General features: G+C 40.3%; 24 protein-coding genes and 1 non-coding gene across 53 annotated transcripts in view; 12 read left to right on the forward strand and 13 right to left on the reverse strand.

The window, feature by feature from the left end:
• Nucleotides 1-7353: 7353 nt before the first annotated feature.
• On the forward strand, nt 7354-25074 carry LOC143367164 (paramyosin, long form). The gene is made up of 16 exons (XM_076808754.1): nt 7354-7758; nt 8938-8994; nt 11053-11139; nt 11252-11418; nt 15449-15686; nt 15777-15896; nt 16135-16284; nt 16384-16530; nt 16735-16951; nt 17166-17293; nt 17381-17493; nt 22418-22613; nt 22693-22821; nt 22946-23317; nt 23408-23862; nt 24409-25074. Exons 1-15 carry the CDS (start codon nt 7645-7647, stop codon nt 23798-23800), a joined length of 2628 nt encoding a protein of 875 aa, XP_076664869.1. The 5' UTR covers nt 7354-7644; the 3' UTR covers nt 23801-23862; nt 24409-25074.
• On the forward strand, nt 17557-21790 carry LOC143367187 (paramyosin, short form). The gene is made up of 3 exons (XM_076808810.1): nt 17557-19793; nt 21111-21622; nt 21699-21790. The coding sequence occupies exons 1-3, from the start codon at nt 19473-19475 to the stop codon at nt 21748-21750; spliced, it is 885 nt and encodes a 294-aa protein (XP_076664925.1). The 5' UTR covers nt 17557-19472; the 3' UTR covers nt 21751-21790.
• A 473-nt stretch (nt 25075-25547) lies between the features above and the next one.
• Babo (TGF-beta receptor type-1 babo) lies at nt 25548-66359 on the reverse strand. Of its 8 annotated transcripts, none has more exons than XM_076808780.1 (8): nt 65360-66359; nt 57280-57394; nt 54337-54497; nt 34955-35188; nt 33199-33432; nt 32570-32910; nt 32135-32374; nt 25548-31787 (listed from the first exon to the last, which is right to left on the reverse strand). In XM_076808780.1, exons 1-8 carry the CDS (start codon nt 65442-65444, stop codon nt 31665-31667), a joined length of 1533 nt encoding a protein of 510 aa, XP_076664895.1. In that variant the 5' UTR covers nt 65445-66359; the 3' UTR covers nt 25548-31664. The 8 variants fall into 8 exon arrangements, with proteins under 8 accessions (XP_076664895.1, XP_076664893.1, XP_076664896.1 ...); XM_076808778.1 differs by lacking the exon at nt 54337-54497 and adding an exon at nt 44888-45096 and having other exon boundaries at nt 65360-66358; XM_076808781.1 differs by lacking the exon at nt 54337-54497 and adding an exon at nt 48442-48596 and having other exon boundaries at nt 65360-66357.
• Nucleotides 66360-68080: 1721 nt separating this feature from the next.
• On the reverse strand, nt 68081-74097 carry Sgl (UDP-glucose 6-dehydrogenase sgl). Its single transcript, XM_076808800.1, has 7 exons — nt 73966-74097; nt 72725-73197; nt 70849-71046; nt 70166-70612; nt 69142-69297; nt 68537-69068; nt 68081-68320 (listed from the first exon to the last, which is right to left on the reverse strand). Exons 2-6 carry the CDS (start codon nt 73184-73186, stop codon nt 68892-68894), a joined length of 1440 nt encoding a protein of 479 aa, XP_076664915.1. The 5' UTR covers nt 73187-73197; nt 73966-74097; the 3' UTR covers nt 68081-68320; nt 68537-68891.
• A 1179-nt stretch (nt 74098-75276) lies between these two features.
• Nucleotides 75277-77434, forward strand: Carmine (AP-3 complex subunit carmine). Its single transcript, XM_076808138.1, has 9 exons — nt 75277-75429; nt 75600-75784; nt 75853-76087; nt 76166-76325; nt 76409-76522; nt 76593-76772; nt 76853-77011; nt 77091-77141; nt 77212-77434. The coding sequence occupies exons 1-9, from the start codon at nt 75395-75397 to the stop codon at nt 77344-77346; spliced, it is 1254 nt and encodes a 417-aa protein (XP_076664253.1). The 5' UTR covers nt 75277-75394; the 3' UTR covers nt 77347-77434.
• Nucleotides 77435-77624: 190 nt separating this feature from the next.
• LOC143366784 (transcriptional adapter 1) lies at nt 77625-79341 on the reverse strand. Its single transcript, XM_076808139.1, has 5 exons — nt 79020-79341; nt 78810-78846; nt 78536-78745; nt 77948-78460; nt 77625-77864 (listed from the first exon to the last, which is right to left on the reverse strand). Exons 1-5 carry the CDS (start codon nt 79088-79090, stop codon nt 77733-77735), a joined length of 963 nt encoding a protein of 320 aa, XP_076664254.1. The 5' UTR covers nt 79091-79341; the 3' UTR covers nt 77625-77732.
• Nucleotides 79342-81216: 1875 nt separating this feature from the next.
• Pgant35a (polypeptide N-acetylgalactosaminyltransferase 35A) lies at nt 81217-85170 on the reverse strand. Its single transcript, XM_076807841.1, has 7 exons — nt 84917-85170; nt 84435-84783; nt 83079-83760; nt 82745-82862; nt 82179-82667; nt 81956-82087; nt 81217-81890 (listed from the first exon to the last, which is right to left on the reverse strand). The coding sequence occupies exons 2-7, from the start codon at nt 84781-84783 to the stop codon at nt 81729-81731; spliced, it is 1932 nt and encodes a 643-aa protein (XP_076663956.1). The 5' UTR covers nt 84917-85170; the 3' UTR covers nt 81217-81728.
• Nucleotides 85171-85229: 59 nt separating this feature from the next.
• On the forward strand, nt 85230-85302 carry Trnar-ccu (transfer RNA arginine (anticodon CCU)). Its single transcript has one exon. It is a non-coding gene; the product is annotated as a tRNA-Arg (tRNA).
• A 116-nt stretch (nt 85303-85418) lies between these two features.
• Nucleotides 85419-88552, reverse strand: Asns (asparagine synthetase). Its single transcript, XM_076807842.1, has 10 exons — nt 88420-88552; nt 88086-88218; nt 87858-87983; nt 87541-87777; nt 87300-87474; nt 86990-87219; nt 86788-86915; nt 86417-86706; nt 86106-86340; nt 85419-86035 (listed from the first exon to the last, which is right to left on the reverse strand). Exons 2-10 carry the CDS (start codon nt 88209-88211, stop codon nt 85876-85878), a joined length of 1707 nt encoding a protein of 568 aa, XP_076663957.1. The 5' UTR covers nt 88212-88218; nt 88420-88552; the 3' UTR covers nt 85419-85875.
• Nucleotides 88553-101369: 12817 nt separating this feature from the next.
• Nucleotides 101370-328200, reverse strand: 5-ht7 (5-hydroxytryptamine receptor 7). Of its 7 annotated transcripts, XM_076808785.1 has the most exons (10): nt 327235-328200; nt 265455-266045; nt 263482-263663; nt 263027-263392; nt 246494-246816; nt 234335-234630; nt 233555-233798; nt 227723-227935; nt 110671-110715; nt 101370-105388 (listed from the first exon to the last, which is right to left on the reverse strand). In XM_076808785.1, exons 5-10 carry the CDS (start codon nt 246620-246622, stop codon nt 104756-104758), a joined length of 1560 nt encoding a protein of 519 aa, XP_076664900.1. In that variant the 5' UTR covers nt 246623-246816; nt 263027-263392; nt 263482-263663; nt 265455-266045; nt 327235-328200; the 3' UTR covers nt 101370-104755. The 7 variants fall into 7 exon arrangements, with proteins under 7 accessions (XP_076664900.1, XP_076664899.1, XP_076664903.1 ...); XM_076808784.1 differs by lacking the exons at nt 263027-263392; nt 263482-263663 and having other exon boundaries at nt 327235-328199; XM_076808788.1 differs by lacking the exons at nt 263027-263392; nt 263482-263663; nt 327235-328200 and adding an exon at nt 291991-292775.
• Nucleotides 328201-369680: 41480 nt separating this feature from the next.
• On the reverse strand, nt 369681-448224 carry LOC143367162 (cilia- and flagella-associated protein 58). Of its 2 annotated transcripts, XM_076808752.1 has the most exons (12): nt 448204-448224; nt 394608-399162; nt 386836-386922; nt 385056-385184; nt 384511-384743; nt 378876-379152; nt 377864-378096; nt 375626-376037; nt 371705-371975; nt 370742-371256; nt 370284-370508; nt 369681-370055 (listed from the first exon to the last, which is right to left on the reverse strand). In XM_076808752.1, the coding sequence occupies exons 2-12, from the start codon at nt 394641-394643 to the stop codon at nt 369789-369791; spliced, it is 2685 nt and encodes an 894-aa protein (XP_076664867.1). In that variant the 5' UTR covers nt 394644-399162; nt 448204-448224; the 3' UTR covers nt 369681-369788. The 2 variants fall into 2 exon arrangements, with proteins under 2 accessions (XP_076664867.1, XP_076664868.1); XM_076808753.1 differs by lacking the exons at nt 385056-385184; nt 386836-386922; nt 394608-399162; nt 448204-448224 and having other exon boundaries at nt 378876-379192; nt 384511-384626.
• LOC143367159 (lateral signaling target protein 2 homolog) lies at nt 396860-440352 on the reverse strand. Of its 3 annotated transcripts, XM_076808745.1 has the most exons (7): nt 440032-440352; nt 417660-418082; nt 413501-413857; nt 408600-410986; nt 407103-407389; nt 405915-406214; nt 396860-403185 (listed from the first exon to the last, which is right to left on the reverse strand). In XM_076808745.1, exons 1-6 carry the CDS (start codon nt 440065-440067, stop codon nt 405931-405933), a joined length of 3774 nt encoding a protein of 1257 aa, XP_076664860.1. In that variant the 5' UTR covers nt 440068-440352; the 3' UTR covers nt 396860-403185; nt 405915-405930. The 3 variants fall into 3 exon arrangements, with proteins under 3 accessions (XP_076664860.1, XP_076664861.1, XP_076664858.1); XM_076808746.1 differs by having other exon boundaries at nt 396860-406214; nt 413501-413839; XM_076808743.1 differs by having other exon boundaries at nt 396860-406214.
• On the reverse strand, nt 444371-489848 carry LOC143367170 (uncharacterized). 4 transcript variants are annotated; one of them, XM_076808774.1, is made up of 8 exons: nt 489518-489847; nt 461378-461644; nt 452046-452303; nt 450006-450298; nt 447402-447700; nt 446468-446651; nt 446205-446386; nt 444371-445780 (listed from the first exon to the last, which is right to left on the reverse strand). In XM_076808774.1, the coding sequence occupies exons 2-8, from the start codon at nt 461538-461540 to the stop codon at nt 445330-445332; spliced, it is 1830 nt and encodes a 609-aa protein (XP_076664889.1). In that variant the 5' UTR covers nt 461541-461644; nt 489518-489847; the 3' UTR covers nt 444371-445329. The 4 variants fall into 4 exon arrangements, with proteins under 4 accessions (XP_076664889.1, XP_076664887.1, XP_076664888.1 ...); XM_076808772.1 differs by having other exon boundaries at nt 450006-450301; XM_076808773.1 differs by lacking the exon at nt 489518-489847 and adding an exon at nt 468492-468626 and having other exon boundaries at nt 450006-450301.
• A 484-nt stretch (nt 489849-490332) lies between these two features.
• Nucleotides 490333-492934, forward strand: LOC143367183 (EARP and GARP complex-interacting protein 1). The gene is made up of 6 exons (XM_076808806.1): nt 490333-490541; nt 490755-490980; nt 491073-491293; nt 491357-491538; nt 492279-492575; nt 492648-492934. Exons 1-6 carry the CDS (start codon nt 490500-490502, stop codon nt 492808-492810), a joined length of 1131 nt encoding a protein of 376 aa, XP_076664921.1. The 5' UTR covers nt 490333-490499; the 3' UTR covers nt 492811-492934.
• L(1)g0004 (RNA-binding protein pno1) lies at nt 492851-494010 on the reverse strand. The gene is made up of 3 exons (XM_076808813.1): nt 493799-494010; nt 493613-493702; nt 492851-493533 (listed from the first exon to the last, which is right to left on the reverse strand). The coding sequence occupies exons 1-3, from the start codon at nt 493898-493900 to the stop codon at nt 493006-493008; spliced, it is 720 nt and encodes a 239-aa protein (XP_076664928.1). The 5' UTR covers nt 493901-494010; the 3' UTR covers nt 492851-493005.
• A 729-nt stretch (nt 494011-494739) lies between these two features.
• On the reverse strand, nt 494740-496975 carry LOC143367178 (serine/threonine-protein phosphatase 2A regulatory subunit B'' subunit gamma-like). Its single transcript, XM_076808801.1, has 7 exons — nt 496676-496975; nt 496463-496593; nt 496002-496388; nt 495591-495916; nt 495308-495521; nt 495092-495219; nt 494740-495011 (listed from the first exon to the last, which is right to left on the reverse strand). The coding sequence occupies exons 1-7, from the start codon at nt 496719-496721 to the stop codon at nt 494900-494902; spliced, it is 1344 nt and encodes a 447-aa protein (XP_076664916.1). The 5' UTR covers nt 496722-496975; the 3' UTR covers nt 494740-494899.
• Nucleotides 496976-498780: 1805 nt separating this feature from the next.
• LOC143367184 (pancreatic triacylglycerol lipase) lies at nt 498781-504430 on the forward strand. The gene is made up of 7 exons (XM_076808807.1): nt 498781-498941; nt 499252-499354; nt 500860-501008; nt 501408-501653; nt 502455-502661; nt 503618-503774; nt 504080-504430. The coding sequence occupies exons 1-7, from the start codon at nt 498893-498895 to the stop codon at nt 504135-504137; spliced, it is 969 nt and encodes a 322-aa protein (XP_076664922.1). The 5' UTR covers nt 498781-498892; the 3' UTR covers nt 504138-504430.
• A 140-nt stretch (nt 504431-504570) lies between these two features.
• Nucleotides 504571-511470, forward strand: LOC143367166 (ionotropic receptor 75a-like). The gene is made up of 10 exons (XM_076808761.1): nt 504571-504817; nt 504905-505083; nt 505878-506186; nt 506580-506710; nt 506969-507130; nt 507894-508108; nt 508197-508411; nt 509194-509462; nt 509746-509955; nt 510560-511470. Exons 1-10 carry the CDS (start codon nt 504676-504678, stop codon nt 510693-510695), a joined length of 1968 nt encoding a protein of 655 aa, XP_076664876.1. The 5' UTR covers nt 504571-504675; the 3' UTR covers nt 510696-511470.
• A 191-nt stretch (nt 511471-511661) lies between these two features.
• LOC143367194 (ionotropic receptor 75a) lies at nt 511662-518666 on the forward strand. Its single transcript, XM_076808819.1, has 10 exons — nt 511662-512327; nt 513001-513170; nt 513708-514019; nt 514810-514937; nt 515001-515162; nt 515490-515701; nt 516084-516298; nt 516996-517267; nt 517583-517789; nt 518308-518666. The coding sequence occupies exons 1-10, from the start codon at nt 512195-512197 to the stop codon at nt 518399-518401; spliced, it is 1905 nt and encodes a 634-aa protein (XP_076664934.1). The 5' UTR covers nt 511662-512194; the 3' UTR covers nt 518402-518666.
• Nucleotides 518667-519766: 1100 nt separating this feature from the next.
• Nucleotides 519767-522755, forward strand: LOC143367167 (ionotropic receptor 75a). 2 transcript variants are annotated; one of them, XM_076808763.1, is made up of 9 exons: nt 519767-519899; nt 519987-520162; nt 520266-520574; nt 520782-520909; nt 520996-521157; nt 521358-521560; nt 521633-521850; nt 521966-522234; nt 522324-522754. In XM_076808763.1, exons 1-9 carry the CDS (start codon nt 519767-519769, stop codon nt 522550-522552), a joined length of 1827 nt encoding a protein of 608 aa, XP_076664878.1. In that variant the 3' UTR covers nt 522553-522754. The 2 variants fall into 2 exon arrangements, with proteins under 2 accessions (XP_076664878.1, XP_076664877.1); XM_076808762.1 differs by having other exon boundaries at nt 519767-520162; nt 522324-522755.
• A 1415-nt stretch (nt 522756-524170) lies between these two features.
• LOC143367168 (ionotropic receptor 75a-like) lies at nt 524171-527959 on the forward strand. Of its 7 annotated transcripts, XM_076808766.1 has the most exons (9): nt 524177-525117; nt 525181-525356; nt 525460-525768; nt 525976-526103; nt 526191-526352; nt 526503-526705; nt 526778-526995; nt 527098-527366; nt 527455-527959. In XM_076808766.1, the coding sequence occupies exons 1-9, from the start codon at nt 524985-524987 to the stop codon at nt 527681-527683; spliced, it is 1827 nt and encodes a 608-aa protein (XP_076664881.1). In that variant the 5' UTR covers nt 524177-524984; the 3' UTR covers nt 527684-527959. The 7 variants fall into 7 exon arrangements, with proteins under 7 accessions (XP_076664883.1, XP_076664884.1, XP_076664880.1 ...); XM_076808768.1 differs by having other exon boundaries at nt 524171-525117; nt 526503-526995; nt 527127-527366; nt 527455-527594; XM_076808769.1 differs by having other exon boundaries at nt 524171-525117; nt 526503-526995; nt 527098-527338; nt 527455-527578.
• A 28-nt stretch (nt 527960-527987) lies between these two features.
• Metrs (methionyl-tRNA synthetase 1) lies at nt 527988-533534 on the reverse strand. 3 transcript variants are annotated; one of them, XM_076808750.1, is made up of 16 exons: nt 533142-533534; nt 532490-532641; nt 532298-532414; nt 532061-532210; nt 531849-531977; nt 531650-531777; nt 531268-531384; nt 531156-531194; nt 530909-531073; nt 530247-530527; nt 529786-530163; nt 529478-529691; nt 529155-529391; nt 528709-529045; nt 528400-528630; nt 527988-528332 (listed from the first exon to the last, which is right to left on the reverse strand). In XM_076808750.1, exons 1-16 carry the CDS (start codon nt 533242-533244, stop codon nt 528183-528185), a joined length of 2928 nt encoding a protein of 975 aa, XP_076664865.1. In that variant the 5' UTR covers nt 533245-533534; the 3' UTR covers nt 527988-528182. The 3 variants fall into 3 exon arrangements, with proteins under 3 accessions (XP_076664865.1, XP_076664866.1, XP_076664864.1); XM_076808751.1 differs by having other exon boundaries at nt 529786-530167; nt 530251-530527; nt 531855-531977; nt 533142-533533; XM_076808749.1 differs by having other exon boundaries at nt 529786-530167; nt 530251-530527; nt 533142-533533.
• A 253-nt stretch (nt 533535-533787) lies between these two features.
• On the forward strand, nt 533788-536915 carry LOC143367175 (N-acetylglucosamine-6-sulfatase). The gene is made up of 9 exons (XM_076808799.1): nt 533788-534197; nt 534271-534330; nt 534425-534631; nt 534719-534880; nt 534949-535122; nt 535186-535387; nt 536031-536323; nt 536407-536523; nt 536595-536915. The coding sequence occupies exons 1-9, from the start codon at nt 534087-534089 to the stop codon at nt 536760-536762; spliced, it is 1494 nt and encodes a 497-aa protein (XP_076664914.1). The 5' UTR covers nt 533788-534086; the 3' UTR covers nt 536763-536915.
• Nucleotides 536916-562471: 25556 nt separating this feature from the next.
• LOC143367270 (uncharacterized) lies at nt 562472-566472 on the forward strand. Its single transcript, XM_076808906.1, has 4 exons — nt 562472-562665; nt 562729-562954; nt 563255-563886; nt 564510-566472. Exons 1-4 carry the CDS (start codon nt 562472-562474, stop codon nt 566470-566472), a joined length of 3015 nt encoding a protein of 1004 aa, XP_076665021.1.
• A 3608-nt stretch (nt 566473-570080) lies between these two features.
• The window catches only part of Gsc (goosecoid homeobox), a 9486-nt gene continuing 2850 nt past the window's right edge, over nt 570081-576716 (reverse strand). Inside the window, exons 2-3 of the mRNA XM_076808966.1 lie at nt 574886-575175; nt 570081-570392 (exon numbers count right to left, since the gene is read on the reverse strand). Of these exons, the coding sequence (XP_076665081.1) occupies nt 570165-570392; nt 574886-575175 (518 nt within the window). The 3' untranslated portion in view covers nt 570081-570164. The remainder of the gene's footprint in view (nt 570393-574885; nt 575176-576716) is intronic.

A 576716-nucleotide genomic window follows, 5' to 3' on the forward strand; every position in this document is an offset into this window, starting at 1 on the left:
AACCTGCCCGAGACTCCTGAATTATTCCTTTCGTTTTAAGCGCTTTCGACTAGCGCGGGCTGGGTCTGATTAATTGATTCTGTTTTCTGTTTGAGGCCGAGACTCTGCGGCGCGGTAAAGTAACCCTGCGCTAGATGAAATAGTGGCGCGCGAATAATTAATCAATTCGTTAGTGATAGTATGTTAATCGCTGATAATTATAACAGTTTAATGCGTAACGGTTCAAGGAATCTCACAGGAAATTAACTTTCTGAGAGGAGATATTCGCACGTGGCAAAAACGGATGCAGAATATTTTTGGGAGCATTCCAAAGCTGCAAAGCGAGCTTCGTCTACGGTCAGAGGTGAAGAAATTAAAATTCGAAGTTGGTGCGGGCCACGGGGAGGATTTCGTGCTGCCAACTTTCGAGGAACTCGAGAACGAGCCGGGAACCGGAGCCTCGCCTGCTACGAGAGGTGAACCCAGTTGCTGAGGAAGAGAGGCCAGAAGCGCTTGGGTTATCGGTAGAGGCTGCGCTCGAGCTTTCGCAGGCTCGGCTTCAAAGCTCCCTGCGTCGATGGCGCCACGAGAAAGGCAGCGACAGCTGCCGGGAAAAGGAAAAGCCCGACGCGAGAGCGCACGCACGGGAGCAGACAATTATTTATATTTCCTTTTGCGAATTCTCGTCGCCCGTAGGTACTCTATTTTCTGCCTCCAGCTTTGATCTAAAAGCGATCGTCAATTCAACTTTGTAGCAACGTGCCTCTACATGTTAAGGCTTCTCTGGTATCGGCGATCCGTCCACGTCCACCCTTAATCCCCGACGAAACCGTCGAATTTAAAGCCGGAATCGAGCAACGACTCTGACAAATCGTGTCAGATCTCCCGGTGGCAGTGAAAATGAACCGTGGCCGTCCGGCCGGTGTCACCGATTAATCTCAATCTGGCCGTCGAAATCGCGGAAGGCGAGGCGGCCGCCCTGCAACCGCTGCATCGGTTCAGTCTCCACGGATCCACCTAGAAATATTTTCGTTCCCGATATAGAAGCGCCGACGGTATAAATACGCGGCGTACAGGCAATAAAAATATCGGCGAGCAGCACGCGGAGCTTACCAGCGACTCCACGCGAGTCGACTCGCCTGCGATCAGTACCGATTTCAAATTGAACGCGCCTAAGAATCACGGCACTGTGTGGTCGCGACGCTTCCGACGCACCTTCGCTCGAGCAAGCAAAATATTGGATCCGAAAGACGGTGAATTTTTGTCGCACGCTTGTTCCATTCGGTTGATAATTAATCGATCAATTGTATTGCTGGGAGATTTCAAAGCCACTTAGAGTATAAGAAAGTGGAGTACCAAGGATCACTTCTGAAGGATTATTTTACAGGATCGAATTCATAAAAGTGAGCAAGATATAGCCGAAGTATGAATTAAGAAAAATAGAAGATTAGTGGGGCATTGTGTGGAAAAAATTAAAATCCGTATGATAAATTGAAACTTAAGATCGTGGCTGGTGAACGTATGAGCGGACGGAAAATCAGAAAGCGACATGGAGAGTTTAACGCGTGACCGAGGTGGGATTGATATTTCATACGTTTTAGCCCACTTTCCCATTGGATACAAGTGTATACTGTTCCGGACAGGAATAGAGCGAGTTAGTCATCTTGAGTTTCTCGCGGTAACGCCGAAAACCTTTGGCCGAACTTTTTCGCGGCGATTTCGGACGCTGAGTCATCTTGCCCCTCGAGGGCGGGCACAGCCGTCGCGTGCCTATCTGTAAACCATTAGTCGCCCCATATATTCAGATCTGACTCTCTATTGTCATCGTTCGGAGCCAAGGGGCGATCCCTGCCAAAGTTGGCATTCCTCGCTCTCTGCGCCATCCTCTGCAAAACGCTTCCTACGACGCTCGCTTAACCATCGTCCAACATGTTGATACTCCGAGGCTCGACGGAAGGATCGAGGGTAACCTCTGGTTCGAAAAATGTAATCGAACCGTTCTCGCTTCCCCCGAGAGCCGGGGCAGCTTCCTCCCGTGTAGAATTCAGACCGTTTAAAATAACCGATCAGAAAATAGCACGGCGGTAAATTGAACGAAGCGATATTGGCTAACGTTCCGCGTTTCATATCCCGCGACTTTGTGGAAGTTCAGAAAATTCTCGCTTGGCACTCGGTGCCCGTGTAGCGGGCAGCGGCGGGATTACGAATCCCGCGTTACCGCCTAACGCGATCCCGATTTACATCGTTAGAATCAGGCCAGATCCCATTGTTTATGGTCGGTAAGAGTATTCTCGGAGATGGTATTGTGCTCGAAACGGTGCAAGTTAATGATCGCGGCTGGCCTGAATTCCGCACGTCGATACCCTATAACCCGTGGTAACGACGCCTTCGATACGCTCGGAATCGATCCCTTCCTTAAATAAATCGACCGTTTCGGCGATTCGAAAACTCAGCCGCGGATTCAGCTGTCCGATCATTAGTAACAGATTTTCTGGGGACCATTCTAGAACCCACCTGTTGCCCTCTTCCTGAACTCGATCGACTGGCGTAATTATAGAGTAGCAATGGGTATAACCGAAGCTAATTGCAAATTTGCCGATTTCTCTTGAACATTTCTTCCCGCAGACCCGTTACCTAATAATGGAGAAGACAATTTTATACACTCGTCCCTGCAGCTACCCTGCAAGCGACTGCCCTTAAATACCAATTCCTAAGATGTGTACACGACGTAGGAGAAGTCCTTTTATAGTACGGTTGTTCGCCAAAGTTCTTTAAACCCTTGAAAACCTACGATCACGTTTCAATGATCTATTAATACAGAATCACGTGGCAGCAAGACTTTCCCGACGCCCTGTGTAACTTTTCTCGAAATACACGGTCGCCGAATGGTATTAAATATGGCGCCAGTGGCGGAGGTGCCAAAAATCGGGGATTCCTATGCCCAAGATCATCGATAGCGCGTTATCAGACGCGTAGGGTCAAGTTCGGCCAGGTTGACCGATAGAGCGGCTCTGTTTACAAACATTAAACTCATGATCGAGAAGTCAAGATCTTTCGATACGTCGTAGCCGGAGAGAATTCAAGCCGAATGAGAGAGTCAGAAGGGGGATATATTTAGAGAATTGGGGCAGTATGCTTGCCCAGCGACTGGATGATCATTGCGGGTCTTTTTACGGAAACGCGGGATCCCTTTGTTCGTTCTACCGATACCTTTCCGCGATCCCGATGCCAGTTAGCAGTCGGAGACCACGGCGCGGCGAGATCGTTATTACAGCGTTACATAACAGCAGCGCAACGGAGGCAAAAACAAATTAATCTCGATGGACTTTCCAAGTCCTGGCCAAGAAAAATGTTAATGACTCCATTCGGCCTGACATACATTTCCCTCCGATACGATCTAAAGGCGCTCCGGTTCTCCGAATAATTTTCTGAAAGTTCCTTGGAGGCTGCTAAACTGCACGTCCACAGAGATAAAGTTATCAAAGTGCATTGACTCGACATCCGTAGCACAGCGATCGGAATTCCCATCCAGTAGTAAACGTTTAATTGGTCAGACCGGACGGTTTGCGTCTTATGGGGGAATCCAGTTCTTTCGGCTGAAAACATAGCAAAATTTGGGATTTTTTTTTTTAAGAAACCAGCGTTTCGATTCATCTGAAATTTGGACGATGTTTTGATGCATCTTTGACGAAGCTGCAGGTTTTTTTTTATTAATTTTTAACCGTAAATATAGTAGTTATGCATGATCGACCATCACGCCGCGCAAAATTCGTCGTCCGTTGGTGTGCGTGATATTTATCTACCAGGTAATTAGTAACAGAAAAATGAAACGACGTTTTATTTTATATATATGTAGCTTGAAATTGATGAACCAGCAAAAATAAAAAAAAAATTATTGAGCAGTGTGGAGAGTTTTCAAACTGAAAAGTCTGAACCTTTAATTTTTGCGATCCAATTTTGCGCCAATTTTCTTATGTAACAAAAGAAGCGTAGAACTTAGCGGTATTCTGGTTCATCAAATTGAAGCTACACATGTACAAAGTAAAACGCCGTTTCATTTTTCTGTTTCAGATTACCTGGAAGGAAAATTTCATGCGCACCAGCGGAAGACGAGTTTTGCGCAGCGTGATACATAACTCCTATATTTATTATTAAAAATGAATAAAAAAAAAACTGCAACTTCTTCAAGGATGCATAAAAACATGGTCGAAATTTCGGATGAATCGAAATGCTAGTTTCTTAAAAAAAAATTCTAACTTATACTATGTTTCTAGCCCGTAAAATAGGATTCCCCCTTAATCGTATAAACTACGACTTTCTACTGTTGGAGATCATAATCTGCTCTTCATACGACTATACAATATACATATTGTAGATATTACATAGAAGCCTCGTGTAGTCGACGCGCGATACTACAACTGCAGAAAGCAGAGAGGATGAACGATTGCAAGAACAATCTCCGAGAGGGTTGCCTACCCTACGGAAAACTTGTCCTCTCCTCTAAGAACGTTCCCTCCAACCACCTCGCGTATCCTCGTCCTGCCTTGCTTCCAGATTCCCTACTCCCTTTCCCGTAAACAGGGTACACACCGCGCGCGGCCCAGTTGGTAGGATGTCTCGGGTCGTAGCCAAATATCCGGCGAAACGTGCCGGCGCGAATTGGAAACGCGGATACGAGGAAGTTTCTGCACGAGTCCACATAGGTGTATACCCTGCTGGGCTCGAAACTCTCCGAGCGGGGAGGGGTGGCGGAGGGGCGGCGGCGAACAGTCGACACCGAGGAAAAGAGAGAAAGAGTCAGTTATTCTGGTCTGAGGTCTTCCGATGTGCTTTCCGATGCCTGGAATTCTCCACCAGAGGGAGCCACGCGCCTGCCGGCAGGGGTGGGAGCAAGGTGATGAAGAGGACGCCGAAGAGAAGGGGCCAATCTCAAATTACTTGCGGAGCTCCGGGCTAGGCCGACCGAGCATCTTTGCCCACCATCGCCCGGCGACCTTTTATAGACACTCGACGGGAGTGGGGCGGGGTGGGTGGTCGAGGGAATTTCGTGAAAACTGCAGGTTCTAGTGGAAAACGGTCCCCGCGCTTTCGCGTGCCCTCGCGGTACTGCCCGTGCACAGGCGGAAAGGGGGCGCGATAATTTACGGGTCGAAGATCGAACGCTGGACGCGGGTGACAGCGGCGCGGGGACACTTTCAGATGTCTGGCTGTTTTCAGTAAATAAAAATGGATTACAGGATATAAATACGGGAGGAATTCACGGCGCTTGGAGTGGGATGGTATGCTAGTAGAATGGGAAGCTCCTGTTTCAGACGCGGCCAGTAGTGAGAGTAAACGCACGAGTATGGCGGAACTGGCACGGACGCGGCTCGCGAGGCAAATGGAAGCATTTCCATGTATATTCGCCTGGAGTCCTTAACGAACATATCGACAGCAATTAGATGTTACTCGTTGGCGATAGAATAAATCGCAGTCAACATTCATTCCTGGTTACAGTAATTAATCCAGTAGCAATAGGAAAGTTTCATTATTAATCCATCCAGTTCGCCTATCGAAACTGCTTCTAACTTAACATTATAGTTATTCCTTGATTCGACGAATTAGAAGTTTCTCCTCCCTTAAAACCTTAACGAAGCCGCTACTGAAAATAAATCCCGCTGTGAGCAACGGTCCGAAAACTAGTCGTAGATAAACGAAGAAACACGTACGAACGACAGTGGCGTCGACGCTATTGTAAATGGCGTTAATAACTCTTCCAATGAACAGATGATAGTTTGAATTATTCAGTACAATATTCCGAACAACGGTGTCCGAAAAATGCCCAGGGCCGGCCGATGGAAACGCGCCCGGCATTCTCGCCGCCCGTCAGCGCACCGTCAACAACGTTGCACAGCGTAAATACCGAAAAGCCCCCGGACACTTCGTCGCAGCTGCGAGATTAGCGAGAATTCCAGGCGGATTCCACGACTCTGAACAGCAGGTAGCAATTTTTCAAGCGAAATCCCGAGCCATCGGTCAACCTCTTTCCAATTGAACACCGCCATTACGCTGTTCTTATTTATAGAGGAATAAAAACGAACCGACCTCGTGCCCACGAATGTGTGCCTTTTAGGCAGAAATGTAATTATAGATCGTACTACTAGCGCGGTGAGTGTACGCGTGAAAAATAGTGGCGAGATGATACGACGATTCTAAAATGATTTTGGCTCCGATACGACACTGATCGATGATGCTGAATAATCTTTATGCTTTTTCAACGCCCGAGCCAGCGCCGCTATCGACACGAATGAGTCAACGACTTCTACCCATCGATGGCCAATCTATGCGAAGTGATGACCCTGTAGCTTTTCAAGTACGGTATATCTAAATCGGTACGATGAGCGACGCAGTTGCACGCCTGAATGTTAGGCGAATAATTCCGCGCCGAAAGGCGTGGGACGTCGGGGCTAATTCTGATTCTAATTGTCGAGTGCGGGTCGGAGCGATCTCGAGCGTGATCAGGTTTTTCATCGTGGATCGTACACCTGTTGAGTTCCACACCCTCCGTGGGCGTTGTTTTCGATCCTTCGCGCGATGAATATTGAACAGGGTGCGTGCAAACTACGAATTATGATCTTCCAAAAAATGAAACCCACCACGAAACGACGTGCACATTTTAGCTTCAACAACTTCCTACCCTCTACAAAACAGTAGAATTCTTGGCCATACAATGACCAAAATAACACAGCAACAGTGTATATCCAATCTGCGCTTTGAACCTGATACTCTTTCTAGTTTTAAAAATACGTTATCTGCAGAGGACAGAGGAACAAAAATTCGCGAACATTCTCTTTTCGTGTGACGCGTGGGTGGGAACAGCGTCGATCTGTAAATCAAAGGATTAACATCGAATACTATTTTTAACACAGAGAGTAATGAACAGACTTCATATATCGTCTTACAGCGCGAGCATCCAGCTATTAAGACCAGTGTACCCTGAAGTGATTGCTTTCACCTGTTTAAACAGTACCTACTTAGTGACAGAGATCTAGGAGTAGGTATTAAACAAAATTCGGTCAGCCGAGGGTGTGCGCGCTTCCCTGAAACATCATTTGCGGATCGTCATAGACGGCCACTGAGTAGTCAGACGGCACCTTTTGCAATTAGACGTGGAATTTTTGTCCCGTTCCGATGGCGAGGGAAGTTTGGTTGGCAGGTGCGTTTGGGAAACGTGGGCGTCTAAGGAACGACGGTGGTCGTCGGCTGGTGGTTCCCCTCGATGGGCGACGAGGACGAGGAACAACGACGATGACGAGTCGTCGCGGCCGCGTGTTCCTGGTGGGGGCCGACGATCTAGCGCGCACGCGCAAAACCGTCATTTTGACGAAGCCATGAAGCCGCCGGCGCGCCATACGAACGACGACGGGTCGCGCACTACGAGTAGGGCGCTGGTCGGCTCCGAAACCCCGAAGAAGAAGGAAGAAGAAGAAGAAGAAGAACAAGAAGAAGGCGGAGGAAGTGGTAGCTGACTACGACGATTTAAATCAAGACGACTGTACTTAGCACCAGCCAGTGTATCGAGGCGAAAACCGGAAGGTTAGCGAACAGCCCGAGGAGAAACGAATCTCGGCCGCGAGGAACGAGGGATCGTCGAGCGAAAGCGAGTTGAACCTAAAAGCAGACAGGATGTCTTCAGCGATCGCTAAAGCTTCTAAATACACGTACCGCTCCACCGGTGGTGGTACTGCTGATGTCAGCATCGAATACAGCGCCGACCTGAGCGCTCTCTCCAGACTGGAGGTAGGTTTTCGAAGGTCCAACATAATATCTCCTTTTCTTTCTTTTTTTTTATCATTCCGCACCGTTTTCGCGGGAATCGCGAGCGCCTGGCTCTCCAACACACATGGCGCGAGTAGCGTAGGTATATAACACTTTAATCCCACTTCCATTCCCACTGTATCCTTTTTTTCTCGCAATCGTAATGGTCCGCGGTAAGAGAGAGGGGACAGGGGATCAGGTAAAAGTAGACGAACCATACGAAGGGAATATAGTGGTATTAAAAAGAATTTCGTGGAGAGTTGAGTGTTGAAATGGAGCGAGCTCAGGACGTCCTATGAATCCTAAGGTACTCCTCGAAGGGAGTGCAAGATGTTCTATGAAATGTAAGTGGCCCACTGAGAAGATTTCGAGATATCGAAGGAAGAGAATCCGACGTTGCGATACGGTGGAGGGCACCGGAGGACCGAGGATGACCAAGGCCACTCTGAGAGTTGAGAAGAGACAAGGGAGAAGAGCGGAGAGGAACGTAGAAAACGTGAGGAGCATAGTGGAGGATCGCTGGTGAAAACGGGGAGCGCAGAACAGTGACCGATTTCGCGGTGGGGGACAGTGAGACGCGAGAAAGTTCAGTGACCATAAGGGATATTAGTGCCAACCCTGATGAGGAACGAAAGTGTCGCGGACGGTTCCGTGGCTATCGGATTGCTCGTGTACGAAAATAGTCGTGAATATCGGCCTCTAAACGACGATCGTGCCGGGACACATCGGAGTGACATCTTCGAGGCGTTCGCCAAACGCCCGATCGAGGCGAGCAACCTGACCGATACCGTCTTCGATCCTCCGATACAGCTCGAAACGATGGGGCGCGAGGAACGAGGAAACGCGCGCTCGTCTCTCCACTCAAGTAAGATCTTTCCTTTTTACCGTTTCGAGGAGGAACGTTCCCCGTCACCCGTTAAGGAACGCGATCAGACGAGCGCGCGCTCCCTCCTTGCCGTTAGAAACGACCCCGACGAACGGTCGCTGGTAGCACAGACCCTCCTGCTCCCTCGGGGACGAACCCGTTCGGAGGTCGTCCGTCTTTCTGAAATACCGAGAGCGTCTGCCGTTGGGTATTTTCGTCGGCCGATTACGTAAAGCACCGACCCTCCGTAACGAGCCCCGTGATACGCTCTAATCCTTTCTTGCCTCTCGTTTCAGGACAAAATCCGCCTGCTGCAGGATGACCTGGAGTCTGAGAGAGAGCTGCGTCAGAGGGTGAGTTTCTTCGATGCTTTTCTGATGGTCCTCGTGTGTTTCATTGGAACGGGTCGATATCGACAGCAACATTAACTGTAGCCTGGCTCGACGAGGGTACTTTACTCTCGCCCGTTGCTATTCTATCTTGTCGTCAGTGACTTCCAGCACGGAGAAGATAGACTGCGTCGACTACGGTCGAACGAGCAGAGACAGTTTTAAATTGCTACTCGTTGGACAGCGAGCTGCGTAATTTCGTAAGGAACTAAGAGCGGGGTGTAGAAACGGGGAGACTCGAGCCTGCGTTAGAGGCGGAGGGATAAAAATACCGAGGTGCCGAGTGATAAACGTCAATTTCGAGGCTTTATGTAATGTGGGTATTGTGAATTTTGAAACTGATACAAAAAAAGCGAGACCAGCCTGCTCCACCATAGAGTGGGGAGCAGTAGGTCGAAATGTCCAGCTCTCGACTCGCGTCTATTTTTGGGGATGCGCGCCTCTTCAGCGAACGAACCCGCATTCCTCTTTCGTGTTCACCGTACATGTAACGCATCGCGTAGAAACAGAAAGAAAAAGAGGAGGACAATATTTCACGAAATTTCGAATTTTCTCAAAGAGCATCGGCCATTCAGAATTCATGTAAATACTTCTGGCTTCACTTGCTGTTTCGCAGTGACTAATAATTGCAAAGGTTTGAGAGACGATCTCCTTCGATTCCCGAGCTTTCCGAGCCACCGAATTGCTTGACCACGCATCCAAGCGATGGGGGAATCTCGTTCAAACGACGCGTTGAATTTAAGGAGATCTTCTCCAGTTTCAGTGTTCGACGGAGCTCCGCGGAAATCAAATTCATACGTAACGCGCGCTGCGATACGTGACTTGAACGTGTGCCAGCTACGTTCCCAGTCCTTTGGAATCGCAAAAAAGTCAGGAATTACGATCGCATTAAATCGCATTGCCCGATAAATTGCCTCTTATAATCCTTATTATGAAAGGAGAAGTCTCTTGTTATGTAACACCACGAATTCCTGCATTTACAACAGTTTCTGCTTCCTCTCTCAAGAATTCTTTCCAGGTCCCTGCGAAAATGAATTTTTTCTTGAAATCTACAGACTCCATTGTTACGAAACTTTAACATTTCAATTTTTCGTTAGATATCGAATGTAAGTTCCCAGAGATCCTCGTGGTGGTTTTCACCTCTCTGTTATTCGAGATTTGCGTACTGATTGGGAGGGTGGTGAAGGGGGAGTGTTTTGTGTGACACAGTCGGTGGACGCAATGAGGGATGGAGAACGAATCGGTGGTTTCCGGAGTACGGACAGTTATGGCGATGTCGCGCGTCTCTCTTTTCTCAATAAACGCCTCGTTTGTAATATGAATAAAGCTCCCGATATAGAGCCAGTCCGTCCGGAATTAGATCGTTCTATTCGCGGTCCGAAGAAACCTGACGTCAAGCTTGCACCGAGAGCTGTTCGCGTCGTTCCTCGAGGCCTCTTTCCAAAACAATGCCGTGCATCTCGATTACACTCGACACGCATCAACGTCCGCCGACAGTCTTCTTCAGTTGCATCGCAATGAATTAGCACCCCCTCGAAACCAAGTGATACCTGGTATCATTGCCTGCTCTTTCAATCGTTTATTCTAATGGCCACTTGCCCGTTGCTATCGGGGAATGGTCGACGTGACAGGTCAATGCAGAAGAGTACCTACTGTGATCAGAGGGGTGGTTTTGTAGATCGCGCAGGATTAGTTTGAAGTTAAAGAAAAATATAAATGAAGTTTTTAGTTGTTTCCGAATCGAGAAATAGGAAGTTGGAAGAATTCAAATTCAGGGGTCTAAAAGATCGCGAAGAATTGTCGAAGTCAATTTTAAGTACCGCGCATTAAAGAAGGGAAGGGGTATCTCTGATTCTACGAATCGAAAAACTTGGGACTGCACGAGTTACAAAATTATTAAGCCTGTTAAGGAGACTTCAGACTAACAAACGAAATCACGAGGACACTGATACCAAAAATCTTGACCGACGAAATAAACTTTGTCTCGACCAGTATACTATAATTTGCCACGTGCTTTTGCAGATCGAACGCGAGCGCGCTGACTTGAGCGTGCAAGTCATTCAGCTGTCCGAACGTCTCGAGGAGGCTGAGGGTGGCGCCGAATCTCAAGTGAGTTTCAGTATACCACAGTCGCTTTAAACGCGCGGGTATTTAATCGCGCACGTTCGCTCCAATAACGCCAATGCAAAATGAATCACCTCCCCGAAACGAAACTCTGCAGTTCGAGATCAACAAGAAGAGGGACACGGAACTGGCCAAGCTGCGCAAACTACTCGAAGATGTTCATCTCGAGAGCGAGGAGACCGCGCATCTTCTGCGCAAGAAACACCAGGAGGTCGTGGTCGATTTCCAGGATCAGATCGACCAATTATCGAAAGCACGTGCTAGGTCAGTGGAATAATCAATACACGATCATCCAGCTTCAGCGTTACAATCTCTTCGAGCCTAATCCAACGAATGCTTGACAAAGACACTTCTAACGTGTCCAATGGAACAGGTTCTTCGGAGATTCTTCCTGGGTATATTGAAATTCATTCTAATCCACGTTCTCCAAAAGTTCATTCATTTCATTGACATTCTTCAAAAATGGGACCCCCTAATTACTTTGCGTTGCATATTCCTAACACTACCGCGAGACTATTTCTCCCTCGAAGGGTTCCACGCGAATACACCGCAGCGTCAATTACAACACAGGTACATCCAACCATCTTATCATTCGAGCTACAAATTCGTCAGCCTCTTACGTGCCACCAAACAAGTTGCTTTTCATACCAGCGCTCCAAAAACGTCCTCCTCCCCCTATCTTGTCCAATCTCCCAGTGCTCTTCAAGCGATATTAAACCCCAGTAGCAAAGCGAAGCGCGACAGGAGTCTGTTTAATCTCAGCCCAAACACGCTTCGGATCGCGCATGAAATCTCGGCGGAGCGAACGGGCGAGCCGACGGAATCGGAACACCAATAAACGGAGATTAATTATATACACCTGTGAAAATAAAATCGCGGCGGCCGCCAGCTCGCGGATCCTCCTCTTTGAGGTCAAAGCGCGCGAGCGTCAATAAACAGTCCGCCGGAAGTTCGAAGGTGCGCGGAGGCGCGAATCGAGTTTCGTTCGCGGTGCTGCGCGGACAGAGATGGGGCGCCAGATAGAGAGGGACGGACGGGGGGGCAGAAGGAAAAATGGTGGATGAACGAGGGTGAATCACGGCGCGTCGCATCGTTAATTATAGCGGGCATCGCGAGGAACGAAAGCGTATTCGAGAATTGCGGGAATTATGCTCGACGATACTGGCCGGCGGCCAAACAACCAACTTACTCGCACCTGAAATACGCGCAGACTCGTTCCCTCGGCTTCTGCTAAACATAACCGGCGTCCTTTTCGACGTCCCGGCGCCCCGACGCCCGGCACCGTGTTACAAGGACGCCTCTGCCACGAAAATTCACCGAGCTGTCATCGAGACGAGGCCTATTATCCAAGAGCGAGATCCTCCTCCTTCTCTTCTCTTTCTCGAACCTCGACTTTGCAACTTTGTTGCTTGACCGCGCCGGTTGCGTAATCCGCGTCTAACCTCGGGGACGAAGGTAAAACGAAGAAGCGAAACGGCACCCTCGGTTGCCTGCGGTCCTGGGGATAGTTTTTGGGGCAACTTTCGGGGTAATTGTTTCTCCCGCGCTGTTTCGGCGACTTTGCCTCGTCGACTTTCGTAGCTTCCACTCGTTGCGTAATCTGCCTCCACGAAATGGAAACAGGATGAAGAAACGGAATAATCCTCTCGATTGCAGGGAGCTTTCAGTCGTTTCCAGCGCAATTAAGTTCCCCTCTTTCCCTGGCTCCAGCCACCGTCTCCCTCTGCTGCGCAATTTTCTTCTCTAAATATAAAACGAAGATAACGCGGAGGGATCTAATGATGGTTGTCGGTCTCATTGAATTTTAGGGGTCTCCTTTGCCCGTAATGTCACAGCTTGATCAGGAATTCGCACCGAAATTGGATCCACGAGAGATTCCGTTCCAAGTGTACTTTTCAGTGAGCGCAGCCGCGACGTTTATGCGTCAACGGTGCCCCGACGAAGTAACAGCTAATTGCCTCTTAATATTTCAACTAGCAAAATAGAACGGCCCGGAGGCCATTAACGTGTCTAGGTACAAGGGAATAATAAATGAACGGTGCATTCCAGGGGATACTTCCGCGACAGTCTCGAGGAAAGTGAAAAATACATTTTCGCCCTTTTTTTTCTTCTTCTAATTTATGTTCGAAGAGGAAGTATGAGACTCGAGATCTTCGAGAGTTTTCACTCCGTTGAAAAAAAGTGTCCACCTGTTGCTGCAAAAAGGATGTTTTAAATGCTTTTAAAATAGCCCTGCCTCGAGCCTCGAGCTGTTCCCCTCGCTCTCTTTGCTGTGCTGTTTCTACTGTTTTCTCGTTATCCACTAGTTTCCACCGCCCTCTTGTTTCTTGCTGTTTCCAAGCTTTCCTCCAAGTGTATACATTCTTCCTCCGATTCCTTTGACCAGCAGCTCCTCATCGTCTGTTTACATTTATTCCACGCTTCACAACTTTCAGAGTTACCGAGGCTGTACCTTAGTTTCTGCAATAATTCCCTCGTTTGCACTGCTCGGCCTTGCTCATCAATCGCTTGCCGTTCGCAGCGACAATTTCTTCGTCTTTCTCACGATACATTTACACGTGCAAGTTGCTCGTCGAACGTTTCGCCAAAGTTCCTCCGCGTATTCCACTAAACCCGACGGCAGAGGAATGCATTCGACCTCTCGAATGCATTCCTTCCAAATCACGAACATTCAGGCTCTAATAGGCTAGCAAACGCGTGAAACATTACTCGACACCTGGCAGAGGCGATAACAGAACCCAAGCAGTCGAATGAATGCAAACCTCGTAACGTTAAGGGCCGCTGTAAGTAGAATACGCCAGTAAAGGCCAGCCAAACGTTCCGCGAGCACCTTGCGCACTTCCAATCGACGTCTCCCTCTCTTCCCAATTCCCTCACCTTCAATTCCATGGTATCATCTAAACAACTTCGTCTCCACACCTCCTCCCCCTCTCGTCTCTACAATTCTATTTTCTCCGGCCGTCCCACCGTCTCCCTCCACCGTCCACCATATCCCTTTTTCCAATCCTCCCTCTCGCTATCCCCTTCGCGGTTTCCATCGACGTGCTTCCCAAACTCTCGCAGCTTACCGCGCTCCAAATTTCTTTACCTTTGTCACCGGCCGCCACCCCCATCTCTACCCCCTCCCCGCCCCCCCCCCACCCTCTCGCCTACCGCGACCGTTCCGCCCCTCTTTCTCCGTCTCTCTTTCAGTCTCTCCTTTTTATTCTGCCGGTGTCTCTCTCTCCCCCCGCGTGTGTCGTTTTGCTCGCGCGGCCACCACTCGGCTTATGACTATTTTTAACCGTGCGAGTCGCGCGGCAATCCTCAACCCCGTGTTGCCGCGCCATATTAGTACAGGCGACCAGACCGGATCCCCACTATCCTCGGAATCGGCCGACACCTTACACCCTCTGTTACGTGTAGGTGGACAGCGCGCCGATTATCGCGGGTACTCCCGATCCCCCCCTCCCCCGCCCCCTTCTCCGTCGTTCTCGCGTGCGCGCGGGTTCCGTGCAGCCCGTCCACGAGGGAGGAACAATGGCCACTTCCAACGGCGCTCGGTGCTGGCCGACGTTGATCGAGTCGAATGGCACGCCGCTCGAAACCAGCCGGCTTCGACGCTGATCGAGACGAATCGCGGCGGGCCACTTGACACCAGATGATCGAGAGGAGGATGCCCGAGGCGACGCGCGCCGCAGGGTGATCTTTAGAAACTGGGTCGGGTTACAGCTGTTGTCTCACGCGGGGACAGAGAAACTTGGTAGAGTTTCGAGAGTGTTTCTCTCCTCTGGAAGGATGGATGGGCGATGCTGTATTTGGGTTCTTGAATGGTACCGCGGGTGCTTCTTTTTACGCGCTGAGGAGCTCTGGTGTGTATACACTGTGCGCAAGTATTGGGCCGGAGGTGTCGAGAAGGAATATATACTTTGCGGTATTTGATGGTTCAGGAGACGGGCGGTTTTTTTGTATGTGTTTGGGGCTGTAAGGAGGGACGAGGTAGAGGGTGACATTGTGAATTTAGATGTGGCGTGGGAGATAAATACTGTCGAATATATTATAATAGGTGTCTTGTCAGGGCTTGGACTACTTTTCACGTGCTCGTAGTGATGTTACTTTCTCAGAGCTTGTATTACTGAATCAATGTGTCGATTCAAGTGGGCAGTAGGTAGACATCAAAACACAGTAGTCGTTAAGATTTCTTCGATTATAAACTGAGGAGAACGTAGGGTGTAGATATGAATTGTACTTAGAAAGAACGTTTGACTAACGTGGAAAAATGGAGTGTTTAACGTATGACCCTCGTCATTTTCAGAGCTGACAAGGAAAAATCAAAGTTCCAACAAGAGGTTTACGAGCTCCTCGCTCAGCTCGACAATGTCACCAAAGAGAAGGTGATGTCAATAAAGACCGTAGAGAAGCTCGAAGTACACGTGGCCGAGCTTAATATAAAAATCGAGGAACTGAACCGTACCATCATCGACGTCACCAGCCACAAAACCAGGATCTCTCAAGAAAACATCGAACTGACGAAGGAAGTGCAGGACTTGAAGGCACGTAATCTCTATCGCTTTCCATTCGTTGGTTAATTCGCATTCGCTTGGCCCTCGATTCACCATCAAATTTACTGTGATCTCTTGCAGGTGAACATTGAGAACGTTATTTACCTGAGGACCCAGGTCGTTGGTCAGCTTGAGGATGCTCGCCGTCGTCTCGAGGATGAAGAACGTCGTCGTTCATTGGTCGAGGCCTCCTTACATCAGGTACTTCCACTACTTACAAAACTCACGCGCAAATATCGCGAGACATTGATCCCTCGTTCAATTAGTAAACAGTAGTACCTATGTATATTCAGAGCTATGCTAGTACTATTGCATTATATCGTTAACATAAACACGAGAACATTGTATACAGCATTGGCAGTGCAGTAATTTATCTATTGGAGGACTTTTCGATTTGCAAATAGCGAGGATTAACGCGCAACTGAATAATTATCGACAGGTCGAGACGGAATTGGAGTCCGTTCGTATCCAACTGGAAGAAGAATCCGAAGCGCGTCTGGACATTGAACGCCAATTGGTCAAGGCCAATGGCGAAGTACAAATTTGGAGATCGAAGTACGAGACCGAGGCTAATGCTCGCGCCGAAGAGGTAACTATCGCGGAAGGACAGTTAATCAAACGGCGCACGATGTAAAACAGTCTTCGATACTTCTCTGAAATGTCACTATGATATTATGGAACTGTTCAGGTAGAGGAGCTGCGTCGCAAGTACGGCGCGCGTATCCAAGAACAGGAAGAGCAGATTGAAACCCTGCTCGTCAAGATCAACAACCTTGAGAAGCAGAAATCTCGCCTGCAATCTGAAGTGGAAGTTTTGATCATCGACTTGGAGAAGGTATGATTTCGTTGCTCCTTTAATTCCTTCGTGGCCCATCAATTGTTAAGTAGATCGCGTAAATTGTGCTTAATGACTCGATCATCGTTTCTTTGGCAACCGTGGAAAATACTGTCGAATTGGTAAGGGTTCGCGAATCGCGCAATGCCTGTGGAAATCACATTTTTCTAAAAGATTTATGCGTGACTTGGTGAATGTTTCAAGGCCAATGGAACAGCTCGCGAGCTCCAGAAACGCGTGGAGCATCTGGAGAAGATCAACATTGAACTGAAGGCACGACTGGAAGAGAGCATGGCGATGTACGAGCAAAGCCAACGCGATCTCCGCAACAAGCAGCAAGAACTCCAGCGCACCAACGCCGAACTTGACAAAACTCGCGAGCTGAAGGACCAACTGGCTCGTGAGAACAAGAAACTAGGAGGTACGCTTAGACGAAGCTTATAGTCAATTGAGGAGTCTCATTTTCACTGAAACAGGAGATCGTATTTGGTGCCTCTAAACCAGAGAACCTTCAGTTCTATCAAACTCCAAAATAGCGTCAGTAAAATCTTGAAACACTTACGCATCGGTACTATTTTTCCGTAAAGTGTTTTGGAACGTTATATGAAGGAATGAAAAACGCTCGATTGTTCCAGACGACCTGAATGACGCCAAGAACCAGCTAGCCGACATGAACCGCAGACTTCACGAGCTGGAACTCGAACTTCGTCGTCTGGAGAACGAGCGCGAAGAGCTCGCTGCCGCGTACAAGGAGGCTGAAGCAGTAAGTAGCAGTGCATTTCGAAGTTTCAGAAACCTATTATGGAACGCGGGACGCGGAATGGTTTCTAAAGATATGTATTGTTTACAGGGTCGCAAGATCGAAGAGCAACGCTCGCAGAGACTGTCCGCTGAATTAACCCAGCTTCGCCACGACTACGAGCGTCGTTTGACCGAGAAAGACGAAGAGATTGAAATCATTCGGTGAGTACCTGAGTTACTGCTCTCGCGTTTCCTTTATACACCCCCACACAGCAAAGTACAATCAGATTTTACACAGTTACACTCTTGATACGCTTCCTTGTGTATGTTAATCCCCTCGCCAAACAAAAGTCATATCAACACGGCTGTGCAAGAGGACAGTGCTAATTTATAGTGCAGGCAGTCTGGGACGTTGCATTCTTTTCCCCCAAAGTTTACATTCTCCTTTACCTTCTAAGTTTGTACCGTCTGTGTCACAACAGTTGATTGCTCTTTAACGCGCGCTCGTATTACGCAAGCGTCGAAGAAAGCCTGAATTACCAGGCTACTCCGATGAAAGAAAGTCTCGCTGAAAGAGTACGAATTTTTAGCTACTCGGCTACTTGGATCCGTGATGCAATCGACTTTATTCCCGGTACAACCACCGCGCGGGACAACGGGCTATTAATAAAGCGCGGTTAATTTTGTCATCGATCGATGCGATCGATTAATCACCCATAGGTGTTTCCCGACCGGTCAGACGTTCAAGGGAATATCCTGTCGCGGTCTAATTATTTATTTATATGCGCCGCATATACACGAAACTCGCAGACTGCCAAGACCGAGTCGTCATCCAGTGACGATCGGGCACGATGACTCTTTTCTTGGCCATCGGTCTCTGAAACGCCGATGGTACGCAACATCCACCGCTCGATATATCGGTTACATCATTGCGAATGGATATTATAGAAAATAAATTCACGAAGATGAATCAGCGAGACGATATTGTGATTAATGTTAGGAGCAGAGGAATATTATTTCCATCGTGCCCTTTTCCCTCGGGCAACTCAAGGAAGGTTGTGAAATTTTAGAAATTATTAGTGGGAGAGCAAAATGAATTTTAAGATCTGACGAAGAGGAAACAACGTGAGAATCATCCGATTGTGAGAAGTAGTTTGTGTGGAACTTCAAGGAAAGAAGATATATTGCTACAAGATAACGATGGATTCGAGCAAAACTCTGTGACATTACGCAGGAAAGGATACTGATAATCTGGATGCAAAAAGATACAGTATTAGTTGGCATAAGATTTGAGATCATACTTCGTTCTTCTATCCATGTACATACCACTTTTATGCATCCATGTACCATTTCAGGAGTCATTATGGAATAAGTACACAATTGTATACTTGGCTTTGTTGGTTTTACTTAATTCGTCAGATTTAAAGAATACGTGTTACATAAGAAAAAAGGTGCATCCGTTTGATTGGATCACGGACCAAGCTTACTTCGTGAAGAGCACTAAGAATAGAGCGTTGCGGAACATAAATAATAGCAATTGAAACCCTTGGGTTGAATTTTCAAGATGCGTACACGAGCTCACCGTTTCGCGCGGTTAATAAAGCGTAACGCTGATACGCGAACAGTACGCAACGCGGCTATTAATAAGCATCGCTGTAAAACCGATCAACAGCGATCCAATTATTACCGTCAGGTGCTGATTGGCCGTTCCCAATGTGGCAATCGTAAGAAAAACCTACAAAAGATACCACGGCCCAATTTTTCTCGACCGTTTCATTGCAACTGTCATCTCCGATCATCTGGCTATGAAAGTCCAGTGAGTAGAAACAGCAAACCTCCCTCCGCGACAGCGAAGCCCCGATCCTAACCACACAATACCTCGAGCATTAACGTTCCCGCGTACTCGGCGAGAAATACAGCCTGGTTTCTATTCAAGGTGAAAAGCTTCGATGGCAAATTAAAACGTACCCACAGAAACACTCTTGCCAAAAATCAGCAATCCCTCGAATTAAAGATTTCAACGGGCTAAGTTGGAGGGTTCCGAGGCAACACCGACCCTTCGCGATCAGAAGGGCATAAACAAAAGAAGCTTGGTCTTCGATAAAAGGAGAAAAGGAACGGTGCCGGTTATCTCCCACGTGCAAGCTTAATTCGAGCAGAAGGAACGGGACATTAAAGATCCAAGAAAGAGTGGTGGAAAAATGGCAAGTTACTTGCCACCGATGTACGTGCCCTTGGAGCCAAAGTGGAAGCACTGGCCCACCTACATCTACGACATGAACTACCAATACGGGATCAACTTTTACCAGCCTATGCTCGACTATATAGACAGACAAGGTAGATCGACGTCGGAGCCGAGGTACTTCCGAGTTGAAAGGTTGCACGAGTTACCGGAACTGCCCTGGTCCGATGGCAGACTCCTGTGGCAGGACAAGCCCGTGGAAGCGTACACGAGGCGCGAGCTTATCGCGCGGGCGCTGGACGCGGAGGATCAGGCCAGGGATCACCTGTCCCACTTCAAGGTACGAGCGGGCGGAGGGCGAGCGCCGGGGCCGATCCGAGGCGGGATAAATCGCGCGAAACGCGTTCAGGAAACGCGGTCGGGTCCATTTTCTAGGCGCCGTGCGACTTGACGACTGCCTGACCTTTTCGGTTTCTAAATCTGGTGCCACGGAAGAGGCTGTGCCCCTCTTCGAGTGGACCTCGGTCGAAGTCGAATGCCGGGCGTGCCCTCGTCAAGTCTTTTGATCAGAGCTTTCCTCGCTCGGGAGTTGACGAAGTTGGATCGTTTCATCGCAGCCAGCCATGGGTCTCGGGGAAGGTGTTGAGTAAGCGCCAATGCTTTTAAGTCCATTTGATTTTTACTCATTGTTAGGCCACTCGTGCGCGAGGCGATTGCTGGTGAAATATCGATCGCATTCATATCGAAGAGAGATTTATTCCCTCCTTTTTCGAGATCTATCAAACCGAAAGGCAATTTGAAATGGAAGTAGATGAACACTGGATTCATTTCTCTCCCGATAGAAGGAAAGTAGATTTAATTTCTATAGCCGGAGATGAGAATATTTAAACCTTCAGCGGCATGCATGTTACCTTCAATTATTATTACTCCCAAGTCCCCCTCAAATAGTTGAATTAAATTCAATAACGACGGTGATTTATTCCCCCCGCGCTATTCGATGCATGAAAATAGAAGTTATTTCCCTTTTGACAGAATTGTATTTCCATCCGTTCGAATGGCTTTCGCGTCGCCCGGTGCCGTCCCACTGTCACCGCCGATTAATTTAAGACCGGCTGCCCAGCATGCGACTGCCAAACGTGCAACGTCTCCGCTCTAAATTCACCAAGCGCGCAGAAATCGCACGATTCCTGCCCCAATACCGTTATTAATAACACCCGGCCACCTGTCACGCTGACAATTCGGAGTCGCACGAGCGGGGCACAATAGGGACTGTCGCGGAAGCGAGTGCCGCGCTGGCAAGCCGATTATTTGGACCCATTCGCCGAGGAACCGATCGAGGAACGGCGTCTGCCAAATCGCACGCGCGTACATATGAAAAATCCATCTCGCGCGCGTCCGGCTGCCCGGCCTAGGTGCAGCGGGCAAGCTCGGATTGGCAGTCGTTCGCGGGTCTCTAGAGAGAGTCGATCGAGTGCTGCTTTCGAATTCTGGACCGCCGCGGCTAACTTTAGGCTAAGTTTAGTCCGAGCTCGGGAACAGCCGCGAGGTTCGCGATAATCACGGGCGCAGGCAGGCTCTTTCTCTCGGCGCGTAACCGTAGTCCGCCGGTGCCTCGAATCGCCGATTACTGACCCACGATTTGGTGTTCCGCCCAAAGATAGCGAATCGGTCAGACTTCAGCTTGTCGAAGGCAGCGCAGGCCACGCACGTGACCAGAGAGGTGTTCCCGCGGAGTTTGGCGGAGATCAGGCTCAGACCTTTTCCATTGCTGGTGGACAGCGCGCGCGTCAGGTGCGAAGCTAGACAGATCCAACGAGAAATGGCGGACATCAAACTCCAGGCCTTGAAGGACATCCAGAATATGTCCGAGGCGCAGAGCACCCTGGACCACGCCAGGAGCCTGCGCGGCAAATCCGCCAGGATGATCGCGTTCCAGCTGACGGCGGGAGCTCTGAAGAATCTGAGCCAGAGCCAGGAACTGGCGGATATCAGGAAGACTCAGAGGGAGAACATATGCGTCCTGCGGGACGGCGAGGAACACCTGAGACTGGCCGAGGAGAGGACCAGGCATCTGCTCGACGAGGAGACACTGGCCGCACCGTTGAACCGCCTCAGCAAGGACCTGCGCGGTTACGAGCAGAAGTCCAGCAGCTATTTCCTGGACAAGAGGTATCGACACCCGGCCAGACCGACCCGCTTGTACGGCTGCCTGGGATAGGGAACCAAACGACGTAAATTCGCGTAGCGATACTGTTGTAGTTGCTGTGGGTAAGAGCTATGTGACACGGATGCAATGAAGGCGAGAAATAAATGAGAGACGTTCGACATTCAATCAGACTCGTTTGATTCGGGGGAACGTGGACCCAGTACTCGTGGGGTTGGGTTTGCTAGAGCTTTTCGTTCGCGAGAATTTTTGTCGACATTTTGGATAGAGTAGCTGCGAATTCGTACTCCCTGGATTTCGAGGAGAACGGGGGAGCGTCTGCCAGTTGAACGATGTTCAAACGGCAGGCGAAGTTTTTGCAATTCCCTTTTTTTACCTGACACACCTTCCTATGTTACTGATTTAGGGGTTTTAGGGGGAAAGAATCCAACTGTATGTGTTGTTTGCGTTACTGTCATTGTATTCGGTTAAAAGAAAAATTCTAGGCGATGATAATCGGACTTCGATTATCGAAACATAACTGCTCCCTGCTACGAAACTCGTTACTAACGAAGTAAAAACCCTAGAAATTCCCACAGTGTTAAAATTTTGAAGGTATACTGTGTTTTTTTCCTGGAGCTTTTCCTTAATAATAATCGTTGACCTGTCTCACAGTGGCAGAAGCCACGATACCCTTTGCCCACTGTCGATCCATCCCCAAGATCCTGCTTTCATCGCCCGAAAACGAGAATATCGTTAAACCCTCCGACGAAACGATTGCTTTCGGTGGCGTTATATTCACACGAAACGAAACAAATTAGCAAGCAGACCAGTATCGAGATCGAGCAGCTGAATGCTCGCGTGGTCGAGGCGGAGACGAAGCTGAAGACCGAGGTTCAGCGCGTGAAGAAGAAGCTGCAGATCCACATCACCGAGCTGGAGCTGTCGCTGGACGTTGCCAACAAGAACAATATCGATTTGCAGAAGACGATCAAGAAGCAATCTCTTACCTTGACCGTAAGACGAAACGCGTATACGTTGTTCAATAACAGCCGTTTGGCAACAGTTCTCGTAAACTGACGCGCATTATTTTCAGGAGCTTCAAGCTCACTACGACGAGGTCCAACGCCAGCTGCAGGTGACCCTGGACCAGCTGGGCATCAGTCAACGACGCCTCCAATCCCTGACGGCCGAGCTCGAGGAAATACGCGGCAACTACGAATCTGTGAGTGTCGAAACGTGCCCGCGTTCTTCCGTATTCTTTGCGGAAACTCGATGTACACCTCGAGCCGATGCTCGTTGTTCGTTTGAGAACCTGCCAAATACATGCGAGCGATGTGTGTTGCTAGGCCCTCCGTGCAAAGAGAACCGTCGAGCAGGCGTACGAGGAATCTGTTAGCCGCATCAACGAGCTGACCACCATCAACGTGAACCTCGCCTCGTCGAAAGCGAAGATCGAGCAGGAGCTGACTACCCTGGCTGGTGACTACGAGGAGGTGACCAAGGAGCTGAGAGTCAGCGACGAGAGATACCAACGAGTGCAGAACGAGCTCAAGCACACCGTGGAGATCCTCCACGAGGAGCAGGAGCGCATCGTCAAGATCGAGGCTATCAAGAAGTCTCTCGAGATCGAGGTGAAGAACTTGTCCGTGAGACTGGAGGAAGTCGAGGCGAACGCCATCGTGGGAGGCAAGCGCATCATCAGCAAACTCGAGGCTAGGGTAAGTAGACACAGTCCCGTTCACTTCGAATCACACCAAACGATGGGCGAGCCTTTCCGTCTTCTGAAGTAACGCCTAATCTTTGCGTAGATTCGCGATTTGGAGTTGGAATTGGACGAGGAGAAGCGCCGACACTCCGAGACTGTCAAGATCCTTCGCAAGAAGGAGCGCAACATCAAAGAGGTGATGATCCAGGTGGAGGAGGACTCGAAGAACATCGCGCTGCTGCAGGAATCCCTGGACAAGGCGAGCCAGAAGGTGTGCATCTACAAGAGGCAGCTGCAGGAGCAGGAAGGCATGTCCCAGCAGAGCGTGACAAGGGTCCGCCGATTCCAAAGGGAGCTGGAGGCCGCGGAGGACCGCGCTGACACCGCCGAGAGCAACTTGACTCTGATCCGCGCGAAACACCGCAGCTTCGTCACCACCTCCACCGTGCCCGGTTCCCAGGTGTACCTCGTCCAGGAGACGAGGAGTGACATGTAAAACGCCACCATCGACACCCCACCCTTTGCCACTTCGAACGCCACCTCGTCGTCTTTAGAAACGTACGTACCCATATATATGTATTGCAAACCGAGATGTTCAAGATGGTAATGAATATACCTCACTGTCTAAGTGGACGACTAGTGGTAAACCTATTAAAATTCAAGGGACATTAAGGGTACTACGCAGTCGTTCCTGTCTAAAATGTAAATAGAGTCTTTTCATAAAGAATAAGAGTTTTCATTAACTTTAATTTAGGTCTGGCCCGAAACTACACATTTTGTGAAGATGCTCGAGTTTGTTTTGAATCGATTGGAATCTCCGTTTCTGAGTTATCACTGCAAAACAAAAGAAACTTTTTTTAAAAAGCCTATTTAATGATTCATCTGTAGCGTCATATATAATTCATATTTTTTACTAAACAAACATGTTTTTTAAAGCTTATGATGTTAATAAACTTCGTGCCAAAGAACAAGTCTCAGTTTCAATTTGTTTCTTTGTAATTAATTGAAAAAGGAATGCTTCATTTTAGACAGGAACGACTGCCTAGTACCCTTAAGCATCTTGGTGACCCGTGAGGCTCGCGTGACTAACAACCACGTTTGCAGGTGTAACGAGCGAACGACGAACAAGAAGGAAGAGCCTCGATACATCATCGCAAATCGATAGTGCCGAGAAGAGTTTCCAACGGGCCGCACCGTGAACATCGGTACAAGGTAGAATAAAAGAAAACTGTGTCAACTTGTCATTGAATCGTACTGGTGACAGCGCCCAGCACGACCCGTCGTAAATTCGAGTTACTTGGCCAACGAGACGCGGTACCCGTCGCAAACGAATTAGAAACCAAGCAAAGGCAAAGCAACGTGAAAACTAAAAATGGAACGCATCGAGTAAGAATCATCCTAACGCGCAACATCGTCGGCAAAATGAAAATGAGAATACAAAATATACGCCTATATATATATACGCAAGAAATCAACAGCAATTCGTTATATCTTCCTTGTATCTGTTTATGTAAGTATCGCCAAAACGTAAGGAGATGGAAAATAAATAATAAATGAGAGACGCGAGACGTAGCTGCTCCTTACGACTCTTTTGATCGCGCGTGACGCACCTGTATTTAAATGGATTAACTTTAATTCTACTTCTATTATTATAATATATATATATAGATAGGTACTATTGCCCATACACACAACTCTCACTGTACGACATACACAATAACCTGTGTCAACATTAATTTAATAAATAAACTGAAACACGTACGTACGAAACTGGTGAAATCCATTACCTCAACGAGCGCGGATCCTTCTGACTACCAGCTGCTGTTTCTACGGGAACAAATAAGGTATGTTCAAATTCTTGTAACATATTTTATGCAGAGGAATTTCTTTAGTTAGGATAATGATCGATTAAAATTCAGAGCTACATCAACAGTTCGGACTTTCTGTCAAATCGGAGACTTCCACTAGAACTTTGGAATTGCAAAGAAACCGACACAGCGGCATTCGATCATAAAATGAGTGTCGAAGAATCGAGGGATAAATTTAAAAATCAAAGAATAAAATTCATCACGATTAAAGCTGTCTAAAATTTGGTTAATCGTTTCAGAGCTAAAATACCAGAATTAACAGCTTTGTATCTAGAATTTGACTGTACATTTTTATACGAAAGTTTCGAAAGCACAAACTCATAGGGTTGTTCGTGAAAGATATCGGAATGGTCCGGCAAATAACACACACGACTGTTAAAGTAAATTTAATTTATTCGAGCCAATTACTTCTCGGACCTCTATGGCGTTTATTAGTAGGGTCCGTTCGGACACGCAATGCAAGAGGCTCGTGTCACGCGAGAGCCATGGCGACGACTTTTATAAACAGTCTTGTAAATGACCTAACATGATCATTCTTAAAAAAGGCTCTGTTTCTCGAGAGATTGTAAAAAAGATATCGCGTTAGGCTGTGAAAAGATTGCCCTCGGGCAGGACTGTCGCGCGACGAGCCTCGCGGATTCCGTGGCCCCGATAATTACAAATCAAATGTTAATTAATAATTAATAACATTAGGTACGTATATCTATTAACAGTATTAAGATTCACCCACACCGTCAGGCACGCTTCGTAAGGTGACAGTGGACAATCAATGGTCGACTAAACGAATAGCTGCGTTTATTTCCTAAGACTGATGAAATCGCTAGTCCTTTCATTTTGCTAAACGGAAATTTCACTAATCGATGTGCAATGCATAGAGTACGATAAACGGGGTCGTTGGTGTGGATACAGTTCCAACCACCTTGAAGGAAATCGAAAAGAGTTTCGATCTGGTGATTGTCGTAGAAAATTAATAATTTGGCAGTACGCGAAGCTAGACTAATTAGTCTATCAATTCCAAGAGAACACAAGCCAAACTTTATCGATCTTTACTCATTGTAGAGACAAAAGAATCTGGAAAGTTTTGTAAAAGGGTTGTAGAATTGAACTTCGTTTAAAAGCTACGGCTGTGATTCTGCTATGCAATTCTAGAACGCGATCATAAACAATGGTGGGGCAATTATTTGAATAAAAAAAAAGGCAGGGACGCAACGTGCCTGTTACAAACATACGTTACATGTAACTAAAAAAACACCACCATCCACCAATCCACCCATCCGTCGTTACGAAAATTACAAGTGCTCATCCTATCGTATGTAAATCGTCGATAAACATTTACACCGTTATGTACAGGGTATAATACATTGGGAAAGAAAAATGGGAAACAGAAGGATCGTAGCTACGACGATGATAAAATAATATTATCGTTATCGGTAATAACTGTAGGTACTCGATTTAAAAAGACAACACCACGTCTAAGGAAAGAAAACATGGTTCCGTTCACGATCGGCTCGAGTCTCGCGTGTTTCCGTTGCTTTCGCTTGGAAAAGAAAATGTTTCGACTCCCTTATAAAAGTATAAAGAGCTAAAATTCACGCACACACATAAAAAAAAAAAGAATAGAACAAAAGGAGATAAAATTGACGAAGCGCGCGAGAACTATAGAACACGTTTCGACGGTCTCTCCCGACGAGTCTCGGAATAAAATTCTACGCAATCGTCTTGAATGTTGTGCTCTTAAAATGTTAAAAAAAAAAATCTCAAAGGATTGTTCGAATCTCTTCAGTGATGATTAAAATCCTCGGGAGAAAGTAATGATGCGAAAGGAACACTAAGATCGTGTGATTAATAGATGATAACGCGACACTAAAGCTACGTCCACAAGGTACACGCCAAATTCCCTCAAACAAATCCGAGTAAAACCAACAAAAAAAAAATCGATTTTGCGAATCTAGTATTTAGTGATTGCTGATTAATGTATAATATTCTTACGTAACGTACTGTAAATGTCGCGGGTAGAACGGTTGTATCGTTTCGACGGCAGCATAGTAAACTCTTAAAAATTACAGTTAACATTCTAAAGTGTGTCCTTAACGCGTTGATCAGCACACCGATTTCTAGGATACAGAAAAATTCTATTCAACAGGATACGACTAAAAGGTACAGAAAGTACGAAGTATTTAAATTTCAAATGATTCACAATTTCCTCTGCCCGCTTTTCAAAGCAAGCAATTCATTGCCCTCGACGATCTATGTAACAGAACTGCTCGGTCTAGAAATGATTTACGAAGAAATCGATACGAGGATCAACGCGTCGATCTCGCGTTTAAACGATACAACGATCCGACATTCCCACAGCTACATTCACAAATCTTTCTTTCCTCGCCGGTAATCGTAACACTGGTTACACAACAGAAAAATCGACCGCGGTATTTTTAAACTAAAAGCAGACGATGCGTAAGCACCGTCTCGAAGGTACAAGTTTCTCGCTCTCTATACACGCGACGTTTCACACTGCTCGCGCTTATTTTTTTTTTTTTTGTTTTTATTGTTACATCTTTCTCTCGTTTCTTTTGTACAAGTGGGGCTTACACGGTAAGGGAGCAAAGAAGAGCTATAGAGGGATGAAATATATTATTTGGCAGTTCGGCATTTGTCAGATATGAGTCAGACTGTTCGGTAATTCGAAACCCAGGTGGCGACGATGCCCTTCGACCTCGGCTGATCGCCACCGACACCAGAGATCATAGTAACGCGCGCGTCGCCGCTTGGAAATGTGAGGGCGGTAGATATGATGTCACTCACGGGTGGAAAAAAATATCTTATCATCTGAATTGCACAAAGTGGATGAAGAATCCGCTATGATTCTCGAGAATCTCTTATAGAGTGAACACGATCCTCTTACCCATGATAGAGGCTTCTCCTTGATCGATAGATACTTAGGCGAGCACCTGAATGTTTCGATCGTCGAGGCAGGACTTCGAGTAGAAATTTTCAGGTGCCAGCCTCTACTCGCGTCATTCGTAAACGCTTCGTTAAAAGTCGTTAAACGATTAAGCCTACGGGCGCGCGTGAAAGATATTTTTTCCCGGACGAACGCGTTGATGTGTGAGTGTGTACGTGTATGCTTGTGAGAATACTCTGTATATTATCATTACTGGTCTCTCGCTTTAGTTAACATTCGATCTGTTATTGGCACAAAATTGTACTAGTTACATGGAAACACCTGCGGGACACGATCGCCGATGGAGTTCCACGGCGGGCGTCTAACTACTAATTAATCCGTTCTATTGCTAAACTATTGACTGCCTGTTTATAAACACCCGCAGCATCCAAAGGGTTAGATTGACGATCGCCACGAAGATAACCGTGGAGCCGCATCGACGCAGTAACTATGTATATCGTATTTACGTATCATAAATTAACCTACATGGTAATAGGAATGTACGAGAAGAACGCCGGACAGTCTTCCAGCGGAACGTTGATATATCCGTTAAAAAAACACCCGCGGACCGTGCACGCGATACGGTGCGCGCGGGCAACTATTCATTTAGTTTTCAATTATTTAACCGTTACCTACTAGTCGAACAATTAGATCGCTCAGTCTTTTGGTGAATTGCAGAGTCTGCGATATAGCGGAACGCGAGCGCGGAACGTCTCTGGCCGGTGGCGTTGAACAGACGAATCACGCGGTATCTCACGATGATCGCCGAGGGAAGGGATCAGGCAAGCCAAGATGATCACGATTCTACGTATCAGTGATTCGGCGCGATTCGGATCGGTCCGCACGCGCCAATATCATCAGCTACGCCGACCGACCTGTTAGAAAGAAAACCAGACGACACGCGCAGCTGGGTCTCGAACGGTACGAGCGTTTAGAAAACGGAAGAGAAAAATCAGTAGAACGTCCTGGCGGGACGTCGGTTGATAAAAAACAATATAAAAATACAATTATGTGTTCGAAGGACCTTCCGTTCCTTTATATAGTAATAATTGTAAGTTCGCAGACTTTTACGTTGACTATTGGATGACAAAGATTCTCTCTCTTCTCTTCTTCCTGCTTTCTCTCTTACACACGATCCGTTTGTTTCTTCGTTTGTCCATTTTGTTCTTTCGTTCATGCTCGCCTATATCGTCCACGGGCATCCAGCTCTCCATCTTCTCGCGACACACGTCCACGCTTCGCCGAGCAAGCTGTCCGCTTATCGTGTAATGTTACCGACCTACGACGGACCGCCGTTGGGGCCGGAAGAGAAGCCGCCAAAACCGATCAAGCTTCGCAGAGAGACATACCATACGGGTCCTTGCATTCGCCACACTTCACGACACGTAAAACGCACGCAGCTCCGTCGCTATGATTGCTTTTCGTCACGCGAAACCGTAACGCAACGGGGAATGCGCTTTCGCCGCGAGCATTCGCCGCGAATCTCCTCGGAAACGCTTGAAAATTTAAAGGAAACGTACAAAACATCAGTCACGCAGGGGGGAAAAGGAGGAAAGGCGGCGAATGCTCGATGAAAAGGGCGCATTCGTGAATCGAAGCTCATCATCACCGCTACCATCATCGAATCTCTTTTCTGGTTTCCCTTTCATCCGTGAAAAAATTCCCGAAAATATAGTTTTTTCTCCAATGTTTTTTTTCTTTTTATCAATTCATTTTTCAACTCTTTCTCTCTCTCTCTCTCGCTCGCTCTTCTTTTTACTCTGTCTCGCTTTCTTTCAGTCATCTTTCAGCCTATCTTCTGCACACACGCACTTTCTCTTCCTCTCTCTTCCTGGTTTCACAGCTTCTCACTATTCCACTCTCACTCTCTCTTTTCCACACACACGCGCAAAACTGTAGATTCACTCTTGAGCTTAGCACCCTTCAATTTCAGCCTTCCTGTGTTACAAAGGAAACACGCTCCGAAAGTCCCGCTTACGTTATCATGACGCACCTCGCCTTCAACTTCGCGCGACACATTAACAACACGCAAAAATATTTCGTCTTGAGCAAAACGCCTGGGCATGTCCACTAAGGCTAAGGATATATCATAGACGCGGCTGATAAACGAAACCGGAGGTCGCGGGAATAGTTCGTTGTGTAAAAACCTTGAGTGTGGAAACTTAGACTGCGTCTCGGGTCGAAAAGCAACGTTTTAGGAGAATTGTTCGTTTAGCGTGAAATCTTGGTTCATTGTCAAACAGAATCGCCTACGTCTTCGCTGCCTGGGTCTATCGTACTCGACGACCGTGATCATTCAGCTCTTCTATCTACCCTGTATATTTACAAGATCGATCCCGATCGATCCTGCAGCCGCGATAAACGAGAAACCAAAGGTATGCATTTCTCTTGTAACACGGTGTGTGGTACTCCGCCTCGCCCTCAACAAAAATAATTCAGTCTCTGCACGCACCGGTAATGTAACGAATCTACGCCGTAAAAAGAAAGAAGAAGAAGAACAGGTAGGAAACGAAGAGGAGAATTATATTATAGTTATCCCGACACGGAGACCTCTTCTCGTAAGCATTTCAACGTACGAAAGCAAAATCACGTGGCAGAGCGAACTGCACAGAAAAGTCGGCTAATTTGATCGAGCGTGGAAATGAATAATGGTGTCTCCCCGGTGGAAGTATGTAATCCTTCCCGTAACCATTTAACGAATAAATTAGGGTTCGGTTAATCGAATCCGTTGGCCTGATAACGAATGTATATAATTATACTTGCGTGTGTTGTGTGTGTAGGTGTGTGTATATATATGTGTATATATATATATTAATGTACAAATGTATTATTATTTATTTAATATTACTCAATAAACGACGCTATATAATAAATTTATATACTTCGTTACCTTAACGTTACTATTAATAAATATACACCGGTAGCGTGACGCGTGACCAGGCGTTGTCGCATTCGATTAACCGAACAAGTTGCACGTGTACGCGAATTGCATTACTTTCTTACCCCGATGATAACATGTCCGCTCGATCCATCAATCGACGATGCAGCGGCCCGATACTTCCATCTGGATCATCTCCGCCGACGCTGTCCATGTTCCTATCAGTCATCGCCCTTTCTTAACGCTCCCGAATGAAAGTTTCATCGAGCTCCCCTGGCTACCACCAACGCCCTCGCGTACGATTATATTCCTTCTAGCACGTACAGCTGATGCACTCGAAATTAGGGAACGACCCGACGAAGTCAACGCGATATTAAAGGAACGTCGTCTCGATTCTCTCGACCAGTCTTTCGTTAGGCTCTCTGCTTTCCTCTATAGAATCCTCATTTTCGACCAGTGTCCCTTTACTCACACACACACACATACTCTCTCGCTCTCTCTATTTTGTCTAACTCTCGCGCGCGTAGTAACGCGGCCCTTAAAGTTTTATTGCGATAAAAGTGTTACGGTATGACGAGTGTCCACGTGTGTGTTTTTTTTTTCAAGCACTTCCATCCTCTGTCCGCAAGTCCCGACGGTCGGCGAGCAACCGTCGCCGAGAAACGTCGCCCCTTTACTTTAGGTCCTCCATCGCGCCGTAATTCGCGAGGGACTTTTTAATCCTAAGCGCGGTTAGTCTAGCTGCCGCGTTGTGGTACCAACACTCCTTCATCACCTTCGACATCACCTGCAGGGCCTGTAACAATCGAATAGAAAGGTGTCGATTAAATAAAAGATTCGACAATGGAAGCCGTTGTTTCAGCAGCCACAATAGATGTGGGGGGCTGGGTTTAACGATTTCTGCGTAGAAAAATGTGTTTTATTATTCAAACGACCCTTTTTGTTCAAAGAACGACAGCTTCTATGACAACGCAAGCCACAAGTTGTGCAAGCCCACACATTTCACGACTATCGTTCAAACAGTCGTGTGAAATACAACTGCGCAATTAATCGTACGATAAATCGTTACGTCTGTGGGGCCTATAATCGCTTGGACAAACATCCCTCTCCCCCCAGGTAGGTCAAGCGATTGCTCGCGCTTACCTCGATCGACTGCCACCGGTTCGGTATCGAGGGTCTTTGCCTGTCGGTGCACACAACTTTACGCATCTCCTCGATCGTCGGATCAGAAGGCACCAAGTCGTAGAACGGTAACTGATACTCCTCGTGTATCCCGCCGACGTTGCATCGCCTGGCGATCTCCCAGAGGATCAGCCCGAGAGCGTACACGTCAGCCCTCTTGAAGGAATCAAAGTGGTTCATGTTTATCATCTCCTCGAGTACCTGAAAGCAGAAGCAACGATTCTCAGTAACCATTCCCCTTCGCCGAGGAACATTCCCTGAATCGAGCTTGGGACCGTGATCCCCGCGGCTCGCGCTCCCTCTCAATAACATAATCGAGCGCGTTAATAGCGCCGCAGGCATCCCCGATACGTCCCAGAGTTATAATAAATCACCGCTTCTTCAGTTGGAGCTTACCTCGGGTGCCATGTACCGCTTGGTGCCAACTCGATTATTCAACTGAATATCGACAGTGTCCGTAATCACGTCATGCCTGACGGCCAATCCAAGATCACCGATGGCGCATGTGCCGTTGGTCTTCACCAGGATATTCTTCGACTTGAGATCCCTGTGGGCGATGGCCGGCTTACCCTGCGTACCGACGATCTCCATGTGAAGATGCGCCAGCCCGGTGGCGATCGACCGGGCCATCCTGATCATGCCGTTCGTGTCCACGGTCGATCTGTTCAGATAATCGAACAGGGAGCCCTTCTCGTGATAGTCCGTGATCAGCCACAGCTGGGTCCACGTCCCGTTATCTGTGTACCAACGAACAAGCGAATGCAATTATACTTTTGCGTCAAATAATTCGAAGGTCGTTGTTAGAGCTGTTAAAAGTGCCACCCCTTTCTAGACCAGCCTGTGCATCAACGTTAGAAACTAGCGACGATTCCCATGAATATGTGTAAACAGTGTTTGTCCTTTAGGCGACACAAATAGGCAGGCTTTAATTTGCTACGGAAGGGGGTTGATGCGACGGGAGAGCCTATTAGGGTGAATTTCGCTTTCAAGTTGAATTCAGCGTAAAGGTACACGTTGGCACGTACCTTTGTTATCAGCAGCGATGAACCCGAGGATATTGTCGTGCCTCAGCATCACCGTCTGGTAAATTTCAGCCTCCCTGAACCAAGACCGCTCCTCCCGCGAGCTGAAGATCTTCACGGCGACATTCTCACCCCTCCAACGGCCACGCCAGACCTCGCCGAAACGACCCTTTCCGATCGTCTCCACGAGCTGAATCTGGCGGGCTATGCTCCGCTGTACAAGAAGCGGCAGGCCTACTTGGGAGAGGATGAGCATTGAAGAACATGAATTTCAGTGCGATTGGAGAAGTAACTTGTGGCGCGCGATACTAATCGCGAGCGCGCGAATCAGTTTAATCAACGCAGACATAACGGAAAAGTGAGATTCTAGAGGACACCGAACGTTTCTTTAAGGAGAACTGAAAGCCCAGAGTATTTTAAACGAAACAGATCACTCTTTTACTTCTGGGAAGGTGGAGAACAGTTAAGCCGTTGAAGACCACTTTTTTATTTATCTATTTATTTATTTATTTACGGGACGTGCCCATTGAGAAGAAAGCTAAGGGTTCAATGGAGAGATGAACTGAATAGGTATAAGGTCACTGTTTCTAATTAAATAGGTAGGTACTCCGTTAGATGAACCAAGCTAAAATAGACTGGTTGAGTTTGAAAATGAGACCTGCAGACGTACAAGAGCAGGTATATTTTTAGAAAATAAATGTCTGGGAACATTCGTGTGGATCGTCTGTCAAAAATATTTATTGAAATCGTTCACACTTGTTGGGTAAGTGTGGGCGAACGGCGGGGAGTTATACTTCAGATGCCTCTAATTAGACTAATTAGTTTCTCTAGCAACGAAAATAAACGGAACGTCGCAAATTTTTCACCGCATCTTCGGTCTACTTAATCTGCTCCATTTCGCAGCACTGTACGCGAGAAGTAAGAAGTTTGTAATAATAACAAGCATTTTACGTAAAAAAAAAATCCTCGATCCTTTTGATACGAGTGTAGTAAACGATCGTGTGCACGCTGCTATACTGAGCTATACAATCTACCTCGGTAGTCCGTATTTGTTGTTTATTCCCTGATTCGAGAGGATAGTCTCCCGTAATCTCTAATTGCACTCGAGGACACTTACGCCTTTATTTACTCGGCCAACAATAGCTACTCGTACCCAAAGGACCGCCGGGGAAAAGGACGCAGAAACGAGAGGCAGTGAAGGAACGAAGGGAAAGGAGAGGGTGCGGGGCACAACTTCAATCTATTTGAGATACGGTAAAACGCCAATTATCCAGATAAATTGGTCTGATAAATTGGAAATACTATATCATGCCCCATTATGCGGATAGTATCATTTCCATTCTTTGGATATAAAAGTCCTTTATTGCATCTGCTAATAATTCAGTCAGGGGACCAGCAGTGTACGCAATAGTTCACTGACTACTGCTATCTAAATGTCCGCAAACTGATCTGCCTTACACGCGCATAAACCTGTAACTGCCATGTTAGCCACTTACGACACCGATTCCCAAGTCTAAGGGTTTTGATATCGAAAGTAGTCGTGTGTACTGTTAAAGCCCACCCGTACAATGTATAAACACCTTCTTTGGCATTCAGTGATCTTCTTTGGCATTCAGTGATCTTCTTATTGAAATTGCTTTGGCAGTCAATATGTTAAGCATATTGGATTCGGAGGATCCAGATAATTGATGTTCTACCGTATTATTAAAATGACGAATCATGGATTATTCGGTGGATGTAAAATTCTAATTCGACCTACCGGAGCCGCTACCACTGGTCGTCATCTCCAGCATGTCCCTGATGGTGACACCGCCCAGAATGGGTCGATCAGGGGCCTCCAGCGAGTCGTCTTGGAAAGATGTTCTGGGCCTCCTTCTCGTCATGTATATGTGATAAATGACCATCACAACCACGCAGATCGCGCATATTGGCATCGCTATCGTCAAGGCCATTTTCCAAGTGACCCACGTCGCGTCATCGCCACCCGACGGCACTTTTGGCAACAGATCTCCGATTATGGTCTGCTCGTTCACCAGTGTCTCGTGCGTGACACTGCCCGGGGAAACGCGAGCAGTTTCTGAACTGTCTCAACCCTCTCGCTGTACGGAATCTAACACCACGAAGCGTCACAGCGCGCAAGTAACCGCCAGGCCTTTAATCTAAGCAGAGTGGTGTCTAAACGTCGGCGCAGAGAGAGGGTCGATGCTCGTTCCGCGAAGATCGACTTGAGCTTATGCTCCAGGATAGATTTCAGAAAATAGTCGACGAACTAACGCCACTAGTGGCATACCACCCGAAGCCTCGATACTTCTATAAATCCTCAGAATCGAGGGTAACACGTTTCCCCGAGCAACGCGTGAAAGCAGCAAAGCCAATCTCGGAAGGAACACCAAGGGGCAGAATGCGCGAAGCTGACAAAACAGAGATGCAACGTGCAGAAACACCCTCGCGTAATTTGCCCGATGAGAAACACACCGAGAGCATGCATGGCGCGGCAGTGCGACACAACAAACAAGCGTGCAACTTGCGATTAGATATGAGAAGGTGTGAGTGGGACAGTGCAGGAGGCATTTTCTCCCGACTCGAGATACTCAGTACTCGATGGTCGAAAGGCTTTTCGTGTATTGCCGGACCAACTTGCGTTAAAGAAAGGACAAACAAGAGCCGGTTACGAGGAAAGCGCCGGAGTGTGAACGTACAACAGCATCTCGATGATCCACCTACTGCATGGGAGCTGTAGATCGTTAAAGACGATCTTCTTTTACCTGTCCAGGTAGTACTTGGTACGACCAAACGATGCAGCCCGCGAACATGAAGAACGACATCGCACGTTCGTACAGTGCTCGACTTACCTGAGCCGTTTTTCCGTCCTGTTCGGCGACGACCAGCTCCTTGGACACACGCGGATGCTGTTAATTGGTTATTCCTCGGCAACACCACACAGAACGTTAGCGAGCACGGTGTTAGAAATTGAAGGGATGCTCGGCCACGGGGAGGAGCAAGGGGCAGCAGGCGAGTGGTTCCGAGCCGAGGGACCCTTTGTTTCCCAAGCCCGCGATAAAATTGGAGAAGTTCGGGAAGACTGTGGGAGCGAGCGGCTGGGCTGCGCCGCGACGGGGAACAAGTGTTCGCGGAATCGAATCGATGACGAGGGACCATCCATTCAGCGATTCGCGGACAAGCCAGCGGATTGATTGCCCACGAGGCGTTCGATGATGACGGACGAGCCACAGGCGAGTGTGATCGCGCGGCCATGAAAAGCGCAGTAAAAATTGCGAGGAACCGGGTGGAACGTATACCTCGATGGTCGAATGTTAGTGCACGAGGTCCCGGTACGTATACCATCGGCCGTGCGCGCCGTCATGCAGTCACCGAGCTTAGAACGACGCTTGCGATTTCGCTAGCAGACAGTCTAACGCCGCGCACCAATATCAATCACTTTTATGCTTCGCAATGGCGAGACGAGTCGTGCCGAAATTTCGGCGAGCAAGGCTTTGCTCCGGAATGCTCGCCCGATATCCAGCGGATCGCCATTCTGTCTGCTTGTCGAAAAGTAATCCACGGCATTTGCAACTCTTTAAATTCACCGAAAGGCAGCTAACTCGACTCATACTTTCGAGGCCTCTGCGATCTTAAGGCTAATTCAGACATGGCGAGTAATTTAGTCGAGTAGCGAGTAATTTAGTAGTTTTTCGTGTGTGAACGCTAAAATTTAGTCAAGTAGTTTAGTAAAACAATGGTAAATTACTCGCTACTCGACTGAATTACTCGACGTGTCTGTTCCAGCCTTTAGCCATTTTATTCTGAGTTTAACCCTCGTCAGACGGCATAGGTACAATTGTAACTTTTGCGTTTTTAAATTGCGATAATATTTTTTCGAGAAGCCGGGAAGGGCTGAAGTTTCGTGACGTCTCTAAATTTTTGGTCTAGATTATACAGACTAAATTTCAGAAAAATATATCAACCCCTTTGCCGAGATAGATGGTCGAGTCGAGGGTTGCATCCATAACAGCGGCATAGGCACAATGGCGCCCCCATATATTTTTTATGAAGATAATGCAAGAAAAGAAGAATGCGATTTTTTTAATGATAATGTTATTTTATTATAAAAAAGTAAAAATAGATAACTTACATTATAAAAGAAAATTTGGGAATTTTTTTTATAGATTTTCATTGAGTCTGAATGTTATAATTTATCGTACAAATTATACCGACAGTGAGAATATTCATATAAAATAAGCGAGGGTGCAATTGTGCCTCTGCCGTCTGTTAACGTTGTAAAATTGTGCCGTCTGACGAGAGTTAATACAAAGTGTTCCATATAACTCTGGAATTATTGAATCTTGGCTTGTACACTCCCAATGTTCATTGAGAATCTCGAAACACTCAGGTGAGGTGAATGCAGGCAGTTCGAAGAGGACCTCTGCTTTCAGAAACGGAGCAGTCAACGTCTCTATTTTTGTTCAGGTTAATTAATTCATTGAGTGCCCTGCTAGTGATGCGAAGCCGCTGCTCTCTTACTTGAAACAAGAAATTCAACGAAACCGCCTTTCTACTCCACCCCTCTAATATTTTCAATCGGTCAGGGTCTAAACGGTCCATTTTGTTGGCGAGAATATTGGAAAGGAAAGCTCGTCAACGACGTTATTAAAGGGCGTATCGAAACAAATCGTTGCAGTGAAAGCGCGCATCAATAACTAGCTCTCCCCTCGGATTTAGCGGAGCCCGTATAATCGATGGGATACCGCTTTCGATACGTTCCATCATCCCTCCGTCAATACCGTGCGAATACGCCTCGTTACTCCGTACAACATCGAGCTGTCGTCCATTTTATTTGCGCCTGCCGTCACTTCGGCTCGCATTCCGCCCGTGCATTTTACGCGCGTCTATTGTGCTCGTGCATCGAATGTTTGCCAACAATGAGGCATCATTGTTTGCTTGTTCACTTTATAAGGCCAGAATGAAATCAATCGCGCCACTTTCGTCCAGCGAAACTTGAAAAAAACGCAGGATAATGTGGCCGTTCGAAGAGCATACATTTCCGAATTAACAGATCGCCTTTCTATGTAATTGAAGAGAACGGCTCGTGTGTGCGTGGCGAAAGAATTCGTAATATTTGTATTTCGTGTATTAATATTCAAAGGACCAGATGCCGCGATTATTTTTAGCGATGACAGAGGAGGACGCGAAGGATAAGAATTCGGCGGAGTTTCTGCTTTTAAGCGGTGGAGAGTTTCGTATTCGATTCAGCAAGTGTACGATCAAGTTAAGACACGACGGTTCTCCAGTTCCGTTGATACGCTGTTTTTATAACGTCGTTTCCGTAATAAGAGCGCGTAGCCAGCGGCGAGCATTCCTCGTATCGCGATGAAACGGAAAGACGTCCCCTTTTACGTCAAACATTCTTCAAATTTCACGCCTCGCGATAGGTACTCTAATATTTCATTTCACCGTTCATCTCACGCTTCAAGTAGTTTACACTGCATTCCACTTTAGAGCGGACTCGTTCCGCGCAGGGATATATACTGTTGATTGGTAGGAGACCGGCTGGGAACGTGCTACGACCAATCGCGCGTGTCAGATCCGTGGGAGCTGCGCAGATCGGTCGCAAATCAGTAGAAGCGTTGGTCCGTTTTTACATGGAATGGAGTGTAGTAACTATTCATACGCCATTGACGTGTATTCTCAAATATCTTAAACAATTGCGAAACGAAGGATTGCAAAAAAGTGACCCCAAAATGAGGCCTTCTTTAGCCCCTTTTTGGTCCCACGATTTTGGAACTGAATTTTGTGCCAAATGATAGCTTATGATGAGACATCAATCCCGGTAAATTTTCAAGTTGAGGTGACAAATTAGTTTCTGAGGTATGAGAGGCGAAAGAAGTGAAAATCCATTAACTCGTCAGCCCATACGCTTCGATGTATAGACTTTCATGTCATTCCGATAATTTAAACAATTATTTCCAGGGGTTTTGCTGACTGCTAATAACGAAGTTGAACTTAGATTTTCAAAATTCACGAAAAAAAAATCAAATGGCCAATTCAACATTGTGGACGATATATTAAAAACCCCTGGAAATAATTGTTTAAATTATCGGAATGACATAAAAGTTTATACATCGAAGCGTACGGGCTGACGCGTTAATGAATTTTCACTTCTTTCGCCTCTCATATCTCAGAAACTAATTATCACCTCAACTTGAAAATTTCGAGTGATCGATGTCTCATCATAAGCTATCATTTGGCAGAAAATTCAGTTCCTTCTCTTTTATATTTGAAAAATCTGTGCTTGATCTCGAAAATGGTAAAACATTTACCCATTCCAAAATTCAACTTATCTTGCATTCGGTATTGCAGACGCACATTCCCATCCCCTTGCGACCCTCGTCATCCGTCATCATTATCGCGCAAAGAAAGCTCGAAATGCCATAAATCAATGCGCTAGAATGAAGCGCATCCGTATTTAGACTAACCCCAACAGAGTTACAAGGAAGCGACCAGCAAAAGAGCCGTTCCCAGATTGCGTTATCGTCGCTTAAGTCGAACTTTTTAACGCGTTCGGCGGAGGGGCCATTGACATAGCACTGCTCCAATTTCGCTGGTAATCGGCGATCTCGCGTTTCGCCGCGTCGTATCAATCGCGCGAGCGATTGTTCCGCGGGCACACACGAGCCTCCTCCGGCTTCCGACACGCGCGACCGGCCAATGATCTATTCGCCTATCGACAAACGGAATGAATTTCAGCCGATTTCTTGGAGGCGCCCCGCCGCGATAAGCAGCGAATTCAACGGGATTCGCTCCGAGCGACATAGGCATTCGCGATTCCTCTCCCCAATCGCGACAAGCATACTTTCTAATCTGTCTGGAAAGTATCACGAGCGCAAATATCCCGGATGTAAACGGAATCGTTCTCGTTTCGCCAATCGAAATTCTGTTTCCCTATCGTGTTCGTTGGAATTCGGAGCTAAATAGTCTTGCCCCTATACGTAGAACTCTTTTCCGCCGGAGATACGGGCTGCAGAGTGAGAGATACACTGAATAAACGATGGACTCTTCTCATTGTCCTCGTGTATGGCAGCATTTTCTTCGCTCACTTTACGGAGTCGAAACTTCACTGTTCCTTCGATAATATTCAGCTGCGCGAACGGCCGCGGATCCGCGGAACGCGAAGGCAGGCATCTCGACAGTTCATCGAGTTTTCGAGTTGCGTCGTAGTAGAATGCGATTACCGAGTGCAAAACGGTATAAATTCGGTATTATCTTATCCGCGAGCGGCTTACAATGCGTGTATTATCGTCGCTCGCTTTCTCTCTCTCTTCCTTTGTAAACAGATGCAGATGATACACAATCCCCTAGCCTGATTGTGGTATCGTAAAGTTGCCTTCGCGCCCGCGGAATCGCGGCCTAGCTTTTAAGATGACAGGCCCACCCGGGGAGAGGAAGCTGTTGCTCGATGCATCGGATCGATTCGAAGCGCGGTATCGCAGCTGCGATTAATTCGAGCACCCTTCGCGAGAAAACATGTTTGTCGTCGCAATTCGCGGGGCGGTAGCGCCTCGGGACGATACAACGATTAGATAATCTTCCTTCGATACTGTTACGTTCCCTCGAAATTGTGATCTCGATCCACAGGTGCCCGAGCGAGCTATGCTGTTTAGATCGTGGCCATTATCCTGGGGGTCACTACAATTAGACAGAGCATGAAGCAATCTCGAAGGAGGGATTAAGAGGGTTGCCCCTGCGAACATCCCTCGTGGATCTCCATTCCGGAGGGGCGTCTTCGTCGATCGTCCGATGGATCCGCGAGTGAGCACAGAGATTCGCACGCTTCACTGCAACGAGTCGTTATAATTTTCTGTAAACGGAGTCATTCGATCCTCAAGGCTGGCGATTGCAGACGGAGATAGCATTCCGTTCTTTCTTTTTATGTAATATAAATGCGCCACCGCCAGACGTGGGTATAAAATATTACGTACAATGTTAATGAAGATTAACGGGTCGAATTAATTCGAGGGACAGGATCGCGGGGCGCGATAGCGGGCGTGTCTGGTGAGACACCGATAATTTCGACGTGCGCTACGAAAAGTAGCACATTTGAATGGTTGGCTACGAAACGTCGAGTGCGCAAACTTAAATACCGACGCGATTTTTATTCAGTACTAAGTCGATAATTTATTAGACATTAAAAGACCGCGCTTAAATTATGTAGATTAAAATTTCCATATGTGTTTCCTTCTGGAGATTAGACGGAGTTATTATTTATTAAACAATACTTTCAAAAGTTGAATTCTTCGATGCAAAATGCAGTTTAACAATTTAAACTGACCACGCGCCGAAACGCGATACTAAGTAGTTTCTGCAGTATAATCCAAAACGTGCTATTTTTCGTGGCGAAACAGGATAATCTGTTAGTTTTCGCCGAAAATTCCCAAATGTGCTATTATTCTTCGTGGCGAAGCAGTCAAATATGTTAGTTTTCGCGGCGGAATGCGCTGCTTTACGTAGGGGGCCGTCCTTAAATTACGTAAGGATAATTTTGGCGATTTCTTACCCCCTCCCTAGCCCAGTATAAGAGTTCGTGAGATTTGATATTGCAACCCCCTTCTTACGGAATATTTTTTACATTTAATTTTGTTCAGTTATTAAAATTCTTTTAAAGGTTTACACAATTCATTTAACTCGGTTTCGGGAAATTTAAACTAAAACTACTCTTCTGGAACATTAATGATAGAATTTGTGTTTATTGAAAATTAGATTTAAAAATATTACGTAAGACACTACCTGACTCCCCCACCTTCCCTTTGTAAGAAAACGTAAGAAATTCGCGACCCCTCCCCCAAAGGCCTTACGTAATTTAAGGACGACCCCTAGGAAACTGAAACGTGTTTGTTTTTTTGCAAGAAAAATGAAACGTGCTACTTTTCGTAACGCACGTCGATTTCACGTCGTCTGAATTTTCTCGGGGATGCATCGAGTCGATACTGATGGTAACAACGAAACTGTAGGTATCAAAATCGTCGGTTTTAAATCATAGTCCTCGACGAATACAGAATCGCCCCTTACGAATGTCGAGCAAGTCGAGCATGGGGGGCCGAAAAGTGGGCAGCTAATGAATTAAAGAGGCACCCGCTAAATCCAGACGAATCGGGCGGCAGATTTGCGAAAGACGGAGTTATCGCGACGTAAACAGAACGTATCGTCGAGTTATGCAATGGAACAGCGGCCTCGTATAATAGCACTGCAAAATATCGAATTTCAGCTGTTGGATGTGCCGTGATACGTGACAACGGAGCGGGAGTAACGAATCACGTCATAACTGCCGTATTATGTCAGCTGTGTGTATAAGCTAGACACGCACGATGGAACAAAGACCACATGTGCACAAAGGAGAGAAGATAGATAAACACGTGTGACAGATGATGTAGCCCAGACGATTCACAAAAAGCATCGAAAATCGATGATCAAAAGCCCGATTCCGATTTCTTTTTCCTTCGGTTTGTTTCTTCTTTTCTCTTACTCTTATCGCGCGAGTCTTTCCAAGGTCGCCGTTGCGAGCATTTCTGTGCTTTACGTAACACGGAGATTAAGGTTTTATATAATCCTTCTGGAGCCAATTAGTAAAATTTGAACAAGAACGGGGAGGCGCGAAGTATCTCATTTTCGCGTGCATGGATTGCCCTCCACGAACGTGCGTACAGGTAGATTGATACGGATTGGTTCGTTTCGGATTTTCCTCGCTGCGATGTCAAAAGCAGGTTTCCGTTTACAATTTCGACGATTCGATAATTAAAATGGTGCAGCGCCATTTGGATACCGCGTGTTCCGTTGAAGGTGTACGTAATGTTGAATTAACTCATCCCTGCATTGCGCGTCATCTGTGATATAAATTAGTTTCTGTAGTTTAGTTCTTAAACTTTGATTGGTTCCCTCCGTTTATACTACAAGAACTCAATATTCCTCCCTCTTCGACTTTGCATTTAATTAAGAGTATCTAATACAACCGTTCTTCGTTGTATTTACCGCGAAGAGGTCATTGCCTTCGATCGTGAGAAGCTCGATGGAATATTAACTGTGTGTCGACAAGTTCTGTCTAACAAACTCGGTAAATAATTAACGCGATGCTGAAACACAGTTTCAATCGATACCGGACTTGGCTCAACGCTCTAGATTCTAGAATCTTGAAAATTATATATCACTCGCCACCGGCGTTCGACTCAGAAAAACCCGATAGATCGCTGCACCATCGATAAACAAGTATTCTAATGAAGCTTAACGCATCGTGTTCGACGTACGTATCTCGACGTTAGCGAACCAAACGCCACGGTCGGATCGAGTGGTATCTATTCTGCATTCTCTGAAATCGCTTACCGAGCGCCTGCTGAATATGAATTAATTCAAATGATTTGATGATAGAATCTAATACATCGCGGTTGAAGTGAGTTTTTTCTTACAGTCGCATCGCTCCAGTTCAAGCAAAGAATCTACGATTGCCACGTACCAAATCTGAGTAATCTTGAAACTTATCCCATCATTTACCCTCAGAAAAGAACATCTTCTTTTCTCGTAACACCAGAGACAACTAAAAATCTGTTAGATACCAACACTAAATAATAGGGGAGACCGGGGTTGGTTGTCTCAAGGTGTAGGTCGACTAATAACGTTAACAAGGTTTAAATTGTTATTTTGTTATTCAGAAAGCGATGTTTATTTTTTGTTTAAATTTCACTATGTTATAAATACATTATAATCTATGTTTAGGTTGAAAAATTTTCGGTTTATTATTAAAATATGAAAGAGAGAAATTAATACTTTCTAATGAAACAACTCTTGTGACATTGTGTTATTTTATTACCACTCAGATAAGTTACTAATAACATTTTCTTAACTGATTGTACCTATAGTCAACCTACCCTATACCGCAAGTCAACCAACCCCGATCATGGGGCTGATTGACCAGCATGGAAGGTGATAGAAAAACACTAAAATACCTTAACTCTTGTCACATTGAGTCAACTTTAATAATTTAATCAGATAGCCAAATGTATGCCCTATCAAATATACTAACCGGTTCAATGACATTTCGTCCACATAATTTATTAAAAATCAAAAACTAAAAAACTGGCCTACCACCCGCGGTCTCCCCTACCCACTCATTTTCAAACATAAACCACGAAGAATGCGTTAAGCTCGTACATCGAATCATCTAAAATTGAAACGGAATCCACGATCGCAGTGTTCAGTTCACAACGAAGCACGGTTTAAGGCCTGCTTCTAAACAGAAAGATTGACCCGCATCAATGGAGAATTGACCCGCAAAAAAGCCATCCCCAATTCTTCCACGTAAACCAACGACGATCGCTGAGGTGATATCAGTCGGGACTAATAAGCGGTTACACAAGTCTCCCCGCGATAAACCGTGGTCCGTTAGCGAACCTTTAGGCCACCGCGAAGTGTCCATAAACATCGTCCCGACGCGCGTTAAGAAAACTAGCACCTTTCCTTTTTTTCTACATGCAGTTGTCCGTAAGAGAAAAATGAAACTTGCTACTCTTCGTAACGCGCGTCGGTATCGAGGTGACATTACTCTCGAGAGAATTGCAGGCTTGAGCCTGCGGTTGCTCGAAATCTCGCCATGTTCCCCAGCGAACGGGGTCGACCTTGGAAGGAAACGGACCGAGGGCGGAAGCTGTACCTCGTCCGAGGTAATCGGCGGCTCGAGAGTAGGGCCCACCTCTGGACTCGCGAGGGGGGAAAGAGGGCCTTAGGTCGCGATTGCAGTAGTCGGCGTGGTCGCAGCAGGCGACCACGTATTCCACGTCGCCTTGACCGCGTAGCGTGTTATTCGGGCTGCACCAGACCGAGTAATCGGGCGCCGGGAAGAAGCGCCCCTTATCGTAACACCTGAGAACAATTCGCAATGACGAGTACCTACCGCCACAACGTGGGGCTAGTGTCTATGGGGGTTGCCCGCGGCCCCGGCGGGGCCCTTCGTTCCCCTTCCAGCTGACTCGCGCGGCGACCGACCATAGAAATCCGTGGAAAACGTTCGCGGGTGCCTTAACGGTATCTTGTCGACGCGGGATTCGTTCGCCGTTCCCTCGCTATCGATTACGGTTTAATCGAACAGCAGCCCCCGTCGTCGTGCCGGCCTCTCGTGTATTGTAAATAAATTACGGCCGTCGCAGCTGGTCCGCTGTGTTCCTTTCTTTCCCGTCGTTTTTTCACTTTGTCGCGGGCCGTGATAAATTGCTCTTATTACCAGGTTATAAATTCGCGGGAGCACCGGCGGCGGAATAACAGGCGCGCGGCGAGATAAGCCGGCGAATTAATCATTAATAACTCTGTCGCGATGGGGCCCGAGTTTCGGCGGCCTTTCTCTCCCGTCTGGGTAATTTGCCGCTCGCGGGGCCGTATTATAACGTCGTTATCTCCAGCCCTTCGGGGACGGGTTATTGTATTAAATTGCTTTGTTTTTCAGCCGCAGAGGCGACTGGGAATCTCGGCCACGGGAGGATCGAACCCACTGGGACCGCGGTTTTCGCTTCGGAGCGACACGTGACGCTACCAGCGGAACAGCTCGTTCCGAAGACGATTGCTGACGGGTTGACAACTACGCTTTCGTGCTCCGAGCTTACAAAATTGTGGGATCATCGTCGAGAGTCGTCGATCTTATAAACAACCGTGCAACAAGATACCATTAAGCGCACAATATTTACAGGTTGTTTGAAAGTATTACATAGATGTTGGAGCGGTTAGGATATGGGTTGTATCAACTACTGAAAATAAGGCTTTTAGTCCCAGAGGAATAATTGTACGAGTATATACAGGGTTCCATAAGCTGTGACGGGCAGGTCGTTAAGGCAAATTCTCCGCTAAATCAAGGATAACAATTAACTCGGTTGTACACCGAGCTGATTGCTCTCCTTTGCTTTCACGAGTCTTCTTAAACGAGGAAGAATTCACGACAACAAAGGAGCCAGAGAGATTAAATCGGATGGGCGTGCAGAAATGAGAATAATAATAGCTGCGGTGGTCGATACGAAGCGTGGGTGCAAGATCCTTGGACAGTATTTCTAAATTCTTAGCTTTACATTGTTTGATATTAAGTTTCGAAGCGATACAGAGGCTCGAGTGAATGATCCGCGTGCGGAAGATTTAAGCTGCTCTTTTTGCCTCTCAAGTTCGTCTTGTGTATCCTGCACCGATCCTTCGAACAACGCGAAACTATCGGCAACTAAAAGGAGAGGTTAATATGTGTAATCTACTAGATTTATGTACAAAATGATTAGAAAGGGGGAGGAGACGCTGAGAGGCTAACGGAGCGCATCTAAGACTTCCTTTCTTCGAGAAATTGAAAGAAAATATTTACAAAAGCTGCCCTTTTCGCAAGGATCTGTTTACCAATGTCGCTACTGTGTGTCTACTTTCGTTAGAGAGTGCAGAGAGGAGAGATACGGCAACATGCTACCGGTGCTTTCCAAGTCCACCGGGGAGGAGTTCCGGTCCCCGGGTACTTGTAAGCAGAAAAAGAAAAATACAGGAGGAGAATACCTCGAAGTAACTAGAATCTCTATAGGTGGCAAACAGTTTCATTGTTTTCCATTATAAAAAAAATGGGGGTGCTCCAAAACTCCTTTGGATTTTTAATTATTAAAAGAGAAAAACACCGGACATCGATCTTAGTTCTCCGTACGCTTCGACTAAATATCGATTCTCACAATCTCTATCGAACATTCGAAAGTATATTTCAACTGAGAACTGACGCGTTGACTTGAAAAGTTTGAAATGAAATCGTGTCGCGTAACCGGAGCTATGCTGCGATTTAATTAAAAACTGGGGGAGGAAAGCAGGAGGAAATCGATGAATTCGGTGGGGGCTCGAAATTATACAACGGGAATAGAAAACAGAAGTACACTATCGATCGTTACGTAGAGTGTAACGGAGTACGAACCACTGTCAAACAGATTATACAGCACCATTAAATGTTACATCGAGAAGAAAAGCTGCCCCCGAATACGATAGTGTATTTCTATGCCGCGGGGAGTCTAATATTTAAGCGAGCCTTAAAACCCTCCGAGAAACTCTGTCGCTGAAGCCGTAAGCCACCGTCCTGTGAATCGATCCAATTTTCCCGCAACGGCAACGAAAATGCTCCTGGTAACCGCGTTGTGGATCGGACGCTGTAACGCGAATCGGAAGTAGAAGTGACACGGCCCGGTATACCGTGTGTTATCGAGCAACGGGGAGCGCGGACGGCGAAACGAGAGAAACTGGGATAGGGCAGCGCGGCGAGAGCGAGGGAGCGCGCAAGTAGTGCATTTAACGCATCGTATGCACGCGCGCCGATGCAGCATCGCGGGGCCACCGTTGGCTTTCTCTGCTCTCGGAAGTATATCGATTTGTATCCACGTCGATGTGCACCGTGCGACATTCCATAAAATATATATACAGCGTGTGTGCGTGTGTGTGTGCGTTGCGTGTGCGTAGAGACACAGACGGACAGATTTGATGCGCGACAGAAGGAGAGAGAGGACAGCCATTAGCGTGTCAGCAGGTAGTGTGCGCGATACATTGCTGGAAAGGCCGCGGCACAATGCACAAATCCGCATAGAGAGGGAAATAAGAAGAGAACGTTTGCGATCAGCGTGGGGCATCGACATAATAAATATGCAACAAAGTGTACGGGGGAGGGTTTACGTTTTACGTGGTTAACGATCTTCATTTTCCTCTCCTCTCCTTTCCTTGCTTGCGCGAGCACACAGAGCGCTCGCCAGTGGCGAGGAGATTGCGAACGAACAACACGGGGGGCGTGTGTGTATGCTGCGCGCGGGAAGGCCGAGTGTCGGCGGGAAATAAAGAAGTTCCGCGTCGGATTGAATCGGTAACGGCGGGATAATTATCATCAAAGGGAAGCATCGGCGGAAAAACCGCGGCGTAGAGTCAACAGCATGAAAATTTAATTGCTACTTCAATTAACGTAAGATCCTCTCCCGGCAATGTTCTACGGGCTATATTACAGAGAGTCGGGGGCTTCTTGTTCGTTCTAACGAACATCGGTGTCTACGGAGCAGAGATACTGAAATATATGTATATATATATAGAGAGAGAGAGAGAGAGGAGGAGTAAAAAGATAATGAAAGAGATAGGCAGAGGTTAAAAAGAAGTGTAGAGACAGATAGAGTGTGCTGCAGCAAAAGCCTGAGCCACCTGCAGAGTTTTCGCTACTTCCAGGTCGATGGACTGTACCTTCTTTGTTGCTAGGGTGCAGCTGGGGTTTCAGATCCCGATTGCAAAAATCCTCTTTGCAGCACTCGATGACAAAGGTCGTGTTTCGCGAGTCGCTCGTCATGCAGAAGATGAGCGGTTCGGGCTGCGACGGCGACAGCTGTTTATTCACGCACCTTCAAGCCGAGTTTGCACCAGTTTCAGATAAAAAATACAATGTGACAGACAAACCAACGGCAAACGTCGGGGGATAATCGTGCTTTGGGTCGCGAATACGGGGGCACTACGGGGTTCCCCAGAATCGGCTATCAACGGCGAAGGAGCGACAGCGCGTTGTAGGTAAATTCTGGAGAGCTTAACGTGCTTATCGGTCTCGTTCCGCGGTGGAACGATAAAGTAACACCATCTTGTTAATTGCTATTGCTCCTCAAACGGTGCACCGAAGAAAATATGAGCCTGCAACGGTTAAGACACAGCAGAAGCCACGATTATTCGAACTAATTGGTGGACATGAATTTCAGCACCTTAAGGATTAAACGCCTTCTCGCGCGTAAAATGCCCCCTTCTTTCCGGTAGATTTTTCCGTACAAGTGAAAATGCGTAGATCTTTGTTGATACGAACATAAATTATGCAGGTAGTATTAAATAAACTATGAGCGTAAGTGTTTTGACAAAAATTTAATTACTCCGGATTGCGCGGTGATTCCCTGTTTAGACGGAAACGTGGATTTATGGTTCCTAAGTACTAATACGTTATCACGAGGGGCGAGCATATATTAGATAATATTACGTTCGTAAACCAGTCATGTACATTAAGCTTGAATAATTTCCGTTCAAGCGGATTGCTGTTCTTTTAACCGACGACGTTTTAAAATCTATGGGATTATTATTTTCAGAAATGTAATCAGCTTCGTAAGTGATCTATTACCGCGCTTCTTGCTTCTGCTACTAAGCTAGTACGTTTCCAGGTAGTTCCTAAGATCGCTTTCATTTCGCGGCACTATCAAAATAATCGATTGTTCGCATAATCGAGGCTCCGCTGTGTCCTAAAGCCACCGCACAGAACTTATCACCGTTCTCGTTTGTACCGATTCACCCCCCGACGTCGACATCCGTGATTTCACGCGCGGATGTCGCTAAAAGATGCGGACAGGTGTACATATGCATTGCGTCCTCCTTACGTTTCAAAAATTAAATAGTATTACAGTGAACCCGATCACATTTCATGCAATATTCGGAAAAACAGTGACGCGGATTATTTTATCGGGGGGGACCATCATCATCGCCCTACCAAAATAGTCCTCATTTCTCGTAATAACACGGCGAGCAGCTTTCGCGGAGCGCAATAAACAAGCGTGCTTACGAAAGAAAGAATGCATAATACGTAGCTGGCTTGACATGCCAAATATGCACCTATATAAACCTACTCGCGAGTGAGCGATTCCGCGGAAATCGGCAAGTAGAAACGCAGCCACGATTATGGCGCGGACGGGATCGCTGAACAAACTCCAACAAACGCAAAAAAAAAAAAAAGAAAAATTAAGTGATAAAAACCAAGAGGCTCAAAACGGTGAAGAGCTGTTAAAATTAAAAAAAAAAAACCAAGGAGAGAGAGAAACGATAGATGGGAGAAGGTGAAAAAAAAAATCTTCAACACCGTGCAACTCAACACTCGTTTGCGATACCTGACAGTGGGGGTAGCCAGTGGTAGCAGATCGTCGGTCCCTGAGATCCCTTTACCTCTCTCTCGCGCGGAGGGGAGAATCGAAAAACTTAGGACGACGAATAAAAACAAAAACAGACGTTGCGTTAAAAGGCGCAGGATGCCTTTGGCATCGAGCTTCATCCATCTGCCCGTGCCCCTGATTTACTCGTCCGTTAATCGGTTTCGAAAAGGACGAGGAGGTGTGCTCGCCGAGGAGACGGCTTGCTCGGCCCTCGAGCGAAGCGTCCGCGGCTGAATTAAAGCAGGCACAATGTAACAAACCAATTGTCACGTCAAAGTGAAACTAAAAAAAAAACAAAACTGAAAACCAAAAACAGAGGGGAGCAGGGGAAAAACAAGTGTAGTTAAGAGCACACGATCATCGTTGCGGATGCAGTGAGATGTTAGTTTTGGGGTGGTTCAAACGGGGCGATCGATCTTGTGGGGGCACGAAAATCCAATTTTCACTATAAAAATAAAAACCTGGTTGGAGGGAATTGGAGGGGAGTTCAAACGATATGCAAGAGGGAGGAGATCGCGATCCATCGCGGGACGATCGTCAAGGTGATCCACGGCGAAAGGTAATTCGAACGCAACCCGCGATCGTGATCGGGATCACGTGCACGCGAAGCATCGACGAAACGCCACGCTAAATCTCTGACGATCGCCGCTGTTCGTTCTGGGTTACTGTAAACCGTGTGAAACACTGCTGCAGAAGCTTCGCGACAGAAACGAGGCTTCGCAACGTGAGAAAATGGTGTTTCTGGATACACGAGTGTATAGTTTCGACGATGCACGATCTGCATCCTCAATGAGCCCCAGAGGATCTGCGTCCGATCGATGATTGAAACCGCGCTGAATGCGCAACGATTGAAGGAGCACGGAACTTGGAACGCGATAGAAAAAAAAAGGGAATTAAAGGAGAGGAATAACGGCCGATAATTGGCCACATTTTTATAATTGATCTCCGGCTCGCGTGCGTAAGTACATTTACGCGTGTGCACGATACGAAGTGGGATAATGATCAACAGTACTCGGTTAATTACTCCGTTCGGCAAACGAGAACATTTTTCCCCCGTTCCTCCATTGGACGTAGGCGTTCGTGGCGGGCTCCCGGGTCTTAGAAGAATTCGGTTTATATATTTTAATCGCACAGGGCCCTTTCAGCGCATCCATGTTCTCAATTAACAAATAAAGCTTTCTAATTAATATCTAGTGATTTTGAGCAATTCGTGGGACCTTTACCGAAAAAGGAGCGACGTATTGCAGATGCTTGCTGGAAAAGGAGACTTAAATTGCTGGAATAATGTGACTGGTTGATGGTAAGAAAGAAGGGAAGAAATAAGTGACAGAGGATGATGTAAGAACACCCAAGGCCGCAGGAGGAACAAACCCATCCTCGAACAACGTTACGTTTGCTCCGGATGCGCGCAACACTTCGTTACGTGCGGTTTACTTCAGCTACACCTTCGCGCGTTCTCACCTGTCTCGGAATACAAATTTCGCGGCCGTGTAATCGCAAGCTTCGGGGAACACTCGCGCCATTGTCCGAACATCGTGCCCAATTTCTTCTCGCGCTATTCGAAAGAATTTCGCGAGTGCTTCCAAGCGCAAAAGGTTTACACTTTACGGCCGACCGAGCGCAATGCCGAAGCTAAGCATAGACGCCTAGAATTTCGCGGGATCCCTAGGCCCGGGATTCTAGCAAAATTATTAGACTTGTCGCGCTTCTTCGGGATGCTCGGCCGGCGAAAACTAACACGTTCGCTGCCAAAATCAACTTTGATCGATTCAGTAACTTGCGCGTTGAATCATCGGGGTTCGCGTAAATCGATCTACCTGCATGTTTATCCGCCTTGGCGCCAGAGCTGTGCAGAATTACAATTGAATTACCTACTCCATGAATTATAATTACAAAATAATTCAATTACGTCGTGTTCAATTACATTGTAATTCGTAATTCAGATCTCGCATTCAATTAAAATACATCGCAATTCGTAATTGCAATGTATTTATAATTACGAATTAATAGGTAACCAAATTGAGAGGTAATAAGAGGTGGGAAAGAAATGTGTAGGTTAAGGTTTCGAACAGAAAAAAAATTATTATGAGTGCTGAATATGGTATTAAATTTATAACGTGTAAAGAGAAATAAACTCCTTTGTTACATTTTTTCTCACTTCTTCAGAGTTTTGAGCTGTAATTTAATTGCATTGTATTTCAATTACATTGCAATTCAATTGCACGTGCAATTACAGTAATTAGGAATTGAATTAATTGAAAAGTTTGAATTGTGTAATTGGAATACAATGTGATTAAATTACGTAATTAAATTACAGTGTAATTCAATTAGCACAACTGTGCTTGGCGCGCTAAATTCATTATGCACCTATGATCTATTTATAAATGAGAAATCTCTGATATGAATACAGAGAATTCTATCTGCTCGCGTGTGTACTTGAGGGTATTTAAATCGGCGGCAGCGGAACGTGTTAGCAACCGTAAAGCACGAGGCACGATATTCGAGTGGCTCTAGAGGAAGAGGATATTTTTGCAGACCGAACTTTTAATCGGGAGCAGACCCCATGCGGCTCGGCTGGCCGAATCGAATCGAACGCGTGGCCGAACGGCGCACGCCTCCTGGAAATTCGAAGAGGCGAACAGCCAGAGGGAAAAGGAACAACAAACACGAGCACCTACGATACTCGACTACCGCAAGGAATGCAGTTAATGACCTCGTTAGGAAGTTCGTTATTACGCCTGTTTTCGCGGTTAGCCGTAAAGAGAGAGTGAGAGAGTGAGAGAGAGAGAGAGAGATGTGTGCGCTCGACTTGGCGCCATCGTGTGCAGTTTCCTGGCGAGTGTAGGCGTGCGTATGCCGATCAGCGAACGAGAAGAAATATCCCCGTGATCGTGGCAAAAACAAATGAGTTTATGAAATCCCCGACCCAAAGATTCCCGTGCTAGTGACCGACCAGAAAAATCAGAATCGATTAAACCTTAAAGCTGCAAATCGCAGGGAAAGTCATCCGAGTTCCGGCTGTTCTGTTCGCTTTTCTTTGCTTTCAAGAACCCTTCAGAACGGTTCCCTTTGCCTCCGTCCCGCGACAGAAACGAGATATTAACATACTTTATTCTCGAGTTTGTAAAACGCCACAAGAGAAACTCCCGGGCCCACACTCTATGCGAAAGAATTAAAATAACCTGCTCGTATTTCTTGAAAAAACTCTATGCTAGATCCAACAAGGGAAGATCTCGAACCTGAAAATTCAAAAAATTCTGAAACTTTGTGAATACGTAGAGGATTTCCTCCTGATTACAACGCGATTTTTGTTTGCTGTCCAAATTCACCCTAAGGGGGTAGAATTGACCCCTGAAAATCCGGTTATTTTCTGATTTTGTGTTATAACTCGTGAACTGTAAAATAATTTTTTTACCAACTGACAAATTTAATTAAAAGAAGTAACTTTTGTCTTGAAACTTTTCTTCTATCTCCTCCAGTTCGCAAGTTATAACGCAAAATCGGAAAACAGCCGAATTTTCAGGGGTTAATTTCACCGCCTTCTAGTGAATTTAGGCAGCAAACAAAAATTGCGTTGTAATCAGGAGGAAATCCCCTACATATTTACAAAGTTTCAGAATTTTTTGAATTTTCGGATTCGGGAACTTCCCTTGTAAGTCTAAAGCGAACAGAGCTCCTCGTCAACCCGATAAAACAGCCCTTAAACGGCGTGCAGAGTCTCCTATCTGGGCGTCGCGAATTGAAGAGCCTGTAGGGCCCTGGCAATTTGTTATTTCCAATCCCTCCTGGTCCCGGTTCGTTCTCGTTCACGAGCGAAATGGCACGGCACATCCTCGCCGGCCCGGTAAACCACACCCCAAAACGAACATTACGCGAATCATTTTGCAATTTCGCCCGCATCGATTCATAAAACTCGCACCGCCGGGAATTCTGCGCATGCCTTCCTTCCGACCGAGCTACCCCCGCGGATTAGTGTGCTTGTTCCGCGTTACAACCCCGCGTCGCGACTCGCGCGTCCGCCCCGAGCAGTGTGTTACGATCTCTCTGGAAATCTCTCTCGCGCAGCACGCTGAAACGGGAAGGATGAAACGGAGGTGGGACGGGGGGAGCGGGGCAGATTAGAAAACGAAACACGCAAGTGGAAGGCCTTGCGGGGCCCGCCTCGCTGGCCCAACCAGAGGACGAATACCTGCTGAGGATAATTCAGGCGGGTCGGTGGACTGTAAGGCCGGATATAAATTCAGGTTGCAGAAGTCTTTATCGCAGCAGATCCTGGACCGATAGAAACTCGGCTTGCTCTTGCAGAACAGGGGATCTTCCGGCGGTAGCCAACGGTCTCGGTGGAAGCACCTTTCGCAACATCACAATGCCATGTTTAATTTCGATGCTGACGACCCAATCGGTCGGTCATCCACCGGGGAACTAATCAGATTCAACTATCGCCGCGTCGCGCGGCGCTACGAGGTTTACTTGATAAATGGCTGCAGGAAGTAGGCTCTAGTTCCTTAAGGATATGGACGTTAATAAGATCTCTATTGCTCGCTTGATAGGTTGGATAGCATTAGAGCTTTCCGAGTAGAAGGGGCGGAACTGATATTTCGCGAGATCTCTGGAGAGAGTCGCGGCGGAATTATCGAAATGGCGAGATTGTATAAATTGAAAGGAAACGAATTATTACTAATTCGTGTTACGAGACAGAAGCAAAGTGGGGAAGGAAAATTTAATGCGACTGGCGGGTTAACCGCGTCACTTTGTAATCACTCGATAGCAGGAAATTGTCTCGTGCCCGCTTTCGCGTCTCGACCAATCAAATAATCTCGGTCGTGCTATTTTCGATACGATCTCCGGCTGAATTATCCGAATTATCCGTCTGGCGCATTAAACATTTAGGCCCAGTCCGCACGTCTGCGACCTCGGGGCTGACGCGTCGTATCGCCTCGGTCGATTTCGAAACCGCATATCGCACCGCGCTCCTCAATTTGCACCGGCGACCATTCATTTTTCACAGCCACCGCCGTCTTCCTTATCGACCCCTCGACGAGAACGGAATCAATTAACGATGTCCACTGGCGAGGGAACGCAATACCAAAGCCTCCGAACCAGCCGAAGTGTTGGGGTAAGATAAGTGGGAAAGAGAGATTCCGCCCTGAGCTAGCACGAAACTTCTCCGACTGAGTTAATTATTCCTCGGCGAAATTTTTGTGGCTACCCCCACAAGTTTATCGAAAATAGAAAAGAGAAGAGCAGGGGAAGGCTAGTGGTTGTACAATGGGGATCGAGGGTGGTGCTCGAGTTCCCGCGAAGTTTCCTCGATGCCTGTTTCGTTTCGTAAAAGTGCCGAGGAATCTGCAAAACGGCCTCGCGAAACGTTACCAACGCGACCACCGGCCCCGACAACAATCATTCGTTTCCGTCGAAACTCCCGAAACAGGCGCTAATCATGCCTCGAAGGGCCAAACTGGGGGAAAAAGAACGGCTAAACGTTCCTGGAAACTACAACGAGGGGAATCGATCGGTTACGGAACGGGACTATTGAACTTCCTTTCGCGGTGAACGCGATCGAAGCGGCAGGAATCAGAGCTGTCCGAGTAGTCGAAATATTCCAGTGAATCCCGCTCAGTGACGCGAAAATGTCTGGTGTAATTGAATTGTATGAGTTGACGGGCAAACTTTGACCTGTTCAAGGATGCACTTTGAATATCTTAACGGGCCATTCTGGTAATCACGCCGCAAAATTCGGCAACATTCAGGCTTTTTTTCCTCAGTGAATACAATGAATAACGATGTCAAACTTTTTTTCATTTATTCAGATACTTGTAATGTATACGGAAGAATTTTTTAAGTACACTTTTAATCGTGTTGTTTCAATGTTATCTGGAGTTCGAAATCGCGCCTTTGAAAAGACGGCGGGAGTGATTTAGGCTCACAGACTCGTCTGAAACAAAAAAAAAAACAAGTTGATTCTTAATCATTATAAGTACCGCTCTCGCAGGTGCCAGAATTTGACACGTAAGTAAAAATTTAACACAATTGCGCGCATTCGAACTTCAAGTAAGAATGGAAAATTTCGAAACTTGAAGTTTGAATGCGCGCAATTTTGTTAAATTCTGACTTACGTGGTTAATTCTGGCACCTGCGATAGCGGTACTTATAATGATTAAGAATCAACTTGGTTTTTTTGTTTCGGATGAGTCTGTGAGCTTAAATCACTCCTACCAGGGAGGTATTTCTTTTCAAAAGCGCTATTTTTAATTCCAGATAACATTGAAAAAACACAATTAAAAGTGTATTTAAAAAATTCTTCCGTATACATTACAAGTATCTTAATAAATGAAAAACAAGTTTGACATCGTTATTCATTGTATTCACTGAGAAAAAAAGCCTGAACGTTGCCGAATTTTGCGGCGTGATTACCAGAATGATCCCTTAAAAAATTCAATCTATCGATCGAACGGAACTGTGATCCTTTTGTGCCTGCACTGTTAAAATTATTTTTAATGCCACTTTCAATTCTGCGAGCTAATTGAATTCTCTCCAGTCACTCGGTAGGATTCGATTCCTTTCGGGTACTCGAACAACTCTAATCACGAGTCCTCATTGCTCTACCTATTATTAATTCTCAGCTCGAACAATCGATTAAGACGGAAGTTGGTTTGAAATATCACTCCTACAAGATTCTGGAACCTAGAATGTATTACTCGCATCATTTCACGATATTTGTGCGTGATAACGCGATGGCAGTTAAATAAAAATTGCTTTATCTTCGCGACCGTGTCTATTAAAATCGATATTTATTGCTATTCCTTGATCATTCTGCAACGCGGTGATTCAACGCCGTTACGAAATTTATTGTATCATTTATTACGAAGTAGTTGAAGCACGTTTAATACGGACGTATAAATTCTACTTCCTGCGATTGTCGTAATATTTCACGCGTATCTAATATTGCATGGCTGTTGTAATAGCTATCTATGTGAATCACGGTGTAGAGCATCGATTATCTACGCTTCGTAGACCATCGATCAAACGTTCGACGATTATAATCGTAATGCGGTAGATCGGCGATGAAGAGAATTTTTGGTCAGTGAAACTACTATCTCTCACAGCAAAGTGACGCATGCACGAACGTTACCTTCTAGCGTATGTGATGGCATCGTTCTCCAAGCTGGTGCTGGCAAAACAATAGCCGTCGGTTATGCACGTGTGATTGGTTTCCGTGCAAATATCGCAATGACACTTCAACAATCCTGCAACATAAAGTACAGAAAAATTAATGGACGCTCGAGTGGATCGTAATTCAGAACAACGAAACCTGTTTGTAATAGCCTCCACCAACGATTGTGTAATTATCTATTGCGATAAGGAGCGTGCTAGATAACAAGGCATTCCACGATTTCGGTAGCCTACTCCAGAGATGGCGAACCTATGGGGCACGTACGAAACTTTTGCTGGAACGTCGATAATTTACAGGTGCTATCATTAATATCTGTATATTAATCTAAAACAATTATTATATCGTTAGATACACCTACGATAATATTTTTGGCCAGCTTTTACTGTACGACAATGTGAATGTCAAGTTGTGAGTTAATTCCACAGGTGGGCAAAAAATCATTCGTCCAGTGCCGAATAAAATTGCCCCGGTTATTTTTATTCATCGAATAAAAAAAATTAACTGTATTCGTCAAATAATCTGAAGCTGAAGTAACTTTTATTCGATCCGTTATTTAAATAATTTTTTATTTAGTTAATGCCCAACTGTGATTAATTCTCATGAAATTCTATGTTAATTTTTAAACTTGTCTCAATAAAATTCTGCAATGATTAATTTTCTACTAATTTTTCCTCTATTAAAACCTGCCCGGCACGTCAGTGATTCTATAAATATAATTTATACATTTTTGACGCGCGCCCGGCGCTGCTTCGCTTACGATTTAAATGTAAAACGGTCACAATTCCATTTATGTACAGCGTGGCCTGTTTTCGTTTTTAAATCGAAGCGTCTCGCGAAGTAGGTTGAATCGGAATAAAATTGGAAGCCCTGACGTTGAAAGGTAAAAAGTGAACTTATATTCAAGAGGAATGATTATTCCTCACAGAACAATTGTAGGAGAAAGTGCCTGTATTAAAAAGAAAAAATCTGAACAACCGTTTAGCATGTTAAGAAATCCAAGGTCCGTACCGATTTCAATTTGTTCGGCGATTAGCTCGCCGTTATCAAGCAGGTTTTACATAATACATTTGCCAGGAATGCGCGCATAACATAACGCAACAGGAGATAGGATTTTGGACAGACTCGACGGCGATAACACGCGGATCGAAAGTCCAACGCGGTCCGGACGATCTCGTGCACCGGCAGAGGGGCTGAAATAACGCGAGCGAGCACGCAGGAAGGCCGATTCACAGAAGAATTCCGAGCGTAATACTTCTCATCCGTCGGCGGCCAGGATACGCGGTTTCGGGCCATGGTACGACTTGACGAAACGAGTTTAATTCACGTCATTAGCGCACGCCCACAACGAGTGCTCCCTCTTTCTCTCCGCCGAGGACTGAACGTGCTGCATCGCCGCGCGGACTGGCCGTAGGGCCCCGAAACCCAAGGAAATACCTGCATGAGATTCGCCGCATGCTAAGCCCCATAAAGCGTTTTTTTTTGCGCGCGCGCCCACGGGGCCCGCCGTGGGCCCTTTCCGTGCCTCGGCTCATCCGGAATAAGATGGAGCCTTCGAGAATGGAGGAATGCATTCTGAGACGTTTAGTCAATGATTCTTTACGAAGTGCGCTCTCGAAAATGTGCTGTGTACCATCTTGGTGCACACAAGATTATGAAACCGAAATTAAGCTCTGGTAATTAGATTACTATTCTTTGGACACAGGGCCGGCCTTTTCTATAAACGGGACCGGGTGCAAGAAATATTTTGGTGCCCCACACAATTCCTCATCGGTAAAAAGGCTTATCTTTTCACAGAACGAAATCACGAAAAAAGGGATAATAATAACAATAATAAGGAAAATAAAATAAGCAAATAATATCACACACTTATATCTATTCTTATTAAATAGTTAGTAGAAGAAAGGTAGTGGTGTTTTATTGTCAAATAGGCTAAACCAACCAGTGAATGACCGAATTGTTAAATCTATGGACCTTTGAGATTAATACCTGAATATATTTATGTATAACAACAAAACACCTGTTGAAATTGCATTTAAATTTACTTTTCTTGAAATTTCTATAAAAATAATTACTTATTCTTATCGTAATTTAAAAAAAAAACAATTATAAAATGCAAAACGTGTAGAAGCCCAGTAAGTGACCGCATACTTTTAATAAGAATTGTGCTTATTAATGTTTGCTTAATACGCGTAACTAAAAATACAGGATATTAAAAGTACAACTACACTCCATTTATAAACATATAATAATGTTTAAATTTATAATTAGCATTTCTTTGCCTAATGGTCATTCACTGGTATGCGGTCAATTACTGGTTGCTTTACCCTACACGACATATTGTTTTTACAACCATTAAAAATCCTTTGCATGCAGCTCTTGAACTCCGTTACTAAAATATACAATATACCAAAGAATCATTTCCAATATCCAGATATCTGTGTCCCACATTCTTCCTTTCGATCAAATTCATTCTCCCACGCCACAAGACACCACCAATTATCATTTCATTAACCACAGACACCGTCTAAATCAATGCATCGTCGGGTTAATCCTACTTGCTCCTGAATAAATGAATAAATCACATCGCATCGCTCGCATAGAACCGCGAGTTCCCACGAACGAAGGTGACACCGTTTTACGCTATTGTCCGACGTGGAGCGGCTGCAGATAAAAGTTACTTCGCTGACAGTAAACTTTCCTTGGGAACAGCTTTTGTGGAGCAGAGCTACGCATTCAGCGGTAACTATAATCGAGTTGAACAGCAAACGGGCAACGAAACGAGACTTCCCTCGTACGTGGCGATATTAAACGCTCGACAAATGCTCTTGCTTAACGTCGTTCAACGTCGTTCCCCGTTATTTCATACAGCATCGAACAGGCAGCTCCGAAAATCGTGGGAGCGTTCGAGGCGAGGGAAATTCTAGGTAGCGGAGAACGCCAAATGGAGGACAATGGAGGATTGTAGGGTACGAATAAGGGGGAAGAGTTAGAACTAATTTCAAGTCCGGAGGTAGTAAAGTAAGAGTTACTGTTAACTGTGCAAGAAATCGTTCGAGTGTACGAGCGTAAATGAAATACGTGAATGAAACATAATTAACAATATAAAGTACTCAGATGGCAAAAACAATGAGACTGAGCACGCATTAGAAGAGGAAACACAATTATTCTTAATGGCATGGAAAAAAGCTGTAGCTGCTAAATATAAACTCGAGCAATGCAAAGTAGATACATATAAGTACTCATGTAAGAATCTTATACGATATTACACGAGGAAGATCTGAATCACAAAGTACAATCAAGAATCGTCGATCCTTGACGATATTCTCTGGCAATCGCCCTCCACGGAGAGCGAGCCTTTCGAGGAACTATTTGACGAGCGATGACGGTGAAACATGACCCGTGTAATTTATTCTGATAGCGGAGACTCGTGATTGGTCGCACAACTAGCGACGAATGCACGAATCTCTGGCTAAAAATTTTTCAAACAATTCTGTAATACAGTGATTCGATTTATTTTAAACGTTCGTTTAAATTCTATCAAACGCTCCTGAAGCTCCCTATAAACAACGAAGAACTTCAAGGAGTTCCAGTGCTGAATAGTATTCGAGACGAGTGGAGACTGGCGTTACTCGTTCGATGCGACTTGTTCCCATCACTAAGCACAGCCGTCGCGCGATTTGTATTTAGGCCTAATTCACGATGCAACAGTCAGAGCACTGGACTGATCTGGAATTCTGTATTCATGAGCCGGATACGCGCGTGAATATGTGCAGAGAGCGTGCACGAGGATGCGAGCACCTTTGACGCACGTTATTGAGCGGCACACCGAAGGAGAAAAATAAAAGTAGAGAGAGAGATGAGGCAACACCATCAATTCGGATGACGTTCGTGCGGATCAACCGACACGGTTTTTACCTATCCTTTTTTTTTTCTCCCTACGCACGATCGTTCGATGCTTTAAAGGCATGTTGTCATCGTGTAAAGTAATTAAAACCATCGTCGCGCATCCGTCGTAAGGCGGAGCGCGATAAATAGCGACGTTTTATGGAAATCAATAACGAGGGGTCTCCCGCGTGATTTTCTTATCGCTGGTCGGTGGAAATGTTCATTTTTCTTGCGCAGCCGAGGATTGCAAATTGTTTTCCCCCCAACGAATATTGGATTGATCTCTATGTACGCTGCTCGAAGGGATTCTTCAAAAAAAATTAAGTAATATATATTTCTAAATGTTTCAATGTACGGTATAAATATTGGGAAAAAATTCGATGGCTAATAAATGTATTGCGGTGATTTTGTATGTGACGTTTAACCGTTTCTTTGTAAAAAGAAATCCGAATTGATTGGCAAGTGAAAACTGCTTGCTATCTGTTTAAAAGTTGTGGTGTAAAGATGAACGCTTCGGTTATTCGACTTTCTAACCATTGTGAAATTCTCATAATATTCATCAACGCTCTACATAACTTTATAGAAACTTTTATAGAAAATAAAAGAGTGGCGGGGAATATTACAATCTGTCTTCGTTACTCTAAAGCAGGAAAAGTATATTCTAAAAGAAAAGGAGTACATCCTCGATTGTTATTAATATCTACCTACGCTCAGGGCTTGAGAACTGTTATAATATCGATTTATAATATCGAAGAAACGAAATTTCCAACTATTATCTGTTTCAGTTGCGGTTCCTATTTCCTTCCTCGTATCGGTTCCACAACCGTTATTTTTTCGGTTCTATATCGGTTCTGAAACGGTTCTAGAATCAATTCTTGTATCGACTTTTCCCTAATTGATATCATTAATTATCGTAGCTGCAGATTACTCTATATGTGCATATTCTTTACAAAATCCTTATAGAAAAAGAAGAAACATTTATACATGCGTTGAAATAAATAAATCAGCTACATATTTTTTACATTCACACACACTATATCATTCAGAATAGGAAGTTAAAAGTTTCTCCTGTTTCTATAAGGATTTTATAAAAAAAGATGAACATCTACAGCAATCTACAGCTACGATAATGAATGATATCAATTAGGGAAAAGTCAATATAAGAATTGATTCTGGAACCGATATAGAACCGAAACAATAACAGTTGTGGAACTGATACGAAGAGGGAAATAGGAACCGTAACCGAAACAGATAACAGTTGGAAATTTCGGTTCTTCGTAACAGTTATTTGGAATAAAAGTTCTCCATAACCGTTTTAATCAGAAGCCTTATATAACAGTTTTAAACAGTTATTTTCGGAACCGTTTCAAGCCCTGCCTACGCTGCAAATTTAAGGGCACCCTGCATGTTTGATCTATTCGTTAATCGCGGTGAATAATGGCCGACATGAATTATTGATTCATCGACTTTTTGCATCCATAAGTAACACAATTATGTCGCAACAAGCCATCGCGCGTTTCCTTAAATCCTCGCAATCGGTTCTCGTTCTAGCAGAACGTATATAATCTGCACAGATGCTTGGACCAGTGACGAGCAACCTTCTCCCTACACGATTTATTCGATCAGCTAATTGCTCCAGAGAATGCTTTCTACTATAATCTTCCTCCCCCCAATACACGAAGATGCGCAGAGGAAGAACAAGAAAAGGCATCGAGCAACGACTTTCATTTGAAAAACGGCAACGAGCTTTTTATCGCTCGAGCAAAACCTGTGATACTGCTAAGCCAAGATTAAGTACACACGTGTTTCCGTGGTGGCTTAAGTAAAGGAAAAGACAAGTGCCAATTAAAGGAACAAGTTCAGTATCCACCATATCTTAAGATGAATAAGCCCGTGGTCGCTCTCAAAAATTTTTTAGTTAGAAGATTGCACGAATATATTTTTTATCATTGACTGTCTTTATTAATCTAATATAAGAAACCTGAATAATTACAAGAGCCAAAGAAGCTGTTCACTGTTGACAAGCTTAACCGCGAACTATAAACTAAAACAGGGACAAGAAAAGAAACATTACCAAAGCGAGAATAAACAAGTTAAGTAATCTCAACTAATTTAAAGAAATATTAGCTCGAGAGTTTAAGCTAAACCTGAGAAATTTCACTCGATACTAAAAGAGGAAAAGCTGCAACTTTTCCACCCTTTCCATAACCATGAATTTCCAAACATTCGCAGCCCAGCTGTCCTCTTTAAGAATATCGTCCAACTAGCAGATCACACTTGCCGTTTGGACGAGTGTCCGAGGCAGTATCTCTCTCAAAACCGAGCGGACCAGTTTGCCCGGCAACGAGGCGCTTCAGATATCAGATCAAGCACGGCCGACTAATTCCAAACGAAACTTTGGTAGATCGTTTATCCGAGGAAAGCACGGGCCGCTCGGCGGTGATCTACACAGAGTCGTTTACGGTCGTTGCCGTGGTACCAGCGAGCCTTTTTCCCGACCTACGACCGTTTTATCTGCACTCCGCGAGCGCTAATAGTCCGAGGAATCCGCGGAATAACAATGTGCCCCGATGGAGCGAGCGTCGCAGATTCAATCTCCTGGCTCTTTTCCCTCGTCCTTCGAACGTAAACCTGGACGAGATTTACATTTACGGACCAATTACACCGGAGAGAGATCGTTGCCGCGCGAACGTCGGCGCATCTCGCCGCGATAAAGCCCGAAGGCAATGTCCCGCGGAGGGAAACTCTCGGGGTCGCGGGAAAATTTTCGCGCCGGAGTCGGGAAGATGAAAGTCATTGTTTATCGCGGCGCCTCCGCTTGCCCCAGAACTGCTGATAAGTTTCGAGGGCGATATCGATAGCGCAACGTAACGGTGCACGGATATTCGAAGGTGCTCGGTAACGAGATGATTTTCGAGCGCCGTCCGTTCGAGTAGCCGCTGCAAGGCTCGCGGAATAATACTGCAACTTGTGTTTTGGAAATCCCCAACAGTAGTGGAAGGGTCGCGTGAATCACCGAGATTGTTTAAAAATATTCACTGTACGCTTAGATCTTTGGCTAAACATTTTCCAGCGATCTATTATTCAAGTCGCGGCGGTTGCCTCTGCGCCCGAATCGAAGAAATGTCTGCGGGACCCCGAAAGTGACCAAAAAGGGATAGAAGACGACCGGGGAGTGTCTTAATTAACTAAGGACACGTGGCAGAAATAAGAGAGTACCTGGCGAGAGTGTGTTTGCAATAAGAGGTTTCGAGTAAGGTGCTTTTGTTGAGGGCGCCCATTGCGTATACATATGCAACGTATTTACGCGATAGATTGGGTATCAGTTGAAAATGATTGGATTTCAAAGTCGCCAGATAACGCTTATCTTCTGCTTCGTTATGAAAATAAGCGCGATATTTGCGATCGCGCGAAATTAATTATAGCCGTACACGGAAACCATATTTCTATCCCAACAGCATTTGCAGTATTAAGTACACGAGAGTCTCTATTGCTGTATTATTTATCTGCAACGCTATCGGACACGTTGCTCGCACCTTTAGTTTTCTCATAAATACCGAATAACGTTATAATTAAGAATTATACATCGCGATAGTTTGAACGATGTTAATGTTACTATACAAACAAGTAGATTATCCTGAATAAAATGGAACGTAAACTTCGTGACTTCTCACTGTTGGCTCGTAACTGTCCCACTTTGTACCGCTTAAAATGCGACAACCCCACATATGCTCGAAATGATCCGAAGCGTCTTGGAGCCATCGCTATGTCAGAGCCCCATACGGTTTGCGCCGATTAAACGTACCCTTCCGCATACTCGACGAACCACGGCTACAAGATTAATCGGCCCTTCTGCACGCAGTGCCGCGCTGCTTACGCAATGTTACGCGGTTTGCAAAAGCGAAAGAAAGAGAGAAAGAGCGGGAACAGAACCAACTGACGGCCGAACAGAAGGCAGAAGGAATGACAGGTAAGACGGACGGACACACGGATGGAAAGGGAGAGATGAACGAGAGGGGCATGAGAATGAGAGTGACAGACATACGGAGGGAGAGGGAAAGAGAGAGGGAGAGAGAGAGAGAGAGAGAAAGAAGGCACGTACATACACACATACACAGCGCGCCATGCATGAACAGTAAAAAGCATTACGTACCGTCCACAAGGCATGACGTGTGGAATAAACAGAGGAGCGCCAGAGCGAGAAAGCTCGCTATGCCGCCGCCGCACGTGCCTCTCATCTTCTTCCTTCAGCTTTTCTTCTTCGTCGTCGTCGTCGTCGTTGTGCACGGCCTCTCTCTTCTCTCGCGAAAAAGAATGCTTTTCGCGAAAGCGGCCGTAGCTCAATGGCGACGACAGCAAACGGCGGCACGAGGATCGCGATCGACGTACGCACGGCGGTGCTTCAATGCCCGTAATATCATCTTCTTGTCGACGCGGGGATAAGGCCAAGTTTTCCCCGTCGACGGAACACTTGTCACCGTTGCTCGCCGCTCGCTCTCATACGAGCGCACGGGCACGCGTGCACAAACGGAACGCGCACAGTGGTTATTCGTTACTCGTCGTCTCTCGCGTTGCTTTTCCGTCTCCCCTCGCTTCCCGCTCTCATATCGCAAACTCGACGCGGCAAAATAACGATGCGTACACGTCCCGGCGAGTGTACGTACCTCTCTGTTTTCTCACCACGCTGGACCGCGCGATCGAACCAGAACCGACGTACCGTACACTTTGACAAGTAGAGGGGTTGCTTCTCTTCTCCTTCCTCTCTCTTCCTCTTCGCCACTTTTCTTTTGCTCCCTTTCTTGTTGCCTCGTCCGCGTTTCACACGACGAGCCTCGTTGCCCCTCGTCGTCTACGCCGCGCAAGGCGAGCCGCCATTTTCCTACTGCGCTGATAGGCCCGGCCTATTATCCCTCTCGGCCAACAGAAAGAGAGAGGAGCCGCGCGCGAGACAAGGAAAAAAATAACGGCGAACGAAGCACACGATTCACTGGCACTTGAACGAGCTGTTCGATCCCGCGTGTGTCACGCGGCGACGATCGTTCGACATTGTCGCGTTTTCCACTCGCTCCCGAATACTAACCACCGAGTAGCACTGTCACGCGGATCAGTCACGAGTTCTCACGGCGAACGCGGAGCAACTCGTACCGTTGCTACTACTGCCGTCACTGCTGTCGGCGCTGTCGCTGCTGGTGCCAGTTGTTCCTTTCGCGGCGCCATCTCTCTTCTGTGGCAGGGCCGTATGTAATTACAATCGCAACCTGTAGGCACGCATCTGAGTGCAGCAAGAAACGCGCTCCGAGAACCCCAAATAATTCAAAGAGTAAGTATATTTTTGTTACGTGAACCGACGAAGTTATAATGTATGTATTCTTCCATATTCTTGAATTAATACATTTCGATTTAACGCTTTCAAAAGACATTAGTTTAAATTTCTTGAGGGGCTTTAAATCACGCTAACCTTAGGGATCTCTAAGTGCTTAGTCCGGCACTGACCTCGACCAATCAAGTGTTATTAATGAACTACCCTCCTCCTCACCTTTGTTTAAACTTTTGATTTTTTGAAACTGGAACGTGTAAGAAACGTAGAAATATATCTACAGTTAGTAAAAAAAGTATTTCGACGTTTTTTTTTTAAATCGCATAACTTTGTTAGAATTGGTCCAAATGACATGAGTTTTTTTAGAAGCTAGAAGGATTAGTTTGCTAAGTGACGTGTTTCGTCGGTTTGAAGAAAAATGCATTTGGCCAGAATAGCAACAAAAAATAGTAAAGGTCGTTTTTTAAACTTTTTTTGTGAGCCTGTAATGAAAATTCAAAAAACCCGTTTGTAGATTGAAGCAAGTTACATACATGCCTAAAATTTCATCAAAATCGGTTAACGTTGCTGATTTCGGGAATTTCGCGATTTTCGACCTTATTCTGCGATCTTTAAGCGTTTATAGCTCAGAGCAACGTTAACCGATTTTCATGAAATTTTAGGCATGTATGTAACTTGCTTCAATCTACAAACGGGTTTTTTGAATTTTCATTACAGGCTCGCAAAAAAAAGTTTAAAAAACGATCTTTACTATTTTTTTGCTATTCCGACCAATTATTTTTTTTTCAAAATTACTTGATATATCACTTAGCAAACTAATCCTTCTAGCTTCTAAAAAAAACTCATGTCGTTGGGACCAATTGTAAGAAAGTTATACGATTTTAAAAATATCCAAATACTTTTTTTATTAACTGTACATTAATGTGTTCAAACGGAGATGGACTGGAAATAAAGTTGGGCTTTTTAGAAAATTTTTTATCAACATTTATTTATAAATTTTAGGCGTGTATAACGAGTAAAGATATAATTAGTCAAGATTATTGTTTTAAATGGTATACTTTTCCTGAATGTACCAAATATAACATAATTTTATTGTTCTTGCGCTTTTTCCATTCATTCCTAATATTATCCCTACGAAAACAATATTTGAAATACTATTAAGATTCAAATGTTTCCCGGTATGAAATAAGGAATCGCTTCTGTACTTATTTCGTCACATTTTTCAAAATTATGTAACCACTGGGAAACAATCATTAAAACATGTTGAATATCTACTATCTGGGAGAATCCGCACTTTACAGCAGAGTTCGAAACTATAGCAGGGAGTTCTTTCAAAAATGCAAAAAGGGGTCATGAAAATATCATATAATACTTAACTACAATAATGATGTGTGTAATACATAAAAGTACCTATTAACCTATTTCTTTAATAAAATGCAAACGTTTATATGCAAGTACATTTTGCAGGAATGTACTATATACTAAGAAATTTGTGCTCGTCAAATGTTTGGCATTTACAGAATATTGCACAAAAAAAGTTATATAATACTTTGCTCGTTTATTTTTAGTATTATCTCGTCTGATCATGTAAATGCCCCTGATCGTTAATTTGCAATAGAACTTGCAACTTCTTTCAACGAAAACGTGCAGACATATTACAATTTCTGTCATTGTAATTAAAACAAGTGCACATATGCTTTCACAGCATATTATCAAATTACGTAAAAAAAATTGTACAAATATGTCACGTAACTAACATTGTTCGTTATTGCAAAAATCTATGACAGCATTGACTAACTGGTTGCCCGCGAGCCACCGGGGGCACCTCCGTCTTGCTGCCACGCTGAACCGCCCCATCCATACATCTACTTCCCTTCTCATTTCGGCTGCAATCGTCAGAGTCTAGTAGGTATGGAGGGGGCCGTTCAGCGTGGCGACAAGGCGAAGGTGCCCCCGGTGGCTCGCGGGCCACCAGTTAGTCAACCCTGATCTATGAATACTAACCAATCGCACTTCGCATACGTACTTGTCCCGCAAAGGAGGTCTTAACAACTCATACGTAATATTTCGATAACAGTGTCGACGTTTTACCTTTAAAACCTTGTAAATCCAAATATTCATAGGAATGAAGTTGAAATTATTAGGAAATGATTTACCACATTCAGCAAACTTGTAAAACAGGAAAATTCGTTACATAATTTCTTACAAAATAAAATTTCTTATAGCAAGAACACAAGATCAAACGAGTACTTAATACTTCGGGAATCAAACATTTACGAGATTTAAAAAGTAAGGCAGTTTCGTGACAATTAAACGAAATTATCAAAGTGAAGGCTCTGAATTTTCATAATTAACCTCGTCACTTTAGCTAAATCTGAGTTTGGCTTCCCCATGCTCTTGATATAGCAGTTCTCGCGATCCTTTTACCAATAGTCTGAACAATAAAACCAATTTTCTGTAACCTGTCATGGTCCAATATTTTCCGACCATCGAAGATGTATGCTGGTTTCATCATATTGAAGTAAATTTGTTTGTAATCCAGTTCCTGAAATAACGAGGAAAAATGGCGATTAATTGTGAAAACATTTCTCAAACATTCATCCATAATTACCACTTACTATAAATTCATCCCATTCGGTGCACAACACAATAGCGTGTGTATTTTGTGTGGCGCTATAAGCGTCTTTGTAAATACTGATTCTAGTTTTTACATATTCGGGATTGTTCGTCACACTCGGATGTGTCAAATCTTCGATAATTTGGCTTTCTTCAACCTGTATGAAAGAATACGAATTTCGTGGTAATGAATCGAACATTAAAAAGTATACATTATGATTATTATTACTTCACCAATACGATTATTTCAAGAGTTTGGGGTCATATTTAAAAAAAAGTTGCTTATATAAGAAATATTGGCTGTACTTCCGAAAGGGACCGATGGCCGATCGAGATTAAACTTGGTGAGTATTACGAAAGGTGTGGAAAGACCCCAAATATAAAATTTTAGCTTTAGCAATTAATGCGTTCAAAAGATACAGGGGTAATTGTGTATAGAAGGTTACACCTTACCGATTCTTTTTAATCACTTTACCACGGTCTCTGCTCTTAACAATATTTCTGTTGACTTATTCCGACTCCCGGGTGTTAGTATTGGTTGGGGCTAGATTAGTGCGGGAGACGCGTAAAGCATGGTAGCGAACCGATATGAGTTTGGCGATGCTAAAAATGAGACTGAAGCTACAAAATTTCAAAATTAAAAAATTGGAGGACGGGAGTGCTCCCGGGCAGGGGGGTCTGCACCAACGTCCAAATAAATTTCCCCCCAAAAAATTAACAATATTTTTTTATTAATATTTCGGAATCTAATAAATACCCGCAGCTACAATTTCAGATTTAGAGTCCACACACCCTCCTCACCCCTCTCCCCAAACCTCATCTCGATCGGCCACCGGTCCCTTTCGGAATAATATCCGAAATATTCAATTCCTAAGCATTATCCTTCAGTTAACTGTATCAGGACTTTGTCAAGAGCACTTAAATTCTTATGAGACTGTAGTAGGCCCCATTTTAAACTTCGAAGATAATCGAATCGGTCACATTATCAGAATCAAGTATCGCTACTTTTCCATTGAAGAGAATCACCTTAGGATCGTATATATGAAGCATAGCGCCCTCGTCAAGTAGAGTCTTGGCAACGTGAATGGCCGGTGACTCACGCGTGTCGCCGGTGTTCTTCTTGAAGGCGAAGCCCAGCATAGAAATCCTTTTGTCCGTAACGGTGTTGAACAGTGACTCTATCACTTTAGCCGAGAACCTCGATTTCTGGTACTCATTCATGTCTATCACCTGCTGCCAGTAGGCGGCTACTTCAGGTAAATTCAAGCATTCGCAAATGTACACCAAATTGAGAATGTCTTTCTGGAAGCATGAGCCGCCGAACCCAACGGACGCGTGAAGGAACTTCGATCCTATTCGAGAGTCAAGGCCAACCGCCCTAGCCACCTCGGACACGTCCGCGCCGGTGGCTTCGCACACCGCCGACAGAGAATTTATGCTGGATATACGCTGCGCCAGAAACGCATTGGCAGCCTAAAATCGAAATTAATTAGTCGTGCAACGGTTTGTTCTCGCTATCTTAAAATTCAGCAAACACCCGTACAAAGATAAGGGTACGGGCGAATTAACTAATTAACTGCACATCCGTTGCGAAACGCATTTAAAATGCAGAACGTGACACGAACGGGCTACGTATTTGGCAAATAGCGAATTATCATACAGACGTATTAATCGCTAAATACACATTATCGATAATTCCGCTCTCTCACCAGTTTCGAAAGCTCTGAACTCCAAGTGTTGGTGGTTAAAATATTGTTCCTTGGTATCCAATGCTCGTACACCTTGCACAATTCCTCGATAGCGGCTTGTCCTTCGGGAGAGTCTTCGCCTCCGATTAGAACGCGATCGGCATGCACCAAGTCCTCGATAGCGGTTCCCTCCGCTAGGAATTCCGGGTTCGAAAGAATCTGAAAAGGTGGCCGTTATTCTTGTTATGCCTGCCGTCGTACCGTTGCCGTCGATGATACATATTAAACGACGCGCAATAAATATAAAAAAGCTGGCTAGACGAGAAAGAAAGAGGTTGTGAACGCAAACGATGAGCAACAGCGCAGAGAAGCGTTTTAAACGATCGGCATAAACTGAACAGGTATTACTCAGGTAATTGCTGACCATGCCTGAAGCATCGTCTAACGGCAAGCCCGAGGAAGTGGAACGAGCTATACTGCTTTCGGCAAACTATTGAGTAATCACCGTCGAATATTCTTATAGCAGTTAACCAATGCGCCGTTAAATTAAAATATTTAAATACCATAGCAACGAAATATATACCTGTACAAGCACCGATGAACGTAAAGGCGTGGGGATAAACGATGTTCTAATAACATTGAGTAGTTTGCCGCCGCGTCAATGTAACGTTGTGTGCCAGCAGTACATATATGTATATGGAGAAATATATAAAAAATATGTATATTTTGCGGTATGTTGTATTGACGCGACTGCAAAATGACACAGGCCGCTCGTCTGCACCGGGCCTTAGAGTGTAAAAACAACACTACTAAATGTTATTAGAACATCGTTTATCCCCGCGTCTTTATCGCTCATTAAGATATCCAACAAGTTAAAAATATTAACATTCGGAACAGCGGTAATATTAATTCTTACTACGCCCTATACTTCCATTTATTTCCAAGACACCGTGCATAGTACAGTCTTCCTCGGAGTATTGAAATGCTTTTTTGCCCGGATTATCGGGAAAGATCTACCCACCCCACAGTTTTGTTTCCTCGCTACGAGCGAGGGCCTGCAGTCCCGGGTAGGCCGCCCGTTAACTGCCGAGAGCAGTAAAACCATTGGGCTAGGTAAAATACCCAGTACAGAAAAATAAAATCTTCATGTTTTTGATAAATGTTCATGAAAGTATTGCCAATGGATTTTTTAAGATTTATCGCCGAAAATGAGTTCAAACGCGAAGCAATTCAGTCCATTTTTAGTGAACGTCACTATGTTCCAACACTAGAAAGTGACTTCTTCCCGTTGCACACTATGTAATACTGCAGAAGAGAATTTAAATGGAGAATATCAACGACTTCACCAAATTGTAAAGTGTCTGCTGAAGATTGCTTAAATGCAGCCTTCAGGAGAAATTGCCTGGATGTTTAGTACCTATTTGGTATTACGAGGATTGGAAAATTATTTCGATAATTGCAGGAGAAATATTGTGAGTTAATCACGGTAAGCGTGCTTTTCCCTTAAACCGGGGCACTGGAATTCTAATCGTATTTTCATAATAAAAAATAGACCGAATTGCCTCGTGTTTGGACTCATTTTCGTCGACATAAACTCACCAATCCATCTGTAATACTCTCATGAAGGTGTAATCAGTAATATTAAAATTTTCATATTCAATACCGAATAACTCAATTCGCCGTCGACCGAGGGTCTCCCGCTGGTGGGCTGTTTCTCTCACTCTCGGTTTACGTCGTTCTATAACTACTTCCCCTGCCTCGGTACATGGAGAATTCCCCGGTCTTGAATCTTTCTCGATAATCCAGGGAAGACTGTATATTTAAACTGAAGTATTTGAAAATTCTTCGACACAGTTGAACCGTTTATAAATTTTCTTTCTTACATAAATAACATTACCTGGTACGAAACTCCTGGCTTGTGATTCGCACGCAAAATATTCATGATACTTTCGGCCGCCCTAACTGGCACCGTGCTCTTTTCGACAACAATCTTATCTCCGCTCGCGATGTTAGCGATTAGTCTGGCAGCGCTCTCGACGTATTTCAAATCTGCCGCCCTTCCTTTACCGTTACCGAACGTTTTCGTCGGCGTGTTCACGGAGATAAATATCAAGTCCGCCTCCTTGATCGCGGTCTCCAAATCAGTGGAAAAGAACAAATTCTTGCCGCGACATTTTCGCACCACCTCGTCCAGGCCAGGCTCGTAAATGGGCAATTTGTCGGAATTCCATTGGGCAATCCTCTCTTTGCTTTTGTCGACCACGGTCACTTGAATTTCGGGACACTTGAGTGCAATAACGCTGCAGGTAGGGCCGCCCACGTATCCGGCACCGATTCCGCAAATTTTCCTGATCGTCATTTTCGAATGACCTAGCGAATAACGTCATTGTTCAGTATCGAGTGATAACGGTACTTTCCGTCTGTACTAAGTAGAACATTTCTTTTCCATTTCGGACAACAATTTTCTATAAATTAAAAACCGCTTAATTTTCAATCATGAAAAGTTTCACTGGTAATTTATTATCGGTCAATATCTACACAATGTCCCATGTGTCCCGTGCTCTTCTAAATTAAGAACTACGCGATATACTATTAATCACTGTGCAAACAATCGTTACCCACCAAACGGAGCATTGTGCACTTATCTATCTCTTATTGTAAGTAAAAATATAATTTAGGACATAGTGTTATAGTAAAAGTCATAGTTCCGTTCACATATTGATTTACTTATTATTGAATTAACAAAGAATGAGTATCGCGCGATGAACTAGAACAATTTTGAGCGTTTTATTGTATCACAACCATTAGAATCATTAGATTAAACTATCTGGTACTTGATCAAATTCTCGTGAATATGTGACTAGAATTATCAACGCAACGAATTTTTCAACTACAAATTTTACTCTCTCTAGGCTTCGACGTAATTGTAAACGGATGCAAACAACGGAGGCGATTTATTCATTAACTTTTTCTCAGTGATCGTTACCGAAACACCGGATGACGGCTACAAAGTGTAGTACAAGCAGCGATCGTTCCAATCGTCTATCAATACCTTCAATAACCCTGAGTGATTAGATTTCTCGTCCAACGAGCATTTGAAATAATGTAATAGAGGCATCCTTGACCTGCTATTGTTACCTGTAGCTAATGCTTCTAAATGTACGCTCTGATAGAAAACGTGATGCTTCTCGGATCTCGACGGATGGACGGAAGGAAATGTCACGATAAGTCGAGAAACGCCAACCACGCAGTTCAGGCGTACCGACCCGAGCACACAAACGAACGACGGTATCTCGAGCACCAGAGAACACCATTCATGACAAGAATGTATCGCAGACGAATCGTCGAGGCGTCGCAAACGCTGACACAGCCCGAGACCTCAGCGTCCCTCGTCAGAAAATAAACTGGAGGCGGCTAGGTCGCACGCGCGGTCCCTCCTGTTACCACTTTCTGGTCAGTGCTGTATTCGCGCATGCGCATTTAAAAAAACTGGCAACGTAGATGACCCCAGATGGCCATTCAAATCCGTAAAACTCCTTCGGTAAGGAAAATAAAATTCTAAATAGCAGTAAATCGCTAGTGTATTTTCTTGTCTATTAACAAACGTTCGACTTTAAATTAATATTAAATCAATATTAAAGTTTTTTATATTCTAACAGCGGATCCGACAGGCACGCACTGGCACTGCACTGGTACTAGATATTATTATACTTGAGTTTGATTGATTCATTTTTATAGAGCTATCTCCGTATCTATCAGAAGCAACCAATCAAAGTCATGTATGATAATTTCTAGCACCAGTGAAGTGCCACTGCCGCAGTGGCGTATCTAGGGTGGGGCAACTAGAGCTCGTGCCCTGGGCGCTAATGCCGAGGGGCGCAAAAAAGCCGAAAGAAATAGTGTTTCTTAAATAAAATTATTTGGATGGTTAATGTTAGTAGTTTACGTTTGTTATTCGTGTGCTTCGCATGCCTCTTTAGAGAAGCTTCGAAAAAAAACTTGCTGCACTTTTCGGCAGGATCGGCGGAACCCATAATGCAAGTTATGCCCCGCATAAGGGCGCCAGCCGAGAGGGGCGCTAAAAAATTATATCGCACACTTAATAATAAAAGAATCCAACTCCCACATGAACAAAATGTAAATGTAATTCTTCTTTTTATTGTACCTCGTAAATACAAAACATATTAAATAGAAAACAGGTGCAGAAATTTGGGGGCGCCAAAAGTGTTCTTGCATGAGGGCGCAACCATCCTCGCGCCGGCCCTGCTTTTCGGCTTCATTTGCCTCCAACTTTCGTCTTTTTCGCCCTTCAGCTCCACTTTGTATAAAAGGATTATCTAAATTCTAAATAATATGCTTCTGAATGATATGCTTGGGCCGAGCGGCGGGGAGGGCGGGCGCAATTCTGTATATGCTTGCCCTAGGCACTGTTTACACTAAATACGCCACTGCCCGGTGTACATACATCCGTATGTTTATGTGTCAAGTGAATGTGGAGTATCGAAAGAAAATTAAATCGAGATATAATTCTGTATATTATTTTGTCTTGAACAATTTACTGTAAAAAATGATACACAGTCTTTTCATCATCAACTCCTCAGGGTAAGTGTCAGGCCATAAGGAAGAGAGCGGATGTGTTATTTGACAGCTGCATGGTTAGAAGTAACGTGTTTTCGTTACGTTAAGACACATCTGTTAAGAGTTTCAACAAGCTGACCAATTCCCTGAATAAACCAATCTCACGAATTCTATGCACTGTATTTTATATTCAGAGATGTATTCATGGAGAAACATTGGAAGAGCGCTGTCGAACGATCGCTGTGTGATTATTTCTTTGATCAGCAGCGAAGAGTCTTGTCTCCCGAGGATACACCACCTGTAATTGCAACACCCCATCACTTTTTGATCAGTATATATCGATGCAATATGTTTTTCGTCGCGGTGTGCATGACAGAAGGTACTTTCCAAACTTTAGGCGATACGTTCCCATTATTAGGTCATTTAAATAACATTCCGTTGTTGCAGTTCCGCCGCTATTTGTAATAGAATTTTTACACAGAGTAGTGGATACATTCGAAGATTACTTTAGCGAATGTACGGAGACTATCATAAAAGAAAATTACGTGGTCGTGTACGAATTGTTGGACGAGATGCTGGACAATGGTTTCCCGCTAGCTACAGAATCCAATATACTGAAAGAACTTATTAAACCACCGAATATATTGAGAACAATTGCGAATACTGTTACAGGCAAGTCTAAGTGAGTATTTCGATAGTTTATCGACGGCGAAAGATGAAATTTAACGTGTTCTTACCTGCTTATATTAACAAACCACAGTGTTAGCGCAATATTACCAAGCGGGCAGCTGTCCAATGTACCCTGGAGACGCACCGGTGTTAAATACACCAATAACGAAGCATATTTCGATGTCGTAGAAGAAGTAGACGCTATTATAGACAGGACAGGGGCGACTGTATTCGCAGAAATTCAAGGCTATGTGCGTTGTCTATACGATGCTATTAATTTTAATTCCGTGCGTCGAGTGAGAGTAATTTCTACAATATATTACTCACATTGTAGATCGACTGCTGTATAAAGTTAAGCGGTATGCCAGACTTAACACTGTCTTTTATGAATCCCAGATTATTTGACGACGTTAGTTTTCACCCATGTGTTAGATTTAAGAGATGGGAGGTAAGTTTCGTTGAAAGCTCAGTGAAGTTTATTGTTTATGTGATTAACAGAATCTGTGTTCCGTTTACAGTCGGAGCGAATACTCTCTTTTATTCCACCGGATGGTAATTTTCGACTTCTTTCGTATCACATAGGATCGCAAAGCATCGTAGCAATCCCAATATATGTGAGACATAATATCAGTCTTAAAGAACCAGGAGGCGGTAGATTAGATATAACTGTAGGACCGAAACAGACTATTGGCAGAACCGTATGTATTTCTTTTTTTATACAGTTCATATGTGGACATGTAAAATCTCCTGTAACGTTACAGTACTATGTGTGTTTCAGGTAGAAAATGTCACGTTAGAAATTCCCATGCCAAAAATAGTATTGAACTGTACTCTGACTCCAAATCAAGGGAAATATTCTTTCGATCCCGTCAGCAAAATACTGTTATGGGATATTGGCAGGATAGATGTTACCAAATTACCGAACTTGAGAGGCTCGGTATGGTTACAACGATCGAGCAATTTATAACGTGTAAGGAAATATTTACAAAAAAATAAGAGTGAAAATTTGTTTTCAGATTACCATTCAAAATTCAGCCAGTGTAATGGAGTCTAATCCTGCGATTAATGTATGTACACGCTGTGTAGAATATTATAACACATAATATTCGAGTTATAAATGATTGAACTCTTTTCTAGGTCCATTTCACGATCAACCAATTAGCCGTCTCTGGCTTGAAAGTTAACCGGTTAGACATGTATGGAGAGAAGTATAAACCGTTTAAAGGTGTTAAATATATTACCAAAGCTGGTAAATTTCAAATAAGAATGTAAATAAAAAGTGTAACAGTCTACGTATAAAACGAAATATTTTTCATATTAATTGTAACTCTAAATATACACCTTAATATAAATTAATAAATTCTTATAAAATAGCCCTTCATGTTCGTAAATGTTAAACTTTTATACAAAAGCAAAATGTGCTTCTTATAGTACGCCTTAATTATCTTTCTGAATGTAAGCAATCAAATATAGATAAGCAATATATCATTCACAAAACAGTAACGACCAGTTGAACTTCTAAGAAAGAATCTTAATAGAATGCGGTAATATACCTAGAACCTTTTACATGCTATTTTTATTAGCAAAGTGTATTTCATAGAAAACAGAATAAATAATACATGTAACTTTATAACCTACTCTCTTACATCTTAAATAATTTAAGTCATAGATTGATGACGCAACAGTTTCTTGGCTTCCAACTCTTCCCATGTCGGGTGTGTAGCATATGTATATAAACGTTCCATATTAGTGGCATAAATAGTATGATTACTAACAAGATTTTTATACACCTGTTTGTAACAGGGTAAAAGCCATTATAGGTGCAAAATTTCAATTATTACATACTCGTACTTAGGAAGCTAGTTTCCCCTACCTTCAATGTACGTTGCAAGTCAGCTGTACTGACAGGTTGCAACGGAGGTGGAATAGTTTGTGGAGAACACGCATAAGCAAATGCCGTGGCTTGTTCTGCCTCTTCAAAATTTTGTTTTATCGCAGGTACTTGACCATAGGGATCTACTATTTCTGTTGCGCTATGTTCGGACGATCGTAGTATATGAGTGGAATTTCTTTTCCATGAACTAGGCACTGGTTCCCCAATATTATAAATGAAAGAGCCATCTCTCACTGCGTATCCTTTCCTCCTCGTAAATACAGCTGTAAGTATATTCTTCAAAAATATTTGCGTCGCGGCTATAACTATGTGCGCTGTGTTCTCCTCTGCTCCATCCATATTATTTTCCCACGCTGCGAGCATCAGTCTCGCTAGAACAAAAGTTCTATCAGGCAGTACGAGCTCTTGGGCACTGGAGCGATTCGCTCCGATAGGTTCATCTCCAACAGGCGAAGATGTTTGGTTTAGTACTTCGACGTACATATCTGCAGGCTAAATATGAGATATAAAAAATGGAATTCTGCGTATATAAAATAAAAAGTGCATCGATTCAAGTGCCTCGCGAACCTCAAAATTAGATTTATCAGTTTTGTACTTCCTCTTTAATCGCAGACGTTTCTCTTTCAGAGCTTTGTCTTTATCTATTTTACGAATAGGTGTAGCAGCGGCTAAACCTCTGACTTTATTAAACAAGCATAGAAGAAATTCATTATGAAGATGAACCTGGTCTTCCGTCATAATATTCCTTGCCTCACAGTCAAACTCTTCTTTTGTTGTCTGAAATAATATTGCTTCAATGACAATACCGTTATTATAACATTATAAAGTAACATTCAAGTACCTTCATTTGAAACCATAGCTTCATCTTTTCAAAATACCTGTCAACAGTAAGAAGCCTTTTGCAATAAGGTAATGTCACTTTAAATGAAAGAGAATCGAAAAGACAGAGACGTTTAAACATTCATGAAGTTTGGATTATTATAAGATTTTTGGTGCTTGACATATTTACTTATGTGTTTCATTTATTCCCTAAACTTAAAATACATCTTACACTTTTGCATTCTCGCCGAGTGATGCTACAAGACTTTTTCTAGCTAAATTTAGTTCTTTGGACGTTGTCATGTTTGAATTATACTTTGGATCCAATAACCTATTTAAATCTGCGTTGTCAGTAACGTTTCCCAGTTACGTTTTACTTTACACCGCGATATTCTAAACCTTGTTAAACTAATACTCTCATATTTTTTCCATAAAACTTTGTATAAGTTTCGCGTAATGTCGTCTCATTTCCGTAGACATTTAAACTGATTCAAACATTCAAACCGTTCAATCACGGTCCATACAACTGGCTGCCATGTTGACAGCTCTGTGTATTTATAATCCAGTGAAATTAGGATCTGTCTTCGGAATAAATCACAGCAAGCTAAATTTTGGTATGGGCTTTTATTTGGTCATTTTAAACAATATGTCAAAAGTCCCCATCGATCCGACCGCCGCTAAATATTTTACAGAGGGTTGAAAAAAAACAACTGCTTTTCGCGAATATCTCGTTATCTAGCAGTTTTGCGACAAAAATAGTTATTATACAATTTATAGTTTAGGAAATTATCTACAAAAAAGGTGCTACGAGTTTTTTTCGTAGGAGTAATGAGAACGTCAGCATCGTCTTGAGCGTGTTTCACGGTGATGTTGGCAGCTTCCAATTTTTGAGACAGCATAGCAATAAACCTACTCTTGTTCTTTCTATTCGCTCTACACGTGCTACATCCATTGCATGCAGATAGAACAAAATCGTAGAGGAAAATTTTGCACTGTTTAATAAACACTATCATCCTGCGCAGTTACTTTTTTCGTAGGTGCGGCGGTACACTTGAAAACTGCATTTGAACTCATTTTTTAAATGGAACCATAGAATTTTGTTTACATGAATTTATTCCTTGCGTTATTCTGCGTATAAAAAGTATAAGGTAAGATAGTCGAAAACTCAATAGCTTACGAGATATTTAATTTTATATAGAAAAAAATATTAGTACGAAGTTTCATCGTTTGGGGGCGCCACTTTTGGCATATTTCGTAATAAAATTAAATATCTCGTAAGCTATTGAGTTTTCGACTATCTTACCTTATACTTTTTATACGCAGAATAACGCAAGGATTAAATTCGTGTAAACAAAATTGTATGGTTCCATTTAAAAAATGAGTTCAAATGCAGTTTTCAAGTGTACCGCCGCACTTACGAAAAAAGTAACTGCGCAGGATGATAGAATGCAGCGCCATTTTCTCGGATTGGGTGTTCTGTTTTACCCTACTGTTAAATTTTCAAAAAACTTCTTCGAGCAATAAATAAACAATTTTATTTTGCAAATTAATTGCATAATAATCTATAAAGCCCCCAAAAGATGCCCACGCCCTCAGATCGTAAATAAATAAATGTACCAACCTTTTGCGTGTTCGAGAACATAACCTTTCTTTCAGCGAATCGAACTACCGCAGGAAATGAATTAATTTGCATAATTTTGCAGTTGTATCTTAAAACACAAACCTCCTCCCACCTTCGTTATATTTAATTAATTGCTAACAGGTCAAATCCATCGCGGTCTTTAGTAAACGTTCATTTTATTCAATAAATTACAGACCCTAATAAACAATCAGTGTAAAAATAAAGTAAAATTAGGAACAGTTACCTTACAATAACAATACTTTAAAGTTGCTTTTGCTACAAACTCTGCTTCAACTTTCGTAAGAGGGAAGCTTGGCCCCCCTGATCCATTGATGCTGATGTTCTCATTACTCCTACGAAAAAAACTCATAGTACCTTTTTTGGAGATAATTTCCTAAGCTATAAATTGTATAATAACTGCTTTTGTCGCAAAACTGCTAGATAACGAGATATTCGCGGAAAAACAGTTGTTTTTTTCAACCCTCTCTAAAATTTTTAGCGGCGGTCGGATCGATGGGGACTTTTGACATATCGTTTAAAACGACCAAATATAGGCCCATACCAAAATTTAGCTTGCTGTGATTTATTGCGTAGATTGGGCAGATTTCCGTCTAATTTCACTGGACTATTATATTCTTGAGCTTGACGTTTCCTCATTTAAAAGACCCCGAAAAGTTATATCCTCAAAAAATTAAATTTAGACAGAATGTTGCTCAAAGTGTACACATCTTAAATAATCAATTACATAAAACGTGCACTTTGATATTTCATATGTATACGAAAGTGGTTGAATGAAACAAATGTTTTAAGAATTCAAATTATTTTACAAAACATGAGTACAAAGGGGTTGTCTGTATATACAAATATCAACAAACGTATTACTACATATTATTGCTTTGAATAAAATTCACGCATACTTTACTTTAAAAAGAATATAAACTGTAACGACTGATGCTTTTTATAAGAAATTTGTACATAAACTTTAACTTGACACTTTCATTCTATGCTACCTCAAAACAATTGAGTACTAAGTTATTTGACTAATTATTAAAAGTGTATAACAAGTGTATAAGTATATACATATAAACAACAATGTGAACATCACTTTTAATGTCATGGTTCATTTGATCCTGTAATATAAAATAGTATAAATGTAACATAAAGGTTTCAGAGCCTTTTGTAATATCCATCTTCACATTCCACGTTCGCTTGCATCGTACAAGCGTTCTTCGAGATATATAAGTATCACGTATTTTATCTTTGTCTATTAATTTAACGTTCGTGTCCTTTTCTTTCCTTCTACATTCTCTTCAGCTCGTGTCACCTAATTTCTTTTGAGAGTATAGTGGAGTGCACTAGATCCCACGATATCAAGGTTTTATTTGGTTTAGTACATAGATCCATTATAACTGGAGAGCCATTCGCTGCTCGCAATACGCCTAAACACGTACCAGCTGCCATGTTATATATCGGTGTACCATTCTAGACACAAATAATTACATTCCTTAGTACATATAACTCGCACGAATAAAGCACTAAATACTTACAGCTCTCTTATGACGCCATTCTTGATTACCACCCATCTCGTGGCATTTCCCAAGCTTTGCTACTTTCTCTGCGCCTTCCATGCAAAGCATTTGACCAAGTACCAATTCGTTCTTGTCTGTTTCGTACCACATCTACGTTTAAGGGACCACATAACAATCAATTATACCGACTCAAAGCAATAAATCATTTTGTAGAAAGACCTATTATCTTGTATTTAATTACCTGCGACTTAATTCTCAAGCACGGCGATAAAATAAGTTTAGAACCTTTCGTTTTGATGTCTTTCTCACTCTGAACACATAACGCGGAATTGGCAAGTCTGATTTGATACTGATCCGTGTAATTTCTTTTCCTCGAATGCCAAGGTTGCATCGGTCTCTGCTCCATTCTTGCCCATTTATCTTTCAATCTGTTCTTGTCGTCGTCCGGTAGTGTTAATTCAGGATACACGACTTTTAAGTACCACGCAAAGTTCTTGCAATTCAATTTCTCTCGTAAACGTAATCTTTCGGTAATGTCGCCGTAGTCAACCTTTTTAACATTCTTTAAGAAGTAATCTTTGTATTCATCTAACCAGACGTATGCCACGCGTAATGAATTTTTTAACATAGTATCGTGTCGATCGTCTCCGCCATACGGTCTACGCCTTCTAAACACATGTCCAACTCTTGAACAGGGTATCAGTTCGATGCTTCCACCGCACATCCAGATCTGAGAAACATTACAAAGTCACTTCTAATTCAAAACAAATACGCAATTAAGTAAATGGTTTATTGCCATCCTCTTACCCTAAATGATATTTCCAGATTTTCACCGCCCCAGATATCCATACCAGGATCGTACTCTCCCAGCTTCGTAAAGTACTCTCTATCCATTGCAAACAATCCCCCTGCCATTGTTGGCGATCTATTCAGTAGTAATTACCAACATATACATGACGGAACATTACAAGAATAATGCTTAGTTTACACCTGACGAATGCTCGGCCGAGTGAGCCCACTGGGCTGAGCACTCGCCCAGTCTGAACGCATATTCTAGTACTCGGCCGAGTAATCCGGCAGGGAAGTCACTCGTCAGGTGTAAACCCAGCTTTAGTATGAGCATGTAAATATATGATCTCACTTTATAGGCTTTATAAAATCTTCGTCGTGTACCAAAGTACCGATTGGCAAGTTGTCCCATTTGAAATGTAGGCCCCAGTTGAATCCTCCCCTCACCAGAGGACTACTAGTGTACTGGAACGTGTCGGGATTGATGATATCAATAACTGGCATAGCAACGACAGTTTTTGAAAAAGCGATTCGCGCAAGAAGGGGCTCCATCCACATCTTATTTACTTCGACGTGGCTATCTAAGAAAATCAAAACTTCCCCGGTTGCTTTCCTTGCGCCAAACATTCTTGCTCTGATTAATCCCTCTCTCTTCTCAGTCATAAATAACTTCACTTTATTATCAAAATTATTATCGACGTATGCTTTAATCTTCTCGTGCAAAGCTCGGCTGTTGCTCCAATCGTTTATTAAGACAATTTCATGCAGAAGATGCACAGGAGTCCTATCAATGATAGAATGTACGGACCGTAAAAGTGTCGTATAATGTTCATTGTAAAAGCATATAACGACACTGGCGTTTGGTAATTTGCCAGAGTATTCCTGCACTCCACATAATTTGTGCCTTGTATCTGGTAGTTGCCTATGTAATTTAATATTATCCGATACCAAAACATTGAAGGAATAATTCTTATAACCTTCGTCTCGTTTTCGTTGATCGTCAAAGTTCCTCACCATTCCCAGTTCATCTAAATCTACAAATAAGTTATTACTTTCCTCCGGGTGAATGTTTCGCAAATAGGGCTGCCATCCGTAAAATCACTAATTAAAACCTCGGACATTTCCACTTGAAACCCGGACACCTTTAACTACTTCTTATATTAAATACGATATCCTAAGACAAAAATTTCTCTAAATTATACATGAACTGTAATGTAAGAAAAAGCCGAGAGTCAATGAAAATCAAGACTGCTATTGATTGTACAGTTATATATTTTGCACTGAATGAAACGAGGCCTCCAAACTACCGCTTGTTTGGCAAACTGCAGGGACTGCTCGTCTGCCGAAGTCACAGCCCACGGGCCTAGTTGGATTTTCCAACCCCCTCGGCCTTTAATACAATCTATGACCGGCGAAGGTGTCGTGCTATCGGGGTCGTACGCCGTAGCCGTTATACCGCAAACAGACCCACGATGCATCGACCAGCCTTATCCGCTCAGCGTCGAATTGTCTTAAATTAACCCGCAATCAAGAAATGAAGATAAAATATTTATGACCTTTTGAGCGAGCAGCATCGAAAAACCCAGATTACCACAAAAAACTCCCCCGGACGCCCTACAAAAGAGGACAAATCTGGGGAAACCCAGACGGATGGTAGCCCTATTCGCAAATAAAGTTGATCTTAATTGGATATTAAATACAAAAGTACCTTGCCCTAGAGTAACAGTGGGTTTTACTGGTACAGGCATTAGTTGCTGCAAAAGTTTCTCACTGTTCTTGAAGTTCCTTCCTTTTAAGTTATACGTGCCTTTATCGTCCAGGGTCTCCTTATCAGGATGAAATACCCGATTATCACGTAGCCCGAGTTCACGATCGCTATACACGTCGTGATCAAATGTGTATTGTCTTAACAACTTGGATCTCTCCGGTGTAAGCATCGTTGGATTGGCAGTGTTAGCATTTTGGGACAGTTTTGAATAGAGATATAAACTGATAGCCCATGTTAGCGAGGCTATTACTATTCCAGATATGAAAGAAATGTATCTTGTCGACATCATCTACGAATTAAAAAGAAAACAGACAATTTATAATGCCCCGCGTAAATATGTAAGTAAAATGTTTATTTTTATTTATTGTTACCAATGATTTAACCATGAGAAAATTATTCGGAGTAAAAAATTATACACTTACTGCTAGAATATTCGATTATTTATTGATATTTAAACTGTGACTATGCTACTAAAACATATTCTACATCCATGGTACGCATAAGTACGCAGATGACGGTATTATAAAATGCGCGTCACCATCTTTGAAGTTTCTGTAACAGCTGTTTTATCGGCTGCTTATTATCTTTTCATATTCAGAAGTGTATCAGGTATTACAAGAACTACGGATATTGTAATAGCAACGTTTATGTATATATTAATTTAATAACAAAATTTTGCATGGATCATTATGTTCTTGTAACTCTATTCTCTAAAGGAATCTCCTTACACCAACCGCCCCTGTGGCCTAATGGATAAGGCATCGGTCTCCTAAACCGGGGATTGTGGGTTCGAGTCCCACCAGGGGTATATACAACCATCATTTTTTATTTTTTTTTCGCACGCATAACTTTTACAACATCGCGTCGGGTGCCTGATCCGACTTTGAGTATTATAATTATTTTTAATCGTAATAGAAGAAAACATTACATTTAGAAAATAAAAAATTTATTTGCATAAACATTCAATATGATTATAAATATCGTACAAAAATTTATTACAATACGTTGATTTAATTAAAATATGTTATTACTGAGAATCTGGTTTGGTTTTAATAGGGGTGGATTCGAGCCGAATTTTTATATTCACGAAACTCGAATCCGGAACTTTGTAAAGCTCCGAAACTCTGGAAACTTGAAATGCTGATTCTGTTACGTAAGCGGAAGTATCTTGTTTTAAGATCTGAAGTCGACAGAATCTTTTGGTAAATCTCTATTGACCATAGTTAAACAAAAATAACAAAACACAAACAGAAATATGACAAATTCTCGAGGCACGTTGCGAACGACTTTATTCATTGATTTTATACGTTTTCTTGTCTGGCTTTCGGTGTTTCGACGCTTCGAGAAACCCATCCCTAGTTTTTAATAAGTCATTGCAAGTTCAAGCCACGTTATTTTCCGTCTCACCATTCTTTACATCTGCCGCATAATGAGTAATGAATCGCGCAGATGGATCGCGAACCCCTTTTACCCAACGTGGCATCCAGAAGTATGGCACAAAACTTTCAGCTTGCCCTCCATAATGTCTTTCAAAGACATTTCTAAAGTAAGAAACACTAGCATTCAAATTAATCCTACATAATTATTATGTAATAAGGTTAACGCTATTACCTATAGTAAAGTGCCTCTTTAGTTTTCGGAGTGCAGTGAAGATATTTAAGCTGTGCTTTTTCCAAGTCCTCGTCTGATATGCTATTACCAACAATGTCGTGTATGATTTGAAAGAGAGATTTTTTAACCGACGTTACACCATCACTGAATGCTTCTTTATGCCTCCATAAAATATTTGATGGTAATAGGTTGGTGCCATCAAACGCAGATCTTAATAAATATTTTTCAATTCCTCCTGTATCAAATGTTATAATCAACATGTCTTCGAATACATCCATATTTCATTTGGTAAATATTCTACCGGGCTATACCTTGAGGTTGTCTAGAAGCACCATCTAACGATAGATAATAACTCGTGAATTGGATATCTAAAAATGGAACTCGCAATTCTAAACTGAACGCACTGGTTGTCCTATCCGCTCTCAAGCCATCGTATAAATAGATATCTTTTAATAATCGAACAGATTCATTATGAGCCTCTACTGCGTTAGGTGCATCTCTGAAATAAATATATCCTTGCGCCAGTTCATCCGCACCCTCTCCACTGAATATTACAGTTGCTTCTGTGTTGCGTTTAATGTATCTCGAGATAAGATACATGCTAAAATTTAGGAGGATATTTCATTGGGAAGCTGAGAAATAAGTGTGATTGAATATGTGTGGGATGCGTGTAATAATTTACCCGATAGAAGCACGGATTGTGGTAATGTCATAAGTTTCTAATTGACAGATCAGTTCGTCCAGAATGTCCAACACATCCTTTTGCGAAAAGAGTATTTCATGGTGCTCTGTCCCTACATGATCTGCAACCTAATAAATACTGATACTTATAAATACTAATATAACGACGGGGTCAGTGAAATACAAAATCATCTTGTTTAAACCTGTCTAGCTGCAATAATATCAGGACTATCCTCCATTCCAATAGCAAAACTTTGTATTTTGTATGGTAGATTTTCCTCTTTCGCATGCTTTACAAGCAAGGCTGCGATCAAACTTGAATCCAGACCGCCTGACAATAGACACCCAATTTTTCTGTCAGCCATCAATCTCTTTTTCACAGCAGCCGATAGCAACGTTCTTATGTTTCCATGTATGTCCGCGCTACGCAAAGCTAGAAGAAGAAAAATGTATCATATTAGTTTATGTCCGCTCGAAACTTACGAACAATATATTTCAATCATTTTAACAAACCATTCCATGGAGTATAAGCCTTGAAACTAGGCTTGTCTCCAGGTTTGTGATAATTCACCCTCGTTAGTAATTTTGTTCTACCGTCGCTTAAAATTTCGTACTCTTCGTAATGACCCGGTGGGAATGGTTCCAATAATTGCTTGGACTTCACTCGTTTCTTTATTCCCATAAGTCCCTAAATACATGCTCTAATAAATAAATATTTGCGTCGCTCTAAGGTAAGTTTTGAGTGACTTTTTACTTTGCTCTCTGAACAAACTGCTAATTGCCCGTCATCGGAAGATAGCCGGAAGACGGGTCTAACACCATAGGGATCCCTGCCAATAAGAATTCTCCTACTTTCGATATCCATTAAACAAAATGCAAAAACACCATCTAGCATTCTGGCAACATTCTGAGCGCCAACATTTGCGTATAAGTGTATTATCACTTCGACGTCGCATTGGGTGACGAATTCAAATCCATATTCCTGACCAATCTGGAAAGTTAAGCTAACGATACAGCGATGAAGCAATTTTTGTATAATAATAAGGTAATAACTCATGGAATAAGTTTCACTTCTCTGTTGTTGTAAATTTCACCGTTGCATAGTAAAAAGAGATGCGGATATTTATAAAGTCTCATCGGTTGCATTCCATGGAGATTATCAACGATGGCCAACCTGTGGAATCCAAGGTAACCATTCTGCAAATAAAGATTGTGAAATGCTATGTGGCTTTTGTAGTCGCTTTCAAAATACAAATAAGCATATGTCAAGATGTTTTAAATCTTTTACAAGAATCGTACCTTAACTGTAGTGTCAGATTCGAATTTAAAAGCTTCCGGTCCACGATGCTTAATTTTTTCAAAGTTTTCACAGATGCAGGCCAAAGGTTGTGGATCCAATCCGAACAAAGCCCAAATTCCACACATGGTATTTCTTGAAAATTTTCATATTGTCATTAAAGATTTTATTCTAGTACACTTATGTTAACATATGGAGATAAATGGTGAACATAAATATTCTCTATGAAATCTTACTGTGTGCTACGTAAAATTATGTATTGTTAACGTGATATATTTGAAAAAGTATAGGATACTTTACGAAGGATATGTCTATTAAAAAAGATTTTTCTCTTACTTCTATATGGACGAGGACGATTTCATGCGTACGATGATCGAAGTTGTAATAATGAAATGCGAAAAAATTCCTTTTTTATATGTTGTACACGTTACTACTGCGCCACATGGTATGCGTGCGGCTGCGCGTTCGCTTTTATGCCATTGACGGCATTTATCAATTGGGGATTCATTGTAACTAGGAAAATTAAATATAATAAAACAAAAATGCATTAAAATGGAGCCTAAATGGAATGAAAATTTCTTCTTTATTCTTACTCTGTTTTATGAGTACTGTTACAAAAATATGCGATATATACATATAATTCCTTTCTCCAAATGTAAATTCCCCATATTTTTACAAGAAGCGAACTTTGATTCTGCAAAAGTAACAATTCGAAACATTCGCAATAATCAATTTGATAATGCAGTGAAAATGTTCGTATCTCATCAATACCTACATGTTATTATCGGGGTATTAATTATATACGTCAATTAACGCAAGAATCCTTCAAATATAAAAACACCCAATATTAATAGCCATATCACACTAATTTTATCAAACTCAATATGATTTACTAATCACTCTTAAAAGAATTATATAAAACTTGCTTAAAAAGTACCTGGCGTTGCCCGGGTAAAACTTTGATTTCCACATAGTATCAAGGGGGTGAAATAGGGGGAAGGAGAGGGTTTAAAAAGTAATTACGCAATATTTGGTCCAGATCGGTTAAAAAAAATCGGGATAAAAAGTATCCTATATGTTATTCCCGGTCCTAGACTACATGTATACCAAATTTCAGAAAGATCCGTTGCATGGTTACGACGTGATTGAGTAACAAACATCCAAACATCGAAACATACTTTCGCATGTATTATATCACAGACGAGGTATAGGATAGACTTATCACCTTATGGATGTTGGTGTCGCTACTCAAACTGTATTGCCGACTCATAATTTGAGGTCTGAATGTAGTGGCATCTGCTCATGAACAGCGTCCAACTCATGTAAGAGAATCATTAGTAAATCGCGAGTTTCGAATGACCTAATTTTACACTTCTTGAATTCTAATCTGTTTCGAGACTTCACCGGTAACGTTGCACGTAACACGAAATTGGTAAGGGGGCTCGTGATTTCCCAACTGACGTGACATACGTGTACCTTGGTCGAAAATGCGTCGGACAAGTCGCGAACCGATCTTAGGTAGAGCCGACATCTGCATTCGCGTCGGAATTGGGATCTAGGACATGACAGTGCTAGATGTTGTTGCAGTTCATGTTTCGCCGAATCGTGACAAAAATATTTAGATCCATCGTGTGTGTTGTAATATGTGAAGATTCAGTATAAATATAGAATAAGATAATTACGTTACCATCTGCAGACATTGTAGATCAATCGAATTCACTTGCGCCTATTTCCACTTGGGGGCTTTTCTGGCGGGTTGATCGTACCGGCAAATGGCTGCCAACATTAGGCGAATTCCCTTTCAAAATTTCCCTATGTTTATATTCTCTATATTCCTGACAAGCCGAACGAAAGTGCATACAAGAGGCGCGTGTTTAAGCAATAATCTATGAACGTATGTATGTCCACTGATATGAACGAATACAAGCTTTTCAAGATTTTAATTATGTGTTATAACCTGAGTTATAAATATACCTCCATCGGTATTAGTGGAAAAAGTAGTCCTTAACAGTAGAATTAATGGAGGAAAGTCCTTAAGACGAAAGAGATTCATTTATAAGTAACGTACATTGTTGAGGACAAAGTACCTAGTAAATAATATTTTAGTTTTCCTTCTCTGCAAGTGTTTTTTTTATCATTTTTATATTAGGACGCAATAAATTAAAATCTATCATTTCCGAAATGACGTTTATGAAATAAGATTATGAAGAATATTATACATCATCATCTGCATCGAGACGTTAAAAAAATAGATTAACCAATGTGCAAGACTCTTATTTAATAAGAAAAAAAAAGATGGAGGGTAAAAGAACAAACGATCTTCTTCAGTCGTCACGATATTTATTTTAGAATATTCGTAGTCCCTCGCGTCGACCCACTCTACACGCTGGGTGGCGACATCAGAACGAGGTCGTACATAAAAAGTTTGTGCTCTATTTTATGTACAGAGAATAATCACGTTGCGTTTCGAGAGTCATTACGTTCATGCAAGGACCGTGTCCGTCCATCGCCAAAAGATCAGTTCCATTTGTTTCGCGCGAGGTACCATTTTGACAGCGTTCCCCCTGTCCTATTGGTGGCCACCGAAAAAAAGAAATTGAAATCGCGTCCGTGACCTGTTGTCGTTCCGTTCTCACGCGTCGACGTCAACGTAACGAGGTACGATCGATATGGTATCAAAAATACACAGTAACGAAAAATCATACCTTTTTGTGTTTTTCTATTGTGCTGTTCATAGCGACAGCGCGTCGTTCAAATCTCGGGCAAAGTTTCCGGTTATTAATCAGTTAGGGGTGCTTCAAGACCTTCGAGTCTTCTCCGCGAGAATCATGAAGCAACCCTTGTACCAAAGTATAAGTACTCTATTTTGCATCGACAGAGCACTTTTTATTTTGTAGTACGAGGGTTTGGCCTCAGAAAACTAGGAAGAAAGATATTTAAGTGGTTTATTTTAGGTGTTAATCGATAAATTAGATTATGAATTTGTTGAGGTTTGAGAAAGAAGGGTTGGGAATCAGCATGACTTTTATATGCAAATGTGTGCCAAATTACTAATTGTAAAATACATCATTCATTTTTGTTTGAAATGAAAAACGAGTTTTAATATTACCAAACTGGGTATGTAATTTCATGTTTTCTGTAAGTAGAACATACTCTAAAGTAGTCTAAAATGTCACCCTACAAAGAACTTTTGAATTACTCATTCAGAGCTTTATAATTTCACTTCCCAGCGAAAACTTAGCCAACTCGAAATACATACAACAATAGACAGTAATCAACTAGATAACGGTTTAAATATATTCACAATAATACAAAAAATATTTAAATAGATAATTAGTTTCTTTAAATACACAATTACTTTCGACCTTAACACAGTAATTAAGAGGTTATACCTAGTCAGAAGGCTGAAAAGAGGCAAATGTTTGTGATTTTTTTTTGAAAAATTGGAAGCATATATTTTTACAGAAATTTTTGTACTTAAAAGAGCAACATTCAAAGAATATTTAGAAATTTTTTCGTAGAAAAACATTTATGTTTATAATAAAATTACTAGCGACATCCAAGAACCCTTTTTTAAAAAGTTGTTTTGGGGTGAGCACTGCCATTCGGAACCAGATTACCTAAAATCAAAAAACAAAAAAGATTTCGTTAGTATATTAATGTATCCTCTGATTAACGGAGGGAATTTTCGAATTATTAATTTAAAACAAAATGGATGTACAGTTAAAGTCCTGATTTTTCAATCAAATTCATTCGGGCAAAAATCAGGACTTCAACTTTAAATAGCCGCCATTTTATTTTACATTAATATTCCGGAAATTCCCTCCGTGAATCAGAGGATACATTAATATACAAACAGAATCTTTTTTGTTTCTTGATTTTCAGTAATCTGGTTCCGAATGGCAGTGCTCGCCCCAAAACAACTTTTTAAACCGGCTTCTTGGATGTCGCTTGTAATTTTATTATAAAAATAAATATTTTTCTACAAAAAAATTACCAAATGTTCTTTGAATGTTGCTCTTTTAAGTGCAAAAATTTCTGTAAAAATATATGCTTCCGCTTTTTCAAAAAAAAATCACAAACATTCGCTTCTTTTCAGCGTCCTGACTAAGTAGGATAACCCCTTAACCCTCCGCCGGTGCCAAGGTCTTTCTGGATCCAAGCAGTATCAAATAGTAACGAACAAATCTCCCAAACTCAAAGAAAGAATAATTGACTCGAACAAAAAGAAAATAATCCAAAGTACACATAAGTAGAATAATTACTAGGAATCCAAACAGACTCAGACACCCAAAACTCAAATTCGATACTTCAGTTCAAGGGTTGCCACCGATCCGGCCACAAATTCCTCCTCACAAATCCACGAATCTTGCCCGAATTCGCGAACGACGCGGCAATGTAAAAAAAAATGACATAATAATGTCCGTGAAATGATCATAGTGCAACGTCGATCCTATTCCTCGGCCTATCTTCAGGCATGCGCACGAAATCGCAGGGATCCAGCAGATTCTGTGCCCGAGTTCCTACGTAGACGATATCCTAAGGTTCTACACGCGTTACCCTCTAATTGTTATCCCTAAAACATCGTTTTAACTATGAGCACATCGATGACGTATGTATGTATACCTCGTTTTTGTCGCACGCTCGCGGTATGATTTCTGTCATGCTTCCCTCTACTCTGGCTAATTCATGAGGGCTTCGAGGAAGAAAGCCGGGGAACCCAATAACGCGTGATCATCGATCGGACGATCGCTATTGCTCGGGATCGAATGAGTCGAGGTCGCCGCGGTATATTTACACGGAAAGGAGCCTCCACGCGACGGATTCGCCGCGAGTCACTTTCAAGGAACAATGATACCTTCCTAGGACAGTCGTTTCTACGAAGACGTCTACGTTCCGAGCGAAGACGTCGCTTCAACGAATTCAGCGCGAATTACCTATTTCCATAGTTCGAAGAAGGGGAAAGAAATTAGGAGATATTAAGCTTAGCACAGTACTCTTGTAATTCTTAAGCATCGAAGTTGTTCCTCGGGGGATTCATTTATTCTTCCTATACTCATCTATGTTTCTCCTCTACTTTTCCTATCTTTTATGTTTTCATTGAGCTCAAGATAGGAAACGCTTATTTCGAGCCTCGCTGTGTTGCCCTTGGGTAAATTGTTTTTATAAAACTTATCGCTCGTAAGTTATTTTAAGAGTCGTGAAAAAAAGGACACGCCTAACCAGTGAAGCCTCTTGGGTTTCGAAATGGGAGCCATTTGTTTGTTTGTTTGTTTGTTTTTTTAGAAACGGAAGCGTTACCCATCGCACCGTTCGATCTTTATTTTGTATCGTTTAATTTTTAGCTTCTTTCTATTATGTTTGGTATGAGATTCAAGTGTTCCTGGTTTTCTTTCGTACAAAGAAGTCTGCGATAGTGGATTATCTATCTTTCGTCGGATTATCGCCAGCGTTCGCCGGAAGTTGACGCGCTACTTATCACGCTAGATATAATACATCTAGTATTCGTAGTTTTAAAAATTACATCCAGCTCGTCGAAGGTTTCAAGGAATGAATTTACACCTAGCTCTGAACAACCTCCATCGGCATATTCGTGAATACGTACACGCTGACCGAAATGCTCGCTCACATACTCGTCTACACCCTTCGCATTCGACCATACACTTAACACAGCGGTTTCCAATGTACACGTACATGCTCCACCTAGAGTTCCACTTTAAAATTCGGAAAGATTCTTTCTTCTCTTTGAGCCTTTTGAACAGTAGCGGACTGAGTCTACAAATATTGGTTGCCTGGAGATAAGGGGGGCCCGCGCGTAACTATAAGGCTATCATTTAATTTTTACAACAAATAAATAAAATTCTCAAGAAACACATGAGTGGCAAAAATTTTTGTGAAATGAATGTATATTTGTTAATGACAGTGTCTGGTGTTTAAGGGGGCCCACTGTATCAGGGGCCCATAAGGCCCACTTGCCGTCGTGCAAGCTGATCCTTGTCCAGTCCGCTACTGTTCTTGAATATTCCACTGATAACTGATTAGAATTCTTTCAGAGTACTTTGCGATTCGTAACTTGCGCTTTATCTGGGATATTCAAAGACCAATGGCAGAAACAAATAAATGAAGGAAAAGGAGTGGTTCTAATTCTAAAGTTACCTCTAAAGCCATCAAATTTTCTATTATACGTGTGTATTGAGCAATTGTGAAGTCTCCACTGCTCAAACAGGAGAGGGAATACCACCACGTTACAGTGGGAATTTTGTGGAGGTAATCGACGACTAGATTGGAGGCTTGGCAGGTGATCTAGTACCGAGGCATATTGAGTTATTGGAAACCAAAAATCCAGACAGCTTTTTACCTACCCTCTCCTCTTAGCTCTTCGTCAAGTAGGTTTGCATTTAGCCAGCAAGTGTTCCATCTGAAAGAATCCTTTCAAAGATCGCCCATGTACTCGTCAGAAGGATCGATTTTACCAATAAACACGTCACTCTAATATACTTTTGATTTACGTCACACACAAACACAGCTCGCGTAAGAAACGTCTAGGATTGTCTAGCTAGTGATACGTCTTCCTTCCCTGGTTCGAAACGGCACCATTCGTTCGCCATGGAATCGAACGAACAATGAGCATCCGGCTTGATAACGATCGCGTTCCGAGAGACACGAATCGACCCCTCGTCCCGCGTGATTACTGACTCTTTCGCCGCAAGCTTTTGTATTTTCGTTTCGTTAAGTTTTTGGTGCGGGGACCTCGTTTGTTTTAATTATCTTAGGAGTCTGAGTGGTATAGAAATCGAGGAAGGAGGGAGACAGCACATAAAGCATGTATGGAGACAATTTGAAACACATTGAAACCTCGCTAATGTGAAATAATTGAAGATGGGAGCGAATGGGGTGGCACAAATTAATGGCTGATATGGAATAACTCAGAAAGGGAGGAAGGGGATAATAATTAGAAATTATGAAGCACAACGAGATATTGACAATTTTATTTGGAGTAATTAAAAGTGGGAGATGTAAATTAAGAAACTTTTAAAACAGAGTGGAACCTCTCTAATACGAAATATCTGAAGATGGCGGTGAAGGAGGAGGCGCAAATTAAACACTGTCGTACAATGCCACCCTGCCACTCGGGGATAACTGAGAGCAGGGGGGTGAGATGTAAATTAGAAAAACTTAAAACACAGTAAAACCTCGCTAATGTGAAGGGGTTGAAGGAGGTTCAAATTAAAGAATGCTAAAACGCGCTAAAACCTTGCTAATCCCGAATGACTGAGATAGGAGGAGGAGGTCTGAATTAAAGAAACTGGGAATACAGTAAAAGCTCGCCCTCACTCCAAGTTGCAACGAGCAATGGGAGACGAAAGGGTGAAGTAGTTTTAAATTAAAGAAAGCCAAAATACAGTGAAATGTTGCTAACGTGGAATAATTAACAATGGCGTTGAAAGAAATGAGTCCAAATTTCTCCAAATTTAATAGGAAGTAAGTAAAACAGTAAGAAACGATAATGCAATGAAAGTAACTGCATTTAACCCTCATTAAATCGTGTGAAGTAAAATATTAAAAAATAAGATTTTTCATGAAGAAAATATGTAAGATTAATTTGAATACAATATACAATAACAAATTTCTCATCGGTTGAATTGAAATACTTTAATCTTTTTCGAAATTCAAAATAAGTCCCATCCTTCCGCCACCATATTTATCCCGTAAAATACACTTCATAATTACTGTATGAAATTTTTTCAACAATTTATAGGTAGTCGGTGCCTCGTTGTTAAATCAATTATACCATTAATCATCGATGGTTCCCAAAAGCTCTGCTCTTAAATCGCGAATCTCGTTCCCTGTTTAGTCTATCATCGCTTGAAACGAGGGGTTAAGCGACTCGAAACGGCAATTACCATGGCAAATTGTGACAGATTTCCCGACATTAGAGTCAGCTTCCATTAACGCTTATTCACCTAAAGGTTTTACGTTGTTTCCACGGCGCACGCACCTTCGTGGCTGGCGTTTCGAAGGCGCCACTTAACGCGCGCGGCAATTACCGTGCTAATTAATACTACGTTTAATTTTCCATCGGGTCGCAACTTTAGAGAAGCTTCGTCAGACACAAGCGACGATTACCCAGTTGTCTGCCGTGCAACGCGCACAATAGAGCTCCGAGTGTGTTCACCGAAATGGCGCTGCCACTTTTCGAACCAAACAGAACGTCGTCGAACATAACGAGTACTAACGTAACGACATGAAGTAACACGAGTATTTGTAACAACATAAGTAACAAACTATTTGAAGTTAACAAGCTTCATTATTGCACAGTGTATTATATTTGACAATTTGCTTGGTGGTATTTCGAGTTTCCTTGAAATAGAATTGCTCTTTATGCAGATAACTTGTGTGCTTTATTTTAAAGCAATTTAGAGTGTGAACTTACTTGAAAGAGATTACTAGCTGCTAGTGGTGGTTTATTGAGACTAGTAGTGGTTAATAGTAGTTAGAAGTGACTACATGTGGCTTGTGTTAGATAACAGCGACTAGAATTTGATTTTGGTGTTTAATTGGATTAGTTACTTGGGGTGGGCAGGGGTGACTAGCCTCTGATAATTATAGTTACAAATCACAGTCAACCACTAACATTGACTAATTCATAAACGTTTGTAACAGCCTGAATTTTTCTTTAGTGTTATTAAAGAACTGTTGTGAACATGGATAAATGGTCCTATTTCAAGGAACTCGATTTTTTATACACGTTGTGGTATCAGTGAACACAATTTGCACGTAATTTTTAAAAACACGATGATCGACATAAAAAGTAGCATGCAGGGTGTTCAGAAACAGGTAGTAGAAAATGAAATGGGTGATTAAATAAGACGAAAATGAAGAGTATAGAAATTGTGGCGGAGGCTTAATTTTTTACTTTTTAACTTTTAATTATTACTTATTAGTGTTGCTTCGTTTTTTAGTTAATAATAGTTAAATATTGAAGTCAGGAACGCCTGAAGAATGGCAATTCCAGGGTCAGCTGCGCGTTGCATAGGTCTGACGTGACTGTACGCGCCCCTACTGACCTACTCACCGCGCGCTACCGCTCGCCGAATTGCCGTTTCCAGACGCACCTTACCCGAATCTTCAAACCTTAATAACTAAAAAACGAAGCCCCCACAGCAATTTCTTTATTCTTCATTTTCGTCGTATTTTGCCACGTAGATTCACCTATTTCACGTTTCACTATCTGTTACTGAACACTCTGTATAATGTAACATACGAACTAATTGACCTAAATCTACCACCTTAAATAGCTCAGTATATCGATAAAGAAAGAAATATTGTAAAATTGATTACTGTATTACACACCCCTTAGTTTGAATCGTTTTTCTTACGAGTCATTTAAAGTGGCGTTAGATAAATCAACTGCACGTTATATGACAACTAATAGTCAACTATAATAAATATCTTTACATAATAAAACATTCAACGTAACAATGTAGCTGCATATAAATATAGCGTTTAACGTTATCCGTAATACTGTCAGAAATTATTTCTACAAAGTTTCGGCCCGATCGCATTTAATGTAATCGATACTTACAACTAGAGCCGAATCGTTTTCCCCGTATAATTATCGCCGTTAATTGGAATGATTTTCTTTTTAGCACCATACACGATTATCACTACATAGTTATGTGATATTTGTAAGTTTCTTAGCAGCACGCGTCTACCAGTGACGATACATTTACATTCAGAGCGTACAATTATTCTGCAAAGTGTTTCGTAATAGCCAGAACAATCGAGATGTTAGTAATTCTGGGTAAAAAGACAAGTGAAAAGGGTGGAATAAAATTTATTCTTACTAGGCTTCGTTTTCGAGATAAAAGATTTTAAAAATTTGGTCTGCTATGCTTGCAGTTGACGAAGAATTGGCAGAATGCAGTAGTCGACGTGGTACGATTATGAATTAAATAAATCCTTGTGCAAAAACAAGTGAAAATTGTAGAATAATATTTTTCAATTAAGATTTTTATTTTGGAGGGCGTCGAGTAGGACTAAGTATGGCTTCCACTTTCAAAACTGATTTTCTTAGAATTAAAGGCTCGTAGGAAAAACATTTATTCTACTTTTCTAATAATTTTTTCATGACGATTTACTTTCTTGAATTTGCTGACTATTAAGAAATACACAGTACGCGAAAATTCTTGGAGAAACGTAAGAATGGCGAAGCCTATATGTTATTTAAACTATTTCGAAGAAATGGAGGAGTCGACGCGCATGCATTGAAAGCACATAACTCGTTGTATTCAATGCATTCTGAATCGCGTTAAGCTTTATCGAAACCTTTCAAACGCATCGGATGCATATTTTTAATATAATACCCGAGCTTCATAAAAGTTTCCTAACGGTGTGAAACGTATGCGATTGGCATGCGATTTTCGAATTTCGCTGAAGCGCTTTGAAAACGTGGAATTTGTATCACTTCAATATTTTTGAAAAGAATAAACTACTCGGTTCTTTAATCATTTCTGTCAACAAACGCTAGCTCAGAAGTGGACTCGATTGGTAGCATCGCTGATAGAATTTAAATAGAAGTTTATTTTATTTAAGAGGAACAGAGTACCCTCCAATAGTCAATTCTGAAAATGTAACGATGGACTAAAAGGTAGCCGAAATATAATAAAACCTTTTAAACCGTGAATAATTGAGAGTAGAGGTAAAAGGGGAGGTCTAAATTAAATGGAATGAAAAAGTTAGACAAATCTTGTTATACCGCGTTAACGCGAAAGAAGATTCGCGTATTCCACAGATTTTATTCAAACAACTTAATTTCAAAAATATCCCACGTACAATGAAAATTGAAATCACTTCAACGTAAATTAAAACAGATACCTGAAACTTACGATCATGAGTAAAAAAATTAGTCTATAGAATTTTGATTAAGAAAAACAAACTTAAATATTAAAAAATTTCCATACGTCGTTAGCATAAAATCCTACTTTATGATAAAGAAGACGTGATACGATTCTTAATATCAACACCTGTCTGCCATAAAATATAACGATAACTCCAATGGCCTCATACTTGGCTGATGAAGCGATCTGAGAGTGCGATTCTCGATAACTTCCACAAACGGGAGAAGTAAACTCCATGGGAGCTAATCGCGTGGTTAAGGACCCTGCAGGGGCTCCAATATCGCATCCAATGGATCGACTGGTGTCTTGTTTTGTATGCGATCAAGTTATATTACTTACACTTTTGGGGCCAGCAGCACGTTTATGGCTGGTCGGTGGCACGACTTTATTACTCGTCTACCTCCAACCCTTCCTTCCTCCAGCGACTGCCTTTAAAAAGATTCAGGTCAGGATACCGGGCGTTTCGTGGAAGTCGAGTTACACCGAGTTTCCCTTTTTCAAATCCCAATTTTTCCAATTTTAGGGGAACTTTATGTCCACGCGAATTTCTATCGCAAAATCCAGCGAGCACAGATACGAAGACGAAGTAGTATTATCTTTTAATCGGAAGACGTTCGTCTACTGAGATACAGGTTTTCCAAATTCTTTTATCTTGTCATGGCAACAGGCGGAATCATTAAAAAATGAATTCGACATCGAATCAGGATCGGAAGTGGTACGAGAAAGTAGTTTCTTGATGCTTTCTTCTAGATTGCTTAGATGGTTTCTGCACTTCGAACGTTAAGATGGTCACTCAGCTTTAAATGTCATTTCCAGTTTTAATAAGTTTCAAGGAACTTGGCGAATTTTTTCAGAAGTTCTGGTACGATCAAGGCTTCCTCTATATTGAGTTAATCTTTATCGATCCAGTAGTATGATAATACCATTAAGGCGACTAATCTTCCATCCACAAGTTCAGAATTGTTCGGACATTATTCCTTTATCCTATTTCCTTTTAACCAACTTTCCAAGCTCGTCTTCTTACTTTTCTTACTTTATTGTGGCCGTCATTATCGGCAGAGCTCCTTCTTTAAGAACACTGTGCGATTGGACCAGAAATTTTATTATTCCGTCAAAATGTGTTTGAAAAACGAAATAACTATGAAATAAAATAATCCACTACTGAAACAACTATACTTAAAAGCCAGCGAAGTTTCTCTGGATCATCAATATCTCCCCAGCACCCAATCAATATCCAACAAAGTTCAACCCCCTTTCACACCAATCGTTTCACTTCTCCTCTCCAACCACGGTCCTCGCGAATGATCGATCCACCACCATGGTTCTCACCACAAAAATTCGTCGGATGACTGTCGAATGAATTCGACGTTCGCGAAGTCGTCAGAGCAGCGCAAAGCTCGAGCGTCTCGTGATCCCCGTGTGATAATTCAGTCTTGTCGAATCCCCGGATGATAACAGGCTGCCCGTTATCTGACAGGTCGGGGGAACTATTACCGTTGCCTCGCTATCGTTCGATCTGGGGAACGATTATCGCCGGCGTTTCTCGCGTGCGGGCCGCCCCCGCGAACCGAATCATCATCATCGACCAGCAATCGAGAGATCCCGCCATTGGATTTTGCGTCCGCTCGGCCTCGATCGGAATCGAGGCAGCTTTAACTGCTCCTAATGTCTTGCGAATTCCATTGCTGCCCCTCGGCACGCCACAACTCGCGAACTGTCGACAGGGGGGCGGGTATGGCGGGTGGAAGAAATACAGCGGGGCCGTAAAAGCAGCGGGGGATGAAGACGATAACGCACTTCAGCGCTGGGGGTCAAGAACCCGGAAAGGTGTTCCGCATAGTTTTCCGACGGTGACGCATTGACACGTTGATTGTCGCAATTTGTTTGCTCACTTGCATTCGTTCGCACGTGTGTAGTTGAAGTTGAGTGGATTTTGTTGGTGAGTTATATAGTTAGGGTTTTATCTACTGTTAGCCGTTTCTGGTGGGAATATTAGAAGGTGCAGGATCCTTGATGACTCCATGGTCACCATCGCTGTCAACGCGTTAAGAGTTCTGGTACAATCAGGGGCGGCATTAGCATACTTAGCACCCCCGGGCAAGATTATCATGGCACCCCTCCAAGGGCACGAAAATCAATTAGCGGAACGGATATAAATGAATAGACGCATACAGCGGCGCCCCTACAAATTTGGCGCCCCGGGCGGCCGCCCTTAAGGCCGGCCCTGGGTAAATTTGTACATTTAAAGGTGGGGCTTTAAGCCTGCTTGGGCTTGTGTTGAGAAGTAGGAAATACATTTTGTATTATTTTGCACATTCCTTGAGCGTGCACCAACAATATGGGGCCGTCCTTAAATTATGTAAGGGTAGTTTTGGCGATTTCTTACCCCCTCCTTCTCCCAGTATAAAAATTCGTGAGATTTTACATTCCACAACCCCTGTCCTTACGTAATATTTCTTACATTCAATTTTTTCAGTTATTAAAATTCTTCTAAAGGTTTATATAATCCATTTAACTCGGTTTCGGGAAAACTAAAACTACTTTTCTGAAACATTAATCATAGAATTTGCATTTATTGAAAATTAGGTTAAAAAACAGGTACGATAGGTCGAATTCAGTGTCGTGGACTGCTGTAGGCAGTTTCAAATCTGCCGGAAATTTTTTTGAGTGTCGTAAGTACCTTAATACACTATGTAAACAGAATAGTGGTTACCACACAGTTACTGACATTAAGAGATATTTATTTAGACAATGGTGAAAGTCAGAGATGCAGATTCGATTTCTGCGATAGAATCTACTCCTAACAGCAAGAACTTCTAACTCAACTCGGATGGAATCGGATTAAGAAAAGGTACTGAATCTTGCTTAGAACTAAGAGGAAAGAATTATGAAAAATCAGGATGGATAAAACGAAGTAGGATTAAACCATTTAATTCTATTGCTACCACCCCTATAAATATCTATCCGCCTAAAAATTGTAATTTTATCTATCCCCATTCGATGCAACGCGTTCCTGTCCCAAATTCCAGTACGTCCGCTCGGAAAGAAGATATCCATAAACGCCTACAACATAAATTTCCCACTTTCCACACCGGGAAAATTCGAAGTTCATCCATATATCCACGTCGTGCCGCTGGCAATGCTGAAAATTCAATTCCCCAGACTTCCGATCGATCGCGGTCTCTGGCCCGAGGATACATCTTCAGAAATTCCACGACGTATCGTTACCTTCTACCCCGAGTATCACCCCATCCCCTTCAATTTTTCTCAAAACTCCACCCCCTAATCCTTAATTCATCCCATTTTTATATATTCATTCTATAACTTCTTTACTTCGGTCAACCGTTTCTGTCATTCCTATTCCCTCAAGGAGACAAGTAATCCCTTTTCCTTTCCGCCCGTAACTCCCGTCCTTCGCGAGAATCCCACTGATCGACTAATTTTGAGGCGTGCTAACGATTCAAACAGAAGACACATTAGCTGTAATCGTACTCCAGGGGTGCAAGAAGCCATGGGCACATCGACGGTTTCACTACTGCTCGTGTGTCGCGGGTAATTTTCCCAACCGACAACTCGATTTTCCAATTGACATTTCCCGATGGCGTTCGTATTACTCCGACCACTTTCTTTCCCACGGATTAGATTCTTTCCCAGCGAAGAGGCTTCTCGCTTCGAAATTGCGTCGAGAACATTGTTCCCCACTTGTTCTAACTCGTGCGGCGACGTGTTTCGCGAGGAACGTGGTTTCAGGTTAATATTTTATAGATATCGAGTGATTTGTCGCTTGTGCTTATAGGAAATTCAGTTGCTGCGTCGTAAAAAGAACACCGCGCTTTGAAACACCTTTGACTCTTGTAGATCGAATAGATACCGTTTCTTTTTTACTTCGTAAGTGGGATTTTTGATAGAGCACTGTCGCGATTAACAATATTCATACTCTGAATGGTGCAAGTTTCTGAGAAATGCTGATTTAAATTCCTCGCCTGCGCCACTCAAGTTTATGATAAAATAAAGGTACCTCACGTAGAAAGGTACAGGCAACAAAAGTGAATTGTTGTCTCGCATGCAAATAAATATTTCTAATGGATGGTTTAATAACCACGGCTATTACGATGCACTTTTATCTAGAACAACGATTATATGCCGCTGAAACGCACGCAGAATCCTCTCTGAATTTCAGAGAACCATGTATATTCACTGGTAGACACGTTTTGCACATTTACAGTAGAACAGCCCCTATTTTTTCAGGATACCTCTCGTTTGCTATAGTTACACATCGTTCAGGATTATCCACGCGAGTCTACATACATTACTTAATACGTATCTTCTGTACAATACACAGGGTGGGAGATAAACTTGTCGAATGATAAGGAAATGTCTGTTGGTGCAAAAATAAGTCTAAAATGCAGCTTCGTCTTCGAGAGAGTCCAGATTAAAAATTGCTTCAGGAAGGAAAGAAAAACAATATATTCGTTTGGATACCGTTTCATATCGATGTAGGCGCCAATAATAAAATGAAAGGACAGATAATGTAGCGAAGGAACTGTTACTTCTATTATTTTCAAAGATTCCTTCTACCTAACCCGAATGAACTCAAAATTAACTGGCAGAGTAATTGGAAGAATACTGCACTGTCTTGTGTTTGGAAAACTAAGGGCCACTTTTGGAAAAAGAAACCATTCAAGGATAATAGATATCGAAATAAGAATTATCAAAGAATTTGAATATAGCAAAAGATAAAACCCCCACCATTTTCTCAACGAATACACTAAATATTAACTAAAGCTCGAAAACACAGAAGCAAATTAAATTATAAATTAAAAACTTTGCACCTCCTTGCACGATGCACATCCGACAGAAACAATTTAAATCCGATGCGCCCCGAAACTAGTAAAATTTACTCCCCACATTCGATTTACTTTTGTACCAGCAACCCTTGCCGATAGCACCACGAATTCCTCTCCACCCTGCACACATCGCAGCCCCACGAGCGTAGTACCCCGTCGTTTACACAGCTGGACACATGGAGTGAAAGACGTGCTTAGTATTCATCAAGCACCCAAGCTCTCCCGCGTTTGGTCTCGCCTCCACTCGGCCGAGAAAGCGACGTGGTCACGTCAAAAGCCCTAAAGAGAATTCCTCCGAGCCTCTCCTAGCAGCCCATTACGAAGGACCTCCTGTTCCCGCGAGTCCTTGCCCCTTTCATCCTGCAGCATCTCGCCGCTGATAACACGACTTCCCCGAGATTGCACGTCACGGCGAGGAAAAGATTCCGCCGGGTGTCGCCGAGATGCTCGGCAATCCGGCCGCGCGACAGGGCCAGACCGTGGACGTCGTCACGGAAAATTGCTGGACGAAACGTGGAACGATTCGTCAAGCTCTCCACTCGACCCTGATAAGAATCTAGCCACTGATTACCACTCGTGATCAAGTGGCCACGATGTCCCAACGGCTGGAAGCTTTTGCCAGGGGTTCTTACGTCTCGACGAATCAGACGGATCATTCGCAGCTGACGCTGAGGGCCCTGATCCTTCCAGCAGTGTTCTGGATGCTGCGTGACGGATCCACGCAGTCGACGAAACTCGAGAACGATTATCTTCCCGGCGGCATGGGGTGGCCAGCTTCGCGGCCCTGGTGCCGTCGATCGATTACCGTGACGGGAGTCTTCCAGAGGACGAGGACCGATTACCATCGATAGAAGTCCGTTAAGGGACTGTCGAGTTCTGGAGGGACTCCTAGTTCCTGCGATCGGAGGGCAAGTTTCTTTTGGATCACAGGAAGCTCTCGTTGGGGGCGGTGGCCGCGACGTCGATGGACTCGACGCCGTGGTGGTCGAGGCGCTCCGCTACGTCCATCTCGCCCGCCTTGATCTCGTAATTGTTGATGGGGTCGCCGTACTGGCTCTGGTAGAACTCCTCCCTCATCATGTGGTTCAGGTTGCTGCAACGGAAGTAGAGGATCTCGCGGAACGGCTTCCTGAAGTCTCTGTTGAGGGTGGCGTAGATGATGGGGTTCAGGAGGCTGTTGCAGTAGCCCAGCCAGAGGAACAGGCTCGACAGGAACGCTGGGATCGCCTCCGGGTCCTTGAGGAACGGCCTGACCAGGGCGAGCACGAAGAACGGCAGCCAGCAGACGATGAAGGCGCTCATTATGATGCCCAGGGTGGTGCTGGCCTTCCTCTCCTTGGCCAGGTGGAACCTCAGCTTCTTCTGGTGGGGCGAGCTCGTCACGCTGCAGGTGCTGTTCAGGTGGTTCCTGACGATCATCGACTTCGTAGACGTCATAGGCGGCGTGGCCGTCGTGGACGACGTAAGGATCGGCTTCTCGAGCTTCTGCAGCATAGGGCACTGGGACTCGTTGCTCTTCCGCGGACCCGGGAAACACCGCACTCCGTGGCCACTGCACTGTAACAGCAAGTCGAGGGACACACTGAGCTTTTTTCTGATGGTTTTCTTTTGGTTTACGAGTAGTTGTGTGTGTGTGTGTGTTGTTTGATTGGGAACGCCTGGCAGAGATGTAATGGCGATCTTGAGACGCTGTGGTGAGAGTAGAGGTAGTCCTCAGGGCCTTTTCATGGGGGACTATTTTGGGGCTCGGGGTTGGTATTTTGGATATGGTACAGGAAATATTTACTGCATAAAAATACCGATAAAGTGATTGGTGTCCGACTTATTTTGGCCACTGTAATCAGCTACACATTTTGCAATAAATATTTTACAGTAATATTTTCCTAGTACTAATTTTATTATAAAGAGGTATGTATAAGTGATAATGTGTTTAATATTTGAGTGATGCAATAAATATTTCTAGTACTGTATGTTTGGTTTAGGAAAGGTAGGAGAGGTAAGAAATGTGTGAATGTATAGAAACTATTAGTTGTTAGTCATAAGAGTGTTTTTTGTGAAAAGGCCCTGAGGGTACAAGACATTCAATATTTTTTGTTGCTACAGGGGTTACGTTGTTTGGTCACTTTTGTACGCAGGCTAGGAGCTTAAGGTATTAGTGTCCAGAAAGTATTTTATATTTGTCGGCTGCACTTTCCAGGGCCCTAGTGACTTCGCTCCCTGCTGCATTTACGACTTCATTATACCTCTGCCAGGCACTATAGGTGTTCGAGTGGATTACATACATGCTACTTTGTACTGGAGAATCTTGGCAGCTATCAAGGAGTATCTTTCTTTTTTTCAAAATGACGGGCAAAAGCGTAAACACGTGATATTGTTGAGTGAAATCTGTCGCAAATATTGGGGTTCGCTTAAAAAGTGTAGTGATTGTCTATGTATAGTTAGAAAGCTATTATATTCTACAGATGAACATATTTTATTTGTATTTGTAAAGGAATGCAGAAGCATTGAAGAAAATCAAGTTTACAGCTCTGTATTCTGATAATATTTTTCTATTAACTTATTAATCTAACCTTTTTTCATATTTCCCTTTAAAGTATCGCCAAGTATCATTGATTTCCTTTGAAACTTTACAAATTTAGAACGAAATATATTTAAACAATGAAAGATGATTTCGCGTGAAAGTTGAACTTTTAATGTTGACCGTTTCCACTCGAAAAGCATAACTTTTTCCAGACACTGAATCTACTAACGTGTCCAAAAGAAAGTGCATTTATTACATCTATGAATAACAATATTTAACCAGGTGCTTAAAAAAAAAAAACTAATGAAAATAAAATTGGTAGGAATACTTCTATTCGAGGGGCAATAAGTAATGCAATTTTCCAACAAAACTGATCACAACGATCTACGATTATCAACGTGTTATTAGATAGTAAACAATCAATGGCAAGCATTTCGACGAGTCACCTAAACTTTGATCAACCTTTCACAGAGTTTTACGTGCCTCGATGAAGAACGACTAGAACAGCCCGACTTTTCGGCTGGTTTGAGGTCAGTTCGATGACCTGGAAACCTAACTGGCTGAATCGCGATCCGCACGAACAGGTAGTGCTCCATGTCGCTTTGCCGAGGATAAACAGATTAGTCCATTGAAACTCTGACGAGGTTGATTGCAAGGTCACTTTACCGTCTGGCTGACAATTAGCGAGGGGAAATCCCTGGTTAATTTACAAATTTGTCGTTCGTTCAGTTTATTATTATCGTACCTCCTCTACTTTAACGTGTCTTCCTGAGCGTTTTTAAATTCCAAACCCAATCGCGAGTGATTGCTACTCCCTAGAGATTATAATTCCTAAATAGAATGATTTCAACCGAGCAAACTGATTTTTCATGAAAGATAAAATAATACTATTATTATTCTGCTTTTTATTGAAAAATCAACAATCGCTCTTTAAGTGAAAGAAAGATAGGTTCTTTTAAATACCATTGAATTCCACATCCAGCCCTGCGGAACTTTACGATAGCAGCGAACGGTGGGAATAATCACTGAATATTAATGGAATTATCTGGATAAGCGGGATTTTACATACGTGAACATCGTACCCGATATTAGCCTTTACTCAGGGAATTAGCCTGACACTAATCGTCTGAATGGGTAAGTGAAGTGAAATCAGCTTAAGATTACGAATACAACGAGCAATCTTGCAGAATACACTTAAAAAGCGATTTCCAGGTTTCCCAATAGAACACCTTCGCGATACTTTCCTTATCCTTTACAACAAATTATTATTGACATCCTCTAAAATATAATACGAAAGAATTCTAACAATCCCATTCGAAACGTTCAAGGTAACTTCAATTTTATTCCCCGCAGAAGAAATTTGCCACAAACTATCGTAGATGCCTAAAATTTCGCGCAAATTCCTAATACACTTACCGTCAAGGACCCAGTTCCTGATCAGAACCCAATCCTGATCAGTTTAGGAAAATAAAGCAAATAATAAGCTCATTGTGATCCAAATTTATTCTAACAAATTACTAAATAATTTTGAAGTATTTTGAAATTTATACGCAAAATTTGATAGCTCTTAGTAAAACGTGTGAAGGTGATCAGAAACTGCTCCCTTTGCATTTTTCACGTTCAAAGTTAAATTATAGAATAATTATTATTATGTGTGCACTTTTTTTAATACCAAATTAAAGATAGACCATAGATTTACTGAAATAACAAAAAATCTGTTAAATTCGTTAAGTCTTCGCTTTAGACGCTTAAAAACCCGCGGTAGTTACTCTTAAGTGATCAGGAACTGGGTCCTTGACGGTATAAGATTCCTGTGTCCCTCGATTTACGTCGCCGTCTGGCGCGGCGTACCGCGCACTAAACGGGATGCAGCGTTCACGTTTCCTCTGCGCGCGCCCGGCGTACACAATCGATTGAAAAACGGTCACGGTCACGTAAGCCGATTTACCTCCGTGAAATGAGCGACATAATACATTCCCCTGAACCCTGCGGAGTAATCCCGTTCGCCGTGTGCACCAGTCGGAGCATAAACACCGCTGGAAGTGCGCGTCTCAGGGCTGACAGGGTCTGAGCCAATGGTCGAGGGAACCGTCTGCGCGCGAGCCAGCCGAAATGCAAATCATCCCTGCGGATTGGTCCACGGCTTTAAGAATGCAGATGACATTCGGGATAATTGGGAGGAGCGAAAATGCCCGCGGTGGTTTAAGACATGGATCCCAGGAAATGGCAAGACAGGAGAAATCCACTAGGTTTACGAGCTTAGTTACTCCGGCCCTTCCCCCCTGTCCCCCGCACCCCCTTCTCCCCGACAATTACCTTCTGCTCTCCTGATTATTTTTATCACCCTCCCGGCCCTTTTTTTTACGCCCCAATTTTACGGGAGATTATAATCCCGCGGCTGTATAAATCTGGGCCACCTAGTTTCTCGCGCAACGATTCGCTCTTTTCGGCGAGGCTAAGTTATGGGTTCAAGATTAGGGGCGTGCGGATGGAGCGCGTCTGTTTGGTTCTTATTTGCGGAGGTAAACGAGAGTTTAGGGCCTACCAAACTGATCGACTTTGGAAGGCGAGAAGGGGAGGGAATTGATACGTTAAGGGATAATTGTTTGCTTAAGTAGAGAGCATTGAGGAACTTATAGACAGTGAATCAGTTTAGTTTGTGAGGGATCGAATATGCGAGTCTTGTTGAGGCAGAGGTGGTCGAGGGTAGTGATGGAAGTATGTTTCGAGCAGATTTTTGGAGTTTATTCAGTTCGATAGCTAAGGCTCAGTTTGATCGAGTTGAGGAGTGTTTTCGAGAATGTTTTTTGCCACGTGTTTATGAGTAGACTGCGGATGTTTATGCAAATATACATTTTTATAGAAAAGGACTAAACATGCGAAACTTTGGTAGAAATATGTTTTTCGTCATTAGAGGGTTTTACGCTATTAGACTCCAGTCAAATCTTGTACAACTACAATTTAGTGTATTATAAGGACATTTCAGGCGATGGAATATTACTAATGACGTTTGGATGTTCATAATAACACAATTACTATCCATCTAATTGTTACGACAGATTGGTTTAGGCCACGAACTCACACGAGATGATGAATTACATACACTGTCTCATATTTTTCGATCTTTTCGCGAGCTACAATAAACTGAACTTCATTGTTTTCTAAATTAACAGCAAGATTGATCAGATCAGCGTAATCGTTCAAAAGCAGCGAGATATCGTATCCTTGATAAGCGAATCCTATAATTAATTACATTGAAGCTGTTCTTACGGAAGTGTATTGATACCTAGGGTTCGTTATAAACCGTGTCGATGAATAGAATCGATTGATTAATGACCGTGAAGTTTCCCTGAAAAGTTGCAACACAAGTAGCATCTTAAACTTTCGATTAATTAATTATAGGCAATAAAGTAGATTCGAAAAGCGATTCAAAAAGTTGTGGTAAAAATTGAACAGCAGTTGCTCAATAAATAATTAGTATTTGCTTTTATATGGAAAGGTGTTACTGCGAATATTTGCGGTCTTTCGAGGCGGATAATTTTGTTTTCCAACGACACAGACAATGGGCAATATGAACAACGAAGAGCTTAAATGTTTGGTGAACGGCGCGCTAATTGTTGTGGCTTCGCTAATGAAACGATAAAGTCACCAACCGTTTTATCGTGCTGTTTCACGGGAACTTATGCTTATCGCCGGCTTCGTAATCCTCTTAAAGTCACTGCCAAGTATTAGGCAACATTAATGGAAAGCAGGCTAGTCACTTTAAGTAAAGGGATGCCACGGATAAAACCAGCTGCAACTTCGTTTTCAGGGAGCAAAGTGCAAAGGGACGTCATTTGAATATCTTCTTCACACGAAATTGTCTTTTCAGATGACTGTCCACGTTTAATCGAAATAAATGTAATTTAGGTGCTACGATAAAAGCAACATTTATTCTGGTTAGTTTCTGATTGTTGTAAGAGTACAACTGTATCAAGCAATAGTTATCAAGTAATAACTTTCCAATGGCACCATTTCTTAAGATACCAAATCTCTTTTGGATGAGAATACAGCTTATACTCACTAAGGTGTATATCTATGATTTTTAAATATGACGTTTCTTCGTATGAAAAAAAAATCATAAAAATGACCCTATTTTCGACCTGTCAAAGGTATTTAACCCTTTAAATGATTTTGTATCTTTTACCAAAAATGTAACACGCTACAATTGTCCCTTTGCACCAACAGACAAGCCTTCCAGGATCCGCGACCGTGGTGTCCGTCTAAGCATCGACTAGCAAAATAATGATTGGTAGATTGATATTAAGGGATACCTTACCGCTCTCATATTTGCCTGCGTATCGCCACGACGGTTCGATCGTATCTACAACAAACGTTTTACGAACACTTTCAGACTCAGTCATGTTAAGGTTCAGACGTCGTGCTACGGGATGCGATTTTTATAGCAGGATGGTGTAACGTGGCGAATAAACAAACCTGGGCACTTTTGATGTAGGCAGCGTTATATTTGAAGTATCGTTTTAAATAGTATGTTGCTACGTTTCAGAAATATTGCTGTATTCTTTTGTTTCCAGAAAGAATTCTGCAGTGTTTTTGAGATACTGAATCGATAGTTTTATTTAAATATTTCAGATATGAAGTGAGACTGTTCTCAAGTTGTAATTCAATCATTGATAAAGTAAGGATTATTCAAAACAAACCACTGTCTCTTAGAAGAAATTATTTAATTATTTGTATAAATTCGAATTAGTATGCATATTGGTATTGCAGGTAATTGCATAAAAAATACATTTCAAAATACTAAAGACGACTAAGTTTCAAACATTATGTTTCCATGAGTAATTAAAATAAAAGACAATGAAAAGGCCTCATTCTTAAAAAATCCAAAATCGTGTTCTCCATCACAAATGAAACACTGAAACGTTACTTCAAATTCTAATTTCCCCTCTCAGTGACAAATACACATCAATTATCAAACTCCAACATCAACATTCGTCAAACACAATTTGCCCAAGTCTGCGACTAAATTCGTGACATTTTCGCATAAACTCTCGCGCAAGTACGAGAATCACCAAGCACAAAGACAGCCCAAAATCTAATCGACAAAACCACCAAGACAAGAAAAGGAGAAAAATAATAGAGGGAAAGTGGTGAAAAATTGTCACGAATCCAATGGTATCGCAGCAACTACGTATGTACCTTTCGCGACCCTGCGCGCTCGCGATCAAGGAGCAGAGGCATGCTTCGCTAGGGCACGGATGATCGATGCGTAAGCCACTAATCTCGCGCTACGTAATCCCGAAAGCTTGCGTAAATTAAATTGGGGACCCAGCGCGGAATTAGGGCGAGCCGATTGTCCAGGGCGCACGTATCTCTTTCCCCAAAATTGCCCGGTCGGACAGCACGGGCGGCCGATCGATCACGCTTGTCGCCCTTTTCCCTTTATCTCGCCGCAGTGGAAAAAGACCGAGACCGGAGATCCACCAGGCCCTTCGTTATTGCGCCGCGTGCAATTTATGCGCCGGAGGAAACGGATCTCGTCCGACGGAGCACGCGGAACACCGAGGAAACGATGCTGCGGGTCGGGCCGCGTTGCAAATCGTTGGTACCGGGTTTCTAAAGGACCGGGGCGATTGATTACAGCGCGAGGCTCGATGATCGTGCCGGCGTGCAAGAATTTCCATCGAACACACAATGTGGCTAGAATTCGACGAGGATGTCTCGTTCGATGGCGGCGAAGCGTTGTTTGCAAGCGACATTCGATCTTAATAGCGAGATCCTACGATCATGCTGAGGAAATGTGCGATAGGATATATCGATGGAGTGAATTCGTTTATGGATACGATCATTGGATGATTGATTTTTGTTGGGCGATCTAGCAATTGAAGACCTTGCAGCAGAAGGGGTGCAACTCCATCTTGACCAGTTTCGAGTAAAAAAACTGTTCGTAGACATAAAAGAATAACATTATCCTTGCGCCTGCTCGTCATCATAATCTGTGGAAATATCCTTCATTCTAAAGAGGCTAATTAATTCTAAATTAAAATGGGACAGCCTGTATAATATTATATTTGTTTGTAATTGGGAATTACGGAAAAATTTTATAATTATGTGCGGTATCAGGTACCTATATCAGGAGGCCTTCTGAATCGTAGAGTTATAAATATATAAAAGAGTGACCCAGTTTGTAGATAATTTTATTCTGTATAAAATTGCAGATTCCGAACAACAGTTGTTACCTGATACAGGTAAAAGAACATAGGGTAGATGTACCGTTTGTGGCCATTGCACTGTTTTTGGCCATGTGCTTAATTATCTCATTTTTAAATGGCTTGCAGATCATTATTACGTGGAGAATTTCACATCATAAATATTTTGTTCAGTATACCGCCAGAAATATAAGGTTACATTTATGGCTTACACGGAAAAATATTATATTTATTCAGAAGTGGCCAAAACTGGTACAGTACCTTAAAGTAGCCACAAATGGTGCATCCACCCTAAGCTATTTTCACAATTTATTATTCCCTGTTATTTATTCGGAGAAACCTGTGAGCGACTATATTCATTTGAAAGCTACTGTTTCTATAAAGTTCCTGTTCTTCAACGGCACCCAAGTACTTCACTTACACAGTGACACCCCGATAAACAACTTCGCAACAGAAGCACCACAATTAATTCTCATTCCTTCAGACCTGCATAAATTCCCTTATCCACAGATACCAGCTCTGCTCATAATAAATCGCTGGTGGATTATACTTCCCACTTGATTACACCCACTGGTACCATCGAAATCCTTCCACGTGAGTTCTGATACACGTTCCACTTCGAAACTTCCGTTTCGAATGAAAACAGAAGTCCCAGACTTCCAGGATAATTCAAAGGCACTGCCGCTTTCACCGGCGTATCTTATACCTGAGAGGCAAGCGGAGTTCAAAAGGAATTGAATTCGCGGACGCAGCGTGGCCGCGTGTGTCGCGTGTAGTACAAGAACCAGTGAGGTTCGCTGCAAGATTCCGGCTGGAAATCCTCGTGAGACAACGCGTCGTGTCGACGTCGTGGATCGTGATGGATGGCGCGCGGTGGCTCGAATTTCGATGGAAATTCATTGGGCCCTGGTGTCAGCGGTCACGTCCAGATGAATTTCGAAAGAGCTGACCGTAAAATTCCTGGTTAAAATGTATTACTACCGTTCGACGGGATGAATTTAAAAGAAAAGGTTAAAGCCTCGGATCCCATTACCCTATCGGCTATTCAAAATTGTTCCTCCTGGACGTATGTGGATACTGGGAATTGTATGCTAAGGAAATTATGCTTTACGTACTTTTTTTCAAGATTTTTGTTCAATTTTGGGGTAACAGGGTGTAGCAAGGTGAATGGGTACATGAGTTGTTAGGAGATAATTATTTTTTATGTACCTCTGAAAAATTGTCGCGACTTGCGGTCGTTGAAGTTCTCAGGTCTTTTGGGAGGGTCTGATTTTTGGTTGAGATGTCAATTTTGATGGTGAAAATAGATTGAAATGTAGAGGTAGTTACTTATTTCTTTCGATGATCTACTTGTGTTTCTTAATTCATTAAATCTGATTTTCTCTTGAGCATAGTTCTTTATTTTGCAGCCTGATTGATTAGCGGTGGTAAATACTGAGACTTGGATAATACTTGTTTGTACGTTAGAAAAACCTGTCTGTTTTTTAACGAGCGACATGATTTTGTAACAATTGAAACTATTAACGAGTATGAAGAGCAAAACTTCAGATTTGTTGCAAACCATACTAAAGTAGTAAACCAGTATTCCTATTTATTCCAAAATTCAAACGAAAGAGAATCATTGTGATCTTAAACTCCTTTTAAAAATGCATTTTGCATTTACACAAATTTAATAACTTTGAGGATATATAGCTACTCCTTTTAAACGCCTAATTTTTATAAAAAATTTCTTACTTTTTCTTGAACACTTCACACCAGTGCCAAAAACAAACTGTAGTCGTATCTCAAGTTCGTTTCCTTCTTTCTTATTCTACTATAATAAATAATGATTTTGTTCCATCTCTTGGAAGTCAAAGAAATATTTCCACCGCTTCGAAAGCACTGCACGCCTCATCCCCATTTGTTTTTCAAGTATCTGGAAGCCCAGCGAAATGCAAAAGGGACCCAGCAAACTTGCGAGGCAGAGAAGAAACTTCTGCAAAGCTTGCTAAAAACTGCGACTACTTTTTTCGAATTAATTCGACGTGAATCTGGAATTAAGTGGACCTAAATTTGAACTTCACTCGGGGATGTTGAAACTTCCCTAGAAGTGATACGAAAAATGGCGGAAGAAGAGCCGCTGATTACGAACACTTGAACTGTTACTATTACATCGTATTTTACCAGGCAGTATTATCTTCTACAATTTTCGCGCCTGAATTAATACTACTTCACGTTATATCGTGCCTTGACGAAGGCTGGTCTCTCCGCTTTTTAAAACCTCGTCAGGGGATTCTAATTAAATCAACGGCCTTCGTTAAAAGATCCTCGGACGCTCAATTAAATACCTCTTAACGACTTGCGAGCATGTAGGCACGTAGCAAGTCGAGATAGCGTCCACTCTTACCGCAAGATGCGTTATCGACGCACATATGTATTCGAGTTCTGCCTTCTCAGTTCGCTTGTCATAATGTTTACATGTGTACATACATCTCCCGCGGGAGCAGCTCAGAATTATGAGCCCGTTTAATTACGTTCCTGTGCACGTATCCTTGTTTACCAATGCGCATCACCGCGTGAATGCAGACATTACGTGCTGCTGGGAGCCCCACAGGCAGCGTTCATCCCACAGACCATTTATTCCACGGACCAAATCGGACGTCATTTAAGCTGACTCTCAATTAGACACTGAAGTGAATATTTCCAAAGAAGGAGATACCCATCGAAACACTCTTCAATCTATTTCAGTCTACTTAGTTTCTTTCTTCTTTCTCTTTGCACAGTGGTGTTATTGCACACTTGATGACTTATAATAATTAGATGTCGGTGTCTAATAATATGTCTGAAGGGAAATAAAATCCGCACTCGGCACTTGGACAATTCACCCTTTTAAGATTGCGTTGCCCTTTTCACTCGAACTAAGTAGTTCATATTTTTTAATCTTCGGTGCATAGATCAGAAATATCCTTTCTGCTTTCTTCGTTCCTTCTGCGTGAAGATATTTCGGCCACCTTTTTTCTACGACTTCACAGATTCCCCTAACTTATCTACGATTCCATCCCCCTGGTTTCTAGACCTAGTTCACACTTTTGAGCCCTGAGTGTACCAAGTACCGACGATGAAGAAGACCGCTGCGCCTCAATCCTCGATCCCCCTTTTTGTTTCACTACGTAAAACGACCTTCGTTTTTCCTGCAAGGATGTATGTACAAGTTCCCTCGTTCTCTTTTCTGCAGCTACTGGAGCTATTTATTTATACCTTCTAATACCAGGAAAAAATGTGTTCACAGCGCCAGGGGCTACAGCTGACAATCCTTGTTTTTTTAGATAAAAAAACATTAAGCCTATCGTTTCAGTGTGTATATTACTTCTTAACACATGACAGACTATACGCTACAAGATAGTCTTACAGTTGTACTAAATTAACTTATCAACTACTCAGTAATTATTAATATATATCATTCTTATCGTACCTTAAACTGAATACTTAAAATCAAAGGTTATTAGTTTTACAATAATTATCAATAATTGATAGCTGTTTAACATTAGGGCCCCTTAACCCTGCAGTGCACACGTGGGGCCTGGTAGGCCTAAGTGACAGTTTACTTAAATGAATATAAAGGAGGCACCTTTTAAATAAATTGTACCATATCTTATGTAGCTTTCTGTAAGCTTGTTCTCGTGAGGTTGAAAAAGATTCAGATAACGATGACCCGTAGTGTTGAAGAGATATTTGTCCAGTATTTCATTTTGTCATAAATATTTTGCTGAATAAAGTTTGTGTGCAATAGATTACGTGCAGTCCAAAAATATTGTTTTTCTCAAAACATACATGCATTCCTAGGGGGCTCCCTTGTACATTTCCTTAAGTGGTTAAACATAACACAACATAACTTCATCTATCCATAAATTTCTTCGTTTTCCTTACACGTGCCTATAACTTCGTCTGCCCTTTTTACAACTGTCTAAAGCCTAAATTCTAAATCTTCCTCCGTTTATTTCCGGAGCCAGCCGCACACCTTTCTCCCCAGCACCCACGAAGAAAGAAACCGCCGTCACGAAGCTCTGCGCTCCCTTTTTTCCATCCTGAATACAACCTCCTTCATCCTTTTGACAGGCACGTGCAACTTCGCACGTTTTCTTCACACGCGTCTATATCTTCGTCTGGTTTCCTTACACGCGTCGAGGACTTGAATCGTCCTTTTTCTGGGGCTGGTTCACACCTTTTTTCCTCGTTCCGTGGAGCACCGGACAAAAACGAGATCGCTGCGCCTCGAGGCTTGGTTCGCTCTTCCTTCTTGCACGCCCGTGCAACTTCCATCGGCTTCCTTGTACGCGCGTGAGGTTACGTGTCCCTTTTTTCCGCTGCTACTTGTTCACAGCTTTTTCCCTAGCTTCATGGAGCGCCGACGAAAAGGTGTGCCACGTCTCGCGGTCCCCTAACATCTTTTTCATCGACAATGAGTACATTGTGTCGCCCTTAGATTTCCACCCAACAGATAATGCTTATAAAATCTAGAACTTCCCAGAATATTTCCGTAGATCCGCTTCTCTTCTGCGGCGTACCTACTCAATCTTGTGTTTCAGTTGCACTTGTTGTTAGACAATCGACGTTTCCTCAGATCGATTTAGCCTGGTATTAATTCATAACGAAGCATGCTATATTCCTCGATTATAATCGGCCTATGACGTTTCACGCCGGGTTTCTCACAGAGCGTTACCGTTTAGCTGTTCGCCCGCGGGGGTGGGCCAATTTTGATCCCTATTTCGTTAGCGTTAATAAACAACTCGTAGGTCGTGACGAATGTTTAAAATATATTTGTAAATCCCATGCAATCATTATGTGAAATAAGTAATTTGGAAATTGTAAGGATACATAATAAGTAGTATAGTTGTATTTATGCGTATATTATAAATAATATATATTTTATATGTTTATAAATAAATGCCGTAGTTTTGCGAATAAATCCTGCACTTGTACTTCATAAATATAGGAAGGGGTTTATATATCATCCTAAAATCTGATTCATAATTTAAATTGCTTTAAATTTTTGCTTAAAATGTAGGTGAACTAATAAGGTTATGTGTGATAAAAGGTGGAAGCAAAAGAAAAACAATTAAATTGAATTAACAAATTAGTATCACGTATCTCTCGCTATCGGACCGAAAGAAAGTGCCGTAAAAATTCATCCAGCGGCTAATGCATCGAGGGATTAAACGCGTTTTAAAGCACGGTTACCTTCGGTCTGTCCAGTCTCCAGTGACACATCACTTCGGTTTACAATTCGCGTTCGGCGATATTTTCTATTTTACACCGCGAGGAGACGGGCTCGTTTGCCGGGGCGCGGGGGCGAAAGGGGAACGGTCGCGGGCAGATTTATTTCGGTCGTACATAAACGCGGCCAAGTGAAAAGTCTTCGTGGCGGTTTGCAAATGAAGACGGAGGAGCTCCGCGTGGTGAGCCCGATCCGATGTATCGTGTCCTCGCGAAACCATCGATTTACATCAATTTCGCGTCGAGCGGCGACGCCATTAATTTCCTATCCAATTTCGTTCAGCGCTTCAAGAATGTTCACCGCGTAATCCCGATTTAATGAAAGGGGTCGCGGTGCGCGCGAAAGTATAATCGGATGAAAACGAATACGGGACGAGGAGAATGGGGGGGGGGTGAGGGGTGAGATTGCAGAGCTCTCGCGTGGTCAACCCTTAACCAGCGCTTATCCAAACAGAAAAAGTAAGTCGAGACGAGGGTACAAGGAATATATTAAGTTAACCCATAGTAGGTTAACGTTGTTACAAACGTTTTTTGCTATCAACACTAAGTTAACATTGCATTTCAATTTATTCACTGAGATAGGTAGTTTCGTTTAATGCTGCGTTTATTCGACACAGAACTTTGGAAGAGGAATAATCTGGCAGAGCAAGTTTCAGGTCGGGGGTTCAATTAAACCTGGGAATTATGAGTTTTATTATTTTTTATATGGTTTGATGAAATATGAAGGCGACATGTAACCTTGAGTTAAAACAGAAAATGTGATGGAGAATTTTGTATTCGTTGTTTGTACTCGGGAGGTGTGTTCTCCAGACGTCATGTTATTCTAGAATTATTTTCTGCCATTGCACTGTAGATATATATGTGGCACTTAGAACCGTAGGGATGCAAGTGACATTTTTGAAATTTTGTTAATTAAAAACAGCAATGGTTAGTTAAAGCGTAAAATATAATGTCACTTACAATACATGTCAAGCATTAAATGTAACTTAATTTTCATAGAGACTTTACGTGGAATTTTTTCAACACATTTGAATTCCTAACTCGATTTCCTCATGTCAGAGAAATGTCACTTGCATCAGTTTGGTTCTAGGTGCCTCGTATGTAAGTCTGTTGTATATGAACGTCCAATTATTTTAAGTTCGTTCTGTTTTTGAGTGTTATAAAAATGAAGTCCAATGTTAGGAAACGAGTTTGGAGTGGAAAGGGCTAATATTGTGCTACCTTTAGAGGTCTGGGTTAGGAAAGTTAATTTAAGAAATTAAATTTATCTTGCTTTTAACGAGGAGGGCATTCTACAAATTTGAATTGGCTTGTCATTATTTTTGGAGAATTCTTTCCCTAGAGAACAAAAGACGCAAGAATTAAGTTCCTTCTTGGATTACCCCTAAGGTTTCATAATTCTTTCTGAAGTTTTCTTTTAATTCTTTAGGTGTAATTCACCTGACGGTGAAGTAAATGCATCTTTTTTCAATTTAACTGGTACGATTACCACAAAATTCAGTTCCTTAAAATGGAGAATGCGCGTGCGTCGATGCTCGCTCGTCGTACGAACAATCCAGCCACGGGCTACGCGGTTTAATCCTGATTCGCGATCATTAGGTGTGTAATTAACAGGAGGTTGTCGATTACGTGGCTGCCCTCTGGCCAACGAACGTGATTCATCCCACGAAACGCTAGCCCTCCGAAAGGGGGAAGGTGTCCGGCCATTAGATATGTGTCAGAAGGGGTGGCGAATATAGTACGTTTTGCTCCTTACTTAGCAAACAATACAGACTCGCACAAACATGGTGCCAAGCACCTAAAGAAAACGTTCCAAATCTTAAAACTCATGAGAAACTTGCACATTCCATTAAGACTTTCGCAATTATTGGTGTACTATTAAATCCTCTGGTTTATAAAAGTTGAATGTGGATACAGAAATATGCAACTCGCATATCGACCCAGTGCTAAGAATTATTTTAAAAATTCAGGCTTGAAGTTGCTCACTTTTTATATATTCATTCGAAATTTCTTAAAGTGGTGTCAAATTTATCGAGAAATGAAATCTGAGAGGTTCTAACACAGTATTTTATGATTAGGCATTATAATTATTTTTCTTCCTCAAAACGAAGCTTCGTATGAAGGAATTTTATTCTTCATTTTCGAAATGCTTTCGCACGAGGAATCAGCTTTTTCTGGACGTTGCCACGCATTCGACTGCATCCTCCATAACACATGGAATAGCTCACTGAGCATTAAGGTCGTTCCTGCGGATGTTCCACTAGTTATTCCGCATGGTGGATTAAGGTATGGCGTTGTGGAAGGCGAAAGACGAAAGGTGAATAGCATGAACAGTAGAGAGATGCATCTGCCTCGGTCTTCCCTAGTGGATTCATCAGCAGGACGACCCAAGAGACCCTTAGACGCGGTGAATGGATCTCGTTGGTTAGGCGTGGAACTTGCGGAAATTATTACGAGGATTTCGCGATAATGGGAATTCCGTGGCTGTGCACATGGGAGGTGTCAGTACAATAGTTGAGCATAGAAAATGAGGGACGTGCAAAGTTCTTGCGAGAATTTCGTCATTATCGTTTTTTTTTTGCAAAGATATTAAGATGTAGTTTTCTTTTATACTTTAACTGTAGCAGTTTGGCACTTCTGCTGCTTTTATAGTAGCACGGTGCCAAATAGTGGTGAGGTCAAGTCTAGAGGAAAATGGTACCTATTGATACTTGTGGTGGTATATTTGAATATTGTGTAAGTACTTCGAAAAATAAGATTAAATTTGGATAGATTTAATTAGGAGAAAGTGGGGCAAAACCTGGTACGCGGGTCAGTACAATACATTCAATACATTCTACAGACCTTAAAATTGTCCCATGATTTTTTTCATGACGATTGGATTCTTCAGATAAGAATGGCAGTCGTTTAAAAATTGTTCTGGGTGTGAGCCACCCAGGTATGTCAAAGTTGATCGAAGAAAGAGGTGTGTCAACGAAGGGTTAAACAACGTACCAATCATAATTTTCAATCATCAGAATTCATCACAATTTTCAAGATCATCTCCCAAAAACAAGTGACCGTCCCTCTAAGGGTCCTTTTACACAAGACACTTTTCTGTCTGTATATTTCCTCTATTTTTCTATCTTTCTTAAACGACTACTGTTTCTCTCTCAGAAGTATCTCCAATAAAGAAATCAACCAACCCAAAACCTAGCCACCCTCAGGTAACCGAACACAAAGCCCCGGCAAGCAAAATGAAATGGCCTCTTACTTAAATACCTTCCCAACCTGAATCTACCAACAAAACATCCTTTCTAGATCTCCAACTACATCAGATCTACAATCATGGACTCCGCGAGTCCGCTGTTGCGACGTAACTTCAAAAGTTCAGCCTCCAATCGCTACTTTTCGACGGTCACTGGAGGGTTGAAAGGTCAACGGGGAAAAACGTTGGCCGTGTCGCCGTCCAGTCGACGTAGCTACCACGAAAAAGAATCGCCGGGATCAATGAAACATACGCTCACAGAGAGTGCACGCGTGTACGTAACCACGCGACCGACCTCCTAATGGATATCCCGCGCTCCATGAATGCAAGGATCGATCAATAAAGAGCGATCGCCTCGACTGAGCGAGCTTCCTCGCCTCCGCGTTCCACCGTTTCCGTCTGCGCCGAGTGTCGTTTGATTGGCGGGGTCCCTCGATACAGGACTTCCCATAGAAAATACCGTAACCTCCATGGGGCAATGGAGATCGGGGGGCTCTCACTACCTCTCGCCTCGCCTCGGCTCATTTTATTCTTCCCGATGCTTTTTCGTCTCACAAGGGGAGGACACCATGTGGTAGACACCGATCTTGATGAGCCTTGGCACGGTGGATTTATGTCGAAAATAAGTAAATTGGTGTCCGAGTGTTTCTGCCAATGGACCTTAATAATTGAGATATTTAGATGTAAATTATTAAAAATTTCATAGTCGCCGTGGAGTTTTAGTGGGTAAAAATCCCATACTACTCTGGTGCCCGCGGGGGATTCCCCTCTGAAGGAGGGGGGGCCTTTTGAAGATTTCCCTAAGTTAAAAAAAAAATTATAAAAAATAATTTTGTAAAAAAAATTTATAAAGTTTTTGTTTAACGTGGTGGCATCTTCAAAAGGCACCTCGAGAATATTTTGAGAAGGTGGACGCTAAAATAATTGGGCCTAATTATGCAGAAAGCTACCCACCCTCGTGATCTGACACTGAATAGATTTAGTTTCAAGATTTCAATTGTTAAAGAAAAGTAGCTTTATTTCTATTGGGTATATTTTATTTCTTATTGTTTTACAATGTTTTTTAATGGGTTATTTAATAGTGAGCAGTATAATTAATATTATTTTAAATTCTCTGTAGCTTTTGTTTCTTAAGCGTAAAATGAAACTATGGCTTGGTAGTTTCAATAATTATTAACAATTGTATAATGAAGAGTTGTTTTATGAATTGGTAATTTTTTACAAAATAAAGTACTGCGTTTAACTAATTTTTTGTCACTTTGGGGGTTGGTAGCTTTCTGTCACTCGCGCAAAATTATGAACCGCGGCAAGCTGAAAACGCCTCAGGCAAAACCGAGGCCAGGCGAGTCTCACTCACTCGCATCTAAATGTGAGTGAGAGCCTAGCTTAACGGTGGAGGCGATTTAGCTCTGATCGTCCTCTAACGAATAACAATGGTGGCTATCAAACGCATTAAGCAGCGTGATAATAAAATTGAGTTATGTTTCCCGATCGCATTAGTTGTTTCGCGATTAACGGAGGAGGAAGCTCGTAGCCGCGGGCGTACATAGGATAATGAGGCAGCATCGAGAGATATTTCGGAGCTGCGGTTGGTTATTGCAGGTACACGGGATGTTTTGACGAATGATGAGGGATGTGGGTGGACGCAGGATTTTTGGGGGAGTTGGCTATGGCAGGGAATATTTGGAGAGTAGAGACGAATGTTATGTAACATTCAGTTGCAATTTGCAATGTATTTTAAAATAGTATTTGGTTTTCTTTCGAAATAATGCAGGTGATTTTAGGCGGGAAACGAGCGTTGGTTTGAGCTTAAATTTGAAAATGATATAAATGCAGAATATTTTGAGGTGAATATTATCGAAGGTGGGATGCATAGATTTATAGAATAATTTTTACAGTGTTCTTGGAAATAATACAGGCAACTTTTCGCGAGGAACGAGCGTTGGTCCGAGTTTAAATTAGAAACGGCCTGGAAACTGAAACAGAGATTTCTTCCAGCTCTGAGAGAATATCCGAGCAGACGCGATCAATGACGCGAATAATCACAGTTCAAAGACGATATTCGTCGGAAGTTCGTAAAACTTGGCTATTTCTCCAAGCGTGAATCCTTCAGTAAATTGGCCGATCTTTCGCCAACGTTTTTCTCAGTTTCCACTGTCTTTCATATTTCATTTCCTTTAACGAGCACGAGGAACGTGATACATGATCGACGTAAATAAACGAACCTTCTGGCAAACAATTCCGTGTGAATTTCTTTTCATCCAAAGATGCCAGACATTTAAAGCTAGCCTGGATGGTAGGTAGCATTTCATGGAAATTATTGTTACGTCAGACATGCATTTGTATTAGTTAATTTGAAGCCTGATGAGTTAATATTTTTCGTGAAATGAATAGGAATTTATTAACCGACCTATCACTTAGGCGATTATCTATTCAATCATCCTAGCATTATTAAAGTTTCTTTTGATGTCATTACGCAAGTGTTAATTGTGCGTTTAGAATAATATATTATAATATCTCTCCATATCGTATTATACATATCTCCAGTACCACTAAAATCTGTCTAGAGGAAGTGCAGCACATTTGGAATAATATTGATAATTTAGAATACCGAAGTATTTAATAAACTACTAACGCTATTTAATTTGTAACACCGTAGATAATAGGGGCTAATGGCCTGCTAACTAATGACATTTGTGGATGAACTGCCACTTTGATATTTTCGACTTAATTTGCACGATAAGAAAACGTTAATCTGCAAAACTTTTTCAGCAAGCATTCAATCGTTCACGGTTAAAGTATGTCGAAACTTTAGAGTTAAACAATTAATCTACTCATTTGCATGTTCCTTTTATGATTCCGTGTTAGTTTTGCGATAATTTCGAGAATACAAAGGGTGACATGAAATTTTAAGTTTCAGTGCCATGTTTCAAGTAGCGATCAACATACACTTCTATAAAATATCCTGTGCCATTATCCACAGGAGTATTTTTCACTTGACACACATTGCAAGTTTAACAAAATGACGATTCACCCACTGAACTTTAGAAAAACATCCCACAGCCATGTTTCCCCCTAGAAAAAGCCTCTGAAACCAACGATGGTCGTGTCAATACGATTAATCCCTGTCGTTTCTTCCGCAAGGGAATCTCTAGATAAATTTCCGTAAACATCGACGTTGTTCGTTGCCGCAAAAAAATCAATCAATTTGCTCGCCACTTGGGCACCAGATTCACCGCGGGGTACAATCGAAAATACGTGTTCGTTGCGCAGACCTTATCAGTTCGCGAACGATAAAACGGAAGGCAGGCGACACGGTAATCAGGATCGTCCGGGGCGACTTGACTTCCGCGAAAGATTTATGGCTGCTGGTGATTTAGCGTGCTCAAGGACTGGAAAATCTAGTTAAGAGGGACATCCCCTCTTATTCGCATCACTTTTTGCATACTCCAAACGCACGAGCGCAATTCCGACGAAGGAATTATAAGATATGATACTTAGGCTGCCGTGGGAGATTTCTTCGTTGATTCAGTCTTTGCACACAGGATGTTGAGAGGATTGGAGACTTAAGGAGGTATATATGGACTATTTCAGTTTAAAAAAAAATCGATTATATTTTTTTTACTGATTTTTTTTTTAACTTAGGGAAATCTTCAAAAGGCCCCCCACTCCTTCAGAGGGGAATCCCCCGCGGGCGCCAGGGTAGTGTGGGATTTTTACCCATTAAAACCCCACGGCCACTATGAAATTTTTAATAATTTCCATGTAAATATCTCTATTATTAAGCCCCACTGGCAGAAACGCTCGGACACCTATTTACTTATTTTCGACATAGAACCATCGTGCCAAGGTTCATCAAAATCGGTGTCTACCACATGGTGTCCTCCCCTTGTTAGTTTAATCTGTATTTTGTTATCTTAAAAGTGGTTTGTGACCCTTTCTAAGGTACAACTGCTGATTATGTTGGTTCAAACTGTTTATTATTTTGTTTATAGGTCACCATAGTCAGAAGATGTCTTGCTACGCTTTCATACGAGGAGACGAAGCTTCGAACACGTATATGGATATGTTTGCTCAATTTAGACGCTTTTCTAAAACGAGTGAAAGGGTAGCAGTGGATTATACACGTTACATCAAACTTTGCCTGGCCTTTGACTACTTGTGATATTGGAAACGTGATATTTGCCCCGGTTGATATGTGTAAACATAGGTTCTCGCATAGTTCCTGCTTGGCTCGTGATGTTTCACGAATTCGTTTGAATATTTGTAAGGATTCGATGATTTGGAATCCGTTAAATGCATCGCGAAGTGCGAAAAATCGGTCTATTCTTTAAACGATATAAGATTAAATGGAAAATAATGTTTGACATTTGTGGCATGTAAAATACTTTTAACTCAGCTTACGCCGAGGATATGCAATGTGGCTCAATTCTCAAACTTGATTTCTCCGAAAATATCCAAAAATCATGTCTCCAACAAAATGTAATCTACAATTTAAATTCATTTTTACGCGAAAATTCCCTTAATAAAATACAACGATCTGCAAAATTTCAAAACTTATACATAAATCTCAACCAAAGAAATAAGACAAAACGATTCCTTTTCCAAAAAAAAAAACCACCGCAATCAAAACCCTGCCAGACTGAAAACAGCAGCATCCACGTTACCAAGAATTTTCCACCAAATTTTAAAGGCTGTAAACCAAACCCGGCCATAAAGAACGCGCAGAACCGCGGCGTAATATAAAATAATCTTCGCGGATAAGTAAATTCTGTGGGAGAAAGTTTCGAGTTACCGGCGATACCGCAGGAAACAGCAGTCGGGAAGAAAATTCCCCGACAGATAACGATGCTTCCGCGGCGAGGTATACGGAAATATGGAGCCGTTTGGATGGAACGGCTCTGGTATCTCCTTCGCAATGTGCTTCTGCTTTGAGGTCGCGCTAGAATCATGGTGTACGAACAGCGTGTTTGGGGCAAGTGGGTGGACGACAGCCTTAACCCAGCCGCCAGTGAAATATATCGAAAGAACCATCGACGTCGCGAAAGGTTGCGACTGCTGCCGGCGTATATTCCTCGAAATCCGACCATTTATCACGATTCTCGAGGAGGACGTCGATAGTGGCTTCCCTTGCAACTTCAGTTTTTCATTGGTCGATCGTGTCGACGCGACGGGACGCGATATTTCGCGATTTCCCCGCAAAACAGGACGACATTTTCCGTCGTCGGACGCGACGCGGTTTCCGAAGGGTTCCCCAAAGGTGGAGCGGTGAGATTGGTGGAATACAAGGCGGTGATACGCGCGAGAAAGCTTTGAGCTGGTGGGGCATCGAGTTACTTTGAATGGGGAGGATTAGGGAGGCTTGAGGAATTAGAATGGTATAGAGTTTGAATACGGGATCAAGGAATTGGGATATTGGTAACGATGGTAGGATTTTATCACCTGCTTGTGTAATATTTGTTATTCGCGTGGGTCGAGGGCCTTTGGTTTATGATCCGCGTGTGTTTTCTTTTGGAAGCGAAGTAGATACGTGCTGATGAGAAAAGTTAGAGGTTGCTAGAGACGATTGAGGCAGTTCGTTTGTCTCTTTCTTAACAGAGAAGTGTCGTTGTTGAGGAGAGAAAGTGTGTTGATGTAACTCGAGGACCCGTAGGGTGTTCTGTGTTTGTTCCATCTCATCTAGCAGACACTTGATCCGCCAGCCCTTGCCTGCAAACCTGGGAGTCTTTTCAAAACTACTTCTAACCTAGGGGAATGCGGCTATCAGCCCGAACTGACTTCAAGATTTCCAGGGAGCAAGGATAATAAACAGATGGCAGCGTGTGGTCACCAAACTGCACTTTCCCTTTCTTATAACTCGCAGGATTAACTTCCAACACACTCTTCCACCAATAAGGAATTTTTTCTATCACTTTTTTCTAAAAATCCTATTTCTGAGAGGGACTTGATAGCTTTTCCTTAAACCAACATTGGAATTCAATCTCTTTATGCTGTCGAACAGAGTTCATAGAACCAACGAAGAATTCATTCATGTTCCATTGACAGAAATCAGTAGCTGGAGAAATACGAACGTTTCCGCTCACAACTCAGTTGTTGCTTGCATGTTAATTGTTACAAAGTGCGGTGCTCTCGTTTATTTAAACCGCAACACCTCCATAATTAACTAGCCCATTGTCAACGAAATTATAATTAATTTATTTAGATTTTATTTGTTCCTTCTTGCTTCATTTTTCCCCGCTTTCATTGTTGCTTTTGTGAATAGTATTGTAGAAAGCAGAATGTAATGTAAAAACTGACACGGCAGACTTTCTTGTGTAAAGTGACCATTGAAACTGTGAAAGGGACAGAAGGAGTGTTTTGGAAAAGCAATGTGACGGTTCGTTGATTTTCAGAATTTTCGTATGGAACAGTTTTTCATGAAAATATTCTATACACCGAGGGAACTAAAAGTGTCTCCTCGTTTCACCGTTTTTAATGCTACTGCAATGCTTTCGACGCGAGCTACGTTCCGCAAGTAGAACAAGTCAGCCATGTACGGTGGCTTTCAAATTACTTCCATTATATCGAAATAACGTAGACAGGGGTCGTTTGCAAAAATACAAATATACTGGGGAGTGCGAGTTAAATGGATCAAAAGCAAGAAAAATTGACAGTAACGAATTACGGACTCGTAAAAAGGAAGTTGTCAGAGATCTGCAACGGAAACGACTTTCGGAACATGTTACTAATTTCTTTAAGCAAACTTCCCATTAAAATGAATGACACAGTGCAGTACTAAACGATGGTCTCAATTTCCATTGAAACATTTCCTGTTTTTAATGCTGCAAGTAGCTTTATCGGTCAAAGACCCCGCAGCAAGTAGTATAAGTCAACCATTCACGTTACTCTGATTTAATACATCATCGTAGAAACCACGCTAAAGCTGCAAGTCGAGTAACAACTAAAAACAAACGGTCTTAAAAATAGAGAACGACGCTAAACCAATAAAAGAACAAAGTTTAATAATCATCCCTTCCACCGGTTATAATCCTTCATCGGTTTCTTTCCCTGCGATAAGGAATTCAATTTATCAACTGCAATTACGTTCTATCGTGTCCTAAAACCGGAGATTTCGTGTCGAGACGTTTTCAGACGCCTACGAAAGAGAAAGCGGCAGGCATTCGCGATTAGCAATACAAATATGAATTATAGGGTCGATAAGGAGTACGATTTTCTGAAGTACAGCTTCATCATATTGGGGGTAATAATTTCTACGATGGGGTTCAACTGGGCCAAGTTATGCAGGAACCTACCAACCCTCAAAATGATAAAGAATAAATTAGTTAAACGCAGTTCGAATCCCATAATTTTGAGATTTTTATTTTGCGCAAAATTACCAACTCATTCGTAATAGTTGTATCATAAATTTTCTGTAACTTTTGTTCTTTAAGCCTAACATGGAGTTATGACTTGGTAGTTTTAATGATTGCATAATGTAATAATGTAATAGTGATATGATACAACTATTACATTATACAATTATTAAAACTACCAAGTCATAGTTCCATTTTAGGCTTAAAGAACAAAAGTTACAGAAAATTTAAAATAATATTAATTATACTACTCACTATTACATAACCCACTAAAAAAATTGTAAAATAATAACGAAAAATAAAATAAACCCAATAGAAATAAAGCTACTTTTCTTTAACAATTAAAATCTTCAAACTAAATTTACTCAATTTCAGATTATTGAGGTTTGGTAGCTTCCTGCGTAACTTGGCCCAATTATTTATCGATATGATATTCGTGGTGGTAGCAGGTTGCTGTATGTTTTTCATCGCACAAGGAAAAGCAATGCTTTCTTCCACGCACGTTTACGTCCTTCGTTAAAATCCCGGCTAATTAAGATCCACGATAGGGGCTCGCTTATTAACGATGACCGATTACACCCATTGATAGGGCGGCGCACATGTGAGGCGAATTTATTTCCTCGACTGTTGATCAGATAGGGAAGTGGCGTGTTGGGTTTACAAAAGACTCCCACATTAATGTAGTTTATCTAGTATAGGCGGTAGCGTCTAAATCAGATATTTTCTTACAGGGTGGGGGCGAGCGAAATCAGTTTAGGGCAACGAATCACGCCAACTACCTGGTTCACTTGAATGTTTCCACTGGTTCCCGCCGCTCTGGTTATTTTCTTCGACATAGTTCCGAAACTGAGCGCTCCCCTCTGTCTCGCATAAATTTTGAATTTATGCAAGCATGCTTAAGGTCGGTTAATCATAAGCAAGTTTTCAGTTTAGAGTAATTCTTGAGAGTTTCGCAGCTTATCGCGGGTAAATGTTCGATAGTTTAATTGTTGTAAATGAAACTTCGCGATACATATTGTTGAAGATTTAAGGGTAAATAAACATTAGAAATTGAATTTGTGGTTAACATAGAGGTTCTACGGAAGTTGATAATATTGTAAGGATTACTATAATATTTAATTATGTAATTATTGAATATATAATTTTTCAACAGATTTTTGTTTCATAAGGAAATGCGTAGTAGTTAATTTAACGAGGACGGATGATGGGAAATTAGAGCTTCATTTGAATATTTATTTTCTTGTGGATATTAGTAGCCTTGTTTCATCAAGTTCCTTTTTATAATTAAAGCGCTTGAATGGAACTCAAATGTCTCTTATTACATCCGCGAATATCTCTGTAACACGAAGCTGCATCGCTGTGTCGCGAATCCCATAAACGCCATTATATTTCATTACAACAATTGCATCAAGTCGTAGGAATGAAAATTTCATTCGCGCGGGCCATTCTCTGTCATACATATTTCACACGTTCCTAAAAGGGACCGTGCCAGGGGAATAATCAACGAAAAGCCGTCCTAAAACTCAAAAAAAGGTTTCTCCTCTACCGTTCCACGTTTCATTCGTGCCATTCCACTTTCCTCGTTCCTGTATATTCTGCTCTTTCTAAAGTCTCTTTTGTAATAATAATATTGCAAAGTAATAGATGTATGATCTTACTTGTAAAATTAGAAATATTACAGACTAAAATAATAAATTTCTGTTTTTTGGAGGGTTGCTTGGAGTCGACGAGACCAACTAATCCTTAAACTAAAAAAATTTCGTATTTCAGTTACATGTAGAGACATTAGCTTGTAATATCCTCAATCTTCTATTTATATAGCTCAGTAAGACTAACGAATAAAAACAGAAAAATAGGACCAAACTAATTCTCAACCACTGAATTTTTTCTAATCCTCTAAAAGCAATCCCTAAATTTTCACCCTCACAGTTCATACAGACTTCTATTATTTCTATCACTTCACGCGTTGCATATTTCTCCCACAAAATTACCTGTCATCACCAAAGTAACTCCCATCACAATATACTGTCTCCTTCCACCCTCCACCAAGCAAACTCCTTTCCAACCACCCCAAAAACTAAGTCTCGACGGAACCCCCCTTCCCGGCCACGATATCTGCCACCCACAATCCACCAAACAACGATTCCCACCCCTACCACGCCCCCAGCACATTTTAAAGCCCCACTGCCGAAAAATCGCAAACGCGGTAAACCTATTGTTCCCTCGACCTTAAATCCCTTCCAAAAAGCAAACATCCAAATCGCCCCGTCCCAGCGCCCTCCGCGCAGTGGTCCACACACGTAACCGTGCCGAGCAGACTCGCCGAAGGAAGCATTAATCTTGATATTACACAGACATTTCGCGAAAAAACTGCCCGCCACGGCTAATGTACGTATCGCATCCGGCGACGAATCGGGCTTGGCGCAGAATACAAGCAAACGAAGACCCAGCCAGCGTGGCTGGTTTAATTTAATATTTCAACCCCCTACCAGCGCGCCGCTCGGTCCGCTCCGCCGCATTTGCTATTAACTCGACGCCGCACCGCAGTCCCTCCATTAGCTATTCCCCCATTTTTCCTCCCCCCCCGTGATCCTTCCTTTCCTCCTTATTATTATCCCCTCGCCGCGAGTGGAACGTTCTGTTTTCTATTAATAATCCGGCCGAGCTTTCGTGAGGTTCGACTACTCTCCCGCGCGAGCCAAGAGATCGTCCCTCGGCGTTGCTTTCGCCGCCCCCCCAAGGCCGACAAGTTATTCTCGCGGCGCTTCTTCATCGTCGCGTGACGGGTCAAGGGTCAGGGAAGGGGGCGCGAGGAGATAGATTGACGGGGGACGTCGAACGATTATTTTTAGGGGCGTCGGATGAATTTCTTAGCGGGCCGCGATGCAATTAGGCACACGAGGCAGCGCTATCCGTGCCTAGCTCGGATGTAACGAAAAGTTCCTGGCAAGGGGCGATGACGGGATGCCTTGGGCAGCCTCGCTCGACTTATCGAACTGTTGCCGCGCTTCTATTGGGCACCGAGTGGCTGGTGTAGTTCCCTCGAATCGGACGGTGCTTCTGAAAGCACATTCGGAGACGATTGGTTTCGAGCGAACGCCCTTCGCCAGGATCTACAACCCTGTTCGAAAGTCAGCGGACACACCCGAGGGATGCTCGGTAACTCGAAAATTCGAATAAATTTGAAACTCTGCAGAAATGTAGTTTATGCGATGCTAATAGGGTAAAACTAGCTAATACGACCCATCTGACAAAACGCCCCACCATTGTTTTACGCGCGCAAATAAGAATACATCGCCACCGTCGTTAGATTCGAACTTCCCTCAGTCGCCCACGAATGTCGGAATAATAATACGAGAAAATATTACTGCTTTTACAAAAGTATACCAGAATTTATATTCTCTGCTTTCGGAGTGGATGCTTGAAAGAAAAGGAAATTTTTTGAAAATTTTATTCAATATTGTTCTATTTCTGTTAATAATATCTTTAATAATATATATTCTATAACGTTTTGTTAAAGATAATAAAAAGTGATTACTTATTTATGTGGGGGCGTTTTGTCACATAGGTGGGGCATTTTACCTGACGACTGCGTTACAAAACGCCCCACGTGATGTTCAGGAAAATGATTATTTGCTGTTGTTTCCTTTTATGTTTTCTGCACAATCCCGGCGTAGTTGTGAGGAGTATTGGACACTTAACGTATTTACAGAAAAAAATTAAAGAATTATTAAAAAAATATTGAATTTATAGATCTTTCATTAAAAGTGGGCCGTATTGTATAGTTTTACCCTAACCTAATCACTTTTTGATTCGGTACCTGAAATAGTTGTAGGAGTGAAAACACCCCCTCAAAGAATTTTTAAGTATTTATATTATCGTGAATACCTGCGAAGCCGTGAAAGATGTTAAAAAAAATTTTAATTCAATGTTTTATGGTTTTCGATATTCTACGATATGGTGATGGGAGTAAGAGGATTAAGCTACAATAGAGTTAACTCTGTCGGACAGCCTCGACATTTCCATACTTCGAAAGAAAGAGTTCCAAAGCACTCAAGACTTTCAAGACTGATCAGGACTTGGAGCACTCCCAGTTCCCCGAAACACTCGAAATAATTAGAATCTTCATATATTCCACTTATCCGAACTTCGTCGCACCGACTCGCCCACTGCTACGTCACAAGCAACGCGTGGAATAATTATTTGCCGCCACGTTCGACCGCGCTCGTCAATTAGCTCCGCCATTTCCTCCCATTTCCCTCTATCTAGCGCTCGTAACATCACTGTGTACACCTTCGTTCGCGCTCGAATCACCGTTCCTCGACGACTTCCCTTCACGTGATCACATCCACCCCACATCGACGTTGCCGACGACACCGCGGCAGCGTGTCGCGCGAGTATTAACAGCGACGTTTAACCCCGCTCCCGGCCTTCGTGGGAGCCTGAGATTAATATCCTCCGCGTTCGATTAGACCAACGGTCACGATCCCTGTCGCGAGATCATGAAACGAAGGATATTTCGACACAGCGCGGCTTGGCGGGGCCATGAAACGCGGGGAGAACGGGACCCGGGGATGGTTGACGCGGTCTCGATCGGCTCGATAAAACGACCACCATCGATACCTGCTGTTCGTAAAATATCCGCCGCGGAGTATTAAGGCAGCCGCTGGAATCGGGAATTATGGCCCCTTCACGGTGAAGAAAAATTGATGTGCCGACAGGAACTGGCTGCGGGCGAAAATTAATCCCGCCGGGGACGAAAAAGGGACTGCGCCAACCAACGGTTCGTGTTCGCGAATATATTCGTCTTTTCCGGGTGGTCGCGCGGATTATACTTCCTTCGAGATCTCCGATTAGAGTTTCCGGGCAATTGGGATAGGGGTGTCCTTTACGTACTTTCGTGTTGCGAAAATGGCTTCTCGGGGGCAGAGATTTATTCAGACATCCTTTTCGATTAGAGTAGGAGGTGGGTGGCTTTTGTATGATTAATGGTTTTGGAGATGAAAATTCAGCCGTGGAGCTTGTTTTTGAGGAAATGGACAGAATTCAGCGGTTTGCTGCCGTGTATTTTTTTAAACAAATTGGAAACTAGCAAGGGGATGACGTAAGGGGGAGAACACTGTAATGGTCTAAAAAGTAAGGGTGTTTTCGGGCATTTATTTCAACCAAACAACGCAAGTAAATCAATGTATTGCTTAGTATAGGTAATATGTACCTGTTGAAGAGTAAAAAAAAAATTTTTCGTAACATTTAAAAGTCATATAACAACTGACTCAGAAATGAGACACGTACGCAGCCGCTTCGAGGAATTTTAATAAAACATTTACGGGGTTGTATACTCCGGCTACTTTTAATCCCGAGGACTGCCGTGTTTCATTAGGACTTGCGAAAAATACTGCAATCTGTGTAAAAAGGAATTCGTATGTATCCCCGATGTGCAATGCGCGAAGTTGGAAAAACTCAAAGCCAAGCTTCAGTCGTAAATGCAGTAGTAGAATTCCTTCGGCATTGAAATTCAATAGTGAAGCATTTTAACTTTCACTATTGTGCGATTGCACAGAATGCTTTCTAATTATCCAGTACCAGTATTCATTGCAATTAGAAAATCAGAAAACAAACAATTTCGACACACTAAGAGGAAAAAAATTTTCTTCAACAAGGAAGTCAAAATTAAGAAACAAACAAATGGCAACGGTGAATCATAAAAAACAAAAATAATTGGCAAAAAAATAGAGCTTCATGCACTTGGAATTGACGAAAAAGGTGGACCATGATGTTACACCTGAAAAAATGAACTCGTAACAGGGTGAACGATAATATTCGCATATAATTAACGCCAGGAAAGTTTCGGCGCTTCAGGGGGATTAAACTCGCATCCTCGCTATTGTCGAACGCGCGAATTCATTAGTGGCAACGGCTCCCCGCGTGTTCAGCGCACCACTAATTATAAGTTGCGCGAGTTCGACTTTCATCTTTAATACGGTTCAATCAGGTAACCGTAACGTTCGTCCTTGCAGCTGACAGTGTCGAAATATAGAGTAGGTACTCCATAATAGAATACAGTTTGCTAAACTATGTGCTGCTGGGATCATTTTGAAGCAAACATTTTAAAGAAACAAGAGTACAATTAGCAACAGTTTGACAAAAAATTGAGAATATTTGCATTTCATTACGACCAACATGGATTTTCAATGGGTGTTGGATTGCACTTTAAGATTGATTCTCGGATAAGATCTGTCATCAAAAAGTCATCCTTGGAGTGTAATCTAATTTCATTATTAACAGAAATAGGTAGTATTATTGGAAATCGTTATGCAACTGAAAATCAAGTAATAGAAACACTGTAAAATTTAAAAACAAGACGGTATGGTCATTTTCATTTCCTTGGCAAATCATTGCACACTGAATCCGTATTTGTTCTAACTTTTCAACCCAAAGTGGTCCTAAAGTACTTAACCCTCTGTCATCTGACTGATGCAAGGTTCATTTGTGTCAAATTACATATCAGCATCGAAATCCAATTAAGAAACTTATTTCACACAAAACGTGTACGAACAAAACTGTAAAATTACAAACCAAAGAGGACCTTTTATCAGCAGCGTGGTCTAGTGTCAAACTATTCGCGATCCAAAGATTAAGTTTCCGACACTCTGTCACGGGACACCCTATACTCTGCACACCATTCCAAAGGTGGAATTGCTGCACGAGTTTCACCTGTCCACGTCCACGTAAATTTAAGTCCAAAAGCCACTGTGCACCGCTTGATTAAATTCTGTTTTAACTGGTCGTATCGAGGCGTAATTTTCGAACAGCCACGCGCTACATACCTACCCCTATCGGTGGTTTGATGGAACCGACGAACGAAACCTTACAGCCCTTAGAGATTGCGCGGAGCTCCTCGAGGGAGCGAGAATGATAAGGTTGTCGCTCACGAGAAACGGCGGGAGAAAAAATCGAACGATTCTTCCAACCGAAATTTCTATACTAGTAAATATAAAACTTTTGAGAAACCTTGCGAATATAGTCACGTTCGTGGAACAAATGGTCCCGTACATCGGCGTCCATAAACGAAGTATAAAATTCAAAATTTATCTGAATGTAAAAAAAAGTACAGTTTTGATACTACAACAAATTCTCCCACGATCCAACCAGAACACACACCATTCCACAGTTTATATCCTGGTCAATTGTCCTCTGTCCCATTTCTTCTTCGACTATTCCGCGTTTTATATCTGTCTCTCGTCCCGTAAACGCGTCCATCTTCTCGCGGAAGTTTGCCATTTCCTTTCAAACCGTTGTTACGTTGTTACGAGGTAAATATACGATTATATTTCACGCGGTGCTGATATGCAACAGCATTAACGTTTTTACAGTTTTTAGAGGAACGGGTGTCGGTGATAGAATTGAACGTCCTGTAACGCGAAGGTGGGCAGAGTGGCTAGCAAAGTACAGGCTCCTTTGACTGCAATCCAGTCAGTTATTCTCGCTCGTGCATCATATGAATTATGCAACAATGTGCGTCACTTGTGTTCGTTTGTTTGCTCCGTCAGGGAAATTTTCTCGCGACGCGTTCGCGGAGAATATCACTTGATTCCTGCGCGCTTGTGCGCGTGTGCACTTCCACTTTTTCCACTTTTTTAAACGTCGGGAAGGAACGGTCGGAAAACGTCGGATTTGCACGTGAAATGCTTCGCCAGTGGATGCTGAATCGTGCGTTTTCGATGGGGATGCGGAACTTTGTCAAACTGCTCGGAAAGCTATGTTGCCTGGTATGTGCATTGTTGGTGTGTATTTAATTATGAGCTATTCGGGTGGAAATTAATATTTTTATCCACTATGTGTTTCATCCTACTAGTCTTGCTAATATAATAAATGCCAAAGTGTGTTTGTATGGCGAATGTCCCAATTTCTGCTCATGTCCCCATTTCTGCTCATTGCGTATTTTTCTTATTATTATAAGCGTCACGTTTGTACTGTAGTTGCAACAAATTAATTCTAAATTATTTGAACATTTACGCGAGTGTTGCGCGAGCTTGGGCTAATCAAAGCGCAGCATAAGCAACGAGAAACTTTTAAAATGAGAGACTCATGATTTTTCGACCGTGTTTTAGCTGGTTGTGGTAAGGAACAGGGTCACTATTCGTATTCGATATTATTTAATATAAAAAACAGATACCGTATTGTGCTCTGCATTTAGATTTTTTACTATTTAAAAATTTACTATATTATGTGAGCAGAAATTGGTACGAATGGTGAGTAGAAATATGTACATCGCTATTTTTCGTGAACAGAAATACGGACATTTACAGTATTATATTTAATTACAAATTACTAGTAGTTGAACATCTTGAAATATCTTTCTTAAATAGTTTTCGACTGGTTGATTTATTATTAAAGGATTAATCAATTACTCGGCAAATTTTCATCACAAACAAATTTTTAACACCTTCTTTCTGACGAGTAACCTCTTAAATGAGCAGAAATTGGGACATTCACCTTACCCAACCACGGTGCAACTTTTTCTTCGAAATTTTCTATACGCGTAGTTTAGGACCAGGAATAATATGGGCGAATTCCACTTACGCTCAAATCGCCCGTGATTTTCATTAGGGTAGCTTTCCCTATACGCGACTGGACGCACCGTCAAGAATTTCAAAGTCGATTTTCTCGAAAATGAAGCGCAATATCAAAAAATTGTATTCCTTTTTCTCGACTTATTTACTTGTTATAGAAGCCTGCGGAAAATATAGGCTACAATGAAACCTGGACATCCAACTCCTTCCCCCTTGCGCTTATATCAACGCCTTCATTGTCTATTAAACTCCCCACGTGAAAAATGCTTTTGTGAACGCAACAACGTCGATTCGTAACCGCAGAGCCCCGCCAACTAATCGGCCACGGAATCGAGCGTTATCAGAATCGAAATAGCAAAGCTATCCAACAACAATTGCAACGTGCCGGCCGTAAAATCTGATCTCAAGCCGTGCGTCAGAGTGAATTTCATTTTTCCAGCCCGATGATCCGTCATCGACTTTCGACGCTCGCGTCGTTGCTCGCGAAACGTCGATAACACCCTGACGAACAGCGTTTTTCGCGCTGGCCAATCGCCATTTCGCCCAGGTTCGAGCATGGTAACGCGTGCATAGGGCGTGATGACTTGTTGGACATGCCTGGGGATCACCGATCATCTATTTGTGTTTCGGCGAGCTTCGATTAAAACCTGTGTATTTTGTCGCGATACCCAGCGAACGGTCGGCGAAATTTCCGCGAGTTTTTGTTCCTTTATTAACCTGTCAGTCGGTGGGATGACGAATTAACTCGTCGCTTGGAAATCAGTTAGGTGGGTTTTTTTTTTTAAACTTTAGGGACAGAGTTCCTTCTTCTGCAGGAGTGTGATTTGAAAGGTTTCTTGAGGAATTCAAGTCGGTTTGCTCGACGAAGGGAATAATATATTTAATGGTAAATAATGATAATAATTCTGCAGGGATATGAGTGGTGAGACGCGAGGAATGTGTTCTGCCACCGAAACGGGGTTAATTCGATTGGAATTCATTCTCGAGTATACGTTTTAAAATACACGGGGAAGGCTTCTAATCGAAACTGATTAGAAAATAATAAGTAGTTTATAAATGAGGGTGTTTGCTTACACATAAATTTCCGTAGTTTCAGCGAGAAGATTCTTAGTATTGTTGAAATGATTGCAATTTGGGAAATTTCTCGAGCGATCTGGAATTTTCAAATGCTCACATTAGATTGTTAATAATATTTCAAGCGAACAGAGGGTTGCTTACGTGGCATCACCGTGTGTTTGCAGTTTTAAATAAAATTATTGTACACTGTGCTGTTTAATTACGTAGCTTTGAAATTCATTAAAAGTAATTAAATTTATCTTCTACGATTATGTAACGACAGCTGTTCAGTTCTCATGTTGTAACAGTTATTGAAATTATAGTGGAAATACGTGCCCTAATGACTTACATCCACACCATGAATTCAAGTACAAATAATATTTTAAATATCTCTCATTTTGTCCTTTACATTATTACAAATAATATTTACCAATAAAGTAACACAGTGCTTCTGAAACAGATAGTATAAATTACCATCACACAACTGTAAAATATTACCAAAGGAGAAATGAAACGATAAACGACCAGAGATCCCAAATTTGCCTAGGTATGCATCATTACAAATTCAAATTAAAAATATTAGGCCTTTAGTCACTGCCAGTTTTTGGTACAGATGCCTTAAATCGATTCCTCTGAATATTTCCTAGCGTATAAAACTATCAGTCCAAGGCTTTCCAGCAATGAATACTTCACGTCCCATTTAACATTCTCCTCCATCATACTTTTCCTTATCTTTAACCAAGCAGGAGGTACAACCTATCTCGAATACCTATGTGACTAATTTTAAGTCTTCAAGTCAAGTGTACTACGCGTTATAATTATCGTGTTTTACACATAAGCTGTATAAAGAAATTGGTTGCCTATTTTTTATGAAGAAATACGTGGTACTGCATCTCTGCTTCGAAAGCTAATATTCCTGTACACTTTTCTCCTCCCAAGCTATGTAGAACCATGTATAATTTAGAATATGGCGAAGCTAGTCGGATTATAATGTCACAGATACATCGGTAGCATCTGTGCGTACCGAGTGTTTAAATATGTACAATCGTAATCATCCAGGGAAGCTGTTCCAACGAATTTCAGACGATTAATTAGAGAAGCAGCAGTCCTAACCAGCGAGGAAATATTAAACCGAAACTAAACGCTTCTCAGTTTCTACTGTTCCGTTTTATCTGTAGATTCGATACTCGTGCGCCCGAGTGAATATCAATGAATATTAACGACTCTATTGTAATTCTAAGTTATATCCTCGATCTCATTAGTACTTCAATACCTCAGATTTTACAGCAAAATTTAGTTCCCTGGATTCTGAATAATTTTGAAATCGTCGTGTACAGCCAAAGTCGAATCAAATTTAAACAGTCGCCGCATAAATCAGATGCACCTAGACGCGATGAAGACTCTTCAAGCTTCATTTTGATATTTTAACGATCTGCGAAATGTAGCGGTGTACTTCAAAGAGGAATCTAAAACCCTCCCGGAATACGTAATACCGACGAGATATGAATAACTGAGTATCTAATTCTAAGCCAGACAGGGATAATGGATGAAGTTATTTGAAGAAGTACATAACAAACAGTAACCACCTAAATTGTAAAGAGAAATTATGAAACAGAATGTTTCAAGGTGGAGTTCCAAGAATAGTAGTGTAAAAGTGCTAAATAATAGATCTTAAATTACAAAAAGAAAACACTTGATTTAAATTGCTATTAAAAAAGGAATAAAAAAAATAGCCACGTTTTTCAATCACAAGAAAATTACTGGCATATTGGTTTTTTCATAGCGTTATTAGTTCCTAATTATGAAAATTTTCAGTCTGCCTAATTTTGGCACTCAGCCCCTTTAGAACGTACTTATACTCTACAATTTTCGAATTACAATAGCACGTTTCAAAGAGAAATCTGAACTCTTTTATAATAACATTTGTAACGCCAATAATATCGATCAGATTACTATAATTTAAAAATTACGTGGGTCATTTATTTCCGCTGCTTTTAAATACCTCGACAGTATTTCTGGAACCGCTAAATTCCAGATATAGTTCCGCATCAGGGCAGCCTTTGATAGACCAAATCGTAATTCTGTTCCACGGTTAAATCACTTTCCAGTATCTCGAAAGGGAGGCTAGCCGTGCCAAGACACCGTGTGCATTCGCAGCTGCTCGCATTTCCCCGATATGATCGTGGGATGCCTGTGGCTGACAAAGAGCGCCCGTACAATGCAACCTGTGCAACGTCTTAATGCAACCCCGTTACGGATACATGAAATCGCGATGTTAACGGAGGATTAGATGCCCAATCATCGCAGCATGCCTGGCTGCATATGAAAATGCAATTACGCCGCGCCGTGAGCATCCGAATGGGAGGGGAGACTTCTCTGGCCCAGCATGCATTCCGCAAACTTTATATTTCATCCTTTGTATACGATTGTTTCGCGAGATAATTTCTGACTACGCCTGCGAGTCGAAGTTTCATACTTTATTCAGAACAGAGATACAGAGAGCCTGACTCGAGATAAGGGTTTTGCGAAGTTCCTGGAGGAAGATATCTGAGAACAATGATTATAGTTGTAAACGCAGTTTTGTAGTTTCATTGTGTAATTTAATTCTGAGCGATTTTCTTTTACTTTGGATTCTGTTATCCAAAGAAATTAGTTTGAAGTTTATTTTGTTCAGTTTGAAGTAACATTTGAGTAGTAATGAATTTTCTTTGCAATCTATTTTATAGCCCATATATTATTAGTTAAAGAGACAGAGTGAAATTAGGAATGTTATGGATTAATATCTGTAAAATTGATGGAGATATATTTTTGTGATTATGTTAATTTGATACTGTATATTATTAAACATTTATGTTTTTAGCTTATTCGTGAACGATTAAAATAATGATTGCACATAAGTGCACGACTGAGGTGATAATAGACAATTAGCGAGGGATGAAGTGCAAGTGTTCGGTATTTGTTGCAAAAGGAAAGTAATAAATTTTAGAAACTTAATGTCCTTAGTAGTATGTTCACTATTAGCTACGACGTGACCTGCTGGTGTGCGTCTGACCACATACTGAGCGCTTCTACTTGCTCGTATTATGTAGCAGTCTTATCTATAATAGTAAGTAAACAGTGCTAGAAGCGGATTGAAACGAAATTTTTAGTGCATCCTCGATCCTATGCCAGCAATTTTACAAAAATAAATATACAAAATCATATGATGCGACTAAAAATAATTAAACTGACAAAAAAAAGATTAATTCGATAATATGATACGTTTGTAGAGAAAAAAAATCAACCAGCACTTAATTCTACAGATACTAGCCTGTAATATTGAATTTTGCACCCTACATACAATTTCAAAATATCATTTTTCGAAACTAAACGAGTTAAAGAAGAAATTCTTTGCACATTTTACACAGAGCCTGATGGCATAAAACTGACACTTTTACTTCTCCTTTGAAGATGACTTTATGAGCAGCTTGTATTTTTAATTAGATTTGCTAGATAAAGCGTCCGCAAATAATGCCACCTCGTAAAAGAGGCTTTAATTTTCAAGTGACCATACTTTTTCAACAGTAGGTACCTACTTTCAAGACTTAGGGGAATATTTTTAACAAGCGTTCATTCTCTGGGTACCTATACAACTTAAGAGACTAGGCAGTCAAGTTTTAATTACACTTTTTGAAGTGATTATTATGAATAAGCTGCACTATTTGAAAGTTACAGTTCTTGTTTTGAATAAATATTTCCTTACACTTCATCTAAGAACCAAAGAAGCAGAATCTCAGCTACAAATATAGTATGTATAATAATAAATTAAAGCTCAAATATAAATATTCTGTAATATTATCAAAACATTTTTCTGCACATGTAAAAATTAGATTTTTGCAATGTAACACTTTCCACTGAATCGTGATAGAATTACATCGATTGTTTGTCCCTGTAATTTACCTAAATAGAATTTTTTCACGCCATGATAATATGATGTTTAATGACACTTTACCTCGGAAATCGACTGTTTATCACCCATATGCATTGTTCCGTGAATAGTCTGCCGCGTCTTTACGAGTACGTAAAGCACGAGGATATTCCGCGGAATATGAGAATTTCTTAATGGAGCGTCGTTAAAACTTCGTTAGCACACGTTGATTTAACGAGACGTTGATCAAAGCGCGCACTTCCAGGTAACTTCCGCACCCGAGGGGATATCGATACTTACGAAGAAGTTGGGGGATGAAAATGAAGACAAAGCGAAGACGAAAGCGTGTTACAGATATAATTAGCAACGACGTGTTATTTCCCTCCTAGCAACGATCAAAGAAATTTTGCGAAACGGATACTTATTAGTTCGATATGAAAAACTTTCGAATTATTGGATTGCAGATGTGAAAAATTTAATAATTTAATTTCTAGATAAGGGAATTAACCGATGTTGAAAACTATACGCGAATTCGTTATTTAACGACGATTAGAATTAAATATCTTTCTACCAGAATAATATAAACTATCTAATTTTTATTTATATGTGCTTAAGTATGCCACTTCGATTTTGGTAAAAGTTTGCAATTTGTTAACTTGATAGCAGAGGAAACTGACTAATTTCGCAATAGATTGATGAGAAAAATTAATTTAGTAAAATGGTTGTGAGTTATTTCTGATCACATTTAGATTATTTTTCAGTGTGCATTCTTATCTATTTCTCGAAGCAGGCGATGACGGAATTATTGTGATTACACTAGGGGGAAATGCATAAAAATGCGATAAAATGAGAAACTTACGGAATACGATAATATTCTCGAATGGCCCCCTCGAAATTACGTAGGAAAACGAGCTGGATGAAACTAGGATCGAAATTACTTGAGAAAATTCTAACATCCTCCATGGACGTTCCTCGACGAAAATCGCAATTCCTTCGCGATGTTCATGTGCGAACTTCAGGCTAGTAGTCACATTGAAATCACAACGTGAAGAGAGGTACAAAATTTCATTTAATTAAGAAACCTTAAATAAATGTGTCCTTTCCAAATGGTAACTTTCATTTCAGCAATATCTCGATTTAACGGTGACCAATTAAAATCGCGAAGCTCATGGAGAAGAATATTTCTGTGAATTCTTTTATGTCGTACTCGTAAAAGAGTAGAAATATTTTGTAGCGTTTAAAGAGTGCACAGATGGAATACTCCATAGATTTTGGCATTATTCTTCATCGAATTATTAAAGGTACTGTTTTGAAAGAAATGTATAAAACTTCAGGAGTGTTATATGTATCATACTTGAGTTATAGAATTTCCAAACGGATTTCAATGAAGTGGTGGAGCTTTAAGCAAGCGAATTAAATTTTTCTCATACTATCACAAACAACTTGAAAGAAGAAGAATTCAAAATTGTAAAGCAAGGAAGAAAATTTGTAAGTGTCACAACATTATTTTAAAGTCGCTAATTAACTAATAGCAGATCACTAAGAACTTTACCTTTAGTCAACGAGATGACTAAAGAAAAGGTGACGTAACAATTTGGTACACGTGTGCAGTACCATATAATACAAAAGTATTCCTTTTTCCTACTTTACAAAACAAAGAGAAGGGACATTTAAAGATACGAAACAGTGAAATTACTCTACGTGGAGATATAATTTAGAAAAATTCCCCCCACATTTCCAGTTACACCTTGTAAGTCTATTTTTTTAATGAAGCACTTTAATTCGAGACTCTATTATGCATACGAAACCGTTGAAAGTTTTCCTGGACGAACATGGCGAAGCAGCGGGTAATTACAGTGGCAATTATAATTTAACGCATAATTAAACGATCTACCATACGAGATTAAGCTACTGAAATATTTTGCACCCGAACAGATGAAGCCCACCGTAAAGTAATAATAACGTGATTATTGGCGAAGGCACTTGCCAATGGGATTACGTCTGCGGTCGATGATAATTCAATGATTTCACCCGACGGGAAACGAAATCGGCCACTTAAAGCTGTCGTCGCCGTTGGCGAAAATTCAATTCGAGTCCAAAGCAATGTAGATTGCGCCGTGAGACTTTTACCTGGGTTTGTAACTATTAAGGTGCTAAGCCACGATGAGATTTTACATGCAACTTTTCTGTCACGAGACAAAAACCATAGCAACAACAAAATGTAAATAATGCAAACAAAAGAATTATAATAATCGAAATTAAAATCTCATGTGAGATACGACACGTTTGTTTCATCGTAGATTTGCACCTCTACTTAGGTATTACTTCTTTCTGATTTCTCGTTTTCTCGATTCAGGTAAACAATTTCGATCCGTTGCATCTAAGATTCATAACGTAATAAAAATATGAAATTATTACCGACCTTGCCCTGCTAGTATGTATATCATATATTTTCCTTCAAAGTTTTCTTTTTATTGGTTATTTTTGCCACATAACTCCGTACAATTTAGTCATAACAATAACCAACATATACAAAGCGAATTCCATTCTTTTCCCTATCACAAATCTTGCACACTCCCATCAGTGACTTATTTCCCCACATTTCTCGACCAGTCAGTTACACATTTTCTACGTGCTTCGAATTTCAAGACAATATCTCGGATCTCGTCGAGCCACTCGACATTTAGACAACACAATGGAAGTCCCTGTGTAACACAATTGCTCAAATCTTCAGAGGCGAAGTTTCACATTGTAAAGCAACAAAGAAACACAAAAATTTGTCTTCCAATATAGAGAGGACTAAAAACCGACGTCCTTTTAGAATTTTTTTTAAAGAAAGTATTAATACTATTGCACCCATAATTTATTTATTAACTATGTCGCATCTTTGACTATAATACGTAATTTTTGTATGTAAAAATATTAGTTGTATAATAAAGTTGTAGGTGTTACTTCCAAGTGCGTCAATCGCTGCGGCGATTTGCGGTGCACACTTTCATTTAAACAGATTTTACATGAAAGCAAAAAGCAAATTGGTTTCTTAAAATATATTAACAAATGCTGTTTTTGACAGGGTTGAGATAAAAACAGTTAATTTTTTAAGGAAGGGCACCACTCTAAATGGAACGTTCAATTTTCAGACATCTTACCTTTTTATGCAATATAAAAGAAACTATCACTCAAATAGAAAAACCGCCCTGCCAAAAAGTGCATAATAGTGTATCACATAGCCATGAAAAGTTGGAAGTAAATCGGTAGAATAGTTTTTAAGTAATCGTGGGAAACGTTTTTGAAAACTCGGTTTCGAGAAAAATGCATTTGAAGTTCTCATCAACGTATGGCAACAAGCGAACATGTTTCACTCCTAATGTTTATGTCTTCGATAATTCTGCGAATTTCGGTCCCAAATTTTGGGAAAACATTCTTAACATATCAAACACTAAAAATATTTAAAGAAAAAGAAGAAAATCAATCTTTTTGGCATATCTAGGTGTACATCCTCCCTTAATACCAAGAAATTCTACCTTCTGTCTTCTTCCACAAATAAAACACATTAAAAAGTCCACTTGTAACAAACAAATTATTTCTCTGCAGACCAACTGCCCAAGGATCCCGCCTTTTAATTTAAGAATCACCGCGCGGAAGAGCCTCCCGTTCCCATAGCCATCGACAAATATGTTTCTTCTCGACTCGATATGCTCGCGACGACAGATTCTTCCCGTCATTCTCCCGTTTCTTTCGCCCGTGCACGCGTGAAAGCCTCCATTAGCTGTCAATGGGGTGTCCATAAATCAGCGGGCCGGCTGTAGTCGTATCGATAACAGCGACGCAGGCTGGTGTAATCGATGCTCCATTGGTGGCTAGCAAACGGCGAGTCTTTTGCGCCGCTTTCGACGAAAGCGAAATTAAACATTCGTGATTAATATGATCGGCGAAATTAGTGCCGTTACTAGTGAATGCCTATTGCATGGCCACGCATTTATTATCCGTTGTACTATTGGTGCTGCATAAAGGGGGTTGGAACTAGGGATTGCAAACCGGTAAATCGGTAAATCGGTTTGAAGCTTTTTTCCACTGATAACGTAGTAGATATCGACGGAATTATGCGCTCCTATTTCTCGCGATCTACCGGCAAATATCGAGAAATACGTATTTCTCACGATCTACCGGTAAATATCGAGAAATACGTAATTTATCAAATTACCGGTAAAAATTTGGCGATTTATCGGTACAAATTGGATGTACAGCAATGTAGCGCATATATATATAGCGCATAATTCCGTCGACGTCTACTACGTTATCAGTGAAAAAAAAACTTGAAACCGATTTATCAATTTACCGGTTTGCAATCCCTAGTTGGAACGGTTGGTTCGATGTCCCTCGTGAAATACGCGGCCTATTTCTGGAATCTTTGGTCAAACTTCCAGAGTATGTTCTCTTGGTTGTGGAAACGTCAGATTGCACGTGTAATTGTATGGGCAGAGACAGTGAAGCATGTAAGTGTGGGTGTACGAAGCAATAGTGAGGTCTCTAGTGTTCGTATAAAAAAATAGAAGAAAGCTTTTGGTTCCGATAGTTGTTCATACTAGGGCTGGGACTATTCGAATAATTTAACATTCGAATATTTTGCAAGTATTCGAATGCTACGAATAAACTTCGAATATTTGGGTATTCGAATGTTATTATTCGAATAGTATGGTGTGAAGTGGGTCAAAATTAGCTTACAAGATTTCACCCTGACAAATGAACCTAGAGAACTTGATTTATAATTCACACCATACTATTCGAATAAATCAGTATTCGAATACTTAAATATTCGACAAATAGTCCCAGCCCTAGTTGATACAGTGATGGCGAAAAGATTGAAATCACTTGCAGATTTTTATCAAAAAATTGAAGAGGGCTTTTGTTTCTGTTCGTTGGTGATCTCAATTTTCGTATAATCTACGCAATTTTATTTCCAACCCTATTCACTTCAAAAGATCGAAGACAATATAATCGAGAAGAAGATCACACTTGAGCAGGAAAATCACTGCGTGATTAAGTAAATAAATCTCGGTGAAAATCGCGAAGGATAATCGTGAATTAATTTAATGGAACGCGATCGTTCGAAGCTGAGTGGATTCTCAGGCGAGTGCATCGAAACTTTCGCTCCCGAAATGACTCGCCCATTCGTCTAATTGAATCAAAGAGAACATAACAACGTCTGACCGTTTCTGCAACTCTGTCAGACCGACCACCAGTAAAACGGAAGTTTCGCAGGCGAATGCTGGATCCACGGGGAACTATTGCGGTTCCGTGATCGCAGTTTCGCGAGAGCTCGATCGAATTTTTTCCTCAAACGCAGGAGGCAGTCCCGTGGTTCGAGTCGTTCGCTGAATTGTTTCGAGCGTAAAAAAGGAACTTCCCTCGCGGGCCCGCACCGAAGAATTTTAATAAAATTTTATTACGTCGAAGTCGCAAACCCATTAAAGATGATGTCCCTCGAAAGTTTAATATAGCTCCCTGTTTTCGCTTCAAATAGATAATCTTGAAAGAATTCTTGTTATTACTGTGGTTTTATGATAACGAATATTATTACTACTATTATTATTAAATCGATTCAATTTCAGTCTCTTTTGCTTTCTCCCCAGTGAGCTATTTTAATATTCTCATGAAATATGTTTAATACTTTTTAAATTTACAAAGAATATGAGAGTGCCATTGAATTTAATCGAAGTTACAATTAAATGATATCGTTTAATTCACTTATATAAATAATGCTGATATTAGTAACTCGAGTGTATTGAAATTATATTTTTAAATGATTTTATTCACTCACGATGATAATAGCGAAGAAATAGAAAATGCACCGTGTATGTAATGGCGTGATATTTGTGTTAAATGTTCAAATTACTTAACCGAGCAAATTACTTAAAAGTTTTCAGTCTCTCGAAGCTGAAACAGGACAATTAGTAAGGAGAGATAACGAACATTTCTCATCCCGTTTTTCCATATACCGAACGGAAATATGATGATCATTTCCCGTGGTTCGAGCGTAAAATTTCGGTCAGGAAAGCAAATTCATTATCATGAATGACGACTTGGCTTCCATCCAGGCAGTTGTTTTTAAAGATATTGTGTTTCGGCCAACTTTATGAGTAATAGACTTTAATACGATATGCATTCTACTCCCATAAATCTTCTCAAAGAATGGCATACATTCAACGTCTACGAAGGGAAAAATATGCAGATAATACGAAGTAAAAATAATTCATAAATTGTAATAAGTGCAGCGCAAGATAGCTGCAGTGACAAATGAGTAAAAACGAGTCAACTCATCTTGCTCACTGTAGAGGCATTTTCAAATGACTAGTTAACTCGTCTTGGCCGATTAACAGGTTATTAAACTTTTTATAATAAAAGAAGAAGTGAAGAAAAAAAATGGAGAGAAGAATACAGGCAGGATTCGATTACTGTGTGACTGGTTTGTGTTTTGTTATCCTGTATTATCCGATACACTCGCAGAGGCAACAGTTTCATTCGCACAGGTGATTTAATAACAGCGCGGTTCCATTACAGTCAAATTTATTCAATGCATTCAAAATGAATTAAGGGATTGACTCGGTGGCAGCAGGTCAGAGTGCAGTCGCAACTCGGTCACGATCTGATCAAAGATTACTCAGTACTCTGTTCGGATCACCATCCAGTCACGAATTCGCATGCTGACTGACACCAGAACCTATTTCAAGTGGATCGTGACCGGGGTGTCACACAGTGTAAATAACGCTTTCGTTATCCGTCGTTCAAGAGTTGTTCGAAGTTTCCATTTTAGGGATCTATCAGCAGACATCGGGGAGGTTTATAAATTTTTAAGTGGCACTTTTGTGACTGAATTGTGGGAAGAGCTATTCCACAATTCGCTTATTAGCTGCTCGAAAGATGTAGCTAATGAAGTTTCGAGCTACTTGCTGATAATAATGAAAAATACTTTTCAAAGATAATTATAAAGTTAATGTAGGTAGTGATGCTGGTTCTGTGGTGCATCTTTTGTGATTCAAGTGACAAAACAGTTTTATAAGTTTCTTGTCTGTTTATATAATTTTACTCCGGTGCAAAGAAAACGAGTCACGAGTGAGAGAAATTATGCAGAGTGCCCTTCTTTTATAATTACGGAACAGAGATAAATTTCATATTTCAATGTTTACTTAAGTAAAACGCGTACTGTACAAGCCCTTTGAGTAATATAAATTTGGAAATCATTCATTGTCCAGAAATTCATATCACCACCATTTATTAATTTGCAAAAAAAAGAGATATTTTAATGAACAGTGCCAGAGGCGAAGTGTCCCCTTCTTGAGCTTTGATAAAATCCACAAAAATGTGACGCTGATGAGATTCCACGAAACTGTGTTACTGAGAAAAGCCGATCGTGATCTATTCCGTTCCCAGAAGTGCTTTTAGTATCCACGAATTCTGGTTAATCGTGAAATTGGAAAACCGTTAGTCGCTGACGAGTACGAGACGTGATGGACGAGCGTTCCGTGATTTATCGTTTGCTTTAAATCGGAAATATTAAACAGCAGACGTAACAAATGCAGCTTCGATCGAGCATCCTGAAATGCTTCGTTTCGAAAGTAATTAGTTATCGTTACGTGCTTCGTTAATTCCTTTCCCTGGTAATTTTGCAGCTGGGGTAAGAAAATAGTTTCGATCTTCGAAATGTAAAATAGAGAAGTCTGAACGAAGTATGTTTCTAAATAAGAAATATAAAGCAGTGGAACTTGAACGACCTCTCAGATTTATCCTTTTTTTCCACGAACGTGGAAACGCGTGCATCCTATCGTATTTCTTGCGTTGTGAATGATAGAAAAAAGGGAAGACGAAAAAGTTGAACGGTGCAACAAGATCTTTTTATGATTTCAACTTTTTCATGTATGCAACGATACACGTGCCACGTGGGACTGCAGTTTTTTCCTTTTCAAATGAAAGCATGCGTTTCCTCAACATACATCGAGTTCTTTCCCGAGTCTAATTAACGAGTTTATTTCTACGTAGTTCGATACGTCGAGGTGAGGCAGGTATTCACTTGTGGACGGTGAAATTTCAAGACAGTTTTTCTCGAAAATTATGCTTCTTTCGGAAAAATTTTACCAAAAAATTTCGGTTTATTTTTGCACGAGGAACTACCCTGCCCACTGATTCCACCACGAAATTTGCTGCATCCTTTACTTATTACTGCTATAAAGATCTTTACTGAGTTAGCTCAGGCACTCCGAGGTTGCTATATAGACCTGACCTGAAGGTAATCCTCAGGGCCTGGAGGAAACATTGTGGTAATGGTATTACGGACACGTGGGGTGATTTTCGTTGTGCAAAAATAAATCTAAAATGACAATCCTTGAAAGGTATGACAATTCATCGAATAAATATACTTGATTAAGTGTCAATTATTTATTTCTCTGTACCTAGATCAGTATTTTTTATCGAATATCAGATTTCAAAGTATTGATAATTCCGAAATACCAAAATAATGGATACCATAAAAAAAAGAAATACGGATGCCATTGGTGTTTCGTCAGTTTATTGCAATTGACGCACACGTCGATTTTGGTGAGACTCTGCAGACTTGCAGAATAGTGAAAATTATTTGACACGTATTTTTTGTTATCGGCAACCGTCCATGTCGAAGGGGTGAACAGAGCCCCTAAAGTTGGGGGTGAAAAACATACTTTCTGAAATTTTCGAAAAATTCAGCAGAGGGCTGGATTCGTCTTTAAAAAACTGACACTTCAACAAAAAAAAATCTCCTACGCCTAATAGTTTTCGAGATATTCCAGAAAAATTGTTTTCGACTTTCAACCGTAGGGGCTGTTTTCACCCCTTCAACATGGACGATTGCCGATAACAAAAAATACGTGTGAAACATTTTTCATTGTTCGATATGTTGCCTTGTTAGATTTTCAAAACAGATATTCTGCAAATGGAGCCTCTTTGGAAGAAAAATTATTTTACAATTTCGATTGATTTTTGCGCGAATAGTCACATCATTTCAGGTTATGCCACTATTATTTCTACAGAATACTGTGATCTTCGATATCTTTGGTGGGTTTAATTTTTGAAGTGCCAAGAATATCCTTGTTTCTTTCAAAATCAAAGAAGGACGAGACTAAATTTTTCTCTTGCTGTCTGCTTGCAATTTTATATCCAACTGGTTTGAATTTTGGAAATCACGGTTAACAGAAGGCGCTTGAGCGACGAGAATATATTTCGTCCCTTCGACTACATAAATGTGAACGCAACGAATCCAGTTTCGCCTCACGTTCGCATGATATTTCGACTTATCGAATGCTATTCACCGAAGCTACTGTGCGGGCAAGCACAAAGTTAGACATCATTTTCTTGAATGCGGATCACGAGAAAGAGTTCCATTCGACTGTTACAAAAATTCCAGAAACTTGCAGCAGCCAAATAGATTACAGTTACAATCTGTCACAGCGAAGTTTCTTCTTGACTACTTGGTTCCTTTGCAGTCTCCTTTATTACAATGTTTCACAACTATGTTCAGAAAAATTGTAGAAGTCGATTTTTTCAAGAAGGAAGCATCCACAAAAATCCTCCCGTACCTTTAAGATTTATATTGTCCACGGAGTTATTTCATCCACGATTTAATCACTTATTGTATAAAATCAGCCCAGTATGATATAAGACATTAAAAGCAGGAGGGATTATTCCGAATTATTTTTAAACTATTTTATTCAGCTTCGATCCTCTGTTTGTTTCTTGTATGTTTGGTTCAAATATAGAATCTCAATTTTAACCCACTTCCAACTATCCAATTGTCTTGAAACTTTACAGGTGTACGTAGTTTGGATGACAATACAAAATTATGAAAAAAACTCGGGGTGTTTAAAATATTACCCAGTCATCAATAAATATAACCCATAATCACAAATCCAAACGACTGGAAATCAGCCTACAACCACAAATAAAACTTAGGCACTAAAAAGTAAAAAAAAAATATAAGTGAAACGATTACATTTAAAATGCACTAAAAACTAAAAAATCATTCTTTTCTTGCGCTACAATTTCGATGGTGATATGTCAGTTTAAATAAAATCGTGGGGCACTATATGCAAACAGAATTTGAAGTATCGGTTGGCAAGTGGAATCATCGGCTATAGTTTATCAAATTTCTGTCACATTACAATCTGTATCCCGCAATTAAAATATTTTCTTTCATTAATGCCAATGGAAACTCTCTCACAACAAATTCATTTCGACGTTTGCTTCTGTATTAAAGTGACTCATACCCTGGTATGAAATATCCTGCCCGTTGCATTAAAAACGTATTCATTTCTTGAAAAATATTCCACAGCTATTTCAGCGAATTTAAGTACCTTAAAATCAACAGAACACCCAGAGATGGAATTACCTCTGTATTTCTTCCACGCTCCAATTATCCAAAAATTCATATCTACGACCCCCTCTCTATTTATCGACCGAACAGTGCCCAGTGTAAACAAAGAAAATCGCCAAAAATTTCAATAACACCCCCACGCGTTTCGCATCGCGCCACTGCACTCTAAGCATTATATCACCCCTCCCCTAGCGCCCTATCCACACAGGTGGAAAAAATTGGTCGCCAGGGGCTCAGGAAACGTTAAAATCGCTGGTAAATTGTACCAGCAGGATCGGCGGGTGGCACAGCGCGAGCTTGAAATCGATCCCCCCGCTCGTCGACGAAATTATAACGATTTTCAGCCTCTTTAGTCGCGAGGCGGATCGTCGCGCGACTGTAAGCTCGTTACCATCTCTCAGCCGTATTCTGCTTGAGATATTTCTTTGGCCCGAGTTCCCTTTATCCATGAATCGCCGTCCCATTCACGACGAGCACGCTTTACACGGAGAATGTAATTAAAATCGTTTCGCGCCCGTGCGACCGCCCCCCTCCCCCCTTATGCCTCTACAGGGGGTGGAACGTGCGTTAAACGAAGGGCCATATTCGTCCCTCGATAACAGCGTAATCAATTTTTCGATAGCGACGCGCGAACGCTCGCAGCCGTCGCGGCGACAAATCGATCTGGTCCGCTTAATTATTCGCATCATTTCAACGCCCCCAACCCCCTTCGAAATAGCCGCAAAAAATTGCACCACAAGCGCGTAAATTTTGCGAGGCGACTGTGTCTGTGTAATGATCAACGTCCTGGAATTATGCTTGTGTGGGTAGGGACGTTTTTTAAAAAGTTTGAACATAGGTAATATTATTTTTTTTCTCTGGAAAATCGTTGGGTATAGAAACTTATAGTTAAGTATTCACTGCCATTTACGCACTGGCGAATTTAAGAAACGTTTTCACTGAACGGTTGCTGAGTTATAGCGATTTTAATTTTCACTGATTTCACACGTACTTTTATGGAAAGAGATAATCTGGACAAATAAAACAGCTGAAAAAATGTTGAACAAATGGTACCAATGTTTTCAAATTTTTTGTACATGTAGTGTATGGATAGATGAAAATATCTGCCGAGTTTTAATTCGTTTCACTACACCGTTTTAAAGCAAGAAATTGTAACTTGAGAAAATTGTGAATTCAGGGCATTTTCACTGACAAAAGTTTAAGTAATGCTTGAAAAGGCATTTGTAAAGTGAGAAATACCTTTCTGGGAATAAAAATAAGGCTCCAACTGTCGTCCGAGTTCCTTACATCTAGATTTACTATGCATAAGACCTAGATATTCAAGTATTTGAAATTTCATACACTTTTGACTAATATCGTACGTCCGATACCTCCATAAAGAAAGAGGCCCAGGTGACAAACCTTCTGGGTCACCCTGTACACCTACATAACAGAATTACAAATAAATTCACGCGCGCTTGGTATGAAAATTCTGGGAAACAAAGGAAAATATAGTGTTTGGATAAAATCATTTTTTTTTTTGAAGATGCACCCTGGGGGGCCTTGACTGTTGGCATGGGCCCAAGACTGTAATTGCTCATCGGCCGCCCGTTAAATCTGCCACTGCATTTTAGTGAACAAACCTGTGAGTGACTTGCAATTAGTTGGCTTTCATTTCGCGAAGTCATTTACAATATTTCGAAAAATATGGTCTAGACGAAAGGTACGCAATAGTCTCTCGTCTAAAATATATTCGCGAACCAAACGCCAATCGTGCGAAGTGGACCACTCACGGCCAAGTTACGACTCGCAGTTAATACTTCGCTGATTAATTATACAGCGAAGGAAAAGATAAATGATGTTAATGTACCAATACACAATGTCGTAAATCAAAGAATGAGAATTATAGGGTAGATAAATAATATCCAAAGGTGGGTAAAAAATCACGAATAAACAGTGACTGGAAGGAAATAAAAAAGAGCCTTATTCGTAGACTGAACACAGCTTATCCTAACAAAACAGTAAATAACAACTAAAATACAAATTGGAGGGTAATGTGTCAAGCATTGGGAGGCCTAGATGATACAAGTTTAAACCGCAAAGTTTTAGTCGAAAGGTACTGAGTTCGCGTTGAGTTAATTCTACATGTGTAGTGCAAAAGATTCTCGTTCTTGCAAATTGTCTCTTGTCAAACGTAAATCCTATTCCCTTCCCCCCACGTGATGCTCGAGGTGTGTGTAAGAACTTTGTTTTTAAACAAACGATTTTGAAAATCTCCCTCTGGAAAGTAGCCACCTATATAACAGTTGCGGTCGTGGCTGTGGAAGTGGGACGGACTGCGGTCGTGAAAGTTGCAACGACAGAGGAGATAGTATGCGCGTGTGTGTTGCAGTTACAGAAACGTTCGTGCAGATTGTAGTCATTGAAAAATTAGCGCGGTAAGCGGCCACAGAGACGTTCGTGTTGGCTGAAGTCACAGAGAAATTAGTGGAAGTTGCAGTGACAGAAAAAGTAATGTTAATTACGCTAATGCAGTGAATTACAGCGGTGCTGGTTATAATCACTCAAAGAATGCTTTAAATTCTGATTGTAATTATGGTTGCATCTGAATAAAATTATAGAAAAATTGCAGTTTCTCAACAGCTCTTCGAGGACAATTTCGGAATTATTCTATGGACGAATAATTGTGCTGTTAACGAATGAAATATTCACGAAAAATTATAAAAGTATTCAAGATGGAAATATCAACTGTGTGGAGTTAGGTCACTTTTGGTAGTTGAATAGATAGATATTTTTTAGTCGAGTATAAGAAATACTCAACCCCTAAGTATTCTCTCTAAAAGTTTGAAAAAAAATCCGCTTTCCTGAGTCCCAAAAGTATTTTTCGAATTTTTCAAAATTTTCTTTCCCAGCTCACTTCTAACATTAACAAGGCGCTTTCGTATATTTTCGACCACGCAACCCACATTCCAGTAGCCTAATTCCATTTCTCGCGAGCGCGAAACAGCAACAAATTAATTACGATTGCGTTGAAATTACGACAAGCATCGCGTTCCCCGATAAAATCCGCTGAAAACTCGCGTGCCGCGAGCGCGGAGCAACTGAAAAGGGAGAAAAAGAGGGGGAAAAAAAAGAAGAAAAAGCAGATCCCTAGTGAAATCGTCGCGCGGCTTGTAACCCTTTTAATTGTCCCGCGAATCGTTGAAGCCATCGAGCATAATTTCTGGCCGTGAATGAATTGACGTCGACTCGTATCGCCGTCGCCCTCACCCGCATAACACGGCGCATAATTAAAAAAGTGGAGATATTCCTGAAATCGCTGTCACTTTGAGCCAGCCGCGACACGTAATTTATTAAATGGCGTGCTGAGATAATTAATTGAGACGGGGCGCGTTAATGAAGCTCGTCTTAGCGGGCCCGGTTCACAGGGGCGGGTGGAAGGGAAAAAGAAATTAATGACTCGACACATCTCGCCCGCTGAACAATCGCATGCACGGTGTATCGTAAGCTGGCATCGTCCATTCTGTTTAGAAGGGAACAAAGGAATCGTTTCAAATTTTCGGTTCCATCGATTCGCCGCCCCGAGTCTGATATCTCATTAATTATTTTATCCCGCCCGTTAATTAGCCGCTAGATAAAGTAACAGATTGCTCTGATACACCTTAATGGAACTTCTCACGCCACGTTATCAACGCTCGCGAGAAAGCAACTGCCCCGCGATTATATCCTGCGAGCAGCTTTTCCCTTTTCAATTACCCGCGTCGATCGGGAGACAGTGGGACGTGGAAATTCCATTCTGTGGTTCGAAGGAATTCTTATTGTTTGGAGGAGACGTTCCATCCTTTTTTCCGAGTACGAAAATGAGGGATGGAAATGTGAAATGAAGAAGATATTTGGTGGATGCCTGTAACATTTGGATTTCGAGAATATACACGGGGCAACATGTTTTGCTTTGTCAGAGTGGTTGGTGTCAGGTTTTGGGGAAAATATGGGGTGTCTGAAAAAGTGAGAGGTAAAAATTTGGGGCGAGTGTAGTGGTCTCTAAGGGCAGCAAAAAAGGTATGATTATCGCGTGATATACAGAAGTGAATTGTAATAGTGTGGGATTGCAATTATAAAATGAGAGAAATATATAATTATCTACCATTGACTACACATTCAGTTTTGGTGTTGCCTGGGAAAGTGCGATATTAATTCTATTAGAGAATAAAGTATAGAGAATAAAGACTTTTAATGCGAATAGAATGCTTATAGTACCTAACAATTCAAGTGTAAATAATAAGTGGTATCGGAGTTTCATTACAATTTAAATTAAAATTACCAATTATGAAGAAAATTTGATCACAACATTATTCTCCGTATTATTTTGTATCCATGGCCATTTTAAGAATCTGGAGAACACATAACAACCATAATTTGTTGAAATTTTAAACACTACAAGATATAATTCGTCACTCGCTGAAGGAAACATCAGAAAAAATTCATTTTCAAAGATCGTCATCTTCAGAGATACCTATCTATATCGTTTGACAGCTAATTACTTATCAATTAGAAGAAATACTTGGATCTACAGCAAGCACCACGCAGTTGTCTGGATAACATCGAAAACGTAATCGAATTTCTATGCTTTTCCATTATTCTCCGAATCTATTAAAGCAGTCGCGTTAGAAATCCAAGTAGGGTCAATAATAGATTCCCGGTGGCCTAGGTCGACTCGTAACTGATGGGCAAGACTGTTCTGGGTAAAATCGAAAACGTTTTATTGCGGACCAGATACCGAGGAGTGGGAAACTCTAACTGAAAAATTAAAAAAATTCCTGACAGTCAGCTCGCCCATTCCTCGAATTAGATTTTATCAAACTTTTCTCTCTGATGCGAGCTTAGCCACTATCGGATAGTAATTCCGTGATCCCTTAAAAAATTTCAAGCTTCCTATTAAAGCAAAACGGAGATGAAAGAAGTGATCATCTTCCAAATTGATTCCCTTTGAACTCACTATTCTAAAATTGTCAAATTCCAAGATATTCCGTCCCACATTAAACAAATGATTCCTCAGTTATTTTTCATATTACCATCCCCAAATTCTCCATTATTTAGTTAGAAAATAATTTGTAAAAATAACGCTTATTTTCTCACGATGTCAATAAAAACACAAATTCAATCAAACCGATTAACCGAGTCTACCGGAAAAAGATTTCGAAGGAAATTGTAGCGCAGCGACAAATAAAAATTGACAGTTTGAAAGCTTGACGTCTGAATTATTGATTGACGTAACAAGTCCGCGTTCGTTTCTTTCCCTCGCGACGGGATATAAAATATTGTTCTTCAGAGACACGTACGTCCAGCCCGTACAGGCTGCAACAAATACGACGGTGGGTAATAATTAATTTAAACATTTCCCTCGAATTCCAGCTGCCTTTTTGCTTCGCTTTTTTTTTTCACAGGACAAATTTACAGGCTCGCTTTTTTTCTCGTCGATAGGTTCCTAGTTGAAAATTAAGCTAATATTTGCGAGCTCCACTTTCGAACGGCCACCGATCCGTCTCTCTCCTTTCGCTGACGATCTCGCCGGGGGAAAAAAATCCTCCCGTCCCGCTCCATTGTTTTAAATGTTTACGTCGATTCATCAAAATCGATTCGACTGGGGTGGCCAGATGGCCAGCGTATTTGCAGGGAATAGCGAAATGGCGAAGAATTCGTCGTTCCCAGAAGTACCGTGTGTCCGTTTTTCCATGGAACCGAAACGTTTCGAAGAATTCACGTCTATCGTTTGGTTTGCCATTCTCTCGCTGCACTGATGCATTCCACGGATGGATTTTTTTATTCACCCCTGCCCCTGTCTACGTTTCGCGGGTGCGTGGCTGTAATTGTGTGAAATTAAACGCCCTCGAGGCAATCACGTTTCGGCTACTTTGTTCGCGACACCATTCGAACAGATTTTTTTTCTTTCTTTAACAAGGTGAATGTTCTCATTTAACTAAACTACCTTTTCATTCTCCATTTGTCGAATTCATTTGCTCCCCTTTTTAACTGTTGTGCTTGGTATATTTAAGTGTGTGGGATAAAATATTTGAAGATTACGGTTAATGTACTGTATTTACTAAATTAATCGTTGATGTTTGGTTACTGAATAGTTAAGAGGGTTTAGGAGCATGTGTTTTGCAAGTCGTCGTGCCGGAATAGAGGAAGGGGTAATTCTTGTTGATCTAATTCGAAAAGGTTCTTTTGTTTTGCAGTGATAACTCAAAAACGGAGGTTCAAATCGATTCAAAACAAATTTGTGTGTCTTCACAAAATGTGTAGTTTCGGACCAGACCTAAATTAAAGCTAATGAAAACTCTTATTCTTTATGAAAAGAAACCAAGACCTCATGTTTTGAGGCTTGGGGGATGGTAAAACCTCATCAATGGGGTGTCAATGGGGTTTTTGTTCCTTAGGGTTTAGTTTTCAGTGATGTAACATTCGAAAGAGTTTTCAAATAATAAGAAAAAATAGAAAGTGTATAAGGATTCTCCATTTAGAAAAATATAGAAATATAAACAAATGAAAAAGATCCAAAAGAATCATAAACAAAGTGTAATAATAAATGTGGAATATAATGAGACAAACCAAATAAAAAGGACAGTAGTAAATTAACACAATTGCAGTACTTCCAAAGTTCCAACATGTGACATTTTCAAAAGAAAAACGTCTTCAAAGTGGAGCTATATGTCCCTTTTTTGCTAACGGCGCAGTGGAGGCTGTATTAAACTTTCGATACATAAAAACAGATTTAAATAATTACTCTGAATTATTCACAGACATGTCCCACTAATTATTACCAGCAGTACCACGCGCAGTAAACAAACTACACTTAATCTTCTTCCATTTGTAACACAAGCATCCTACACAAAAAAGACATGCAATTACTGCGAGTCAAATAAAAATACACCACCCAGTGAATGAGAATTCTCAATTGACTTACTTTTAACCCCCACGCCGCGATACCCCGTATTATCCATCCTAAAAATGAACATTCCGATCGGCGGAACGAGATTGCAACGCGAACCAGTCCGACTGGATTTATTTTCGTTGGTGCAAGCATTCAATTACGTTAATGGATCGTTGGGTTTCTTTCTGCCAGTGTATTTCTATATTCATTTATTTGCATCGTACCAAGCAAACAATAAATTAATCCCGTTGCGATCGTCCTTTTATCCACTCCTTGATTGATGGAAACTAATCGGATAACAGCTTTCAATTTTTAAAGTCGCTCTATAAAGCTTTCTTTTTAAGGCAGTACTCTATCCAAAAAATCGATTTTTGGGGGGATTTTCTAATAGTTTAGGGTTTCGAAAATATGTCCCTAAAATGTTAAGGTGAAATTCGAAAAACTCCCAGAGTTATAGGGGCTTAAGGCCGCAGCGTGGCCGGCAGTCGTTCCCTCGACCCTTGTATTTAAAGAGGCTATGACTGATCTTTGGTACTTTCGTTTCAGATGACTATGACATGACCTGCGCTTAGGCGTCTAACTTGTACAAATTTCAATATAATGCATTCGAAAAATTTGTGTTCATAGTTCAAACACTACTAAATATGTGTGCAAAAACCCTGCCCTGTAGGTGCGATAGGTTTTCCAGAATTAATTTTCAAATATCACCTTCAAAAACGAGTGTCTAGACTAGAATACCCCCTTTTAAGAAACATTCCACAATTCACAATGAACATCAACCGTTCGATTCAACGGGTGTCGCGTTTAAGTTTATTTCACGCGTCATTAATGCGAAAACTCAAGTTTAAAATGCTGCTTGAATTTGAAGGGGTGAAATTTCCCTGCAAAGTGCTCAAAGTTTTTGAACCTTTAGAAAGATCGACTGCAGCAAGACCACGTCCGATTTTCTCCAACAGAAGTTATATTCAGGTTTATGGCCGACTTTTAAACCCTCCACTTAGCCGAAACGTCGCCCATTGTCTCGAAAGATGGCCGTAACTCCCCCTCCATCTCTCCCTCCCTTATAACCATTTAAATCTCGTGGAAACCGACTCGTTGATAATTGCTAATTAATGCCTGACTTTAATGCCACGCGATGTCGATGAGATCCAACGGGAACGATAACGAAAGGAGGGTTGCAGGGGGGCGGGGGAGAAAAAAAAGCGACAGAGCTTTAGTCGGCTGAAAAAGTTGCGTTCCATGTAAATGATTTATTGCTTTTCGCTCCTTAAAGCAGCGACCTGGGCATTTTTGCGACGGTAGTGCGAATTACTTTCGAATTTGTCACGATGAATATTAATGGGCGGGCGTTTTAATTTGAATCGGCGAGTACGGAAGCACGCGCTTCTTTCTCTGCGCTTGGGGGAGGGCTCTCGGTTGGCGACAGCTGCGAAACGGTTTTCGGTTAATTTTGTTTAGGTGAAGAGAAGGAAACATCTTTGATTTGTTTTTTTAAATAATTGCACCTATTTGCGTGGAGAAATAGAAATGTCTTGATGTATTTCAGTTAATTAATAACTTTCATTATGTGAACGTGTGAAAAGGTTTTTTACTTTTTTCAGTTAATTTTGTTTACCTTGAGAAATATAAATATTTCGATGAATTTTAGTTAATTTTCTGTATGTGAAGGAGGGAGAAGTTTTTTTTAACCTTTTCCAGGTAATTTTGCTTACGTGGAGAAATAGAAATATCTTGGAGATTCCTCAGTTAATTCTGTTCACGTGGGGAAATAGGAATATCTGGGAGACTTTTTAGTTAATTGTGTTTATGCGGAAGAGTAAAAAGATATTTGACTTTTTCGTTAATTTGGTTTACATGGAAAGAAGGAAATTTGAGGGATAGAAAATTTCTTCCATTCAAATTACACCAAAGGGAACAATCTCACTTGACTTCGTTTGCTTATCTTCAAGTCAGAAAGTACTTTAAACTTCAAAATGTTCCCACATAAACGAACTTCACAATTTTACAAATACCCACTGATAAAAGCCGCCTGTCCAATTTTGCTGGTAAGCAATTTCCCTTTCATTTCATCCATTTACGTTAAAAATGAAACTTTAATTACGATTCTGTCAAGCTTTGAAGTATGACACTAATTATTTATTGAAACGTACGAAAGCTTCATCGTATACTCAAACGAACCCCTCTGCAATATGAATTAATACAGTTTCCAAACTTCCTTAATAAAAACAACAATTTCAATCAGTTTTACTCATTTACCTTCAAAAGACAATAGGTATACCCATAGGTTTAATAAGTCGAATGCCATGCAATATCTCCATGGTATTACCCGAACGAATTTTCTTTAATTAAGCATAGAGTTAGTGCTCAATATTTTATATGAAACAGATCTAATTACTGAAACCTCGTATATTAGAACTGATATCCACCATAATGTATGTATTACAGTGCAGGAAATATTTATTGCATCCCTCTCGCAATTTTCATAGACATATGATTAATAAAATGATTCGTATCCAATTTATTTGCAGCCAAAATAAACAAAACAATCAATAAATTTTGCAATAATTGTTATCAACTAAGGTGCAAAGCTTATTTTTTTTTCTTTTTTATTTCTTTCTTTTTTACGGTTAGATGCCTTGTTGTTTCTTGAACGTATGCTACTCTATTCTTTATTGTATAAATTGGGCTTGTCCCGTAATAAATAATAATAATAATACTTTCCTGGTGCTAATAATATAAGAGAAGCATAAATGATGACGTGTTTATTCAAGCGATGCAATAAATAATTCCAGTGCCTACTGCATTACATGTAATATAGATGAAACGAGCATAAGTGCTAGTCTCTTAATTGCACCTTTATAATCGCCAAGAAGTTTTGCCATGCTGACAAGGACTTTATAAGTAATTCTACCTGTAACATAGTTCGCTAATAACAACAAATCCCACCAACTATACACCAGCCAGTCAGCCTGTTAAAAATCTCTGACACAATATTAAAAGTCTTGACCCGCAGCTAATGGATTTGCCGCTGTAAATTCCGCGAATAAAAGGTATTTCGTTCGCGGAAATTCCATCTGACTCGTCGCCGTTCTCTTTTCATTTATGCAGAAAACGCAGGAAAGCATTCAGAGGGGCAGTTGTATCGATCGTTTTGCAATTTACAGGTGCACTCGGGACTGTCCCGTTCTCCGTCGACGTTGCAACCCGCCATTCTTTCCAATTCTCCGCACTTTTCCCCTCTTCTTTTTTTTTTTTTTTTTTTTTTTTTTTTCGTTAAACACAGCCCGCCGTGTACTGCAATGGTCCCGTTGCAAACGCTCGACCGATCTCTCGCGAGAGATTCATGCCAGCGGTGCGCATGCCACGTAAACGTAATCTGCTAATGCAAATTATTTCGTGACGTTATTATGGAAATGGTTACTTGTTACACTGTTGCCCTTTCGTAATATATTTGCCGCGTTATCGTCATCGCTCTCGCCTTTATTGTTGCTTTCCGTCCGCCGCGGTTGTAGAACGATTCTCGATTCCCCGCTTGACGAAAATCACGGGAACTCGATTATCGAAATTGGCAAACGCAGTGCTTAGATATTATTACAGTAAAACGTGGTCAAGTGTAATTGGAATTCGAGCTTAAGCAAGCCAGAACAATTTCTTATCTTAACCTTAATGTATTTGCATTTTGAATATCACCGCGGAAAGGCAATTAATTATCGAATTTGACAGGTGCAGCCTTTTGGTCTTACCCTTCGGGTTTGAACAATTTTAATCCATTCTAATTATAAGCGTTACTGCAGAAGGGGTCTCGACTATGCAAATTAACAAATTTCACTTTAAAATTTGGTATAAAACACTGCATGAAAATTCAAAAGAAATTTCCTTGTATTATCGTTGACATTAAGAACTGCCACTAATTTTATCAATTAATTTTATTAGATCTACATTCAGCAGACATTTCTTTCTCAGATTAATCAACACTATACACCCTATTAACACTCCATACCTACAATAATAATTACTTCAAAATCACAGAAAAATTTTATCAGAATCCACCAAAAATCTCTTTCCACTAGCCTCTATAATTTCAATAATTAAATTCAGAGGGTAGTAAAGCATAATGTCCAGAATAAATTCTTCAACTTCCCCACTTGTGTTACCCACCACATGTCCCCGAATAACGAACCAAATATTTCCCCCAAAAATGCGAAAGCCCACATTCCTCTGACAACAGGAAACTCGTGCAATATCTAAATTCTCTCAATACATTTCACTCGTTTCCCATCTCACCCCGAAGAAACGGAGCCACTTTAGGCACTGGGTCGTTCCTGAAATTTATGGCGCCGGGCAGAGACACGTATGCCTATCGATCAAGAGCGGAGAGCGCGCCGGATGAATTTTACAACCTGGTCCACTCTCGAGCACGGCCAGGCTACGGTAGTCTCCCGCGGTATCGCAATACGCCTCGATCTAATCGCGTGATCGCTTTCGAAATCTGAATTTCGTTCGCCGCGACTAAGAAGGATTCCCCCATTTCCGCCATCGTGAAACGAAAGGATGTTGGGCGACGGGCCAACGGGGAATTCAGAGGCCGAAGTTTCCACGAAATCGGATAAACAAATTGCAGGCACACGGTGCAGGTGTCTCAGGATCCGCGTGCACGGCCTCGCAGCTGTGGAATTGATCGAGAGATCTGCTACTGGGGAGATTAATGTGTTGGAGAAGGCACTTTTCGTAATTTCTAAAGGGGAACAGCTTTGGGGACGGAGTGGCTAATGAAAGAGGTGGTTTTTATTTATTATACACAGGGTAGAGTAAAATTTCTGGGGTAACTCAGAAGGGAGTGATTTTGTATTTCAAAGAGTCGAAATTATGAAATAAATGTTTTCTGTGCGAGGCATAGATATATCGAGAAAAATAAACTTGATAATTAATAAGATACGCGTGTATTTGATTAAGAATCCACAGAATGGAGTAGCATGTATGGTATAATTGTAAGTAAAATCAACCCTTGGACAAAAGTAAGTTGAAATTGTAGAATACTTTTACTTGCAACGAAACTTTGGAGTCTTTATCTTGGAAAAAATCGGTTTCAAAGATGGAACGGATTTCTGTTAACTATACACGTACCTACATGAATTTGTAAAATTGATTTCTTGGAAAATTAAACCCAGTGCGAAAAACTTATTTGATAATTTGGACTTATTTTAAGGTAGAAAGTCACCTAACTCAATGTATTTCCCACTTTTAATACAAATCTTGCCCCTGCCCCCTGAAAAATCTTATTCTCACATTTAGTATTTGTATTTCAGAAACTGATCGATAACACTTTCGGAGCACCGCCCTCTGTCGACCGTAGAAAAAAATATGTAGGTATATTAAATTAAATTTGTATTAAAATTACGTTAATTGCAGGTTCTGGCATGGAAGACTTGGAATTCCCGGTGGCTCCAGGAATTTCCGCGGTCCTCGGGGATCTGAGAGGCACATTATTCAATCAGTAGACGCATTTTGCACGTAGACATTTGTTTCCAGGCAATCCTGATTAAGCAATGATTTATCGGTGTTACGCTGGGCTTCCACTGCACTTTATTATAGGACTCAATGCACGGTGTTTCGCTCCTGCATCGATCCAGATACTTAGCAGCGCATGTATCCCAAAATATCGGTGCCAGTAAACATGCAAAGTGACATGTTGCATTATGCACGCTGCAGCAGAAACAGCGGTGCTGTTAACAATGCATGTGGTCGAAAGAAGACACTCCATTGTTCCGGGTTTCCGATAATATTTTTATATAAGCAACTTGCAGCAAAAGTTTATAATGGAGCCAGTGTTGAATATAGTAGAAGTTTTCGTTTTAATCTTTTCTGCAAAACTACGTTAACTTCTTCTGTATTCATTATTTTAATTACCTGACTAGTAATATTGTAAATATTTTACAATTTTCTTACAAATTTTGAAATTCTTTTTCATATTCTATTTTCGAGTAATCTAGTTTTTTGTTTATAAATCATACTAACACATTTTCTTTTAGAATAGCATTATATATTTTTTTTTTATTCATTGATATTCAGAAGATATTCTTCAGTTTTGAGAGTATTGCGATGCGATGCTTTCCCTTGAAATTCCAGTTTTGCATTGCAGCAAAATTTGGTATCGAAGTTTCTTATGATCATTAGCTAACCATCTGATTCAGCGAATCGTATCTTCTGCCATTTCTTGCCGTTTCTGACGCCAAAAACGGCGAGAATCAGCGTTTTGCGTGGTCGCAAGAAATTCGAGCGAACGCGATAGCAATGTCGCGCCGTAGAAGTCTGACTAAATCGTGTTCCCAGCTAAATTTGTGCGGGCCAATTATGTAGCAATCATAATTCCCGACGCAGACATTACAACTATCGAATAACAGCAATTATTTCGACGAAAACCAAGCCTGAAATGCTGAGAATTCAATACCAAAACGTTCCAAGAATTTTGACAGAATATTCCCCAAAAAATGGATACTTGTTTAACATCCAGGGAGGAATTTAATATAACATGCTCCATATCGAAATATCCGGAAAAATGTTATTACTGCATCTGGTTGAAATCAATTTATAAAATTCTGGTGCCTTACAAATTGAATGAATTAAATTAGAAATTCCAATGCATGTGTTTATCTTGATTTCTTCGTCAAACACTTAAACATCACTTAAAAATCATAATACACAATAAAGAATTTAAACACAGTTTCCATTAATAAAAGTAAACTCTTCTCACGGATATAAAGAATACAACTGCATTTTGGAGTAACACGACAGAAAGTTTCAGTAATTAGCTATTTTAGGTTTTTTTTTGTGCGCTTCCGCAAGGCTTCAAAGTGTTAATTGTGAATATTATTAGAAACACCTGAATGGTAAAGAAGGGAACAGAGAAAAGATGGTATACGAAGGGTTGAAATCGTAAAGGGTTGAAATGGAAACTCCACTCGGGACTCAAGGCTCCCTTTACTCCAGAAGATCGCCTGTTCTGTGTGATATATCAAAACGCGACAGTCGACGAGATCTTCAGAACGAGGAAGAAGAAGGAAAGGGCTTCCGTGCGATTCGCGTGTGCTCGCGAAGACGGAAGCCTCGCGAAGAATCGATACTGAATTGGAGAACGCTGAATCGAAGTCGAGTCTGTTCATTGTGAAAAAGAATTTTAATATCCTGCATCTCCACGTCAAACGAAAACGAATAGTTACCTAAATGGAGCGTTAGAGATACTTAAACTATGATTTGTTTAAGAATTTTTTTAGAATTGATTATTTTATTTTAATAAGAATTTTAATTTGTCGAAAGTACATTTCAACGGGAGTTTAACATAGCGTCAACTTCTGACAGGACTTAGTTTTCATGATTTGAAAATATAATATTTTATTCGTTGTCTTGTTGCTTTTGGAAAAGTGAATAGAGGTTCGCTTGAAGTTTAGAGGTTTGCTTGAAGTTAGTACATTTTTTTCATGCCTACAACTAGGGAAGAATCATAGTGTAAACTTTTGTTCATTATTTCAAACTCAAATAGTGGAAATGCTGGATCAACTCCACCACTGTCTCTCTTAATTTCAATATTTGAGCTTACACAGGTACTACAATTACTGCTCAACTTATCAGTTTCCTCTATTTTTTATTTCATACAATGAATTTGCCTTCTAAAAAACTTCGACCTACTTCGTCCCAGAAGTTATAGCTATAAGTTCCAAAATACCCCTCAAAAATCCATTCCAGTTATACTTCAATAGTTTAAGCCTACAGACACTTTCTCCAAATCAAAAAGTCTTCAAATGCCCTATTTCTATCAAAATACCTTCAAAAGTAAATGAATGAATCTGCTTCTACGATTACCTATCTCCCCAATAAGGTACCTCTTTTCGATTTCCCAGATCCTAATTCCTAATTTATACTACAACCACAATGCAGCAAATTAACCCTCCTACTGTGCTTCGAGTCTAGATGACCGGACATGTCTTCAGGTTCATATACCTAACGTTTTCATTTAAAATTCTTATTGGTGCCAGACTTCTCGACTTTGTTTACTTCTATGCACGTTTTCTCCTTCTACTCTCCCAAAAGTATACACGTATATTCCCACGGGGTCTATATGAGCCGAACACAATAGAAACTGAGTTTTCCTGAACACAATGGAAGGGTTAAATCGGAATCGAGTAAGGAGCCAGTCAATCGCGTCTGAAAACGTGAAATATTCGTCAATAAAGCCCAGATTTCCCAGCGTCAATCCTTTTCCTCTGGATGCCCTCTTGTATCCGGCTTTCGCCACAGCCTCGAAATCCCCAGCCTTCATTTCCTCTCCTTCCTTCCACCCCCGTACCCTATCTATACGTCCGGTGCGCCCCCTCATTCTTCGCCAAAGAAGCACTTTCGCTTTGATGTTTTTAAAACGCCAGACACCAAGGGGACGTTCGACAGCTTCGATGACGCGAGCACGAAGTTTCATGACTTCAATGACACGGAAACTTCCATTTCGATTCGACGTCGCGCGGCGGTTGCAGAGTTCCTCGACTTCGACGTCGCCTTCGCAGCGTCGTCAGAGTTATTATACTCCGAGTCCTGTATATATGAATTGCTCCAGCTCCCTCGGATCTTCCTTCGGCTCCTGGCTCTCGCGTGCCCCAGACTCGGGGAATCGATGTAACTTCACGGAGAATCTGCGAAGAACTGCTCAAGAAAGCGATCTTCTGGGAAATACCTCTTCGAAGTTGCTCCTTGAATAGGGTAGCATACGTTTCCGGCAAAAGGCGCGGCGACACGCTCGGAGTGGCGCTCGGTTGCATGTAATTATGCGAACTCGATTTCCGTCTCGCGTATTTTCGTGTTTAATAGGTTCAGGAGCACTCGCAGAGGATACGTGGGAATTGTAAGTGTGTTTAGGTGTCTCCGCGTTAGTCGCTTCGTTGTACAATAGTCGATGGTTTTCTTGATGTTCTTTCATGTTGAAATTTGCTATTATTTTGTCGCGAATCTTGCGACAACTCGTATTTCCCAGGAGTGCGTGGAGTGGATTAGCACTTTCTTTGGTGGCGTAAGTGGGGTTGTTAACACTCTGATGGTTAGCGCGGCTCTGCAACTTCAAGTGTCGCAAGAGCAAAGCCATAACGGCAGATGTAGCAATTCATTGTTGCAAAATTACTTTTCCCTCTTACAGCTGCTATACCGTAATACTGCTCTCTTAGTAGGCAATCTTCAAACTTCTGATTGCATGTTCCTTCAGATCTATGCACGTGTTCCGTGAGCTTACGAGATACGCGTAACTATTTCTGAGTACTTCAAAGAACTTGGGCACTCCGGTGCGAAGAATAATGTTTAAACAATGGACGCAACGATCGTCGTTAGCTGTTGATGAAAAATTCTGTGTACTCCCAAATAGCGATTATGTTTCATTAAAATGTCTGAAGGGATGTCGCTATTTATTTATCTCAAACGAGTCACAAAGTTTCCATTAAAAGATCAGCACCACCTGAATTTCTCTATATAAAACTATTCTTCTTTTTTTGTGTTAAAACAAATCTCCTAACTGCAATTACGCTTTGTACTCATACCTAATAGTTAAACTTATATTTAATATTTAATATGAATTAAAATGAAGATTACAATACTCGTTGAAATTGTCTTAATATTCCCGACGATATCGTACAAAGAAAATCGCATGATGATAGAAAACGCCAGGCAACTTATATCTTTTAAGAAAAAAAGTGCTTCCAATACTTTTCTCAAAAATTTCTGAAAAATAATTCTTACTTCCTAACTGTCGTCCTAATATTTTTTCCAAAAGATACGCAGCTGTTGTAATACCTGTTCCTTTCATATTCAACCGTAAGAATATTAAAAAAGAATTTAACGTCTGGGAGATGTAATATTAAGCGTACCTTCTCTTCCCTTAGAAATATCAAAGTTTCATCTTAACGCACCAACTGACCCGATATTTCTCTGGAACAAGCGTCCCGCGCCTGGAATTTCTACGACCAAAAATATCCTCGTGCTACAGGCGGTACGCTTTCGCCAAAGGATTTCAATTTTCCATGTAACGTTGTACTTCACGATACGTATTATCTCGTAACTCCGGCCTCGCATGCAAATGCATTTTTCGGCAGTACATCTCTCCCCTCATCCTGCGGGATATTCTGGATCCTTTCGCCGATAATGCTGTTTGCGAAATTGTTCGGAAGTAACGAGATGTAGGAAAGGCTATTCTGGTGGTAAGGTGTTCAGATAGTTATTTTACAAACTTTATAATGGGAACGTTTACCAGCGAGTGCATTTTAATTCTATTTACAGAGCACGAAGAGGTTACACTGAGATTTTAGTTCATTAATTAAGGGGTTACCTGTGAGATCTGAAAACACTTGTATTTTAGGCGATTTGTTTTTGTAAAAGCTTAAAGACTTTTTTTAAAAAACGGTTGTGTACTCGAAAGTATATATTTTAAATAATTCCTTTAATTCCCATAATTCCTTCATTTATTTATATATTGCATTGCAAAAAATACTACAAGCACTTCAAAATATATACTTTCGAATACAAAACTGTTTTATTGAAAAAAGTCTTCAAGTTTAAAAAAAAAAATCCCGAAAATACATGTGTTCTCAGACCTCACAGGAAGGCATGACCCCTTAAACCGCAAGTAAAACATTAATAATAATATTTTGTAAGGGTTCGATACAACTGTAGTAAGTAAGACGAGATGATCGAAGTTAAAATTTAAGAAGTGAGAATACTATACTTATAATTACACATATTTTTTAAAAGAAATGATTTAGGCAATTTGACATGTAAAAATTGCCATAATAGATTGAACTATCAGGAAAAAAACATTCTCCAATTTAAAATTGAATTCAGCAACTATATTTGATCAAATTCTGATTTGTACCCATCGTTTCCCCGTTAAATAGATTTTATACACCGGAGTTATCAAATCACGGTCCTTACTACCACTAAATAAAATATTACACCGAACAGTCAGTGTTTAACTGCCAAAAGGGATGATATCTTAGCTCTGGCTTTGCTTCTAAGGTCGATCTGCGATTGGGTCGTATAAATCGGTGGTCATAAAAATGCGAAACATTTATGGACACGTGCAGCCCGTTAATAATTCGTTCACGTACGTACACATTATGAGATGAGAGAGCCGATACGTGCGCCACATTCGATTTTCCCGGGAGGGACGTACATTTCCTCCGCCATTCCTATTTGCAAACGAAACCCCGAACTCCTCGCTACTGGCGGACTTATTCCTTACGTTACCACTGACATCACATCCCATTCTATATCGGGGAATGAGGTGCAAAAGATCAGAAAGGAAAAGGATTGGATCCCTCCCACGGAGCTAAAGAATTTCATGAATATTTGAATACGAAAGATATGATTACGGAACTGATCAACGCTAGAGAAGCCGCATCTGGCACTTTGCAACTGAACTAATTCGTTATCCTTGGCGTTTACTTTTATTAGAGTCACAGCATCGCAGTGTGTTTGTTTAAATTCTTAGAATTTGTAAAATTATGTGGACCTTCGTATTGTAGAAACAGGGCTATTTAGAATAATGTCCATCTTCATCTGATGAAAAGGGGGATGAAACTTGATCACAATATGGCATCTGGCCACTGTCGTATTTTCGTACCTGCGTTCGCTTTTTTTTTGCGAAACGTTCTATGCAGATTTAATTGTGAGTAATGATGAATAATAATAATTTCAGGTAATCGAGCTCCCCCGAATACTTGAATTACATTTCACTTCGACAAATCAAACATCTGTTTTCTGAATTTTTGAACTGTTGAAGCGGTTCGATTTCTCAAACAGTTCTCCTCTGCAGTTTAAATATTGAAGATTGAACTTGGCAACTTTTACAACGCACATTTTAAGTTCCGATTTTCCAGAGCTTGTTAAATTATCGTCCAAGAGCTACTGTTAATCAAATTTATGTTTCGAATCGTTAAGTATTTCTACAAATATTACGTAAGAGCTAACAGCAACCACTAGGCCGTGCTAGCTCGCTCGAATTGATAAGCGACGCGTTTTACCATAATTGATTAAATTTTACCGCACATTTTAAAAAGGTTGCGCGTGCACCAGCGTATTCCATTCCTTCATCTCGCTACCCGCAAATTGGATATCGATTTTCAATCCTTCCCCAGAATTTATTCGTAACCTTTGCCTGCGTGCACGTACAGGATGTATATATGTACGTAAATCCGATGTACCCTTTCTTTTCTCAAGATTTCGATTCGGAATTTCGCATCCGATTCCGGGGGAATAAGTTGCGAAATACAGGGTGCTCGCAGATTGATGACAGAAATTTTTCGTTGAAGCGCAGAAAAAAAATTAACCACTTGCGTTGAAAATTAATTAGTGTCCACTCAGTTCTATCGGTAGTCACTGATAATATGGAAATGAGTGTTATACTTTGTTGGCGGAAACCAGGGGTCAGCTTTGAGAAGTAGTACAGATTTTAAATATGGCGCAGAGAAGATAGCATGTATGTACACAGCTCGCGAACTTTTTAACGGGGTCGGAAATCTTGGGAGATCGTCAGAAGCTTCTAAAAATTTGCGAAACTTTATAAGTTCTTGGAAATTCTAATTACTTGAATATTTGTAGAGCCACCGCCGATAACCCCGAGCTAGTTCCCCCTTATTTTTTGAGGGCCAACTTTCGGATTACCTCGGAATTTGTTAAACGGGAAAATGAACGATAGAAGGAAGGGGGGAAGTGCATTCCTGAAGTTTACTTTCAGTGCTTGAGATTTAAAGTGCTTGACGTTCAACTATATGGAAATTCGGAAGAGTTGTAGTTGTTTTTTAAGCGGGATAAAGTTTTTTATGATGATATTATATTGTATATGTTTCTTAATAAATACTGCTCTATTATTGCAAAATGCTGCTGCACATTCTTCTTGAGCAGAATTACGACTGGTGGCCAATAATATATGTAATAGGTATGGATACATTATTCAAAACAATTACAGCTTCGTGTAGTAAACTAATTGTAAGTTAACCAACATTCTTCTTTTTTTTAAGGATCACAGTAGACTTGACTATTACAAACTCTGTGTTCTCAATATTTGCAACAGTAATTTTGATCAGCACATTTTCAAGCTTGGGAGCTGCCTAATTAGTTACGATCAGGGATCACTTTACAGAATGTGAATCCTCTTAAAATATTAAATAAATAATACCTGCATTATTAAAGTATAATGTACTGTAAAACACTTCTAGGAGTGTTGCCTTTGAAAATAAATTTATTCTAACTGTTTCAAGTATATGCAAATGAGGCTTACACTAATAAAAAATCAGCACAACCACTCGTACTGGATATTTGCTTTCAGGGAAAGCTTAATTAATTATTTGCTTCGCCAAGTCTGTGTTACTGCTAGAGCCTAGTACCCCGACGCTATAACAGTAAAGTTTTGTGATGGAGAAATAATTTGAAATATTTTCCACGTAACGACTTTGTACCCGTGAACATCACGTTACTGAATTCTGTATGGAAAAAATGCCTCGCGAAGAATAGTAAATGTACGTTTGACTAACCAATAGATATTATACAAAAATTCAAAGTTTCCACAAACGTAGGTACATGGGTCCATAAGTTCATTGTTCTCAAAATGTTCAGCTTTTTATTTTGTTATCTGCATACGATTACGCGTACTGTGAAATGACAGATGTTTCAAAGAGATCAGAGTAGGGGAGGCCGGGGCTAAAAGTTCCGATTTCGATAAACCATAAAAATGACTGGAAAATAATGTAGTTATTCTCTTCACTATTGACTAATTTCTTGTTAAATTTATTATATCTTCTGATTTTAAGCTTGTGTTTAATATATTGTAATAGGTTTCCCATAGAAAGTAATTTATTTGTGGCTGATCGAAGCGGAACTTCTTACCCCTATATGGGGCAAGTTGTTATCGCATTGGGGTAAGTTGTTACTATGATATAAGAGTTGCCTTTTAATGAAATATTTCACTTTCTAATGAAATAAAGCAGAATTTTATTAATAATGGTTATTTATGAAGGTTCGGACCAACAAAAATGTATTATCTTTAAAAGAAAACCAAAAGCGACAGTTTTTATTTATCTTTACGCATAACTTCGATCGAAGTCGTGTCCCTTTCCGCCTTTCATTCATATGTTCGCATCTTAAAGCACAGCGGAAACAATTTATACATTTGCGGTAGGTCTGTGACGATAGCACCCCCAAATTCGAATTTTTGAAAAAACTCAACGGCATTCGTTTGTCCATCGTTTGCCCACGTTTGCCCATAAAAAAATTTTTTTTGCCCACCCTCCAAAAAAAGTTATGAACAAAATAAAAAATTTGTCTTCATCACTCACGATGAATTCATTTCAATTTTTTAAAAGAAGGATACGAATATACCCGATCTGGCCACGTTTGCCCACTCTCAGATTTCATTTGCCCACCCTCCAGAATTTAAATAAAAAATAAAAACCGCGAAAACATGGGTATAGATGAAGCGATCGCGTTAAAGTTCGATTATTCTCGAAAATATTATCAAAATCGTTCTTTCAACAGTGCAATTCGTTAGTTTAGATGTAGAAGAGATTTGCCCATCCATTAATTTCGTATGCCCACCCTTCAGAATCGAATTATTAATGAAGATAGCCAAGAAGTGCGGTACCCGTTAAAGCGATCGCGTTAAAGTTCGATTTTTCTGGAAAATATTATCAAAATCGTTCTTTCAACGATGTATATCGTTTGTCCAGATGTAGAAGAGATTTGCCCATCCATTAATTTCGTATGCCCACCCTCCAGAATCGAATTATTAATAAAGATAGCCAAGAAGTGCGGTACCCGTTGAACCGAATACCTTTCCGTTCGTTTTTTCCCGAATGAATTATCAAAATCAATTCTACTTACCGTAAAGGTTGAAGGTGTTTGGTGACATGTTATCCAAAAAATGTTGCACACACTTCTTTCTCACTTTATTGGAACGACACTTAAATTTGTATCGCTCATCGAACACTTCACACTTTTCACACATCTGCAGCATGTGCAGAATATCACCAGAGTGGTTTTCTAGTCATTTTTCACTAATTACCGCAATGATATCGCACAACGGAAAATAATATAATCTCACAGTTACTTCACAAACCGTAAATGAATGCACGGTCTTGCAAGAGTTGCGTCCGAACTCTGTAGACCGACTGACTTTCGTGCGTCGTTGGAAGGAATTCGAGGGTATCGCAGACATCTGTTTACGTTTCGGCACGTTCGATGACGACACGCAGTGTTGATACCCTAAGGGGTAGCAGCGCCGAGTGCCACTGCCGAAACGTAAACAGATGTCTGCGATAGTCTCGAATTCTTTCCAACGACGCACTTCTTGGCTATCTTTATTAATAATTCGATTCTGGAGGGTGGGCATACGAAATTAATGCATGGGCAAATCTCTTCTACATCTAAACTAGCGAACTGCACCGTTGAAAGAACGATTTTGATAATATTTTCGAGAATAATCGAACTTTAACCCGATCGCTTCATCTATACCCATTCTTTCGCGGTTTTTATTTTTTATTTAAATTCTGGGCAAACGAAAATTTTTTATGGACAAACGTGGGCATACGATGAACAAACGAATGCCGTTGAGTTTTTTTAAAAAATCGAATTTGGGGGTGCTATCTTCACAGACCTATTTACGGCGGGGCAAGTTTTTACGGTAACAACGTGCCCCAAGTCACGGTAACAACTAGCCCCTACCGACACATGTAGCAATTTCAAAGAATATTCTGCTTATACATGTATTCAAACGATAAACACTATTACACCATGTTCTTAAATGTCATTTGATCCATAAGAACGATTCAATCTATAATATCGACGTTAAATAATTGAAATAGACCAAAAAGTAATGATAGAAAAATTTTTACTTATCTGGTACGCGACTAATAGGTCCTTGCTTACAACCATACGAATCGCTGTCGCGGACGCTATTATAGTGGGCGACAGAGTGGCGTGATCAACTTACGCGGAAAAAATAATTTAAAGTACAACGCTCTTTTTATTTCGAAGATAGAGCCGTCGGAACAACTTACCCCCGGAACTTTTAGCCCCGGTCTCCCCTACTATGAAATTCAAGATTGGGAAGATATGAATTTTCATCAGAAATGGGGGTTAGCTAACGACGAATTCGACTGAAATTTTGCATGTAATTAGTGCCCACCATGTGTAATAAAATAATGTATTAAATACAGACGACACACAATTCTAATTTTTTAGAGAAGATCTAATTCAAATTTTGGCTCTTTCAAAATCCTATGTCTATCTATATACAGAAATTGAACGATTAATACGCTGAGATCTGTAATTTCTCTTCAGACACTATCAACCTATTTTTTTCTTATCCAAGCGCATGTACATTTCTTTTAATTTTCAACTACTCCTGTAACTCGTATTTACATTCCTCTCAGTCTCGTGTAACACATCTACACACAAGATCTGGGATAGACTAAACTTCGAACTCATTTTCCCCGCAAAATTTCGAGTAATATATTCTCTTCGTTTAATACACTGCTGCACACAGTACACACTAACTATATGCAAAGAAGCCAAATTGGTGACCCAAACCTCGCACATGTCCCTTGCGAATACTACCTGTAAGTAGTTTCCTCCCCTTTCCTCGAGCCATGCATCAACTATCAAATCAAATTATATATAACTGAATCATTACTATTCCCATTCTGGTTAAAATGCCATTCGAAAAAGATTTGCGCGAAGAGTACATCGGTACAAAAAGTATAACTTTCAAGATATCTGCGTATTTCGCGGGAACCCCAGGCGTACCTTTACTCCCCGACATAGAAACTACTTCAAACTCCATTGAATGGATCCCATCTCCAACCCATAACCCCCAGCGACCTTCGGCGTGCTCAGCGAAAGGCGAGGTTACAAAGAAAAAGGGTAACGATATGGAAACGTCGCCCAGAATCCATAGATCATCCGTCCCCGCGGGTGTCTATTTTGATGGATTCGTACCTTGTTTGCCTCTCTTGTCGCCCGTGAATCGGATATCGATTTTCGGTTTACCTCGAAGCTCGTCCGGACCGCTAGCAGCGTTGCAAGTTCCCGTTGCTGGATGTTCCAAAGATTTTCGTGCATCGTTTCACCCGAAACCCTCTAAAATCTCTTCATCTTCGCCAGCTCCCGCTGGATGACGCGTTCTTGAAATCAGCTGCGCGGAGCTGTCTTCTCAAAGAATGGGAGGAAGAGTTTCAAGCGCACAATCGTGGGGAAAGGTGGATGAAGGCTTCTCTTCGAATCATCTGATTCTATTAATCTAGTGTTAAAGTTGATGGAACTTTTTATCTCGCGAAAAGGCATCATGTCAATGCGACGAATATATGCAAAGTGATTTTTTTTTTTAATTTAGAGTTGAATATATGTGTTTTGTGATGTCAGAATTTATTTCGAATTTTATGCGATGATTGGGAAGGAAAGATTTGGAAAGAATGTGATACGACGGTGCCTGGGTTCAAGTCTTGTATGATAATATATTCTCATTTGCTGCTATATTGCTTGGGCTCCCGGCGAAATTGATACGAGCATCAATATGCGCTCGAAAATCTCCGGAATCTCTGTCCAAAGACACCTTGCCCTCGCGAGCTTCCATTTCACCTCAAATCCTATCACGAATTTCGAGACGCTTAGGAAACCTTTTCCTAAGTCTTCTTTTTTTTTCCCGTAGCGCTCGTAAGCCCGAATTCCCGTGGGAAAGCGGGGAACGGATCATGCATCTGTGATTTCGAGCTGGCGGAAGACAGTATCGCGAACACAACAACGATCAATGTTCTTTCTACACAACCTTCTAAGGATGCTGTCACCAAAATCCAAAATGCAGTAACAAATATGTACTGTCCACTAAACTGTTTCAGCTAAGACTTACAAATATATACACATACCGCGAGCGGGGGTGACTTTGTGACTAATGAGATTACTTTGGACTACCAGGACCACCCGATTATTTTTCAACGCTCTCTCTGTATCTGACATATTTTCTTTTCACTGGCACACAAAAATTCAGAACAATAGTTCAAGGTGCAATAAAACAGCCTACCAAACCTCAAATTAATTCGTCGAAACGTTTTTGTACAAAAAATTCATAAAGAATTACCTAATTTTCGGCCCAACAAGGCGCAATCACCCCTTAATACTTTTCGCACGGCCATTTCTGTAATTATAGGGCAGGTGTTAAGCTACGGTTGCCAACATCTACCCAGCACTCACCTGGAGGATTAGCAAAAATAAATCAAAAAAAATTCCAAGAAGACACAAATTATTTCATTCGTCAAAATATGAAAAGAAACCTAATAAAAGAACAAAAATGAATTAAGTTCACAATTAGAATTACATATGTATATTCCAAATGAAACTTTACTTTATACGAACCTCACAAATCTGCCCCCTAGTGTAACTCCACCTAGGTACAAGTCTTTCGCCCCCTCGCAGTACTAAAATTCTCTCGATTAAAATATTGCTTGAAAAATTCTCGCTTCGAACTCAACTCTTAAGACCACTGCACGCTTCGAACTGCATCCAGGAATCGCGGTTTCAACGCGGCAGAGTTATTCCAACGGCACTCGAGTCGCGAAAAATCCCTCCTCGAGCCGTGCACATACCCAGTCGACCTTGGCGCGTTTTCCACGGGCAAGTACCCAGGATATTTCATCGCGCGTTCAGTCCCTTTCACGGGACTTTACAGCGTATATTTCACCGTTCCCGCCTATTCACACGTCGAACAGGCACGCGCGACGCATTATAAATCGCGTAACGCACGCTCCATTTCCGTTCTTATGGCCTCCCCCTTCGCTTTCGTTTCGTTCCGCGACTTCACGCGTCCGCGAGGGTGCACGATACGTCGATAGGATCCTGAGAATCTCCTCGTCCGCCTCGAAATCCTCGTGCCTCCAGACACTCTTCGTGTCCACGATTCCGCAGATTTATTGCGGGGTGCACTATTTCCATCGATATTCCAGCTGGGTCGGCGCTGTTAAATGAAATTCGGTCGACGCCATGGGACGGCGTAGACAGTGGACGTCTGCCTCGACATTAACCCCTTGCGCTACAACTTATTGGCTCGTCCTTCGAATAGCAAGGGAGGTTCGGCAATTCGAAAATTTAAAACAATCTGAAACTGCCGAAATGCAACTCAAGCGATGCTAATAACGTAACTATTCTTTGATTCGGCAATAAAACGGTGCTAAGGGTGAAAACACCCCCTCAAAGAAATTGCCAGTTTTCATATTATTGTGAATGTCTGCGAAAATGTAAAAGATATCGAAAAAAAGTTTAATTCAAATTGTGGTGTACTTTCCATATCGTATATTCTACAATATGGTGATAAAGAATTTATTGTCAAAATAAGGGTGGTGGGAATTTAGAAAAAAGAAGTGTTTTGCCGATTTTTTATCGCCACTTTATGATACATAATAAACCATACAACTTTGAATTTAAATTATTTCTTATATCCTTTACATTTTCGCAGATATTCACGATAATCTGAAAACTCACAATTTTATACTCAAATGCCTATAACTTCGGGAATTTTTCGATTTTCAACAAATTCTTTTAAACACGCATTCCTAAAAGGTTGAACATTCGAAAAATGAAATAAAAAAAAAATCGACTTCTAGACCGGAACCTCCCCTTAAGCTACATTTCTCCAAAGTTTCAGATTTGTCGAAATTTCGAGTTGCCGAATTTCCCTTGGAAGTAGATGCAGTTTTACTTAATGTGTTCCGTCCTGAAACTTGAGCACAAGTGCTCTTAGCCAAGACGTCAGTTTTCCTGCCGATATGCCAAGTTTCAAGGGCCTCATTGTGCTCGATTGAGAGTAAGTTGTACGTTGGTTTGGAGAAAGCACGATGTGAAGGAATATTTAGTCGCAGTTCAGGTGGTGCGAGAAGTGGCATTTTTAACAGAGAACACTTTGCAATTTAGAAATTAAAATTCCTCGCCAGAGTCGCTCGACCCACTCTCTATATTTCCATTTTATTTTGGCGCGTACAAAGCAGCGAGTATCCTTCGGAATTTCAGCCGCACCGTTTCCCGTGTCTGAACTGTCGCAACACGGCCCAATGAGAATTCATTCCGCTCCCAACGCGATAATTTAAAGTCGACGAATAAATTTCGCCACGTCAAGCCAATAAACCGAATAATCTGAAGGCCGAAATGTGAAATTTAATTATCGAATTGCTCGTTTGATTGCGTTCGATACATCACGACGCGCGCGACGCGAAGAAAAATGGCCAATCAAAACTGACAACGGCTGTCAACGATATTTTACGTTCCAACGCAAATAAATGCGACAGGCTCTGCAGCTCTGAGTTGGCACAACTGACTGCACCGGTAAAAACTTATAGCTAATTGGGTCTGTGTCGAAGCTCAAGACGGCCACTTTGACCACCTTCCTTGAAATCAGACGAAGGTAGAGTCAGCTTATAACAAGTATATCACGGAAGCACAAAGACACCCTTAACTCAGGGAGCTTATTACACAGAAGCAGCATTGAAATGAAACTCTGTCATCATCTCCATATACATACATATTTCATCCCTCAAGCTACCCTCTCGTGTTATAAAACACATTATATAATCTACTGCACGGGACGTTTGGTAAGTGTCACACGCCGATTCTTACGAAGCTTTGGATAATCGTTCATTGGCCCGCGCTACGAATTTTGCTGTATTTGTTTGGTGCTACTTTTCTAATTTAAGGGGAGTCGTTTGTATTAAATAGAATAAGAAGAATTTTGCTGTATTTATTTGGAACTGTTTATCGACATTAAAGTTCTTTTTATTTTATTTAGTGCAAACGACCTCCCTTAAAGTAGAAAAGTACAAGTAAGTTTCGACTTTAAAGGAAGTCCAACAGTAGCACCAACTAAATACAGCAAGGTCCTTTTTATTTTGCAACAGTATAATCTGCAACAGATGACCTGGTATCCCTCACACACGTTACTCAATGCCATTAACCACAATGTCGATAATCCAACAGCATTTTCCCTCCTGGTGCAACAGTTGCAGGTAGCAGTATATCACCTCAGAACCCGTCATTTCGCTCGTCCATCCGCAAACGACGCGGTGGATCCTACTCCCAGCGATCAGCAAAGTCCAGTAGCGAATTCATTGAAAACGAAAAGCAATCTCTCTCGCAGCGATCGTAAATGGGGCGGCCGTGAGCAGCACGTTATCAAGTTTTCTAGGAGCGCGAGATGATGTGGTAATATATTCATGAACTGTCACCGTATCAAATTGAAACCGTAATAAAGGGGAGCGCGATATTGGTTTTCCACTGTCAAACACGATCAATTTCCTGGTCTATTTGGGGAATCGAGGTGAACGTATTAGCACGCTGATTGCCCGCGCCAAATTATGTGTATTTGCCAGCGTGTCGGTCGTGATGTCGTTTCTGAAATTCCTGCACCACTTTCGATAACGACGGAGGACTATTCAGGCCCATTCATCCAGCAGTTGGTTAAATTTTTCATTAGGCGGCTCCCCGCGAACGGAGGCACGTAATTGGATTCACATTGGTACGGTTAATTCTTGCTGTTTGATGCTGACTCGACGCTTCGAATTAATGTGCCACTTGTCAGTAATCGTCTCATTGGCACCGATGGAAGGTCTCGCGAAGAGTTTATTTTAAAAAATCGCTGTCGAGGCGGAACGTGCAGCGTTTTGCGCGCTCGTTTTTTGGTGGAAATTCTGAATACTCCATGCCTGTCTCGGTTACAGTGGTTTTTGGCGAATGTTCAATCAACGATTTTAAAGAACGATCCTTTGTTCGCTTGGAAAGTGGATCGTGCATTTATTTACGAATTCTGGTTCTGTCGTTCTCTGACCCTCGAGGTAAAAGTACTTTTTGAAGTACCTACTTTTTCGTGTACGAGATGGTTCTGTTTTTATTGTAGAACTGATCTGATTTAGAATAATTGCTGGTGAAATTTTATCAACAGTGTATTTATAGATGCTTCTAGTTTTTGAATATGCTGGGGTTGCTTTCTTCGATAAATTCACTGAAACAGCTTCTGCTTCTAGTAGAAGTGGTAGTAAAAAATTAATCTTCGTGAAATATTTTTATCATCACTGTAAAATCAGTGACTCCATTCTTCTGCCACATAATACTTCGCCTTCTTTAATTTCTAGTTAATAATCCGGAAGTTCCATAAATTAACATTCTTTTAAAAATATTTTTACTTAGGCAAATTTTTTTAAAAATTAATATTTCGCACTACACTTCACGCAAATAGCAACATATTCCCTCTATCGCTTAAAAAAGGGGGGGAAACAAAAATGGTGAACGTCCTTAAGCATCGGCTATTCTTCAGTATTATACAATTCGATTACTAAATCGACGAAACTGAAGTGACGCCGCAGTGACTCGAAAGTGTTGAAATGGGGCGCGATTTACAATTCGGGATATTTCCCGGAGATTGAAACATTGTTGAAAGAATTTCCATGCAATCGGCTGCAAGAATGCCCGCTCACTTGAAATATTCCCTGTCAGCTGGCTCCGCCGACCGAGTATATCTCGTTCTCGTTTCACCAAATTGCGTTCTTCTTCGCGTCTTCAGATCCGCCTTGTTGTTCCTTGCCTGTTATATTGCTTGTCTAGCCTCATAGTCATCCTTATTCCTTGAAAATTCATGCACCCCCTTCCGACTTTTCCCTACCCCCGGCTCGCTGCCCTTTATTCGCCTCGCACGTTGCACTGGGGTAGGTCGACCGATCAGTCAATTCACTTTTATCAAAGTGGAAACAATATTTCCAGAACATTTGAAGGATGGAGTGTCGTTTCACGGTGATACAATTTTTTCTTTTATTCGGTGATTAATTCGAATAGCAAATTTTTTTTTAAATGTTTATTTTAGAATTTTAATGACAGAAGCGACTTTGTAGAATGGAAGAATGAAATGAAATGCTTCGGTAATTTTTTGGTTAATAATATGACGAAAGAAAATGTAAGTGAAGAAAGTGGAAGGAATGATAAGCATGTCGAATTTTACAAAGTTTGGCCAAATCAAGTTGATCACAATCAAGAGTTTTACGTTTGGACTTTAAAATAGAAAAACTTTGGACTGTTTTATTAAGATTTTAGGATACGTTGATTTTGAAATATTTTCAAATTAAGTAATTAATTAATCAAATTAAGCAATTAATTGAGTAATTAATAAACTGAACAGATTTCCTTGTTTCGACAATAATAAATTTGGACATTTCTTATTTTGTTTCATGATGCTGCCCTGTTCAAACTTGAACAAATATTAAAATAATGTAAAACAATTATTATATACGTTGCTAATTCTTTTCTGATGTCTAATAAGCGTATAAGCTTCGTGTTATGAAGAATGCAAATAGATTCATCGAACCTTCTTCCTTTATTGGGGGACTAAAGTATTAAAACTCAATTTTCTCGGTAATGCTGTTTTGTGACGTTCCCAGTTTCCGCCCTTTACCTTTCAAGTGTGAACATTTGAAATTTTTGCCTGAATTTATTGACTTCTCAAAATATGAAAGAAATGTTCATTCTCGTTTAAAAAGTGAAATGGAATGCGAAGTTCAGTACCATTTTACCACTGAAAATTGATATAAATTATTAGTAAACATGAAAAGTGCCTTATGCCTCTCGTTCCTCTATTCGAGCACTCGATCTCTCCTCGTTCGCTTTACTGTACACGCACGAGTGATTCCTAAAACTCGTTACACTTCCTTAATTGATTTTCACTTCGCCAGCCGCTTTAAGGGGCAACTTTCTCCAGGATGTAAGCTCGCAAGAAGGATGATGAATCCCTACCTCGTTACTTTTTGATCGTTTATTGGTTTGTGTGATTCTTTATTGCGATATCCTCTTAGCTCGCAATTTTATGGCTTATAGCAAGATGATTGCCATCCAATAGAAGAAATCGAGCCACTTTCTTGCAACGTACAGATAGGATTAATTATCGCTGGCATTCTCCTTCATTTTTCTTCGTAGAAATGCCACGTTCGATTCATCTAAACGCTGCTTGCAGCAAAAATAAACATACGTACATAAACTGAAACACTCCATTTCGCCCACACACCCGTAATAATATCTATCGCGTTAAAAAGCAATGTAGGTACGGTACAGAATAATTTTGCATAATTTCCCAACCACTTAGTGTCCGAATAAAACTTTAATTACGACATTACGAATATCAAAAATTGCTGCTCTATTTACTGTAATATTTTGTGATGCAGGTACATGATTTTTAATGCGGAATTCGTTGCTTCTAAAATGAGTTGCTAATTATTATTATTGTTGCACCATGTTTAACAATATTATCTGTTCTACTATACGAATGTGTCTCGTATTATTATTTATTTTATCAGTCACTAGTATCGTTGAAATTGTTCCACAGGTCTGAATGAATCTTGAAAGCAAAGGAATCAGATTCCTCTGCACTGCGTCCATCAAACGCTTCGTGTTAAATTCGCTTTCTGTTCACAGGGATTGGTGGCGTCAAAGGAGAAGCAAAAACATTTACAGCGAATCACCGCAGGCAATATTCCCCTAACAGAAGAGCTTCCCCCTCAATTTCACGTATCTATAATGTTTGCAGTCTCGTATCTTTCCGTTAAGTAGCTTGAAGGATGGATGCACCTAAATAGACGCGCAAAGGGAAAGAAGCATGCCTGACGTTTACTTCAATTGAAATTCCTTTAAATTTAATATCGTAGCTCGCACGATTTCCCAGTACTCTCGGTAAAGAACAGTGAGTTCTTCTCTTCTTCTGCAGGTAGTATCGAATTGTTGGAAGCTTGAGTTCAAGTTGTATTATAATTAAATATAGGATGAGTATTAGATTAGATTATAGGATGAGTCACGTAATTTGATCGTGTTCTATCATTTTTGAAATTCAGAATAGAGAAAAGTGGGGATGGAAAATATCGAATGGGTTTAAAACCTAATTGCTTTTTCACAACGATGCAGGGTTGGATTGTTCTTTTACCAAGCTGTCTCTTTAGTGTCATGTTGCATGTCTTCACTTACACTTAATTCTACCTTATACTGCTTCTATTTCACATTTTCCTATTTTCTGCTTATAGTGATCATCCTTTCTCTTCACCACCCCTTATGTTCACCCCTTTCTGTCTTTATTTCTCGTTATCTCCTTGTCACCCCTCTTAGTTCCATTTCTTCCTCCTCCTTCTTCGTCTCCTATTTATAAATGAATTATAACCTTATCTTCCCTTATCTTTCAAACAACCCCGTGGGAAGAAAATAAAAGAATTTCTGAATAGGAATCTGAATAGCCAATATGTTAGAATGTGTGCTTCCAATTATTTTTTACAATAGGTAGGTACTCCATAAATAATGTGATAACATGATAACAGTTATGCCCCAGAGCCAAGAAATTCATTCCTGTTCCCCTTATCTTCCAAAATGTCGTTCTCGTCTTTCTTTCGTCGAATATTCCAGCGGATTTCTTTTGTTAGCCGGTCAGCCTGCGTGAAATCGACAATGAATCCCCCGAGGCGGAAAAAATTTCAAGTGAAATGGGCTTTCAAGCTTCTTTTGTACCTACTCGTAAGAAATGAAATATCCGATTTCTGCTGTATACAAAGCAAAGCCATTCTTCATAATTTGGGGATTCATACGAAAAGTTATTGTTACTAGAAATAAAAAGTTATGAAAATAGGTAACTACTACTAATACCTCTTAGACACAGTTAATCTTACGTTTCTTTCACACGTGACATTTTGCAGTTATTAAGTAGCATATATCTATATCAGATCTATCTTTCTGAAACCAACATTATGGCTATTAATTATTATTCCTAGGAAGCCCAAGGGAGGGTAAACAAATGTTCACGAAGATTCAAATTTCTGTTTCTTTCATAAAATAATTTTGTAGGCCGCCAGTAATGTTAGTGTGTCAGAATGTAAGTGTATTTAATGATTGTAAACCAACGAATTAGATATCGGGGTCCCTTTTTTGGATACTGTAAAAATTAGCAAAAACAACATTTGCTCAAATTGTTTCAAGTATGTTTGTGCCCAGCACAATGTAGAGACAAATGTTTGTTTTGTTCGTAATAAAGAACATGGTGACTACTCAGAGTAAATAAATCTAAGTGTTCCTAATAAATGAAACTGTTAAATTACGTCAGATAATAATAGTGGAATGTTTATTTGTTTTATTATTATTTAATATTTTCCTACGTATTTTTTTCAATAACAAGTTTTTAGACATTTCATATCTTTCTACATTTATTTATTATATAACTATAAATAGTTTGAGCGTAAGAAAATATCCTTTTCAGCATTTTCTTTTACGTGGTCTAAAAATGGTCCTCCCTTTGGGGTTCCTGGGATTATTAAAATACATAAGAAAATAAACTGAAACATCAGTGTACAGTGGATCAATTAAACAAACCCCGAATGCTACTCACGAGCCACACCGATATCTGCTGCGAAAAAGTTCTTGCTCACCCCTGCCCATAATATCGCGCGTGAAAAAGTGAAAAGTGCAAGGTGAAGAACGCGGATAAAGTTCCGACGAGACCCAATTATCGCCCGCTAGCATCCGTGAATAAAACTTCTCGCATTCGTCCCGCCACGTAGCGCGGCGAGGCACGCGAGTTAATCGAATCTCCAAGTGCGCGACACAGCCGGCGATCGGGGCTCGAATACTGCGCGCACGTTCGAATTTGAAACGGGAAAGGGGTCGAGCGGCGGAGTGGTCGCCGAGATACTGCTGTGCCGCGGAGATATTCGATATCGACACCGCGCACAAGGCAAAACGTGGAACAAAGGGAAAAGTGGCCCCGTGCGATAGGAGCTTCCCAGTCGCGACGGAAACGGCTGGAAAGCTTTGTAGAATCATGCGGTAAAGGAAAAGCCGTTACCGCGAGCGATTCGTATTATCGCTGCTTGCGCCCCAAGACGCAATTGTTATTTCAGAGTGTGGGTCGTCATGCATGGTGTGCACCGTGGATCCATCCTGCATTGGGAAGTTTTCAGAGGGAGTTTCACGACTTAACGCGGTTATATCTGGCTTATTGTTAATGGTAGGGACTATGATGACTGAAGGGGAAATTGTCGAGTGGTTTGAGGCTCTTTGCAATCGAGGTATGACTCGCGGGCATGTGCAGCTTAACCCTCTGTAACTGAAATTTGTGGGACGTTTTTAGAGATTAAGTATTGTGGATAAAGTAGGTGTATGGCAGTAGCGTTTAATAAATATTTTGTGCATTTGTATGATATGAATAATGTGAGACGTTTCCTCAACGTCATATGGTATTATACAGGGTTAAGGGGTAGGTTACACTCAAAATTATCTAACATTTGTTTTTAGGATGTTTGCATATTCCGCTAGCTACATCTTTTCTACGTATTTTAAGCGCAACCGGGCCCAAATATTCAAAACATTGAAGGAATAATACAATAATATAAATAAAATGGTATTAAAATTATTGAATCAACGGTTAGGGGTTAGAAGGGGTTGTTGCACTAACACCAATCCCCGTCCCAAACCTGATTGTTCTTCACCTGGCCACCCCTGTATCGCTGTATTTATTACGCTCTAAGGACCTTTATATTTTCCAAGCCATCTCCCTTATTCCCCGGCTTATCTACTTTCTTCGATTCAACTGGTGTTTTACTCCGCGAGTAAACAATTCGAGTAACCCGTCATCTATGTACCTGCCTGCCTGACGCGACGCTCCGAGCATATAAACAGAGGTAGTTGTGCCCTCAGTCGAGTTTGTGTAACGAGTGACAGTGCTGGTTGGAGTTTAATACCTACGATTTTCTATGTAGATAGACCTTAGAGTGCAAGGTAGACCTCATTAATCTAATAATATTTACAGTGCTGTTTTTAAGCCTACCACTTCTACTACTTATATCATATATGATAATACAGAATATTATTTTTGTAATACTTGGTCAATTTCCTACAAAATAATGAGATGCCATAGTTTAAACATAATCGAAACTATTTAAAGATTTGATACATGCAAAACGATTCGATAAATTGGAATTATAATATATCCATCGGAAATTGTATAATAACTGCTTGTGAATAAATGTTGGAACATAACATTCATTTGTTCATAGCGATGTTATATAAATATTTTTTAAGAATTCTTAAGTAATAATATCGCATAAAAATTTTCTATGAAGGTGTACATCAAAGATATTTAAGTATTAAGTTTCTTCTTAAGATCGTGATGGATTTTACCCTGCTATCCTACTTTCAATATCTGCAGACGGGATGCGTGGAACTGTCTGCATCAAGCAATTTCAAATTCATAATCGAGGAAAACTTCGAATGCGGAAAATACGGGGAAGCTGGTGTCAACGCAATTAGAGTTCGACTTCCGTTTAGATTTTATTGAAATTTCCAGGATTCGGACGGGAAAGTTCCAAGAAGTGGTAGTTGACTCGACGATGACCGCGAGAAAAACTTCCACTTCGAAAAAGGGTTTTATTTCGTCCAGAGAAGACACCAAATTCGACCTAGTTATCAAACGTGTCCATCCGAAGTTTTCGACCATTGTCATAGCATATCTTCTAATGCAAAGGGTATCTTATTACCACCAGCTCGACCAAATACAGTTACAAATATATTAATCAATAGGATGCAAGTGTAGTAGCACAAAAATTAAATTCGAGGAAAAAATAAATATTTCTTTCTTATTTTCTTAAAAATTTAGACACCTAAGTAGTACAAGTACCTACACCTTTAGAATTTGAAGAATTGACGAAGATATCGATAGTTTATTTGTATTTTTGCAGATATATTAAAAGCTGTTTCCTTTAATTTAAGAAGTTTGAAATGGTTTAGTCAAAATCTCTGTTTCCTTAAAAACTACTACCTACTATTTTACTCCCTTTGGCTGTTACGATTTAATTTTAATAGTGACTGCAGTTGAATTCATATAAAATAAGAACATTACTAATAACTAATAACTAATCCAAATTACATATAAAAATCCATGTTACGTCTTTAAAAGTCCACTAATCAACACAATACATTTAACTTGAATATCTCATAGACTTTCGCTTCATCAAAAATTAAAAAAATCACACAAAAGATCAGCAAGAGATCAAAAGATCATACTCCTTATTTCGATTTCAAGTAAAACTTGCCCAGCAATGGTGCTTCATCCCTAAGAACAGGCTTCAAGGTCTTATACCCTCGCGACCACGATCAAATGCCAGAAATTAGATAACAGGGATGGCTGGCGAGAGATAAAAGCCCCGCGATATTTTTATGCTTTTCATTTCACCGGCTCCGCGTTATTCGATTCCCGTCTCGACAATGGCCAGGATGGATTTCATTCTGACCCCGATTCTTCCGCGTCCAGCGTGGCACACGACGCCCCCTCGCCAAAGATAAATCGTCGCGGCGCATTAAGCAAGCGAGCGAGACGGTTCTTTCGATTGATAACTCAAAAATTCAATTAAGGATCAAAGAAGCGGCGCCGAGGCGACACTCGAGGAGGGGTGCGCTCGCTCGAGGGCGCTCGTCGCCTTCGAATAATTGCGCGAAAGCGGGGATCACCGTCTCGAGAAAGGACCGTGACGATCGATGTGAAAAAAAAGCGAAGTGATGTTCTTTTAAACCGAGACAAGCGGAACGGAGTGCGATCGGAGGAAAGAGGGTAAGATTGTTCGAGAAGTCGTGAGAATCGGAAAATTTTATATATTAGTGACGTGACTGGTACGTACTTTAGAGTATGAATTCTTTTTCAGCTTCAGTAATTGAAAATTTATCATGGATCAGTGTTTCATTTATTGAGAGGGTTAAGATGCTTTCTGTAATACAGGCTACTGCTCACTTACATTATTTTCGAGAGGTTTGCAGTTACTTTGAATGTTTCGCGAATCCTAAGAATTTTTGAAGTTACAGTAGAAGTGATGTGCGTTTAATGGAGGTTCATTTTCCAATAATATTCCGATATAACATCAAACGTGGTAGAAAATTTTCAAGGGAGCATCTTATTATTAAATTATCAATCTTACGCTATCATTTACCTGTTTCCCTCGTTTTTAGTATTTTAAGAAATGAATGCCACGGCCTGTTTGTTACTTTTACCCAGTCACTCGTGTAATTGCAGCCTCATTACGAACGGCATTTCCTCGTGGATGCACTACATTCACATTCTGATATTGCGGGTCGTTTTCCACAGTCGCGATTCCTTTGAGTTGCATTAAAGAACAATACATCTCAATTCCCACAACCTGGCAAGCTCCTGATCAAAAAGATTCTCCAGGGCACGTCGCACTTCAGAGTTCGTTCAATTAAAATTCCTCAACGATCTGTTCGGCCTGTCATTAAAAATGTAGTACCTCGCTCCTCGCAGCTTCGAATCCTTTAGAATTATAATTATTTACACAACACGGGGCAGAAAATGTGAAACACTTTTCTTCTGAAAATTACGTTCGTAATTATGCCTAGTAATGCGTATAAAATCATATTCGGTGGAAATAATTTACAAGTACCTACCGTTTCATGGCCGAATTACAATTAATAAATAAACATTCTTCTGCGCAGGGACGCCATGAATATTTCATAGCGCAAAATGGAAATTTACATTAAGTAATTTCCATTGCAGATATTAACATTTTATTCCCACCGTCACAGTACTTAATACGAGTTGCATTATATCAAAATTAACATTTTGACAAAATTAGCATTTCAGTTATAAATTCGAGTACACTCTATCCAAAAACCACACGCACATTCAACTGAATAAATAAATCCTCCTTTCTTTCTCTCCGAGCACTTACTAACGTGACGAAATATTACAACGCATGGGGCAATTTATTTGAAACCCTATCATCGCTAAAATACGAAGGAGTATAAAAGAGAACCCATGTAGCGTTCTTTCACCAATAAAACGACATTTAGAAGCGAAGGAACGGTTTCCTTCAGCGCGAAAATTGTACGGAAACGTAATACAATTATTGGCAGGGAGGAGGGTGGAATCCTTAAATGAGGGTAAAATAAATCAGACAGGCGCTCGAAACAGAAACGAATCGAACGGCAGGAGAAGGTGGTTGGCTGAAAGAAGAAGAGGGAAATGAGGAAAGTGCACGGGGTGGAAATAAGGGGTGTGCAGTGTAGTAACCACCCTTATACCGTTTCCGCGACCTAACCTAAGGTAACCTTTTCCTTCTTTTGCCTGACTTAACCGAAGATCGTTATCGTCCCTCATAGAAACACAAAGGTGGCGAACGGTGAAATCCTTGTAGGCGAAATTTCTCTTTGAACGGAACCATTGATCCGTTTGTCTCATTTCTTTAACTGAAAGAACATTAGTTCCTCTCTTCTTCCTTTTTTCCATTCATTCGTGTTGGCTGAAAGAATATTTCTTATGTTATTGGAAACAAAATTCTTCCTATATGAAATTCTCGTGAATAAATTCTAGAACCACTTATTCCTTCAACATCCCTTACGTCAATATAAACCTTCCAACATTTATTGTGTATCAGATGTACGCAATTCTTTGAATGAGAGCTGCATAAGCAAAAGTCAACAGCGAATGAAATACCAAGACCATTCATAAGAAGTATCTCACACATTGTCAAGCAAATGCAAATTACTTTCACGCTCAAAATCATTTATCTTGGACACTATGGGACTAAATGTGTATGTCCTGTATGTGCCATTTTTTTGTTCACAAGGAATCACCTACTGGTATCTCACAATTTCCTGACCACTCTGTATTAGCAAGCTATGCTTGCAGGCCCATGATGTGCTAGGACTTCCCTTGCACTATCTTAGTCTACATCAGTGAGTCCTATCGAACAGCTTTGAACCCACGAGGCACGTTCGATCGGCCTAAACCAATTTCTGCTTAAGCGTTTCCAGGTTCAGTGGAAATTCTGCAACACTTGCTAGTCGTTAGTGCAACTAGAATTACGAGTTGTAACAAGCTATTAGTTATACCACTTTTATCAAAAGACCATCAAAACTGATCGCTTTAATTGAATAGAAACTGCTATAACTGATTTTGTTCCTTCCCTTTTGAACAACACTAGCAAACTAAGCGTCACTACTAGTAATAGGATCAAGGAGACCGCAACACCTGAGAAATTTCATTACTGGCAATACCATGAATGGAAATTCAAGGATAGGGGCTTATAATTGTTAACGTGTAGATTAATAGGTGATAATCCATAGAATTGTTTAGTCATTATGATATGTATTAGGTTTAGAACCCTTTGGGTGCTATAGGCGCGTGTATGATTTCGTTCAGTGTACTCAAGTGTATGCGTGTGTGCGGGAAACACCCATGGGCGTTCAGCGACTATGGTTAGGAGATACGATTACAGAAGTCCCGCACACGGCGTACGCTGGGAGTTCAAATTTTTTCGTACATATATAATGTACCTGTCAATTAATTTTCCGTTACTTTTGGCTTGTTCATTGTACGTGTCAAATAGAAAAAGAAGATTGAAGTAGTTAAGTATCTTTGTCAATGATTGTTTTAGTGTCTTTCTACCTCTTCATAATATACTAGCTTTACTACTCGGCTTCGCCCGGAATTTAGATTCTGATTCTACAAAAGAAAAATCTTCGGACAATTATTTACGAACATTTGTTATCCTTCTCCTGCTCAAGCAAATGATATTCATTTATTATGTCCCACTTTTTAATACTCGTGGAATTAGGATACTTATAAATCCATTGTATTTGAACTTGAATTTATCAGTCGTTTTTGTTGCACGTGTTCGTTAAGTTACAAACACGACATGCTCTGTCCGTCGAAAACAGTTTCGCAAATCCTTCGACCAAGAAGTGTACGCGAAAAAGCTCGCCCCACTGTTGGTATTCTATTTGTTTTTTTACACCCTTTCTTCCGAGGAAATCGTAACAAGATTGCTGTCTGGAATGGAGGTCAATCTTGTCGACTGAGTGGAGAAGACTCGAAGAGCGACACCTCAAGTAAAAAGGGAAAAGAAGGCGGCCAAATCCTCCAACATTCCTTACCTCGATAAACATCTCGTGTAATTCGAGAACAAGCTAGGGAAACGGTGCTCGTTTCTTTAAGCACACTAAGTTCGAACTTATTTTTTTTTGTCTGTTGCTCTCTTATGCAAAAGGTATTTCCAAGCAATATTTCCAATTCCAAAATGAATTTTGGTATTGAATAATAATAAGTTTCTAGAGTTAGGAGATGAGTTATGGACAGAATGGGATATTTTGAGTTAAATTAAAAAGGGTCCAATTGCACGTAGAGCGAATTACAATATGTTACAAAGCTTACAAAGAAATTCGTGCTTATTAATATTTAGATGGGACTTAATTTATTTGTACCTTAGTTTCGTTTTAGAGACAACAAAGGTCAATTCCAGTAAAAGAAACATACTAAATAATCCTAACTTCATCCCTAAAATTGATAAGCATTTCTCCTTACTTTTAAAACTCAAAGCTGATGATGCTTCCTCATATTATCAAACATGTATCATAAAACCGATTCCTAAATTAGCAAGTCAAATAAGGAAAGATGTATGTGACATAATTAAAATGCAGAACGAAATAAGGTCGAAGTGGAATCCTGAACTGCTCCTAAAACTGCGCAGACGTTCTTTTTCTAAGGGGCAACATTACGCTTTAAATATATTTGCATACATTTCCCATTGGATTTATTTAAAGTCTTTCAGGTGAAATTCGTACAAAGGATTTTGTAAGTACGCCAGAGCCACTCTGAAATTCAGTTAACTCCAGTGACACTGGAATTCCAGCCAATTCTTGCCGCAGTATTTAAAAGGGGCGGTAGCGCGCGTGTCGTTGCGAAAAAGTCTCACGTACCAAAGGCGCTAATCCCTCGAAAATTATGGAATTAAAACAATTCCTGCAGTCATCGCGTAGCTTAATTTCATGAAACGGAGAGGTTTATGTTTCCACGAAATTACGGCTGAAATTTAATTACCCGAAAGTCCTTTCGAAAAAGCGTCACTCGCCTTTACGCGAGTAAGTATATTAAAGGTGGAAGTAACTGTTTCTGTTACTATTTTTTAAACAAAAATGCAATAATTTCAAGGCAACAGCGTTGGCTTAAAATTACTTGCAAAGCAATAATACACGCGCGAAAAGTTAGGAACAGACGTGGGTGCACGTTACAGTGGTTGGCAAAGCTCGTCTGACCATTAACACCCACTTTCATTAGTTGCCTTATTGTAGAATGTAGATGAAGTGAGTTGCTACATGAAGTGCAAGTAGTTGCTGAATGTTAGAAGATATGGGAAAGCTTAAGAAGGATTTTGTACCTCGTTTTGTATGTTTCTGGGGAATTAATCTTTCATTATTTATGAAATGAAAAGGTACTTTACGTTTTAAAGGTCAAATAGAAAAGTCACTTCTAAATTATATTTGAGAAAATCCCTTATACAGAAGTTAGTGAAATGTCTAGTATATTTTCATACCACTACTATCGCCACAATTATATAATTCACTGTTCGAAAATATGAAACACAATTTTAACACAATTGTTATATAAATTAAAGGAACTGAGGTCTATACACATCTAAGTTTTTCTGAAATAATTTTTTCCACGTGGTCGAATATTTTTCTTACTCGAGACAATCTTAAATAATCCTCATGGCGACACGATGCTGTCCTCTCAAAGGGGAGCATTTGAAATATTATTGGTATTTCGATTCATGGTTTCCTGATTCAAGGAAATATTAATCAGCGAGATGGCATGGAGAAATTACGTACCCAATGGATTACGATATTGGTTTCCCAGGGAATCCGAATCGTCGTGAGAGTGGGACATCCAAGTTTGGAGTTCGAACGCGGCGCCATTGTTGCAGTAAATAGAGAACAGCACGACAGGTGCATCGAATTTTCATGACATACCCGCCCTGGGTAAGGAAATTGTTTTGCCTGGAAACAGGGAAATCCTTTCGGTTTTCCTTCTATTAAATTTTGAACGATTGCTTACTGGAGAGTTGTACCTACTGGGTGTCCTATTTCAATCTTCCCGCGATTATATTTAAATCAAGTGGTTTCAAATAATGTTTTGGATTAAATTTATTCTATTTCGAGAGCACCTTTTACTGAATACAACCTTGCTTCAGATGGAATTCTTTTGAAGATTTAAAGACGAATTTCATTTTTCAAAATAAAACTATACCCCCTTTTTCGTTTATTTTTATAGTTTATGTAGAGACAAATTTAATTCCCCTCGTGAAAATGACTTGTCAACGTAAATCTTGAACTATGAAGAACAGAAAAGAATATTTTACATAAATGTTGTTAGAATTTAACAGAGTTATATGAAAATATAAATTGCAAAGAAAATAAGCAGGCCAACTTTTGCTTCCCCTGGACGTCTGGAACCCTACTTGTCATCTAACAGATCTGAAAAGACACTAAACTCCGAAACAAATTTCTGATCCAGGTATCTAAACTACTCTCAGAGAAAAGGACAAAACTACGCCTCCATACATAAATTCACCGTCTACTAACGTCTACCACATTTCCTGTCAATGAGTAACCCCTCAACTCCATATCCACGAAGACTCCCAATAAACTCAATAAAAGACATAAAATCACGAATACCTGGTGCTCAAAATATTCCAAATTTAAATCACTAAGCACCACCTTAAAAACATTTACATTCCTGTCGCTATTAATACAAAAATAAAAGCAGCTGATTAATAAGCAACACATGCTCATTAACAAGAAAACCTTTATACGCCACAAATTACAGAAATTCAAATCTCCCTGAATCTTTACTAAAAAAGTGAGCATACTCCTAGATCACCCAAACACCGATGAGTCTATCCACAGAGATCACCTCTGATCTCGCGAAACACAGGATTATTTGCGCGTAAATGATCATTCAGCCGTTCGTTCGACGAGCATCAATCACGTTTACCGTTCGCGTCGATCCATTGTCAGTCACGCTGTATTATTTTTCCTTCCTTTCTCGTGTTTCCCCGAACGTCTGCGCGCCGACTATCCGCGCAGGAAATGCTGGAAGCCGCTGGTTGTCCTCCGTGTTCATTGTCCCCGAATGGGTCTCCGTCTCTTTTCACAGGGAGCTTTCTGCACGCGAATGACAATCACGACACCGTGTCCGACACGGGCTTTCACCGTCCGCCCTGCTGCGCCCTCCATTAAATCGACGTGACGTACGACCCGGCGACAACACTTTAATTGCCCGCAAGTGGAGTCGGATTAACGGGGCCGAATATCATTTTGATTAGTCCGCTCGTAAATAAAAGGGTCTACCACTGAGGGACGGGATTTATTGGAAACTGGCTGGTTCTCGACAGGGGATCGTCATCCCATGGTGAACGTTCCCGTGATTTACGCGACGCACCACGGAGTACGTCCTTGAGGATCCTGAGGATCGGACCTTGTCCTCTGTTGAGGCTTTGGTGCAAATTAAATGTACCTAGACCTACTGGATAGTTCTTGTGAAGGTAGGAGGTGTCAGTGGCAGATTTAATGAAAAAGGCCCGGGTGGCGAACGTTTTGAGGGGTCCATTTTTGGGGGAAAATGAAAAGGTAATTTACTAAAAAGGGGCTAAGTGTCAATTACTGCATTTTCCTCGCTACCTTATCATTATTCCCGAGGCATAATAAAAAAAAACTGTTATACTGTGAATGTAAAGAATTTTTTAACTCTAAAGTTTTACAATAAATATGTGTTTGAAAGCATTGTAGTTATTTGAATACAATCAATTCCAGTGGCTAAATAAAAGTTTCTACGTAATCAACGTAAGGTCAACATCTGTTGTTAAATACACTGAATATTTATAGAATTAGACAGAAGAATATGTATAAAAAATTGTCTCAATCCATTGAATAAGGTAAGAATATTAATTCAGCTAAAACTCAGCTGTGTAACAGAGCAAAAAACCCGAGGATTAGGTATGAAGATGAAGTCGTTTGATAAAGGCCCAATAAATCTGTTTTTTAAAACAACTGGCGGCCAGAGAAATGCCAGCTTTCGTGGGAAACTAGTACTTGAAGATGGGCTTTGTTATATAAAATGCTGAAAAACTACCGTCATAAAATAACAATTACGGTTTCTCCGTAAAGAATCTTCTTTACGATACGGGCACCCCTTCCATCCCTTAAATAACCCGTTTCATCGTCCAACTTTTTTCCTTTTCCCAGCTTTCCCAGGATCTTGTTAAACATTTTGGTGAAATTTAAACGAACGAACTTCGGCGATGCGGATTAATTAAACTGTGCTACATGCCCGAGCGAATTTCCATAATAAGATCGAACGACACTGCTGATAGTTGAAAAAAAAACTTCATTTCCCTTTTACCCTTTCCGTGTCTTCGATTAGCTTCGATTTTCAATGTTTCCCCGACTTCGAATCCGTATAGCCACGTGATTACACGAGAATTAACATGATATTCATTAAATTTTATATCGACACAATTTGTAGCGAATATTGCATTAATTCTAATTGGCAAATATATATAATTTATTGTAAATTTTGTAATTTTAAATTATGCAAAAAAATTCAAAGTCTGACGTAGTGCTTTTCTTGGCTTGCATAATATTTTTCTAATTTCTTATCTTTACTGAAATCCATTTGAATTTATAAATAGCGGAAGCTTCTAACCAAATGACAAGTGACAAGAAGAAAAAACACGTAACACATGTTATAAAGGAATATATTGTACTTTCATAGTGTTAAAAAATTGTTAAATAATTTTTTTACGACGTAAGGTATGTTTGAAAGAATACTATATTCTTCAGCACACTCAACGTTTCGTGATATTGCAGCGCTTCAATTGAATCGCGTAACGAAACTCAAATAATGCTGGAGGAGAGCAGAAGAGAAAAATGATTTCAGAGAATACCTACGTTAGGTGTTCATTAAAATTCTGTGAGGAATAAGGTAAGAACGTACGAACACGTATCGCCCGCCTCCGTTCCAACCTTTCCGGAGCAGTTCCGCAGCTATACCGCGTTCACCTGGTTCGGTTTCGAATGATTATTATCTGCACCCCAATTCGAAGAAGCAGTTGCACCGTTGGGAACTCGACGAAAAATCCTTAGACGATATCAGATGCTGAATTTTCCGGGGATAAGAAAGAAACTTCCCTCGGACGTGGATTGAAAGAGTAAACGAAGGGAATGCCTTCCGGAGCAAATCGAAATTTTGTCGGAAGAGATATTTCCGAGCGTGCTGAAACTTCTCCAACGATCCACGTGTTATACTTTCTTTCCTTTTTTCCACATAAAATAGGTTAACTCCAAACTGTTGCGAACGAATAATATATTATTTACTCAATATTTAGAATAATATTCTTCAATCTAGAAATATTAGAGAGCAGGAATTCTTCAAAATGTTATTATATTTCAATGAAATTAAAAATGGTGAGGTTATTTCTTTGTTTTTTTTTTAATATGAATCGTATTCCACTACTGAAGCAGAATAGAGAGAAGCGAGAACAATTTTTTGCTGAAAATTTTTAATTCAGACCGTTTAGGGTTGAAATGCTTGCTTTTTAAACAATTAGTCCTGTTGGCTTCCGTGAGAGTTTTTAATTGGAGCATGTGAAATATCTCAATTTTTGCCGAGATAAATTAAAAAGGGAGATTCATATTTGCCCGGAAGAAAGCAAAACGAAAAATATATACCTACTAAAACTTATTATGCAAGCGCCAGACTTGCGCATTATTCGGATACCTATATTCTTTGGATAACATTTATCCAATATTTTATCCGTTATTTTATGTAAATAATCGATTATTTCTTATTTAAATAAAAACATCGAAACTACGACTTTGGTACGCAGAATTTTTTTGGATGGGAAAGAAGAATTTTATATTGTTATACAATTGCACAAATGATTTACAGTCTGATTTACTTTCTTTGTATAAAAATTATTATTGTCATCACACCCATGCACGCCCACAAAGTTTCAACACAATTGGACTGGTGGAAGTGGGTGAAAATTGAGTAGCCAGATTTGAACCACACACCAAACACCAAAAAATCATTTAATTGCTAACTCATTAGCATTCTGATAAGTCACCATTCCCCCGTATTGTGTCAATATCCATCACAAATTTAAACACACATTTTGCTGCCATTCCAAAAATGAGTCACTCCTAACATAGAAAATAAACACGTTCCCCTAAAATTTCAATTTCTCAATAGAATCCTTTCCGTTTAAAAAATTAAACTTCATCTGAATTTTTCCACCAACCCCTAAGATCCCCCGAAACTACAATTCACTTAACAACAACCCGAAAACTACGTAGTAAAAGCCTGGACCACCCTAGAATTTTCGCAACGTGACTTCCACCCGCTTTTGCGACTGCAAGGTTAAGTTAAACTTTCACGCTAAAATTGCGAGTCTACCTCTCCCCGAGCTCTCTGCGGCAAAATGCACAATGACAAGCCTCGCTCGCCAGGAGCTTCAAAGCAAGGTTGCATTTTAACTGCGAAGAATTCATAAAAGGCGAAAAAAAAAAAATAGAGGAGAAACTAGTGCCATGCTACGATACACTTTTTCCCAGGTGAAACGTATGATAATTTCAAAAGCTTCTCAATTCACGATCCTCCGTCGCGACTGAATTAGCGGCACGCGGGTTGCGTGATGCACGGTGAAGCACGCCGAAGATTAAAAACGACTGCTCGACGGGAGAGGAGGCACGCGACATTTGGAAATCGCGAGCGAACGAGCGACGACATAAGTAAATGACAGTGGAGACAAGCGCCAGGCATGGTTCTCTCGTATCAAAGTGCAGCCTGGGCCCTGGACGAGGACAAAAAAGGGGGGAAAAATGAAGGCTCACAGAGACAGAGGCAGGAGGAAAAATGCAGTAGCCAGCGGAGTACAAAATGGAAACGCGCTGCATCTGAAGGCCGCTCGTCTCCCCGGATGTTCCCTAATGAAAATGTCGCGGGGCTGTTTCCTGCTGCACGCTTGACCCACCTGATCATCGTAGACGAGAAACAGATGTGCTCTAACTCGTTGTAATGATGAGTCACTTTCAGGGCGCGGGTCATGCTCCCTGCAGTAAAGCAGACATCGTTACGCGATTGAATTCTATTATAATCAAGGTTTTATTGTGCAATATACGGTGCTGGATGAAAGCTGCTGTATAGCACGCGATCTTATTCTGTACAACTAAACTCGTTTTACAGTATTCCCTAAGAGATCAGAGCTTTGGAGAGGATAACAAAGAAGTAGGTAAGAGGATGTTGAACGGTCCGTTTTGGGCAAGTTATTTAAATAGCTAGCAAATTTGATAACAACAGAAGCACTTGGGGGACTTTTAACAGTTAACTTGCGAGGTGAAAATTTTGTTACTTAATTTTGGTTACTGCAATTTGTATTTCTATGTACGCTGCAATATTTGGATTCTTTAATATTAATATAAGCGATACGAATAAAATCTTATTTGTAACGAGTGTAAAACTTCAATTAGCTATTTTGTTTTGCATACTCGATCAGAGTAAATATTATGGTTGGGGAAATTTTTTTTCAAGTGCCCAGATTTCGAAGACAGTCGTTTCTACTAAGCAATTAATCCTTTATTTTATCAAGTGTCTCTAGATTTCAGAGAATTGATGTACGTATAAATATTTAATTAATACTAATTCACGAGTACGTATTAATAAGCTGGATTCTATTACTACCTAATCATCATCTTGCAACGACGTTCAAAGGGATGTTAATGAATTATTGATGAGAAATTGAATTCTGTATCTCAAACTCTCCACAAACGCTGTATTAATTATTACACGTTGTAATTTTTATTATTCGTAAACTTTATTTCGTGGAAGAAACTCGTGGACTGGATGAATAATTTTATAACAATTTACTACGAATATATTGACAAAAAGTATACTATTGTATGTCATATGTGTTTGTAGTGTTAACATTATTCATTGGTACTCCTTTATTAGTGGTTATTTTATGCGCACCACACGATCCAGATTTCTCCAAAGGAAGGAAATTAAAGGACAAACTAATTCTAACGATTACAAGTGTTTCGGTCAGCTCAGTAATTACCGTTATTTCTCGCGCGGAGGGGAAAAGTATCGGTGATTCATAGGGATTATTGGACCGGAATTCGAAGCTTGGAAGCTTCTGTTTGCCGGACAATTGCTTCGCCAATTAAGCTATCCAGTCTACGAACTCGATCTCTCTAATCCTAATATCTCAATAGCCCTCGCTGATTACACCTGAAACTTTCATTAAGAACTCTGTGATACTCGTTCAATCTCTTCATTTCAGCCAATTCCCCTTACAGCGCTATGCCCTGATCAAATAAACTTTACCCTTATCAAAATGCACTCATAATTTTTATGATTCAATAAAAGTAACAGTTTCATCTGCGTGAAATGTAGCGCGTACTTTCTTATATTAATGTCATATGGAGAACAGTCCCTCAAATAGAAAAAGCCTTATTCCGATTGTATGTCCCACGCTATTTTGTCTTCGGGTCGTTTTTGTGCTACAATATCTATATTTGATCGTTTGCGGCATTTTCAGCGTTGGTTTCGCAAACTGCTTCAAATCTTGCTTGAGTCCAAAATAAACACGTGGGATTCTAAGTTCACTGAGTTACAAGCTGCGAGTTTGGAAGTTACATAGACCCAAGGTTTCGTAATTCAGTGTAGCTCTGTTACTAAATTCGAAGTTCGGTTGTATTCCGAGATGAAACGCATCTGGCCCCTAAAACTGATACTACGATGAGCGTAGGTTCTACTTGCTGTTATGCTGATATTAACATTGGATCGCGGAAATAATTAAAAATGAAAGAATCTTATTGAAGGGTTTTAGAAAGATTTCCTAAAGTTATTACTACGAGTCTTCATACACATACATACGTAAAATTGATTGATGGAACCACTAGTAATAAATTATTCAGAATTAGTTAATGGAAAACACGTCATCTTAACAAAATTAAGAAAAGGACCTCACTAGAATTGAAAACCTTATCCTTTATATCTGTCCGAGATAATTCCATCGAACTAACACTTATTCCAAAATTTAAACAAGTATTAGACACTGAACGAGTCTTCCAAAACGAACCAACTAATTTCTACAGAAGGGATGCCCATAAATTGATCAAAAGATGAAGCAAAGCCGTATCAAACAGGCAATAACATACTATCTATATTTATAAACCAATTATTATGCGTAGCGTACCGAAGAATTATTCTTACACCACATCCAAACAGTCATAACAAAGTGTATTACTCAGGACTTATTCAAATACCACAAGTCATTCTGAATTATCCTGCAAAATTCAGTTTAAGGGGCTACTGTAGTGTAACTGTCCGTTTTTCAACGCCATCTTCAGGAATTTATTTAACAAAAACTATAAGTTTATACTGTCTGTAATTTTGCCTGCATATTAAAGTATGTTTGAAGTAATATTCATAATTTTTTTTAGCTTTCTTATCGCATACATTCCTACATAGATATAGGAATGTGGATAAAGTCGGTGGCAGAGATGGGCAAAAAAATGATTTTAAATAAAAATTTGTGTACGAAATTTTTATCATCATTTTTATCGAAATTTTGATCATCTCTGGTCGGTGGCGCAACATACTTAACAAAAATTACCCTTGGGCAATGGTATAGGAACTTTTACAGTCATCTAAAACGGAAAAACTAAGGTTCATTTTCTTTGTTATGCTTGGAACCACTAAAACTTAAATAATTCACAAGCATCTGCACTCCCACAACCCCTAACTCGTGCTTCGATAACGACACATATTCCCCTAAAACAAATTCACCCGAAAGAACCCCGACACTTGCGAAACACCCCATATGTATCTACCCCATGAACCCATCACCACGGCGCAACAACAGCGCCCCACTTCCGTCGAATAATAAACGTTTTCCAATATTAATTACACATCGCTGCATTAATCATAGCGCTGCACCCCAGCAACGACAGACGTTCATTGATGACAGTATTAGTCCCTTTTTTTCACACGGTGCACGCGCACCTGCGCGTAACGAGCTTTCGACGGAACGTAAATTCCGACCAGCCGCAACGGCGCTCATTTCCCGTCGCCGGAAGTCTCTTCCATTTCACGCCAGCCCGATGAAAATCGTAAAACAAGAATCCCACGGTCTTTTATACAGTCCCCGCCGTTTACGTCAGCCTCCATTCCCAACCCCGCAGCCGCGTGTCGCCGACGATTTTCAAAAAAAAAAAAAACTCACCCCCTCCGCCGGAATTCGTGGTCCACGTGCCCCACAGCTCGGACATCCGTTTCGACGTTGCGGTTCCGCGTAGAAATATTCATCTAATCGCCAGCACCACGCCGTTCCCGCCATCGACGAGGTTTTCGGGAAAGTCGCGAACAATTTGGATCGATCCGGCGCGGTGGTGGCGCAGGAAAATGGAGAAAGATGGGCGTTGCAGCAAGTGGCAGACCCTCGCCGACGGGGGCGATAACTGCTTTTCGTTTGTGCAGTTCCAAACCGAAACGTCGCTTTCGGGGATTCAATTAATTAACGGGTAACGTGTATCGGAGCTAGTAATCTAGTTACGCAAGTATTTAGTTCGGGACCGATGTAGTAAGAGTCTCCCGTTAGAAGGGATGAAGCAGAGGGGATGCGAATATGTGATCGTCAGGAATTCGTAGGGAAGTTGGCGTGGCGCAACTGTGCGATGCTAGTGGCAGAGATTGGGTTTATGAATTGCATTTCACTGCCTCAGAAAATTTCTATCTCGCCTCCACATGCGCCGACTGATGTCACTTTGTAGCATAATTTTCGTAAAAGAAATATGGTTGCACAGGTAATGTACCTAGTTGACTGGAGGTGGCAATCTTTCGTGAAGAAATGTGTGAGTGAGTGTGTTTGTTTGTAGGGAGATTTCCATTATGATTTGGAATTTTCTTCTTTAGTTTTATATAGTGACTGTTGCACGATGATACGAACGTTCAGAAACTGGAGCAGCATTTTTGCTTTTCATATTCAGCTTCTTCAGTGACAACCCGCCAAGATCAATCTTGGAAAGCGAAATTCACGTTTACGTTTGGCAATAGATAAGTTTTTTTTTAAATTAGAGATCACAGGTGAATGAGAACTGTAAGCATATTTGCGATGAATTGGAAGTTTTACACTTTACATAATCGCGGAGCTTGGAACGTTTTCTTACAGTGTAAATAGAGTTAGCACCCATGGAGTTGAAAATACCTTTAATTTTCACATTATTCTGCTCCAGTTTGAGCAATTTTGTAGAAAACCGTGGAGTATTCTCGTAGGAACGTGCATGCGCCCCTTACTTAGTAAACGCTTCTTTCTTTTAGTAAATTCGAGATTGCGTGAATCATTCCACATGAGATCGCACGGGAAATAGGGCGTCCCCAAGGTTCCCAAGGCCTTCCTCGTAATCCTTCAATTTTTATTCTATTTCCAAATAATCTCCCTAATGTATTTTTACTTAACCAATTTTTTTTCGAGTAGGTACATACACCATTATAAGATTGGTATGAAAGTATCGAAAGTGGCTAACAGCCGTTGCTTAACATTTAATCTTTTGAAATTTGAAAATTGGTGCATAGTCAAGCCTATGACTTCGAATTTACCAAAGTGAAACGTAACGACATCGTTACAGTCAAAAACAAAACCTCGCTATGTTTGTTTATTACAGTATATAAACAAAATAATAGCGGTACTGAAAAAATGTAATATTAAATTCTAAAGTGAAAATATCACCCCGCAACGATATACTTAATATTCCAAATTCAAGACCATACGTCTCCCCACTCAAAACAGTTAATCCATATAAAAAATTATTTGCACAAAAAACTGCGAATCTCATTCCCTTGCACTTCCAAACGTTTCCACAATCCTAATAAAAAAAATAACCAACATTGTTCCCAAACCCCCTCAGTTTTTCCCCCAAAGCACCACAAAATTCACTTCATTCAAGCCCAATAAAATTTACTTTCAATGGAACGACCCCAGAAGTTCTCGCGAAAAGACACCCCCAAGGGTTAACTGACCTTCCGCGTGTTCCATTTCAGGTCGTGATCCGAGCCCGCAACAAAACCCCTCCCCGACTTATGATCACGAGCACGAGCATGCCCGGAACCCCCCGCTTGCGGTCATTTTATTCCCTAGATCACGACCCGAGCCCCAATTTAAGGTTACGCTCCGAGCCAGACCAAAAGACCCGAATCATTTGACAGCCGAGCTAGCTCTTCCCCCCATCAATTTCCATAACACATTCAGCCGCTGTCACATCCCCGCTGTACCCACGGACTCGTCCCAGCCAGCGAGTTGCTACCCCGTCGCGATCAATTACCGGCATTTTTGCGGGGAACATTAACGCGCGCTTAATGCCGCAGAACAATAGCGGAATATTAATTCTCGCCCGGGGCTAGGTTTTTACGCTGTCCAGGTATCTGGCGTAGATCACCGGCATTAAGAGGGACGCTGGGGGTGTTTTAAGATCGCAATTCCAGCGTCTTGTTCCATCCGAACTGTAAATAACCAGGAGAGTCGGCGACGGTTAGCAGTAACGACACGAGCGCTTTTTGCCGACATCCTGCAGCCGCGGTCGGTGCTCGCGTCGCAGTAAATTCGCCGGGCAAAACCGATGGCAATTACTGCGAATCAATTCGCCCTCGGCGGATTCGGCGACGTCGCGGATCTCGCGATCTCGGTGTCGACCCTTCGGTAATGGGGGTTTAATACAGCGTGCCATGTGTGGCTATGCTCGTAGGGGGATTGGGAATCCTATTACGAACGTCGCGTCGTGGGGCCAGTTACACCGCGACAGCTTCATTAGAAGGAGATAAGTTTGATCGACACGCAGCGTTGCCTGAAACTTGGTCTTCGTGTACAGGGTGATTCAGAATTATAGATCGAGTAGGAAGGGATGTTACTGTAGAAAGACTTCTTGTGGAGCAAGCATAGGTATGTTTGATTGTGATTTATTTTTTAGTTACAAGCCTTTGATCTATCTAAGCTTTAATCTGTTATGCATAGATTCAACTAATTATCCCGTTCCATATTCTTCTAGCGAAATTTCTCTGAGCATTTCTTTGGTAGATGGTACTAACTAAAAATGTATTAATCAAGGTCTATACTAATGTAAATTATAACGGGTAATTCCGAGTTTAACATTGTCTACTTAAACAAACAAAATATGTTATACGTGCGGGGGGCACTTTTATGAGTAACTGTATGTGTATTAAAACAAAATGTTTCTTTTATCATCCACTACCACCTCCGTCGAGATTATCTTGGAATTCTGAATCACCCTGCATGCAAGCAAGAAACAAGGTAAGAAGGGGGAAGTTTGCTTAAGAGGAAAGATTTTTTGTTAGGGGTTTAGTGTTTCCTTTCTTCGTTCTTGCTAATGGATGGAAGTATATGTTGCTGAAGAAGTTTTTGACATACAAGGATGGAAAGTTTTTTCGACCTCGTTCGTGGGGGGTGGAAGCCCGGAAAGCATCGTTTCCAAGTTACAAATGGATTTTACATGCTTGTTTGCACGATAGTGTGCAGGCCGCGGTTTCGCCGCAATGAGGAGTGCCGTAAACTAAACCACGCTATACAGATAGTCGATTTAGAGTCGGTACAAACGAGCCAGTGAATATGACTTCATGATGCGTGGGAAAGAATGTACTAGGCATGCATACGTTTATAGTCAGAACCGAATGAGTAATGAGCGATAGAAATCATGTGCAATTAGGTGAACACTACTCCGTGCTTGTAAGTCATAGCATAAAAAGCAAGCTAAGTTTCTCGTGAAAAATTAAGTGAAAAATCAAGGGTGTTCGGAGACTTTTACCGCCCCGGGGGTGGGGGTCAACTTTGGGATGATGGTAAAGAAAAATATATGCTTCTTGCTCCTTTTAACCCATTTTATAGTGCCGATTTAATTAAAATTTTAAAACCGAAATTTAAAAATATTCCCCTTTTTAGTATAAACTTGATAAAGATCAGTTTTGAAAACTAAGCGATTTTTTCTCAAAAGCCAGGGAGGGACAACTGCCTCTTTTGCACTCCCCTCCGGACGCACATGTGAAAAATGTAGAATATTTTTGGGTTATTTGCATAGTTTTTGCAGATAGTGATATCGAATGCCAAACTGGTTTGTGTTTTTTTGATTGTATGTAAATTTCGTATTTGAGTCCTTTGTGCTTGATTACTTATCGATTTTTCTTCGAATTCTGTGCTGTCTCTAGATAATTGAAATTCAAATGGTTTACTTTAATTCTTGTATATTTAATAGAATGTTAGGAAGCGATAATTTGATGCTTCAACTTAAAGATGACATAGGATTTGAAAGTATAATAATACAGAAGGAACGGTGCAACAAATATGAAGCATAATAATATGGATATAACAAATACTGTAAAAGATTCTATCGACATATCAATATATCGATACACTGATACACTGATGTATTCGCATACCGAGGAATCAATTCACCAAGGTGTCGATTTACCTGTGCACCAATTCATCAGCATTCAGGTTCATCGATGCCCTGTTTTAGTGACACTGACATGCAGATTTATTGTTCCAGAAATTTAGCGGTACAGCGAAACACGGATTCAACGACGTACTGTTTCACTAGCACACAGATTTGCCGAGGCGCCACTTTATCGATAGGTCACTTTACCAAATATATCGATTTATCGTTGTGTCCATTCACCAATATGCCGATTTACAGGTGCAGTGTCTCGTCGACGCATTAACTTACAGAAATACTGTTTCACCTATACGCTGATATACTGATATGTGTATCTATTCATCAGCAAAGTAGAATTTATAATAGTAGTAGTCGTTGTAATAGTACTAAGTAGTAACAGAAGTAGTGGTAAACCTGTTACAGTAAAGTAGTATGAATCGCTGCGTAATTATAGAGATATGCTAATTCACCAAAATATAACTTTGTTCATATATTGGTACGGAAATATATTATTTTACTGATATACTGGTATATTCGGAAATATATTATTTTACTGATATACTGATTCAGAAATATACTACTTCACTGATATACTGATTCAGAAATATACCGATATATACACATCCTTGACTACAGATATATTCATTCGTCAATATATTACTCTACAAAGATGCCGATCAATCGATGCCGCAACTCATGAATACATGTATCGACGTTCAGATTCAACGATGTATCGATTCACTGAGTTCCTATATCTACCGACACATCGTTTGTTCTCGTTGACCAGAAAAAAAGAAGAAAAAGCCAGATCCGCGAATCGAAAAATGTTTGGAAATATCGAAGGGTACAGATAGAAGCCTCGATAACACCAGAAATATCTGGTATTGAGAGCACAATGGTTTTCGTGATGCAGTTAGGTGTTGGTCTCGAATATCGAAGTCATCAACTTTTTTTTTATTATTTTTCTTCCACCAACCTGACACCTTACCACAATAACATGCTAATCCACAAATACTTTAACGTACAAACTCAATGTTAAAGAAAATGAATATTACCTACAGCGACCAACTCATGTATATAGCAATGCAAAACATACTGAATCGGTGCAATTAACATTATTTTGCAAGCCTCTAATACGCGAGTGTTTCTAATTATTAAATAATAAATGCACTACTAAAAATCATTATTACGTCATTCAAATATTCAACATATTATCAATTACACTTCCCCTCCCTCGATACTAGTACTGGAAAAGTTATTGCTTAATTAATATCTCGTCCAAAGTAAACAGAATGGATCTACAGAAATAGTGCATAGGTTAGGGTGTCCCTTATAATTGTTTTTTTTTTTTTTAAATTTAAGAATTCGATCCGAGACGCCCTCAGCATTATTTCCCTTTGGTGTCGTAAATATGTATGCAAAATTTCGACTCAATCAAACAACTCTAAACCCTGCCTCAAGAGGCTCAAAGTTTCGAACGAAACTGCGCTCTTGCAAACAGCTGTTTTTTAAATATGCAACCCCGTATGTAAGCAAATGTGTGGCGGAACTGGACTTAAAACTATCAATTATCGACATCTTATCGATAACTTATTGATACTTAACGATATATCGATAATATCGTTAATGTATCGTTAAGTAGTGGAAGAACGAAGGTGGTACAACTTTTCCATTTCTCCAGTCTTTGAACTATGGTGGTAAAATATTTATGCATTCCAGCAACCTCTGTTCCAAGTGAACGATTATTTTCTAAAGGTGGAAAAAAAATGAATAAAAAAGTTTACAGTATATAATAACATTAAGCTTCTTGAGGCAGGGTTCAGAATAATTCGATTGCGCCGAAATTTTGCATACTTACTTAGCACACCAAAAGGAATAAAATTCGCTGGCGCCCAAACATTTTATCGCACCTTCAATTCTAAGGGACACCGTAGCATAGGCGCAACGTAGATGTCTATGGTATGCAATAAACATTTTCTATATCGCAAAATCGGACCATCGCAATACTTAAAAAAGTACCGCACCCCCTTTTATTCACAGCATTTCAGAATAAACATGAAACCTAAGAGAATCGGACTTTCTAATTGTTCTCCGGCACTACGACCAAGCTCACATTTAGACGAGCACCCGCGAATGCATCTGCGAGTCAAATTAATTTCCATCCAGCCGAGACGTTCCACGCGGACAGAAACTTCGAAACCGTCAAGGGACGCCAGGGACGCGAATTTTTCGTTCGTCGAGCACCGTCGACAGTTTGGTGTTCACCGAAGTATTCGAACGTCTATCGTAACGTTTCCCCAGAGGAGGTGCAGTTAGCCGATACCGACAATAAATCACTGGCGGAAATCGAAGCCAAATCTGACGCTAACAAGCATCACTGGCCTAGCTGTTCCCATCATTACAGCAGCCATCGATTATCAACTTCGCGATCGAGGGTAACTGAAACACGCGTATGTACCCAGCTCGGACGAGAATGGCCACGAACGATACGTGCTTCGAGATATAACGTGGCTTCCGAGGGTGAATGGCGTTGTTAGGGGTGTAATTCAAGAGAAAAGGGTGAGGGCGCTTGGCTGGGTAAGGGCAGCATTAGGGGGACAAGTTGTGACAGCAAATGGCACAGATTTGCTTTGGTCTTGAAAGGTAATATTGTGTCAAATGTTAATGGGAAGGAGTGTTGTTAATAGAGTGGCTAAAGGAGTTACAAAATGTAGGGAACGGAAGTAGGAAGCTGGAATATCAGTTGCAGCTGGTAAGTGGGCGTTTTGATAAGTGGCCTTTTGGAAAATCACGGTATAATGGAAGAAAGATTTTACTGCTAGATTTTTTATATGAATGTGATTATTAATATATCTTCTGAATAATAGTAAATGCACCTTAAGTTACAAGAGAAGGAAAGAAGATGAAATTTCCATGTAGAAGGTGCAGAAAGAATTTTAGCTGCTGTAAGGTTGAAAGAGGAAATTGAAAGAGGAAGAAAATGAGAATGGTTACAAGATAACAGGGAAAACTAAGTCCATTTGCTCTACATATCCTATTCCCAGTGCAACACTGCTTAAGGAAGCATTTATGGTCCTCCATATGGACAACAATTTTCTGGCACTGCCAAGATAGAAAATCCTACGACACTATGTATTTTCTGTAATGCAATGCAATTTATATAATGCCAACAAGTACAAGCTACTTTTCTCTACCCCAAGATCCGAAAATTCTTTTCAACGCTAAACATTCATCACCAGATACATCTTCCACGGCCACGGCCCCCGAAGCTATTCATCGTGACTAACAAGCTGTCCCTTTTTCGCCAGGCCATCGAACAAACGAGCAGAGGAAATATTCCACGGCGTGAGAATCCTCTCCATTTCACGCCACATTCCACAACGAATGTCACGGATTCCTGGCGATCGTGGATCGTTGGTTCTGTTGCAACAAATTACCCTTTTCGCGGGACCGTCAACGAGAGACGCAATCAACACAATGAACGGCGCAGGGATTATTGCGCGTTGACGAGCCCCAGGTGTTCGCAGTGATTTTTCCAAAAGCTGTTCGGACCCGTTAATTCCACCTGAAATCTGCCGTTTTTTCAGGACACCACGCTACTGAAAACATGCTTCAAATCACTTGGTGACATTTATTAAAAGCATTTCGTATGGAAAATCTATTCTGTCTACTGAAGCTAATACTTCCAACGATGTCGCGATATCGTTTGTCTCAATAAATATTTCATGTGTCACCACGCGACAAAGTCACTTAACAGGTTGTAACAAGGGAAGTTCGGCAACACGAAAATTCAGAAAATTCTGCAACTTTGCGTGCAAGTAGAGCAGTCCATAATGCGGCTTTAAAGGGTGAAATCACCCCTGGAGAAAAATGCAGAATTTTCTTTTTCGTGGAATATCTCGAGAACGGGGGGAGACATCGAAAAGAAATTTAAACAAAAGTTGCATCTTTTTTATATCTACAAAACTACGTAAAAATAATCATCGAAAAAATTCGTACTTTTCAAACTACCCTTACCATCAATCCTTAATTCGATAATAATTTTTACACAGTTTTGTAGGTATAAAAAAGATGTAACTTTTGTTTAAACTTCTTTTGAATATCTCCTACCGTTCTCGAAATGGTATGAATGTTAAAACTTTGTATGGTTTTTAGAAGTGATTCCGAAGTTCTGTGTGGCGGTATATGTATCGCCTTTGCTAGCGGTTTCGATGCACGAGCCAGAAGTAAACGTTCCGTTCCGCGAGATCGCCCGTCTACAGGAAGTCGGGCAGGACGGCGACGGTGCAAACAATCGGCTCGCCGATAGCGGCAACGGTTCCCGGTCCCCAAGTTCCCCGAGGAAGATATTCCCCCGCGGATGATATACGAAGACGGATACCGCGGCACGAAAGTTCTAACGAGAAAGAACGTCGTCTGATATACGCCGGAAGTTCCAGGGCGTGAATGAGTCGACTGTTTCTTTTTGCAGGTAGTAACGCGGCAGCTGAGCTTTGCAGCGGGAAGCTGCGACGAGGACGAAGGAATTTTGGATGGCACATAGATTAATTAAAATGTACCGAGGGATGAGAAGAGAGAAAAAAAAAGTGACAGGACATTCGACGTTGAAACACGTCTGGCCGATTTTGTAATTTGTAAACGAATGTCCCAGTGTGAAATAAAGAATGGAATTTGAAAGTCGAAGGGGTATAATTTCTGATGTGAAGGGTGATTCAGTTAGCTTGAAAAAGGAGTATATTTTTTTACAATGTATTTTTCATATTCTACAGTTTTTAATAGAATAGAGAATGTTCCGTAGATGTCCCAATTACTGTCAGTGTCCCTATTACTGTCAGTTTCATTATTTTACTTAATAGTGAAATAATGCTTGCAAAATCGTGAAGGAAAAAAATTTAATTACCCAATTCTTGGCTTTGTAATTTATTTCATTGTTTTGCTTACCTATTTAATAGTTTTAACATTTATGTACCTGTATGTAATTAGTCAATAGGACTGACAGTTATTGGGTCATGTTTCTGGCAGTTATACGGACACGACGATTTTTTAAGTGACAGTTTTAGGGACATTGCAGTTCCTTATACATTTTCAATTAATTAGCAAATAGTTTCTTAGATAAAACAGATATTAGGCATTCTTATGCTGCAAATTGGAATGATTTTGAGGTTAAATAACTTCTGAAATAATTAACGAAAGTTACGGGATGAGCTTAAGGTGGCAGTAATTGGGACATCTACCCTATTTGGAATTTGAGGAGTATCGAGGCCTTTGAATTGAAAATTGTTTAATCCCTTGCGGTTGAAAATCATATTTTACTGAGATATTTTTAATTTCTCTTTGGAGTTATGCTTGAAACGTTGTCTATCGCAATCAATGCTAGTGGAAACTTGCGACGGCTCGCCGCAAAGGGGGAAAGTATTACGCAAACTTTTGTCTTCGAAACCCTTCATTACTGTTTGTCCAAGTCCAATTCGTGGAATGTATCATGAGGAACAAATTCAACTTGCCAGGCTCTTCGTTTTGAGAAGAACATTCGTGCTGAGGATGGAGATGGGAGAAGTCTGTTCGATGGAACAAACGGAGTTCTTCGAAATGGAAGAAACTTTGCAGCTTCATCATTTTGTTGTCGTTCCGTTACGTCTCGCGGTAAAAACTTCTTGAATAACAGGCGCGGGGAAATTTTCCTGCTCTTGGATTACAGAAACTCCCGTAAAAGTGAAACCACAACCAACTGACTTCTATGTAATTCTCAAGCATAATTACTTGAGATATTTACTTTGCTGTCAGAGAAATTCAACTCTGCTTCAGATTTAAAACTCACAAAATGACTATTAAAATAATGTTGCTAAAACATTACCGCTATCAGAAGGAGGAATAAAATATACGTGTCCTAATAAAAAAAAGATTTTTTTAATAAACGTAGGTACCACAGATTTTTGCGGTTATTGAAAATTTTTTCTGCGTGGAAATGTGTCCTTTTGAACAATCACTCCTCAGTTGTAAAGCGTTGCACAACAAGAGACTTAAATCGTAGACATAGTATGCAAGCAATACCAATCGAGCGAGGAAATGCCCGCGTCTGGATGAAAGCGATAAAATCGACCGTTCGGTATTAACGAAAAGAATCGGGGGAATGATTTCGAGATTTCCAGCGCTTCGCGCACGTATCGATTACAATCTGGACGCACTGTGCACGTGAAAGCATAGAAGCTGGACCATTTCTCCAGGTCAGTGTTATAAGGAGTAAAAGAGATTTTTACGATGATATCGGAAGATGGATACGTCGGGGCAAAAGTAATAACAAGGAAAGGCGACGTAGGAAAAAGGGAATCAGCCGGGAGATGCATTACGCGGGTATTGCATTACGTTTTGAAGTTCGACGTTGCGCCGCACCGTGCTCTTTATTACCGTCAAACAAATGACGTTTTTAATAAAGGGCGGGCATTCGAATTTTACGCGAGGTCAAACTTCGAGTAGAAATGCAGAACCATATTTTTTCATTACTCATTTGTTACATTCGTGAGCTCCGAGCCAGGTAGAACTATGCTTCTGTAATTCTATGCGTAGATATATGACTGTTTAGATGTATATGAATGTTGAGGAATGCAATACGAATGGTAGAAATTGTTGGAGATCAGTTGACGTGAATGGAATGGGCGATTGAAAGAGAATTGTTGAAATGAAGAAATGGTGGGTTATTCTGTGTTCGGGGAGAATATATTTTGTTTTATATTCTTGTATTAAAATTGGAAACTTTTTGCTTGACAGAACTATTCCTTTTAAATTGCAATTCCATGTTGCATGTGTCTTCTTGTAACACAGTGCAAAAGGGACATTTAATTGGAATATTATTGAGTCGGAGTTAGGGGATTATTTTTTCAGTCTTGTGAATGGAATTGGAGATTCCAATTTCTCTGCTTCCAAAGTCCTTTGATTCGTCTATGGATATTAAATGGGAAATTTGCAAATTCTAGAGGAATTATCTGACAGAAAATAGTATGTACTTTGGGTAAGCTGAATTTTTATGGTATTAATTCTCAACGATGTGGATACCTAACTATTGATAGCTATGTAACGCGTCGCAGGAATTAAGTAGCGTTGCACGTAATAAGTCAGACATTGGTTTGCTCGCCCATTCCTGACTGCTATCACAAAAAAGAAACTGATCAATTTTAAGATAAGCTCAAATTATTTAGATGAGCCTTGGCACGATGGATCTATGTCGAAAATAAGTAAATAGGTGTCCGAACATTTCAGCCAATAGGCCTTAATAATAGAGATACTTACATATAAATTATTAAATATTTCATAATGGCCGTTGGGTTCTAGTGGGTAAAAATCCCACACTACCCTAACGCCTCCGAGGGATTTCTCTCTGGAGGAGTCGGGGTGCCTGTTGAAAATTTCCCCAAGTTAAAAGAAAAATTATAAAAAAATAATTTATAAAAAAAAAATTTAACGTGGAGATATCATCAAAAGGCACCCCGATACCTGCAGAAGGGAATTCTCCGCGGGCACCAGGGTAGTTGTGGGATTTTTACCCACTAAAACCCCACGGCCACTATGAAATTTTTAATAATTTACTTATAAATATTTCTATTATTAAAGCCTATTGGCTGAAACGCTCGGACACCTATTTACTTATTTTCGACATAGATCCATCGTGCCAAGGCTCATCAAAATCGATATCTATCACATGGTGTCCTCCCCTTGTTAGTCTAAGTAAGGTGAAAAGAAAGTGACTATACAATTTAAACAGAACAGTATGAAAATGCTTCTTCAAGTTCTTATTATTCTGAAGTATTAGTTTATTCGTTTTAATAAATATTCAAAATAATCAGCATGTTCAATGTTTACTGCCGCACAAACTGCAAAAACCAATTGAAAAGAATGTTACAACTAGGAAGAACAAACGAAATTATTCAACAAGGTAATAGTAACGAGACGGTGTATTATTATTATGAATCTTTCATGTGAAAGGTGTTCGGAATAATAAGAGCGCTAGGAATGCATAAGAGTTTACTGTCTGCTGCATTTTAAATTTTGTAGCTGGCTGCCTTTTACACCCCTTAAATAGGATTATAAACTCTTTTTACTACATAGTGTAAGAGAATCTTCCATCCCATGAATTTTTAAAAAAGTGCATGTCGATGTCTTCCTTTTTCTAAAAAAAAATGGCTTATAACAAATATGTATAGTAAAACATCAAAGTCTTACAAATATTTACTTTGTAAATTACTTGTTATCAACACATCAGTTTCAATTAATTCAAAAAAGCTTCCTTCCATTCCAATAATAATTATATCAAGTTTCTAAACCTCACGATTCCCACTCTGCCAATTTACCTATAACATTCGTTTCCACATCCCTTACAAGCTATCAATTAACTCAGCTAAACATTACTTCCAGCCCAAATTTCCCAATATTAAGCCACAAATCAGAACGCCTCTCCCCTTATCGATGCTTTATCATTACAGGATATCAAAATCGTATAAATCCTAATTGCATGCAATGTAATTTAATTACACCATCCGAACATCTACGATTCTTCGGTACACCCTCTTCACCCTCGCGCAAGCCCCAAGTCTTCGAACCACCGTCATATTTTAATCCACGCCTAGTGGCTTTGCGCTCAATGGAAATGATGCAGAACCACGAAGGAAGCTCGGATCCAACGCTAACGCGACCCAGCTCCCAGTATCCTCAAAAACACCAGAGACACTCAGGTGTCTCTCGCGCGCCATTCATCTGGCGGATGAACAATGGAACGTTTCCCTGATAAACAAGGCACAATTACAACGCGAACCGTTCCGCGATGCTCCCTCGTTTGCCAGGGGGTCGTTATCCTTGGCTGCTCCCCGCTGCCGATAAAAGCGAACGAGCCAGCTGGGAATAAACCAATTAGAGGCAGAAGTAATCGTCGAAACCGGCTCGCAGCGTGCAAGAAACAGCGGCAATTGGGTCAGGGCCGCGCAATTTGCTCGCGTCAGGCTACCAAGGTGCTCGTCTCCCTTTCCAACAGCGTTAACCACACAGCGCAACAGTGACATACGATTACAAGATGTATACGAGAATGCATTAGACGCTGTATTACGTGTGGGATATGTTGATGATGAGCATCGCCTTTGCGGAACGTTTACTGAGTTCTTGATGGTATGTTTGCTATGGTAATGAGGTGTGCTTGAAATGTGCGAGGGAGGATGAACGTGTCCTTTGCGTGACCAATTTTTGATGCTCGCTTTGGAATTTGTATATGTATATGGGAGTGTGCTTTAATAGGTCTGGGTTAGGTCTGGGGTTACCAGCACACAAACACTTGAATCTTTTGTACTCCGACTTATTCCCCCATCGATGGACCAGAGATACCTTTAAATAGTGCTGCACTTATTATGTTGTGGCCAAAATGTCGCCTTTATTCTTTGGAGGGGGTGAGTCTCCGATGACACACTGTCACACTCCTTGCAGTTTTTTACGACCGCAAGAGTTCACTAATTGATGGTGATTGAGTTGTGTATGAGGATAATGGTGAAATCTAACTGCAGCGCGTAACAATTAATGCTTAAAATATATTTCAACAAGAGTGAAGATATTAGTGTATAAAATCGAGTTCTGATGGAGTTATAATACGCGATTGTAGTGTCTCGGAACGCTCTATGCGATTCTGTCGATGCTGATGGTACAGAGGTTTTGTTTGATCTGGTTTTTCACTTTGCTCTGAGGCTCCACGAAGCCTTCGAAACCGTTGCAAGGGTGTGTCTTAAAATAAGAGGTGGTAAACTATTGCCTACTGGTTGGAAGTGGCTGTGGAACTGGACGACGGAAAAGAAACGGAAAGGAAAACTGTGACTTTCCGCGAAACTTTATTGTCGCCTACAGATACGCGGTCTCGACTCGCCCTAATAGCCTGTATTCTTCGGCGCCGGTTGTAATTAACTAAGTCACAAGATGTTAGACTCGGGCGGACAGACCGAGTGTCTGCCACATACGAAGCGACGAAACACAAGACACTAAGATACGCTTCGAGTTCGACAATAACATCTTCACGCTCAACATATTAAACACACAACATTAAGGGGTTGCATACGTTCTCGGCGCCTAATAATTCATCACGTTTGGAATTTTTTTCCTCGAGAGGTGTGAAATATATCGAAAATTTTATAATTTTATCTTGTTCTTGGGACCTTTCTATTCAAGGGCCATCAAGCCAAATTTATGAATTTTTAGAAAATAAAAAAGTTATGCCATTTTGAAGAAAGCGATCGATTTTTCGTCTACAATTTCGATCTTTAAATGGTAAAATGAATATTAAAAATTATAAATTTAAAAAATGACCCGATGGCCTTTGGAGAATGTCATTCTGTATATATTAACGCAAAGTTCATGAAAAAAGGTTGTAAATTGTCGAAGTTATCATGCTGGTAAGGAGGCCCCCTGCTTGGTGCAGAGGTTGCAGCGAACGAACGGCAATATACGACAAAAGTGTGTCAAATAAATCCTTTTATATGAATAAAGGTCTCAAGAACAAGATACAATTACAAAACCCTCGATCCATTTCACACCTCCCGAGAAAAAAAAATGCCAAATGTGATCAACCACTAGGCACCGAGAACGTATGCAACCACTTAAGCATATAGCAAATTAATTCCAAATTCGCTACGTCATTTAATCCTACATTCATCTTTTCTTTTATAAACGATGCTTCATACCTGCACTGCAAAAGATTAAATGTTTCACGAATGTCGTTATGGATGTCCCTCCGATCCATTCGTATCACAATCAACTCCGCCACACTCAAGGCCACACGTAACAATTTCTGAGACCGTTATCGCGTAGTGAACTGAACAATGATTCCGCTGCAATTATCGCGGCATCAATTAGCCAGGCGAATTAACGAGGTCGCGCATTTCCCGCGTAATTCGCGGCCCGCGCGCCACCGGAAGTACATCCGCGCGAATTCCATCGACAGGGGGCTAACGTGTTCGCGTCAACGTTTCGCGCGGCCTGAAATTTACGGTGGTAGGCTAGGCTGCTCTGAATATCGAAAACCCTGCTATCCCCGTGATGTACGAGCGATGGTCTGTGGTTGCAAAGATAAAAACTGAAAATGTTGCTTTTATTTGGAAAGATGTGAAGAGCTACAAATAGAATATTAGGGATACCCTGTAGAAGATGGGAGAAGGGCTCAGCAGCAACTATAATACTTTTATAGCTAATCAGTTTGTGGGTACTTGTGCTTTTGTCGTCTTATAAGTTATTTAAAATTCGACTCGATTGTTTAGAAATTTAGTCTACCAATAATATTTCTAGTATTTACATCTTAACACGTTCCTGGCCACGGTGTAAACTCAGACATTTTGAGGGGCTATAGAAAGTGAGGGGAAAAATAAATTACGATTTTCGATTACAGAAACATAGTAGTTATGTTGTTAAGTTGTGCTACTTGATTTGGACGCTCAATTGAGAAATACATACCTTCTTCCTCTGAACGAAACATTCATTTCTGAAGATAATGGGACACTGATGGTCCACGTGACACGAACGCTATTAATCACTACCTTAACGAAAGTAATATCATCGAAGAGGAGGAAGAGTAGAATTTCTCATTAGAATTTTTATGATCGTCAGAGCTTCGATTTCTTTACTTCAATTTCTGCATACGATAAGCAGTGTACGTGCACAGCAAATCCCAATATTCGCATCATGGGGACCCTAAAATCATCCGCACGTGTCGTCCATAATCAAGAATGTTAATATTCGCTGCACGGATGCTTCCAGAAACACAGTTCTATTGTACCCACCCGGCAGTATTCCGACGCAACATGTAGGGAGAAAAGTGGCGGAGAAACTATAAAATTGGGGCGAATACGCGGGGCAAGTAGTAAAGAAATTCTTTTGCTTTGCTCCGCTGCGTGACACCTACTTCGTACCTACTCTTCCCTTTCCTTGTGTGTCTTCCGCAGACTTTCCGTTTGCCAGGGGGTAGCGGCGGGAGAACTCGAGGGTGCGGAGTAGAAGTAGGAAGTTGGGGAACAAAAGGGGGAAGTGTGTGGAGGATGAGAAATGGGGAGAGAGCGCGGAGGTGCTAGCAGACAACATAAAGACAAGAAGACAGGCGAGAGACGAGGAGTGTGAGAAGCAGGGAGAAGAGGAAAGAAAGGGGAGAGATTTACGTCTGGCAAGTGTTTACGATCGTTTCGAAATTAATGAAACGTGTAATTACTGGCGTGCTGAGTTTCGTGCACTACAGCCTTCTAACATGATGTATGATTTAGACTGGCGCGTTATATTGAAGATATCAGAGGAAAACAGAATTCCGGGAAACATTGAAATACCTATGTTAAGAAATGAAGTAGTCCGAGCTGTTAAATGTAAGTGGAAATAAATTTTCAAACATTTCTCAGGCTTCAGGACTTCTTTTCCTTTTTGCAGCTTTCTCTGCCGATTGACCTTATTCTCGAATGCACACTCAACTATTCCAAGCACGTATCCGTAGCCTTTTCCACGCGACTGAGCAAGTTGTTTTGGAAACCGACTAGGATTTCTGGACTACTAATGTTCGATTAGTGATTGGAACACTTAGTTGGGGGGAAGGAATTAATGGTAACATTAGAAAATTGTTTTGAAAGAGAAAAAGTTACAGTTTTGAGAATTCACACGAGCAGCGACTTATTTTTATCCGAGCAAATATTATTGAAATTATCTGTGATGTGAGGAAATGTTTGAAGGAAGAGATGAAGTGAACTTCATTTTGCTATCATTTAATAGCCCAAGTTAATTATACGTTAATTTCATATCTATCTCAACATTTCGTCACCAAACTGTAAACTGGCTAGCATTAGTTAACAAATGTTGTTCCTAAATTATCAATTTTTACACGAGTTCTTTTATTTTCTCTGTACTGATATACTTTCAAATTAAATTAAATAAGATGTTTATCAAATAAATTCTTCTAAAAATGAATACTCGAAAGTATCTACGAAAAGATGATTCCAAATACAAGCCTATTTGGTTGAATCTGAACACTTTTTGAAACCATTAACAATATTGAAAACACATGCATGAATTAATTAAGACAAAAACCTATGCACTCTCTTCTTCTAAAAATGAATTTCTTTATTCGTTTCAATATATTGTCCGATCGTTGCAATTTTTCCTTCGTAAAATCACATTAAACCACCATTTAGAGAAACAATTGTATAGACTTTCACGAGGAAGAAGTCGGTTGTGTATGACACGTATCGAACCGCCTCGATACTTTCCCGCGACACGTGAAATACGAGAGGTTTCCGCGACATATTACAGAGAAAAATTTGCTTTATAATGGCACGGTATAGAGAAAAATTCGCCGTATAACGGGACGTTATAAAACGTATTTTTCTTTACATTACGACACGACAGGCCCATATTTCATGCGGGGGAAAGACGTACTCAATACGACGCCTTAGATCGTGTCCCCAGCAGCTTAATACGTTTTTCGTCCAGTCGCTGTTTCATTTTTCTCGGTGTTTCCACGAGTACAGTGGCTCACATAGCTTACGTTCCATAAAAGTTAAAGCATTGTATTTTTGTGCCTTCTGTTCGTGAAAATAAATTGCAATGCAAGTTTTGGGTAACCACATGGGGGGATAATATTTAATAACGACGCGATGGCCCATTGACTAGTGGAGAATGGATTACAATTTTGTATTTTGTGGTTGGTAAGAATCCCTATCCAATCGCTCGTCCCATTCGCGTCCACCCCTTCTGAGAATATTGCACACGAGCAAAATTCAGAATATGGTATCCAGCGTACAGTGCTAGACCATTTGAATGTCGATTACATTATTTCTATCCCTTCCATTTCTAAACTCCACCATTTACATCACTAGGAATCGAATAGACAATAGAAATAGAATTTCATGGAAATAGTAGGAAAAGTGCCATGGCAGAAATTCAAATTGTATAGCACAGTACACAGTTCGCATCTTACTATAAAATTTGCTAGCGGGACGAAAGTATTCGCAAAGTGAAAATTCCACGCAAGCAAATTTTACCCACAGTGCTATATTATTCGAATTTCCACTCAAATCTATTTCTAAATACAAAAAAAAACTCTAAGCAAAACAGTAGAAAAATTAGTATCTAAAAATTTGAATAGCGCAGCAGAGGACACAGCTGATAGCGTATCACAAAATTTGCTCGGGTTGTGAGAATATCCAGAACTTTGAAAATTCCACGCGACCACGAGGGTTTGGTCGCGCGAGTTTTTAATTATCAAACCAGGCAATCGCGCCGTCATAAATCTGTGCGAGACGTTGCTGGCTCCTCTGATACGAGCATGGGGAGGAAGGCTCGATAAGCGGCCACGGCCGCTGGCCACAGGCCAATAATTCGTGTAAACGCTCGCTTTCGAAAATGTTGAAGAATCGCCAGCGAAGGGCGAGATCTGTACAGCGCGTTCCAGCGGGCATCAGGGGGTGTGCAAGCAGCCGAACGCTCACGGCCAGATGAAAGATGCATGAGGCTTTTCTCACGCATCTGTTGAGATATGTTGGCGGAAATCCAAGTGGCTTTATTCGGTCGGAAGTTTGATGTATGGTAATGCAATATCGTGTATCGGGCTCGATATATCTGACGCTCTTGTCGCGTATTTATGGCCGCCCTTCAAGTACACGCTCGGCACGCGTGCCTTCCTTTTAATGAACACGAATTGCCGTTTGCGCCACTGAATACCTGCGCACGATCGGAACAATCAATTCCGCAGGATCGTGCGAGGAAAATGATGGTAACCAAGTGGTACTGAGCGAGATAGGAAACTTGCTGTTCTTTTTAGTATTTCAAAGCACATCCTATTTCCTTCAAGTAAATATACAAACACAAGTAAACAAGCCTTGCACTGTATGTATACATAAAATGAAGTAAGTAGAACATATACGCAAGAGGTCAGACGACCTTAAAACCACAACGCATCAGTTCGATTCGCTCTTTCCGGCAACGGAACACCTTATCAACAGCCGCGTAAATAACGATTTTATGCAATGACGGAAGCGCGTTAGGGGGCAAGAAAGAGCATAAATACGAGGTTCGATTCTATCGGGTGAACTGCGAATCCGAACTTTTGGAAAGTCCCGTTCCTTTTTCTCCCTCCTTATCATCCTGCTCCTCCATCTTGCCTCCACTCTTTTTTTCTTTTATCGTTCCCGACGTTAAGACCTCTGAGATTACGCCACGATTCTTCGAATTTAACGCGCGCACTGTTTCAGCCAGGATCTAGAGCGCGGAGAGCTTTCGAGATCTCTGGGCATCGTTTATTACTAAATCTAACACTGGAGTTCTTACGGGGAATGAAGTTATTAGAATTATTTGACCGAAGCGAGCTGGTTTAAAGAACCTGCTTCACGTTTGCGTCTGAATGATACCGCCGTTCATTGAACTTAGATGTTATTCAAATCTGTTACATACGGATGAAAACCACGAATTTTAAAAAGAAAAAATATTTGGAAGTAAACCCTCGTTTTTAATATCGAAGTAAGAATGTGTTATAATAACTCTTTGTTTTCACCAGTGAAATGTATGACCAATAATAAAAATTGCTTCCAAGTCTGACAGGGTTGATTTTGTGGCTTCTATTCATTAAGTATTTTATTATTCGGCTTAATAATCATCACAAAATTTTCAAGCTCTGAATCCTTTTTTCGTAGCACACTATATATTAATACATTAATGCATTTGCCTATGTTCTGTCAGAAAAGTATTGCAACTGCATTTGGTTACGTTCAGTGATATAAGCGAGTGGAAAGTGTACGTAATAAGTCAGACAGCAGGGAGTCTAGAAGAATGAAAGAGCTAGATTTGTCAGTTCATGCATTTTCTTTGATAATAAAGTCTGTGTCTACTTTGGGTTGTTCTTTTTACTCACTGTGTAGCTTAAAGGGTTCCGTGCGTTAATAAACATAATAATAATAATAATAATAATAAACATTTCCATGGTGTTTTATGAAGCTTGTAATTCTATGCAATGATAAGACAAGACAGTTCGCTCCATAGATGACTATTAATGCTATTTCAGTTTTATTGATAATAAAAATATTCATATAAAATATTTATAAAAATAACTGATTATGAAAACTATTGTGCTGATTATATCCTCCTATCTGTATTATCTTCAGCTTACACGTCGAACTACTGTTTAGTTTCCTTTCCTTTAGAACGAAAATAAATTCTATAAAAATCCAGGGGGCTGTTTAGAATATATGAACTTCCCGTGTGTCACGTATTTTCCCATGCGACGAACAGGGTCCTTCGAGCAATTAAAAAAAATCCGAATTGTTTTCGACGCGACAACTTCTAGGCGCATCGGGCGAGAATTCTTTTTTTTTTGTTAAACCGTTCCACCCGTAAAAGTGGGCGACACTGTCACAGCTGCCCCGACATCTCACCGTGAATTTTCTCCATTTTTCTGGGACGCGGAAAAAGTGAATTTATGGCGTGTTCCATCGGCGAGGGAAGAATCCGATGGTAACGAGGCCGACAGAAGCGTTTTGTCAAGCCCTCGACCATCTTAATTTACATTTGCTAATTCCCAAACGACTAGAAATACCCAAAGTTCACGAAAAATCATACACATTTGCGAAGCATTTAAAAGTGGAGAAATATCTCGTTATCGTGTGTCTTGTTAATCTATTAATATTGTGTTTGCTAACGATGGGATTTTGTTATAATTGTTAAAGTGGAAAGTAACGAAAGCAGCTCTTAAATCAGGATATGAATAAAATATACAGTGTGTGTTGTCACGGAGTGACTCCCAAGTTTGTTCATATAAATTCAGAAGAATAATTAAGTATGAAAGTTACTATTTTACTTTTGCTCCTTGATGCCGAGATTGGTATCATTTGAACCATGATGTTAATACGAAAAATAAGACTACTTGTATGAGGTGTTCGAATGAACGTGACAGTATTTTGTGAAGAAAAATGTAAGAGTGATTGTAATTCAGGAAGAATTCAGTAGAGGAAATCTCGAAAATAAAGTTTCAGCGATTTCAGTAATACTTCTCGGTGTTATAGTAGGTTCTCCTTTTTTTATCTTAATTTTACGATTTTTGCAGTGATTTTGGAAGAAATCGATGTTCTATTTCCCAGAAACAGCAACACAGGGACCACATGCCGAGCACCAATAAGAACACCATTCTGAATCACGAAATTGCATTTTATTTTTGACCATTACTGTTCAGCGCGAGCAATTGAGTCGAAAGTGAGAAATATTTCGTGGAGAAAATTGAGAACGGAGCACAGTTTTGAAAAATATATTTATATTTCTATCGCGACGATAAAACTATTAATATATGAAGCACGAAACTGAGAATTGTAAATCTTATTGGTCCATTATTTCCAAAATGAATAAAACCAGAATATTTCGTAAAAAGTAGCAGTACAGCTATTAAAAGAATCTGTATAACGAAATTTGTAACAAAGAGTTTAAAAAATGTAACATTGTATCTTTAGGTGACAACCAAAAATTTTTAACGAATTATATTGAAATTATAAAAATTTAATAATATAAGTTCGTTTCACTACGAAATGGTTCTTTTGGTCCCTCTTTTTTGGCTCTCTTCCCCACTCGTTAAAATAGACCACTGGACAGTTTCAATATAAATAAATGCAATATCAAATTGACTAACCTCAAATTGTTAAATCTAATCTGTGTTTCCGAAACTATTGTGTTCGATGGGAATTACGATGAACGGAAGTTGCGCGGAAGAAATATTCCACGCACGTGTTAGCAGTCCCGTCGTCGGCGATAAAGCGATTTATTAGAAAATCTCGTGTCGCGCATGTGTACACGGTAATGTCCCAAGGTGATACAGGAAATAATTTTGTAGTTGCCGGTCGTGTAACTTCGTTACTCTAACTACGTGTACAATGTTATATACTACAGGAAATATGCGGAGAAGTTCTCCTCGTGTCGACTGAAATTCTAACCACGTCGGCAAAGATTCTTCGCATAGTGGCCTGTCTTTTTGAAACTGATACTGTAAAGTATCGCGTGACAGATAAGGACGAGATCAAATGTAGTCTGTGTAATATCAGAAACTGGTAAAATATGTCGTTTTGCGTGAATTTGGCTAACAATACAAAATTATTTTCATTGCCAATTATAAAAATATAGACATATAATATAAATTTGTAATGTTACATAAAATCTGGTGTTTCGTTTCCACATAATGAATTATAGTGGTGGTAAATAACTTGTGTGTATTCTTAGTTATTTTATTCTGGATAATTTTATTTTGTTTCCGTGGCTGCTTTTCTCACCCCCGGCTGAATATGCATGTAACGAGATATTTTAGTTTAATAACTTGTGATTTTAGTGTGTGTATTTATGTTTCATAGTTGGGTTTAACTTTCCACGACGGTGTTGTAATTTTCTCTAGAATTTCTCGCATAATGAAACAATTTCAAGAATAATAACTTTACTAATGGACAAAGACGAAGGTTCGTGAAATTTGTTAAATCATTTCTGAATCTATTTCAGATATTACATTACACGTCCACAATAATTTCTCCAATTGTTATTCCTCAGCTTTCTTCACTTTTATGGATACTATCTGTCTCAAAATTCCTCAACCTCTTTTCTAAATCATGCTGTATTTCGCAAACGACACTTATTTTTTATCATTCTTGACATCCTTGATGGTATATTTGCCCAGAAATGCTTTTATAGAAACAATTAGAAAAAATAGATATATTCACAGGATACGTTTCATTGATTTTTAGTTGATTCGATACATTCCCTTCACCCATCCCGAAAATCGAATATCACGAAAGTTTACGCTGGTAATTCGCGGTTCGTGCTAATTCGACAGCTGCAAAATCATGCTGGTTAAACAGTTTCAACGTAAATGTTGGGTCCGCGCACACAGATATTGACGATGTTTTGTTTCCATGCCGGGTTTGACAATCGCGACACGAAGGTGGCCCCGCGCAGGAAATGTGCGTTGCTAATTTGCGGTCGGCAATCGCGAGATCCTGCTCATTAAATCGGTCCATGCGCGCTCACAGGTGTAAATCCCACATTTTGTCAGCTGACAGACGCGACATCCGCGATGAAAGGGTAAGATCTGGCGGAAGTTTTACAGTTCCACAGACCACGAAATCGAAATTAAGTACGGTTTTTGTCGATGTAATTTATAACCCCCCTCCCCCCCATAAACATGACTCATGTATGAAAGAAGCTAATTCCCTTTAATTCACGAAAAAAGTTCTCACGCAAAGATTGTGAAATCAACTTTGCTAATTCCAATTGTATTCTCGTTCTCCGTTCGAACACTGATTCCTCTGTCACTTTTTATACTTGACATTCCTTTATTGGCCACAAATCAATTCAGTGCTCAGATTTTCAGCTTCGGTTTTAAGGAAGTGTTAGTAAATGTACAAAACCAGAACTATGTAGAACGTTCACTTTGGAAGGAAAAAAGTTCATAAAAACTGCCGATCTTAATGAGACTCTTATAACTTCTGGGATTCAGATACTATTCGATTTGATACGATACAGGTGAATGATTGAGTAATCGAGTTGATTGAAAATTTGCAAAGTAATGAACTGAACGCCCACCATTACGCAAAGTATAATACGACACCAGACATTCTTTTAATTAATGACGATAAGCCAGAATGTGGTTTGAGAAAATTCTGCGAAAACAACTAGCAGGTTCAAGTAAACTGTGAAAGCGTTGTCCTACGCGCAGAATTAACGAACTTAGGTTAGGGGAAACTCTCCAATTTTCGATCGGGACGATTATTTTTAGTGGAACGCCAAAGTGAAAGTAAACACGGTCCTTCCATTACCTCAAAACCCCTTTCCAATCAACGAACAGGGGGCCTGCCATGTAAGAGTGAATGCTAATTTGTGACGGAACTCATTAAAACAATGAATAGATGCTTTCCATATCACACATTAATCTATGAATTCTATCAATTCCTATTTGCAGGACAATATAATTATCTACATTTCAAGAACACTTTTTTATACCCGTGTCCACCAACGAACTTTCCAAAATTATGTCGGATACATCTTCACAGAGATCCATTTAAATAAAATCAACTCTTCCACACCCAAAGTAAATGCGAAAAGACGATCCCAAACGAATGTAAGTACATCTATACCATTATATAAAAATGTTCGTGCCTGAACCACATATCAGAACTGCTATAGGTCGTAGAATAGTTCCAAAACCCACATCCACTTACTTTTAAAATTAAATGAGAAGGGAAAGTCTACTTTATACCGTAGCAAACCGCAGGCATTTTGCTAAGTAATCCCTACTACATAATATATAAAAGTGAAACTTGTTTGTTTGGCGTTTTTCTCACGCCGATGCGGCTGAACGGATTTGAATGAAATTTTGAATATCCATTACATACGTCCTAATTTAGATGATAGACTGTTTATAACGAACCTGGGAAACATCATAAATAATTCTCGGGTGAAACCGAGTAACGGGTTAGCAAGTACTAAATATAATACAAACTCAATTTCTTAAATCTCCTTCCAAAAATAAAACATAACAAACTCAACTAGAATGTAACACCGGAGCCAGTTCACTATCTTAAGTAGATCTAGTTGTTACAAACAAACCAGGTACCATCACACTTCTAACTGCTGAAACCTTAATACACCCTCCCCCAGGCATAAAAACAAAAACCTCCCTTTCCCAGGGAAACATCCCCAAAGCCGACCCCCTGGCTAACGAAAATTAACTTCCAGCGTGAATGCAGATGACAGCGTAAGATAGTCCCAAGCAAACAGACCATTTCGTTCTAAAGGCAGGAGGGACAGAAGACCCAGGCTTTTTGCTGCCGCGAAAATAGCCTCCTCCATCGAATCTAACTCGTTCCACGGTGAGCGGAGTAATTCGTGCTTAAGCATGGCGGGCATTAGCGGTTGCAATTCGTCAATGGCGGCTGGCGGACGAATTGGCCAGGGAAATGGCTCGTCAGCGATCGGCAACGATCGCGAACAGAAGGATCGAAGTCCTGTGGTTGCACCAGCCCACCCAGTGAAATGATTTTCGTCTACTCACCGTCGTCGAGGCGCTGGAACTTCTGTGCTGCTTTACTGGCGGACTACCCTGCATCCCTTGCACATCGGAATTTAATTGACGGTTCACAGCGGCGGGTTGATGATGCTGCACCGTCGGCTCGATGTCGAGGTAGCAGTGGGCCTCCAAGTGACTCTGAGCCCTCCTCTCCTCCAGAACGATCTTACGAGCGGCGCAGAATATCTTGTAATAGACCTGCAACAGAACAAGCCCCGTGTTTAGTTTAACGCGGGATGGCGCACCCTGCAATTGGTCGCGAATCTGGAAATCGAGTGTTGCTTAAGGGGTACTTAAAAAATTATTTAAATAACGGATTTTTATTCGACGAGAATTTATGCAACGAATAAAGTTAACCCGGATCAACTTTATTCGACACAGGACGAATTGTTTTAACGTTTATTCGTTATTCGATATTTTATTTGAATAAAAATTTTGCCCAGCTCTGCTGTAGTGTAGCTGCCTATTTCTCAACACCATCTTCCTAGCCACCAAGGGGCTACTCTAGGGGTTTTTAACGCCATCCTCAGGAATTTATTTAACAAGAACTAAAAGTTTATACTGTCTAGCGTTTTGCATGCATATTAAGGTGTGTTTGAGGTAATACTCAGATTTTGTTTAATCTTTATTATTGCACATGTACCTGCATAGATATAGTCGGTGGCGCAAGCTTCTTGAAAAAAATTTATTTCGAATAATGATTCACTTTGGTTGAATCATGCGGCTGATTTAACAAAATTGAACATTGAAAGAAGGTGACAGAGTTTCTACTTTGTTCAACTCGGTTGTCAATTCAGAATGATTCATCCAAACTGACACCGTCTAAAAACGCATCTTGAACACTGAAAGGTTTAAATTTAAATTGCGTCGATGTATTGTTTGTAAACAGAGCTGTTTTGCGAAGAAAATTGTTTTTGAAGGCAATAAGAATATTATAAATAATTTGCCATACCTCTCGATTTTATAAAGGTGTATAACTGGAGAGATGAATAAACTCCATTAATTCTCGATTTGTACGTACAAAAACGATGAATCGTATAATAATGTTTACAAATCATTTCAACACCGGCACGTACCACTTGCTTCGGCACTATTTTTAAGTGAACCAGTTTAATCAATTTCATTGAAATGTGTAAACACTCGCATTTCAGTTTCAGTGCAAATTCGCCTTCGCTACGCTTTAATGCCTACTTCTCTTGCAAATTATTGTTACCTTAACTTAGAAATATTATTAAGCTGAATTTTATGAAATTTGTAAAGTGAGTTTAAAGTGCAGTCGCTTCGTGAGGCGAAAATTATAAGGTCCGTTGGATCCACTATAGATTTTGACTTCAAACTTTTGCTTACAGTAATTAATTTTAAAATTCAATTTCTTCCGTGCGTAATATCACATTTATTATCAGCAACTGTAAATAGAAATGCTGTCTGTGCAGTTTGTAAAATATTCTATTGAGCACGTTGAAATTGGAAAAGTTATACCTACGTATGATCCAGATTTTCATTTATACTCTATATAGTACCACAATGACGGAAGGTAACGAGCGTTGAAAATGTGGTGAACATTGAGGTCTCGGTGTAATGACGCAAATTTTCGCAAGCATAACGAGGGAATCATTAAATTCCCCAATTTCTTTTCGCGCGCGAGAATTAACGTTCCACGTTGCGGTTTCCGTTGATTGGCCGTTTGCCACACGGCAAACAAAGCCCGTGAAAATAATTGGCGGGAACATGCCATAACTCGTTCCGAAAATCAACGATGGCACCCTTTATCGCGCTTGTACCAACGTTAACGTGAATTGACACAATAATTGCTACGCTGAGAAATCATCGTCACCAGTTACTGTACGATAGTTTCATCGGTATACACTGCTTCAGTTAATGCAATAAATGCACAAAGACGTTTGTGATGAACGATGGACAATTTAGAAATTTGATTATCCAACTTTTAAATTAGTCTACACAACGTGATGCAGATAAGAAATGACTGTGAGCATTAGTTTTTTTTTATATTTAATTGCAAATAAATGTAAAGTTTTAGAAGCTTATTAAATTTGAAGATTTTTGTTTTTGGTTTTGAAGCACATTTGGTTATTTTGGGGGGAAATATCTACGACGAACTTAGAATTGAATGATAAAAGACTATAGGGTAAGTGTCCCAATTACTGCCAGCGTCCCTATTACTGCCACTTCATTTATTTTACTTAATAAATACGCAACGTATAACGAATAGTGTAAAAAAGAATTTATCATAAAATTGGGACTGTTCTTCTTATTATTATAGTACATTTTTTATACGTCTTTTCTTTATACGTTACGTTTTTTTTTTAACTGAAATAAATAAAGTGGCAGTAATAGGGACACTGACAGTAAATGGGACATCTACCCTAGGCGGAATAAAGATACTGAATTCTAAAGTTTTTAAAATAATTTTCACTCACTATAATGACCACTGATTGCATTCCGAATAAAAAATCTATTTTAATGTGCGATACTGCTAGAATATCAAATCAAAATCAGAAAAAATCATCACACTTTATTTACTATTTCAATATTCTAGAAGTAAAACTGTGTAATAATTTAATTTTACACAGTGTCAAAAAAATATACTACTTTTAAAACAACAAAAGCAATATATCAAATGTGAATGGAAGAATTTGGAGAGATTAAAAAGAAATAAAAAGAAAGTGATGAAACGTAATAGATGGAGTTACGTGAAATTGTTTTAATTTTGCAAAATAAACTGTTTCGATTTCACTGACTCGATCAGGCATTATCGTTCGATTGCGTTCTTTACGCGACGAAGGAAACCAATTAATTCAGCCTTCGCTAATCGAAAGAAAACTTCAGCAAAAGAGCGAAAAAATTTTATTGCAATTATAAAACCGATTCAGTCACGGGAAGGCGTATAATCGTTGTGGAATAACGCCGATAGCGATTTTAATTAATGCTGCGGAACGACTGTCGTGACGATTGTTCGAGCAGAATGAATTCACCGTGAAGAAATGCGATCTCTGTATTTATTTCGTTCTACAATCGTGAAACCTAATTGGCAGGAATACACGACGATATCGCTGGCAATTAATTAAAAATTTTCATCGTAAAAATCTGCTTAAACTTTGCAAAGATCTTTGGGTATTAAAGTGTCCTTTGAATAGTTTTCTAACAATAGCGATATTTGGTGAAAGCGACAAGAAAATTAATTTTAATATTTGCAATTGGCTAGCTATCAGTTTTATTGAAATCTAAAAAAAAGATTGTAGGTACGTTTAAAAGAAAAAATTATTTGAAGTTGCGTGGAAAAACGGGGAAATTTTTTCAGCAGATTTATTAATAGAATTTTAAAAGTAGAGCTCATAAATAAATGAGACAATTACGTGAATTATCATTCTTTACTTCGCGAAAAGTGCTTCGTGTTATTTTTCATTTATGAAGAATGTTTCCACTTGCTCATAATTAAAAATGCATCTGTCTACATAGAAGTTAAAAACGACCGTAAATATTAATGAAGTAGCATGCCTTTTCCCTGCAAAAATAACGCTAAAACATAACAAATTCCCAACGTATAACGTTACTTTAAAAATTACCCTACTTAATTTTTCCTTCCGCGACGAATAACAAACACAAGCAAATTCGACGGGATCAACCAGTGCTGAATCGAAGGATCGAATTACTAGCAACTTATCCGACGTGGAGGTAGTTAATCTTAGACATTCTGATCATCATTCTCGATGCTCCACTAGGCGATCCACTTAGTAACGTAATACACTTCCTAACACATTAATCAGGCTTCATTAGATCGAGATAACTAACTTCGTTGTCGACCGATATATTATTAAATGCCGATGGCCCTTAATAAGTTCCCAACGTCACCGTCTCCATTAGTTCGATGAAGCTTAACAAGTCGTGTAACGCTGTTTCGAAACAAGCGCACATTCGACTTTCGAGGGCGGCTGCTGAAGATTACTGCTCGCCATTTGCCATTGCCTTAAGCCAGCAAATTTACCGACATACGAACGCCTGTCGAGATACAAATAGTTTGGGTATTTCAGAATTACGATGGGACCAACTTGGAGGACTTAAGTTTCTGCAGTGTAGTGTCTCTCCAAGATATCTCAGTCCTGGGATGTTTTAAAGGATACATTAGTTTACTTTAGGCATTATGCGTAAGGTTTATAGCAGAATTATTCGAGACTCGAACTAGTAACACTCTTAGATTCGTATTTAACGACTGTTTGCTTGGGCAGGGAGCTTTTGCTTTGAAATTGTAGCATATGAAAATTTTATAGTCCCGATTGGAATGATGGACTACCCTCTTTCATTGATATTGCCACTTAACGAGCTGTGTTATTCTGAGTTATTTGAAACTTCGAATTTTGGATCATGATCTGCACGAATGTGAAAGGATGAAACTTGTGCATGAAGGGTAATTCCGGGAGAGACGAATCAGTAAGTATTTTTCAAACAATCCATCAAATACGCATTGTGTCAGTCTTCCTTCGTTATATGACCCATCTCTACCAGAATTACATTGTAGCCATAACACGGGGGTGTGTTCAAGAAGGGAGGGCTCCCACAACGCAGTGCATTATAGAGACGTATTCCACGTTTAAATTGAAAAGGAAATACTTCTGCAAGCAGCTGAGATAGTGCAGCATGCACGTATTATACAGAGGCAACTTTTTCGTTGCCTTTGACTGTAGTTATAAACTAGGATTGCGTTCTATTATGAAGCCTCTCATACTTCAGTGCATTATTAAAACTTATGGAAAACATATTTGTTTGAAACATAACACTTCACGCGATGGTGGATACAGAAATTGCTACAGAAACGTTTAAAATACATGAGCTGCAATTTGAATTTTAAACACATCAAAATTGTAAACTCCTGTGACAACAAAAGGGAAAGCTGGTGTGCCATTTAACATAAAATTGAACGCGATGGAATATTTTATCGAAATGAAAGGGGCCGTGAGCAAATGAGCCAATTACCCTCGGATTCAAAAGCTTTACAAGAATCGTGCCTAACGAAGGAGTTTTCCATAATGCAGTGCATTATTAAGACACATCCTGCCATAAGAAAATAATCAACTCACAGAAACTATATTTAGTCGGAAATCACCATACCCAACGATGGATAGAGAAACAATTAAACTACGCCAGCTGCAATTTGAATTTCAAACTGCCATCCGATTTAATATAAAATTTAGATTAATATTACATCAAATTTAGTTGAAAATATATTTTACCAAAACGAAGAAATTTCAACCCAAACGTGCGATCCACTAACCCTCTAATTCCGATATAATTCGACACAATATTTTTCAAAAGAATTGTGCTAGATTAGGAAATTCCCATAATGCATTAAGACACAGCTCAGCTTAATTGCCGAAGCAATTTTTTTATTTGCCAACATTTCTGTAACGTTTTAGACCTTAATATCTAAATTTAAAAATTTAGTGAATTTTAATAAAAAAATGTTTTATTTCCACTGCAATAGAATTTGAATTTTTCAACTAGAAATTTCATCATATCTAAATTTACATTTCTATAAAAAAAACTATTAGAGCATGATTGTATGAGTATTACGAATGTACAATTATCACTCAAAAGTTAAAAGATTAAAAAATACAAAAATGGTGAGTCAAAAATAACACTGAGGTGCAGTGAACCCCGTGTGACTAATTTGTGATTGTAAGAAGGTGTACCGAAATGTGTGACCACGAAGGGTTAAGCAATCATCAACTTATTCAAAACATATTCGCTTGAAAAGTAGCACTGTATACATCGATGAATACGAAAATCAAAGAGGAAGCTTACCTGGATCATCACGAAAAGAGGTATGTAGAAGCTCCCGAGGGTGGCATAAATCTGATAGAAGAAATTTTGGCAGACAACGCAATGCGACGGCCCGGTCTCGGAGTAGGTGTGCTCGTTCCCCATTATCAGCAAGGGCGGCAGGCTAATGCAGGCTGCTCCTAACCAAACGAGGCTGACGTAGATGATCATCCGTCGTGGCGTCCTCTTCACTCCGTATTTCAGTGGCTTCGTTATGGCGCAGAACCTGCGATACAGAATGCTGTGCTTCTACACCACTGGCTGAGGAGCCATGGTGCACCGACTAATCGGGAACCGTCTTATGCGAGCTCGTTACCAAATCTTGCTATTTATATTAACGATTACAGGGACTTCATGACTGAAAACATAACGTCGATTTCTACGTTCAAAGACGCGCCCCTTTTGCGAAAACTTGAAAAAAAAAAACAAAATCGGCTACGACAAGGAGTATCTGCTTTTATCTACTTTAAGAATAATTGTTCTTCTTTTGTTTCAGATGAAAAACAGCGAGGATATGATGGCTACCTAAAAAAAAACCGTCGCACGGAAACAGCTACAACGCAGTTTCTTCTCCGAATTTTTTAATGAAAATTTCACATTTTATGGACAAAAGTATGACCTTTCTAATGTACCTAATGTTTCTTCGACAGACACGTTTCTCCGCCGAAAAAAAATCTTCAAATCTGTCCTACTTTTGCGCCTCTTAGGTGTATGTTGCCCCTTAAATCTAATATACCAAGCACCTATCGCGAAGATACTTACCGATCGACGGAGATCATGCAGAGGTTCAGGATGCTGGCCGTGCAACTGAGCACGTCGAAGCTAACCCAAAGGTCGCACATAATTGCGCCGAACGACCAATTACCAGAGATCTCGTAGAGCAACGCCATCGGCATTACCAGTAGAGCGACGCAGAGATCGCTAACTGCCAGGCTCACCAGCAGATAGTTGCAGGGCCTTCGCAGCTTCTTAACGAGGAACACGGCGACGCAGACCAGAATGTTGCCGATCACGGTCCCGACGATGATGCTACCAAGCACCAGGGCGATCAGTATTGCCTGTAGCAAAAAAACAACAACAACAAACGTAACTGAAGTGGATTCGTGTTGCTCTAGATATAACGGTGTTATTAACACGCTCTGCGTCACTACCGAATTCCAGCCTTCTGGCGGGACCTTAGACAAGAAATTCGACTCTGATATTCAAACGCAAGGCCATAGGCTAAGTGCACCTAATATCGCCACTCGTAATATCTCGTGAAGCAAGTGCTGACATGTGTTGGTAATGAACTGAATTAGCAGCCAAGCATGTGAAGTCAAGCAGAAGTATTGTAGAGAATCTTGATAGTGTAAAAATTGATTGAACCGTGACAATTATTCTACATCACATTGGGAGATGGTAAGTTTAAAAAGTCGATGAATGCATGAATATTTACTGGGAGTAGCTAATTAATGACATATTTTTTTTTGTATATTTGCCAGCGTGCACTCAATACCGCCTACGAAGAAATAGGTGGTTTGAAATTTCAGTGTGACATTTGCTAGAGATGCGGGCATGAAGTTTCCGAAGCTACAGAGCTGGACTTCGTTTGCTTGGCATGTAAACGTGATCGTCTCAAAGAGTAATATATAATAATATAAATATTTTGAAATTGTATTTCCTTAGTTTTATAATAATGTCATATTTTAAACTTAATCCCAATAAAAAAAGTTCGGCGAGAAGCTTAAGAAATATTGATATGCTTAAAAATAATTAAAATCACATATATATAATTTTAGGGGCTCGTAATTACAATTAATCAATATTTCTTGGGTAGGCGATATTATGTGCACTTCTTCAAAATCCCGATTTTTGCTTGTTGAGAACTTTAGGTTTCAACAGTTCTAACCTACCACACATGAGACACGAATGATTCATTTGTTACCTGAGGCTAATTAGAAAGAAATATATAAATTATCCTTCAATTCAGAACGATTTGAATTTGGGTAGGCGAAATTAGGTGCACTTACCCTACTAGTTGTGTGAGAATTTTCGAGTGGTCCCTAGAAATCGATCGATATCTTTAAATCGAACTAGGAAAGTGACCATGTTAGTTGTCGTCTATTAATTAACAAAGGACAATCATCAACAAGATTCGCCGCCGTTGCTCCCTCTCTCGGCGGGCCGACTGCTTTTGCGCCCAGGATCTGATAGAAACGAGGAAAACGAAAAAAATAAAACAAAAGGATGAAAATATTTGCTCGAGTGCGCGTCCTAATTCCAACACTGACCCGAGGAACAATGGGGACTAGTTCGAGCATAGCTTAAAAAAAATGAAAATACCGAATACTCGCGTTCGAGAATACGCGAGAGCAATTGTATTGTGTTAACAATCGTTCGCCCTCAATATCGACTAGCGACCTTCCCTGGGTCCCAGCATTCTTTCAATATTTGACGCGACGAGGGGATCCAAAGTCTCCATGGCCGGATATCGCCTCGTAATTACGTTTTCCAGCCGCGACTAGGTGTCCTCCGATTTTTCCTTTCCTTCGTCCATTTCTCGCTTCTCACCTCCCTCACCCTTTTATTTCGACGGCCCGTAATTATCGAACTAATTGCAATTTCCCTGGGCCATTGGGTGGTTACACCGTGGATCGAGATTCCTAGTGGCCGAGGCTGGTGCAACATTAAGAAACCGTTGGACTTTTCAATTGCAAATTCAGAATTTTCGCGTAATCACCACTTGTGAGACTAACTGCAGAGTTTATATCTTCATAAATTCTGAAGATTTTGTGGAACATCTGAGCTGTCTTGAAACCGTAATTGTTTTCGGTTGTTTCGTTTGTGAAATAAAATTGAAGAGTCCTTGTAGAAAACACTGTAAGTGCCAAATAGGGCACTATATAATAGAATGTATCCAAATTACAATTTAATGATTAGAAGATTTATATTTAATTCTAACTATTCTAAATCTGATGTGTTAATAAATGTGACATAATATTTATTAATGAACATAGATTCTATTTGTAATGGAGTCTCTAGGATCTCCTTTTGGAAACTGTTACCTAAAATCTTCATGAATGTACACACGAAACTAAATCCAATTGCTCGTGTATCTCGAAAGTGATATGACACTGCCTGGCAATCAAAATTTGTGATTCATCAGAAAAATGAGTACATTTCTATAACTTTATCATTATCTATAACTTTCTTTAAAATATTCTCTAGAGAACATAGCAAACTACAATTTTTCGAATTTATCGAGATCTTATATGTTTTTAAGTCTTAAGAAGAATTTTTGAATTTTGGGAAGAATTTACTTCAAACCATAAAAGAATGGAACATATCCAAGTGTGATTTTATTTTTACTCACTTTTCTAAGGATGAACCATATCCAAGTTCAATGAAAAGATTATCTTCCACAGTGGAAGGTACATGATGTCGAAAATGCCCACCACTTGCTGTTTACCAATGTTTCGTGAGCACTCCACAGTTTGGCTCACACTCTGCACCCGTAATTCGGTTTACAGACACGAATAATTAAAGATAAATGAATGATGGCGCGATCAATCGAAAACCAATAACAGGATATGCATGGCTGCGTGTTTCCCTCTAATTCTAATTCTGCGCTGTGACCATAAACCTACCAAACTAATCGATTCATGATTTTTGCGCAGGTAGAATTACTCATGCAACAGGGACCCAAATAATTCGAGTCCAATTCACTTGAAACCAAATCAATGCACGCAACCTTTTAATTATATCGCTTTGCTAACTTCCAAAGTGATTCACACACGCCAAAAGACGTTCACACATAAACTCGTTCAATTTCTTTGGCCTTTCACATCTTTCACATCTTTTAAAAATGTCATAATTTTGTAATCGAATTACAATTACGAGGAAGATGGAACCCACACCTAGTCAACCCCTTATACATATTACCTATGTATAGACTGCGGAAGTTAATGCAAGTATGATATTTATTATAATAATTACGACCTGCCTATTATAAGACTCACTATATCATGGCCGCTACTATACTCGAGCTAAGTAAGTAAGTTCTGTATATGCTAGAATTAAATAAACATAACATGTTTTAAAATAAAAAATATATTGTGAAAACCCTCTAATGACGAAACATATCTTTATCACCGTCTCACTTGTTTAGTCCTTTTCTATAAAAATGTATATTTGCATAAACATCCACATCCTAATTATGTAATACAGAATTTAGAACAATTTCTTCTTCTTTGAAACTCGAAAACGAGGAGTTTTAGTTTGAATCATTACTGTGAGTGCTCGAAGACTCTGCATTCGATCAAGATGCGTAAAAGATCTCTTTCTTGGTATCATATAGATTCACTGTTTGAAATTTAGAAATTTATAGAAGACTGCAGTGCGGAATATTTTTACGCACAGAAACAAAGCGGAAAATTTCAAACTAACGGGTTCATCTAAACTTCGATACATTTTAATTAGAAAGTGACTATGACAGTAAAGTTGCGCATCCAATATTGGAAACAATTATCCCTGTTTTAGGTCGATGTATAAAACGAGCAACCCAACTTTACACCGTCTCGTGTAAAACCGTAAAACGTTCCTTATTAAAATAACGATTTAAAGTTTCCAATCATTATTTTAAATTGCAATAAAACCCCGATGGGGCAGCGTTCTGAATTAATTACGTATTCTCATTTTGTGAAAGCTTGCATCGACCATTAACGACCCTCCTGCAAAGTACACGACCACAAAATATTTCAATCGTTCTTAAACAACTATTTCTTCAGAAATTAGCATAGATGCGTGTGGCAAAGGTCGTAGGCGCAATGACAGTGGATTGACGCAAGGAATGCATTTGTCACATCAGACTGCCCTATATGCAAATGCGTTAGTAGCTGTCGCAAGCGTCGACGGAATGTAATTTTGTATAATGACTCTAAGTGGCTGAGTGGATCTCTAGTGATACAATGTACATCATGAAATCACTGTCGAAAGCCTCCTATAACGTTATAGGATGTAGAGTGACTCTTCTAACCGAGTCAAATCAAATGTCCCATAAATCGGCAGCAGAATTTTTATTCAACGTGTGTTGCAATCATTGCATTATAATATTGGATACGCGACTCCACCTGTCTGCAAGTTTATTTTGTCAATGTCACACGCATCAAAGTAACACTTTCCTGAGCACGGAAATGCTATATGCAGGATAATTAGTGTTGGCTGATGAGAAATTTTTGTGTGTCGACAAATAGTCTGAAATGTCTCATAAATCGATAGAACTTTTATTTAAAGTGTGTTGCAATTATTGCACTGTACCTACTATTCAAAAAGTGTTTCTATTTATCTGTAAGATTTTTCTGTTAATAATTCACGATACAAAGTAGCACTTTTCTTAGCATGGATACGATATTTCTAGGATAATTAATATCGAGTAATCACGAATTTTTTATTGTCAAGGATAGTAGGAAATGCTAAGGAGTAAATAAAGAAAACGAGGCAGAATTGTTTTCGTATCGAACGAGGGTGTATCCTTATTTTCCCCCATAAAACAGAGTTATCTGATTCGACCACTGTCGGTAAACACACTTATTATTGCGTACACGATGAGCAACGGTCGGACGACGGTATATTTTGTCCCGAGGTCCGTTGCGAATTGGATTTTAATCTTTACAAGGGTTTGCTGCCATTTGTATCAATTTGTTACAGCTTCACCATTGCCGTTTTCATCAAGCGGGAAAATATGAATATTGGCGGTGAAACAAGTGACAGTTGTGAAGTGACAAGTCTTGTATTACTGTTTCGATTCGCAATTGATGGCATACATTAACGTCGCTTAAATATCTGAATAATTTGAGTTTTTGGTACTTGATTACTTTGGTATTTGGATACATTTGGGTACTTAAGCGTTTAGATATTTGTGTACTTGCGTATTTGGACATTTTATTACGTGGGTATTTGGATATTTGGGTACTTGAGTATATAGATACTCGATTACTTATATATTTAAATACTTGGGTACACGAGTATTTAGGTATTTGGAAACTTGCATATTTGGATATATTAGCATTTAAATATTCAGGTTTCTGGATATTTCAGTACTTGAAAACTTTAATATTCGATTACTTGAATATTTAAATATTCAAACACCAGTTTATAATGACTCCGATATATGAACATTTAAAAATATAACTGCTTGAATATTTAGATACTTCGATATTTCAGTACTCGCATGACGCTACACCGCAATACCTCAGTAATATCAGTTACAGAAAACAAGTAAAAAAACCAAACAAAGTATAAACACTGAAATTACCGGAAACTTCGCTCAAACACTGGAACTTTGCTTCGGAAAGCGATTACTACGAACGGTGGTTACAGTTCGCTACAATCCTCCAGGGAGATAGGTACTCAAGAGTAAAACGTTCGCGCATACCGTCGTAAAAATTCGACGAATCAAGCGGAAACTTGGCAGTGGTGGAATAAAATGAAATTGCGGGGGCAATTAAATTGGCCGCGAAGCAAAGCGTACAATTTAATTCGAGATAATCTTTCGCGTTAGGACGAATACACTGCTGTGTTCGCACGTACGGTATTCACCGTGCATCATTTCCAGGTGGACGTTTTCATTGCAAAAATTACGACGTTATTACTCTACTTGCGTACGCGTGTCATTGGATTTCAACGGTATACATATAGATATGTACAATATTCTAGCAGGCGATCTAGTAGGCGATGCGTAATAAACCAAAATATGTTAGGAGCCACGTATAATTCCGAGTATTATTGTTAAGACAATACTCCGCTGTCGAACTGTGACGTCGAATTCAGGCAATTTCAACCGTCCGATGTTGGCCGTTATATTTCATGAAAAAAAGGGAAGGTAGTGGGAATGGAGGCACGCGCTCCGTTGTTCGTACCGTTCGGGGTAGTTAATAAACGAATTCTGAAGATATCACTTCGTGCCGTGGTAATTATTCTCACCTCAACGAATCGTCCCATATCACTTCTCATCTCACAAATAGTTTATTTTACTATTTTTTAGTTTTTATAGTTTATTAAATTTTACAGTTATTTTTTCGTTTTATCCCAAATCTACCTTAGTCAAGGGGTTAAAGCATTTGTTTAACTTTCCAGTTACCTTCAGTTTTTTAAATGACACTCTATCATTCTTCCACCTTTTAGCAGACAAAGAGACGAATTCTGGAAGCAAAATACTGTTCTTATCATTTAAACCAGCTTGTAAGCTTTTGTCGTCCAAATTGCTCAAAACGAAACATTAAACATTTGGTTACACAAACTTAGAAACAAGCAAATTAATTAAATTATGTCGTTTACTGTGTACATTTATATTTACAACAGTGAATGACTTCACAATTTTATATTCGCGAAGACCACTAAATTAAAAATATATACCTACTTCAGTCAGCTTTTACGCCTCTCTGAACAAAGATTTTTAAAAGCTATAATTTGAAATGGTCCACTAATAATAGAAATAATTCAGGTGATCAAGCTACGTTATCCACCCTGTATATGCACTCTCTCCGCAGAAAATAATTGTGAAATCTACATCAGCGATGGACCAGGCAAAATCGCCTCTCGTCTCCCTCTTGCAAAACTCTTGATCCGACTGAAACGAAAATCGCTTGAAATGCCGGGATTTGATGGCCACGTGACGTTATGCTTTTACGCGGCGATGCAAATGAGCATCGAAAGTGCGTGGCAGTAGATTTAACGCGTAGAAGAGAAAAGGATTTTGATCGGACTTGAAAGCATCCTGTTTGTCATTGGATCGAATAAATATTGAACGTGTTTGGGAGTGCATTCAATGAGAATACCGGAAAAGATTCTGGACCGAATAACACGAAAGCGTCACGATTTTCGATAGGCCGAATAAATGTCCCGCATCCATAGAGCTCGTTGAATGGTCAAATAAATACTTGTGCAATTTTTGGAGTATGGATGTGCATGCACGCACGGTTTATGTAAATATGTGGAACGTATGCAGGAAATAGATTGGAAACACATGATTTTGTATACGACGCAGTAAATGGAGCTTTTATAAAAATTTGGTGAACGTAGGCTGCTCCATTGGAGAGAATGCAAAAATTTAATCATTTGAAAGCAGACATTCTTTTGTGATTATATGTATAGGGCGAGTAAATGTCACGTATCAATTATCGAGGAAATTAAATTTAGTTTTAAACACGATGTGAATTTTCATAAGAAAATTATATTGGGAAGTAAATCCAATCTCCTGTCCCCTTTATCGACACACCTATATTAATTACCGGCTACATCGTGTCCTGATTAATTAATTTTTTAGCAGCATGTTCCTTATTAATTGTGATAAGTTCGTTTATAGCCTGACAGGTTTCTGATATTGGGTGCAACCGCTTGAATAATGTACAGAGTGAACCTATATAAAATGACTACCTCGGTTATTTCCAATGTGTCTTGACTAATATTTTATATGATTAGTTCTGATGCTAAAAAAGTGTTTATTCGTGAAATCTTATGAAAAATAATCAATTCAAAATTAAGAAAATCTAAAGATGAGTTGGAAAATATGGAAAGAGGATGATTCACGAAAATGTACAGTAGCCAGCTGGAAATCCTCTCCGATCCAAATTACCCGAACCAAAAAATGAAAATTCTTTCCTCAACTTCGGAAAAAATGAAGATAATCAAATTAAGTGGTTCACTATGGACATTTTCATTGTATTAAAACTAATATATCTGGCACTGCAACAGTGAATAACCTCGCAATTTTATATTCATGAAGATTCCTGAGGAAATTAATTTGTAACATATTCTGAACTTCAATTGTTCACCATGTTACTCGGTGTATTTATAAATTTTTGTCACTTTTAATGGAAAAATGGAAGCATTTGGTCCATAAAAGCAACGCGACACCGGGAATAATGACATTTCGTTTGCATTATGCAACACAAAAGCGGCAGTAACCCAGAAATAAATCAAAGCATTCTTTTATATGGACATTTATTTTCATCGCTTTTGAGCACTGCATCTGCCTTTGAAATGGTGTCCACGTATTATGGTATATAAACCCGCCAGAACGATGCACCGTTATCCATAGATCAGTGTACGTAGTCGAACAGAAACGTCCCGCAAAAAGACGCAGGAATCCTTTATTTATTACCGATGCATGAATATTGAACGTGCACCAGCGTGATGAGCCAATAACCTACTTTAACTATACATGATTCAAGCATCGTGGCGCTCGATATTAGCTGCAATAAAAGTAGGCTTTGTGTGTGGCTCTATCATTGAGTACGCGCAGTCGAAATCATTATTCATTGACAGTTATCGTATTATCGATTTCGGATTCCCTTATTAAATTATTTAATCAGTAGATTTAGGTGACATTCGCCATAAATGCTACTCATGAATCGATTGTACGTTTTCAATACAGAATTTTGATAAAATATATTGAAAGAGTGAATTCGATGTGGCTATCAACTGGCGTTTATATGCACAAAGGAACTGGTTACAAATTAAATAAAACGCATTATAATAGTAGTACGATCATGCGAGTCTGGTAAAATAGTCGTAATATGAGCTAGTTATAAAAATAGATCCACTGATAGAATTTCTGTGATTTGCTTGTATTGAAAATATTGTACAAAATGAAAGGATTTGTGAACAGTGAAATGGAATAAAGTGAACGTGTCACGGATTAAAATTTGGGATCGAGCTACATGAGTTACTGCACAATTTTGATTTTCAATACAGTGAAAGTTTCAACTCCCGTTACAACAAAAAAGGGAAATGGGTGCGTAGTTTGGCGAAAGTATCAAGTACTTGCACATTTCCCAATTGTTTTACAAAAAAAGAATATTTTTTCGTAACGAACAGAACTCTGTGCAAACGTCCGAGCCAATCATTCTCGAATTTGACAAGAGGCCTTCGAAAAACTCGATTCACCCCAGTCTACCGTCAGTTCACCGATTCGTGTTGTATTTCTCTTAACAGTTTTGTTTCCGACGCCGCGCTTTAAAGTAGAATTATCATTAACTGGTTTCTTTTCTTTTTCCTCTTTTACTTTATTTCTTTATTTGTGTGTAATACCTTTCTGTTTTTTTTTAAATTTATTATATTTAGGTTGTACTTAAAAGCAGCTAAGCTGAGCCTTCTTCTTTTTTTTTTGCACGGTGTAATAAATACATTACAATTAATAGAAATTACTCGAAATGCAAGCATGTTTTGAGTGGTGATATCCATCGATTCGGTCGTTTTGAAAATTAGGCTTTTTACCACTTCGACACGGCAAAATTGCATAAGCAGATTATAAAATCTGTTAAACAGTCGACGACGAACGGATGCACCTTAATTGCTCTCACGTTAATAAATATGGTAAGCATCCAAATTGCCCGATAATCCATCGAGTGTTTAATCGATTCTATCGGCGAAAAAACGATTGGAAACATTTGAGCACCCGTTGAAACCGTATGAAATCAAAATGTTCGCTTAATCGGATCGTTGGGCTGTAACTGTGATGAAAAACATGAATAGGTACCATTCGACTTTTGAGCTTGCGATATAGACAAAATTCTCTTCTATTTATTTACGAGTAAGAAACTTATAAATTTCAAGAAAAATTTGAAGAGCGTGGAGTTTAATTTTTAATCACTGCAATCTTAAAATCTTTTTGGTCAATACGAAACACATTTGTTCGCTTTAAAGGTGTCGAAAGTTGAAGGACCTGTGAACATGTGTGAAATACGAATTACATGTTCAGTCTCACTAGTCTTGACGCGAAACTCAGTATTCCCTTCAATTCTGACTCTACATAAACCATTTGCAACAATAGAAATTTACTAATAGGTTTTCTCAAGGTCATTAAAACAAAAAATTTTAGTCAAACTTAGTGTATTATTATTAAAGTGATTTTTTATACACCGGTTACGTGTATATTCCTCTCCTACAACAACCAAGGTCAGGGTTTAGTTACTTCTTCGACCAATTATAGTTAGCATTCAAAAACCGAAAGACATCATTCACACTCGCCATGGAATAAAGTAATTATTAACTTCTGGGGACGGTAACGCGTATTATGGAAGTTTTATCGAACATCTCAGATTTTTCGTTCGCGTTATAATGGAATTTTGAAGTAGATTAAGAATGCATGCATGGCTGCTCCGCGTTACAGCTCCTAGGGAATTTCAACGAGACAGAAATGGAAATTGCCGCTTAAGGGAAACGAAAGAAATCTGCAACCCTGATGCTACAAGTATAAATAAAACGTCAGAGTTCTTCTGAGCTTAGCTTTTCATACAGCTTCCCTATATTATAAAAGTTTCTTTCTCTGTATTTAATAACGTACTAATAATAATTGTTCATCGTGTTGAAATAGTTGATTTTTGTATTTTAAGAAATGTCACCGGTATCTCAGTTTATAATATGGTTCCTCCAGCGAGAACTGCGATATTTGTATTATCTTTCCTTTGCCCGCAACAATACGTACGATCCCCAATTTTTAATCACGCTTCGCCCGTGTAATAGTCGAACGAAAATTACTTCGAACTTTACCCAGTTTCGCTAATAAGTCCTTGCGTCCTTTCGTCTCCCTAGCGTCTACGTGGACCGACCTAATTATATGCTTATCGTTAACAGCACAGATTTCAAAGTTCCGCCCGCAGGAACTTCATCGTGCGGCAGCGCACGGCGTTGCCTTATTACAAACATACCCAGGTATAATTATTCATGGCTCTCACGATAATCTCCAGCCAATGATCTTGCTTTGATATCCGTATCCACAATGTCTAAAGTTCCGCGAACTTAAATGGGTTTCAGTGTAATCCATTGGGATCAGAACACTCTCGGTTAAAAGGCACATGAGCTTGTTGAGGTTTGGAACGTTGCTCATGTACCCTATCACGGGTTTAAGATCAATACATCGAGATTGGTGAGTTACGGGATTTTAAAATCGGCGAAATTTTTTAACAACCCGAAGCAGACCAGAGGAAAGGAGCCTCCAATGTAAATACCAAAACTTAGCGATACTAATTAGGAGAGGTTTTTAATTTAGGTGTCCGCCTCCGATTGCTTTGGCTTTTGGATATGTTTTAGGGGACCGAAAAATAAGAAATAAGTGTCCTTGTATTTTGGTCCGTTTACATGTTTAGGGGGTGAAAGCACCCCTCAAAGTTCAGAAGAAGAGGTACAAAAGTGACTGGCAACAAAAACATCATCCCTACAGAAAGTTATGACGAAAATGAAATTTATATTATGTTTTATTCAACACAATGTTATAATATTCTTTAAACTAACAATAGAAACTCTTATACCTCTTCTTATGAACATTGAGGGGTGGTTTAACCCTCCAGATATGAAATCGGGCCAAAATAAAAAACACAGATATTCTTTTTGTGTTCTCTAAAACATATCCAAAAACGAAAGTAATTTGAGGCGGACACCTAAAAACCACTTCTTGTAAGTAAATACCAAAAACATAGACTACACCAGCTAATGATGAGTAGAACTTGGTAGAACGTGACTCTAAGCACCCACGTTTAAAATCCCAATTTCTACTTTACCCTCCCTCGAACTATAATTTCCTAAGGTAGCACAACATTCCACGTATACCAGCGAAATGAAATTACTAAGCCTCACACCGGCCTCCCACAACGAATGGCGAGAAAGTCAACGGAGGTCTAAAAATACCGAAGCATCAGGGACGTTCTTTAAACATTCAAGCCGGCCCAGTAAATCACACGTGGATAAACGTGGATAAAGGTAGAGCCACAAAAGTAGGCGTGACACTTCGCATTATAGCCTGCCAGTTATTAAGCCTGAGCTAATGGCCCGAACGCGTGCGCTGACAGATTAAAAGACCGCTCATCCCTCGGGATAAACGAAGCTGAGGGGTACGCAGGGTGGAAAAAAAAACTGAGCGTGCAGCAGCGGCGCCATCAATCTTACCTGGACGGCGGTGTAGGGTGAGTTCTTGCCGGGGAATCCTCGAAGGAAGTCGTCGTCGTCTCGTGTGGCGATAGTCGTCAGGTTTAGAAGCAGGGTGCCTTCGGTGGTGATCACGTCCGTCCCCTCCATACGACCCTAGTCGGCGGTCTGGAGCATCCGAAGCGCCCCCCTCGTCGACGGCTACGTCATGCTCCTTCTCTCCTCTCGACCATGGGATTCCAGGGAGGCTCAGGCCGTGCATGGGAGTCTTCCCTCGATTCCTCCACTTGCCGACGACCTCAGCCGCTCATCGCCGTCGTTTGCGGGGTACTGTCGTTCCAGCCCTGAAACCACATTCGAATTGTCATTAGTGGGACACAAGGTGGCTGCAGAACGCTTTTTATAGGCGTAGCTACTGGGAAGGTGGGGTTGCGTGGGTTCCTCAGAAGGTAAATTGATCAACTCCACCCTTGTGTAAAGATGTGGTTTAGTAGCCCAGTTTGCGATTAGTACAATCTGTCTCCTGTAACTTTTTTGGGGAGTTGCTCAAGTGGTTTTGAAAATACGCGGTTGTTGCAAAGTGTATTCTATTGCCGTGGTCACTATAAAAAAAAATTGGGATCCTGAGAGTATCTTGGAAACTAAATTTATCAACTGCTCTCTCGGTAAGTTTTCCAGTTTTATTACCTCAGCATATGATTAGTAGTATTAGTACATTTACTAATTTTCTTTACTTTCTGTTTTGTAGAACTGATCAGTTGGTTTCTGAGAACATGTGGTAGTTGCGAAGTATTTTTGTCGATCACTTACATTAGAGATTAAAAGAATGGTACGAGCAAATGGTAATTGGACGAAGAGTGCAAAATGGATAACAGTGTCCACTGTTAGAATACTGATGAAGCCGTACCCTTTGCGAGAGGTGGAATCACTTTTTCCGGAGGGGCACGACTTACAGCTGAAAGGTTCGAGGAGAGTAATCTGCCAGGACGTGGACCATGACGCTTTCGAGGTCCTTCAACGATCTCATTCGCTTATAGATACAAAATTCATGACGTAACTGCTCTGACACTTCATAAATTTCAAGGGAACAGAAGGGTTAAAAGTTTAGTCTCATGATTTATGGAAAGGGCCACTGTAAATGAGGTGTCGTCGGCTAAAGCTCAATACAGTTGATTAATGCACGGAGGGCGCTGTACAAGCACCTTATATTGCTTTTTCTGATGTAGCAAACCGAAGGAAATAGAAAAGAACAAGTATTCTCTGGCAATATTTCGGATAATGACTTACAGAAAATTCCCCGAAGAATGAACTGTACTATTACTATAAAATTCCTTCGTGTAGAAACTAACAAAATTTAATTTTAAACAGAGTCCTTCAGTGTCTTGTAATTAAGACAGTGTATAATATGAAAGTTTTATTATCTCCGTGGTAAGATGTACCACAATTAATATATTTTAAGCAACATATTATAATTTGTAAATATTGGCACAAAATATTTACCAAACGCAGGTCATTAAATTACCGCCTTCGCATCGGAAGTTCTCAATGATAAAAACATTTTCGTTCCACGGTAATCTTCGTAAGTTCCTCCAATAAATATCCCCTTGTTTAAAATGTAGCCTTGTTACTGTCAATATGTTCGCAACTACTCTTATAAATTTACACTGGCGATCAGAAAATATTTTTGCAGCATATAACGCGATTACAATCTAAGAAGATAAAAGAGGGTGGAGGAGAAGGAAGAAGGACTGGATTAACTCCTCTGGAGTTTAGGTAATTAAAAGCCTAATTGCTTTATCGCTGGCATTATTAAGACGCTCCCAGGAAGGCAGATCGTTGTGCGAATTAAAATCTAAATTAAAGGGAAACGGGAGAGTAATAAATCATACGATCGTGTCGAGTTCAATTCTCGTTTCACCGTTCGGATTATTCGAATTCCAGAAATTGCGCGATGGTACGCGGTTCCTCGACGACGGAAACCAGGAATACTGGGGCGGGTTAAGGAAATGTGGATCCTACGAATATTCGTCGGAAGAAAAGTATTCGGCGATGGAATGCAATTCATAATCATATTATACAGGAATATTGAATTTACGATATTGACGTTAGAAATGCGAATAGTAAAGAGAAAACAGGAGGTTGCATTCTTTAGATACCTAGGTGTGCGGGTACCCGAAATTACGGGACCCGATTTGCGATTCGGGAGCCGATTTTCTTGCTTAAAAATTCTTACATCTGATAGCACTGCAAAATCACAACTTAAAAGTTATCGGGTAGCCGAGACTCGGTAGAGCTACACGCGCTCGACGCCGAATACACCATCGAATAAAGTTAATGTTACAGTTACATTTAAAGTTAAAAAATTTATTCCACGCTGAAGTTGAAATTCCCGATGAATAAAAAATTTGACTTTATTCGTCGAATAATCTAAAGTTAAAATAACTTTTATTTGATCCTTATTTAAATAATTTTTTATTTAGTTAATGCCCAACTCTGACGAAGGCCATACACTTACAGGGGTGATGCGAATGGGTTAAGAAATAGTATTAATAATAAATTACATATGTAAGCTAATATTTAGGATGGGTCCGAATTGACCCTTCATCCGACTGGCGAGGTTTAAGAGCTTAAGATTGCTTCTGCTGAGAAAGTTTTGTATAAAGCGAACTCCTTGTTGGGTTTGCTTTCAAAGTAAACACTCGCAAAGTCCCGGACACCATTTTCGACGCTTCCCATTAAATATCGACGCGAAGACACGCCAAAACCATGCACGCACAGAATGCAAATCGTGCCGACGCCATCAGAGTGTTAATTTCTTGGGCTTATTGTGTAACGCGATCGTGAAAAATCTAATCAACGATATCAAGAAGTATGTCACCAAGTTGCGGAACGGCCATTGTGAAATCTCACAACCCGTCAATGATCACCATTAAATCCCACAACACCGTCGGTGTCGCGGTCTATTATACCGAAATCCTAAAATCCTTATTTAATAGAGACCTTATCCCTCCATTTATCTGGATCAACGTATTATATAACCTTTGCTTGGCCCCTAAATAAAATCCTCTACGCTGTAGCTAGATCCTCGATGAAGCACCCCATGAAATCCCTTCCCTAGTTACACGAAATTTCGCAGAACACTCAGCCCGAGTAAAGTAACAATCCCCCAGCTACCAATATAAATTTCAGTTTACCCTACTGCACACAAAGTGTATTTGACTATAGCCACCTCCGCCGCGATAAACTGCGGGTAATCACTCGATCTAAATCCTTTTTAACCCGTCATCCATTACGTCGAAGCACGGCGCAGCGTTCAGCAACGCTGCATCTCCTAATCGAGACCTAAGTCGACCTGTATCGCTGGAATCACCGGTGTTACGGTACATTGGTGTCGTTAATTCCCCAACATCCTGGCAGCAGGGCTCGATCGCTGCTTCGTCAGTCGGAATTCGACTGCAAAGTTATCCTGAATTTAAGGGGTTCGTACAGAAATGGATTTTGCAATGGGGGTCTGCATTCTACTTTCATGAAATGGATGAAACTCAAATGCAATATTGACTGTACTGAAACAAAAATGAATTAAAAGAGGAATATACATATCCCTTTTTGGAAAACATTTCTAGCTATTTTAACCCTCGATTGTCACACCTATTTTTTCGAACGTAATTGTCACACTGGGTCGATACGACCCAAGCTAATTTTCTATCAGCTGCTATTTAACCCTTCGTTGACACACCTCCTTTTTCGATCAACTTTGACATACCTGGGTGGCTCACACCCAGAGTGGCAACGAAGGGTTAAAAACTATCTGTTAAATTAAACCGCAAAAATTCTGAGATAAAGCTTAATCGATTATCGTTGATTTAATCGTTGAAGAGTAACATTTAAAATATCATCATATTTAAACAGTAGTACCATTTTCAATGACACCTCAAAAATATTTTACCTAAAAGTCAAATTGAGGGTCATTTTGACCCAGTGTCACCACCGAGGGTTAATGTATAATACTGAAGTAACTAGCCATTCACGAGTGTACTCAAGCAGCACTGGTTATCTGTGTTTATTAGCTTTATATTATATCCTTTAGTACCTCGTTACTTTCTTCTGTACTATCACTTTTTAATGCTTCCATTATTATGCAGTAGCCTAAGATAAGCATATGTATATATTTCTGCAACGCTCGTCATTACGTTAATTCTTCTTACCTGGTGCTTCCTTTAATACACATAATGTACCTATCCTCAAACAAAGAAGACCAAGTATGTACTATGTACCGTGTTGCCCCGAAACAAAGGCTGGGATGCAATAACTGACCCAGAGCTTATTAAATTCTGATTCGTGCATGCTATAGTAAGTCGACCGACGCGGGAAGACTCCTTTGTTATATAATAATAACACTACTGTAAAGCCATCACTACACGTTGTTCACGTACCCATAATACGAAATTATTAATGGTGAAATAAAGTGAGATACCTAAAGAAAGTCATTCCAGAGATTTTTACGTTTCCAAGTAGTTTGTGTCTTTAGGAATTTATGCGAAGTGAAATGTTTGACATGTACTTTTTAAAATAGGCTGGCCATCTTTCAGGTACTCTATTATTTTTACCTTTGAAATCAACAGTGATTAATTGTTAAAAATAAGTTAAGTTCACGCTGAAGAAGTAAAAAATATTCCTATCTATGACTGGATACTAATTGGATATTTATATCTTAAACAATATAACCATATCAACCTTTGCTTTCTATTAAAAATTCTAAAATATAAGTAATATTCATCGAAGATACCACGTCAGAAATTTAATGATAGTATGCCTCTTTCTCTAGATACGCTCATCGCAGTATCTTAATATCAAAGGTTCGATTCTATTAATTGGGACTATACACTGCCACGTGGCAGGTACTCGAGCCAAAAGGTGTAAAATATTAACAGCATCAACTTGACTTACTAGAATTTCGCTCGAAGCGAGCTTGCATGGTAGATACTCGTAAAGCTACATAATTGTACCGAGTATTAACGTTATAATTGCCCCCTGAAACAATGGGCGATTATTGAATCGGCGGTGTTACATTCCAAATTAAACAATAAATCGAGCATGGAACGCGGGATATCTAGAGCAGAGGTGTTATTGGTCACGCGATTCAAAAGCCATTCAAAATGTGCTTGCAACACGTCGATGCCCTCAAATGAAAGAACCGCTTCGAAAATCGACGTTTCTCTGCAGAGAAAACGGCAGAATATCGTGGAGTTCACGGAACTCTTCGCTGATTGCAATTAACACGTTCGAATTTTATGGAATAAAAATTGCCTCCGAACGAAATTTAGTAGTTCTTTGAACAGTAATAATTCCAGAAATATCTATTCACACAATAAAATACAATTTCCATACAAAATTTCATGAAATTTGAAAAGATGACTAGATGATAGAAACCACAATATGACAGCTACATATGTATGTACTATCTATTACAGTGCGCGAAATGTAGCTATAATTGAATGCTTGAAATTCCCAAAAGTTGTTATTAAAATAATTAACTTTTTACTCAAGGAGTCTGCATGCTTACAAATTCTAAAAATGAGGCCACAGTACGACAAATTAGCAAAGTGACAAATAAGAGTAGCTTAGAATTACTGCTACAATTAAAGCTAATCTTAAATAATAGAATAAAATAAATTGGAATAGAATGGAACAGGAGAACACCGACAAAATAATAATATTTTATAGAAAAGTTGTATTACCCAAAACCGGAGGAACCCGCAAAATGTTTCATTGGACAATTTGGAAATTACATAAAATTGCGTAAAATTAGTGCATTGTTTGTCAAGCTGTCGATACAACGTAAACAATCGGCAGAATTGAAGCACAGACACATCATAAACAACGCCACTCGACCAACGAGTTCTACTTAACCCAAAATTCCCACTGCATCGCAATTCAAGCGGCTCGCGTGTAAAGCTGATATTAACATTAGTGGACGCGAGATTGGGTGGCAATATATCAAATCAAATTTCCCTGGCATATCAAGCACCGACGCACAATCACGGCTCCTTATTATTCAGACAGCGAACACTGTCCATTTACTATCAAATTTGGTCCTTGGCTATCGTTAATGCAGGGTTTTGCGAGAGGGGCGAAATGGAAACGAGGGACTGATGGAGGATAGTCGAAGGAAATGCACAGAGGACGTAGGTGGTACTCGATAGGAATGAGATTTCGATTAGTGATACTTTGGGATAACGATTATTTAAATCGATGACTGCTTCTGGGGGGATTAAATAGGGACTTGATTCTTTGAAAAGAAGTCAGTCAAGGATCTGCGATGATAGATAGTGCATTTTAGATTTAGATAAAGATATAGGAACCTTTCTACAGATTGGAATTTATTTGATCGTTTTACTGCTCGTTATAGAAACCTACTCTTCTGAATTCAATCTCCTAAATTAATCAAGAACTCTGCTCTGTTCTTCGCAAAGACTGATCGACAGCTCTCTAATACTTGTCTTTGAATACTCAAAAGAGTATCCGTAGAACTTCGTGTTGCTTCTTAAGCAAAAGAAGTGTAAGGAGATAAATCAGAAACGTGAAATGTAAATACAGACATAATAAGAGAATTAAGATTAGACGTTTCAATTTATAACATAAAATTATTTTCTTAATTGTTTCAAATTTTATAGGAGACAACATTTTTGACCAACTGATCTGATCAAGATTATTTCACGAATTTTCTCAGTAATCTTTATCATTTATTTACCATTTCACAATAATAAAAACGAAAAATCAGTAATTTGAATGAAAGTAAAAGATAATCTCAAGGGAAATATTACTTGTCACAAAAATTTCTCGTCAAAATGTACCTGTTCCAAACATTCTTTTACATAATTTCTTCGATCTTCGACAAGAGCAAGGGGATTGCCTAATTTCCAGTGCTCAGTTTCGGATGATCAACCTCCGTGGCATCCATTAAGCTGTACACTGTAAATGCATTACACACCGCGCCAGCAAATTGCAAAACTCATTTCGAATTCATTCCGAACGCGAGCAAATATCAAACGAGCTTTTAGTTTGAATTACCGTGAACTAACGCGCACAAGAACATCTCAAGCGAGCTTCTGCTGTTAGTTACTGCCGAGTCTAGCATATATGACTAAACTTCCGGCGAACTTCTAGCGCGATACACTCCACGTTAACGCTTACAAGAAGATTTCGAGCGACCTTACGCCACCAAGTTTACGGAAAAATCGTCTAGAAGCGTGATGTCGCGAGCTGCCTGCGTGCATTTGTCCCTTCAATCCCGTCGAGATTACAAGATTCTGGATTAACCATTGTGGAGGCTGAACTTTGTTCATCATTCCTTCAATTAACGCCGGATGACAAATTGCAAAAGACGGAGAAAACTATCAAGTGAAATATAATCAATGCGATGGACGCAGCTTATTAATTTACCAGTAACGGCAACGAAATTCTGAAGTACGTATCTGTAATGTTTGAATTTGAACTGTTAGAAATTCATGGCGGATTGTGAAGAAATGGAAGGATTTGATGATTTTTTCTAGGGCGGTATTGTTAGCTTGTTGGTAAAACTGACCAAGTCCATAATTATTCATTTTCCATTTTTTTATTTCAGACGAATACAACGGGGACAATCATATTAATCGTGAAGGAGGAATTTTTCAAAGTGGTCGCACATAAACACCTCTAACATAATAAATATTTATCACTTTTTAATGTAACGGCGTGAAAATATTGGTAACATATTATTAAACAAATGCACAAAACCGGAACTATGTAGAACGTTTATTTCGAAAGGAAAAAATTCATAAAACTGTCCATTGCCACACACTTTCGAGCGAATACCCCCTTAAGGATTTTAGGATGGAATGATGGACTTGGTCAGTTTCATAGCCAAACTAATATATTTATTACCCAAGTGTGACAATTTTGGCCACTAATATAGAAAGTTGTCGAAATCTTGAAAAGATGTATCTTCTAGTAGAAAAACATTATGTATGATTTTGACACATACTTTTCCAAGAAAAAATTCCTGAACTTGTATGCTTTTTCCGAACCTCTAGGTGGATGTAACCCCTTAATTCACATCGTTACATGACTACCCTTTCCTTCAAGATCCACCGATAATCCCCTAAAATTGCACATAAGAATCAGTAGAAAGCTTAAAAATTCTGCTATTATCAATAAACGAAGACAATAACCCAGGCAATATTTCATTTCACCACTTCCTCCATGTACTTTCCAAACGATCACCACCTCTACCGAGCAAACAAATCTAAAATACCACTAACGAACCACGAAAGTGCCCCCTTCGAAAAAGGTTCTAATTCTTCCCTCGCACCCTGTGCACTCTAACCGCAAAAACAGATGGTGGCCGTTGCAACTCCGTTGAACGAAACACGTTAGAAGCGAGCGGGGCGATTCACGGGGAGCGCGAATGAAAGGGCTGCCAGACCGTCTCGGTTGTTCCGTTCCTTTATTTCCTACGCTTGGCAGATTACTTCGGCGATATTCGGGCCGATCGATGGGAATGCACGCGAAAGCAGCATTACGTGCCACCATTGAAATAAGAGGAACTCGTGTTACAAGCGACACGCTAAGCAGTTCTGGCTAGCGTTGAGCCTTTCTCGGTACACGTCCCACCGAACTGGGGCCGGCGAAACCTTCGGTTACCGTCAGCGTCTCCGGATGGGATTAGATCGCGAGATTGCTGTTTATAACTTACTTTTAAAAGGGCTAACCGGACGGGGGCGCGTGGAAACGTTTCAGAGATAACGAACGATAATTATCTAACGGAACGCTATCCGCCATCTCGCTGGGAACGATGCTTTTCTGCGTGTACTGTGTGTACCGCGCGGAAGCCCGCGGAACTTCGGTAGCTAGCACGTTCTCTAGGCCGTTGTGAAGTGGAAAGGTCGTAGACACTGGCACACAGTGTTTCCTTTTATTTCTGTGTTCGTTGAACTAGAGATGCCTTTGTGGAGTGAACGTATTTGAAATACTGGACGTGAGTCACAGATACGTTTGATGTGGAAAGATAGGTATTTAACCCTTTGGGTACCGTAGGTGCTCTTTTTTATATCGAAATCGCCGCTGGCTTTAACAGCTTCCTACGGCGTTGAATATACAAATTACCAACAAGAGATAGGCTTATTTTATAGAAAATTCTTCAGCGAATGTGGTAGTATTTTTCGGATTTTCAATATGGCGACCTTGAGCCTAAAGTTGCAAAATAAAACCTTGTTTATAATTTTCATTATTGTAAAAAGGATTTTTTAACCGAAAACAAAATTATTCAGGAAGGTCGATCTTTATAGATTAAAATAACGCACGAATCAACTAAATCCGATAAATAGTTTCCGAGATAAAAATTCATAAGTACAACACATTTTCACGAAAATATGCAAAAATCACAAAATTCAAGGCCCTGTATTTTTTAAAGGAACTTGAAATCGGTACAATGGTGAATTAAACCCTCCCTAATTTCACGAAGACTACAACGTATTCAAGTTTAAAGAAAATCCGAGACACCGAGGGAAAAAGTGATCGAGTTGGCGTGCAATGACCCGATTGCAAATCCTGCAATTCGTGTTAGTTCCTTTTAATCGTGTGCTATTCTATTGGATACGTGGCTCTCAGATTTCATTTGACCACCCTCCAGAATTTAAATAAAAAATAAAAACCGCGAAAACATGGGTATAGATGAAGCGATCGCGTTAAAGTTCGATTATTCTCGAAAATATTATCAAAATCGTTCTTTCAACGGTGCAGTTCGTTAGTTTAGATGTAGAAGAGATTTGCCCATGCATTAATTTCGTATGCCCACCCTCAGAATCGAATTATTAATGAAGATAGCCAAGAAGTGCGGTACCCGTTAAAGCGATCGCGTTAAAGTTCGATTTTTCTGGAAAATATTATCAAAATCGTTCTTTCAACGATGCATATCGTTTGTCCAGATGTAGAAGAGATTTGCCCATCCATTAATTTCGTATGCCCACCCTCCAGAATCGAATTATTAATAAAGATAGCCAAGAAGTGCGGTACCCGTTGAACCGAATACCTTTCCGTTCGTTTTTTCCCGAATGAATTATCAAAATCAATTGTACTTACCGTAAAGGTTGAAGGTGTTTGGTGACATGTTATCCAAAAAATGTTGCACACACTTCTTTCTCACTTTATTGGAACGACACTTAAATTTGTATCGCTCATCGAACACTTCACACTTTTCACACATCTGCAGCATGTGCAGAACAACACCAGAGTGGTTTTCTAGTCATTTTTCACTAATTACCGCAATGATATCGCACAACGGAAAATAATATAATCTCACAGTTACTTCACAAACCGTAAATGAATGCACGGTCTTGCAAGAGTTGCGTCCGAACTCTGTAGACCGACTGACTTTCGTGCGTCGTTGGAAGGAATTCGAGGGTATCGCAGACATCTGTTTACGTTTCGGCACGTTCGATGACGACACGCAGCGCTGATACCCTAAGGGGTAGCAGCGCCGAGTGCCACTGCCGAAACGTAAACAGATGTCTGCGATACACTCGAATTCTTTCCAACGACGCACTCCTTGGCTATCTTTATTAATAATTCGATTCTGGAGGGTGGGCATACGAAATTAATGCATGGGCAAATCTCTTTTACATCTAAACTAATGAACCGCATCGTTGAAAGAACGATTTCGATAATATTTTCCAGAAAAATCGAACTTTAACGCGATCGCTTCACCTGTACCCTTCTTTTCGAGGTTTTTATTTTTTATTTAAATTCTGGAGGGTGGGCAAATGAAATCTGAGAGTGGACAAACGTGGCCAGGTCGGGTATATTCGTATCCTTCTTTTAAAAAATTGAAATGCATTCATCGTGGGTGATGAAGACAAATTTTTTATTTTGTTCATAACTTTTTTTTGGAGGGTGGGCAAACGAAAATTTTTTATGGACAAACGTGGGCATACGATGAACAAACGAATGCCGTTTAGTTTCTTTTAAAAATCGAATTTGGGGGTGCTATCTTCACAGACCTATTTACGGCGGGGCAAGTTTTTACGGTAACAACGTGCCCCAAGTCACGGTAACAACTAGCCCCTACCGACACATGTAGCAATTTCAAAGACTATTCTGCTTATACATGTATTCAAACGATAAACACTATTACATCATGTTCTTAAATGTCATTTGATCCATAAGAACGATTCAATCTATAATATCGACGTTAAATAATTGAAATAGACCAAAAAGTAATGATAGAAAAATTTTTACTTATCTGGTACGGGACTAATAGGTCCTTGCTTACAACCACACAATTCGCTGTCGCGGACGCTATTAAAGTGGGCGACAGAGTGGCGTGATCAACTCACACGGAAAAAATAATTTAAAGTACAACGCTCTTTTTATTTTGAAGATAGAGCCGTCGGAACAACTTACCCCCGGAACTTTTAGCCCCGGTCTCCCCTACACACGAGCGGGCGTGCATTTTTATATTCTGCACTTTAATATGTATCAAGCTTCAAGTACAAAATTCGTTTGCATACTTTTGCTATTATAAATTCGCCGTAATTACCTTTAAAAAAAAGCACCGATGTATTACGCGAAGAATATTAAAGAGATGCCACTTAACATAATTTTAAATAATACCTTCCACTAACGTTATCTTAAACAATATTTATCAACCTAAGCACACACTGAGCGTAAATTGCAAAAATTCTCGGGAAGCACTGTAGGTACTTGCATTTTTATTGCAATTTTTATACAGGGTGTCTGACACATTTTCATGCAACCTTTATCAACGCGTTCCATAGTTAAGCACGATACGAAATTACTATAGAAAGCAGGGTCTACAAATTCTTTATTAAAAAGTTATACGCAAAATATGAAATATATTATGTTGATATCACTGGCATATTTTGGCAATCCTCCAATTTATGGGATGTAAAGGTATTCTTTTTCGTGGAACTGTCTTCTTTTTATTATCGTTCAGAGTTTAAACTTTCTTTTAACCACTATTATACTTAACAATGGCATTTAAAAGCTTCAGGGTTAGCCCGGTATTTTTGAAAGCATACGATATACGAAAATATATACATATACGTATGTACGCTTTTCTTGAAACCGGCAGATAAAAAGTTACCCCGAACGACGGCTTTCAGGGAATCACCCAGTATAAAATTTCGCGACAAACGCCTGCAGCTGGCGTCATGTACCTATCCCACTTTACAGCGGGTCTTAACTCAACAACAAGATTAATTATTTTGCATTTCCCCATTTTTTCTTCTTTCCTTACTTCTCTTTTTTCATACTCCATACATTTTCATCAGAGCACAGTCCCGTAAAATATCGTTTTACAGTGAGCGCGCGAGGAATGAATAATGGCTGTTGGCGCTTATTCATTTTCGTGCGGCGTGTAACCGCCACGCTCGTCGTGTGTTAAACGTTTCATATAAATATACCATATTTTTTCATTTACCAAAGGCCGTATTTGTGAATTATGGGGAAGGACATACGCGGTCAATATAAGGGAACGCCTGCAACTGAAATACACCGCTCCCATTTTTCAGCGCGGAAACTTTTCCGACAGAGTCGCTCAATGTTATGCTGCAGATAAATAATTGCTACGCGGTATTCGTTACTAACGCTTAGGTCGTTTTCCGAAATTTCCACACGGACGTGGTGCCCTAGATGGTTTGAAAGGAGGGAATTTGGACATCAACAGCGATTTGGATTGAAATTTTTGTTCATAAGAGGAGGGAAGACAATTTTGGCGCCATGTGTCAGTTAATTTTTAAGGGATGAAATCGGAATGTTTGGAAAACTTCGTCAATTAGTGGAGGTTAACTAGGGATTCTCGTGTAACACCCTCCGAAACCTATGATTTTTTTTTTGAAAAAACTATTGGTCATATTGCATTAAACTTTTTTGGGATATAAGGAGGCATCTTTAAACTTGTAGATTTTTTATTATTATTTATTAATTATTGTGGAATCGTGTTAACCTCTTCGACGATGTTGACGTCAGGTGTAGCACCTGTCACAGTCATATGATTGCAAAAAGAAGCAAATTTTCTTGAAGTTAAATAATTTACGCTGGGACTGAACCTAAAATTTTAATTTTAGTTTTTATTTATAATACTTTTTTCTTCGATATAAAGAATAATATGAAAAATTTGTTTAAGGAAGAACCTTAGTTTTTCTTTCGAACGCTATAACTCTTTCAATTTTTCATATTTTTTTCTTTAAAGTGGACCAATACCAGCGTAAACTATCTAACTTTAAGAAAGTTCTATTTTTTTCTCAATCAGATGACTGTGATAAATGCTACACATCCCGCCAACAGGAGCTACATTGTCGAAGAGGTGGACAAGATTCCACAATAATTAAGAAATAATAAGGAGGATCGAGATAAAAAAAAAATATTTTCTTCAAGTTTAAAGATACCTCCTTATATCCCAAAAGAGTTTAATCCAAGATGACCGACAGTTTTTTGAAAAAAAATTCTTAAATGTCAGTTACTTTGGGGGCTGTTAGACGAGAATCCCCCCTGAACGAAATCGTTTGTTAGCAAGAAGTGTTTCCTTGCAGTAGGACTTTCTGGTATTATTCTTCAGTACTGTAATTATAATGGTGGTTCATATACTGCTGGACACTATTTTGTGCCGATCGGTAACGCGAAAAGTTAAACGAAAATGTCAACAACTGCCCTACGACTTCTAAACAATAATATCTACAAAATCACAATAATACCGAACCCAGTCAAAGCACAAAGCACCATTTACAAACGGAAATAACTAAATTACCTATCTCCACTGCGACAAACCAGAGCACAATATTTTCTCACCAAACATCAAAACAGCAGTAGCTCGTTCTTTATCACCCACATAAACCACGTGAATGGAAGGGAAAATTACACACGTGTTCAGCCGGCGCGATCCCCAAGCAACAGCCATTGCCTGATGAATGTCCCGAGCACGGGGTCACGCGGAGCAGCGTTCGAAGGTGAAAAAGCCTCATGAGTGGCGTCCTCCGCGGATGATAAAACGCGGATGCGCAAGTTGCCCTAGGTCTCGGCGGCCATAAAGAACGCTTTATGAGCTTCCGAAGTGAACAGCCCCCGAAGTTTAACTGGCCGCTGTTTCACGGTTCTCCGTCTTCCGGGCCACGATTCAGCCGCGTACGTGAGCTCACTCTCGAAACGGAAGGTGATTTTTGAAAACGCTCCCCGACCAGACCACGTGGCACGTACGCGCAAAGAGGAGCGATCTCGTGCCTGGCTTCGCCGAAGCACTTAGCTCTTAATGTATCTGCGGCTGGTGGGCGTGCTGTTTGGCGAATCGACCTGGGGAACGGGTTTCAGTTGGCTTTGCCATATGTTATGTATGGTAAACAAACTGAAGGGGCTTTTAAGAAACGGAGGCTTTCCAAGGGAACGACCCTTGGACCCGAATTCTTGAAACGAAGGGACGTCGAATGGTCAGATGTCGTAGGGATTGTTGGTTGCTTCTTGATGATTTGTAGTTTTAGTCGACTATTTCGATTTTCGGGTGTATTTACTTGGTGGAGGCACTGATAGTTTCTGGGTATGGAAGATGTGTTTGAAATACCAATTGAGAGGCATTAAAGCTCCTTGTGGGAACTCGGTAGCGATTCCACCTCTGGTAGCTTCCTAATACTGTTCGTTGCTGCTTGTTCGTCGGAGAAAGATTGAACTACGTTCAATCCAGGGTTCGAAAGGGTTCTGGATCTTTTCAATGGGTTCTATTTAAAACATGGCCGGTGGAACTTTTTTAAAAATGTTCTCAAATTATAAGTCCCAATGAAAATAAAAGTTTTAGGAATGGAACTTATAAGATATAAAAATAAAAAATTTTCTATAACAGGAACAAATATTTTGTTCATCAATATTAAAAAAGTTCTGAATCGTTGTAACAGATACTGAATACTGTTCAGTGAATAGTACTACAACAATAATAAGTAATTATTACAGTTAAATTGATATTCTGAATGTGTTACTTATTTGAATTTTTTTTAAATACGCGAGTTCCAGAACTTTTTGATCCCTGGTTTATTCAAGGGTTTCATGAGCCTGCAGGTTGGGAACGAGCACTGTTCTTGAAATTGTAGTTGAATTAACTGGGGTGACTTGGTATAGTATGCCACGTAACGTTCCGATTTAATTCAGAGGTGACGATAATTGACTGCTCATTCCGTTCAATTTAGTGCAACTGCCAACGCGAGAATATATTTTAAAATATCATTAATTTTCATGAATTGTTAATCGTTAGTTTAAAAGCCAGGGCTTGTTGCATATTACCCACCACCTTAGGTAGTATGCCACTTTAGAAGACTTTTGTATTTTTAATGTTATTATTAAACTATACGAGCTACATATCTGTAATTATTAGCCATTAAACATGATTAATCATACATTCGTATGGTTAAATCGTTTTCCCTATATCTACTTATACTGGCCAGATACCATGCTTCAAAATTAACTGTGGCATATTACACCAAGCCACCCTAATTATCCCAATTTCAGTTTTTCTTGTTCTACCTCGATTTCGACACTGGATTAAGAAATCCATTCTTCCTCTAAATGAAAGCCCCACTTCCGACATTCAATTACACAAAAATACTGATAATATCATATCCTCGTAATTCCAACTTTATTTTGTTCCACTTTAATTCCTTACATTTTCCTTCGTTTGAAACTTCCACTTCCAATACATGCATATCGTGGCGCACGTGGTACGGAACGCGTCAGAAACCAACGTCACCGATCGCCTAGCAATATTCCGACGGAGTCGAGAGTGCAAATCAGATGAATGCCATGGGCACGAATGGTATCAAGCGTGTCGCGATTGTTTTCGGTGTTCCAGGAGCCCCGGCAGTTCGAAGCATCGCGACCCGAAGGGGCGCGGGGCCGGGAACTCGCGATCGGCTGAAACGAAGGGTTTGAATTGCGATTCCGAGAATGCAGCAGCGGTCAGATGGAAGTTTGCTCTCGGTATGATAGGACCGACTGCTATCACGGCGGCACGACAAAGAAAATGACGAAGCCGCGGTTCGTGTGCGATTCGTGGTCACGATCGAGCCTTCCGTGACTGGGCAACGTTAATTAGCGCTTTACTACCCTTAAGAGTTCGAGCTTCGCTGGAATTGCTAGCCGCCACGGTTTCCCCCTCGCATAAACTTCATACGACACCTTGAACGAACTACCCCCGTGAATACGGAATCATAACGATTCCATTTGTGAAGTGCACCGACACACACACGCGCACGTGTGCCGTCTGTAATTTTGCTTTGATATAATATTCGGTTGGTGTAAAAGGTTCGTCTTGTATGCGGTACTATTCTACTTTAAATAACATTATAAAGGTACTGCAAGCTTCCCCTTTGTTTCACCCCCCTCAGTTTTGCTCAGGAGAAGTGTACTTTACCAATGTTTTTATTAGTCTACTTCGCTTTTTCGACTTTCCCTTTCTTCCTCGCTCCTTCAATTTTAATTAGCGATAACCATATTACGTCAACAGTGGAGTGTATGAATTACTTCGCGAGAGAAGTGCCCACGGAGACTTTTGCATTCCACAGAAATCTTCAATCTCTTAGCGTGAATTACGTTGCCCCGGACAAGGGTTTATCTCGGAGCTTATTCTTCGAAAGTACATTTCGCTGGGAGGAATTTGTCGAAGCTTATCGCCGTCACAGCTACGAGCTTGATTTTATTCGAATCGAATCTCCCCAGGTGGATGTGGAAAAAGCTGGGGAAGCGACTACCATCGTGGCCCGCCTTTTTTTTTTTTAATTAAACAGAATCCACGAGTAATGTTTCGACCAGGGAATAGCCGGCGAAATTTCAGGGATTGCGTTCCACCAGCTTTCGTACCTGTTCCATCGTACGGGCAAGATCGGAGCCCTATAATTTCGGCGGTAAGTCGGTCAGTCGCGATTCAACTGATACTTACGTAGACAGAATATATCTTGTTTGTGGAATTACGTGCTCACTGGGTCATCGAACGTGTGATTTAAATGTTACACTCGCTCGCGCGGCTCCCGCCCTGGTGCTTTCCGAACGAATGGATTTCGAAGTTGCGGGAATTTCGAGGAACCCCCGAAGGGTTCAATGGTTGAGATAGCTCGATTGTTATTTGAAGAAGTTGGTAATATTTCCCTTCTTCGGTTTAACGCTTTGAAACCCATTAAAACTTTGAGGTAAAATGGCATATCTGTGTATGTTATTACGTAGGTATACCAAAGTGACAAATTAGATTAAATTTGTCTAATAATATGTATTATCCACTAATGGGTAAAATGGGCCTATAATAGGTATAGTTTCTAATATTGACCATATCCTATTATGTGTACACTTTTGAGACGGAATGACAGATTTGGTTTATAGAGGGTTAAACTTAGGTGTACAGATCTTATTGGCGTTGCATATTTCGCATTTATCCCATTCACCCTTAAGGAGAGCCACCACTGTAATGGCCCGAAAAGTAATGGTATCTTTGGAAATTTAATAAAAGCAAACTACGTAATGAATCTTTTTAAAATTTTCAAGACTTTTTACTAGATATTTAAGTTATAGGAATATATTTTTTAAAATTTTTTTAAAGCAGATTTGCAAGCTGTACCGGACCAATAACATTGCGCTGCAAAAAATCTGATTGACTGTTTTCCGACGAAACGGTGCTTCTAAAATCAACAACCAAAAATGTTTTAGAAACTATAAGCGGATGGCTATGGCACGCCGGGGGATTTTTTGATTGGTCGTTTCCTTCTACTATTTCTTTGACAACGAAAGAGGTTAATTTACTAGAACCAAATTTCACAATTTTTTTTCAGATGGTCCGTCATTTTGTTATTTTACAAAATTTTTAAAATCGAACCTGTCTATAGTTTCTAAAACTTTTTAGTTTTTTGATTTCCAAAGAACCGTTTCGTCAGAAAACTGTCAACCGTGTCGGCGAAAATTTTCTGCAGCCATAAGTTACTGGTTCTGTACAACTTATAAATCTGCTTTAAATAAATTTAAATAAAGATATTCGTATAACTTAAATATCCAATAAAAAGTCCTGAAAGTTTAAAACAGCTTCATTACATAGTTTGCTTTTAATAAATTTCCAAAGATACCTTTACTTTTCGTCCCATTACAGTGGTGCCCCCCCTGAATTCTGTTACATCACAAATCGAGTTAATCAGTATAACACTTGAACTTCAAGTTGACTGTCGTCCTACACCCACTACGCATTTTCCCCTCCGATTCGTAGATACTTTCTACCCCCTAAAACCCTAAACCTTTCTCCTGACACCCTATACACTTCCATCTGCATCACCATTTCACAGAAAATGCTATGACATTAGATCACAGTTTTATAAATATACCCACCTTTTCTACGTCCTCTACCTCACTCTCTATAAAATCTACACACACTGCTCTGCATGAATATTAGAACCCCTACCCTGTCTGGAATAATTTGTTCAAACGTTGCAAATTTATTGAAGAACTCTAACAAATTCTACTTTATTTAGTATTTTAAATTGAAAGCAGTGAGAAGCATTCAATCTCTACCCAATATCACACTCTATGCAAACACAGCTGGTGTCCTGATACTTATGAACGGCAATGTATTCTAAACACCACTCAGAAGCCACAGAAGTACCTCCCCTGAAAGGACCCCTACTTACCTCGCCATCATCTCATACTTGCCCTCAAAATTTCCTACCCCTAAAATTTCACGCAAACTTTTCCTGCACACCCCGTATACAGCCAGCTAAAAGCCTAAGGACCGACCAAGGTAGATGCTATCGAACCACCCCCTCCTGGTCGTATCGCCTCGGCTAAAAAGAAGCCACAAGCGGTACCAGTTACGTGACTGAACCGCGGTAGAACGTATTTCGCGTAAACGGGCTCCGCTGAAGCCTGCCTCTGCCCGACCCCGACCCCGACCCCCGTGATACACAAATTTCCAGCTTACCGGTAACTCGTGACAGCCGATTGACATTTTCGGGCATGGGTCCCGCTGCGTTATTAAATCCCCTCGGCTGCGAAGATCCCGCATCTAATCGATCGTGGCTGCTCCACTGTGCTCCATGATGTGGGCCAATCGCGCGGAACGCGCTCTCTTCTTCGCTGATCCGCCGAAATTTACATGTCCGACGGTCGTTTTACATGATAATGCCGGGCCCGATCGATCAGCACGAACCCCCCAAGATATTCCAAACAATAACTCAGCGGGGAAACGTCGGCCCAGGATATCGACGGCACCTGGCCGCCCGCCACGGCCAAGTCTCTTCCTTTCTTCCCCCGCGAAGCCACGGTTCTCGCGCGGCCGCCGCGAATTTATGAGGATCCGCGAATATCCTTCGAATTACTGTCCGTCCAGCATCGAGGCTCCTTCGCGGCGAGTAATTTACGGGCCGCTTGAATGCACGTAGCTACGCGGCGGCTGTTGGTCGTCGCGGGGCGTTAAGGGGCTGGCTCGCCTCCGCACTTAATTCAGGCAAACATCTCCGTTGGCTGCGTCGGATTCTTCCCCACACGGCGAACGGTGGCGCATCCGGGATGCCTGCAAGCCCAAGGGATAATATTGTTTTAGAAATTGCTGCCGCGTCGCCTTGAGCGGGGGAACGCCATGCGAGTGGGCGCGAAACGGGGTGGTTGGCTGCTCGTGAGTGGTGGATGGAATGGGTGAAATTGCAGGGTGAGATTTTTAATGGCAATAGAAGGCGCTTGGCTGTGGCGGCTTTTGGATTTTAATTAACTATGACTTTAAATAGTGAATTGGAAAGTATGTGCTTCAGGGTGTAACATATGTTTCATCGTTAGGCGGAAACTTTTATCTAGCGTCTGGAGCGAAAATGTTTATAATTCAAGGCGCCAGCATTCGTAGCCCGAGCACGACTTTCCATAGCCGTGGCGCCAGTTTTCCTAGCACGCGAGGGCAATTTTCGGAGGCCCCCATTGTGCTGGGGTGACAAAGACTAGCTGGGCCTAGAGAATTTATTTTATTCATTTATTTCTTGTACGAGATAAACCCTTTGGTACAAAAGAAAAATAAGAGGGGTGTAGAGGATAAACAGATAGCGGAGCATAAAATAAAGGATGTAGGTAGAATGGTTACAAGAAGAATAGAAGAAAAAATAAAAGGGTTGTAAATTATACGTACATAGTAGCGAGGAGCTTAATTTGATAGGAACTTGATAAGAGTGATAATAATGCAGCTACGTTCCATTGAATGTTTAATAACATTCGTAACACGCTGATTGTTTAACTGTTACAAAATGTATATTTCAGTATGGTTTTGTTATTGTTATTATTCATACAGTTTAGAGAGGGTGACCAAATTATTATACTCAAAACATTTTCGTGAATTTTTTGGATCATTTTAAAATGGATTTAATACGATTAAAAAAATCTTAAATTGATAACTAAAGGTTCTGAAAGGAAACTTCCTTAGCTTTCCAAAACACGCGTGAAAATTTGTCTACGATCATGAGTTCGCAAGTTATAGGTGTTCAAAGTGAAAAGTAACTTTTTTGTCCCGAATAACTCGGTCAATAAAAATCATACAACAAAATAAAAAAAACGGAGTTAAAGAAAAATGTTTGATCATAAGAGCTCTTAGTTGGATTTATCGGAAATTTTTTTTTAACCCCTGCATACGTTCAAACCTGGCACAAACTGCTAAAACTTCGTTTCCTGCGCTTCATTTTGATAAAACAGTATCATAATGAATAAAAAAAAATGAATCCTTTATTAAAAAACTAGAAACTTCAAGCGTTGAAATGCGTGTTTTAAATATTTTTTGCGACCATTTACCGCAGAGATACAGCTATTCCATCGCTTAAACTTACAACATCTCGAACGTTTTTGTTTGAGTATAATAATTTGGCCACCCACTGTTCAGTCATTTGTACGCTATTGTAACACTTTGTTAATGTAAGAAATTTTTACTGTAAACCGTTTTGACGAAGATAAACACGTTAGACACGTTTGTGTGGCATGGTATGAAAAACATATGATTGATCTGCGCGGCTGCAGTAGAAGAGAGAAATGATTTATAGAAAGTAAGGGAAACAAAACCGTATATCGTCTGACATGTTATAACCCACACGACAGGAACTATATGTCACTGTAAGTTTTCACACGTGCAGTACTCTTGAAACTGGTTCAAGTAAAAATTACTCAGATGATCAAGAACTTTATAAACATACCAAAATTGCTAACAATCCCATTTAAGATTGTTAAGATAAACAAGTCTTAATGAATCATGAAAATGTTCAGTTGTAAAGAAAATTGTCAACGAATGTTTTCTTATAAAACACACTGCATGGAACATCGAAGAATAGTTTCACCCCCATCCGTAAGAATCTTCAGAATGAAAAACCACCCTTAATTTTGGGTCATGTACAAAATAAATCGAATTTCATAGAAAATTTAGCATAATACTTGTGTTCATGGTGAAGATATTATTCTTCAGAAAATCTTCTCGAATCACCTGCGCATCCTGGTACGAAATAAAATGTAGCAGAATTATTTACTGGCGACTTTATATCCAAGGCGAAAATTAAGAGAAGCCTCCAATGGAGGTTAGATCCTTTAATAGTTCTCATTTTCAGAGATTCTAAAGCGTTCTCGAGGTATGTCGAGGTGCCTGAAGCCTCGCCAAACCGTAAAGACAAATTTTAGACCCCAATAAACTGTGAAACATTCGAACGCGTTGTTCAATTCGAGGATTGTAGCCTTTTACTAGCAAAAGCTCTCCCTTGTGGGTAATGAAATGTCGGTTTCCACGAGGAGGCCGCTGTAATTCGAAAATTCAATATTCTTCAGGTATAATCGGAGGCCAATAATCTCATCGTACCTTCGTTTCAGATAATTCACTTTGATACACAGTCAAATCCAATTAAAACGATCCGCAATTTTATAATCGAATCTTCGTTGGCCTGGTAGAACGGACGCCATATTTTAGACTGTCAGTGTTGAAACATGAAGGAATTTATAAATATATAAGTTACACTCATCTTCCGAAAGCACTTTCTAATCTGCCATGAAATATTCTTTTTCGACAAGGATATTATTTCTCAGCAACTCAGAAATTTGAAAACGAAGCTTTTCTAGAAAATTCCTTATCGTTAGTGATTCCATTAAGCACCACGACGATTTTTTACTCTTTTCGACACATTTTCCATCGAGAATGTGTAACATTTCATTCCCAGAGGCATTTGTAAACCATAAACAAATTCATTTTTATTCCTTCGTTTTAATAATGCCTTTATATGAGCACCAAATTTCTCAATACATGCTTTCTGTACAATCCCAGGCACGACCACGTCGTTCAAACTGGGTATCGGAAAGGATTACTATGTTCCACGTCAACGTGATTGGTTTTATCGAGTTCAAAACATGTCACAAGACTGGAATACAACGCGATAACCGACAACTTATACCTCAAACCACGCTCGACACGTTTCTAGAATATTTCTCTTTATAGTTGCCGCGAGCTGAGCAGATTAACTAGGAAAGGTGAGAGATGTAATCCGCGTAATCCTTGCGAAAAATTCCAAGGATCGACGCCTCATCTTTCCACAATAATGGCGGATTATTCTGGACTCGACTCGCCACTGATTCGTTTTGCCCAACCCCTGCTATACGTGGCCGAATATTGGCCGCGAACGGTAAATTCAATCAGCAGAGGTCTGGATTAATTTGTCATGTTATACACCAAGTTATAACAAGATTAGTGATACGCTGTTTTCTTGGAGCTGGCACGGAGGGGACGGAGACTCTCAGAAACACATTTTGGAAGTTCTGCTTGACTAATGGAATAGGGGTTGTGTATCAAAACTCGTTTATGAGATTTCGTGGCTTTCGGAGAAATCGGTACATTGTGGGGGATACTTGTATAATATTTACGTGGAATAAATTGTTTAGAAAGATATTATGTGTTTCGTGTAGCTCAGAAATTATATTTTTCTGCGTGCATACAACCATAATACTAAGTAGAATAATTTATCGCGTTTGATTTCGTGTAATATTACTCTGTCATTTTCAAGTTACACTCCGTAGTTCTTACTCTTTAGCAATTATCAAATTTCAAAATGAACTGAGACCACATTAGACGAAGTCATTGAATACATTTATCAATTAACTCAACCTACGTCCTGCTTTAAGCAACGCTTAAAAGCTGACGGTATGCTGCCACAGAAGCTAAAACGATTATGCACATTCTCTTAATACAATATTAAGAAGCGAGAGTTGTAATTTACGGTGTTACAATCTATTTCCCCACACATTACATCGAATCCTGTCGGAAGGTCAAATATTGTTCTGCGAACTCTCAGGTGTTAAAGGAACATTACGACTGAGAGTAGTCGTGGCATGATCTGGGAATAGGGGTATGTTAACATCAACGTGTTTTTGAATGGAGTCCAGGGCGAATATCCCCATGCTGTTATGTCTTCGAGGGTTTTATGACAGGGACTTAGGCTGTGTGTGGCGTTGAAGAGGGGTGCGTAAGACTAAACCAGTGCTGGGCGCGTCAGGTGATGGCTGGTGGACTCTGATGACCACGTTGAGCCTCCCAGCTATCAGATTCCGAAGGATTGCTTGCTTGAGAGAGTTTAGAGATGGCAAGCGGCCCGTGGCCGTATTGCTAAAGAATAAGGGGATTATTCTCTGTTCCTTGAGGATCTCTTGTGTCTTCTGGTTAGATCTGGGTTAGATCTGGTAAGAAGACACTGTGATGAACCACCACACGGCAACTTGCACCCTAAGAACCTCGGAATTGGGCAGTCGTAGTCGTTCCAATACATTTCCAATCCAACAGGGTATAAAATGTGTACATATACTCTTACACTACGTCTGGCACTGCCGTTCCTGGTTGCCTCCGGCGCAAACGTAATCCTTAAGGCCGGTTACGCGCAATGGAGTGTAACTGTGCGGGGCAGGTGGATCGGCATTTTAAGGATCGAGGAGAAAAAGAAGATACGAGGAGAGGTGTCGTTTCGTATTGGGGGGACCGTCAGGCAACGGACCCTGGGGGCCCTAGCCGCCATGGGGACCGAAAGAATTCTTTTTGTTGATTGGATCAGTTTAATTTTTTCCCTCTCTGTCCCTGCGCACAAACGCGCTACACACATGGGGACCGAGAGGAATAAACTTGGAATTTGTACATGTACGAACGAGACTGGAACCTGACACTTGTGAGAAAGAGTTGACGTCTAGTGGCGCTTGGGAAGCACTAACAAGGGAGGATAGGGTGTGATAGACATCTATTTTGATGAGCCTTGGCAAGATGGATCTATGTCGAAAATAAGTAAAGGGTGTTCAAGCGTTTAAGCCAATACGATATTTGTAAATATCTCTATCATTGAGGCTCATTGGATATTTGTAAATATCTCTATCATTAAGGCTTATTGGCTTAAACGCTTGAACACCCTTTACTTATTTTCGACACAGATCCATCGTGCCAAGGCTCATCAAAATCGATGTCTATCGCACCCTGTCCTCTCTTTGTAAGTCGCGATCCCATGGTGAGCTCGGGACGTGACACCAGTTCGGATGCTAGAACGCGCACGAATTTCTGTTGCACAGAATTACTGTACATACAAAGCTTGCGGTGAAAAGTGTTCCAGGCTAGAGAAGCATAAAGCAAATGTGGTGCTACAAGGACACTGTACAGGGAAATGAACGTATGCAGAAGCATGAATTCGGTAGAAGCCTGAGCAACATCGCGCACGGCGATCGGTTTATAAGAAATTCCATGAATAATAACGCCCGCGTACCAATGATAATACGCGGCCGCCCGATAACATCGCCTGAATAATTCAACCGAAATTTTATTCCCGCCGTGTCAACTGTATCGAGGATGCAGTTCGCGCTGCTTTACATCCGAGTTTACTTCCCCCGCGAGTGGAGTAGGCAAGCGATTTCCGCGACGCGCTCGCGGTACAAGCGTCGTTGGGGCCGGATCACGTGCTGCAGAAGACTATTTCCTCAAGTCCTCGAGGCTCCTCCATCAACCCGGATTATCGTGGCACCGTCTTCCCCTCCCCAACCGGCAGCCTGTCTCTGTTATTACAGAGAAATCGTCCGACCAGAAACTGCTTTTACGTATGAAGACATCGCCGCGCAACGATCAACCGAGAGGGGACGGGTCATTGTCACGCGATACGATGCCATTTCCTCCAGCTTCTTATACCACTTTTCTCCTTCATCTCAACGCTGATCCACCTCGCCACTTTATGGGATTCGTCCTGATCGCGGTACAAGGAAGCTACACGACATTGCCACGCGTATCGAGACTGCGTAAATCCTGCTAGGCGGACGTACGCTAGTGCCTCGTTAGACGTTTATGTCTCCTTCGTGCCCGAAGGACAGAACTATTGGTCGTAGAGGCTTCTCGGGTGAATGATGGCATTTTTGTGGCGAACGTCGTTATGTTTCGTTTTATCGAATGACAAATGATATTATTTCTGTGGGCGCGTATTTTTTATTTTATCGCTGTGGGTCGATATTGCGGACGAGGCTTCGTGTGATATCAAGTCGGAAGTCTAAAATAATTATGAACCTCAAAATAAATCTGGCATCGAGGCAAGTGTCGAGTCTTGCACCCCTGGATTTCTACGCAGGCAATTTACATAAACTGTTATTTAATATACCGAAGTTCCATATTTTCTATAATATTTTATAATAAACTTAGTTAGACACAGCTTGGCGGGCTTGAACGGACGTAACTCATTAATTTGAAATTGAGCTATTCGAATTTTTGCATGACTTTAGAATCCGTTAATCCAACGACACTCAACGTATGGTGCATAAGTTTCTTCGGAATGGAATATGTTTGAAGGTTTTCTTGAAACTGAAGATTTATTGATACATTCTGTGTGGGATTGTAACCGTGATTAGTTTACGAACATATTCTACACGCGTTTCTTGAATTTTTGATATTTCAAAGCACCAATGAAATATATTTCAAGGAATTCCGTAACGAAGTATTCCTCGGCGAAAGGTACCTACTGTGTGAAGATGGATTTCGAGTGCAACGACAAGTCCTCGTAATTTAGGTACAGTCTCTTGTCTCTAACTTTGGTAGAGTACGTCTCTTGTAAGTTAAGTAACGCGGAATATCTTTCGACTTAGCAAGTTCTTCTGGTTGCGTCGATATGCACGCGGTGCCTTATTATACAATGTCTCGAGGCACGTTCTGTAACTCGACAGAAGGCGATTCCTCATGAAAGAATAAACCAAAAATGTAAAATAACCTTTGCTATTAATTCAAGTCCCAATCTTTAATACTTATTAAAATCTTCAATTGATGCATTGCCTTAGAAATGATTGAAACACTTTCACAAATACCCCTCTGTCAGCTGTATATTTTATAAGAAAATTAGAAATATAATTTCAATTACAAAGGAACTCAATTCACTTTTAACTATACGAAAGAAAATCTCCAACACGTTAAAATAAATCATTATCTAAATTATCTACGCCCCTTCTAACACCGTATCCTACAACACGAGAAAGGCAAATAGCCTGAAATTAACTAACAACACATCTGCATCTGTACGAATTAACAAACACTGAACAGTATTTTTCTAACAGGATATAATAAAGTATTTGCAGAATATTCTTTACTAACCAACAGCCAATATGGCTGCAATTCTGCATTCTTTAGATTAAATTCATCTCGCCTCGCCGATTCCAAATATTTCACGATAAAGGGACCATCCTTCACTTCACAATTAAAATTGTACAAGACTTTACGCATTGTTCAGACAGCACCGTTGAGAAATGTACCTATTTTCTTCTCGGTGAAATATCAAAAGAAGATATTGCGTCCGAGACACTCAGCCTTGAAATTTCATTTTAATTCCTCACAAACGAAGGGATCGTTCGTTCTTCGCGGCAAGGCATTTCGTATGTAATAGTGACTCGCGCAAATCCGCGGCCCTTTGACGCAAAGAACGAGTAGCATTCGCATATTCAGATACAAGTGCACGCGTACTCCTCCAAGGGAACAGAAAATGGACGGTCTGCCTGAAAAAGGTCAGCCTTAGAGTGTCGTTAAAATTCATCGAGGAATTCTGCTGCACGCGAGACTGCATGTATTATGGACACTAGGCTTTGAGCACCTTTCAGTTATACTTAGAAGATGGTTTTTGTGCACAGGAGATTTAAAAAATAAATGACCAACGTTGCTCTACTCACTTAGACGTTATTAGGAAATTATTTTCCTAATACTGAATAGTTAAGTGGAATGTTAAGCTTCCTTATTTAGTCAGAATAAGTTCTGGTATTTTTTAGTACTAACAGAAAGAAGACGACAAAAGAACTTCTATATCTAATATTGTGAATATTCTTCTCAATTATTACTGTAAGTTAGAAGTACTTGTAGCTAGAAAAAGTAGCTTTTCTAGGGACACAATCGTATGTCCTCTTCTGATCTCTATCATGAGAGGAATAAATTAATAATACATTAAAGTGAATAAATCGAATGTTTAGTTTGCTACGTAGTTTAGTTTCAGTAGTTTGCTACTTGGGCGACCATGTGTTACTACTACTGCTTCATTTATACTACTAAACATTCTGTTTCATTAATAAATATTTAGAGCCTTATGTTTTCAATAATATTTACTGCCACTAATCTCCATTAATAATAACTCGAATTTTCATTGTAAAGGAAATCAGGAGCAAACACGATTAATGCTTCGACCATCATCAGAAACAAGATAAACTGAAACTTCAGCCTCCTACGTAGGATTCTCACATCGAGACGACGATTTGAGAGTTTCGTATCTTGAGCAAGTAATCTGCGCAAATAGCAGTCGAAGTTCCAAAGTTTGTCATGTAATGATATCAACGCCCATAAAGTAAAATCGAATGGAACTTTGATGTCGTAAAGTCATACAAAAATGCCAGAGCAACTCTAACCACCTCCAGGCAGCTATGTTTAACTTTTTACCACCCGATCGCACAGAAGGGGCTCTAGAAGAGCTGTGTAAAACGATATAAAAAGCACTCTCTATTGTTAGAATTTTTAAACAGCGCACGTCTCAAAGTACATAATTAACAAAAGAGAAAACGAAAATATCCTTTCCTCTGTGAAAACTGTAACTACTTTCCCCATAAATTCTAGCCCAGCCCCTTTATTTTTAATATGTATTTATCATTCAGCAAACAAACACACAGATCATTTTAATTTCCTCCTTGTCCATTTAATGTATTATCCTAAATATAATCTTAAATATAAAATAAATTCTCATATTTTTAAAAACTCTATTCAGAACTCTAGTGCTATAATATTTTGTATCTATTTATTTCTAAAATATTCTAGTAATCAATATTAAAGGAGGATATGGAGTATAATTTATTTCTAAAATTTTTTGTCAATAAGTATTTTAAAAATAAATTATACTATTTTGGTAATAGATATTTAAAAAATAAATTACACTATTTTGGTAATAAATATTTTAAAAATAAATTATACTCCACTTCCTCCTTTATATACCAACGCATTTGTCAAATGCTAACGATCAAAGAATGCCAGTGAGCAGAATACATTGAGTCATATTTTATTCGAAATCGGTGCCCATAAATTATTACGGGTCGTCGAAAACAGAAGGCATTCCGTGGCCAATGTAATTAATACGATATAATTGCCAGCATTTATTCCAGCTTGAGCGCAATGAAACGACAGAGCGGTGAGGAGCCATGCAATTGCACATCTGTTCAACTCCTAATGTTCAGCTTACTGTTTTACTGCGATCCACGGTGTAGTAAATTGCACGGCCCGTCAGAACACAGTCACTACGAGAAATTGGTATTTAATTTGACTAATTTCGGGGGTCGCTGTTTACCTGGCAACTTGGTTAATTCATGCGAATGGAATCTACTGTCGCATTGAATCATGTCGAGGCCTTCCCAGGCGAAATATGTACTTTTTTTTATCAATGACATTGCAAAGGATGAATATCGGAGGAAAGTAATCACCAACGAGAGGACATCACTGTTACTAGCAAAATAATCTCAAAATTTGATTTTTGGTAACTAGAGGCTTTTTGAAAATTTTTTGGGTAGGGGTGAAGTAAAGGTGAGAAACGTATGTTTGACGATGAAGAAGAAGTACGATAACACAGGACACAAGATGATTTAGAGTTTACAGGACCTAGAGACATAGGACGTTAACTTATTTGATAATGTAAGGGATTAGAAGTTTAGAACTGCTTGCTTGGACAACGTAGAAAATTGTTTTTAGTTTCTTAAATTCATATTTTATACTTCAAACGAGTCGCAGAGCATTTCTAAATAAGAGTGCCGATCTTACTTAGTCGACGTAGAAGCAAAAGCCACTCAACCTTCATCTGTCAAGTAAATTCATTTCAAATGGATCCATTTATTACTACTAAAAATCTCTTCATCATTTATCCATTATTCCAAAGGGTCATCGGCGACAAAAATGTCGACTAATCTCCAATAATTCGAAACACTGCACCTGAGACATGTTCAACGCAACAAAACCCGCTACTACATTAATACACCTCCCGAGATGGGTGTGCTATCACATTGTCCATAAAGGATAACGATGTTCCCAGACTTCAGAAAAATATAATAGGAAAGTTCGAACGCGGCGATAAAGGTGTTCGAGGAAAAAGTTCGCATCAGTCGTTCCCGTGTTCGTAAAGAAAGCAGAAAGTGTGGTGTTAAAGTTACCAAGTTCCTGCAATTTTTACCACTCCCAATTCACATAATTCTCCCCAGCAAGTCACACTTCTGTTCCTTAATTCCCATATGGCTCACGTGCTACCAAGCACAGTGGTGCACCAATAAAAAGAAAATTAAAAGTAAAAAGGAGAATGCGAACATATGATTCGTTTCTTTCGAAACTGCTATAACTCCAATTTAGAAAAGAATCCGTTAAAGCTGGTTTCAATTACAGACTAACATCTTCCTTTTGTTTATAACATTAAAAGCAATACGTTACAATATTCCCGCGAATTAATCAACAGAAGTTTGGCTGTCAAACGAGATTACATAAATGTTTCCTTCGAAACTGTTACGAGTCCATTTTCAACGATTTGCTTCCACACAGTGAAAGAAGGCTGCCAAATCAAATTGCCGACCGAGAGCGCCACCCGTGCTCGCACAATTACAACGTGGCAGTTAGCGGGAAAACAATAAAGCCGCGATATTATTTGGCGGTTGGATGTACGCCCAGCGAAAACAATCGGTAGTTTCGGCGCGAAGCTGCCTAACTAATTACAACCGGGGCTTTATTGAATTTTCGCTCGTCGACCAACCACTGGATGGAAATTAAACGAAATATAATTCTTGCAATTTACCAGGCGCGCTCCGTGGCCGAGATCCGTTTAGCCAGGCGAAACGTGGCCGCTGCATAAAATAACAATCCACTTCGGGGGAAGAAATACAATATTCGATGGGAACACCAGCCGTGAGTGATAAAAACGTGGTTTCTATCTACACCGGGGGCGGGGGTGTTTCGTGGAAATTCTGCTGTCGAAAGTTCGAGGGCGGACAAAAACCAGAAACCATTTCCACAGTTGGAGTGCCTATGGGTTCTTCGGCCACCCCCAATCGCGGAACGTGCGATCAGCCGCGTGATTTACGAGCACCCTGTAATTTTTTCCACGTCCCCGACGCCTCGCATAATTTTCCTCGCGGAACTGCACCATCATCCTCGCGCTTTCGTCGCGCATCGGCGATGTACTCTCGCCACGAACCACCGCGCGTCTTCCGCTCAATGGCCCTCGATTAGGGCTTTTTCACGCGGCAGTATTTTATAACTCGCGAGAAATATTTTTGGATATATTCGCACTCTTTCTACCTCCTCTTTTGCTTATTGAATCACCGTTATTCAGAGAAAATTAATATATTTGGAATATCGGTTGTGATACTCGGAAGTGTCTCGTGTGAAAAAGGACTTATTCCCTTATTTGTGTTTTCCTTTTATTTGGAGTAAGGTATACTTCTGTGCTTCCTGATTGGTATTTTGTATTGCTACTTATAATAGGGGTATTTCTCAGTGTAGAAATAGTTGAAAATACTAGCTGTACTGTACACAAACTTGCACTCTGCAAAAGTAAATTGCGATGATAGATACTGTAATAGAATTTTACTGTTGGATGCAACGACGGCCACAGGATACTCAGGCACTTTTTGCATAAAACGCGTAATTAGGTTCCTCGTTCTTTTCTGCATATGCCCTCTAAATTTCATTGCGGTGTCTTTAAGATTGACAGAGCTATGGTAAATTTTGTAAATCGATGTTGACCAACTGACCCTAACTCGTGTCTAAGCCAAACCATTTTTATGACTATATCTTTTCAAATATTATGCAAATATTAAATAAATAATAAAAACCAACATTATTTTCTATATTTCTCCATTTTATGCAAGAAGGGCCAGAGGGGGCTATAATTAAAATTAATTACACTGTATAATTTATTGCATAATTCCCATTCTAATAATACAACTACAAAGCAGATATATCAAATTTTTAAATATTATAGACTGTTTTACAACAACTTCACTATGTATAAAAAATATTTAACTTCGAAATGTTTACAGATACTTTTCTCGTAACTGACTTTTGGCACTGAGCCCTTCTTGCATGATGTAATATTACATAGACAAGAAATTATATTAATCGTCGAATTTCAATTATATTAGTCCGCAATATTAACTACGAGCATCTACAAATAGTAGAAGTAAGTGATAACCGGAAATATCGACTAGCTTTCGTTCAAGCGTACATAAGTACGTTCAACTAACTTTCCAATGCGATAGTTTAAATCGTAGAGAGATTCGTCGTTTTCGATTGGCCCACAAATTGCATACATCCCACCCTATAGTCAAATTTCACGTACCAAGTTGCCAAGACTCGGGCAAAATCAAAGCCGCGCGATATTGTGCATTGTGTAGTCGTGCGGCACAGAGTTTGGCACATCGTTGCATCCACCCTATGTACCTGCGCATTACAACCAGCGATCGCATTACGGTGCACCATTTGAATTGATCATAATGTTACGCGACGGGTAGGTGCACCGTCCCGCCGTAATTGTGTTCTAGTATTCCTCTGTAATAATGAAACTGGGCTTTGGAAGCTTGAGCAGAGGCTAGCGACGAGTATTAGAAAATAATAGAATGGAAAAGACATCTTAATTGACGAATAAACTTCACTTTATGTTCCCCACTATTATTCGACTCGAAGCTTAAGTTTCCTAATTCCATTATTTTACACAATTGCAAATATTTTATTGTCGAAGCACTCGAACGACTCGAAATGGTAACCAGTTGACTGCCACAAGGGAACTCTGCTGACCAGAGAGGAAATGTCATTAGATTCGGAGCTTGAGTTTTCTAACTTAGCTTAATTATTCTTAGTAGTTTCAAATATTTCATTGACGAAGCACTCGTGTAATTTGAAATGGTAACGGGTTCACTGCCATAAGAGAACTCCCATGACCAGGGATCAAATATTAAACTCGAAGCTTAGGTTTTCTAATTTAACTTAAATATTTTGAGGAATTATTTTGTCAAATATTTTATCAACAATGCACTCGAAAAGGTTAAACTCTTAATACGCTGACTGTCGCGGGGGTTATCGATGATTAGAGACGCGAAATTACTATTCTTCCTTAAATAAACCTGTAAGCAAACAATTCGCAAAAATTCTGAGCGCAATTACTGCCCCAAGTAGTATCGAAAAATACGAAATGCACTGTGTACTATGGAGCGTTCTTATTTTGACGATTTAAATGAATGCAAGTGATTGGAAAACACGGGCCAATTGCGCGGCAGTCAACGTGTTAATTGCAGCAACGCGACCAGCTGGAATATCTACGATTCGAGTTCAACGGGCACGATCCGCGAAACTGATGTACAGCTTTGCTCGAGTTCCAAATCATGCTCAATTTAACGATGGAACCAATTATTTCTCCGACGATTGATTTACTACGGGCTAATGCGAAGTTTCATATGATTAGACAACCGACAAAATGCTCGACTAACTAATACCTAGAGCTGAGAATAACTGTCCATAGATCCCCAGGTTTGAATATTAAACAAACCATTAACCTTGCAAGACATAGGTACTTAGCATTCCAGCTTCTACTTATACACTTAGGACGAGCTTAGAAATTGGAGGAGCACACGTCAGAGAAATTGCCAGCACACCTCGCTCAACTTGTGGTAATTCGTTTTTTTCAATTAGCCTCTTCCGATACGAGCTCCATCTCGGCTGTAGAGCCAGCAATTTCTCTCAGCCGTGGAATCTCGTGAAACAGTTCCATGGGAATCAATTAGTTCGGTTGGCGCGACATATTTATGGGCAAAAAGAAGAGGATCGATGCCAAACCGAAATCCACACATCGAAAGAGACAGATCGATCTACTTAAACCGTCGCGCGATCGCCTCGACGTCGCATTTCTCACGTGGCTGCATAATGTATCTTCTCGTACTTTTAATCTTTTTAATCCGCGGAGGCTTCGAGCTAAACCCACGGCCATTAGGAGTAACTGCGAGGTATACGATGCCGCGGAACCAACCATTTATTCTCGCAACTTCATTACTTAATTCTCAACGATATATCAGGAGGGCTGTTTAAACGCAGCTACTTGCTTAACCATTTAATTTCCGACGCACTCAGATGCAACTATGGAGCACCATTGTACTCTTATGCGCAAATGCATTCGCGTGCTTTGCTGTATAGCGCCCGATTTTTTGAGTATCGTGGGCATGGAAGTGGAAGAGTTTGAAGGGGAAGCATCATAGGAATGGTACTAAATTCGACGTGTGGGATTTGTGAGACTCTCGACGGAAATCACCATGGATAGGCATGCAGACGTTGGCAGAAATGGAAGTCAATTCTGCGTGCGAAAAATTCAGAATGTGGGCAAGAATCACCATGGATTCAGGAGGTGATAACGAAGATATTGAATTTTTTATGTACTTAATTAATCCAGATGTTAGTAATAACGCAAGATAGGAAACTCGTTACCAGGGAACTGTGCTCAAACAGTGACTGTCATGCAAAGTATTTCATATGTTTCAGGTCTAACAAGGAGAGTATCCCAGGTGTCCACCTCCGATTGCTTTGATTTTTGAAAAATAAGATATGCGTGTTTCTTTATAGCGGCCCGTTTTTATATTCAGGGGGTGAAACCACCCCTCGAAGTTATAAGATTTACAGGTGTTGGTCTCCGATTGCTTTGGTTTTTGGATATGTTTTACAGGACAGAAAAATAAGAAACAGGTGTCCTTTTATTTTGGTTCGTTTGCTTGTTCAGGGTGTGAAAGCACCCTTCAAACTTCATGAGAATAGGTGGTGCCCGTCTCCGATTGCTTTAGCTTTTAGCTCGTCGGGGACTAAACATGCAAACGGGCCGCTATAAAAAAACTGTATATCTTACTCTTTGGTCTAAAACATATCCAAAAACCAAAGCAATCGGAGGCGGACACGTGGGATACTCTCCTTGTAAGTATCCTCCATTAAAGAAGATACGTACTCAAATGTTCCACCACTGCGAACACAGACACGGCTATCACGATCTCGGAATCAAAGACTGCTCTCCTCAGAGGGAACCAGTCCATGCTTGAGCCGCGTGTTTCCCTTTCATCTTCAACAAGCCCACTTAATCCGTGGCAACGATATGTCGGGTGCCCCGTAGAAGGCACGCTTTTAAAACACACCTCGAGTGCCAGCACTTGCCTGGTTACCACTCAGCATTTCACATGGACGTATTCGAGCGAGCCAGAATATGGGGGCGCGAATCCAGAGACGCCAGCTACCAAGTAGGGACAGCAATCTGGAAGCGCGGGACTGGGTTGCCTGAAACTTCCATTTTCACGCGCTATAGCGATTCGCGTTAAGTACTAGCTGTTATAATGCGCCACCAAGGAGCGATTATGGCCCCGGAGGATCTCGTCATGAAAGCAGCAGAACCACAGTTACTTATGATTTCCATGGTAGTTGGAGGAAGTCGCGCATAGGCGACAGCAACGCTGAAACTTGGCGCAGTTGCGCCTCGAGATAACAGGACACGTTTCCTTCCTCCGAAGAAAACGAAGGTTTTACAAGGCCCCGTGTGCCGAGTTAACCGGTAGACGTGTGAAGGGTGACTTGACAACAATAGTGTAAAATAGAGCGAGGTAACAAGGGGTTTTTATCTTTTTGTTTACCAGTTGGGGAGGATATGTTATTGTTAGCAGTCGCGCAGCGATGGGCTTCGTCGAAATAAATCTTGCGAAGTAAAGAGGCATTATAGGAGGACGTTAAAGGCGCGCCACGTAAGCTATATATTCGTTGAAAGCGGGGCAGTAAATTCTAAAGCGTTATTTAGCGCTTTAAAGCTCCGCTACTTTCTCGGCGCGCCGTTGAAAGATAGACTCGCAAAAATAAAACGTTGGTGGGAGGTGACAGGGTGTGTGAGAAGTTTTCAGTCGGATGAATTGTTTCGGTCAGTTTGACGTTGGTAGAAGATTGCGAGGGTGGAAAAGTAGATACTAAATGCAATGTGAGTTGATGGAATTGAGAAATAATTTGTGTTAACTGATTATCCAGTTCCTGAGGTCATTAGTGTGTTTTCTTAATGAAACTATATGTCCATGGCTTGGAGGACAAATATTGTATGTCCGCTTTTGCGAAATTTGAGTTTTTATATGCATATTAGGAATTGCGTTTAAGCTATTATTTACAGAGGTTTCGATATCAATGTAATTTTTTTAAATTCAACTATATATTCTTACTAGCTTTACTACTCGGCTTCGCCCGAAATTTAGATTCTGATTTTATAACAAAAATTTTTTAGGTTTTTTTCCGTGAAAATGGTCACATTCCTCTGGATTAGTCAGGCATAATAAGCTGAGGCACATTTCGTGATCTCAGAGTTTATCGTTCGAAAGTTTTTAGGCGACAGACAAGCACACAAACATATGGAAGCTTTCTGCTTTATATATTAAGATTATTGTTTTATTATATAGTGTATGAAGCGTATATTTGAACAATAATCTACCGGATATCTTTATGAATATTCGTGGTAAATTTCAAGTCCGGTTAGTGTCTGTTACTCATAAACTATGATCTGCAGTAAGCGGACTTAAAATTTGCCGCGAATATTCATAAAGGTATGCTTCATACACATCATTGAACGCGTCTTGAAATGTTCAATAAAGTGGCAATGATAAAAATATATAGTTCCATTTAAAAAAATTACATTCATATTGAAATCTCTGTAAATAATAGCTTAAACGAAAATCCTAATATTCTATTAAGTTTCCTTCATCAAATCAAACACCTTTCATACGAAATATTTTCTTGTTTTTTTTTTAATAATTAGAAAAATAATAGCGTGTATGCGAACAAACCGGACATACTGTGTATCATTTCACTAATAAACATCCTTGCCTTATCAGAAACAATTCTATAGGCGCGCAGCTGCGTCCATCAATCACCTATCAATCGAAACAGACAATTCATACATGCCGTGTTAATCCGTGTTTCACACAATGTGACTAATTTACCATGCCATTGATTTCACAGGGAATATGGCCTATATTGCAAATACATTTGCGGTATAATGGGTTGTAAATTGCACATTGCGATTGTCGTTGTCTTAAAATTCTATTTATGAGTGAACACTCTGTTGAATAACTATTCTTTCTATTACGGAAGGATTTGAATCAATAATTGCCATTTTGTTGTCAGTAAAATATCAAATGAATTTGGTTTCATTCAAGTTGTATGTAACTAGGATAATAAATTATTGAGAAATTTTCTCTGCGTTTGATTGTCAACAGGCAGATGGAATTTCAGTATGTTTGCAATGATATTACTGATATTTGTTAATCTGAATTACACCATTTTAACACAACTTCGTTAAAATTTAAAATATTCCATAGCAAATTAAAAGAAGATCAGGAAACGTGACTTATAGATCATTTGGATTTTTCATTTGATACCTCAGAAGATTGAAAAATGGATTACGGAATTTTTTTAATTTAAGTTTTCGGGGCATTAAAGAATGTGTATATTCCTTTCGCAAACAGAATCTAAGAACTGATTACAGTATTATTGTTAATACTCAGATAATATTATTTGCAACCATAATCACCTGTAGTTTCAAATATATGAAACAATTCATCAAACAGTCATCCGTACCTAATTATAATTTTCTACGAAGCCCGTGTCCTATTGAAACCCCTAAATACCGCCAGATGCCTGATCAATTTTCGTCAACCCCACATAATTAAATCAAAACCACGAATTTAAATGTGATTTCCAAGTGAATTGCTCAAGATATCAATACAAAATCCTTTCTACGCCTTTCTGTCCTGTTCCCACTGCTAATTCCAGATAACAACTGACGTGTTTGAATCTTTAAAGATGCAGCGCGGGGAATAATTGAAACATTGTTATTAATGGAACAGCAGCAGCGGAGCAGTAATCAACTATTAGCGTAAGCAATGATAATCTTCGGAGCAAGTTTTACTGGGGCGTAACACGCGAATATTCGCGTTCACGCCGTCGTAATGTCACAATCATTAAAGCTAAGTACATAGATAATATACAATCATTATCTCCCAACTCCTGCCTTAATTTTCCACCGCGTAACATTACATGTAACATTTTACCACGCACCACGGGTACTTACGTCGAGTATGTGTCTAATGAACATTTACGTACGCCGTTAGCGTGTCATTATAGCGGCCATTATAATCACCTTCGCCCATTTCAACGAATTAGGAAGTAAAATTCGCGGAACCGATTAGCTCGCGTTCCGGATGCCCTAGGCATTAGACAATCATCGACGACGTATAATCGTTCATTATATCATCTAAATACGTCTTCAAACTTTGCTCGAAAATAACACGTGACCTGCAGTAGCCTTTTTTATGGCCCTTTAAATTACTACCTACTCTAGTATAACTGCCCGTTTGTCAGCGCCATCTTCGAGAATTTATTTAACAAAAACTGTAAGGTTATACTATCTGGCGTTTTCCCTACATATTAAGGTATGTTTGAAGTAATACTCAGATTTTTTTTAATCTAGTTTATTGCACATATACATAGATATAGTCGGTGGCACGAACTTCTTAAAAAAAATTCTTTTCCGACGGGTGTTGCTGTGGGAACTGTTCTAGTCACCCAAAATGGAAAAACTAAGATTTATTTTCTTTATTATGTTTGTCGCTATGGTTGGGACCACGGACGAATCTCTGTATTGTATAAAGTTAATTCTACAGAACGAAAACAGCTAAATTCATCAGTAAAAATCGAACATTTTTTTAAAACTGTTGTCATTCTACAAATTTTTATTGTCAGGGGGCCTCTGTGGTTCCAACCATAGCAACAAACATAAAAAGAAAATAAACCTTAGTTTTCCATTTTTGAGGAGTAGAACAGTTCCTACACCAACACCCGCCGGAAAAGAATTTTTTTGAAGAAGCTTGCGCCACCGGCTATACATATCTATGTATATGTGCGATAAAAAAATCAAAAAAATTCTGATTACTTCAAACATACCTTAATATGCAGACAAAACGTCAGATAGTATAACCTTATAGTTTTTATTAAATAAATTCTCAAAGGTGGCGTCGAAAAACAGGCAGTTACACTAGAGTACCACCTTAACGTGTAATAAGGTTCAGTGAAATGTGGGTCGTCTGTAAGGAACGTAAAAAAGGAGCCACGTGCACCTCGTTTTGTAACGAATGTGTTATATAACACGGTCGCCACGGTACGGAGCAAATACAGTCACTCAGAAGTCGCTTTACATAAACGACAGGGAATAATTAATTGTAAAAATGGCTGCGTAGCCTCTGTGCTTCTATCTGCATTACTCTTTATTTTTCTGTACCCAGCTGTTGTTGAGTTCCTTCAATTTCGATAGAATGAATGGAATTGAAGGCTCGATAATGAAAATTAAGCGTTTGTTAAACACTTCCCCGGGATACCAGAGACTGAGGGAATACCTGAAAAAGATGTTGTTTTGCCGTATTTAAAGTTTCAAACGCTAATGAAGATTGATGGCGACAAATGCGGCGCATTCGAGCGAAGAAGAACGTGAATTGAATTAAATTCTTTCCAAAGGGGGAAAGAGTAGTTACGTTTAATGACTTTTAAATGAATCGTAATGCAATTATAATTTGAGAAGGCTGTTGAGAACGACTCAAACGAGATTATCATCGTGTTACTAAACAGCGGGACGAAGCTTTTGTACGTTTTTCTCAAATAAACATTCTACCACATATACAGACACTGGTGAGAGCATTTAAAAATAAATTCAATTGTTAGATGCAAAATAAGGCTTGTATTATAATCATGATAAAAAATCTAAAGGAGAATGACAGTCCAGGTTGCAGTACATTGCTGGGTGTTACCATAAAAATTACCTGCTCGCATCAGCTAAATATATGGAATTATAAATGAATTTATTATTGCCAACCAATGAACATCGTTTTAACATTGCCACCAATGAAACAATGGAACATATCCAAGTTTGATAAAAAGATTATCCTGTACTGTGGTACACATTGACGAAAGTACTCGCTGTTTACACCCGCGCACACTTACCTATTAGAAATCTTCAGTCATCGGTCCCAACCGTTTCCCATTCATCCTTCAATCCATTCCAACGACACACAAACGACCAAATTCGAAGGTTCGAAAAGCCACCATCCATCTCTGCTTTCACCCGAGGCGAGAATGGTCCGTGAGGCTTGCTCCGTAGCAGGATTAAGGGGGTAATCGATTTTTGTTTCGACCGTGCGAATTTTCCAGCGTCGTTGCTCGACGATTACTAAAACTTCCTCCAAGAGTCAAACCAGCACTGGCGAAGTTTAAAGAGCGTCCGCGCGGCAGTAAATTATTGAACAATCTTTGTCAATAGCTCGACGCGTTATAAATGATCCCTCGGTTCAGGGGACGGAATCAAATTTCCCTTGACACACGAAGCATCGAGGTTGAACGCCAGGCGAACTTCGGCCCAGCCGGCTCGAAAACGCTACGGGACAAGTTTGAACAACTTTCGACGAGACACCCTCGGATATAATATTACAAAGCGGCCATTCCAGTCAATGAAAATAGTCGAGCAAAGTTCCTCGAACGCAGACGTAACTTTGGGATTAAATCGATTGACCCCTCGCGATCTCTGGGGCGTAAAGTTTTCCTTCAGAATTATCACCGATGCGAAAGTAAACTCTGGCAGAATTTGGTGCAGGAATTTTCCTTCATGGAACTTAACTTCTTTTGCAATGCAATCAATTTTTCTCGCCTTTTGAATGCGAAGAGAGGTACAGGCTTTTCGCATTTGGAAACAGGGTGTGACAAGCTTGGAAATTTAGGGAAAAATTATCTGTATTTGATTTGAATTGTATGTAGGATATTTTATCGTGTCTTCAAAACAGAGAAATTTCTTTAGATGACCTGTTTTTAGTGGGTGAATCCTGGATTTCTATTGTGATATTTGTAAACAGAAGATATGGTATTTGCAGTTGCATGTGGTGATTGATTGCTTTGAAGAGTAACATGTGTAATTTTATTTCTTCCTCATAACAGTAAAGTATTAACACTTTGAGTGGCGTCGACATTTTCGAGACGGTTTCCCATTATAATTTGGATATCGGATGATCTACTATATAACTGAAACATCATGAGACGATATTTTCAATTTTCAATTAAACAGCTGAAGCAGTTCTTCAGCCTACCTAACCGCATCCAAATCCAATAATACCACGAAAGAGCTATTCTTTAACGCATTCCCCAGAAATTGAATTATTGATATTGAAATTCAATTCCTTGTAATAACATTATTTTACAAAGCTCACGGCCCTTTAGCATTTTAATAAACACATCCTGTAACTCGTTCAGAAACGAGTCATTGAAGTTACGATGTACCGAGCTTCTTGCGGAAAACCCAAATCCGCGGAGAGCCAGGAAAAATCAGCAGAAAGAGCGAAACAAAGTCGAGACCGAGCGTTGGACTCTAATTGGAATTTCAAATCAGGACACCCCATGCCTCTCTTTCTCCATAAATAACAAACCACTGCCTGTGACAAGCAGAAACTTTATTTTCACGTACCAGAACGAAAGCGTTCAAGCTTGTGGCACACAGCCCCGAGACAAACACTGTCCAACTTTTTCCATCCACCTCATACTTCCTTGCGATACAGTTAATCGAATTCGATATATTATAAACTAACGTTATGCACCGAAAGAATAGCCGAAGAGCAGAAACTAGGTACACGACTGTGTGAACTATGAAGGACATCTTTATTATGTAGTCAGTTTCCATAGGTGGAGGATTTTTATAGGTGGATGGCACTTTTCACCTGACTCACTGGCACGTCAAAAACACACCGAGACTTGTAGATAGGAAAAGTTTACGAACTTTCCCTCTGCGCATCGCCTTGGGATTTCTAGACGTTGCTGGCAGAAGATGGTGGCATTTAGGATGGATGGTACTCATAATCATGACAATAAATCGGCTTTAATACACGCTAATATGGAAAAGAAAGAAGGAACAAAATTTATATGCATAGCAGTGTGCAAAGAACGAGGTTCAACGACCTAAAAGTGCGCTGCTATTAAACCTACCCCTAAATTAAATACTTCTAAATAAATAAGTGAATATCATGGGCGTACAAGGAAAACCCACTATGTCCATTTTTGCTAAAATTCACAGTATAAAGGGACTTAGAGGATATGAAAAAAATTTCATTTTCCTGTAGTGGTTCGAATGCTACGTGCCGCTCAGTGCACTGCTACAACAAAAATACTGTAACCATCATAACTCGACGTAGGATTGTCTGAAATAAAAAATTCAAGAAAATTCTTCAAAGCTATATCAATGGCAATCGTATCAGCCTTCAGTCATAAATTTTAGAACACATACTGTTTTCTTATTAATATTTTTATGTGGAAAATTACCTTCTAGTACTTCTTGGTTCAACATGTAACAAACATCGTCATTTTTTTCCTTTTTTGCCATTTTACAGACCCACACGCCTCTTTTATTGTAGCAGTGCACTAAACGCCACGTAGAAATCACCGGATTTATAAGAAGTCACCGGATTTTGGTAGCACACAAACAATGATGGTGCGCTACCAAAATTCGGTGACTTCTTAATTTTTTTATAAAAATCTCGAATTTTTACAGACCATATCAGAGGTTTGCGCCGAAATGGCACATGTTCTACACATCCTGTAATTTTTTCCAAGTCGATTTGAACCTCAATTCGCTCGCAATCAGGAAAAAATGAAGAGAGAAAAATATTCGAGAAAAACGCATTTAAAGTTTCTGGGCAAAGGCGACGCTATAGGCTGCCGCTTGACGCTTTTAGCTGCCAAATCTACAACTTTGCAAATTTTACTATAAACCAAGCGGCATTTTATTGAGAAAAGATAGTACTTTCGGAAAATGCAATAAAAAATCGATTTTTCAACTGCCTAGTCCCCTTAAGGGAGAGAATTATATTGTCCATGACAGGAGGATCGACACCTACCACGAGGCAAAACGTCCCCAAACGGAACGCAGTGGCGGTGCGTGGTTGCTGAACTGGACCAAACCGAATGCATTCGAAAGTGGTCAAAGTACATACCGTTCAACCAATCCATCGTATGTAGCTGTAACACGCTCTTTAGTGGTTCGTCAGAATACCGGCACTTGACGGTCTGCGGTTGCGTCGTAGTTTCCCCTAAACGTTTGCTAAAACCTTGTTCAATTTCCAGCCCTGTTGCATTAATTAAACATGCGCGTTCTGCGCATACGTTATACGTCACGTAAAGGACCACGAGCTAATTTTTTTAATCAGACCAGTGAAGTACTTACAAATTTTTTAAATACATTCTAAAAGTGATGAATATGCAGTCTTAAATATTCTTCGCTAGGTTGCAACTGTTTCAGGTAATCAAGTCGAAGAATAGGAAAAGAAAGGATTGAAAATAATTTCAATAATGGGATTAAGAGTGTAGGTATTGTGCATCTGTAAATTAAATAAATTAATTTTTTATTAAAAAGAAAAAAGCTGTTCTCTATTATACTTTATGTTTCTATGTTTTAAACTCTTCCTGCACATTTGCAGGCAGACGAACTGCAAAGTTTACTTCTAAATGGAGTTGCAAGCAAAAGGTTTCCGAGTGTAATGAAATACTAGAGCATCAATTTTTATATATGATATTACGAGGATATTTGGTCGAATGATTAATCGCTAATTTATTCATAATCGTAAACGCCCGACAGCAACGCTTAGTACAATCCTTTTCGTTGGTGAAATCGACAATTAAATTGTTCGTATTGCGAGAATGTTCCCCGAACATTGTACGATTCGCAATCCCAGTGAGATAGTACAATAGGAAATTCGATTGGTGAAATATTTATACGCGGTGTTTATTAAAGTTTGTCTAGCGAACGAGCACGCTAGAGAAATCAACTATTGCTGGATTCGATGTAAATACGAAACGAGGGGGAGAATTGACATTTGACGTCGGAATAGAACTTATCGTATTGATCTGTTTCAATAGCTAGGCTGCATTATGAGGGGTTATTTCGTGTCAAACGTAACTCATTAACGACGCATGTCATTGGAGGGAAATGGCTGAACGATGGAATTCTGTTTACACCAAATTGTGCTCAATTATATCAATAATGGTACAATAGGTGAGCACTCACCGAAAACTCACGATATCACGCTGTAATACTAGCTTCACCTGGGTCATTCTGGACCCAGGACTAGGAAAACTTGACTTTACAGCTCCATAAGTGCTATTTAAGTTAAGTTTCGGGTTGGACAGATAAAGAGGCTTAAATAACTGGAGCTTAAATAATATTTATATATATTTTTTATATCAAAGGAAATTGTTCTTTCAATTTTTCTGAAATCGCTTTTCACGTACAAGACAGTAAGTTTCTTCCATGAATTAATTTTCTAAAACGCTTTAACTTTATTTAATAATATTTCTTAATACCGTAAATATTTTCAGATATTCTCAGAATCAGCAATATTTTCTATGCACGACAAATCCGCAGGGAGGAATAAATATCTGAACGATGGCAGAAATAAAAATGGGACCCCAACGTTGTAGGGATATAGACCTTTGGTTGGGATTATATTTGTTTTTAAATTCTTCTATTCGCTTTATTATACTGAGAATTTTATATATGAAGCAAAGATATTATGTACAGACTTCTAATTGAATATACTTACGATTCGAAATAAATAAACGTTGTGCGTCATTGATTTAATAGAAAATGAAGTGACTTCGGAATTAAGTGATTAACCATTTACCTATTTACTTTATTTGAACAAATGTTTCATAGTTTGCTATACTATGCGAGAACGCCATGGACATCCATAACGGAAATTTTGCAATAAAATTAATTTCCAGCATTGTCGTCGGTGCTTCATAACTCGATGAAAAATATCAAACCGTATGTAACTTGCAACATTTCCTCTTTGTACACTTGTGCAAACGAAGGGAAAAATTGATGGTTTCGTTTATCCGCCTGTCTGCATTCCTTTCGGTCGATAAACGAGATACAATTTGTAATTTTATTCTCATATATATAATTTTTTCAATCTAATTCGCCATTAAAAATTTGTACGAAAGCATACCCCTTTCGTTATCTAAATCGATATAAATGTGACAAACGCAATGAAACAGGTCTTTAATTAATGTTTCCCTAGTTCGCATTGAAAAAATGAAAAATCATTTCATCTCCTACTATAACTGATAAATAATACATTGCCTATCCTCCAAAATTGGTGGGTTCAAAGAAAAATCAGCTCGAAGTAGCTTAATAAAAAATAGCAAATCCAAGTGCTATCTAATCATCTATTTTATTGTTATTTTTGTACAAAACCCGATCAGCTTCCTAAATATTATCTCAACCCAAAGAAACTTATTTCTATGAAGGCACAACAACCTAGAAAAATCTTGTGTAGACCTATTAGAGTTCCTGTAGTAGATCATAATTATCATGAAAATTTAATAGAACGCTTCGAAAAACAAACGTAGCATTTTAAAATTTAATCAAATTCTACCAGAATACATTCAAAATTTACGTAAATATCTGGAAATATATCAGTGTTTATAAGTATCATCGAAACCTACCCATCCACATTCAAACTCTATACCAAAACACTGCAACATTAATAACTTACAAACCTAATCCTTAATTCCAGTAAACTAAAACCAAAAGCAACTGACACTTCACATGATGCACCCCTCAAACATCTATCATCCCATCTGTTCACCAGAATCAGACCTTAGAAACAACCCTTTCCAAGCTGCCAAGAACTATGCACCTTGAAAATCCAAGCAAACTCGTTACTCAACTAATATCTGTACCGTTGGCATTAATTAATCTTCCAGTCGGAGACCTCTTCTAGCACTTTCCTCGTTAACAGTTTTTAATCTTGCTGGCGTAATCCAACGAGAGCTACAGGATGACAAAGACAGGAGCTGAAGGGAATGCAAATCTTTCCCTTACTTTATAACAGGACAAATGAAGTCCCATCGTTCTCGCTCGCAGTCCTCGCGCTCGTGTCCCCGTCGTAGCAGGCAGACTTATTTGAATAAGTTAAGTGCGCCTCCCTGAACGGTAAGAACGGAGCGAGAGTCGCGGCGGCTCGTCCTGCCAACGTATTTCTTCGACTCACATATCCGATTTGCCAACAGCGAAGTTGCTCGGAGGCCCTTTAAAAGTGGGATCACGACAGATAAAGTAAATAGAAAAGCGCGCTTTTCTTGTCGCAATTCTGTCAGTGAAAAACAGCCAGCAACGTTATTTGGATTCCGTTTCTCGATGTCCCCGTCTCTGGGAATAAAAGAAATTGCCCTGGGATGGAATTCTTACCCTTTACGTTCTTACCCTTATTTCTGCTTGACAGTGTATTACGATCTGACTCAAAATCTAAAGGACGACGACACGCGCGAAGAAACGCGAAATGGAGAGACTTCGGTATGTGGCTCGCTAAAACAGAGAAACTATGCGGGATTATTCGCGCGATTCGGGATACGTGTGCAAGGTCTGCGGTAAATATGGGATATACAGGCACGGGGTACAAATTGCCTCAAAGTAATACCAAATTACATGTCAAAACTATGCGGCAACCGGTATGGCGGGCTGAGTGAAATAGTTTGTACAATTCGATATCGAGTTCCTGTCACGCAAGACGCTGGCGGAATTGGTTGTAAGCTTGATTACTTGAAAAACCCGCCAATATTTGGCGATGATTTCGAAACGCAGTTATCGTGGAGTTTCTTTATTAATTTCGTGTCGATGTTATTAGTATTCACTGCTGCAAGCTTCCTCTGACAGTACCTACGTTCTTTTTCACTCCTTCAAAAAATTAAAGCATTAAAAGAAAAACATGGATATAGTGTAAGTATTTTTTTTTTTACTTCTTTCCTGCTATAGTTTATATAGACATATTTTTCTTTTCTTGGTTTGGTATATTTCTTCCATACCTCTAACATTTTTCTGTATTGCATGGTGTTTTATAAATCTGATTGCATGGATGAATTTCGAGATTTTCAACGGTTCTTAGACTTTTAGTAACAAGGAATGTTAGGTCACCCGGAAATTTAGAAAATTATACAGCTCTGTGTGCAAGTAGAGTAGTTTATGCGTAAGACGAACCTACTTGTTGTTGGTGCCGTAACGTGGTTTTAGGGGGTGGAATCACCCCTTGGAAAAATTCAGAATTTTCTTTTTGTTCTTTTATGGTTGCATGTTTTTTTATAGTTATCTACAAAACTGCGGAAAAGTAATTATTATCGAATTAAGGATTGGTGGTGGGTGTAACTTGAAAAGTATAGATTTTTTGATTATTATTTTTATGCAATTTTCTAGATACAAAAAAAGATATTTGGTTTATGCTTATTTTCGAAATCCCTCACCGTTCTCGACATATTCCACGAAGAAGAAAATTCTGCATTTTTTTCAAGCGCTGATTCCACCCCCAAAATCACACTACGGCACCAAAAAAAAATAGGTTGGTCTTACGCATGAACTATTCTACTTGCACACAAAGTTGCATAATTTTATGAATTTCCGGGTTGCCTAACTTCGCTTGTAAATGTTGGATATAAAGGGAAGGGATTATGATGTACAGAGGATGGGGCACGTTCGAATATCGTGTTCAGTATATTGAATATCCAGACTTACTCTACCTATCATTAGCTATAATAGTCAGCACTATCAATCAATTACATATGAGGTGCAGGATAAATGACTGAACTGTACTGGAAATCTCATATGGACTAATATAATGTACCTATCAATCATTCCAAATCGAATCTGAATGAAATTCATCAAACATGACGCTTCTGCGGTTGTTGAAGTGATTTAGGAGATTTGCTTAAATAAAGTTGAAAGAGGAATATTCAAATTGACCATACATTTGTGGGGAATAATTGACCGTACCGCTATCCTACCACCTTCATAGTTACTAACATTTTCTGACAGAAGGTAATTCCGAAGCAGTGGAGGAACATTCTCTAAAATTAATAGCAACAGAATTTTTCCATTCTGCAATGGTTCAGCATTTAAAACCAAGTAACTTTCGTGTAAAACATTTTCCAATTACGCAGCTCGTTTCAGATTAATTCTAGAAAGACTAAGTAGTTCCATTAACCTATACGAATATGGCTATCTGTGGTAGTAAATTTATTACCGTATCTGTTACCGTTCCTTTGTATGGGCTTATTTTTTATATAAAAATCTACTGAATGACGGGAGGATTTTTTTTTCAATGTATAGTTTCGATTATATCAACGAAAAATGGCTTCATGGTAATCACTAATGGCCGTTTTTCGTTGATAAAATCGAAACTATAGAATGGAAAAAATCCTCCCGTCATACAGTAGATTTTTATATAAAAAACAAGCCCATCAAATTTCAGAAAGATTGGTGCAGTAGTTTTTAAGATATTTTGCTCACCATTTTTAAAAAAGGCTTCTTGGATGTCGTTATATTTTTTATTATAAACGTGAATATTTGTTGTACAAAAATATTATGAAATGTTCTTTAAATGTTGCTCTTTTAAGTGCAAAAAGTTCTTTAAAAATACATGCTTCCGTATTTAAAAAAAAAAATCGCCTCTTTTCGGTCTCCTGACTAGGTTAACCCCTTAACACCTTGACGTTCACGTGTTTTCGCATTCATATTTCCAAAGTGTGTCCAAAGCACGCTATCCAAAACCACGCGTCGCTCGAAGTATTATTAAACTATCAACAGATATTTCACCCAGGTCAAACCGTCTCGTAACAAACACAGGAAACACATACATATGTATTTAACACTAACTGTCTACAAACTACCGATTTCAATCAAATAGAAACTTCCTCCCAAAACATCCCTGGTAAACAAACATCACACCAGACCAACCCCACCAAAAACGCAGCGTAGGGTAGCTGAATCTCTCAAAATTGAATTAAAAAAACCCGTCAAAACCCCCAGCTCCAACTAAGAAATAGAACAGAAATGCTAAGAAATCATACGCCGTAAACCTCCTCGCAAACGAGGGCCGTAACAATTATCAAGGACGACCTGAGAAAGATAGACGATAAGGAGTCTAACGAGCAAACACGAAATACCGTGTGACAACCGCGGGTAGCCCAGAAGTGGTCATAATTCACGGGTCGCGGGACCGTCAAAGTTTCGGGATGTAAATTATAATTACGGCCTGTAGATGCATAACGGTTGAACGCTGGCTAAAAGTGCGGCCACCTGCCGGGGCGACTCGAGTTTGTGGGTCACCGAAGGAAACTATTACATTGCTCCCCGACGTTTTAACGCGGCCGTATATTTGACGCTAGAATTTGTTTACACTCGGTCTCCGGGGAATGCTGGTGACACATGGTCGCGTCGCGTCCCGCCGACCTGTCACGACCCTCATACCGCGTCGGGAAAGTTACTTCTCAGTGTTTATTCAATTATTCGGCGCGGCGTGATGGATTTCATAAGGCCCGCGGCATCAAGGGCAGAGTGTATCGTTCCGAAAGGGGGCAGCCCCTTAGCTGCCGCGCGATCTGGATGGTACAAAATTGGCCGCGGCGCGCTGCTTTGAAGCTCCGCGTCGATTTAATGCGATGAGCAGCAGGAAATGAAGAATTTGAATGATAGTTGGAGGAGGAATCATGTTTTTACGCTGCTCGCAGATGAGACGGTACTTTTTCATGCTGTTTGCACAGGGTGACAGGGAATTGGGGGCACGGGCGGAGGGAGGGTGATTATTAGTGTTAGAACGGGGTTGGGAGTAATAGCAGCGCACTTTTAGGTCGCTGAACCTGGCTATTTGCACAGTGTTATTGAATGTAAAATTTTCTTGTAACATCTCGTTGCTTTTTATTTCCTTCTGTGCGTTTCAGTTTATAATAAGGACGATTTGTTTTTCATATTGGGATTTGTTTATGAGAGAATGAGGTTTTAAGGTGGACCTGATTTCGGGGCAAGTGCACGCGTACTTTAGAGATCATCAACATCGATTTTCTCGAAAATCAAGTGTTTTAAAAGTTAGTATTTCAGAGTATTGACTGGTTTTTGGACAAAGATTCATTTCATTCGCTGCTGCACTGTGCTTCGTCCAAGGTGGTCTAACCCCTTAAGGGCTGATATTTGCCAATTCTTAGTCAAATGCCCAGAGCTATATTTCAATTTTTGTTAGCTCCCTTTTCTATCATAATTGAATTTGTTTAATTTTGCAACTGAGAGATTTATTTATTACATGTAGGTACCAACAATTTTCCTGGTCGATATTATTTTAGGCATCGATATAGTCACCACATAGATCTATGGAGCTGGAAGTCCTAGAAGAGTTCAAATATATGGGCCCGTTTCCAATAATAGATATTAAAAAAATTATTTTGGAGGAAGAAATCAAACGTAAGAAGGGACTTTTAAAATGATTCTAGAAAGAATTATAAAAACCACGAACAAAGAACGCGATGTACATTCTTATTACGAGGAATTCTACTTCCAGGTAATCGATGTCTGATCTGTGCAATCTCTTACTACTGATATTTCAGAAGTGCTTTGATGTCGAGCGAAGAGAACGGTAAAGGCGAAACATTTCGAAAGTATAAAACGAATATAAGCACTCAAAGAACACAACAGATGATAGTGAAACCAGGAAAGGTAAAACGCAAGAAGAAAATCCGATAGGTTTAAGGAACGTAAGTCATTGTTTCGTTTCCCAGAATACTGTGTGTTTAACTCCCATGTTAGTACTTTAGACTTCTACAACAGATTCTTCCAATGACTGCGTTAAAATAAAGACTGTTATTTTGATTAAATACTTGATACTTTGATAATTCAATTAATGAAAATAAACATAATACCCTTATATAATGTCCTCTCTATGAAAATATTTTTAAACCACATCGGTTTTACTTTGTTATTACAATAGCTCAATCTGTTCTAGAAAATTGTTATTAGCAGACCTTGTAGCGAAATTATACAGTGAAATACGATATAGTCGATAATAAAATGAATCTTCCAGAGTATTTTAAATCTACATTTTAGACTAAATATTTAGTCGCTTACCCAATAGACAAACTAATTCGCGTGAACCTATCGAACTCATTAATTTCATCTACCTAAATTATAATTAAGTTAAAAAATCCTCAACTTTAAGTACAAAATTTTCCACAAAAATTTCCTTAGTCGTTTCTCAAAAGCCTTTATCCTCCTTCAAACTAACTCCCATTAGAATGAACTGACCCATTAACATTTCAATACCCCAAAAACTATCGTCTACTTAATTAAGTCTCTCACACATCATTTCTTCATGTAGATGTATAATATATTATATATCTCCCGTCTTAATAATTCAGGTTAGTATCCTGCAGTGTAAAACAGTTATCCATACCGGTCATCTATATATAAAAATTGTCACTGTGAAACTAATAATGAAGAAAATATTTCTTGAGCTTTCGAACTTAAAAAAATCTCACTCTAACGAGTGTGAACATCAAAGAGTATAAAGAACCCCTAAAAAATACACTACATCCCTGGCATCATCATTAACCTATTGTAATACCATGAATTTCTTCCCAAGAACAGAACAATAAATCCTCCTCTATCACTCAAGCATCAATACACGATTCCACAATTTTTATCCCCATGTTCCTTTTGCTTTTCAACCACGCGCGACACAAGCACGACAGAAATTTTCAACGAGGACGGTTGCAACGAGCCTCGGCGGAGCGACCACACATTTTATTGACAATCCACCAGGCAGCAGGAGTTACGCAAAATCAATAAAACGTAGTTTAAGCGTGAGCATTGATTCGTACGAAGGAACGTCGCGGGGGTACAAATTATGGCAGCGTTAAAGCCGAGGTGTGGCGGAGAAGGTAGATCCTAATGGTTTGTCGGAAATTCAAATATTATCGAGCGCGCATCTACTTTCGTCGGTTCATACATAAAATATCAGCGGCGACGTCACTACCGCAATACATCAAAGTCTAACGGCTATCGGTTTAAAGGAATTAACTTCCCTCCACTCTCATTTCGGTAAATAAATTGAACGGCCTGAATCGAGGAATCCAACCAGGGATTCACCTAGAAAAGGTACCAGGGGAGCAGCTGATTTAGGTGAATAAACTGCGATGTTCGAATCCACCATTGCACGAGTATTATTCCATCCATCTTGTATTTTATTATTCTACCTGCTTTTCACTTTGAGAGTGATGCAAATAAACTGAAGTGAAGAGTAGACACTTTTATACTCGTTAGTCAAGTTATTTGGGACAGTTTTTGAACTCATTTATATACAATGGCAATAATTCCTTTCGTAAGTTTCTGCTAATATATTTCATATTTGTGATTTCTGTTCTCTTAATAAGGAATAGTGTGGCAGAGATAAATAAGGAGAAAACGTAGGTGATTTGGTTCTAGAATCCCTCGTTTTACCAAAAATTTCTTTACTGTTACTGCAGGGTCAGTTCTTGATTTGTCATACCAGAGGAGAAAGCTTCTCACGCGATAAATTCTTTTAAATAAGCGAGACGATTAAGAAACGATTCCTTGTGCGGATAACACTGGCATATTGAAATATGCTTCCATGCGTTTCCATACGCGTGTAATGCGTTCATTACCAGTGTATTAATTCTCAAACCTTGTGATATTACTGTTTCCTTAACCTTAGGAAGAGTTTCGAGACCTTGAATAATCCCGCACGTTTCTACAGCTATTGTATTATTTATTAGACTGCGGTCGTTTATGCAAATAAAACGTATGTAGATACGTATGAATCATGCAGAATATATGCAGAATACAATAATAAGCCTTATTATAACCATATGTGAATGGTTCAAAGGCTAAATCTGTAACAGAAAATGAGAAGGGAATGTTATGTGAATGCAGGATGCTAAAGCTTTATTTTCCAAGTCGTGGCGAGTTCAAGAGAGTTATTACTTCCGTCTGAAGTCATGAAATGACAGAATGACTGAATATATTTACGCTGAAGTGGAAGGTGTGCACTTAATATGCGATCTATCAATCACTTTCTCGTTGAGAGTAAAGTTTGGATAAGGCACGTTCCTATAACTTTCTTGCCTTAGTTTACGGTACACATATTTTTCCTAAATCAGTCACGTGCTGTATATGCCTATGAATATTGGCGGCAGGTATCAAGTTCAGTCACCATATTGGACTTATGATGTAGAAGCTAAGAGATTAGGTACCAGAAACTTCTTCTTTAAGAATTCAAGTTTTATACAGAAAATTTCCTTGTATTCTTTATAATTTATTAAACAATTGTATCTATCCATTCAAAATATAATATTCATAATTTCATAGAATATTGTCATCGATAATAATTTTCGCGAATGCGTACAACAGTAATTTTCTTAAAGTTTCTCTGACAAAATTAATTTATAAGAAGACAGGAGTTGCTTAATTCCTTAATTATTACACTATTCAAGATACTATCAATTTCTGATATCACAATGCAGTATGCAGTTCGCTTGAAAATACGGTCAAATGTTCCTCCACCTTTTTCTCCACGACTGCCGAGCATATTTTCTCGACTCTCAGTAATATACTTCCATTCACTCGTATAAATTCTATCGAATTGTTTAAAACTGGTTCTAGCATTTTGAATTCCTTCCTGTCGCCTGGCAGAATTCCAGAGTAAACTCGAATCAATACCAAAATCGGAATCAAATTTCTACTCCACAGAACCTTCCACTCTAACCCAAATTGCAACTGAACAGATTGATTCCCAAAAATATTATATTAAACGCTGGATTTCTAACGGGAAATTAAAAAGTACTTACGAAAACCGCCCAAAGGTACGCGCATTCGCGATTAAAAAAGCAGAAGTCAAGAAATCTATAAGAACGTTCTCCTCGAGCGCTAAATTTTCAACAACCAACGTGTGTAGCTTGAAAATTTCTTTCGCGAAACTGTCGCTGAGAAAACAATTTCCATCTCGAGCACGGTAAAAGTCCGTAAAAACGAAAGCGTCGGGAACATTAAAGTGAGTTCATTCTGCGTGTTTGTGATGCAAATCCTATCACGGGGATGATCGTTTCTTATTCGCGACGAGTTCTCGCGCGAGAGAAGCCATCGTCAAAAAGTTTGGAAAAGTCGACTTCGTGATGCATCCCCGCGAAAGTTCACTCGCATCCTGAAGGCGTCGTTGTAGATATTGCACTTCCCACTGCGAGATCGAGAAATAGCAGAGAATCCCGCGCGCCCCTGGTTCGAGGGTTTTTCAGCGCGGCAGGAGCACCCAACTTTTATCTGCATCGTAACTTACTGACCCGATAAGAATGAAAACGTCCCGCTGGACCCTGTTCACTTCACCTAGTGTAATGATAAAATACCGCGGTGGCAAAACAAGAATCGTAATTCATGGTCCTCCTTCGCTCTCATTCCTAAGTTGCTCCTTGGCTTCATCCTATTCGACGTCTTCATCATCGGCCTCTTGCTTTTTTATATCTACTAGCTATCATCTGATATTAATATTATCCATGACACGTGACACAGGTTGAATTAGGTCGATTATTTTCATCATTAACACTTCGAATGGCGGCAAGGTTTTGGAAAATGGTCCCTTTAAGTTGGCCCCGCGGCCTGGAAACGCGCCGACGTCATCGGCAGTGTGAATAGATCGATTCTAATTATTTCTATTCGAAGTAATTTGATTTGAAAGGGTCTGCAATGTCGGCAGACTGATTGTAGTAAATCCTTTTGTACGATTAGAATTTTACAAGGACTTGGCACGTTATTTTCTGCCATTTTAGCACAATCAGACTATCGTCCAGAATGTTTCCTATTTCGTCCCGTTTCTTCCTTCGTTCACGTAATTTATCTAGAAGTCAATGAGTCGCGATGGCTTCATTATTCAAACGCTCGCCTCCTTCCAATGGAAAGGGAAACTTAATAATGCACTCCACTTCCGTAATTAACGATCGGATTCAGTGGGCCGCGCGAATCAACTGGGTGTTTGCACAAAAGGCATTCCTTCCGTGTGATAAATAATTCCGCCACGATACTTTGTAATAATTATTCATGCCCGATGCGCTGTAATTTGCTCCGATAATCGTTGCAGCATATGGGCTCGAAAATCTTGGGATAATCGGTGCTTTTAAGAGGTCATGTACGTAGTCAATGTTTGCGAGTGATTCAGGGATAAACTATTAATCCGATTGGTTTAATTCTTTTTGTGTTTTACAGGCATATGTTTATATACCTCTCGTACGAGGATTGGAAAATTTTTAAAAATGTGGGTTTTTCTCGAAACATCATTTTCGAAAATGGTGGGCGTGATAACTGCCTCACCGTTCATCCAAGTAACTTCACTATTTACACACATATTCTACATAAGATTCGTTATTCGGTGAAGTTTTTCAATTAAATTGAACCATTTTTCAATAACAAGCAAAAAGGGACGACTTTTATAGCGACAATCACGATTCATTTCTTCAAAGTGTTTACCATTGCCGCAATTTTTTATCGCAAAAATGGCGACGACGTCGCTGGAGAACTACGATCCTAAAGATTGTTAAAAAATCGGAGATTTTTTATTCAGACAGCTCGTACGATTCATCGTGCACAACGTTTGAGGCGACGCCAGTGAACGTGTTCTAAGCCACTGCACGCAGACACCACATTTTTAAACATTTTCCTATTCTCAGACCTGTTTTATAATCAACAAACATGTACCTATACAATTCAATAAAAGTTAAACCAATGGGACTAATAGTTTATCCCTGAATCACTCCCAAACATTGGCCATGTTTTAGTGCCGAGAAACCCCTTAAGAGAACTCTAGTATTTGGTGTAGATAGTGAACTTTGAATTCAATTTACTGTATAATGTAAATTCATTGTATCATTACAATTTATCACACTTACATACAGGTACATTCCTTCACACCCAGTATGCTTTTTTATTTCCTCCAATATACCACCAAGAGCTACAGGAACTGCAGTCATACCATGAAAATCGATTACAAGTTCCAATAAGTATTCGACACGTATTTGCTGAGTACACATCGTGTTACCATCAGAAATGCCTTTCCTTCGTTCGTCACCAGTATTCACGGCACAGGGGAGCTTGTGTCGTATATCAAACGCAACCCGTTGCGCCGCGACATCGAAGTGAAACAAATCAAAGATTCGACGATACGGATCCGGGGATTTATCGAGCTTTAATGGCCCTGGGCATAGTTTCGAAAGAGTTTTCATCGTTCTCCCATAAATGCGGATGTTAGTCGAAATAATACGTAAGGAAACTACAATAACGATAAAATGTTACAACAGAATAATGTGTGTACAATTCAAAACGATAAAATCAACAAGACTCTTTACAATATTATGAATTTTTTAATTACATATAAAAAATTTCATTAAATTCTGTTGATGTTAATTTATCTAGTTCACTTCGTAATTATTTTTCTTCTACTTTGTTAATATAATCATCTAGATTTTACATACTTTAAATTTTTAACGTTCAGAAAGTACTTAATTGGCATATATTCCCTCAGGTATAATTTTGTGGAAATGATAATCACATTTTTAGAACCCTAGTAGAGAAACGCGACCTTTCTCCTAAAATGGATTCTTTTTTCATGCCTGTTTCTATGTGTTTGGAAATTACTGAATAAATTGCATTGAAATTTTGTATTAACAGGTAAATAATCTTTAATAAATACTTGGAGGATCGATCTTCTAGTAAAGACTTTTGAAGTATAAAGTCATTTCCACTAGGAAGCTCCGCGAGGAAAGATTTTAAGGTCGATAATTTATTCGTCCCCACGGATTCATTACACACGCTGGAAGCGCGAAATTACCGAGACGAAGATCGACGCGAAAAGTAGGAATTTTCTCCTTTGATAGAAATCATATCGTCTCCGTGAACGTCTGAATATTCATTATTATTCGCAAAATAATCCATCAGATCGGCGACTGTAATAGCAGCAAAGGTTCGAAGCTGAAAGGCGGTGGAAATGAAATGAGAGGGAAAAATCTTCGATCACAATTAGAAGGTATTCCTCTGCCCAACCTCTTCCATTTTTGCAGTCGGATATTGAATCGTTTCTGCGTTTCGATTTATTCACACCGACGAGTATTATGAAAAATATTACTGAAATTCTACGAATCATTTTCTCCCTCACATCCCTTTGCAGTAAAATACTTTCTGGAAACTGTAATAATTACTGTTTCAAAACCTTTCAGTGCTGAAGAATAATATAAAAACTATTTCGTGTAAAGTGTTATATTTACTTATCGTACTTATAACATATTTCAAGGATCTGTATAGACTGTTTAATTTAAATTGATGAGGTTTAATCCTCCCCCAAGCCCCGAAAGATGAGGTCTTAGTTTCTTTTCATAAAGAATAAGAGTTTTTCATTAACTTCAATTTAGGTCTGGTTTGAAACTACACATTTTGTGAACATGCTCGAATTCGACTTGAATCGATTGGAACCTCCGTTTTTGAGTTATCACTGCAAAACAAAAGACAAATTTCTAAATAGCCTCTTTAATGATCCATCTGTAGCGTCATATTTGTATAATGCATATTTTTGACTAAACAAAGATGCGTTTTAAAGCTTATGATATTAATAAACTTTGTGTCAAAGAGCAAATCTCAGCATCGATTTATTTCTTTCCAATTAAATGAAAAAGAAATTCTTCATTTCCGACAAAAACGACTGCCTAGTACCCTTGAGTAGTTGAAATGGTACCGCCATCGGTTCAAGCAGTCATATTCAAACGAGGAAGACACGATTATTTACCAGCTGTTTCGAAAAGTTTTTAACATACAATTCGAAGTGGACATTCTCTACAATACAAACAATTAACATGCGTTAATTTCATATCATTTCACGAACTCCATTGTTAAAAATTCTGTATACCTATACCATAATTCTCCACTCCGTCATTTTCGAATCACAGAATTTCTCAAACCACAGGAACCACGTTGAAATTCAAAAGCCACGTACAAAATCAAAGCTCATAAAAGACAATCCGCGAATTGCTTTCGAGAAAAAGAATCCAAACCACCGACCAGAAGCAACGATTTAACCTACAAACGAAACACCTACATCCGAAACGTTATCGTGTTAATTCTCCCCCGAAGTGGCCTTCGAAGGGATGAAATATCCCTTTTACGACACACGAGCTCGTTCTTTCCCGGCGACAGTGTCGGAGAGGTTGCCGGGCGCCCCTCGACTTTTCTGGGGACGTTATCTGGCGGTCTGGTGTTCCGACCCTCTCGCTTCGTCGCTGGCCAGCGCTGAAATTCAAGCAACGCCCCTGACGCGCCATCGATCCTAATAATGGGCCGAAGTCGATCAAACGTCGCTCCTCGTGGAGGCAGTTAAACGGTGCAAATAGTGAGTAAACGCGATACGAGGAGAGCCAGGGCCTCTTATAAAGGTATTCACACCTCGCCTTCCTTTTGCCACGGTATCGGCTACCCCAGAGTAGAGCCAAACCCACCCCCATCGGCGGCTCGATAATGGAATTTTCTAAGATAAACTTTTAAGCCCTTTCACGCGCCTTTGCAGCGCAGATTTCACAGACCTGGCGAGATTTCATTCGACCTGTAAAATCTGCGAATATTATCAGACATTGCATAATTCCTCCCACGCCACGATTGATCTTTTCAAAGGCGTAGACAGTCTTCGTGTCGCCTCGCTTTCAGCGCCTCGTATCGCGAACAAACTCGTGGGGAACAGGAAATGAAAGGTTGGAGAAGCAGTTCGCTGGGAAAATTTCCATTGCTCTCCTTTTTTCCCCTCCGCCGGTTACCGAGCTTTGAATGAAATGATGGACCACAATAATGAAAAGCGACGGCGCGTGTTGCAAAGGCTAACCGTTAATATTGCTGCGCTGTAATTGCCGTATTATTGGTACGATCGTTAATCAGAAAGTACGGTAACACGACAGGGGGACGTAGAGAAAACACAGAATACGGCTGGAATAGGCGGATTCGCAAATTGGCGTCGTTGATTGAAATTTAATGTCACCGATACGCGCGCATGTAAATCAGCTCGTCGAGTGCACAAACGCCACGTCAAACCGACGGCAATTAATTCAGGAAAGAGCGAACGGATTACGAGTAAACCTCGTGGCGAAGACGAAAAAGTATGATAATAAAAGCAGTCGTTTGGTTGATGTTGCTCCCATATTGCCTGATTGATTAATTAGTTGGATGGTTATGACGAGCTGCAAGTTTCATCGGATGGGGCGACTTCGGACGTTCCGATACGATAAGCAGAATGACGAGTACCTAATTGACAGAGAAAAGAAGTTGGACCGTAATTATGAGAATCTGCTGCTTGATGGGAACTTCCTTCATCAAATTCGCGAGAACCTGTCAACGTCAATTTTTATTAAGGGAGAGCAAAAGTTATCTCGTTTCTTAGTTCCTTCGCTAAGCCAATAAACCTTCCGGCTGTATTGAGTATTTGAAATCAGACTGTGGATCCCCTGGTCCTATCAAGGCTCTTCGAAAAATCGATAACGTTGTACCGAGAGCACTTCTTGCGCGATGAATTCGCGCAAGAAGAATATCGAAGGAGTCGAGACGGAAAAGGGTGAGCAGGCGTTTTGTTTGAAGCACGCTGAAGGCAAATTTCAAAGACGCCAATTGTTTAGTAATATGAACTCGTATAATGAAATAGATCGAAATTTAAAAAATGGAATAAACATGGAGATCTATAAAGAAACTAAATATCTCGAAAGCCTTAGAAATCTTAAGGAAATGAATTGGGAATTTCCAATATAATAGAAATAGTGCTTTTAAAAGATCAAATTATTTTCTGAGACTTTCACTTTTCAAAGTTTATCCAAACACAACATTCCATATCTTTCAAATTGACCAGAGTTTGTATTTCCAGTAATATGCTAAACAAATTAAACCTTCTATCATATATTCGATAAAATAGGAAACATATCTGACTCTTCGCTAAACTCTGAATGTCAGTTTTAATGAATTAATTGAAAAATCGAGAAAACTCGGATATGTCTGATATTATACTAAAAGTACAATGTCAAAGGCGGGCCTCTGTTATATAGGATCAAATGCCTTAAATATCGTGATCTTCCTATTTAAATTAGTGCAAGCAGAAAGGCAATTTTCTATACTTCCTGTTCAATTTCGTCTCTTTGAGGATCACTAATTGCGCTACGCGAAATCGCATGTAATTGAGCCAGCTTCCATCCCATCGCCGTGTATTAACGGGCGATAATAGGCTTCTTGATAACTTAATTTCTCCATTCCCGAAATCGCCGCTCCAATTGCTGCCGAGAAACGTTGATCGATACTGGTCAACGTGGCATCGCGTGATCGCAGCCGTTCGATCTTCATTACCACTCAATAACGTCGACAGTTATTTATCAGCCACTTTTAGCAGTAACAAACATGTGGGAAAAAAGATCTTATTAAGCTGATGCACAGTCGCTAATAATCTATGCTGTTGATGCGACGTTAAACCTACATGAAAGGGAAAAAGAACATCACGTCTCTCCCTTTTCGCATACTGCTTTTTGTATGTCCACAATGCATACACTTTATTGCGTGAATGTGAAGTGAACTTCCAGGACGGTGACTAACCTCATATATTTTTAGATTATGACGTGATTTGTTTTTCAAATTTCTATCTATCCGGAAAGTAAGTTCTTATGTTATGTTAAAAATGAGGAAAATAAATGTGCAAGGTAAAAGGTGTTATCTACTAAATTAGTGTTTGCGGGGAACAAACTAGCAACTGAAATACTAATCTGAAATTTCATGGCATACAAAGCAGGCTTTCTAAATAATTCTATTCCTTTTTGGAGACCTTTTATCTTTATATACCATCGCATAGATAATTCTTTTTACCCAGTTTTCAAACTAAAACTTCCATCCCTCCCTACTCAACAGACGAATTCATTCCTTGAACAAAAATTTCAAGTAATCCTCTGACCTCTGACTTCATTTATCGTTCTGTCGCTCCTAAATCAGAAAATTTTACCCACCGTAACAATTCCGCGTTACATCGCATTCCTGCAAAGTGAATAATAAATGCAGCGTGTAATATCACAGCCCTGCTGATAGGAACAAATAACGTGGCATTAATAACGCGTGGGCGATCCCAAGGGAAAAATATGACCCATTCGTGCAATTAATTCCTAATTAAAGAATAACGATTGCTCCTCGTTATTAATCAACGTAGCATAATATATAACATCTCTTGGCTTCACGCGATTCTATGCTCGTAAGCAGAGCTACTCTACCAATACCCACTGTTCACGTTAACAAACAATATCCTCGACCCTGCGTGGACGTACTCAAGTGGCAGCGAAACTTCTTGACAAAGTTTGGCAAATCTTTGACACACCAGGAAACCTCACGAAACGTACCCCAAAAGTTTTGCTACATTGCATCCAACAGTTTTTGCGCGATTGTGCGCCAATTCTCGTGGTACAAACTCATGCATACCGAGGATGCCTTCGATGTTTACTTTTTGTCAAATCAGATACCGAAACGCGCGGTCTCCGAACAATAGATTTGGGTCATTAGATCGGGAGCAATCGATGAAGAAAATGCCCAGAAAAAAACGGTATCTATACATCTATACTCACGATTATAGTTCGGGCAGACTTTCACACTGTGATCGCGTTATTAACACTTTTACTGGCGCCTCCGTGTTTACCCTAGGGTGGCCCTTATTTTCAAACTGCGATTTCTTTTGCTCTCACCCCCTAATATGGTTCCATTTCATAAAAAAATAGACGCTGAAAAAGATTACTGCAATCGGTCCACGGAAAAGGGTGCCGGCCAGGACTTAAAGTTTAAAATTCATTGATGGTTTGAATTTGAAGAATTTCTCAAAAATGGTAAGCCCTATCGACATTTTGTTCAAATAACATTAAAAAAGCAATCAATTTTCTACAATTACTGTATATATAATTTTTGCTTGCTTCCAACCATTTTTCAGGTAATAGCGTTTGAATATAGAGAGGTTCGCACTTCGCGCGTCCTACCTGTACGGCGTGACATATTGCCTATACGCGCGTAGAGCAGACCTCTCTGTCTTCAAACGTTATTATCTAAAAAATGGTTGGAAGCAGGAAAAAATGATATATACAGTAATTGTAGAAAATTGAATACTCTTTTGATATTATTTGAACAAAATTTCGATAGGGATTACCATTTTTGAAAAAATTCTTTAAATCCAAACTATTGATGAATTCTAAACTTTAAGGCCTGGTCGGCACCCTTTCCTGTTCTCCGACTGTAATAAACTTTTCCAGGGACTAGTTTCCACAGTTAGTCCTAACTGACTTGAAAGAGCACTGTTCAAAACCTTACGCCACTGGATGCGATAAGTTATCAGTGTCCACAATGTTTGTTTTGCACGAATGGGCGACGCGTCAGAAGAACAGAAAAGGGAAGAAATTGAAAACCAAAAGTTTTCATCTGCCATGAGTCTCTATACTAGCAATTCCAGACGTTAACGACCTCAAGTAGAACCAGCAAACTTGACAGGACCCCGCAGCCTCGAACAGAATCCAAAAACCCTCTTAGAACCGACGCGATCCAGTTTAACGCAGTGGAGTAGAGTCAGAGATTACGAGAGCTGCTGGTACTTCAAGGGAGTGATCTAAACAGATCGCAGCGGGGCTGTCCACGGTTGGCTGAATGCGCCGTAATTATTTGGACGTGCGTAAACAGCGTCTGTCTGAATCGAACGTCCGATCGAACAAAGCGCGTTTCTTTGTAGGAGGGAACAGGAACTGGGCAAGAAGTTCGATTGGGTCCAGCGACCTGCTTTCGCGTCTTTTGTGATCCATTCGGCTTGGACGGGTCGAAGCGACTCTATTTAGATTTACGTGGCTTTATCGACCCCTTGATATGCGCATCGAAGTTCAGGCCGACTACCGAGATGCCTGACCCACTTCTGACCGCTTCCTTTACAAGATGTGACTAACGTCTGCGGTGTTTGATTGCCCTTTGCAGGATCTGGATCGTGCTTATGAGATCGGGCGATCTTCAATGCTTCGGCCAGTGATTGTGCAAAATACGTTCAATTTTGAAAGACAGTTTGGGTGACTTTTATAAGATTTAAGTGTCTTAGCAAGACAAATGAATTATGAATGATTTTGGGGCTAATCATTGAACTTCGTCTAATCTCATAAGCCAGTGTTTCCCAATCTTTTTTTAGTTATCTAAAGTCTCGCAGGGTTTGGCCATTTTTTGCGAAATCTAACTCTCACTGAATTTGATATTATTCAACAGTGGCATGATCTCCAAATTGGGTAATCTATTTGGTGAGATTCGACTGTATGATAGTCTCTGTTCAGATTCCCTCAGATCCCCATTAGAGGATATCAAAATGGCACCATCTGACTCTAGATGTCTAAGTAGTCGTGATATCGGACTATTCTCCTGCTTGACTAAGAGTACGCAGAAACTGCTTTAAAAGCCACTCAACGTTTTTCGAGAAGGTGCGCGGCTTAATAAACCAACTGCAATTTGATTCAAGTTTTCACAGTTGAAAGGGCATAAATATTAAACGGCTTTGCGCGCTTGAATTTCAAACAACACTAAGCGAGGAGAATGCGGAGTAGCTTGGACAGTCGAGATAGGAGTGTATCGTATAATCCGTGGATTACTCGATCCAGGATTAAGGTTACGGTGGCGACAGTAATTAATGTCTTGACTCTACTAAGGTACACAGCCCAGCAATATGCCACGCGTCTAAATTCACTGAACGCATTAAGGCCTGGCACAGAGCAGTACAATTTCTGTTAGATCCGAAGAGTGTGACATCCACGAAAGCTAGCTCAAGTTGAATTTGTATAAAATTAATCAGAAAATCTTGTGACTCCGTTAAGTAATTCTCTTTGATTTCATAGACATAATAAACACAAAAGAATTTCACGCTGCTCATATTTTTTCATATGCCAATTCCATGTACACTGATCCCCTGAAATACGACCACCCAGCTTAAGTTATTTCGTACTTACGTCATTTGTATACTGTATATAATATATATGTGTATGCATATGATAAATAATATAATAATAAATATGCACACGTTTTTATATTTACTTCTAAATGTATATATGCATACTAAACAGTACTCATACAGTTTTTAACACATTCCGTGCCACGTAGGCCACCGGTGGGAAAAGGTACAGTGTTAGTAAACAAAGTTTAAAACTAATAGTGATATATGTCTGTAGAATAAACTTAATATTACGTATTATGTTGGTTATATTTTTACGTACTACGTTGGTTTCCCTCGCCCATTTTACAATCCCTCCCAATCTATGGGATATGCATTTTAAAATATTATTCTTCCTAATGGAATTTTCTTATTTTTGTTACTGTTCAGAGTTTAAATTTTCTGTTGACCACTACTGGAGTGCAAAATGAAGCGGAAAATGGAACAAAAGAATGCTGAAATTCTGAAGAATATAATTGAAAACTGCAATTTATTTTTCTCATCATTTTTTATAGTCCTACCAAACATCTGAATTTTCATCATTTCACGGAACGAATTAATTAATTAAACCTACCTCGGAATCTAGTAAAATACGAATACATATGATCAATTCTACCTGGATTTGCGTGTTTTTCGACGTGTATCAGTTACCCCTGAACTAATTAAAACGTCAGTTCGGTACGACTGTACTAAAAAGTCGTAAGGAGAGAGAAGCTTTGATACTTAGATACAGGTATTTTTAAAAACGATTGGTGTCATGTGCACAAGGGAAGCAAATAATTAAGGAGCAAACTAATGCTTTCCAGGGTCTTAGTATAATAAAGACTGGAAACGTAGCGAGAGTATTATTGAAAAAGGACATCCCCTTCAAAGCACCGCGGTCCGTGACGCCTGGTGATTACTTCTGACGAGCGCAATCGCGAAAGGGAAATGTAGAAGCGTCTTATGATTCGAGTGTCGTCTTCACCTTCGAAACCGGCACTCGGCTATTCCGAGATTAATTAATCTGCCCGAGTTAAAGAAACATTCAAAAGGTCAACCGTTTGATCTAATTAATTGCGCGGCTCAGGGTGAGCCGCTGTTTGGCATGCAAAGAGGGAAAGATCAGTACAGAACGGCTGGTTTAAGTGTTTCCTCCTGAGAATCCTCCGAGTGCTCTTGATTAAAACGGCGTTAGAGTGCAGGGGACGTGTTTTCGCCGTTTACGATAACTCTCGAAGCTTAACAAGCAACTTTCACTCTTCTACCCTATATTCGCCTACTACTTAGTTCTAATCTTGGCTACCTAAATGACGAGTGTGCCTATTTTTCTTGAACATCGACTTTATTCTGAAATTTTCTTTGAATTGGAGAAGAATTGAATAAAAAAATGGACCAAATTACACCAAATACATGACCACTTGCTAAAGAGGAACCACTTCAGCAGAAGCTACGAAGAAAAACCACAAACGAGTGCCTAATTGACAAACTTGCAATTAACTATTAAACCATCCACTGAATTAAGAAGTCCCTTTTATACTAAAATTTATTTACCCAGCATAACGTTATTGGTCAAAGAACATAACTGGATGAAATAATCAATACTCTTACACCGCAAGCAAAAGAAGTAAGTAGTAAAAGTGAAGTTACAAAGTGCAAAGTGAATTCTTGCGTCCAAAGGAACCTACCCCTCAACTTCCTACAAAAAGGTATCCCTTTCGAGTTGGTGGCTCGAATTCCATACGTACATGATCGAACAAAACAGCGAAAATGTCAGATACAAGTCCTCGTGAAGCAGGAAATTGGTTTGCTAGACTGAAAGGTCGTAGAGGAAAGTTGTTAGCAGCGGAAACGCGTTTCTATCTGACTAAGGGAACATCTGTATCTCGATACTCCTTTGATGTGTTTGTGTCAAACGCACAGTAGCGACGACGCTGAATTTTTCTGGTTTTTGTTCTAATTTATCTGCTGGTTCGATCGCATTCTCATTTCTATGCTGGTACTTTTTCACAGTTAAGTGGAATATTTTCGCAATGGAGTTCGCATACGAGTTTTCTACTCGAATAATTCACTAGTGGGGCGATATCAACGCGACAATTAAGGACGACGGTGAATTTCGGCGAAGGATCCTCTGTCCGTAATGGAATTATTCGCACAATTCTGCGGCACAACAAGCGATTCTAGTCGATTTAACGTCTGCGTGGGAGCATCTTAGGAACTAACTTCCCTGTTTAATTAAGGAGATCACTGGATTTCTCTCACATTCGTCTGATTGTGGGAATAGACGTAGACGACGGAATTCATTACCATTGGAATAATATTAGCAAAATGTTAAAAATTGGCTGCTCGAAGGACCCCTTTCATGTGCTCGAAACGGAACTTAATTCTGCACCTATATTTAGTTTCACTCAAACCATAAAATGCCATTGATGCTATCTTCGATTTTTTTAATTTTCGTGGAGGTCGCGTGAAGCTTTTATGTAATTTATACTGTTATAGGCACTCATGGTGTCTTTATTGGTAAATTAACAGCCGGGGTTGTTAAGCTGGATAAGAAATTGAATTAGGGTAAAGGTGCCAGTAGTTGACCATGTATCAGTAGTTGACAACTTTTCAGAAAAACGTGAAAAATAAGGTTTTTAGAAGTGGCGAACTGTGGGTATTATTAGAAGCCGCGGCGCGCTGTTGAAAAGAGATAGTTGCACTTCTAAAAACCTCATTTTTCACGTTTTCTTGAAAAGTTGTTAACTACTGATACATTGTCAACTACTGGTACCTTTACCCTGTTAGTTTTTATTCTTCTCTATCGTCGCGTTTAAAAGAAATAGAATCATTTACCTACAGTAGAATACAATAGACAATTTAAAATACAAAAGACATGATCCTTAGAATAATGGAATTTTCAGATAATGGAACACTCACTTTTTTCACAATTTTTTTCGAATAATGCATATAAAAATACCGAAAATGAAACCTAATATAAATATACAGTCGCAGAGCTTCCATCTGAATCACCTCATTCCCCATTGTACCTACTATCGTGTCAGTCACACTCTGTGTAATTTGATCGTTATAGAAGGAAGGAAGATACATCTGTATCTATTTCGATAGTAAATGATATACATAGCTGCACATAACATACCCAATCATAGAAGGAAAGATTGTTCAGATAATACAAGGTTCGACTGACAGAACATCAGGATAAGAGAGCGTTCGTGTAACAAATGTTTAGATACTGAAGCCGTCTACTGTATTATCAGGCTATAGATGGTAATTAATTCACACAATGAAACATGTGACTCAACGAACTAAAGAAGCTATTTGTTTTGGCTATAAGACAGTGGATCTTGTGTTGATTATAATGAATTGGGTGTTGGACACGGAGGATGAACAGAGATTGACTGAGATTGATGAGGTTGTCTAAGGTTGATTGAGATTGACTGGCGATGACTAGGACAGATTGGGGTTAGCAAAGGTTGACAGAGATCGTCTGAGATTGACTGGATATTAACGAAAGTCGATCAAGTCTGCCTTACATTTACTGCATATTAATTAGGGTTAGTTGACATTGACTGAATGTGAACAAAGGTACAGCTTGTCTGAAATTGAAGCAAATATTAAGCAGGATCGATTCAGACTACGGAGTTTCATCGGATAATAATTATATCTGGGTGAAATTAAGTAGATGATAACTAAGGATCATTATTTAAGTTTTACTGGGATCAACTGCATATTAATTATGAACACACCGATTTTTTTGAAACTGTGCAAGTTTGAAGAGGACCTCAATAGAAGTTTCAGGCGATTTTTCGTTTGTACCCGTTTTCGGTCCTGCAGACTGAAAACACCCCCTAAAGGTTAATGAGTGTTTTGCTATTTTCCTGTTTACATATCTTGAAAACTATAGTAGATATAAAAATATTAGAGCAAAGGAAACGTAACGGCTTTTGAAGCCCTATAAATTGGTGTAATTAAATTGTTTAAAATTTGTAGTGGGGAACGGTCCTTTATTTAAACTACAAATTTTATGACTATTTCATTGCACAGTTTTATAGGGCATAAAAGCCGTTAAGTTTTCATTGCAATATTTTTTTTTATATGTTAAGATATACCAGAAAGTCGAAAATCCTACATTAACCTTTAAGGAGTGTTTTCCCCTGAAGAACTGAAAGCGTGCATAAGCGAAAACACCCTGATACTTCTATTGAGGTAATCTACAAGCGTACAGAGACTTCGCGCCAATAATAATAAAAAAATAAAATAAAAAGTACGCCAACGATGATTATAATATAATAAACAAAGCTTAACACAAACTCCTGTTATAAAATTTCGGCGTAATTCGAGTTACTAACTCCCAGGATATTATTACGAAAAGCGTAGGATTAACATGCACAATACTTTCAGGCTCTATAAATAAAACTTTTCCGCCCCATTGACATGCTAACGTTCAATTTATACAGGTCGCCGAGGAGCACGTAAATCCACGCGAAATTTCCAGCGACAATGTAAAAATCATGTACCTCTGCTTCATAAATATTTTCTTGTCCACGAACAAGATATATGTGACTGAAGCGCGTTATCGATAAACCGAAAGCGAAAGTGACGCGTTTTTCTTCCGTTTTCCTCTCTCTCCATTTCTTTGCGGACATCCAGGCAAACATCGGTATTAATATTCAATTCACAGCTCGTACCGATGGCTCGAGGGATTAGATTAGGTATGCATCGTGTTCCCGAGAAAACGTTTGAAAAATTTATATAGCGACCAAGTGTTCGCGACTACTCGCGTGAAGAACAGAGTAGTTTCGTTAAAAAAAAAAAACTACTCTGAAGATACGCGAGGTTAGTTTTAAAGACACGGGTTGTTTGAAATTATTCGGGGTTGTACCTGTTTGGTGGCATCCTGTATAACTAAATTTTGATAATACAGTAAGGCCTTGATTGTCCGATTAATTTGAAGCCGAGAAGAAATATTGTGGATACTTATTCTATTCTTCGTTTGCAAGCTAATTACCATTCTCGGGTCACTGCTGTGCTGCATACTAATATATCAACGAAAAGGAAACAACGAGAAACAAAGAAGAGCATAAATAACATAACAAAAAGAAAGTAATCCCGTTCAACTACTAACTTTAAAGAAAATTTGCTAAAATTTAGCAATTCAGACAGATTGGGCAAGGACACTAGAACGCGAAGAAGTAATAATAATTCCTACGTAATAAATTAGATACCATTTTTCATGTGAGACTTACAATTAGTTGTAATGCCACTCATTTGATTATTCGATCATCTTATAACTACATTAGTTCGAATAATCGAGGTCCTACTATATTATTTAAACTAATATTGATGTCAAATTGCAGTCGTTCTTTAATTTTCTTCAACTGTGGGGGTCTTTTATTTTTTAATTCACATCCATTCTTACGTTTATCACTAGTATTCAATTGACTGGAGGATGAAACCAGGATTCTCTATAAAATTCCTTCTTCGCAAGAATTTGTTGCAAGTAGTTTAGAAAGCCGATTTTTCAACCTAGTAAATGCACTTTGCTTCTCCAGTGACCCACTGGTTAAAGTGATCTACAAACACTTGTTTAACGGCTTACGGAAGCAACGATATATCTTCCGTGGCACTTTAGGTGCACTATTCAAGCGACAATACGTCATGTACACATTGAAGCAGCGCTAAATTACTCCATGATGAAACGTAACGATGAATTATTAAATTGAATAATTTGTCCATAAACCCGAAACGCAGAACGAGGCGTGCAATCAATACGTTGCACCAAAACAACGATCACTAGTAAATCCGCGTTATCATAACGAACAACCACGCCACGCTTGCGCCGTTTTAAACAATAATTGTCAGGGATACGCATGAAACAAAAGTTCTCAGTTTCTTTCGAAACAATGCCTTGCCAAACGAAATACCTTACACTCGCTGAATTCACTCTGCGCCTCTGAATAACACATTCACGGCAATCTCTTTAAAAACATCTAGTACCTATCGTAACGTTTATATACAAAACACACGTTTTCTATACCGAATTCAGAACTCCAAATATTCAGCTTCCAAATTAAGCTCCCCAAAATGTTGCAATGAAAATATAACTTTCCAAAGGAAACTATGCTACTAAATTAAATAAAAGACAAAATTTTATAATAATACACCCACAGTTATCCCGTCGTATTATTACAAACCGTATCTCGATGACCACTGAAAATCCCACCCACACTGACACGACGTTTCCCCTTCAGAATTACCTGTAGAATCCACCGCGAATGTGTTTGCATCCCCCGTGCCCCGAGTCAACCTTATCTTCGCGAAACGTGGCTGCACCGTGAAAAGGATTAGCGAGTAATAACCGAATGGAGGAATAATTGGAGTGCAAGGAGAGCACTCGACGAGCGAACGAACAACGGGGAGGGTGGCGTACACCCGATCGATTCTTGAAAGGACAATGAGATCTATCACTCACCGGACGCGGTAATTAAAAAATGAATTATCCTTGCTCGTCAGCGACCGTGGCCCGCACAGGCTGCGCGATAATTGACGCGGGTCAAGGTTCTGGCTTTGAACGGATGATGATCGTTCGAGGTTAAGCGATTAATGAATAAATAAGACGGGGAAGCGATACCTCCTGCAACCGATGTCCGTATTTTCGTGTTTTCATTCACGCAGCTTTATCTATAGCCAGTTAAAGGGGGATATGCTCAGCGGTTCCGTTTCCTTAAAGCGGATACGTCGAATTTATTTTCCACGTCGTTGGCGCGACGCGCGGTCCCCGCCGATTTATGAAGGAAATTCGACCAGTAAATCTTCATAAATCCCAATGAAGGCACTTGATAAACGGGGAATCTTCGACGTCTCCCAAGGAACCTCTCCCCCTCTTCCAGACTCGTGTTTGCGCGCGTTATGGTCCAGCTCGCGCCAGTGGTGGGACCTCGAGACTTTGCGTTGTGAATGTTTTGAACAGATGAAGGATACGGTGTTTTGGGAATTTGAAAGTGGGTTTGAAAGTATTGGAAATACTTGGACTTGAAAGTTATAACTCTGACATGTATCGTAGCAAAAGGAATGCAAATAAAATAGAAGGTAAAGCATTAAAATTTCAAAACCCAACAACTCCAAGACCATCAACACCTTCGGGGACTTTATAAAATTTACAAGAGTGTACAACACGACCAAACACAAACCACTTACAAAACTCTGATATTTATCACAGCAAAAGAAATTGAAATAAAATAGAAAAAAAATAGAAGGTAAAGCATTAAATTTTGGAAACTCAACAATTCCAAGACCGTCAACGCCTTCAAGATTTTATAAAATTTACAACATTGTACAAACAACCGAACACGAAGTGCTTGCAAAACGTTTTGGGCTCCCCCAAGTTTCGAGCTTTAACTCGGCACATTCTAAAACGTCTTAAATCCCGCCGCTAGCTCCGCGAACCGATTTAAAAGGGCGCCCCCCAAAAAACTACAGCGCAACGTCGATTTCCGGAGAATGGATTTAATGAAACGTAACGTAGTCCTCGAGAACGCTCCAAACGCTTCCTCAATCCCAACAGACTTTCCCGATAGAGTCCGATATTTCCGAAAGCACCACGGGTCCCCAGGAATAATTCCCTTTCAGAGGACCTGGTGCGAGCGCTGCCTCGAGATTACTCGAAAATAACGCGACACGAATGCTGAAAGGGATCCCCGATTTCCTGTCCACCGATGCGCGAGATACCTACAAAAGCACAATGAGCAGTGTTCGAACGGGGGTGGAAAAACTGTTGTTGCTGGAGCGTGAATCGAAATTGTCGTGGTTGTAAGAGGAATTGAAAAAAAAAAGTTGCATAATAATGGTACAATATGATAGTGACTGTGGATGGCTACTACTTTAAATTGGGACACTTTTAGTGTTGAAATTCAATGTAGAAAAATTTGAAATTAGTAGAAATGGTCGTAACGGATATGACACGAATTTTGATGGAAAAATTATATTGAAGAGTAGATGTTTCCTGCACTTCTTATTGGCATACTTGAATTTGATATTGTTTTATGTCTACATTCATGAATTTACTCAAACTGACCACCCTGAGCTTGAATATTAGGCTTCATCACTTATGAGTTATTCTAACAGTAGAATTATTTGCAGATAACCACGTAGAAGCACATTCAAGAAGAAAATCATTGAAGCGCTGAGGTAGAAATCCTTTGAAGAAGATTGAGAGGGAAGGCTGAACAAGAAGTTCCTACAAATTATTTTTATCACCTCCATCTGCCAAATTTACCACTAAAATTACATCCACGTTTTACGATACATCATGTGCACGTTTACTCGTATATCAACCCTTTGCGCTCCAACTTTATTAGCTCATCAAACACAGAACTTTGGAATAGTAAAAAATAGAGTACAGTGATTTGAAGATCAATATAATTCATTTAATCGTACGAACCTCGAATTCTTTCACTATTTCAAGCTTCAATAACACCAGCATATAAACTTCCAACTTTGATGTGTCTGAGAAGCATATTTGAAGTGCGAAGGGTTAAAACGTTTCCCTCTATTTCATCCCTTGCTTCCTACATCTCCTGCACCTCGTAAAAGTAAAATAAAAGGGCAGGAATGAAAAGGCGAGGAACAAGAATGGGAGAAGCTGAAAATGAATAGATAAGTAAGAATAAGCTGTAGGAACTGGAAGATAAAGGAAGGGGATGAAAGAAGCAGAGGAAACGTTTGTAGTTATATCGCGCTGTAACGAGTCTTGGACGAAACAAATCAAGTCGAAAGGGTTGCTCCGTAGGAATAGCGAATCCCCCGGAAGAATGGTGTCATAAATAATGTGCATCTTATTCGACTTGGCCCCGAGGGTGGGCTAAAGTGCGAAATTGTGTAGAAGTGCACACCGCATGGATTTAAAAGTGGATACAACGTCAGGTGTAACCTGAGTGTCAACGGAGCGAAGCGAAGTATGCTGAATAGGCTTTCGAAATAGTCTGCTAAGATATCGAGGGAGATGTAACCCGTGAAATATAAGGGTGAAATTCCTTCCTCTCTCTGTTAGTAGAAGGAGGAAAATACTTTCAAGCGTTGCAACGATAACGTCGAGGGCGTAGAAGGAAATCTAAAAGCGGAATCCTCGACTATGAACGATAATGATGAATGGCGGATGAAACTAAGAATCGACGCAAAGGTTGCGAATGAGTTACTTTCCAGTTTGCATTCCAATTTCAACGTCCAACGGAAAACGTAAAATTCTGTCCTGAGAATGATTGATTCTAAGTGTCGCATCCTTAAAAAATAGTGGCGAGCTCCATAGAGCTGACTGATTCACAAGAGTCACAACTGATTCTTCCAATTTTATTCGACCTAATTGATGGGATCGAATGAAAATTAAAAACGCACAGAGCCTCCATTATCCACATTTTTATTAGCCGAGTGTGCTATTTTCGAAGCTTTGTTATTCGAATGTTTTATTAGCTGCATAGAGAACGTGCTTTCGTAAAAAATGCCTCCTGCCAATTAAATTTGATCTGCAACTCTAATCTTAACAATTTAATATGAAAGTGATAATGAACGTGTTCACATGCAATAATGGTATAAAAGGAAAACGTGTGGCGTCGGCTATAGAAACTAAAGAAGAGATTATTTAAAATGTGGAGAGTGGTAGAAGCGTCGTAAACTTGGCAAGGATATATGGTATCGTAACTGAGATTACTGGCATTAAAAATATCTTTATGGAGAATTTTTTAGAGCGTTCTTATCACAAGAAAAAGGCTTTGTGCTAGATACTTTGAAGCACACGAAAAATATCGTCGTAGGCAGCTAAATAAACTAAAATCTGATTATTTGATATTTTACCTAGAATACAAAATAACCGACGTCAGAAAAGCGAATATCCTATAGTTTAGATAATGCAGGCTTTGCAATATACTTTAATCATTCCCAAATGCAAAGCAGGAGCGAAAAGATTTAAATTCCCGAGAACAACTGTTTAATATCCTCAATTCGCAATGTTCTAAATAGACACGGCTCTGGCCGGGATAAAGACTTTCAATCGAAATAAGTGCCACTCGCTTAAGTACACTTTCGCTAAAGCAGAGCGAGGCATCATTGCTGTATAATAATCAGTTCTTCTGGAATTACTACACACGAACGCCTGTTCCACTCGCCAAAGAAACATCCTAACGTCTGATCGCGTGAATCAGGTGAATACGACGAAAAGTGCAGATATTCTACGTCCAATTTATTTAATCTTCACGAACTGTACTAATTTCCGTGTTACATGGTTACAAATTTGAGCTCGACTTTACAATATAACGTTTCTAAATTAATAGGTAGATAAAAAAAACTCCATATATCTTATAGCTATGATAAATACTTAACACAAGCAAAAAGAACGAGCTGATTTTATGCATAATTAATTAAGATATAAGGAGATGAATCCAGGTACATCCTAGTGTCTGAATATCCTCGTTACTCGCTGTACCTATATAGCTGCTTAGTAAAAAATTGTAAAGCGAGGTGTGAACGATATATCTCGTACTGATAAAGAGGAAACAAAATTTTGAACGATGGAAAAAGTCGAAGTTGGTTTGCTAAGGCCAGAATGAATTTTATCGGCAGGCTAATGCAATCAAACGCAAACTAATAAGTGGACGCAAGGTGAGATATGGAACTGTGGAATGGCGAACGATTTTGCAATAGCTGGGGCTGTGACCAGTGGAAATAAAGTAATAGGTCAAACGAGTATGACCACTGGAGAATAAAACTGGGGATACGTGTTGCTTGAAAGGACAGAATAATAGGGCAGGTTGAACAGGCTGGAGGTTGAAACGGAGGCAGGCTGGCGAACCAGGAAAGAAGGAATGAAGCGGAGGGTGTGAAAGGAGGAGATGTGTAACGAGTGGATTTCGATGCTCACATTCTTATAGTGGTCAGAAGTTCGGCGCCACTAGGTACCTTACAATTAGAAGCTATACGAGGCAAGATATTTTTATAATACTTGTTTCTGTAGAAGCGTTCTAGGTATCCAAGAACAGGCACACGTACTGAGAACCGTGGTATAGTTCTCTAACAAGTGAACAAAGTACCTATCATTTAATGTCACAGCGAAGTAAGACATTACAATCGAGCAATCTGGAGTAGAGTGCAAGAAGCACGTGCGATTGATATTAAAAAGGCAGTGGTAGCAGTTATTGTAGCTTACTTTTTTCCATATCAAATTACCGTGGAATACGATACTTATTTAAAAGTTCCTTTTCAGTCTGCACAGTAATTTCCACAAACCTTTCGAGGGACAAGAGTAAAATTAAAAATTTGTTGTATAAAGCTCGAACGAAGAAACCAGGAATAAAGTTTATCGCTGACATTGTGTTGCCCTCGTGGAAAATAATTCAATTAAAGTTACTTCGCAGATAATTTCATAAGGCAAATTGAAAAACTACTGAAATATGTATGTCAATTAAACATTTTAAATTTGATACACGAGCATTCCCACTTCCCAGTGGTTTCCTCAACTTCGAATTAAAGAATTTTCCTCAAGTGGACTCGTGAAGGGACTGAAACCTTTCAAACCGAAGTGAACATACTCCGCTACGATACTTTGCTTTACACTTCGGCTGTGCAAGGACTACAGTTTCGTCTGAAAATTGGAGAATTCGTGGCGATGGTTTCACGATACTGAAATCAGTTCGAAAGCGAGAATGTAAGCAGCGGTGACAGGAAAACACTCAGCGGATCGAAAAATGGAGCAGAATGTTTCGATTAAAAGGAAGCGAAGACCGTCCAAGTAGGAAGTTTCCAGCGTTCTGTATGCGACTAAAGCAAACAGACTTAGGAACAATACGAGCTGTGCATATCGCCAGAGACCGGCGAGGAAGTAAACATTGAGATTCGCAGAATGGAGGCTTCAACGTGCGCAAAGCGGCCCTGTCGATAGATATTTGTAGCGACAACATTTTCCACGGCAATGTGTACATGCAAAGTAAAGAACTATAGCTGCCGCGACGCTGTGCACTATATTCGCGAATGTACATGGACACTGTGTGCAAGCATTCCAGGAAAGACAAGTCTTGAACTTTCCAAGTTCGAAGGTAATCGATGTTTAAGACATTAACGTGGACATCTGTTGTCGACTGTAACTAGACTCCATTTAAATATTCAACCGCGTACGCTCGTACTTTTTCCCCCGCTTTTACGAGATATGGAATAACGTACTTCTCGATGTTACCTTTGGTGATCGGAATTTCAAGACTGGAATAATATATATTTAGGTGTGAATATTCTTCTTCGATTTATTTCAAAGAAACATACTTGTATATTTAATAAAATATTCAAAATGATATTTTTCGTTTCGCAAATGGAATTAAGTACCACTGTTCTCCAGTGGGAACATCGACATTTCTTCTCGTAAAAGTGTGAAGTAATATTATATAAATAAGGTACATGTTTGTACTCGCAGTGCAAAGATGCATTTGATATGCATAACTCTGAGAACCGACGCGTTCCGCGGATAAGCCGGGGAGGCGGAACGAAAGCAGGCAAACAAACAAAGTGGCGAGAAGTATCAAGCGTTTAAACGAAGAAGCTGGATTATGAAAATCCAAATGGGAAAAGTTATTTTTTCTCGGCACGGTGACTGCGGGGTAAGTGATATTTAAAGAGGAGAGGGTCTCGCTGATGAAAGAAACAGCGCCGGTGAAATATAACTGGATAGAAATTCCCTCAAATATTTCCTCGCCGAATGCGCGTCAGAAGACAACCCCGAATGCCTCTCGTCGCCGGTGTAATATCCAGGGAATCGAGCGGGCATGCACATCGAAGACGTTCCCGCCGCGCGAACAGCGAAATAATTTAACGTTTCCAAAATGAACGAAAATAACATGGCTCGAGGAAAAAGACTCGACCTCCTTCTTCCTAAATGCTCCCGTTGCAAGTTTAAACATATCCGTATACTTTATTCCATTACCGTTTCATCCCTCGATAATAAATTCAAGCGGGAAGAAGAAAAAAAGGAAGAGAGAGAGAGAGAGAGGGAGAGAGAGAGAGAGAGAGGTCCGTTGAATCGCAGGAGATCTCGGGGAGGATATAAAATCCCAGACAGGTAATTAAAAAAGCTTCACGAGAAACATAACTCCACATCCCGCGCGATTACAGAGAGAAGGCGATATTAATGGGAACCTCAAAGGGGCCAAAGTGCCTTAAAAACTTACCCGTTAAGATTTAAAACAAAACGGGGGGAGGGGAGAGGAAAGAGAATGGAGAAATACAGACAGGTTGGCTTAATTCCATCCGGTCTCTTTCATTCTCTGAGCCATATAATCCCTCATCGCTCATAAAATCTCGTTAATCCGAGCCCCGTAGGAACGAGAAATCTCTCTTTTTCGAATCGGTATCCTCTCTCTGTCGCCGGGCTCCTTTCGACCTGCCCTTTGAATAATTCAAGCTTGCAACTTTTATGAACTTCGCGGAAAGAGCCGTACTATGTAGTACACGTGCATCGTTACGTATATACGCGGGACAAACGAATGATGGATACTTTTTTGTGGCGGCAAGGGACGCGAGTCCGATTGCCAGAGTTTGGATTGCAAGATCGAACCTGGATTACGCGCTCGGCGAAGGGCTGGCCCATCGATCAAGCTGTTCGGACAGTTAGCGGATTTTAATATTCAGAAGTGGATGGTATCGAGGGATTGGGTGGGATGACAAATACAGCCATTGTCTTCGGCCAGGAAAATTCAAAGGTGAAGATACCCAAAGGTGGAATGGTGGATCCCACTTTTGCGGAATCCCAGTAGGTAAATCCCACTGGAGTAAGAAGAATCGACCGATCAGATTGGTTAGACTGGGATTCCAACCCCAATCCTTTGTCTGCTGATCGAATACTCTACCAATTGAGTTATCCTGGATTTTGACAGATATTTGTGGATAAAAATTGATTAGGAATTAGCTGGAATGTTTACCCCGAGGCAATTTGGGTATAAACTATGACTATTTTGGGAAATATTTGCAACGTTTTATCGGTATTTGTAGGTAGGAGAGAGGTGCTATAAAAGGGACAGGTTTTAAATGGGACAAATCCAATTGCCAAAATTCTAAACGCATTACACATCCAAGTTATTTTCCTGTTTATGGCAACACTAGTGCCCAGTCATTTCACGTAAACTTCACTGCGATTTCCCTGGCAACAGAGTAGTAATCCCTTAAAGCCTTAGAGCATACCTAAGAGTAATCCGCGGTTGATGTTTTTCGGCAGTAAAAGAAAAATTCTCGTTAGTTTTCTGTGTCGTTTTCTGAGATGAAGATACGATCAAAGTGTTAAAGTGTTATATCATTAAAATAGCCTGTATTCAACTGAAACGTAAATACTTACTAATAAAATAATTACTACACAGAAAATCCTACAACTATTTCAGGAACTGAAATTCGCATCTCTGCCCTCACCACGTTCTATTACACACTTGGACAATTTGCCTGCCGCCCCCGCGAAGATAACCTATTATTCTCACCCGCGCAAACGAACCCTGCTAATTACAAGAACTCAAAGTCGTGGGAGTTTCAAAGATCTGATCCCCTCGAAGATAGCCAATCGCTCAGCGTAGAGCGCAAAGAGTAATCAACGGATTCGTGACAAGCGTTGCATTCGGAGGCCTTGAAGACGTCGCGTGTGTTTTGTAACGACGGTATGATTGATAATGGGGTATTACCATGATATTTCCATTTGTTTTAAAGCTCCCGCGTGCACAAAAGGGTCAACGATGCAACTGGGTTATTCCCATTTTTCGCGTGATTAAATCACTCATTTAAATTCAAGCATTTCGCGGGGCACACCCGCCATGGGAACACTCGGCCGTCCCATATGCGGTCGCGCAATTTATCTTTAAATAATGTCGACGATTTCGACGACGGGGATCGTTCGTTTCTCCAGGAAGCCTTCGACTCGATCGAATTAATCGAAACGTCCCTCTGAAATCATCGCGATCCTTTATCATTCAAAATTCAAATCTCCCGCTATTCCGTGAACTGAAACAAGTGTGTAATTGTGCGATGCGTCCTACGACTACGAAGTAGTGCGAGGTATTAGAATAATAAATCACAAGACGCGGCTTTCCCTTCAATAGATATCAGATATAAGAGAAATAACAAGTTTAAGGGCACTGATAAAACTTAACGAGTACGCGAACACTTTGATCTTAATGTGCTTGAAAATTTTCTTAGCGAAAGGTATTTTTCTTCAGATTTCCCTGAGCATGGAGAATACGAAGAAATATTCTATGGGCTTCGAACAAATTTTTCGCGAATGTAGAAATCCTGTGGGGTTAAAAACGTGTCTGTACTCCGAGTGAGTGAACGTCAAATACGAGAATGATTAAAAATCTAGTGGACGTTCCTTTCAAGTAGCTCCAAAACGTCGAGTTACTCTATAATCTGTCCATCGACAGAGCTCGCACTACTACGTACATCCTGACAGTATCTCAATAAGTAATCACCCTGTTCGATGCATCTTATAACGAGCCTCTGACCTCGACATCCGCCGCTTTCGAGGCTAGCATTACGGAAGCTCTCGAGCATTTAGTCAGTTAAAGAATTACATATCTCTGGAAACATTGCCGATTCTATCATCAGCAAACATTTTAACACGTTCACTGTCAAGGCACTTTTGATAAAAGTGTCTCTTGGTGCTACACGAAATTTCTGATAGGGTAAACTGCATTAATTCTGGCACTCCTGACTAAAAAGTTAAATATTAAGAAGTACAAGCTTAGAAAGTACTGTTTTACAATTTATTAGTTTTCTTTCACTACAACACTGCAAACCCCAGTAGTTGAACTACAAATAGAGGGCTGAGTTTTAGGCGTTTGCTTCAAATTTTGATAAGGGGTGGGTAATTATATTTTGTCGCTTTATAACTAAGGAATGTATTGAAATGCAGATTTACTAAGTGTCGTAGGTATTTAATAGTGAACGAAATATTCTGCTTAAACACTTTGAACTTCGTTCTTAACTACATATGTTTTTCTATATAACTTGAAATTTTAGGGTGCCAATGATTGTACATTTATGCCTATTTTGTTTTTCATTGAATATTTTTAAAATAAAAGACTTAATAGGTACTCGAGATGTTTTAGTTTAATGAGAAATCAATAATCATTGATAATAACTGAAAATTAAGACCATATAAAAACTTCACAAAAAAATATAGACATTCGAATTGGGATGTTTGCTTAGGCTGCCAATCATTGTATAGTTTACCCTATATTGAAATAGAATCACTTAATATGATACCACTAGCTATACTACTCGCCTTCGCCCGAAATTAAGATACTTATTTTATAAAAAAAAAATTTATGAAAATAATCACATTCATCTGGATTAATCAGGCATAATGAGTTGAGGCACATTACGTGATCGCAGAGTTTATCGTTCGAAAGTTTTTAGGCGACAGACAAACGCACAAACATATAGAAGCTTTCTGCTTTATATATTAAGATTCGGATGTGGAGCGATTTAGGTGAGGGTCGAACAATTTGGAGTCGTATAAAAAATATGTCGAATTAATATAGGTCTACAAATCAAATTTGCCTGAGTAATTCGTGATTCTTTGATCTAGAAGCGCAAGCGACTTACTTCCTTCTATTCAGGAAAATTTTGAAAAGTATTAAGAAAGTATTAAAATTCAGTGAAATTTTGTAAAGTGATATGCAGTGATATCTACTTAGTAGCTACCTAAAAATTGCCAACTGAACAAGAGCTAGTGATTACTCGTCGTAATCAAGGAAACTCTCAAGTTGAAATCGCAAAAATAATGAATACAAGTCATAAAACAATAGAGTATATCCTTAAAAGATCCAAAAAATAAAAACTATATTTAACCCAGAAAAAGATAAACGATTTTTAACATTAAGTTCCTATCCTGTACATCCACCTTCGTGAACGGTATACTTTCGGTAATATCCCACGAAATTTTCTCTCCGTACTGCCTACTATAAAAATCAGCATTTTTCGACATTGACTACGATAAAGTTTACATCGTAATACATAAGCTGGAGTGCTGAGAGCTTTCAATATGAGTAACTGTATAGCATGCGAGTGAACGTGTTGAAACTTGCTCGCAACTACCCGATAGGCCAACCTTTCCTCGGCGCGCACCATGTGCGCTCCTAGACGACCGAGAGAGGTCAATACGAACCAATTTCCTTTTCCACCGCTTCCAGCCGACACACTCTTATCCCCCCTCCGCCGCTCTGGCCAGTAATAATTCTAGCATGGAACATTAAGGTTAAGAGTGGCGAAATTCACAGTACCTGTTCGGCCGTGACACGCGATGCTCTCGTCGCAGCGCAGCAGGAGCAAGAGATGCCAATTTCCATCGGGTTCCTCTGCTCCGCGATGATCGATCGCTGATCATTAACTGCCTCCAGAAAATCTCCGTCGGTACCACCAGATCCGTTCACACGCCACTCGTACGGTAACCGTCCCCGAAGACACTTGTTCCGACTAGCAACTACCGCGAACGAGCGAAAACAAAACAGGTGCGTCGACCTCTGTCCGTCTCGCGACTCGCGCGTCAGTCTCCCCTCGTCGCACTCACTGGAGAAGAAAGGAGACACCACCGTCGAATTCCCCCGCCGTTGCCGGCTCCCGTCGAGATTCGAATTACGCGCCAACTTTTTCTTCCTACGTACTCCAAGCCTCTTGATTGCTTCCGCGAGCGCGTCCCAAAAGGCGATCGTTTTTATTTACTTTCCCTCCAATTTTCTCGCCTGTGATTGACAGTGCTCTTCCCGAGGGTAAAAAGCATCGACTGGCAGAGGATTCGTGGCTTCCCTAACCTCGTTGCTCCAGGGCTCTCTGTCATCTCGTTCTAATGCCATTTCTGCTGCACCGGCATCTTCACTCTTCGATACTATCAACGTGTAATAATCTTGAAACTGTTCTCGTCTACGAGATCCGAGCTATGTGGTCACTGAATCCTTCGACGGTGGCAATGGCATCTGACAGAATTACTTCCGATCGGTGCTTCGTAAAGAAGAAACCTCTCGAATCGGTAAGTAGACGATATTCGTGCAGGCGTATCGTTTCCACGGGGGAAAAGTTCGCGGTACGATTTGCTGCGCTCCGTCCGTTTGCGGCTTCGTCCTGTTGCTTCGTGCCTTCACTGGCTCGGCGAGCGAGATAGAGGGGGGACCGGATGTGCCCGCGAGCTTGCGGAGCGCCGCGACATAGACATGCCAGTTGGACGTTCGTCGTACGACTAGACTGGGTTCTTGCCGTTGACCTGGACCCGCCTTGCGGCGCGTGCGCCGCGCCGCCAAATTACTGCCCTATCCGGAAAACCGTCCGATGCATGACGCAACGTATCGTTACGCCCTGCCGCCGTTGTTTTCTTGCCCGCGTGCATCCGCTCGGCCGATGCATTTTTCGCGCCACGCATTTCGGCAACTTAACCTGTACAAAGTACTGTGCTCGTGAATAGGCTTCAAGAAATCGGACTCTTCACCTGCGCCTATGCAAGTTCCGGTTTATTTCCTTACCGCGGGGATATACGAGTTTCGAGCGGACCAGTAATGTTACAGGTGAGTTAAAAGAATGTTTATCCATAATGTTACGGTGTATTTAGACATTGTTATATTTGCAGTTTTCTGGGGGAAAGTAGATGTATTTTGTAGAACGATTTCAGGCGGGAAACTGAAATTTCCTGCTTCGTGTGTTCATTTAGCCAGCAGAGGTATACATATAATGCAGTGAATAACGGTACGCTTATGGGGAGATTGCGTCTTGTTGGGCCGAAAAATAGGTAAGTCTTTGTGAATTTTTTGTACAAAAACGGTTCAACAAATTAATTTGATGTTTGGCAGGCTGTTTTATTGTATCTTGAACTATCGTTCTGAATTTTTGTGTGACAGAGAATTGTTTTTCTATGTCGATCATTCTTATTATTTATTAATTATTGTGGAATTGCGTTAACGATGTTGGCGTCAGGCGTAGCACCTGTCGCGTTCATCTGATTGCAAAAAGAAGAAAATTTTCTTAAAGTTAAGTAATTTACGCTGGTACTGGACATAAAATTTTAATTTTAGTTTCTATTTATACTTTTTTCGACGATATAAAGAATAATGTGAAAAAATTTTCTAAGGAAAAAACTTACTTTTTCTTTCAAACGGTATAACTCTTTTAGTTTTTAATTTTTTTTTCTTTAAAGTGGACCAATCCCAGCGTAAACTATCTAACTTTAAGAAACTTCCATTTTTTTTTGCAATCAGTTAACTGTGATGGGTGCTACACATTCCGGCAACAAGAGTTACGTCGTCGAACAGGTGGACAAGATTCCACAATAATTAATAAATAATAAGGAGGATCGACATAAAGAAATATTTTCTGCAAGTTTAAAGTTGCCTCCTTATATTCCAAAAAAAATTAATGAAATATTAACAATAGTTTTTTCAAAAAAATGTATAAATTTTGGAGGCTGTTACACGAGAATCCCCTCTTAAAGGATTATTTCATCTTTTGCGAGTAATATTTACTTTTACGCATGTGTATTTTCAGTTTTTTCATGTGCAAGTTTCCTTTTGTGCGGCTCGTAAAAGGGCGCTCAATTTGAATTTAACACGTGGCATTTAATTTTTACACTTAACTTACGTTTAGTATTATAATTATTTACATGGTCTTCTGTACACATTAACTTTAATATTCGGAGACCGTGCAATCCAAATAGGTCAATGTTCTTTTAAATAAAATTGACGGGCGATAACTTTTTAGTCGTTTATTTTTCATTTCTGTGAAATACCTGGATATTGCAATATTCAATACCAATCGATCACTCCATATCAACTTTATAAAAAATTTCTAGGGTGAATTGGAGCAATGTGATTTGCAAGAGCTCAATTTATTTGAAAGTACTGTCACAGATGCCGCTGAAAGAATATTTATATATTCGAAAGACGTCGTTGAACTAAATACTCCAATTGGCTTGCTTTACAAATAACTGTTTTCCGTATTATTTTAAAGCTAACTATAGAAGACAGTACCATAATTTTAAAAGAGTTGTTTTTATCTTGGCAAAGTGTTGCAATAATTATTACCCGCAGCAATAAATTCAGGAGCAGCATGGTATCCGAATATTAAACCTAATAAACGTATATATGAATTGCATTAATTATTATAATTTTCTGTTCCAATTTTTGGATGTAGCATGCATTGTACGTAATGTACTAAATGAACCTGTAAAGCATTTCATCCGAATGATAATTTAATCTTTGTTAATTTTCTCTCAAAATGCCGGTACTCCATTTGTGAATTAATTTAGTGTATTCGTTCCGTGATAGAATAAGCTTTCCCATTATGTTTTTAGCTTTGCATACTTAATTCCCATGCATAGTTTTTTTATATATGCACGCACATGTGCCCACTATTTTACCCATTGTCTATAGGTTTTACATTTCCTTTTATTTATAGTAAAAATAATTCAATGCAAATATTTAGTTACTACTTTTGCATACTATGAGTTATAATTTTTTTACACATTCGAGACATAAATGTTATCCCGGATGATACTGTGTGTTCTCCCATTTTTCACTGAAATTGTCGAAATAACAATAATTAATTCAGTAGCCTTTTATCTTCTATCAAATGTACCGATTCCATTTCATCGAATTCCTAATTCTTTATCTGCAAATCATGAAAATAAATATCATTTTCCATTCGACGTAAAATTTTAATTGGAAAGAACACTCGTCGCTTCGTCGTCGATATGAAAGCACCACATCCAACCGCGACTGTTTTCATTGTACATAAAGACAGAGCTTTCGAGCTTTCCACATCGATCGCGTGCCTTTCTGACGTGTCTCTGACACCCCACGCGAACGTGTTTTTACAACGGAAGTGAATTTTCGGGATAATAATATAAGACAGTGGAATGGAAGGTAATGGACTTCGGGGACCGCTGGTCAACTTAATAACGAAATGCTTTCGTCCAAAAACGAACGTACCTAGCATCCAAAGCAAAAGCTATCTCCTGCAGTTTCCTTTTTGGGATAGACTGCAACAGATTTTAACAGAAGCTTGTCTCGCTTAACACAAACACCGACCCAGAAACTGCCCCCTTTCCCAACAAATGTTTCCTTTATCGAAATTGATCTCCACGATTCCCCAGCAACGCAAAACATATTTTTAAAACAAATTCGTCGGAAAATAGTTTCCAGAAAGCAATGCGAGAACGTGTGCACCTCGCGGAGCTCATAAGCAATTCCACATTTTTGTGTCCTGACCTCCGCGCGATAATGCCTTCGAGCAAAAGCTCCTGTCTGAAAACGAAATATCATTACGCGGTAGTTGCAGCGCGATAGTTTAGGAAGATCACAAAGGGGCGTGGAGTGACCCAGCGCGAACTTAAAAAAAAAAATCCCATTACACCGGAGATAAGAATTTAAAAAAGATTTTCGCGTCGACTTGCTGCGACTGTAACGTTGCGCGCGCCGTTGCCGCAAAAAGGAACGGAGCGAATAGTTCTCGTCGTAAAGATAGAGGCGGAGTACATTTTTACCGCCGCGCGTAAACGTGATTTCAGAAAATGAAGAGCGTCGCTCTGGCCCCCCTTTCACGGTGCATTTAGCTGGGGTGGACGGAAAAACAACAAAACGGAAGACAGATTTCAGAGCCGAGATCGGGCGGGATAAAAGTTTCCTTCGATTGCAGCGGACGCGGCTGACTTTAAATTACCGTTAACGCCCGGGGCTCGCGAATAACAGGTGGAGGTAATGAGAAGGAAATTTAATACGAGGAAAGTTTCGCCAAAGAGTGAGTCAAGAACGAATTCTCGTAACTCATCGATTCGTGACCGGACTGGCAGAGAGAACGATTCGACTCTCTGTAATCTCCCCAAAGTGAACTTTTGACTTTCCTCCGCACGCGAATAGCGTATGCAGTAAACGCTGCTGCCTCACGGAAATGATATAATACAAACGTTACGTTTGTTGGAATTATACTATCCCTCTGTTTAACGTAGCATTGCTTTGATTACTTAGCGTTTGAGCATTGATGAGGTTCTTCTACGAATCCCTTTTATAGAGGAAGGTAGACAATTTTAAAATTGCAAGAGAAACTTACAATGGTAAGTTTGTTAAGTTTGAACGGCGATAGTGTGTAGGTTGTAAATTGAAACAATCCGTAAGAAGATAGGTATGTTCATTTTAAGATCTATTAGTCGTTGACATAAGTGCTAAACTCTAGATGATATCAATCATGCTACAGCTTGCATAGACATAGAAATTATTAGGTAGTTACAATTCTTTTCTTTCATCCAGTGCCTTCTATCAACCCCTATTTGTATCAGCACTTAACCCTCATCCGTTTCTCATTTCATGAACTAAATTTTTACCGGTAATTCGATGAATTATGTATAGCAATGTAGCGCATATATGCGTTCATTAACTCCGTTGTTATCACTGAAAAAAAACTTCATTTATTAATACAGACGAAAACCGAGGTATCTCATTTTGTGTTATATCATTTTATATTTTATGTTCAGAACAGTTTTATTTGCATATACTTTTTATAATGCGATTAGAGTTGAACATTTTTTTCGTAATGTTTACTCTTATATTTTCAATACCTTAAGAAATTACTGGTGAACCGGTTTTAATTGAAAATTTAACCGAATTACCGGTATTTTTAATTTGCAATCCCTAAACCTGTCCCTCAGTGTCGAACTGACACAGTGGTTGAAGATCGATGAAATGACAAGGTAAACAGTTATTTTTCGATTTGTTTTTTATTCAAATTGATGAGTTAACATTTACATCTTAGAGTTTTCACAACTTTCGCATGAAATAAAATGATGCGCAGGACATACTGCTTGTTCACAAGAATCACAAATAACAGAGCAGTATAATATATAACTTATTACGGGAAAACTGTGTCAAATTGACATTGACACGAGGGACGGATGGGGGTTAAGCTCCACTCTCCATAATGCGAGATAATCAAGCTCCCTTCCACAAAGGAAGGATTCTCTACTGAAATAAATTTCGACACCCATACCTACAATTATTCACCCCAACAAAGGTCTCCAGATTGTTTCACAGAGACGCTTAAAATCTCGATCCAGTCCTTCCCAAAAATGGCGAGAAATCACCGATTCGATGTACGACCTCGTTCGACTTCGGTTCTGAATTATACTCCATATTCCAGCTGCACGTCGATGCATCGTCCCAACATATCGATGCATTTCACGGAGTGTCCTGTTGCATCTGACATTATTAGTGCTAGGGCAGAGTGCCCTCTGTTCGATAAAACGTGTACGTGCGGCGTACATGAGATCGGATTAACGATCGTGGCGTGCAGCTCGCGCGATGGACTTCTGTTCGACAATGATAGCCGGATTCAACCGGCACAATGAGAGTTCAGAGACGGGAGAGACTGAATCGCAAATAATAGTCGCCAGCCCCACACGCCGTGCACTCGTACGTCCAACACTTGTTGCTGAGAATTCCGGTTGAATCGTTCCTAAAAATTACTGGCGCTTCGCTTTCGCCGCTGGCTGATTGAAAAAGGTTCGTTGGAAATCCTACTTCTGACTTGGGCTATGAAACAGGGCGCAGTTGGTACACTGTTTGCCCCGCTCGGAAAGCGGCCAGTGTAAAATTGCGTGTTTGAACGTTTTCGAAACTTTAGGAGCGTGATTGTTAAGTTCATTGTAAAAGATATGTATGAATTAAAATTAGGTATGTTCCCCAAAATTGTCCACGTTTGTGATGGCCACAACAGGACTAACTACAAGGACCTCCAAAAATAAAAGTATTGAATGGAGCTTTTCCGTTTGAGGAAAATTACAAACTTCCATATTTTCATAGCTAAAAGGCTCGAAAGGATCTTCTGTCTTGTGTTAAGACGCAGGATAAAAAATATCCTGAATATATAGGCTTTTCGAAATTGAAAGCATTTTATGTTACGTCAAGTGCTCGCTCAAATTGTCCGCGAATTCTCGAGGGGATCTGAAACGTCCTCATAAAGTTTATAGTGTCTTCCAGGGATCGAAAGTGAGAGCGATATTAGCAATTGATCCAAGAGTTTCTTTATTTTCAAAGTGCTACTTTTATTCAATCTTATCATGAATTATGTATACTTCAACATTATACATGTAGGTACTTTATATACGAAATATTACAATCCCATGACAAACAACTTGTGTCAAGTCCGAAGATGTCATAAATCTTTCAACCAATTATAACCGTTGCATTGTCCTCGTAACTTTCCACCGCCCCTGAATGGCGAAGAAGAAACATAGACAAAGTCCAAACAGTGACTGCAGGAAACAGCAAACAAACTTCAGAATTACGAGATAGAATCCTCTCGCTATCCCCTTTAAATTGGCTTGAATCCTTTCTTCAAAAGGATGTCACATCCAGCGGTTCACGGTTTTGTAGATACATCCTGACCATTTTCGCTGCTCTTTGTGGTAGCCCACGCTTCGTCCAGCGAAAACTATCGGAAGGGGATGGACTTCGCGAGGGAAGTGTCAATTAACGGCTGGCTGGGTCTCGCGATACGTCCAGCCCTGTCGCGAGTGGAACCGTCGGAAGCAAGTGTTTGCGATTCACCCTTTAAAAAACCTCGTGTCTTACGAGATTTTCGAGAGCTTTCGGCTGGGTCCGCTCCCCAGCGAGCTGCTCTTTGAAACGCAACACCAGCCCGGGCTCTCTCGAATTACTTTCACGCTGAAATTACTTGGTCCGCGCCCCGGGCTATTCGTTTAACTGCGAAACGTTTTAGAAAAGCCACCTGCCGCGTCGACGAGTCGCCTTTTCCGCTTCGCCACGATACGCCTGAATCCGTTGCCAGCAATTCCGAGACTAATTTCCGGCCGAATCGTTTGTTATAATATACGGGGCGGCAGTATTAAGGCAATTTGCGGGCTTTCAATGACTCGAGTCAACTACCTGGGACGATTAAACGGATCGTCATCGCTGTGCATCTGCGTTTGGAAGATACGTTGTTTAGGGGTTGCGTGTGGGGTATGTATGTACAGGCTGGAGATGTAGATGCATGAGTAAATTATGAAGGTATTGGAGCATCTTTTTCCTACATCGCAGCCCATTACATTAACACTCTTCCAACTTTCATTCGCGAATTAAAATCTGACTCGTCATTTAAACGACATACACGATTACACTATTCTTAAGATAATTTATTCGTTCTTTCCGTCTTGCCTTAATCCATGTACTTTCACTTTTTACTTTACTTTACTTTTTGTGTTATTCTCACGTTCAGCGTTAAGTCTTAATTTTTAATATTTATTATGTTCGTTTGTTGTTGTCTCTATTTTAGTTTCACGGTTAGACTTCCCAACAGTGTTACCACTGCAGCCTCGTCTTTAGCTGTACATACTCAGGTTTCTTCTTTTTTGAGTAATAAAGACGATTAATAACAATAATAATATCTGGTTCCTCAGTTAGGAAAACAAGTAATCGGATAGTTTGCAGTTATTGAATAGAGGTTGGGACGCGAAGAAATTAATCAGCTTTTCTTTATAAGAATATTATGTAGAAGGCAATTGAATTATTGCACGAATTCAGGACAATAGAAGAAACGAAGATTCTTATTACATTAATTTAGTTTAGGGCAATTCACTTTTTTATGCGTCAGAAATTTAACGAAGCTACAGGGGATTAATTCAGTGACCTGGGCATTGTTATTAATTATTATTAGTGAAGAGATCGATTGGAATAGACGTGGAATAGCCTGCATCGCGGTGAACAGAAAGTATTTCACAGCATATAAATCAAACGAAGCCAATATAATCGTATCCTTATGCTCGGTCGGGTTGCCTGGAAAAATTCTGTAGTGACCGGAATAAATTTTCACGTTAACATCGAAAATATTCCCGTGATTGAGCACAGTTTAACTGTCCGTACTGTTAGGAGCAATTTGAATACATCATATTTCTACGAGCCGAAGAACTGTCACAAATGAAAGATATTAAGTATTCAGATTGTCGGGGGTAAAAATAACGAGATGGCACTCCTGCTGACGAATTGTTCCCATGAATGGGCTTCCTGGTTTGATGTTACTGTTGAAAACTTGGGTACTTAATACTGCTAGAAATTCTGTTTTAACCATAACTTTTACGTCCAAACCTTTTATGTCAGAAGTTCTTTAAAATCTTAAACGAATATGCAGTTTTCATTTGTAAATACAAAGTACATCGCATGAAGTTACAAATTTTTATAATTCTTTAGTCATTCAATGTTAAATTCGTTCCATCTTTCAAATATCAGAAACAATTTTGTGAATCCAATAGTTGTCGAATTTTTTCCATTCTAATACTCAGATTGAAACTACGCACATAATGTGGAACATAATCGCGAACAAATTTCTGGTTTCTTAGAACTAAATAAAACAGTAAAATGAATTGAACTATGGCCTTTTCATCTGCAAACTCCATTCGCTTGATCAAAATCTTCCATTGAAGCCTGGTCAAATACAGCGAAAAAGTCATTTTGATTTTCAAAGCGATCGCACTCCCCCGGGCTAGAAGAAAACCGTGTTAATCACAAACGTCAAACCGTAAATCCGCTCTAGAGCCCCGAAGGAAACGGGCGCAAGCAAATACAGCCTCTCGGAAGCAGCAGCGGTTGATTAGCGATACGATTCCATTAAGAAGCTGCCCACCTTCCGTGTTCCCCAGGATTAATGCTAAAATATTCTGCGCAGACGGTTCATTCATCGTCTGCGCCTGGCGGCGATCGCTTAACCACCGACAAACTTCGTGGACGAAATTTCACGGTGCAAGAATTGGGCCTCAAGCGATCCTCGGTGAAAAATTTCCCGCATATGCCAGCCAACGTTCCTATTAAAGGGACGAATAAATGTTTCGCGACACTGGGTGGACCCGCGACGAAAGCATTTGAATCTGTGTTATCCACGTTGTTTAACGTCGCTTTGCATCCTAAAAACTGGCCACTGCGCTTCCAACTAGGAAACCACACGAATTTTCGGCGTGCTCGTAACATTTTTCTTCGTTTCGTTGAACTTTCGGTATACGATGGCCACTGTGCATACTGTGGTCACGAGAAGAATGAGCTTTGTGGCGACTTTTTTTTCACCTCTCGACGAGGATACGTCTGGCAGAAAGTGAAATTCTCATGGAAATGATTGCATTCTTTCTCCAGGGTTTCACGTAGAAACCTTGCACCCGTTCGAATGCATTTTGCATGTTTCAGTTTTGATTTGTACGTACAATTACTTTTCTTAATAATTGTATGTAAGGCATTCGGACTATTCCTGGTGAACTATTTACGTTATTCGTTACACATTACCACTATTTCAAGGAAATAAAACTTAATACTACTAATAGAAACGTAATGTATATAAAGAACATTAAACTACAAAAATGTAGGAGGACGGTTAATGATTTGTTGATTTGCCTTTTTTTATTTAAGATCATTAATGGATTGGTATGCAGCTCACCTGTTATCAGTCAAATCAATCTTAATGCTCAGGAACGGGCTATCAAGCATACTTTGCTATTTAGACCTCTAGACTACATCTCCAGATTTGTCATCACTGATCCCATCAACAGGATCTGTAATCTGGCTAATTTGTTCTGCAAAGATGTTGATTTTTTTACCGATCTCCTTCTACTTTTAAGACAAGCATCTACAGAGCGGTATTTATCCATGATAGGTCTTGTTAGCCATATATTCTGTTTGATTGTTCATGTTTATTGTACTCTGTTGTGTTTTTAGTAGTAAAGTGTGTCTCTACGATGATCGATTTATTCTTATTTTTTTATCAAGTGGGTTTTACCCGTACAAGTGAAATAAATAAATAAATAAAATGTATTCATCATCTACTCTGATACTCAACTTACCATAATAGATCTTCCTTCACAATTTTCTGAGTGTGTGTAGACGTATTTTTTGTACGAAAATTGTGAATAAGGTCATACCAATCTATGCATCGATACAAAAAGAGATAGTAACTTTCGCAACTAGTTATTCTTCCGAATTTATATGAACAATCTTGTGACCTACTGTATGCACCAGCCATCGCGTGTACGGTGTAACGCATGCAGTTCCCGTATCGAAAAAAAATTCGAAAAAAAAAGACCGTGGGCCGCCACTAATTTGCGGACGGAATTACAGATCAGTGGGGTACAGTGGAAAACACGTACGTGCCGGTGTTTAAACCACCCAATCGATAGGCGTCGAATGGAATTATAAAGTTAACGTAGCTACGCGTTCTGCTCGCTCGTAAATTTCCATCCGGTGAGCCGGGAATTTGGAAATCTCTGCGCTGCGAACCGACACGGAAGCTGGACAGAGTGCAGCTACTTGTCAATTTAAACGTGGCTGGAGTTTCTGATGTGCACGCCGTTTGCCCCGCCCGGGGATTGCGGGCTACCGACTTCGCCGTTTCAAGAAGTTAAGACGAAAGTTCCGAGCACGACTTCTGCCGCCTGCCACCCTGCTTCTTTTCAGGGATAAATTTGTGTACGGGCTAATTCGCCTCTGACCCTGCTGGATAAAGCATTCGAAAACTTCGGAAGTGCATAGTTCAGCCTTTGTCGCCCTCTCCGATAAACTGCACTAAGTGGATGCAATTTAAATTTCGCGTGTGACGTAGGCTTACTGATATTTCTAAAACTAAGCCAGATATGAAATATTGTGTTCTCGTTTGGGAAGTACCATATGCTTGGTTTGACCATTGTTTAGGTGGCAGGGATTAGGTGATAGCAGTGTCATCTTGACTTTTTTAAATGCTGATATATGATCGTGAACATGTGTGTTTACTGGTCACTTTCTGATGAGTAAAATGGGGATGTAATGGCAAGATAGTGTGTGAAAAGCAGATGTTTTTGATTGCTACGAAAAGGAAGCAAAGAATTTTTAAATAATGCATTTGCAATGTTATGTGTAATATTCAAATAATTTACTTACTGGTGGTGTATTTGTAATTCGATTTGAAGTAGAACGTTAAGCGCGTACAGAGTGTGAATTATTGACCTGTGTCTGACTGCATATAGACCGTCACTACTTGCCCGCCTTATTTGAGAAGCAACCAGTTCGCGAAGAGATATTCTGGGTCTTTGCACACCATTTTTTGATTTTTTATAGCCATTTCACTTGCCACAGAATGGGCTACGAACCCAGCCATTCAAAAATAAATGTTGCCATTTAAAAAAAGAAGATAACATTGATTAACTGTGTATTTCCATCCGAAAACAATATAAGTTGATTATACGATGTTGACTTCAAAATGAAACAATCGTAAATGATAAAACAATGGAGATATTAATCCGGAACACAAAATATGCTATAAATTCTGAAAATTCGATATTTCATTTTATTTGATTAAGCATAAAGAAGCACGTTACTCGTTTCGCGAGTAATTCAATCCCCGCCAAAGTGAACATTAATGTAGGAAAATTCATGTTAAGCACTCCGAAACTATAATTTAATAAGGGGCTTCCGTAACATCACACGTACGCCGAAATTCTGAAGTTCTAATTCCCTACGCCCTAACAGAATTAAGTGTGTCTATACATGCACAGAGGAGACAGATTTATTGAGATAGTGCCTATATTCAGTTTTCGAGATCGTGTAGTAGTATGTTCTTTAAATATCTATTTTTCTACGATTCAATGGATAATATAACGTGGACCTTGACAGAGTAGATACCTTTCGATTTAAAATGGTATTAATCTTATCAGCTAATGATACTTCAATCAATTATGCTTTAGCTTATTATCGTATTCATGGATTTCGACAGACAGCTACACTTAGTTTCCAAAATTAATATGCTATTCCCGCAGATCTATGCATAATCCAAAATACCAGCGCCCAAAGTGGAACATTTTCCATGATGAATGCATTTCAATACTGTGATTTGCGATGTGTTTGTGTTTTGTCGTTAAACATGGAATGAAACATTTGACTTGCTTTACAAAATCACAGAATTTCTTGTCGATAGAATCTATGGAATCGTGTACTCAATTTGACAATCTTAAATTATTCATAGTACCTCATTCCATTACAGTTTTTTCACATTTTCAGAATTTAGATTGAAAGACTTCGAAATTATTAATCTTTCACGTTATCTTCCCTTTTTTTTTTTACAAATTTTACCTAGTTAAAATAGATAATATTTCACACTTTCCGGCATTAACTACCTGTTATTATAAATTTTGGTTAACAAAATCCACGAGCTGGACTTGTGCTTTCAATAAAAAGTTAGTATTACATTACACAACTGTACCACCGAGGTTAATTTATACGGTAATATAATACCAGGCTCAATAGAATCGAACGTAATTAAATTTATGGCCATGCCTGGAACAAACGAAATATACGATGTAAGTAATTTATAACAAAGTGATAGTTCGTTGGCGCAGGCATTTGCACAGCTTTCAAATTGAAATTGCATGCCATTCGCGGCCTTGCGTCGGCGTTGCATTATCATTCCTCAAGTTATTTTATTGAATCATTCGTACAGAAAATTAAATGAAATATCCAGCAAGCATTTAGCTACGTATAACCGAATCTAACGTTCCTATTTCTGCACGCCATTTCGATTGCATTTTTGATACCGAAAAGTTTCGGAGTGGGCCGGATATTATTTTTACACCCAAGGTAACATGTGAAAAACAATAAGAAGATGTCTGAAGCTTCCTATTTTATTTATTGAACGAACAGCATACGCCTTATCGATCTCACGTACCTACCTTCGTGTATCCTTCGACCGAACAAGCGACTTATCTGCGAACAGTAATTTTCCATCGTTTACAGCGCTTCCCCGTACCCGCGTATTCGTGTGCACAACGATAGTTATTTACATGCATCTAAAACGCGCCAAACCCGGCTAAATTGCTACATCGATGTTCTTGCAGGGAACATCTAAATCTAATTTAATTTCGGAATACGCTACAGCTCACGTGAACGGATTTCGCTTAATATTCTCCCTCATCGAAGGGGAGGAATTTATTAATAAACTTAATTTCAACGAAAATTTTAGGGATCGTACGATTAAAAGCTTTCCTCGATTATTCTTCGTTTTATATGTCATCCTTCTATCATTTTCTGGTATTGTTAATTTTAGACATATTTACTACTTTTTACTGGGACGAGATTTAAACAAAAAATGGAACTTAAAGGATGTAGAATAATAATTAAATTGTAAACGCAAATTAGGAAATTAATTCTTTTAGAATTAGAGAAAATTCTCGATTATGATACTCTATTTTTTTCTGTTTATTTCATAAGTGCCAAAATAAATGGTTATTTTGCAAATGATTAGGAATTGCTGCAGATTTTGTAAAAAGGCATAAGATGACATTTCGAAGCAGCTGAATTTTTTTTCAGAGCACAGTTATAAATGAAACTTTTAGTGTAGTAAGCCTACATCAATCTTGAAATGCGTGTGCACGTTTCGACGATGTATTTCGAACATTTGTAACGCCTAAATTCATTTTGTATTGTCCCTTCGGCCATATGATACATCGGACCTCCCTCGAGCATCGTCCATTCGGAAAATGGACGTTCCTGAATACAGTATCTGCATTTGGAATAATTCGCGGCGAATTCCAAGGAACAATCCGTGTTTAACCAAAGTTACATGAACACATTCTCGATAGAGGTAACGCGGGTGCAGTAATAAATCTACCAATCACCGTGTAAATCCAATATTCAACCATTTACTTTAAATCCTTATAGTTTGCTCACAATCAGTAGCACCACAGAATTTCGCAAATGTGGAATGCATAACCAAAACGTTACAAAATATATAAAATTGTAAAATATTTTAATATTCTTGCATGGACTTAGTTTTTTATCGATTAATTTTATATGTATACTATCGCTCTTAGATATTTGCTCACTTATAATACAAGTAGTATTTACCAATATAAGGTGCCAGTGAAAATCAACTTGATAGTCAAAATATCTTCAATATCAAAGTAGTAAATATCTTCTGTTTATTTAAAATCATAATACACTTTTGAAAATCGAAAAGAACATATATGACCATCTTTAGCAATAAACCTGCAGAAGTTTCCAAGGTTTTGCTTCCAGGAATTATCTAAATAATCTGAAACATTGAATTTTTATGATGTTTACATCCAACGTCATACGAGGATGACCAAAATAATATTACCGATGATATTAATTAATTTATACTTATTTTAATTTAATCCACCGTTTACCTCATCGAACTTCATTCGCAGACTCAGTGGAACTGGAACGTAATCAAAAATATATTTAGAATAATTCAAAAGCATCTAAGAATGTTCGATTCAGTATTATATTAATGCACTATTAAACAAACACGTTACGTCTGTGGGATTTAGTCAGACTAAATAGTACCCTCGAGCTGCTTGAAACACGAGGAACAGGATTATTCATTTTGCATGTCCTCGTTAAACAGTTTAAACTACCGTCACAATGGAGTTTCCCTGTGAATTCCCGACACGTGTCTGGCATATGCGTGTGCGAAACGCAAATTGCTGATCTATGCGAGATTGAGATGTCGAGAAACTCAATATTGTGTCACCTTTAAAACACAAATTTCCTTCATCGAGCAATGTCGATTGTTATTCATTAATCCTTCACATTATAGGAGAATTGAAATAGGTTTAACATAGATTTCGTAGGAATTTCCTTGCTTCATATAATATTTCTCGCATTAATTTATTGATGAGGTCATGCAAGATTTAAAAAATCAATTTCACATAAATCCGACGTTTTTGAGATCCAACTCAATCCACAAATTTCTATTGGGTTCTAATTATACCTACAGATATTCGTTTAATCGATGGAATTCGTCATTTCTTGGCAGTTAATGCTATGTGGGTCATGGGTACTCCAAAAATCGGCCAGTTTTTGCACACGAAATTGAAGTATGATGTAGTCCACGTGAAATTAGGGGGTAGATTAACTCAACATTTTATTAATATAATTTGAATTTCGACCGTAAAAATTGTTCTAATTAGAAGAGTTGACTAGACCGTATAGACCGAACCAGTGCGCCGAAATCATCTCTTCTAATTAGATCAACATTTTATTGATTTGAAAGTTATTAAGAAAATACAGGCTTTCAAATTTTTCAATTTTTGCCTGTCTTTATGACAACAGAAATAAATTTTTATCACCGAAACTATCAACTGTAAGGAGTTCATTCTTATTTTATTTTAATCGAGAAGGTTTTAGTCTTCCTAAGTAAATTTTTTATACAGTAGAATCTCTCGCAACGTTTTCATACGAGATGAATTATAAGTTTTTCATACCAATTTCCATTATTAAACTTGCCTTCAATCGTGAATATAAATATGTTTAGAATGCATTAGGTGATTAAGAATATATTTTTATCTACAAGACAATGCGGCATCAGCAATGCAGGCAGCTTCATCTAACAATTAGTCAAACAGAAAGTCGACATTAAATGTATTCTTCATGAAATCCATATTTGTACCGATGCTTGTTGTTACGGACCAGTGATCGTTTTATTGGACCGTTGATTGAACAAAAAATTGATGGACCAATCGTTCATGCATAACAAGAAGCACAGGTACAAATACGGGTTCCTGCCACGAGAGAAATACAAAAGTGCTTTCTCCAATGCTGACGAACTCAGCTGCAACTCTGGTGAAAGGTCGGGTTACATGTAATGGACGATGGCTTGACCCCGAAATCCACAACAAATTCAAGTCTTAATTATTTCACAACTATTTCACGTTTCGAAAATACTAACCTCTTTGTAAGCAAATATTTCGCATAAAACATACGTAAATAATTAAGTTATCCTGTGTGTGTCGAATTTAAAATCAGCTTTGCTGAAGTGCACAAAAAAAAGAAATTTCTCCCAATTTTCTTTACAAAGAAATAAGCCCTAAATAAAGTAATAGAATATTTTGAAAAAATTTAGATGCACTGTCATATATGGGAAACTGCAATTGCAATTTTCTGAATACAATTCTTAATGCATACATGCTTCTATTTATAAAAATGTTAAAGTGTTCCAGAAATAAATACTTTATCCTGTATTTCATTTATGTATCGAACACTTATCATGTATTTTGAAAAGAAATAAAACCTACTGCTCCATCCCCTTTTTAATCCATTTCAATGGAAATTTAAACTTAGCATACTATGAAATATGATTGCAGTGACAGCAACAATTTACCGACAAATAATGTCGCTGGATTTAAAAATTGCAACAGCGAGACATTTGTGTGCGTTCCTCGTCATTTAAAACTTGAAGCATAAATTTCCCTTGACGCAGTGTTTCGTCCTTGCATTTTATGCACAATTAGAACTGATGCATTTGGGTTGCTACCACACTCTTGCATTCGTCCTTATAGAAACGAAACTTTGTTCATTATTCATTTGCCTGACGCGACGTACATATTACCAGGGACAGTTAGCTGGCTTCTCAATGATACGCATCATTAATTTCTATTTCTGATAAGCCGACGCAGATATTTATTGATGAAGCCATAGAGGATTAGTATAAAATACGCGCAATAATAATATCTTCATAAAATCTGCATAATTCAATTATTTGCATTTATTAAAATTCAAACTACCTTGCGCTACAAGTGCAGGATACATCTAATAAAAATCGCCGTGGAAATTAGTTAATAGGAAGAAAATGGTGGCTATCACACGTTGGATTCATACCTGAGTTAATTCCAGCCCTGGACGGATTACCGAACAGAAGTTTCAGCAACATTTAGTTTCTACTTGTTGAACATTCGCGATGTTCGCGGAAACTTCTGTTTACACTAAACTCTGTAACGAACTCAACGACAGAAACAATTAGACAAGATAGATATACATACGTCCGTGCGGAGTGATCCTGCGAATGCGACGTGTTACACGCCCTTGTCGACGGTTGTGGAGTAAAATTGGTTTACAGATGGGAACCACAGATTCGTAGTGACAGAGAAATTCTCGGTCACATGGACAGAATATTTTATTCGATGGAGCGTTGTTTGAGAAAAATAGCTTTAAACCGATCCCGCTGTAACAGCGGCACAAGCGAGTTCGTACCTACTGACACGACGTTATCATGACGACACTTTGGCAACTGAGGATCACTTAATTATAACTTTGCCCCGGGGTTGTGTGCGCTTGTCATATTTAGTAAACTCTTAGCATTCTAATACGGTGGACGTATCCCACCGCACAATGTTAGGTGAGGAACTTTGACAAACAACGGATGGATTTAAAGGTATTTGAAAATGGTGTAAGAAGTGTGCATTGTGGCAATTATTGAAACATGGGTGCAAATGTCTAAAGTACCTTTATTATTTCATTCTGTTATATTCATAACAAAGTAAATTTCAGATCAATTTCTCAGCGCCAATTTTGCGGGGTGTTTTCGCCTCTTCAATATAGATAGTAGCTAATAAAAAAAATACGTACCTATCACATATTTTTAACCGACTACAAAAAAGAGGAGGTTATAGATTCGATCCGTATGGTTTTTTTTTTAATGCTTATCCTCGCATAAGTCCTGAGCACATGGACGGATTTTGATGATCCTTTTTCTATTCGAAAGAGGGCGATGCTCCGGTGGTCCCACCCTGTACTGCAATTGACACTAGCCTAATATTTTGCCAGTTCTAGTTAATAAAGACTATTTTCACCTAATTATTATTAATTTATGCACGTACGCGTATATCTCCTCAGCATGTTGTGTAAATATATATAAAAGTAAAAAGTTAAAACTAAAAAATATTTTAAAAAAAATTAAAACTGACTTTAAAAAAAGAAAACTGTTGTAAAAAGTAAAAATAATGTTATCCCTTATTTCGTCTACGACTCTCAATTTTTATAAGTCGGCGCCAGATTTACACGCTGCAAATGATAAGGCGTCGACGTATAAAAATGGAGAGTCGTAGATTAAATAAGGGAATAAATTATTTTTTACTAGCAATTGTTTTGTGAAATGTATTTTTATCAAAATCGACGATCGTCACTTTGGAATATTCCCTTGTAAGTGCTCCATGTCTGAAGGTTTGGGTTAGGCTAGGAAGGCTGGTTCAGACATGTCCAGCAATTTAGTCGAGTGGCGAGTAATTTAGTAATTATTTTACTAAACTACTCGACTAAATTTTAGTGTCCACACACGATACATTATTAAATTACTCGCTACCCGATTAAATTCCTGGTTGTGTCTGAACCAGCCTTTATGGGCGAGAGTCTATGCCTTTTTCATGAAAATATCCATGTTCCTTTGAAAAAAGAGGGTTTGAAAATATGATATTCTGACAGAAATGGAACCCACATGAGCCATTACAAAGGTACTCACGTTGCTATATACTAATCTAGAGCAGGGTTCGAAAGAATTGTGGAACTTTTCAATTGGTTCTATTTGAAATATGGACCGTGGAAATTTTTAAAAATGTTCTCACATTATAAGTTTCCATGAGAACTGATAAAGTAAAAGTTCTTGAAAATAAGAGTTCTAGTTGGAGTGGAACTTATAAAATATAAAAATAAAAATTTCTCTATAACAGGAACAGATATTTTGTTCATCAATATTAAAGAACAGTTAAATTAATATTCTGAATGTATTATTTATTTGTAATATTTACCTACGTAGATAATTTCTACGCAGATATTAGGTACACAATTTTTGTGTATTTTGGTTCCTGTAAGTTATAAAAAAAAAGTTATTTAGGTATTATTCTTGACAAGTTCTCTTTTCTGTTCAATACTTCTTAAGAAACTATTAATTACTTATGTTATGATTTTCACACCTTTTATTAAATAAACACGAGGAATATGATATTATATTGTTAAATAAAACTAGTACTTAATAGTTTAGTATTTTTCTTTATCTTATGGAACCTTTTTTAATAAATGTTCTAATATAACTGTTTCCATGGAACTTTTATTATATAGGTTCTAAAATATCTGTTCCATGAGAACAGTTTCTAAAGAAGTTCCTAATTGTAACATTTCTTTCAGTAAAAATTCCATAGGAACAGATACTTTCTTTATCTAAACATATAAGTTTTAACAGAATTTCTTTAAAAATAAGAGTTCCATAACTTTTTTGATCCCTGGTCTAGAGTTTAATTAAATTTCTTACCTACTTGTGAGTATGTGGAACTGCCCTACAGTGTAACAAACTGTAATTAAAAATAACAATCTCTACTAGCTGGCCATCCAGCATTCTACCACCTACATTCATGACTTATGTGATCGTCAAATATCCATTCCCTTCACTCCGCTGCCACCGGAATCCCATGACACTTCATCAATGTCGAATTCCGCACACCCAGCTGCATCAACATCCGGTTTTACAGCACTAATCCCAATAGCAAGTCCCTGCACTCAAATCATTGGAGCGGACTTGCACTTCGGTGCCTTCTGTACCGTCTCCCATGTCACCACGGTCATCGGTATCGAGTCTTACACCTCCACTATTACTAGTACCGAGTCCTATGACGCAGCGGTCGTCAATATTGAATCTTATGACTTCAATATCGCCCGTATCGAGTCGTATAATGCTGGGCTCGTAGGTATCGCGGCTCCATGGCTTCAGTATCATTGGCATCGAGTTCTACAGCCTCAGTGGGGTCGTTTGGTTCGGTAACGCTGGAATCTTCTGTATCGTACTCCGGACCGCTAGTATCTTCAACGACTCTGAGTATATTCGGTAAGGGGTGTTGACTTTTACGGCATAAAGCTTCTGGGTTTCGCTTCCTATGCGCCTAGCGATTGTCTCGATTCCCTCAAACGTAGCTTCGTTATAAATACGAGGCTCCCCGCACACGTTCCCCGACCGAGTAATCGCATTTTAGCTCCCACGAAATGCCCCGCTGGTTTCGCTGGCTGTCGAGACTTAGCACGAACGATCACGAGGAAACAGCAGTTGGAGGGAGGCACTACAAGTCTCCCCCCATCTAGGAGACGCGGATAAAATTTAATTAACGAACGACACGGCGGTGCGGCTCCCAGCGACAAGTTCAATCTGTATAATCACGAGATTCTAATCCTCGCGACAGCATTGAGCACGGCAGACGCTGAACTTTGCATGTTCACCGTGCTAACGAAAATTGACAGGGAGTGAGTGACAAGCCATTATCGCGCTAGCACCGCGGAGCAGGATCGACGGTTTATCGATCAAAATATTTCGATAGTCGCGCCCAGTGAGATAGCCGTCCGATTCGATTCGGGTAAGTCCAACTCGTAAATTGCTCAAGAACTCAGCCTCTGCAAATTTTTAAATAAAATCCACCTTATTCTTTTACTTAAAAATAGTATTATATAAACGCAGATGCATTTCATCTACTCCTAGATACAGGTGTATCGAGACTTTCGGTTGGTTATGGATTTTAATCAGAAGATAATGAATAACCAACTTCACGAGTCCTAAACGTGGAGAAATGGAATCACGTAGCCATGCCCGCGTAATAGGTAGCGATGCTCGAAGGAATTAAACGGGCTACGTTTCCGATCACAGCCTGTCGATTCCGGCCGCGTGGAACCGCGCGCGTTTAAAATATTGCCCGCACGCTGGTTATCGTTTTCTATTTATCGCGTAACGAATGGCATCGAGCAGATCGTGCAAACCCTTCCAACCCCCCCCCCTGGAGCCCCTTCGCTGCCTCCCTTTATGATTACATAAATTCCCGGTTTATCTGAATCCATTTTTCGAGCGGACAATCAAATCACGGGCGCAATTAGCGAAGTGGAGTTGCCCGCTGGCTGCGAGAGATCGTACGAACGTGTAATCGCGCGATTCAATTTCACCCTCGTATCGACGGATTTACAACGTCCCTGTACGTGCACGCGTAAGCGTGCGAATTTAATACGCGCCGCCGGATGCGATTTGCCCCGGCCGGCAAAAAAGAGAGGGCAAACAAACAATCAGAAAAAAAAAGATGCAAGGAAAGGTAACCACGCGCGGCACACCAATTTTCGCGCGAAATTTGCTTCTCGCGTGAACGAGCCGGGTTGCGAGTTTAACTCGCGAGCTGTGCATTTCGAGTTTCGGTGGCATGATTGAACATCGCGCGGATTTTGTGCTTTTTTACTTACCTGTTACATGGTTGGTAAGGCTTTTGGGGAAACGAACATTAATTAATGAAATGTTTACTAATTGAAAGAGAATTGAATAGTATTTAAATTTAAAGGTAAATTTCAGGAATATTTTTTTTATTTTTTGTTTGAGTATTACGGGTAATAACTCTTTGGTGCATTAATGTGACATGAAACGACATACAGGGCGGATAAATGAGATAAAATTATGATAAAGATTAAAGTACGCAAATAGCAAAGAAAACAATGGAAAGAAATAACAAGTATCAATATTGCAACTTACGGGGGTACGTTACCCTCAAAATTTTCGAAAATTAGTGAAAACTAATTTGGATGTTCGCATATTCCGCTAGCTACATCTTTTCTACGTATTTTAAGCGCAACCGGGCCCAAAAATTCAAAAAATTGAAGGAATTACAGTAAAAAATGTACGAGCCTGCACATGAGATCGGATAACGATATCTAACTTTAAACGTGATTTCCCAGAAACTACGTTTTCCAAAACCGTGAACATAAAATTTCGAAAACCGCTCCAACGATTTGAATGAAAATTTATCTATTCTCCTCCATGTATTGGGACCACATTTTCAATATAAATTCTTAATGAAAAGATAAAGAATATTTTTCCTACAAAGAAGGATATAATTAGAAACATCAAAATAAAATTTGTATCAATTTGTTTATCAAAATTTGTCTTCCTGCACAAGATGGAGACAGTCTTACAGATTATAGAAAGGCATTTACTTTGTGTTTTAGGTAATTCACCTGTTCGGAATCGTGTTCACCATCAAACGGTGCATCGCGTACACGCTCTCACATTTATATTTATAACTTTTTTCCCCTATAAACATATTTAAATTTTCTTTTTGCACATGAGCGTCAACGAAATGGCGCTTAAAAATTAAAACAAAAATTATCTCTATATTCATTTATTACTTCAGAATATGCGTTTGAAGAAGGGCCTGATTTTGGGCTGTTTAGGATAACCTACCCCCTTAATCATCCAGAATTCGCAAGGACTGAATTTCCGAATGTAGAGAAGGAAGTAGCGAAAATTTATAATGTTATAATGTTAGTGTGACGTAATGTAGTTATTCTTTGCTTTTCATTTATTTGAAGAGTTTCCCTTGCATTTTACACGCGGGTAGGGAAAGGGATTACGAAGCTTGTTGCGCTTCCCTCCTAGGGACTAAATTTCATGGAAGTGTATAAGTTATTAACGTGACGGGGCTATCGCTAATACCCTCTGTCATAAGTTGGAAGAAATAATTGAATGAAAGTATTCCGTAGTGAGCGAAGTTTTAATAAAGTCCATGAAGGATACAACTTTATCGCAACTTTACTGTATAATGTCTAGTTAGGTTCTTCACCGTGCGGTGCTCGCTAGGGAATTTATGCCGCTGAGCATTCGGCACCTTGCTAACTACGCTCGCGGAGTGGCAAGTTTCCTTTAATCGTTAATACGGGTTATGCATTTAATTACGCAATTCTGTGAGCAATTACGCTGCCAAAGTCGTTTTGATTTCCACGCCGACATAATAGAAATCCGCTTTAACTTCGAACAACAGGAAATGTAATCAATGAAATGAAAATTTAAGTGGGACTAGGCAACCTTCCCTGAATCGCGTAATTTAATTCCATTTCATTTTGCTAATTAAGCCGGTCGATAGTGACACACTTTGATCGATTTTCGTATTACAATCTGGATCACGCTATCGCGAAATTAATAACTGCTCGCGGTAAATAGGAAGACGAACGTAGCTTCCCTTCTTTCAACCCTTCACGCTGCAAATTGTAGATCGTTCAGTCCTTAAGTAGACAACTTTGGAATAGGTGAGAAATATACTACAGTGAATTCAAAAGCAATAATTCAAATATTTCTACGAGTCACTAAATCTTCTATTTTTTTGTTTTTTACGGAAAAAAATTGGTTAAATGTTGAGACACGCAAGAGGAAGAAAAATCCTTAATGCTTGATGAATGTTTTTCACTCCTCGAAATGGTCTCACTTTTCCTTAATTGTTCACGCTAACGAGGAAGTCGTTTCATGGATACGTTGCACTTTATCTCGTTAAACGGTGGAAACCACTTCAGATTGCTCGCCTCGGTTCACGTTTTTCTAAGTATCGTTCGAGAAGGAAAGAGATGCTTTAATCCCCCCTCGGTCCGCACTCCCGCTTCTCTCGAATTTATTTTTCGCCTTAGACAATTGAATCAGGGGTATAATTAGCAAAGTGGAACATCAGCCGTCGCTTTAATTCGTCCACGATGGTCCACCATAACTTTCCGTGGCTCAGCTAGCAGGCTGCATCGGGTAGCGTTATTTTTATTCACTTCGAGCAATTTATTGTGCTCTTGCGTTCAAACGCTAATTCGGCTAATTTAGGTAAGTGAGTTTTATCGTAATAACGGTGGATCATTGTGGCGGTAACACGTTTTCTTTTTCTATTCTAATATCTGGAATAACGAGTTGCATTTCATATATATTATCGAAGAAGTTAAAATATTTATAAAGATTGAGTAAAAGTAGAAATTATAAATACTATAATATCTGGTATTCTTGTCTCCGTTTTTCCAAGTTTCTGTAATCATATTATCTGATGAAAAATATTGTTCTTTTATTACATGTATTAAGTTATCGAAGCTGGGTACTTAGAAATGATTTTCCTTGTGGGATATTGTAAACAAGTGTGTAACGTGAAGTTGGGAATAAATACTACAATATAGTTTTATGTAATATTCCTTTCTTTACAGCTGTTTGAAATATACCTATAACCTTGTTCGTATCGCCTGAATACCGCAGCATACACCCTGGTACAACTAAAAATTGACTTAAGCTACGTTTGTTACATAAACATTGCACAAGATAAAATACTAAAAATATTTTCCTTAAATATCTGCTGGATCGTCCAGGGGATTTTATAATGTTACAAAGTCCTTAAGGTGCAAAAAGGATATTAACGCTACATGACACTATCAAACGATGCAAAAACTAGATTCTGCAACCAACGCGTGAAAACTTCGAAATATATCGCAACACATCTTACACACAATATTTGTATAATATCAGCATCGAGAAATTATAAGGACTTGGGTTTTTCCTAAACTGATTGAGACTCCAGTAGCCTCGATTCGCTTTTCCTCAGCAGAGAATCAAATTACGAGAAAAAATTAAATTTTTCCCCTCGCGATCACATTTTCTCTCGTTGGACGTTTTGATTTCAGGTCGAATTTATTAAAGTTTCATTCTGTGCACGTTTCACACGGCGATAATAGTAATTAATTTCTCGCTTCGCCTCTGAATAAATGCTCCAAATAAATACTTCTCGTAATTCTACTTAAAAAATTGAAACAAATATCTAGTGCCTACACGAATCATCTCAATGAGCACGTTCTGCTACACTTTGAAATACCAATATCCAGTCGACCAGGATTTTCCCTTTTTAAATCCCTCTCGTGCAGCATGTTTTTCTAATTTCCAGAGAGTATATTGAATCACCACTCTTAGGATGTACAGAATAATTAATGGTAATTAACACTTTGTTAAATTTACATCGCGTGTCCCTGGTTACGTGCTGAAGTGGCTGTTACGAATTTAACCGGCGCAAACACTGTCTACTCAACGATTTAACAACAGTACACTTGCATGGTTTTCAAATACCATGTACATTCATTATACATTGTCGACATAATTCATTATTAATAGCAACAGTCCAACAAAATTCAATCGTTTCCTTGCAGCTCTTCTGAGACCATCGATTATATTTTCACTCACAGGAAACGTATTAACACTTTGATCCTGTGATGGTTTTAACATAAAGCGGCATTTTTTAAAACCTTGCATCAAAGTATTAACCGCATTTTACTCGCGAAATTAATCATTTAAGATGTACAGAAACCTTTGCTAATTTTCTCCGAGCAGAACATCAATCTATCAATCTAATGTAAGAATGACTATCTTCCAAACAGTTGCAACTATTCCATGATATTCTTCTAGCAAAAGAATTTGTTCGTTACCCACAACATATTACACTTCCCATCACGGACGAAATGATTAACGTAGGTACTTCGATTTTAACCCGCTAATCGTAACTTTCACCACCACCATGATCGGGATTCGACTTAGGCTTCGTCCCAGAGTGAAATTTCAAACACACTGTGTTCCTTTTTGTAACGAGAAATTTTTCCAATAAATACACGTTTATCGTACTTTCGTCGCGGCTGGCCAGCGAAATCGACGAAGTTTCCCGACCAACTCGTGAACGTAAAAAATTACGATACCCGTAAAATGGCCGCGGCGGACAGAACAGGGGGTGTCCTGGGGAAAGCATCACAAAGAAACGTTCTGTCTTCATCTCGAGATTAAAGCAATTTCTGCGACGAGGTACGTGCTTTTTCTATGGGACCAGCCAACAGCTGGCCGTATTAAATGCATACTGGCACCGTCTAGCCGCTTTTACTCCCACTATACCTACCGCTAAATTATGCAATTACTGAGATACTAGCCGGTAAGGAACGTTGTACAATGTATGAAATCTCGAGAGGGAGAGAATTGCGGCGTTGAGGACGGCGAAGAATGGCTGGGCTGTTACGGACCGTGTCTTTTATTTTCGTCGCGTTGCATGCATAGAAAAGCCGCGGAATTTCGGCGCGAGATACGGGACGAGAGACTGGACAATCCCTTTACACCTCAGACAAAACGCTACGGAAGACAGGCTGCGCAATCGTGATAATAATATTCTTTCAGACGCTCGGTTGATTTGTATTCCGTCCTCCTTCGCTGATACAAGGAATTAAGTTCTAGAAGCTTGTAATTAGGCTGCATAGAAATTAGAATTTTCGTAAAATTAATTACTGTGTCTTTATCTTCAATTCGTAGCACAAAAGAAATGAATATTTTTCTATTATTTAGGGTGTATAATTTGATATCGTGTATTTTAAATCGAGGAAAGTGATTTCCTAAGAGGTAGTTGGAAATATTCGTGTTACTTTATAGAACGTAGTTCTTCTTACAAGATAAGAAGTAGTAGTCGTGGTGTAAGTAGAAAAGGTGATTATAGGATGATTATAGAATAATATTAATTTTGAATGTGAAACCGATTCTTAATTCCGATTCGATTCAACTTCCAAATATATTTTCATAAAAAAATCATCCCCTTCCCAGGTGTACCACGATTAATGCCCATCCCTGTATATCAGAAAAACTGTGACACATAAATACTCCATAAGAAGTACAATATTTGTACTACCCTGGTACAACGACTGCATCAAGTTCTGTCAATAATCTGTCACATTTATTCAACCCTTCATTCGCGTACAACATTACGCCCTCCTCTTTGTGCAGCTCGTGGGGGGATATAGAATCGATAAAGTATACAGAATATTTTATACCAGCAATCCGTTCTTCAATATCTCTCAGTCGTATTGCGTCGATGTTCGTCGACAGATTAAACGGCGTCCCTAAAATGTATATACACGGTGCAGAGAGGCGCCGCGTCGTATATATTCATCAAACGGCACCGCAAATATTATACGAGCAAACTTCAACAATTTACGCAAATAACATCTACCGCGCGTTCCTGAACTTCGCCTTTCATTGGATTCAGGTAGCCAACAACCGTAATACAACCGTTTAATTCCACTTGGACCCCTCTTTTTTAATCTTAAGCAAACCCAGGTAGTCCCCTGGACGATTTCTCCGTGTAGATGTCTGTAAATAACATTCTAACGATATTTTCGATTTTGTGTACAGTGTACCTACATACTTGTCGATATGTTTATGTAACGGGCAACTACCTGACTATATCAATATACGTAATTTATATTTATATATTTGATAATGGAGTGCAATAAGTAACTGTAAAAATATGCCAATAATTGCAATTTATAAATTTTCAATCATACATAGTGTGGATAAAAATTCTTCTATATGTTGGCTTTTAGTATTCAAATTAATAATCATTTTGATAAATAGAAAAATTCTGTACAAGACTTCGTACTAGAGAAAATCGATTCTGAAAATGTGTGATTTGATAAGTTTTGAAAGGAGACACTTTGTCTCGAAAATAAATAAAAATTGCACCATAATACGAAAATATTGTAGTAATTAGATGCAGTATTCGAGAATGTAATTTTTGTAATTTTAGGTATTGTGGTAATAAGGTATTGCTATATTAAGTTGTCAAACGATATCCTTAGTTAAAGATATTATTCATAATCTCCTCTCGAATTCCAATAGAGGATCTCATTTGTTTAGCCCCATTCTGATGTGAATAGCAAAGAATTGGCTTATTTAGCTAACTCGTGGTTGTCATAATGAAACGTAGACTTCTGTCAAACTGTTAGTGTCGCTATTTTTACTTTTCACTGACACAGTTCCGCGATTGAGATACAATTCACCAGCGGCGGCTAAAGGAACTTCCTTAATTAAATCATTATCTTACAGACCGGAATAAAATATTTAAGCGGGATTCATACCGTTTACCTCACCACCGAGTGCAAAGGTAGGATGAAAGTTTCGAACTGCGTTCAATAATTCTGAAGTTTTAAGTAACTGCAATTAAAAGTACTGTCGCTAGATTGGGTCAAATTACGTTTAGTTGATTTCGAAGATTAAGGCGCGTGGCCCGTTCCCTCGTTAGTCACTTTCTTTTCAACAACTTCCAAATGTCATAGAATTTATAATCCTCTAATTCTTCAATGAAACTTTTCCATTTCATCAATTTATTGTCCACCTTCCTAGTTACAGTTCGAAATGATTTTTTATATCTTACATTCTGAACTGCCAATCTCTCTGAATGAAGGATTGTTCCTAGAAACTTAACAATCTACAGATTTGCTTTCCAAAATTATTCATCTCCTATATAAAGTAAACATCCCCTCGTTATAATAACCTGTGACATTAATTTCTTCACCATTTAAAATTCATTTGAAAAATTATTCACTGCTATAAGAGTAGACAGATTTTAATGCAGTATCAATTCGTATTATCTAAAACGTAATATAAAAAGTTTATCAAGCTCTAAAGAAGCTGCTTAAAGTGACGAAGAAAAATTCTACTGAGAAACTAATTAACGAGGAAATAAATGTCCTCATCAAAATTTATGTCAAACTTAAAAACAAAACTTACTTTCCATACTAAAAAGGCGAATGTTCACAGCACAACGATTATCATAAACCCGCTTTTAGACGATCATACTCTTAACTTGTCCTGTAATAGCCCCATTTACCTTAATGGCCCCCGAAATTCCGTCGAACAATTCCTCGCTTGACGGACAACCATTTCTCACGTTCACAGTGTACCAACTTCCGCCGAACTTCGAAGAGCAATCTTACTCTCGCAAAATTTTCAATAGCAAGTTTTTACCGTCCATGCCACGGCGGAAAGTTTCCTTTATTTCTCGGTTACTTGGCGAGCCCGCCGGTAGAAAACAATAAAAACGAAGGTGGCAAGGGCGCTCAGCGCCACGCGAGGCCGCTTTCTCGCCGAGGATTTCGACAGAAATTACCAGGCGAAATGAAATCGTAAAAACCGCGTGGCCGTTCGCGGCTGCCCGAGTGGCCCCCGCTAAAGAAGCTCGCGCATTATTATTGTTTCCTTCCAGCGGGAAACCATTTTTCAGCTCCCCTAGCCGGCGAAAAGAACGGGCACAGTTCCGCGGCCAGCTCGGATGAAACTTCGGGACCCGTGGCCGAGCTTTCGGAATGCAAAACCAGTTGCTGAAACTTACGCGCGCCAACTAGCTGCGACATGGAACCGTGTCCCCCAAACCTTCCCTCCGCTTTCTACTTTCATTTACATGCTGCTCGTAATGTATTGCCAGCGACTGGCTAAAGCACTGGGAGAAAAGAGGGCACAACGGTGGAATAATAGAGGAAGAGTAGGGGTAAACATTTACGAGGTCGTACGTGAAGCGAAAGGGGACCAGATACTGGTAATCCAGCTGCGTACCGATAAGAGCGGGGAATATATCGCTGGCGAATGAACGAGAAGATACACGAATGGAACAGAGTGGCTGGGGGTAGGCTAGATCTGGGGAGGTTTGGAAATTTCTACGGCTCCACCGAAATAGCAATCTCGGTGTTTCACCCCCGCCGGATGGATCCACCGGAACGTAGCTGCATCGAGAAACGTTGGAAAATTTTTACGGTTCCAACGGAATAGTAATCTTGGTATTTCTACCGCGCGACGGGGTACGTCTACCGGAAGTAAGCTGGATCGAAATGTCTTTAAAAGTTTGCGCGGTTCGAATCGAATCGTAATCTCGATACTTTACGCGCAATCGGGAAGAGCTACCCAGAGCAGGGCTAGATCGAAGGATGTTTGTAGATGTACATGGTCTCCAGTTGAATTGAAATGTTGGTATTTTACAGTGTAAGCGGATTTTCGGAAGTCGATTCAAGAAGGGGAAATTTGGGAGACATTTAGGAACGAAATATTAAGTTGTTGGGTATGTGGAGTATAAAATTAAGGGCGTTGTGTTTTTGAATATAAGGGAAATATCAAGTTTTTATTTTTTTGGTGATTATTTGATCTTGGAGGAAACACGTGGATAGATTAATTTTTGTGTAGAGAGTAGGGTGTTGGTTTCTTGGTTCTTTTCTAAATAAGGATATATATGTTTAAATAACTATGTTCATGATACATTTCTTAACGAATAGATTCATCATAATTGAGGTCATAGTGGGAAAATCAAAAAGCCTCCTCTAACCAAATCTCATAGAGATGAAAGGTTAAAATTCCTGAACCTATCATTATTTCCGTCACTGTACTTAAAAACATATATTGTCATTTAAATACATCAAAACCACTTTGCAACAACATACGTCCATCTATCAAAACATCGCCTCGGCGCCGTACAGCACCAAATATTTCCTGTCTCAGACGAAAAATATCTATAAACAAAAAATCCTCAGAATACCGTCCACTTTATAAATATTGTTGCGAGCACCGGGTATAGGCCCGTGCATAGCCTGCTGGTGCTCGCAGCTGAACATAGAAGAAGGTCGGCTCCCTTGCAGAGGACAATTGGGAGGGCGACAAGAAGACGGTCTTGTACCGAACGCCATTGCGTTCGGACGAACGGGTCGCACCTTTGTAAACTATTGGTCTGTGTAACAGTATAGTTCAGTCGTGCGTGCGTCCGTCTAATTATTATTCCACTCCTTTGCGTCGAGGTGTCCTGCGATGAAAACGCCCCGGCGCAACATTGGTGTCAGAAGTGGGAACAATAGCAAATGAATATTTCTACTTAAAACTCTGACTACCCACAAAACAACAAACAGGTCTAAATCATAAGCCCCATTACACCAGAAATTATATCTTCGTTATTTCTTCACCCCCAAAGAATTTCACAAAAATGTTGACTCCATCACGGCACATGCCATCCGGGACACTGAAAACTCGTCAAAGAACCAGAACAACGATGGACAGTCTTCGCGTTCCAACTCACGCGTGAAATTTTCAGCGAGCATCGATCATAATTTAAACAACACCCCGACCATCAATTGCGAGCCAGGAGCATTGACAGATCGCGGAACGATCGGCGCAGGGTTGAGATTAAACCGAATCGTTCGCGCGGCGAGGTACAACGGGCAGAGGGCGAGAAGAGCGGTTTAGCAAGCCGTTTCCGATTCGAAAACACGGCCCACCGGCGAAATAACCATCCGAATCGGGAACAATACGGGCGTAGGTGGACCATTGGGGCGGCGAGCAGGAGGGCCGGGGCCAGGAAAGCAACATCCGTCCGGGCGATACGAAATTTCGGTTCCGCGTCGGTGAACAATGCATGCAAATTCGCCGAATAATCCGACGATGAATCGTGCCCGCGGTTTCCCAGCCGCGTTTACGGTGCCCGGTCGAATTGATATCCTTTGTTCCGAGAGGGAGGGCGTGAACGAGAGAAAACCGGCGGCCACGAAAGGATTCTTGCGCTGTAACGCGCGCGGACAGGCTTACGCAACAACGGTCCGCGTCATCAACAGGTTTATCAACAGGTGAAAACGGGGGGCAGAAACGAGGCCGACGAATGATGAAAAGCGCGAGCTTGAATGCCGTCATTCGCACGTTCGCGCGTTAACCGCGGGAGTCTCGCGGCACACGTCCCGGCCGAGCGGGAAATTTTCAACGGCGAGACACGTTGAATCGATTAAACGGTGCTTCAATGGGTGAAACGGATCTGAAAGCTATTCCAAGCCAGAGACTTTTGTGGTTCGTGACGCGGTTATTCGCAATACATTAACGCGTTTTGCATGTACTTTTTTTGTTTGTTATTTTAGGGTTGTCTACTATTTCAGGTGTCAGTTTCTTGACCACTGGATGGAAAACTTGGGGCTTTTTGTTATTATTCTTTAGTCATTGTTATTCTACGAACAGAACCACAGTGTGTTGGACATTAATGGGGAATCCTATTTTTGGGGCTAAAAGCATACCAAAATGTGGGATTTTTTTTTTTATGAAACTGGCAATTCGAATCATCTGAAATTTAGGTCATGTTTGTTCGCATCTTTGACGAAGTGTGCAGAATTTTTTTTATTAATTTATAATAATAAATATAGGAGTTATGCATGATCGACTATCACGCCGCGCAAAAGTCCTCGTCCGCTGGTGTTCACGATATTTATCTTCCAGGTAATATGAAACAGAACAATAAAACGGCGTTTTACTTTATACATATGTAGCTTCAATTTGATGAACCAGAATACCGATAAGTTATATACTTCTTTTGTTACAAAAATTTAAGCTTCAAACCTTTTAGTGTGAAAACTCACCACTCTTCCCAATAAATTTTCTTGTTTTATTCTGGATTACCAAACTGAAGCTACATATATAAAAAATAGGATTCCCCCTTAACGGGTTTCAAAAACGGGTAAAACGTGCTCATCCGTTTTCGTTTTTTATGTAAATTATTTCGAGTACATACTCATAGACACTCATGATCGTTATTAACCAGTTCATTGACAGGTATACATATTGGAGTATACTAGAAAACGGAATTGGCACGAAACAATAGGCTCTCAACAATCCTGTATCCACTTGACTACGTTATACTGTAGATAACAAGATGTATCTCGAAAGTTTTTCGCGAGCATTTTACTACATAGCTATAATTGATAAAATTTGGCTCCAATTATAACTAAGAGATAAATTAAAGTCAGCTGCTTTTATTACAGTTGTGGATAATTATTCTATGAGATTGCATAAAGTTTTTGTGGATTTTATATATAATTTACAACAAAGGAGATAGTGAAATTAGATATCAAAGAAGTTTCATCGGAATGAATAATTTCCTGAAGATGTATTAAAGCTTCTGATACAATAAAAATAAATTCAAAAATCGTTAAGCAGCGATTGGCAAAAGTTACAATAGAGAGGGCGATAAATGAACGAAAAGTAACATTCCGATGGATCATGAATAATCGGTTCTTTTAATTTGAAATGTACTGACGAGTTCGAATGCAGCTTATGTTGACTGTACGCTGGAAAATGAAATATGCATTTAATACGCATCGCGTGTAATTAATTATTACTGTACGATCAGAGTGAAGTAATAAATTCCTATTGTGAAGACAATCGTGCTGTTTATTGTTGCGTGTAATCGCATTTGAGAATTAAAAGATTAACACTGCAATTGAATTTCCATACGTCCCATGTGTATGCGTATCAATTTATATCGTATTATTTACCCCGATATATCTGAAAGGCATATGTATTTCTGTCTATCTCGAAATGTAGTTATTTGCAGTTCATTTTAAAAGTCCCATCAGATTTGACGCAATTATTAAAGAAGTTCCAAATAAAATAATTCATTACAATTTGCAAATCTCGCACGATAAATCATTCACTTTGTATTAAACAAAAAATTCCCTTCAGCTCGCGATCTAACGTTAGAAGATACTTCACTTTCTGCGAACATGCTTGGCATATTAAAAAAAAAAAAATGACAGAAGCTTGTTTAAATAATAACGCATAAAATTGGACAGCGTGACCAAGAGAAGCATGGTTTGAATAAAAAGAAAAGCAGCAACGTATCAAGGCCGTGGGAGAAGCTGGTGTGGTTCTCTATTAAAAGCAAAATTCTCTGCAGAAGCCAAACTAGAGAAGACAGGGGAACTAGCACGCAGCGAACAAAGGATAATTTATAAGACTCTCCTTGTAAAAATAAACGCACGGCGGCGGTCAAATGACAGAGCTTTGTTCGCAATTCTTTTCTAACCGCCTCTCTCAGGCTACAATTTTGAAACTGCTTGAGGACTAACTACGAGGTGAAGAAATAATTATTTTACCGATGAAAAGACTTCTCTTTATAAATCAAACTCTCAAAGAAAATTTCATATGTCATTCTTTCCAATCTGTGTAAATACTTGCTATATGTGATTAAAAATATTCGTACCACTATATAGAAGAACAAATTCTCCTGAAATAGAAGAAATTAAATTCTTATTTCAGATTATTATTTAACACGCCCCGTACACGATATTTATCAAAAAAAAACTTTCATTAAAAGGAAAAATGTAGGTATCTCTCAATTCAGTGTCGAAATCAAAGTAGAATAAAAAAATTGAAATCCTGAGAAATATATCACAACAATCTTTTTATAATTCTATACCACAGTGTGCCAACTATTCTCACTCTTTATAGTCCTACCAAAAATCTGAACTTCCCTCGTGGCAAGGTACATGTGACACTCATCGTTTTGCCACTCGTCTGTCAAAAAGAACTTCTAGTCAATGTAGAAGACGCTCCGAAATCTATTCTCGACCGTTGTCCACGTGCACGAGTCACGTGCGTCGCGAAAACGACGCACGCCATTTCAATTGTTGCTGGCCAGCACCTTTTAATCGGGCTCCGGGACGGTGCACCAATTAAACGCAAAATACTTCGGAGAAATACGCGGGGGCTGAAGAGGTGTAGCGCGCGAAGAGTAATTGGGAACGAGTCGCAAACGGTCACCGACACAATTCCGGCGGAGCAATTAAAAGCTCGAGCGAGTCGATAGTTACTCTTGGGCTCCGTTGAGTCGTTGAATTAATGCGACTTACACACGCGAGCCGCATAAAGAACGGTTCGGCCACGTCGATCTAAGGGCACGAGACTTCGATACCCTCGTTCCGCAACGAGAAACAGTACGGGATTCAAAGCAGTTTAAATTTTCTTTCAAAGTCGCGGCAAGTAGAAAGTGCACTAGCCTTCAAACTTAATCAAACCATATTGTCAACAAATTGGACGTTGACCCATAATTAAGCCTACTTAACCTTCCCACGTCCATCGGGTCATTCTTGACCCGATAGCATTTTTATTTCTTTGGATCTTTTTAGACTTAATTCTCAATGTCCTGGGATTTTAATGAAACTGGGATATGATATAATTCGCGTGATATTAGGAAGGGTTTAAGTCATCATTTTGCTGGTTTCGAATTTGTTTAAAGAATACAGTGCGTTAGATATTGGAAGTATACTTTGACACTGCGATAATCACCTCGCATGAACCCTTAAAAATAACCAAAATTAAAGAAGCATGGGAATTCTAAATGTCAAAATATAGAAGAAATTGCAATCCAAAGTGCAAATCTAATTTATGCAGCAAACTTCAGCCAGGTGTATGTAAAACGCTTTCAGTCGTTCGTATAACTTCCAATGACAAAGATTAACTGTTTTAACAATCGCAGAATTATGCATTCCAACGGGATAAAAAGCTGAGCCGTCTAAGAAACTACAGTTTTCGCATCGTCGATATGGGTTGCAAGAACAAGATGAATGATTACAACGTGAACAACAACTCCGTTCTCCGGCTGAATACGGTCTAATGGAGAGCTATCGAGAAAGCGTCTTGAAAATTTCCTCTCGCGAGGAAAAAAGGCGGAAGAAAAAGAGTGGAGCTGGCAGAATGTCGATTGCGTCAGTGATGTGCATAACGTACGATATTACAACGTCGACTGAAGTCAATGTCGATCCGTAAGTAATGACTCTTGTGTTCCACCTCGGACGTTATTTCGGAAACTCAACGAGGTCGTTGGGCGACGTCCTGGAAGGATTGCATCGATCCAGGAATTCTAGGGAAGAAAAGGACTTCGGGTATTGGATTTCTTGGGGGAAAAACTGGGATACCTGCTTGAAAAATGTAAAGAATGCTCCTGTGTATTGGCACTGACCGTACAATTCTGTTTAATCGAACGTCTAGTACAATTAAATCGTTGAAAGATGTTTCTCAGGTAAAAATATCTGAACTGATGGTCTTAGAAGAAATAGTGTTGACATTACTTTTGCTATTTCTCTCCTTGTCTTGTTATTAGTTTAAATTTATTCTTAAGCTGGGAATCCACCTGGAACCTAAGCTAAGCTAAGCCATGATATGCTATGGTATGCTACGATTTAAAAAATTAGTTCCAATACATTATTGTGGAACCGTTTCCACCAAAAGCTAAGCTAAGCTGTGCCATGCAATTCTATGTTTTAAAAAAACCACTTCGATACATCAGTTTCCACCAAAAGCTTACGTTTCTGTGCTATGTTTTTGTCGGGTTAGCTCGACGCTGTTTTTTTAAAACATAGCAAAGCATGGCGCAGCTTAGCTTAGCTTCTGGTGGAAACGTTTCCATAAGAATGTATTGAAACTAATTTTTTAAAAGGTAGCATAGCATGGCTTAGCTTAGCTTAGCTTCCAGGTGGATTCCCAGCTTTAGTGTCACAATCTGAAACTCTGAATTGACTCACTCACTCACCACTCACTGCAGTATATGATTTCTTAAAGTGCTAGACCACCTTGGCCAGGTTAAGAAACACCTCATCCTTGGGAATTTCTTTCTACGTGACAAAAACACTTTTTTAAAGATAGAGACATCTCTGAATAATATATACAAAAAAATTGTATGTTTTATTCAAAGGGAAAAAATTGGCATTCACCGTGGATGAATCATTCGCGATGCGCATCCAAAGTGAAAAGTCTAAATTCGTCTTTACGAACGACTCCACGTTCCATGGTACACTTCGTGTACTTTCAATGTACCAAAACTTGCACCGATAAATTCCCAAAGAATGCCCATTCTCGAGCACACTTCACAGGTACCTACACTTGTTTCGCCAGGAAACAGACTCAAATCGATAACCCCATAGAATCCCTTCTTATAAACACAAGATAGAACCGCCAAACGCAGGTTAATTTAAAAACAGTCTCAATCACACACGAATGCAAGCAGAATCGATATACCCACACCTCCAGGTCTGCATTAAGGGCTAACATTTCATATCGCTAATCCGGCCCTCGTTTCGGCAACATACTATTAATTAGCGTCGGTGCGTAATTCCTTTAATAACAGCCACACCATCGCAGAATTCCCCGGTGCCATCGTGCTATCGGCGGAATGCAAAGTATAGAGCGAAATAGAAATTCCCTGTAACCATGACCGTAGAGCCCACAGGTGAAATATCACCCCGGAAGGTGTGGCGAGCGAATAAGGTGCCGATAGGGGTAAGTTCACGCGGACATCCTTAAAGACGCCCCAGAGAATCGGTCGGATACCGAAGATTCATGCAGACAGTAATATCCCACAGCGAGAGACATCCCACTGGTCGTAATTCCAGTTCGGCCTGGCCAAGAGCAGACGCATATCGGAAGTAATTTATTCGAAGTCAAGGTAGGTGCTTCACGAGAGGGAAGTGTATTACCTTGTGTCGGGCTAGACGTTTATAGAATAAGGCACCATCAGCTGCCTTTCATATTTAAAAAGCCAGCTGCGGCTGAAGTGTTTTCGCGTGGAGCCGTTGTTAGAAGTGGCTGGTACTTGATCAACCTTTCTGCGGTAGTTACTGGAAAATGATTTTTTACGCGATTCACGTGGAAGTTTAGTGGTTTCTTTCGTCGCGCACTCTGAACGCTGAGTTTTCAGTTGTTAAATTATATATTTCTTCGAAAGCTACTATTTTTTGTGGAGTTTCATTCTTCCCGTGCGCTTTCTGGAGGCGGGAATGCTTCAGAATGTGCGGGAACATTTTTGTTAAAAATATAATCATCATTGTCGAAGGAATTAGAGAAGAGTAGAAGGGGAAGTGGACAGGCGATAGGGTAAAACAGAAGTAGATATAGGAGAAGATAGAGAGAAAAAAAGGAAAGAAGCGTAGTGTAAATTGTAAATGTTATTATTATTGTACAAAATAATACGCAAAACCCTAGTATGAAATTTATTATGCAAACATGTAAAAATAAAAGTTCTACAATTTCCTTTGTCCAACACTGTATAGAATAATCTTCATTATTGCAATATTGCATTATTTACCTCTGCCGTGTTTCGTTAATCTTTTTATACGTTCGATTATTTCTGTCTATGTACATAAGAATTTAATAAAATCTGAATTGAATGACATTTCGTATAAAGAATATCCTGCGAAGAAACGGAGAAACTGGAATGAGAATGCATCTATTCTTTCAGCCGCTTTTAGAATGGCACGAAAACGTTGTGATTGACATTCCCTGAAAATTCTGCGGAAGGAAATTGACACACGATACTAGGTCACATCGTATTTCGACGTTTCACCGATTCTTGCAGACGTTCGGTAGTGAAATATGAAATACTGTCCCAGTACAGACAATCCTGAACCCTACCAATGTCGCGAGAGGTTAATTCCACAGGTGTGGCTGGAAAAAATAATTTTTCGCGATGTCGACAAGCTTGGTGCATATTATTCTCGACTAATTATGAAGGAACAGGTCGCTGGGAAGCACAAATAAAAACTTTGCTCACTTCGGTTGCAACTAAGCACCTATTGTGTCGTTGCACCAACTGCACCGTAAATTACTATAACTCATGCACGAAGTATTTACGGCCCTGTGTAATAAACTGAAGTTGCAATTCTAATTATCGCGAAGGAGATAGCAGAAATAAACTAAACTGTGTAATGGAGAAGAAAGTTTCGATGTACTGGAAGATATGTAACGTAGGTACGTCGCATAATTCAGATTCCTCTGTTAATCAACTAATGCTCGAAACAGAAATGTCAATTGTATCCGAATATATTACAAACCGAAGTTTAGCAATTGAACATTAATTTATTATTTAATGAATAATATGATTTAGACGCAGGCATCCGTGGATCTATATTCCCTAACATTTCTCTTACTCCCAACTATTTCTAATAGTTTTTCTTAGTTCCAATGGTAATTTTAAATCACCACCTCTATTCCAATACAGATGTAACGAAAATTCATATTCTCTGAGCTAGTTGTAAAATTGTAAAATTCGTTACAAAAACTGTACCTACATCACAAAACCAGCGTGTATACAACTTTACATTTATACCATTTATGTATACAACATGTGCATGCCACGCTTCTACCTGCAATCGTGAAACACCCCCTACGCTGATCAAGTTTAAATCATGAATGCACGATTGATGCGCGATCACGCCTTGTTTACATAACTCAGCTTTCCATTAACATTGTCCCCGGCGAGAAACGTGTAATCCGCAAGCTCAAGCAGGAAGCAGAACAATTGTCAGAATTAGGAAGTGTGTCATCGCACGTTGACCGTTTAATTGGTTCATACATATGTATACACACCTTCGTTTCCCATCCAAAAACAATGGCGGTTTACGTACAATATTGCCCCGCGTGATTTACACGTTGCATTCTGATAAATCTTTGATCAATTTCACAGGCATGTGAATGCATTGCTAAAACCGCTCGGGACTCGCGGATGGGTCTTCGTTCGAAGCTGATGCATGAGACGCTTAAAATGAAAATCTACCTTCGAAAATTGCATTTCTGGTTATTTTAAGCTGTAACTTTCTTGCAAGACTTTTTTTTTATCTCATTATGTATCCCTGTGCTATACACGTTACTAGCATGTACTTTCGTTTTACAATATTTTACATCGTTTTTGCATGTTTCTCTGAATGGCTTTGAATTAATATGCAACCCTTATTGAATCTGTTGTTATCTAAGGGTGGGTTACGTAACTGGGACAAGCTGTATCTCGTATTCGGCTGCCAATTAGAAGAAAATAGTAGTTGAAGGAAAAATTCAATGGTATATCTAATTGTCAATAAATTCATGTCCCTGGGAAAATCTTTTCTGCGCTCTTTTTCAATTGGAAGTATACACTTTTTTGTTACGTACATCGATACTTTTCAATCTTCTACGTATTAAATTATTAGAGCGAGGTGTTCGAAGAAATGATACTGCATGAGGTTTTTTAAATTATTTCGTTAGTTTCACCATCGTATTGTAAGGGTTCGTCCTTAAATTACGTAACGCTTTGAGAGGGGGAGGGGTTGCGAAATTCTTAGGTTCTCTTACAATGGGGGGAGGGGGTCAAGTAGCGTCTTACGTAATATATTTTTAACCTAATTTTTAATATGAGTACCCTAAAAAAAACAGTAAAGAAGCCTTTAAAAGATTTTTAATAACTGAAAAAATGTAATGTAAAAAATATTATGTAAGGAAGGGGCAAGGTGTTGGAATATAAATCTTACGAATTCTTATACTTTGGGAGAGAGGGGATAAGAAATCGCCAAAATTATCCTTACGTAATTTAACGACGGCCCTCGGACTCTTCGTTTATCGTTTCCCCATTGTTTTTAAATTATTATTCAACAATATGTTTAATATGAATTCAGCGATTACTTTTCCAGGCAACCCCACAAAAGTTACTACTAATTTTTATGCGATCTACTCAAAGACTTTTATACGTAGATTGTGCCGAGAGAAATCGATTTATGTACCTACATTTAAGGTGTAACTTTCAAATGTCAGAGATCGAGGATCATGCACGAGTCCCTGCGAATTCCTGGCACGTTTCTGTTGCGTAACCGAGTGGAAACGTTTGCCAGCACGATAGTCAGCATTCCATGCGAATTTATATTTCATAAACCAAGGAGAATTGGTTTGATCGCATTTGTGACACGTGAGCTCCCGTGCAAGTGCATCGCGCGAGAAAACCTTCCCGCGTAAATATTTCACGCACCCATTTATAACATTCATGGCCCCGCACCCCTTCTAACTGTTCTAGCGAGAGTGAATTTTTACGTGACCCCACTTCGATCGAATGCAGTCAAACTGAAATTAAAGGAATACACGAAGAAGCTGTTTAACCCCCGTTTCTTATAGTTTCTTCTTCTCGACCACCTTCATCACGGGCCTTCGCGGTGAAATTAATTTGGTGTCCGTTCGAACGACAATCGATTTACGCGTCGATGAACACCCCCGCGGCGTTTATCTGTGGTCATGCAATTACTTCGACCATTACTTCCCGTGTATCGTGAACCACAAATTGTGGTGGAAAATGGGGGGGGGGGGACATTCGAGACGACTGCAATCGCCGTGAAGGAAAGGAATGCCCACTGAAAGGCACTTGGACGAAGTCATTCAGTAAATTATTGCACTGATGAGGAAATGCCAGTCGCTGGAAAATTTAGACTTTAAAGAGCTGTTTGTTGGTTCCTAGAGGAATTCGATTTGCACGAAAACCATTTTTTTTAAGGGATGAAGCATCCTCTTGAATGAAAGACATGTTTATAATTTGCGTAAATCTTTGGCAGATTGGGGGTAATATTTAAAAGACTGCTTAAACGACGATTTTTTGTGTTAAATGCCACATCTTTCCATCCACTTTTTAAAGAGTTAAGGGGTGTCCCTAGCTTGACGGACGAAAAATGATGAGAAATTTGGGAATTTTTTAAAACAAAATCATTAAATATATTTACTTCCAGCTTTGTGGCTTCATTTGTCAATCTTTAGACGTTGACGGAGGTTGAATTTTTTCACAAAAATTCAACCTCCGTTTTCGATTTACTTCGAAATGAAAAATTAACCTTTCTCAGCTATACTAAGAATTGAAGGATCCCTGCAGAAAACACGGTAGGTGCCAAAATTCAAATTCTAAGTATTACCATTGGTACGTAGAAAATTTTCTGATAATTTTTTTTTAATTTTGGCATTTACAAAGTGTTTTCTACAAGGACTCTTCAATTACGAGTCAATATATATGAAAAATGTAGAAAATTCTCGAGTATTCCCAGGGAATTTTAACTAATTCCATCCCCACTAAAACATTCCTATTTCTGACCTAAACCACACGTATTACCAGTTTCCATTAAATAAATGAGAAGTCGAATATATTCAACTCGTGAAATTCATGAAACCCCGAAGTGAAAGCTCAGCTCTTTGCCAAACTCTTAACCTTTTACAGTTCCAAGAATATGATATTCTCCCATACCCATTCCTATTTGCACTCCTTGGCATTGATACTTACTTGTCTGCGGCATAAACCAACTGCCAGATCAGCGATTCATTTAAACATCAATAAAGTCTTCCTACAGCTCCCAAATCTACATACATACATATATGTAAATACACGCTTCCCCTTAACACGGCCATCCAAACTTTCAACTGCAACAAGCGCGTAACATTCTCGAAAGCTTATTCTCCCCGCAAAAGAGACAAGTAAAACCTACCAAATCGCCCATTCAAAAGCATTTACCGTGTCTTCTCCTCGCCCCCCGTATAACCGAAGGGAAAAAGAAACAAACAAATTACCCCTTCTGCTCTTTCATCTGTCGACAATCACCGACGCGCGTTTGAATCGTCGCGCAGAACAGAGAGCACCCCCGAGGGGGTGGCTAATATTGACAGACATCACAGACACCGGAAAAACGACCGAGCGAAAACAAGAGGTTTTGACGGTTACTGGAGAGCACACACACAGAGATCCTGCAAAGTACACCGTTATATTTTCATTACACCGTCGTATCGCCGCTCCCGTAAATAGAACGGGGTATCCGCTCTCTTCGTCACCCTCGCGCGGGCGAGAAGAAGCTTATCGGCACACAGAGTCCGCGACGAAACAGTTTCGGGGGGTCGGGGTGGCCATGTTGAAGCCACCGCCGCAGAACTTCTTCCCATTCACGGCCGGAAGCACGGGCTCGCTCATCGATTTCGGCCTCGACTCCCTCGACTTCTGCAGCTTCCTCTTCTGGGCGTAGTACTTCTCCTTCAGCTCGCACATCTCGCCGTTCGCTCGCTCCATGCCGAGCCTGTACTCACCGATTTGGACCTCGTACATGCTCACCTCCGCCAGCAGACACTGAGAAATGCCCTTCTGAATCATTGAACTCGCGTGCACGATGGCATTCGTTACCCTTGAGATACCCGCCACCCCTGATCGCTAACCCAGTGCATGTTTCGGGACACTTGTGTGCGAGTGTGTTGGCAAATATTGATAATTTTTGGTTATCGGAGTTCGGTGTTATTGGTGTAATTTTTTGTGGACTTGGTAAGGTGTAAATTATTTTAAAAAGAATTGATTACATACCTTCATTTTCTGCCCCCTGTCGCGCAACGCTTCCTGAGTTTTGTTCAAAGAAATCGCCACCTGTGGTCCTGGGTGCTTCGATAGGATTTCACGAAGATTCATGTACAATTTCTCCGTGTCTTTTATTTTCTTCTCCTTCTCGATCATATCAGCGTCCATTTTCAGCACCCGCTTCTGGAGGATCTGGATTTTCTTCAGGAGCTCGTAAGTACCAGGATCCGAGCCCTGAAGTGTAAACAGGAACGCAATTACATTATTTTCTTCGCAATTATAGAAGCAGGCTGGTACTTAAAAAAATTCATGGAATCTAAGATCAACTGCTTTGCTTACGAAGATAACTGCTGACAATATTATGAAACAAATATGTCATCAATTTCAAACATCTGAAAACACCTGAAACACTAAGCCGAAAGTGTGCCAACGAAATAGCACTATAATAATAATAAATACTGGCGTACCTCGAGTTTTCTCCACCTGTGGATGTTCAGTGGCGTCTGGACCTCCTCCTCGAGCGCCATAACTTTCAGCCTCTCTTTCGTCAGGTCGCGGTTCAAATGAAAAACTTCCTGACGCAGGTCGGTCATGTTCTCTATGTTCTTCGTCAGCAGAACCTTCTCGGTTCTCAGCTTCTTCACTTCGAGCTTCAACAGCCTGATGTCCTCCAATCTCTGATTATACTGCACCTCGCCCCGCTGCAGCGTGCCATGGAGCACCTTTATCCTGCTGTATTGAAGGCTCAGCTCGTCGTTCCTCCTGACCAATTGCGTGCCCAGGATGTCCCTCTCGTTCATGACGTTCCCGATGTCCTTCTTGTGACGCCCAATGTCCGACTCTAATCGCTGGATCACCTGCCTCAGACTCTTCTCCTCCTGCTTCATCGTCTCGATCTCGCGTCGCAGATCAGTCACCTCCTTGTGGCAAGATTCCAGCTCGACCTTCAGGCTCTCCTTCTGCTTCTCCACCCTCCCACGTACTGCAAGAAAAATGGCCACGTGCGAGGGACTTTCACACCCCAGGATCCAGCTAAACGAGCATCCACTAGACCGTCTTGATAAATTCGCCCGGGAAACAGTTGGTTGACTCGCTTCGGTGGCGAAATATAAACCAGTGGTTTTTAATTATTTGTGTGGTGGGAGAATTGTTTTTGTTCGATTTGTTTAGTGATCGGGCTGCAGTCATCAGCGCGGAAAATGTAATTTATGAGGAATTTAGGAACTCCATGTGAAATGTTGGAAGAAACAGAAATTATTCCTCGACTGATCTACACTTTGATAGATATAGAATATGGGGTGGTTATAAAGCGCTCGGATGATTCGTGTAATATAATTAAAATTTCTTTGCTCTAACCCCCTAATATGGTTCCAAGCTCGATCGACAAGTTATCGCGGGTGAAGCGGTTATCAGAATTCAGGTCGACTTACGGAACTCTTCTTTGATCAGACTGGCCTCCTTCGACGCGATACCCTCTTTCAGCTGCTCGATCTGATGGCTAATCACCTTCAGCTTATTCTTCAGCTCCTGTATTTCGTCCTGGGCCTCCGTGTAGCTCTTAGCGCACGAGTTCCTCTCGGCTCGCACTGCCTCGAACAGATTCTGCTGTTGTCGGTACCTCGTCTCGGCCTCCGCCAGCCGTTTCTTGTAATTGGAGATCTCGACTTGCTTCAACTTGACCTCGCTTATGTAGTTCTCAATCTATTAACGTGACGAAGTTAGCTCAATTGAGATGCATGCAAATCACTGTCCCCGCCTCTCCATTCCCATGCTCGGCTCAGATTACCCCCGTCGCAGCCCCCTCGGGTATAAATAGGAGTGGCTGTGTGTTTCGTTGTTGCTGGGGCGGTTAGTAGTTTTGCAATTTGTCGGGATGCCGTGAGAAATTATTCCTGTGCAACAGGGGAGACCGTGCTTGCGCTCGTATGTGACGCTGGTGGACGTATTATAGTTAGTAACAAGGTAAGAAGTTTGCGGGACTATTGAGCCTATCTGGGCCTAACCCACAATTTTTTGTGGATTGACATTTCAGCCTAAACCACCTCTTATACATCGAAATTTTAATTGCTGTGGGCTTAGCAATCTTCTAAAAACATCTAGAAAATGCCACCAAAAACACGTGTTTTTGCATTAAGCATTTGTTGATTTACATCGCGCAATACTAGCTTATGCAGCATCGGCCATTATTTTATATACTAATAATATACACCTTAGCAATTATATTTTTTACAAAATCATACCTATGTACATAAAAATAGAGATTAAGGGATTACATTCACCTACAAGTTCAGGAATTTTTTGGGGGAAAAGTATAAGTGAAAATCATACACAATGTTTTCCTATTAAAAGATACATCTTTTGACTATATTATTCTAAATTTTCATGAGATATTATTATGCCGTTTGTCAATTGTTTTTTGTTGACTGTAGTAATGTGTACCACTTGAAATTAGTATTAAAAATTTATATATAACAAATTTCTAAATACAAATGGACTTAGGCCACTTTCAAAATAAACGGCTCGTGTGCGCATATAACCACGTACGAGATATAGGATAGAACAAATATCCAATGTAAATTTTTCTCACTCGACTTAGGAGGCTTTTAGAACGAAGATCCCTTTGATATTATCAGCCACGATTGCTCTACAAGGGGCAACGTGATCCAATACTCGGTAGGTACTATGACGGTGTAGGTTGTAGATGCTGTCAGCGATTGCAGTTACCAGCACTAATCTAGTATTAATTACAATTCCATGTACAATCACGAAATGAGCCGGTTACATACATCTGATAATTTCAAACCACATACGCGTATGCGATGTGGTTACACCTGATGAATTCTCCATCGAACAGTTGCCAAGACGATATTTCCTACACAACGTGGTGAATACAGTTCGGTGACCAAACATGTAAATACGAGAATTCCACAATGTCAATAAAATACTTAAAATCCTAAGACTAATTGAAATAAAATTAATCAAATCTTTTAATGCAAATTAGAAACATACTATAGCCCACTGTACAGCAAAATCTGCGAGGAAAACGTATTCTAACTGAAAAAGCTTTAACCATCATCCACCTCTCACGTCCATAAAGAGGTCGAAACTGTGCCAAGACGTTATCAAATTATGATCTATAATACGATCAAAATTAAAACCATTTCGAATAAAGAGAGCGATATAATTTTCACGCGTCAGATTAATCTTTTCAGAGATATCAGCATACCCTCTACCGTGATAGACAGTGCGACCGCAGTGTCTGTTTAACAGGGCGCAATCACAATTTGTCGTAGTAAGGCGCCAGTGGCAAATTGTCGTCGTATCTAGTCGCAAATCTTCCGAGGCCATGACGGTTGCATCTGACCCAGGGCAAACCTAAAATGAACGACTGACCTACGTCTACCTTTACCTCCCGCTGAGCACCAGATCGTATATCCGTCAGCACAACTTGCACGATGTCTGAGCACACAGCAACGACCATGCCCCGGCTGGCGAGCCCTCAGCTATACGTCTGCTCTGCAACTTGCCTGACAGCTCACGCTATATCAACACCTATTATTAGATAGATGTTTAACCGCGCGTCTACCTAGGCCACTAGCAAGATGCCCGATTACGCGAAACATCCGAGCGATCTTCCCCATTCCGTGGCATACGCGCCATATTGCGTTTTATTGTACAGTGTCAGTTACCTGGCACGAGAATCCCAACCATCTTCCTACGTTTGTACAGAAAAATTTCGTTTCGAGGATAAAATTATGCAGCAGGATAATAGTTTCTTGGAGGAGATTACGTTTCTCGACGTGTCGAAGTTATTGCGAGCTTCTCTCGTTATTTACACTTGATTTTGACTTAATTATGCAGAAAGCTATCAACCCTCAATGATCTGAAATTGAGTTTTAGTTTGAAGGTTTTAATTGTTATAGAAAAGTAGCTTTATTCTATTGGGTATATTTTAATTGTTGTTATTTGTTTTAGAATGTTTTTTAATGGGTTATTCAATAGTGAGCAGTATAATTGATATTATTTTAAATTTTCTGCAGCTTTGTATGATGTAAGAGTTGTTCTATGAGTTGGTAATTTTTTGCAAAATAAACATCAGAAAATTTTGGGGCGCGCACTGCCTTTAACTAATTTTTTTTTGTCGTTTTGAGAGTTGGTAGCTTTCTGCAAAACTAGGCCCATTTGAGCCTTTTACTTGTTTTAAATATACTACGTTTAAAAGTTCTTCGCATGGTGTATAAGTGGATGCTGAATGTTATTACTCCGTCCATTTTACCGACACAAAACTAACTGCTAACTCAAGGTGAACATAATATGGAATCTCTATCAGATCGTAATTACAACTATTTTAAATAGTTTTCACACTTCCAATGATTTTCCACTTCTCCAATATTCATCTACTTTTCTGATAATCTCGGTTAACAAAAACGGTTCAAACAATTTTTTATTTGTTCCCAAGCCATTTTATATTTTCAAAAGAATATCAATCACGTGTCAAAATTACAATTCTATGCAACGACAAATTTTATGATTCTGCCAAACGACTTCCCAAGCACAAAATACTGTACAACTCTCCACATTCTCCAACCCTGTATAATATACTAAGAATAATATCCCCAAAATGTATATTCGTCGTGCCACACATTATTTGCAATCTACTTTCTAAAAAACGCATTGTACCCATGATTACTTGGCTCAACATGTATTGCTCGTGTTCTGCCCGTCTGACCATATACCGTATTATTTCACTTGCCTAGCCATGTAGGTCCGCGGGTTCATGTGCGGTCTCATTTCACTCGCTCGCGGTCCTGTTCTACTTGCTTGGGACAAATACGGTATCATTTCACTTGCCTGGCTACGTAGGGGATCGCTCCACTCGTGCGCTTAGGCGTGGTTCTACTCCACTTATCTAACCGTATATGTATTCTTATCCTACTTGCCCATACGCGTAATTCTGCTTTCCATCGTCCTTACTGATTCCTACGCGTTATTTGTCATTTATGCAGGGCACACTATACAATTCTATCGGGTCATATCTCTTTTACAATTAACATTAAGAAAAATATTGGAAAATTTGGGTGTTTTAACCCTTTACACTCTAAGCTTACTTTTGTTTTATAAATTGTGAAGGCGGAAGAATTCGTGGAATTATTAATCATAAAATTATACTATACTGTATTCCAGGGATCTAAAACATTCTGGAACTATTATTTTTTAAAAAAAATTCTGTTAGAACTTCATCTTGCAAAAGTTCTAACCGACCATACCAAGCGTTCATAAACCCAATCAATGTTCCCAGTCTGTGTTCGAACCGCAGCATCCCTCCCCGCGTTCCAGCGACAGAAGCTCACCTGCTGCGCCAACTCCTGGGCCACCAAGTTGTGCTTGTCCCTCTCCTTCTCCACCGTGTCCAGCTGCTTCGTTACCTCCGCGACGTTATGCACCATGTCGTCGAGGTCGCGCTCGATCTTCCGTCTACTGTACTCGCACACCACCGTCTCGTGATTCAGCTTCTTCATGTGCTCGCCCAGCGTCTCCTTGGTGCGGGCCAGGATGTTCTTCTCGCGCACCAGAACGTCGATCTGTTGCTGCCTGTCCACCTGCTGCTTCCGAAGGGTCATCGTCTCTTGCTCGATGTTCTGCCTTTTCGCCAAAGCCTGCTTCAAGTCCTGCTCAAGATGCGACCGCTCCATTTCAGCCCTCTGCAGACGCTTCGTCACGGACTCCCTCTCGCTCTTGGCTTTCGCAATTTCGTCTCTCAGTCTGTAATGTCAGGGAAGAGGGGTGGCGTGTCTGAGGCGGTCGCGAAGAAGTTTGAAACCGTCGATTCTCGTAGTTCTTGGTGAACGAAACGCTCTGATTGTGGAGGCTTACATGTTCACGACGGGTCATATATTTGTAGCGCCCTGATTTCTTCTGACAGACTGACGTCATATACGGAGTGGACCAGTAATTACCACCTTCAATATCTGCGAAATCATGGACCTAAGAGAAAAATCGTTCGTAAGTGACTCCAGCTGTAAAAACAAAATTAGCCCACTTCATTCCAAACAACTTTTATTAGACAAAAGTTTTCTGTCACTTCCATGGTTCCGGAAATATTCAAGGTGGTAATTCTTATTGGTCCAAAGATACCTAAAGAGAAGTAGAAAAGAATTTTTGGAAACGTTACGTAAATTTTAAACTATTAAAATTTCAATTTGGGGTCGCCTGTGACTCCAAAGTGTCAGGTACGCTCTAAAACTGTCACCGTGTCCTTCTACGGCTAATTGTAAGTATACCCCAATGCACATTACTTGTAATTCAAACATTTATATAAAAAGTTACTGTCAGTTGAAATCAAGAGCTGAAGGTGTATAAATCCCTTTATCCATCGCTGTGAGCAACGATGGAAAAGGTTCGTTTCATGAACGCGTTAAAAAACAATCCCGATTCTTCTCGACGGCGAAGAGTCGTATTTTCTCGCTCTTCCATCGTTCCCCCTAGAGAAATATGTGACGATTTGCATAGCAATTATACCGGGCGCGTACGTATCGACGCATTGTAATGCAAAATTGAATGGAAAATAAATTTCGCCTCTCGGCTCCCTTCTGCCAAACGGACTCGGCGCGGGCACGCCACGAATATAATTTCACAAATAGCCCAGCGAATAATGTTTTCTCGTATTACCCCTGCGCGCAGCAATCAATTACAGCCCCGTCGCGCCTGATATTTTATTAGCGGAAATTGAAATAATGCCGTTCGTTACGAATAATGCGGCCGATATTCGTCTCTGTGTGAGAAAAAAAAAACGGACCGGGCGGCTTTGTTTCGTTTCGCCAAAACGACTGTGCACTGGATTAAATCATCTGTTTTAAAGCCATTTGGAATTATCTCTTGTGCAAGAATATGTCAACGTAAAAACTGTGCATTTTTCGGATTTAAACACAGTGGTATTAGAATAAATGTGTCAAGCATTTTTTTTTTAAGGAAATCATGTTCACAACAATTTTGCTCCGCTTTGGAATTCGAATTATATTTCTATTAGGAACATTTTATGTCTTTTGGATTTTAGTATGGGTTCTGTATGTCATCCAGAATTCATCATTTATGGGCCTATGCTATTCAGAATACAAAAATAAATTTTGTAAAGAACGCGTGCATTTTGCACGAAAAAATCAGGATTTCAACTTTAAATTGCCGTCCTTTTGTTTTAAATTAATATTCCGGAAATTCCCCGCGTTAATCAGAGGATACATTAATATACTAACGAAATCTTTTTTGTTTTTTGATTTTAAATAATCTGGTTCCGAATGGCAGTGCTCACCGCAAAACCAAATTTTTAAAAAGGCTTCTTGGATGTCGGTTGTTACTTTATTATAAACTTAAATATTTTTCTACGAAAAAATTACCAAATGTTCCTTAAATGTTGGTCTTCTAAGTGCAAAAAGTTCTGTAAAAATATATGCTTCCACTTTCTCAAAAAAAATTCACAAACATTCGCCTCTTTTCGGCCGCTTGAGTAGGTATAACCCCTTAAAAGAATTACTCCTCGATGAAATTCAATTTACTACAGCATCGATACAGTTTTCTGAAAATTCAGTGATTACCCGTGGGCGCCCTGCTTGATTTCCTTCAGTTGCTTGTCCTTCTCCGCGATCTCTTTCTGCAGGTCTTCTATGTGAACGTTCGCGTTGTCCACATCCGATTCCAAGTTTATCCTCTTTAATAGCAGCTTGTTGATCTCTTTCTGCATCTTCTCGCCGGAGAGCCTGTGATCCCTCAGCATAGCCTCGAGCTTCGTTACGTTAGCAGTTGCTGCTTTTATTGACGCGTGCGCTACCTACAGAAACATAATGTTCATATCAGATGTTTAATATTTTAGGGAAGATAGATAAATAATTTCTAATTACTCTTTAGCCAAACTAGTAGTATCTCTGATGTACCATTTAGTGAGGACTTCAAGTCACATATCACCATCGAAATTATAGTACAAGAAAAGAATTATTATTTACATTTTAGTGCATTACTAATCAAGTTAAATAAAATCGTTTCAATTAAAACTTTTTTATATATTTTCCTGAATTCACTTTCTATTTCGTATTACTACAAATTCTACTGCGAAATACCAGCATGCATTCTATCTTTCATCCATCTTCCCGATTGTTGAAAGTTTTTTTCTCTATTTCTTCCCAAACCTTTATATTATACAATTACACACGGTGTACCCTCATAACATACAGAATTTTAACGAAATCGGTGACACGAACCCCATACACTCTCTCCCTCAGTCGCGCTACATACTTAATTACCAAAATCTGATATAAAATAATAAATTAAATCGTCCACACATTCTATTACATCTTATTACACCTCCACTGTTTTAATAGCTGCAAAACAAAAAAAAATCCAAATTTCCATGAATTCCTAAATATCTGTTCCCAAACTTAGCCACAAAACGCACCGCTTCGCCCACACAAATTCGAGAAGCCTTGGCACGAAATTGAGCGCCGCTGTGCCCATTAAGCAGAGAATACCCCTCGATGCAGGCATTACAACGAAGCAGTGTAAGTTCGCCGTGGAATTGCAGCGTGATTAGAGATGTAGCTGGGGACCCTTTACCTCCAAATCATTCGTTTTTGCGTTGAGCTCCTCCTGCAGCTGATGCGCCTCGTCCTGCGCCCTCTGCCTCCCTCTACGCTCCTTCGAGAACTCGCTGAGATGCATATCCAGGTTTTCTTGCAGATCGTGCATCTTGTGGTCGGTGTCGCTGGTCCGTTTCTCGAGCTCCTCGGTGTAGAGGGACATGTTCTTCAAACGTTGCCTCAACGTGTCCATCTCGCTCGCCATTATCTCCTTCTCTTTCATCAGACTCTCCATCTGCTTTGTGGCGCCCAGGCTGCACGTCCAATCGAGTTCGTTGCTTAAGTATTTCGGTACTGAACAGTGGAAGACGATAATTATTAGGTCGGTGCAAAAGTTCCTTCGCTTTATTCGAAGTCTTTATTAAAAAGAAAAATACATTACAAGTTTTTCAATCAAGATGTTTTTCTTGGATATCTGTGACCTTTGGCCGCTTCTCTGGTGGAAGTACAAGTAAAAGACATTTCTGTATATCTAACACCAACTGACAGTGAGCGAACGAACTTTTTTACTGACCTAATAGGAAGATTCTTCCATATAAAATGACTCGGGAGGGAAATTGAACAGGTGGCAGAAGGGGAAGTTAGGAATCAAGAGGTTACGTACTCTTGACACGTCGAAAAATAGGGTCATTTTTATGATTTTTTTCCATGTAAAGAAACGTCGTATTTTAAAAATCAAGATATACACCTTGTGGTGTATAAATTGGACTGTATTGTTTTCAAAAAGAAATTTGATATGTTAAGGGGTTAGACCACCTTGGCCAGGTCAAGAAATATCGCATCTTTAGGAATTTATTTCTAAGCGACAAAAACACTTTTATCGATAAAAATTTTTCAATGAAGATAGAGACATCTTTGAATAATATGTATAATTTTTTTTCAAATATGAAAACATTCCGAAAACTTTAAATGCGTTTTTCTCGAAACCACGTTTTCCGAAACGGTGTACGCTGTAATTTGAGTAAAACTCTATAGACTTTTATACAATTTTGCACAGATGTTCTTAAATGTATTCTGTATCGTCCGACCGTCAATTTTTTCGATCGGTTGAAAAATAACAAAATAGCTACAGTTTGAAGCAGAAAGCTCATTTTCGTGTGTAAAAAAATATACTTTATTTACGCGTGAGTCAGGTGAAAATTAAAATATCGAAAAAATTTACGGCCTCTTCATACTTATCGAGACGATTTTTTGATTAGTGTCTTGTTTTGTTATTTATTAATAAAAGAAGATGAAAACTTAGGTCGAAAATCACATGCTTGACTTTGAGTAGCTGCCATTTTCAATAAATAACCCCTTACTGTTCTCTGCAGTGAGTACTCGCAAAATCTGTGTGGGTAAGGTAGTCGTACTAATGTGAGTTATTCTAGTTATCACAAATTTCTGTTTCAAATATCGTTAGGTATCCTTGTCTCGAGGATTTATTTCTATTTTGTTAAGAACAGAGCGTGTATTCGTATGACACTTGCACACGAATTTACAACTGTTGAATAGCAATTGATATCTTTTCCCAACTTCGCAATCGCATTCGTCATATTTCCAAACTCGTCAGCTCCAGGCGCCAAGTGCACACGCGAGATCCAGTCTCATCCCGATTGGATCTCACGAATCTGACTCGCCCCTGCCGGGCCCCATGAGACCGAGGTCATTCTTATCAGGCGACTTCGAGATTGCCTCTAACAGAAAAATAAGAAGAGAGCCGAGGAGACCGGAAGACAACAGAGGGAAGGTAATGGGCGGAGAAATTGAAGATCGTGCGACAGACAGAGACGGAGAAAAGTATCTCATCCCTTCGTTGCAACAAACGGAAAATAAGAGATCCTGGGAAAGAGCAGGAGAACGAAACGACCAACGAGAAGATACACCAAAGGAATCATTCAAAAATGAAACTATCACGACCAGTGCATACGGGAACTAACAAAAAGGGGGGTGCAAATGAGACGAAGAGGGAAGAGAAGTGAGAGCAGAGGGGTTAACGAGGAAACAGCAAAGGATGAAGAGGAAGAAGCAATTCCATTAAAAGCTATTACAGAGGTTCTCACAAGGGACGCATATCAGTCTCCTATTTTAACCACTTGCAATGGAGCTAGGTTTGAAGTTAAGGGGGGGCAGCCATTGCCAGCCCTTTGTCGCGGCAAGTCCCTGGGAAACGAAGCGCAACATCTTTATGAGCTACTACGCCACAACGCTGCGATCGTGTTTCAGGAGAATTGCATGCCGATCCTGTTGACTGAACAAAGACGTCTCACTATTGGACGCTCCATTCCTCCTCCGGGGATTAGTCCCGACATCCTTGTACCTCCAATGTGATCACGATGTACACACACTAGTGGCGTCTCGATGACGATGTCGTTTACCCTGATCGCGCGAACCATCGTGGACAAACTGCTGTGATTTAACACTTCGAATCTGGCGACGGTGCGTGGGCAACGTTAGCTTCGCTAGTTGCTGGAGCACGTACGCCACAACTCATAAGTAGTCCATGATTTGTTACAGGTACGTTTAATAAAACAGAATGGGGAACGCTTCTCCACATACTCGTGGTACAACCTGGATATTCCTTAGCTCATAGCAATCGTTTCGTTCTGTTTTCCTATCTTAAAAGTGGATTTCAAAATGCAATTTCATTATTATTCTTAGTATCCGATTATTATTCACAGCTGTAGCATTCCGCTTTTCCAAATATGAAAACAGTAACAGTACCAACATGCAAATGTTATTAAAGAATTTTCAAGTGAAAAATTGATTATGAGTTACTAGGATCTGAAGAGTTCGATCACATGAAAAGCAACAATAATACCCATACCTGTGAATTAAAGTGGCAAAATTACACATACACGGTGTATCGCCTAAATTGATTGTTAAGCCTGTTACATGAAAAACTGGTTCAAACAAATGAAGCCCACAAAGTAATAATTAGTCATTTGCAGCTATTAATCGACTACGCACTGGTATTGATTGTAATAGATCACATTTTGAGCATTACTTACATTAAAAATCTTTTAAAGAATATCTCAATAATTATTAGTGTTTGGGCACAAATAGATTTTTTTCTTAGCCTTCAACACCCTTTCTAATTACAGGGTCAAATTTTATCCTTTACAATTAAAAAAGTCAAAGTGACCTTCGTATCTCGATAAAAAAGCAAAACAGCAAAAAAATGATTATTGCACTATATACTCCCTTTGGTACCATACAACTTTTGTTTGAACCATTGTTCCATATAACAAAGAGTTTACAAGCAACTTAGGTGGCACACTTAGGTGAGTCACCCTGTATAATAAGAAAGAGGAGTAGCAATTTGATAAAGGCAAGCAATAACCAACTATATTTTTTTTATTCTATTTTCTCTGTCAACGAACGTACATACTGTAAGTGATCAAATACTTTTGAGTGGTAGTGTATGCGTAAGTAAAGTGTGGTGTTTGTTGTTAATCCTCCTGTAAAGCATTAGATGTGTGTGGCGATGAAGTTTTGGAAAATTTAGATTGTAAGTCGTAGTAGGTATTATAGAATTGCGAAGTGTTTTATTATACTTATGCAGGGTGCTTCTAGGATACAGACTAGGGGTGTAGATTTATACGGACATAGGAACAATGGAGAGGAAAATGCACTGACGTCGTTCTCTGAATTTAAACACCTCTCGAATTTCACGTGGGGGGTTTGTAAATAATAAAATGCAGCTAAAAGCATGACTTTCGATAAATAACGCAAAAGAAACGAATTACAATCAATTCTTCAATATTCAGTACTGAGCTTTCAGCAATATTACGAGAAATGTAAAAGTAAACGTGTTAGAAAATGTTTAGAGGTAAATGGTGGTACATTTAAACATTTACTACAGCAGTGGTCAAACGAAAGTTTAAACTGTGAACGGTAACAAAAATAAGATAATTCCATTAAAAATAATTGTATGCTAAGTTTATATTTCACAGTTTTTTAGGGGGTTGTAAAATAGACCAGACGTACCAAAATAATACGTAAAGTCAATTTACTATTTATTATACAAACATTTCAAAATATGAGCTTTAAACTGTTTTCGACCACCACTGTATAATATATCAATCTTGTGTCGCATGTAGAGTATTAAATACCTCGTGAAATATTATTTCTCTATATCTACCTCCATTTGTTTATACAAAAAAAAATCATATAAAAGAAGATATACGCTTCCACGTATAAAAACCACAGCAAGTGTGTAGCTCGACACAATTTTCAGAACCACCCTGTAAATTACATTTATGATTACGTTATTAAAAATCTCCTTTGCGCACCAACCCCTCTGATCTCTTTCTAAAGCCGTTCGTTCTGCGCCCTTAAATATTCAGACGACAGCGGTGGAGATAGTCTGTATCTGCCCCAAGGCCGACAGGATTGCATTTGCATGTCCAGGAAACATGCATGCTCACGTCCAGCGTGCATCGATTCCATCGATAACACCGCATCGAATTAATCCGGACGCCTTTGATGGAAATTAAATCCCCAGGCTGTGCGAAAACACGGCCGCGAAATGCAACGAGCCCCATCCCACCCCGCGGGACGCGGGGCTGTGGCTTTGAAGGATTTCGAGTGCTCATTCCTGGATCTTTGGATCGTTTCCACGAGCTCTTCGCGTTCGATAAAGCCCACTGCACCTCCCTGATCCGTAAATGGGTTGTTCATTTATTGTCGTGCCCTCGAACCGCCGCAGATTCACTCAAACGTGGGGAAACGTTACTTGCGGTCTGACCATTCGTACGCCTCTACTACTACTTTGCACACTCGGCCACAAGTGATTCAACGTACGAATAGTCAGACTTCTTTGATCTCGAAAACTGGTGGGACCGATGGAGCTGATCGAGTACTAAAAGCCACTTGTGGCAAAATGTTTAGGGATATTTTAATTTTAATATTGCGTACTCGTACTCAATACATTACCCTACGCTACTCGAGTTAAGGGGACCTACCGGTCTAGAACCCCCCAAAAATAGGTGATCTTTAGGAATTAATTAAAGGAAATCTACTATATATAATTTAATGGGAATTTTTGCATTGCATTAAGGATGTCTTATATTATAGAAATATGTTTTTTGTTTTATAATTAATCATTGCAGACGGCACTGGGGAGTCTTTAAAGTCAAGGCGTCAAAAAAATCATTCAAATCGGTGGGACCTATATCTCCAAAAGTTATTATCCGATTCGACTGAAACTTTTTTTTATTTTGAAGAATATACTTCTGGCTAGGGGAGAAACCAGAAAAAATACAAAAATTGAAAATTTATAATTTTCAAAGCCGTTGAAAGGGTGACAAATATAGGGAAAAAGTGATTTCAAACTTCAGGTGTCGTTATTTTCTAACAAAAATGTTATGTTTGTAATTTTTTCTGGTATCCCTCCTAGCCAGAAGTGTATTCTTCAAAATAAAAAAAGTTTCAGTCGAATCGGATAATAACTTTCGGAAATACAGGTCCCCTCGAAACCATTCAATTTTTGTCTGAAGTATTTTTTAGCATCATCAACAGTTTCCAAGATATTCGAGTGGATCGATTTAAATGCTACACCCTGTATACGTATTTCGAAGACGAAGGGTTTTTTGTGGAAACACCGTGTTCAGTTTTAAAAAGGAACTCACTCTTCTCCAGATGCGAGTTGCCTGTTCTTTTGCACGATCTCCTGATTCAGCTGCTTGACGTTCAGCCGCAGGTTTTCGATCACCTCCTGCGCATTTTGTTCGCGCGTGTGGGCCGCGTCCGCTCGCTTTATCGCGTTCTCGAAATCGAGCTTCAGCCTCTCGATCTCCCCGGCGTTCGTCAAGATCGTCTGGTCCAACTCGTGTATCTTTTGGATCTTATCGTCTGCTTCCCACTGAAATCACGTCGCCTTTGCCAAGCATTTCCTTCTTCGCTCGATTATGAGAAAATTATTCACAGCTCGATGAAATTTTCGAAAATATCGAATGAATGTAATTATCTCTTGGAAAACGATTTTAATTATTTTGTAATATATAAAGAAAATTGTACGATCACGTTTAGTAAGCCCAAGATAGCCTTCATTTGTAATGAAAAAAGAAGGGTTACATTTATTTCATTTTCATTCTTTACGTATTCAAAATAAACAAAATTTGTTTGTATCTTATCGATGCGATGTTATAATGTATATTTCATGTACGAACTATACCTGTAATAAATCGCACTTTTCCGACAGCTCCTTCTCCATTTTATGCGTTCTGTACAGCGTTTCGAAGAGTCTGGTGTATTCAGTGAGGAATGGGGCCATCGTCTCGTTGCTTTTCATTTCCTTCAAGACCTGAAGAACGAAATAATAAACTAACTGGCGTAGTTTTCAATACACCGGCCCCACGACACCGGTAATTAATAAATGAAGCCATAGAAACTTCGCCGAGCTTAAATAACAGAACTTCTTTAATTGCCAATTACTCATCAGTTCGTGATAATGGTGAGCCAATGTAAAATCAGAAATGAAATGTAATAGAAAAGATGGTGTGACTTTTTAATTGAATCTTTGATTTATAGGCAAACGATGAATTATAAAAGTAGATAGGTACAATTAATAAAAGTAACTTTACTATCGTATGTCAGAAAGTTTGTGCAGATTTGATAAAGGACCTTAATGGGTTTAAATTGTCATTTTGTAAATGTTTCTATAAAATATTCTACATGTACTAATGATTTTTGTAAATTTGAATAAATCCAGTTCGGAAAGAGGGGAATAATTTTAACTAAATTACGTTTAAGTTGAACTTTACTAAATATGCAAAATACTATATCTGATGTTTTCTTCCTTATATTTTCCATTTTCTATTAACAGTTTTGAGTGTCAAGTTAGTCACGTGCAGGGAATAGTACCTACTACTTACACGATTACGGATAATATCGTATTAATTTATAGACGTAGCAAGTAATATTGAGGATTGTAGAAGTTAAAAAAATATTAGGACCAAAGAAAGCCATGGAACGATCTTTGATTACCAGCTACACAGTCATGGGCGTCCGGAGAGGGGTGCAAAAGGGGTAGTTGCCCCCCCCCTGGCTTCTGAGAAAAAATCGCTTAGTTTTCAAAACTGATCTTTATTAAGTTTATACTAAAAAAGGGAATATTTCTAAATTTCGATTTTAAATTTTTAATTAAATTGGCACTATAAAATGGGTTTAAAAAAGCAGTATATTTTTCTTTACCATCATTACAAAGTTGCCCCTAAAAAAGAGTCTCCGGACGCCCTGGCACACAGTATTAATGCTTCGATACTAGGCTACTAAACCTCGAAACTAGTCACCCATATCCCCACAGAAATCAAACTATGGAGCTATCTTCTCTAGGAACATGTGCATTAGACACCTCACTACTACCTCGATACATTTATGTGTGTATTAAAAATAGTCAAAATAATTAAAAGTAGTTAAAAAATGATACTGTCCCAAAAGCTACTCTCTGTATACTCATTTTACTCCTACAAAGAGGAGTCCCAAAATGTAACCCTCAGATCTTCCTATTTCCTAAACGATTAACCCCTGCCCTTAGAATCATACATCACTAACTCCAGTATTTCAATCTTCATCACTCTGCAAAGGCTCAGTTATACCCACAATTAACCAATTAATTTAACCCCTTCAGTACGATGAACATACATATGTACAAATGCACTCAGTCAGTGCACGCAGCCCGTGCGGGCAACGCCCATCGGCGTCCAGTGACTACTGTTCACAAATGGGACTGCAGGATTTCCGCACGCGATATATGCGCAGCATTTCATCCTCCCTACTGAAAGGGTTAAAGCCACAAATCTGAGCAACACTTCGAGGCTTCTCCTTGTTAGACGCAGAAATCTGCAAATAAAAGTAAGCCGTAGGACGAGACATCGTCGAGGACACAGCTCGTGGCCTTCATTCATCCCCTACGATGTACGCCGTCTTCAAGATGATGATAAAAACTCCCTCACCTTCGAGTAATCCCTCTCGATGTCGCAAAACGTGGTGCTGGCCGAGCTCCCCTCCGACAAGGACTCGCTGCTCTCGCTCCCCTCGTCCTGAAACATGTCATTCCGCCACGGTGACAGGGCATCCCTCCACGTGCATCCCCCGTTACTTTTTCACGATCATCGCCACCTAGCCGCGCCACTGACCGCCGGTCCCGTCGCGGTATTAATCGTATCACGTGACTCGATAAGGGTCCATGGGAAATTTACGAGCCATACTTCTCTTTTTCCCTCCTCCCTCTTTCCTCCCCTTTTCGTGCTTTTTCGTTTTTTGACGACTTCGACCCGCTTCACGAGGACGCTAATAAACTACGACTCTCCTTGGACACCGACGATGAGTGGTATCTTTTTTGCTCTCGCGCGAAGGCAATTAAAATTGACTGCATGCGTCAGTGACCTCGTTATTGCTGCCTGATCCCGAGTCGGAGACCTTGCTGCGTTTATTGTCGCACTTTGCTTTTTATTTCAACCCTCCGTTTTATATTTTTCTTTTACGGGGGCAGTTGTGGTTTAGTGTTTGCTTTAGCTTGGAACGTTGGTGAAGGTGGTGAGTGAGTTTACTTGTATGGAGGAAGGTGAACATTTGTTTTGTGCTGAGTGTGGTATTTAAAGACTGGATCACTTGGTGTGAATTACTTATTTGTTTGTCTGCTTTGTTATTTATTCGTCTGAGGAGTACAAGGGGGAGCTTTTTCAAGGTTCTTACAGATTATTGTAAACAATATTGCGGGATAGTGTTGTTAATTTATTGCTGTTTAAGTAACTACAGGCGATGTTACATTTATTCTGATCGTGTCTGGAAATTGTTAATTAATTGGTTATGACGAAAATTATTGCAGATTTTGTATAGAAAGTAGTTAATAGGTCTACATTTTAATATACAAGTGCAAAATGCATAAATTATTTTATAGAAATGTGTAATTCATTGAAAACTGCGTCATTCTTTAACATACACGAGAAATTGTATAATATGACTATTGTCCTGAATTTTTTTCAGATTTTTCAATTCGGTGCGCCGCAGTTAAAAAAATTAAAAACCGATTTTTTCGTCGTTTTTTCCGTGTCAGAGTAACTTATACGTCGAATTGCGTCATGAAATAAGTGTTTTATGCGATCTTCAATGTTTATGCGTACAGCAAAACATCATAGGAATTAAAGAAACTGAAAAAACCGAATCATTTGAAACTGTTATGTCCCTGACATTACTCTGACACGGAAAAAACGACGAAAAAATCGGTTTTTAATTTTTTTAACTGCGGCGCAACAAATTGAAAAATCTGAAAAAAATTCAGGACAATAGTAACAATGATATGTACTTACAGTAAAAATATAAATATAGTGCCAAGACTGCTTCGGGGCACAATCGGCATTTTTCAGCATTTTTGGCGTTTTTTAGTTTTCACGGCTTGGTTTTTCAATTTAAAAATCTGAAATAATTCTCTAATATGTGCCCCGATAACAGAAATGTCTCTGATTTTTTTCAAAATTTTTCATCCCCTAGTATAGGAGAAATTCGACAAAAACCTGATTTCCTATTTTTGCCCTTTACTACCCTCCGGGTGGAGATACGAAGTTGAAAATTGCCACAAATATTTCTTTTTTAATAAGCTTTCGAATGATTCATCGTGAGTCGAATTCGGTTCAAGGGCACATTTGACCATCTTAACCGGCTATACCCTTTAGTATACCTCTTTCCACTTCATGTTCTCCTGATACCTGGGCCAAAATCTGGCAAAAATTTTCAGAATGCACAAAATTGGGCTTTCTAACAGGAGAACATGATGTCGAAAGAGGTGGCACTAAGTAACGTCTTCGGAGAGAGAATCGAGGATGCCTTCGAAGCTGAAATTCAGAATACCTCTTTTCGCTTCATGTTCTCCTGATACCTGGGCCAAAATCTGGCAAAAATTTTCAGAATGCACAAAATTGGGCTTTCTAACAGGAGAACATGATGTCGAAAGAGGTGGCACTAAGTAACGTCTTCGGAGAGAGAATCGAGGATGCCTTCGAAGCTGAAATTCAGAATACCTCTTTTCGCTTCATGTTCTCCTGATACCTGGGCCAAAATCTGGCGAAAATTTTCAGAATGCACAAAATTGGGCTTTCTAACAGGAGAACATGATGTCGAAAGAGGTGGCACTAAGTAACGTCTTCGGAGAGAGAATCGAGGATGCCTTCGAAGCTGAAATTCAGAATACCTCTTTTCGCTTCATGTTCTCCTGATACCTGGGCCAAAATCTGGCAAAAATTTTCAGAATGCACAAAATTGGGCTTTCTAACAGGAGAACATGATGTCGAAAGAGGTGGCACTAAGTAACGTCTTCGGAGAGAGAATCGAGGATGCCTTCGAAGCTGAAATTCAGAATACCTCTTTTCGCTTCATGTTCTCCTGATACCTGGGCCAAAATCTGGCAAAAATTTTCAGAATGCACAAAATTGGGCTTTCTAACAGGAGAACATGATGTCGAAAGAGGTGGCACTAAGTAACGTCTTCGGAGAGAGAATCGAGGATGCCTTCGAAGCTGAAATTCAGAATACCTCTTTTCGCTTCATGTTCTCCTGATACCTGGGCCAAAATCTGGCGAAAATTTTCAGAATGCACAAAATTGGGCTTTCTAACAGGAGAACATGATGTCGAAAGAGGTGGCACTAAGTAACGTCTTCGGAGAGAGAATCGAGGATGCCTTCGAAGCTGAAATTCAGAATACCTCTTTTCGCTTCATGTTCTCCTGATACCTGGGCCAAAATCTGGCAAAAATTTTCAGAATGCACAAAATTGGGCTTTCTAACAGGAGAACATGATGTCGAAAGAGGTGGCACTAAGTAACGTCTTCGGAGAGAGAATCGAGGATGCCTTCGAAGCTGAAATTCAGAATACCTCTTTTCGCTTCATGTTCTCCTGATACCTGGGCCAAAATCTGGCGAAAATTTTCAGAATGCACAAAATTGGGCTTTCTAACAGGAGAACATGATGTCGAAAGAGGTGGCACTAAGTAACGTCTTCGGAGAGAGAATCGAGGATGCCTTCGAAGCTGAAATTCAGAATACCTCTTTTCGCTTCATGTTCTCCTGATACCTGGGCCAAAATCTGGCAAAAATTTTCAGAATGCACAAAATTGGGCTTTCTAACAGGAGAACATGATGTCGAAAGAGGTGGCACTAAGTAACGTCTTCGGAGAGAGAATCGAGGATGCCTTCGAAGCTGAAATTCAGAATACCTCTTTTCGCTTCATGTTCTCCTGATACCTGGGCCAAAATCTGGCGAAAATTTTCAGAATGCACAAAATTGGGCTTTCTAACAGGAGAACATGATGTCGAAAGAGGTGGCACTAAGTAACGTCTTCGGAGAGAGAATCGAGGATGCCTTCGAAGCTGAAATTCAGAATACCTCTTTTCGCTTCATGTTCTCCTGATACCTGGGCCAAAATCTGGCAAAAATTTTCAGAATGCACAAAATTGGGCTTTCTAACAGGAGAACATGATGTCGAAAGAGGTGGCACTAAGTAACGTCTTCGGAGAGAGAATCGAGGATGCCTTCGAAGCTGAAATTCAGAATACCTCTTTTCGCTTCATGTTCTCCTGATACCTGGGCCAAAATCTGGCGAAAATTTTCAGAATGCACAAAATTGGGCTTTCTAACAGGAGAACATGATGTCGAAAGAGGTGGCACTAAGTAACGTCTTCGGAGAGAGAATCGAGGATGCCTTCGAAGCTGAAATTCAGAATACCTCTTTTCGCTTCATGTTCTCCTGATACCTGGGCCAAAATCTGGCAAAAATTTTCAGAATGCACAAAATTGGGCTTTCTAACAGGAGAACATGATGTCGAAAGAGGTGGCACTAAGTAACGTCTTCGGAGAGAGAATCGAGGATGCCTTCGAAGCTGAAATTCAGAATACCTCTTTTCGCTTCATGTTCTCCTGATACCTGGGCCAAAATCTGGCGAAAATTTTCAGAATGCACAAAATTGGGCTTTCTAACAGGAGAACATGATGTCGAAAGAGGTGGCACTAAGTAACGTCTTCGGAGAGAGAATCGAGGATGCCTTCGAAGCTGAAATTCAGAATACCTCTTTTCGCTTCATGTTCTCCTGATACCTGGGCCAAAATCTGGCAAAAATTTTCAGAATGCACAAAATTGGGCTTTCTAACAGGAGAACATGATGTCGAAAGAGGTGGCACTAAGTAACGTCTTCGGAGAGAGAATCGAGGATGCCTTCGAAGCTGAAATTCAGAATACCTCTTTTCGCTTCATGTTCTCCTGATACCTGGGCCAAAATCTGGCGAAAATTTTCAGAATGCACAAAATTGGGCTTTCTAACAGGAGAACATGATGTCGAAAGAGGTGGCACTAAGTAACGTCTTCGGAGAGAGAATCGAGGATGCCTTCGAAGCTGAAATTCAGAATACCTCTTTTCGCTTCATGTTCTCCTGATACCTGGGCCAAAATCTGGCAAAAATTTTCAGAATGCACAAAATTGGGCTTTCTAACAGGAGAACATGATGTCGAAAGAGGTGGCACTAAGTAACGTCTTCGGAGAGAGAATCGAGGATGCCTTCGAAGCTGAAATTCAGAATACCTCTTTTCGCTTCATGTTCTCCTGATACCTGGGCCAAAATCTGGCAAAAATTTTCAGAATGCACAAAATTGGGCTTTCTAACAGGAGAACATGATGTCGAAAGAGGTGGCACTAAGTAACGTCTTCGGAGAGAGAATCGAGGATGCCTTCGAAGCTGAAATTCAGAATACCTCTTTTCGCTTCATGTTCTCCTGATACCTGGGCCAAAATCTGGCGAAAATTTTCAGAATGCACAAAATTGGGCTTTCTAACAGGAGAACATGATGTCGAAAGAGGTGGCACTAAGTAACGTCTTCGGAGAGAGAATCGAGGATGCCTTCGAAGCTGAAATTCAGAATACCTCTTTTCGCTTCATGTTCTCCTGATACCTGGGCCAAAATCTGGCAAAAATTTTCAGAATGCACAAAATTGGGCTTTCTAACAGGAGAACATGATGTCGAAAGAGGTGGCACTAAGTAACGTCTTCGGAGAGAGAATCGAGGATGCCTTCGAAGCTGAAATTCAGAATACCTCTTTTCGCTTCATGTTCTCCTGATACCTGGGCCAAAATCTGGCGAAAATTTTCAGAATGCACAAAATTGGGCTTTCTAACAGGAGAACATGATGTCGAAAGAGGTGGCACTAAGTAACGTCTTCGGAGAGAGAATCGAGGATGCCTTCGAAGCTGAAATTCAGAATACCTCTTTTCGCTTCATGTTCTCCTGATACCTGGGCCAAAATCTGGCAAAAATTTTCAGAATGCACAAAATTGGGCTTTCTAACAGGAGAACATGATGTCGAAAGAGGTGGCACTAAGTAACGTCTTCGGAGAGAGAATCGAGGATGCCTTCGAAGCTGAAATTCAGAATACCTCTTTTCGCTTCATGTTCTCCTGATACCTGGGCCAAAATCTGGCGAAAATTTTCAGAATGCACAAAATTGGGCTTTCTAACAGGAGAACATGATGTCGAAAGAGATGGCACAAAGTAATGTCTCCGGAAAGCAAATTAAAGAGCGAGAAGTGGCGCAGATGTTTCGAGTCACTGACTGTTTAACGAAGAGACGCAGAATTTTCGAACGCCTCTTGAAAAGCCTGCGCCTCTTATTTGCAACTTTAAGGCGATGCCTTTGAAGCTGAAATAGCCACTAAACATTTGTTGTCACATAGCATATATTTAGGTTATGTTTTCTGTCACTTCGCGAAGCCGACCACATAATAATCACGCGCATCCAGTCTGCGCATTTTCACTAGCCCAATTCAACATTCAATACAATTTTGTATATATAATGTTTGTTGATAACTGCTTTCTGCAGAGGAGGTGTAATAAGTGTATTTCATGTTCTGTTTCGATGCTTTGCTAGTAAAAAAATGTCTAACCTAACAAATTTCATTTTCTGGGGACATTCCCTCATCTATTTTCCCTTTTCACTTAGAATTCCTTACTGCTAACGTAGAATATTGTAGCATAAGCACATTTTAAGTAATTAAAATGTACAATGAATTTTCTACGTTTACAGTACCAGCCGACTTTCCGTTTAAATTTTTATAAGTATAACGGAACAGCTGAGAATTTCTTTCCCTATTCAGAATAGAATACAGAAATAGCAAACAGCTGCCTCTCGCGTTCACCGGGTAATCGTCGATCTATCGGTATTACCATTTCTGTGCAGATAAAAATGCTGTAATACCGACCTGCCGAATCTGCCAGGTCACGAGATGTGTCTACCCCCTTAAGCAAAAGATTCAATTTTTGGGTACAGAAATGCTAACGGCGCGTAGCGGCAAAAGGTGTGAACTAAAATGAGTGTCAAAATACGCCCAGCTGCCAGTCTTGAGGTCGTAACGTATTCACTATAGACTGGCGCTGACGTGTTTTAACGCCCATTCGTTCGAGCCTTTGAATCGTCTGTTTAGCAATAAATAAACAGTTTCCTTGCCACCTCTTGCTGCTAAATGATAGGTGACACTCCATAAAAAAATCATAGGCCTTCAAATTGCAAGGAGATAAATAAATAAAAGCGCTATTTCACTTCTGGCAGCGTAACGTAGACAGAGATTTGAACTCCGTGTGCCAAATTGGAAATTGAAGCTTTTTTAAAATGAATTTGTGTACTTTGCACATTGCATCTAGAAATATAAACCCTTTGTGTTTTTTCTGTGTGATATTTCTAACGATTTCGTCTATAAGTTTAATTAGTTTCAAGCAATCATTGAATACTCTGAATGCCGGAAAAGTGGGCGTTAAAATACGGCAACGCCAGTTTATGTCGAATAGTTTATATCCTATAAAGAGTCGCAGCACTATCGTACAAAAAAAGCAAACTTTCGAGAGTGTACCGTGTAGATGTGCGATATACCATTTTTTTAATCCCTCTTTGGATAAATTTCTTACCGCAGACAGTAGCACGGCTAGGTTACAGGTACTTGAAACAATTTGAATATAATAACATCACGTTGCTTCCCCGTTTCATCTTGATTCTCTGTGTCCTCATTGTCCGGCATCCTCGTTGTTTCGTTAAAAAACTGATCGGTGTTGCAAAATTATAATAAAACGCAATGCATGACTTCACAAACTGCACGTGCAAAGGTGAAGAATAACGAACATCGCAACGATCGATCAAAAGTCAATTAAACTAGTACTTCAAGGTACCACATCAACACTCGATTTAGGAAAACAAAACGCGAGCTTCGCGGTAGATTTAAAAGAAATTAATCACGTGAGTCTGCATGGTGTCAGAAAAATTAGTTGCTAAAATATTTTAGCAAATGGAACGATATATCGATGAAAATCTTTGCCCTTGCATTTAGTTCTTTTGCGGTGGTCTGAAGAACACAGTGTAAGTAGAAAAGGGGTGGTTCCGTACCCCGAAACAAGTTCAAGCAGTGAATTATGTTTTTAATACGAAGATCATCGAATTGAAGGTAATATCAATTTGTGAGTGGATTCTCAAATTCGTGATGTGTCAAAATTTATTGTAAAGCGTCATGGACAAAGTATTTAATTGAAATTGTATTTTTTAAGGTGATTATGGAATTCATATGGCAGATTCTATTTAAGTTGCCAATTTAATTATATCCACACGAGCATGTGTAACGAAATTACTGGTTTAATGGTTCTGCAATTTATATTTTTTTTCTAAGCAATATATTCAATATTTTATAGAGTTCGTGTACTTACATCGTCCAAGCCAGCGTTCATCTCCATGTCCATCATTTTGCTCGGTGAAAGTGTTCACGGAAAATTGGTAAAAATCGAATTCGTTCGTTTCACAAATTATTCAGACTTAATTAATGGAAGATTTCCGGTTTCAATGGCGATTTTCGCGTAATTCCCCGTAGAAAAATAGACTTATTTAATCCTACAGCAAATGCAAAGAGGCTTAAAATAAATCGCGAGCGATGAAATAGAAATTCTTGAAACAATATTGCCTGTTTCGCGGAACGCTAAGGTATTAAAGTTCCTGTCAGGTTCTTATCGCGTGGAATAATAAATTGCAGGGTAAGCTTTCACCAATTAAAATTTTTTATACAATGAAACTAAGAGCATGAATGCGGAATCAGGAAGTTACGGAAAAAGCAGTCAAGCCAAGAGATTCTAATGAGCAACAGAGTACGTGGAAGAATGTGCTACTGATTTGAAGCCAACTATCGCGATTTTCTCTTGTTGACTGGTCTCCATAGAAGCCCCTAATGCGAGGATTTTAATTCCATGACAGACTGCGAGAGATCAATAGTCAGAGATTTTGTTAGTATGCCACGTGTTGAGCCTCATCGAAAAGATTGTGACGCGAGAGGTTTCAAGGATATAAGTGCATGAAAAAGGAGTAAGTTCGTTGATAATCCTTTGAGTGTATGTAGCTGGTATTTGGTTGCATTTACTAGAAATGGCGTATTGGAGTATTAATGTGAGTTGAAAATTGGGTAATTAAAGTTATGGAGTGTTTGATAGTAGGGGAATTAAAGTATCGATATTTGAACATGGTGGAATTGGAGTATTAGTATTTGAACATGTTGGAAATAATGTATTGGTATTCAACCATGGTGGAATTGTAATTACTGTAGTGTTTGAACCTGGTGAAATTGGAGCATTGGACTGTGTTTAAACATGGCGGAAATGGAGTATTGGTATTTAACCATGGTGGAATTGTAATATTGGAGTGTTTACACATGGTGAAATTGAGGTATTGGTATTTGAACATGGTGGAATTGGAGCACTGGTATTTAAACCTGGTGGAATTGGAGTACCGGTATTTGGACCTGGTGGAATTGGAGTACCGGTATTTGAACCTGGTGGAATTGGAGTGTTTGAACATACTGAAATTAGAGTATTGGAATGTTTGGACATGGTGGAATTGGAGTACCGGTATTTGAACATGGTGGAATTGAAGTATCAGCACTTGAACATAGTGAAATTGGAGTATTGGACTGTTTGGACGTGGTAGAATTGGAGTACTGAAGTTTTTGATCATGATGGAATTTGGGTATTGGAGTGTTAACAGTGGGGGAACATGAATATTGGAATACTTGAAAATGGCGGAATTTAAGCACTGTGAAGTATTTGATGCAATGGTGAAATTGGAGTACATAGTGTAACATTGGTTAGAGATGGAATTGAAATACTCGAGTGTTTGACAGTGATGGAATCAGACTACTGAAGTGTGCGACAATGTTGGAATCGAACTATTGAAGTGTTTAACAATGATAAATATGGAGTATCGAAGAATTTAACAATGACAGAGTTTCAGTATCAGGTCCTTTGTTACAGAGCGATATTACTGTATTAATCTGTTTAATAGAGTATTATCCAAAATATATTTTCCACGAGTATGTGAAACTTAAAACACTCAAGTATTTTACATACTCTACTTCTACCTATGCGCACGTATTTATTTCAATTGCTTCCATCTGCGTGCCCGTACTTCCAGCGACGTTTACCACATATCCACATCCCGTCACCATTAAAGTAATTTTAACCTGTGACGAATTCAGCTATTATTTCACAGTACTCCTAAAATTGCTATCATAACAACCAGCATCCTATCACCAATTGGAAACCACGCCAAATATACTGGAGAAAATAGCAAGATGCTCCTTTTCCATCAGTAACACTTTGGCACCCTCAACGCTTTCAAGTCCCGGCCTACATACCACCACACAAAGGATTACAACAAGAATCGAGCATATCGATTTGCTAAACAGAAGACCGTCTTGAACGAAAATATCATTGTATTAATAAAATTGCCATCGTTCATATATATATATTAACATTTTACATCGTAACACTTATTATGTATATATATATATTACTTCTCCCACTAAGTTCCTCTTAAGCTCTATCTTACAATACGTGGAGTCATTCGTACTTCAGAGAGAAAGAAAAAAATGAAAGAGGCCTATGCATCAGCATCGGAACAACAAACACCTCTTAAACACCTTGAATAACAAACTTTATTTACATTCACGTAGTTAGTGTGTCCATACCGAAGCCACGACATACTCGAATATCGCTGCAACCACACTCGTGATCCAATATTCCAAACACTCCTCGCGTTAACATCTCCTTTCTTCACTTCGTTTTCCTCGCACACATACTAACTGCGACCTTCCGCGGCGTGGCCAGCGTTCAAGATCGCTTCCTCGTGAAAATACACACACACATACGCACGCACGTACATACGCGGCTTTCGCAACGAAAGCTTTTCGATTACTAAACCCCGGCGTCCTCTGGGGGATGCCCAGAGAAAGAGAAACTGGTGTTTCGTGCGAGAGCCCATCTTGAACGCTCGCCGCGCCAACGACGCGCATACACGTACACGTGGGCAAATAATATAAAAATAATTCTGAGGTACTCTTCTCTCTCCTCGTAGTCGGAATTTCCTAACTAATTGGCAGACCACGTTCGTCGCAAACTTCCTCTGTAAACGCGCACCCCCGCAGGGCGTCGCTATTTTTCTTTTTCTTTTATTAATTCAGTTTTTCATTTCTGGTTTCTCTCCCTTCATTTCCCTATCGGTTCTCTGGCTCGTCATTCATTCTACGCGCAGGCTAGCCCGCGACATTTAGGCACAGGGGAATTCCCGGTTAGCAGAACGACACGCGCGCAAGATAGGGAGAAAGGGTATGTATGTACAGCTACCAGGCGTGCCAATTGCGGCGACCCTTCGCACATGCAGCTTTTGGGTGGAATTTACGCTGAAGGGGGGAAAGTGTAGCGAGCTTTTTTTAGGTAGGCTCAAAGGGTAGATCGGAGGATGCCCTTTTGGATGCACAGGGTGTAAAACAATTCAAGCTGCAATTCTTTGTATTTTAATGTGTTCTACTCAGTGGGAGGATTTAAAAGTGTCAAGGGAACCATTTTTGCCGTTCGTTGTGTGAAACGTTCTTTGGAACATAGCAGCTTTGACGCTTCCTCTCGTGTCAGTGAGTCAAACACGTTACAATAAAGAGATTTGACCCTTGAATGTTAAGGTCAACGGTGTAGAATCACCTGTGACCTATGTGAACCATGATATTCATTCTTTTACACTCTGTGCATTTACAAATGTCGAGCTAATAGTATCACTCGAAAGGGCAATGTTAACCTTTCGTGGTCACACCTTATAATCACAAATTGGTCACACGGGGGTTCACTGTACCCCAGCGTCATTTTTTGAGTTACCATTTTCGTATTTCTGAATCTTTTAAGTTTTCACTGAAAATTGTACATTCGTAATACTTATACAGTCATGGTCTAATAATATTTTTCTAGAAATGCAAATTTTGATATGATAAAATGTGTAGTTGAAAACGAGCGTTTTTCCACACTTGTGGGGAAAACCCGATTTTTTAATATTTTTTTTATTTTTGTTTTTGCGATAAATCCCCTTTGAAAGACGTAAAGGCGCAACATATCAATTCGATAATTCCTTTTGGGGTGCGATACACCCTGTGTGACCACGAAGGGTTAAGTCTGCAAAGTGATTTATGAACAAAAAATGTATTCTGGTTGCTACACACTTCTTGGAAAAATGGGAGAAATCGAATGCCACTTTTATTTGGAAAAGAAGATGGAAACTTCTGGAAAATAGAGTCAAAGCTTGTAACTTCAAGTGGTATGTCGTTGACACACTCCAAGATTAATTATTAATACTTTATCACTCAAATTTTCGATTAATTCCTCTTGAAATCTCGCCGAAGCTGCGCAATTACATTTACTGTTCACTAATCACTAACTAACATTAATATATCATTAAACGTAATTCCTTTCAACGCTCCGAAGCACATGTGCGAAGAGTCGAGATCGTACTTTAGATGGAAAAGCATGACGCTCCAGCAAGGCATTGATTACATGTAAAAAATAACTCGTATCCTAATCATAGCTCGTACCTCGACGGTACTCCCCAATATGGATGTGCTCCATAACGGAATACATTTTTCACATTCTATGTACCCTCTCCAGAAGCTAGAACACCGTGTACGCTCTTTACAGAAGTCTTTAGATTCGCAGTTCTACAGGCCCCGGACATGTTGCAGCTAATGATTTTCAATGTTCGAAGAAATACCACAGGTTCTACACTTTGGATCCAAACACATCGTCCAAGCGACTGCAAACTTGTTATCCTACAATTTAAAGCATTTTATTTATTATTATCTTGGCTAAGCTCAATACCACTCGTTCTTAGGACATTGGCCAAGCCTGTGGAATCTTTTGAGAATGACAATTGAACCTTGTAAAACTATGGTACCATTGGTTGCTGTCGACGTATCAAGATCTTTTTCTGGTAATTTTGTTTGTTGACGCCACCATGGAATATTAGTTAACGTAGCGAAGTTGCGTTGCTTTCTTCCATTCGCAATTGGGCAAACTCGGGATCTCGAAAACGGTGAACTTTGGTGTTATCGGCACGTTAATGATAGTTCTATAATTAATTAATTTTATAATTGATTCATTGAACCTGTGCAGCTTCGATGCAACACTTTATCCTCTCTTACTATGAGCTTTAATTTCATATTTATCATTGGTAACATGTGTAGGTGAAAAAATGTTGATTCTACTTGTAAGATGTAGTCTTTTCGATAGTCAGTGGATATCTGGAAAATTGGAAAGAAACCAGTGGCAAATACAAGTTTACATTGGAGAGTATAGTGGATGAATTGTTAGCATCATGTTCATTTGGGAAGATACGATCACATGTTATTACGATGGCGAAAGTTTGGGTAGAAAAGGTTCACCGTGATCGATGCAATCGGTAAAACATAGAGAAAGTGTCATCAGAAGCGAGATTACAAGCTCGTTAGCGAACGTACGCAGGGTAATCACTGAATTCGTCGGTGCAATCGTTGTGGCTCGAAAATTATAACGATTTTCTCTAATTTTGTACCCTACTTGGTAGTTTCTTTCTCGTCTGACTACTCCGAGTTTCGATCATTTGGAAGTTTGAGCCCAGCTTGTTCTAATTTGCCAAGGTCGCCTAGTATTTGAACGATATATTAACTTAGGTTTTGTTAACATTTGAAAGAACATACTGATGAATTTTATATAAATTCGTTGAAGATATTAATATACAAAGTGTCCCTGAAATAAGTGCAACACTTTCAGTTTATTCCACTAATTTTTAGAATGGAAACCTTGCGTGGGGAAAAAATGAAAAATTTGGGAATCTAAAGAAGGCAAAAAAAGTGTAAATACTTATAGCAAGGTAAAATTAAAAACAAAAGTGTGAAGTACTTATAACAAGGGAGTTCAACAAGTATTATAGAAATTAAATGCAACAGAAAAGTCTTCCTTTGTTGAATTTGTATTAGTAATTTAGATTTTAAAGTCACTAATCCGTTTAAACGAATTCTACGTTTAAGTTAAGTAGGGATTAATTACTAAAGAACTTACTAAGAAATTTAGATTTAATTATTATTCTACGCAAAAGTGCACGGTAATCAAGTAATTTCCTAATAAACGTTGGCCATAATCGCTTCGCACTGTATTATTACTTTAATCCTAACAAATTCAACGATTACCCCATTAAATCGTTATCTTCGTTGCATCGCGTTACATCCTAACACTCTTAAATAATTTCATTAAATCCAGCATGCTGAAGTACCACGTTCTCCTACAACAGATCCCTCCTCGAAACACTTGCATTTTGTTTTTCTAATGTGAAACAAAAATAAAATATAACGTGGTACAGTTATTTTGAATTTAACAATAAAATGTCTTCAAACATAAACTCGAGTGAGGAAATTAAATGCAACAGGATATCGTTTAATTCAGTCCATGAAGTACCTACGCTCCGAAATGTTTATAAAAATATTTGGAAATAGTGGCACTGTTTGAGAAACGAAAATTTCTTCAAGCTTTTGTTTTTAAGCTAAAAAGAAAAAATAGATCCCAATGCGATCCACTACTTGCATCATCTTCTCGTCCAAATTACTCGTATTCCTTCGTACCTAATTTCCTCTACCTTCATTTTTCATTTTTGGTATCCTCTGTATCATCAGCTTTTACAGAATATAATAACGTCTCGTACATTGGCTTCTGCTCGCTGACACGTTGAATATTGACGCAACGCTGTAAACGAAGTTCTACGTCATAATTACGCTATCATCCTAATAATTAGAATAACGTGAACGAATAAATTGTCCTTTCTGAACATTACTCGAGCGAAGTATTACGTCGATAACTTGCAAATTAGTTGCAAAATGTACAGGTTGCTTCAAAGGTGCCAACTACTCGAGGAAAAAAAGTAAAAAAACATAAGAAAAACGAGGCTCGAATTTTCGAAACCTGAGCAGGGTAACTGAAATCTCTCTTTGCTATCACTTTCGAATGAAATCACTCCTCATATATCCTTCTTTCACACGAAACACTTCTGAGGCTGACAATTGGTATTTCAGAGACATACACACATTCCCTATGTTTTTATATCTTTCTTAAAGCATCGCTATTTCCGCCAAGTCAACATATCTAAAATACTAGTCGCGAGCCACAGAAATGTCCCGCGTGAAAGTGCATTATTAGCATTTTAGATATATTCGCACATTTTTCATCTTTTTCAATCTCTGTTAAATCAGTGCTGTTTCAGTCAATGGAATTTATTTAAAAAAAAAAAACAGTGACGAGCCACAAAGGTATGCCGTCTGAAAAAGCCTTAACGACAGCAAAGAGTTTCTACTTTCATTTATTGCAACTTATTGCAACCGTCAATCGACAGCGTACGGTTGGCCTGCGAGAAAAAGGGGCTGGTACGAAAACGCTCGTGAAAACGATCAACGGGGAAAGCTGCACAAAGGACAGTCATTCGCATCTGCAACAGCTAATGGCGAATCATCGAACCCGTTGCGAGATACTTGGAACGACGTACAATCGAAAGCAGTCTTTTAAAAATCGAAACGCACACGAACTACAGCGGCTCCCTTATCGAAAAGATCTCTGGAACTGACTGTTCTAGACAGTCCTATTGCAATGGCACGTCAATGACACGAACCTTTTCAATTTCTAAAATCAACGGTACAAGCGACACGTCGCGTGCGGGACACACGCGACGCCGTATCTCTGCCGTGCACGTCGAACGCCCATGAGCGTTCTCCGCACGGGGTGCACTGATCTATGAAAAATGTAGCGTTTCTTTCGTTAGAGGAGCTTGCGTCGGTTTTCCCAACGGTCTGCGAATGGAATTCGCGCGAAACCGCGTTATCGAGCAGGAAGCTTATTGTCACGTAAATTTGGCACAGAAGCTAGTAATAACGCGCCGCTGCGCACGTATGCTTCGGAGGTTCGTCGAATCGCAGGACACCTGATAGGAAGTCTAAAAATGGTCTTCTAAGATTCTACCAGGCTCTCGCGAGCTTTCGAACGCTGTGTCGCGATTCGCCAAGGTGCGCGCTTGCATAAGATCGGAACGCAATCTTCACTTTCTCCCTTCGTTCGGCGGTGATTCGGTCTCGCGCGTTGGCTGAAAGTTTCTGCGCTGGTTAAGGCCCTCTCACGCGTCACACTCCTGTGCCTGGCGACTGGTACTTCGAATACATCCGCACATTATCTATCCATATCTTTTTAACCCATTTGGCAACATAAGAGGCAGTAACAGTGCGTTACTCTGGAACTGGGAAACACAAATTCGCATTTTAACCCCTTGCCTTATAACGAGTCACACAGTTAAGGAATTCGTAGGCTTTTTCTTCTATTTCAATTAATTTCAGCACTTACAACCTTTGGAAAAATCGTAAGGCAAGGGGTCAACTCAAGACAGAGTATTGTGAGCAAAAGTACATATTCTTTGGACCTTGGAAAATGTTTAAACCACTGTTGCCTCTAGCAATGAAATATTAAAGTGGCAGTCGTGAGACACAAAAATGGCCCGCGTGGAAAGGCCCTTAGAACTAGTGGTTCGAACACGAGTAGACACTGGACGTCGCTACTCCGTGTTTCTGTTTGGTTGGAAATAGTACAATAGCACTGTGGAGGATACAGGACGCTGTGCAGCACGAAAGGTGCACACACGACTACGGTCGAAATAAAAGCGTTTCGTCGAGATGATGATGGCCATGGGTAACGATCGCGCTCTGCCTACGGATCCTCTGCACGCTGGTTCGATATTAAAAGTTTAGAAATCGCTACGGTCGCTATCGCCCTCTGAACGTCCGGCACAATTAGAGTAAAACGCGACGCAAGGATAATTTTCTCAGTCTACGATACGCATCTCCTTCGTCTGCCGCCATTTCAACGGTCGACCATTAAACGCACCTCTCTCGCTATCTTAATTCACGATTCCTGCATTTCCCTAAAAAGAGTATATTCCAAAATTAAATACATGTGTATGTATATGTATATAAATACAAATATCTCTATTTTACAACGCAACTTTACGAAATGTTCCTCGGCTCTCGTAACTACATTAGTTTACACGCGGCCCTGACGATCATTCTCTTTACAAAGCGATTGAATCTGACCCAGTCAAAAACGCGAACGGCGATTGTACAAAGTAGCTTCATAAGATGTGGGCACGGCTCCAGAGGCGAATTTCACGCCGAAAAATAACAGAAATGGAGGGCACGAAGCCATCCTCTCAACACTTTGACTGCGGCCTCACCTAACGGCAGTCTTATTTATGCGATCTTCGAATAACATTAATTTACACGGCTACGATCGATGTAAGAGTTTTCAATGGAGGCTGTTGGAATGAAGAAAGCACTGGGATGTCTAATAAAAAAACTGGTTGGGAATAGGATTATTTATAGTTGGAATCACTGTACTGGAATCTTGGTAGAACTTATGGCAAACGTAGCGCAACAGTCAACATGTTAAGGGGGTCTTCTGGTTTACTCTTTCAAATTTTAGGCATTGAGAAAGTGTCTTTAAATCATTGAATTGAAATTTGAGGAATTTACGATTTCAGGGAAACTGAAAGGTAACCGTTTGCAGATAAAGATCAGAGTGCTTGCTTGAAGGCTGAGTACGAAGATGACTCAGGTGATATCTGTAGTTTACTTTGTTAATGAGTAGTGACACTGTCTCTCTACCTTTATTGATCCTTCGTGCCGAATAAGATAGGTAGCCGCATTCGCAACTGTTTTCAAAAATTTTGCACGGTAATTTACACGGTCGTTATACATCAAGCTACGAAATTTTGTTAAAACTTTGCAAGTATCGTAGAAAATCCAAAAGAACTCCATACATACGTATTTCTTTAACTACCAGGGCTCAAATCTGGAGGATAAAACTACCACTTAAAGGGAATGAGACAGTAGGTGAAAAAATCAGAAAGTCAATTGTTTTACAAACCTGCAAAGTTTCATCAAAATCATTGCAAGCGAAATCAGTTGTAACAGCTGAATTTACAACTACTAGTATTCAAGGACAAAAGGGGCTGTATCTTAAAGAAGCTTTTATAATAGCGAAACTATTATAAAAATATTTTTCCATTATTTTTCTCGCATTGAATTCACATCTGCACTCCCACAGTTTATGAAGATACTTCGTATGAAAAAAAAAAGGACGAACGATTTTCGTGAGTGAAGTATGACACGATGGGATGAGAAATTCGATTGCTTATATTTACATGAATACACGTAACGGAAGTAGATAAAATATAAACGGAACGTCGATGAAGAGAATTGACGAAAGGAGACAGAGATGAAAATTCGACATACAATAAGGAATATTCTGTACAATATACCGCGTATCCTATGGTAAAAGCAACAACTGCGTTTCATTATTATTAGTTTTTTTTTTTGTCATTTCACCTTTTTCTACATTTCGATATAATCCAGGATCCATAAAGCGGATCGGTATCGCCTACGCGCAAGTAAGATAATAATTATGGTACAACTGGTTTGGAATTTAGCTCTTTTAAAAACGTTCGATCACGACACGTGTAAAAATATTATTATATTAGCGATCGGCGCCGATATATGTATATGTATGGTGTGTATATATCTAGCTTTACGATTTAAGTGCACGCAAGTGTACAAATGAACGTAAAGAACGATTAATGTCGAGTAATGTTGACATTATTTCGATTTCCATTACACCTTCCTATCTGATAAGCTTCTAATCAGGAACAGTCAACGAACTGGCTGACACGTTTTCGCGACGAAACTTTGCGTGTTTGCAGATCGAAGATAATTAACCGACACGTGATTTGTTCTTAATTGTTAATGGACTCGAATTTAAGGGTTGAAAGGTAGAAAGTAGAGCGCCATCCATTTAATTTCAGTTCACTTTCTATTTAAAGAAATCATTAAAAAAATGAGAAACTATTGCTGGCTTCTTTCATTTTTGAAATTGTGGAAACCATTTGCATTTAGGTGCTCGAATAAATCAACTTCCTTGCACGAAGAGAGGTGCAGAATTATTATATTTTAAAATTCTTTCAAATTCCTTTTCAACAATATGATTTAATCATAAAGTTATTAATTTTCTTTTCTTACGCGTTTCATTTCATACTATCTCCATTTCCAATTTTCTAATATTTATAGTCCCAATGGCCCATTTTAATGCATGAATAAATGAATCTCAGTGAAGCGTACTAAATCGATAAAATAACATATGCAGCTTCAAAAAGAGAAGCCACCAGCCCACATAAATATCCAAAGAATTTGCACAGAAAATTTACTAAAATATATCTTCCATCCGCTTGAACTCGAAACTACGCAACTAAAAAAGATCCCCAGTACCCCCAAACTCCACCTGTTCTACGAAACACGCAAAGTTTCCAGCCCCGTGCAATCCAACACATTCGAATCAAATGAAAATCGAAGGAACGCAACACCACCAGCTCCCGATATGCTCTATACGCGTACATTCATTTACATTCGATACGTACGTATATATATACATATATCTATATCTCCGTAACGTTTACCTAAGAGACAAACTCCGAAACACCGTATCTCTATTTAGAAGAAAGAAACGGGCGAACAATCCGCGCGGTTACGTAGCCGAATGCTCCAAGGATAATTGATTAAGAACGTAATAGCGAATGAAGGAAACGATCCCGAAATTTTCTACCTCGCTCCTGTAACGTTCAGCTCGCAGGCGTTACTTGGGAAGAGACCGTGAACGGCGTCACCTGATAGAGGAAACACCTGTTGCACACCCTCACGGGTTTCGTGTGCCCGTAGCGGGGCAGGGGCACGTTGTTGCCGCTGCAACGGCCGCAAAACACCTTGCCGCAGTTTCGGCAATGGTGCCTGCGGCGGACCACGGTGAACCCTGCCTGGCAAGCCATACACCTTGGCGCATCGTTGTCCGGGATCCAGGCAGGTGCCCTCTCCACGCACTCCTCTCCGCGCTCGGTTACGTGGGACGCTGGAAAGAAGAAGTTTTGTTCGTCAGAGAGGTTGATTCGCTGGGAGCAATAGGGTGTTTAATGGTTTTATGAGGGGGGACTGGTAGTAGATGAGCAGATGTTCTTTTGAAATATAGTTTGGATGCTTGCAGAGTGTTACAGTTGAATTTTAAAATTATGGTAAAAAGGTCACGGTGTACACAGCTTGCTGTACTTCTGGGGATATTGTTACTATTGCAGGGTGAGGACAGTGGACTTCAAGGGTTCTGCCTTGATAAGAGGATACTGGAATTGAGGGGTACTGTTGTTGACAGGGCGGGCTGGACTTGAGGGATACTGTTATAGCTAAGTAGGTTGGAATTGAGGGGCATTCTTGCGAAAGGAGATGACTGGACTTGGAGGGTTATGACGAGCTACGAAAATCGAAATTGGAGGAGTAGTATTGCGAGGTGATAAGATGGGACTTGGGGAACAATAAGGTGCCCTTGGGAGGTGATAAGATTGAATTCGAGGAGTATTATTGTGAGCTAAAGAGATTAGATGTAAGGGATACTCTTGCAAAGAGAGAGGACGGGACTCGAGAGGTTCAGTTACCAGCTGCGAGCTGGCAATATCGGAATATGAGGAGTACTGTTGCGAGGTGATAACATTAGACTTGAGGGATATTATTATGAGTTGAGAAGATTGGGCTTATACTATCGCGAACTGAAGAGATTGGAATTTTAGGGATACCGTCGCAAGCTGGCCAAAACATGATAGTCCCTGCTGTGAGCTAATAAGATTGAACTTGACGCTATTATCAGTTGATAAAATTACACTAGGGACAAATTCCCATAGGCATGCACTCAGAGAATTAGCAGCAAGTACAAGTAAAGCTGAAGGTGTGCTAATTATATAGTTGTACATACTCATATTTTGGTCGTTTGCCACAGTGGTCTCTTCCAGATCGTCTTCGTACTCCTGCAACGATTCTTGCCGATCGTGATTAGTACCCGTATCGTTTAAAGGACTCGCCAGCTGATTATCCGTCGTTAAACTTTCGTCCTTCGTCTCCACGTCTTCCACGGCTTGACTACTGTTCATGAGGAACACGCACTTCAAAATATTGCGTAGATCCGACGCGAAGTTCGTCTGCAGTTGATCAGCCACGCCAGCTATGCACACGAACAGTCGATGAACAAGATCCTCTGACGAGCTGAAACAAAATAGTCCGCACTTTTTATCGTCACATTTCCTAATAAAGCAACTTTTACCGATGCCACTTTTTCGTGATTTCGAAAGCAATTAATTAAGTATTCTGCCCTGTGTAAATGAAATACGATTTCGATCTATCACGTGTGTTATTGGAGAAGGTGCTTCGAAGTAAACGAGGGCATTTTGCTAGGTCGATCGCCAATGATCCACGATATTTACCGCAAGTAAAACTTTTACCGAACGAGCAGGCAGATATTTTTAATCGATGTTGAAACGAAGGTAGTGTAAAAAGAAGGAGATGCTAATAGAGAATGTTTAACATAACTGCTAGCCAATAATGCAAACGAGCAGAAAAGATTGAGATTAATTAAACTCAACACGTGCGACTTAATATGCAAATCATTCATTAAGGTAGGTGTGTTAGGTTAAATAAGCATAATTCTTAATTAATCTACCACGTGTGTATTTGTTTAAATTTTATACTCGTGTTATAATCGGCAGTGTCATCTCTGATTATAATTTATTTAAATTTGTTGCATGCACTGGTTGTACACGTTACACCTGTATCAATAAAAAAAGGCACGGTGCCATGCAAAAAGGTGAAATTTAATCGAATGAGTCAAATTGAATGATGACGAACGCTTTATCTGCTGCTCTCGCGCACGCTTGAGTTTACGATTTCGATCTATCACATGTGATCCTAAGAATTTCATCTTATTTTATATTTATTATTTCTCTAAAGCAAATGCACTATCAACCACTCAACTTATTTCCCGAACAGACTTGGGCAGAAATGATTTGAAATACAAAATAAAAGATAAATTTGAAATAATGAATTATTTGAATTTCTTCTATTTTAAAAACAATTTCGAAAAAGTAATCTTATCTTGTGCCAAAACCAAATAAATCCTTTCAAAAAGACTTAATATTTCAGCTAACTGTTTCCAATGAAATTATAAATGATCTTACAGCGTTCGCTCTCAGCAATATTCACTTGCCAAACACACTTGCTTACGCAGGAAATGAAATAAAAAATGACTCGATTATTATTCATTATTAAAATCATTTGCTTGTCCAAACGAACTAACTTCTACTCAAATAAGGCAATACATACGTTATCTGAATAATCATTTCCAAGATACGTCATTCAAATAAATTGCCCAAGCCTGTCCCCAGTTCGAAAGTCGAAGCTCAGAATCAACGATCCTTACCGAAACTTCGCTCGAATCTGATTCCTGTTCGCGATCTCAGCAGCCTGCATCGCCAGGGCGATCTCTTCGTCATCCTGGCAGTCGCTCTGAAACTCGCTGGTCTCCGAGCTCGAGTCACAGCAGCTCGAGCAGCTGGAACTGGAGCCGACGTCTTGCTTATGCATCACACTGTGGTCGGAGCTGAAGGACTGCGTCCCAGAAACCGTCGACGCGTTCACCAGTCTTATCACTCGCGCGGCCCTCTGCGTATTATTGTTTTTGTTCGCGTTCTGCACCCCGTAAGGGACGTTTTGCTGCGTCACAGGAGAGGTCGGCTCCGTCACCAAGCCGCTCTTATCCGTCCTTGGTCCCAAACCGTCGTTCATCAGTTCATTAGGGCTCCTACTTCCCAGCTTCCTCTTGGTCTGCTCCGAACGATGGCTAACCCGCTCGTACTTGTCCCTCTTCTCCAGGTCTCTCCTCTTCATCCTGCTGATCTGCTCGGACCTGGAGCGTCTGTGGTCCAGCAGCTTCCTATTCTGCGGCGACAGGTTCCTGGACACCTTCGACAAGCCGCTGCTGGTCCGTTGCTGGCCAGATGCCGAGTTATTGCGCGGCTCGAAGTGCTGCAGCCTCGGACTGGCGTGTGGGCTGTGGCTCCCGAAGTTCGGCATCTGCCTGGTGTTCTGGCTAGGATGCAAGCTGGCTCCGTAGCTGATCAGCCTGGGGTTCAGGCAGCGATCGGTGGAATTCGACCTGGAGCTCTCCGTGCTGGTCGCTGAACGCACGTTCGGGAAAGTCTGCGCCCTGTTCTCCTGCGCCTGATGGATTATGTGGCTGTTCCTCTCGTGCTTGCGCTGGTGGCGCCGCTTCTGCTTCTCGTCCCTCATCTTCCTCGACGTGATCTTCTCCTGCGCGTACTGCTCGATCTTCGTCCCGATCTTGCCGATATTCTGGGACGTGGACGGGCAGTTCTCGCACTTCAGGTCACTCCAGAACTCCTTCCTCGACGTGGACGCGTCGATGTTCAGGCTCAGGTTCTCCCAGTTCTCCGTGTAGTTGATCTGGAAGCTGGACTGGTTCGAGTCGCAGACGGATATGTGCCCGTTCCCGTAAGCCACCCCGACGAACTCCTCGTTGGTCCCGTCGAAGTTCGACGATATCCTTGGAATGTTCTTCGCCGCCTCTGTGCTGGCCGAGTGGAGGTTGTGCACCTCTATAGAATGGTCCAGGGACGTGACGGTTTTTACGCTTCTCAGACTGCAGACGCAGGAGCTCTCTGATATAGTGGAGCTCTTCCTCTTGGGCGAGTTCATGTTCGAGCACGAGTAGCTGGTGTTCTCCTGCGTGTCCTCGTCGTCCAGTACCTGTTCATCCTGCTGGATCTCGTTAGCGAACGTTTTCTTCTCCTCGGGGCTCTTATCATAGAGACTCGTGTTCTCCGACGATATCACCGTGCAGATGCCCGAGTCTGTCTGCTCGGAGATCTCGTTCTGGCAGTCGCCATCCAGCAACAGGTTCGACAGGGTCTTGTTCGCCTCGGAGATGAGCTTCTTCGAGTCCAAGTCCGGCAGGGAGTTCTGAATGTGCACGGTCTCCCCAGTCACGTTGTTCTCGTGCGACACCTGGTTCAGCAGATACTGCGTCTGAGGGATCTCGATGTTGTCCGAGCCTAGTATCTCGGATATATCGGAGGTCATGAAGTCGTCCTGCTGTTTGTGGAGCTGCCCAGCCCGCCTGCCCTCGCTGCCACTGGAAACGCTGCCCTCGGCGCTCATCTGAGCCTCGGAGCTTGGTACGCCCATGAAAACGGGACTGGCTACGTCCTCGTCCACCCTGGAGCAAGGACTACTATCACAGGACTGCTGTCTGCTAGCGTTCGAACTACACGGTCTCTTCGCGTTGCAATGCACTTCGTCGCCGACACCCTCGCGTTCACTCGATGTCCTCGCGCTACCGTTACACCTGACACTCTCGTCGTACACGTCCGCGGACAGGTTCACACGATTAGGCCCGATTTCCACGGCGCTTCTCCTGTTACCACCGCGCCTCTTCCCATCTACCACCACTTCATCATCCTCCTGATCGCCCCTGCTCCCCGTCAAACGATCGACGTTCACGCCCTGTTCCGTCAGTGCCTGAACGGCGTCGTTCGCCACCTCGTCCATGTTGTTTCCCGTGTTCCTCGTCACTGTGTAAAAATCTACGATGAAGTCTTTGCAGTTCGGGTAACCGGTATAAAAATTGTGAACGAACTCCTCCAGGTCGGGTATGTCCTGGCACGCCGACTTCGATGATTGCGTGATAGGGCCCGACGGCTCCTCGTTCGAGCATAACAGCTTCTCGAGCATGTACAGCTCGCGATTGTTCAGCGTCCAGAGTAGCTCTCTGATCTTTAGAAGAAGCGTCTGAAACGAGAATGATAGGTTCCTAGGGTTAGTAACGTTGTTATGGCGACGATATTTGTAGGAGTGTTGCGCGGTACTTGGGCCTTTCTGGACCCAAGTGCCCAACGACGAGCGTAAAGGAAGCAGTAATAGAGGAAACCTCGGAACTTGATCAAATTAATTGATTTAACAAAAGATACGTGGAATGTTACAACGGGTCCAAATTGGGGCTGTAACGAATATTCGAATACCAGAGAATTCGAACTTGAGAATCGAATATTCGAATACCAGAGAATTCGAATTTAACATTCGAATATTCGAATACCAGAGAATTTGAATTCAACATTCGAATATTCGAATACCAGAGAATTCAAATTTAACATTCGAATACCAGAGAATTCGAATTTAACATTCGAATATTCGAATACCAGAGAATTCGAATTTAACATTCGGATATTAGAATACCAGAGAATTTGAATTTAACATTCGAATACCAGAGAATTCGAATTTAACATTCGAATACCAGAGAATTCGAATTTAACATTCGAATATTCGAATACCAGAGAATTCGAATTTAACATTCGAATATTCGAATACCAGAGAATTCGAATTTAACATTCGAATATTCGAATACCAGAGAATTTGAATTCAACATTCGAATATTCGAATACCAGAGAATTCGAATTTAACATTCGAATATTCGAATACCAGAGAATTCAAATTTAACATTCGAATATTCGAATAATTGGGAGTATTCGAACAATTTTGAATTGTACCGTACAGAAATCTGAACATGAAATATTTTCACACTGTATCGTAAAATTCTTTTCACATTGGCCTTTACAATTATTCATTTTTCAAACAATAAGTATAGAACTTTATTAATCTTCGTTAAATTTATAAATTTTGAAGCGAAATCAACCGTCTGTTATTAGTATTATTATTCTAATTATTTTACAGTCGTTATTCGACCAAATTATTCAAATAGATACTGATGAATTATTCGAATAAATAGAAGAAATAATATGTCGCAAAGAGTAAATATTTATAATCTAAATAAAATATTCTACTAAAAAGAAGTACTCGAAACCCATTGGAATAATGCCCAATTCTGTTGCGCAGTCGATCTACGACGTGAAGTTTGAAACATCTATATAAGCAGACATTTTTACAGGAAGAAAACAATTTACCAAGGATTAATAAAGTTCCAAATTTGTCAATAATGTTCGAATATTCGAATACTCCTAATTATTCGAACAAACTATTCGTATTCGAAATTATCCATTGTCTGAGGGTTAAAAATAACAAACTTTATCTGGAATAATTATAATAAGTAACCCCTTAGGTTTACAAACTTCTGATTAATATTTCTGCCATTAGGGTTGATGTAGAATATTAATGGCGTCGTTGAACTACGAAATATCCTTACGATATACATATCAGCAAATGTGAGAAAATGGAAAATATGGAGCAACAACGTGGCAGTCAATGTGTAATACAAACGACGAACCAGTGTTGGTTATTAAATAACAGATTGGATTCTATTTGCACTTCTGCTACAACTATGATACTACTTTTTCCTTCGTGGCTCTGTGTCACTTATGCTATCACTGTGATATTCTACTATAAAGGTTCTAAATCAGTTAGAACGTAGCGAGTGTCTATAATAATGTCATTGATAAGCATTTTAATCTACGTCTATTACACTGTGAAGTAAAAAGGTAAGCACTGTAATGTGCAGTGACTTCTTCTTATTATTCATATCCAATTACTCACACAATGGGAAAAGAAAGTTGAGATATTAGTTCTGCGAGTGGAGGTAAGGAGAAGACTAAAAATATTACACATCCAGCACTACAGTGATGAAAGTAACATTTCGTTAAACGTAGGAAACATCAACGATTTTAATAAAAGTCGGGCTGATGTTGATGAAATTAAAATGTAGTAATAATTGATAACGAACACGTAATGACAACTAATGACTAATGAACGGTACCTATTGATAACTGATGCCTTATGGCAACCAGAACCTGATAACGAGTGCTTGATGATAAGTGATACCTAGTAATAACAGAAATCAGGTAATACATACCTGGCGTTACCTGATAATGCCTAATAACTGTTTACGTACAACTGATAACCGCTGATAACTAATAATTACAAACTACTAGCACTACAACGCACCATACCATCCTACGAATAATTAAACTACAAGAACAGTACCTACTACGTAGTACAGCAGATGTTCAAAGAATAAAACTGCACTGCAAAGCAGTCCAGTAAATATCCGAACAAAACCTCGAAAACTCTAAAAAAAAATCCTCCAAATTTCCTTAACACTAATCCTCAAAAACCCATGGTGCCTCCTCCCGTACCCAAAACTTTCCCCAAACAAATCACTTCCCAACTTCCACGATTTCATAAATACCAAACCCGCAGCAATCACCGAGCCACTTTACACGATCGGGTTCCCCCCGGCCCGTGGTCCACTCAATTACAAGTCCCACCGGCAATTATTATCGCCCGTTTACTCACCCTAAACGGTCTAAACATTTCGCTAATGTTGTCGGGCGAGTTGAGGCACAGCGGGCCTCCAGGCGGTGCCAGGAGGCCGGAAACAATCGCCAAACGAGGAATAGTAAACATCAGAGCTGGCTCGTAATTATCGACGTCGGCTTGGCTGAGCAATCCACGCTCGAGAGCTCTCTGCAGCGTCTCCGAAAATAAAACGCACACGAGCTCCTGCTGCTCGTACTCCTTGGTCGATTTCACCGGCACCATGGCGCCGACGTAGCACAGCTCGAAATCGGCGAACAGCCGATCGAAGATCTTCAGCGACTCGATCAGCTTCTCCAGAGACGGGTCCAGCGGGTTCTGCGTTTGGAAAAGATACTACGAATAGAAACGTTAGTTAATCGCTGCTCGAAGAAGAGAAAGGTATTTCCGTGTCGGAGAAGCCGGCGGCGGTCTCGCCGCCTCTAAAGCCGCGTATTCACCTGTGCATTCGGCGCGCACCGATTTTTAGCGCGTTCGGTGTTCGGCGCGCGTTCGGACCATCAAAGCGTGCATTCGGGTCCGAACAATACCATGAAATGGACGCGACGCCGCAAAATTCACTCAACCCCGAACCCTCGCTGAGCTCCGGACGAGCAAAAATCGGTGCGCGCCGAATCCACATTCGGGGCGAATACACAGGTGAATACGCGGCTTAAGGGATCATGCTCAGTCAGGAGGCCGAAAAATGGGTGGCTCCTTGGAAATTTCTTACTCAAAAGCTATAACACATTTCTCAAAAAATCTTTTTTCCTTTTAAGGATTGCATCTAGTACCGTGCATCGTAATTTTGTTATTTAAAAATATTTATCAATAACTAAGTTATTGTCCATCACTCAAAGATTCTCTAAAAAAAAGGCTTCTGCGGTGACCACTGCTGCTCGAAAGTCGATCATCTAAAATAAAAAATTCAAAAGAATTGACTTATTATATTATATTATCTAGTATTTGAACGAAGGATTTTTCGAAATATTGATTTGGGAAAAAATGGCTGATGTTTAAAGTAAAAGTTTAAAACTGTTATCATAAATCGTGTCTGATTTTCGTCAATTAAAAGAAAACTAAGCATCGGATAAAAACATCCTTCGTTCAAATACTAGATAATATAATATAATAAGTAAATTCTTTTGAATTTTTTATTTTAGATGATCGACTTTCGAGCAGCAGTGGTCACCGCAGAAGCCTTTTTTTAAGAGAACCTTCGAGTGATGGACAATAACTTATTTATTGATAAATAATTTTAAATAAAAAAATTACGATGCACGGTACTAGATGCAATCCTTAAAAGGAAAAAAGATTTCTTGAGAAATGTGTTATAGCTTTTGAGTAAAAAATTTCCAAAGAGCACCCTTTTTTCGGCCTCCTGACTGAGCATGACCCCTTAAGGTAAATTCGATTGGGAGGCTCGTTGAGTTTTAACGAAGTGGGTTTGGATCGGTGGTGGGCAGGGTTCGTTAGAATTTTTTTGAGATTCTGAGTAAGCTCGGGACGTTTACGCGACAATGTTGCCAATTGGCAAGGTTAGATTCTTTCTATTTTGATAAACAATATATAGAGGGGATCATAACGTACGAGGCCTGTGTCACAGCGTGACGTCTTTATTCTTCGAGGGGTGAGGCGAATGATCGCGGTTTATTTCGTTGTGGGCTGAAGGGATTTGGATTTAAAGTTGTTTGGGTTAGACTGATGTATAGTAAGTCAGAAATTTGCTCACGAAAGATTGTCACGTTCGCTGGATCATATTATGCGTGTGTGTATGTAGTCATATTTGATGGGTAAGGGGAAAATCAAGGATTGTCACAAAACAGCTTTATCGAGAAAATTAAGTGTTTTGTTCCAGTGCGCATTACCTGTTTTTAACCTGTACACCAGATCTTTAACGTTATCTCGCGGGGGCATTTGAACTTTATAACCCTTTGTGATTCGACACTTCTGCTGTCCCAATTACCACCAACAAAATCACGAAAAATCGACATTCCTCGTTTTTTTCCTCTTACCCCTCAATTATGGTATTGGAATCAGGGATCAAGTTTTCGCAAATATATACGGCTTCTTCTGAATTTATACGAAGAAACTTTGAGTCGGTGTATGTGAGCATTGTGAATATACTATAAATAGTTAGGAATGTATTAGGAATATGAAATATAATACAGCATCAAATAAGTATTCCATGCTGACACGTCCGCTGGTCGTGTGTTGTAAATTCAGATATGCGTGCGGAGGATTTAACATATTGTAAAAATATAAATCCTCAACACAGGGATCAAAGTGCTGCGTTTATATAACGAGAAAAAAAAGGAGCGATTTTAAATTCTAATTGAATGTTAACATTTCAAATGCTCGAACGCAACCGTGTTGTTCAGTGATACACGGTTTCTCCTGTGAGTAATATTTGCAAACTTTAATTAAAATGAGGTAATTTCAATTAAAACGCAGTAACTTCAACTAAAACGGAGAAACTTCAAATCGATTTTTATTTGTGTAACGAAAATGTTACTGTAATAAGTTTTACAACTACTGTATTTTATTTCGTAAAACAATTACACTATGTTTCAGTTCCTGTTAAACCTCCCCCCTCCCCCCCCCACACACCCCCAGTGATGATAATAATTATTTCTAGAATCAATGAAATTTATTAATAATTCTAACTTAATAATAAGTGAAAAACCGAGAATGTTGAGCTATAATAACACGGAGACTTTTGATTTACGTAGCAGAAGGTATACGATAACATGAATGCGAGATTCTGAAGCTGACGCTTTTAATTACAGTCTTTTGTCTTGCTGGAAAATTTCCATATTCTGGCTTCTCAAGCAGAAAATCCAAGTGACCCAGTATTTTTGCATGTAACAGCCAATCGTGCCTCTTTTACGTTCGAAGAAGACACATGCTGCCAAAAGCAATTTTATTTTACAACGTATTATTGCTAGGATAAATCTATATTGCAATTGGATTCGTGCGATTCTTATCCTGTTATCGTCTATGTACCAATTTAATGGGATATCATTAATAAATAAATGAGAAATTATCGATGAAATGCAGTAATGTAAGTGCATAAACTGCAGGGACTGGTATGTCTATAAAAAAAAAAATAGAAGAATGTTCTTATAATTGCCATGTCCTCGAAAGAACATTACACGAGAAGAGAAAGTTGCACGCACCCAACGATGCACCAGTATGCAATATGCATCGCGAAGCAAGTTCATTTCTTTTACAATGAAATTGTGAGGTAAATGCACTTTAACCTTTTGAAAGAAGTAGACTTGACCTGAGAGACTCGTGGGTAGTTTTAAAGGGATATGGAAAGCTATTAATACGTATCGATTAAGTTTTAATGCTTCTGTGAAAACGAGTTCCTTCCGTGGCATTAACGTACGTTTGATCGAAGTAATATTTAACAATAATGATAGAATTATAATAAATTTTCATTTCTTCGATCGTCAAATTAAATTTATTTTCAAGCAGGTACATTTTGTAAGAAGAATATATCGAGACTTATATTCACTCTTCTTTCCCTTTGATAATTGCAGCTTAGTTTATTACCAGTTACTGTATATTTTCACCTGTTTGTAAATGGCAGTTTTCTTATTAAGGATAATCAGGTACTTCATGGTCTGACAGGCATTTAACACCGAATGCAACGACTTAAATAGCAAATAATTCTGCTGTACGTAAATCTGTTTCCTCCCGTGTCTATAAATCATCTCACAACATTCTGTTCACTGGAATTATTAATGCATTTCATATTGCATCAAACCACGTAATGCCCCTGTCGAGACAGAAGATTACAATTCTCGAGAATTGAGTTACTTATGGGGAGAACTAATGTAAATACCTAAACCAGCTCAAAACTTCTCGCGAATCAATTGAAGTAATTCAAAACCTCTCAACAAGTGACTGGGCAAACTCGTTACTCTTCGAGGCCCAATCGAACTGACCCCAATTTAAAGTAGTTGGAAAAAGAAAAAAATCTGCTTTATCCCACTTCCTAAACCCCATCATTTTGCTTTCAATATCTATCTGGCCCCACGTGTTCGTGATCGACGAACGTCTTCATAACCAAATTGAAATTTAATCGCAGAAGGTTAAAGACAATTCGCACCGCCAACAGGTCTATCGGCGCGTGGCGATAAGTACATACCTTCAGGTTCATGTGACCTTTCAGCGCGTGCTCCCTGAGCAAATTCCTGACGATATCCAGCGACTTGGTCAGAGCCTTCGCCAACGGCCTCATGGCTGAACTTTCAGCCTCCCTGTTCATGATGGAGGACCCAGCTGCCAGGCATTCCGCGCCGAACCACAGCTGCCCCGCCAGATTCTCCTGCATCACGTCATCGGGGAACTTCACCCGGAAGTCCCTGTTCGCCCTGCTGTCCGGGATCAGGTCGTCCATTATCTGGCTGCATATCGTCAGCACCTTGTCCTGGCAGTGGCGCAACTGATTCACCAGAGTGGTGCACCTCTCCGGCTCCTGTCGACCGTCGAACGAGTCCAACTCGCACGCCACCGCGTTCAGCGACTCGTCGGCGTAGAAGAACTGGGCTAGCAGACTCGTGTCATCCCTCTGCGGGAAAATGAATGATTTTTTTTTTTAGTAGAACACGAGATAAAGATTTTGGAGTATGCGTTACACGAGGGAAGGGAAACTCGACGAGATTTTACTAGGAACTGAAGAATCCTCTGGGAAATTTACGACGGGGAGCTAGTAAAATGCGTATGTTCACGAATTGGAGATAAGTGTCACGTGTGAGTTCGCGTAATTGGAGATATTTAATAATAGTTCAAACTTAAACTCAAACTTCACAGTTTGAGTTCACGAATTCAAGATAGTGTTACGTGTAAATTCACGAATTCGGGATATTATTAATTTTGAGCCCCACGAATTCGAGATATTGTTAAATGTGAGCTCGCGAGTTTGAGATATTATTAAGTGTGAGTTTAAAGGGCTTCGAGAGTGGATGAATAAGGGAATTTGAAGGAGAACGCTGGCGAGCGTAAGTTTGCTTAAAAAAAGCGTGTCAGATCAAATGTTAATGTAATCAAGTTCAATTGAATTGCTTACTCGACTGATGTAAGCACATATCCAGTCTACTTTTTAGCATAATCGCCTTTCTTATCGAGGCACTTGTCTCGGCTGCGGAAATTTATCAAAGTCATCTATGGGAATAAACTGGACAACTTCTTTCCATGAGTCCCCTCGTGTATTTCCTCTTCAGATGTCATTAAAACCTCCTTACACGAAAGTCACGAGACACTTTTATGATCGATGATTGGTACTTTTGATAAGTTCGCAAGCATCTGTGCTTTTTCTATTTTCTTCAATCCAATGCTACTTTGATCAAGTGGATATTTATAAAATGTCAGTCGTAGGACACAGAAGTGTCTCGTAGGAGAAAATCCCTAGTATCAGTGCGTTATTTCCATATTTTTAAGAAAAGAAATGCATATGTCGCAGAACAACTGTAAAATCAGCCTTTTTATCGAGAAAAAAAAACGTTTTTGCCTCAGTTAGGCTGAAAGATCGTAGCCTTCCTGTAATACTTTTATATATATTAATAAATGTATACGATATACGATTGGGGTTAGGTTGCAAAACAGCAGTTATGATGAATCTCGCCCATTTGTCACTTAATTATCTATGTAATTTTGTGGCGAATAAAGACGAATTATTATTATTATTATTATTATATTTTAATACCTTTTGTTCCCGAATGTTTTCAATACATTAAAGCTAGAGTCTCCAGTAGTATTAAAAATTATTGTAAAAATTTTGTCAAAAGGCTAAGATTCTTACAAAAAGGCTGATTATAAAATTGCCCTGTGACACATATACGGCTTTTCAATCATCAGCATAAGCCGATATTTGTTGTAAATACAGAATAATCAAAATACTTAGTCACTGATTAAAGTCTAATTTCGGATAAAAAAAATTTCGCAAGTATCTTCATTGTATGTGAATGCATCTAAAGGAACTATGTACCAGCAGAGATGGACCAACAGTTGACGCGCTTCGCTATACGTATGTCTCGTTATCAGAAGTTTCGTTTGATTAACATTTACATGTGTCTGCGGGGTTACACCAGTTATATATGTCTGTCCAATTTTTATCGCATACGGTAATTCGATAAACGTCTTATCGCAGAGATAAGTCATGTATGGTTTAAACGCACAAGCGTAATTGTTTTGCAAATATCGTAGATTCTTTTATTCGAACAATGTATATGGTAGAATTCATGTAAGAATAATTAATTATTCATCAATTGTGTGGTAAATGGTGTATGTAAATTAAATGGATTTCATTCTCCTCGAAGGATAATTTCTTTGCACACAGTACTGAGCATCAAGATATTCAGAATTTTTTTAAAATTGAATAAACCTCTTTTATAAAGTGATTCCATAGCGATACGATTTAATTTTGTAACGATAACTTTAGTGTTTCACGCTCAATAATTTCTGATAAGGAAGCACTAAAGTATATGATATTAGATGATTTAAAAGAGAAGCAGATAGCAGCGAAATTAATAAATCTAAATATCATTAATTAGGTTCTGGACTGTTACGGAGTGCAGAAAAGTTAATGGTTACAACTTTCACAAGCGAATCTATGCATCTGGAGCAGTAGACACTAGTCAAAAAGAAAACACGTCGCCAAATTCGTCGCGACTTTGATGTTCAACGTCAATTTTTTGTTTAATACGTGCTCTACTCGGCAAAAGAATGAAATTTAAAAAAAAAAACTCGTACCAGAAAAAACTACTTTTCCATATTTCATAATTTCGCTTTGCGTCCTATTACGATACACAGCTAAAAATAAAACCACTCAAGGGCCACCATTTCTGAACACCGCCAATTATTGGTCGAAATGTCGATACCTATTAGAAAAGGAAACGGATAATAGGGAACGCAGGTTTCCTTTTCAAACCATTCTCCATTTATTTTTGCCTCTCCCTTATTTCCGAGAAAATCGATTTTTAGTGAATATTCTAACTTGACTCTCTCGAAAACAAGGCCTCACTTGAAAAAAAAAGTTATTCTTCACTTTCGACAAATATGTAGCAATATCTTATAAGCTCTGCTATGGTTACTGACGCATTCTGCCAAATTCTAGTCGACTGCACGACTGCTTATCAAATTCTCTCGAAGGCGAATAATATTTTCCATTTATTTCTACTCCGTATTACACCAGCGTTGCGCACAGATCACACTGGAATCATGCGTTGAAAACTCATTCGAAATGTTCCCCTTTTCAGTGAAACGATAAGTAATTTTCCGCGCACGTTCTCCGCGAGGGGAACTCGATGGGCACGAGGCAGAGAAAAAGATATTTATAAATTGATATAAACCCGTGCGTCGCGGAACAATGACGCTAATTATACCTACGCAGTAATTAAATGGGGGAGGACCGTACGATACTTTATGTTCCGTAACCAGCGATCTTCAATGAACGAGCGCAGCGATTCAATCCTAATTACGTCAAATAGCGTTGATTTATTTAACGGCGAAACTTTTTCCTCCTCCCCTTACCGCCCCCCCGGCTTTATCATTTGCACAACGCGCGGCTCGCAGCAAGAACAAAGATAGCTCGTTCTTTTTTAATCAGATGGCGAGTTAATTAATTTCGCCGCCGCACGAAAGGAAACTTCCGCCCGTGCTTTTATTGACACCACCTACGGAATAACGGTAATTGAATGTCCGTTACCTATGCGGGGTGGGTCAGGGCTGGTGCTACAACCAGCCATAAATTTCTTGCGCGAAAACAGATCGAATAACATGTTTTCGTACGTGCCTCCGGTTTCGAGAAAATCGGGTTGGAAAATTCGTGATTGAAAATTGACAGAATTTATCAGTAAATATGGGAGAAATGAATATACATGCTTGTGCAAAAGTAAGTCGAAATTGTAGAATAAGTTTTGTTTTCGAATTCAGCTTTGCCTTCAAGAAAGTTTATTTTAAAATGTAACCTAGTTTTAGTCAGGTGCACAACTATGTACCCCGTGTTCCATTTTAACAACTATGTACCTACTTATGTTCGTGGTGAAGAAATTGGAGAATGTTGGTACATACAGGGTGGAATCAATGTAAGCGCGGTTGGACGGTGCCTGCTGTAAAACTTTCTTTCTCGAATAGAATTTTTTCTGTCCCGTCTAGAGACGCATTAAACGACGCGAACACAGTATGCTTTTGATTAATCGTTTAGTAGATATCACCATAAGTATAAGAATGGTAATAGTTCTTTATTGCAAGCGCACAGTGGAGATAACGAATACTAGCGAATGACAAATGAAAAGATGAAAGAGTTTAATGTTTATCGCGTAATGTTTATCGTTTAATCTAATCCTGTGGATATTGGCGAAATATAAATTTAATCTCCGTGCCATACGTGTGATAAAGACATGTTTGTGGCACAGTGTATCCATGAAAATATATAGTAATCGAACAATAGGTAAGTGTCGATTTCTAATAAAGAGCAGAAAACATTATCAGGCTCTTGTGTGGATGAAGAAAAAATTTTCAATTAGTGGCATCAAGTAAGATGTTTCGCCAGAGACAGCGGCGAACAATGTTGTTGAGAAACTGGGGATACAATTGTGTATAAAGCATTTGTCCGTTATCGCCTTATCGCTCTCTGAATTAACGACAGCTTCGCAAGTGTTTCGCCGCAGAAGCTAGAGGTTCGATTCCCTTCTTATTTTCGCGAAGCAGGAGGTACCTATCTGGTGAAAAACAAAATTTGTTGACACGAGGCACACCTCGTGGGTGTTTTTATGGCATCGCAAGAGTTCGTGGCAACAAATCGTGCGATTCAGCTGCAGAGTATGGGAAACACTGAATTTGTTCGTTATGCAGTCACTCGAATAGTGGAGAAATTAAGAAATTTAGTAAAGAAAATGTAAAAGCTGTGTTTTATTAATTTTGCCGGTGATTATGAAAGTGAGAAACACCGAAAATTGAGATTCAGCTTATTTCGTGCTTTATTGATTTATATTTCAATATTATGAAAGAAATGGTGCAAAATAAGCGATGATATGATAACGTCACTTTCATAGTGAACCGCGACATGAGTCATTTGTTCTCTGCAAGTAATTTGTAAGAAAGGAAATAATTACATATTTTTGTATTATGTATTAACCTTAGACGTGGGGCAAGAAAAGAAAGAAAGAAAGAAAGAAAGAAAACGCTAAATATACTTAATTATTATGCGGAAAATGTGAGAAAAATTTGGAGAAATAGTGGTGAAAAATACATTACCAAAAATGGTAAAGTGATTAGTGGCAAAGTATTGGAAAATAAAAATTACCGTTGTTCGAAAAAATGGTTGAATTTATTATGTTGCGAAGATCCAAAAAGTACGTTTGTGTACTTTTGAAATTTGGGAAACATTCAAAGGATTAAAAAACACATTTTCGAACAAGTTACTCATAAAAATTTACAATGATAGATAACTTTTATATTAGAAGAGCATATATGTTGTGAAACATTTTGTTCAGTGTACCACTTTCGTAATCACCGGCACAATAATTATACTTCTGCTTTCCTGATAGTTATGTAAACACCTAATTGCATTATTACTGAAACAATAAATTAAAGGGAAAATTGAATATTTTGAAAAAGGCCTTCTAAAAAAGTCTTTGATTTGAGATACAAATAATATTCATAGTAATATTCAAAGTAAACTAAACTAAATATTCATGACAAATTAGACCTTCAAAGGAACACAAAATTTTCCCAAACCTTAAGAAGTATACTTATAAATATAAGTACTAAATTATCTAATACAAAATTAATGTTTAACTCGCTTTGTTGGAAAAGTATTTAAATTCACAAAATTAAATTTTTTTAAAGTAATGAAACTTTCAAAAGAAGTTGAAAGAAAATTTTGAATTATTTTATCTTATTAGTGTTTAGCGATGGAGTCCGATTTGTTTTTCTTTTTATACATTACAAACGTCCGAATTTAGCACGATGAAATAACGAAGGATTTTCTCTCCGTCTAGTCGTTATTAAACGATATTAAACGCGAAACACGAATCACCCATTAACCACGGGAGACGCAGCACTGAAGACGACTCGTAAAAATCAACATCGAAAACGGATTTAGAAAGCGTAACGAGGTTTTCTCCAGATAGTGCACGCCAATAATTGCAGAATGGCCCGCGGGATTGGGGAGCAATAGCGATGCATATATATAAAACAAAATATGGATCTCTTCCTTTTTCAGAAAAAAAGTGAAAAAAAAAGAGTAGCTACGCTTCTCCGTATAAAATTTTAAAAACGATCAAACTCGTATCCATATCTATATGACATAATTTAAAACTCTTAAAACATCGATTATTCCAAATTTGATTCAAATTAAATAAAATCACTCAAAACAATTCAATAAAAATTTATTAAAAAACCATCTACATTGGAACCATACCAATCATAATTCTGCGATGCCACTGCTTTAAGAATCTAACCCCATTTCTGAAGCTCACAAAATCTCCCGTCAACTTTAAAAAAAAAAAACTTCTACTGAAACGCTAAACTCAAAGAGAGGTATCCAAACCTAAACCAGTGCTAGGACTGTCAGGTACATATTTTCCAAAATTCGTTACAAAATGCACAAGAAAATCTCACCGACACCTGGCGGCTGCAAGGGAATTATCGAGTCTATCTAGACGACACCGGCCGTTTCGCAAACAGCGAATTTCTATCGTCGGCGCAATGTCGCGCATCAGCAATTTAACACCTTAGCAAAGTTACACGCAGGAAGTTTCGTTTTCCGAAGCAAACACCGTTCGCGGTTTCGCAGAATTTTTTTTCTAACTGGCACACGAGACTTTCGAAAATCCACCTGAGCACGTGTTATGCCTTCGTGCTCCCTTATCTATTTCGAGCGACGCAACGATACGTAAATTAGGATGCACAACGATACCAGTGCTCGTGCAATTGCGCTTGCATAACGGCCGTGTCGATGCACTTTGAATCGATACCATCGGCTCACGTGAGGCGGGCCCGCATTTATTGCCCGTGCAAACAATATCTTGCATAAGGAGACGAAGAAAAGCGAGCCGTAACATCGTAACCCTGGCGCGTATGCAGTTTATTGGCCGCCATCGGGCGATCCGTAAAGTGCCTTCAAACGTGTGAACCACGATTTTCAAAACGCTCCTCGGTGCCGCTGCGACCCGACACGTGGAAGTAAGAAAATCTGTTATACTAATATCAGAAATTTATTATACCAGTTTCTCTTGAGGCTTGAGCTTGAAAACTCGTGAAATTAACGATTTCGCGAACATCTGTCCACTGGGCGCGTTATTTGTTGCCTCATGGGTCTGGGAACGTCCGCGGGAGAGTCATTCTCGCACGTACCACGACGGATTTTCAGTGGAACGTATAACGTGCTCCGACGAACCGTCGATCATCCGAGGATTTATCGCGCGATTAAAATTTCTAGATGAGGAACGATCGTAGTCACGATTAAAACGGATATGCCAGTGGGAACGAAGAGAGAATCGCATTTTGAACGCACGAATGCTTATTTTCGAAGCGTGTAACGTAATCTAATCTGTGGGCGGAACCGTTAAGAACGCCTTTTTAAGATTATCGAGTAATTAACTTGGGGTCGAAATGTAAATCGAGTTGGACCGACGCCCCAGAAGTCGCAAAAGGGACTCTTTATTCTATTGATTTCCTTAACTAGAGTCTGGGCACTGAGTGCTACACATTTGGTGAAAGTAGCGATGGGTTCGAACGAGCCGCGGGTATTTTTGTTTGAGCGAGTACTAACTATTCTATCCTAGTGAACTACACACTTCAGACGTCGAAGTAATTCATGCTCTTGAATATGTGCGAACTAAATCTTCGTGAAAGTTTTATGTAAATGATCATCACAGCTGATTGTTAGTTGATAATCTTCGCTTGAACCACTTCGTTATTTGGAATACCGATGGTACTTCATCATTGTCTGACACATGTCACATTTACATGTGCCTTTGTCTGTAGCTTAATTGTTCGTTCAATCAGATGCATTTCAATTAGCGAAATACTCTTTTTCACCTGGAACGTATGGTACTATTGATACACAATTCTGTGACAAATAAGGGACGACAAGTGATGTGGACAGAGTATGTCTGTGTAACAAGCACGTGTCTTGTTTGGACAATCTTTCTCCGCGCGTTGATCAAGTGCCAACCGTGAGCCACGCAAATGTCCCCCATATGTGTCCTTATCGCAATCGATACACAGTAAAGCCGCGTGCCACGCGCTTATCGCGACGAAACGCGGCGAAAATTTCCAGCTGTGTACGTGGGACTAAAACTGACCATACATTATGGAGCGTTGACGGTAATTTCGAAATTAACAGCCGCACGCTCATTCATCTGTAAGTTTACTGCTCTGAATGGAACGCCTCGGTTCACAGAAAAATGGTAAGAAAATTACGGAAATAATAACGATAAGGAAAACCATAGAAATATTGCAAGCAAACAAATGGTACATATTTTAAAAAGGAAGAAGGTAGGAAAGATCGTAATAAGGGGCAATCCTTAAATTACGTAAGGGTAATTTTGGCGATTTCTCACCCCCTTCCTCCCCCCAGTAGAAGAATTCGTAAGACTTTATATTCCACCCCGCCCTCCTAACGTCACATTTTTTACATTGCATTTTCATACTTGTTAAAATTCTTTTAAAGGTTTATATAATTCATTTAATTCGATTTCGCGTATGCGATGGAGCATCGTTTTTTATATTACTCATATTGAAAATTAGGTTAAAAAAATATTATGTAGGCCGCTGGCTGACTCGCTCTCCCCTTCGCAAGAAAACGAAAAAATTCATCACCCCTTTTCCCCTCAAAAAGCCTTACGTATTTTAAGGACGCACCCTAAAGAAAAGCAGAGAATACATCTTTTTTATTTTTTGGTAAATCTTACCTAATGTGTTAAAATATATAAAATTCTCCAGAGTTAGAGTTAATGGAATAACCCCTCCCCCTAATACTTTTAAACGGGGGTGTACCTCTCCAAAAGAATAATGAGCAACCCTTATCATGCCACCTTTCTAATTTCCACAATATTTCTTACGCCAATCGTGTAGTTACGAAGATTGTTTCATAAGACGTGGATTTGGGGGTGACGCAATAAATATTTCCAGTAAGTACCTACCATGCGTCGAGCTGGCCTCGAACGAAATGGGATATCGACTAGAACTGGGCATAAGACCGCAAAAGGACAAAATCCCGCTTGAATCGCACGGCTTATCGTGAACGAGGAAATTTCCATTTTCCTCGCTAACGACCCATCAAGAACGAAAGGTTGTTGCTGTGACAGCGTGCGACGAATACCTACGTGGCAACCGTTCTTTTTTTTTGTAAGCCCGAAACAGAGGAACTCGTCGATCCAGAAATATTCCCGGTTTCAATCTCGGGAGTAATTCCTCCCGGCCGATGCTTTATTATTGCTGCATCCACCACCCTGCTCGTATAATTCGTTGGATTCTAATTGACCCTCGTTGATGTGTCAACTCCCCAGCGGACCGCGCACAAAAATACATCGGCGATATTTACGTTGATTAATCATTTTCTATCGACTATATCGGTACTTGCAGCGATGCACAGAGTGGAGACGAATTCGTGATAGGATCGAGTGAGGGGACATTACGTTGGGTAAAAATGAGCGGGAAGTGTAGTGCAAGCGTTTTCATTGGGGGTTTTGTTTTCGAGGAAATTGAATTTCAAGCTTCTGTTAGAAAAGTGGGTGATTCATGATCGTGATTCACGATGGGTTTTAAGGAACGATATTGTGAATATTATCAGGTTTAGATAATTGTAAGATTGGGGGCATGTGAGAAATAATTAACTGATTCTTTTATATCTGACCACTCAATTAAAGGTACATTTTCGTGTAATCAGCACGCGCAGAAACGATTTATGACGCGCTCCACCTTTTCGGCTGTAAAATACTTAATTTTGCAAATTTTAACATAAACCAAACGGCATTTTACTCGGGAAGGGTGGTAGTTTCGAAAAATGCAACAATAAAAATCGAGTTTCTGACTGCCTAGTCCCCTTAATCCTCCAAATTCAATAACCTGTGTTCACCTACTGAATTGCACGCATTACAAGAGCTACTTACACGAGATTGGCGGAAAACAGGTAACACTAGAACAGACGATCTTCCACATAAAACATCTCGCACTATATATAAATAAAAGCACGTGAATACATATTAGCTTAAGCATTAACAAAACATATGTTTCCACTTACAAGGAAAAAGCCGCTGATGACCTGAAAAACTCGAAAGCAATCTCGAGTACAGTAATCTCCCCGCTATCGCATGCCCCCCTTTAAACTGACCAACTTTTATTCTTCTCACTTTCTCGTAGTTTCAAAACGCTTTTCAACAACCGCCACAAATTTGTTTCCCAGCGTGCACCGCTCCACCCACCCTGTATCAGCACACTGGGTCATCGGTGACCCACGCGCGGAGAATAAACAGTCCTACATAAAATCAGCAGAGTATGCTGTTTCACCACTCTTTTCCGTTATTAAACCACCTACTAGAATTACCTGGCATACTCGACACCTAATCTACATCACGCAGAACCCTACTATATTACACATGGTGGACCAATTAGAATTACCACCCTGAATAATCATGGAACTCATGGAAGAGAAAAGTTACTTGAATAAAAATTGTTTGCTATGAAAGCAGCCATCAAATGGTCACAACCCCTTACACATCAAACAACTTTTATTAAAAAAAATTTGTCTCTTACTTCCATGGTTCCGGAAATATTTAAAGTCGTGATTCTTATTAAGCCACCCTGTATATATTAGGCACAAGTTAGCTGTAAGATATTAAATTTGTATCCCACAAACACCCTCGGCTAACCACCCACTTGGTTACCTATTAAAATTCACTACGTGCAACGTAAATTGCAGGCAAAACTGCTGAAAGCTCAGTCATAATATAATCCTACCAGTAACGCACTCAGGATTTAATCATCGGGGAGCCGAGTTGGACGGATAAAAGTATTTTTTATGCAAATTCATTATGTGACTATAAAAATTTACTTAACCCTTTCGCTGCGTTTTTCGACTATATTCGAACGCCGCTGCATTCCCGTTCGATGCGGATTTCGACTACAGTCCACGCATTAAAAAATGTATTCTCCTGTACTGCGATATTCAGCAATGTTCTCCGAAAAAAATTGAAAAACTGAAAATTGAAAACCTCTTTTTATTTATGTAAAACTGCCACTCTTCAAGAATCGTCCGAAAATTTAAATTCGCAACGGAAGGGTTAAAAAATAAAATCCATTTGTTTTCTGTTTACAAAGCTCTTGAATTAATTCAGTCATGTTTACATTGCCACTGAATCCTACTGTAAAAATATTGATACAGCATCCCCCAGTACTTACTGTAATAGTCCGTGTTACTGTATATAGGAAACGTTCGGGAAGAAGTAAACGCGTTGTTAAAAACAAAAAGAAATAATAAATGTAAATTAACAACGACAAGAAACGCGTTCTGCTTGGGCCGGGTATCGAGATTCAATCGCGAATGTGGCCCAGCCAACGCGTAATATCATTGTCGGCGATTATGCAAAACGCGAGAGAAAAAATCGCGGGGGGACCTAACGGGGTTGGTGGGCGCGATCGCGCGCGTATGCAAAAATACTGCACGCGACTAGACAATGATTCCGCGGCGTGTACGTGCGAATCGTGCCGCCGTGGTTCGCGTTCAAAGAACCGTGGACGCGTTGCTGATTCACGGAACCTTGCACAATGAATCCCGCATGGAAATTGTTCCCCTACGATCGTTTACTTCGCTGTAAATTAATGACGGTCCTCGGAACGTCCTGTCGATAAGGGAGCTACTGTCACGAAATTGTGAGAAGGCGCGTTTAAGGCCTGCGAAGGACAGTATGTACCCCTACTGCTTTTTATAGGTGCTAGCATTCCAGGCACTTCAAGGTTCGTTGCTTTCTCTTTTATGAATTCGTGAAGCTTTTGTTTGTGTATAGATTGATGGTAGTAAGAGGAAAAGATGTGGAGGGAGAGCTAGAGGCGCAGTAAAATACAGTGGCCGCACGAGGCCACGCCCACTACTGCTTAACACTCGCCTGGAGCCTGCAGGGTCCGTGCGGGCCCACCACAAATCTTAGCTACCAGCCTTGCTTGTGATGAGCGTTAATTTTTAGGAAAAATAAGAACTTTAATTATCTAAACAGAGAACTATGTAATCGTACCCAATCGCCCTTGAAGACTGTAAAAACTAATCTCAGAGGCAAATAGGCACTCCCACTTTTTCGCGTGTAACTCCTAAAGTACAAGAGACGGAACAAAAATTTCCAGCAAAAGTTTAATGGTAAAATAAACGCTGCAATCCTACGTTAACAAAATTTTGAAAAGAATTTTAGAAAATATGAAGAAAAATTTTTTTTTCAGAATTTATTTTAACGCAGGTTTGTAACACTTATTGCACCATTAAACTTTTGTTTGAAACATTTCTTTCTGTCTCTTGTACTTTAGGGGTTATACGCGAAAAAGTGGGAATGACGATTTTACTTTGAGATTAGTTTGCACACCCTTAAAGGGCGATTGAGCACGAACGAAGCATGCCGTTGTTCTTGTCTTGAGTCACTTTGTAAACCCACAAAGTTGCGTTCCAATCGGTGAGTAAGGGATCGCGATGTTCCTTTGTAAGTAACATCTAATATAAGAAGTTCCTTTTGAGGCGTGTATGAATGAAGCTATGGGTCAAAACGGACCCAACATCCGACGTGCGGTTAAACTATCCACCGTGCAAGGGTTAATTGCGTGAAACGCGATTTCTATTGTAAATCGTGCCATTGTAGGCGCTAATTCATGACGCGTGATTACACAAGGCCACTGAGAAGTAATTTCTTGCTACTGTGCGTATCAAAGACGGAATACGTAAACTGTATGTGAGAGATAGACACGGGGATAACGAGGTGAATATCTGCAAGAAAGAAAGGTTTTTTAGCCACTGATATTGTATCAGCGTTGTATTATTATTAAAATAATACGAGGACGAGACACTCTGGATACTGCACAACAAAACGCGAACAAAGCTATAAAAGCAAATAGAGCGTTGGCGAAGATGGGACAGATTGTCCGAGAAACGCTGAACGGCCAGAACTCATGCAGAAGGTGAATTTCAAGCACGCAATCGTAAATTGGTCATTATTATCTATAGAACGGTCGACTGTAATTTAATTAAGTCGCACTACATGGAATGTTTAATTGAACGTATTGCGCACGGACGAGCCATGGTAATTTGAATATGGCATACTGAATTTTCAGATCAACCCTAATAGGGCGATGCAAATTACCAAACTAATGCGAGTCCTATAAAAACGCAATTGACTCCTATTTTGCGTAATCGAGTGGAAGGCCATTATCACCTGACCCACTAACAGCGGCTATTACGAAATTTCAAGACACTGACATTGAGATTGGACAGAAATTCGACGACCTTCTTTGTGCATTTACACCTGAACAAATAATAGCGGTGTATATAAAAGTTTCAATTTAAAAAAAAAAATTGAGAGGCGAAGTGACCTCAGCCCTTTTCACCGCCTTTATTCAGAAATTTCTATAAATAAAATAACAGCTGGTTCTAAAGAAAAATACAGTGAAGAGTAGCGTACTTAACTATGTGCCCTGGAGCCATCTCGATAACGACTCATCGCAGTTCCTCTAGTGTAGATAAAATTGTATACCGAATAAGTTGAAGCGAAGTTTCAATTCACTCTATTCTTCGAATCTCATATAAAGACCGCCAGAAATTAAATTGAATGTAAACAACTACCTGAAAATACCAACTAGCATTTGAATTTTCTAATTCGATATCCCACAGAAACTGCTTCCAAATCGAAGGGAGGAATTACTGTAACGACTTCCACAGTCTTGCACAATTTCGTTCGATAAAACGAAGCAGAACAAATTAGTCTTTCTGCAAAACTATATAATTTCGCACAGAGCTCGCGAGGAGCTGATTCCACTATCCTGCTTTATTACGTACGAGTCCAACCTTCGCGCGGAACGCGTTTCAGAACTTTCAACGCTGATGACTGTAATACGCTTCATGGTGGACTAACCACAAATTGACTTCCTGACATGCTTCAAGAAGGACTCAATCATAACGTTGTTCCACTAATTTCGATTACAGCCGTGCCCGCCGATGCAAGCTACAACGACACGCTCTCCTTTCGATGACAAAACCGAGGGCTTCGTTTACAACGGCACCGCAATCATGTAACAAGAGCGCGCGTGTAAAAACGTGCCACAGTGTCACCACTGGCGCGTTATCGAGTCCGAGCGCGGTTCCATTCGGCGACAGCGTTGAAAAACGCCCGGTGATTCACCGAAGAGGTTCAGCCGATTCCCGATAAGTAAGGGAACACTGTCGAACCTCTTTATTTACTTCCCGGGCCACAAACTTTTAATCCGTCTCGCGTTGTTATGGATGTATTATTAGAGGTGACTTAATGACGCCAGTCACCGCCTGTGACAGACCAAACACCGGTTGCATCACGGTGAATGGGAAGAAAAGAGACACAAATCTGTGGAAGAAAGGGAAATAAATATACGCGTGTGATTCAGATCAGATGATTGAGATGTGGCATAATAGAGGAAGCTAAACTGATTAGCTGCGTTAAATAAAAATAGAGCGAACTGATAAGTTTAGCAATAGCTATGTGCTTGGATTTTAAGAACGTATGGGATCTATCTTCAAAATCGTACCAAGTTGATGAAAATTTGTGAGATTGTTCTTTTCAATCTTCCTGATGTGCTCCAAAAATTTTAAACGTTTTCACTAAACGGTTGCCGAGTTGTAACGATTTTAATCTTCACTGTTTCTACACGTACTCTTATGGAAAGAGACAATCTTGACAGATAAAACAGCTGAAAAAATGTTGAAGAAATGGTAGCAATGCTTTCAATTTTTTTGTACGTGCGGTGTATGGATAGAAGGAAATATCTGCCGAGTTTCAATTGTTTTCGCTACACCGTTTTAAAGAAATAAATAACTTGAGGAAATTGTGCGTTACACAGTTGAATGCAGGGCATTTTCACTGCCCAAAGTTTAGGTTCGTACATGAAGAAAACCGCATATAATGCTGGGAAAAGCATTCGTAAAGTGACAAATAGCTTTCTAGGAGTAAAAATAAGACTCCAACTGTCGTTCGAGTTCCTTGCATCTTTCTATGCGTAAGACGTATGTAGATATTCAAGTATTTCAAATCTCATGTACCTTTGTCTAAGATTATACAGTGACTGGCATTAATATTCGGACACTTTTTAAAATCGCATAACTTTTTTAAAATTGGTCCAAACAACTTGAGTTTTTTTGAGAAGCTAGAAGGATTAGTTTGCTAACTGACGCGTTTCGTCGTTTTGAAAAAAAATGTATTTGTTTGGAATAGCGAAAAGAATAGTAAAGGTCGATTTTTATACTTTTTTTGTGAGCTTGTAATGAAAATTAAAAAAAAAAAACTGTTTGTAGATTGCAGTAAGTTGTATACGTGCCTAAAATTCCACCAAAATCGGTTAACGTTGCTCCGAGCTACAAACGTTTAAAGATCGCAGAATAAGGTCGAGAATCGCGAAAATTCCCGAAATCTAGCTTCTCAAAAAAAAAACTCAAGTCGTTTGGACCAATTCTAAAAAAGTTATGCGACTTTAAAAAGTGTCCGAATATTAATGCGAGTCACTGTACACCCGATACATCCTTAAAATAAAAGAGTGCATAGAAAATGGAGTCGATTTTCTTTGGCTTTGAGAGGTTTAATTAATTCCAAATGGTGCCCAATGAAACTCCTTACTTTCTCCACATTTCCTTCTTGTCTGGACAACAGGAATCACTCATATCTCTCTCCCAGCACTAATCCCCCAAAAATATGTAATACATTTTCACTTTTAATAAAGACCCCTCGAAGAAGTTCAATAAAACGAACTTTTGTGAGTTCTGAATAATTTCTGAAATATTTTATCCAAATAATGCCGAAGTCTGCTTCGTGCCATATCTCTCGCGCCTCGGCCAGTATGAGACATACGAAAGCCATTGTAATTATGTCGGCGCTTCAAGGAGAAAGGCCGTAGCACGCGGATTGCCGCGACGAATTATAGCGAACGGATGTTTTTCACGTCGTTCCGCGCCGACGGTATCACCGTAAGAAACAGCACCCTGAAATGAGTCATTCGAACGCATCGTTGACCCTCTTTTGCCGCCGCCGATCCACCCCCCGAATACGACGCCGCGCTTCCGCGTCGCTTTTGGTACACCCCTGTGCAGGATGCTCATTCTTGCGTGTACAGGGTGGCTAGTAAATCGTAAACTTAACGTCTCGCCGAGTCCCCTCTGCTATTGTCAACCACTCCGAGGATATTGTTAATGCGACTTGCTTATGTAAATGTGGGGGGTTATTTGGTTTAGGTTTTCATCGCCGATTTTGATAAAATTTAAATCTACTGTAAAACTCCAGTTTTTGAGCAACTTTTTCCTGTACGCGTTTACCGCCGCTGGACCTTAGTTTCTGAGACATTCGCGAAAATATTTTTTAAATTACTTAGCTTGGTTAGATTGGCTGGATTGGTTAGACATAAAATTTTCGAGTTCAAATGTCGCGCATTTACGACTTCCAAAGAGGAATTATTATCGTGGAAAAAATCGCCTCTTTCAACTGCAAATTCCATCGTATCAAAATTTACATTTCTAGAAAAAGACAATTAGAGCATGATTGTATGAATATTACGGCTGTACAATTATCAGTCAAAAGTTAAGGGATTAAAAAATACGAAAATGGTAAGTCAAAAATGACGCTGGGGTGCAGTGAAACCCATGTGACCAATTTGTAATTATATATTGTAATTACGAAGGGTTAGCACACTCGTTAGGGTATGCAAAAAGATTTCCGTTTCATGTTTTTGGGCTTGATGCGTTTTCTGGTGGCGCTTAGTGCAGCGCTGCCAAAAAGTGGCGCCGAAACGGCAACCAAGATTTCAGAAGATCCAACGAACCGACTCAAAAAAACCTCGAGGCATTTGGTTCGTAATTGGACTCGCTATCGCATGATCCTCTAACATAATTTTTTGAGACACGGTTTTTTTTTATCCGCACATTTATGAGTAAAATTACCCATTTTTTAAATACTATTTCGTTCAAATGTGCACCGACCATCGCAGTTTTTGTGTGTTTTTACCGCGACAGAAGATAATTGCGACAGCCATTGATATAAACTTTAAGAAATTAAGAAATCCTGCGAGTCAATTTCATCGTTACCGTTTAGACACCTCTTTTTGGCAGCGCTGCACTAATCGCCACTTGGAAAACATGGAAGAAAATTATTTTTGCACACTAACGAGTGTATCGATAAAAGCCAAAAACAGTTTTAAGGATCATTATAAACTCCTCTTGTAAAAAATTCTTGAAAATCGTCTATTTTTAGGGCGTTTCGACCGGAGGGTCCCCTTAAATATATGAAACAGTTACTGATTCGTCCGGTAACGATTATCACCCCGTCCCTGCTATCAAAATGCAGCCTGACATTCTAATTGGGACAAGCGCGATATCTCATTTCGCTGTACGTAGTGTGGAATTAAATGAAAGTGTCTCCGATCTAAGCAATCTACGCGACCTATACTAACTATGCTAAGTAACCAGCCTGCTCTAACCCGTACGAGCGTTAAATGTATTCTTCCAATGTGTACGAGTCACGATCAAACGAAAGTACAGGCGTCGTACTGGGATATCTGTGTGCATGCCTCGATCCTTGACTAATTATTCCCAGAGAAATTGAGTATCCGTTCTGGATATTAATATTCCGTATTCCGTCTACTACAAACTTAATAACGCTCCATTTTTTTTTCATATTTTCGTAGTTAGCCTTCCACTTTACTACATTCAGGTACGAAATAATTGAATTCTCATATCTTCATCGATCGTTAGATTCATTCAGAATGTAGGAAGAATAGAACGTTTCAGATAAATCCAACAACTTTCTGCTGAATATCATTTTTATAGAAGCATAGATATCATTCTATAAGCCTCGATTTATAATAAATAAACGAAGAAAGAAATATAAATATAAATTTCTCTAACTTCGAATATCTTCAGAACTACTTGCTTGCTATTTCAATTCGTCTAGTTTAACTTATGGGAACTGAATTAGTTAGTCAATGAAATACTAATGCATTTAATAGAATATTTCTGTCTGAGAAAAATATTAACGACCTAAATTACTCCAAGGATGACTTTCAAATATGACTATCAATTTCTTCACGAGCCACTTACGTACGAGGAGAACAAATTAATCTTAAAGCAAGATGCTGTACATCTATCTCCTACGAAACGATTAAACGGGCAGGAACCAGTTGCTCTGCTGTATAAAGTCAGAAGAAAGTTAATATACATAGAAAGATAGTATTTATAGACCCCGGGGGGCAGGCTGATACAGTTTATTACGATTCTCGATCAAGGAAGAAGTCTACGAGGGCAATAGGATGAACGTCGATCGAGTTTAACTGCAAGCCGATGAAACGATTCCTTGGACGTGATCAAATAAAAAAAGTTCAAGTTTATTTTGAGCCACTGGTTGTAAATCCAATCGAGTGAAATACAGTGACTCACAAGTTTATTTATATAAATTCAGAGGAATAACTAATTGGGGAAACCATCCACCTTACTTTTCCTTCTGCATGCCTAGGCACGAAGAAATAGAAAACTTTGCAAAGTTCCCACCACCTAATATGAATTAATATACAGAATTTAAAATTTTAATTTTTATTTATAATAATTCATATTTTATAATACATGCCTTATATCATCGATGTAAAGTAAATTTATCTCAGGAAAAAAGTTACTCTTTCTTTGTAATAAATTAAAAAAATTATTTGAATTCAATATTAAATCTTATCAAACTTAGTTTTTATTAAACAATTATTATTTCTTGTTTCAAGCGCTATACATTCTTCAATTTTTATAGTTGTTTTTCCATTAAATCAGGCATTTTTTTTTCTTTATAATTAACTCGAAGAAATTTTTCTTTTTTTGCAACCAGATGACTATAGCAGGTGCTACATGTCACGCCAACAAGAGTTACAGTGGCTCACAACCATAATCGTACACACTTTAAAGTCGTATAAATTTTTAAAATTGGTCCAAACGACTTGAGTATTTTTGAGAAGCTATAAGGATTACTTTACTAAGGATTAGTTTCATCGTTTTGGAAAAAATACACCTGGCCGGAGTAGCAAAAAAAAAATAGTAAAGATCGTTTTTTCAACTTTTTTTGTGAGCCTGTAATGAAAATTCCAAAAACCCGGAAATTCCAAAAATCAGCGATTCTCGACCTTATTCTGTGATCTTTAAGCGTTTATAGCTCAGAGAGAGAGCAACGTTAACCGATTTTCATGAAATTTTAGACACGTATACAACTTACGTGAATCTACAAACAGGTTTTTTGAATTTTCGTTACAGGCTCATAAAAAAAAGTTTAAAAAACGACCTTTTCTTTTTTTTTGCTATTCCGACCAAGTGCATTTTTTCAAAACGACGAATCACGTCAATTAGCAAACTAATCCAAGCTTCTAAAAAAAAAAACTCAAAACTTTTGGATTAATTTTAAAACAGTTATGCGATTTTAAAGAATGTACGATTATGGCTGTGAGCCACTGTACATCGTCGAAGAGGTTAACAATGTTCCACAATAATTAATAAATAATAAGCATCGACATAAGAAAATTTCTGCAAGTTTAAAGATGCCTCCTTATATCCCAAAAGAGTTTAATCCAATATTAACAATAGTTTTTTAAAAAAATCATAAATATCAGTTACTTTTGGGGCCGTTACACAAGAGTCCCCCGTTAAGTCCTGGCCCAGACTGACACCACTTGATTTCTAATTTTAATACCAAAAATAAAACTACCCCCATAACGCGGTCGCGCGAACGTAACAGTCTTTTGTCGACAAATTTCTGGCTGGCCATAGTGGCTATACAATCGGTAGTTGTTTTCGCGCGAATACTCGGTCTACCGATGTTTTGAGAACGCGTTGAACCTGATCCAACCGCACCATGGTCAAGGCACCGTAAAGTAACTGAAATCGTTACTTTCGCGGCACAGCAAACACGAAAAGTGTGCTACCGTCTAGAGGTGTGCGAGCATCCGAGAAAAGCGGGCCAAGCCAAACACTCGATTTCTTTTCGACATAGCCAGAATGCTTTCAGCTACTTGAAATTTCTTCTCGAGCTCACTAAAATCATTTCGTCAGAGGTACTTTAACTTCGCGATGTCGCGCAATTTTTTTTATGAGCTCTCCAAATTCTTTCACCGACATATTTTAATTCTTAGAGGCACTGCAACTTCTCGATCCACTGCAATTTTTTGTCCATTAGGATTTTTGAGCTGCTGCGAATTCGTCGAGTTATACACCCAAGACTTCCCGAACTACTCCCAATTTATTGGCTTGCACAATTGCTCGTGTGACCGAGTATCCGATGCTGCTCGATAAAACGAGTTTCACTCGGCTAGAATTTCAAGCTACTCAAGTGTTTCGAGCTCTCGGATAGTGGCTCTACTGACTTTCGTCCACGGTCGACGAGTCTGCTATCGAGAGTGCACACGAATACAGTGGTGTTGCTAACGAAGGCACTATAGGCGCGTATCAATCCCTACACACTAACTTAAATTATCGGCGGTGAAACATTTATTCAGAAGAAAAAGGTGTTTCTCAATCCAGCGTGGAAATGGAAATAGACTAAAGAAAAAAGCTGAATTTATGGAGAATATTACACAACTACTGTGTCTCTATAATTATCATTATTATTTATTTATAAACGGGAAGAACCCCATAGAAATACAAAATAGAGATTACAATGATTTGAATCCGACAGTTCTTACAATAAAGCTACGGAAGACGGTTCCATAAGTGTGCGCCATTGCATTGAACTGAATATCGCAATTTAGTTTTCTCATTAATTCTTACGGTCCTCCCGTAAAAGCTTGTGTCGACGACCAAATAACGTAAAAAATACCTGGGAATTAAGTTTAAGATTAACTTGTTAACATCGAACCGCCCAAGGGAACGAGATCGTTGGTTAATAGTAAGAAAACAATTCGGTTGCCTCATGACAGTCAAGCTGGTTCGACGCGGTCACGTGACGCCATACATGTCAGACGGAACAATCAACGAGGAGAGCTGTGTGTACACGCACAAGACGTGTCATTAGATACTAATCGGTGGGAATCGCTCCGATGGGAGAACGGGCGACCCGTTTCATCATCCTGCATCATTTCCCGACTCGCAGAGTAAGCGACAGCGGCTGGAGCAATGAGGAAGCACCGTCCGAATGAATGGAACGTCTACTTTGCTCTCGACGTTTTCGCGAGTGCCGTCGCACACCTTTGGATGCGCCAATGGCAAACGTACGACGCGGCGAACAGGAACAGAAAATCTTTTCCTGATACGTGCGCGGAATGTCCGACAAATCAGTCACGAATATTCTACGGCGACAGAAACGCACGACGCATTAATTAACGAGGGAAACGTGTGTCCGAAGATAACGTCACACCCTGTATAAATCCACCTCGATTTTTCCGCGATCTATTGTTCGGTGTCCAGCTGCTCGACACTGAGGTTAGACGTCACGACGGATTCCGGGATCGTGTAATTTCAAATGTAGGTCATCGGTAATGAAAGAGAAAGTACGTCGGTAAATGGGAAACGAGTTCGGAAACTCATATCGGCTGATCTTGAAAGGGAAAAGGCGAGTTGGAAATAATCCTGACCTAGGATGTCGCTCGAGCCCGAGGAAACAAAGAACCTCCCCCCCACCATTGAAGTTCTAATGGATTTAACCATCTCGGGAAAGAGCACGCAGGGGTCCTTATGTTTACTTTCCCACTGGAAAGGCGGCCCGAGCCTCGAGCGATGTTTTTCCCACGTCTACGCGGGCAGTGTTGAAAAAAAAACATCGCGTCGAGGGCGCCCGCCGCTGCCCGCGCCGCTCAAAAGATTAAAAACCGTCTGGCTCTGTTCCGTATCAGCTGATTAGTCCGTGCAGAACGAGCGCTACTTGCAGCTTCGATCAGCGAAGTTGCGATCTCTTTGTACGCGGTGCGATCGCGATAATCCGCGAAATAAAAAGGGGGGAAGCGTCGTCTCGTAAACAAGGACGAGCGGCACAGGCCCGTGCGCGTATCAATGAAGTACGTGCGCGTAATCGCGTATATCACGCAGGTGTAGCGCGTCGCCCGAAGCACACCGCTCAGGGTATCGTGCGAATTTTGCACGAAACAGGTGGCAACAGCGCGCAGGCCCAGCAGGACGGGGACGAGGGACGGGAGAAAAAAGAACGAGCGCACGCGTTCGATCAGCTAAGCCACACGACAAGGAACGCGGATAGAAAAGATGGGAGAAGCGCACGGGATGGCATGATAGAGGCCAAACGCGGAAAGAGGGACGGGAGGCGAGACGTTAACGCGACGGAACGGTAGGCACTCACCTTAGGCCTGTAGAACCATTTTCTGATCGACTCCATCGCAGGGCTGTCGAGGATGTCGGCAAGCACACACGGGCGAGTCGTCGTCACTGCGCCTCTCGCGGCCAAAGCACTTGCGACATAACTAAACGCGCCACCGCGACACCCTTTACCAGAAACCGTCACGCCACGGGTCACCAGTCGGCCGCGTACGAGACGGAATTCTCTCGTCAAATGGTATCGCCGTTGAACGAACGACCATCGACGATTTCGCTCGGTCCGCGCAACCGAAACTGCGCGTCAGACGTCTTTCGCGCGTCCGTGAGACTGACTGACTGACTGGCAGACCGCAGAGGCGCAGCCCCCACTCTCGCGCATGCGTCCACGCGGCACCATGGCCGACATGACGTACCGATTTTGAGCTAACCGCCAACCGCGCCACATTTGAATTCGTCGGTTTCTCACGTTGCACTCGAGGGTTTTTGTTTTCGAAAGGCGAAGCAATAAACGGAATATATCGTTTCTCTTAAGTGTGAATATTAATTACTCTTTTTGTCAAATGTCCTTATATTATCAGTTTGGAAAGTTTTATATAAGTCTACGAGATATGGGAAATTTGTAGAAATGAGAAATTTGAACCTTCCTGCTTTCTGTGTATAAAAATATCGTATTTCGAAAATTTAGTAGACAGATTTAGTAATAGTTGTATAGGGTAAATATAGATAATGTTGGAGTAGTAAAATATTCTTAGTACTAAAATGTTTGTACTTATAATTAGTTATACTTTAGTTATAATTAGTTGTATCACCTAACAGTCATTTAACGTAAAGTTAAATTGATAAAATCCAATGATACGATTTTTACATTATTTATACTTTTCATTCGACCTGTATATAGATATTTTTTAAATCAACCCAAGTAGTTTTCTGATAAAGACTCTTTCTAGTTAGATCCAGGTTGCATATGACTATTGTTTGAATTTCTTTTTGAATTAAATAAAGATTAAGATAAATTATTACCCCAATGCTTATACGATTTTTGCTTCCAAAATATTCTAATCCAATATTTAAGATAGAAATAATATTTCAACAAGAAAATTTACAAAGATATATTGCAGACTTTGTGTATAACATTTTCTACGTTATGGACTAACATATTCGTATATATTTCAACTACTTGAAAATCATCTCAGAATAAATTGTGATTGTTTACTACAAAAAAGGAGCAAATAATGCACGCTTTAAATATTCAGATGAAAAAATAGAAATTGCTTCAAATTTTAGTAATTCAATTTCTACACCTTATAATTCAGAGAATCTATATTTTAATTAAATTTTAAGTACAATTTAAAACACATAAATTTTGGGTTTGAAAATAAAATTACCAGCGATACACAGAAGGAATTTAATAATATTATTTCGAAATTTAACATATTTTGATGTACGTGACTAGATTATAAAAAAAGCAATTAAAAATGTATGACTTTAACAATGTTAAATATTATGGATCACAAATTATGCACATTTATACGTAAGTTCCATATTTTAAGTATACATTTGGGTTTAAAATTATGAATAAATTCCAACAAATTCACTTAATATTAAAATTACCTAAGCCTCAAGTCGATAAAATAGTAAACACAACGCAGTTAATTTTAATGTACAAGTACTTTGATCACATAAACTATGATCTAAAATAAATTGCAGGATAATGTTATACAAATTCCTTCACTTACATTAACAAATGTAATCGATGAAAGCGTAACTCTACCGAAAAGAAAGAAACAATGAAATTTATGCTACCCTTTTACTTCTTGAGATTCATGTTAAAGGCTTTTTCACATGTTGAACACATGTTACAGAAGTGGAATGCATATTTCTACATTAACGAGTAATAAGATTTTTAAACACCTAAAGGAGTATTCGAATTCAGATAAATTTAAAACAACATCGAAACAAATGTTGCTTTCGACGAACTGTTCGGTTCTTGAACATTTAATGGAGTAGAAATAGAACACACCTTGTGCTTGTACTCTCAAGAAGCAACGTACAGTGTTAGTCCAAACATTTTGCTTAAAACTTTTCGAAAATAAAATCGATAACGTTCGATATCACGTTGCTCAAATTTCATAACACATCTAAGCTGTAATTAAATTTTAAAATTGTCTCGAACATTTTACAATAAAATTATCCACCAAAACATAAATTACAACTCTAGTAAATATTAACAGGCTTTCAATGCACAACAAGAATTTTATTTCTGGGAATAAAATACTGTTAATCGTGATTAAATATACATACGTTAAACATTCCGTAGCTCAAAAAGTTGTAAGCAAAATTCTTCTTGTACACATACGTATTCTATGCTCACTTTTGTGCAATAACACTTTACCACTGACTGCCGAAGCAGTCTTTGTAATTTCGATTACACCCTTTATATATTTTTGTCAAAAAACTGTAAGTATTACAGTAAATACTGGATATATAACTACGGAAACATCTAATATTCAATGCAAGCATCACTATACATTTGCCTGAAAAATGCAAGGTTTTACTACATACGGTAGTAATTTCAACTCTTCTTCCTCGTTTCCTTTTTAATTTATAATGCACTACCACGCTTCGCTTACGACCTATGCGAACTCACTATTTATCTAAGACACCTATATCACTTGAAATGAGAGTAGTTGAGTAACTTTTTTCTTGTGTTATGTTACATAAATTCTTTCTTCTTTCCTTTTTTAAAATACTTGAATCACATAATTAACAATTTGTCCATTACGAAACATTCAAAGTCATAATTAATATATCCGTAATTGATTGCCACACAGTAGGTAAAATATTTCAAGTAGTATGAACTAGTAAGTATCACCTAAAATAAGAAACGTCTAAGTGAATTATCCGTATTATTGCACGGTGAAATATATCGGGGAACATTTTAAGCGGTAAACGAACAATACGTCTTCTTAAAAATTACGGGCATTCCTTATCTATGTTCGTATCGTTTTAGCGATTGTATTCAATTTGAATGTCCTAAAATATGAGATACCGATTCAAGCATCCTCTTAATACTTAAATGATAATATTAAAATTTATAAAATACACAGGATATCGATCGATCTCGTTAATAAAATATTGAACATACGTATAGATATATTAATCAATCGGAATAAATTTATTTATCAAAATAAGGTTTCTCAATTTTTCTTTAGGCACAAAGTAGATACTTACACCGAACAAGACACCGAATATGCAAAAACTCTTTTTGACACTCAGCCTGGAATTGAATCCATCCGTCGAATTTAATAACTGATTTTTAAAGATCGATAAATCCAAAATATCGTACACAGAAGTAAAATCCTTTTTTCAAATTTTAATGTCCAAAATTACACGAATCTTTTTTCAGTATAATTACATTCAAACGAATTTTGCAACAATTTAATGCAGGTTTTCCTAACAACACTTACGAGATATAAAAACAGCAACGTGAAAATTCCACTAAATTCCTTATACAAATTCCATTAGCGAACATTTTTTTTTACAGAGAAAAGTTCTTAAAAATTCATTAAATCACATCTGTTCTGCTTTGTACCAGTAGTGTTTGTATTTCTAAAATACGGTCCAAGTTAATGTAATTAGGTAGAATCGGGAGAAACATTGAGGGGGGTTTGCGCCTTGTTGGGCCAAAAAATAGGTAATTCTTTGTGAATTTTTTCTACAAAAACGGTTCGACAAATTAATTTGAGGTTTGGCAGACTGTATTATTGTATCTTGAAGTATTGTTCTGAATTTTTGTGTGACAGAGAAAAAAAACATGGCAGATATAAAAATCCTGGCGTTGGCGAAAAGTACTGCATGGTTTAACCAAAACACAAAAAAGAAAAGAGATTCTTAATCTATATGAATGTGGCTATCGATGGTAGTAGATTTATTAATAAATATAAACAAATGTTAAAATGGCAGCCTTTTGAAGAAGGCGAAGCGTCCTGATTTGAGTCTGAAACAGGTTTTGCCGCAAAATCGGGAAAACTTTTTTAAATAAAAAAGGAACGGTAACAGATACGGCAATAAATCTACTACCACCATTAGCCACATTCATATACATTAAGAATCTTTTTTCTTTTTTGTGTTTCGGATAAACCTTACAGTACTTTTCGTCAACGCGAGGACCACCCGATTATTTTTCAACGCTCTTTTTGTATCTGCCATGTTTTTCTTTTCACTGCCACACAAAAATTCAGAACAATAGTTCAAGATACAATAAAATAGCCCGCGAAACCTCAAATTAATTTGTCGAACCGTTTTTGTAGAAAAAATTCACAAAGAATGACCTATTTTTCGTCCCAACAAGGCGCAAACCCCCCTTAATGAAATCGAGCTAAGGCTACCGTAGTAAGGATTGTTGGGAACACAGAAGGTTGTTCTCCATTGTAACGCTACCATTTCAATTCCTACCGAACCAGAATAATTTAAACGCATCGTCAATTAGCGTTCAACATCGATATTACTCATCGAACGGCAAGATCAATCAAAGTGGGAAATGTGTGGCTCGATGAACAAAACGGCGAATGATAAATATCCCTTCTCCGACAGGAAAACCACGCGACCGCCATTTAATCGATGGCACCCCCGCAAAGCACTTCATAATGATGAAATTTGGCAACGACTAATCTACAACTTAATTAACAATTCCAATACAAAACATTGCAATAAACTTCGAATTTTTTATACAATAACTTCCGCCATAGCCAATACGCCAGGAACGCGGAGACAATTCGATCCGTGTACCATAAACTCGTGATAAATTTAATAGAACGTATAATAAGAAATTTACTCGCTAGAAATGGAAACGAAGCCAACCGAAGAAGCGAGAAGCTACGCGACTACGTGTATGAAAATACGAGAGAATTTTTTTACCGCCTACGAATTATATGTACAAATTTTGACGTGTAAATGTATGGATAAAAACAACGAATGCCACATCGAGACGATGCGTGACAAATTTAATATTAAAGACGCAATAGAAATGCATAACAAGGTATAAAATGTAGATGGCACATGTTCTTGCGAAGTTAAAGGATCATAAATTAAGGCGCTGCTAGTCGCAGCATTAGTAACTGAGAGGAAGCAAGGGGAGGAAACGATATTTCAACCACTACGCACTAACGAACTTAAAATTAACGTGACAGGCTTCCGCGATGAATTAGAATATAAACAAGAATGATCGCTGGCAAGATGAAGAACCACATATGTATGTTCGTTGACCTGGATGCATAGATTACTGTAAGTGGAGGGTCGATTGTCTACGTCGTTAACTCGTTGTTTAGCTATATCCAAACTGCACTTTTCGACACTGACAGAGCCATTTAATTATACGGGCGTTTCGCTCGACGATGCTGGGAGGATCGCTAACCCTCTGATTGCAATCGTCGTTGCCCATACCGACGCTGCAGTTATTGTTCTGCCATTGGCCGCTCTGGCTCGTCTGGTTGTTCCCGACCCAGGAGTAAAGGCCTAACGCCGAGTCGACGGAGCTGACGCTGCCGAAGAATACAGGCGACGAGGACTTCGAGTCTGGCTCCGTGATACGCTGATAATTGTCCGAATCGAGGCCCAGGCGATCAAAGAAGTTCTCGAGCTGTGTAATCGACCGCGGAGGTCGAGCAGGTACTTTGTTGGAGCGGCTATTATCCTGACGCCAGTAACGATCACTGATATCCGACTTTGATCTCAATATCGGCCGACCACGACCTTCTTTCCAGCCATCGGAAAACCTAGCACAGCAATCATTAGCCCCTTTACTTTGCATTCCGTCTGACAATAAGGAAACGAAGATTGCTCTCCGCGAAGGAATTTTGTACAGGGTGTCCTGCTGGTACAACGGGGAAGATGATGATTACAAAAATTTCTTCTAAATTTCAAGTGTATGATTAAAATAAAATGCACATACTTGTGTCTATAACACACTGGTTCGTCTGCAATAAAGTAGACAAAGTTTTCAAAGCTTCGTACGCTGAGAAGCGAAGCTTCTCAAGAAGGAAAGACGGTTAGTGAGAGTAAGAAGTTAGCCACGTACCAGAAAATTGTTCAAAATCCTATTTCTATTACAAGAACTTGCCTTATGCAATTTTCAATATCGAATCGTCAGCTTCCCAACTGTACCGACGCACACCTTGTACAATTTCTTCCTATGCATACCTTGAATTGCACGTCGGGCTATAATCGGTCTGGCTGTTGCTACTTTCGGTATCAGGACTGTAGTGCCTGACGACGGAAGGTGGGGTACCGTTAGCGTAACTACCTCGTCTCGAGCGATCCTTTTCAGTCGAGTGTTGAGTAGATGCGCCGCTGTCACGGCGTATATGACTGCTCCAGCAATCCTGAAGGGAACGTTTCGGTCAATGAATAGCGGTTACCATCCTCCATTACAAGACAGATTTATGTTCCAGCTGTATGCGTACTTGTATTATCGGCGGTGGCTCGCTGCGATGCGTGCAATGCCCCGATGACCCACCGGAATCCCTTGCGGTGGCTCCATGGCTCAGTTTGCTCGAGCCTGACGATTTTTGCGTCCGACCCCCGGAAGATAACACGCTGCTCGCGTCGCCGCCCCCGGAACCTAAGGAGCGTCTAATGTGTCTGGAACTGATGCAATGGTCAGGCGAATTAGATCGATGATTTTATGTTACCTATAGATGCAGGGGTTGGTTTGTATGTAGGCTAAGTACAGTGGCGGATTTAACAGGCGGCTGATGACAGTTGGCGCCTGGGTCCCTGCCCAGACGGACCCCCAGGGGTCCATCTTAAAGACAAGAAAAATATATGATTTTACCCAAATACCACATTTCTTTTCTGCACCACTTAGCCCCTTTTTAGTAAACTATCTCTCCATTTTCCCTGAAAAAAAATGGGCCCATCGGAACGTTTGCCACCTGGGCCTTTTGCGAACTTGAGATTCCTGATGAAATTATAGTCGGGAGAAAAGCACCTGGCAATCCAGGGCCACTGATAACTACCCCTACTATATTATTCAGCTGCACTCTATTTTTTAAACAGAGGAGCTAGCTTGCATCGATGCTGAAATCTCATCAATCTTATTTGATTTTTAAGGAATTATTCCAGTCATGCGGATAGACTAATTCCACGCAAATAACAAATTATCTTGATTGCAGTGGAACAATTATTTCAGATAAGTATCCGTTCGAAACTAATACAGAATTTCTAATTTCTAAATTATTAATTTCGAATGGTGTTCAATTCTGCTGGAAGGACACAGCTTTCATTCAAAAACTTCGAACGAGGTCCCAGGCAATGAAGACATCAAAGATTTCTATGATTCTTTTAAATTTCGCTACCAGTATTCACATGACGTACTAGTGGAAATGGTTTTAGTACCTGCGGTAGCAGACCCCGTCTCGTTTGAAGCTGTGCTCCGAGTAGTCCGAGCTGGTTTCGCAGTCCGGGCAATTGTTCGGGGACTGATGATGCCCCGGAGGTTTCGATGACTTCGTCGACGTGCGCGGCGACAGCGACGCCCGTCGTCGTGTACTTGTATGGAGGTCGGGCAAAGACTTGTGGCAAACGGTGGTCTCCACCGACGGCGAACTGGTCGATTTCCTACCAGCTCTTCCTGAGGTGTGAGAGTGCGAGTTGCTTCGACCGAACTTGAAGCGAGGATCTGGTTGCAAGCAATGCTGTAAAGACAATTCAAAGACAATTTAAAGAGCGATCTAAAAAAACGGATCGGGGAATTTGGGGCGCACGGGGCTCGTAAAAAAAAAAGAAAGGGACAAATCGATCTTATTTGAACTTTCTTATTACGTCTCTTCAACCTTATTTGAATTTTCTATTAAGATCTTCAATCTTATTCGAGATTGATTTGAAAATGCACAAAGCAATCTCAATGGAAATAATTTTTATTTCAATATCCTACAGAAGCTTTTCTACTATGTACTAATCTTCGATTTTGTTACGCTTTTTAGATCCTTATAGCAGGGAGTTATGTGCACTTTGAGAAATCCTCGAACTACGAACTATGTTTGCGATCGTTTTATATCGCCTTTTATATCACTTTTATATCAAATGTGGAGCAAAGAAACTAAACTTTTCACGTGTCCCTATAAAAAGAAATCCAGCGAACATATCGAGGGCTGGAGATCAAGAATATCGACCTGACAAGAAAATATTGCAGGTCAACCGACCTGCGTCACAAGGTATCCTAGTTCTCGTGCAATCGATCTCCGAGAATAAAATAAATGGTACTTCTTCCCTTGTCGAAGTTAAGTGGCCGTCCTACGTTAACAGCACTTCTGCTGGTCTTCCTGAATTCTTCAATTTCTTTTTTGTATCGTGAAATTAAATTTTGTTGACAGTTCATTATGGTTTGGTGACAATTCCATTGGTCATGCTGTGCACGTATTTAACACAGCGGAGGAATATGTCTCCTGCGTTAAGCTGGCGAACATGCGTACATATGTACAGCTTCCGATTCCTAACTATGCTTCCTCCCACTGACCGTCCAATGCTTACGATTCAGCGCGAGTAAACGTACACGTGTACAATGTACAACAGATGCAAGAGAACATGCCACAAATACGACACTTAAGTGGGGATTCTCATGTGATAGCCTCAAAAGTAACTGATATTTATGCATTTTGGGGGGAAAATTTTTTGATAATATTGGATTTAAAATTGTAATTTTAGTTTTTATTTATAACTAGCTCTACCCGGCCACGCGTTGCTGTGGCTCTGTTTTTCAAAAAAGCATGTCTACCTTCACAGGTGTGACATTTATATTATAATAGTAGGTATGTAAAAACACGCGCGTATTCGAATGCAACGTTGTGTCGAAATTTCGAAGCAATCGATGAAGAACTTTCGGAGATTTAAGATTTTGAACAAACGAACATTTACATTTTTATTTATATAGATAATACTTGTTACGTCGATGTAAAGTAAATTTATTTATGGCAAAAAGTTACTTTTTCCTTCAAACGCTATAAATTTTTCAATTTTTCATTATTTTTCTTTAAATTAGGTTCAATCGCAGAGTAAACTATGTAACTTTAAGAAATTTTTCTTTTTCTTGCAATCGGATGACTGTGATAGGTGCTACATGCCACGCCAACAGGAGGTGCATCGTTGAAGATGTTAACAAGATTCCACAATAATTAATAAATAATAAGAAGCATCGACATAAGAAAATTTCTGCAAGTTTAAAAATGCCTCCTTATATCCCGAACGAGTTTAATCCAATATTAACAATAGTTTTTCAAGAAAAAATCATAAATATCTAATGTATAAATAGTATTTAATAAAAAATGCTGAATTAAGTAGACCTACTTCTTTTCAGTATAGATACAAGATTAAATATTATGCATGCAGTATGTAAACTGTGACAATCTGCACATTTTTAGCACTATTATAAAAGAATTATACATAGAAATTAAAATAACAGAAATGTCGACAACTCTCTGTTTCATTAGAAAATTAGGAATACCTTAAGTTTCTTAATATGAACCATGTAATAACGTTTTAGGATATTTTAGGAAATATTGGAAGTACTGTACACTGTGCTTAATTTACGCTCTGTATGCGAATTTATGCAAATGCTACATTTAGCAACTAAGTACTCAAGTAATAGATATAACAGAATATAGATTACAGTTTTGGACGATTCGAAGGAATTACTAACAGATTATAGAAAAAGGAAGAAATACTAATCCATTAATTTCCTCAGAGATCGATATTCAGAATAAAAACACGTTTGCACAAAAATCGAGAACTAAGTAGTCACTTCAATTGACATTAAAAAAGAAAAGAGAACCAAGCACTCTAAACAGAACGACTCGTAACATGTAATTCACATTAATATGCCACCTTGCACACATTTGCACAAAAATCGAAAACTACTTAATCACTTTAATATTAAAAACGAAAAGCTAACCAAGTATTCTAGACAGAAGAAATCGCAATATGTAATGAATATTAATCTGTCACCTTTCCACGGTCCTCGTCACGGAAATTGGGCGACAGACTCCCAGGCGAGTAGCGGAATTTCTCCTCCTGGGGAACGCCGTTCGTTTGCATGACGACCTGGGCCGGGTTGTCGGAGAAAAAGACATTCTCCTTGCTATCGGTATTTAGTAGTCGTCGTAATTTCGTTTGCAGCTGTTCTCCACCGGTACTGCTTGGTGGCCCTGAAATCGTGCGTCGCTGCGGAACGGGAACCAGGCGTGGGCTCTTCGGTGGCAGCGCGGGTGGCAGTGTTTGTTGAGGATTCAGAATTCCGTCTGCTGTTGAGCAAAGCCCAAACGCGCTTTAGAAATTGTCCCAACGTCCCATCCGATATTCGAGGCAGCCCTTAGCGGATAATCGACTGGCACACGCGTGGGGATATTCCTAGCGTGAAGCAAAGGACCCTGGCCCCTAAGACCCCATCATATTCAGAACACACTTCGATTATAATTATTACTGATGTCACCCGTTACTTACAAGCACCGCTGCTCCAAGGAAATAGATATTTCAAATTACAACAACATTTAAGTTCAATGTAAAATGTTATTCAAAAAGTCGAAATGGATCCTGTAGCCAACATCGAGTGCCTTTTTAAAGCGAAGCTTGTACCAAACGGACGCTTCGAATGCGTGAAGCTCTGTGCGCGTGGGGGTGCAGCTTTAAGTTTTTAATTGAGTTGACCCGAGCCTTTAATACGCGAAGGTGTCGAGGCACGCTGATTCGTTGAGTCGATCTGTTGGAATTAACACCTTTGGACGTGGAAATATCCTATATCGGATTGGTTGAAATTAGTTTGCAATAGCGGTAGATGCCAACGTCGATGTATATGGTGTCCCAGGAGACAATCGACTGACTTTCCTGGCATGCTTGACAAGGTAACTTCGAAGAAGGGGATATATTCTCAATGGATCTGCTCCAACTTGCTATCGAGATCGGCGTATAAATTTAGCTACTACTGCAAATCAGCATTTGCGATATTCAAATTTCATAACGAATGCAGAAACTTGAGGGTCAGCGGTTTCACTTTGCACCGTTAAATGGAAAGCAATGCGATTAGCAGGCTTGACATTAGAAGATTAAGCAACATACTCGCAAATTTCACGATCTTTTCAATCGAGGACTTTGTTGTTTTTTACATGGATTTACAATTAAAACAATCGCGGACAGCAGATCAGTGGCTAGAAGGCCAAATTTGGCCCGCGGGTTGCGATCCACATATAACACCCTGTAGGCTTCAACTTTCTCCTCCACCACCTGGAAGCTTAATTCCCCACGATCGCATCTAAATATTCCACGAGCCTAAAAAAATCCCATGGATCCAGGAACACGAGACGAGCGTCAACTCCCTATTAAACAGATTAAGCTATAAACACACTTACCGGTTCCGTGACGACGCAATGTCGGCGTGTCAGTGGTAAGAAGAACAGGGGCGCAGAGGATCTCTTCTTCTTACTTCTGGCACGTCGGCACTGTGTCGTCGCGGAGCTGATATGTCTGCCCAGGCCTTTAACCACTCAGTGACAGTGGAACAAGGAAATGAGAGCCGAAGGCCAACGTCCAAACGCGTACACATCTAACGAACAAGAAACCCCCAAGCTGCTACCAGCCTTGAAGCCCATCCATAGGAAGGCACCTCCCATACTAGCTGGAGAATCGGTACAGCGAGGTCGTAAAATCGGTGGATGGTTAAAGTAAACCTGTTGCGAGAGACTTCAGAAACGAACTGAGAGAAATCTGAAATATAACGACCCGAAGCCTTAATCAGAGCCGCTCCGTCAGCTGGTGCCGCAGCTCGATGGTTCAATTTACGAGCCCCCGCCGTACCTGATCCAGCTACTCCGACTGTCAGCAGTGGTGCACACGCTCGGGCCACTTAGCTGACTCGCGGCTGGGCAAGTTGCCCGTGGCAGTGGATCGGAAAAGTGTGAAGCGGCAGCTCTTAAGTGGCCAAAGTCGAATCGATTACGCGCGTCGGGGCGCCTCCTCTGCTACACGGGCACTTCCGCGAGGGGTGGAACTTACGCCTGTCCTGCTCGTGGCAGGATGCCCAGCAACAGGGCGGCGCGAGCGGGGCAGGTGGCAGCTGCGACGGCGACGTCGGCTGCATGGCGCAGGTAGACGCTGCGCTGCATTTCCTCAGCAGCCTGGGTGGCGCGCTCAGCTGAGACACCTGAAGGTGACCGCTGTTCTTCAGCTCCTGCTTCCGATCCAGCACGGTCTCGCTCTTCACGTAAAAGGCCTTCGTCTCCTGCAGCAGCTCCACCGCGCTCTTCCGCTTCCCTGTGGCACGTGACGGGGAAACCAGACGGCTGTAAGTGACACTCGAGTAAAAACGGTAAATAGCCGGTTTCCTGTAAACGGACACCGGGGAGAGAGCACAGATACCAGCGAGACAGGGTTAGCCACGTGCGCTGGCACGAGGCTCGTTGCCCGCTTCAAAACTTCGCTGCCGTTTAAAGAGGGGGCACGCGTCGTGAGTTACAGTATAATGGGGAGTGTATAACGAGGGTAGGTTACGGCCTGGACGAGCGGTTTTTTAAAGAAGGGCATTCGCGAGGGAAATGTCTGAGAGTGAAGACAGCTATTGCAGAGTGGCTTGCAGAGATGGAGGGTTATTACAAAAGAAATAGACGGTCTCAACAGATGGTAAAAATAAAGAACTGTTGAATATATTGAGACAAATCTTTCCTTTCCCCTTTCTTCTCGTTAAAAAGATCTTGGGACGCAGTTGTACGTCCCTCATCCGTCCCTCAGGTTCCCAACTTAATTTGTCCCTTGGTGTGATATTGACGCAATGGTAAAAAAATTAATATAGTAAGAAGATAAATAGTTGACTTGGCAAATTCTTTTACTGGAAATAAGAAATTAAATTTCTGCATATTTAGGTATATCACTGTTCACATCGTTCACGAATAATGTAGCGATGTGCAGGGCATGCACTGTGCACATTTGCGTTTGTGTTAAATTGACACAAGGGACAGATGAGGGATATATAGGGTGTTTCATTGCATGTAAGAAGGAAGCTTGAGGGATGAATTACTGGGTTATAGAAATACTGTGAAAAGTTGTAGGGTAATTAATTGTATAATTATAAAGCAGTGAATAAGTAAGTAACTTATTTTGGAGCTTGTATTGAAGCTCAAGGTGTCCTTATATTAGATTATGAAACAATATCAGGTAAAACGTTTATATTAACTTTCTCAATTATTCCTGCGTGTTTTATTCATTCCTGAATTTATGCACACATTTCATGATATATCCTGAGCATTGCGAATGCAATTTACCTTATAAATGACGTATACGACTCTCCTTGGGCAATTGAAGTTATTTCACAATGGTATTTTTACATGTACGTACTTACACGTTACTAATTATAAATCAAGCTGCGAAGGAAGGGAGAATTTCACTTGCGAATCGAGCTGCAATACCTATTTCGAAAGTCACATGAAATATTGTGAGTAAATTCAGCTTTGTCACTAGTTTCACTTAATTTCCGGGTGGTCGTTGAACGCATCCTGTTGTGCAGTAAGCTGCCGGAAACGATGAGCAGAGAGTGTTTACAATTGAATTGGTCGTTTGAAAAATAATGGGAAGCAGCATCCTCGAGTTTTATAGAAACCATTGGAAGTAAAACATATTTCAAAATATAGGTGCAGAAAATAATAGTTCATTCGTTTACTCAATTCCCTTTCAAAATCCCCAAATTGCTTTCTAAAGCGATCGGCTTTTTTTATTGCACAGTGAACAGTTTTTACCATAAATTGTGCTTGAATCCCGAACATCGTGGAATCAAACCAAAAAGAGGTTCTAAATACTCTTAATACAAGATTAACAGTGTTGCGCATAACTCAAACGAAAACCTACATACATCCCATAAAAAATTAAATAAGTCCCAAATTTATTTGCTCAAATAATACTACATCTATCCACCATAATTGAAATATTTTCAAATTAATATAGAAAAATCGTAAATAGTGTGTTTGTAGAGGCAAACGTTAATTTATAATTCTGCATTCGTAACAAATTGTTTAATCGTTAAATACACTTTCCCAGAAAAACCTGTATTAAAATCCCATTAAATCCGAATATTCGTCACAGTAAATCCAAAATCAGAGACACCGATTTAAACTCCTAATCAGACTTTCCAAACGAGAACTGAAAACGTAGCAGCTTTACTAAAAATTTTCCCTCCCCTTTTTTAATCGCCCTGTATCGACCGTGCAATGCTATTACAATATTTCAAGCTTCTCTCCACATCGTCATTTCCATATCGATTATATGTACCTCGAGAGGAAGACGCGAGGGAAGCCAACGAAGAAAGCTACCAACGAGCAAATGGAAAACAGCGAATCCGGATCGAGGGCAGATTTTCACCCGACGATCGGGAATGATGCGCAGCGTGATACGGGTATGCGGATAGCCGGCGTACAACGAAACGGAAGTGGAGTAGGCGTGGATCCTTTCGTGCTGATTAACAATATTTTTCTACGTGCTGGCAGTGCGATGTTTCCGCGCCGATGCACGAAAGTAATGAGATTAGTTAGTCGCCAGGAATAAATGAAGGACAAACTGCTCGTAAGAATCTCCTGGGCAGTATGGAAGCTCCTGGTGTGCCAGGTCCTTATGAATAATTCAACGAAACACTCTAATTGCGTCACAAACCATCATGCAGGAGGATCAACGTCCACGATGGATCATCGTGGATCGAGGATCATTAATCTTTCAGAGCCTAGATATTTTTAGGAAATTTACTATTATTAGCAAAGAGCTGTTAATTTTATTCCTGTTGCAGCTACAATTTTCAGTGGTCGATAGTGGAAGATTTTATGCAAATATTGGCCAGTACACTGGCGTTCATAAGTATTAGGGCATCCACTATGTATGGGAGAATAAATTGTAAAGAACGTTGTGTTTGTTGGAAAACTCTAACAAATTTTACTGTATTTGGTATTTTAAATTATAACCAGAAAATTAAAACAGTGGAAAGTATTCAAACTGTACCACATAGGCATCTCATTTTTAGTGAAATACAACAGGTGTCCTAAATAATACCTAATTATGAACGGCAGTGTAGGTGTGTACTGAGATTTTAATACCTTTGGAGCAAAGTTAGGCTGAAGGATGATTTTTTGTAAATTTTTAAACTGTTTACTAATTGTTGACAATTGTTCGAATTGCACATTGTAAATATGAAGTGAGAATGAATAATTTCGCTCGTGCACGCTAATAATAGAGGCGAATTTAAAAAATCACTTGTGCAAACTTTGTAATCTCGTGATAATGTGAACTCTTCCATACCATCGCGTTAATCGTCACTCACCATGTGTATATTTTTGTATCTCTCATAACACGTTAATAAAACAACAATAATAATAATACATAGAAAGCCAGGAGTCACGTGTACGCGACAGTGGCAGATAAAGTGTTGATATACAAAACCAACCACAGTATGTGTGTAAATAAATTAAATACTTGTAGATACTGGAATGGAAAACTTGAAACTGGAAACAAAATGTAGAAAAGGAGGTTTGAATAATGATTGGTCTGCTTGGTAAACAGCAATACATTTAAGAAATTAGAAATCGGAAGTGAGGAAAAGGAGGAAAAATTATTGCTGATTGAGTTTATTTGGATTCGAAAACAGCCGGTTATCAGTAATGGAAAACATCCGTAAAAATTTACGATAGAATGTGCATTTGCGCTAAATGTCAAGAGAAGAGGGACATAATAGAAGGAGTAATCGGTGCATGTTAATTTATTTCGCTGATAATAGTCAGTCGAACTGAACTATGAGGATGGATTTACGACGGTGCGTTTTATACGACTCGATACGCGGCTCATAAATCTGAAATATTAATAACGTAATACGTCGAGCGGCGTGTATATCAATTTTATTAAGTGCGACCGATTTAATTAGTTATAAGAAATTACTCAGAATCCAGCGCCAAGTCAATATAGATCACGAGCATCGTGTTAATTAAAATGTTTTCAACGCCCCTGAGTATTGGATAACATTTCAAAAATTCGCAAACATTTTTCTACACCTATCACATTACAAGAAAATATTTTTCATCTATATTACATTATAGAAAAATATTTGATATCGCCCAGTGGAAACATTTAACGTTTCAATTTAATTACCCATGCCTGCATTAAGGCTTCCTGCAATTATACGACTCATTTCTAATTTTGTAAACACATTCCAAGTTGCAATAAAATTTCACTAAAATCTCTCCAATCAATATTAATCACGTGCAATTAAAACTTCCTCGCACGATCCATATCCGCTTGTAAATTTAAGCATTCGGAAACAGCTAGTACCTCCATTATTTAACCCCTTTCACCAACCTTATCTCCCATAAAAAGCCAAAATTAGAAAGGTGAATAACAATTTAAAAAATGAAAAGCCATTGAAAACTGAAACGTATTGGCACCTATACTTCTATGCCTTCACTAAATGCGTAGATCTCAGCCTAATATGTTAGGAGCACGTTCCCAAGACCTAATTCTTCGTTAATAAAATCCGATACAATTCATTAACGCAATGGAATCTCGTTTTCAGGCACCACAATTCATGAATCACAAATTGGTGTGACCTCTTAATTTCAATTTTTGAACAAGAATCGACACTTTGTGGGGGCCTTCGCAATTAACCCTGAATTTCTCAATTCACTACTCCTATGGTGAACGGTGATGGTGCACGTGCTTGCACTTTACACACCAGCGCTGGTTAAAGTGTCCTCGACTCCAATGAGAAAGCAAGGCTCGAACGTTAACGACGAGACCGCCGACATCTGCAGCTTCTCCCGTTTTCGCGTACCACGCAAGTCGATGATTGATGACATACGACTGACACACGCCCCAGGAAGCTGATACTCCCAACTTTAGAACAATCGTCGATACGATCATGATAGCGTTGGGTGAAAAGGGGTCGCCTGATCGAATTACTGAGACACATACAGCAGAGCCTCTGTTATGATACCCGATTACTTTGTTTTCTGAACGCTCTACCACTCCTAAGATTTTACAGGAACTCCATTTTCATAACCCTTTTAGTATATGAAGATTCTGAAGATAAGCAATCGCGGTGTGCGGAAATCCTTTAGTCCCGTTTGTTCAGCATACTCGTTGTACGCCTATAGGCGTTTCTCGCACACGTTGTATCTTGAAGGGTTAATCGATGTTGTATACATTTTTAAAAACTTTTTGAGTATGCTACTGTTGAAAAAGTAATTTGTACGAATTGTTTTGTTTCCGTATTGGTTCGACTGGTGGAGGTTTTAGTTATGTATTCAAATTTCTTTATTTGTTAATATTCCTCCAAAGTTCTTTCGTAAACTCTAAGTTATATCAGTTTTTCGAAATTCAATCATGCTCCAAAAGATAACCCTCGAAATTCTCACCCTTCCTGCACGAGATCTTAAAAACCCAAGGGACACTTGCAGAGGGAGTATTCGGGTCACAGTTAGCATTCAATTTAAAAACATTGCGGAGGGAGTATCCAAGTCTCAATTTGCATTCAATTCAGTTGAATTCGTTCATATTTGAAAATGGAGTTGAAATGGTAGGTAAATGATGAAAGTGTCGGAACTGGAAATTTTCAGTATTTTCTTTTCACCCACAGCGATGCAGGTACTTATGATTTCAGTTTCATCTTGCGACAGCCCAGCTTTTAGTAGAAAGTAAAATAATTTATTCTAGCACTTACAACGTCTACCACCGCATTAAGCATGGAATTTATTACACCCCTTTTCTCTAAAATAAAAATAATGTTTTACTTCTTTGGCACTTACATCGTTTACCATTTCAATTCCCCAATTATGTTCTATCTGCAATTTTCGCAAAACCAAGTGTTCCATCATAACTATCTTTAGTTCTTTTGTAGGGCACTCGACAACTGTAACAGACTATTCGTCTGCCAGACAACTGTTCTACCAATTGAACTACCGAGGTCATCGACAGATTCCTTCTCCTTAAGGTTAATATTCGAGAATTGCTACAGTCATCAACTTGATCAGTCCAACAAGTGTAGCCACCAAAGAGCACGCACAAGCATCAAAACTTTCACATGAAAGAAATAAGAAAGTCCTCGACAGTGTGCAACAAACTTTGCTTCCAAATAATTGTAAGGGGAAATCAAATTGGATAATTCGATTGTTCGTTCAAGATTCGAAATCAGAATGCTTTGTTTATTGAACAGCTGATCTACCAATGTCATCAATGGACTTCTTTTCAATATTAAAAAAGATAAAAAGAGGCAGAATACTGCATTGAAACAAAAATTGCAAGCTACCTGATTTTTACTATCGCTAACCTCCTTCCAACACAATGGCACAATGGAGGAAACGTGGAGCAACAAAAAATCTCGAAGAAATACGATGGCTTGCGGAACAAAGTGGAATGCAGTGTTCTAGGAATGTAAATGGCCTCTGCTCTTCATTCTTAAGTGGAACTACTGTTACATCGCTAGTACGAGCTGATAACATTTTATCACTGACAACTTGTTGCCATGTCAGTTCTTTAAACATTGAAAAAGAAGGCAGATATGTATATTCACCATAAAATACCATAAATGACTTTATTTACGTTAATCATAAATGAATTTGTGCAACGTTGATCCAGAAAAGCACTATGAGCAATTGCGAATAAAATACAAATTCAATTTATAATTTATGCTGGATTTAATTCCTCTATATTTCGTCCGAAGTTGAAGAATCAACCGAACACAAGGTGCACGAGGTTTCAGGTGGACGATTGCTATAAATAATCAGACACGACCCTTTGAAAGAGCAACGTGGACCACCCTGACCCTCCCCTACCCTATTAGTTCAGGGTTAAAAGAAGCTCAACCTTCTTCGTATGCTTGGAAGGATCTTGAAGACACTTCTAAAAAAAGAAGCTACTGCGTGAAGAAGTTCGTTTGGCTTTCTTTTAACACTTAGAAGCTAGACAACGAAAGCAGTTTGTTCACGGTTCGTAACAGCACTTCCCCTTTATTTTGACTCTCCACAAAGTAAAACAATATTTTTTGAAGCCCTCTTATACAGACAGACAACTACTATGCCATGCATCTTTATTTCCTTTCCATGTGGGGAATTTAAAAATAGGAAGTGATGAAAGATTATTATGTTTGTATTCTCACCTAGGGACGTTAAAAGCATTGTAATTTTTTTTTAGAAAATCATTTCTTTACGTTACTTTTGTTACTTACTAATACTTTGAGCAGCGAAAGGTTCTGAACAATACCTGTTCAAGTCAAGAAGATTGCTTACTTGCACTTGCAACACATGCCGACATTAATGACAATTTAAACTTCTATATTGTTTATTAAATATTCGCGGGAGTGCTAGCAATGCATAGACGAGGTTTTTCTGATTAAAATGAGTCCAAACACGACCATATTCGTGCTACTTTTAATTATACACACATAATTTGAATCAGTTCAAAATTTGATAAGCAAAATATTTCGAGTTTGACTCATTGAAGTCGCAAGTCGAGTGTATACTCATTTTTATCGGTAGAATCTCGCCAATTCACTGGCGATACTTTCACGAATATCTAACAGAAAAAAATAAAAATTAAAATCTCCATTGCTTTTGTTCGAAGTAAAAAAGAAACGCCGAGCTTGGTTTCTCTTCAAAGCAAACTTGCAAGTCCCTCGGCGTGAAAACACGTCCACGCCACCCGGCCTGCTAATATAGTTCACGAAGGTGGTACTGTTTTTACTGTACTCAGGAATGAAAGAAAAATCTCAAATGTAACATCGAAGAGGCATTCGTGTAACGCAAAGAATCGTCCACGTCATTCCTCTACTGTACTCAGATTGACTTGAAATTCCTTGGTGACGCGCGTTAGATGCACATCCCTTTCGCAGATCGCACGTATCAGTCATGGTAGCTGATGACACGCGTTTGACACACTGCGGGAGACTTTCTTTTGCGACGGCCACAAACAGCGACAATGACGATGGGACAAAGATAAGAAAGAGGCAGCGGCTCAAAGGAACGCGGATTCCGCGATGACACGAAACTGTCTAACGCAGCAGCTGCTTCCAATCTGTGAAAGAATCTCTGAAACTGACGAAGAGTCGTGAGTCTTTTTCCTTTCATCTAAAAATGATCCAGCAACTTCCAAGTACGAATAAACGACGGACATTTCTAAATTATTGTACTTGCCCCCGTCACGCCTCCACCTCGTTATCGCCACCAAAAGTGTAATTATCGATGAATTATTTACCACGAAAGGAAGTTTTGCTCCGAACACTAGGCGATGTAATAGCAAGCTCATAGAGCAACGATCGTTGGAATAAGTAACCCGTTCGAGTGTGTTTCCCTTCCGTCATGAAAGGGATAATTAACGACAACAATGGCAAAAGGTGAAAATAATACAGCACGGTCGATGGGAACCTTTGCTCAAGGATACAAAGTTGCTCGTGGCAAGCTGCAGAGCTCGCTGATAAAGAAAAGTTCCATGAATCGCAAAAGTTTCTGTAGGGAATTGATTTTGGATAAGTTTTATCAGAAACATCCTCCTTCGCCTTAGAATCCCCAAATTTTTACCATTTTTCATACATCTCGCACCAACTTCAGTAATTTGAAACGTTGACGTGGGAAGAATAGATTATTGCTGAATTAGAATGTGAAGGAGAATATCGAACACCTGGGCATCTTGTCGGTTAGAGTAATTCTTCTTTAAGTACGTTATCAGAGCAGATACTGAGTAAGACAAGTTAGGAATACATTAGCAAGCTGTTAGTATTTTACACTTCGTTCAAAGCTTCTTTTTATACCTACAGTTTCCCCTGGGTTCGCATAAAACATAGGTTTAAAAAAAGATGGTCAGGAAAAGTGAACGCTCCAAGTTTCAATGTCGACGAGAAGCCACGTGGCAGATAGAAAGTGATCACCGCGCTTTCGATACATCTCAAGGAAATTAGCATTGGTAGACGGGAATGTGAAGGATGCTCCATTATTTAATGTTTTCAAGGGATTTGGTAAGGGAAAAAGTTATATTATAGGACGCTCCATGCAGCTGTGCCAAGTTGTGCATTTGAAAATTAAATTATACAGTAACTACAGTCAGAGCAAAATCAATTGACCGCTCAAGAACACTTCCCCTCTTTCAACCACGTCAAGTATTACCACCACTGGCATACCGTGGCAATTTGATTCTCTATTCAATAAACAACGACCGTATTAATACAGTTTTATCCAAAAGAAAGCAGAAGACAGAATATTAGAAATATCCCTTTCATGTTTCCCAGCAGCCAAGTAACTTTGCTCGGACTATACTTGAGTTGCTTTTTCTTTGGAAATGATTTCTCGTTACTGAACACGTTGAAGGGTAAAACTTACCAGTATGGTCCGTGTGGCGATGATGATTCCTGACGTAAGGAGGTGCCGGATGCCTGGGTTGCATCTCCCAGTAGGAGTTTCGACTGTTTCCAAAATGATTGGCCCGCGGCTGCTGCGAAGGCGAAGTCTGCTTGCAAGGCAACCTGGCCATGGCAGTCATCATTTTCTTTACCTCCACGTAGCTGAACCCGAGAATTAATCACTTCATCGGTGCCCCGCTTTGTTGCGCCGTCGTCTCAACCCCATTTTCGGGCGATCGTCTGCTCCCTGAAAAAATGAGTCTATCAGTTCCATGAATCCTGCACGCTGACTCCAACTTCTAATTAAACCCCCGTTCTCATTTAAATTTAATTCCAAAAATTAAAAATTTCAAGAAATTGTAATCTCAAACATTTCAAGATTTCAAATTTCGGAATATCAAAATAATAAAGATTTTAAACTTAAGAATTCAGCAATTTTATAAATTTCGTACTGGAGAATTCACCAATTTTAAAGATTTCAAAATTTGAAATTTTTTATTGATTTCAAACTTCAGGATTCACCAATTCCGAAAATTATAAACTTTAAAAATTTTCAAACTTCAGAATATCAAAACTTGAAAAGATTCCAAACACCAAAATATCTAAATTTTTCAAATTTTAAACTTGCGAATCCACAAATTTTAAAGATTTCAATATTCGGAATTTAAAAAAATTTAAATTTTAAAAACTTTTCTTGCGCAGACCACTGGATTTCGCACGTTCCAAGTAAACGAGAGCAATCATTGTGTTCCTCCCCTGATGCAAAATTGTCATTCAAATTCTGGTCGGAATAGACCGTTGGAGCACAAAGGAGTCTGCTGCACCTCGTTAAATATTTAATCAGCCACACGCCTCTCGAATCCCCCGCGATACCCTATTCTTCGATCACAATGTATCGGGCTACCTGCATTCAGGGGGATAACAGTATTTCCGGTTTTTCCTGCCTATTGTCGAGAATGTTTTAAATAAGTGCGAGCGTGGCTACGCCCCATAGAACGACATTTAAATGTTTGATCCCTATTCGACTTTTCGGAGGATTCGTGCCAACAATTCCCTTTAAATTGGTAGAATATATTTGTGGTCGAACAGGTAGTTTACCGAGGCTGAATTATTAAAAGTAGTGACTGGATTACGAAATATGGTGTTGAAAGAGGTCCTTGAATTATTATTCGAGGGTCGTTTGAACACTATTGGGCGAACAGAAACGACAACATAAAAATAAATACATAGCTAACAAAATGAAATTGGATGAATTTCAATTCTGTCTGCTATTATTATTTCCTAAATACTAACCTTTGGATTAATTTTATACTATACTCAACTTATTGCCCACTCGAGGTCAATAAACTCCTACTACAAAACTTTGCCATCCAAATAAATTCATACAACGCTATAATAACACAAACAAACACGCGTTAATTTTTCCTGCAAATCTTGCACCAAAGGAACCTAATCCTCAAACCAGTAACCTTAAATGTACTTCCTGAATTACTTTTCCTACAACGCACCAGTAGGTATCCTATTCTATTACATAAGATATAATGCACGGAGTCTCAGCCTCTCGTATCAATAGTACACTTATTTTAATCAGTACAATAAAAAAAAATAACGAGTAAAATAATAATACGACACTTTCAATTTCAATATTGCAAACCTTTCGCTAAATAACCCACCTCTCATTTCAGAACTGCTTCCACATTACTTCGTGAAACGTCGCTAAATGTATCTACATTTTCGCCCAGTTTTAATAAAAAATTACAAACCAAAGTCCATCAAGGAGGCAAGGTCGACAATAGGGACACTCAGCTAGCACCACCACCGATTGGCCAGGCTAGATATGCTCTCAACTTGTCACGAGAAGGCAAGATTCGGTCGCAGACCAGTCACGGTACAATTACGCTCCATTAGAACGTCATTCACGTTCGTCAATCCTAACGACGCCGCGATTGCAACGTTCCATGCTTCAATCATTGTGCCCCGTCGCGATGTAATCGCGGCCCGTTCAAATATTATTCGGCTCTCATTTGCACGGGCCGATCAATTTGAATTCGATTACGGTCAGATCAAATATTATTACGATCACGTTCCCTCTGCCCACGATATTTGAATTGGCGACCGTGCCGCGACCGGATCGCCGTGCTGCAAATTGAACGCAACCGAACGCGATCGACGCGCACCGCGGCGAGGTTCCAGCAATAATTCTGGGAGGCCGCGATCAAGCAGTGATTGCATCGTAATTAAACGACCGCTGTAAATCATGCCCGATACCGAGAATAGTGAAAGCACTTCGTGGGAGCATCTTCGTAACGGATCGCCGACAGATAGCTGTTCTAGGAAAACACGGCACACGCGTTGGTGAAAGCGATCGGCCGTACCAAAAGTAAAGCAAAAGCAGAATTAGATATCGTTGTGAAATGGAGCAACGAGCAGCTAGCATCCGTCGGAAAACTTGTCACCTTTTTATCATTCCCGAAGAAAGGTGCTTTCAAACGTCTTGTGTGTCAGTAGAGTGGCTTCGTGGCTCTGTGACAGTTTGCCCTTTTAATTTCTGAGGAATATACACAGTGGCGGAGAGATGATTCTTTGTGTAAAACAGAATTGAAAGTGTGGAATAACCTTTTTTAATAGGGGTGGGTTTTTGAGGAAATAAACAGAATTGAAAGTGTGGAATAACCTTTTTCAATAGGGGTGGGTTTTTGAGGAAATTGATTTTGAATTTTCTAAGTTGATTTTGTACAAAAAGGAAGGCTACGTAGAAAATTTATTCTACACTTTTTGTTTGCTTTTGGAGTAGAATTGAAGAGCCTTTGTAGAAAATACTGTAAGTGTTAAAATAAAATTCTATAATATAGTATTTCCATTGGCACGTAGAATATTCTTTGATAAAAAAGAATTTGAGTTTTGGCACTTACAGTGTTTTCTACAAGGACTCTTCGATTCTTCTTCGAACTCTGCTAAATTTTTCTCCACCTCACATTTCGGCGCTATACTCTGTGCGAGAAATATTAAATATTCAAGATCACTCAGCGTTCATCCCCGCCATATCATTAGACCACACCCCGCCACCTTCTTTCTGATCCCAAAGCTACACTCGAAACGCGGGATCTGCAAGTCTGAAACAGAAGACCTAGCTAACCCGACAAGAAGTGCAAATAGCACCAGGTGCGATTTTTAAACAAAAAAAAATCGACCCTTCAGGTCCAATATTACTTCTTCCAAGCATTCACCCCTCACAATCTCAATCCTCTGACGAGGAACACTATCGAGGTGTCCGGCGCCGATATTTTTCTCCTTGAAATATGTCGTTAAAGGGTTAGACCACCTTGGCCAGGTCAAGAAATATCGCATCTTTGGGAATTTATTTCTAAGTGACAAAAACACTTTTATCGATAAAAATTTTTCAATGAAGATAGGGACATCTTTGAATTATATATACGATTTTTTTCCAAATATCAAAACATTCCGAAAACTTTAAATGCGTTTTTCTCGAAACCACCTTTTTCGAAACGGTGTACGCTGTAATTTCAGTAAAACTCTATGCATTTTTATACAATTCTGCACAGATGTTCTTAAATGTATTCTCTATCGCCTGACCGGCAATTTTTAAGAACACCTGTGCAAAATTGTATAAAAATCCATAGAGTTTTACTCAATTTGCAGCGTACACCGTTTCGGAAAACGTGGTTTCGAGAAAAACGCATTTAGAGTTTTCGGGATGTTTTGATACTCGAAAAAAAATTGTATATATTATTCAAAGGTATCTCTATCTTCATTGAAAACTTGTTATCGATAAAAGTGTTTTTGTCACTTAGAAATAAATTCCCAAAGATGCGATATTTATTTACCTAGCCAAGGTGGTCTAACCCCTTGAGCACAAAAACGTAAAAGACATGTGTTGTTATTTATCCCAATCTGAAGTTTAACGGTTGAAACAGCCTCTCAAGATTCGAAAATCGGTATTTCTCGAATGAAGTGTTTTGCCACTAGAAACGCCAGATATCCAACAAATTTCGTGTCCTTTAGAAGAGAAACATATTATAAAGTGAGCTTTGCGTTAACAGTTGCAAAAATGGTAACCGGAAGAATGGAGGACTGGAGAAACTTAATAGTGTCCGTTGCGAGTGCTCACGAGCACTGGCCAGCTGGCAATCAGTCGATTATCAAGGCTCGAGCCAGAAATATTATCATTCCGCTGTAAAGTGTATTATTTCAATGGCAGCTCGGAGGAGCACCCTGCCGAGCCGCGTACCACTAGCTATCTCCGCGGCTGTGCACAGTGTCGGGAGCCGTAGCAAAGAGACAGGCAGTCTGGGGTAAAGGCTGTACGATAAACAGCGAGTGGATGAATCACTCCGGGTCTCTATAAAATTGCGTATCGACGAGGGAAGAAAGGGGATCGCGCGCGATGCTGTTAGCCGGCGAATATTATCAACAGCTGAGACATGCCCCGGGAGAATATAGATGAGATTGCTGTTGGCTGACACAGCGCGCGAGCTACATTCGTCTGCTCGTGCTCGCGCTCCGGAATCGATTCCTGAAACATTAGCGTCCCCTTATCGGCCGGCGAGACGGGGGTGAAAGGAGGGAACGGGGCGGACAGAGGAAACACGGAATGATGGAGGAGTTATCGTTCGATACACTTTCGACCTGATAAACGCTCCGGCCAGAGGCTCCGCGATAGACGATTAGAGAATTCGGCTGTCATAAGCGGGCTATCGGTGCTTCCCAATCAGAAGCTTAGGAGATGGTCGTCGGATAGGGGAACTTTGGTAACCTTTTGCAGCCTGACTTGTCCGATCATTGATCGACCAGAGATCTTTTATCTTAAATCCTGCGGTTATTAAGACAGAACTTTTGAATAAGATATGTATAATGTGGTGATTTTGAAATTAACACTTCAATTAATTATTGCTTTACGAATCAGAGTGTTCTGCCATTTTTGTGAGATTTAATGGCATTAAGGGGGTACATACGCTTAGCCGCGGCGAAATTGAATGATTTTAAATACTTTACACGCGATTTATTAGTGCACGAAAAAATTAGTTACAGTAATTTTTGTGTTAAGTTATTTATGATTTTTTAGGTTCTTTAGATCGCAGAAAAAAATGGCCAGCATGCTGTCTCCTTTAAACATTGATGGGTCTGAAAAATAAAATGATATTCTTGTAAAATAATGTTGCCATTGTGGAATGACGAACCAAATTTTTTAATTTTAAAAAATAATCAGTTTATGACACTTTAAAGTTAAATTATTTTTTTCATGCATAATTTTGCTCTGTAATTGTGCGCGAACAGTTAACGAAACGAAATATTAAAAGAGCGGCCCGTCGGCCCATGATGGCAACATTATTTTGCAAGAATATCACTTTATTCTTCCGATCCATCAATGTTTAAAGTAAATATCATGCTGGCCATTTTTCTGCAGTGGTCTAAAAAACTTTTAAAAAACATAAATAATAGATATAATAGAAAAATATCTACTAATAAATCATGTGTAATAAGTATTTTGTTTTATTATTTTAATAAAACCCGTAAAATATCGTTAATATTTAGATAGTACGCGTTGCAACTTTGAGACACTGAGCTTCTTTGATGGACTAATAATTATAATTACGATTCTTAGAGTCAGAGCGCTTGAAGTTCCACTTTTACAAAGTTTAATGGGATCAGTGTATAAACTTTGATGTTTCTGAGTGGTATACTCGGTATGCAAAATGTTCGCTAGAAATTTCCCCTTACTTGTAAGAAGATACAGAGGTGTAGCAATTAAAAACTTTTTGATATCTTGATCACTCATGCCTGTATAGTAGACAATAACATATTCATTATTATTCCCTTAAAATTTGTGCTGTGGAGTGGGGGGAGGGGGAATGCCTCCGCCCACTTTTATATTTGTCACAATTGAAGCAGGAACTGTCCGAAGACGAGGTTCCAGAATCTTCATTCGGTATTCCAACAAGTGGAATCTGCTTTGGCAAAATTTCTTTCGTATCCACGAACATCCTCTATATTTAACGACGCGGAAAAGAGAATGAACGCGAGCAATGAACGTTCATTGCCACGCCGCGTAATTAGTTTTATCGCGAAGCGCGCCAGACTACCGTTTCGTTCTTAAACGGTAAATTTCTCAATGGAAAACGAGCTCGTTCGAATCGACCGAGCAGAAGGGCTGCAAAAATGGTGCGCGCCGGTACAACTGCAAGTAACCGCAGGTGACTGGCCACGAAAGTCGATGGTGATTACAGGCAGAACATCTGTGCACTCCTGTGCAATCCTGATATACAAACACTAAATGGATATTTGCATTAAAAATGGAATCTTCAACTCTTCGGAGAAAGATTGTATTTGATGCAACATATGTTTCCTTTGAACCTATGCCACTTTTCTTTGGCCTACTTATCTTTTTAAATAAAGAAATTAAAACTGACTGCAAAATAATAAAAATGCACTAAAAAGTAAAAAATAATTTTTCCCTTATTTAATCTACGATTCTCATATTTTTTAAGTCAACGCCAGATTTACGCGGGGCAAATAATGAGGCGCCGACTTAAAAAATATGAGAGTCGTAGATTAAATAAGGGAAAAAATTATGCTTTACTTTTTAGTGCATTTTTATTATTTTGAAGTCGATTTTAATTTTTTTTTATTTTTTTAAGAGAGGATTAATTTTGGAGTGGAAAATAGCAGGATTAGCTAAAATTTTCAGCGAAAGCAACAATCGGTTGAACGTACAAACAAATTTTTCACACCTTCTTCATGACGAGTTACCTCTTCAATCAGCAGAAATTGGGAGATTCACCTTATCCTCATCAATAACAAATACAAATAGCTGGACGAAAGGAATAGAACCCCATTTGTGCTGGTCAACATAATATTTCTATAAAAATGCGAACTTAAAAAGCAACAATCCCACCTCGACATCAATTACCTAGCTAATACCATCAAGAGATTGAAAACTACTGCTTTTAAACGATCTCTGTATTCACCCACGTGAGAATCCCGCGTGCCCGCGAGCGACACTTTCACTAAAACCGCCTCGCCAGCGGACAAGTTGGAAAAGTTAAGGTAGTAACTCACAGCGCCTGGCCTCGTACCTGCTTCGCGTTCCAGACACGAGATCCTCTAATCGTTTTCAAGAAGAAGCTCCAATAACGTCTCGTTTGCACATGCACGGAGTCGAGTTGTTTGCCCCGACGAGTCCTCGAGAATCGACTAGCGGCTGGGGCCGCGTCCACCAGCGCCAGGAATCCGGGCACGTGCTATCAGATCGCAGAAGTTTCACGCGGACGTCGTTCCGTCAGATTTCTGGCAGGAACCCACTGTCTCCGCCGATGGGAAACGATAAAAGTGGTCGACGGGTGACTCAGGCCAGCTTTTCGTTTCCCCAAAAAGCTCGCGGCTCTCTTCGTGCAAAACGAGGCAACCGTTCACGACCGATCTGCTTCGTTATCAGGCCATTATTGCAGCTCGAATCGTTATCGACGCGGTACATCTCGCGGTCGAACACTGCACGCACTGAAATAAGCTCGTCCCTTCGTCGAGGGGGATGAAACGGCCCGACGAGCTTGAATAGAAAAAGTCAGTCACGGTTTCGCGTGGACCTCCCTCGTGGAACGCTGACGACGATAAGATACGGGCAACGCGTAGATAAGTTTCAATTTCTGGAGAGTATAGGTGATGCTTCTGTCGTGTTCCAAGTCGGGGACAATTTGAGAAGCCCATTTGAGAAGCTAGCACAGTGGAGAGCTATATTGTATTTTATGCACCCCGGACTTCGCGGGCAGAGCCATAAATCGCTACCCTTGGACGACAACGTTAACCAAGGTTGCGGCCACTGTGCTCTGCATCTGAGGACGTTCTAGAAATTTTCCAACCAAATGGGAGTGGGTCATAAAGTACCAGTATCGGTGAGATCGAGATGCTCCCAACGAGTCTCTGTATTATGTACGATTTCATTAGTTACGACTCGCAACTCGCGAGTTACAAGTGAATTTTTCAAATAGCCATGTTTTGTCGAAGACAGTGGAGTCACTTTTCATGATTGGACAGATAGTAGTAAGCAGCAATCCGGAGGAAACTCTTCGAATCATTCCTTTAGCTTGTCATCATTTCATTTTGTGATTCTTTGGGACTTCTCTAATCTCGGAGGGACGTAATCTTCTGTCGAGTCTTCAAAATTTTCTGTGTGAAAGTGGGACATTCCCGTTTGTAAGAATAATAAGACTAATATCATTCCAATATTATCTCTATTAGTCCAGAAGTGTTTTTTAAAGGGCGAGAGTCGTGTAAGTCGACGAAAATGAGGCGATCTTCGAGAATTGTTTTCGAAGCAATGGTATAATGGGTCTTTTTGAAACTTTTAGGATATTTAATTGAATATCTAATGAAGTCGAGGAAATTTTGTTTTCTGTAAAGTAATTCAAGTATCGCAAACTGTGGAGGTATTTCTCTACATTGTACTCACCTAAAACAAAAAGTCCAGTACATTTCATATTCTTCGGGGAATTACGCGTCGAATGAATATAAATATGCTAAACAAGATGCAAAATCGAGCAAATGACTTTAACGAAAAGGTTCTGCCGTGAAAATCTCAACTTTCCCTTTAAAGTCCTGTCATTTGCTAAATTTTGCATCTTTTTTGCACATTTACATCCAACCGACGCGTTATTTAACGAAATCTACTGGATATTCCTCCGAAGTTTAAAATAAACAAATTACTTTACACAAAATTTTCTCGAGTTCCTCAGATCTTCAATGAAATATCCCAAAAGTTTCAAAAAGATCCATGGAAGCACTTCTTTAAAAAAAATTCACGAAGATCGCCTCGCTTTCGTCGAGTTACACGCGTCTCCCCCTTAACAATATTACACTACCCCCTCGCATCATCCCTTAACTCCACGCACCGCTCAAAGTCCACCTCGCAATAAATTAGTTGTTCTACTCCCAAACAGTCCTCAAAACATAACAATCGACAAGTGTGTACACGCTCAACTATTTGCATACAGAAAAAAGGCAGAATTAGGCCTCGTTATGCCATTGACTTAGTTGATGTTGCAAAATGGACGGTGCAATCGACCATTCTCGATTGACCCAAATTGAATTGTGATCCAGTAAATGAACGCAGGTCGCGTTACGCCGTGCTCGCGCTTGGAGATGCACTTAAAGCGTCTGATATGGGTCACTGGTGTCTGTGGCGCGGGAATTAGTTAAGAGAAAAATTCCCATATCGCGGCACGACGCAGTAAAGCAGGGTGCAAGATTCGTCGGGAGCCCCGCAACGTTCCTCCGCATAATTTCTATCGCGAACCAATATTTAGAAGCCCCCCCCTTGGGAAACGAGACGCGGCGTGAGAGACAGGCTTAAGGCGGCGATAATATCGGTGAATACGTGTCCATATATTTACCCGATGTACCCGACGAACGGGATCCCGGCTTATGTACGGGTAACTCCTGTACACAGGCTCGAGATGTCCTAAGTACACGTCTACATGCTGGATATGCATCGGCGACCGCGCTTCCACGGCACACACGGTGTCTTCGAAGTGCAGTTGCAAGAAGAGTATGTCTGTGCGAACCGATCTCTTGATAACTCCTTGCGTAAGTCTTTCGATTGAAAATTATGTGCGTTGGAATGGGTGAAATTAATTTTTAAGTTTTGGGAAATAGGTTTCTTTATCGTGGCTATAGTTTTATGTAGGAATAAAAGTGGAATGATAATAAGACAAGAGGAAGTGATGAAAAGGTGTTTCTTGATTTCAAGCGATAATTTTTTATGTAAATTGCTAAGTTAAAAAGTATGTGCGTTGGGATGTTGGGGATGAAATTTTATGGTAGGTATCAACTTTATACAGATGTTTTACTGTGATACCAAGTGGCTTCTAATTTACTGATATCGGTAAGATAGCTTTTAAATAAAATATGGTGGATAAATCTTACGCAAAAAGGAATTCTTTCTACTTCTGTTGTTTAATTTATATATAAGCTTTATACGTAGAGCTAAAGTATGGATACCTTTTTTCATTAAATTCTGTATTCTGGTATGACATTCTTTTTCAATTTTGCTGTTATTGTTGGTTGAAAGAAAGAGATGCATGGATGCTTTTATCTGTCATTATACGTCTCCGTGCCTCGGTATATAATCTAACGAAAGAGTGTTGAACAAATAAGGTAAATGTCCCCATTATCGACCTCGCTCACATTATCATCCCACTTGTTCTTTTTCCATTAAAAGTGGCTGATAAATATATTCATCGAAACATTAAAACCGTGAAATCGAAAATATTGCATTTATCAGTTGGGTCATTCCATGGGAAATCGGACACTTTTCGGAATAACATTTCGAGTTTTGTACGCTAAGATTACGTAGAGAGGAAATCACCTAACTCGACGATCTTAAATCACTCGTAAATTATTCGTTCTACGGAAAAGTGTTTTGAAATTGAAGGGAGCATGTGATGCAACAGTTGGTTTCTTGTTATCTTACTTTTTTATCGCGATACGAAATCACACGTGCCATGGATCCCTTTGGCAGTGTGGTAACCCCTATGGGCCCCATGTCGGAATTATATTTTTAAATGCATAAGATGGAAAATAGAGGATTGCGAGGAAACGAATTATACTGGAATACTGTTATCGAAATATTTGTATAACAAATTTGTGAATTTATCTACGGACCCCTTGGGGGTACGATTAACAACCCCGATCTGAGGTAAGAAGGCGTGTTTGGTATTTAAATTTAACACCTACCATTTCACTTTAAAATTCAACAGCATCGAGCATTAAATGAGAATGCACCAAGGTACATGGTTCTTTTCAAACGCTGCCACTCTTTCTAGAAATAATTTTGCAAGGGACATGTAAAAAACGATCCATCTCTAAGGGTATCGCTCCAATACCGTACAATTTCAAAATATGTACGAGGATTCACAAAATTAAATATATTTCAAAGTAAAAACTGTGCAGCACTGCTCCAAAAGTGTTACTGCGTCAGTAAAATAAGGTACAGAACTGATAATAGTTTGACTGGCGTTGGCGTGTTTTCACGCCGAGGGAGTTACTTCATATGAACGATTCCGGCGTGATTTCACGTCGATATTTTTTTAACAGCATTGTAGCGAAAGTATTACCAATGTATTGACGAGATTCTCTTCTCGTGCAAATGGATCTAAACTCGGCCTCTGATCAGTCTATAAATAATTAGCCTTCAGATTTCCGAAGCGGTTCCAATTATGTGTACCTAAAATATAGTGTTTGGACTGATTTCCATCAAGCAAATCTCACCTATCCATAGGTAGTACTATCACGAAGATTTAATAGGCATTACAGAAATTTAAATTTTCCAAAATGCTAAAAAATTCCTGATGGACTTGAAGTGGAATAATGGTATAATTATAAGAGACCCTTGTCTCTGCGGTTGCATAGAAAATGATCCTAAGCCTCGACTAACGGACGGGTGCAAGAAATGCCCTGGGATCAAGCGTTAATAGAGTTTGGCAAACTTTCGAGACACCTTGTACACGTGCAAGTGTGTACGAGGCTCACGTGCACGCGAGAATGTGGTGCACCATCACCGGTGCAGTTAGTAACGTTGCATTCACGTACACGCGGCGCGTGTACACGGTTTCACGGGTTATTTGCATAGTCTGCTCGACTGTCTGGCGGACGGAAGCTGACTACGAATTCCTGCTAGGGCAGCAACGTGTGTCAAGTGCAGAGCTAATTCGTTCCGCTGGCTATGGGGTGTTCGACAGCCGAGTCCTTTAGATAATGTTAACACATTAAGAACGAGATACTTTCTCTTTTAAGGTGTAACTTCAATTTTAATTGATTACGGCGATATTTTCAGTTGGAGCAGCAAAATTTTATTAAATTTAGTTGACATTAAATTCGATTTTTTTTAGTTAAAATTTTTTTGGAGGAACTAAATTTTAGTAAATTTAGTGGAAATTAACTTTAATTTTTAAATGATTACGACGATATTTTCAGTTGGAGCAGCAAAATTTTATTAAATTTAGTTGACATTAAATTCTTCAAACTCAGCAGTCTGTTAAAATGTGAGCCAAGGGGATCGGTCCTTAGTGGCTGACATCGAAAAGGTTTCAAGTAGATAACAAATCTTTGAGTATTAAGTAATTGTAAATTATTTGAAATATAGAAATTATGGGAAATAAAAATAAAAGTTAACTACCTCCTGCAGTTAGTTGGGAAACTAAATATTGAGTTTTTAATGGGGATAATGGAACTTTTTTTATTACTTATTACTTATATTTTTATTAGATTACTGAGGTACCTAATGTAGCTGGAATATTTAAAATTCTTTTCGCTATTTTTGCATGCCATTGATTCCATGACTATTCGAATACTTGAAGATTGTAATCATATGCGATAGTTCGAGTACTTCAATATTTGAATACAGCCCCAATTCTTATGTAATAATCAAACGCTCCAATATTAAAATTTTATTTCATGAATATTCCAACACTCGGGTGGCTCGAATGTTCCAGCAAAGGATATGGCGACAAACGGTCCCAAAACTTAATTCAGCCGCGAAAGTGAGAAGAAACACTGTTCGTAGGCGTACCTGACGTTGGGTGCGTGAAGTGAATTCGCCTAGTCAACAGTTCGTGGCACACGCGTCGATTGACCTAGATCTCTGTGTCACCGGAAGAGATGCCTGGAGCTGAATTACCGGAACACAGGAGCGAAGGGGCAACGGACGAGCGTGAGGGTGACTTAATTAGCCAATTATTGTCATCGCGAACAGGGCAAGCTGAGGAGAGGGCAGAGGAAGCATCCTAGTCACCTATACCCAGCAACCCAGCCCTGCCACCTCTAACGACCACCCGCCGTTACGCTCGACCCGACTAAATTCAGGACAAAGAGACGTCAGCTTTATCCTTGAACTGTGGGCACCCGTGGCCATTCGGGTTTATTGAGCTATTTATTGCCAGAGTTAATTAGGTTATACGATTTTCTCCTGAATTACTTCTATTTTAAAGTGATGGGATTCTCAAGTGATCGAATAGTTAATTGATGGAATTCACTATTGATTCGATCCGTTACTGCTGGAATTGTCTGTTAATGGGATCACCTACTAATGCAATTCTCGACCAATGGAATTCCTAACTGATGGAATTCCCAAATTATCGAATTCTCAATTTATCGAATTCCCAAGTTACCGGACTTCAAAATTAACAAAGTCATAAGTTACCGAATTCTCAAGTTATCGAATTCGCAAGTTATCGAATTCTCAAGTTATCGAATTCGCAAGTTATCGAATTCTCAAGTTATCGAATTCTCAAGTTATCGAATTCCCAAATTATCGAATTCCAAAAGTACCGAATTCCTAAGTTATCGAATTTTCAAATTATCGAATTTCCAAAGTACCGAATTCCTAAGTTATCGAATTCCTAAGTTACTGAATTCCCAAGTTACCGAATTCCTAAGTTACTGAATTCCCAAGTTACCGAATTTCCAAATTATCGAAGTTCCAAGTTATCGAATTCCAATTCCTAGCTTATCAAATTCCCAACTTACCGAATTCCCAAATTACTGAATTTCCAATTCACCGAATTCCTAATTCACCAGAATCCCAACTTACAGAATTCCTAACTTATCGAATTCCCAAGTTACCGAATTTCCAATTTATTGAATCCTTAATTCACCAAGTTCCCGATTTATGGAACCTCTAACTTACCGAATTCTCAACTTATCTAATTCCCAATTGATCGATCTCTCAGCCGATCGAACTCCGAGCTCATCAACGACTCAACTGATCAATTCCCCAACTGGTCCAACTCTCAACTAACTGAATTCTAACGACCACCCGCCGTTACACTCGACCCCACTAAATTCAGGGCAAAGAGGCTTCAGCCCTATCCTTGAACTGTGGGCGACACCTTGGCCACTCGGATTTCCCAACGGGACCAAAACGGGCTGGTTTTACCTGCTCCAAATTGCCGTTCCTTTCGCTTTTCACGACGCTCCACGAACACTTCCCAGCGCGTGCAAATTGAAAACAGGTGTCAGGATATGGGTAAGAAAGTTCGAGGAAACCCGACGTCCTTCGAGATCCTTGTTATAGGCACCATTGGCACACGCGATGCTCGTTGCCAGCAATCTCCAGGCAGAGACTAATGCACCAGTGCGCTGCAAACGCGAGAGCTCGCCGCGAAATGTTGATGACTGTCATTCCGTCCAACGCCAGTACAGCAAATTATGTACACCAAACTGAGCCTTGATCTTGCAGGGAAATTACTTTTCCCCAACGTTGCACTTTGCGCACTGAAAGCAGCGCGCATGTTACACTCTCTTTTTGTTTTGAACTTAGCACCACGTCCACTGATCTGCGTGCGCGTTAATTTTCGTCACATTTCGATGGCTTTCTATCAGTTTGCTGCGTAGTTTAGTCTCTTAGCAGTAAAATGCTACCCGATTGATACCATTGAGTGGTACTCGAATAGTTGTTGGTAGAATTGGCCCTTAACCTGAATTCTCCGAGTACTGTTCAATATTTACTGCATTGCAGTAGCGGGTACTTTGATGGGAGTGTAATCAACTGGAAGGTGGTCTTTGAAAATCACACGATATATTCTATTTAACGTAATATTTGCGTAGAAATTATGTGGGGATGAGTAATTATACCCTAATTGGAAATCTATTCAAATTCATTTCGAAATGTTGCACGTGTATTATAGTGAAAATAGTAGAAAATGGTAGGCAGTAATTTTTACGAGCAACGGGCCGACTCTTTTTAGGTACACGTTACTTCCTTCTACGAGCTCCTACATGCATTGTATTCATTCGAGGCTGACCCGTTTTCGTTCGCATCACCTATTGGCAAACGTACTTTTCTATTGTAATCTTGTTCCGAGAATCGAGAGCGAAAGCTGGAGATCGTTCGCGTTTGTAAAACGCTACGAGGTATTTTAGTAGCAGAGAATCTTCCTAACAGTTCGTCGCTACATAATCATCTTCGTTTAAAAAACAAACCTAACAAAGCATCACTCCAAAAAATATTACAATCTATGTATGCAGGTACGTAGTCAGAAAAATCAGTAGAAAGGATTCTCCAATCTAGCATTGTTTCAGACAACCAATAATTTATTTACCCTTGTCCACTTTTCTTAACTTTCTTGTACTTCTAGTCTTCGTGTCCCAGATTAGTCTGTCCATCTCTTAGCTTCAAGTCTGCGATTATGTTATAAGGTTAACTAAAAACAGCAGTAATTCACCACTTAATTAAGTGTAATTGAGGATGTAATAAAGACGTTATTACATTATTACCATTATAATTAAAATTCATTTCAAACGAAACATGGTTCCTCAAAAATCCTACGATCTTTTAAAATGCTCCAAACCAGAAACAAAAAGTCGTTCTGAGTAATACTGAAAAAAGAACACACTGAATAAAAGTCACTTCCTAATCAGTATCCTTCCAACAGTAAATTAAAAATACTTCAAATATTCCCCAGCAAAAATACAAAATTTCTCCTCGTAATCTGAAAGCAAAGATCGCGTGCGGAGCTGTCGTATTTTTCCCAATTTTCCTTGCAAAAAATCCATCACAACACGCATGCCTCGAAAATAAGAAACCAACATCAAAAAACCCTTTGCATTCTTTGAAACTTTTCCAATACCCTCTGTATGGATGCTAGCAATGACCTTGGACAGCGAAGAGGAAGAGGAACCAAGAAAGGGAGAGTGTGGGAGGACTCGAGCGACGTTCGGCATATCGGTTTTGCTGTCACCGATTTCCGGCTCGCCGGATGAGATATCGGACGCAACGATCACCGGGAATACGCGTTTTGTTGAGGCGGCGTCGCGTTCAATATGTGAAATAGTTCATTCATTGACAACGCATTCATCCTCCCTCCCGTTCCTCTCATCCCACGCGCGCAGATTTATCTGCTCCGGCCACCCTCTCTTGATCTTTGCCGTTAGACTGTTAGTCACTGTTGCACGCTAAAAGATTACTATTGTCTGTTGGCAATAAATCAATAAACAGACACAAGAGACAAGTTTCATACACTAAATCCGTAGCTTTTATATTAGAGGATTCGAATAAATTCCCTACGTCTGATTTATTGGAACAAGAACAGCGCCAAAGATTTGAGGAACACTTCAGTAATTTATTTTAATTTGAATATGTATATGGAATATCCAAATGGTGCTTTTTGGATATTTGATCAACACATTGAATTTCTGTCGAAATTAAAATAAAATTTTTTTTTATCTAAGATTGCTATCACTGCAGAGCTCCCATGTATAAGCATAGGCTTGCCCCTCTCGCCGCCTGCCCCGCAGGTGAGGTATCGAACCTCCTTAATAAGAAAAGTCCATCCCTGAAAAACAATCCAACAACCCTCCCCTTGAGTTTGTTCAATCAATTCGCCGGACAAGGTCTAACTAGCGAGCAAGCAGCGCAGCAACGAATCCACGTTCTCGGTCTACTTCGGTCTACTTCGTAGGCAAGCATAATGGGGAGGAGCGTATCGCGACATAACGTGAAGGGGTGGAAACTGGAAACGGAAAATTCTAAGACGATCCGAGGACGCGGCCGACAACAGAGGAAAACAAATTCGAGATTCACGCCTCGGGGCCGACGCTTTACGTTTCTGGGCGAATCGTTCCCATTCAAACAAAAGATAAATCCTAGACTCCCCCAGGGGGAATGTGGGCTACCGTGAAACTTCCACCAAGCAACTACAGTTCCTCCTTTCCTTCTGGACCCGATTGAAACTCGCTGTAGCGTTGTCTCTGGCGTTCGTTCTTTCTAGCTGGATTAAATATGGAAGTTCCAAAGTAATTGAAACCTTGACACGGAAAGAGATGGCAGGGGACCAGGAACGAAATCGCTTCGATTCGAAGGGGGAACCTGTTCGCATTGTTATCAAATGAGAAGATAAATTCGGTGGAATCTATTGCTCGGAATAGCTCGAGAAACTTCTGTGTTCATTCATATAGTGGAGCAACTACCGCACTATGAGAGATGTGAATTGAGCATCGGGGATTGGAAATTAGCATCCGAACCGAGTATCATAATGTAGCCACCGAAATTAAATAGGATATATTTGAGGCATTGAGAGCAAACACGGACTAACCCACACTTTTTGCGAAATTCAGTTAGTAGCAATAATGTATTCCAACAGGCTGTACTAATCATATAAAATAGGGAGAATATATTTTTTTATGTGAATTAGTCCGTTTTAGCTCTGAATACTTCATTTAAACCTTGGAAGGCCGGGTAGTGGGTCAGTTTTGACCCGTATGCATCTTTCTTTTTCTATGTATCATTTAGGAATGCGATTCTTTTTTCACAGCAAGTGATACCTACTTCGACCCCAAGAGATCATTTTGAAACACTAAACTTGCATTTCCGATGCTCAGTAATTCTTCATAGAGCGGTCAACGCTCCGCATATCAGAAGCGATGATCTCAGAAAATATCTCAAAGTCAAGTCCACTGAAAAAGTAATTGCACGCTTCGCTAAGAGGTTTTGTTTGTTTGTTTTTATTGTTTTCCTGTGTTTTAAGCAGGATGGCGTTTCAAGCTTATTGTTGCTTATATTGTCCAACGAACTATAGTCCCATTTTTTTATCCCTCCTCTTTCCTTCGGGTCCCAGCAGCAGCAACGCACCGGGAGAAAAGTGGTCACCCATCTTTCCCCAGTACACCGCCCCGTGATGCTTAACTTCGGTGATCTAACGAGGAACCGGTGTTTTCCATCACGGCTACGGCCGCTGGTTCGCTAAGAGGTACGAACAGAGAATAGAAAGCCACCCAATTAATTTAGCGAATAACTTGTGCAGACCATCTTTCCCGAAAAGATTACATAAAACAAAAAAACACCCAAACGATCTAACTACCAATAACCAAAGCTTACTTTATACAATGTAGAAAGTAGCCCCGACACATATCGCTGATTTGATTCGAGCAAGCCCTACAACTACTGTGCACTCAATTTGATTAGGTGCCCATAGAAGAGTATGTAACTCTGTACAATATAATTTATATAATTCATTTCTGCTTCTACAGATTCTAACGAATAAATGGCACAGCACTTTTCGCCAATGTCCATTCGCATCAGAATTCGTTTGCAGCCGCTGATGGATGCGCGCAAGAGACCCAGGCGATTAAAAGCGCTGCACGCGGGTGTAGAGTACCTATCCGTGAACTTCAAGCCGGAGGATCTGCATTTTGCTCCTCTTTGTACGTGCACAACACAACAAACCCATGCTAAAGCGGCGATCGATAGCCGCCACTTTCTCGGCCCGCTATTTCCATCTCGCTTTTGACATTGAATTCCCGCCATGTGCCGCGGGGAACAAAAGGGAGGGACTCGTATCAGCGTGCTTCGGTGTGGGAACCGCGAGTAGCTCGGGAATTTCAATGCATCCAGTCTGCAGACCGAGGAGGGACACGGGAAAGGAGATATCCCGCTCGACGCCCAAGAGCTTCCAGTTATTTTCGGGGTAAAATGACCCAGAGTGCATCGCAAGAACTGCACGGCAAGGGGGTGCACGTTAGGTGGAGTGCACTAGGGCTAGGAATAGTCGAATGGTTCTTAATGTATAAATATATGACGAGCACCGTGATGTGGCAAATATTAACGCTAGAATCCCCGCACCGGTCGTTTTGACAGTTTTTAGTTTCTGTGTCTTCGTAATTCTCTTATTTTTGCAACTAAAGATATGTGCCTCTGTGAATTTTCTTTAAAGAAAGTACCTAATCTTTCAGGCTGTAAAAAAAATTGTCTACTGCAATGAACGTGCTGTGTAGCTATGCTAATATGCTATAATGCTACTTTATATTAATAAATTTAAGCGAGTATATACTTACATTAATTGTACGTAAGAATTATTGAAGGAAATAGTAGAAATTCATGTTGTGTGTTTCAGGGCTGGTCAGTATAAACTTTTGGCGGTTTAGCGTTAAGGTGTGTGATTACCTACTCGAATTTGAATAATGTGGATATTAGAGAATTAAACAACAGAGACTGTTATATAGTAGCAGATACAACTTATTAGATATAACAGATTAAACTTATGCGTTTGTGCACAGCCACTAAAATGGTGGAAATTGAGTGACGGTGAGTTTTCCTTTAGTCAGGAAAATAAGTAAGTAAATACTGTTTAAATATTCATGGCTTACTATCTTTCAGTGAACGTGTCTTTTTTAGAGGTGGTAACATGGTGGATGGAAAGGAGAGCTATTTGCATTCAAAACGTGTTAAGACACCACACAGTTCTTTTTTCTGTATCATATGCATAAGTGCAAAAGACATAATGGCGTAGATGATTGCGAGTTGTACACGATGTAAAATTTCTAATTAAAATAAACGTTAAAGGTACGACGAATTTATAGGACTTGGCCCTTTGCAATTCAAATATGCTTCCCAGGCACGCCAAAATTTAACTGAATATTACTTACTGATATCACTAAACGATTCATTAATTTTCAAATTGTTATACTATATTTTTTCCTATTTCGAAGTTCTGTATTTACTGGATACACTGAACAGAAAGTTTCTGGTTGATTCGCGAGAAGGGTTATTTAGTCCACATTAGAAGTATTTGGATACTAGGAATATGCAAATAATAAACGCACAAATATTCTAAAATTCGAATGCTTACTCGAAAATCGGAATTCTATCCAGCGATTTAAATCTGAGCATTCAATTTCAAATTTAGAACGTTGGGCAAATAGTTTTAATCCCACGGTGCATCGTATTTGAAGATTGGCGAGAATAAGGAAAAGAAAAATTTTATACGACATTCAGGATTTTCCAGTAATTTTTTGCGAAATCACCGACGTAACGTGAGCTGCACACGGAAACATGAAAATGAAACAAGACCAGCGTTGCACTTATTTTCACGTGCACAGCACGAAGATTGCTAAGAGAGAAGAAAAAAGAAATGTTGCACGTCCAAGGTTTAGCAGCAATTTTTCCCAGAAAACCGGCGCGAAGTACCTGCTGCGGAGTAATATAAAAATATAATGAAAGTATTTCGTATCACGGTAAGGAGCCACGTAAAACGTTATAAAATTGATGCAGCCACGGGAATCTCTAATATTAATTAACAGTGACTGTAAAATCAAGAAACTCAAGCAATATTGCCGAGGGATGTGGTGTCTCTAGTCAATAAAATAGGAGATGACGTTGCTTCGGTGTTCTCGCATTGTGTAAATATTAAATAGTTTATATATTTTCACACTATAAAAAAATGGTAATTTTATACGCCGAGGAGAGTTTAATTACTACCGCGTGGCACAGCATATGGCAGCTCGAGAGCCATAATGTCAATAAGTCGGAGGATCCTTCGTTTCATTCTTAACGGATGTAAATTATTCCGTTCTCTTGGTACATTTGCGTACATCGTTTTCGACCCTACAAATTTAATTAAATGTAATCCCTTGGGCCAGTCGCTGACTCAGAAGCAAATAAATGTCAGTTAACTCTTCCACCCCCTGCCTCCTATCCGGGTTCAATATTAATTACTACAGGAGGTATAACTAACGATTAGGAAGTAGTTAAGGAGTTATGAAATCGATGAGAAGTTTGCTTCTGAATCATTGATTTCCAATGAGTCTTTATGAAGCCCTTTCGGACAAGGGTTTATGTGAATTTACTTCATGTACTGGACCTCTTTAATGGGGCATTTTGGATGCAGATTTTTTGTTTGTAATGGAGTTTCGTAAATAAATGAAGTCTTGATTATTTTTATTGAATTATCCAACCTGCTGTGGCTTCAGCAAGTTTCTACTAATGGAAGTGTTTACTCGTGAAATTCTCTACTCGTCGTAAGTTCTACTGGAGTTATTTTCTGACGAAATTCTCTAGTGATAGAATTCTCAAATGATAGAAATCCTAAGTGATGGAATTCTCTTCTGAAAGGATTCTTTACTGATAGACTTCTAAAATGATGAGATTCCCTACTGATAAAATTCCCAAATAATGGAAATCCCAAGTGATGGAATTCCCTTCTGAAAGAATTCTGTACTGATAGAATTCTAAAACGATGAGATTCCCTACTGATAAAATTCCCAAATAATGGCAATCCCAAGTGATGGATTTCCCTTCTGAAAGAATTCTGTACTGATAGAATTCTAAAATGATGAGATTCCCTACTGATAAAATTCCCAAATAATGGAAATTCCAAGTGATAGAATTCCCTTCTGAAAGGATTCTTTACTGATAGAATTCTGAAATGATGAGATTCTCTACTGACAAAATTTCCAAATAATGAAAATCCCAAGTGATGGAATTCCCTTCTGAAAGAATTCTGTACTGATAGTGTTCTAAAATGATGAGATTCCCTACTGATAAAATTCCCAAATAATGGAAATCCCAAGTGATGGAATTCCCTTCTGAAAGAATTCTGTACTGATAGTGTTCTGAGCGTAATTGTTACGTGGATGAATGCTGGTTCAGGAACACGCTCGATTTTTAAAACAATAACGTTTATTACAATTGACCGTTACTATGGTCGACCAGAGTCAAAGTATAAATGTGTATATGTATGGCCGTTTCTAAGGCCGACAAGAGTCGAGATCCTTTTTGTGACGTTTCTCAGTTGAGTTGTGATCTTCCTCCTCCGTGAACCCTCTAACGAGACCTCGGTTTGTCCCACCACCAACCTCTACTACGGAGGTCCGATCAGGGTGGAAATGTTCGTACACCAATCAGTTTTGAAATGTGGCACGTTGGGAGATTTCCCGAAAATTGTCCACACTCCGCCCACCTTTCCGCATAAACAAAATGCAGCGAGGAGAAATTCTACCGTGACAGATCCCAAGGTCCCGCGGAAGACAGGACCCTCACGTGCGCGGCATGTCCAGGGGGTTTATGGTACGTCAATCGCTATTGAGCGCCAGGAGAGTCTCCAAGGGTACCCGACATAACTGGGATTTGGAGTTTCCCCTATTTATTATACCAGACGTCTAACAGTCACAATAATCGCGCTAATAAAATTCTCAAGCTGAAAAATATCAAAGAGACCACGTCCGCATCATAAATCCCGTGGCCTTTCGAATCCGTAACAGATAGAATTCTCAAAATGATGGAATCCCCGAATAGCATTCTCAAATGATAGGACTGCCAAATGATGAAATTCCCAAATAATGGAATTTTCAAAAGCTGGATTTCCTTTCTGATGGAATTTGTTATTGACAGAGTTCCCAACTCACCGAATTCCTAAAGGATGAAATTCCCTCCAGATAAAATTCTTAAATAATGGAAATCCCAAGTGATGGAATTCTCTCCTGCTGGACTACTCTACCGATAGAATTCTCAAACGATGAAGTTCCCTCCAAACAGAATTGCGAAATAATAGAATTGCCAAATAATGGAATTCCCAAAAGACGGACTTCCTTTCGGATAGAATTTTTCATTAACAGAAACCCCAACTGACGGACTTCCTAAATGACGAAACTCCCTCCAGATATAATTCCTAAATGACGAAACTCCCTCCAGATATAATTCCTAATAATAGAAATCCGAACAGATCGAAGTCTCAATGGATAGAGCTCTCAGCCATTAGAATTCTGAGCTACCCGGGTATTTCAAGTGCCCCGACAGCTTTACTGCGCTATTAAAACACTTCCTGACACTACGTCGAGCTGCCTAACCATATCTCCTGCCTTTTCGAAACGCTCTCGCGCAGGTTATAAAAGGCTGAACAGGAAAACAACCAGGGAAAATGTCACGGCCTCGTCTTCCAGCTTCGCGTAACGTCAAGGTTCATATAAATATATATGCAGGGTTAAATAAATTTATCCAATACGCGTGTCCAAGTTCAAACTAGAAACCTACCGTCCCACCGTTGCTTTTATTTCACAATACACCATACAAATAAAATCTCTTCCTTCTACGGTACATCTCCCATCACGAATAAGCTTAATCGCAGACGAATAAATAATTCGTTTATCAAATTGGTCCATTCCCTGAAACCCCCCAAAAGAGAGGAGGAAACAGCAATCGAAGGCTACCACGGTGTACCATTATATCATCCTCTTATCGTTTCTCACGGAAGATAAAGCACACATGGGGCAGCAGATAAGGGACTCGAGCTACCAGAAAGAAATAATTTTTTATCTAACATGCCCGAGGCTATTATCTAGGACGGAAAAGGCTAGAGCTCGTACAGTTTGCTCCAAAGTAAATGCACTTTCTGTTCCGTAGACTCCGCCGCGGAATATGTCGTAGGCATAGCTCGCGATAACGGAAAGAATGAAAATTTCTGCACGCGACCACGCGACAGTATTGATTGACATGGAACTTGAGGCTCGCAGCGCGTTGTTGCGCCGCTTCAGTGCCATGAAAAAAAAAGATTCAGCGCGTTGCTCGAGCGCGCGTGAATTGCCAGCCGCGAGGAAAAAAATCATCAATTTTCCTCGTTACGTTCATTCATTCGCGGCGACATGGATTAATTGTCCCTTCCACAGCGAATTCCTCGACCGGGGGGTAATGAAAAATGCGCGTGGAGCGACGGGGCAGAGGTTCGCATGAAAGAATTTTTCTATTAACACTTAAAAGTTGCTTGTCAACAAAACCTAACTGCTTCAAAACATAATTTATTCAAGGAACAAACACGGCCCAAGTACGTGTTTAATTACAACCCAGTGGCAGCTAAAGTTGCAGAGTGCAATGTCCTACAGTTTGCATTTTCAAAACAGCAGAGACGCCCCAATTACACGTCAGATAATAGATCAGTGGCTAATACCCCGAAAAACTGACGCCTCTGCAGACTCGAAGTGCAACTCACCTCCATACCTAATCTCCAAAAATACTCGCCTACCTTTCAACACCCAATCTGCAGGGAATATGCATTCGTACAAAGATCTATCAAGGATCGCTAAAGCCCGCCAATGAGCTCGCGTGAGCGTGGCCGGCACGCTGCAGGCCCTCGCGCAGGAAGCGAGACCAGTGATCAGGGATCCGTCACGCAGCCGCGAAACGTTTTTGGTCACGCGAAAAAAAAGTGGGCCGTTTCCTCGCAGGCTGGCCCCCAACTCGTCATCTGTTCAACAACTGATACTGGCCTGCGCCAGTCGAGAGAGTGATCGATCTCACGTGGACACGGGCTGCCATGTCGGCACCGCCACGGAGCTGACCGACGACGCGTCGGCAACGAGGTCGGCCAAGAGGACGAGAACATCCCAGCCGATCAATTAACCCGAGAGAGCCAGAGCCCGCCCGAGCAGCGCTCGATTATATTCAAAGGAGAGGGCCGACGGTGGCATTGCGTGGCGTCGACGCGGGTCACCGCTTGCCAGGCGGCCCCGCTTCAACGCACGGAACGAGTTGCGGACGTAACGCGCCTGTGTCCTCCTCGTTTCTTCCTCGTTTCTTCCTCGTTCCAGCTATGTCGCGTGGTCAGGGAAAGGGATCGAATTTAAAAGCGCGGGGACTTCGACCGAACGCGACGACGGCGGCGACCGTTTCTAAGCAACGACGACAACCGAACGCGATTAAGGTCCGCGGGAATAGCTTCGCTCATGTTTCGGGGTAAAACGAAGAAGGGCGAGGGGTTGTGGGTTAAGCCTCGAACGGCGGACGGTTCGAGTAATCGCACGGAAGTCGGTGCCTGGGTCAGCTTGGACTAGAGCTGTAAATATTGGAGTAGTCCAAGTATAAGTCGAATAATTTTAAAGGCGACTAATTTATTCGAAGGATTCCAATATTCGAATACTACGGAGTATTTGTTTTTCAAACGTTTAGATTCGTATTCGCTACAATTCCAAATTTGAACGCTTTGGATTATTCAAATACTACAGAGTATTCGAATTATTCGGAGTATTCGAATTATTCGGAGTATTCGAATACTACAGAGTTATTCGAATTATTCGGAGTATTCGAATACTACAGAGTTATTCGAATTATTCGGAGTATTCGAATACTACAGAGTTATTCGAATTATTCAGAGTATTCGAATACTACAGAGTTATTCGAATTATTCGGAGTATTCGAATACTACAGAGTTATTCGAATTATTCGGAGTATTCGAATACTACAGAGTTATTCGAATTATTCGGAGTATTCGAATAATTCAAAGTGTTCAAATTTGGAATTGTACCAAATACAAATCTAAACGTTTGAAAAACAAATAATTGTAAACGCCAATATTTGAAAAGAATTTCACGATAAAGTGCGAAAAAATATTTCATGTTCAGATTCCTATTCAATACAATCCGAGTACTTCGAATATTCGAATACTCCTAATTATTCGAATAATGTTCGAATATTCGAATACTCCTAATTATTCGAAATTTTTTGAATATTCGTAGCAGCCCTGCTTTGGACCGGATTAAGAATCGTCCGGCGGATGCAGGGTCAATTTTGACCCGCCCTAAATATCAGACAACACATATTAGATACTTATTAGTATTACTTCTTGGACGATCTGAGGAATTTAGAATATTTAGAGTATAACAAGATCAGATTCTAATATGAAAACTTATTCTGAGCAGCACATGAGTGAAATTGTGGGCCAAAATAGACCCTGCACGCGACGTGTAATAAATCTATTCGCTATTCAAGGGTTAACTACCCTAATATGCGCATTTTAAACGACGTTCCTTTTTTTTGGAGCATGTAGAGTAATTTTTCGATTTCTGAAGTTTTCCCCAGTATGTATTATTGTGCTGGATAATATTAACCTTGGGTCCACAAAGACCCAGCACCGCTGAGGGTTAAGGGTGGGCGGGTAAAGAAGAAGTTTGGTATGTGCTGTTGCAATTGCTATAGGGATGTGTAATGGTCAGTTAAGACTGGATAAATAGTTTGTTGGGATTGGTAGTGTTTCGCGAGGAGTGCAAGGTTGGTGGGTGAACAAAGAGAATGGAAATAGTTGCAGAGAAATGTGGAGCATGGCGGTATGGGGTTGTAATAATACGGCTACCGTGGGATTTTTGTAGTCCATTGGGAATAATAGCTGGTGGAAAGTTTCGGTATGTTTTGTAGGGGATTTGTACTGTAACGGGGGACATTTACGTCTTGAAGAAAAATGGAGGGTTGCAATGTAGGCTGCGAGTGGGAGGATTTTTAAAACCAGAGGTGGTCTCGTTGACCATTAATTCTAGAAAATATGAAAAATATCACTGCTATTATATGCACTCTGTTTGTACTATCACAGACGAATATTCTTAGTGCATATTTGTCCTGATATTAAATGTTAAATTTCGAAGTAAAATAATTTAAAAGCTGTTTGTTTATATACTAATAAGTTATGATTTCCCAGCGTTCAGGTATTCGAATGCAGCATTACCTATCGCTTAGTATAACTGTGTTATTCCAATAATTGAATAGAGATATAAATAGTATATTATCTAACATACACACACATCAGTGAATACCTTGCTAAGGACTACTATATTCTGTTTCACCCATACTGTATAATTTATGGTTTCCCTCTATGCTCTACTATAATTCATTATAATCTATTAGTCTACCATATGCATATCAGCTTCCAAGCAAAATCTATCATATTACTACCGAAAATATATTGTAGCAGCTCCTATAACTTCAGCCGATAAATATGACGAAAAATAGTAAAATGCTACTACACAAAGTATAGTAGAATGGTCCCGTATTTTACAAAATAAATATAACATACAGCTATTGCAAAATATAGTTGATTTCTGCTGCAGTAGAATAAATACGTATAGTTAACTATATTAAGCTAGTACCGCACTATGGTGAATAGCAGCATAGTGAGGGCTATAGTGCAAATAGTGTAATATTATTTTTTATTTATTTATTTATTACGGATAATAACCCTTTGTAATGTAATTCTATCACTATAGTAACAAACTATAGAAGTATTGTAATCTACTATACCTATGTAACCCATTATAACGCATGATAAAACACTATTAAACTTTCAATTATTGTAATTAGCTTCCTGGTTACAAAGGCAGATCGCATGCGTTGCAAAACAATTCGTAATTGCAATTTTCCTCGAACTGCAAAGCTGAGATTAAAACTCCGCAGAGCGAAACTTCTTTTCTAATAAACGCGACGTCGAACGACGCTTATTTCTTTGGGTGATTGAAGAAGTTAGTAACTTTGATGAAGTGCGAGTTAAACGATCCCATACTCGCGTTTCCGTTTTTTAGAATATATGTTTAAAAATTAATAGAACAACTGCAAGCAGCGTTTGCATGTTTACGATACCGAAAATTGGAACGCAGATAAAAAAAACGGCAAAAGAATTTGCATATTGGAAGAACATAATTATCTACCTTCTTTTATGAATAAAACACATTAACATGCATACAACAATTCGAATACCAATGCAAAAAGAATCGTTAAAATTATCGAACAATTAATTTCTCCTGTTTCAATATTCGGTAGATAGCAAAATTTGTAAAATATTGATAGACATTAAAGATCGCATATAAATTAACAGATACATTTCAATTTCATTTCATAAACATTTTATTGTAAAGCAAACGTTCGTGGTTCCTATGTATCAATACTTGAATATAGAACTTTTGCGAATTAGTACCAGGAATACCTATAAAACACAGATAAGAAATTCGCGACCAACATTTTCAAATCGCTGCTTACACGAAACATACAGCTTTCTCGTGGAGCAAACAATATCATCGACCGTGTTTACCGATTTCAGCAGTTTCGCTTCCCACCTCGCGTAATTACACGTTACAATAGTTCCAGGCAAGTTTCGCGAAACACAAACTTCGCAACATCCCCGATAATTACACCAACGATCCAAGTCTGGATCGTAAGCTCGCACGAGCCACCGACAGCGATCGATAATCTCAAAAGTTCGCGGACCCCGATTCGCGACGTGCTGCAAAAACCGAAAAACAACAAAACCAACGCCGAATCACTAAGGCTGCCGAACCTCGATACCCCCGCGGACACTGCCGCGATCAAAATACGAGTCGGCCTACGGAGATGTTATTCGCGCTTTTTCTGTTTCACACTCGCCAAATCCGGATGCGTGACAGGCCGCGTTGTCGCCTCGTGCATAGGGAAATAGGAGGCAAAAACGCGCACAGGTATCCCGTAATTTTGAAGATGCGGACGTGCGGGCCTGCGAGTGTCAATCGCGGGCGAGCGACGAGACAATGTGACAAACGGTCGCGTACTTACAATTGACGCTGCAGGGTCAGCATGGTCTTCCCGGTGAAGTAAATACAGATGCGTGCATTTGTGCGGAGACGATAGGAGAGCAGAGATTTCTTCACGATCATTCAAGTTTAGCACTGATTTAACCAAGAGGCATGGGGACCCGGCCAGTCCGTGGATCGCATCGACACTGGACCCCGCGGACCGTACGAACGCGCACTTCGCGACAGTTTCGTGTACGAGGCACAGCGGATCCCGACGATCGCTCACGCTCGTAACACCACTACGTTTGACATAATTTATCTGGTGACCCCACGGCTGGTTACCCGTCGGCCGACGCAAAGCAACGCAGGGAGCTGCTAAACTGAGTGGTGGGGACAGGCAGGGATAACGTAAATATGTAGATGTCCTTGCGGCTCGTTAGCTAGGAGGTAAAACGGGGCCGTTCATTGGCTGATACACCTTCGCCTCTGTTTGCGCGGGTACATGGATTCAAAGGAACTTCTGTATAATATGCGCGATCAATTCTCACGTTTCTTCTTCGATATACAACTTTTCATACCTTAAATTGTCTGTTGGTGATTAATAAAGAAGTATAAGATTCTTATACAGTTTAACGAATGGTTGTATCGGGTTATACTTGGGCAATTACTTGGTCGGGTGTAGTGTGTTTGAATATGGAGCTCTATGTCACGTGATCCCAAATGGAATATAAATTTCAATCGTTTTTTAATCAAGTTTTGAATACGTGCTTTTCTCTTTTATCGTAAGATCGAATAACAGTGGATTGAAATATTGGTTTCTCGTAATAATGCAACAGCTGTCCTTTTAATTACTCTGCTGCCCTCTAGTCACTCACCGTTCAGTCTCATGGTACGACGTGTATACATATGTAGCGCGTGTATAGTACCGCTAACATAAGTTGTTTTGACAGATCGTAAGGTTACGATTCTATTGTAAATAAAAATTCTATTTAGTTATTACGGAATTAAGATTGTATTAAAAAATGGAGAATGATAGCCCTGTGATATACGGACTCGAATTTCAGGTGTGCAATCGAACCTACAGAATCTTAAACAGTTACAGTTATTTTACGAAACATACGTTTTTCGATGTACACGACTGTAAAAGTTACTCTCAGTGAATATAATTTTCACATACTTAATAACATTCACCTGCGTAGAATTTTACAAGAATCGAAATATTTAGAAAATAACTGTCAAATTTATACGATAGTAACGCTGCTTTTCCGATGTTGTAGACGAGAGCACTGTCAGCGCAAACGGCGGAAACAGACATTGTTCGCTTTTTGGTTGGAACACAGTCATTGAAATTTAGTAATAACCAAGTGCATTTAGTGGAACTTAACGAGGAAACAGGTGGTTTAAAGACCCAAGTGTTTCACCATCCTGTCGGAGAAATCTGGTCTCTACAAGCGTCCCCCACAGAGCCCAATGTCTTTATTACGTGTTACAATACTTTAAGCGGTAATTGTAATTTCGAATAGTTTTTTTTTACAGCCCGAAGACATCAGCTACTTATTTTTAAGAAACTGAGAATACGTTACGTTTGAACGCAGATGATGGTAGTTGCCAAATGAAAGGGGCTATTTGGAAAATGCCGGAACTAAAGGAATACACGAACGACGTTGAGGATCTGAAGAAATTAGCCGATATCGATACAACGCCATATGGCACAGATCTTAAAACTATCGCGTATCATCCCATGGAATCGACGAAGGCTGTCTCAGTTGTAGATAATAAATTTATATTGTGGGACTTGGCTGACAACGGACCGCAGGTAATAATAAATTCCTTGATTTAACGCTAATCAAGTTTACCTCTTATCTGTTACATTATTTAGGCTACAACTTCTGGTACTTTAGCTAGTAAAGGTCAGCCGCGCTTTACGAACGGGAAATGGAATCCACACAATGGTTGCAATCAGTTTGTCACGCTAAATGAGAACAATGTTCGCGGATGGGACTTTAGAAATCCTTCTGAATCGTCGTGGACAATTTTGTCTGCCCACTCGCAGATCATTAGGTACCAAATACGAGTGATTTATTGCTCCTTTCCTTAAGGGGTCATTCTGGTAATCACGCCGCAAAATTCGGCAACATTCGGGCTTTTTTTTCTCAGTGAATACAATGAATAACAATTGGGGCTGTTCGAGTGCTCGAATATTCGGGCGGCTTGAAATTCGGACCGAGCCGGGACTCGGTTTTCGAGTCGAGCCGGGAACACGTAAAATCCGGGCAGCCCGAAAAATCTAGGTAGCTCGAATTTTTTCGTGCGGCTTGAAAAATCCGGGTAGTCCGAATCGTTTCGGGCCGCCCGGAAGAACCGGATAGCTCGAATTGTTTGGGGCAAACACCCGTTTCCAAGTGGGTATTGATTAATTTATAATCCTGAAGTTTACTTATTAAAAGAATTTCTAACTACTTTCAAACCCCTCGAGCTTGTGCGAACTTCGCACCACTCACGTTTTCCTCGTATCTAGAGTGAATTCCACTTACGCCCAAATCGCCCGTGAATTTCATTAGGGTAGGTTTCCTTATACGCGCCTGGATGCATCATCAAAATTTCAAAGTCGATTTTCTCGAAAATGAAGCGCGATATGAAAAAAAAAGTTTGACATTGTTATTCATTGTATTCACTGAGAAAAAAAGCCTGAATGTTGCCGATTTTTGCGGCGTGATTAACGGAATGACCCCTTAATTGTTGGTGTTACGTTGAATGTTGAAGTAATAAGTAATTCGATGCGATTTAAATTTTATGTTTAGAGATCTAGATTTTAACGCTAATCGTCAATACTTTTTATCTACATGTGGAGATGATGGGTACATGAAGTTTTGGGATATCAGGTCACCTGCGGAGCCACTGTTGTCTCGCATGGAGCATTCGCATTGGGTGTGGAACATCAGAATTAATCGCTTCCACGATCAATTGGTTCTGACTTCTAGTAGCGATTCAAGAGTCATATTATGCAGCGTCGCGTCAATTTCTTCGGAACCTTTCGGACATATAGTACCTCCCGAAGACGATTGTACACAAAATGATTATACTTGCAAGAAAGACAAGTAAGTATAATGGGAATACGTTGCAAACACAATCCTCGAAGGAGAATATATAGAAGGTGGTAATATTTTTAGGCTGGAAGATGGAGTTGTAGGTAGATACGAAGAACACGAAGATAGCGTTTACGCGGTTGAATGGTCATCCGCAGACCCTTGGACATTTGCGTCGTTGAGCTACGACGGCAGATTAGTCCTCAACAAAGTGCCCAGAAAGTATAAATATCAGATACTCCTTTAAACGAAACTCTTATATTAAGCTAAAAAGAAATTTTATAACATGTGGGTCGAAAGTAACTTCTTTATTATTAAACACTAATGTTTCGTGTAAAACATGTATGAGAGATTAAAAGAATCTCATTTAAGAGTTTCACATTCTTTATGCACACTTGAAAACTCATATATTTGTCCTCGATACTGATTTGTATTATTTACATTATAATCGTTCTGATATTCTACTCGCTACGTTCCTTAATTGCCCATAAACTTTTGACGGTGGACTGCCCAGAATTAAGTTACATACAGCCCTTCTGGCTAACTGTATATTTTGGAAAGAGCCAAGTATGTGGATTTTGCACTCCGCTAAAACAATTCTCGTCTTTGTAACATTCTCTATAGTAAACTTTGTTCGCCCACCCTTTCCTGCTAATCTTCCGATCGCCCGAGAGAGGTGGTCACCTTTCAACGGCTTTACGTCTTGAATCTCAAATGACTCTACGAACAGATCGTCTAAACGTAACAAAGCCAAGGCGTCTTCCACCTCGAATCCTAGAATGAAAGCCTTCACGAAATCAGCCCCCTTTTGTAAGTTCGCAATGTCGGGGGTCTCCGGAGCCGCGCGCAATTCGACGTTCCGAGATTTCAAATTAAATCGGATTTGTAATTGTAAGTGCTCCACGACGGGTGTGAATATTTTCATCCAGTTTTCTTTCAGAGGAGTGTACCTATGCGCGGGCACAGATATCTGGAAGCATTTTATGTCACTTTAGCAACAGTATAGAAGTTTAGGATTCGTATCGATAAAACGTAAATATTCGGTTCACCTTCCTCTGTTCACCGCCTTGAACGTTCCTTGGCCTTTTCGATGTTGTATGTGGTCTTGCTTTTCCTTCTACGCCGTTGATTACTTCAACCTGGGGTAATGTAAATATGCAGGATTATAAATGCGCTAAGTGAGAAATGTTACCGTGTAAACGATAAATTTATTTCAACATAACCTGCTTTCGTACCTCCATACGATGCTCGCTCGCACGTCGTTTCTTCTTTCCCTTATTTTCCACAAATTCGGTGGTTTGGGAATCATCTTTTGCCTTCTCCTTATCTACACTCATTTTCGAGGAAATTATTCAGTTACGAAAGTACAAAACGTGTAATTCATCAAGTCCAGTCACGCATGTGTCTCCCCTAACCATGTGCTCGTCGATACTATTTATAAATAAGTAGTCGATGGATGAGGTTACATTATTTCATATTTTGCAAAATACTTTTGGATAACGAACAATTATTTATTAATTACATATAGGATAAGTAGGCTACAGCCTGGGGCGGCAAATTTTCGGGGCTGGCAATTTTGGGGAGCAACAAATTTTGAAAATATTGAAACAGGGGTTTGAGACAACTTTAAAAACAATTCACGTTTTTTCAATGTAGCGATTAGCAAAACTCACATGTGAGTAGCTGCATTGAATTAATTTGGAAATTGTCCCGACTCTTTTCAACTAAAATATTTTATGAGATTTCACGGAAAGGGCGGCAGTTGTTTGCCTAGGGGCGCCAAATTTCCAAATTCGCCCCTGTTGTGGGGTTTAAAATATTATAGAAAAAACTGGATATTAACACAGTTCTAAAAAACAGAATTGTTTTATTAAAAAATTATAACTCTATTAATACTTAATAAAATTACACATTCTATTACCAAGAGTTTTAAGGCCGTCGCCCATTTCGTCGGAGCAAAGCGCGGCGACCAAAGCGAAATGTTTGTCGGCGCTGTTCTGTCATATAGGCGATGCGTGGTCGCCGCGCTTCGCTTCGCGGCACTTCGGCCTAGTGGGCGACGATCTTTAATAGCGAATTCGGTATCTCGCACTGACTCTGTGCTAGTCTTGAGCTATCTTTGTCTCTATCAGAAACAACTAATCCAACTCATTTTCTGGCATCAGCACAGAGTCAGTGCGAGATACCGAATTCGCTATAAGATTCTTAGTCCTTTGTCCTTGGACCTTTAAGAATCATAAGAACATTAAGCAGTGCTTTCTTTTTGAAAAAATACTATTACAAATTGTCATATGTATAATCCCAGGAATGTGTGTAGTCTGTGTTCATTCATCTTGTCAAACATGAGACGATTCGTCACCAGTATCAGCTGCCATTGCCTCACGATTTTCATAAGCCCAAAAGCCATGAAATTCTATCAGAATACTGACCATTGTGTCACCTTGACCGCTGTAAAATACGAATCACGCAATAAATAAAGCCTTCCGTTAGAAAAACTTTGATCCGCGATGGGTTACGAATTTATTTACCAAGATAGCAAATCCTGCAACGTAATTTTACACGGATCTGCCGGTTTTACCATATCGAATATTTCATCTTTAACATCTTCGAAACTCACTGGCTCTTGACCATGCATCGTCATCTGCTCCTGTATGGCCTACATAATACACCAAAGTTTAAAAACGCATATCAAAGAAAATATCTGAACTTAAGCGAACGTATCTGAACATTATGCGCATACATACACGGAAAAAATAATTCAGGCAAAAGGTATCAAGGTACCCGCGATTATTAATATCAAGAATTCGAAATAAATAATGCAAGCTCTGCGGTTCGTGCCTGTTTTCTAATGCTAAAACAAAATCTAGATAGGTTTTGTAATCCATTTCTCCTTCGTAAGTCAAGCATTCCTGATACACCCTTTCAAGAAATACTCCAGTTAACGTTCCCGTGCCATACCTATTGAAAGACTCTTGTAAAATCAACACGATAATAAAGTAATTCTCCAAATCGTTATGCTCAAGTTACCCCGCAAGTTCCTCTTTGTTAAGCATCCCGTTATGATCCCTATCAAGGTTAAGATACTGTCCGTATACTTTAAGTGCGGACGGGGCGGAAAACCAATTCGCTTCTTGCAAGTCTTTGGGTAAATCTTCGTCCCTTAGTTCCAAGAGATCGTCGAGGAAGCTGCACGCCAGAATATCCTGTATCCGAACTCTGCCTGTTCGGAGGGGATCAAGGAAGAACAGAAATTTCCTCACCGCTGTACAGACGTAAAACGAATGAAAGGATTTCTCGAGCCCTTCGAGCTGAGGTAAGGTCGGTATCAATTCTAAAATATAGTTCTCTAAATCCTGTAAGAGAAGAATACAATTCGTACTTTTAAATTGTTCACAATAATTCAGAGGAATTTAAACAGCTTAGAATAGCTGAGCTTACAGATTCTCTAAGGTATCCTTGGCCAGTGACGTCGTATAAAGAAAGACCGATTCTTGTTTGATGTAACCAAACTTTCCTCATCACATAATTAAATAACGCCATTATACTGATTCTACCATGAGGATCGCCCTGTTGCAGTTTAGCAAATACGACTGCAGTGAAATACGGGTTGCACTTTGGTCCCGCTAAGTTACCTACTTTCTTAAAGTCTTCATAGTTTATTAATTGCTCGTCACCCGACAAAGGTGGACTATGGTGCTTATCCAACAATACCCACAACGCTTTAAGCTCATTATTATCTAGCAATTGTCGTGAGCGTCTTTGCAGAAATAACGCTCGTGTTTCTTCTCGTAATTTCTGTGGTAAGACTTCGTCTTCTCTCGGCAGCTAAATTGCATAGATGAGTACACTTAAAGAAACGATTGCTGAGAATCTTTAAATTCTGCAGGCATATGCATTACCTTGAAATAAAATTTCGGGATCACTTTATACATTAAGTCCCTATCCGTTGCTTTGGCTCCCTTCCATTGTTCGTATATCTTTTGAAAATACTTGTCCTCCTTTCGTTCATTTTCTTCCACTCTTCCTACCGCTGTGAAAATAACACAATGGCTGTACAATAAATATCTTAAAGTGTATTACGAAATGTGTAGTTACTTAAACTTAAGGCTTACACTTATTTATTACAGCACATCTTCGAAGTACCGTGTCTAGCTCCATTGCTTTCACCCCAAACGTGGGGTGTTCCCAGGTGTTCCTTTAGTAGCTTCCAGCTGATTTTTGTTTGACTATAGCGGGATGTGTATAGTGTAATAAATTTACATAAAAAGGGTTTCTTATTAAATAACTATCGAGATTTATTCTGAATGGCAGGCATTGCAATGTACAGAATAAAGAAATATTATTAAATACAGTCATGAATTTAAAAATCAGAATATGAAATTGATTGTATTTATTAATCCTGCACCACAGCGTCTGTGATTGTACTTATATTGTCAGTTGTAGATGTCACCGGTTTGGGGGGTCCTAAGACCCTCTTATCATTTTAGTGTCGCATGCAACGTTACCAGTGCAGTCTTGAAACAGATTGTAACGCTACGCGTGGTAGCAATTAGAACTCAACACGTGTAAAACCACGGACCAGATCGTCTGTGCCTATACCTCGTCTGTGGTTTCTACTGTAAGTAGTAATTAATATTTGACTAAATTTGACTGAATTTCTGTTTACTGTTTCCTGGTTCTGTCAAAAAATATTTAGCAAATATTATACAGTGTTTTGTTAATTGAAATTGTGATTATTTTTGAGGAGTTGATTAATTAAAGATAGATACAAAAAGTGTATTTGTAAAATGAATTTATTCGCTGCAAATTATTTTCTTGATGTGTCAGTTACCGATTGTCCATAAAGTAATGCGTGTCTGAACTGTTTCATCTCATTCCTGCGAGAGAAGTGTTAATCGCCCATGTTTAATCGCCATGTGTAAATTTATTACCTACTTTCGTAAGTCAATTTCATAAGAATCGTGCTTACACAGTTAGCTAAATTTGTCAATTTAATTCTCCCTTCTTGAATATTGCATTTTAGAAATTTGACAGAGAAAAATTACTCGAATTTTCGCTATCAATGTAATTACACCCACGTTCAGAATTTAACCCAGTTTTACATTATAAAGAATGTAGAAAGAGTAATGGTCACAGCTTTCAGGAAGGAATCTACTTTTTTATTCCTAAGCGTACCCTCCCATCAAATCACTCGAAAAATAAGTCACTTTTAGAATTATATTTAAAAAAAAAGTAAACGTCATAGTGTCAACAAATTTGTTGGGCTGTATTTGTACATCATTGGAAATAATAAAAATTATATTTGCGTATTTCATCTAATACTGCTGTCTATTGGTGGTTGTGATTTGTCCTGGTGATACAAAAAAAGTTCCGCATCTTCGGAATTTATAACTCCTTGTAGAATTACATATCTGAAATCAACAAACTAAGAAAATTCTTAAAGTTTATAAGATTGTTCACCCCTATTTTTGAAGTGAATTGATAAGAGAGTACCCTTAAATTGAATAAAAATTTTTTTTATGTTATTCAAACATGCCTTTATCATCAGCAAAAAACTTCTCGTAAGAAACTATTTCCACTTCTAAATAAATTCTTATAGAAATGGTACTTCTTAATACGGCCAAGGGAGGTCAACCCCTGAATGCAACTCCTTCATCAAAAAAACTTGTGAGTCTCAGATAGCAGTCCCGATCCGCAAAAGTGTCGCAATCGGGCAACAGGAAAGGGTACCGACGAGGCATTAAAGTTTAGAATTCATAAGTGGTTTGAATTTGAAGAATTTCTCAAAAATGGTAAGCCCTATCGAAATTTTGTTGAAATAATATTAAAAGAGCCTCCAATTTTCTACAATTACTGTATATATAATTGTTTCGTGCTTCCAACCGTTTTTTAGATAATAGCGTTTGAATATAGAGAGGTCGGCACTCCGCGCGTATAGACAATACGTCACGCCGCAGAGGTTTTCAGGTACTATTTTTTCACCAAATGGCACCGTTCTAGGGAGGTGAGAGCAAAGAAATACAAAAAAAAATGTCGACACGTATAAATAAGGGCCACCCTAACGTACGCCCTCCGAAAAAAAGGAAGCCCAATCACGAGTGATAAAATTGCAAAGTGCTCGGTGTTTGGCAAAGGAGGGGTTCCCTCGAAACTCTCTCGTGACGTTGGACGTGGGAGCGTCGTAATTAATTAAACAAATGAACGCGGCTGCCGGGGCTTATCGGACATCAACGACGAGAAATGATCCGCGTAGGATGAATGGTGGGCCGCCGCTAAGCCGGCTGCAGTAGTAATCCAGTGGAACGGCGAGCGGTATCGCGCGGAGAGACATGTCGCTGGTCGAAACTCTCATCCTTCTGGCGATTGTTCTCACGTCAGGTAAACGAAGCCACGTGGATCACTTGACGCTCATCGGGGAGTACGTTAAAGTGGCCCGTCGTTCGAAGGAACAGTGGGCATTCCCTAATTTCGTCTCCTCTTCGTCTTCCTCTTCTTCTTCCCCTTTTTCAAACACTCGCGCAGAGTGCACAGGCTCTCGTCTTTTATACACCCTCGTTCACCAGGGGTGTTTAACAGAGCAGCACCTTAAGGGTGGTTATTAATCATGGACCGAGACGCGCAGTTGTTAGAATCACAGGACGGTCGGCTTCTTCTAAAGAGATTTATTTTCTGCTTCCCGTGGTTCCAGCGTACACGTACCCGCAGAACACGCTGCTGAACGACGTGGAGACGGTCATCAAGTCTGTGTTCAAAGCTGCCCATGAGCCTGCCACATTTAACTTGTACACTAGGTACGTATGGTGCGACTAATCCTTGAAGGAATGGAGTTGTATTGCGAACGATATGCTTGGCGTTTGCCGTGGCTGCATGGTTGCGTCGAGTTTGCATGGAAGCTCCAGTAAAGTCGCGCTCCCACTTGTGTAACTCGCGGCGCGGAACAGCTTCGGGGAAGTCGGAAATAGTTATGTTAAGCGATCGTATTCGAATTCAGCGAATCATGACTGTCAGCAGCTAGCTCTGGTTGAGTTTCTTCTACTCAGAATTTTAATTAGTCAAAGTGGTAATTGGCAAGGATTTTCATCCCTTCCCTTTGGACTTTACCAAGTAACTGGTCGCGAAAATTTAATGTTGCAGTTATAATCTCACAAGAGAAAGAAGCGTAGCTGTGATCCAGGCTTAATCGTCTTCAGATGTGCAATGAATTAGGGTAGCGGAGCTTAGGCCTCACAATTTTCAAAGTAATTTCCAACATTGAAGACTTCGACTTTGAACAAGCAACTGGTCCTGCATCGTAGTCATGTGGGAACGAGGCTTAAGAACACGCTTCCCTCCCCTTTTAAAGTCCTTCGTTTAGGAAGCTTGTTCTTTTTATTCTCTACGTTAATTGTATCTTCGACATCTGGTCGTTACTCGATTTCTGTTGCGTTCGCAATTGGCGGGCTGAAGTTACTTAAAACGCGGCTGAAATGGAGCAGTGGGCTCGAGAAGATTGTAATCGAAGACGTTCAAGAAAGTTCGCGCTTCTCCATGGTAACGGAGAAGTTCGCGCCGCGAATTTTTCGCCCGTGCGTAGCTGACTTTATCGTTCGCAAGCGATGCAACAATTTTTTAACGATACGTGCAATCAGCAGCGAGCGGCCAATTCTATTCTCAGCGCTGACGCTCCACTGACTATCATCGATGCGTGAATATCGCGGACGCGCCTCCTTTTCTTCTTCTTTTTTTCACCCCACTCTTCCTCGAAAGCGTGGAAAAAACGAGGCGCCACTTCGAGCGGCCGGAGGGTTTCCTCGATATTTCCACGCGAAACGATCGTTTGCCCTCGCTGGGAAGAAACGAAAATCCCCGTGGAAAATAGGCACGGAGTTTCCCGCTTTCGTTACATTCTTCTCTCGGAGCCCTCGAAGTCCGAAGAGAATTCTTAAATTCTTTTAGCAAGGACGCAGAGTAATCTGGCGATAACCGAAGGTGTGGCTATTTATTTTGTTTATTCTTATTAGCCTGATAACCCGTCGATACAGCAGCGCGGAGAAATAATTACAGATGTGCCAGAGAAGTTTAACTACAGCATTTAATCTCCAAGTGCCTCGTATATAGGCGTCGAACAGCGACCGAAGTAATAATTTAAATAATTTCAACTAACTGTAGCAACTATGTCTCCCTTAACTTTCGGCGGCAGAAAAGTATGATCTTTAAGAAGATACACAGAAATGGAGACATTCCATGATAATTAACAACAGAGATCTGCTGAGACTTTGAGTAATCGACTTCCCTGTTTTTCCCCATTTCTTCACAGAGAAAATCCGTTTGGCGAGGAGCAGTTGTCTTTGAACAACACAGAGGTCCTCTACGCGTCCCACTTCAACGAGAGTCGGCCGACCAAGTTCCTCATCCACGGATTCAGCGACACCGGAAACGAGGCCTGGGTACGAGGTTTGATAGAGGGTACGCAAACATGCTTGATAGTGGCGGCTGCGCGAAGAAGCCCGGCGAGAATAAGCGAAAAACGCGATCGAGGCAGGGGGGGAGGCCGATTCTCGAAGCACATTTCTAGAAATGTCGACGGCGAGGAGGAACGAGTGAAATTTAATTACAATCAGGGTCAATCCGTTTCGGTAAACACGGAATCGACGTCGTCAGGTTCAAGGGTCACAGCGATAACGGCTTAATTGGTCATTTAACGAGTTTTTGCTCGCTTGCGCTATGCTCCTGACGTAACTGGGAAATTTCGAATTAGAGTCTGTGCGGGATCCTCTGAGGCAGGCCCTTCGACCATTTCGCAGGGTGTCCGAGTGATTTCTTGACAGATAACGTCTTATAGATCGCCACTCGTTCGTGTTGCAGCGTATCTGCTTCACCAAGATGTGAACGTGATAGTGGTCGGATGGGGCATTTTGGCTACCGACATCTATCCCGTGGCAGCGAACAACACTCGTCGCGTTGGCGAGTTCCTGGGGGATTTCCTGGAGTTCTTGAACCGCGAGTCCAACCTCGAGTACAAGGACGTACACATCAGCGGACACAGTTTGGGGTCTCACGTGGCTGGATTCGCTGGCGCTTACCTGGATGGACGTATTGGCAGAATAACAGGTGCACTTCGATCTTCTAATTGGAAGTGTCTAGGGAGAGTAGGGAAATAAACTCGTGAACCAAGCCTTTCTTTCTTTGAACAAATGAAAATGGGTTTTTACTCTTTGGGCTTCAATTTGTTCGCACATTAATCAATTTGAGATACTTTCGCTCAACGCTGTGTATATTAAACGCAGGACTCCGTACTGCGAAGTAGCAAGTAGAATAATTCCAAAATTGAAAAGACTTTGCAGAAAACGCTGTCAGTGCCAAAATTAAAAAAAAAAATTATCGAAAATGCTCCACGTGCCAATGATTTTTGGGACTTACAGTGTTTTCTAAGAGGACTCTTTTATTAATAATTAAATTAATTGGACGCAGTATGGACTCTTACATTTTGAGACAATTTAATGAAATCGATATGGGACGCATACTTGGAGTGCAAAGGGTTAAGTGTAGGTCACAGTGAGGATTTAAGGAGGGACTATACTTTAGGCAACGCTAAAACAGCAAGATTTTGGGACTTTTTTTGGAGAAATTAAGAAGCAAATCATTTTGAAGTTTTTTACGGCTTTTTGTATTTAACTTTTGAAGATACGAGAAAAACAATTTTATGTTAAAAATATGCATTGTAGAGGTCGCTATTGACGCATCTTGCTACAGCGTTGCCGCTGAAGTTGCAAAACGGTGGGGGTAATTTAGAGAAAACTATTCAACTGATCGACTTGCCCTTACACATACAACTAGATAATTCCAGTCCGCCACTGCAGAGGAATATTGTTAAATCGCGATATTAACTATTGCGTGATGTAACTATCGAAGGCCTGGATCCAGCAAGTCCCTTGTTCGAGACGATTCCTGGCATTGTCGACCCGGAGTTCAGATTGGACCCAGCCGATGCGCAGTTCGTGGACGTGATTCACACGAGCGGGCCAGCCTTTGGATTCTTGGCACCCCTGGGTCACGCTGATTTCTATCCTAACAACGGAAGGTTCCCTCAGCCTGGGTGCTCGTTTTTGCCAACCAGAAGTAAAAATCTCATTTGCTCTTTTTTTTATTGGTAAATCGATTGTGGAGAGCGAGGGATGGGAGTTGTGGATATTGCGATCAAGTGGCAGAGGCTTAGTACAGTAATCTTCAGTGGAATTCAACTCTTTCACTGCATTTTCTATGCTTTCCTTGCTCCTTAGTCTAACTATTGTATGTCCTGTGATGCCAGATCGGGGCCGGGTTCCCTCGAGAATTTCCCCCACCTCGCGCACACTACTGTTCCGGCGTAGTATGCGCGAGGTGGGGGAAATTCTCGAGGGAACCCGGCCCCGATCTGGCATCACAGCGTATGTCTTCCCTGGCAGTGGGGTGTTTTCACGCCAAAGCGACAGGGAAGGTATTATCTTGCATATTTAATCTAAGGATACTTGAGAACGTGGTGTTTTTCTTGTGTAAATCCTTGGCACCATTCCAAAAAAAATTTTCTCAAATAAATTACGAACAAAACGAAGAATGGTGTCCCACTATATCGATATATTACCGCTGCCGGTCCCGGGTCGCAGCAATGTATCGAGAGAAGACTGTATAAATCCTATTTGTAGCATCATAGCATGTTATTTATTTTTAATTTAAAAATTTATCTCATATTTTTTTAGGCCTTCCGGGCAATCAGGGTCTGCCACAGTAACGTAGATTTCGTCAAGTTTGATACGAGAGAATTAAATTCACTGAATTTTTCAAATCTCTAGGAGCAAAGCTATCTTATTTATAAAAAATGTTCGTTCCCTTTAGTTTATGCTAAATCAAAGTTCCTACAGAAAATGAAAATTCTGTTAGTGATAGTGTTAAGGATACTTATAAGTTGGCTGGATAATACTACCCCCATTTATTATTATGAACTTTATTAGTGCATAAGAAGGGTCTGCCAGCCTGGAAAAAATATTTCAATTCCCTAGCAGTAGTGAAAGTGTTAATACATACGAAATGGTCGTCAGCTTATTGCAGCCACTCGCGAGCGCACCAGTTCATGACAGAGAGCATAGGGAGCACGGCTGGATTCAAGGCAAGGACCTGCGAGAGCTGGGAAAAGTACAAGGAGGGACGTTGCGGTTACAATCCAGTCGTGTTAATGGGAGAATACGCGTCTACGTCGTAAGATATCAAAATTTCCTTCGATCTGTGTTGAGTACTTACGAAAACCCCCTTTGTAGCTGGCCACTGGTATTTCAGACATATTCAAACATCTTATTTATTTGGTATATATATATATACAGGTAAATACCCATTAGAAGCAACAAAGGAGAAGCAAATCTTTACACTCGAAATAAAAAGTCAATACTATTTCTATCGAATTAATATATCTGAAATAGCAATCGCGAGCCATAGGTGTTTAGATATGTCTAGCGTGAAAAGAATTCTGTCGAGTGCAAACGACGATTTCCTTCGAACCGTTGCAGATTACGAGGAAAGTTCTATTTGGAGACGAACGACGCACCCCCGTTCGCGGTAGAGTGAACCCGCCTCGCGCTGGCGACGGGAAAGAAGCTTGGGACCACTGTGCCGGCGACGATGCTTTTGCGACACAGAATGATCCGTACTAGTCATTTATAAGTTACTTTTATTTATGCAGCGTGCGCAGCTTTAATCGAGATCCTTTCCTTGTTCGTCTGTTGTTCGGTCGTGCATGCCCTTGCAAAAGTACAAATTATATTAATTAACCTGGTATGCTCAGACGATAGGTCTTTTCCTCGCTCGTGTACTCGTGCCGACGGAAGGGGAGAAATAAACGTTTTATTGGTTACTTGAAACCTCGCCCCACCCTACCGTTCATCCTGATAAATAGTTCACCGTGCCACGTAAACGCGACGGGGGTTGTGAAATTCTAATGTCCATCGGGAAATATGAACGGTAGAGTATATAATTCATCGAGATTGCGATTAATAAATACAGAGACGGGATATTAGAATTTAATGCAATACTCTTGAAGAGTATCTGCGCAAGACTGAAGAGATGTCGTTTCGGTAGCGCTCCTTTCAGGATTAATTTTTGCATCATGGATCGAATATACTTGCTAATAGTTTTAACGCTGCAATTAGCAGGTGTTCTGTGTGTTAATGAGAATAATGTCATTAGAGACTACTTCGCGTTCAGGAAGGTGAAGAGGGTTGTGGGATTCTCTTGTGGCAATGTGGAAAGTGCGTAGCAAACTAGGAACTCGACGGTTTTTAAATTGTGCTTTATTCACACGCTCAGATGTCCATTGAACGCTTTCTGCAAAACAGATGACTTTAGGCTCGCGAAGACGTTTAATAATATGTACGTCACGTACATTTCCATGGTGGAGTCCGTGCCTGAATCGAGCCTGGACCTTAGGAAGATCCTGGATGCCGACTACCACCAACTGGGCGTTTTCTTGGATTCTCGGTGCAATAGTAAGCGTTACGCGAAAATCCTCGTCGATGTAAGTGATTTGTTAGCGGAATTTTATGAGAAAATGGCAACAACGATGGCAGAATGCAAATAGGTCGAGTTAAATTGAACTTGGAAATTGCGGAACGATATTACTGTTAATTGAAGAGTCCTTGTAGAAAACACTGTAAGTGCCAGGAATTAAAAAAAAAATCATCGGGAAATATTCTACGTGCCAATGGTAATTCTATAGTATATATTTTTAATGCAATTGCCCTTTGTCAATGAGTTACCAATAGTGATAAAAGATGGTGCAACGTTATTTCTGTTGAAAACAATGTAGCAGCCAATTAAGCGATAGGTAAAGAGGGTTGGCACTTACAAATTTAAATTAATGGCACATTCAGCCTTCTCTACAGCTAAGAGGTAGCATATAGAGGGTTTTCTACAAATAGAATTCTTCTTCTCATGAATTTCGACTAGATTAATGCGAAGACTAGAAAATTTTGTGATGTATTTAAGTTATTGAATAATTTAGCATATTTAGCAATCAAAATACCTAAATCAAATATTTTCTCCCTGCTGAACAATTTGATTTTTGGCACTTACAGTGTTTTCTGCAAGGACTCTTCAATTACTCAAATAACTATTTAATGAACCGTTAGTTTAGAAAGCGGTATAAGTGCAATTTAACGAGCATTTAAATAGATTTGCTATTTCGAACTTCCTCCCTTCTAAGAATGTCAAGAAAGCTTTCAAGCTTTATTCCCCCATCTGGTTTGCTACTCTAAAAATGGGGTTGCGATTCTAAAAAAAATAAGCGTGAAAATTTTGACTTGGATGCAGGCAACGAGGTATTCCATGTACGGCGAGATGCACAAATGGCTGATCCTCGGATCAAACCTGAGCCACAGCTTGCAGATATTAAACGACGAAGCGTTTTCTATCTCCACTGACGTGGTGGTAGCTGTCCCATCAGCGAACGATTATATTCTGTACGACGTGTACAATCCGTGTAAGGATCGAGGTGGATCGACGAACGTAACATTGTACGCCATATGGAACACTGAAAAAGGATTGGTCGTCACCTTGACTCAATCGAAATTCGAAAGGAGATCGAATTTACACGGAATGAAGCTTAAAGTTGGGGTTGTAGTAAGTCGATATTTCTCCAGCGAAATAATAACTAGAATAATTATTATCTTCTATGGCAAATGATGATCAATCCTCGAAATACTGTAGCGTATAAATTGATTAATAAATGATTTTCGGTTGAATAGAAATCGAGGTAATTATCTCATTTGTAGTAACGCCTGGGCTTTGTAGTAAGTATTTATTCCACCTGAATTTTAGTTTGCTATTAGCGATTAAAAATTAGCAAAATTTCTTCTTGGAATTTGGAAACTCAAGCTAATGGTTATTTAAGTCGAGGGTAACTTTATTTAAACGACTGTCGCGTTATCTCTGTAACGTTCATCGGCTCTTCTGCTGAATAGTGAACGGAGAATAATTGTGTCTATTATAGCGCTGTTTCGTTGTAATTTTCAGTTGACTTCCAAGTCGGAGAACATATCGCTGTACGATATGATGATGGAGGAATACAGCATGAAAGCGAAGAATGGGCGGTCGAAATTCTTATACATACTACTGTCGCACATGTCTGATCTCTTCAATTTCACGTAAACACAAAGTTAATTAATTAACAAATACCCTAGTTCTAGATTATTTACTTTTCATTTTATATTTCTTACGTTTTTTTTATTATTCCTTATACAATCATTTACTAGTATTTTATTTTCGCTTATTTATTATTCCGTTATTATGTTCCTTACGTTTATTTATTATATTCGTCATGTGTATATAGTTATTACGTTTCTTATTACAAGTTCATGCAAATTGATAGAATCTTGTTTGTTGCGTGTCGTCCCATTCTGTAGCATGGACATCGAGCGAATAAATGCACAAAGGAGATTCGATAGTTCTGGTCCCGTGTTCGCTGCGTTTAAAAAGAAATTCATAGATCTGTCGGCAAGCCCAGTCGCGATGAAGATTGAGAGATTGGATACCGGCGATATAATCGGGCCCGTCTGGCCAATACGGTGCGTAACTACTGATTTCTGCTTCACCGTGTTCCTCTGCCTACCTTAGTTAAAAGGTCCTATCTAGCATTTCCGAGAAAACTGAAGTTCTAGTATTTTCTTTGTGCCGTCCTTGTAAATAAATAAACAAATTAGACTGTTTCTAGATCTCTGCGCAACGCGTAGGGTTTTCTAACTTTACATAAAGGGTAAAAGATGCGTGGAACTTTAAATATTTCAACATTTCTTGAAAAAGGGTAAAATGCTAGATAGGACATTTTAACTGAGGAGAAGAGTCCTGCTATTAGTAATTCATTCGAAACGAATTTTAGACTTGATTGCTACGCTATAAAGCATTTGACAACTTCTAGTAGCTCTAATAATTAAAATATTTAACTTCAGTTCCTCATTTATAAATATTAAAATCGAACCCGCGATAAATTCAATAATTCAGATTCTTACATGCTTCGTGAATTGAGCACAGTGCATTTTTCGACAGCTATATATATCCAAAGTTAAAAAGACATTTGAATATAAATAGCGGCTAAAATTATAGAGTTTCATACAGCTTATTTATATATATATAGTTTCACAAAACTTTGAAGTCAATAAATTTGCCTCGAGTAATCTGTAATTGTTTATCACGAACAGTTAAGTCTTCGAGCTACGAAAACTTTTCAAACATTTCAATTTTATTACTGATAGGTACAGTGATATACAAGTAACAAAAATCTCAGCTGAATTCGAGATGATTGAAATTTAATGGTTATCATCCAATTCACAGATCGTGTTTCATGTTCCGCACGATTTCCTCGATGAAAGTGAAACCAGGCCAGTTTCTGAAGCCCCTGTCCGTGAAAGTGTGGTACGCGATTCTTACCATGATAGGCATCGTCACATCGGTTTTAATTATTTTTGTAAAAATGGAGGGGATTCGCAGACCCGCGGAGATTTACGGGCTGTCTGTTCTACTCACGATCGGAGCTTTATCTCAGCAAGGTACGGAGACCCTGTAGAAAGATATTGGTAAAGGAAGAGCAGTGCGATAAAGGAATAGTCGATAAGTCATGAAGCTTGTTTTGCTCAGGTTCTGCGTTCGTCCCAGCTCGTTACGCAGGCCGTATCGCCTTCCTGCACATTCTAGTATTTAGCACATTAATGTTGAATTATTATTCGGCGAGCGTTGTGTCGAATCGCTTGAAGAATAAGGGTGAAAAGATGAACGATTCCTTACTCGATCTGGCGAGGAGCAACATGAAACTCGCGGCGGAGCCCACGCCGTATATTCGTTCTTTCCTTCAGGTGATGTTTCTTTAGTAAATATAAAATAAATACAGAAGTAAATACTCTATTTTATACTAGGGTTTGTTAACATTTTGTCTTGAAATCGTCTCGGATACAAGTACATATATTGTAGTAGGTAACAGTTTACTGTAAAATTAATCTCCATGAGTTCATATTCTCAGAAAAAAACACCTTTGTAGCTGCCACCCTACGACTGTCAGGGGTTTCTTTCTGAGAATATGCTAAATGGAATAAAGATTTATAATTTGATACCACCTTTTAAAACATTCATATTTTGTACAGATTTTAGTTATTTTAGTTTTTTTTATTTATTTGGTTTTGTATAGTATAAAGTATATTTAAAAAAAATTGAACCACACGTTTTTTTAATCCTTAGGAGGGTCGCTACTGCACCTACCAAAATCAGGTCAATATTTTCTAAACTTCGACTTTTTTTGCACCTAAAAGTTACGAAAACCGCAGGCCAAAAAGTTATTTTTCTTTAACCCACTGCCATTTTGTAGAATTTATTTCTAAATTTTGGATCGTAGTAGGGGCCATAGCGACACTCATAAGAATTAAAAAAAGCGTTAGGTTCCATTTTTTCTAATACAAAAGAATCTTTCATATCCTTAGACACAATTAAATATTCCAGAAAAACGAAGCTTGTCAATAATAAATCAATTTTAAAAGGAATATTTAATCGACTTGAAACTTGAAACATTCTAATCCAACCCTCTGTTTTAACTGCAAAGTGAACAGAATTTTCAAGTACCAAAGTATATTTATTCATACGTCAGGTGCCAGACAGAGAAGTCAGATATTTCTACGAACATCGTTGGACAAAGATACCGGAATTCAACAGGTACTTGCCCTTAGAGGAAGGGCTGAATCGCGTGGCAGAGGGTACGTTGGCTTACGACACGATGATCGATTCCGCTTATCCTTACATCGAGCACACGTTCAACGATCGAAGCATCTGCGAGCTCACCGAGGTTCACCTCTTTCGCACTGTTTTGGCATTGTACGCGAGGCACAAGAGCCCCTTCACCGAACTCTTGAAAATAGGGTACGAAAGCCTACAGACCTATCTACAACCCTGGAACACAAGAATTCGTCATTTCTACGACTGCTCCTCTATTAATTGTTCCAAACAGCATGTTTTCAATATAAAACTATTACCAAAGATGAAATTTGCAATGACATAGAAATAAAAATCTGGAGGAAGTGGTAAATTTGATGAACGTTTGTGTTGGAGGAATATCGAATAACGGTTGTGTTTTAGGGTAAATAATTAATAAAAAAAAAACGGTCCAAACGAGCACATCTTTCTAAGACACTGTTTATTCTAGTTTAACGAAAATGCGCAACATTGGTCTGCAAAACCGCGAATGGAAACGATGGTCAGCCAGAAGACCCTTCTGCCCCAGCAACCTACTCATCGCGGAGCCACTATCGATTTACGAGGCAGCGCCGATTTTCGTCTTCTTTTCCGTCTCAGTGGGAATCTCCCTTCTAATTTGCGTTGTGGAGAATATCCTCTACTGGATCTCACCGACACGGTGAATAAACAGTGGAAGAACCGTACCGAGTATGTTAACGCTTTGAGTGGTATTTAGACTTTCAAAAATGCCCCTTCATCCATAAGCGACTCTATAGGGGTCGCCTACGACCCCCAAGAATTTTAAGTTTCTCTGCAAATTTTTCAATAGACTCTAGAAGTCTAGAATACCAAGCTTTCACTCCGAAATGTCGATTTTCTTATTGTAACTGGAAACCATGTACTGTAAGCTGTAAATCTCTTCTCCGAACATACCTAAAGAATCTTTCGAAAACGTTAAGTGAATTTTGGAATATTCCAATTTCAATTTGGGGGTCGCCCGTGACCCCACAGTGTCAGATCTCTCTAAAATTGTCACAGTGTCTTTCTAGAGTTAAGTAGATCAAGTTCTTCCGAACCATCGCCTCTGACGAGAATCTTTTGTACAAGCCCTGGTTCGTTTTCAAAATACACATTCAGGGGCTCTCGAAGAATACTTGTGGCCGTTTCCAAAATATACCGATCTAAGAACACCATCGAATCCCTCGGCGCGAGAACACGCCGACGCCACACAAAGCGTTAAACTCGGCTCATTAATACGAATTCTAAGCTGCAGTGACTTTCAGAACATCGAGCGCCGTGTTGGAGAAAAGGCGCCTGATCAACAGGAACCTGCATCTGCCGTCTCTGCGAGACCTTAATCTGCAATCGCTGCGGAATTTCCACGTCTTTGGGGACCTGGCTGGTTTTCGCAACCCTTAAGCAACAGCAGCTCGAATATTACCGTCACAGCTTTGAATTAACGTCTATACCAACGATTAGAAATATCCTCCCACATGCGTGCCTCTTTCCCCTTGATTATCCCCCAAATGCACGCGCGTCGAATGAAATTCGACACGCGCAGCGAGGGTTTGCACGCACGCTGACGATTTAATTGAAATTAAACGACTCGCTTGGAGCACGCTGATTAATTACAGTAGTGATCAGTGATTTCGTTGCAAAGCTTTGATACGCCACGATGATCCTGAATCGCGTAATCATTCTTTTTAAACCAATACCCTTTCGATACCTTTAATGATTGGCTCATCGTGAAATTCATATTTCGCGACTGGCTCCATCGGCACCAGTCGAATTAATAACACATGGAAATGTTGTGCACAGCGCTGATATAAATTTAGGGACCCAGTGGAAATAGGCTCGTGCTACATATGCATCAAGTTTCCTGCAATGGAGTGTAATTCCACCGCCTCCTAATATAATAGCATGTACGTTTCACCGAGCAGAATCATATTAAATTTTCTTCACGCTGAGAAAAGAGAAATGCGTAGTGGAAAGGGGGCCTATTTCACCAGAGTTGGGCATTATCCGAATAAATTTTTTATTCGAATAATTTCTTTATTCGAGAGTAACGAATAATTTTTTATTCGAGCGTAACGAATAATTTCTTTATTCGAGAGTAACGAATAATATTTTATTGCCATAAATTTTTATCTATAACATAATTCTTTTGCTGCTTTTTTATGTTTATATAGGGTCATTCGGAGAAATATGCCACAGTCAACTTTGAAACGCAATATCTCACAAGTATTTTAAGATATAAAGCAGAAAGTGTTTGTGTGTTTGTCTGTCGCCTAAAAACTTTCGAATAAAAATTCGAAGCTTATGCAAATAAATTTTTACCCAACTCTGCATATAAAATTAATTTTTCAGCTACAATTTGAAAATAGTTGCAATTTACCACTTAATTCAAGTACCGTTTAAAGTAATTACAATTTCCTATCGCATTTCCTATGAAAATAATTTTTCAGCTAAAATTTGACAATAGTTAACAATTCTTCCCGCAACATACTTTCCTCTAAAATGACAAACCGGTGGCATGTGCCTGTTTTCCACTGGGCCCCTCAATTTCTGATAATGGTACAATCAATATTGCAACGTTCCGTCGGATTTAGCTCGTTTCTTTCGAGACTCGCGTGTCTCATCGGACGTTCGATGAAAAATTCATCCAGACCCGTACATCCCTTCCGTGACTCGAATAATTTGTCCAATCACTCGGTATCGTTTTGACACTTGTGACAGGCAATCTTGCATATCGGAATAAGAAATGACGTTGAGTGCGTTCGATGCAAATGCTCGAATAAAATGTATTAGAATAATGCAGCTGCAGAAGAAATTCGCGGGAGATGTAGAGGGTTCGGTATTTTGCTAGCTGGAAGGATTGCGAAGGACTTGTTACCGTTGAAAGGGGGTAGTTTCTCGAAATGCGCGGGTTTTTAATCGTTTTATTGGAAATGGTTTTGGTGTCGAGCGCGCAGGATCATATTTTTATTCGCGATTATTTCCTGCATAAGCGGGTGCGGAATGTCGTGGGATTTTCTTGTGGTGACACAATAGGTACCATGATATAATATAGACACTATATTTTTGGGATATTTAGAATGCTAGGCTATATTATAGTTGCTTTTGGATGCAAAGATTCAGTGAAATTCAGTTTGTGTTAATCAGTCTTTGGAGTTAATTAAAAGTGATTATTTATTATTTTTAATAATCTCATGTTTTGTCGAGTACTACTCATTACTGTTTACTGATTCACCCTTAGCACCGTTTTATTGCAGAATAAAAAATTAGTTACGTTAATAGCATCAGTTAAGCTACGTTTCGGCAAAGTTTGAGATTTTTTTGAACTTTCGAGTTGCTGAACTTCTCTGAAATGCCTCTCCACGAGTCAAAGAATTTTAAATCACCCTCGGCTCACTACGCATCTCGTTGCTTTCTACCACGAGTACATTCCAAAGTTACAGACCCCAAATTACATATCCATTATCTGCGATTTTTTTATAGTGATTTTTCCAGCAGTAAGTTTGATAATACAGGCTTATCAAAAAAATGTTTCATTTCTTTCCCATTAATATCGTAAAACTGATCCAAAGCAGTGAACACTTTTCAAACTCATAGCCCACCCCAACGTCACTTTCCCAAACAACAGAACTCTGATTTTAAATTTTCCAAAAGCTAAAAAAAAATAGTGTTCACTCGAGCCCTCCTAATAATGCACCGTTTGAGTCAGGTGACTTCAATCTCCTAAGAACCCTGAGCACCACAGGCGTGTACACCATAATACGAGAACCCAGCGTGAAGATCGACTTCCGTAGATTTCTGAGAAGCGACACTTGGACGGTGGGAGTCATCGTTGACCTTCGTTGCCACAATGAAACCGCCGTTCGGATCTTCGCCGAAGTAAGATAAACCTACCCTTAGAGTTTAGAACCTCAATAAGGAATCATTGTTAAATTACAATGTAAGAAATACTGCGTAAGAAAGGGAAGGGGGTGGAATATAAGATCTTACAAAATCTTATACTCGGCATGGGAGGGGGTAAGAAATCGTCAAAATTACCCTTAGGTACCTAATTTAAGGGGTCTCTCTACTTCGACGGCCTGAAAAGAAGCGCGGTATTTGGGATTTTTTTAAGAGAAACCATCAAACCATATTAATTGAAAAAATTATGCCTATATTTGTACATATTTACACAATTAACACTTTAACGGTCACGCGCGCGATCTACGTACACTTTTGCCCGGCCTCCAAAGATATATTTTCGACTCATTTCTTCAACCACCCCCTCGCCGGTTGTACCACCAACACCGGGGCACCCTGTATAATACTTAAGAAATTTGAAAAGGTTCGGCAGCGAGCGTCAGTTTTCTTGAAAATATGTGACCGTCAAAGTGGTGGAATCGAATTTCATTTGTAATATAATTTCATGGAACCTAGGGCTCCAAGTACAGAATGTACGATTACTCGTACAATTGGCTGGTGTTCGGCTCTAATTACAATCAGAGTCTGTCGCTCTTGAACGACACCGCCTACAACATGGTGACAGACCTTGTTCTGGCGATATCGAACAGCCGCGATGGTTACGATCTCTACGACGTTTACAATCACTGCAAATATCGCGGCGGCTCGCTGAACGTGACGGAACTGGGCACATGGCGGAGTGATTTGGGGCTGAGCGTCACTTTGACGCAGCCTTTAATTAACAGGAGAGCCAACATGCACGGGATGAGGCTGAAAATATCGGGGGTGGTGAGTGTCGTTTGCGGACCCTCCATTGGCTTCGTTAGCTGGGTAATCAATGCTTGATTAAACAGGAAAATATGCGGGATAATTATTCCACGAACGATAATCAAACTTCTGATTTTATTGAACCGAGGTACGGTGGTTCGTAAAAGTAATTGTTAAGTTTTACAGGCATTTATGAAATTAGTATGGGTCGAAGTAATGCTTTGGTATCGTTTGGAATAATATATGCCCTTATTGCGCATGAAGGGTGAACTACGCGAGGTGATTAGTCTGATTATTTTCATTGCTGGTGGATCGATTTGGATAATTTGATTTAATGGGATCTACGAGCTGATTATAGAATATTTTTCAATGTTCTTAAAATTATCTCCTGTGCTCCTAAGTGGGACTCTAGCACTTGTTTTTATGCGAGTCTAACAATGATTATTATTCTAAAAAATTCTGGTAACATTAGTGCGCAAAGTTGTATTATTTCTATTTAATAACTTTTCCCTCTATATCACCACTTTTAATCGTAAAGATCTGTTTGCTGAATTCCCTTCTTCCCCTTACCAGAAAAGGAAACAGGCACAATTACAGACCCATAGACTTTTATACCTACCTGTAAAACTACGAAAGTACTACTGTAATCAACTTTTGGTCTGTCTAAACCTAAACCAAATCGCTTCTGATGAATCTTAATCGGTCCACTAATATCGCAAACGATCAAGGTGCTCATATTCCATGGTTGGCCCTTTTAATCCGAAGCATTAAATACCTGTAGAATCGTCCTCTTATAAAATACTCCATTTAGATACAATACAGACCAAAGGACATGCGTCTCGAGGATTACATGCAGGATATCAATACGAGGTCCTTAGACAGTATGCACAAATTCGTGCACGCCATGATACTGCATACAGGGGACCTTTTTAATTACAGGTAATAAACGGAAGCAGTGGCGCGATTTTCTGCCATACTGACAGGCCTTTCTTTTTTTTTCAGTGTCCATGCGTCTGAAATAATATACTGGGACAGGCACAGCGTGCACGGTTTGATTTTCGAATTTCTGCAAGCGAATTACATCGACTTCGCCAGTAATCCGAGGATCATGGTGTCCGAGCGATTGGATTATGCTAGTCTTATTGGAGCAGCTTGGCCAATTCGGTAAGAAAATGACAATGGGTATGAAAAATGTGTTGTTTTTTTTATCTGCTAAGCTTGGTAACTTTGTTCAATGCACATTCATGGGAATATCGAATGTTGGATTGTTCACACTCATGTTAAGCGTAGAAATTAATTTGAGTGTGGCAATTAGGGTACTGGTCAATGTTCGTGTGTTAACAAGGGAAGATCCCGAATGTCCTGATATATATATGTATAAAAAAAATTTGGAAACTGAAAACCAGTATTTTTGTGAAAGAAAGCCGGTCTTCTAATGGTTAAGGACGTCGAATATGTTTTACAAAAATGGAATGTTATCGTCTCGGTTAGGCCCTGCTTCATGCTGTTGTCGACTTCGACCAACAAGATCAAGCTGGAGATCTTCCTGAAGCCCTTCACCCGACAAACCTGGTACACTTTCGCGGCTTTCGGTTTGTTCTGCATATTCGTTATAAAATTAATAATGAATCAGGAGGGAATTGGGAAGAAAGAGAAATATTCGGGGGCTGTGGTGCTGTCAGTGGGAATCTTATCTCAGCAAGGTGGGTGTTAAACAGCAATCATCCATTAAGAGCGAATTCCACTTACGCTCAAATCGCCCGTGATTTTCATTTAGCTAGGTTTTCGCTAACTGTACGCGACTAGACGCAATGTCAAGAATTTCAAAGTCGATTTTCTCGAAAATGAAGCGCGACATGAAAAAAAGGTACTCTTTCTTTTTTACTTATGACAAGTAAATAAGTCGAAAAAAAGGAATGAAATTTTTTGATACTGCGCTTCATTTTCGAGAAAATCGAGTTTTAAATTCTTGACGGTGGGTCCAGTCGCGTATAGGGAAAACTACCCTAATGAAACTCACGAGCGATTTGGGCGTAAGTGGAATTCGCCCTAAATCATATAACGAACGTCGTATCCTCGTGACAGGTGCGAATCTCTTTCCAAAACGCGTGGCATGCCGCATCGCACTTTTCCAAATGACGATACACGGCTGGATAATGTACAATTATTATTCTGCCAGTATCGTTTCCGCTCGGCTGAGCGAGCCCCTTGACATGATGGAGGATTCGGTGACCGTACTCGCAGATAGCAATTTGAAAATTGCTGCTGAGGCTGTGCCTTACCTGAACTACTTTTTGTACGTAAGTGTCGATTGATGAGTGTATTCTATTCACGAAAATAATTTTACTTATTCATTCGAGGGATAAAGAATTTGCCAACAACCTTGGTGATTTATCCTATCGACATCCTTATCTGTGGATCTAATTTTGTAAATTGTATGAATTACAAATTTCACAAATTTTACAAATTTTACAAATTTTACAAATTTTACAAATTTTACAAATTTTATAAGTTTTATAAATTACAAATTTTATAAATTACAAATTTTACTATTTTTTTTCAAATTTTATAAATTACAAATTTTATTTATTACAAATTTTACAAATTTCATAAATTTTATAAATTTGGATAAAATTTGTTAAGATCGTTCATGATTATCGATAGCTGAATCAGTACCGTCTTTAAGCATGGGCACACTGGGCAGTCGTCAGGGGCCCCATGATAGCAGGAGCCCCCAAATACAAAACAGTTTTATTCCCATAGGTGGGCAGGGGCCCCACTGCATTGCATTGCCCCAGGGCCTACGATGCTGTTATGACGGCTCTGAGCTAAATAAGAGTAACGAAATTAATTTCTATTTTTTTTTTTAAATATAATTATGTATTGAAATATTCCTGTCTGATTCCTGTCAATATTATTTATCTCCCTAAAATTACTCGAATTTGCGAAGAAATCGATTCTGCATCGGTGAATACTATAATATCGTGATATTATTAGAAATTGAACTGGGAGTCGGATTACTTTCGAACGAAACGCTGGGACCCTTTACCAGAATCGAAGAGATACTTGCCCATTGAAGAGGGTATCAAACAAGTTAGCCAAGGGATTTTGGCGTACCACACTGATCCTAATACAGCGTATCCTTACGTCGAAAGGATGTTCGACTCGAATAAAATCTGCGAGCTCACGGAGATCCACTTGTTTAAACAATCCGTGATGGGCATGTACGCCAGCCATAATGGGCAGTTCGTCGAGATGGCGAAGATAGGGTGAGGAAAACATTTCTTACGGTGTTTATTTCTTTAGTTTTCTACATCTTACACAAATCCCTCAACAGAAAAGGCGATTATGTCGAAAATAGGGAAGATATGTGCGATGGCCAGTTAAGTAAGCAATTCGATGCAATTGAATTATATTACATTTAAAAATAAATAGTAGGAATCCTTGATTTTTGTACTTCCCCAAAGACTTCGTTATTAACAAATCTATATTTTGCGATACATTTTGAAATATATAAACACGTAAATTTCAATTTTTGTAATATTTTACGTGCAAGTGTCCTTAAGGGTTATTATCTTTGTAAGATTGACGAAGATGTTCAACACTGGGCTTCGCGATCGACAAATCAAGCACTGGTCATCAAGAAAACCTCAGTGTCAGCCCGACACATTGTCCACAAGAAGCATCACTATCTACGAAACCGCCCCTGCTCTAATATTACTGGCATTTGGTATCGTCATAGCTGGAGGAATCTGTATCTCAGAGAACATTATTTACAAACGTTCGAGGAAGTGAGTTCGAAGCAATTTTTTCTTAATACGTCAAGAAAGTAAAATAAGTAGGTACTAAAGGGGAAGATGGGTGAGTGACAATCGCCGATTTTTATGCAACTTTGCTCGCTTGTTTGTTGGACCAATCTACGAACTTTTCCGTATTCGGTTGGTGCTCCTTCCAATTGCGGATTTAAGAAAAAAGGCCCAGGTGGCAAAAGTTCTGAGGGGCCCATTTTTTCGAGAAAATGAAGAAGTAGTTTACTAAAAACGGGCTAAGTGTAGTAGTACAGAACAAAAGTATAGTATTTGGATACCTATACCTAATCATAATTTTTTTTGGAGATGGGCCTCTTCTGGGCAGGGGCCCAGGCGGCAACTGCTTATCAGCCGCCCCGTTAAATCCGCAACAGGCTACTTCTGCACGGTAAAGTTCTTAGGTTGGTTCAACAAACAGTACAGTAATGTTGCATCGCAATTAGCACGTATCACTCGCCGATATTCCCTTGTTAGTGCGAAAATTTGCATACATTTTGCAGAAAGACAGTGATGAACCGAAAGAAGATTGCTGGCGCGAGGGGGAGCATTACTAGTGGGAACAGTAAAGACAATCTGCTGGATTTGCAGCTCTAAACTATATATATAATTACCTATCACGGTTTAGAAAGTAGAAACAACAAAACCACTTTAATAATTAATTAGTCTAGAATTCTGATTACCTACGTCGAATTTACATTAAACGCGTTGGAACACGCTTGTAAACGAAGATTGAATTATAATTCACAGTCAAATTAGAAATATTATTAGTATAATAAAATTCTGACCATTATCCATATTAATTGGACCCATAATCATTTGTATTACTGAGTAATCACTACAATTTAATTAATTAAGTTCTGAGTATTATAGCTGAGTAACTCGTGCCCAGCTGTTGTCCGCTATTACCCACTCAGATAGCACAGAGGCGTCTAAAGATGTCCTAATAACTTCGTAAAACGTTTAGACCAAAAACAGACCCAAACTGGATGTCTTAAGGGGAGGTCCCGGTCTAGAGCCCAAAAAATAGGTGATATTTAGGAATTAATTAAAGGAAAACTACTATATATAATTTAATGGGACTTTTTGCATTGTATTAAGGATGTCTTAAATTATAGAAATATATTTTTTGTTTTATAATTAATCATTGCAGGCAGCCCTGGGTAGCCGTTAAAGTCAAGGCGTCAAAAAATTCATCCAAATCGGTGGGACCTGTATCTCCAAAAGTTATTATCCGATTCGACTGAAACTTTTTTATTTTAAAGAATATACTTTTAGCTAGGGAGGAAACCAGAACAATTTACAAAAATAACATTTTTTTAGAAAATAACGACACTTGAAGTTTGAAATCACTTTTCCCCTATATTTTTCGTCCTTTCAACGCCTTTGAAAATTATAAATTTGCAATTTTTATATTTTTTCTGGTTTCCCTCCTAGCCAGAAGTATATTCTTCAAAGTAAAAAAAGTTTCAGTCGAATCGGATAATAACTTTTGGAGATGTAGGTCCCACCGTTTTGAGAACACTGTTTCGAGAAAAACGCGTTTAAAGTTTGACGTGAGCGCCGAGTGACCGGTTGTTGCCCATGCATTTCGCGCTACTCAAATGCCTATAACTTCGGGAATTTTACGAATTTCAACAAATCCTTTTAAACACGTTTTCCTACAAGGTTGAACAATCGAAAAATGAAATAAAAAAAAAATCGACATTTAGACCGGAACCTCCACTTAAAGACATCGCGTGCTGTCTGGGTATCGGACCTTCACCACAGAAAACTTTGAATTCACTTGTGCATGTCCATAATGTGTACCTATCTCTCCTGTGAATAACAATCGCGTAACAACTGACGGTCTCTCATACAAAATGGAGCAATAAGCTACCTGGCTTGCGGCACGAACGCTCTGCACGCAGTCGCTCGACTTGCAACCAACCACAAAGCGTAGCCTTGCAGATTGCAACAGAGATGCTCCTGCGAGGTATTTTGTGTCTGCAGTTAATCGTTGCCTCGTGGGCAACCAGCATCGACGTGATTCACGATTACTTCCTCTTCAAAAAGATCACCAGAGTTGCTGGCTTCTCCTGCGGGGGGTACGAAAGTGAGTCCTGCGGTTCTGAAGCCCTGGTGTTTTCAAAGACCTTACAACAAATTAATTTTCTGATCTATTCAAAAATATTCGGCACAGATGATCAGAAAATCATCAGATCCTTCAATGACGCTGGCATTTTGGTGTCGACTGAAACGCTTGGACCAAATATTGTTATACAGAGATCATTGCGCACCGATTACTGGAATTTGGGTGTGTTCGTAGATCTACGGTGTCCAGTAGTGGACAAAGACATAGTGAATATCTTCGACGAGGTACCTATAATTGGAACATCTGCAACCATGCCCAGCCACGTATTTTGTTTCACGATGTTACCCCTTGAATTCGAAGATTCATAGTCGGCAAACTATAATTTAGGCATCGAGATACTATATGTTCGGGCACTTGCACCAGTGGCTGATTCTGGGAAGGAACATAGAACATACCGTTCGATTATTAAACGACAGTACGTTCAGCATCACCACCGACTTCGTGATTTCTCTGCCAAGGGACGATGGTTACATTCTCTACGATATCTACAACCATTGCAAGCACTGCGGTGGCCCGCTCAGCATTACAAATTTTGGAACCTGGGACAGAGAGACTGGATTGAATGTTACGTTGTCGGAGGGCAAGTTCTCCAGGAGACGAGATTTCCAGCGGATAAAAGTCAAATCTGCTGGTGTTGTGAGTAGGATGCGAATGGACGCGTTTAAATGATTTCGTTGCCATCGATATTGAAAGTTATTACGCGTGAAGATGATAAAAGAAACAATTTACTTTTGCATTTGTAATTTTTAAGTCCATTGCTTAAGTTAGTAATTCTTTCTATATTTCCTGCGATGAGAAGTGTAGGAGAAGAATTTTATTTGTTTGTAAGAATTTTACTCTAAGGTAGCGAAGAGACCAGTGGATCAAGATCTGATAGAATATCTCAATGAACGGAATGCTGTGCTGGAAGACAACTGGGCCAAGTTCGGGTATTCTCTTTTAGTGAATGTCGCTTACATGTACAATTTTAGGTAACATGCTCCCACGCCTCGGGGAATTGGCGCATTGCTATTGCATTTATTATTCGGCGGTTATTATTTAGAGGCATGATTTGCAGCCTCGAAACGATAGAACTAAATTATTGGCCGCCCAAAGATAGAAATGGACCGTTGATGAGTGGTCTCAGAGATCGACTCTTCGATTTGGGATATTATCCATCGATCCTGACACACGAAAGGCTCGATTGGTGTGATGTAACTCTGCAAGTCTGGCCCGCAAGGTATTCTCAAATAGAAAACACCACTATTTGTAGGGAAAATATTTTTAATCTGGAATACTGATAGAAAACAACGCTATTTGTAAGAAAAATATTTTTAGTCTCGACTACCGAAGAAGACAGAAATGTAATAATTGATATAATATTATAAAATTTGAAAACGATAAGCGACATTAAGTAACACGTTACGATTTTTTCCATAGAACCTGCTTCATGTTTCGTACTCTGCCTTCGCAGAAAGTGGATATGAACATAATCTTCCGGCCGTTGGAGAAGAAAGTTTGGTATATGTTCTGCGTACTGTCGCTCGTTATGGTACTCGTTCTGCGGATAATCTTCAAATCGGAGAAACAGTCCCATTACGATGAGACGGTCTTCGTCATCATTGGGGCGATGTGCCAACAAGGTACACGATCACACCTCAGTTATTTTGCCGTGGAATTATTAATTCGCCAAATGATCATTCGCCGAACTGCAGGACTACCATTCGAGAACAATAAACTTTCGAGCCGCGTTGCCTGCCTACAGACATTGGTCTTTGGTCTGCTCATGTACAATTGTTACTCGGCAGCGATAGTGTCGAGTCGATTGAACAATGGCCCCACGAACAAAATGAACGATTCTTTGACTTCGTTGATAAGGAGCAGAATGAAACTCAGCACTTATAAGACCACTTTCTTCAACATCCTAATAAATGTAAACAGTTCTTCGTTTCCTCGTAATCATTGCATAAAGTTCAAGTTCAGAAAAGTTAGCTACCGAACATTAGCGACTAACAATTAATTGCCTCGATTCGACAATACTTTTGTAGACCAAGACAGCAGATGTCCAATACTTCAGGAAACACTGGGAGACCATACCAGAAGGGGCGAGGTATCAGCCAGTACTTGAGGGTATCAAAGGGATTATGAATCCTGGAAATGCCTATCACACAGATCCTAATATTGTATACCCACTTATCGAACGCATGTTTTCCAACGATATGATTTCCCAGCTTACCGAAGTTCATTTACTTCGACCTTCAGCGTTAGGTCTGTGGTCGGCAGCACGCGGTCAGTTTCAAGAAATCGTGAAGATCGGGTAAGATGGTTTCATGGTAACTTTATCAGAATTTGCCCGGGCAATGGGGCGTGCTTCTAGATCGATTACTAACTTCCAATTAATTGCAGATTAATTAGGACTTATACCGCCGGGATTCGACGTCGAGAGTTGCTGCGATGGACATCTAGAAAGCCTTACTACAATAAAATCAATCAAGAGGCATCCAGCGTAACGATCGTTGAGACAGTGCCGATCCTTCTACTTTTAATCTTCGGAATGGTAGTCTCTATTGTGATCTGCATCCTAGAAAATATCGTGTTTCGTACAACCCTAGTGTACGCGAATAGGAAGAAATGAGAAAATTGAAACATATGAAAGTTATTGTAGTGGTCGAGAGCAAAGCAGTAATGAAAACTGTGCGCGTGTAATATACTAAACTAAATGATAGTATTTACAAATTCATATTCGGGTAAATTGAAGCAATATTATAGAGTATTAGTATGTATTAGTAGTAGTATGACGACTACTACACAGCACGGAAGTGAGCCCCCCTCTATAAGGGTGTAATCATTGAATGCATTCATTCATTAATAAGATGCACGTATGTATATACATATATATGTATATTTTATATACTTCTTAACATGGCACTTACACCAATGTCCTCTGCATATCATTCAAATGAAATAAACATTGAGAGTTTCACCTTTACAGCTCACTCTCTAATGTATAAATTGATTTTATTAAATAAATCGTTCTGATTACATAATTTAAAAAAATCCATATAACATCGATGTACATTTTTTTAAACTAACAATGAGTAGGTAACCAAGTCCCTGAGTAACAAAGAGTAGATGGATGAGTGACGCCGATTTTGATACAACTTTACTCGCTTGTGCGTTGGATCAACCAAAGAACTTTGCAGTATTCCGCTGGTGTCATTTTTGCACTTATAAGGAGGAACCACCCCTTTTACTTATATAAATGTTATACCGTTTCTGAAAGCCTATATATCTGTCGCGAAAAATTTTCGAAATTTTTTTAACTCACGTAAGTTTTTCTTTTTAACTTTTGTAAAAATATATATTTTTAATTTTCGTAAAAATAATTTTTTTAATTTTCGTAAAAATATATTTTTTCAATTTTCGTTAAAATATATTTTTTAATTTTCTTAAAAAAAATTGTTTTTTTAATTGTAAAAATACATTTTTTGTGGAAAATTCGGCTGTATTTCCGAGTGGTCGATCGACACGAGGTTTGAGGGTAGGGATCGGGGGTGGGATGTGGACCCTAAATCTAAAATTGTTGCTTCGGTAATTTATTAGTTTCCCAGATATTAATAAAAAAACTTCTAGTTTTCCTGTTGACTTATTCCGACAAAACGCGTTCCACGTTTCAACTTGTTCCGAATATTAGTATTGGTTAGACCGGTTAGGGCTAGATTAGTGCGGCGGGCGCGTAAAGCATGGTAGCGAACTTATGTGAGTTTCGAGATTTGAACCACAAACTTGCAGATGCGATCCATCCTATTATACAGGGTGGATGCCTATTTCTGTACTATTAATCAATACTCTGGGGGCTGATTCTACAGGCCAAAATAAGACGAAAATATAAAATACAATTTTTTAATACCGCCCTTCGTTTTCAAGAAAAGTAGCTTTGAATTTCAGCTAAATGCAAGTGCCTTTTCGGCGCCTGAGGGGAACGCGGAGGTAAGGGGTACGCGTCCAGCAGTCCGTAGAACAGATTCGGGGGGCAGGAGGAACCCTCGTCAGGGCAACGTGTATGCAGTTAAAAAAAAAAATTCGTAAAAAAAAATGTTTAATTTAACTATAATTTTTTATTAATATTTCGAATTTTGGATCCACGCGCTCTCCCTACCCCTCGCCACAAACCTCGTGTCGATCGACCATTAGGACCATTCGGAAGAATATCCGAATATGCTTCCCGACAGATATATAGACCCTCAGAAACGCTACAAAATTTATTTAATTTTTTTTTCGATATAAGTCCTACTTTACAAGTAATAAGCGCATAAATAAAAAGAGTGGTTTTCCCCTTAAAGTAAGTACAAATGCAGCACCAAGCGAATGCGGCAAAGCTCTTTAGTTTGTCCACAAACAATCAAGCAAAGTTGCATCGCAATAGGCACGTGCCACTCGCCGATCTTCCTTTGTCAGTACGAAAATTTGCATATATTTTGCAGAAAGATAGCGATGAACTGAAAGAAGGTTGTTGGCATGGGGGGGGGGGCATTACCAGTGGGACCAGTAAAGATAATTTGCTGGATTTACAGCTCTAAACTATGTATCATTACCTACCACTGTTTAGACTTTAAACAGTACAAACAACAAAAAGAGTTTAATTAACCGCATTTGAAGACGCTTGTAAACGAAGATTGCATTATATTTCACAGTCGAATTAGGAATATTATTAGTATAATAGAATTGTGATCATTATCTATATTAATTATACCCATAATCATTTGTATTACTGAGTAATCAATAAAATTTAATTAATTAAGTTCTAAGTATAGCTGACTAACTCGTGTGCAGCTGTTGTCCGCCATTATCGGACCTTCACTTAACACTTTGCAAAAAACTTTGAAATCACTCGTTCTCGCCCATAATGTGTACCTACCTCTGCTATGAAGAACTATCACGTCAAAACTTCTCATACAAAATGGAGCAATAGATGACCTGACGCGCGACACGAAAGTTCGGCACGCAGTTGCTCGACTTGCAACCAACGATAAAGTATAGCCTGGCGAGTTGCAAATTGCAACAAAGATGCACCTGCAGGGTATTTTGTGTCTGCAGTTAATCGTTGCCTCGTGGGCAACCAGCATCGACGTGATTCACGATTACATGCTCTTCAAAAAGATCACCAGAGTTGTTGGCTTCTCTTGCGGGGGGTACGAAAGTGAGTCCTGGGACTTTCAACACCTTGAATTTCAAACACCTAACAATAAATCAATTTTTACAGATGATCAGCAAATCATCAGGGCCTACAATGACGCTGGCATTTTGGTGTCGACTGAAACGCTTGGACCAAATATTGATATACAGAGATCATTGCGCACCGATTACTGGAATTTGGGTGTGTTCGTAGATCTACGGTGTCCAGTGGTGGACAAAGACATAGTGAATATCTTCGACGAGGTACCTATAATTGGAACATCTGCAACCATGCCCAGCCACGTATTTTGTTTCACGATGTTACCCCTTGAATTCGAAGATTCATAGTGGGCAAACTATAATTTAGGCATCGAGATACTATATGTTTGGGCACTTGCACCAGTGGCTGATTCTGGGAAGGAACATGGAACATACCGTTCGATTATTAAACGACAGTACGTTCAGCATCACCACCGATTTCGTGATTTCTTTGCCAAGGGACGATGGTTACATTCTCTACGATATCTACAACCATTGCAAGCACTGCGGTGGCTCGCTCAGCATTACAAATTTTGGAACCTGGGACAGAGAGACTGGATTGAATGTTACGCTGTTGGAGAGCAAGTTTTCCAGGAGACGAGATTTCCAGCGGATAAAAGTCAAATGTGCTGGTGTTGTGAGTAGGATGCAAATGGACGCGTTTGAATGATTTCGTTACCATCGATATTGAAAGTTATTACGCGTGAAGATGATAAAAGAAACAATTTACTTTTGCATTTGTAATTTTTAAGTCCATTGCTTAAGTTAGTAATTCTTCCTATATTTCCTGCGATGAGAAGTGTAGGAGAAGAATTTTATTTGTTTGTAAGAATTTTACTCTTAGATAGTGAAGAGACCAGTGGATCAAGATCTGATAGAATATCTTAATGAACGGAATGCCGTGCTGGAAGACAACTGGGCCAAGTTCGGGTATTCTCTTTTAGTGAATGTCGCTTACATGTACAATTTTAGGTAACATGCTCCCACGCCTCGGGAAAATTGGCGCATTGCTATTGCATTTATTATTCGGCGGTTATTATTTAGAGGCATGATTTGCAGCCTCGAAACGATAGAACTAAATCATTGGCCGCCCAATGATGAGAATGGACCGTTGATGAGTGGTCTGAGAGATCAACTCTTTGATTTGGGATATTATCCATCGCTCTTGACACACGAAAGGCTCGATTGGTGTGATGTAACTCTGCAAGTCTGGCCTGCAAGGTATTCTGAAATAGAAAACACCGCTGTTAGTAGGAAAAATATTTTTAGTCTCGAATACTGAAGAAGACGGAAATGTAATAATTGATATAATATTATAAAATTTGAAAACGATAGGTGTCATTAAGTAACACGTTACAATTTTTTTCATAGAACCTGCTTCATGTTTCGAACTCTGCCTTCGCAGGAAGTGGATATGAACATAATCTTCCGGCCGTTGGAGAAGAAAGTTTGGTATATGTTCTGCGTACTGTTGCTCGTTATGGTACTCGTTCTGCGGATAATCTTCAAATCGGAGAAACAGTCCCATTACGATGAGACGGTCTTCGTCATCATTGGGGCGATGTGCCAACAAGGTACACGATCACACCCCAGTTATTTTGCCGTGGAATTAGTAATTCGCCAAATAATCATTCGTCGAACTACAGGACTACCATTCGAGAAGAATAAACTTTCGAGTCGCGTTGCCTTCCTGCAGACATTCATCTTTGGTATACTCCTGTACAATTGTTACTCGGCAGCGATAGTGTCGAGTCGATTGAACAGTGGCCAAACGAACAAAATGAACGATTCTTTGGCTTCGTTGATAAGGAGCGGAATGAAACTCGGCGCTTATAAGAACATTTTCTTCAACATCCTATTAAGTGTAAACTATTCTACGTTTCCTCGTATCCATTGCATAAAGTTCCTCTGTTAGCTACCATACATTAACGACTGTTAACGTCTCGATTCGACGATCCTTTTGTAGTCCAAGACAGCAGATGTTGAATACTTTAGGGAATACTGGGACACCATACCAGAGGAGGCGAAGTTTCAGCCATTAATGGAGGGTATCAGAGGAATCATGAATTCTGGATTTGCCTATCACGCAGATCCTGTTATTGTATATCCAGTTATCGAACGCATGTTTACCAACGATATGATTTCCCAGCTCACCGAAGTCCATCTACTTCAACGTTCCGCGTTGGGTCTGTGGTCGGCACCGCACGGTCATTTTCAAGAAATCGTGAAGATCGGGTAAGATGGTTTCATGATAACTTTATCAGAATTTGCCCGGGCAATAGGCGAGTTTCTAGATCGATCACTAACTTTCAATTAACTACAGTCTAATTAGGACTTATACCGCCGGGATTCGAAGTCGAGAGTTGCTACGATGGTCTTCTAGAAAGCCTTACTACAATAAAATCAAACAGGAGGCTTCGAGCGTAACGATCATTGAGACAATGCCGATCCTTCTACTTTTAATCTTCGGCATGGTAGTCTCTCTTGTGATCTGCATCCTAGAACATATCGTGTTTCGTACAACCCTAGTGTACGCGAATAGGAAGAAATGAGAAAAATGGAAAATACGGAGGCTATTGTAGTGGCCGAGTGCAAGGCAGTAATGAAAAGAAAAGTGTGTGCGTGTAATATACGAAATGGTAGTATTTACAAATTCGTATTCAGATAAATTGAAGCAATATTATAAAGTATGACGTCTACTACACGGCACGGAACTAAGCACCCCTCTATAAGCATGTAACAATTGAATGCAATATTTGTATTTTATATATTTCTTAACATTGCACTTACAACAATGTTCTCTGCCAATAATTCAAATGAAATGAAAATTGCGAATTTCACCTTTACAGCTTCCTCTCTAATGTATAAATTAATTTTATTAAATAAATCGTTCTGGTTATATGATTTTAAAAAGAATGCCATATAACATCGATGTACATATTTTTAAACTAAGTATTCGATAGTAGAGGATGAAAGATGAAGTTTTATTATAAAATATGTTGATAGATTTTTGACGATGGAAGGATGTTTGTATGAGGGCTAGCAATTAAGTTACTTCTTTTTCTTTGACTTTTTGTCAGTCGAAGCTGGAGTTGTTCCAGTGAGATCTGCTAACTGTTTCTTGAGTTTCAGTAGTTTCTGTACTTCGGGTTGCCACGCAGCTTTGTCGCCTTTAGCTTTCAGCTCGCGGACAAGGTTACCCTGAAAACGAAATTAGTACACAAATATACATAATACATACGTCCATTAGCTAATAGTGTGATCGCACCTGTTTGGTAATAGCCGATTCCAAAGTTGCTGCATCCGTCGAAACATCTCCATTTTGTTCAGGTACGAAAACCGTTTCAGGCTTTTTGCTTTTCGATGACGGCGATTCAGAAGGCTTCCCTTCTCTACTTTTGAGATCAGCAAGTTTCTTCTTCAAGTCTAACAGAATTTGAACCTCGGGTTGCCAAACGCTTTTATCGTGTTTCGCTTTCATCTCCCTAACTTTCTCGCCCTGAAAATATGACGAGTATCTAGAATATCGAAATATCGTCACAGTGTCTTTGTGTTGTTATTAAAAACATTTACCAACCTGTGCTGCTATCGCAGCTTCCAAAGTTTTTGCGTCGTCATACGTGACATTAGTTGCTTTAGCTTTATTCGCAGTCTCTTGCTTCTCACCATACTTTTTCCTTAACGTTTCTACGTCTTTATCCTCTATCTTCTTAAACAGAGGAGACGGTTTACCAATTCTGTGGCCCGTGGGAAGTGTATTCGTAATAATGTCGGGAATGTAGCCGTAGTTACAATTGTCCAATCCTAGTTGAGATCTTAATTCGCGGGAGGTGTTTGGCATGAATGGTGCCAAAAGGGCTGACAACAGACACGTTAAATTAGTGCAAATGCCAATGATCGTCCCAGCTCTCTTTCTATGAACAATAAAATCACAAGCATTACATTATGTTTAAATAGAACACAAGCACCATACAGTTATACAGCGTTGCAATATTATTTCATTAAAATCAATACGTCACTTACTTATCGTCATCAGTCCCCTTGATTTTCACCCATGGTTCTTGAAATTGCATATACTGATTCCCATGTTTTGAAATAGCTAGCACGTGCTTCAAACCGTCCCTTAATTTCGCCTGTTCCAAAGCCTGTATATAAGACGACAATTCGCGTTGAGCTAACGCCAGAAGCGTTAAGTCATCTTCTTGGAGTTCCATCGGCGGAACTTTCGACTCGAAATATCTCTCGGCGAATACCAGGGCTCTATTCGTTAAAAATAATTCTTAGCAACTCCCTTAAAGGGAACAACTACAGAAGATTCATATAGTTTATCGTAAAGGGTCACGTACCTGTTAACGAAGTTGCCAAAATTGTTCAATAATTCGCTATTATTTTTGGTAGATAAATCCTCCCAATTAAAATTTGAATCTTGAGTCTCTGGTCTAACAAATGCAAGATAAAATCTCCAAACGTCAGCTGGTATACCCGTATCTCTAGCGTCAGTTCCAAATACCCCAATCCCTCTCGATTTAGAAAACTTCGTATCTTCGTAGTTCAGATACTCTGAAACAAGAATGAGATATTAATAGCCAAAGTACAATAAAAATAGTGTAGCTTCAAGCATGGTTATCGTCTATAAATTGTTGTTAAAACATACCAGTTGCCATTAAATGCTTCATTAGCGTGTAACCCTCGTCGGCCGCTATCAAACAAGCGGGGAACATTATCGCGTGGAAGGGAACGTTATCCTTTGCCATAAATTGATACAAATCAATTTGTACGTCTTTAGGCTTCCACCACTGTTCATACTCCTTGGTATACCTCTTTGTAATACTGATATATCCGAAAGGTGCGTCGAACCAAACATAGAACACTTTGTTCTCGTAACCCTTTAGCGGAAGGGGTATTCCCCACTTCAAGTCTCTCGTTATACATCGTGGTTTAAGCCCATCTCGTAGCCACGGTTTTGCAACTACTCTCGCCACACCCGACCAACCTTTTTCTACGGTCGCAAACCATTCCTTTAACTTGTCCTCTAACTGCAAACAGCGATATCTTTAGACAACAAATGCGACACACCCACGACGAAGTAATATTATCTGCATTATAATGAAACACTTGCCTTGGGTAAGTCTAAGAAGAATTGTTCCGATTGCTTAACCACTGGCCGATTACTGCACACTTTGCACCGCGGAGATATTAAATCTGTTGCGTTCACTAAGTGACCGCAACCATCGCATTGATCGCCACGCGCGTCTTCGTATTTGCACCTTGGACAAGTCCCTTCAACAAATCTATCTGCTAAAAATCTATCACAAGATTCGCAGAGGAGCTGATCCACCGTTTCGCTTAACACGTACCCCTGCGATTTTATCCTTAAGAAGAATGATTGCACGATTCTGCAAAATAGTGAAAGATGTTGATTTCTGTATCTTAATAGCAGCATAACGTAAGGATAGTTGAAAGATAATTTAATCTATATATATAAAAGAAGAAGTCCTGACTGACTGACTCATCAACGCCCAGTTCAAACCGTTCAACCTAGGAACGTGAAATTTGGAAGATACATTGTTTTCATGACGTAGGCACCCACTAAGGATGGATTTTTGGAAAATCCATTCCCAAGGGGGTGAAAAGGGGTAAAATGCATTTTCACGGATTCCTCAAAATCTCTTAGGTCCGAAGCGAAGCGCGGGTGTATTTTGTTAGTGTATAATATCATTTTAAACATAAACCTTAAAGTACATTCTATACCGCAGCTGGTGCGAGATGCATCTTACTCTGTTTGTTCAGATGTAGTAGTACGACCGAAGTAGTCGAAACCTATGCTAAACCATCGATAGACGTCGTTATGTATATCGAAGAATTTGTCGCATATAGCCTGCGGGGTTGTTTTCTCCTCCAAAGCTTTGGCCTCTGTGGCAGTGCCATATTCGTCAGTTCCACTACGATATTATTTCATTTCTATTAGAACATTTAATGTTTAATATTAAATATATCTACATACATTGTAGAAAAGTTGCGTACCTAATGAACAGCGTATTATAATTCCTTTGCCTGCAATATCTATAAACAAAAAAGTACAAATTGGAATATGTTTATATTAGTACGACGTTGTTACTCATATCGCGTGACAAACCTGGCGAAGATATCAGCAGAAAGTACACAACCAATAATATTTCCTAAATGAGGAACATTGTTGACATAGGGCAATGCAGATGTTATTAGAATATTCTTTTCACCTTTCTTCGGTAATCTAAAAAGGATGCATACAGTTATATTAGAAATGTGCTTGAAGGCGCCACCAAACCAACGCGAATATTCGCGGCGGCAGCGAATATTTCGCCGTGATGGATTCGCGGCAGGTCACTATACGTGGCGGCTTATGGGTTTGTTCAGACCAACGCGAAACATTTCCACTGCGGCTGCCCATAAGCCACCACGTATAGTAAACTGCAGCGAAATGATTTGGGGGAGCTTTAATATTCCTTGGACAGCATAAATATGTGTATTAAGCTTACACAGGGTAAGGAAAGTTCTTTATATCTGGGTATGACCTAGAAGACCAGTTACTCGTAACATTCTGGATTTCCTCTTGACTAACTGCGTCCACTTCCTTTTCCTTTCCTTTTTCCTTAGTCGGGCTAAGCTGGAATTGATAATCTTGAATTATCATACAATTAAATCATGAGACGCAAAGTAATAGGTTCGCCATAGCACACTTACATCATTCAAGGTAGGTTTACAGGATCGTGAATTTATTCCAGCATTACCAGGAAACCAAGATGCAGCTTGAATACTGAGAATTGCTTTCGAACCTCTTTCAAATTTGTACTCCTTAAGGGAATCCTAAATATACAAACATATATATAACACTGGCTGTAATATCAACATATAAGATGTAAAGAAATGTTATTTAACAAATTTCGTACTTGAATAACTGGCATTAATTCGATATTTGATAGCCAATCTTTAATAGATACATATTCTTTACACAGTTCCTTTCCAATCTCTGTAACGAACACTGTCGACCATATAGTTACCCAAATGCAAGCATCTGCCAATGATAAATCATTGTTATCCTAAAATATTATTAATTAAACCTTAGTTCTATTATACTTTAATCGACATCGCATTAAGAATATTTCCACATTTTTTTTTTAAATTACCTTAATTAAGTACTTCTTATGTTTTAATTCATCATCAAGTTCCTTTAGCAAGGACCATAAACAAGATTTATGAGTGGTTTTATATGTTCCCGTAGTACCATAATATACAATAGCTGGCTGTAAAACAAATAATTAATTAAAACTTTCCTTACGCACACACCAGAAGTACACAAACAATTTCTTTATATTCACCTGCAATTGAGAAATATCCCATTCTAACCATTTATTATTTATAATTTTAGACTCTTCAGATGGAGGTACTAAAAGCTGCATCGCTGCACTAGTGCTAAACAGCACACATCCAGATGATAGTTCAATTGAAGGTAAACGGCCCAAAAAGCTTGCTAAGCATCAGACAGTAACACTCATGTTATATCAACCGTAACAATTTGATATGAAACTGATTTAAGAATTTCATCAAGCAACTAAAATACTAAACTACCTTTCTTCAGCAAAACAATAAAATGTTAGAAGCATTCTAATGAGATCGAAGATATGGAATTTAAAAACAAAAGCGGTGCCAAATGAATAATCATTGTATAAAGGAAAGACAAATTTATTCTGGTATTAAATACAGTTTTATGAATCAAACAGAGCGGCTTATCAACCGAATTTCAAGGGTACTGCGATAAAAGTCGGAAATACACATGATACGATACAGAAACGATAATCATCGGCAAATGTGAATTGTGCACTGACAAATTCATCTACAGAAACGTGTACAATTCATTTAAAAAATGTTGCGTGATCCACGTGCTAAAATGATCCACGCGAAAGAAACATTCAGTATTTCGTCATATGGTTGGAGTTCGCGAGCTTGTGCTGTGCAGGTTAAATTCCTTACCGTTTGGTTGTACCGTTCTCACGGTAATCGACTGCTGGGCCATTTTAGCTGCGACTATCAGTTTCAACGCATTCGGATTGCCATCGTTCGTTGAGATATCCATTTTTACTAATAAGTTAATAAATATTCACAATAAATAGATGAAAATATGTTCCGTGCACAACCGACACATGTGAGCGACAACCAAATGCCGAGTTTCGAAACGGATATCGCGGGGATATCGATGTCTCACGCTACATTGCCAATCTATTCGAAACTTATCATCCTTCAAGTTTCAACGATATTTTCCTGTGTACTTTATTCGCCTACCAATATTCATTGCATTTAATTGGAAAAATACAAGTCCCGTATCAATGCATTGTTTATTGGAAAATTATTTGAGCGCATAAAATTTGGCAGGCGTTGAACGACAGTTGGTAAAACTGGGCATTCTTGTGATTGGTTGAGAACAGGAGGCGTTTAAATGGTACTTTATTTCTCTGCATAATAATTATTTACGAATGAAAGGTGGACAATTGAATTTGCTTAACCATTTTGTTGTTTTCCATTTATATTTTTTCGTACAATATTCGATGGAAGTTTCTGTAGAAATACACGTTTTAGATATTTACTAACGACCTCCCGTGTGAATTTTATGTATCACTACAGAAATATGAATTTGGGAACACAATTTTAGAGTACAAATTTCGTTATAATTTTAATTTGTAATTGATATTGTTCATTAAAATAGCGGCATATCATCGAGGAAGTGTATATACGTTGTATCAAATTTGTCAAAGTAGTTTCGGACAGCGAAATTTTTGGGTTCCTCAATCAGGTTTTTAAAAATGGTAAAACTGTAAGCTCCAACGTATTTAGGGGAATACCCTCCGCGATTTCACGTTGGTTGGGCAATAGCGTTGCTTTTTACTCTTTTTATACTACGCAAGCTATTAGCTGGCAAAAATGATTGTTCCGGTTCTTTGGATTTTGGTGAATTTGTTCCCATTATCGCGTGGTGCAGATAATATTGTATTAATCCTCGCGGATGATTTGGATATATTCCTCGATGGAATGGTAAATATGCAGGCAACAAAGAAATTCTCGGAACGTATGAAACAAATATAAAATCGATTACGTTTAATTTCAGACACCATTGAAAAATACAATGGATTTAATTGGAAATAGGGGTGCAACATTTTCGAATTGTGTAAGGTCTCAGTTGTAAAATAAGAGTCTATATAGTTCTATGATAAACATGTTAATTATAAGAGAATTTAATTAGAAACTTTTCTAACACCTAGTTCGTCGCTTCGCCCATTTGTTGCCCGAATAGGGCTTCGATCTTAACTGGGAGATATCAGCACAATCATTTAGTAGTGAATAACTCTATTAGTGGGGGTTGCAACAGCATTGAATGGCAGAAGGCACAAGAACCGAATACATTCGCAGCGCACTTGAAACGAGAGATGCAATATGAAACCTTTTATGCCGGAAAGTATTTAAACCAGGTAGACATGTTTGCGACATTAAGCTACGGAATATAATTAATTAAGTTAACAAAGTAACGTTTAACTGTAATTAATAATCTCGTAAAGTATGGACACAAAGATACGGGTGGAGCAGGTCATGTACCAGCAGGATGGGATCAGTGGGCTGGTCTTATTGGAAATTCAAAATATTATAACTATTCCTTATCAATAAATGGAACTAAAGAAAAATACGGTGCTGATCCGACTGAATATCTTACAGACGTAATTGTACGTACATAATTGCGATGGTGTTACAGTGTGTTTTTATTCTTTATAGTAATATAATATTTTTTCAGAGCAACATGGCAACAAATTTTATCAATGCTCGCCATACGAACGATCGACCATTTCTCATGGTTCTAGCGCCACCCGCACCTCACGCACCCTTTACGCCAGCAATAAGACATTTTGACATATACAAAGACACAAAGGCTAAAAGAACACCTAATTTTAATATGCCGACACAAATGGTATTTTATTTTATAGCATTTCGGTACTGTTATATTATGTTGCTAAAGCGTATTATAAAATAGGACAAGCACTGGTTAGTGGAAAGGGGTCCGTCTCCTCTTCCTGACGATATACTGCCAAAGTTAGATGAAATATATAGACGAAGGTGGGAAACACTGGTAGCTGTTGACGAACTTGTAACGAATGTGTATCAATCATTAAAGTTACAAAATCTTTTAAATAACACTTACGTCATATTCACATCTGATAATGGATATCATGTTGGTAATGTATTTTTAAAGGACTTTTACTTAGCTTCGATCCTCTGTATCTTTGGTGTTTGGTGTATGGTTCAAATCTGGCAACTCAATTTTCACCCACTTCCACCAATCCAATTGTCTTGAAACTTTGTAGGCGTGCGTGGATGTGATGACAATATAATTTTTTATAATAATAAAAGTCAGAAAGGAAAAGAAAAAAAGAAAACTGGGAAAAAATATAAAGAAATCCCCAAACACTAAAAATTAGAAAATACAAAAATATATAACAGAAAAATTTTATGTTAAACGATTTTACTAAAAATGCACTAAAAACTAAAGAGTAATTCTTTTCTTATACTACAATTTCGATGGTGATATGCGACTTTAAATAAAATCATACAAACTCTGTCATCATCCTGTAGATTGTTCAAACAAATTGTAAAGAGAAAGGATAATCACAGAGTTTGTATGATTTTATTTAAAGTCACATATCACCATCGAAATTGTAGTACAAGAAAAGAATTATATTTTAGTTTTTAGTGCATTTTTAGTAAAATCGTTTAACATAATTTTTTTTTATATATTTTTTTTATTTGCGTTCAATACACATGCGCAAATATAAGTCATGTAAGTATTTATACACGAGCTTTATATGTTACGTTGCGTAGGTCAGTTCAGTATGCCTATGGATAAACGCCAACCATATGAAACGGATGTCAGAGTGCCATTATTAATACGTGGTCCTGGAATTGCAGCATCCAAGATTTCTGCACCTGTTAGCAGCGTTGATTTATTTTCTACGATTTTAGAAATAGCTGGTATACACCGTCCATCAGACGGGACCTCTTTCTTAAAGAAGACATTACCGAAAGATAGGACAGTTTTAATAGAGTACAGAGGAGAGAGATCCAAAGATACTCCCTCGTCAGGTTGCCCAACCGATAGTGATCCAAACGTTGCAGTAAGATTTATAGATTCGTGTGCAATTGTGAGCAATATGTCTAACATGAGCATTACTTTATTAAGAATTTTTTATTTTTGCAGTTATGCATGAAAGATATGGCGTGCAAATGTCAAGATGCTGCAAATAACACTTTTAGTTGCATACGCCGCGTCTCTCCACGTTACAACAATATTTTCTGTATTTTTGAGGATGACGAGGTATTATTGATAAATCAGAGTAAACATGTTATTTCAACGATGTATTATTGATATCTGATATTTCTCTCCAGCATTATGTCGAAGCATACAACATAACTACGGATAATTATCAAATGGAAAATATTGGATACAGTATGAAGCGTCATCATAGATATAAGTTCAGGAAATATCTGAAGAAAATGTCTGTTTGTAAAAATGAAGAGTGTATTCTCACAAACATGGAAAACATTGATATTTAAGATTTCATTGACTACAGAACTTACAAGGGAAGTAATGCTTTTAAGTGTATCGTTTATATTCTTAGCTGATAATACCTTCGCCCATAATCAATAAGATTATGTATTTTATACGCATGTTTTTTTTTTTTAAATAAAATGAGTATAACAGATTAACTTTGATGAAATGCAACATTTTAATAATTCGTTGTTACTGCATTTAATTTACGAATATGTTTCGGAGGAAGTTATCCATTTATTGACCACTTCATTTTAAGTTTATCGTATTTACAATGGTATAAAGATACGATCCATTAAAAGTTGGGAACGCCGGCGGCCGTCTTTACTTCGAATTACTGCATTTATGGAAATCGTGGGCGAAGAATACGCCGCGAATCTGGATATAAGAATAACTCGTCTTGCCTCCCCGACTACCTCGGGCAAACTGCTTTCTTAGCAAATATTTTTATTAAAGTCCCGCCGTTCGAATATCTGAATAGCAATCGCGCCATTCGGGGGTAGAGAAAAAGAAAACTGAACGAAGACAGAGCGCAGAAGCGCGTCCATAAATTCCATCTACTAAAGCGTTTTGAATGGTTTACGGATTTATGAGGTATCGTTGGGTAGTTCTATACAGGAAGAAAAATTCTAATTATACCATATTTTATAGATATACACAGACAGCGAAAAAGCGCCTAGAAGACCTAAAACAAATATGAGATAAATATGTAAGCAACCCAAATTTGTATGAGCAGAACTAGGACATAAGTAAGATCATATTGTAGAGAAATTCTCATTTGATTTTCATTTCCTGTTCTTTTTATTCGCAATTAATTAGAAAGAATTTTTGTTTAGAAAGGCGCCAAACATTTATCGCACACAAGGAAAACACTACGCGCCGAGTCTGGATATACATATCTGCTTCTAGTACATACAATGTTCATTGTACATTTTGCTCTACCCAGTAAAATATATAAACCCTAATCCAAAAATTTGTACACGCGCGCACGCTAAATTCTGCCGAAGCGGAACGCTGAAACGAGGGGCCAGGGGCCGGCTACAAAGTGCCCCGGTTCGTTCCTTTCAGTGCCAAGGACCGTAAGAGACATCCTTTCACGTTGCATGAAAGAACGTCTAAATGTTTGTACACTCCACGTTACCCGCTCTACAGGCTGCTTAATCGTTTGCACAGATGGTATTTCGAGGCTAACGTAGCGTCCATAAAATTATGCTAAAAATCAGAGGAATCCAAGGTACGCATACCAAATACCATTTATTGTACATTTCCACGTCTTTCCGTAATTTAATTAATCGTTTAAACGAATTTCACGATAACGCAGAAAATGAAAGAATGGAAAGAAACAAAGGAGATACGTACTATTATATTCTGTTTATGAATTTATTTTATTTTTATAGCTTCTCAGGAATAAGTCCCTCACAAAAATTCGTGTTGCCATTTTGGAATTCATGAGCAGGGAAATTCGTAAGTCGAGTCATGGTACAGTGGGTTTCTTTCGGAAAAGAGGCACAGCTGAGAACGCAGCATTGAAAGAGAGTTTTTGCGGGCGCCTCGGCAAACAGCGTGAATCCCGGCCCCCGATCGATCGGGTGGAGGATTAACAGGCCTCGGCTTGAATTGTGAAGTCGTTACATCGTCACTGAGACGTGTAAGTCGGCTTGCGAAAAGTCCTTTTTTTCTCTCTTCATTGACCGCCGGAGCGAGTGATCGGTTCCTTGTGTATTAGGATCAATGGCTTTCGCTGGCTTCCGAGTTTTGAATTCTAGCTTTCCCGCCCCCCGGGGGTCGCGGCAGTGGTTTACGAACTTGTACCGCGAAAAGAGTGTCTGCGTTTGGTCCACTGAGATCTCCACAAAAACGCGTAGCAAAAATATACATACACCACTGTGGTGTATGTATATTTACAGTTAGTTATGGTCATTTGTGAATGATCATACATTTTCGTAGATTTTCATAAATAATTGCGAAAGTGTGAGTTAAACATTAATTGAATCGAAGAATTCTTAATGTATCAAAAATGACTCAATTCTAACGTATACGTGTATGTTGCAGGAACATGTGAGCTGCAAGAATGTGAGTACGCGAGGATTTGAAGGGAAACAGATGGGGGAGGAAGTAGAATTGAAATATAAGGATGTGCAGTCATCGAAGATATTTCGAGGTAATTTGTTTTCTGTTTATTTGTGAAATAGTACGCAGCACTCGTTTATTTTCTTCTTCCTCGCGGCGAACGCTAATGTGAAAATGCAAATTCGCGCAAGATACTGCGCCGAATTGTAAAACGAGTTGCGAAAACAACTCCCTCTGATGAACTTGATCTTAACTTGGAGGAGTCCGCATTAAGATTCGAGAGTCAAATTCTGCACGCTCGAAGGAGTACCGTATCACGGTTCGATGTAACCCTATCTTTCTCGCGCCAACTTAAATTCGTCGCTCGAAATTTCGCGAAATTGATGACAATTAAGATCTAATTTCTCTTACGCGTTAACGCGCTTCTTATAACATTTACATTTACGCGGGAAAATATTTTCGAGCGGTTATATTTCAATAAGAGTATGTGAATGTTGTTCCGGGTATTACAAAGGAGAGGGCGGAATGTTTCTGCAACGCGTATTAGTAGTCGCAGAAAGGAGAAGGAAGCGGCAGGAAGGAGTGTCAGTATCCCTAATTGAAGATAATTTCAATAGTATTGGGTTTCCTAGCCGATAATAATAAAAGCATGGGGCTCGCATTACGGGGCCGCTTACCCGTACAACAGTAGTCAAATCAAACAGGAGGCTATTAACTAGGTCAACATTTTGGGTTTTGGGGTACTTAGTCCCGGCTACTCGGTACCTTTCGCCGGTGAGACGCGCACGGCTGCTCGTGCCCTATGTATTCGCGCGTGTATATACACGGAAGCACGAATTTCCACGGTGAACAAGAGCAAAGCAGCCGTGTCGGGCGGTCTTAAATAAATATCTAATGTGAAGGGGTCGTGGGGGTCCCTATTGCCCCCGCCAATATTGTTTTAGGCACGGCCCTTGGCTAGCGAAGATTTGTAACTCGAGAAACGAGCGCCACTCGTGCGCCCAACGGACAAGATACCAATAGGTGTCGGAACATCCAGCCTGGTATTACTTAAGTTCTCGAGATATCCTGTCCACACACTTTTGTTCCTGTGTCCTGCGTGACGGCGCCCATCTTTCTGTGAATCACGCAGCTGCCAATCCTTCGCTCCTAAGTATGAGCATGCCCGCGCTTTTCGCGTTCCCGAATTGCATCGAATGTAAGTAGCCAACCAGTACAATTCTGTTTCGATTATGTGTCCACTCGTACGTGTTTTCATCCAGATCTTAAGCTTGTTTGATGGCTGATAGTATGGTTGAGAGATGGGCAAAAATTTTATTTAATTAAAATTTAGAATAATGAATAAAAGTTAACAAAAATTTCGTCCTCGTTCGTTTACCCGAGTTAACTTTATTTGGCACATGACGAATAATTTTTTTAACTTCTATTCGTTATTCGAAATTTTATTTAAATCAAAATTTTGCTCATCTCTGGTATGGCTAACGAACAGTAAAGTGTAATGAGGGAGAAAAGAGGAATTCAATGGGGCTTGTGCATGTACTGGTACATTTCTGAGTACTCTTCTGATGCTTCTGGTATACAAATGTTATTGAAATTGCATTTATCTTTTCAAACGAAATATCATAAGTAGTATACAAATGTGAATGCCGAGTTCAAGCAAGTGCAAGATCGAATGGATGGTTATGCTTCATATATACTGTGTTAATTCGTTGTCTATGTTATCATAAATGCATCACAATTCATCAAACTGATAAATGATCAAAGATCCATAAATACATTGCTACTCAATGATGAATATTAACATACAAATATACTGGCTGAATCTTACAATATTACAGAGGGTGGCCAACTTATTACATTTAAAACACTTTCGTCAAAATCTGTGAAAGTCGTGAGTGTAATTAAAGTAACAATGCACGAATGTTATTGCTTTTTCATTTATTGATTAGCTACAACATCTGGCAACATTATGAGTAATTTTTCAACATATAAATCTCATGTGTTTTTAAAAGGGCGGAGATAAAACTATTACAAATAAGACAGAAATAATAGAAAATATTATCAGAGTATGGCAGAATACTCCAAAACTGTAGGAAGTAGCCACAGAATGGCATTGAAAGCATGCCGCGCCGAATCCAAGCCGTCATAAAAGCTAAAGGCGGAGTCACCAAATATTCAGTAATAAATTGTATTTATCGTACGATATAGTCTCAAACCTATATACCTAAATGTATTTAATTTGTATTCTTAAATACATAGACTGGCATTACAAAATAATATTATAACATTTAAAACGAGATATCTATTTTATTCCATCGCTGAAACTTACAAAATCTCAAACCTTTTTGTTTGAGTATAATAATTTGGCCACCCACTGTGCACACCCTACTAATACGACAACGCTCTATATAAAGAAATCCAACCTTACCCCTACATCTTCTCAAATTCACGCAAACGAATTGATTTATCGCACCTGAACCCATTGCACAAGGAGGAATTTCCCCGAGCGCATCCGTAGAATACCTTGTACTATATTTACAAAAAGTATACACCAATTTGCGATTTCTCAGAATGTCTCCAACCCCTCCTCGCCCAGGGTAAGTTCGCCGGTGTAAGGTTTGCCTCCGCTGGTATTTGTCGCAGAAATAATTAATTAACATCAGAGAAAGTTCCTCCCACTCTTTGCCTCGCTTTTTCTAACCGTGACCCCCGTGGAACTCGCTCATAACCAGGCGCTCGCTCCCGCCGTCGATGCCCCCCCGCCGCTACAACCCTTATTACCGTGTCGCAGCTCGGTTAGCGCGAGCGGGTTAATGAAAAGCTCGTGCAAATATAGAATTTCTCGTAAAAACTACAAATTACTACCGCGCCGGGTGCATAGCCGCGTGCAACGTACTTCGTCGCCGTCTCCTACCCTCCCCACGTCGTTCGCCCTCTCTTCCGTTCCTTCTTTTTTTTTTTTTTTGCCCCGCGAAATTATACAACGGTATAATATGCGAGAACGGGAAATAATAAAACGCCCCACGGTCGTACTTCGAAGATCGCGTCGAAATTTTATAACGGGGGAGAGCTCGCGAGATCGCGCGCGTTTTATGAAAACGCGCTCCAAATATGTCCGTGTTTCGCGTTCCTCTCTTCTTCTTTTTTTTTTTCCACCTGGCTGCCTCACGCCCTTAAAGGGTCGAAATGAACGGCCATAAAGTTTTAAATTTTCGCATGAATCGCGCTGCTCGTAAATGTTCCGCGAAAAAAGGCTCCGGAGCGAAACGGAACGATTAAAATACTAGGTGCGCATGTTACTCGCATTTCTCGTACCTCCCCTAAGATTTTTTTTCAATTAACCCGGCGATCTCTTGTCGGGAGCCTTTGGTCTTCTGTTTTTATTAAGCGTAAATTTTTTTTTAAGTAGAATTTCAGCAACCACAGATACATTGCTGTTCAATTTTTTATTCCCCGTTTAATCGAAGCTTATTAAAGTCCATCGCGCTTGAGGCGGTCCTATGTTTCTGGCGGGAAAAATTGAAAGACCCAGCAGAAGCTTTTACCGTAGTGACTTCTTCCGATTGAATCTATTGCACTGATTAAGAACACAAAACCCTTCGTGTGCCAACAATTGGAACGCTCAACGCACGTCGCGTGCGGGCCACCCCTAGTCGCATCTCTTATCCGTAGTCTCTGAACGCCCATGGGCGTTCGCCGCACGGGCTTCACGGATAGACTGAACTCTCAAATTCGTAAAATCAGACCGCGTTTCTATTTTACAAATCGAGCCTCTTTTCTCTCGCATTTCTTCCTCGACACATCCCACGCGATTTGCGCTAATGCGTATGCCGTCGCAAGACCAAGCACGTTAGTACGTCATTTGCAGAGAGTTATCTCGCATTATATTATTACGCTCGTGGCCGTGTTTGTCAGTTTAAAACCAGGAGCCATTAGCTGGTATTATTTTAGCCGTGATCCACCGTTAACGGAGAACAATGGCGACGGTACGGACCGCGTCCCACGATATTAAATGAGGCGAAGTGATACATTTCGAGGGGATAGGCGAGCAAATAGGGATGATGCGACGATGTCGCGAGGGACAGGCTCGGGGAGACAGAGAGCAGCGCGGTGGCGAATAAGGACGGAGAGAGAGGTAGGGAGAGCGGAGAGAACCTGGTCAAAAGCACAAGGGTTGAGAAAAGGGACAGGACTCGGCACGTATTACGTTACGCCCCTGGGCTGTGTAAATACCACAGCGCTGTAATCTAGAGTTAATGGTGCTCTCATGATACGAACGTCTATCAAAGCCCTCGAAACTTATCTGCAATGAGCTACCGAGGATGCTCTTTGCGAAATGAACTTAATCGCACGCCCACCTGGCTCGGCCACCCTCGCTGATGCACATTTAATCAGGAGACAAGCGAGGACTTACTGATATGGCGATACGCGATTCTTGTTCCTCCTTAGATATACCGTAAACTGGGGTGACTTTGCCCGCCGGGGTGACTTTGCCCACTTTTTCTAAGTCTGAAAAATTACCATATGATTGAATTCGCTATTGTTTTTTTCTAGTTTAACTTGTGCTGAAAATGGTTCCACAGGGGTGTATTGAGGCTATTTTTTTAAAACAGCATAGCATAGATTAGCTTACGTTTCAGGTGGATTCCCGGTTTAAGGGCACTCCCCGGTAAATCGCGCGAAAACGTAGGCGACATTTACGATTTTATCTAGAAAAAAGTATACAATGTATGGGTCTAGAACTTTTTGCACTTTATTCTATTACAAATGTAGAGTATAAAACAATTTTTTTATTTCATTTTTGCCCAACCCTGCATCTGATATGCATTGCGTGTTGCATCGTTGTAAAAAGAACTGAAAAAAAATTATGATTTTATCCAAGCACTATATTTGTTTCTATTCTTTTCTGTGGGTACACTTTTAGTAAACTACCTCCTCATTTTCCCGAAAAAATGGTCCCCTCGGAACGTTTGCCACCTGGGCCTTTTTATCTTAAATCCGTCACTTGACAGAATAAATGAAAAATCAACTTCAAATGCGCCATAGTTGTATGTCCTTCGAAACAGAGATATCTCCTACTAATACTAGAGTTACTAGATACCTAATACTAAAGTTTTATGTTTTATTAACCACGGCCAATTTCCTAAGACTTGCGCGGGGGTGTGTATCCCCGATCCACGTGTCGCAGTTGAATCGTACATACGAGTGGCTTGCGCTAATCGAGCAGCGCTGCCGGAACGATGAAAATTGAATGTGATTTATCACGACCGTTACCGCGGGGCGTCGCATAATATATCAGCCATCGGTGGCAACAGGCGAAAATAATAGTTTGGAGAATTGTAGGCGATATCAATGCGCAACGGGCCGCCGCTGTCTCTGACAGCGCAATTATCCGGTCTCGCTTGCGGTTGCACGCCACAACCCCTTTTGTTATCGCCATCCCCAGAATCATCGCTCTCCTATCATACACGTCCTGCCCTAATGCTCGCGTTATTGTTGGGGGATTGTCAGATGATATCTGTCTATCTGCTCCTCGTTCCGATATTTTTGCATATACATTAACTTCCCGCTATTGCTGGGCGCGCGCGTTGCGGTCAGCTGAGAATGCCCAATTCGAAGGAGCATGTTACAATTAATACGTCGCCGTAATGAAGACACGCTAACGTCAATATCGACGATTTAGATTATTCGGGCGTCTGGTTTCATTCGCCCCCCCCCCTCCCGCGCCTATTGATTAGGAGATAATTTCACCTGCCCGTTTATAGTTTTGCGTGCACGTTCCGCGGTTCCGCGGCCTCCATTATTGCCAGCTCGCGGTCGGAATACCGATATTGGGCGGTAATGAAAATTCGCACCTGCATAGACGGGCGAATTAGATTACACTTGAAAACGCTATCCGTGTACACCTTCGCGTCGCTTATTACTATACAGTACTACGTTCTATCGTTGTAAGGTGAAATGTACAGGGCGGTTCTTCGCGGAAGATCCGATCAAGGCTCTGGGAAGAACGTCCTTTGTACCGTTGCAGGTATGTAGGTACCCCGCTTCTGGACCTCGTGCGATGGAATTTAAAAGCGCATACTGTCGGCTCGAATGACGAAAAGGATCTGGCAATCCTTTCAGACTTGCCCGAACCTCCGCGAGTATCCTTATAAATAAGGTAACAGAATGTTCTCGTGGCTGTTCGATTAAAAATCGACGCATCTTTGTACATATCGCTGCAACTTAAACGACTTTGCCGCCCTGTGCATTCTTTAGCATAATAGTTGTGGCGTGATGTTTTAAGTCGACGCTGGGGAGACGGTATTGAAATCGGCGCCCGCGATCCCCCTCGTCTCATCCGCCCGCATCGGCGAAAGTAAGAGGCCGCGCTCTTTCCCAGCGACGAGCCGGCGAAATCGATACCCCCGAAACGCGCGGCCGAAAGGTCCAATCGTATGATAAAATACAATCTCTCCCGGCGGAACGATGAAACGCGTGCTGTTTCACGCGTACGTGAACACGTGTCGGCGCGGAGCGGGCCGAGCAGCCCGGGCGCACCTGTCAGCTCAGAATGTAATCGCGGAAATCAAAGAGACCGTGGCCAGCGGTGCGAGAGATTCTGCATTGATAGAGGCAGCATTTGCGAGGTGGTAGCGGAAAAGAGACGATTCGGGGGTGTTACTAGGCAGGAAGCCATTTTGGGGCCGCTGACTTGATTAACGAACAGCAGGGTTGGAGGCGGGGAGGTGGGGAAGAGCCGTGCATCTGTGCTTTGCCAGGAGCAACATCGGGAATCCTTGTTTGGACCGGCGAAATGGGAATCCTTACGCGTGTGATAATCGAGTAACAGTGGTTTCGTCGGTGTCGTCATGATTACCCGGCTGATTATCTTCTGTTGCAAGAGCCACGCTCGATTCTCCATCTCTCCGTCTCGCCATCTCGCATTTTGTTCTTCGATTAGTTTTATTAGGGATGTCAGAGGGGGAATCCCTTTCTCATTTCTGAATGTATTTCCTATATTTCTTTGCTTCGTATCATTAAAGAACATATGTGGAAGAAGTAATCGAAGACCTCGCAGCAACAGGGGTGCAACACCATCTTGACCAGCTCCGAGTAAACTGCAAGAAACTGTGTTTGTAGACATAAAAGAATAATATTATTCTTGCGCCTGCTCGCCATCATTATCTGTGGAAGTATTCTTATCCGCTGTCAGCGCACATTTGAAAGCTCTCTAAAAAGGTTGTGTATAAGGTGGGACGTAGTTGCGAGTTCGTATTGCACAGAATAGTAAATAGCTGCAGCTTCAAAATTTGCATTAAATCGCTCGTTTGTAATCGGATTTGCATCAAACTTGCGCTAAACGATGTAGATTTTTTTACAAATATTACACGTCATCATTTAAAAACTGTCAAAAGTGGAGTTGCACCCCTGTTGCTGCAAGGTTTTCAATTTCAAGTCCTTGGTCATAGAATGTCCGAGCGTAAATTTAGCTTAATCGAATCTATAAGCGAGTAATCTAAATTTCAATTACAACAAAGTCTCTCCCCCGAGTGTGGTTACAAGCGGGGTAGCGCGGTGCTTGCGAACAGTCCGTACGTACCCTAAGTATCGCGAAGAATTGCTGGCCAGTCGCCGGAGTCTCGCAGCATCGTTCTCGCCTAAAGCGTACTCGCCGCGGAAGTGTACGTGAAAATCCACGGAAATCACAGCGGGGATACTGTTCCACGCGGCAGCGGGCAACATGGTGCCCTTTTTGTTGGACGTTCCCGCGGACTGGCGGCGGCGCGACCGGAAGGGCCGTTTGAGCGTCGAAAAGGAGGAGCCGCGGCCCAGGGAATAGCGACGTTTTAAGACCTTAAATTCTAGATTTATATCGGTGCAACGCCGGCAAAGCCAGAGCCGGCACGATGACAGCTTTCGGATCGCTGGCAACCCTTCGGCCCACGGATGCGATTGGCTGTCTCTAGGGGTGGTGGGTGTGGCCCCCGCGGAAACCATCATCCCCTTTGGACGTCGAGACTTCACGGGATCCCCTCTACTTTTCCATCCCTCTGGAATGTGCAGCTTACCTAAACGAGTCCTCTCGACCTCCCTCCCTGTCCCGTCGCCCTCTCTCCGCGCTACGGCGCTTCGGAGAGGGGTGGTGGGGGATCGTTGGAAGTTCCTCAAGGGGAAGCACCGGCGGGGGTAGGGGGCTTGACGAAAGGAGAGGGAGGTATCTGTGTCTAGGGACGGATAATCGGTTCGCATTACTGCCTCTCTCTTTCTCTCCCCCCCTCCCCCCCACCCCCGACCGACCCTCTCTTCCTCTGTCACTATCTCTGCAGAATGCTTTGTAAAGTCTGCAATAACGCGTAGCGCGCTTTGAACGATGCTTGCCGTTTTAGTCGGAGAAAATTTGATGGAAACGCCTGTCACCATGTAACGATATCTCTCTCTCTCTCTCTCTCTCTCTCTCTCTCTCTCTCTCTCTCTATTTCTCTCTCTCTATTTCTCTGTCTCTATTTCTCTCTCTCTCTCTCTCTCTCTCTCTCTCTATTTCTCTTTCTCTCTCTCTCTTCCCCTCTCTCTGTCTTCTCTACACCCCTATTTCCTTTTTCGAAATTTCTGAAACGGCGAGATGGTGCTCCTCGCGGCACGGCCAGTAATTTCATTCCCTCGTTATCGCACGGCGTACGCGCGTTTACGGCCGTAATAAACGGCGGTAGATTACAGAAGGGGTTGTTAGATTGTTTCGCGCCCCGCGTCGGGCCCTTTTCTTTTAAGGGCCAGGATTGTTTGACACCGGGCTTCGTCTTGATAAGAGAGGCTGTGTTTGTGCTCCGGGATCAGCGGCTTCACAAGGGCTCGATTGTCGATGCTGCGCGCTTGGAACGTCCCCGTTGCTGATTACGTAGCTCGGCAATTGGGCGAGTTGACGGAAGAACGTCTTTTGATACTCCTCTTAATTGTCTAATTTACGCGGCACGCACTTTTGTGCTCGCAGATAGACTGGTCGAAAATACTTCTTCCATTCACGTAGGTGTGTCGAGGCAGTTCCTTTGTTGGGTTTCTTCTCTGTCAGATTTATTTAAAATGTCCCATCTGCTAGCATTTCGAAGCTGCCGAGAAAACTGAAGGCGCATCATTTTCTTTATGCCGTTCTTGTAGAAATTAAATAAATTAGACTGTTTCCAGATCTCCGCGAAGCGTGTATGGTTTTATAAATTTACTTAAAAGGTGAAGACCTGTGGATCTTCAAGTATCTCTACATTTCTTGAAAATTGGAAGCACGCTACATAAATCGGACATTTTAACTGAGCAGGGCAGCTCTGTATCTGCAAATCTTCTACCTTTCAGTGTAGATTCAATTTGCGGGGGAATAAGAAAACGTCCGGTGGAGACGAAAAGCTGCTTTATTGCTACTGCAAAGCGAAGTTTAACAGTATCGTAGAAATAGGAACCTTCTGTTCCCAAACTGCATTCTTACTCGGCGAATATAATAATTATATAACATTTTCTCGTGCCTAAACCTCGCATTACTCGTCACCCATTAATGTACCTACTTTTATTGCAATTGAGTTGGAAATTGCAAACGTTTCCATACTAGCTCGCGAAACTCAGTTGCACATTCCAATTCTTCCGACAATGATTTCCACGTATTCCTCACGCACGTTTTTCTGCTCGGTGAAACGAAGGCTTTCGCGATGCTGGTTCAGAGTTAAGAGTAGAGTAGACCACGGTCGAGTTAAATTCACAAAGATTCTTAGCGGGTATGTATTTCAAAAGGGCGGATGGACCTATGCAGATTTACCAACCTCGCCAGCACATCGTATTCAGACTGCGGGTTGCATACCTACGAGGGCTGCCTGGGCTGAATTCTCATCACGAGGAAACCCGTCGGGATTTCACGCGTCGGGTCGCATTACTGAATCCTACATCGAGTATAGAGGGATTATAACGAGTTGAGATAGGTTCTAAGGTCTTTTTTCGAAACGGCTTCGCCGTAGTCCTCGTAACTCTGCTTATTTTTTTATCCTCTTTTCGCAATACTCTCCTCGTAACGTCGCACCATCGCGGACTTAAGAAAGGATTGCACCTTGTTCGGCCGAAAGATAGGTAATTCTTTGTGAATTTTTTGCACAAAAACGGTTCGACAAATTAATTCGATGTTTAGCAGGCTGTTTTATTGTATCTTCAGCTATTGTTCTGAATTTTTGTGTAACAGTGAAAAAAGAAATATGCCAGACACAGAGTGCTGACTGAGCGGATTTATCACCGTATCTGTTACCTTTTCTTTTTTATTATATATTTCCTATTTAATTTGTCGAAGCATTTTTATAGAAAAAAATTCACAAAGAGTTACCTATTTTTCGGCCCAACAAGGTACAATCCCCCCTTAAACCTTCACCTCGCTAGGCTGTACATATAGTGTACAGACTAAAACTTTCATACTAACTTTGCTGTATAAAGGATCATTTATAGGGTTCGACAATTTAATTCTGCACGTGAGTTGAGGAATATCGACGAATTTAGAGGCATGTAAAGAAATGCTCTTTGAACACTCGCAAATCGATTTTGATTGGTATAAGACAGGTATAAGACTGGCGTCTATTTAAACTCAGATTAGTACTTTAGTATTCTATAAAGAACACTTTATGTGCTGTGTTCTAGTTCAATATTCGTTTGAGGTATTTGTAACAAGATTACATTTTGAAAAGTTTTTAATTCCGACATATATTATTAAAGGCTCTGCATCGTTATTTGAAAACTAATACCTTAACTACTCAGTTCGTATATTCTCATAAAAAGCAGATCCAAAAGTTTCAGATTTGAAAATTAAAATCATTTACAGTGGCCCAAAAAATTGGCCACGAAAAAATTATTGCATCCATGCATCTGTTTAGATCACGTAAGCAATTTTATTCTTTGGACATGGAACCTTAAAGTGACGTAGATAAAAGCACAGAAATCACGCAGCAATTTCCACAACTAATTATTTCCTGTCATTTACGCGAGCAAACCTGCGAGTGACTGTATTCTTTCCTCAAATCAAACAAATTACTTCTATCCCTGTGAGTGTTGGTTCGCACAGCTACGTTGACCAACACTTTTTGCCTCATATCTCCAATACTACATGCTCGTTTTCGTTCGCTTTATTGAACCAAAGTCTTTATTAATCCTTCATGGTCACATCTTCTTATAACCATAAATACGTCACATGGGGTTTACTGCACCCCGTAATTTGTGAGTTACCATTTTCGTATTTTTAAATCTCTTAACTTTTCAGTGATAATTATACATTCGTAATACTCAGACAAAACAAATGCTTCGATTAAAAACTAGATTTGAATGTCTAGAAGAAACCTACAAAGTTTCAGAAAGATTAGTGAAGCGGTTTTTGAGAAAAGGTCACCGCAATCGAAAAACTCATTTCGGGAAATCAGTTGTAATTTTGCAATAAACAAATCCTTTTACACCAAAACATAATATAATAACTTGCTAAAGTGTCCCTCATCGGAATACAAAAACCTTTGCATAAAAATATACATGTACACTTTCCAAAATAAATTCCCAAAGAATCGTTCTTCTACCTCCCGACTGCGTGTAACCCCTTAAAGTATTTCCTTAACTACCTATGACCTTTCCTCCCTTTTTTATGAAAAGTACAAGTAGCTGTTTAAAAAAAGTAATTTCCATGTACCTACCACCACCCAACAGCGAGCCAACAAACTTTTGCACCGCTCAATACTTACCAAAAAAGCGTTAAACACCTGAAACTACTTAAGAAGGTACAAACTGTACATTTCCTTGGAGTACGCAGGCTCTCCCGTCGCCCATTCGCGCCGGCGATCGCCTCGTTCGATCAGGTGGCCCGCTCGTCAGCCTGCGAATCCTCGAAAGGGATTAGCTCGCCAATGAGAAGGCGGACGTATCGGGGTAGTGAACGGTGGCGATTGCGTGACAGGAGTCAAAGCATTCGAAAGCAACCGCGGTCCTTCATTCGGGGACGAGACGAGAGGCAGTTAATAGCTGGAGGACAATAGAGTTGGGGTTGGCTGTTCCAAGGATCCTGGGAGTAAAGTACCACGAGGAGGGGGGGGGGAGCAGGTTTGGTCGCAGGCGTGACTGTGTGAGACCCTCGCTGAGATAATTGAGCCGTCAGCTGCATGAGCCTCGAGCGCCATGATAACGCCAGCACCGCCACCCTCGCCAATGTGTTTTCCGCTCGGAGCGGCAGAGGAACACTTAGAGCACGCGACGAGTCCCTGGCTCGAATTACCCCGAAACGATCCCTCGCCGACCGCTTCCAGGACGCTCGTCTCTTTGACGGAATCGTTATGATAATTTCAACGTCCGATCCCTGCGCCCTAAGTTGGCTGAGTTTTCGTTCGAGTTAAACGGCCAGCAGGTAGGCAATCTAAATAGGAGGCTCGAGAAGTCACGTCGCGATATCTGCTCGCTGTTCTTATTCCACATCTTCGCCTGAGATTAAACTTTAATTTTAGGCGCGACGGAAGTAAATCAAGTAAACATCTTGGGCGATCCTTTTCCTTCATAGGGAACCGGTAATGCCCCCATTAGCGGCCACTCCTTCGCCCCTTTCGGCATAAACTTATCGCGGGCATTTCTCAACCTGCCCACGCGTCTAATGTTTCGAACGTCTAAAGTGGAACAGACGCTAATGTGCTGCGCGTGAATATTTTCCCTCGCAGAGCGTGCGTTCACGGAGACGCATTTCCACCCGGACAATTACTGTTTATTTCAAGACTTAGAAGTCTCCGCGTAATTAAGAACTCAGCGTCCCCGTGCAGTCGGCAGGAGGCGGCGCGGGTAACGCCACGCAATCGACTGATTCCACGGTTTTAACGGAGGACGGATTTCCCTCGCAGGTCTTCCCCCGTTTGAGCTTCTTCGGCGCACTAATGGAAATGAAATCCCTTAGGATAAAGACTCCGACAACAGCTCCGACAAAGGTGAGCTCGCTCGACCCTAAAACTCGATCTCACCCCACCCCGGCGTTACCTGCCGACCCGCGCTCCTCGCTCATCGTTTCATTTGATTACACGAAAACATCGAGTGCGCCGCGCCAGACCGCGCTCGACCCTCGTTACTGCGAGTTAATCAACCTATTAATTAATATTATCCGGCCTGGCTTGCTGAACGGAGGGGTGGAGGTCAGCGTCGAGCGAGGGGCGCTGGAACGGCGAAAGGCGATCGGGGCCGATAAAAAGGCGTGCTCGTTCGATCTCTCCGAGGGAGGGTGGCTTGACGAAAAAGAGTTTAATTAACGTCACCGATCGACGATCTGCCTCGCGATTGGATTAGACCCTACGGCTGAACTTTCTTTAGAGATCAGCGTGATTACTGAGAGCCAGGCTCGATCGATCGTCTGCATGTGATGTTTTCGTTTCAATATGGTAATCCTTTGAGTTCTTGATGGAATAACAAAATGTCGCTGAAAATAGTCCACTTTGTTTCTGACTGAAATTGCTCGTGTCTGTGGTAAATATGTTTTACATTTCATTCTTTTCGTACCTAATTGTCCATTAGGCTTGCTCGCACCACGTAAGGATTAAGTAGTTAAAGGGTTAAGTTGGGTTGCGAGCGATTTCTTTAGGGTGGGTTTGAAAGCAGCTCAGTTGAGCTTCGCCTTAACACTAGACTGTCTTCTTCTTTTTCTCGTGGCGGGGTAACGATGCCATATATTTAATTTGTTTCTTAACTATCGAAAGGCCGACGGGTTTGGTGGCCACGCGGCAAACCGTGACTGGGTCAGTCCAGACTCGCACGCACCTTCCTTTCTCACAGCAATTGCTATTTCGAATTCCAGGTGTAATTTTTTTTAATATAAATTAGAAAGATTTAGAACATGGCTGAGGGTTAATACGTGTCACTGGTAGTAGGCATAGATGAATAGGATATACGTTATTGTGATGGCGAAGTTTCAGAATTTATACTAGAAGATTTACATTCTTTAATGAGACGTGGAACCTTGTCATTTGCCTGCTTAAGATGTGTTTTAAAGATGAATTTTACTTCATTTTGATACCAGTTCCATCATCTTATCTCGCCTTACTTATTTTAGAGGATTGCAGATCTGACTTATCAATCGACCCTCGTGTAATCGTAACAGCGAGCACAAAACTAATTTATTACGCCTCTCGATATTACGAGGCGCCTCGCGAATGGAAACGGGAGCTTCGTCGAGATAATTTGTACAACGAGGAGGTAATGCTCGAAGGGACGACAATCAGGATAACGATGATTTACATAAAACTGCCCGAGACGAGAGTTTACGCGACTCTCTCTCTCCCCCGATACGAAGCTCGTTGTTTGCCGGTTTTCGCACCCCTCCCCCCGACGGGGAAAGAGATCCCAGCAAAGAAGAAAGGAAAGTCTGCTCGTTAGGTGGCGGAAAGCAACGGCCAAATAAAACGAAAAAAGCCCCGGTGGAAAACGGCTAGAAACAGCGTTCATCGCTCTTCTTCACGCGCGACTTGCTCGCCCACGTCGACGTCGTCTCGTTACGTGCGAGGAAAAGGCGGGTAAAGCGACTGTCGAGAAGAAGGCACCCTTTTTGCAAATACGGATCGCGCCAGCGTCCTTTAGCGCAGCCCGCGACCCTTTCATTTCCATCCAATTCTCCCCAGCCAGACAAAGGAAGGATCATTATGGAGCGTGCGCGCTACCAAAAAGGAAGGTCTCGATCTTTTGACGTCTTGTTACCAAAGGTGGAAAAAATGATTTAAAGGCTGGCACACGTTAACACTTTGCGGTTCCAGCTCTTTTCGTGGTTCTTTTCCGGGGCGTGCGTGGACTCGACCGCTTTCGGAGAGCATTCTGTAATTTCGCTTCAACCCTTAACTGCCGAGGTGGAGGAGGTCCCACGCACCCCACCATCGTGCTTCAGATGCTTATTTCCAGATTTTTTTTAGGCTATTCCTATTGAAAATTAGGTTGAAAAAATATTTTACTTAAGAACTCTACCTGGCTTCCCCTCCTCGCTTTGTAATAAAACGTAACAAATTCGCGACCCCCTCAAAAAGCCTTACGCAATTTAAGGGCGACCCCTAAGTTGCAGCAGGGTTGATAATATTTTAAACCTTGAAATGGAAAGTGTGGTGATCAGTAAGTTATTTTAAATGGAATTCCTCCAGAACCCTTATCAAATACCCAATCACTAACAGAACCAAGCAAAAATCTGCTCATCCACCGCCCCCGTAACTCCTGACTAGAAGGAAATACGATGTGAAGTAAAACTTGCAGGGACCAGAAAGAGCTAATATCTGCATCGATTTCAGTGGTACATATGTACGCAGAGGGACGAGAACAGTAGCGGAAATGATATCGAAAGCACGTAAGAGAAGCGAATCAATCTTTTCCTCCTTCATCCCCCTGGAGGGGCGGTGCGGGGCGGCGAATGAAAGTATCGGCAGCGAAAGACGCGGAGAACTTGTAGCTGGGGGTTGTTTGACAGTCGCGTTGCTTATATCGAGTCTGTCGAGGGCAATAAAACAGTCGCTGGCTGGAATGCCGTGTTTCAATCGTTCCGCCATTGTGAGGCCAAGAATCGAGATACGCTCGTACATTCAGGAACATACGCATTTCCCGCATAGAGATACAGTCGCAGCGACACACATCGCTCACGTAACGACTGGTTTATGTACGTTTTCCGTATCTTAAGGGGCCATTCCGGTTAGACGGGTTGAAAAAATCGATTGTTTTTTTAATTTTTTTTTCGAAAGTAGGTACATATCCTCAAGAATGTACCGTTAAATTTTCGTGGAAAAATTCCGATTATTTTAGCTTCTACAGAGGCTTTTTGTAAGGGGCGCAGAGGCTCGGCCAAGAAAACTTTGAACGCGGTTATCTCGAAACGTCATTTTTTCACATCGTGAAGATGAAATCTGAAAATCTATCGGACCGATTGCTTTATAAATTTTATCGCTTATTCTGCACACCTAGGATTCTCGCAGGGACTACAACTAAATATTTTCATTGAGTCTAATCTACTTTTAACATCGAAAATAGCGAAGGGAAAAAGCCGAACAAACCTTTTTCTTGCATTTTGCCCGTCATTTTGTTAATTTTGAAGATAAATCACTAATTATAATCCGAGCGATAGCGACAGTCATGCTGAACAAGAATCTGTTTAGATGTTTGGGTTCGGTTAAATCTAACAGCTGAAATCGCCTTCAGAAGCGGGGCATGAATTTTTAAACATGTTATCAAGATCGCTTTCAAAATCATTTTAAAAGCAATAATAATTTTATTACTTTTATATTTTTTATTTACTATAGAAATGTAGTTTAATGAATGGAAAAAAGTTTTATCCCATTACTTTAATTACTATAATTTATCGGCGGGCTAACCGGAAAGAAGGATGCTTGACGGAAAATCATTGACAACGCTCGGATATACCTGTTCACTTAATTATTGCTCTTCTATTCTGTCACATATTCGCTTTATTAAGGTGTCTTCTAAACCATATCAAATCAGCAGATAAAGAAATTGGGGATCAGAAAAGGCAGCAGAAATACCTACCTCGTTTTAAAATCCTGACTTGCTTTCCAAGTATTAGGCACGAAAGAGTGACGAGCAGTACTTCCCACCCTTGGATTCTGAATCCTCAACCCCCAAGATCCCATTACTACAAAAAATAAACATCGATAACTAAATAAAAAGTATTACTTTCTATTCCGTACATGAATTCCTTTAAAATATTCAGGATTCAAATACCCCGCCGGAGCTATTCACCTCTACTTTTACAGCCCCCAAATGGAAGACTCCTCGCACGAAGCCCTATCAAATCTGCAAAATAAGAATAATAAATCCAGTGCCGGTGTGTTTTTCTCGAAAACACATGAGATCGTGGAAAGATCGTGGTTGTAATTTGAATATCGTTTATTGTCACGCGGAATACGGGAACGTACCCCTTCGTCCAAGCTCCCTCCCCACACCGGAAAACCATTTGTCCAGGCATAGCCACAGAGTGTGTAAACATGCGGAGAAGGGGGCGGTTTGGTCTTTCTGTCTCCCTCTAGGCGGATACGAGGTTACGAGGGTGCACGCGGAGGCGGCGAACGTGGGGCGCGGGGGGATGGTTAGGGGGTTGATTTTCGTTCTGGGTTGTAGGCGCAGAGACCGGGTGCAGAAATCGTGTGGGTTTCTATCCCCGCGGGCTATATCCCCGGAATCAGCTGCCAGATTATTCTATTACCGCGTATCAACATGGGGTTTGTTTGGTCTGAAAACACGGGCCCGCCACATTGTTTCAGCCAGATAAAGAATTTAACGTCGGGTAATTAAAAGGACCCGGCCTCGGGGACAGGTCTCCGCTAGGACAGTCTCTCTCTCTCTCTCTCTCTCTCTCTCTCTCTCTCTCTCTCTCTCCGCACCCTGAAAATCCACCTGGTGGAACGTCTCCGAGAGTGTTTCTCGCCCCGTAAATCCCTCCTGGGGACATTTTGTGCCTCCGTTTAGTTACGCGGCTCTCCTAGGGCGCGATCCCATCGCGAAAGTTGCTCCAGACGTGAGAACCGGCCGATACGCGAGGGAAACTTCGGCGGAAATTCGGGAATCGCGGTGTTTTCGTTTGCGTGAACTGTTTTATGTTGATTTTATGACTGTTTTATTATTAACGGGTTGATATTCGTTGGTGTGCATCGGTGTGTGGTGGTGTCTGGGTAAATTGGGCTTCGTTTAATCCGCAACCTGGATAATACGATGTCTGATGAATTCGAGGATGTGCATTGACGAAGTTAGAGTTGGTGTTGGCTTTTTCGTAGAGAGGTTTTTGTTTTGTCGAGGTGTTTACTTTTGCGATGAGGCCTCCTTAGCATCGAGAACTTTGGCAGGGTTTCCTTAGCATCGAGTTCTCCGCGTCGAGGTCCCTTCAGCATCGTGTGTGCGTGAGTGTGTGTTCAGCTTAAGGGGGTATTCTAGTCTAGATACTCGTTTTTGAAGGTGATATTTGGAAATTAATTCTGGAGAACCTATCGCGCCTACAGGGCAGGGGTTTCGCACACATATTTAGTAGTGTTTGAACCATCAACACAAATTTTTGGAATGCTTTATATTGAAATTTATACAACTGCCGGCCACGCTGCGGCCTTAAGCCCCTATAACTCTGGGAGTTTTTCGAATTTCACCTTAATATTTTAGAGACATATTTTCGAAACCCTAAAATATTTGAAAATCAAACAAGGAAAAATAGATTTTTTGGGTAGAATACCCCCTTAATCCGAGGCGGTTTAACTGAGAAAAAATAGGAGTGATTATGGAATAATAAAAGAAATTTTGGATTAGGTGGTCCTATTTATAGAGAAAACCAAAGAAGTGGTAAGTCACCTGTAAGTTCTAAAACTCGTGGATATTTTATTATGTTGAAATAAACTCCTCGAGATCCCACATCACATTGTCCTGTTGTAGTATTATCTAAATTGTTATTATTAAGTCTCAGTATTAGGCAAGCCATCTTAGTTGTTGCATAGTTTAAACATTTTTTTAGAACAATATTCAATGATGTAATTAATTATAAAACAAAACTAGCGCTAATTTGGCCATAAATAATTAAAAGAAGACAAGACAATTATTGCAACCAATTTGTACACCTTCGGGGTATGTAATTTAAAACAATCTGAAATGAAGTCATAATCGTAATTCCATCCCTCCATGATGAAACCAAATTCAAATTCACAAAAATGTAGAAACTTTACTTGCCGCGAGGTAAATGGCACGGCAGACGACGATTTGTATCGTATATTTTAAAATATCCACTGAATTGTAAATTTTGTTATTCGAAATTTCCGGGGTCCCGTTAATTGGTGGTTTTCGAGGCAATCACAGAAAGGAAAATAAAGAACAGCGGTGGGAGGGCGGTGGGCATGTTGCAACGGTATCTGTTAATGTCAGCAGAAAATGCAGTCCGATAATTAAAAGTGTATTGATTTTCACCTGCTCGAATTACATTCGGAAAGGATCGGTATCAGTGTAATCGTTTTGGGCAATTCAATTATTAGGCTTGTAAATGTTTGCTAATACGCGTGCAGTTAATGTTCTACCGAAAAAATCTGTCGCAAATAGAACCTGCAAATTTAATTAAGCGTAATGTAGGGGAGCAGAGGTAAAATCATCGAATCTTTCCTTCTTCTTCTTTGGAATGTCTCGGGATTTCTTATTTACGCGACAACAGTTTTTGGGGCCTAAGTAATTCTTCTTTTATTTAATTGAACGGGCTAGAAATTTCATTCGGCATGGAAATCAGATCGCGGTATTTACTCGCCTGTTTAGTATAAATGTAATAGTATAATAATGCCGCGTGACTAGCGACAATGATTGTTTAACCGTCATTACAGGTTCAGCTCCGTGTCGTGCGCGCACATTGTTCGTCGCTTTTCCATAGCCAACGTAATTACAGTACTTCGATGGCTGCCACGCGGTTGAATCGTACGTGATTACGCGCTGTCGATCGGTGGCAAATATTTACGGTACCGACGCGTATGCAAATAACTCGAAACGTTCGAAAATTGTTACCTCAGTGGTCGCTCATGAAATCGCTAATTCAAGGGAATCGATTCTACGTTAACACCGTCGCAATTCTGCCAATGGTTAACCCGAGAGTAGGCGCGCCAAATAATTTACGTTAGTAGGCGCACGTCGGTCATTTCGACCGATGGTAATGTAATCAGAAATAACTTAATAAAATGACGAAAATAATATAAATAATGCATAACATTGTATTTTACTTACTTCAGAATCGTTGTACGTAAATAATTTTTTATGGTAAAATGATTAATCGTATTATAATATTATGAGTTCTGGAAAATTTATTTTTATACAAATGATGCACTGCAATTGATTTTAAAAATAAAATGTAAATAAAACATAAATTAAAAGCGCTACGCAGGTGGCGTATAATACTTCTACTCGCCGTAAGAATTTTCATTCCCAACAAAACCCAACGAATCTACTCAGCTGCATTAAATTCATCCTGGGCTTCTATAGTCACAAGAGTCTCCCATCTTACCCCTTTTATTCTATAAATTTGCGACACTCTTCCGCGACATGTTTACTTACCAAAAAGCAGTCGAATCTCTCCAGAGTTTACTCTAAAAAGAAAATGTTAAGGGGACGTTAACCTCGATGGAAGTACACGTGTATTAGTTTTCAGTGACCCCCGATGGTAGTGAGCCCGTCAAGCGCCACAATACCACCAAATTTCGTTAACTTGAACAATTTGTCGTCGTTGCGATTGCTCGACGAACGAGGGGCTGAATAAAAAAACGATATCCCAGCGTTCATGAATGGAGCATCGTGGTCACTTTGAAAAAATTTGATTCCCATTCGAACGACTGTCTCCCTCCTCCTATCTAGCGGCGGTGCGAACAGACAGAAATTGTCAAGGGGGAGGGGGGGTGGGGTGGGAAATAACGAACCCGTCGGTCGATTCGTCGCCGCCGAAACAATAACAATCGGCGTGTGCTCGACGATGCGGTAATTAAAATAAAATTAATTGGATTGGTCGTGTGCGCGTTCCCGTGACGGGAACTTTCGAAGGAGATGGCTGTTCTGCCGTAGGGGCGTTTTGTGCGTTATTGCATATAATGCACTGTTTATTCTGCATTCACCCTCCGCGGCCACCCCCCTCCCCATTCACGCAACACGCGTGTGCACGCGTGTACGCGCGTCAATCCGCTTCTTCTCTCCTCTTCGCTCTTCCACGGACACTTCCACCCCCGTCCACTTGGTACAGTGGCATCCGTTCGATTCAACGGGGGTACCTGTTTGGTCCCTGTACAGCGATTTCCATGCTGCCGGCTTCCTTCGCAACAGTTCTCTGATTTAATGGCGCGTTTTTGCGATATTTTGGAATTTGGGGGTCTAGCGAGAGTTTTGGGAGCGACGAAAGAAAGTGGACTTGTATGGGGTGGTTGTGCGGAAGTTTTTTTTATAATTTTTTCCAAGTCGATCTGAACCCCCATTCGTTCACAATCAGGAACAAATGAAGAGAAAAAATATTCGAGAAAAACGCGTTTAAAGTTTCTGGGCAAAGGCGACTATAGCGTCGGGGACTATAGTAGGGGATTAATTCATTCAGAAATGTAATTCAGTAGAAATGTAAAGTTCTGAAGATTCTTCAAATTAATAACCATAGTAATTGTACGCCAAATAGTGATAGAACCCGGAAGGGTTTGATGCTACTAAAAAATATAGGAAAAGATTATTTATTAACAGAAACACGCGGAACTAAGTTACCATTAATATTTAATTTCGAAAGTAATCGATTTATCAAAATTACCGTTAAGATCTCCAGGTATGCCGCTACACCATCGACATCCTGCTTTCTCACCCTCTTCTCGTAGTTATCTTCTGCGTAATTCATATTACGCGACCGCGTCTCGCGCAATAATTCACTTCCGACGAGCTTTCGAGATTTAGCCAGTCCCAGTGCAATCGATCGATCCACCTTTCCTCGATGGAACTCCGAGCGCCGAGCAGCTCATTAAAATTTCACCGCGAGTTGTCTTGATCTTTGATTTGCCCGGGAAAGTTCGTCCTGCCGCTGGAACCTTGCGGGGATCAGACCGATTTCAGCTTCAAATTCACTTTGACTCGAACTGGTGCTCGGATTCCCACGGGATACATCGACGAGAAAGTCCGCTGGAAGCTCTTCTTCTCGTTTTACTGAACAAAAATCGAGCAAAGATCCACTCGGTCCATTCTCTGTCTCTCGGTGGATACCTGTTAGAGAATGGCTGCACTTAAAGTTGAGAAAGATCCCCGTTTCGACGATCCACACGCACACACGCCGCATGGCGAAGTAAATAGCTATTGCATGTACCTATCCAATAGCGATAACATTAAGCGATCTTATGAAAATTTAACGGCGGTCCGTAACTATGGATAATATTACAAAATCTGTAGGTATACGTAGGGGAGAGCGGGGACAAACGTAACGCTTTTTACATTTAGCCTAGCTGCCAATTACCTCTTACAGATGTAAAAACGAAAAGTATGCCTTAAGATAGTGTGTTTCTTGGTCTATCCTTTGACCACAAATTCAGCCTTCCATGATAAGTAGTCAAAGAGTTATGTCATTGTTACTTTTGTCCTGAAAAAGCATAACCAGCTTAAAACATTTCTTTGATACTGTGTATTTGATTCAGAGTTGGGCAAAATGTAATCTAATTACAACTTACAAATTAGGATTAAAATGTAATTGTGTAGTTGATTACACATTATTTTCTGTAATCGTTCATTTAGGTAGTTGACGAAACCAAATGGTCAACTACCTAAATTAACGATTACGGAAAATAATGTGTAATTAACTATACAATTACATTTTAATCGCAATTTGTAAGTTGTAATTAGATTACATTTTGTCCAATTCTGATTTGATTTAATATGGAATCTCGTGTAACTGCTCCAAAAGTAACTAATATTTATGATTTTTTTCTAAAAGCTATTGTTAATATTGGAGTCAACTCTTTTGAAATACAGGGAGGCATCTTTAAACTTATAGAAACATTTTACTTTCGTCCCCGCAGTGACGTGTTACTTTTTTCCCCAGCCATGTTTTTCAGCATATTATTATGGATTATAGGCAGTCTATATACAAGAGATAGAGATAGAGAGATCATCTATATAATAGAGATAATTTCCGTCTACCTCTGTTTCTTCTTCCGCGTGAAATTGGTGAAAACGAATCTCGCTGAGCACGCAACAGGAATTATTTGTTGACCGATGCACTCAAGGGGCTCCTAAATCCAATAATGATCCGAATATTACCCAGGCAGTAAGGTTTCACGTTATTTCCATCGTGTATCGGCGTAATTTTATAAACACTTCGAAAATTTTGCGCCGCCGGTCGGGCTTCGCGCGCTGAGATTGCTTGCCGTTTTAAGGCTTCGTCTACTTCGAGAGGAGGAAAATAATTACAAAATCACAGAACGGAACGCTTTAAATCTTTCGTCAGCCCTTTTGAGAAGTGGCATTTGTCCAGCTTCCCTCGGCTCCCTCCAACACCCAGAACGTAGCTCATATTTTCAGCACACTCGTGTATCCGTACAATCGTGCGTATTACATTTGAACGCGGGATGCGAATTCCCGTCGCCAGTGGATCGATAAACAATTTTTCATTACAGCGTTAATATTCGCGAAGTGATCGCCGCATCGAGCGAATATAACTTGCGAACTTTTCGTGCAGAATATTCAGCGACACATTCAAATTATACGGGAAAAGAAAACGTCACATAGTCCGCCCTGATTTCGGTTATTAGGTTACGTCTAAATTCAAAGTTGTAACGTCAATCGCGATTGAGGCGTTTGGAATTTAAACGGGATTTTTTGATAATTAGTGATCTAATTGACAAAAGTATCAAGTTCAATAACCTTATCGAGTTAGAGATCCTAAGGTGCAGAATTTTTAGTTTGAAAATGTCGAGAAATATACTGGAGCTCTAGTAAATAAATTGCAAGGTACATAGTGTAAGAATAGCTTGTGAATAAAACGAAACGGGGAGTCAAGAATGCGCGTAATCTGTCTATGAAATAAATGGCAGTAAGCCATCGATGAATTTGGCGAAGCTGCTTCGAAGCAATGCTAATATAAGGGTGAAGAGTTTCCTGACAACAGAGAAAAACTCATAGATATAGAAATATTAGAAAGCTGCGAAAAATGTCTGAACAAGGGCAGACTGATGAAGAGTTTACAACCGACGTTGATGACACTACCACGGAACTGGCAGACACCGATGCAACAGCGGAATCAGCTCCCGCAAGAAGAAAAAAAGCGAAAACTTGGATGGAAAAATGCACGGAGAAGAAGTGGACCTGCGACGGAATGCCACCATGGCGAGTGTTCATGAACACGTAAGACGCTACCCAGGCAAAGTCATCGTACTTGCTTCAAACGACACTTGGCGATCTCCTCAGATTCGTGGAGGATCAAGAACAGTTCGAGAAGGATGACATCTTCAAGCACAGAAGACCAGCCAACATTCGAAAATTTCCTCGAGTACACTCGGAAGAGGAATTGGTCACTCCTCACAGATGCTTGCCCCTCCACGCCTTGCAGCTTCAAAACGAAGTAACCTTGCCTAATAAGCTCGATCGGACGCAGAAGATTCGAATTTGGAAGAACATGAGATTGAATCTGCCAGTTAGTAAATTATCGAAAATAATCTCAGCTCACTGTTCTGACAGTGTTCTATATTGAGACTTTCACAGATATTCTTATGTCACGACAGACGCAGGGTCCATTTTCACCTATAATTCCATTCATACACATTTCAAACGAAGCTTTTATATTAAAAATTTCAATTTCTATATTCTCTATTATTTATTTTCGTCAAAGTATCGCCAATTAGATTGTCGAGATTCCTCTGATGAAAATGAGTTGAAACTCGTCCTGATTTGGGTTACTTGAATCTTTGGTTGTAGTTTCATGAAAATTTAACAGACAATACAAAGATTTCCAGCAGAAGTGATTGTTAGAGACGGTCAAAGCGACTTGAAGAGGCATTTTCCAAAAGCTCGCGCTGCTCAAGGTGTTAAACTATCATTCTGGAAAGAGTCCTTTAAACAGGTGCACTCGTCCAAGTCTGACAACGAGGTGGGGCCTCGACCCTCGAAGACTGATAAGGAGCAATGGCGAGGCGTGTGGCCGTGCACCACGCGAGATTTAGTGAAGGAGCTGAGAGAACGACGGAAACAGAGGCGGAAGAAGAGGAAAGACCTGTTCCCCTGCGATCTAGACCTGGACGACAAGGAGGTATTCGACGACCCTGCGAAGGATTTCTCTGGTCGCAAGGAACTGGGTCACGCCAGGATCCCGCAAGCCTGTCCCCTGCCTACGAAGGAGTTGCTTGTCGATAAGGCTGCCGGTGAACAGCCGGGCTTGGTCGACGGTGATTACATCGTATTCGAGCTACCCTCGAAAGCGAGGGGTAACAGGGTCTACGCTGATGTATGCCTTCGTGGCTTGAAGGGAATGCATTTGCCGGAACTGGGGGTGTTGCGAGCGCGGCAAAAGACTTGGAAGTTCTGCTTCTATCAGGCAGTCGTTGCTCTTCTGGCGAAGACACAGCTGAGGTACACTTCTGAGCAAAGCTGATGATTGGAAACTCGACTGTTGGCTATCTCTGATAAGGTTCACGAACCACTTTGGATCGGTTCGCGTAATTCTATCACTGGGGTACCAGTTGTACAGGATTCCCTGAAATAAGGAAGTTGCGCAATGCGAACACTTTGTCTATTTTGTTAAACATCTTGGGTAAATGAATTGTGGAATTGTGAACCTTAGCAGGGCTTCCGATGACTTCTAAACATGTACAGTAAATTCGCGTTGTAAGATCGCCAGATTTTGTTCATTGTGCGATTATCTCTGCCCCTGCCAACTGGAGGGATCCCCCTCGGATCCAGTCGAGAGGGAAGGGCGACACGAGTGTAAATAAACATCAGCTCGAGCCTAAATGAGGTGCCAATCGCTCGAGCTGTTCGTGGTGAACATAAGTCTCTGCCTGGACCCGAGTGGTGAGCTTACAACGAGAGTTTGCTCGATGCTATTCAAAGGAATTAGAGGGTCAGTTACCTCGAACTTTAATTACTTTGAACAGTACAGTCGCTCACTGGGTTTCCGTCTACATTCAGTGCCTAGAAGGTTACAAACCGCCAGTTTCTTGGCACGGCAAATAACAATAACGTACTCTTATAAGATACAAGTACGCGTGGAGCGCTAACATCGATTACATCTACGACCACGCTTGGATGCTGTACACCCACATCGGCGCCATTAACATCAAGGAGAAGCAAAGGTTGGACGACATCGTCGTGTACAATTACAAGTACAGCGTCGAGGTGGAGCTGATTCGCGAGTGCAACGACGTTCCCATCGTCGCAGACATTCCCTGGGATTACGAGGAGAGGAATCTGAGGCGAAAGATGGTGCTGGAACGAAAGGAGCTGATGAACGTGAAACTGGAGATCGGCTCCGAGAAGATCACCGATCAGCAAACTGCACCGGTTCACAGAGGCGTTAGAAAGATCGAGGAGTGGTTCGACAGAATCCCCATACGCTACAATAACTGCATATTCCGCACCACGCGATTCTCCGTGGCATACTGGAAGGACAATCTCTTCTGGTACCTGTACAACCCGTACCGCTGCGACAAATTCGGTTACTGGGACGACAATGGCTACGCCTGCATCCTCAAGTTCTGCTCGAAGGAGTCCCTCAGAAGACACCTGATGATCCTTCTATTAAGAGCCTACGTGCACACGCTCCCGCAGACAGACATGCAGAAGGCGAAGGTGGAAGCGGCAAAAATGGCTGCAACAGAAGCTCCAACGGAGGACGCCAAAGTGGCTGAGGCAGAGACTCCAGCGGAGGACGCCAAAGTGGCTGAAGCAGAGACTCCAGCGGAGGAAGTCCAAGTGGCCGAAGGAGACGCTCCGGCGGAGGGGGTGAAAGTGGAGGCAGCCACGGCGGAGGACACCCCGAAAGCAGAGGAAGCAGCCGAAGAGGAACCAACAAAGGAGGAGTTCTTCACAGTGCAGATCTTCCACATGACGCACCACTGCTGCCAGGTGCACAATCTGAAGCTGCTGCAGCGCGGGGCACCGAAGCCGCCCGGGCGCTTCGTGAAGAAGAAGACGATCGACGACTGTCCCTTCGATCCCCTAGACACGAGGGACCCGTGCACGATCGAGCAAGAGGAGGGCGACCTGAATGACGCCATCGAGAAACCAACATGGCTGAAGCTCTACAAGATCACCTGGGCCAAGTGCGTGGCCATTCCCGCGAAGAAGAAGAACGTGAAAGATGTGCCTGGCCTCGGGAAGATGCGGTGGCACCAGTACGTGGTGGAGGAGTCGAACAAGCTGTTCTCCCTGTGGGGCGAGCTGCACATCACGGATGGAATGTTCGAGAGGGAGAACCGTGGCATGCAGACGTACGCCTGCTACGTGGTCTGCGCTGGCATGACCAGGATCATGGCGCCCGAGTACTGGAGCACCAAGACTCTCGACGTGATCGTCATGTGCGGGGACAGGTACTACACTCACAGCAAGCTCGAGGCTGAGTTCAAGTCCACCAAGAACGAGTACAGCCACGTGAGCTGCTGGAACAGGTACCTGATGAGCCACTTCAAGATCGGCGAGACCATGTTCGAGGCCAAGGTCCTGCCCGCCATTTGCGGCAGGCTCTACTCCAAGTCGAACAGGTACCTCTGGCAGTCGCTGGAGCAGATGTTCCTCAAGTACCACTTCGGCATTCTGACGTGCGAGAGCTCCTGCCTGGGGGTGTTCAAGTTCTGTGGGTCCTACTACATGTGCGACGTCAACTCCTTTGGGCCGCCGTTGTTCCAGTATGGCGAAGGGGGGGTTTACATGATGAGGGCCACGTATCTTTATAAGTTCGTCACGGTTCTGGTGCTGACGATCGGCTCCCCCGAGTGCAGCCAGTTCGCTTTGAATCCCATTGAAATCTTGAAGGTCGTGGACGTGGGACCATCCGCGCTACCGTTTGGTAGGTTCGAGAAGAAGGAGAGGTCCAGGAGGGCGAGAAAAATCGAGTGCCCGTACGACGAGCAGAAGAAGAAACAGATGAGGAAGTGGAAGCATAAGAGACAGGAAACTGCGCGGACTATCGATAGACTGTGCTGCAAGGGCACTGAATGATCGGCTATTTCTCTTGGCTCACCCTCGATGAACGGTGTCCGAGGCTTTGTTGATCCAAGTGTCAGAAATCGACTTAAAACAGATACACTGACCAACCCCTTTTAACCAGAGTGGAGGTTCTCTGGGTGCTGAAGCTGGATAAAGTAATTTCAGTGGAATTTAATATTTTAATGGGGATTTCGTTGAGATATAATTCATGGGATGGTACTTCAATTTTCGTGTTTCATCTCCGTCGTGAAGCAGGAAAGTAATTCCTGCTGTATGTCCCTTTCCTACTCAATTACATGTAAATAGGTGTTTGCACGTGAACATGTGTAAACACGAGTATTTAAATTCTGCATTTGTTCTGAATACGATAATGTATGAGTTCTGTAAAATTATAATTTTTTAAGAGTGGAAATTAAGGAATTTGGAAATTTACATTTAGGTATTATACAAAATTGCATATAGCTCAACAGTATTCGTCGGACAAATTTCACATCTGTCGCTGCAGCTCTTGCTATCGCTATAGCAGTAAAATCCGCGAATTTAATATTAACTAATGTCATCCAAGCAACAACGCAAGAACACATCAGTTTCTGTTACGCGACAGGACTCTCTAGATCTGACTTGAGCCACGGACACCCGAAACGCGCGTTTCAATCCACCCTTATTGCTTGAAATTTCTCTGGAAGCTGTACGAGTGCAATGAAATCTCGGACATAATTAACGAGCTTCGCGGGAAGACGTTACGAAAACAACCTGCGTCCTCGTCGTGCTCCACATGATGGCGAATGACGAATCCAAGAGAATATGCTCGTTCGATCCTGGTTCATTTCGTGAACTCGTGAAAATCATTTTTCCCGAAATATTATTGTAGAAGAATTCACGATACGAATGCCAATCATATGAAATTAGTCCATTCGTCGCTCTGCAGTTTGTGTATAGCTGCCAGAATTAAATTATATCCACGGCTGAGAGTGTTGCCTCATTTCAAATGGTTGACGTTCATTTTCCTGAAATTTTCCAAAATATTTCACGATTATTTTACTGCAGATCACATTCTGGAATAGTTGTAGAAGAATTCGCAAAATTAATGCCAGCCATGTGATATCGATACATTCATTGTCCCGCATTTGCGTGAACACGTTCCCTTTGGGAGTACCGTGTACTATTCCGCAACGGGTGTGATGCTAGACCCCTAAATCCTATTATAACATAATCATTAACACAGCTTCAGAAACCCCATAAATTATTACCCAGCGCAAACATTACAAGTTTCGTTGCCACGCCTCAAAGTCTAATTCGAGACGTAGAGTGGTGGTCAAAAGAAAGTATGAAACCCAAATTTTTACATGTCTTCAGACAGAATTAACCCTTCGTGATTAGACGGGGTGTATCGAACCCCAAGCATTTTTTCTTTGCCAATATTTCTGTCAATTTTTAGACATTATTAAAATATAAAAACTTAGTGAATTTTAACCAAAAATCGTTTTTTCCCACAACTATTTTGTCGACTACAAATTGCATCATATAAAAATTAATGTTTCTAGAAAAAGACTGTTAGAGCATGAGTGTCTGAGTATTACGAATGTACAATTATCACTGAAAAATTAAAAGATTCAAAAATACGAAAATGGTAATTGAAAAGTGACGCTGGGGTACAGTGAACCCTGTGTAACCAATTTGTGATTAGAAGGTATGACCACGAAGGGTTAATGTTGGCATCCCCCAATCTGTGTAATATGAACTTTAATACATACTTCTTCCTAATGCAACTTTCTGATTTCTATCGCAGTTCACAGCCGAAACTTTCTTTTGCCACTGCTCTATGTGACTTGTTAAAACGACCAAAGTGTAACCAGCCGGTTGTACAGCAACGAAGGAGGTGGCTGGTGACTTCGAATAATCGAAGGGTAGAAAAAGGCTGTCCATGCTGGTGGAAATAAAAGAAGCTGTATTTAAGTCGATCGTCTTTAGGTCTCAGCGCAGCAGCGGCGCGGAACCTATTAAACTTGCACCGCAGAGAACGTCTTAGTTTCAGGTCGCCCTCGGGATTTATGTACTTACCGGAACTTGCCCCGAACTCGAGGCGAACTTACGGTGTCCTAGAGTTGGCGCTAGTCAGCCAGCTGGTCCTTCGACCCCCGCCGCACAATGCTAATAATATAATCGTCGAGGCACGTAGAACTAAGTTCGACTAACAAACGACGAGGGATTTTAATCACCGATCCGTTCTCTGACGAGGGTGTATCGGATACACGGGGTGTTTCAAACCGGGGGGAGGATAAATCCAAAGGAATAGGTTTGAAGTTTCTTTAGGGGATGTGGGTGTTATAGATCACTGTTTTTGTTCGAGGTGGTTATAAACGTGAATTAAGGGTTAAAAGACATTCTACTGTATTTTTTTTTACGATTATATGTAGTTAATTCGGAATTGTTTGATTGTTATTGTTAGGAAGGAGGTGCGAGGAATGTGGAATCTTATTTGGTTGATGAAGGCTGGTCGATCCTTCGGTTTTCTGGTAGCTTGGACGATGTTTTCTTAAGGGGTCATGCTCAGTCAGGAGGCCGAAAAAAGGGTGGTCTTTAGAAATTTTTTACTCAAAAGCTATAATACATTTCTCAAAAAATCTTTTTTTCTTTTAAGGAATGCATCTAGTACCGTGCATCGTAATTTTTTTATTTAAAAATATTTATCAATAACTAAGTTATTGTCCATCACTCGAAGGTTCTCTAAAAAAAAGGCATCTGCCGGTGACCAGTGCTGCTCGAAAGTCGATCATGTAAAATAAAAAATTCAAAAGAATTTACTTATTATATTATATTATCTAGTATTCGAACGAAGGATTTTTCGAAATGTTGATTTGGGAAAAAATGGCGGATGTTTAAAATAAATGTTACAATTTTTAACATAAATCGTGCCTGATTTTCGTCAATTAAAGGAAAACTAAGCATCGGATAAAAAAATATTTTTAAATAAAAAAGTTACGATGCACGGTACTAAATGCAATGCTTCAAAGGAAAAAAGATTTTTTGAGAAATGTGTTATAGTTTTTGAGTAAAAAATTTCCAAATACCACCCTTTTTTTCGGCCTCCTGACTGAGCATGACCCCTTAAGTACAGAAGGTTTTTAACCTTTCTGGTTAAAGTAATCTAGTCTTTAGTCAATCCGATTAGTTCAAATCAATATCTATATTCCCTCCACATTTTTTACTCGGTTTTGAATTAAAACTCATTTCCTTTGAAATTATACTACACCCTGTATATTTATGCGGAAAACGGGCGAACTCATACAAATTAGAAAATGGTTATTTAAAAATATAGAATTTCTGATTTCTAAAGAAAGGAATGTTACATCCACTGAAACATAGCCAGCAAGTACCTACTATTAAATAGATATTCCTCGATCGACCACTAACCACAATTATTTTCACAGTTAGAGATACACCCCCTTCCAAATAAAAAACAAAGTCCCGAGTAGTAGCACTTTTCATATAAAAAAGGCAACGCACAGGACGAAAAGAAATACATCACCATGTTGGTATCTCGACTCAATAATTTATTTCATTGTCTATTATACACATCGAACGTGAGCTATATGTACAAATATATATATACACTCTAATTCAATATTTACAAATTCTCCCATGCAATGGGAGCAACTCTGTCCTCCCTCGTCAATAAAAAGAGTCTAAAACCAGTGTTCCGACTACGCCACTTCGAGGTCCGAACTGTCGGTGTCTTGCTCGTGCTGCTGCTGCTGCTGTTGCTGCTGCTGTTGCTGTCTGGTCAGCATTAAGTGGTCGGGCACTTTGACAGTAGCCGTGGACACGGTGTCGTCGGTACGCTGACGTTGCTCCAGCTGAAGCTTCCGCAATCGTTCTTGCTCCTCCCGCTTCTGCTTACGCCACTTGGCACGTCGGTTCTTGAACCACACCTGAAATTCCAGGTGTTTGATTAGGGGGTGCGCGGTTGGGCTTATTTTGCACGAATTCGAAAAATGTGGAGCTACAACGAGCAACAGCTAAATAACCGCTAAGTAACCATAAGTACACTTGTACCGTGTGAAATAATTGTGAAAATCGTTGCAAATTTATTGAAGAACTCTAACAATTTTTACTTTATTTGGTAATTTAAATTAGTAGAAGCAGTGAAAAGTATATTTTGTGCGAATAAAGCAACTGGGTCAATAAAACTAATATGGATTTCAGATCTTTTATAGAATGTTTGGTGTTTATATATCATCATTTGTCACCCAGATTGATAATAATTTATTAATACACCATCCAAAGAAATTAAAATATCGGAAGCACGTGATCCAAAAGAATTGTTCATTTGATACCATAGGATTCCTACTGTATTTTCAAAATATTAATTACCACATTTGAGTTAGACCCCCCCCAATTATTTCCATTGGTGACAATTTGATCATTGGTTACTGAAGTTTAACCACTTCGTTGCCTCCAATCCAAATTCATCATCACTGTACCGTGAAATCAGCCGATGGATTTTAATTTCAATCAGGCTAGACGCCAGTAATTGATACACCCCGTTTACCTGTGCGTTGGCGTAGCCATCGAGAGGAGTCTTAACAAGGCGAAGGGAGCCAGCGAAGATCAAAAGGCTTCATCCCACATTCGAAATCAGCATTTGTTCCCCACGCCTGTCTGACTCGGTTTAAATCAAGCCAGACAATCAACATCCCTCTATCATTACCGAGAGACTCTTTGCCTTGTTGGTTATCAACATGTTGACTACCATGGGGGTAGATCATCCCTTATAATTACAACATTCCGTCAAAATGCTCGCAACAAACGAACTTTTAGATTTGCAAATTTTTTAATAATATCGATCATTGAACCATATGGTATTCATATTCTTGACAATGAGCATTTGAATTAAGGTGAAGCTTAAAAGTTAAAAAGGAAATTAAATATTTTATTTATAAGTCTGACCATGATTTGTTACTTTAGATATACAAACACTATATAAAAATTTTGGACGATACGTTTTTATGTTTAGGGGTAGCTGAACTGAGTCAAAGATTATAGAAATTATTAAAATCCAACATAGAATGGCCATATTTTAATTTATACATTTGCATTTACATTACATTTACATTTTTGATAATTTGTTAAATTCATTGTTCACAAAGACTCAGACATCAGACAGTGTCTGTTTCCTGCTGTCATGGTACAATCTATTAATTGTTTTACTTAGTTATACGTCAGATGGGGCACAATGATACATTTTCTCAGTTTCACTTTTCTTAATAAACAAACGAATGCATTTGAAAAAATGTCTAGCGTTCCATTCCCTTCCACATAATTATCATGTACATTGGAGAATCCACCATCATTGAGCTACCCCTAAATATATGTAGATCAATTGTGCTCATATTCTGCTCGATTTTATTCTTCATAAATAGGAACAAATTGAGATAGTAAGAAGATCATATTTTCATAGTTGAAAAATAAAATCCACCCTAATTATCATGGCAGTCAACGTGTTAAACTCCTCTGAATCACTATTGCTTATGGAAAATCCTTTGATGGAATATTTTGCAACTAGGACCACTGTTTCCAAAAGTACTGCATCCTAATTCCCGAAAATCCCCCTCTTTCGTCTATTTCCTCTGAAATTTCAATGAAAGCCTCCTTCTCTACGTCACACACGAGCTCGATCGAGTCTCCCTATCCCTCTGTATTCATCTTGCGTACCACTTTAATCAGCCTCTGTACAGTCCTTGCTGCAGCTCAGCACCTGTCCGCGTCTCCGCATTCCGCGGACGCAATCACGGAGATAGGAGAAAGGCCGTCCCGCGTATAAACACGGGCGTGCTTCTTTCCAAACACGGGACGGGAGTGCTTCGGGGCCTCTCTTTTTCTCGAGGAGCCGTTTCACCCCCGTCCTCCCCTTTATTCCTGCCCCTCCCGAGCCCCTCCCTACCGTCTCGTTTCGAAAAGTCGCCTTTCTACTAATTCTGTGCAAACACCAGGAACTCTTGCCTCGACGCGGCAGGTGCGCCCCAGGTATATGTTGTTTCAAAGTCTTTAAAGGCTCTCGAGGCCGGGGATTTCCTTTGGTAAAGCCGACGCCACGCGGGTGGTCTGTTTGGGCCGCGATAAGTGTGAATGACTTTGGGATTGTACGATTGTTCGAGCAAATTGCCGGCCGCGAACGTGGACATCTCGTGATTTCCCCTTCCGCGCTGACTTATCGCTGGCTCGCGATTACTTGCCGCAAACACCGCCTGCTATCGACTGTTTAAACAGCCAGAGACCGGAACACCCTTGGGAAGGATACCCCGTGGCCGATACAACTTGGTGAAAAAAATGGGGGGAGTGAAATTTCTGATTACTGTAATTTGGATAAATCAGAATCTTGATTGAGAATCTTCTGGATTTTAATTTACTTCATAGTTCTATACGAGGGTGGTGTTGGTGCTGTATTTCAGTACAGTTGGCTTTGAATGGGGACGAGGTAATAATTCCAAGAATAATTATCTTGGAAACAAACTCTAACGAACAAGAGTATAAAGGGTTATCTCCAGCGCGGACAACATGGCGTTCTATTCTTCCTCGAAAAGGCATCCCCCCCGAAGAAAAAGTGGCGAACTGAAACTGAGCATCGATCTCCTCTAGATCCTTTTAAACAGGCCCACAATGCCAAGGCAGAAAAGGGTTCCTCCTCGATCCAGTCTCAATGACACCGTCCTAAGTCCCTTTGAATCGTCTTCCTAGCCACACGCTGGGTACCATCGCGCACGGGAATCGTCCAAGAATGTTCCCCTCGATCTCGTGAAAACGTCCATTCGATTGCATCCAGCCAACGAGTACCCTCGATTAAGCAGCTCGCGAGTGAGATCAATCGCTGCGCGCAGCATGTAAACATTTTTCAGCGCTAAATAAGCGATGCTATTAAACTGTACCCAGCGCCGAGTGGCCGCGCCCGTGGATAATCATATGTTTAATGGAAGCAAACACATTAAACGGCAAAGCTTTTAATCTAGCATGCAACTTGTTGGTCTCAAGTCGAGCGACGCCCGATAAATACTGATCACAAATAATTTTAATGACCCCATGAAAGTATTATGCCACCCCTGGCTCGAGCATTAAAGCGACAAACAGTGGACGGGGGCCGAAACATGTCACCCCGCGCGGCTCCGGTGGAAACGTTTTGTTCGAGCTGCAAATTATGCGTTCCGGGCCCAAAGTTTGGACAATCCGAATGGTCAATGTTTGTGAACGGGGAAACCTAATATTCTCTTAGGTCCGCGACAGCAATTTGTCAGTCTAGGCGGAGCTACCGATGGTCCCGGGATCTTGGAGGGCTTTTATCCTGGTGAAGTTCTTGAGGTGCTACGAAATTTTTTTGTGCACGCAACATCCAGCGGGGAATTGAAGGAATCGTTCGCGATACTTGAAGGTTTCGTGCTGTATGAAGGGATGAGGGAAGATTTTTTAGCCCCCTTGATGTAGGAAGGAGTTTTTAGAAAATTCTAAGTCTTTAGTTTTTTACGTATCGTTCCGGCGTGGAAAGCTCTAGGGGGAGACCGAGGCTAGTTGACACGTTTTTCAGTTCTCAATGTTTTTGATCTTTGTTTGAATTAACTACTTGATAACAAATATGCTCAAATATACTTTGGTCCATCCTCTTTACTATATTGTAAATGAAAAGTTGAGAAAATACACACAAAATGAATGAAAAAATATTATTCGGACGAAGGGAAAATGTATCAATTGCGGGGCTAGTTGATACGTTATTCTGTTTTCAATTTTTTTTCATTTTTTATTTGAACTAATTAATAACAAATATGCCGAAATAGTTGGAGAAATTTTTTTCCTACAGTGCTTAGGGCATCGGAAGAAAGGGGGCATCACAGAAATTTTCTGAATTTTAAAATCTAACTTTCGTTAGAAACACATTTTAGCCAAATAATCGCAAATGCCTAAGAAATCTTACATTGTTTTGAAGTGATCACCCTGTATAAAGAGGTGTCAATTTTTTTAAGTGCGTAGAGCCTCTAATGGTCTTAATCCGGCTCTGAGGGTAGGTGACACAATTGGTATCAAAATAGATCCATATCTTTGCATACTATTATGTTTATCTCGTAAAGTAATTTCTCAAACCTACTCTTCCACATACAAAATCCTTAAAATCGTCGATTTGAGTATTTCTGAACTAGTCCACGATTCTGAGACTAGTACACGATTTAAAAAAGGAGCACAATGACACTTTTTCAGTGCACAGTTATTCTAAAAAAAAGAAAGAATTTCGCGAGGAGATGTATTTTGCTTTCCATTCAATACCTTTGTTCTCTGACTCGTCCGATTTAAAACAATTCACTGTATAAACGGGATCATGGACCCATAGATTAAAATCCCCGTTCTATCGAAAAGGCCAAGCAATCGAAGGAGTCGAACCTACCTCGATCCTTTCTTCCTTGAGGTCCACTTGAAGCGCGAGCTGCTCCCTGAGGACCACGTCTGGGTAGTGGGTCTTGTCGAAGGTGGCCTCCAGTTGTTCCAGTTGCTCCTCGGTGAATATTGTCCTGTGACGACGTTTCCTCTTCGCCATGGGGCCCACGGCCCCCGCATTCGGATTCATTTGATAGGGATGAGCCGCGTGATAGAAGGCTGGTTGGCCGTGAAGTGAAACACCGGCGGCCGCCATCGCCGCCACGTATCCGCCGGAGTACAAGCTGGGATATGCTGCAGCTGAAAACAGAAAGAAGGCAATGTTTAACACTTTGTTATTGCGACGTCGGTTTTACAGCATCCCTACTGTTATTGTGGGTGATCCTTTATCCTGCAGAGTTCGAGGATTTGTAGTTAGAGAAGCAATAATATTGCTGAGTTATTTGAAACCATAGGGTGACAGGAATTTGAAACTTTAAAAATAGAGTGTCGCAGATATTGAAATTCATTTCAAGATACTATATTATGAAGCTCTTCAAGGAATATTCTTTCTTTGTGTCAAACACTGAGATACTGGTATTCGCCTCAATTTGTATCCTACATTCATCTTCCTAATTAAAGTCACAAATGGGCAAGTCCACTGGCGTTCATTAAGCCAATATTCCCTTCAAGCTCTATTTTACTAATTCGAATACATCGAAGCATGCAATAAAATTCTTTAAGTGTACTAGACAGTCGTTCCTGCCTAAAATGAAGCATTTCTGTTTGAATTAATTACAAGGAAACAAATTGACACTACGACTTGTTCTTTGGCATTATGTATGATTCTACAGATGGATCATTGAAGTTAATTAAAACTATTATTCTTTATGAAAGGAAACTAGGACCTCATCTTTTGCGGCTTGGGAGAGTGTAAAACCTCATCAATGGGGTTTTAGTTTATTTTCATAAAGAATAAGAGTTTTCATTAACTTTAATTTAGGTCTGGTCCGAAACTACACATTTTGTGAAGATCCTCGAATTTGTTTCGAATCGATTGGAACCTCCGTTTCTGAGTTATCACTGCAGAACAAAAGAAACTTTTTTTAAAAAGCCTTTTTAATGATCCATCTGTACCGTAATATATAATGCATATTTTTGACTACACAAACAATTTTTTTAATGCTCACGATGTTAATAAACTTCATGCCAAAGAACAAGTCTCAGTTTCAATTCGTTTCTTTGTAATTAATTGAAACAGAAATGCTTAGTTTTAGGCAGGAACGACTGCCTAGTACCCTTAACGAACCACGAACTCTGTGACCATCGATCTATTACCAACCCTAAAATTTCCACGATCTTATTCAGCCAAAGAAGCACGAACCTCGACAGCATAGAATCCCTGAAACATTAAATGCTGAGACTATTGGAAGCGAAATTAAAAATATCTTCGAATGGGGTGTTGGAATTACATCATCCCCCGACATCTGCCATCCCCCGAGCCGCAGGGGGGGGCGAAGTATTCGCGAAGGTCCCAGCCCCGAGGGACGTTTTGGTTTAAAATCTCGAAGAAAGCTGCTTAGAGGCGACGTCGCCCGCGTAAAAATGTGCGAAGGGCGTATTTACGCTTTCAACCGGTTACTCCGCGGCCCCCGTTGTCTCTTTCTGGCCAACGCTTGCATATTTCCCCGTCACGCGGTTTTCATCTTCCGCGGGTGCGGGATTGCAAGGAGCTAAATCGTTCGTGCGTGATCGAAACGGATTTCAGGCCGCGCATCCCCAATCTCTGCGGCCCGCCGCCGCGGTTCTGCCTCGAGAAATGCTTAAAGCCCTCCGGGGGCATAAAGGAAAATTTCGTTTCG

This window comes from Andrena cerasifolii, chromosome 3, assembly GCF_050908995.1.
Source record: "Andrena cerasifolii isolate SP2316 chromosome 3, iyAndCera1_principal, whole genome shotgun sequence".
NCBI lineage: Eukaryota > Metazoa > Arthropoda > Insecta > Hymenoptera > Andrenidae > Andrena > Andrena cerasifolii.

Bases quoted from the DNA above. Each gene is read 5' to 3' on its own strand.
- LOC143367167 (XM_076808762.1), top strand. From the start codon at position 519,767: ATGCTCCTGCGAGGTATTTTGTGTCTGCAGTTAATCGTTGCCTCGTGG. The intron at 520,163-520,265 runs GTACCTATAATT...ACTATAATTTAG, and splicing joins TAGTGAATATCTTCGACGAG to GCATCGAGATACTATATGTT. The intron at 522,235-522,323 runs GTAAGATGGTTT...AATTAATTGCAG, and splicing joins CAAGAAATCGTGAAGATCGG to ATTAATTAGGACTTATACCG.
- LOC143367175 (XM_076808799.1), top strand. From the start codon at position 534,087: ATGATTGTTCCGGTTCTTTGGATTTTGGTGAATTTGTTCCCATTATCG. The intron at 534,632-534,718 runs GTAGACATGTTT...AATCTCGTAAAG, and splicing joins CCGGAAAGTATTTAAACCAG to TATGGACACAAAGATACGGG. The intron at 534,881-534,948 runs GTACGTACATAA...ATATTTTTTCAG, and splicing joins AATATCTTACAGACGTAATT to AGCAACATGGCAACAAATTT.
- Carmine (XM_076808138.1), top strand. From the start codon at position 75,395: ATGATACACAGTCTTTTCATCATCAACTCCTCAGG. The intron at 76,088-76,165 runs GTGAGTATTTCG...AACAAACCACAG, and splicing joins ACTGTTACAGGCAAGTCTAA to TGTTAGCGCAATATTACCAA. The intron at 76,523-76,592 runs GTAAGTTTCGTT...TTCCGTTTACAG, and splicing joins TTAGATTTAAGAGATGGGAG to TCGGAGCGAATACTCTCTTT.
- LOC143367166 (XM_076808761.1), top strand. From the start codon at position 504,676: ATGGATCGAATATACTTGCTAATAGTTTTAACGCTGCAATTAGCAGGT. The intron at 504,818-504,904 runs GTGCGTAGCAAA...TCTGCAAAACAG, and splicing joins CTCTTGTGGCAATGTGGAAA to ATGACTTTAGGCTCGCGAAG. The intron at 508,412-509,193 runs GTGATGTTTCTT...TTCATACGTCAG, and splicing joins ATATTCGTTCTTTCCTTCAG to GTGCCAGACAGAGAAGTCAG.
- LOC143367184 (XM_076808807.1), top strand. From the start codon at position 498,893: ATGTCGCTGGTCGAAACTCTCATCCTTCTGGCGATTGTTCTCACGTCA. The intron at 502,662-503,617 runs GTAAAAATCTCA...AATGGTCGTCAG, and splicing joins CTCGTTTTTGCCAACCAGAA to CTTATTGCAGCCACTCGCGA. The intron at 503,775-504,079 runs GTAAGATATCAA...GAACCGTTGCAG, and splicing joins GGAGAATACGCGTCTACGTC to ATTACGAGGAAAGTTCTATT.
- LOC143367270 (XM_076808906.1), top strand. From the start codon at position 562,472: ATGTCTGAACAAGGGCAGACTGATGAAGAGTTTACAACCGACGTTGAT. The intron at 562,666-562,728 runs GTAAGACGCTAC...CGATCTCCTCAG, and splicing joins TGGCGAGTGTTCATGAACAC to ATTCGTGGAGGATCAAGAAC. The intron at 562,955-563,254 runs GTTAGTAAATTA...AAAATTTAACAG, and splicing joins ACATGAGATTGAATCTGCCA to ACAATACAAAGATTTCCAGC.
- LOC143367178 (XM_076808801.1), bottom strand. From the start codon at position 496,721: ATGGAGCTAGACACGGTACTTCGAAGATGTGCTGTAATAAATAAGT. The intron at 496,594-496,675 runs GTAAGCCTTAAG...TTATTTTCACAG, and splicing joins ATGTGCTGTAATAAATAAGT to CGGTAGGAAGAGTGGAAGAA. The intron at 496,389-496,462 runs GTAATGCATATG...TATGCAATTTAG, and splicing joins TCCCGAAATTTTATTTCAAG to CTGCCGAGAGAAGACGAAGT.
- Pgant35a (XM_076807841.1), bottom strand. From the start codon at position 84,783: ATGATGTCGACAAGATACATTTCTTTCATATCTGGAATAGTAATAGCC. The intron at 82,668-82,744 runs GTAAGAGGATGG...AATGTTTCTCAG, and splicing joins ATCTGGAAATATCATTTAGG to ATCTGGATGTGCGGTGGAAG. The intron at 81,891-81,955 runs GTAAGTATTTAG...ATTTGTGTCTAG, and splicing joins AATGGCGTCATAAGAGAGCT to AATGGTACACCGATATATAA.
- Sgl (XM_076808800.1), bottom strand. From the start codon at position 73,186: ATGACGATCAGGAAAATTTGCGGAATCGGTGCCGGATACGTGGGCGGC. The intron at 70,613-70,848 runs GTGAGAGAGCGG...TTTCGATTTTAG, and splicing joins GTTCAGAGCTTTCGAAACTG to GCTGCCAATGCGTTTCTGGC. The intron at 69,069-69,141 runs GTAAGTGGTAAT...TCGTTATTTCAG, and splicing joins CCGAATGGGATGAATTTATA to GAACTGGATTACAAACAAAT.
- Asns (XM_076807842.1), bottom strand. From the start codon at position 88,211: ATGTGTGGAATTTGGGCTTTGTTCGGATTGGATCCACAACCTTTGGCC. The intron at 87,984-88,085 runs GTACGATTCTTG...CTTTATTTGCAG, and splicing joins AATCTGACACTACAGTTAAG to AATGGTTACCTTGGATTCCA. The intron at 86,341-86,416 runs GTATAGCCCGGT...CATTTGATACAG, and splicing joins TGCTTCTAGACAACCTCAAG to GAGGAATTGAAAAATATTTA.
- LOC143367183 (XM_076808806.1), top strand. From the start codon at position 490,500: ATGGAGAATGATAGCCCTGTGATATACGGACTCGAATTTCAG. The intron at 490,981-491,072 runs GTAATTGTAATT...GTTTGAACGCAG, and splicing joins GTGTTACAATACTTTAAGCG to ATGATGGTAGTTGCCAAATG. The intron at 491,294-491,356 runs GTAATAATAAAT...TACATTATTTAG, and splicing joins TGGCTGACAACGGACCGCAG to GCTACAACTTCTGGTACTTT.
- LOC143367168 (XM_076808764.1), top strand. From the start codon at position 524,985: ATGCACCTGCAGGGTATTTTGTGTCTGCAGTTAATCGTTGCCTCGTGG. The intron at 525,118-525,180 runs GTGAGTCCTGGG...CAATTTTTACAG, and splicing joins CTCTTGCGGGGGGTACGAAA to ATGATCAGCAAATCATCAGG. The intron at 525,357-525,459 runs GTACCTATAATT...ACTATAATTTAG, and splicing joins TAGTGAATATCTTCGACGAG to GCATCGAGATACTATATGTT.
- Babo (XM_076808776.1), bottom strand. From the start codon at position 36,540: ATGGTATACGTACCGGGACCTCGTGCACTAACATTCGACCATCGAGGT. The intron at 35,189-36,047 runs GTAAGTCGAGCA...TGTTGCCAAAAG, and splicing joins AGGACGGAAAAACGGCTCAG to TGCCGTCGGGTGGCGATGAC. The intron at 33,433-34,954 runs GTAGGTCGAATT...TCCTCTCCCAAG, and splicing joins GACCAGTGGTAGCGGCTCCG to TAGGCCTGCCGCTTCTTGTA.
- 5-ht7 (XM_076808785.1), bottom strand. From the start codon at position 246,622: ATGGAGGGGACGGACGTGATCACCACCGAAGGCACCCTGCTTCTAAAC. The intron at 227,936-233,554 runs GTAAGCTTCCTC...GTTCTGTTGCAG, and splicing joins CTCTTTTCGTGATGATCCAG to GTCTATTACAAGATATTCTG. The intron at 110,716-227,722 runs GTGAGTAGACGA...CGTTTGTTGTAG, and splicing joins GTTCCAGCGCCTCGACGACG to ATACGATCGAACCGTCGTGG.
- LOC143367170 (XM_076808772.1), bottom strand. From the start codon at position 461,540: ATGATGACTGCCATGGCCAGGTTGCCTTGCAAGCAGACTTCGCCTTCG. The intron at 446,652-447,401 runs GTACTAAAACCA...CCATTGCATCAG, and splicing joins GACGGGGTCTGCTACCGCAG to TTCCAGACACATTAGACGCT. The intron at 445,781-446,204 runs GTATGCATAGGA...TTGCTGTGCTAG, and splicing joins AGCCCGACGTGCAATTCAAG to GTTTTCCGATGGCTGGAAAG.
- LOC143367194 (XM_076808819.1), top strand. From the start codon at position 512,195: ATGCGCGGGTTTTTAATCGTTTTATTGGAAATGGTTTTGGTGTCGAGC. The intron at 515,163-515,489 runs GTAAGAAAATGA...CGTCTCGGTTAG, and splicing joins GGAGCAGCTTGGCCAATTCG to GCCCTGCTTCATGCTGTTGT. The intron at 516,299-516,995 runs GTAAGTGTCGAT...TGATATTATTAG, and splicing joins ACCTGAACTACTTTTTGTAC to AAATTGAACTGGGAGTCGGA.
- LOC143367162 (XM_076808752.1), bottom strand. From the start codon at position 394,643: ATGATGGACATGGAGATGAACGCTGGCTTGGACGAT. The intron at 379,153-384,510 runs GTGAGTTCCTTT...TTGGACGTGCAG, and splicing joins CAACTCGCATCTGGAGAAGA to CCTGGGCGCCACAAAGCAGA. The intron at 376,038-377,863 runs GTAATCACTGAA...CTGACATTACAG, and splicing joins ATCAAGCAGGGCGCCCACGG to ACTGAGAGACGAAATTGCGA.
- LOC143367187 (XM_076808810.1), top strand. From the start codon at position 19,473: ATGGCAAGTTACTTGCCACCGATGTACGTGCCCTTGGAGCCAAAGTGG. The intron at 19,794-21,110 runs GTACGAGCGGGC...TTCCGCCCAAAG, and splicing joins ATCACCTGTCCCACTTCAAG to ATAGCGAATCGGTCAGACTT. The intron at 21,623-21,698 runs GTATCGACACCC...AAATTCGCGTAG, and splicing joins AGCTATTTCCTGGACAAGAG to CGATACTGTTGTAGTTGCTG.
- Metrs (XM_076808750.1), bottom strand. From the start codon at position 533,244: ATGGATATCTCAACGAACGATGGCAATCCGAATGCGTTGAAACTGATA. The intron at 531,195-531,267 runs GTTTGTCACGCG...TTTTGTTTATAG, and splicing joins TCTGCTGATATCTTCGCCAG to ATATTGCAGGCAAAGGAATT. The intron at 528,631-528,708 runs GTTGGTAAATGT...TCATATTTTCAG, and splicing joins AAGCTGCGATAGCAGCACAG to GGCGAGAAAGTTAGGGAGAT.
- LOC143367159 (XM_076808745.1), bottom strand. From the start codon at position 440,067: ATGGAGTCGATCAGAAAATGGTTCTACAGGCCTAAG. The intron at 418,083-440,031 runs GTGAGTGCCTAC...ATTTTCCCGCAG, and splicing joins AATGGTTCTACAGGCCTAAG to AGGGATGACACGAGTCTGCT. The intron at 407,390-408,599 runs GTAAGGATCGTT...ATTTTGTTTCAG, and splicing joins CAGATTCGAGCGAAGTTTCG to CTCGTCAGAGGATCTTGTTC.
- LOC143367164 (XM_076808754.1), top strand. From the start codon at position 7,645: ATGTCTTCAGCGATCGCTAAAGCTTCTAAATACACGTACCGCTCCACC. The intron at 8,995-11,052 runs GTGAGTTTCTTC...GTGCTTTTGCAG, and splicing joins AGAGAGAGCTGCGTCAGAGG to ATCGAACGCGAGCGCGCTGA. The intron at 22,614-22,692 runs GTAAGACGAAAC...CATTATTTTCAG, and splicing joins AGCAATCTCTTACCTTGACC to GAGCTTCAAGCTCACTACGA.
- LOC143366784 (XM_076808139.1), bottom strand. From the start codon at position 79,090: ATGACAACGTCCAAAGAACTAAATTTAGCTAGAAAAAGTCTTGTAGCA. The intron at 78,847-79,019 runs GTAAGATGTATT...TACTGTTGACAG, and splicing joins CTCGGCGAGAATGCAAAAGT to GTATTTTGAAAAGATGAAGC. The intron at 77,865-77,947 runs GTAGGGGAAACT...TGTTACAAACAG, and splicing joins ACTTGCAACGTACATTGAAG to GTGTATAAAAATCTTGTTAG.